This window comes from Eulemur rufifrons, chromosome 2 (assembly GCF_041146395.1).
Source record: "Eulemur rufifrons isolate Redbay chromosome 2, OSU_ERuf_1, whole genome shotgun sequence".
NCBI lineage: Eukaryota > Metazoa > Chordata > Mammalia > Primates > Lemuridae > Eulemur > Eulemur rufifrons.
Genome location: NC_090984.1, coordinates 5,847,269 through 6,378,755, shown reverse-complemented (window position 1 = coordinate 6,378,755; position 531,487 = coordinate 5,847,269). Strand labels below are relative to the sequence as shown.

At 55.4% G+C, this 531,487-nt stretch overlaps 21 protein-coding genes and 4 pseudogenes across 59 annotated transcripts; 15 read left to right on the top strand and 10 right to left on the bottom strand.

The window, feature by feature from the left end:
- The first annotated feature begins 37,879 nt into the window (after window positions 1-37,879).
- Window positions 37,880-47,375, top strand: COMP (cartilage oligomeric matrix protein). Of its 2 annotated transcripts, XM_069494202.1 has the most exons (19): window positions 40,169-40,282; window positions 40,533-40,618; window positions 40,815-40,866; window positions 41,266-41,435; window positions 42,078-42,215; window positions 42,469-42,543; window positions 42,634-42,792; window positions 42,873-42,977; window positions 43,067-43,174; window positions 43,362-43,521; window positions 43,999-44,117; window positions 44,388-44,440; window positions 44,533-44,714; window positions 44,825-45,003; window positions 45,135-45,183; window positions 45,490-45,686; window positions 46,312-46,484; window positions 46,949-47,088; window positions 47,187-47,375. In XM_069494202.1, the coding sequence occupies exons 1-19, from the start codon at window positions 40,204-40,206 to the stop codon at window positions 47,231-47,233; spliced, it is 2,271 nt and encodes a 756-aa protein (XP_069350303.1). In that variant the 5' UTR covers window positions 40,169-40,203; the 3' UTR covers window positions 47,234-47,375. The 2 variants fall into 2 exon arrangements, with proteins under 2 accessions (XP_069350312.1, XP_069350303.1); XM_069494211.1 differs by lacking the exons at window positions 40,169-40,282; window positions 40,533-40,618; window positions 40,815-40,866 and adding an exon at window positions 37,880-37,911 and having other exon boundaries at window positions 41,297-41,435; window positions 47,187-47,233.
- Window positions 47,376-52,298: 4,923 nt separating this feature from the next.
- CRTC1 (CREB regulated transcription coactivator 1) lies at window positions 52,299-118,410 on the bottom strand. Of its 2 annotated transcripts, XM_069494181.1 has the most exons (15): window positions 118,277-118,410; window positions 78,495-78,611; window positions 77,392-77,439; window positions 75,598-75,735; window positions 74,514-74,575; window positions 72,685-72,779; window positions 70,601-70,686; window positions 67,418-67,458; window positions 66,799-67,019; window positions 61,933-62,057; window positions 60,197-60,508; window positions 58,014-58,118; window positions 54,735-54,821; window positions 53,954-54,134; window positions 52,299-52,575 (listed from the first exon to the last, which is right to left on the bottom strand). In XM_069494181.1, exons 1-15 carry the CDS (start codon window positions 118,400-118,402, stop codon window positions 52,364-52,366), a joined length of 1,956 nt encoding a protein of 651 aa, XP_069350282.1. In that variant the 5' UTR covers window positions 118,403-118,410; the 3' UTR covers window positions 52,299-52,363. The 2 variants fall into 2 exon arrangements, with proteins under 2 accessions (XP_069350282.1, XP_069350290.1); XM_069494189.1 differs by lacking the exon at window positions 77,392-77,439.
- Window positions 118,411-128,143: 9,733 nt separating this feature from the next.
- Window positions 128,144-153,072, bottom strand: KLHL26 (kelch like family member 26). Its single transcript, XM_069494169.1, has 3 exons — window positions 153,008-153,072; window positions 133,112-133,294; window positions 128,144-130,984 (listed from the first exon to the last, which is right to left on the bottom strand). Exon 3 carries the CDS (start codon window positions 130,978-130,980, stop codon window positions 129,403-129,405), a length of 1,578 nt encoding a protein of 525 aa, XP_069350270.1. The 5' UTR covers window positions 130,981-130,984; window positions 133,112-133,294; window positions 153,008-153,072; the 3' UTR covers window positions 128,144-129,402.
- A 12,548-nt stretch (window positions 153,073-165,620) lies between these two features.
- TMEM59L (transmembrane protein 59 like) lies at window positions 165,621-169,657 on the bottom strand. Its single transcript, XM_069494156.1, has 8 exons — window positions 169,395-169,657; window positions 168,603-168,747; window positions 168,415-168,512; window positions 167,220-167,372; window positions 166,539-166,641; window positions 166,158-166,275; window positions 165,952-166,069; window positions 165,621-165,749 (listed from the first exon to the last, which is right to left on the bottom strand). Exons 1-8 carry the CDS (start codon window positions 169,566-169,568, stop codon window positions 165,621-165,623), a joined length of 1,038 nt encoding a protein of 345 aa, XP_069350257.1. The 5' UTR covers window positions 169,569-169,657.
- A 5,857-nt stretch (window positions 169,658-175,514) lies between these two features.
- CRLF1 (cytokine receptor like factor 1) lies at window positions 175,515-185,947 on the top strand. The gene is made up of 9 exons (XM_069494142.1): window positions 175,515-175,759; window positions 180,378-180,659; window positions 181,002-181,131; window positions 181,300-181,469; window positions 182,502-182,659; window positions 182,729-182,897; window positions 184,753-184,940; window positions 185,070-185,112; window positions 185,620-185,947. Exons 1-9 carry the CDS (start codon window positions 175,648-175,650, stop codon window positions 185,631-185,633), a joined length of 1,266 nt encoding a protein of 421 aa, XP_069350243.1. The 5' UTR covers window positions 175,515-175,647; the 3' UTR covers window positions 185,634-185,947.
- A 283-nt stretch (window positions 185,948-186,230) lies between these two features.
- Window positions 186,231-188,855, bottom strand: REX1BD (required for excision 1-B domain containing). Its single transcript, XM_069494128.1, has 5 exons — window positions 188,742-188,855; window positions 188,565-188,647; window positions 187,991-188,195; window positions 187,003-187,082; window positions 186,231-186,432 (listed from the first exon to the last, which is right to left on the bottom strand). The coding sequence occupies exons 1-5, from the start codon at window positions 188,841-188,843 to the stop codon at window positions 186,360-186,362; spliced, it is 543 nt and encodes a 180-aa protein (XP_069350229.1). The 5' UTR covers window positions 188,844-188,855; the 3' UTR covers window positions 186,231-186,359.
- A 1,332-nt stretch (window positions 188,856-190,187) lies between these two features.
- UBA52 (ubiquitin A-52 residue ribosomal protein fusion product 1) lies at window positions 190,188-192,742 on the bottom strand. Of its 4 annotated transcripts, none has more exons than XM_069494105.1 (5): window positions 192,700-192,742; window positions 191,518-191,631; window positions 191,158-191,244; window positions 190,454-190,556; window positions 190,188-190,369 (listed from the first exon to the last, which is right to left on the bottom strand). In XM_069494105.1, the coding sequence occupies exons 2-5, from the start codon at window positions 191,618-191,620 to the stop codon at window positions 190,276-190,278; spliced, it is 387 nt and encodes a 128-aa protein (XP_069350206.1). In that variant the 5' UTR covers window positions 191,621-191,631; window positions 192,700-192,742; the 3' UTR covers window positions 190,188-190,275. The 4 variants fall into 4 exon arrangements, with proteins under 4 accessions (XP_069350206.1, XP_069350215.1, XP_069350189.1 ...); XM_069494114.1 differs by having other exon boundaries at window positions 191,518-191,628; XM_069494088.1 differs by having other exon boundaries at window positions 192,678-192,738.
- Window positions 192,743-193,325: 583 nt separating this feature from the next.
- Window positions 193,326-203,609, bottom strand: KXD1 (KxDL motif containing 1). Of its 3 annotated transcripts, none has more exons than XM_069494057.1 (5): window positions 203,516-203,609; window positions 199,797-199,918; window positions 198,285-198,437; window positions 195,674-195,720; window positions 193,326-194,798 (listed from the first exon to the last, which is right to left on the bottom strand). In XM_069494057.1, the coding sequence occupies exons 2-5, from the start codon at window positions 199,895-199,897 to the stop codon at window positions 194,569-194,571; spliced, it is 531 nt and encodes a 176-aa protein (XP_069350158.1). In that variant the 5' UTR covers window positions 199,898-199,918; window positions 203,516-203,609; the 3' UTR covers window positions 193,326-194,568. The 3 variants fall into 3 exon arrangements, with proteins under 3 accessions (XP_069350158.1, XP_069350167.1, XP_069350177.1); XM_069494066.1 differs by having other exon boundaries at window positions 203,481-203,517; XM_069494076.1 differs by lacking the exon at window positions 203,516-203,609 and adding an exon at window positions 200,314-200,573.
- Window positions 203,610-203,726: 117 nt separating this feature from the next.
- FKBP8 (FKBP prolyl isomerase 8) lies at window positions 203,727-218,285 on the top strand. 4 transcript variants are annotated; one of them, XM_069476999.1, is made up of 9 exons: window positions 203,727-203,777; window positions 210,572-210,891; window positions 213,381-213,550; window positions 213,637-213,725; window positions 214,044-214,264; window positions 214,734-214,906; window positions 216,665-216,742; window positions 217,244-217,375; window positions 217,798-218,285. In XM_069476999.1, the coding sequence occupies exons 2-9, from the start codon at window positions 210,597-210,599 to the stop codon at window positions 217,882-217,884; spliced, it is 1,245 nt and encodes a 414-aa protein (XP_069333100.1). In that variant the 5' UTR covers window positions 203,727-203,777; window positions 210,572-210,596; the 3' UTR covers window positions 217,885-218,285. The 4 variants fall into 4 exon arrangements, with proteins under 4 accessions (XP_069333100.1, XP_069333122.1, XP_069333111.1 ...); XM_069477021.1 differs by lacking the exon at window positions 203,727-203,777 and adding an exon at window positions 209,007-209,090; XM_069477010.1 differs by lacking the exon at window positions 203,727-203,777 and adding an exon at window positions 209,034-209,090 and having other exon boundaries at window positions 214,047-214,264.
- A 6,385-nt stretch (window positions 218,286-224,670) lies between these two features.
- Window positions 224,671-293,892, top strand: ELL (elongation factor for RNA polymerase II). 2 transcript variants are annotated; one of them, XM_069476974.1, is made up of 12 exons: window positions 224,671-224,820; window positions 268,523-268,570; window positions 275,037-275,158; window positions 275,321-275,484; window positions 277,812-278,086; window positions 280,516-280,640; window positions 286,371-286,467; window positions 287,157-287,649; window positions 290,854-290,920; window positions 291,074-291,245; window positions 292,191-292,235; window positions 292,626-293,892. In XM_069476974.1, exons 1-12 carry the CDS (start codon window positions 224,686-224,688, stop codon window positions 292,740-292,742), a joined length of 1,860 nt encoding a protein of 619 aa, XP_069333075.1. In that variant the 5' UTR covers window positions 224,671-224,685; the 3' UTR covers window positions 292,743-293,892. The 2 variants fall into 2 exon arrangements, with proteins under 2 accessions (XP_069333075.1, XP_069333066.1); XM_069476965.1 differs by lacking the exons at window positions 290,854-290,920; window positions 291,074-291,245; window positions 292,191-292,235; window positions 292,626-293,892 and having other exon boundaries at window positions 224,685-224,820; window positions 287,157-288,392.
- Window positions 293,893-298,160: 4,268 nt separating this feature from the next.
- ISYNA1 (inositol-3-phosphate synthase 1) lies at window positions 298,161-301,217 on the top strand. Its single transcript, XM_069476731.1, has 11 exons — window positions 298,161-298,201; window positions 298,310-298,438; window positions 298,582-298,743; window positions 299,053-299,185; window positions 299,277-299,470; window positions 299,653-299,802; window positions 299,882-300,097; window positions 300,197-300,361; window positions 300,442-300,555; window positions 300,626-300,843; window positions 300,939-301,217. Exons 2-11 carry the CDS (start codon window positions 298,319-298,321, stop codon window positions 301,144-301,146), a joined length of 1,680 nt encoding a protein of 559 aa, XP_069332832.1. The 5' UTR covers window positions 298,161-298,201; window positions 298,310-298,318; the 3' UTR covers window positions 301,147-301,217.
- Window positions 301,218-301,455: 238 nt separating this feature from the next.
- SSBP4 (single stranded DNA binding protein 4) lies at window positions 301,456-315,391 on the bottom strand. Of its 22 annotated transcripts, none has more exons than XM_069476773.1 (17): window positions 315,131-315,391; window positions 308,343-308,415; window positions 307,995-308,056; window positions 307,784-307,904; window positions 304,929-305,018; window positions 304,172-304,231; window positions 304,014-304,083; window positions 303,800-303,870; window positions 303,654-303,721; window positions 303,271-303,316; window positions 303,151-303,186; window positions 303,002-303,056; window positions 302,860-302,930; window positions 302,704-302,782; window positions 302,371-302,399; window positions 302,167-302,274; window positions 301,456-301,772 (listed from the first exon to the last, which is right to left on the bottom strand). In XM_069476773.1, the coding sequence occupies exons 1-17, from the start codon at window positions 315,187-315,189 to the stop codon at window positions 301,743-301,745; spliced, it is 1,128 nt and encodes a 375-aa protein (XP_069332874.1). In that variant the 5' UTR covers window positions 315,190-315,391; the 3' UTR covers window positions 301,456-301,742. The 22 variants fall into 22 exon arrangements, with proteins under 22 accessions (XP_069332874.1, XP_069332884.1, XP_069332914.1 ...); XM_069476783.1 differs by having other exon boundaries at window positions 307,820-307,904; XM_069476813.1 differs by having other exon boundaries at window positions 307,820-307,904; window positions 308,382-308,415.
- Window positions 315,392-328,352: 12,961 nt separating this feature from the next.
- LRRC25 (leucine rich repeat containing 25) lies at window positions 328,353-331,878 on the top strand. Its single transcript, XM_069494043.1, has 3 exons — window positions 328,353-328,399; window positions 328,988-329,796; window positions 331,465-331,878. Exons 2-3 carry the CDS (start codon window positions 328,997-328,999, stop codon window positions 331,601-331,603), a joined length of 939 nt encoding a protein of 312 aa, XP_069350144.1. The 5' UTR covers window positions 328,353-328,399; window positions 328,988-328,996; the 3' UTR covers window positions 331,604-331,878.
- Window positions 331,879-332,947: 1,069 nt separating this feature from the next.
- GDF15 (growth differentiation factor 15) lies at window positions 332,948-335,334 on the bottom strand. Its single transcript, XM_069494031.1, has 2 exons — window positions 335,009-335,334; window positions 332,948-333,852 (listed from the first exon to the last, which is right to left on the bottom strand). The coding sequence occupies exons 1-2, from the start codon at window positions 335,316-335,318 to the stop codon at window positions 333,206-333,208; spliced, it is 957 nt and encodes a 318-aa protein (XP_069350132.1). The 5' UTR covers window positions 335,319-335,334; the 3' UTR covers window positions 332,948-333,205.
- A 17,234-nt stretch (window positions 335,335-352,568) lies between these two features.
- On the bottom strand, window positions 352,569-374,757 carry PGPEP1 (pyroglutamyl-peptidase I). 7 transcript variants are annotated; one of them, XM_069476650.1, is made up of 6 exons: window positions 374,686-374,757; window positions 373,688-373,774; window positions 372,846-372,898; window positions 360,577-360,693; window positions 357,657-357,889; window positions 352,569-355,973 (listed from the first exon to the last, which is right to left on the bottom strand). In XM_069476650.1, exons 1-6 carry the CDS (start codon window positions 374,717-374,719, stop codon window positions 355,781-355,783), a joined length of 717 nt encoding a protein of 238 aa, XP_069332751.1. In that variant the 5' UTR covers window positions 374,720-374,757; the 3' UTR covers window positions 352,569-355,780. The 7 variants fall into 7 exon arrangements, with proteins under 7 accessions (XP_069332751.1, XP_069332797.1, XP_069332771.1 ...); XM_069476696.1 differs by lacking the exon at window positions 374,686-374,757 and adding an exon at window positions 373,844-373,963; XM_069476670.1 differs by lacking the exon at window positions 360,577-360,693.
- Window positions 374,758-388,527: 13,770 nt separating this feature from the next.
- Window positions 388,528-399,626, top strand: LSM4 (LSM4 homolog, U6 small nuclear RNA and mRNA degradation associated). Its single transcript, XM_069494018.1, has 5 exons — window positions 388,528-388,594; window positions 392,628-392,669; window positions 394,421-394,519; window positions 397,068-397,251; window positions 399,347-399,626. Exons 1-5 carry the CDS (start codon window positions 388,592-388,594, stop codon window positions 399,436-399,438), a joined length of 420 nt encoding a protein of 139 aa, XP_069350119.1. The 5' UTR covers window positions 388,528-388,591; the 3' UTR covers window positions 399,439-399,626.
- Window positions 399,627-415,187: 15,561 nt separating this feature from the next.
- JUND (JunD proto-oncogene, AP-1 transcription factor subunit) lies at window positions 415,188-417,025 on the top strand. Its single transcript, XM_069494004.1, has one exon. The coding sequence runs from the start codon at window positions 415,300-415,302 to the stop codon at window positions 416,359-416,361; it is 1,062 nt and encodes a 353-aa protein (XP_069350105.1). The 5' UTR covers window positions 415,188-415,299; the 3' UTR covers window positions 416,362-417,025.
- Window positions 417,026-426,209: 9,184 nt separating this feature from the next.
- Window positions 426,210-438,590, top strand: IQCN (IQ motif containing N). Its single transcript, XM_069477230.1, is given in 4 exon segments — window positions 426,210-426,222; window positions 427,554-427,660; window positions 427,662-431,927; window positions 437,607-438,590. Coding segments are annotated over 4 exon segments (5,370 nt in total).
- Window positions 438,591-439,502: 912 nt separating this feature from the next.
- On the top strand, window positions 439,503-443,506 carry CIST1 (colon, intestine and stomach enriched 1). Its single transcript, XM_069477223.1, has 5 exons — window positions 439,503-439,611; window positions 441,147-441,425; window positions 441,535-441,930; window positions 443,125-443,285; window positions 443,396-443,506. Exons 1-5 carry the CDS (start codon window positions 439,503-439,505, stop codon window positions 443,456-443,458), a joined length of 1,008 nt encoding a protein of 335 aa, XP_069333324.1. The 3' UTR covers window positions 443,459-443,506.
- A 27,165-nt stretch (window positions 443,507-470,671) lies between these two features.
- On the top strand, window positions 470,672-475,313 carry LOC138388470 (C3 and PZP-like alpha-2-macroglobulin domain-containing protein 8). Its single transcript, XM_069476718.1, is given in 8 exon segments — window positions 470,672-470,710; window positions 470,805-471,022; window positions 471,945-472,032; window positions 472,739-472,813; window positions 473,476-473,581; window positions 473,673-473,782; window positions 474,677-474,849; window positions 475,139-475,313. Coding segments are annotated over 8 exon segments (984 nt in total).
- Window positions 475,314-477,062: 1,749 nt separating this feature from the next.
- Window positions 477,063-477,566, top strand: LOC138399548 (endoplasmic reticulum transmembrane helix translocase-like). The gene is made up of 2 exons (XM_069493991.1): window positions 477,063-477,155; window positions 477,340-477,566. The coding sequence occupies exons 1-2, from the start codon at window positions 477,090-477,092 to the stop codon at window positions 477,562-477,564; spliced, it is 291 nt and encodes a 96-aa protein (XP_069350092.1). The 5' UTR covers window positions 477,063-477,089; the 3' UTR covers window positions 477,565-477,566.
- A 10,677-nt stretch (window positions 477,567-488,243) lies between these two features.
- LOC138399546 (zinc finger protein 333-like) lies at window positions 488,244-491,828 on the bottom strand (annotated as a pseudogene).
- Window positions 491,829-492,285: 457 nt separating this feature from the next.
- Window positions 492,286-496,314, top strand: LOC138388313 (olfactory receptor 7A17-like; annotated as a pseudogene).
- A 3,390-nt stretch (window positions 496,315-499,704) lies between these two features.
- LOC138388270 (olfactory receptor 7A17-like) lies at window positions 499,705-500,508 on the top strand (annotated as a pseudogene).
- Window positions 500,509-505,785: 5,277 nt separating this feature from the next.
- On the top strand, window positions 505,786-510,836 carry LOC138388259 (olfactory receptor 7A10-like; annotated as a pseudogene).
- The last annotated feature ends 20,651 nt before the right edge of the window (window positions 510,837-531,487 follow it).

Here is a 531,487-nt window from a genome sequence, read left to right as displayed (position 1 = left end):
ACGCTGTCATCACCCCTGTTACTGTTGTTTTATCGCTGTGGTCGTTATTCGGAGGCAGTATACAGCAAGACCATTGGGAGCGCGTGCTTTCTGGTGCAATCCAGACCTAACCACGTACTGGCTGTGTGACTTTGTACAAGTGACTTGATCTCTCTGAGTCAAGGGTTTCCTCTGCCATTGAGATGGGGTAGGGAATAAATGAGCTACTATTCACTCCCTCAGTATTTATTAAGTCTTTATAAAGGAAAGTTCCATGAGGACAAGGAGTTGGCTTTGTTCATCATGGTCTTCCCCATGGGGAGAATAATGCTGCATACAGTAGGTGCTCACTAAAAATTTTTCAGAGATTTTAAATCTAAGCCTGGCTACTGGTTCATGGGCTTTAATCTCCTAACCCCAGGCCTCAGCCTTCCTCTTTTGTAAAGAACCTTGGAAAACTCCCCCCCCCCCCCCCCCCCCGTCTGTCCCAAGATTCTGGGGCTCTCTAAATACTTTGAAGTCAGCTGCAAGGGCTCCTGGCTTGCACAGCTGAGCTAAAAGTTCCCAATCTTGCTGTGGTTCCTTATTTTCCAATTTTCCTATTTATCGTGACAGAAAAAAAGGTTTTGTTTTCTTTCTTCACATTTTTGGGGGGCTCCTGTGCACTAAACTGGAAATGTAGAAAATGAATAAAATTAGGTCCCCCTCTCCAGACAGAGTCTAAGGGGAAATCCTGGCAAGGAAACAGATAATTTTCAATAAAGTGCAAAGCTCTCTTTGGAAAATACCCAATTGAATTTGTAGAAGAATTACAGATAAATGTGGTAACACCTGTTTTAATTGCACCCCCCCCCCCACTTCGATGCAGCAACTTCACTTCTAAGAATCTCCTCTTCCTATGTACACCCACATTTGCAAAATGACATCGTGGATAGTACACTAGAACATACCAGTGTAACACAAAATAAGTCAGTAATGGAGGAATTGAACAAACAACATCAGAAATTACATTAAATATAAATGGATACACTCTCCACTTAAGAAGTTGTCAGAAAGAATTAAAAAAATAATAATCCAACTATATACTCTCTAAAAGAGATTTACATTAGCTTCAAAAACACATATAGGGGCCAGGTATGGTGGCTCATGCCTGTAATTCCAGCACTATGGGAGGCCAAGGCAGGAGGACAGCTTGAGCTCAGAAATTCCAGACCAGTCTGAGCAAGAGCAAGACCCTGTCTCTAGAAAAAATTAGCCAGGCGTGGTGGTGTGTGCCTGTAGTCCCAGATACTCAGGAGGCTGAGGCAGGAGGATCGCTTGAGCCCAGGAGTTTGAGGTTGCTGTGAGCTAGGCTGACACCATGGCACTCACCCAAGCAACAGAGTGAGACTCTGTCTCAAAAAAAAAAAAAAGAAAGAAAGAAAGAAAAGAAAAAAGAAAAACAAATAGGTTAAAAGTAAATGAATAAACCAGCCCAGTGGCTCATGCTTGTAATCCCAGCACTCTGGCAGGCCAAGGCAGGAGGATCACTTGGGGCCAGAAGTTTGAGGTTGCAGTGAGCTGTGATGATGCCACTGCACTCTAGCCTGGGTGACAGACCAAGACTGAAAAAAAAAAAAAGTGAATGAATAGAAAAAGATAGCCTATGTACAGTAACCAAAAGAGAGCTAGATTGACTATATTAATATCAGACAAAATAGACTTTAAGGCTAAAATTATTACATGAAGAAAAGAATACTGTATAATGTTAAAAGCTTCAATCTACCAGGAAGATATAACAATTATAAACATATATGCACCTAACCACAGATCCCTAAGACATGAGACAAAAAGTGAGAACTGAAAGGAGAAATAAACAATTCAACAATAATCGTGAGAGACTTTAATACCTCATTTTCAATAATGGATAGAACAACTCGACAGAAGGTCAGCAATGAAATGGAAAAGTTTAACAATACAATCAACCAACTACATCTAACAGACATTTATAAAATACTCCACCCAAACAACAGCACAATATGAATTCCTCTCAAATGCACATGGAACATTTTCCTGAACAGTCCAAATGTCAGACTGTCTCAATAAATTTAAAATGATTTAAGTCATACAAAATATGCTATATGACCACAATGGCATGAAATTAGAACTTAATAACACAAGGAGATTTAGAAAATTCACAAATATGTGGATTAAGCAATATGTTTCTAAATAACCAATAGGTTAGAGAAAACATTACAAGGGAACTTACAGGCCGGGCGCGGTGGCTCACGCCTGTAATCCTAGCACTCTGGGAGGCCGAGGCGGGTGGATCGCTCAAGGTCAGGAGTTCGAGACCAGCCTGAGCGAGACCCCGTCTCTACTAAAAATAGAAAGACATTATATGGACAACTAAAAATCTATATAGAAAAAATTAGCCGGGCATGGTGGCACATGCCTGTAGTCCCAGCTACTCGGGAGGCTGAGGCAGTAGGATCGCTTAAGCCGAGGAGTCTGAGGTTGCTGTGAGCTAAGCTAACGCCACGGCACTCACTCTAGCCTGGGCAACAAAGTGAGACTCTGTCTCAACAAAAAAAAAAAAAAAAAAAAAAACAAGGGAACTTACAAAGTACTTTGAAATGGGTGAAAATGAAAAAACAACATACCAGAACTTATGGGATGCAGCAAAAGTAATGCTTGGTGGGAAATTTATAGCCATAAATGTCTACATTAAAACAGAGGAAAGATCTCAAATCAATAACTTAAGCTTTGTACATTAAGAAAGTGGGAAAAGAGGAACAACTAAATCCAAAGCAAAAGGAAGGAAGGAAAAAATAAAGATTAGAACAGAGAGAATTGAAATAGGGAATAGAAAAACAATAGAGAAAATCAACAAAACTAAAGGTTAGTTATTTGAAAAGATCAAGAAAATTAACAAGCCTTTACCTTGATTAACCAAGGAAAAGAGAAAAAAGATTCAAATTATTAAAATCAGGAATGCAAGAGAGGACAATACTACTGACTTTAACAGAAATAAAAAGGATTATAAGGAAACAGTATGAACAATTGGATAATCACAAATTAGATAACCTAAACAAAATGGAAAAATTTCTAGAAATACACAAACTACTAAAACTAACTCAAGAAGAAATAGAAAACCTAAATAGATGTATAACAAGTAAAGTTAGTAATCAAAAAACTTCCAACAGGGTGAACACAGTGGCTCATGCCTATAATCCCAGAACTTTGGGAGGATTGCTTGAGGCCAGGAATTTGAGACCAGCCTGGGCAACATAGCAAGAACCCATCTTAAAAAAAAATTAGGCCAGGTGCAGCAGCTCACGCCTGTAGTCCTAGCACTTTGGGAGGCCAAGGTAACAGGATCACTTGTGTTCAGGAGTTCTAGACCAACCTGAGCAAGAGCGAGATCCCCTTCTCTACTAAAAACTAGAAAAATTAGGCAGGTGTGGTGGCGGCGCCTGTAGTCCCAGCTATTCGGGAGGCTGAGGCAGAAGGATCACTTGAGCCCAGGAGTTTGAGGTTGCTGTGAGTTAGCTTGACGCCACGGCACTCTAGCCCAGGCGACAGAGTGAGATTCGGTCTCAAAAAAATAAAAAGAAAATCATGTCATCTGCAAATAGAGATAGTTTCACTTATTCTTTACCAATGGTAGATGATTTTTACTTTTATTTCTGTCTAACCGCTCTGGCTAGAACCACTAATACAATGTTTAATCAAAATGACAAGAGTGTTACCCTCATCTTGTTCTTGGTCTTAGGGGGAAATTTTTCAGTCATTCACCATTAACTGTGATGTTAATGGTGGCTTTTTTATACGTGCTCTTTATCAGACTAAGAAGTTCTTTTCTATTTCTAGTTTATTGAGTGTTTTTATCGTGGAATGGTGCTGGATTCTGCCAAGATCTTTTTCTCTGTCTATTGAGACAACCATGTTTTTTCCTTTGTTCTATTAACATGATGCATTACATTAATTCATTTTTCAATGTTGAACCAACCTTGCATTCCTGGGATAAGTCCCCCTTGGTCATGGTGTAATACCTTTTATATATGATGCTGAATTTTGTTTGCTGATATTTTGTTGGGAGTTTTAAAATGTATGTTCATAAAGGATATTGATCTGGAGATTTCTTCACTTGTGATGTGTTCATCAGGCTTTGGATAATCATCGCCACACAGAATGAGTTAGTAAGTGAGCCCTACTCTTCTATTTTTTGGAAGAGTTTGAGAAGGATTGTTGTTTATTCTTCTTTAAATGTTTGGTAGAATAAATCTGCAAAACCATTTATTCCTGGGCTTCTCTATGTTGGAATGTGTGTGTGTGTGTGTGTGTGTGTGTGTCTGCGTATCTCATTTTGTTTTGTTTTTTAAGAGACAGGGTCTTACTCTGGCACCCCAGGCTGGAGTGTAGTGGTGTGATCATAGCTCACTGTAACCTTGAACTCTTGGCTGAGCTCAAGCTATCCTCTTGCCTCAGCTACTCATGAGGTGTGTGCTACTACAGGTGTGTGCTGCTGTGCTAGGCTAATTTTTTTTTATTATTTTATTTTTCTTTCCTTTTTTTTAATTTTTTTTTTGAGACAGAGTCTCACTCTGCTGCCTGGGTGAATGCCGTGGCATCAGCCTAGCTCACAGCAACCTCAAACTCCTGGGCTCAAGCGATCCTCCTGACTCAGCCTCCCAAGTATCTGGGACTACAGGCGCACACTACCACACCCGGCTAATTTTTTCTATTTTCAGTAGAGACTGGGTCTCACTCTTACTCAGGCTGGTATGGAACTCTTGAGCTCAAGTGACCCTCCCATCTCGGCCTCCCAGAGTGCTAGGATTACAGGCATGAGCCACTGTGCCTGGCCAACATGATCATATATGGAAAACCATAAACCACATACCCACACACACACACACACACACGTACACCACACACACATTAACTATTAGAGCTAATAAGTGAATTTAGCAATGGTGCAGGATATAAGATCACTATACAAAAGTCAGTTGTATTTCTATGTACAAGCAATGAACAATCTTCAAATGAAATTAAGAAAACAATTTCATTTATAATAATGTCAACATAGCAAAATACTTAGGAATAAGTTTAACCAAAAAAGTACAAGATTTGTACACTGAAAACTATATAACATTGTTCAAAGAAATTAAAGAAAATCTAAATAGATGAAAACACATCTGATATACTCAGATGGGAAGATACAATAATTGTAAAGATGGCAATACTCCGAACTTAATCTACAGATTCAACTAAATCCCTATCAAATTCCAACTGTCTTTTTTAACAGAGAAGGGCAACCTCATCCTAAAATTCTTTTTTTTTAATTAAAAAAAAAAACAGAAAGAAAAGCCCACAGCACCCAATGGTCCCGGGTGGTCTCCCATGCAAGTACTAACCAGGCCTGACCCTGCTTAGCTTCCAAGATCAGATGCTCATCCTAAAATTCATACGGAAATGCAAAACACCCTGAATACAATCTTTAAAAAGAACAAAGTTGGAAGATTCACACTTCCTGATTTCATCACCCACTACCAAGCCGCAGTAGTTATAACTGTGGTGCCAGCTCAAGGATAGACACATAGACCAAGGGAACAGAATCGAGAATCCAGAAATGAAACCTTGTGTTCACAGTCAATTGATTTTTTAACAATGGTGCCAAGACCATTGTGATGGTTAATGTTATATGTCAAATTGGATAGGACACGGTACCCAGAGATTTGGTCAAACATTTTTCTAGGCCAGGCGCTGTGGCTCATGCCTGTAATCCTACCACTCTGGGAGGCCGAGGTAGGAGAATCACTTGAGGTCAGGAGTTCGAGACCAGTCTGAGCAAGAGTGAGACCTGACTCTACCAAAAAGCAAAAGAAATAACCCAGCATTGCCCAAGGCCTCCCCTGAGGCAGGTGCCTTGCAAGACATGCTCATCCCCCTCGGGACCCACCCCCATGCCTGTCTTTGCTTCTAGGCCTATAACTAGACTCCAGCCTCAGCAGGCCCCAAAAGGTGAGGTCCAAGGTATGACCCATGAGGAAATAAATGCACTACCCTCCAAAACAACGACTTGATTTTTGCAATTTATACAGACAGAAATCTCAGGAATATGTGTGACAATGGATATGAAGCATGTGGGATAATGGTGGAAGGAACAGAAAGTTGGATCATACCGAATTTATTTTATTCATTTATTTTTTTTTTTTAGAGATGGGGTCTTGCTACGTTGCCCAGGCTGGCCTAGAACTCCTGGCCTCAAGCAATCCTCCTGCCCTAGTCTCCCAAGTAGGAGGGACTACGGGCATGTGCTACTGTGCCTGGCTAATTTTTTTATTTTTTATTTTTTGTGAAGACAGGGTCTTGCTGTGTTGCCCAGGCTCATCCTGAACTCCTGAGCTCAAGCAATCTTCCTGTCTTGGCCTCCCAAAGTGCTGGGCTTACAGGCGTGGCCCACTGTGCCTGGCCCAAATTCTTACTTGATCTTAAAAGCAGAAAAGTTCTAGGTCAAGTGAACAAGGGTCTAACCTGAATCATAAGAACAAACAATTACAGCCCCTTAATCAAGTCCCAGACGTGAGCCCGTTTATAGACCCAGGGCCCCTTGAATGAAAGAGGAAGAACCACGATCCACTACTGAAAATTCCTACTGGTTGTCTTTCCTCGGCCTTCCCCCAAAGGGACCTATAGCCTTTGCCAGGGTAACCGTGCACTGGGGGAAAGGAAATAATCAGACCTTTCAGGGATTGCTGGACGCTGTGTCTGCCCTGACGCTGATTCCAGGAGACCCAACATCACTGTGGCCCACCAGTCAGAGCAGGGGCTTACGGAGGTCCGGTGACCAGTGGAGTTTAAGTTCAGGGCCCCCTCACAGTGGACTCCTGGTGGGTCCCCAAACCCATCCTCTGGTTACTTCCCCAGTTCCAGAGTGCATAACTGGGGCGGACACCCTCAGCAGCTGGTTCCCTGACCTGAGGAGGGAGAGCTATTATGGTGCAAAAGGCCAAACGGAAGCCACTAGAACTGCCTCTCCTAGGAAAATTGTAAACCAAAAGACATACTGCATGCCTGGAGGGACTGCAGAGATTAGTGCCACCACCAAAAACTTAAAGTGTCCAGGCGTGGTGACTCCTGCCACATCGCCGTTCAACTCTATTTGGCCTGTGCCGAAGACAGATGGATCTTGCAGGATGACAGTAGATTATCATAGGCTTAAGCAGGTGGTGACTCTAATTGCAGCTGCTCCACCAGAGGCGGTTTCCCTGCCTAAACGAAGTGACACATCCCCCGGTGCCTGGTACACAGTTGTTGATCTGGCAAATGCCTTTTTTCCTCTGTCCCTGTTCGTAGAGACCTCCAGAAGCAGTTTGCTTTCCGCCGGCGAGGCCAGCAATACGCCTGCACAGTCCCATCTCGGGGAGTAGCCACTTTCCAGCGCTGTGTCATGATTTAGTTCGTAGGGGTCTTGACTGCCTCTGGCTTGCACAAGATGTCACACTGGTCCATTGCACTGATGACATTATGCTAATGAGGAAGAAGTAGCAACTGCCCCAGATGTAATGGTAAGACATTTGGAAAATAAATCTAACGGAAGTTCAGAGTCCTTCTACTTTGGTGAAATTTCTGGGGCTCCTGTGATTTGGGGCGTGTCAAGATCCTCCTTCTCAGGTGGAGAATAAATTGTTGCATCTGGCCTCTCCTGCAACCAAGAAACAGGCAACACCTAGTGGGCCTCTTTGGATTTTGGAGGAAACATATTCTCCGTGTGGCTGTATTACTCCAGCCTCTGACCAAGTGGCTCGAAGAGCTGCTAGTTTTGAGCGGGCCCGGAACAGGAGAAGGCTCTGCCACCGGTCCAGGCTGGTGCAAGCTGCTCTGCCACTCGGGCCCTGTGATCCGACAGTTGCAATGGCGCATGACGTGGTGGTGGCAGACAGGGATGCCGTTTGGAGCCTTGGCCAGGCCCCTACAAATGAATCACATCTCAGCCCACAGGAATTTGCAGCAAAGCCCTGCCACCCTCTGCAGGTAACTACTGTCCTTTCAGAAATAGCTCTTGGCCTGCTACAGGGCCTTACTAGGGACCGAATGTTTCATCATGGCCACCAAGTTCGCATGTGACCTGAGCTACCCATCATGAAGCGGCTATTTTCTGAGCCGCCTGGCCATCGAGCTGAGGACGCACAGCAGCACTCCAGCAGCACACGGCCACGGCGTACACACGCTTGGTCCCACTCCTGTCACGCCGCCTTCTCTCTCCCAGCCTGCACCTGTGGCCTCATGGCGAGTCCCCTACAGTCAGTTGACAGCAGAAGAGAACATTTGGCCTGGCTTGCAGGTGGTTCTGAACGATATTCAGGCCCCACCGGGAAGTGGACAGCTACAGCTCCTTTCTGGAATGTTCCTGAAGGACAGCGGTGAAGGGAGATCCTCCCAGTGGGTGGAACTCTGAGCAGGGCACCCGGCTGTTTGTTTTGATTGGATGGAGCAATGGCCCGGCAGGTAATTACAGTTGACGTTTGAGCAACACAGGTTTGAATTGCTCGGGTCCACTTATACATGGATTTTCTTCCACCTCCGCCACCCCTGAGACAGCAAGCCCAGCCCCTCCTCTCCCTCCTCCTCCTCCTCCTCCTCCTCCTCCTCCGCCTACTCAACACCAGGACGACCAGGTTGAAGGTCTTATGATGATCCACTTCCATTACTGGGCAGTAAATTTATTTTCTCTTCCCAATGACTTTCTTTTTTTTTTTTTTTGTGAGACAGAGTCTCACTCTGTTGCCCAGGCTAGAGTGAGTGCCGTGGCGTCAGCCTAGCTCACAGCAACCTCAAACTCCTGAGCTCAAGCGATCCTACTGCCTCAGCCTCCTGAGTAGCTGGGACTATGGGCATGTACCACCATGCCTGGCTAATTTTTTCTATATATTTTTAGTTGTCCAGATAATTTCTTTCTATTTTTAGTAGAGACGGGGTCTTACTCTTGCTCAGGCTGGTCTCGAACTCCTGACCTCAAGTGATCCTCCTGCCTCAGCTTCCAGAGTGCTAGGATTACAGGCGTGAGCCACTGCGCCCAGCCCTGATGACTTTCTTAATAGCATTTTTTTCTGTAGCCTACTTTATTATAAGAATCGCACATATAAGGCCGGGCGCGGTGGCTCACGCCTGTAATCCTAGCACTCTGGGAGGCCGAGGCGGGTGGATTGCTCAAGGTCAGGAGTTCGAGACCAGCCTGAGCGAGACCCCGTCTCTACTAAAAATGGAAAGACATTATATGGACAACTAAAAATCTATATAGAAAAAATTAGCCGGGCATGGTGGCGCATGCCTGTAGTCCCAGCTACTCGGGAGGCTGAGGCAGTAGGATCGCTTAAGCCGAGGAGTCTGAGGTTGCTGTGAGCTAAGCTGACGCCACGGCACTCACTCTAGCCTGGGCAACAAAGTGAGACTCTGTCTCAACAAAAAAAAAAAAAAAAAAAAAAAAAGAATCGCACATATAATACATATAGCACATAAACTGTGTGTTAATTGACGGCTTATGATATTGTTACGGCTTCTGCTCAAAAATAGGCTATTGGTAGTTAAGTTTGGGGGGAGTCAAAAGTTATACGTGGATTTTGGACTGTACGGGGGGGGTCAGCATTCCTAACCCCCACGTTGTTCACGAGTCAACTGTATGTACTGATTCCTGGGCTGTGGCCCCTGGTTTAGCTGGATGGTCAGGGATTTGGAGGAACGTGACTGGAAAATTGGTGACAAGGAAATTTGGGGAAGAGATCTGTGGATAGATTTCTCTGGAAGGGGGGAAAACGTGAAGATATTTGTGTCCCATGTGAACAGTCACCAAAGGGTGACCCCTCGGAGGAGGATGTTAATAATCAAGTGGATAGGGTGGTCCGTTCTGTGGATACCAGTCAGCCTCTTTCCCCAGCCCCGCCCCCGTCATCGCCCTGTGAACTCCTGGACAAGGTGGCCGCGGTGGCAGAGACGGGGCTACGCACAGCTCAGCAACGTGGGTTTCCACTCACTGAGGCTGATCTGGTACAGGCGCTGCCAAGTGCCCGATCTGCCCGCAGCAAGGACCGACCCTGAGTCCCTGGCATGGCTCCGTTCCTCGGGGTGATCGCCAGCTAGCTGGTGGCAGGCTGCTTACACTGTGTCCTTTCCACGATGGAAGGCGCAGCACTTTGTCCTCACTGGAAGGGACGCCTATCTCTGGGTATGGAGCCGTCTTCCCTACACACAATGCTTCTACCCAAACTGTGGCCCATCCGCGCCGTCATGGTGTTCCACATTGCGTTGCTTCTGACCAGGGAACCCACTTCACAGCCCACGACGTGAGATGAGGGGCCCACGTGCACGGCGTTCACGGGTCTCGCCGTGTCCCCCACCGTCGTGACGCAGCTGGCTTGACAGAACATGGAGGAATGGCTTCTCGAAGGCTCAGTTACAGCACCGGCCAGGTGACAGTCCCGTGTAGGGCTGGGGCAAGGTTCTCCAGAAGGCTGTATTGTCCTGAGTCGGAATCCAACGTGTGTGCTGGATTTCTCATAGCCAGATTCCCGGGTCCCCTCCCCGTCACCCCTGGTGACACATGAGCAGAATTTTTTGCTTATTGACTCTGACCTTATGCTCTGCTGATCTAGAGGTTTTCTGGGATGTTTTGTTTTGTTTTGTTTTGTTGTTTTGTTTGAGACAGTGTTTCACTCTGTCACCCAGGCGGGAGTGCAGTGGTACAGTCATAGCTCACTGCAGCCTCCAACTCCTGGGCTCACGGGATCCTCCTGCTTCAGCCTCCTGAGTGTCTGGGACTACAGGTGTGTGCCACTATGCTTTGCGAATTTTTAAAATTTTTCATAGAAATAGGGTCTCACTGTGTTGTCCAAGCTGGCTTCAAACAATCCTCCCACCTTGGCCTCCCAAAGTTCTAAGATTACAGGAACGTGCCTCCACAGACTGCCTTGAGTTTTACATGCTGGAAGATATTGACAAATTGCCCTCCAAGAACATGTTTTCCTAACACTGTTTATTATCAAACTTTTAAAAACGTTTACACGTTTGAGAATGAAAACTATGATATTGTAGTTTCAATTTGAATTTAATTATTGGTAAGGGTGAGTGCATATTTTTATATTTATAAAACCCATTTATGTCCTTTGTCCTTTTGTGGTACCCAGATATTTGGTTAAACATTATTCTAGATGTTTCTCTGAAGTTATTCTTCTTTTAGATGAGATTCACATTTAAAATGGCAGACTTTGACTGGGTATGGGGGCTCACGCCTATAATCCCAGTGCTTTAGGAGGCCAGGTTGGGAGGATCGCTTAAGGCCAGGAGTTCAAGACTAGCCTGGGCAACATAGCAAGACCCCATTTCTACAAATAAAATAAAATAAAATAAATTAGCTGGGCATGGTGGCATGCACCTGTAATCCTAGCTACTCAAGAGGCTGAAGTGAGAGGATCATTTGAGCCAAGGAGTTCAAGGCTGCAGTGAGCTGTGATTGCACCCCTGCACTCCAGCTAGGGCAACAGAGTGAGACCCTGTGCCAATAAAAATTAAAAAATAGGCCAGGCGTGGTGGCTCACGCCTGTAATCCTAGCACTTTGGGAGGCTGAGGCAGGAGGATCACTAGAGGCCAGGATTCAAGACCAGCCTGACTGAGGAAGTGAGAGACCCCATCTTTACAAAGAATAGAAAAATTAGTCCAGCATGGTGTTACCTACCTGTCATCCCAGCTACTCAGGAGGCTGAGGCAGGAGGATCCCTTGAGCCCAGGAGTTGGAGGCTGCAGTGAGCTATGACTGTGCCACTGTACTCCAGCCTGGGCAACAAAGCAAGACCATGTCTCAAAAAATAAAATAAAGCAAAATAAAAATAATAAATAAGTAAATAAATAAGCAGACTTTGAGTAAAGCAGATTACCTTCATAATGTGGGTGGGCCTCATCCTGTGAGTTGAAAGCTTTAATAGAAAGAGAGTAACCTCCCCAAACAAGAAGGAATTCTGCCAGCACACTGCCTTTGGGTTTGAACTACAAATCTTCTCTGGGTGCCCAGCCTGCCGGTCTACTCTGCAGATTTTGAACTTGCCAAGCCTCTACAATCAAGTGAATTCATTCTTTTTTTTTTATTTTTTAGTTTTTTTATTTTTTTTATTTATTTTTTTTTTTAGACAGAATCTCGCTCTGTTGCCTGGGCTAGAGTGCCATGGCGTCAGCCTAGCTCACAGCAACCTCAAACTCCTGGAATCTGGAGATCCTCCTGCCTCAGCATCCCAAGTAGCTGGGACTACAGGCATGCACCACTATGCCTGGCTAATTGTTTCTATTTTTAGTCACCTGGCTAATTTTTTTTATTTTTAGTAGAGACAGGGCCTCGCTATTGCTCAGGCTGGTCTCGAACTCCTGACCTCAAGTGATCTTCCCGCTTTGGCCTCCCACAAATGCTAGGATTACAGGTATGAGCCACTGTGCCTGGCCAAGTGAGTCAATTCTTTAAAATCAATCCGTTTCTCTCTCTCTTTCTGTCTCTATCTACACATACACACACACACATTCTCTCTCTCTCTCTCTCTCTCTGTTTTCCTGGAGAACAAAGACAATACACCATTTACTGAGGAAAAATAGTCTCTTCAGCAAATGGTGGTGGGACATCTGGATAGCCACATGCAAAAAAATTGGATTTGGAGACACCAGAGTTGCATGTACATAGCAGAAACACCATGTGTGGGTATAGCCAGGAGGTAGCCATCTGCAAGCCAAGAAGAGAAGCCCTCAGAATGGAACCAAATCTGCTGACACCTTGATCTTGGACTTGCAGCCTCCAGAACTGTGAGAAAGTAAATTTCTGTTGCTTAAGCTGCCCTGCAAAGAATTCGAACCCCTGCCTCACACCATACACAAAAATTAGCTCAAAATGGATCAAAGACTTATATGTAAGAGATAAAACCATAAAACTCTTAAAAGGAAACATAAGAGTTGATCTTTATGACCTTGGATTAGGCAATTATTTCTTAAATCTGACACAAGCATCAGCAGCTCAGAAAACATAGATAAATTGGACTTGATCAAAATTTAAACTTTTTTGCATGTCAAAGGACACTGTGGAGAAAGTGAAATGACAAGTCACAGAATGGGAGAAAATATTTGCAAACCATATATCTGATAAGGGACTGATATCCATAGCATAAAAAATACTTTAAACTCCATAATAAAAAGACCAATAATGAAATTTTAAAAGGATAAAGGATTTGAATAGACATTTCTCCAAAGAAGGTATACATATGGCCAACAAGCACGTGAAAACATGCTCAACATCACTACCATTAGGAAATACAAATTGAAACCACAATGAGAAACCACTTCATACCCGTTAGGATGGCTATTATAAAAAAAAAACAAAAAAAAAAAAACAAGAAAACCAAAACCAGAAAATAATAAATGTTGGTGAGGATGTGGAGAAATTGGAAACCTGTGCACTGTCGGCGGCATTTTAAAATGGTGCTATGCGATTCCACTTATATGAGGTATCTAGAATAGAAAAATTCCTAGAGACAGAAAGTAGAATGCTGGTTGCCCAGGTGTGGGGAAGACGGAATCACAACAGGTGTGGGTTTTCTTCCGGGGGTGATGCAAATGTTTTGGAATCAGGTAGAGGTGATGGCTGCCCGAGATTGTGAATATACTGTAAAGCAGTGGATTGCATACGTCAAAATAATGCATTTAATGTTACAGAATTTTATCTCCATTATAAAAATTGCCTCCCAAAATTGACATTGTAGAGGTTTTAAATATGTCCTCTAATTCTTTTTTTTTTTTTTAAAGAAACAGGGCCTTGCTCTGTCGCCCAGGCTGAAGGGCTGTGGTGTCATCATAGCTCACCGCAACGTCGAACTCCTGGACTCGAGTGATTCTCCTGCCTCAGACTACTGAGCAGGTGAGACAGAGGTATGCACCACCATGCTCAGCTATTTTTAAAAATTTTTTGTAGAGATGGGCTTTTGCTGTGTTACCCAGGCTTGAACTCTTGACCTCACGCAATCCTCCTGCCTCAGCCTCCCAAAGTGCTGGGATTACAGGCATGAGCCACCACGCCTGCCCCTCCTCTAAGTCTTTGACACTTTTTTCAATCATCCTTTCATTGAGTGTGATCGGACTTAGTGACTTGCTTCTAATGATAAGTCATGATGTGTGACATTGAAGACCTTGACACTTTTCTCTGGCCTTCTCTCCTGAACACTCCCTCAGGAGGAAGCCAGCTGCTTCATCATGAGGTCACTCAAGAATCTCTGTGGAGAGGCCCCAGTGTAGACGAACAGAGACCTCTCACCAACAGCTAGCACACATGTGGCTCACAGACATGGTGGACGTGTCTGTGTGTCCACCATGTCCGTGAGACACCTTAGAAGTATTAATACATTCTGCCACCCCGTAGAGTTTCAACTCCCACCCTAGCCCAGGGCAGATCCTCCCAGCCAAGTCACTGCCAAATTCCTGACCCACAGAAACTGTGAGAAAATAAGCATTCATTATTTTAAACTACTAAATTTTGGGATAATTTGATATGTAGCAGTAGACAACAGACACAGATGTACATGCAAGGTCTTTAATTGCAGATTCGTTTATAAGAGCACAAGATTGGGAACAACCTAGGTGTCCGCTAGTAACAAATGTCTTGCCCTCATGTCCGTGTTACTGCTGGGGAGAACAAGGAAGATGTCCAATCCCCCCATTCCCAAACTTTATACGTTGAAAAGATGGCTAAAAGCCACACTTGTCAAAATCTTCCATTCTTTCCTTTGCAGAGCTTATTTTTTAAAAAACAATCTTCCATTCCCAGTCTTTTCTGGCCTAATTCTTCTATAAACTTTTTTTTCTTGGAGACAGGGGTCTCACTGTGCAGCCCAGGCTGGCCTTGAACTTCTGGGCTCAAGTGATCCTCCTGACTTGGCCTGTGAAGTAGTTGGGACTACAGGCATGAGCCACCATGCCCAGCTATTCTGCCAACGCAAGATCCTTCATCATCTTCGTACCCTTTGATCACATGGAGGCTGTGTTAGGGTTTTCCAGAGAAACAGAAGCAATAGGCTATATGTAAAGCTCTAGAAGGAGATTTCTCATGAGGAATTACAAGAATTCGCTATGTGCAATTATGGAGGCTGAGATGTCTCACAGTCTGCCCTCTGCAAGCTAAAGACCCAGGCAGGTCAGTGGTATAGTTGGACACTCTGAGAGACAGAGACCTGGCGATGGGCCTGGGAACCGGGGACACCTACAGCAGGAGAAGTCTGAAGGCCCAGATCAGGCCGTTAGGCAGAGACAGAGTACGTCCAACTTTCTGGGACTGTTCTGTGCTATCACGCCCTCAAGGAATTGGGTGGCGCCACTCACATTGGAGAGGGCTGTCTGCTTTGCTCAGTCCCACAGTGCAAATGCTAATCTCTTCCAGAAACACCCTCACAGACACACCCCGAAATAGTGTTTAGCCAGCTATCTGGGCATCCTTTAGTCATGTTGATACACAAAATTAACCATCACAGAGGCCAAGAGGAAATCAGAAAAGAAGGCACATTTATCTATTTGCTTTTCTTTTCAATTATATTTTTGGTAACATATCTAAGAAATCATTGCCTAATCCAAGGTCATGGAGATTAACCCCTGATTTCTTCTAAGAGCTTTGTGGTTTTAGCTGTTACATTTAGGTCTTTGGTCCATTTTGAGGTCATTTTTGTGTACGGTGTGAGGTAGGGATCCAACTTCATTCCTTTGCGTGTGGATGGTCAGTTGTTCTAGCTCCATTTGCTGAAGAGGCTGTTCTTCTCCCATTGTATGATCTTGGTGCCTGTTACGCAATGAATGTTTTTGTCTCCCTAAAATGCATACAATGGGCTTTAACCTCCCAATGGAGTGGTGTTAGGAGATGGGGCCTTTGGGAGGTAAGCAGAGTTAGATGAGTTCATGAGGGTGGGGCCCCATGATGGGATTAGCACCCTTATAAAAAGAGACACCAGAGAGTTCTCTCTCTTGCTCTCTCGCTCTCTCGCTCTGCCATGTGAGAACTCAGCAAGAAATGCACAGTGCAAGCCAGGAACAGAGCCCTTACCAGGAACTACCTATGCTGACACCTCGATCTTGGACATCCAGCTTCCAGAATTATGAGAAATAAATGTCTTTTGTCTGTTCTTTAAGGCACCCAGTCTATGGTATTTTGCTGTAATAGCTCAAGCTGACTAAGACAGCATCATTATTGTAAATCAATTAGGTCATATATGTAAGGGCTTTATTTCTGGATTTTCAATTCTATTCCATTGATATATTTAATAATTGTCTATTTTTATACAAATACCACATTGTCTTGATTACTACAGCTGCGGAGTAATTTTCAAAATCAGAAAGTGTGAGTCCTCCAACTTGGTTCTTTTTTTTTTTTTTTTTGCAAGATTGTTTCTGGGGGAGCAATGTCTGCTCAAGTCCTTTCCCCTTTTAATATTGGGCTATTTATCTTTTTACTGTTGATTTATAAGAGTTCTTTTTATATTCTGGATAAAAAGTCCCTTATCAGATATATGATTTGCAAATGTTTTCTCCCACTCTGTGGATTGTCTTTCTCGCTTTCTTGATGGAATCATTTTCACCGTGAAAGTTTTTATATTGATGAATTCTAATTTATCTACTTTCTTTTCTTGCCCATGCTTTTGGTGTCATATCTACATAACCACTGCCTAATCCGAAGTCACAGAGATTTATTTCCATCCACGGGAGGGGTCCAGATTTATGCTTTCGCATGTGGATATCCAGTTGGCCCAGCACCATCTGTTGATAAGACTGCTCATGCCCCCATTGAATTGTCTTAGCACTTTTGTCAAATGCCTTTTTAGGTAAGTATGTGCCATGGAAAAATTTGGGACACACTTAGGCAGAAAAATTATTATGTGTTTATCTGAAATTCAAATTTAACTGGGTGTTCTATCGCTGTATTCACCAAATCCAGCAACTCTATACTGGCATCTAGTGGGTAGAGGCCATAGATGCTGCTAAACATCCTACAATGCACAGGACAGCCCCCACGAATAATGAATTATCTGGCCCAAAATGCTGATAGTGCTGAGTGACCTTAGTGCGAAACAAACACAGGGGTAATGTCAGTTGATAACTGGCACCCAAGCAGCTCTGAGAGTAGGTGGTATTGGCCCATTTCCCAGGAGTAGAAACCAAGGCTTAGAACAGCAAAGTGGATTGTCTTTGAGTCTGGCATGGAGGTGGGGAGGTGGGATTTACCCAGATATAATAAAAAATCGTCTAGGAGAATTTACCCCGGAAGGGACAAAAGGCTTTTCAAAGGGACTTGGACATTCCCTAGATACAGGCATGTCAGGTTCACGGGGCTCAATCTCCAAGGCCCACCGCTAGCCCCTGCCCAGGCACTCAGTTTGTGAAGGTCTTGGGTGGGCCCAGGCATCTGCATTTAAATCCCATTCCAAAGGGATTTTTTTTTTAAGGATGTCACATAAAGCGAATGAGAATAAAAATAATACTTGGCCTGGTCCCACTCTCATCACCGAAGGGTCCTTGGCCACTTTTGTTTACTTGGTTACTATTTATTTACTTACTTATTTCTTAGGGATGGGATCTTGTTATGTTGCAGCGCAGTGGCTGTTCACAAGCACAATCTTGCTACTGATCAGCACAGAAGTTTTGACCTGCTCTGTTTCCGACCTGGGCTGGTTCACCCCTCCTTAGGCATCCTGGTGGTCCCCTGCTCCCAGGAGGTCACCATATTGATGCTGAACACAAGGACACCTGATTGGTATAGTGCACTGCAGCCCAGAACTCCCGGGCTCAGGGGATCCTCCTGCCTCAGGCTCCCAAGTAGCTGGGACTACAGGAGTGAGCCACCGTGCCCGGCTTGGTGGCATGCTTTTTGATAGCTATATAATGTTCCGCCACCTCCGTTCAGCATTTGGGTGGATTCCAGGTTTGTGCTGCCGTGGACACCCTTGAACATGGGTGCATTTTCTCTTGGGCGTGTCTTTGGGCACACGAATATTCAACTTGAGTGGAAAGACCTGGGCTGATTTCAAAGTGGCCACCACAGTACACTCACCCTCCACTGTGTCTGAGACTCCTGGGAATTCCCTCCCAGCCAGTGCTGGGTGTGGTCTCACTGGGGAATTTGCGCCACCCAACTGGGCACCATGTGGTGTCTCACCGAGGGGCTGGGAGCATTCTAATGCAAGTTTTTAAAATTGAGGCAAAAATCATATAACATGAAATTCACCACGCTGGCCATTGTAAAGTGAACAATTCAGCGGCATTTAGTACATTTACAAGGTTGCACAGCCACCACCTCTATGTAGTTCGGAAGATTTTCATCACCCCAAAAGGAAACCCTGTACCCAATGCAACTTTTGAGTAAAACTAAGCAGGTGTTTAACTGGCACTTAATTTTTGTTTGTTTTTTCTTTCTCTTCCTTCCTTCCTTTCTTTCTTTGTCTTTGTCTTTTTCTTTTTTTTAGAAACAGGGTGTCACTCTGTTTCTCCAGGCTGGAGTGTAGTGATGCAATCACAGCTCACTGCAGCCTTGAACTCCTGGGCTCGAGCCATCCTCCTGCCTCAGCCTCCCAAGTAGCTGAGACTGCAGGCACCACCACACTCGGCTGATTTTTAAATTATTTTTTGTAGAGATGGGGTGCCCAGGCTGGTCTTGAACTCCTGGCCTTGAGTGATCCTCTCACCTCAGCCTTCCAAAGTCCTGGGATTACAGGTGCACCGCCCCCCCCCAATGCTTGGCTAATTTTTGTTTGTTTTTTCTATTCAGGAAGGAAAAAGGTTTGAGTATGTGGGGGAGGAAGGTCCCTGATTGTAGCAGTATACATTCCTGGTGCTGTGCAAAGGAAGAAATAAGACAAAACAGAAAAGTAGAAAGACAATAAAACCACCTAGAGTTGCACAACCCAGAAAATAACATCTCCCGCCACTGAGACAGCGGACATTGAGACTAGCAACATGGAGCACTAGCAAGGATGGGAGTGTCTTGGTCATCTCCTGCTGCTATAACAGAATCCCATAGACTGGGTCATTTATAAACAACAGAAATTTATTGCTCACAGTTCTGCTGGCTGGGACGTCCAAGATCAAGGCACCCGCAGATTCAGTGTCTGATAAGGGCTGATTCCTCATGGACGGAACCTTCTATGCATCCTCCATAAATATGACACATAGCTGCATTCGTATGGTGGAGCATGGACCATTGCTGAGTTTGGCTTAACTACAACACACTTGCTGTGTGACCTCTCTCAAACATCTTGACCTCTCTGTGCCTTATCTGTGAAATGGGATTCTAGTGGCCCCAGCACCCCAGAGTGTGATATGTGAGGGGGCATAGGGTGGCAGCTAGTGCCTGGCCAGCAGCCACCAAACACCAGCTATTTATAAATGCACGGACTCTGGACTCTGTCTACATTTTTACAATTCAGTATTGAAATTTAAAAAAAAAAAAAAAGTTCAGACCACATTAAAGTCCCACAGGCCTCCAGAGCAGGCGTCTCTCTCTTTCCCAACCCCGGCGGGGCTCCAGGTAGGATGAGGCCAACCCCCCAGTTCGGTCCCACTTGGTGACCTAAGCCAGCCTGGTTGTGCCCCTGAGCCTGGAGTCCCGAATTCCCAACCTGGCCCACATCCTGGCTGTTGTCGGCGTAGCCTGGCCCCTCCTTGAGTTCCACGCCGGCCTCCCCGGGGCCAGGAAAACGGAATTTTTCCACCGTACCAAGAGAGGTCCCTCGAGAGCAGGCAGCAGCCCTGGCCGCGGCAGGGACATTCCACAGCTTGGGGGAAAAGGGCATTTAGGATCTTGTGGCAGCTTCTCCCAGGCCAGGCTCCGGGCTCTTTGAAACCCCCTTTGTCGGGCTCCCGGGTTCCACAGCTAGGGCCCTGCCTGTCACCGCCCTTGCTGGGGCATGGCCAGCCCCGGTGGAGTCCGGAGCCTCCATTTGCTCCCTTCCCCAGGAACAGTGGGCGCCTGTGGGTCCCTACAGGCCCCTCCTCTGCGGCCGCCATTCTTATTTCAAAGGAGCCCCTTGTGGAAAGTGGATGCCCAGCCAAGACCCCAGGCACACCCGGGCCTGCCGGTGGGGAAAAGAGAACTAGGTGTGAGTGTGTGCAGTCGAGCCTGCGTCTCCTCTCTTGCAACAACCTCTTTGAAGGTGACCACGGGTCTGCGCAAGCCTCAGAAGGGGGGTGGTGCGTAGCTGGCGGCCACCTTGATTCTGCAACCACAGGCTACTTTTTTGAGGACATGCCGAGGTGTTGGGGAGGCAGGTTTGGCCTGGCCTCAAAGCTTGGGTTCCCACAGAGACTCAAGGCTACTATTGAGGACAGCAAAGGACGCCCAGTGTGTCTGGGGAGGAAGGTGGCCCCCGGGGACCCCTTTGTATTCCCAAGCCAGGCTGCGGGCTGGGATATATTTGGGGTGGAATTTCACTGTGGCTGCTTTAGAAGATGTGAGAATAGAAAACCAAAGAACCTCTCCCTGGTGGGCCCTGTGTCCCCCCACCGTGCCCCCCGAGCCTCCCTCTGCATACACACGAGATGGGTGTCACAGTTCCCAATTCACAGCCGTGTGGCCTCATGTAGCTGACATTCTAGCAGCAAGGTAGACAATGAGCAAAGTCATCAGGAATAAGTAACTGGTGTAGCGTGTTAGGAGGTGACAAGATGATGAGAAGGAATGAGACCAGGTTACACCCACAAGGACGGTCGGACTCCAAGACACAGAAGGTGAGAAGGACTATCGAGGACGTGGGGCAGTTGCCGCCCTTCTGCATGGCTGCTGGGGTGTGACCTGGTGCAGCCACCGTGGAAAACAGTAGGGAGCTTCCTCAAAATAATTAAACACAGAATTGGCGTAGGAGCCAGCAAGCCCACTTCTGGGCAGACCCCCGGAAGAACAGCAAGCAGTCTCTGGGCGATGCTTGTGCGCCCACGCTCACAGCTGCGCCATTCACAGCAGCCAAAAGGCGGAAGCGACCCAAGTGTCCGCCAACGGGCGAATGGATAAACAAAACGTGGTCCATCCATACAGCAAATTGCTGTTGGGCCATATAAAGGAGCGAAGCAGTGAGATCCACGCACGCTACAACACGGATGAACCTCAAAAACATCCTGCCACAGAAGCTGGACTCAAAAGGCCTCCTATTCTGTGGTGCCACTGATATGAAGTGTCCAGAACAGGCACAGCCACAGAGACCGAAATCAGATCGGTGGCCGCCAGGGGCTGGGGGAGAGGGAGTGGGGAGTGACTGCTGATGGGGACGGGTTTCCTTTTGGGGTGATGGAATGTTCTGGAACTAGGTAGAGGTGATGGTTGTACAACATTGTGGATGTACTAAATGCCACTAATTATTCATTTTTAAATGGCTAACACAGTGATTTTTACGTTATGTGAAATTTACCTCAATTTTTAAAAAGTTACATTAGGCTGGGCGTGGTGGCTCGAGCCTGTAATCTTAGCACTCTGGGAGGCTGAGGCGGGAGGATCTCTTGAGGCCAGGAGTTCAAGACCAGCCTGGGCAACATAGTGAGACCCTGTCTCTAAAATATAAAAATTAGCTGGGCATGGTGGCGCATGCCTGTAGTCCCAGCTGCTCAGGAGGCTGAGGCAGGAGGATCGCTTAAGCCCAGGAGTTGGAGGCTGCAGTGAGCTATGATGATGCCACTGCACTCCAGCCTGGGCAACAGAGCGAGACCCTGACTCTAAAATAAATAAATAAATAAATAAAACAAAAGGACACCTTTAGCTTTTAGAAATTTCATGCTTGCCAACTGTCTCACGGAAGCTGCAGTTAAGTCATCCCCTCTCCACTCTCTCTGGAGCAAGTCAATTCTAAGGGCTTACTCCGATTGCTATCTGGAGTTCTCTCAGCGAGAAAATATCTGTTGATGGCCCTGAAAAAAAATACAGAATTGGCTTGGCACCTGCAAACACCCACACCAGGGATTCAAGGGCAGGAGGATGGGTGTTCAAGGTGCCCACACCCCATGGAACACTCATGGTTAAGGCTGCTGTGAGGGTTTTAATTTCATATGTCAACTTGCCTGGGCTAACAGATGCCCACATAGCTAGTGAAACATTATTTCTGGGTGTGTTCGTGACAGTGTTGCCAGAAGAGATTAGCATTTGAATCAGCAGGGTAAGAAGATCCGCCTTCCCCAACGTGGTCAGGTATTGAGGGCTCGGTTTTCTACAAAAAGGCATCAGGCTTTCCGCCCTCTCTTGGATCTCCCATGTCCAGAAACAAACCTCTTGGAGCAGAATAACTAAAGGCCACACCTTGCCTTTTTCAAATTACATCCTGTTTCTGGAGCAATAATAAATTATTAATAAATAATAAAAAAAATCTTCCAGGCTTGGCGTGGTGGCTCATGCCTGTAATCCTAACACTCTGGGAGGCTGAGGCAGGCAGATTGTTTGAGCTCAGGAGTTCGAGACCAGCCTGAGCAAGAGCGAGACCCTGGCTCTACTAAACAATATGTAGAAAGAAATTAGCTGGACAACTAAAATATATATAGAAAAAATTAGCTGAGCATGGTGGCGCATGCCTGTAGTCCCAGCTACTTGGGAGGCTGAGGCAGGAGATCGCTTGAGCCCAGGAGTTTGAGGTTGCTGTGAGCTAGGCTGATGCCAGAGCACTCTAGCCCGGGCAACAGAGTGAGATTCTGTCTCAAAAAAAAAAAAAAAAAAAAGAAGTAAAGAAAAAATCTTCCATTTAGTAGCATCAGATGTCTTAAAAACCAAAATGAAGATCACTGTATAACTAGTTTCTTTTCAAACCTCAGAAATGCTTGTATCTCTCATGTGTTCAAAACATGCCCATTTTCTCCCTTGCCAGGTTAAACTCCTCCTTCCCCAAGCCTCTGAGTTGGTGTGGTCCAGCCCTGATCACAGCCTCCCTCACTCATGACACACACCCCTTGGCCCTCTGCCCCATGGCCACAAAACCTTCTTTCTGTTCTTCAAAAGCACACAGCACCTCTTGGTCTCAGGGCCTTTGCACAGGCTGTTCCCTCTGCTTGGAATGCTGTTCCCTGCACCCCTCGCTTGCTAATATCTTCAAATATTGGCTCAAACTTTGAGTTTCAGGGATGCTTCCACTGGCTTCCCAACAGGCTCCTACATGAGTGTCGTGCCACATTCTCTCTTCTCCCAGATGTAATTTTACGTTGTGTGTGTTTCTCTGCATGTCTCTGACCGCCCCTTACGAAGCCCCAAGATCTGTCTTCGCTTCCTGAGCATGACATAATTGCCTGGGTGGCTCACTACAGCAGAAATGTATTCTTTTCTTTTCTTTTTTTTTAAATAGCCATCCCAGGTGAAAAGAAATGTATTCTCCAAGATCACAGAGCCAACAGAAAAAAGAGAAAGAAAGAAAAAGAAATGTATTCTTTTGCAGTTCTGGAGGCCGGAGGCCCAGAGTCAAGGCGGCAACAGGGCCACACACTCGCTCCGGGCTCTCGGCGAGGAAGCTTCCTTGACTCGTGCAGGTGTCCTTGGCTTGAGGCCGCATCGCTCCGATCTCTGCCTCTGATCACATGGCCTTTTTCTACATGCGTTTCTGGGTCTCTTTGTGTCTCTTATAAAGTCACCAGTCATCGGATTAGGGACCGCACCCTAATCGAGTACGAATTGAGACTAACTTGATTAACGTCTGCGAGAGCAGTTTCCAAATAAGGTCACATTCGCAGGTACCAGGGGTTAGGACTTGAACGCGTTGTTTTGGGGGCCGCATTCAACCTATGACAAGGTCTAACACGCGGTCACGCTCCCTGAACATCGGCTGAACCAGTGCAGTGTGTTGTCATCGGGGCTCCTGTACCGGTCCCCACTCGACCGCAGGGCAAACCCTCAGAGGCCGCCCCTGTGTGACACAGGAGATCTGCCGTCTTCTCGGCCTCAGTGAACCTCAGGACTATCTGAGCTATTCCTGGAAGGCTGACAATTTCTGAGGACGATCCCAAAGGAAACTGGGAAAGATTATGAACAGACAGCTCACAGAGCAACTGTATTTTTTTATTTTTTTGGAGACAGGGTCTCACTCTGTTGCCGAGGCTGGAGTGCAGCTCACTGCAGCCTCCAACTCCTGGGCTCAAGCGATCCTCCTTCCTCAGCCTCCCGATGAGCTGGGACTGCAGGCGTGTGCCGCCATTCCCAGTTAATTTTTTTTGAAGTTTTTTGTAGAGACGGGGTCTCACTACATTGCTCAGTTTGTTAGGGCTGCTATAAGAAAATACCTTGGCCAGGCGAGGTGGCTCACGCCTGTAATCCTAGCACTCTGGGAGGCCGAGGTGGGTGGATCACTCAAGGTCAGGAGTTTGAGACCAGCCTGAGCAAGAGCGAGACCCCGTCTCTACTAAAAGTAGAAAGAAATGATCTGGACAGCTAAAAATATATATTAAAAAAAAAATTAGTTGGGCATGGTGGCGCATGCCTATAGTCCCAGCTACTTGAGAGGCTGAGGCAGGAAGATCGCTTGAGCCCAGGAGTTTGAGGTTGCTGTGAGCTAGGCTGATGCCACGGCACTATATCCCAGGGAACAGAGCAAGACTTTGTCTCAAAAAGAGAAAAAAAAAGAAAATACCTTAATTTATAAATAATAGAACCATATCGATCGCAGTTCTGAAGACTGGGAAGTCCAAGATCAAGGTGCCAGCCGGTCTGGTGTCTGGTGAGCGCCTGTTCCTCACGGATAGCACTTTCTGTGTGTCCTCATGTGGAGGAAGGCACAAACACACTCCCTAAGTCTTCTTTATAAAGGCACTAATCTCACCCTCGACCTAGTCGCCTCCCAAAGGCGCCACCTCTTGACACTATCACATTAGGCAATAAATTCAACACGTGAATTTGGGGGGTGGGAGGGCAAACATTCAGACCACAGCAGGGAGGTACTAGGATCTCCACTGCTGCAGGAAAACACTGGAAACTACTTGACCAGAGGGGTCTGGTTAAGGCAATGATAGTTTGCACGTAGCTTGAATTGTTATGCAGCTTTCAAAAAGGCAGGGACGGGCATGATAGCTCACACCCATAATCCCAGCACTTTGGGAGGCCGAGGTGGGAAGATCACTCGAGGCCAGGAGTTTGAGACCAGCCTGGGCAACATAGCAAGACCCCGTCTCTGTACAAAATACAAAAATTAGCCAGGCGTGGTGGTGGTGCCTGTAGTCCCAGCTACTCGGGAGGCTGAGGCAGGAGAATCACTTGAGCCCAGGAGTTGGAGGCTGCAGTGAGCTATGATTGGGCCACTCCATTCCCGCCTGGGTGACAGAACAACACTGTCTCTAAAAATAAATAAAGAAAAAGTTGTTTAAAAACGGGGGAGTCAGTTCCTCAAAAAATTAAACATAGAGTAACCATACGATCCAGCAATTTCACTCCCAGGTGTGGGTCCAAAAGAATGCTGAACAGGCACCGAGAAAAGAGCCTGTGCGCGAGTGTGCATAGGGGCCAAGCGGGAGCGACCCAAGTTCCAGCAGACAAACGGATAAAGGAAGTGTGGTCCATCCGTACTCTGGGGCACTACGCCACCTTAGAAAGGAAGGGAATTCTGATACCTGCCTCAACATGATGACCCTTAGGACATTCTGCTCCATGAAATAAGCCAGTCACAGAAAGACAGATACTGTGTGAGTCCACTTATGTGAGGTCCCTAGAGTTGACACATTCCTAGAGACAGAAAGGAGAACGGTGGCTGCCAGGGGCTGGGGGAGGGGAATAGGGAGTGACTGCTGACGGGGACAGGGTCTCCTTTTGGGGTGATGGAATGTTCTGGAACTAGGTAGAGGTGGTGGTTGCACGGCACTGTGAATGTACCAAATGCCACTGAATTGTGCACTTTCAAGGGGTGGATTGTAGGGTGTGCGAACTCTGCCTCAAGAAAGCTACTTGAAAATGACGACACGAGCAGATGAAGCAAGTGAGGCTTGATACTTGATCATTTAAAGTCGGAGAAATGGGTTGATGGGGGATGTTACTGTACAATTCTCTTGACTCTTGCGTACATTTGAAAATTTTCATAGTGGACACTGAATTGTTTGTGGGGGGGCAGATGGGAATTACCAAACCACAGGTCCAAGTCTGTGCTGGGGCCGCCCCACCGTGGCCAGCACACCCCAGGTGTCCCCTGAGGCGCCCAGGTTGGGGATGAGTTGGGGGCGCACACTGGGATGACCCCAGGCCACACTCAGCCCCCATCCTCTGGGGCAGGGACCCACATCCCAGGTCGGGGGCCCCCCAGGGCTGAGATCTGCCAGTGCCAAGAGGGCTTTGGCAGGAATGTTTGCTCAGGTGCGGAGGCGATGCCTTCAGACACACCCTGGGCACAACAGCTGACTTCCTGGGCAACTGGCTCTGCTTGGCACGCGGCAGCCTGTACGGTCCGGGCTGCCCACAGAGGGTCAGAGTGCGCTTCCCGTTCATCAGACTCATTGCAACGGGCCCCACTCCGCCGTGCAAAAGGCTTCTCAGTTTCTCAGTAGGTTAAACATAGCATTACCACATGACCCAGCCGTTCCACTCCTCGGTATAGACCCACGAGAGCTGAAAACAGGCGTTCATATAGAAGTCGTCCACCAATGTGCCTAGCAGCACTGTTCAAAATAGCCAAAAAGCAGAAATGACCAAAATGCCCACAAATGGGTGAATGGATAAATGAAACGTGGTCCCATCCACACCGTGGAATATCGGAGCACCGGCCCACACTTACAACACGGATGCGCCTCCAGCATGTCCTGCTGGAACTGGGTGAGGTGGCATGCACCTGCAGTCCCCGCTACTAGGGAGGCTGAGGTGGGAGGATCCCTTGAGGCTGGGAGTTTGAGACCAGCCTGGACAACATAGTGAGACCCCCATCTCTAAAATTAAAAAAAAAAAAAATCATGCTGAGTGAACAAAGCCAGACTCAAAAGCTCACATATTGCAGGATTCCATTTGTGTGAAATGTCCAGAGCAGGCAAACCCATAGAGACAGGAAGCAGATCGGTGGCTGCCAGGGGCTGAAGGAGCGGGGAATAGGGAGTGACTGCTGATGGGAACGGGGTTTCTTTATGGGGTGATGAAAAGTTCTGGAACTCAACAGAGGTGGTGGTTGCACAACTCTGAATGCACTGGGGCCATGGAATTTTGCACTTTAAAATGGTGAACTCTATGCTGGGCGCAGTGGCTCATGCCTGGAATCCCAGCACTTTGGGAGGCCCAGGTGGGAGGCTCACTTGAGGCCAGGGGTTCAAGACCAGCCTGGGCAACATAGCAAGATCCCATCTCTACAGAAAATTTAAAAATTAGCCGGGGGTGGTGGTGGCAACTGTAGTCCCAGCTACTCAGGAGGCTGAGGGAGGAGGATTGATTCAGCCCAAGAGTTGGAGGCTGCAGTGAGCTATGACGATGCCACTGCACTCCAGCCTGGTTAACAAAGCAAGACCCTGTCTTGAAACAATTTTAAAAACCAATAAAAATAAAATGGTGAACTGTATGTTATGTGAATTTCACCTCAATTAGAAACAGAAACTGGCTTTGGAACCACTCCGTCTGCGCTGGGCACTGGCCGTTCACGTCCCCGCTTGCGCCCTCTTGGGCAAGCTGCTGCCCGCCCGGCCTGCATTCAGCCCTGTGATGCGGGATCACGTGGAGCCCCCCCCTTCCACCTTCCCATGAACTCCCCAAGGACTGGGGCAGGTCCCACTTGTTCCCACTGTGTCCCCAGCACCCAACACAGAGATGGGCACACGATGGAAACAAAACAGATTATTTGTTGAATGAATAAACAATTGAATATGCATCAGCTCCACATTTTAACACTGAACCTTTATTTTTCTTTTTTTCCTTTTAAAAAATTTTTTTTTTCTTTTTTTCTTTCTTTTTTTTTTTTAGACAGGTTCTCGCTCTGTTGCCTGGGCTCCAGTGCCATGGCGTCAGCCTAGCTCACAGCAACCTCAAACTCCTGGGCTCCAGCGATCCTATTGCCTCAGCCTCCCAAAGCACTGGGATTACAGGTGTGATCCACAGTGCCCAGCTCAAACCTCTATTTTTCTAGCAAATTGCTCCCCTGTTGGGGGTTGGGGCAGGGGGGAACTTGGCTTAGCTGGAAAATCCCGGCAGAACCTGGGCCTCCCAGGGGGCAGGAGGGTGGGCTGGGCCGGAGCCCCCCGGCGGGAGGAGCCCCCGCGTGACGCCGCCTTTCCACTCTGTGGTCAGACTCCAGGCCCAGAGAGCCGTAAAACAGCCCTGCTCAAACTGGAAACATTTTCCCTTATTTTGTTCCTGGAGGCGTTGGCAGGGCCCAAGAGGAAAATTCCAGGGCAATAAGGAGAGAAGTCTTCGGCACGCACGGGCCGGGAAGGGGTGGCCAGACCTAGGCCTTGGGGGGGACCCAGCCACCCTGGGGTGAGGGCTTGGGGGCCGGGGCAGGGCCAGGCAGCCGTCAGCGCGTTACCTGTGTCTCGAAGGTTCCTGCAGACAGGCAGGCCTCCCTGAGCCCTGGGCTGGCAAGGGCAGCGGGTGACCTGGCCTGGCCGAGATGGTTCTCCACAGGAATTCGTGTAAAACGGCCTGGAGTTGCTGTCACCAAACATGTTGAGCCCATGGGGTGCCCACATCCGGGAGAGAGCACCCTGGTGCCCAGCGCCGGGCACGGGGTACAGGTCTGATGTGCGCTCTGCTCACAAGCCTCCTACAGCTCCTCTTTGCCCTGGGATGGAGCCCAAATTCCATAGTCCCGGGCCTGCTGGTGGGCCCAGCCCCCTCTCCCTTCACCCCCCGTGAACTGGACCCCACCACACCCAGTTCCGGGAACACTGCCTTGTTTTCTGCCACCTCCCAGCCTTTGTCCACACTGGTCCTCCCACCCTGAACACACTTTGTGGTCTCTTGCCTGGCTGCTTCCCATCCCTCCTCCTGACAACCCCATAGCTGCCTGTGCACCCGCCATCATGACTCCAAGCCCTCACCATTTATCACCATTTAAGGATGAGGTTCTGGTTACAAATCCTGGGGTGTTGCCAGGGGAATCTGGGGGGCTCAGAGGGGTAGATGTTTCTCACACTTCGCTGCAGGGGCTGGCATGTCCCTTTGTCCCTGGTGAGACATAACCCCACCTACTACATGCCAGGCATGAAGGCACACACTAGGGGTAAACAACACCCAAACCTTGTGAAAACACAACAAAGAAGATAATTTCAAAGAGTGAAAAGTATTTGGAAGAAATACTCAGGTGAACGTGTTTTTGCCCAGGGGTCAGGGAAGACCTTCTGGGGTGGTGACATATAAGCCAAATGCTGTATTACAGTGAGGTACCCTGTGAATATGCAGGAAGAACATTCCAGACAGAGAGGTCAGCTCATGCAAAGGCCCTGGGGTAGGAAAGGGCTTGATTGATGGAGAACAGGGAGGACATGGCTGGAAGAGAGTGAGGGAGGAAGAGGAAGATGGGTTGAAGGGATAGGCCAAGGTCAGATCACATGAAGCCTTGAAGGCTGCAGCAAGGAGGTAGGTTTTATTCTGAAAGCAATAAGGAGCCATGGAGGGTGTGTGAGCAGGGAAGGAACATGATGTGATTTATGATCTTGAGACATCCCCCGTGGCTGCCATGGGGAGGAGGCCGGGCAACGGCCAGGCAGGAGTCAGTAGGGCCAGGGCCAGGGCCAGGGCCAGGACCAGGGCAGGGCTGCAGGGAGGGGGAGAAGCAGTTGGATTTGTATGTTTTGAAGGCCGCGGGAACAACAGCTATTGATGTGCTTGGGAGGGAGGGGAGGAAGGAGTCTCAGACGCCGCCCGGGGCTTGGGCTCACCCAGGGTGGATGGTGGGGTTGTCGTCTGAGACAGGAAGGCTTGGGGAGATGGTGGCGGGAAACCATGACCTCACCTTGGCCGTGGCGCTCTGGAGGTGTCTGGGTTGTATGTACGCGTCTGGGCTGCGCTGGCTGGGCTCCAGGTGAAACCATGGGCCCTGTGGGCAAAAGTGGCCTTTGAGGTCAGTCCTGGGCAGTGTCCACTGGGGAGAGGTGGGCAGAGGGCTTCGGCTGAGCCTTTGACCCAAGACATTGGCGCAAACACGCAGGGGCCCATGTTATTTCCCCACCCTGGGTCCTTCGTTCCAGCTGGAAACCGGAACCAAGTCGAAAAATCCAGATGTAGAGTTGGACGCAGCCTTGAGAGCATGCGGTTTGGGGAGCCCAGCAGGCCAGGCCTCTGTGTGGCCCCGCTGGTCATGGCCCGGTTGGGGGTGGGGGGCAGGATGGCTTCGGTTTTGAGTCTGTGGCTGAAACTGCAAAGGTTAAAAAAATAATCAGCCGCACCAAGGCGTTCCCCTCCGAGACGTCAGCCCAGCCCCAGGCGGAAAAAACAGGCCCCGGGACCCCCAGCAGCCCACAGGCCTGAGACCTGCTGGGCGCCCGTTCAGGAGGGCAGAGGGCCTTGCTCTGGAATCGCATCCACATTTGAGATCAAGTACACAACCTATGTGGGCGCCAGGCCCTGGGCTGGGCACTGGGAACCCACGTGACAAGCCAAGGTGGGGCTTGCCCTATAGGGCTCCGAGGCAGGTGGTTCGGGGCAGGATTTGCTGGACGAGGGCTGTCACACCCCTGGGCCTCAGTTTCTCATCTGTATAATGGGCAGAACAATAGCACCCACCTCAGAGGGTCACCCTTATTCTTGCAACAACTTCCCTGGGTCCTACACGGGACACAGCTCAGAGCCCTGGACAAGATCCTGGTGCTCCCAAAGCTGCTAGGGGGAGTGGGGACAAATTGGGTGTTTAAAATCAAGGTGGGAGGCTGGACACAGGGGCCCACACCTGTAGTTCCAGTACTTGGGGAGGCTTATGCAGGAGGATCACTTGAGCCCAGGAGTTGGAGGCTGTAGTGAGCTATGATCGAGCCACTGCACTCTAGCCCAGGCGACAGAGAGACATCCTGTCTCAAGATAACAATAACAATAAATTAATTAAAAACATAATTTTAAAAATTAAAAAAAAAATGGAGGTGGAGATTGAAATCAGATCTGCCTCTCACTGACTGTGTGGCCCTCAGCTAATGTCTTGCCCTCTCTGGGCTTCCATTTGCTCCCTGCCTCCCTCCTTCCCTCTCAGACTCTGGGTCTCGGTCAGTCAGCACGCCAATCTTGACGATTTCCTGTGATTCTGCATTTCACCATTTCAACTCTTTGAACCTGGGGCCCAGGACTGTGAGCATCACTTGAGCAGCCTTGGAACTGGTGATGGAGTGAGAAGGCCACTCCTGAGGGCTCCTGGCACCTCTGCCGCCCGCCAGTGGCATTTTGGAAAGAACAAGCTGGCGGCGGTGGCTGTTCCAGACAAAGCCTGTTTCTCTGTGGTGCTTGAGGTTGCCTGGTACCCAGTGGAGGTCAGGAGGCCAGCTAGGTATCTGGTCTGCATCAGAAGTGGCCAACACCCCCACCCAGCCGCCTCCCCTGCGACCTCCAGAGGCTGGTTCAGGCCCCTGGCCTGGCCAATCAAAGCCCTGCACCCACCAACCACAGTGATAGACTCAAGGCTGGACCAATGAGAGTCAGCCCTGAGATTTTTGCCGGACCTGTCAGGGCAGAAGTATTTCTGCTGCATGGTGGGCTGGGGGAATTTAAACCAGGCACTTCTGGGGCCCATCTGTTCTACCTAGAGGGGCAGGAAGACAGCCAATCAGGAAGGTGCAAATCAGAGCCACAAGGGGATATCACCTCACACCCACTAACGTGGCCACACTCCAAAACACAGGAAGCAACAGGTGTCAGCAAGGATGCGAAGAAATTGGAACCCTTGTGCACTGCTGGTGGTGTGGCCATTACGGAAGATCATGTGGCAAGTTCCTCAACAGGTTAAACGTAGAATTACCATACGATCCAGCAATTCCTCTTCTGGGTATGTACCCAAGAGAACTGAAAACAGATATTCAAACAAATCCTGGTGCACGGATGTTCGTAGCAGGACTTTTCACAATAGCCGAAAGGTGGGAACAACCCAATGTCCATCAACGGATGAAAGGGCAAACGGAAGGCGGTGCGTCCGTATGTTGGAATGTTACTCAGCACGGAAAGGCATGACACTCTGGCATCTGCTACCACGTGGGTGAACCGCAAAACATGCTGCTGATGAAGAGAAGCCACACACAAAGGCCACACGGTGTGTGACTCCACTGATGGGGCATGTCCAGAACAGGCAAATCCACAGAGACGGGAAGCAGATCGGTGGCTGCCAGGGGCGGGGGGATGGGGATGGGGAGTGACTGCCGATGGGGACGGGGTTTCTCTGGGGGGGATGAAAATGTTCTGGAACTAGATAGAGGCGATGGTTGCATGACATGAATTGTACTCAAAACTACTGAATCGTACGTTGTAAAATTGTTGAGATGCTACATTTTATGTCATGTGTGTTTTATCACAGTCAAAAGAAAAGGAAGAAGGTAACTGACAGGGAGACCCGGATCCTGACGACATCACTGGGGCACTGGATCCAGCCACGCCTGAAGGCATCCCTGCCACTGGGCTTTTCAGATATTGAGCCAGCACATTCCCTTGCTGGGCTGAGCCAGCGAGGGATGTGTCTCCTGTCCCTGCAACCTGGCGTTTCACAGAGAATCAGCTGTGTTTGTCCACCCCCTGTTCCTAACACACTGCTTATGTGAGCAACCCTCCCTGAACGTGCCGGGGGTCTTGGTAGGACCCCTTCTTACAGATGGTCCCTGGCCATTTATTAGAAGGGAGCAGGGAAAGGTATGGCAAGGTCCCTTCCAGGCCAGCAACACCGGGTCCCAGCTGCGTGTCCACTGTGACCACATTGCTTCCCCAAGGCAGCCCTGTGAGCAAGACATTCTGAGCTCATTGAAGGGCAGGCTCACACTCGTGCCTGTGCCCTGCGTCATGCCTGGAGGCGAACATCGGGGCCGTGGGAGCAGGGCCCTGGGGCCTGAGGGGCAGCCCGCTGGGCCTCAGTTTCCCCTCTCTAAAATGGGCTGGTTTTTCTGGGTGTCAGGTGCAGGGTCTGCTGTGCAAACAGGGGCTGTCCTAGGGGAGCTATGAATACACAGATGTGTCTGGAGGAATCTGAGCTAGGCTGTGACTCCTGCCACTTGGATCACACAACTTGCTAGTGCACTGCAGCCTGGAGGGGACACAGCCCAGGCACGGCCCCTCTTCCATGCCATGTTGATGTTGGCTTTTGAAAGGACATGGATGCAGAAGTAACTCGTTGATTCTTTTTCCACTAGCTGCTGAGCACTCGGCGTCCGGGGGCGCCTGGCCGGAGGCTGGCACTGTTTGCTAGTACCTGGACAACCTCACTTGGCGCTGGCACGGGGCCTCGCCGAGCGTTTGACGGCTGGCTGGCTGCAGGCATCTGTGATGGCGTGGCCCTTCTCTCCTGTGGCTGCGCCGGAGATGGGGGAGGAAGCACCTTGTGGCTCCTGGGAGCTTCCTGGGACGGCCAACAGGTGGGGGTGTGGCTCAGAGGGTGGTTCTGTTGGGGTCCACTCTGAGAGTCCATCCTGGTGGCACCTCAGATGTCCCCCGGGGTCTTGTGGTTTCCACCACCCTATGGTTCTGTGCTTCTGTTGACCGTGGTCTGTGAATTTCTGACTCTGTGGTCCCATGGTCCTAGGACTCCACAGTTCCGTGCCTCCATCAACACATGAGGTTATGAGTCTCATTCCTTAGTCCTGTGGCTCCTTGTTTCGTGGTCTCATGGTTCTTTGATCCATCATCCATCCACCCATCCATCCATCCACCCATCCATCCATCCACCCATCCATCCACCCACCCATCCGCATGCCCCTCTATCCATCCACCCAACACTCATCCATCCATCCATCTACCCATCCATCCATCCACCCACCCGTACATACATCCACCCCTCCATCCATCTACCCTCCATCCATCTTTGATTTATTCCGTCATGTGTACCTGATACTGGGGACACAGAGGGGAACAAGACGGCGGGTCTTAGTCTGACGGAGGGGTCAGCCCCTAACCCAGGAAACCTGGCAGTGCCCATGCAGTGAGGTTGCAGCCGTGACCGAGCACACTCAGGGCCCCGTGCAGGCTGGAGGGTCTCTAACCCAGCTGCAGTGAGGAGTGGGCCACGCTCAAGGATACGGCGCACCAGGGAGCAGTCGCAGGGCAGGCGAGGGCTTGGCATGCAGCACGAGGTGGGGCTGGAGAGGCCTGTGGAGCCCAAACACAGCTCAGGGTTCCATCACCACACGCCTCCCTGTGGTCCAGCCCCTCCCCCTTGCGCTGTCCCCTCCCCCTCCACTGCCACCACACCTGCTTCCTCCAACACATCAAGCACCCCCCCTCCCGGCCTTTGCCCGTGCGCTGTCCTCTACCTGGGGCTCCCCTCTGTCTGCAGACACTTGTTCCCCGGTTCAGGTCTCGGCACCGATTTCCCCCTGCAGAGGGCCACCTGGACCCTTGCCTCTGCCTCCTCTGGCCTCGCCGGGCCCTTCTCTGTGCAGCTGAGTGCACTTGTTCCCCTTCAAGGCCACCCACTGCGGGGGCCGTGAGGCCAAGACCATCTCCACCCCGTTGGCTGTGCTGCAAGGGTCAGGGTCTGTGCAGTGGATGAGTTATTTAGTTTCCTCCAGCTGATCGAAGACCACTTATTTGGTGCCCATCACAAGCAGTCTTGGGGCTGGGGCTCCCCGTCCCCCCGCCTGGCAGCCTCCCTCCCCCACTGCCCGCCCAGGCCTGGGCCCTGCTAGCCAGGCAGCCGGTGGGTAAACACGCCCTGCCCTCTGCCTCTCGCCCCATCCATCACTCGCCTGAACAAGGGCCGCCTGTTACTAAGCCAGGTGGGGGCTGGAAAGGGCAGGAGGCGGGCTGGGGAACCGGGCTCTAGTCCCCGGACCCTCTCCAGACGGAGCTGCAGAAACCCGGCTGCGAGACCCTCTCCTCGTGCCCCCGGCAGGGGTAGGGGGTGACTTTCCTCTCTGAGCACCCAGTTCCAGACTTGCCTGGCTGAGTCTCAGTTTGCCATCCTGTAAAGTGGGGATGTTACAGCCGATATTGGTTGAGAGCTGAACACTTTCTTTCTTTTTTTTTTTTTTTTGAGACAGGGTCTCGCTCAGTCGCCCCGGCTAGAGTGCCGTGGTGTCATCATAGCTCGCTGCAGTCTCCAACTCCTGGGCTCAAGGGATCCTCCTGCCTCAGCCTCCCAAGTAGCTGGGACTACAGGTGTGGGCCACCACGCCAGGCTAATTTTTCTATTTTCAGTAGAGATGGGGTCTCGCTCTTGCTTAGGCTGGTCTCGAACTCCAGAGCTCAAGTGATCCTCCCGCCTCGGCCTCCCAGAGTGCTGGGATTACAGGCGTGAGCCACTGCACCCCGCCTAATTTTTTATTTTTAACTATTATAGGCACATAATAGTTGTTTACATTTATAGGGCACATGTGCTCTTTTGATACAGGCGTGCGATGTGTATTAAAGAAATCAGGGCAGGTGGCGTATCCACCACCTCAAGCCATTTATCATTTCTCTGTGTTAGGGTCCACGTTGGTTTTTACTGCTACAGTTACATTGCACAAAACTTGAGGCATTTCCACTTTTTCACTTCCTTAGACAGAGACTGAGGGAGAGAACAAAACCTCTACAGTTAGCCCTGAAGGCACCTCCTCCCCTAGTGGCACAGACACCAGCTTGCTTCACTGCTCTGCACAGAGCTCCCCTGAGGTGTGGGCGTGTGTTCGTGCGTCTGCCCGTAGTCAGCCCTGGAGAACCATGAAGAGGAGGGCTGCGTAAAATCACTCTCAGAAAGCAGACCCTCACTCTACAAACATTTTTTAAAATTTTCAAAATTAGCGTGGTTGTGTGCGCCTGTAGTCCCAGCCACTCGGGAGGCTGAGGCAGGAGGATCACTTGAGCCCAGGAGTTTGAGGCTGCAGTGAGCTATGATGATGCCACTGCACTCCAGCCTGTGTGACAAATGAGACTCTGTCTCAAAGAGAGGGAAGGAAGGAAGGAAGGAAGGTCGGCCAGTACCCACTGAATGCCATATCGAGAAACTCTAATCTATTCCTAGTGAAATTCTTTCTCTCTGGAAGCAACTCTTCACTACACTAACCTTGACAAGTAAAAATGCACATTATAACACATTTTGTTTTTGAGACTAAATCTCACTCCCTTGCCCTGGGTAGAGTGCAGTGGCATCATCCTAGCTCACTGGAGCCTCCAACTCCTGGGCTCAAACGATCCTCCTGGCTCAGCCTCCTGAGTGGCTGGTACTACAGACGCCACCACGCCCAGCTAATATTTTTCTATTTTTGGTAGAGATGGGATCTTGCTCTTGCTCAGGCTCCTCTTGAAAGGAAAAAAGAAAAGAAAAGAGGAAGAATCTGAGGCACAGAAAGGTTAAGCATCTTGCCTCAGGACCCACAGAGCTGGGATATGAAACTCAAGCCCCACCCGGTGCCAGAGAGCAAGACCTTTATCACTACTGTGCCCTGCTGCCTCCCATGATGACAAATTTCTGGGGCTTCAGGGAGGACAGACGGGGAAAACCCACAAAGCCATGTGGCAAGGTCTTGAGCATTTGGCACTTGCTCAATAAAATTGTAGCCGTTATATTTATTGTTTTCTTCCTCCTTTGTCACCATCCAGCGGGACACCTGGGATGACGGGATGGGGGCAGAGGCGGGGACAAAAGGAGAATGGCAGAGGAGGTGGCCCACTGAAGATCACAAAGCAAGCCAGGGTGGACTCCAGTGCCCAGAACCACCCCTCCCCCCACCATCTGGGCCTTCTGGAGGACAGTGTGGCTGTCAGAGGTGGGCTGGGCTGGGCTGCTCGGCTGAGGATGCAGAGGTGGCCAAGTGGCCCTCCCTTGCTGCCCTGATGCATTGCCCAGACCCAGGGCCTGCGGCCGGCCCGCCCAGGGCAGGGCAGTTGCCTTCCCAACATACTTTCCCTCTGGATTCACAAGGGGAGGTGACCAGGCGGGAGGCAGGGAGCCCGGGGCGCCCACACGTCTCCTGGCCCAGCAGGCGTCTGCCCAGAGGGGATCTGGGGGCCCCATCACGCAGGCACCAGTCCCTGTTCCCCGGCCTGGCTGGGCTCCCGGAACCACTGGGCCTGGCGTGGGGGAAGCGGGGCTGGCCAGGGCGCCCGCCAGAGGCTCGGGCCAGGAGTCCCAGGCAGCAGAGGCATCGCAGCTAATGAGGGGCTCGGGCCAACATTTCTCGTCTGGATTCTGTGGCGAAGGCAGGGAGGGCAAGTGTGAAGGGCTTGAGGGGGGTCTCACACTCCCCAGTTCTAATTCTGGCTGTGTGACCTCAGGCTCCCTCGCCTCCTCTCTGAGTAAAGCATGAATAAGAGCGATCTCAGACGTAAGTGACATCGTGTATGAGTTTCATATTGTACAAGCAGGTGAACGCTGGAGCCGGGCACGGGGGTAAATGTTTCCCACAGGTCGGCTGATTTGATCCTCCCAACAGTGATCATCCCCATTTTACAGGTGGGGAAACAGAGGCACAGAGAGGTTAAGCAACTTGCCCTATGTCACACAGCGAGGCCATGTTTGGCCAACATTTGAACCCAGACAGTGTGGTCCCTGAATCTGTCTTCCCTGCTGTAGCAAGTACAGAGGTGCTGGGGGCTTACTGGTATTAATAGTAATGATGTTACATTAATTATATTATTAATAGTAATGATATTACACTAATCATAGAGGCCCAAACCCTCCCACCCAACCTGTCCTCTCTGCACCAGACAAGGCCCCTGGGAGCCCCCCAGGCTGGGAGGGACAGAGCAAACCACAGACACTCTGAGCCGCAGTGTCAGGGCCGGGCTGGAGGGTTCCCATGGTCTGTCAGCACAGAGGGCTCCCTGGAGGAGGAGGTGCCACAGCTGGCCCTTGAAGGATGGAGGAGCCTGTACGAGGTGGCTTGCCTAGGTGTTCTCGTACAACCTGGAAGGACACCTAGGGCAAGTTACTCTGTAACGTGAGGCCAGTGTGGTCTGCACAGAAGGGGCATTTCACAGGGTCGGTGGGGTCCAGGAGGCAAGAGTGTGACACCAGACGGCCCCCTCTCCAGGCCTCTGTTGTCTGATTTGCAAATTGGGACACCCTCAGGACCGCTGGCTTTGCGGTGCCCTCTGCCTGGAACGCCCTTCCCTGCGTCTCCCCACGGCCGGCCACGGAGAAGGCCACGTGTGTCCAAGCCCCAGCCCCGTGTCCAGGCTGTGGCAGGGCCTGGCTTGCATGTGTGCTTGTCCTAGCTACATGCGGCACATGCCAGCTCACAGGCCCTGCCGGAGCTGTGGCTTTCCCCAGAATTCCAGGGCCGGCTGGGAGCGGCCCCCAGGTGTGCTGGACGCCAAGGAAAACAGGAGGTGAGCTCATGGCCCCGACGCAGGCAGGGCACTGTCAGGGGATCGGGCTTCACTGCAAATGTCCAGGCCGGGGCCGGCCGCTCCCACCCAGCCTCCCCTTCCAGGCCTGCCCTTCCTCACTCACCCTCTATGGCTCCTGATTGCCCTTGGAAGACAGCCTGCGCCCCACGCCACTGGCACTGCCCTCCCACAGCCTCATCTCCTGCTTCTCCCTGAGCCCCAAGATCTGCCACCCCGAAGTCAGTCCATCCAACAGACCAGGGCCTCTGCCTATGCTGTTTCCCCTACCTGGAACACCCTGCCACTATCTCTCTGCTTGGCTGTGTTTTCCTCCTCCCCCAAGTCCCAGCTGGGTGTCCCCTCCTCCTCCAGAAGCCCACCCTGACTTCACGTAACCCCCTGCAACTGGGTCACCTCCTCGGGGCTGCCACCATTCGCCTGTGTGTCCCCCGTTGCAGCCATGGCCCCACTGGGGGATTATGTAGCTACCTCCCCACCAATCTGGGCTCCCCACGAGGGAAGGGCTGGGTCTGGCTTGTTTACTCCGTTGTCCCCAGTGCCCAGCACAGGACACGACACGTTGTAAGTGCTCAAGGCACATCCGTGGAATAATGAACGTGCCCGGACATTTCCCCACGCGCTTCTTCCCACCCAAACTACCGTCTCCTTTCCCTCCGCTGATCTGAGTCCTCCCTTTCCTTTACGTCTCCTTGCCACCACCTCCAGGAAACCCTCAGTGACTTCTCTGTAGCCTCCAAGGAAGACAGACCTGCCTGTTACTCTGGCTTCATCCTTGCCCTGTGCTGTGACCTCCTCTTGGCCTCAGTTTCCCTGTCTACAGAGTAGAGGCTGTGAATACTGGAAAGTAGGGGTGGAGAGGGTTAACCAACTCCAGGAGGCCAAGGTGTGTAGCTCAAAAGCACGGCTGGCCTGGGAGGGACAATTTTCCTGATTAGCAGGAATTTTTATTTTTATTACAGGCTGTTCCCACAGCGGCTGGAGCGCAGCTTGGAAGGTATGGCACGGCTTGGACCAACAAGCCCTGGGCCCCCCTTGGACCTCCTCCTGCCAGAGCCCTTTAACTTGCCCCACTCAGGGGGGCACACACCCCACTGCACAGATTGGGAAGTGGAGTGGACCCCCTGGCGATCAGGCCGTCCCCCATCCACCCCCCAAAGGACCACATGGCGGGAGGGAACCACCAGCGATCCAGCAATGCGGTGGGAGGCGCCACTGGATACCCCCAAGGGTGGGGGGCCAGGAGGAAGCCCCTCAGACCCAAGCAGGAAAACTGAGGGTCCCCTCCTCACCTGCACATCCCCCACTCTGCAGTAATAACAATTAATAGTGATATTTATTACCTCCACCGTGCAAGGGAGGAAACTGAGGCATAGACATCATTTGCCAGATTTGGCCAGTCAGGTTGACCCAAAGCGGGAGGGTCTTAATCCTTCAGACACTGGTGACTCCGTATCCCCAAATGTGAGCCAAGAGGGCCGCCTTGGGGACCACCTTGCTCGCAGCTGCACCCAGGGAGGGCGCACAGCAAGCTCTCAATAAAGAAGTGCATGGAAGGGCGGGGAGGGGTGGTCCCACCTAACTCCCCGCCCCACCACTCCTCTCCACAGGCCCCCGGGACTCAGTTTCCCCATGGTGTCCGATTCACCCGCGGGCGACAGTCCAGGCGGGGCCTTGAACGCAGAGGCCAGCGCCGTCTGTTTACCTTGCGGCCGGACGCTGGGCAGGCCTGCGGTGGGCCGTCCCGGGGGCTGGCCGTACCGCGGGGATAAATAGGCCCCGCGGGCCTCGTGGGCGGCAGAGAGCGAGCCTCCACCCAGCGCCCGCCGCCGCCATGGTCCCGGGCGCCGCCTGCCTTCTGCTGCTCACCCTGACCGCCCTTGGAGCGTCGGGCCAGGGCCAGATTGCGCTGGGTACGCCGCACGAGCCCCCACGCCGTGCCCCGGCCCCCACAGGGACAGCAGGACCGCGAGAAGCCTGGGGTCCCGGCTCCTTGGGGCTGCTCCCGGCCCGTTCGCTGGGACGCGCGGGCAGAGAAAGCAGGCGGCGGGACGCAGGCTCGGGGAACACAGTGGGCGTCAGGGATCCCCGCGGCCGCGGCTGCGAGGGTCGGAGGTGGGGTCCCGCTCCCCGACACCTCACCAGCCCCCCCTGTCGACGCAGGCTCAGACTTGGCCCCGCAGATGCTGCGCGAGCTGCAGGAGACCAACGCGGCGCTTCAGGACGTGCGGGAGCTGCTGCGGCAGCAGGTGCGGGGCCAGGGGACAGGGAGTGGGGGCAGGGGAAAGAGGGGGTCCCGGGGAAGGAGGAGGGGAGCTGGGGAGGATAGCGGTTTGGGAGCAGGGAGTCCGGGGCAAGAGAAGCTTGGGGGAGCTGGAGGGGCGTGTGGAAAGTGAGTCCCGGGATGGAGAGGCTGGGGCGCCGCTGATCCCCACCCCCTCGCAGGTCAAGGAGATCACGTTCCTGAAAAACACGGTGATGGAGTGTGACGCGTGCGGTGAGCACGGCCTGGACGGCACGGGCTGGCGGGAGGGCGAGAGAAGAGATGGGGAGACAGAGATGGAGACGGGGAGCGAGGAAACGCCGGGAAGAAAGGAGTCCGAGACAGATGGGGGCTCGCGGAGACGGAGAGAGACGATCAGGGAGAGGAAACAGAGACGACAGAGACTGGCCGTGCGGGCGACGCGGGGAGGCGCTGCGGGGAGAGGCGGAAAAGAGGCGGGCGCGAAGGCGCGGAGAGACCTGAGAGACCCAGAGGGCAGAGCGCAGAGCGGCGGAGCGCCCAGGGTCTCGCGTAGCCCGGTGGCACCGCCCCTGGTGCGGGGCGGGGTCCCGACGGGCTCCGCCCCGGGGCGCGGCCCTGACCAGCCTCGCCCCGCCCCGCCCCGCCCCGCAGGGATGCAGCCGGCTCGCACCCCCGGGCTGAGCGTGCGGCCCCTGCTGCACTGCGCGCCCGGCTTCTGCTTCCCCGGCGTGGCCTGCACGCAGACGGCGAGTGGCGCGCGCTGCGGCCCCTGCCCCGAGGGCTTCACTGGCAACGGCTCGCACTGCACCGACGTCAACGAGGTGCCCAACACCCACCGCCCTGACGATCCCCCCGACCGTCCCCCAACAGCCTCCCCCCGTCCAGGCTACCCGCTCCTCCGCTGGGGGTGTTGGCCCCGACGAGCTCCTTCGCGCCGGGGGCGCACCCGCAGACGATCCCCCCACCGCAGGGGGACGCCCACCCGCACCACCCCAGTCACCACCAACCTGGACGCCCGCCGGGACGTCACTCTCCATCGCTAGTGACGACTCCCTCACTGCCGGTGGTGGTCTGCCCCAGCTACCCTCCTCCCCGCGCGCGGTCGCCAGTCCCAACGACCCTTCCACGGCCAGGGGTCACCTGCCGGGGCGACCCCACCACCGCCGGGCACGCACGCCCCGACGACCACTGCCCCCGTCGGCTGGGGATTGCCGCTCTCATAATCCCTTCCCCCGCCCGTGACGGAAGGGCCCCTCCAGAAGCGCCCCTCACCATCGCGCCCCCGCCCTTACCAACGCCAAGTTGCTTCTGACCCGTGGGACCATCGCCTCTGTCCCACGTGGCGCCCGGCTCCAAGTGCTGGCTGATGGCCCTTGACTTTTTCAAGTCCGGGATTCCCTGGGGTGCGGCTGTCGAGGCCCCGCTGGGAGTCCTCTGACCCTCCGCGGCCCCTTCTCCCCCAGTGCAACGCGCACCCCTGCTTCCCCCGGGTCCGCTGCATCAACACCAGCCCGGGCTTCCGCTGCGAGGCTTGCCCGCCGGGGTACAGCGGCCCCACCCACGAGGGCGTGGGGCTGGCCTTCGCCAAGGCCAACAAGCAGGTGAGGGGCGGCGGGGGCGGTTTTGCAGAAGGGAAGCGGACACCCATTTCGTCCACTAACTCGTTCTCCGGCTGGGCCCCTTTACCCAGCGTGGCTCCAGGGGGAGAGATGGGGAGGGGAGGGGTCGGCCGTGGGAGGGCTGGTAGGCTGGTCGGGGTTGGGGCAAGATGGAGAGGAGGGGGAGGATTCGGAGGAGGTATGGACCTGGTGGGTGGGAGGTGGGGTGGTGACCTGTGAGTCCCCCCTCCCGTAGGTTTGCACGGATATTAACGAGTGTGAGACCGGCCAACATAACTGCGTCCCCAACTCCGTGTGCATCAACACCCGGGTGAGCCCCGCCGGGGAGCGGGAAGGATCGCGCGGGAGGTGGGGCGAGGGGGCCGGCGGCCCGTGCTGACCGCCTGCGACTTGGGCGCAGGGCTCATTCCAGTGCGGCCCGTGCCAGCCCGGCTTCGTGGGCGACCAGGCGTCTGGCTGCCACCGGCGCGAACAGCGCCTATGCCCCGACGGCTCGCCCAGCCAGTGCCACGAGAAGGCCGACTGCGTCCTGGAGCGCGACGGCTCACGGTCGTGCGTGGTGAGTGCGGGCGGGGTGGGGCGTGAAACAGGGGTTCGGGGGGCGATCACGCCCAGGCACCCACTGATTCTCCCCCACAGTGCGCCGTCGGCTGGGCGGGCAACGGGATCCTCTGTGGCCGCGACACCGACCTGGACGGCTTCCCGGACGAGAAGCTGAGGTGCCCGGAGCGGCAGTGTCGCAAGGTGGGCGGGGTCGGGGAGGGGTGTGACCAGAAGGAGGGCGGGTGGGACTACCTGGCCACATCCCTCACCTCAGCTGTGCCTGCCCCTAGGACAACTGCGTGACCGTGCCCAATTCGGGGCAGGAGGATGTGGACCGCGATGGCATCGGAGACGCCTGTGACCCAGATGCCGACGGGGACGGGGTCCCCAATGAGGGGGTGGAGCTACGGGCAGGGTCAGGGAGGGACTGGGTGGGGCGTAGCTTGAGTGAGCGGCGGAGTCTCAGAGGTCCTGGAGGGGTGAGGGGTTCGCTGGAGAGGAGACAGGGCCTCGAAATTGGGGTGCCCTGGGGAGTGACTTTTGCCCCTGCCAAACTGACCAGCCATAACCCACCCTGTTCCCCAGGACAACTGCCCGCTAGTGCGGAACCCAGACCAGCGCAACACGGATGGCGACAAGTGGGGCGATGCGTGCGACAACTGCCGGTCCCAGAAAAACGACGACCAGAAGGACACAGACCGGGACGGCCGTGGTGACGCCTGTGACGACGACATCGACGGCGACCGTGAGCTCGGCCAGGGGTGGGGAAGAGGCGAGGAGTGGGGAACAGGCGGCGGCCATCGGCCACCGAAAGGCGGGGTTCAGCTCTGGGGCGGGGCTCGGCGGGTTTTGGAATCCGGATGGGTGAGCTGCCCGGGGCGCCCTGCACCGTCGACTGGGCTGGGGCGGGCAGAAATATGCAAGCCAGGGGCAAGGCTGGGAAAAAGTTGGGGACCTTTGGAGGGTAAGGTGCCCTGCAGGTAGAAAGTAAGAGGACAGAGATGTGAGCCTAGGTTTTGGGCCCAGAAGGTGCCATTTTTATATCTGGGGACACAGAGGCTCAGGGTGGCATACACAGGGCACCCCGCTGAGCTGTCCCTGGGGGTGAGAGCCAGTCCCCTCCGCAGCCATCCATTTAAGTCACCATGAAGCTACCCGGATGAAGCCATCCTGGCCGGGCCCCAAACTTGGGGTTCCTGTCTTGCCCCTGTGATTCCTGAAGGGATCCGCAACCCAGTGGACAACTGCCCCAGGACACCGAACTCAGACCAGAAGGACACTGATGGCGATGGTATAGGGGATGCCTGTGACAACTGTCCCCGGAAGAGCAACCCGGACCAGGTAAGGGCAGGCCAGACCCTGGGCTCCCCCTTTCCCCACCCAGGGGAGCCCCAGGCTGGGTTAGGAGACCACAGCCCAGCTTAGAGCATTCCACTCTGTCAGGTGAATGACCGACCTCCCGGTCCCAGCAGCTTGGGGGTGAGGGGGCATTCCTTGGGTCAGGAGGACCTTGGCTGTGCAGCTGGGGTGGAGGGGAGAGGGGGGTGTGTGTTGGGGGGAGGCTTCACGTTCCTCTGCCCTGATTGTGGACTCCGGCCCTCTCCCCCGCAGAGCGATGTGGACCACGACTTTGTGGGAGATGCCTGTGACAGCGATCAAGACCAGTAAGGAGGCCACCTGAGCTGGGTGTCAGGGCTGCCCCTGACAAAACCCTGTGGAGATCTCATGGTTTCTCTGTCCCACCTACCCACTCTAGGGATGGGGACGGGCACCAGGACTCTATGGACAACTGCCCCATGGTGCCCAACAGTGCTCAGCAGGACTCAGACCACGACGGCCAGGGTGACGCCTGTGACGATGACGACGACAACGACGGAGTACCCGACAGTCAAGACAACTGCCGTCTGGTGGCCAATCCCGGCCAGGAGGACGCCGACAGTATGGCAGGGTGGGGCCGGGGTGGGCGGGTGGTGTCTGTATGACCCTGGCCTGACATGAGGGTGACCTGGCACGGACCTCGCCGCGGGGGATCTCCCACCTGCTCTCAGGGGACGGCGTGGGAGACGTGTGCCAGGGCGACTTCGATGCAGACAAGGTGGTAGACAAGATCGACGTGTGTCCAGAGAACGCCGAGGTCACCCTTACTGACTTCCGGGCCTTCCAGACGGTCGTGCTGGATCCGGAGGGTGACGCACAGATTGACCCCAACTGGGTGGTGCTCAACCAGGTGGGGACAGGGCCTAGGTGGGGGACGAGGGCCTCCCCGAACCCCCCCCCCCCACGGCGGGGCCACAGCTGGGACAGAGAGCCTAGGGCGTCCACGGCCGGCCTGAGGCCTCCTTCCTCTGACCGCACCAGGGCATGGAGATCGTGCAGACGATGAACAGCGACCCGGGCCTGGCAGTGGGTGAGACGTGGGGAGCTGGCGGGGGCGTGGCCAGGGCGGGCCTGCTGCGCGGAAGGCGTGGCCAGGGCGGGCCTGCTGCGCGGAGGGCGGGGCCAGAGGCCCGCCTGCCGCGGGGAGGGCGGGGCTGGACTGTGGAGGGGGTGGCCAATGGCAGTGGGGGCGTGGCCGTGCCGGGGCTGGGGGTGGGGATGGGGCGGGCCTGGGGCAAGCTGGGCCCAGGGGGCAGGTTTGGGCTCTGCGGGTGGGAGGCGAGGTCGCGGGTGGGGTCTAGCATTGCGAAACGCGTCGCTCTCGCCGCCTCCCCAGGTTACACGGCCTTCAACGGCGTGGACTTCGAGGGCACGTTCCATGTGAACACGGCCACAGATGACGACTACGCGGGCTTCATCTTTGGCTACCAGGACAGCTCCAGCTTCTACGTGGTCATGTGGAAGCAGATGGAGCAGACGTACTGGCAGGCGAACCCCTTCCGCGCTGTGGCCGAGCCGGGCATCCAGCTCAAGGTGCCCGGGCCCTGCCCGATCCCCGGTCCCTGCGCCCTCCCGCGGACCACCCAGAAGCCTTCATGGCCTCCTGGCCTCACACTACGGACCTCGAACTCGTCCGCCCCTGCCCTCCCCTGAGCTCCCATGGCCCCCAAATCCTCCCAGGTCCTCGCACAGGCCCTCAAACATGCCCCGGGCTCCCCCTAATCTTTCTTCGGACGCCCAAACCCTCTCACGGAGCCCTAAACTGCCCCTTAGTCTCCAAGTCCTCCTGCAGACCCCCCCAGACCCCAGTATGTTGCTGAAACCCTCCCCAAATTCCCCAAATCCTCTAGACTTGGTTATCCCATGGACACCCCAAACCTACAGGTCACCAAATCCTCCTGCAGACCCCTCAAATCCTCCAAGACCCCAAAGTTGTCCAGACTCCCAAGTCCTCTCATGAACCCCCAGACACTGCTGCCCCCATGACCTATATCCACAACCCCCATTTGGGTCCCCAAGAAGGCTTCCTGTGGGTCTCCCATCCAGCGCCCCCCAATGCCCCACCACCTGCAGCTGCCTGCCTGTCCCTGCAGGTAGGGTTCTAGGGAGGCTCCGGTGGCCTGCGAGGTCTCTGACCCTCTTCCCTCTGCATTATCAGGCAGTGAAGTCCTCCACGGGCCCTGGGGAGCAGCTGCGGAACGCTCTGTGGCACACGGGGGACACAGACTCTCAGGTGCGGCTGCTGTGGAAAGACCCCCGCAACGTGGGCTGGAAGGACAAGACGTCCTACCGCTGGTTCCTGCAGCACCGGCCCCAAGTGGGCTACATCAGGTGGGGACCCCACTGTCTGCCAGTGGCCTGGGCCGGGGACATGCAGGCCCAGGCGGGAGTCCCTGCTCTGCCCCGGCCCAGGAGTTGGGGCCCCTGGGGCTCCAGACCCCCTGTCTATACAAGATTGCTATGGGGCAGTCAGAATGAGCCTGTTTCTGGTCCCGTGCCGGGCGGCACACAGTGGGGCTTCATCCACACCATTCCTCAATCCCCATTCCATGCTGCTAGCAAGCCCAGATGCTCTGCACAGCACTTACTGTGTGCAGGGCCCTTGGTGTCCATCCTTACGCAGGGAAACTAAGGCCCAAGTCAGAGGCTCCACCTGCTCTGATGCTGACAGGCACCTTTGAGTGCGGTACAGTCGGGGTACAAAGGGGAGGGGGCCCACCTTCTAAGACTGGCCACTGAAGCTCCGAGAGGGGAGGGCCTGGCCGGCGCCCTGCCTCACTGTCCCCTACCCTCAGGGTGCGGTTCTATGAGGGCCCCGAGCTGGTGGCTGACAGCAACGTGATCTTGGACACGACCATGCGGGGCGGCCGCCTGGGGGTCTTCTGCTTCTCCCAGGAGAACATCATCTGGGCCAACCTGCGCTACCGCTGCAATGGTGAGCCGAGGGCACCCGGGGCAGGTGGGGTGCGGGGGGAGTCTGCCCCATGGGCCCTCGCCAGCCCTCTCACCTGCCTTCCTGCCCTCTCTCTGTAGACACCATTCCTGAGGACTACGAGATGCAGCAGCTGCGGCGGGCCTAGGGCCCGGGGTGGGGACCTGCCGCCGGAGGACGGGTACCCTCGCTGTGGCTGGGTGGGGCCTCCGCTCCCAGCCCCAAGGGGCAGTGGGCCTGGGGGGAAAGCAAGAAGTGCTCACAAAGGACAAAATAAAGTGTGTGCAGGGGGTGGCAGCTGTGGTCTCTGCTGCACGGAGATGGTAGGGACAGGGCTCCGGGGCAGGGCTGGGCCGAGGGACCTCAGACGGATGCCTTGACAAGTGGGAACCTCAGGCTGCTGCCAACCCTCCTGGCAGGCCAGGGCCCAGCGGCGTCTTGGGGACTGTCTAGCCCCCACTTGAGGAGGTCCCCCGGTCTGCTGGTGCATCCCACCCACTGTAGTCACTGGCTGGGACCCCCACTGCAGCGTCTGCCCTGGGATTCTGGGGTCAGGGTTCTCAGCCACTGCCCCAGGTTTGAGGATCCCGCCCCCAGCCTGGTCAGGGGTGTGTGTGTTTGGAGGGGCCCCTGCCGTGCAGGGAGGAAGGGGAGGGGGCAGGAAAAAATGGGAAGAGGCAGAGACGAAATCGCTGAATTTTTATTACGTTTCATTACAAAGGATGCAAAGATACAAAGACAAAAGCATCCGCGCTGGAGGATGGGGCAGGGACCGCCAAGTGTGCCCTGAGCCGCCTGCCCCTGCCCGCTGTGGCCACCCACGCACATGGCCCACGGGACATCCGCGGCAGAGTGTACATGCTGGGGGTGCAGAGCCAGCCTGGGCACAGAGGGGCACAGGTGGGGACAGGGCTTGGGCTGGCGGGTTTGCATATATCAGTGGGGCCACCCAGCCCCTCGGGGGCAGCTTCCTACTAGGGGGCCCGGTGAAGCCCATGGACCTTGGCTGCCAATGCCCTCCCTCCCAGGGCCTGGTGGCCAAGGCCACAGCTGTGTCCCCTTGTCCCCGCTGGGCAAGAGGTCAGAAGTGCTTGGTGGCTGGGCTTGGCTCAGCATGGATGGCCCCCAAATTCCAGAACCCTGTGAGATGGGGGGCCATCCCCCAACCCCAACATGTGCCACATGTCCCTGGCTCCTGGGGACGGATGCTGGGCGCTGGCCAGGAATCTGGAGGGCAGTGGAGCCTCTGAAGCTGTCTGGAGCCGGCACCGCCCAAGGCCTAACCACTGCCCCCACCCTGCCCAGGAGGAGCCTGGGGCCCTGAGACCTGCAGGTCTGAGAAAATGGCAGGAGGGAAACTGAGGCTCGGATCATGGGGGGCTTGCTCCTGTGCCCCCATGCCCTTGGCAGTACCCCAGCACCCAGGCCTGGGGGTGTGGGTCACCCCACCGCCTGCTCCTAGAGGAAGAATGGTGTCTGTGACTAGTGTGGGTGCACTATGGGGCGCCTGACCCCTGCCTGGCCAGAACCCCCCGAGGCCAGGGGCCACGGAAACAGGACATCTGGCTGAGGCCAACATCCCAGGGACCTCAAGTCACATGCTGTGAGACCCCCAGGAGGTGGGGGCCTATGGTCCCAGGAGAACAGGGTCAAAAGAGACCCAGCTGCTTACACGCCCCAGGCAGGCCTCCCTGAGTGGGTGACCGGCCGAGCCCTCCCCAGTGCTCCAGGCCATGCGGGGAGGCTCTGGTGCCCACGGCCCCCCACCTGCAGCACCACGTGCAGACCAGGACAGTGAGGCCAGGGGCGCCCCAGTGGCCCCCACCTGCCACCCTCACGCTGAGGGCCCCTCAGCCCCCTGACTGACGGCTCCATCAGGACCCAGTGAGGGGGACAGAAGCTGCTGTTTTATCAGGGTGGGGGAGTGACAGAGGATCCCCACCACTGCCAGGCCTCCCCGCCCCCCAGCCAGTATGGGGTTGGGAGGAGGGGAGCTGCAGTCTTTGGAGATACAGAAAACTCGGAATCCAGGTCGGAGCCCGAGTTTGGAAAGACGTTTGGTTACGAGCCAGCTGGAGGCCTGCCTGAGGGGGGTGCCAGAGTCCCCGGGCTGTCAGGCCCAGGACCACACAGAGGGGACCTGAGCCCCACCCAAGCCCCTGTGGGCCCCTTACCCGCTTCTGTCCACAGTCCCCGAGCCCGACACCCGAGTCTTAACAGGAGGGTTTGACGGCATCAGCCGTCTTTGCCCACCCCGCTGTGACACCAGGCAAGGCGTGCTCCGGGGAGCTCGGCCCCCTAAAGAAATTAGGACAAACACATGAATGTCAGCAGCCCCCTCCCTGGCGCCAAAAACTCACAAGCAGGCCCCAAGAGGAGCACAGAAGCCTCTTCCTCGGAGAACATAGAGAGGGGCTGACCCCTCAGGGGGACACACCACGCTAGGGAGTGACGGAGGGTAAACCAAGGCAGGTGGGGGCATCACACTGTCGGGGCGCCCGTGCCTCGCTTCTGTCCTGGGAAAGGTCCACACAGCACAGCGGCTGAAGCTGGGAGCACGAGGGAGGGGTGCGGCTGGGGAATGGCCCGGCCTCCAGCCCGGAGCGGACCAAGCACCCAGGCCTGTCCCCAGCAAGCGAAGACGCCGGCGCTGGGTCTGCATGCACGCCCCACGGCGCAGCGCCTCCAAAATCACAGTATTTCACATCACAAAGCAAAGGGCCGATTCCCTTAAGCTGTCTTGTTTCAGAAACTCTTGGCAATTCAAGAATATTCAGTAGAGAAGTGATATTTAAAGAACAAAACAAAATAAACCCAACAAACACAATGCCCTGATGCAGACCTTGGGAGGCCTGCCCAGGCCCGGGAGGGCTGTGAACCCTTCCAGAACCCGGGGACACCTGGCCCCTGGCCCCTGGCTGGGCCCCGGGGACCAGCACGGCCCCACACCTTCCTGGGACAGTCTGTCAAGTCCTCATTGGAAAAGGAACTCAGTAAAAAACCAAGGCTGTCCGTTAATACGATGTCACCACGCACCTGGCTGGAGGAAGCTGGAAGTGGGCCACGGAGCAGGGAGGCTCAGAGGTCAGTGTCCCCGCTCCCCTGCCTTTCTGCACTGAGACCCTGGGGACAGCAGCAGGGGCTGCCAACGTGCCAGTGTTCCCTAGCAGGTCCCCAACGCCTTGTTTGAGAGTTGCATCCAGGCAGGCTGCTTGTAATTTTATTAAGGCCATTTTTTTTTTTAAAGTTCTACATACAAGTCTAATGGTAATCAAACTCTCCTATGTACATGTAGTTTTTCTTAAAAAAAAAAAAAAAATTGTCCCCACCCTCTGCCCCCAGCCTGTGTGGGAAGAAAAAGCCTTTGTCCTGGCCAGACCAACACCGCGCCCCTGCCCCGCCCAGAACAGCAGGCAGCAGAGAGCACTTCTCACGAGTGGACATGCGCTAACGCGAGGAAGGGACAGTCGCGAGGACTGAATCTGGCTCCTGAGGACAGACAAGATCCGAGACACCACAAAGAAATGCTCCACGCAGAAGGTGCCAGCCCGGCAGGCAGAGAAGCCAGCAAGAATGACAAGATGCAACTTGGGGGCAGTAGAAAAGCCGTTCCTATGCCGAAGTGGCCAACAGAGAACCAGGCCGGCCCCAGAGCCCCCCTTGCAGGGCCTGTGGTTCGGAAGGAGGGTCTGGGATGGCCCCCGGATGCCCTGTTACCCCGGCCCTGGAGGTGCTTCTGGAACCTGCCAATAGAACACACACTGCTGTCTGCCTCCAAGTCCACCTGCCACAGCTCCCAGCTGCCAAGAAGGAGCAACTGGCGGCCGACTCTACCCACTGACGGGGGCGTGGGCCAGAAGCTGGAGGGTCGGGTGGGGAGGGGACAAAATGCCAGCTCTGCCCTGATTCTCAGGGTGGACCAGTAAGAAGACAACCTCATCTCAGGGGCGCTCGCTCCCCCTGCCGGCCCAGACACCCTCCGGGCAGACACGCTTCGGCCGCCGCGGGTCCTGGAGTCTTCAACACGCCCGCTCTGAAAACTGGCGGGCACCTTCCAGGAAGGGCAGGTGGGGCTAGTCTTCGAAAGACCCTCAATAGAAGCAGAGGCTCCTTCCCGGAAGTCTGTTACGTGTAAGTGGAGGCGCCTCCGGCTACCGCAAGCTTCTGCCAAGGCCCCAGGGCCCACCCACCCTGTGGTTTTGCGATAACTTGGGGCGAAACTCAGAAACTCAAAAGGCCGGAGGGGCCGCCTAGGCTGGGCGGGAGCAGACCACTGCAGGGCGCATCACCGACGTTTCCAGTTAGCTTAAAAAATAGATAAAGTAGGATTTCTGGAATAAAAACATGCTCTCAGGCAAGTGTTCTACCTGAAGGATTCAGCTACTCATCTACAACCAAAATGTAAATACAAACCAAAAGAAAAAAAACACAACAAGATTTCCCCGGCCGCCTCCCGCCACCCCTTAAATATTTGACAGTCCCGGTGAGCACGGCGCGGGGGCGGAGGAGGAAAACGAGGTTTGCCCCCAAATCCCCGCCACTGTGTGCGACCCCTCCAGGCCCTTCTGTCCCAGCTGGGTGCTCCACGGCAAGGGTGGCCACCAAGGGACCTGCCTAGGGGTGAGGCAGGGCTGGGGTGACGGAAAGCAGTGAGGAGGGGGCGTCCGGGTGCAGCTGCCCTGCATGCTGTCCTCTGCGCACCCGCCAGGGTGGGCGCCATCGCTGTGTGTGTGCTCAGAAATATAGAAGACAGCCGTCAAAATAGTGTTTATTTCACTTTGCGTCCACCCGTCGCGCCGGCGCCTTCTCCCCTGGGCAGGGCCGGGCTCGCTCTCTGCCTAACCACGGGCTGGGGGTGGCGGGTGGGTGGGGGCACGGGGACCAAGAAAGGCAGTGAGAGCTGGACAACAGTCGGAAAATGCACCGCGGACCATGCGCGCCCCTCCCCCGAGCCCGCCGCCTGCTGCACCCCACAGGGAACGGCTGTCACCCCAACGGGGGTGAGGAACCAGTGCAGGGAGGGTCTGCGGGGGCAGGGGGCTCACAGCCTCCGATCCCAGCCTGGCCTCAGGCGGGCAGGTGGTCGCCCGGCGCTTGGCCTCACGCTGGGCTTCGCGGGAGGTGGACAACCAGGGGACGGGCTGGCAGGGGCGCTTGGCGGCATTGCAAGCTCAGAATCACAAGCTCGGCCGTTGGCGAGGGACGGAGCGCGGCCATCCCCAGGCTGGGGAGACGCCATCGGGACCGCTGAGCAGTGGCGGGTGCCGGGCGTGCCCGCTCACAGACGGTCCATCCGGAAGGTGTCCTCGGTGGCCGGGTCGGCCAGGACCATGTCGGGGTCATTGAGCATGTGTAGTCCGTCCAGGGTCAGGGGGTCGATCTTGAGTTCGTCCAGGGGGAACTGGTTGTCAGAGTCGAAGCTGACGTCACCAACCCCAGCCAGAGAGCTGGTCAGTTCTTTAGAGAGGCTGGGGGGGGACTCTCCCGTCACTGGGGGGTAGGGGTGGGGACAAAAGGCACAGCTTAGCCCTGGCTTCACGGTCACTGTGCCTCTATCACCTGCAACCCTGGGTCAGACCAGGGGTGCTCACCCAGGAGACTCTGTCCCCTGGGGGACACTGACAATGTCTGGGGACATGCTGGTTGTCAGGACTGGGGGAGCGTATATAAATGGCACCTGATTGGAGGTCAGGGCCACTGCTCGGCTCCCTACGTGGACAGGACGGCCCACCACAAACTGTCCAGCACCAGGTGTCAGCGGGCGGAGAAGCCCGGGCTGAGGGCTGCGCCACCGACAAACGAGAAGGTTGCAGGGACCTGTCCCGCCCGCCAGGCTTTGCCCAGAGGTCTGCCCCACAGGAGTCACTGAGAGGCAGGCTGGGATGAGCGTGGGTGCGTCGGGCCCTCCCTGCGGGGACCCAGCTGCTGCTCAGGTTGGAAGAAGCCCTGGTTCCCCCACAAAAACTGAGGTTCAAACTCAGGCTCCCTCCTCTACCCTCAGTGAGATTCTGGGCCTCAGCGTCCAGATCTGGAAAATGGGTCTGAAAGCCCTGCCTTCCTAGGCTGTTGGGACAACCACAGGGGCCGGACTCTCGGATTTCTCCCATGAGCCTGAGGCTGGAGCTTCCACCCTGGAGCACTGTGCTGACCGCCGCCACACCCACAGGGAGGGGAGGAGGCACCAGATTGCGCACTCAGAGCCCAGGACCCAGGGGGCCCTAAACACGGACCCCTCCACCTTGGACATGCCAGTGGGGACAACCGGAGGGTTCTCATCCTCAATCCCCTAACAGCTCTGGCTCGTAAGGGAATTGCTTTCTTCCCTGACAAAACCCAGAATCCCCCAGGGAAAGACAGGTGAGGGTTGCTGTCGAGAGGTCTGGGTTCTCTCATAAATGGAGCAGCAATGTCTTCACATGTGCTGTGCAGGACCGGGTGGCCTGTCCCTGGGTGCCATGCTCAGACTGCTTGGGGGCGCCTGTCACAGCACCTGAGGGCCCTTTGGGGTCTGCTGGCTGCACAGGGCAGGTCCACCATGCAGGGCCCTGGCCAGTCATCTGTAGCCCTGGCACACACCCGGCTACGGCAGGCCAGCGCTGGGCCGTGGGCACGGGGCCCCTGGCTGCGATGGGTGAGTGACTGGCTCTGTCCTAAGCACAGGGCGCTGGACATCTGACCCAGGTGTCTCCCTGGCCTATCCTGAAGCCCAGGGGTGAGTCAAGTTTGGAGGGCGTAGAGGGTCTGGCTTCCTTGGGCCCCCCAAACATGGGGACACAGCCTCAGCCCCGCCACACCTGCCCCCTGCAGGGTGTGGGGGGCTCTGAGCCTGGCTCCATCTCCCAGCCGCCAGCCCCGGCGCCAGCCTCACCTGTGAGGATGATGTTGGGGATGCCACTGTGGCTGGGGTAGCCAAGCTGCTGCGCGTCCGCCAGGCTACCGTGGCTGCCCGTGAGGCCCATCATGGCCGCCTGCGAGTAGTTGAGCGTCGAGCCGGGGCTGTACAGGCTGCTGGAGCTGATGGCGTTCTCCATCATGTTGAACTGCTCCAGCTGGGAAGGGAGGACACCAGGCAGTGAGGACCCCCTCGGGCCCCGCCCAGTCAGCCGCCCCGGGCCCCTGTTGGCCGGCGGCTGAGTGTGGCCGCGGAAGCCGTCCCTGCAACTCTCCCGGCACTGAGGTTGCTGAGCACAGCCCCCCAACCCCAGGCCCCCCCATCCAGGGCGAGGCTCGCCAGACTGATGGATGGATGGATGAGCAAGTGAGTGACCAGCTCCAGGCCGCGGCCAAGCCCTCCCGCGCCCAGATGCCCCAGACTTGGCCTCTACGCAAAGCCAGCACAACCTCCCGGCAAACCCGCGTGCACGGCCCGTGCCCTGCCTGGGGTTTGCCGCCTGCCCTTCTTCCCCCTCTGCCCTTGGCCTCCATTCACAGGCCAGGTGCACAGGCCACACAGGGCAGGGCAAGACACCCCTGCCAGGGGCCGAGGCCTCTGCAGCCCAAAGACAGACGGATAGGCGGGGAGCTGAGGAGCAAAGCCAAGGGGCAGGCGGCATCCCCTGAGCGCGTGCAGCCCGGACTCGCGAGGCCCAGGTCCCGGAGAGCGTCTGCCCTGGGCACCAGCTGCCCAGCAGCCTTGGGCACCCGCTCACCTGGTGGGACAGAGCATTGGCCTGCCTGGCCGCCATCTGCTGCTCATAGTACGCATCCCCAAACACGCTGCCCAGGGTGGAAGAGTGCTGCAGACAGAAGAGAGGCCTGCTGTGGTCACAGCCCTGAGACCAGGCGGGGAGTTGGCACCTCCCAGACCTGGCTGGAGGAGGAGAGGCCCCTGGAACCTCCCGGATGATGCGTGGGATGCAGGAGGCTGATGAAGTTTTCCTTGGGGTGTGCCTCAATCCCAGATGACTGCTTTTGTCCACCGCCTGCTCCTGGGGGCCTCTGTACCCTGACACCCCCACAAACTGCCATCCCCATCCCTTCTCCCTGAGCTGAGGTGCGGGAGGCCCATTTCTGTCACATGGAAGGTGGGGGCTCCAGGGATGAGGAATCCCCACCCAGAAAAGAGCTTGTCCCTGGGGCCAAGGTAGGAGGTACCTGGATGTTATGTTCAGGACAGCAACCCCCGAAGCGCCCCCGGGAAGACAAGGGACAGGACACGGTCCACACATGGACAGGATGGGCGCACGGAGCCGGCCGAGCAAGCACAGGACAGGCCCAGGGAAAGCCCCCACCCGGGCTGCCTCCCCACGAGACCCCCACCCTGCCTCTGCTATCCGAGGCCAGCCAGGGCTCTCGGAGGCATGGGGACAGGGGCTGTCCCCGGCACCATGGCCATCCCCAGGGCTCCCACATAAGGTGTGTGCCCAGCAGGCATCCAGGTAAAGGCCCCCACAGACCAACGGCCCTGGAGGCCCTCTCCTGGAGCTGCCCTTCTGAGTTTTATTCTAGAAAGATTTCCATGCGCTCAGACAACCCAAAGCTCGAGTCTTGGGCCTCAGTCCCAGAGAGGGGCTGGCCACAAACCACTGACCGTCGCTCTGGGAGCTCAGATGGGCCAAGAGCAGGAAGAGACACCCAGTGGGTGAGGGGCCTGTGTAGTCGGACGTCCCATTCAAACGTGAGGGAAGGCTTTACAAGGTGAACCAAGGAAGGACAGGTTCAAAAATTCTGCCTTGGCCCTAAAAGCCAACAGCTTCAGGTTTTGGACGCAGAGGTCACAAGTTTGTGGCTTGGTTTACCCAAGAGGAGAGAAGTGGATGATGGGTAATTTCACATCGGCTGCCGCAGACCTCGCCCAAGGCTGGGGGCAGGTCCGTTCCGGTGCTCAGGGCGCCGGGTGGGGCTGGGCTACTGAGATGCACCTGATCTTGTCCCCATGACCTTGGACTCGGAGAAGCCTGGCACATGCACAGGGACAGAGGCCGCAGTTTCTCTTGTGAGGCTGCCAAGCAGGTTTGCTGTAAAGATGAGCTTGGAAGGAAGGAGGCGGCCGCCCGTGGGACCAAACTGCAGCTGCCTGAGGCCCAGGGCCTGGCTGGGGCGGGACACGATGGCCCTGAGGGCCAGGTGTGGTGGGCCTGGTCAGGGTGGGCTGAGGTGGCTGCCCCGTGAATCCAGGCAGATGGAGGCCTAGGCAGGGAGGCGTGGGGTGGCCTGGACTTGCGGGCCCATGAGCAAGTCCTCCGAGACCCAGCCGCAGAGGGAGCCTAGAACATTCTGCCCCTGAGAGAGTCACCTGCTTTTCCCATTAGCACCCAACAGACACCAGACACACAGACACAGGCTCGATGAGACAGCCACGTGCTCTCTGCCCGCCAGACTAACCCGCTTTGATTTGAGGGCAAAGAATTAACTGACCATTCAGGCGACTCCCCCGAGAACCTGCTCAGCCCGATGCCTGTCCTGCTCCGCCTCGAATGCAAGAGGACGTTACTCAGCAATCAGCCCCACACCAGGCTGCCCACCTGGGACAGGCCCCACCTGCTGCTTCTCCTGCCTGGACCAGCGTCCCTCCCCCAACAGTGCCACATGACGAGACAGTCTCCGGAGCCCGGCGGGTGGACTGAGCATGTGCAGACACCAGGTGACCCCCACGCTACCCCGAGTGCACCTCCGCCCTCCCCACTTGCCTACGGGGCAGGGGGCTGTAGGAGGTGGTCCCAGGGGATCCTGGGCTGATGGGGCAGATGTCCCCACACACGACCGAGAGCTGGAGATATGGGGACAGAGGAGCCCGACTGTCCTTGCCTGTGGCACCTCACAGCACGTGCCCTGCCTGAGACAAGGGAGTCTAACCTCGTTCCTGGAGGGATGGCGGCACCCGCGGCTGTGCTAGCGGGAAGGGGGACCCTATCGTGCCCTCCACCAGGTGCAGAGGATGGTGCCGGGGCTCTGGGCATGGGGCTCTGGGCATGGCAGCGGCTCCTAGGGGTTTCTCAGCTTGGTGACGTTTTGGGGATAGGATGGCCCCAGGGTGGTGGGGGCTGGGGAGAATCTGCCACCAGGGTGAGAAGTCGGGGGCTGTGGGCATCCCCTCTCCCCCAGCAGAGGTTCCAGATAGAACGCGGGCTCTCCTGAGGCCGAGGCCACACTGAGACGCCAGGGCAAAATACGAACAGCGTCAACCGAGCAGCAAGCCAGCATGGATGCTTCCACAGCTGGGCGTGGACGTGGGCATCCGACAGCTGGGGTCCAACTGCACCAGGTGTGGCGGAAAAACAAGCCTGCCGGATGAGGTCACACCCTGCCCAGTCACCTGGGGCCTGGGGCCAGCCCCAGTCCGTGGGATGGGGACAAGGGCCCCAGAGATGCTGCAGAGCCGCTCGGAGAAGCTTCCTGGGCTAGGGTTCTGGTGGCCGAGGGACACGCCTTCCGATGGGTGGAGGGGAGAGGCAGGGGCTGAGGAGTGGGAGACTCCTCCCTCCACTTCCGGGAGCCCAAGTTCAAGGCTGCAGGGCAGCCGGGCTTGGGCTCCTACTCTGGACTGCACCTTGGGCGGATTCTGGTGCCCAAAGGGTGTGGAGAGGCATCACTACCGGGCCGCTCGGTGGGGACACCCAGGTGTGGCTGCCACAGGGCTACTGCCATTACTATTGTCACTAAATGGAGTGAGTCGTTTCTACCACTCCCAGGTGGTACTTGGCAGTGACCCCAAAGGCCAACAGGAATCTTGGCAGCTGCCAGGAAGGGGCCTGTGGCAGCTGGAGGCAGTGCCCCCTCCCCTGCCTTCGCCCAGGGCAGGCGTCCCTGGTCCTGTCCCCACCCTGTGCAGCCTGGTGGGTGCACAGCTCTGGTCTGATGGAGTGGGCGAGATGGGATGGAGTGAGGCGTGAGGCACAGACAGTGGGCACGTGGGCGGGGGGCACACAGAGCATGAACCGCGACTGGAGTGTGGGGCCAGGGGTCGAGGGTGAGGCGGTGTCCCTTACTTGTGGGGAGCTCCCGGGGGAGAAGCCTTGATTGGAGACAGGCGAGGTGGGAGACTGGTTGGCCGGAGAGCCGGCGCTAGTGCGGTACTGCTGCAGAGCCGGCGCCTGTGACGACAGACAGGTCAGGACGCCGGCGGGGCCCAGCTGCCCTGCGTGCCCTGGGGCTCCAGTCCTGGCCTCCTGGGAGTGGCCTGTGTGTCACTCAGCCCCCCAGCAGGTCCTCCCACCTCAGATGTCTTGGTGACCAGTGCCACCCTGCGGGTAACCAGACCCTGGGCACCTGCAGGAAGGTGGGTCCCTGAGCCCTGTCAGCCTGAGATCTCAGGGGACCTGCCTCCAAAGCCAGCTCCCTGGGAAGGAGTGGCATGGAGGGGAGGGGGCTACAAGGACCCAGAACCCAACCTCAGAGAGCTGCCCGGCTTTGCAGGGCTGCAGGAGGGTGACCAAAGGGTTAGCCTCGACTCAGCAGGCTTCAGAGCCAGACAGCCGTGTGTGCACACACATGCACACAATGACAGCCACACACGTGCACACATCCACACGTGTATATACACACCCACGCGTGCATATCACATATACGTGCACCCACCCACGCATCCAAACCACACACGGGTACACAAGCCCACGCACACCCACCCAGGTGGTGCCGCCTTCTGCCCCTGACTGCCCTCGCTGTGCGCCCTGGGCAGGTCCCCTGGCTCTCAGCCCCACGTCTGGCAGCCCGCCTGAGTGATGCCCTGAAAGACCTCCGAGGGGCAGCTGCCTCAACCCGCTCGCAGGACAGGAGGCCTGGCTTCTCACTGTGGTGACCCACCCCTCAGACGCAGGGCCAGGCCAGCCTGGGGCCTGGAGCCAGACCACACTGCGGCCCTGGCCCAGCCCTGCCGTGTGCCCGCCGACAAGCTGCCCAACCTTTCTGAGCCTGCTGGTCAAGGAGGCCTGGACAGCTGGCCCAGGGGCCTGTGACTGCCCCATCCCCCCATTTCCTCAGTGGCCCTAAGTAGTTTGGGGGGCTGAGTCCAGGCGGGGCAGAGGCAGGGTGGAAGGTGGTTAGGCTTGCTCAGCAGGGTGGGGTGGTGCAGGTACCAGCGTGGTCACCTGGGGATGCCCAGCTCGGGCCTTCCCAGAGTTGGAAAGGGGAGTGACCACGGAGACTGCCCTCACCTGGCGAGTCTGGGCGGAACCTGTTCTCTGGTGGGGGTGGTGCTGGGTGTGGACACCTGACCCAGCAGCCCTGGGAGGGGCCGCCTCTGCACCAAGCCTGGACACCTTGTCTCCTGAGACCACCCGGCTCCAAAGCAAGGCCCTATCTTCAGAGGTTCCCCTGGCACCTGCCTGGCTGCTTTCTTGCCTGGGGGAGCCCTGGCTGGGTGCTCTCCGAGGGGTCAGAGCAGTTTGGGAATGTGGGTCTCTACCTATAGGGCCACCTGTCCGCCCCAGCCCGCTCAGGGGGCCTGCTCTTTGCAGAGTGCCTGACGTTTCGATGCAATTAGCCGGAGGCTTGCAGCTGGGGGCTGCGTGGGAGAACTCGCCGTGCTTGCGGATGTGGCCAAATCTAGCTGTGACCCACCCGTCCTGCCCCCACTGGAGCAGCTAGGATGAAAGTCTGGACAGGTGGGAAGGTTTGTGGGTACAAGGGTGCAAACCCAGTGCCTGTTACTGAGCCTAGCCCTGGGCGGGGGGTCCCAGGGGCTGAGCTGCAGCCTTCTGGCCTTGCCGGCACCTGGATGCCTCACACGTTGAGTCTGAGGTCTCACAGGGGCTGGCCTCGTCCTTCCTTCCCCTCTGAGCTGGAGTGGGTCCCCCTGGCTTCCGAAGTCTGCTCCCTGGGCCCTGGGAAATCTCATCTGGCTCCCAGGAAGCCTGGCTTCAGGGAGGGGCCACGGTGACCAAGAGTGTGTGCTTAGCAGCCGGACACTGCGTGGCCCACCTTGGGGGGAGTCTGGGGCCAGTCGACTCAATTTTGCCTCAGTTTTCCCATCTGTACAAGGGGTGACGATCCCAGCTGAAGGATTCCAAGTGGTAACTCCTGTGGAGTGCCCGCTCTGGGGCAGTGTCTGCCTCGGTCCCGACCCCGGCCCCTCGGCTTCAACACGGCTGCCCAACATGCAGCAGGGGCCCCAGCCGTCCTCCTGCTCCTGGAGCCCCCCAGCCAGGCCCCTGGGACCCCGCCCTGGGCTTACCGAGGCGATGTCGATCCCCATCGACGGCTGGCCTGGGTTCTCTGAGGGGGACTGGGGGAGAGAGGACGGTACCGTGACCGCAAGTGGGGGTGGCTGTGGCCCCCGAGTCAGGCTAGCACTCGGCAGCAGGGGGCCGCCTGGGGGGAGGTGGACGGGTGCCTGTGGGGGTGGTGGTGGCTGCTGGGACGCAGGCGGCGGCGGCGGTGGCGGCGGCGGGGGCTGGGGCTGTGGCGGCGGCTGCGGGGAGCCCGCCTGGGTGAAGAAGGCGTAGGGCAGCTGCTGCTCCAGAGACAGGGCGTCCATGGCCACGGCCTGCGGGGAGAGGGGCAGCAGGCGGGAGTTGGGCCAGGCTCCTGCACGGCCGGTGCGCTCAGTCCCAGTGTGAGGACAGACCCTGCGAGGTCCGGCCCCTGGGCTGGGTGTGCCCCACCACGAGGAAGCTGCGGCCTAGCGAGGGCGGGCTGGGGCTGGACGGGGCCTGGGCGCCCAACCCAGCCTTCCTGACAAGCCTCGTCATCCTCGGTGCACACCTCGAGGCCCGGGCAGTCCCAGCTGCTGCAGGGCAGGCACGAGGACGGTCACACTCAGGTAGCCCAGTAGGTGGCCAGCCCCGCACTCCTCTGGGGTCCTACAAGGGGAGGAACCCCTTTGCCTACTCTGGGGACGCTGGAGAGGACAGGGCTGACGGAGACACCAGCGTGGTCACTCAGCGAGGGCTGGCCTAGGACCCCCTGGGAGTTGGCAAGAGGAAAGTAAACAAGAGAGAGTCTGTGTGGAAACTCACGGCCAGGCGGCCATAAAGCCAACGGTCGCTGGGGCAGCTCGGGGTCCCTGTGCTCTGAGGCTGGCTGTGCCCAGGAGCCACGGCACAGAAACACTCAGTGGGACGTCTGGCCTCTAAGAAGCAGGGGAAAGTTTATGAGTGAAAAGGTTTCCAGATGGGGCAGGAGTCACAGACAGACACAGGCTAGCTCGCGGACAGGGCGCCCACAGCTCTGTCCAGATCATGACCCAGGACAATCTTACAGGCAGTCAGAGACACGGGGCATGAGGCACTGAGGGGAAACCAGGTCCACGCCAGGCACGGAAGGTCAGGGGGAATCACTGTTAATGTCATTGTTGGTGGACAATGCCACTGTGGTTCTGTCAAAAACAATCACATAGCACGGCGCGGTGGCTCACGCCTGTAATCCTGGCACCTTGGGAGGCTGAGGAGGGAGGATGGCTTGAGCCCAGGAGTTGGAGGTTGCAGTGAGCTCTGATTGGGCCACTGCACTCTAGCCGGGAGCGACAGAGCAAAGACTCTCTCTTAGGGGTACGAAAAAAAGATTGTAAAAGAATACTACGAACAACTGTACACCAGCAAACTGAACAACCAAGATGAGATGGCCAGGATCCTAGATACAAACAAACTATCAAAAAAAGTCAAAGCAGCAAATATGGCAACTTGAAAAAATAAAAGCTAAACTGTCTAAACATTTTATTATGGAAGATTTCGACTAGACCCTAAAGAAGAGAAAGAGGCACGATGAAGAATGCCCAGTCACACCCAGAACGAGACAAAGGTCGCCGGGTCTACCAGTGATTGGGTATTTGAAAATTTTATAATAAAAATTAAAAGCATTGACAGCATTTCCAAGATTCCGTGGCCTCCTGGAAGGAGCAGGAGGCCCCCCAGGGAGGCAGAGCCAGGCCCCCATCTTCCCCATCCACGTGCCCCCACTTCGCCCTCGAACCTGAGTGATGGGTGACAGCGGGGACAGGGTGGGTGACGTCTGCTGCCGCCTCGCCTCTGTGCTCAGGGACAGGGGGCTGACGCCGGCCGGGCGGTGCTGCGGAGAAGAGCCGGGCGTGCTCATCCCTGGAGAGGAAGGTGGGAAGGGAGGGGTGGGTGTGAGACGGGATCAGCAAGGAAGGGCCCCCACACCGCACGGAACAGCTCGACTGCGCAGACAGAAGCCAGGGAGCACGACCCCACTGCCAAACTTGGGATGGCCCCTCCGAGGCCCCAGTTCCTGACCCTGGGGTCCCGCAGCCCAGCTCGGTCTCTGTTCTGTTCCTTCCCACTGGCCCCACCAGCTCTCCGGGAGGCGAGTGTCCCACAGACCCAGCCAATCAGCGCTTCCCCCATTCTGGAGCATGGCCGGCCCCCAGCTGGGCATGCGACCAGGCTGTCCAGTCAGAGCCTGCCTGGGGACTTTGGATGGAATTCCAAAGAGGGCTGTCTGAAGCTGTGGGGAGCACCCTGTGACCACAGGGCAGGGGCTGGCTGAAGACCTGGGGGCAGAGGCAGCACCGGAGCCCCATCCAGCCACACCAGCACTTTCTGCTTTCAGGAAGCATCAACCCCCTTTGCTTCAACTGGCGTGGGCTGCAGGTAGGCCCTGCCCAGCACCGCGGCTTCCTCTCTTGCCTCACAGCTCTCCTTGCCCCCTTCGACGAACATGTCCACTCCTGTAACCGCCCCTCTTGGCCCATGTCCCACATCCATGCCCCCCCCCACCCTGTGTACTCCCCATGCTGGGGCGCTGCCCCCGCGGGGCTGCCTGAACTACAAACCCTTCCCCAGCAATCTTTCCCCTCCCCGCCCGAGCCCGACGTACTCATTCCTGCTGGAGCAGGAATCGCGGGATTCCACTGCAGTGAAGGAGCTGGGTGAGGCCGAGGTCACTGTGGCAGCCGTTGGGGCCTGCCGGTTACCCTAGGGCACCATGCCAGGGAGGCAACGGGCCCCCAGATGGTAGGGGGAGCCCCGGGGGCCTGGCTTGACCCCAGTCTACCCCGAGACTCAGTTTCCTGGTTGGCAAGATGCAGATGGTAACAGCTGCCCTCCCAGGTTCAATGTGAGGCCCCGGTGAGGTCATGAGCAGGCTCTGAAGGAGTCTGGCCCACAGTCACGGCCGGCTGATGCCACCTGACTCACCGCAGGAGATCTGGGCCCATCCTGCCGAGGGCACCAAATTAACCTTGTTCCGGCAGACGGGACGGGGGGATGCACGGCCTACGGGATGAACTGCCTCCTCTGTGCCCAGGGCAGCTGCTCACGGGGCGAGCTTGGTCACGCCAGCACTTCCTTTCGGATGCCCTGGCGGCTCCGCTCGGTGGAGCACTCTGAGGGGGGCCCTGGCCCCGCTGAATGCTCCTGGGGCAGGGCTCAAGTGCTAGTGTCTGTGCAGACCCTGGGCGTCAGAATCAGCGACGTCAACGGAAGCACCCAGAGGCCTGGCAGGAGTCTGGGAGATGCCCACGCGGAGCACACACACAGTCGGGCCCCTGGGCCGCTCCCCTTTCTTCTCTGGAATGTCCACTGCTGCATGTGCCCAGCAGGCCAAGGGACACAAGGTGCCCAGGTGAGTAGCAGATGTCGGGGCCTGGTAAGTGGCAGAGGCAAGTGCCAGGAGGGTGTGGATGTGGGGCAACGGGGGCGGGTGGGGCCTGTGGCAAACGGATGCTCTTGGCCCACCTACTGCTGTGGGACATCGACCCACCGCCACTGGGCCTTCTGATTCTCCGAGAGTAGCCAGGAAGCTGCCCCTCACTCTCCCGATGTGTAAATGTGGACTCACAGTGCAGTCACGCGTCACTTAACGAAGCGATGTGCTATGAGAAAGGCATCGTCAGGCGAGCCTGTCGCTGTGCAAACGTCACAAGGTGCGCTCACACAGACCTAGGCGGCAGAGCCTGCCACGCACACCGCGGCTGCACGGGACAGCCCTGCTCCGAGGCCGCGGCCTGCACAGCGCTACTGTGCTGAACGCTGCAGGCGACTGTGACACAAGGGTGAGTATCTGCGTATTGAAACATACAAAATTACAATAAAAATGTGGTATTACGATCTGATGGGACCATCTTTGTATTCGAGGTCCGTGGTCGGCTGAAACGTTGTGCGGCATGTGACTGTATCACAGCTGCACAGCTGTGGGCCACACGAAACACACCCCTGGGCTGGATTTGGCCCTTGGGCCGCCAGTCTCTATCTACCCTGAATACAAGGGAGGTTTTAGTCCTCTGCTGGGCTGCAAAGTGAGCTCGCGGCCACCCCTAGACGGGCCAGTTGGCCCAGGAGGGCGGACGGGTGCCTTGCTATTGAATTTCTTTTGGCAAACTGGTCACCTTCGGCAACAGGCGTGGAGCCAGCTGGATGGGAAGTCTGGGGCGGGCAGGGAGCGCGGCCAGGGGCGGGCGGGCCGGGTGGGCCAGGTGGCAGGGGCCTGCCCGGCCGGCCTCAGAGCTGTGCCAGGCAGGAGGACCCAGGGCCCGCCCTCCTCCCGTGCTCTGGCCAGCAGCCAGGGACACGGCCTGGGCAAACATGCAAGGAGCGGGCGGGGGGGTGGGGGGACGCTCTCTCTCCCAGGCAGCGAAGTCCTCTGTCTTCCTCCCTGAGGGGCTCGCGGTCTGACCAGCAGGCAGACTGGGGGGTGGGGGTGCAGCCTCCACGTGCACCAGCGGCTCTGCTTGATTTAAAAGGCGCCTGGAAAGTGAAGCCCCTGCCAGGCGAGCTGTTGGAGCGGCAGGTTCACAAACAACCAACACATGTCAGACATTAGTGGGCCCCGCGCTGGCCACCACCGGCTACGGTTTTCACATGTGTTGTGTGTTTCCCTGGGCTTGTTTAGACTGGGCGCAGGCTGGAGGTGCGTGGCTCCTGGGCGGGCGCTGGGGGGCTGCCAAGGACGTTCCGGGGGAGGAGGGGTGCCCTGGAGGCCGAGGGGAGACGTGAGGGGGGAAACAGGGCTGGGAGACGGTGGCTTGTCCCGCCCCAGAGCAGGGGGCACCTGCAGCCTTCGAGCTGCCCTCAGGCTCACTCCCTCCACACAGGCGTGTGGGGATGCCGCCTGCCTGGCTCTCAGGGTGCGTGGGGTCCTCTCAATCCACCCACTGTGTTTTCTGGGCCTTCTCTGGTGTTCTCTGCCTGGGCGGCTGAGCCTAGAGGGCACAGGGCCAGGGTACAGGAGACAGAACACAGCCTCGATGCGCTCAGCTGGCTCCCTCCTCCGTTCTGGTCTCCATGCCCTGGTCTAAAAGCCCGAACGCTGGCACCATCCTCCATGCCCCTAAGCTGGCCCCAGCCCCAAAGGCATCAAAGCCAGAGCAACTCCGGATGCCCCACTCTCCCCACTGCCTGCATCAACCCGGCCCCAGGCCAGCCAGTTCCACCCTGAAGTCTCCCTGCAAAGCACCAGGCTGGGGTCCTGCCCTGCTCCAGACACAGCCCCTTCTCCCCAGGGTGATCAGAGGAACTCTGCCAAATACAAACTTATGCACGTGACTACTGTCTCGTGGAAAACCCTCACCAGCGCTGCCTGCCAAGCCTAGGGTGGAAGCAGGATGGGCTGGGGGCCGGGGCCGGTGCTGGTCTGTTCTATGGCTATGGGACAGGACAGAGTGCACGTCCAGGTGGCCTGGGTTGCTCCCACCACCTGACGTACCCCCTCCCTGGCCCCTCTGCCTGTGCCACCACCTGGGGCTGGCTGACGCCACCGAATCTCTCCTCCTCGGAGGCCAGATGCCTGCTGCCCCCCAGATGCAATCCCACACACCGCACACAAACAGGAGCGGGCGCAGAGTGCAGAAAAGTGACACAGTGCAAGGCCAGGGGCCGGGACGGCCTCATGGGCGGGAAGTGGGGCAGATGACGGAGGAGCCCTGCCCATGGAGGAGAACTGTGGGGCCGGGACAGCACGTGCAAAGGTCCTGGGGTTGGGGGCAGGGCCGGGACTCACACTCAGAAGACAGAGGGTGAACCATGATGTACTTCCTGGGCCCTGGGGTCTTGAGCTTTCACTGAGAGGGTGTCGGCAGGGCGGGAATGCTCAAGGTTCAGAGCACAGAAAGGCCATGAGCTGACAGCTGTTCTTGGTAAAGGAGAGGCCGGGGGCCCAGGGGAGGGTCTGGGTTGGGCCAGGTCCTGACAGTGGGACCAGCAGGACATGAGGACGATGGGCTGGGGTGGGGAGAGGACAGGAGAGTTAAGGGGGACACCTCTGCAGCCAGTGGGGGCCACTACAGGAGGGTCTCTGGGAGGGGCAGGGTTATCAGTGCCGGGAGCTAATGGCTGGGCAAGGGGCCCACGCGATGTCCCTGCGGATGTGGCGGAGGGAGGCATGAGCACGGCGCTGGGGAGGGGCAGGACTGCAGTGCCACAAGTAGGCCGCACAGTCAGACGTGGGGTGGGGGAAGCTGGTCCCGCCCTGTCAGGGGCTGGGAGTGAGGAGGGCAGACGGAAGGCCTGGCCCACCCCGGCTGGGCTAAACCCCGCAGGGCTCCCCTCCTGGGCTCCTTAGCCTCTCTCTGAAGCCCTAGGCACTGCCCTACACCCTTAGAACCGCAGTCGGATCCCTGGGGCACCATGTGCTCCCCACATGGGGCCTGTGCCCAGGCCGTGCCCTCCACCTGGGATGCCCTTCCCCGTCGGGTCAGCCTAGAAACTCCAAGCCCCTCACGGAGGGTCTCTCAGCCTCCCCACCCCTTGGAATTCCTGGCATTTGGGACGTGACCCTGCTAACTTGTCACTAAGTTATCATCCAAATGCATGTGCCGTCTTCACCAGCTGACGGGCACGGTGCGCGAACGCAGGAGCCCAGCCGCGTCCCAGGCCTTACCCTGGCCGGCGCCGCCGATGCCCAGGTGCGTGAGGGTGGCCGCGAGGTTGCCGGTGCTGCCGGAGCTGCTCAGCGCGGGGAAGGTGGGCTCCTCGGGGTCCAGTGGGGTGGGCAGCGGGGAGGGGAAGTGGATGTTGGTCAGGTCGGGCAGGGAGCCCCCCGTGTTGTGAGTGGCGGGGATCAGGGCTGCAGTGTTTTCCTGGTCCACGGACGGGAAGATGCTACGGAGAGGCCAGAGGTGGGAGGTGAGCTCGGGACACGGTGGCCGGGCCTCCCTGGGAGCTGTGGTGGTGGCAAGAGACGGCTGAGGCAGAAAATTAGGGGGTGCAAAATGACACCCCTCAATAATGTCCCACCATGCAGCACCTGGAATGGGACCTTAGAGAGTAGCCTATTCCCAGGCGGGGGCAGGGACGGCCCTGTGCTGGGGACGGGGCGTGTCTAAAGGGGTGGGCCTGCGGGGAGCTCTGTCACGGAGGGGCCAGAGCGTCCCCTGCGGTGGGGCTTGCTGGGTGGCCCCCCTTGCCAGGACTTGCAGCCTCAACGGGGCAGAAGGAAAGCCCCGGGCGGGGGGACGGCACCGCCGAGGGTGTGCAGGACGGGCCCTGCAGAGACTTACTTGATTCCGGGGACCTCACAGGACTTGGGCCTGGACCCCGTCTGAAAAAGAAGACAGGAGAGGATGAGCCGGGGCCTCCTCGTGCACACCGTGCCTCCCTGTGGCACGTCTGGTCCCCCCACGAGGCCAAGAGATGCTCCATGAGACCTGAGCTTGGTGGGTGTCAGGAAAGTGAAGGACAGGTGGCCCCACAGGGTGGACAGGCATGTCCCAGACACGCCCAGGGACACAGCCAAGACTTATGCAGAGAGGGTCCCCTCCCCCAGCTCCTGTCCTCAGTGGGGAGACGGCCCAACTCCACTCTGTCCACCTGGGGGGGTGGGCACAGCCAAGGGGTGACAGTCCCCTGTCAGAGCAGGCGTCCGGGAAGAATGTGGTATTCAGCTCCTTACACACCCCCAGGGCTGTGGCAGAGGGGCCACTGGAAAGCCAGTGTCCGAGACAGCACCCCTGTAGCCGCCCCACCCCCACCCCATTCCTGATCATGGCAGCGGGGGCTCCTGGGGCAGGAGCAGCCACCAGTCTCAGGGCAGTGGGTTGGGCCCCAAGTCCAAGGCAAAGGAGGACACTAAGTCAGGGAAGCCCGAGGAGGCCTGGACTAGATGCCCTAAACACAGCTCAGAGGCCACAGCCCCTGCCTCAGGGCCGACCAGCCTTCTAGCAACAACCCAGAGGTGAGACTCCCACCCAGGACCACGGGCTTCTCCGCGTGCTCCCTGAGAGTCCCGAGATGTCCCTCTACTCTGCAGGCAGCCACACTCACCGCCCGCTGACCAGGGCTCGGGAAGCCCCTGATGTGACACCAGTTTCACAGCTAGGCTGGGAGACACTTCTGGAAGACACGGTACGTGGCAGGCACCCATGATGGGCACCTCCTGCCGTGTGGCCCACAGAAGCCCTGAGTTCTGAACCACGGGAAGGCTGCTCCTCCCACTAACGAGTTGCAATGCGCCTCCAAGGCCGCCTCAGGCAGGGCAGGGTCCAGCTGTGGGCTGGGGTCTCGGGGGTAGCGGGTTGCCTCTGAGCACCCTCCACCCATGGGCAGGGCCCCAGCTGCGCTGTGCGCCGGCCCTGGGGACGGGTGCCCAGGGGAACCTTGGCAGTAGGACCCTGCTGTCCTCCCCGTGCATCAGGGACACTTGCACCAGCCAAGACGGGGGACTGTCGGCTCCAGGCAGGGGCCCCCACAAGTCTTGTTCAGAGACAAAGGAGGGAACCTTCTGATCGAGGCAGGCATGACCAGACAGAGTCCCGTCTATTGACGGAGGGCTCTGCGTGTGTCATGTTTCCGCCACCTGGGCCCTTGGGCAGACACTTCTGGAGGAGTCTCCGGGGATTATCAGATGAGAAAGGCAAGCCCACTGGCAGAGGGCGGGCCACAAGGGGGAAGCGCCCAGCCAGCCCCGGGGGTGGCGTGCGACCAGTGGGCTTTAAGCCTCTGCAGGGAATGCAGAGGTTCTACTTGGCCAGAAGCTCCTAATTCTCAGAGTAAACATTCGCTTCATTACTGGATTTCTGCAGCACGTTGGCCATGACTTTGAAAGAGTGCTTTGAAAAGCACTCCGCAGGCCTTGCGGAGATATTAACGGATTTCTGAACAGTGTTAAAAAGTCACCTACCGCCCTCCCTCCCACCAGGGGTGTGTCTCCCTCCACGTGGAGACTTGTCACCTTCCCTTCCTTTAGTTGGAAGCACGGTATCCGGCCATGCAAATGGACTGTGACCTACCTACCCACCTCTCTGCTGCTAGATGTTTGTTTTTCCAATTTTGTTCGGGTTGTTAGAATTTCTTTTCTCTTCTCTTTTTTTTTTTTTTTTCATGAGCCAGGGTGTTGCCATGTTGCCCAGGCTGGACTCGAACTCCTGGGCTCAAGCAATCCCCCTGCCTCAGCGCCCCCCTGCCCACCCCCAGAGTAGCTGGGCTACAAGCACACACCACTGTGCCTGGAAAATTTAATTTTTTGTAGAAATGGGGTCTTGCTGTGTTGCCCCGGCTGGGCTCAAACACCTGGCCTCAAGTGATTCTCCCACTTCGGCCTCCCAAAGTGCTGAGACTACAGGCATGAGCCACCACACCCAGCCTTAGAATTCTTTTTTAAAGCTTTTTCCCTCTCTGAGTATGAAAGTCACAGGCACTCCTCGTGCCAAACTGAAACACACAGACAGGGATAAAACGCCAATAGCACTGCCCACAGCCCACACAAGACAGGACAGGTGGCCCTCACGTGGCTCCTCTTAGCTGGGTCCACCTACAGGTACCCTGTGGACGGATATCTGCATCTTTAATGCCTTTCCCAAATATCTTTATCCTACTCTCTTCACATAAGAGCAGCATTGTGAGTTGCTCTCGTGCCTTTAGAATTTCTTCAAAAATCCCATCTCAGCAAGGGACTGAGGATAATTTCCTCAACAAATCCCCTACTCTGGAAGGTTCAAGTTGTTTCTAGTTTATTTCAAAAGCTCTGGATAAACACTAAACACTTTTGAATAAATCGCTGTTCCCTCATTCCTACAATCAAATTCCTGAGGAACGAGATTTCTAGAGCCAATGCTTTTTTGAAAGGTTTTTGATGCAGCTTAGTCTATTGCTTTCCCAGAGGGGATGAGCAATTTGTACTGTTGATTCTTTCACCTCAACTTGACCAGCAATGGGTTTTCATGTGGTTTTTGTCAGTTTTACAGGCCTAATAGTGTTCAACAGACCTAAGGGATCTTCTGAATTTGGGCACAGGCAGATCTGAGTGAGGTTCACTCCTTGGAAAGGTGAAGTTTCCCCAACATGCCTTTTTTTTTTAATTTTTCAATTTTTAAATTTTTTTTTTGAGACAGAGTATTGCTCTGTTGCACAGGCTAGAGTGCTGTGAGCCTAGCTCACTGCAACCTCCAACTCCTGGCTCCAGCGATCCTCCTGCCTCAGCCTCCTGAGTAGCTGGGACTATAGGCATGTGCCACCATGCCTGGCTCATTTTTTCTATTTAGTAGAGACGGGCTCTCACTCTTGCTCAGGCTGGTCTTGAACTCCTAAGTTCAAGTGATCCTCCTGCCTGGGCCTCCCCGAGTGCTGGGATTACAGGCGTGAGCCACCTCACCCGGCCCCAACATGCCATTTTGTTATCTTTGCCCCGGCTGTGCTCAAGAAGAGAAAGAAGAAAAAAGTGCTTTTGAAAGCCCATAGGCTCTTACCTTCTTGGTGTCCCACGCTTGCTTGGAAAGGTTTTTGTCTGCCTCCGATGTGGTCTCTTCCATTCCTGGGACTGTTAACAGTAAGACTGAGACAAGGGGTGGGGGGAGGAGAATCAGAGAAGAAATCTCTTTGCAGCCGCATGGTGGCACCAGGAGGTCACTTCCCTGACACATGGTCATGACTGTGATAAGACTGGAATTGTCCTACCAGTAACTTCTGCTGGGGATAGTACTAAAGCTACAAAAAGGGTTTCATTAAAAAAAAAAAATTCAAATAAGTCAGAGAATCTGTGACTTAAAGAGAAAGAAAAACAAAATCTCTGGAGCCCAAGGACAAGAGGACCCTGACTCCCACAGAACCAACTTGGGCCTCGGAGGCCTTGGGCTGCCAAGAACAGCCGAGAATCTCTCCCATGAACGGCCACCAGGCCCTGCGTGACCCGCGGCGCCTGCTCTACACCCACCACGGCGTGGAGATCTGTTCTCCCCTCTGGGCTGTTGGCACCACCCAGTGGCTGGGCCCTTAGACCACCAGCACCGAGCACAGGGGTTCAGAGCTTGTCACTCACTGCTAACCGAGGCCGGGTGGATCCACTGTGGTAGCAGTGGCCCCACGAGTCAGCCACGATGCTGGCCAGCCCCAGAGCAAGAAAGTAGGGTAAGGAAGCTCTGAGGGATGGGATGGAAGGGCATCATTTGAGGCCCTGGAACTAGCCGTGCTCGAAGGCCTCTTTTCTTGGACCTTTCAGTCAAGGTAAGATTAAACATTTTCCTATTTTCTTCATTTCTGCTGGAGGTTTTGTTTTTTCATTTGCCATGGAGAGAGCTATAATGAACAAAGCCAGGTGGGCCAACTCCTTTGTCTTTTCACTGCCTTGGGCCCTCCTAGGAGAGTAGGGACAGGTGGTATGTCCCCTCCCGCCAACACCCCCCTCCAAGGCCAACCAGATTCTGACCAACAAGGATCCTGGGTCACAGCTCCCTTCCATGGTTACAGCGTACCGGGGGACAGTGACGTCCTTGCGCCTATCCCCCAAAGTCCTGCGTTTGTGGGGGACCTATCAGGGGAGGCAACAGCCTCAGAACAGCACCCCCACGTTGGGAACAGCAGGGAAGCTCCAGGCACTGTGTCTGTCCTCAGCACCCCTGGGTGTTCTAGAAGCTTCCTTTTCATTATGGAGATGTTCCCTTCTGCATCTTGCCTTTGCTGCCTGCTGAGCTGGAATCCCAGGGGTGAAGTTCATTCTGGCTGACGATTCTTCTACCGGAGACTCTCTCCTGTACACTCACACCCCCACAGGGTGCCTTGCCACGGCGTCCGGGCCTGAACCACATGCGAGTCTCCGGCGTCGGCACCTTGGGCGGGGTCAGGCCGAGCGGGGTCCGGCCGAGCGGGGTTTCCTGGGGTTGGCCTCACAGCACGCGCGCTCCCTTCTCTGGATGGCACCGTCACAGTTCTTAAGACGGCACATACCCAGGACGCTGCTTCCACACCGGGCTCCAAAGTGGGGCGAGGCCCGTGCACAGATCTGCCCCAGCCACAGGGGCGTGAGCACGGCTTGGTTAGAGAGGATGATCTGGGCAGTCTGGGGAGACACGGCCTCTTCCCTACTCACTGTAGTCAGGACGGGCCAGGGGCTGTAGATGAGGGGGGCTCTGAGCAGCAGAGCCCGTAAACAGTCCAGTATGAAGCCCCGGGTGGAGCTGCACCTGAAGTCGAGGGTCTACTCCTAGACTGCTCTGTCATGAGCTGACAACTGCCCCTTTTGCGTGGGCTTGCTGCCCGCTACATTTGAAATAAGCCCCCAGACTTTGTAGCCATGCCCTGAATTCAGAACAGAAGCCAAGGTGCGTTTGCGGGGGTTGTTTTCTCTGCCTAGAAAACTCCTATGCACTCTTCAAAACGCAACTCAAGTAGTGCCACCTCTGAAGGTTTCCCTGAGCCCCTTCCCTTACCCCAAAGCACAGTCTGAGTCTTCCCTCGAACGTCTGTCCACCCATGAGCTTGTGACCTCCTGAAGCACAGGGACCACCCACTGGACTTGCCTGACCCCTGCAGAGATGCCCAAGTCCTCTGTCCATACCTCTTTTCTGATGTGCGTCCTGGGACCCACCCGTAAAGGACTCTGGCTGGGCGGGCGTCATTGTGCTCTGGTGCAGGGCGGAGTCAGAATTGGTCCTAGGGGGAGGAGAGAGACAGTGAAGGACAGCCTTGGCCCCAGGGAAATGAAGGTGCAATCCTGATCCCACCCAGTCCGGGACAGGCCTGATGGCCACGGTGGCAGCTGTGGCTCACTTCTGTAAGCTGCTGCACCAGAGCAAAGCCCTAAGGATGTCATTCTGAAAAGAACTACCAGAGTGACAGGTTTTCACCTGCCAAGCCTGGTGAAAACAAACAGCAGTAGCAGAGATGTCCCTGGTTCCTAGCCAGCCCCTGCTGGTCCCCGCCCCTCTGAGAGCGTCTCTGCTTTAAGGAAAGGATGGTGCCCTCCTGTTGAAACCCCTGAGACAGAGCCCCACCAGTGCCCAGCTTTGGGAGTACGAGCCCCTAGCCTGTCACTGGGTCCCTTCCTGGTGACAAACATAAACAGGCCACTCTGCCCTCCAGGACGCTCAGTGACAGGTGGGAAGGGAAGGCTTGGGGAAGGCCCTAGAAGGAATGCAGGCTCTTGGGGGAGCCCCCAAGTTGGGAAACTGCCCTGAGGGGAGAGTCTTGCTTCAACCAGCCCAAAAGCTACCAGGAGCCAGGACAGCCTCTGCCCTGGGGACACTGCTGCTGGCAACAGATAACTACAAAGGACAAGGTGACCCACTCTGCTCCTGGCTGCGAGTGTCTCAAGGGAGGGTCCCCAGAATGGCCCTTGGCTGCCCACAAAAATGTGCTGAATTGCTGGCAATTCAAGCAGGAAGGTAAGGGCCACGTGCACCTGATGGGGACGTCCCAGCCACTGAGAGTGACGTGGAGGAAACTTGGTCCAAGCAGAAAACTTGCAACAGACCAGGCCAATGGAGTCTCAGACCCCGGGTCCAGGTGTCAAGCAGTGAGGAGCTAGCCAGGATGGTCCACCAGCTGCTGTGTGTCCCTGAGCAAGTGTTCTGACCTCTCTGTGCTCAATTTCCCTATGTCTAAAATGGAGATGAAAACAGGACCTATTCCACAGAGCTCCATACATGTTATTCTGTTACTGGACGGGATGGTGGGAACAAGGCCTGACCTATGGTACATGTTTGGTGGGGATTTAACTAGGTTATTGTATATATGTGTGTGTGAGTGTTTTGAACAACTCGCTTACTTTTGTTCTTTGCTTATTGAAATCAGCTACACGTAAATATATTTATTGTAGTAAAATGCACACGACACAAAACGTACCCTTTTAACCACTCTTAAGCACACTGTTCTGTGGCATAAAGTATATTCGCACTGTTGTGCAACTATCACCTGTACAGCTGTAGGTATCTATATTAACTATATTGTCGTTGACATTCTAGACCTTTCTAAATGATGGAACGATTGGTGATTTTTTTCTCTTCTAGGTACATTTATGTATTTTCCTAATCTTCTAATGTAAACGTGAAATACTTTCATAATCACATTTTCAGTGGCGCTGAGCAATGTGGGAACCTGCTTGCATACAGCATTAAATGAAAAAGCCACAATGCTGAATATCCAACATTACTCCCGATTTTGTTTTTAAAAAAAGTCATAAATGGGGGCTGCTGGAAGACTCCCAAAAGCTGCAGTAACTTCGGTGTTGCAGGGAGAGAGCTTATTTCTAGGAACTTCTGGATGCTTCTTAGTTTTGTCATTTTTAAAGCAAGTGCACACTGGTTTTCTGCACATAACCACTATGAAAGTTTGGTTTCGTTTCCAACAGGAGGCTGGGGGAGTGTGGGGGTGGCCCTGGCCACTGACCTTCTCCAGCTGGTGTCCGCAGGCGGTGAGAGGTACACAGTGCCGTAGGGGCAGCTGTCAGCGTGAGCAGGAGTTAAGGGGATAGTGCTCTCGGCCTGGACTCCACCAGCACCAACCGCTCTCTGCCACAGGGAAGGACGCCCTGGCCAGCCCGACTGGCCAGGCTGCTGGGAGCCCACGATGGGGCCAGTAGGGCGGGGGATATTTCCTGCCGGCCTTCCCTGCTGGCTGTGAGCAGCCCCTGTTCCAGGGGCTCCCCGGGGGTACGGCCCCGTCCACCTAGCACTCAGCACTCTCCTCCACGAGCACACGTGCAGGCTGCACCCCTTCCAAGGGGGGCCTGGGCTGTGAAATTGGGGCCCACGGGGGCCACGCGGGCCATGCGGAGTCTGAGTTCAGCTGACCCTGGTCTTGACTCTTAATTCGGGGCGGCTCCCGGGACCCGAGGGCTCAGTCTGGGCCCAGCTGGTTGCGCTCCCCCAGCCCGTGGAAATGAGAACCGGAGAGGAACAGGCTTCTCTGTTCTGGAGAGCCAGGGTCCCAGGAGCAGCCCGAGGCGCAGACTCTGGCGATGGGGCCCAGCTGGCCGAGCCCCAAGGAGTGGGGCGGGGGGCAGGGGACTCTGGCCAATCTCTGCTTCAGCGAGGTGGAGAGGCGAATTTTATGCATGTCTTGTAGAGACAGCCTCCCTCAGATCCGAATCCGGCTCAGACCTGCTGCCTGGGCTGAGCTGCCACCACATGGTGATCAGGAGGGGTCCGTCAGCTCACAGCCCTCCTGGCCCTACTGCCCAGCCAGATTCCTGAGTCCTCTGTGGTCTGGTGGCACCTTCCTCAACTCCTGCCTCAGGAGTTGCTCCCTGTGGCTCCTTAGCCCCCAAGCCTGGCCAAAGGCTCCTCAGCTTGTAGCACCACCTCCTCCAGAAAGTCCCCCTGGATGACTCTAAGATCAAGCCTCTCTCTTGGTGCTGCCCTGATTCTGTCCCCAGAGCCAGCAGCGGCCAGCTCCATCAGAGCCTGCTGGGTGAACTCAGAGTCCTGCCTGTCCCACCACCACCACCCTCATGCTCTGAGAAAAAGGATATCTGCCGTCCGTGTTTGTCCACAGATAGGGGCCGGCGGTGCGGGGAGCCGAGCCGGCCGCGCTCCCGGTACACTCTGTCCACCAGCCCGTGGTGCCGGGTGGTCCGGCTAGTGTCCAGACCCGAAGACTGGAAGGGTGTCTGGGGGTGGGCAGGAGGAGATGGAAATAAAGAGAGAGAAACCCGCACAGGGGTTACCAGCTGTGGCTTGAGATCTGCCCCAGCTCTGCCCTCGGGATCTGATCTCAGGGTCCCCACTCCAGAGCACCCTTGGCCACCACTTCATAGCCTGGATGGGCTTCCTCCTTCAGCCCCAGCTCCCTGGCCTCCAAGCCCTCGGGGGTGGGGGGATGCGAGCTGGGGGGCCCGGGAGCCAGGGCGGCAGAGGCGTGCAGTGCGGCCGGCATGCACAGGCCAGGCAGAGCGGCACAAGCTCGGGGCCCGGTGCCGGCCGGGGTGCCAGGGGTGCAGCCGGCCAAGCAGCCCTTCTCCCCAGCCTCACCAGGTGCAGACAAGCCTCCGCCCTCTCTCTCCGGGCCTGGCTGGCCTCCTAGCCCCACCTACGTCATCCCTGGAGGGGCCTGCCAAGAGACGGCCCAGGGGCTTCCAGCCCAGGACTGTTGTGGGGCCCACCTGGCCAAGCGCTAGCTCCCAAGGGGCTTCCTAGCTGAGCCCAGGGCTGCTCTTGATTGAGACACGGCCCCCACACCTCTTCCCTGCTGCCTCATCCCGGCATCACCAGGGCCAAGTACAGGCACTTTCCGGATCCCTGGCCCGCTGCTCGGCTGGACGGGGCTTCCTTCCAGCACCTGGGGCTGGCACAAGCCCCCAGGCCAGGCCCTGCTCCCTGCCCAGACCTGTGCTCTCAGGGCTGCCAGGAGCCTGCCCTCTGCCTGCCCTGGCCCTGTGCTGCCCACCCGCCATCTGACCAGGGCAGGATGGGCAGCCTTTGCCAGTTCTGAACGCAGCCAGTCCCTGGCCTGGCCATCTGGCCCCTGAGCCCATCTGCCTTCTCTGGGCAGCCGGGCAAAAAGCAATTCTGATATTAAAACACATCTCCCCTTCCAGAAGATCGTCAACGGCTGGAGTTGCTGTTTTCCCCCACCTGTCAGAACACGCCTCGGCCAGAGCTGAGAGCTGAGGGCTGACGGCTCACCCAGCGTCTAGGGACTCCCAGGCTGTCGGGATCCAGCAAGGACTCTGCTGGTTTGGTTCTTTCTGCACTTTTGCCCCAAAAGGCTGTAGGCACGGGATGCGTGGGCCTGTGACAGCGAAGGTGGTAATCACGCTGTCCGTGGGCACAGGCTCGGGAAGGCAGGGGCCATTTCATCTCCTCCAGAGATGCCTTAAAGCCCAGAGGGGAAACCGAGGCAGCTAAAGCAGAGTAAGAGGCACAACGAAGCTGGGCCAGCCACGCCTTGGCTTTCCAGGTCCCTGCTGCTGGCCTGGTCTAGGACACGCACACACACGTATGCATGTGCTTACAGGGCTGGACCATGCAGTTTTGGGACACATGCTTGGATTCTGCTCCGTTGGACCCCAGCCTAGGATGCACGGCTGCGGCATCTGCCCCAGATGGACCCTTAGAGTCCCTGGGGCCTCTTGCCGTGACCACACGCACGTCCCGAGTTGGGGGTGCAGAGCAGACCCGTCTCCGTTTGGCGGGCGGGACACCCCCCTGGGAGCCGCAAGCGCGGCTGCTTGGGGAGAGCAGGGATGCCCAGCGCCCACACACGGGCCGGGGTCTTACGGGCTGGCACCGGGGATGCCGTGGCCTCAGCCTGGGGGCTCATTTACCAGAGAGACAGGAGCCGCTGCCAGGGCCTCCCCCAGAAATCCGCTGGGCTGAAAATGCAAAGAACCGAGACTTTGAGATGCTCCTGCCTTGCCGGCCCAGAAGGCTGGATGCGTGGGACTCCCCCCACCCCCCGCCCTGGGGCCGTGCCCTTGAGCTGAGCTCAGCGGTGCCCAGAGAGATGCTCTCCCCGTGGAAGAGGGGATGGGGGAGCAGGAGTGGGGGAGACAGGGAGGAGGGGAGAAAACCCAACCCAGGAAGGCTTTAACAAAGAGACCCAGAATCAGTGACCACCCTGCAAGTGTGCAGGATGGGGCACCCCGAGCCAGCCTAGGGTCCCCTGCCCTGTCCCAGTGGTGGTGGTGGTGGGGCTGGGGGGTGACTCAGGTGGGGCACTGAGCTCCCTGCAGAAGGGCCCAGCTCCACCTGGCCCGTCAGCGGACATGGCTGTGTCCAGGACCACTTCCCAGCAACGGGGCAGGTGTGTGACCACTGGGGGGCCTGTCCACCCCAGACGCAGTGCTGGGGGCAGCCCCGACTCACAAGCCAGCTCCCCCATCCTGTCCCACCCTCATTTCCACCTGCAGACCAGGGCCAGGGAGGAGGACCACCGTGGACCTTATCTCTCGTGATTTACGATAAGGACGTGCGCGGCGGCCATGCAGCCTGCAGGAGCTGCGCCGCACGGGCCTCTGCCAAGAAACGCCTGCAGACAAGTGGGGTCAGGCCGCCGGGCGGCCTTCTGAGAATTGCTGGGCTTGCGGATTAGTGAGGTGGGACGGAGCCAAGTCCCAGCGGCCCCAAGCGGTTCCTGCTGCCGCACAGCCGGCCAACAGGTGTAGAGGCTGCTGAAATGCTCGAGGACAGAGCAGGGCTTGCCTCAGGGTCTGAGGACAGGAGACAGGCTCGGGGGATGGAAGTGAGCCCTGGCCAGGCCACTCTGCTTCCTCTGGTCCCCAGGGCAGAAAAGGAGTAGGCGGGGGCAGGGAGGCTCCAACAGTTGTCTGGTGACCCCTGCTGACCCAGGCATCTGGCCCCAGGTAGCAGGCGGCCAGGGGAGGCTACCCTCAAGGGAGGCAGTGCCTGGAAGGGGTGGGGGGCTCACCTGGAAGGGCAGGTCCATGGTGCCACTGCCAATCTGGTTCACGTTGGGCAGGGAGCCGCCATAGTACTGGCCCCGGCTCGGGCCCAGCTGCAGGTACTGCGACTTCTGGAGCTGGAGCTGCGAGAGATAGAGACCCACTGCGGTGGGGGAGGGGCGCCCTGCACACCCTCCAGAGCACCAGCCACGAGGGCGCCAACGGCACTGGGGACGTCAGGGACCCTGTGATTCAGATGCTCAAGGAAACTAAGGCATCTCTCATCAAGGACGGCAGAGTCAGGAAGGCCAGGTGCCGGGGGCGGCTGTCCGGGGCAGGGCAGTGCACCGAGGAAACCCGAGTGGGGAGCCAGCTGACTCCGCCAGTTAGGCAATGAGCACAGAGGAGCCCCTCGCCGACCAACCTGGGGGAGCCGTTTCTTATCATCGCCAGAGGCTACAAAGTGACCGCCCAGACCCAGGATAAATGGCCTTTCCGCTGGCCTGAACCAGAGGGGGCTGTCTCTGAAGTGCGGTGCTGGGGTTCAAAGTGTGGGACTTGTGATCCCCCCCACGGCAGCCCGGTTCTAGGGGATCCTGCTCTGGGAGCCAGGCCAGAGGGTGCCTTAATGCTACTGCATCCTGCTGTCACTCGTCTTTGGACAGGGGCTCAGATCCAGGGGCCCGGGGCTCCCCGACCAGCCACGCTGCCTCAGAGCAGGCGGGACCTGGCCTCAGGACCCTCATGTGGCCGAGGCTGATTTGCTCATAATGGTGGCAAATGACCCTGACTCGGGGGCACGACCTGTGGCCCTCGGGGATGCCAGTCCATGGCGCCCGTCATGAGCGTGAGGCGGTGGCCGGGCACGAGGGGAAGGAGAGTAGGCGTCCACTCTGGCCCCAGCAGGGGCGGTTGCTAGGGCGGACGCTGTGTACACAACAGGGCCGGCTAGCGTTCCCTCACAAACAGCTCCTGGCAGTGCACGGAGAGCTGGCCGCCCCCGGCTTCCTGGGGGGCCCTGGACACCGGAGGCGGAAGTGAATCCCAGGAACTGGCTGCCGGCCCGGCCAAGCACCTCGCCCAGGTAAACACCTGTTTCCTGAAAGCTGCGGTGGAGCCGATGGTAACATTAACCTCACTCGTTCTCGGGTGGTTCTCGAGGGGCTGCGGGTCTGGCCCAGGGTCTGTGCAGGGAGGCCCCAGCCCTCGGTGGCTGGACACACACACACCATGAACACCCACTGTGTCCGTCCTGGCAGTCACACCCAACGAAACAGGTCAGCTCCGGGGTGGGACAGGGGGAGGTGGTGCAGGGGCGGGGCCCCTACAGCTCCTGTCCCACCCCAGCCTGGGCACAGGTCGCCTTTGCTCCCCAGACCTCCTCCACACCCTTCTCACGTCCAAGCTGCATGGTGGCAGGAACCTGTGCTATGTATACTTCCCACTGACCACATGGCCCAGAGAACGTGACCCCTTCCAGCCTCAGTTCCCCCTCCCTAGCGTGAGTCGTACAAGCGGGTGCGTGTGCAAACGCTTGGTGCGTGGTACAGGAAGGGCTCATACAATACGTGCTTTCCACACGAGCTGAAGTGCCAGCTCCTGGGAGACCGGATGTCGGGCAAGAGCTCCCTGAAGCCACCTTATTCACGGCTATGTCTCTGGGCCAGAGGGAGCCTGGCGTTCAGGGACGATCTACAGGATTAGGGAGGGAAAGGAGCTTGTGGCTCCCAGGCCTGACCTCTATCCAAGCCTTTCTCTCCTCAATGCCCCCTGCCCACGACCCCCAGCCACTTTGCTGAGCAACGCTCGAGCTTTGCAGTGGACATCATGGGGGGCTCTGCTCTTCCTTCGGGGGATCCCATGAAGAGCTGTGCAGGAAAGGGTTAACCTCGCCCAGAGAGAGGACTAGCCTTTGTCCCCAGCTCCTGGGAGGTGACCTCAAGCCCTCAGAATATCCTGCCTGATAAGAGTGTCACTGTGCGGCCACCACAGATCCGTAGGGCTCACACTGTGATCTGGGGCAGGGCCCCGGGCCACATGCAGTGGTATCAGCTGGACATCTGCAGGGACCAGAGACCGAGGTCAGCCATGCGGGTGGCCAACCACATCCACAGGGCCAGCCCCCCGCAAACCCTGGGCACGAAGGCTCAGGCAGCTTCCCTGGTCGGCGGTGCCCCATGCGTGCTGTCCCGCGCTGATGCTGGGAAACGGAAGTGCTGTCCACGTGACTCCCCTGGGAAGGGACAACTGGACGTTCCAGCCTGGGCTCTCCTGGGCCCTGCCCCATCTGCCTCTTAGCTTGGATGACTTTGTGTCCTTTCACTGCCATAAACCGTAACCGTGAGTGTCACGGCTTCTGGTCAGTTCTGTGAGTCCTTCTAGGAAACCGTGAAACCAGAACGGTCTTGGGGACTCCCAAACTCTGAAGTTGGTGTCAAGCGTGAGGACAGTCTTGGGAACTCCCCAACTCCGCAGGAGCTGACCATCCTCCCAGGCCTGGCTGGGAACCCCTGGGAGCAGGGGCCTCCTTCCTCAGGGGTCCTGGGGTGAAGAGACACCAGCCAGGGCTCTACCCCAGGGGCTTCCTGCTTCAACTAAATGAGCTACCGGGATGCTGCTGGGCGGGAAGATCACACCTGCTCCCGACGCCAAGCCACAGTCCCTCATGTGTCCCCTTGCCTAAGTGTCATCCCCCCATTCCCCACCACAGCAGGCTCCCCCCAACCACTGAGACCTTGCAGACAGAGCTCCATGGACCCAGCAGCCCACCCAAGGCCTGCCCCTGAGCAGCACCTGCTGCTGAGACGATGAGTGTATGAACACGTGACTGAGTGGATGAACGAATGGACCAGCAGTGCCGCTCGCGCTCTCTGGAGCCGACTTTCACAAGCCAGGTGACAGGCCCGTCCAGAAGCCGCTGAAGCTAAGGTTAAAACCCAGAAGGCCTCAGGCAGCAGCTTGGCCACGCCCTGCCTTGAGTGGCTCTGGGAGACACAGGCGATCTCTACGTGCCCCTCACTCAGAACAGGTGGCTGACCTCCCAGGAGGCCGCAGATTCTAGGAGTGAGGGTGTGGACATATCTTGCGGGAGACAATTCACCCCGCTACAGGCCTTTTGAAGTGAGGACCAGTATATTCCACTCTCCACATGGGAAAACCAAGGCCCAAAACACCTGGAACATGGTCCTGGTGTGACATGTCATGACTGGGGACAGGCGTCCCCTCCCGGGACCACAAGAGCGTCACCCTCCATCATGGATGAGAGCTCACCAGCTCCTCTGGGGCCACCACTGATGCAGATGTGGCCCCAGAAGCTACCAGCCAGAGCATCAGCTCAATGGAGACCCCACCACGCAGCGGCAGGGACCCCACCCCAATACACCTGCACCGGTGCCCTTCCTCCCCCAGCCCCCAACTCCCCCTACAGAGTCCTGCACAAAGGGTGGCTTCTCAGGCCTCCCCCGACCCCACCCTTGCTGACGGGCCCCTTGCACCCCCACCTGTGCCTGCACCCACCCCCCTGCTGAGCCCGTTCCCCTCCCCCCATCCTGATGGCATCCACAGGGCTAGGCGGCACAGGGGCCCCAAGGCAGGAAGCAGGGGGCTGGGTGGTCCTGGGGAGGCCTGGTGCAACATGGCTGTGGCTAGTTCTCCAGGATGTGAAGAGATGTGCAGCCCCCAGTTTCCTGGGGAACCCTGCAGAGGACACAGTGACATCCCCACCTGCCAGCCCCTCCCAGGTGGAGCTGGCCTTGGTCAGGCCAGGCAGCAATCACCACGGCAACAGCTGACCTTCTAATGAGATTGAGGGGAGCACGCGCTGCTGGCTGAGCTCTGCCCTGCAAAGCCGTGGCAGGCGTGGGGGCCGTGTCTCAGGGAGCCAAGGAGGCACCGTGTACCCAGAACAGGCCTCAGTTTCCCCCCTACCTCCCAGGCCTTTGAGGTCTGGCCCTCCACCCTCCCTAACCACTAAGCTCCAGAACACAGGCCTCCACACGGAGCCATGAGGGGCTGCCTCAGGGCCTTTGCACGGGCACTACCACCAGAAGGCTCTTCCCACTGGGCACCTCACCCAAGGGAGGGGCCCTCCCCACAGCTCACTGTGTAAAACCCCCTGACTGAGGCCTGTCTCCTCCCGTGAGACTGCCAGCCCTGTGGGGGCCTGGCATGGTGGTGGGGCTCAGCGCACATGTGGCGACCCCAAAACAGATGAACACTGGAGCACAGGAACAACTCGCAGACGGGCTCTCGCACTTGCGGGCAGGGGCTGCATTTCTGCCGCGTCTGTGCAGCACCACCCCTCTTGCCCCCTGGTCCAGAAGGGGAAACGGAGGCTTGAGGAAGAACAGACCACAGCCTGAGCGCAGAGCCACTGTGCACCCCACTGTGCACCCACTGTGCACCCACCCTGCCGGGCCCGGCCCGGGAACCACCCACGACAGGGAGGTGCAGGGCGAGGCCTTTCTCCAAGCCCTGCACAAGTACACTGCGCGCCTGGATCCTGAGGGCTGACAGGACCCCGGGGATTCGCACACCCCGGCCCTGCAGCCCATCACTCAGGTGGAGTCCAAGGGAGGCTGCGAAGGGCAAAGAGAGGCCCTGGAACAGGGCCGCCTTTGGGGATGTTCCCTGAGAGGCAGGGAGGCTCTGGGGCTTCGCTGCACTTTCCAGGTGGGCGCGTCAGGCGTGAACCCCCTAGGATGGGACCCTGTGTACTCACAAGTCCACGCTGGCTAGGGCCACCGCTGGGAACCAACCAGAGCTCAGCGCCCACCCGGCTCTGTCACGGAGGCCAGTCTGGCTCCTGTCTCCACCTCCCTTCACAGACTTGAGGCCAGAGCCTGCCCAGTGCCGGGCACTGTCCTGGGTGTGAGGGCCATGGCGGCAGGCCAGACAGATGAGGCGCTTGTCCACAGGGCGCATGGCCCAGAGCGGTGGCAAGAAGAACATAAACAAGGAGGTGGGAGGTTCGGACGGCAGTGGGCAGAAACACAGCACTGGGAAAGCCCCTCAGGGGGAGGTGACGAGCCACACAGACAGAGCGAACAGCAGGTGCAAATGCCCCAGGGCTGGGAGTGTACAGGGTCTGAAGATTGTACTGACAGTCGCTGAGGGGACGGAATCTCCTGGTGCCACATGGCATCAATAGCCAGGCCAGGACTCTGGCCCCAACAGGTCCAGGGCCCCCTGTGACGCCTGCCCACGCTGCCCAGGCCCACGGCAAGGCAGCCGGCCCGCAGCCCTGTCACCGCCCTGCCCCGGCACCCTCAGGGGGTGCACTGCCTGCTGCCTGCAGCTGAGACCTCAGTTCAAAAGGAGGCCTGCGAGAGCTCGATCGCAGCATCACGCTCGGGATCCTTGACTTTTCGGGGCCACCACTCACCACACACCCCATGGGCTCGCTTCTTACCCAGCATGCCAACAGGGACAGCGTCGCCACCACCGGGAGGCTGAGAGGGAGACGGGACACGAGCCCTGGGGTGTCCAGGTCTCTGACAGGCACCCTCAAAGCTCCCTGAGTTACACTGGGGGTTGGAGCAAAGGCTTCTGCCCCCCACGTATGGCAGTAGGAACTTAGCACGCCCGACACTTGAACCCCTTTCTTTGCTCCTCCAAGTGCAGAGCAAATCGCCCGACCGAATGCATTCTGCTCAAGACACCCGCCGTCCACCTGCGAGAGCTGGGGCTGAGGACCTTATGCCCAGAAGCCTCACCTTAGGGCCAGGCGTGCTTGCGTGGCCCACCATAACGGATCCTCTGACCAATTCGTCCTCCCGTAGTCTGGGTCACTCACAAGGGTGACCGTGACAGTGATGACGGGTTGGAGGGCGGGGAGGAGGGAAATGGCCTCTGGCCGCTGCCACCCCTGTGCACTGCCAGAGGTCAGACCCTCAGATTAACAGAACAAAGAAGGGGGTTGCCTGCAGCTCGGCTCGACCCTCCTCGGAGAGCCGCCACCGCCGGCCTCTGGGGACACGGGCATGAACACGGCTTTGGACAGCAGGGCCACAGCCCGAGAGCAATGACCCACGTACACCCACCCAACACCCTGTCTCTCCGAGACCCATGCTGGGCAGTGGGGGGATGATCGCAGTCTCCTGATGCTTGGACTTTTTTTCTTTTTAATTGAAAAATATATCTTTTCTAAAAATTGTAGTAAAATACACATAACATGAAATTTGTCACTATCCTGTTTTAATGTGAACAATTCAGTGGCATTTAGCACACTGCACAACCATCACTTCTATCTAGTTCTAGAACATTTCATCACGCACCAACAAACCCCATCCCTATCAGCACTCACTCCCTCTCCCCCTCCCCCAGCCCCTGGCAGTCTCCAATCTGCTCCTGTCTCCGGATTTGCCTAATCTGGACATTTCATACCAATTGAATCCCACACCATGTGGTCCTTGTCGTCTGGCTCTGTCACTTAACATTTTTTAGGTTCATCCGTGTTACGACACGTGCTTTCATTTTCCATGGCCCAGTAATATTCCATCGTGTGGACAGACCACAGTCTCGATCACTCGTTCACCAGCTGGTGGACACTAAGGTTGCTCTTCCACTGCAAATCATCTGCCATGAACACGGGTGCACAAGTGTCTGTCTGAGTCCTTGCTTTCAGATCCCTTGGGTACATCCCTGGGGGTGCCACGGCTGGGTCATAAAGCAGTTCTAAGTGTTCCACACCGAGGAATCGCCGGGCTGCTCTCCCCGGCAGCTGCGTCATTTTCCACTCCTATTAGCAACGTCCAGTTTCTCCCACCCCCTCGCCGACACTTGCTAGCTTTGGGTCTCTAACAGCAGCCGTCCTAAAGGGTACAAAGTGGTACCTCACGGTGGTTTTGCTTCGTATTTCCCTAACGATTAGTGATGCAGAACATCTTTTCACGACTTTGGTGGCCGTCTGCGTATCTTCTCTGGAGAAGCTCTAATCAAGGCCTCCGCCCATTTTGAAATTGGTTTGTCTTTTTCTTGAGGAGCTGCGAGCAGTTCTCAGCATATCTTGGACAGCAATCCCTTAGCCAATATGACAAATGTTTCTCTCCTCTCCTACGGGTCATCTTCTCACTTTCTTTTCTAAATTGATATATTATAGTTATCCATATTTTTGGAGGACACTGATATTTTGACACCAAATGATCAAATCATGGAATATGCATCCCCTCAAACATTGGTCTTGTGCCCTGTGCAGGAAACGTTGTGATTCTTCTCGCTGTGCTGAAAGCTACAATACATGACTGTTCACACCAGCACTTACTCCTTCCACCTACCTGTGTTTTGTGCCCGTTACCCAACTTCTCTTCACCCTCCGTCCTCCCCCTGCCCTTTTCACTTTCTCGGGAGCATCTTTTGTGGCACAGGTTTCCACCCTGATGGAGGCCAGTCCATCTATTTTTCTGTTGTTGCTTGTGCCTTCTGCCATGTCCTAAGTATCCACTGCCCAGCCTGAGCCCAGGAAGATCTGCCCCCACAGTTCCTTGCAGGAGTTTTACAGTTTTATCTCTTACATTTGGGTCTTTGGTCCATTTTGAGTTAATTTTTGGTGTTATCACAACTTTGTTGCTGCCTCGGTCCCACCACGCCACCCCGCAGGTCCCCAAGCCGCCGGAGGGTTCCCGAGGGAGGAGAGCTGAGCTGACCCTCACAGCCACGTGACTGTGCCCTGGAGCTTCCGGGTAATCAGTGCCCGCCAAGCTCAGGAGGGGATAAGCAGTGAGGAGGGGAATGAATGGAAGCTGTCACAGGCGCATGGATTCCCTGCTGAGTTGCCCTGGCTGTGGCCCTCAGGGACAGTCCCCTGCTGCCTTCTCACTTGTCCTGAAAGTGTAAATACAGAACCAAACACACAAACACTGACGGTGCCTTGGAATGCCTTTAATCAGGTCCTGCTGCTGCTGCCAAATTTCCAGACCCAGCGGAATCAGAGGGTGCGCTGTGAGCACGTTTGGTTTCTCTCAGTGGTGGCGGCTGTTGCACACAGACGCTCGGGCTGGGAGTGTGAAGGGTCCCTCGGGGTCTGATGCGGCACAGCTGGTTCACAGGGGCCTCTCTCCCCCAACAGAGACCCCAGACCTGTCCACTGGCTGAGCGCCCACCCCGGGTGTAGCCTTGCAGCAGCCCTGAGAGGGATAGACGTGGCTGCACCCCTGTGTTACAAGTGGGGTAACCGAGGCACTGAGGGAAGACAAGCTGGACTGAGGTCACCCAGCAAAGGCAGGGCCCCTGGTTACAATCCAGGATGTTGCCCGGTGGGCACGGCTGTCCTGTCATTGTTCTGAAAGGCTTCCAGGGTGTTCTCCGGGTTTAAAGCCCTCTCTCCCATTGCCCTCGGAGGCAAACCTCAACTTCCCACCAGGGGTCCACGAGATCTTCCCGCTGGGCCCTTGCACCGTGACATCTTTGTCTAGAACCTTCCATGGTAGTTCCTGCTCATCACCTGGGTCCCAGTTCCAACGCCACCTCCTCAGGAAATCATTCCTGACCTTTCACTCCATCTGCTGTAATAAAATGCCAGAGACTGAACAGCCCGAATGACAGAAACCTGCTCTCCCACAGTCCTGGGTGCTGGAGGGCCAAGTCGAGGGTGCCAGGGAGTGGCCGCTCCTGGCCTACCAGGGCCACCTTCTCACAGGGCCTGTCCTAGGGCTGTGTGGGCAGAAAGACTGTCTCTACCTCTTCTAAGAAGGCCACCGAGCCTTTGGATCAGGGCTCCCCCCTGATGACCTCATTTAACCTTAATTACCTCCTAAAAGCCCCCTCCCCAAACACAACCACGTTGGGAGCTGGGGCTTTGGCATGTGAGAGGACTGGGGGGCACACTTCAGGCCACAGCACCAGCTCACAGATAAGCTGCCCCCTGTGTCTGTCTGGCAGGCCAACGCGCCCTGACAGCGGGGGCCCAGCGCCACCCCCAGGAAGAGTCCGACGGCTGTGTCTGAAACTGGGGAGCCCAGAATCATCCCACACCCCAAGTCCTCGGGGAGCACCTGCAGCCAGCTAAGCCCACGCAAAGCCTAAGGAGTCTGAGACTCTCAGCTGGGCTCTGGTGTGCCCCAGCCCTGGACAGCCCAGGCGTCTATGATGCAGGAGTGACCAGCGGCGCCTGCCACCCGCCCAGGGCTGCTGGGCAGCCAAGACGTGATGAGCAGGAAACTGTGGGCGGCATTTCTGGAATCAGTCTCCCAAACGTAAGCAATGTGCCTGCCCGGCGGGGGCTGCGGGCTGGGAGCCCGTGGTCCACCTGGAGGCCGCAGGAACAGCGTGGGGTTTAAAGCCAGGCAGCCCAGGGTAGCTCAGGCCCTGTGCTAGATCCAATTATGTCCCCCCCCAAAATCCATGCCCACCAGAACCTTAGAATGTGACCTTATTTGAAAACAGAGTTTTTGCAGATGTAATTAGTTAAGGATCCTGAAATGAGATCATTCTGGACTTAGGAAGGTCCCTAAATCCAGTGACTGGTGTCCTCATAAGAAGAGGGGAGGACAGAGAGAAGTAGGCCACGCAAAGGCGCAGGCAGAGACCAGGGATAATCTACAAAGCCAAGGGACTGCCAAGGATTGCCGGAGCCACCAGAAGCCAGGAGACCAGCACGGACACTTCCTCACAGCCTCAGAAGGAACCAGGCCCACCAACACCCTGATCTTAGGCTTCTGGCCTCCAGAACTGAGAGACGATAAATTCCTATTGTTCTAGCCACCCAGCATGTGGGACTTCATGGCATTCTAAAAATGAACCCAGCTCCTGACCTGCGGAGCGGCCTGGGATGAGCCCTTCCCCCTCTGAGCTCCCTCCGTGACATGGGGCTCAGCTATGGCTCTGTCTGGAGTCAGAGGCCACAGGCAGCCTCTGGGCTGGTCCAGGGTCCTGGGAGGTACCAGGAAAGCATCGGTAGAAAACAAGGATTTCCGACAGGAAGGGCCCAGGGCAGAGGGCCCGGGGATGTGGAGGGATGCTGTCGGCTGCAGAGCAGGGTCCATGTGGGCCCAGGGGGAGGACGGGGCCACTCAGAGCCAAGCTGGGAGGAGGCAGGGACCCTGAGACTACATGGGTGGGGAGAGGCCCAGGGAGCCAGGAGAAGGGCACTCCGTGGGTGGCTGCACAGGGACGGGGAGGGTGACACTGACACAAGACCCCAGATCAGGACGGCACAGGGGCGGCAGACGGCCAGCCAGTGACCCCGCAGTGGACCTGCCAGGTGTGGGGAGTCTTGGCACACTGGGAGAGGGACATCTGCCCGGAAGGGCCTGTGGGTGCCTCCCCACCCCAAGGTCCTAGGGGCTGCCTTGGGCAGAACGATGAGGATCTGGGCTGTCACAGAGCACAGTCCGGGCCTATATCTGGGCTGCCCTGTGCTGAGGGGTGGCCTCGCCTTCCCCAGGCCTCAAGGCTAGGGCAGGCTCCAGGGAGCAGGGGCTCTGGCAGCGCAATTTCCCGCCCACCCCCTCAGCCACACGCTGACCACACGGGTCTCCAGGGGGCTGCGTGAAGCAGGCCGGGAGGGCCTGGGTTCTACGGGCCACCCTGCCCTGAACGTGCCCTCGCAGGAAGAGGCACGGGGCCCCGAGTGGAAGCTGGGGTGTGCTCTGACGGGTTCATGCAGCCCACAGGCAAAGGCCAGCACCGCCTCACAAGGGCTGCGGAGGACCTCTGGTGAGCCTGGCCCCACAAATGTCACTAGCAGGGCCACCCGGAGACGCACGCCACCTTCCCCTAGTCAGCCGGTAGAGGCCACAGCTGGCCACGGACCACTGTGGCAGCTTTTCACATCTCTTATTATTTATTTATTTATTTATTTATTGAGACAGGGTCTCACTTTATCGCCAGGCTACAGTGCAGTGGCATCCTCACAGCTCACTGCAACCTCACACTCCTGGCCTCAAGCGATCCTCCCGCCTCGGCCTCCCAGAGTGCTGGGACTACAGGCGTGCGCCACCGCACCCAGCCGGTATCCCACATTTGAGGCATTCATTCCCCCTGGCTGCAACTGGACGTCCTCGGCATAGAGCAAGCAGAGGAAGAGGAAGCTGCCAAGTGCCCCCACCCCCGTCTGAGAGCCAGGCCCCAGACTTGCAGCTGCATGCGCCTGCTGCCGGGCGGCGGCGGAGCCCAGGCACACGGGGCACACCTCCGTCCTGATGACAGGGGCCAGGTGAGAGCCCCAGCACCCGGTTTCACCTGCGACCTCAGGAAGCTCCTCCCGCTCCAGCAGGGCCCAGCAGGAGGCTCAGGGATGTGGACGCCACCTCAAGTGGAGGCCACTGGGCTTTGGGGGGCGCTGGGGACCAGAGGGGCTTCCAAGCAAAGGCTATTAAGCCAACTTCTAAAGGCAATAAGGCCTGAAGAAGTTCCTGGGAGTTGCTCGTTGACATTAGGACTGCTTTTTAAAGCTGACTTGGTTTCAAGAACTGGTAAAATCAGCGTCTCTGATACTTGTAAACCCAAAGCCTTGGACACCGCACCTCGTTCCAGGTGTTGCTTGCGCACAGTTCACCCTGGACAGCTGCGCACACTGAGGAACTGGGAATACAGTTTCCAACAAGGTTATTGCGGCTCTGTGCCTAGTCACAAAACAAGAGCCAGGGACACCACGAGGGGCTGGCACACATTCCTAAGCTCGGCAACCTTGCCAGGTGGCAAGGTGGGCAGGGCACCAGAGGAGGGGGCGCTGTCCTGGAGCCAGAGCCCTCCTCCGCCCACCCCCCACTCTCAGGCTCGAGTCCCCTGGGGTTGCCATAACAAATGACCACAAACCTGGTGGCTTCAACAACAGGGATTTATTCCCCCACAGCTCAGGAGGCCAGAAGTCTGAGATCAAGGTGTCGGCAGAGCTGGTTCGTCCTGGGGGCTCTGAAGGTTAGAATGCGTCCCAGGCCCGTCTGCTGGATTCTGGTGGCAGCTGGTAATCCGTAGCATTCCTTGGCTCATAGATGCATCACCCCAATTTCTGCCTCTGTCTTCACGTGTCCTCCTCCCTTTCTGGCTCTGTGTCTCTGTTTTGCCTTATCAATTGATTGATGGATTGACAGGGTCTCACTCTGTCACCCAGGCTGGAGTGCAGCGGCACAATCATAGCTCACAGCAACCTCAGACTCCTGGGCTCAAGCGACTCTCCTGCTTCAGCCTCCCAAGTAGTTGGGACTACAGGCGCCACCATGCCTGGCTGATTTTTCTATTTTTTGTAGAGATAGGGTCTCACTATGTTGCCAGGCTGGTCTCGAACTCATGGCCTTAAGCAATCCTCCCACCCGAGCCCCCACGCCTGGCCCACCCTATTCCATGGTGACCTCTTCCTGACTCCATTAGCTCTGCAAAGACCCTATTTCCAAATGAGGTCACACTCACAGGTTCTGGAGGGACATGAGCTTTTCAGTGGACAGTGTTCAACCCACTCAGCCACCAAAACCCATGTCACCTCCAGTCCCACACTAAGTCCCAGGGAGGCAAAAGCCCAAGGCTCAAGCCTTGGTTTCCCCTGCTTAGGGGTACCGCGGGGTCAAGTGAGGCCAGCACAGCTCAGCGGGGGCAGAAATGACCAGGACTCCAAGAGGCAGGTGGCCGGTAGCATTGGCAGAGCCATTTGGCAGCGGCCGCCAAGAGCCTGAGCAACTTTCTTACCCTCTGACCCCGTAATCCCACTTCTGGGAAGCGCTCCTGAGGGAAATCGTCCAAAACGCAGATTTATGCACAAAGATGTTCCTGCGTCATGAGTTGGGAGAGCAAGGAGCTGGAAGCTGTTCCAGGGCACGGCCTCAACTCCGGAGAAGATCGAGGACACAGCACAAGAGCCGGGAGGAAAGACACTGCCATGTCCCACGCCAGTTATGGGGGTGGACTGCGGGGAACGGCCCTCTGGGGTGTTTTCTAGAATGTCTCCAGGATAAAGCCATGTGGGCACAGGCTGCCCCCTTCCCAGGGACATCCCCAAGGGAGCTGGGCAGCCCCAGAAGTGCCACACAGGCAAGAGAGGACACCTCCAGCACAAAGTAAGGGCTAAAGCGGACCCCGCACGCCAGGAGAGGAAGACACACGGGCTGTGCTGGAGGGAGGGGGACAGGACAACTGAGAGGGCGACAGGGAAGGAACCAGACTGAGGGGAAGAGAGAGACGCTCCTGAGACCAAGGAGGCGTCCGGCCAGCAGTCTGGTGGCCCCAGGAGCTCACAGCTCAGGTCCAGCACTCACACCTTCTCCAACGCTGACCGAGGGCCCCGAGCACAGGAATGGCCAGGCAGGCCACCCCGTCCTCCACTCAGGAGGGTGATGGAGGCCCCGAGCTCTGGGCAGGAGGACTGAGGACTCCAGGTTCCTCCTTTCCAGGACTGAGACAGGCTTGAACCCGAAAAGCACGCCAAAGTGATGGCACACACAGCACAGGTTCCGTGAGGATGGGGGTGCTCCCTGGAGGCCACGGGAGGGACGTCCGAGATGGACCAAGCTGTCAGCATGGCCAGCCTCAGGCCACAGCCAGCAAGGAGGAGGGGCTAAGGTGCAGAGGCCTCGCACAGGTCAGAGGTCAGAGAGGAAGGCCCCGTGCACACTGCCAGGAAGGACTGGGGGCAGGGGGCACTGGGCAGTGAGCGGGGTCAGACATAAGGACATCGGTCTAGAGGGCTGAGAAGAGAGGACACTGAGCATCCCCGAGGTCTGGCCAGGTCCACTCGGGACGAAAAGGGGCACCCCCAGCTCTAGGCAGGCTTCCCACGGCAAGGACGTTCCCAGATGGGGCTGGCACGCTAGGGGATGTGGTGGGGGGCTGGGTGGTGGGCAACAGGTCAGAGGCTTTAGGGAACTGACAAGGGCAACGAAGAAAGTGACAGGGAGACCCAGCCTGTGCCTCAGCCCTCCACACACAGGTGTGGTTTGCACGCTCCAGCGGGTGACCGCAGGAATGGGGTAGTGAGTTCAGCTGTGTCCCCAAAATGTTGTTTCCACGTCCTCACCCCTGGAACCCAAGAGTGTGACCTTATTTGGAAAAAAGGTCTTTGTGGATGAAGAAATCATCCTGGATTATTCAAGAGGACCCGAAATTTAACGACCGGTGCCCTTCTAGGAGACAGAAGGGGAAGGCAGGGACCGGAGTGAGATGGCCAAGCCAAGGAATGCCTGGAGCCCCCAGAAACCGGAAGAGATGAGGACGGGTCCTCCCCAGGGCTTCTGGAGGGAGGCCCTGCCGACACCCTGATTTCAGACTCCCGGCCTCCAGACCTGGGAAAGAAGAAACTCCTGTTGCTCTAAGCCGGGTGGTGGTACTTTGTTCCAGCAGCCACGAGAAACACAGGCACACAGCCTCTCCAGTCCAGCACAAGCGATGCCCGTCTCGCCTGCCCGGGGGAAGCTAAAGCCCCGGGGGTGGGGGGCAGGGCTGAGACACAGGGGGTCCCTGAGGCCTGAGCGCCACAGGCCCCTCTATCCATGACATGACTGATCACAGAATCCCTCCCACGCACAGAGGCCGCCCAGTTCCCTCTTTCTTTTAACATGAAAGTGAAATTGAATCTCAGTGAGTACAGAGAACACACCACGCACCCACACACCCCACCCCACGGGCTTAATGGCTGTCACCGCTCCCTCCCAGCGGCCTCACCATCTGTAGAGGGAAGGAGGGAGCCCTGAGGGTGCCGCTGAGGTGCCACGTCCACCCTGCCAAGCCCGCCTGACACCGCAGGGGACCAGGCCCCGGCTCAGGGCATCACTCAACTCACGTGACCACGTATGTTGGACGTCGTGGTCCTGCTCTGGGAGATTTTCTGCTTCTCATAAACATATCACAAAGTGTCGTTTGAGCCTTGCTGCTGCCTGGGGTGACGGTGGAATGTCATTGCCGTTAACATGCCAACATGCATCCCCCCTTACAGGGGCTCTGAGCCCCCCAGCCCACACCGGGCCTCGGGGGTGGCAGTCGTCTGTAGCTTGCTCCATGGCTGACAAGGCTGCAAGGACACGCCGGGCACAGGTTGCAAGGCATGTCATCTCAGGGCTGTCTTACACCATCTGGAACCAGCGCCCCCTCAGCGTACCCCCCTTCCTCACTCACAGGCCCCTCTGGCCATCAGAGCACATGGCTCCGAGCCTCCTCTTCCAGCCCCCAAACAGATGGCAATTAGGCAGGAACACCAAGCAGATGCCTCGCCTTCCAGTGTTCTCTCTGAGGTCTTCTAGCTAACACAACGCACACCCACCGTGAGGAACCCTGTCCTGGGCCCCCATCCCCCCTGAATCCGGACTCAGTGAGCCGATGCCCAGGAGTGAGGGGCCTGCAGTGCACGTCCCCAGACCCACAGCTCATGCCCAGTCGGCGCAGACCCCACCTTCTGCTCGGCTGACAACCGTGGACAGCGCTGGCCAGCCCTGCCTCAGGCATAGGGTGGCACGTACATCCCCCAGCCTCTCGGGCTGACTTCCAGGGAGCCGGGGGCCTTGTTAAGGGCCAGTGAGGACGGACTCAGTGGAGGGTCTACAGTGAGCGACCTGTGTCCCCCAGAAATGCAAGTCCACATCCTAAACCCCCATCTGTGAACACGACCTTAGCTGGACAGTCTTTGCAGGTGTCATCAGTTACGTAAAGATGAGGTCGAACTGGAGTAGGGGAGGCCCTAAATCCAATGACCAGTGTCCTTAGTAGACAAGGACAAAAGGCGCAGAGACAGACACCCGGGGAGAAGGATCCTCCCGTGGAGCCTCCGGAGAAAACCAAGCCTGCCGACACCTCGACTGAACGTGTTTCTGTTGCAAGTTACCCAGTTGTGGTCAGTTGTCACAGCAGCCACAGGAACTAAGGGGGCACTGAGGGCCTACGCATACACGCTGTAGGGTACACGGACAGGGAGAGGGAGAATCCGACACTCGCTATCTCCATCTTGTCTCCAAACACACCCCTCATGCTCGCTGGGCTTCTGGAATGTGCGAGCACACGTCTCTATTTGTAGCTGCCGGGGGGAGAGATCCTTTACAGTTTAATTTAAAAATCTCATCACCAATTGAGAAATGCAAACCACCAGCCAGGGATGCCGGCCGCTTGAAACGGGGGCTGCCTCCCCGAGAGCGGCCCCTCGGTCCTGGGCAAGGAGCCCGACGCCGCCCACGGGGACGTGTCTGAGGCCTCCCCCAAGCCAGCCTGTGCCCATCTTGAAAACATCAGGCCTGGTTTCTGACAGGTGCCTGACCTAACCTCGGGGAAGCGAGATCCCAGACGCAGCGGGGGCCGGCCTTGCTTGCGTGAGGGTCAGCGGCCCCAGCCCCGGGATCTGAGGGCCGCGGGGCACTCTGCCAGGAGCTGCCTCTAGCCAGTGCCGAGCAAATGGAAACAGCATCCGCCTGCTGACACGGGGCCTTGCTCGGGGTCCGGGCTGAGCCCGCCTTTCTGAGAAGCTCCCTCCAGGCCGCCTTTCCCCCCAAGGACGGCAGGGGCCGCGGGAAGATAAGACAAAAGCGAGATGCCCTCATTACCACGGGCTCAAAATAGCTTTTATGCTCCATTTTTAAGACACAGCTCGACTATAGAGTTACATAATAACACTAAAAGTCATTCTGTGATCTGTGAGGCCAGATTCTGGGCCTACCAGTGCCTACCTAGTACCCCTCGGGTGCCCTCACAGCCCTGCCCAAGGGCCCCATTCCAGGCCTCCAAGACTCCCACTGGGCCCTGGGTGGCACCCACACCAGGCCCCAGGGACCCAGTGGGGCCAGCCCTTGCTGGCCTTGCCACACTCAGCCCACGTTCTGGGCCGGGAGCATCGTATAAGCATGCTCAGGCCGTCCAGTGGTGCTCAGACTGTAGGAAGGGGCCAGGACCAGAGGAGGACTTGCCAGCCAGGGCTGCACCCACCACGGCAGAGGAAGCAGGGCTGAGGGCCGGAGCTGCCCCCTGCTCCTTTCCCCCTTGTGGCTCCCATGATCAAGTCCCAGCAGCTCAACCTCCAGGGCTCAGCCCCCTCCCTGGTCCCAGCCTGTGTCATATTGCACCTGGACACCCACGCAACCTCCTCCTGGACCTCGATTTCCCCCCATGTCACTGACAGAGACTCCTTCCTTTTCTTTGTTAATTCAGTTGAAATCACGTCACTCTCCTGTTTCAAACACACCAGTAGGTTTCCAGCCCAGTTGAAATGAACCCGACCCATTTGGCGGTTCCTCAACAAGTGAAACATGAGTTTCCACGGGGCCCCGCAATTCCGCTCCCAGGGAGATGCCCTGATGAAATGAAAACATTCGTCCACGCCAACACTTGTACGTTCAGTGTTTGTGGCAGCACAACCGACGGTGGCCAAAAAGTGGGGAAAACCCGAGGAAGTGGCCATCGATGAAGGGATAAACAGCGGCCCAGCCACACAGTGGAATACTATGCAGCCATGAACAGGAATGAAGCTCTGACCCTGCTACAGCCTGGAATAACCTCGAAACACGCTGCTGAGCGAGAGAAGCCAGACACAACAGGCCACAACGTGTTCGAGTCCATGGACAGGAAATGTGCAGAACAGGCGAGTCCACAGAGACAGAAAGTGGACTAGAGGCTTCCAGGGCTGGGGGACAGGGGAAATGGCTGCTAATAGAAATGGGGTTTCCTTTGGGGGTGATGAGAATGTTCTGGAACTAGACAGAGGGGATGGTTGCACCACATTGTGAATGTATGGAATGTCACAGAACTGTTCACTTTGCAATGGTGAATTTTAGGTTATGGGACATTCACCTCAATAATAAATAAGCAAATAAATGCGATACAAACCCCACCCTGTGACTGGGCTGGCTGGGCCCTGCCATCTTCTCCCTCACTCCCTGTCCCTCTTGCTGCCCAAGTCCCTTTCCCTGAAGAGATTGTGCGGGAGTCTGCCTGTGCTATCCCCTCCTCCCACACACACCCCCGCATATCACACACAAAGCCCCCTCCGCCAAGAGGCCCCTCCCAGGCCCCTGCAGCCCTGCTCCGCTCCCTCCCCGGCACTGAGCCCACCTGGGAACTCTGGCCACCTCTGCTGGGCTACGTCCTCCTCTCAGAGCTGCAGGCACCACCCCCCACTTGGCCCTGTGCGCTAGCTGGGGGGCAGTGTTGGAGCCCAGGGCTCCTGTGTCCAAGCTGGTGGCCCCAGGCACTTGTGTCCATCTCTCTGGGCCTCAGTACACCCCAGGGTCAGACAGGGGCTGCCGGGAGGGACAGAGGTGGGAACACAGTTGCCTGATGAACGGGCATCAAGACCCTTCAGATGGGGACAGTGTTTGGGGAATTTGGCTCTGGAGGGGAAGGCCTGGCCCCTGCAAGCAGCACTGGGGTGGCAGCCCTGATCCAGCTCAGGGTCTACCAACAAGGCTCCACGGCTGCCCTTGACCCCGAGGGCCACCACCCAAAGGCCGCTAATGCATCAGGGACGGAGGCCACAGGAGACAGGCTCAGTCCTGGGCTCCCACGCACCCTGGCCCCCCGACAAAGGACCCTGGGAGAGGGTGCTGGGGGAAGTCCTCCCCTCAGCCCCTGACTCCCAAGTCCAACAGGCCCCCTCGGCCCCAGCCTCAAGCACATCACCGTCACCGCTCACTTGATGCTCCCCAAACTCACATCCCCAGCCCAGTGCCTGCCATCTTCACGGGGAGGCTGTACAGACATCACAGGCATGCACATGGCCACACACGTGTGCACACTCACACGCCCATGCACAGACTCACACTATGTCTACAAACACATCCACACGGTCGTGTGCACACACATGTTCACAATCCTGCCTGCACGCCCATTCACACATATGCACATGCCCTTACTTGTGCACACAAAAGCAAACACATGTACATTCACATGCACGCACACTAATTTGTGTACAAGCTCACACTCGCATGCATACACACTCTGCACACACCTGTGCTTGCACACCTGTGCACACTCACACCTGCCCAAGCCAGGACCTCCCCTGGGACCCTCCAGCAGCTCCAGCAACAGGCCCTCTCACCTTCTCTGTCCCCACTCCAGCCCAAGCCACATCCTCTCCTGGGTGGACAAATGCAGAAGCCTCCAATTTGTCTCCCCAAGTCAACCCTGCAGCCCAAACCTCTCTGCAGGTGGCAGCCAGAGCTGCTCCAAACTGCCCACCTGAGCAGGTACCTATGGCTGTAGGAGAAAGACTCCCCTCCACGCTCTGCCCTGCCCCACCCTCTCCATGCCCCAACATCTGCCTGGCTGCAGTTGGGCTAAGTGTGGTGTAGGAGCCACGTTCCAGCCCCACCTGGAATAGTGGGATCCCTTGGGACTATGGGCCCTCCAGGGTGGGCAGTGGCTGCTGCACTCACTGTGGGATGCCCAGCGCTGGGCACTGGATGGGTCAGCTGGGGGGACAAATGCTACAGTGAGCCTGGGAGCCCTGTAGGCTGCTCCCCACCTGCAGCCCAGCATGGAACCCGGCCTCAGCATCCCCCACCTCGGTGCCCTCCCCCAGTCACACAACTGTTCGTGTGTCCCAGGCTACAGGTGCAAGAATGTCAGCGGCAGCTCCAAACAGCAGCCAACCAGAGCAATAGTGGTAAGGGTCACCGATGGCAGTGAAGTCAGCAGGGGAATTCAACGTGGCCCTGAGCAGGGCGGGTTCAGCCACACGCACCCCTCAGCTGGGACAAACTTCCAAACACAGGCCAACTCAAAGAAAGGCCAGGCCCTGAAGCCCACCTGCACCTGCAAACAGCACTTTGTTCTAGGATGTGACAATATATATGACAAAATCATGATGCCCAAGTGCTGGGGGGCCGCAGGGAAGAAGGGAGGGCAGGTACGTCCCTAGGGGGCCACGGGGCTGGATGTGGGGACTTCCACACATTGCTTACCTTCTGTTGTGAGACATACCCTCAAAATGTACGTCTAACTCCAGACCCCCGGCACCCGGAGTGGGACCTTATTTGGAAGTAAGGTCTTTGCGGCTGCAAACGAGTTAAGATAAGGTCATACTCAAGTCGGGTGGGCCTAATCCAGTGGTGGTGTCCTTAGAGAGGAAGGGAACAGATGCAATGAGAAGGCCACATGACATGGAGGGAGAGATTGGAACGAAGCAGCCACAGCCAAGGACCGCCTGGCGCCGCCAGAAGCGGGAAGAGGCAAGGAGAGACCCTCCCTCAGACACTGCAGAAGGGGTCCACCCGCTGCACTGTGACTTTGGATTTCTGGACTCCGGAACTGTGAGAGCATAAATTGTTTTAAGCCACCAGGTTTGTGGTCATTTGTTGTGGGAACTGTCCCTGGATGGGCGCAGAGACCCTCCCCAAGGCCCAGGCGGGGCACTGCAGGCAACAGAGCCCAGTGGGAGCAGGAGCGACCCTCCAAACGGCTGAGGGAGGGTCTGGGAGGGCTCGGGCTCAGATCTTCAGGGTTCAGGGTGTAGGCAGCAGGATGCAGCAGAAGGGGTGGGAACAACACCTCAATGCCTAACCTGCCACCCTGAAACAAGAAAGCTTGGAGAGGCCCCTGTGGTAAGTACAGCAAGATGGCCGGCACCATGCCTGACCAGTTGACAGGAGGCTGCCCCGTCTGTTTAATGAGCATCAGTTTTGCTGCAAAAATAATACCAGGTGGACGGAGTGAGCCTGCCCAGACCCACAGGGGACAGTGCCTCATGACTGCATGCACCCTGCAACGTCTTCCTGGAAACTGGGCTATTCTGCTTCCTGGTGATTTCTGGGGCACCTGACCCTGGCTTCAGACATACTGCTGTGGATTATGTCCCTGGGTGTGCAGGGCTCACCCCAACAGACACTGCATGGGTGTCTGGGTGCAGTCCCCCCAGCTATCTCCTGGCACCTCCCACCTCTGCATGGCCTCTCGGGATGTCAGCTCCTCCTGGGTGTGCAGCCAAGTGTGTCGAAAGGGGCTCTGGGCTCCGGCCTGGGCACGCTGCGCAACATCCTCGGGCCCTTGCTTCTTCACGTACAAACAGAGTATTCCCGATGGACCAGAGCAGGAGTCCCCGCCAGCGTCTGGAGTCCCCACCAGACCCCGAGCTAAGACGAGCTAGCAGGGAGCCTCACCTCTACGGGAGCCTCATGGAAACACTGCAAACCTCAACGATGTGAAATCATCACAGGCCCAATAAAATCAGGAGAGCGGAGTAGGAGGAAGAGGGTGCAGAGCCCCAGCTCCCGAAGCAGGGATGCAACAGAGAATGCGGAAGGGAACGTTTACAAAACCAGTCTGCTCCTGCTCTAGGAAGATAGGCTGGGGGCTCCTCAGATAGTTAGATACAGAGCTACTGCACAACCCAGCAATTCCACTCCGTGGTATAGACCTGAGCGAACTGAAGACAGTGTTTGTGCAAACCCTCGTGCACGCACGTCCATAGCAGCTCAATTCCCAACAGCCAAACAGTGGAAACAACCCAAGTGTCCATGGAGGGAAGGATGGATAAACACAGCATGGTCCAGCCATGCAGTAGAATATTACGCAGCCATGAAAAGGAATGAATCACTGACACATACTAAAATGTGATGGATCAACCGTGAAAACATGATGTTGAATGAGAGAAGCCAGTCACAAAAGGCCACATGCCTTGTGATTCCACTGACATGAAATGTCCAGATCAGGCAGATCCACTGACAAAGAAAGCAAACTGGTGTCTGTCAGGGACCAAGAGAGAGGAAGTAGAGACAGGGGTGGGGTGTCCTTCTGGGGCTTCTTTTCCAGAAGAAACTGTTCTAGAACTAGATAGAGGTGGTGGTTGCAAAATATTGGGAAGGTACTAAATGCCACTGAATTGTACACTTTAAAATAGCTACTTTTAGCGGGCCGGGCGCAGTGGCTCATGCCTGTAATCCTAGCACTCTGCGAGGCCGAGGCAGGAGGATCGCTTGAACTCAGGAGTTCGAGACCAGCCTGAGCAAGAGCGAGACCCTGTCTCTACAAAAAATAGAAAAGTTAGCTGGGCATCATGGTGTGTGCCTGTAGTCCTAGCTACTCGGGAGGCTGAGGCAGGAGGATTGCTTAAGCCTAGGTAACGGAGGTTGCAGTGAGCTACGATGATGCCACTGCAGTAATTTTATGTTATGTGTATTTTATAATACTTTAGATAAAAAAAAAAAACACAAAGGAAAACAAAAAGCGTTCCCCAAGTTCTGACAGTGTAGGGGTGAGTGGGGGAGCCCAGAGTGGCCCAGCCAGGTGCTGTCTAGCCAGGAAGCCACCACAGCCCCACACATATACAAGGAAGAGGAACACCGACTACCAGTCCAAGACCCTCGGCCACGCGCTCCTCACCCACCACACGCCCCTCACAGAGCAGCCAGGAACAGGCAGGACCACCCGGCACCCCCCGCCCCGGAAAGGAACGGCCGCCCTATCCACTGCATCCCAGAGGCCCTCGCGCCAACAGGCCCACGTCAGAGCCTGGAACCTGGCAGGCAGGAAGAGGCTGGCCGGCCCCAGCTGTGGCCTTTCCGAGGTCTGAGATGCATTTTTTAAAAAATGCAAACTGGTGGCCAACTTTTACATTTTTTTTTTTAAATTAACTTAAACATCAGAATTGTTGGCTTCTCCTGGAATGCCAGAAGTGCGGACAACCTGGGGCCAGGATTCCTGGCCGCTGCCCCGCCCCCTCCCCCCCAGGAATGGAGGCGCAGCATCGGTCCCCTCACACCGCATGTCCCAGCTGGCCCTGGGCACCCAGCAGGCTGCAAACCTGGGGCCACCAAGGCCAACTCGTCCCTACTGCTTCTGGCTCCAGCTTGGCAGCTGCTTGGCCAACTCCACGCCTGGAGGGAAGGGCCCCCTTCTACAAGAAGTCCCCTCCCTGAGAAGTGGGCCATCTGGGACGGCAAGGTGCAGAGCTAGGATGCTGCATGCGGCCAAGCGGAGCCTGGAATGCGGAATGCGGGTCTCCCCCTGAGCCAAAACCCCCAGGAAATCGGCAGTTAACCATTAGCAGCCCCAGCCTGAGTGTCTGCAGAGCCCTGGGGAGGGGACGCTGCAGGGTGGGAAGGGAGCTAAGACAGAGGATTGGGGGCAAGGCCTGGGGACAGGCTGTCTCAAGAGTCAGGAGTGCCTGGGGGAGTAACCCTCACTACACCCCAACCCAGAGCCCCTGTGGAGGGGACAGCTCCACCCTCCAGCAGCCCTAGAAAATCCTGCATGTCCAGCCCAGCCGGCAGGACTGGTCCACCTCTGGGAAGGATCCGCTGGCCAGGCACTGCCCCCAGCCAGCAGGAAGGGAGGCCTGGGCGGGTGTCCAGGCACAGGGGGCCGGCCCGGGAGGAACTGCACCGGCTCAGATGGGCGCAGGGCGGGACGGCTGAGGGGCAGGCAAGGGAAGGAGGTTGGGATTTCTGAGCGAGGGGGCTGTGTGGAAAACGAGCAGGAAATGGAGGGTAGGAGACAGGTGGCCATGGAGGTGACGATGAGCTGGCAAGAACACTCCAGACAGGAGGCTCTGTAAGTGCCAAGGCCCTGGGTCACAGGATGAGCACGACGGGGGAGGACCAGTGAGGCCAGGGTGAGTGGGGCGTGGGGGAGCCTCAAAGGAGCCAACCCTGGTGGGATCCCACCCTGAGTGTGACCAGAGCCACCAGAAGGACTTACCCCAGAGAGACCTTAACTGCCTTCCCTCAGCACAGTCCCCCTCGCAGAGCGGAGGCAGGACCGAGGCCCCAGTGTGGGGTGGGCGACATGGGAACAGTGGCCCATCCATGGCAAGGGGACACAGAGCAGGTGTCCTAGGCCCTCAGATTATAACCGCAGAGATGGGCCCCCGATCCTGGCCACACATTCCAGCAACCTCTGGACAGATCGGGGTGGGCAGATGTCCAGGCATGAGGAAGACCACCCAGGGCAGAAGAGACCTAGAGACTCGCCTCACCTGTCCCAGGGACCTGTCTCTCCCAGGTCCGGCCCCAGTTGTACTTCCAGTTTCCCCAGAGGGCCCCAGAGGGTATCAACAGGTGCACTGGTTCACCCAACTCCCATCCATAGCCTTGTGCAGACACAGTCCCTGGCCAGCCCCCGCACTCACTCTCTGTCCCCTTCTCGCCCCCAGGCAGACGCTGCCCATCCTTCTTCCTGATGTCTCCCTCCTTCCCGTCTAGACCCCAACTCAGGCCTTGAGCCACTCCCACCAAAGCTGTACCCTGCTCCTGCCGAACCCCCCGCCCCCTGCTCCTGCCGAACCCCCCGCCCCCTGCTCCAGTGGCCATACCCCATCACGAACTTCCTGCCGATGCCTGGGGGATGATGTCCCACCACTGCCGGAGGGATGGGATTGAAGGGCAGGACGGGTTTGAGAAGGCACCACAAGGGGACAGCAGGACAGAGGCCAGAGGTGCAGGTCAGGGGAGGAAAGTGGTCCCTGGCGAAGGAGCTGTGGGCACCGGGCTGGGGAGGCCTCGTCCCCTCGGCCACCACCTCCTCATGCGCAGCCCCCCAACACCAAGCCTTTGCAGCTGCTGTGTCCACCGCCAGCTGCACCTGCACCTGCTCCTGCTCCAAGGCCAAGGCTCGCCCAGGAGTGCCACTGGGCTCCAGGAACAGCCCGAGGACCCCGCACCTCCAAGTACCTGCCATGGGGCTCACGGCTGGCTCTGGGCAGATATCTGTCCCACTGAGGGTGCAAGACCTTCCCTAGGGCCTTTCTCCCGGGCCTGGGAGGAGGCTGTAGCTCACCAAGGACAGGTCAGTGAGGAGCAGGTGGGAGAAGCAGCCGGGTGGCTGCAGGCCTGGGCCTTCCTCGGCAGGAGGGCACCGTGGCCAAGCCGGGGCGGGAAGACACAGTCCAGCCACATCTGAGCACCACGGTGCTGGGGACAGGACCAAGCAACCACGGAAGATACTGCAGGGACCCAAATGGCAGCAGGAAGGGAAGGGCCAGCCCCGCAGGAGCCCTGACCTCGGTCCACACCCTTCATCCAGGGACACCAAGACTGCTCCTTCCCAAGCCCATCCGGCCCCTCAAACTCAGCTCTCCAAGGACTCAGGCCTCTGCACTTCTCATGTGTCACCCCTTCTTATCAGCCAACCCTCGCATGGCACCCTGGCCCTGCCTCCAGAATGTTCCCTGTGATGCCCCAGGGGCCTCCTCCATCCCAGGGACCCTTCATCAGGCTCATCCCATCCCCAATTCCTCCACCCCACAACCCCCAGCTCCTCCCAGCCCTAGGACAGAGTTTCTGGGGGTGGCCCCATTCCTCCCGCAGGGCACCCCACTGCAGCTGGCCTGGTGGTCACCTCTCCTCCAAGGTTCCTGAGGCACCCCTCCAGGTCCCACACCTCCTTCGAATGTCCTCCTTGCCACCCCTCACCATCTTTTCTCAAGCTCTCCCTAAAACTCAAAGCTGATCCCAGGTCTCCCCTGCCCCACCCCGCAGCCAGCTCTGGGATCATGTCCAAGTTCCACAGCGTGGCTCTTGGGTCCTCTGGATTTGGCTCTCCTCTCCTCCCTCCCCACCTGCCCCCTTAGGCCTCCGGGCCTCCGTACATGCTGTTCCTCCTCCACCCAAACACTCTTCCCCTCCCCACCCACCTCTGGCACCAACCACTCGGATCCATCCCTCCTGTCCCACCGCGGGGCTCTCCTCCCTCCGGGAAGCCCTCCCGGCAAACACAACTCCATTCACAGAGCACCGACTGCAAAAGCTATGGTCCTAAAGGCTCTGCACGCACTGACAAGGTTAACCCCCTTTGTGAAACAACATACAGATGGGGAAACTGAAGCAGGGGCCAGTTATGTGCTTGCCCGGAGTCACATAGCTGGGAGGAGAACAAGACAATATTGTTGAAATGGCCAATACTACCCAAACTGATCTACAGATTCAATGCAATCTCTATCAAAATTCCAACTTTTTTATAGAAATAGAAAAAAATCCGCCCTAAAATTCATATGGTGGCCAGGCATGGTGGCTCATGCCTGTAAACCCAGTACTTTGGGAGGCTGACGGGGGAGGATCCCTTGAGGCCAGGAGTTTGAGACGAGCCTGGACAACATAGGGAGACCCTGTCCCTACAAAAAAATTAAAAAATGAGCCAGACGTGGTGGTGCACACCTGCAGTCCCAGTTACTCAGGAGGCTGAGGCAAGAGGATCAGGTGAGCCCAGGAGTTTGAGGCTGCAGTGAGCTGTGATCATGCCACTGCACTCTCACTTGGGCAAAAGAGAGAGACTTTTTCTAAAAAACCCCACAAGAAACAAAACCAAACAAAAGGAATGAAGTTGGACCCTTACCTAACACCATATACAAAAATTAACTCAAAACGGATCAAAGACCATAAAACTAAAAAACTAAAATTGTAACTATATAACTAAAACCATAAAAGCTGAAGCTATAAAACTAAAACTACATATGCTAAAACTATAAAACTCTGAGAAGAAAACAGAGGAAAAGCTTCGCAACACTGGATTTGGCAATGATTTCTTGGATCTGACACCAAAAGCACAGGCAACAAAAGAAAAAATACATACATTGGACTTTGCCAGAATTAAAAACATTTGTGCATCAAAGGACACAATCAAATGAGTGGAAAGGCCCCATTCCCATGGAATGGGAGAAAATATTTGCAAATCATATAGCTGATAAGGATTAACATCCAGAATATATAAAGAACTCTTACATCCCAACAACTAAAAGAAAAACAACCTCATTTAAAGATATGCAAAGGACTTGCAAAAACATTTCTCCAAAGAAGATGTACGAATGGCCAATAAGCAGAGAAGATGCCCAACATCACCATTCATTAGGAAACGCAAATCAAAACTACAATAGCAGCTTACACCCACTAGGATGGCTATGATCGGAAAACCAAAAAATAAGTGTTGATGAGGATGTGGAGAAATTGGAACACTTGGGAATCGCTGACAGGGATGTAAAATGGTATAGCCACTATTGGAGAACACTGTGGCAGTTCCTAAAAAAATTAAACATAGAATTATGATCCAGCAATCCCATGTCTGGGAATATACCCAAAAAAATGCAAAGTAGGAACTCACGGAGATATTTGTACGCCGATGTTCATAGCATTACTACGCACAATAGCCAAGCGATGGAAACAACCCAAATGTCCGTCAACGGATAAATGAATAAACAAAATGTGGTCCATCCATACAGCGGAGTAACAGTCAGCCTTAGAAAGGAAGGAAGTTCTGACACATGTTACAATGTGGATGAACCTTGAGGACACTATTGCTAAGTGAAATATGCCAGACACAAAAGGACAAATACTGTGTGATTCCACTCATACGAGACCCCTAGAGTCCCCAGACTCATAGAGACACAAAGTAGAATGGCAGGTGGCAAGGGCTAGGGGAGGAGGGGTGTGCAGGGAGTGTCTAAGAGGGACAGAGTTTCCGTCGGGAAGATGAAAGCTCTGGAGATGGCTGGTGCTGATGGTTGCACAAAAGTGTGAGCGTACTTAATGCCCCAGAATTGTACACTTAAAAGGATTAAGATGGTAACTTTTGAGTTATGTGTATTTTACCACAATTTTAAAAAAAGAAAAACTATGAAAAGAAAATGAGCACTTCGCTTCTGTGACAACCCGAGGTCCTGGTTTGACCGCCACACCGAGGTCACGTGGCGCGTTCACAGCGAGGGAAGCTGGGTGAGGGGCGTCTCCGTACTGCCTCCGCAACTTTTCACAAAGTCTAGAACACTGTCCCAAGGGAAAAAGGTATAGGAAATGAACAGCCCCCCCCACCCCAAACGAAACTAAACAGATGGTTCATAAGCCACAGAGCACTATCTGTCCCATGCTGGGCCGCGGCACGACGGGGAACGAGGCATGATCCTGCCCTCACGGCTGCCCGAGAGGCACATCGCAAGCGGCCATCCCACAGGGTGCACCAGGGCCAGGCCCGGGGCTAAGGGCCTGCGTGGGGCACACTGACTACTCCATAGGACACTCTGCAACCGGGCTGGGTAGCATCCCCTTTCCAGCCATGGCAAACTCAGGCACAGAGACGAACCATTTGGCAGGAGTCGACACAGGCACACAGACCAGCGTGACAAGCCATTTGGCTGGGCGCTGGAGGCCGGAGGGCAGGAATCTTGGGTACAAGTGCCCCCCAGGCGGGCAGCCCCCCACCCTCTGCTGACCCTGGCGGCTCCTCCCACCGCCTTTGTCAAGCCAGCGGCGCAGGGATTACCGGCTCCAGACGGAACAGAGGCCGAGGCCGCCTGGGGGCAAAGACAGGCTGCTGGGGCCATAAATCACCCCTGGGGTCTGTGCATTTGTTCTGTGATGATTTAATGAGCCGCTCCTGTCCTAATTACAGCCACCAAGCTCGCCTGCCAGGGAGGACAGAGGGATTCCCACGGTGCAGTGGAAACAGGATGCTCACAGATGCAAGGGCGCCCAGGGAGGAGGGCAGCAGGGAGCCCCTGTCTTCAGTTGCTAGAGAAAAGCAGCAGCAGACACAGGGGGCCCCTCCAGGCAGCCTCGCTGCAGGTCCCCTTCCCGCTTCCGCAGCCAGGGCAGCTCGCCCGTCTGCTCAGCCTCCCTGTGTCCCCAACCTGAGGGACGGCCAGCCCTGCAGAACCAGCCCCAGGCACCCTGCCTGGCTGCCCTGACACTTCCTCCCAGAGATTTCCGGGCGAGTGACCAGCTGGCGTGCACCCACCCACCCTCTGCACCCAGGTGAGTGGTGCCAGATGCAGAGGAAACGGGAAGTGCTTTGGCGTTTCTGTTTTCAATTTTAATCTAAGTTTTGAAACATAAATGATTTTTTTTATTTAAAAAAAAAAGTCATGACAGAGAGCTTCCCTCCAACCCAAATCCCAGCAGGAAGGGGAAGGACAGCCAGCCTGCAGAAGCTCTCAGGGAGGCTTCACTCCTTGGATGGGGAGCCCCCAGGCTCCAGGGTGGTCTTCGGGACAGGCTAGTCAACAGTACAGGAATGGGGGGGCAGGACCGGGGTTGGTGCACTAGAACAGGGTATCAGCATACCCAACTGGTGACAAACGAGAAAGCTGCCCTTTCACGCAGACTCGGAACTGCACACACGCACGCACGCTCACGCACACGCACGCTCACGCACACGCACACCTGCCACAGAGCAAAACTCCCGGGACCAGCAGGGTGTACCCAAATACAGAGAAGGGAGACTTTCATGGATGAAACTAGGACCCAAAGTCTCTCTGCTGCTGCAGAACTGACCTTCCTCAGTGTGAGGGCCACCAGAGAGCAAGACAAGCCATTTAATATAAACGTCCCCTTGCCACCCCTCCTGGGGCATCGGACCTTCTGAGGAGTATGAACTGGTGTCCGTGGGCCAAGCACTGCCCTCCCTGAGCCCCGATGTCCCCACAGACCCCAGTGCCCACCATCTCCCAGGGGATGGCGGCCCCTCCCAGGCGTCCTGCTGTTCCTGCCCTCGTTCCTCCCAGGCCTGTCCCCACGCAACAGGCAGAGGGATCTTTGCTAAACATAAATCTCACACCACTGCCCTGCTCAAAACCTTCCCCAGGCACCCATCACCCCTTGACCAGGCTCCAAGCCCGTGCCAGGGCCTCGATCCCATGGCTCACCAGCACGACCTCAGGAGCCAAGGCCAGTGGGCTGTCGGGGTGGGTTTTCCGTGCACTCCCAGGGCAGGGTCTCCAGTTCACTTGTTCTGCAAGGTGCCCCCAGGGCCCACCACACAGGAGGTGCTCAATAAATACTGACCGACGGAGCGAAGGGACTTGCCAAACCCTGACCAGTGCAGGGAACCTCATCAGGCCACCCCAGTGCTTCTCATGTTCTCCCTTGGGGGGCTCACAGGGCTGGACAGGTGCCACCACACTGCCCTAGCCTGTCCCACCCTGAGGGTCCACCCCAGAACGTGCCATGCGAGTCATTATAGACTCAGAGCTGGCTCAGCAAAATCAGAGCTCCAGGACTGCCACACCACTCTCCCACCCTGGGGCCAGCGACAGGCCTGTCCTCAGGGAAGTCAGACTCCAGCGCCTGCCCTCAGGTTGCCTGCTGAGCGCCTGCCCAGTGTCCCCCGACCGCCCGCCCCGAGTGTGCTGTGTACACACCTCCACGTGAACACACAACATGCCTTAACTCACCCAAGCCTCGCCACCATCTGCTGAGGCAGAGACCACATGACCCCCACTTCACCAAAGAGGGAGCAGAGCCCAAAGGGGACATCCAGGCCTAATCTCACCCAGCGGTGGAACAGAGAGTGGGCTGAGGCCGGCTGTGTGGCCTCTCTCCCGTCCGTGCCCATCCAAGAACCCCAGGCGGAAGCCCCAGCCAAGCTTCGTTTCCGTCTAGCAAATAGTAAATATTGACTCTCTCTGCGTCCCCGGCCCCCTTCATATGTGGTGGCTTCCTTGTTTGCACACCTGGACCCCCATCCGGCAGGTGGCACCACAGCCATGCCTGGCTGAGACAGGGGGCCCTTCTCTGCCCTGGGGTCATGCAAGATGTGCTCGAGGGAGGACGGGGCCAGAGACATACCCCAGCCAGAAATGGGGGGCCTGTTTCACTCCGAGAGCTCCAAGGTGGGGCAGGACTCTCCTATGCCTGCCCCCTCGTCTCTGGTTCCCGCGCTGTGGCCTGGGAGCCCCCACACACCCTCCCAGTAAACCCTGTCACTATTACCTGCTAAACACCCCAAAGCATCCCCCTTGCCTGGCACACCTCAAGCCAGTGCACCCTCCGCCCCACTGCAGGGGCTCAGGGACTCACAGGCGGGGCCATTCCTAGGCACGTGTCCCGGAGAGCCTCATGCACACACACACACACACACACACACACACACGGGACAGACACGAGAAATGGAAGGTGCTGAGCAGCATCGTTGGTCTCTACCCACTCTATGCCAGTAGCACCCCCCATCCCCAGTCGTGACAACCACAAATGTCCCCAAACATTGCCAATGCCCCTGGGCAGACCAATCTGCACGGAGCGAGCTACACTCCTTGGCACTGCGCTTGGGCCGGGTTCTCCCAGGCCAGTCTCGGCTCAAGCCAGACCCCACCCCTTACATCCTCAAGGCAATTTACAGAGGGTCCTGTTTAAAAAGAAATCTCTAGCACTAAGGACTCAAATCCTGACCCCTGAGGCACTGTCCCTGATGCATCTCACAGAGCCCCCAGCTGGAACCACAAAGCCCCCCAGCAAGGAGCACAGCCGGGTGACACTCAGCCCTGGGCTCTCACCTGGTGTAAACTAATTAACCACGCCCAGCCCTGTGTGCAAGAACAAGAAGGCCCACTACATAGACAGGAGCTCAGGAGGCAGAGTGGAGATAAGACTGGCCAAGGTGGGGGCCACCTAGCACTGTGCCAACCTTGAGGACAGTGACAGGGAAGAAAAGACCTTCCCTGGCTGTTTGGTCCAATGACGACCACTGTGCCATCAACCCAAAGCCAGCCAGCCGACTCCCCTCATGCCCAAGGCTGACCCCCTCTTCTACCTGGCACCGTGGACCCAGGTGCCCAGGCCTCCAAATAAAGTGTGTACCGCAGGGCCCTCAGATCCCCACTTGCAATGCCAGCCCCCAGCCTGGACCTTTGGGAGCAGAATTAATCATGGGGAGCCAGGGGTCTGCATCCCTCAACTCTCAAGTGGTTCAGAGGCCCCCAAAAGTGGGAGAAGTGCCACCTGCCTTGCTCTCCCTAACCGCCCACTGCACCCTAGCCAATCTTCCCTGTTGCTCTAGGTCAGTGGGTCTCAAACTGCAGGGGACACCCTCAGGCACGGAGGCCATATATTGCTTCTGTGAATGGCCAGATGGTAAGTATCTTCGACCCCATGGGCCATACGGTCTCTGTCGCGTGAGACTCCGCCATAGTCCCAGAAAGGCAGCCACAGACCACACATAAAGGAATGGGCATGCCTGTACTCTAATAAACTTTATTTACAAAAATTGGCATAGTTTGTGGAGCCTTGGATTGGTGAGTTATGATATCGATTCAGTGGGTCCAAACTGGCATTTTTTTTTTTTTCTGAGACAGGGTCTCACTCTGTCACCCAGGCTGGAGTGCATGGGTATGATCACAGCTCACTGCAGCCTCCAACTGCTGGGCTCAAGCGATCCTCCCACATCAGCCTCCCAGGTAGCTGCGACAACAGGTACGCCACCACACCTGGCCCCAACTGGCATTTTTTATTAAATAGAACAGTGCTGGGCGTGGTGGCTCATACCTATAACCCCAACACTTTGGGAAGCCAAGGAAGGGTGACCACTTGAGGCCAAGAGTTTGAGATCAGCCTGGACAACACAGTAAGACCCTATCTCTAAAAAAAATTTTTTTTTAATTAGCTAGGTGTGGTGGTGCACACCTGTAGTCCCAGCTAGTCGGTAAGCTGAGGCAGAGGATTCCCTGAGCCCAGGAGCTGGAGGTTAGAGTGAGCTATGATTGCGCCACTGCACTCCAGCCTACACAAGAGAGCAAGAACTTGTCTGAAACAAAACAAAACAAAATAAACAGAACAGACATTAACATGCGTGCGCACAGTAAGGGTTAGACTCCTTGATGAATTTTGTTTTGACTGCATGTTTGGTGGTGGGTGCTGGGAAGCCATGAAAACCAAATTTCTAATTGTGGGTCACAGTCAGGAAAGTGAGAAAGCCACTGAGGGAGAAGCTACAGGGCTCCCCAGCCAGCGACAGGTGCCCGCACTCACCTAGCCCTGCCACTCCTGGTTCCACACACCCTGCAGGTCCAGGAAGCCCTCCTGGATTCCCCAGAACAAGTGGCCTGGCCACTGCACACCCTGACCACCTCCTCTGAACTCCTGCCACCTAACTGCATCGCTGTGCACAGCAATTCCACTCCCGGGTATCTGCCCAAAAGAACTGAAAACGGGGACTGAAAAAAATCCCTACACACGATTGTTTATAGCAGCGAGATTCTCAGTAGCCAAAAAGTGGAAACAACCCTAACGGCCATCAACGCATGAACAGATAAACAGAAGGCGGCCCATCCATGCAACGGGATATTACTCAGCCACGAAAAGGCAGGAAGCTCTGACACCTGCTACCACCTGGATGCACCTCGAAAACATGATGTTGAGTGAGAGACGCCGAATCAAAGGCCACACAGTGTGTGCCTCCACTGACGTGAAATGTCCAGAACAGGCCAATCCACAGTCACAGAAAGCAGATCAGTGGCTGCCAGGGGCTGGGGGAGGGCGTATAGGGAGTGACTGCTGATGGGGACACAGTTTCCTTTTGGGGATATGAAAATGTGCTGGAAGTAGACAGAGGTGGTGAGAGTTGTATACTAAATACAGTGTGAATTGTATATTAAAGTGCTTAATTTTATGTGAATTTCAACTCCATCTTTTAAAAAGTAAAATAAAAAGACACTACATGGCTCTAAGATCTGCCTCCTGACTAGACACGACCATGGAAGGTTCTCGGCACAGACCCCCAGGCCCGTGGGGACACTGAGCAGTCACCTGTGGGATGCATGAATGGGAACACCAGGAATAGGGCTGGGTTACCCTGGAAGGGCTCCTTCCAAATGGCAACCATCAGATCAACCGAGAAGCTTGTTCTGCGCTGGCCATGGAAAAAGTGGTGCTCGCTCTGGTCCAGACCTGACAGATGTGAAAAGAACCTGGGGCCACGCACAAAGCTTCCTGGGACGGTGCCACACGGCCACCGCCTCCAAGACCACAATGGTTAATGTCTGAAAATGATGGCTCCCAGGTCAAGGTTGCAGGAGAAATATGGGTTTAGCTCAGGAAACTGAGTCACACAAAAGAAACCAAGGGCTGAGCAGGGCCATGTGGGCTCTGTAAGGCAACAGAAGGGTCTAGATTTACGTGTGGGTTTGTTTGCTTCTTTGTTTGTTTGTGTGTTTGTTTTTTGAGACAGGGTCTCACTCTATGGCCCAGGCTGGAGTACAGTGGTGTCATCATAGCTCACAGCAACTTCGAACTCCTGGGCTCAGGTGATTCTCCTGCCTCAGCCTCCCAAGTAGCTGGGACTACAGACACCACCACACCCAGCTAATTTTTCTATTTTTTGAACAGACAGTGTCTCGCTCTCTCACTCAGGCTGGTCTCAAACTCCTGGCCTCAAGCGATCCTCCTGCCTTGGCCTCCCAAAGTGCCAGGATTACAGGCGTGAGCCACTGCGCCCCGCCTAGTTAGTTTTTAACTCTTTGTTTCAGATGCGTGGTTGTATGGTCGCCCTGGGGCTCAAGGCCAGCTCTGCCTCTTGCCAGCTGGGACAGTGCTGTGGGTCTCAGTTTCCCCATCCATGAGATGCAAAAGAGGACACCTCCTCTCTGAGCACCCAGAATCTGGGACTAAGTGAAAGCCACATGGTGCTGAGCAGGGGGCAGGAATCCTTGGGTACAGGGGACAAATTTTTACCTTCCTCTCTGAGAAGCCTCTGGTCATCCCAACTCCTGCCCCCCACTCGTAGGACACAATGCAGATTCTCGAGCTACACGCTGCCCCTCCCCTGCACAGTCCTGCCCAGACACCTTGGTGCGCATCTGCAGGCCCCCCATCCCAGGGTGGTCTCCACAAGGTACCTGGCGCTGCAAGATCTGTCTCAGGTGTAGGGGCTGGGGAGGTTCCCGTGGCTGCTGTCACAAATGACCACAAACTGGGGGGGGGGGGGCGCATAAAACAAAAGAAATTTATTCCCTCACAGTTCAGGAGGCCAGAAATCCAAAATCAAGGCCACTGTGCTCTGGAGGCTCTGGGGGAGGAGCCTTTCCGTCCCTCCCAGCTGCTGGGGGCTCCTTGGCTGGAAGTATTCCTTGGCTTGTGGCCACATCACTCCAATCTCTGCCTCCATCGTCACATGACCTTCTCTCCTGCGTCCCTGTGTCCTCTCCTCTTTTTATAAGGACGCCAGTCATTGGATTTAGGGCCACCTGAAATCCACATCCGTACCATAATTGCAAGTGCAGAGACCTTTTTTCCAATTAAGGTCCCATGCACAGGGGTTATGGGTGTCCACAGAGGTGGACAAATGTTTTTTAAGGGCCACTACCCAGCCCGCTACAGGGTGTGCAGCCCACAACTTGGACGGTGTTGGGATGGCTGGGGTTTTCGGAGGGGGCTGGCGGCGCGACGGGGAGGGCAATGCCCCTGTCCTCGCGACAGAGCAGCTCAGGGACTGCTGCGTGTGTACTGAGGCTGCAGATGGCACCAGACAGTCGAAGCAGCCGGCACAGAGGCAAACGGTGCCAAAGCCAGGATTGGGGGCGGGCTCCAAGCTCAGCTACCCTGAGCTACCCTAGCGCCGTGCCTGAGGCCTGGGGACCTGTTTTACTCCCGCCTGCGCTATGCAAAGCCACCACCTTCACAGGGCAGGACCAGGAGGGCACCCTCCTTCCTACAGCGCTGGCCGTGCCACCGCCAATGCTTTGCCTGAGACGTTTTCTGGCTCAGGTGTTGTGGCTGGAGGTGCTCAATGATCAGTCACATGAGGAGCTCCCCTATGTCCCGAGCCTCTGGCCGGCAGGTGACACAACCCCTTCCTTCCTCACAGTGCCCAATGTCCAATCTACCAGCACATCTGGGCAACTCTACTGCCAAAATGCCACCAAAATCCACCTGCTCCTGCCCACCTCCCTGTTCAGACATCACTCCCCGTGACCTGGACGTCCACAGTGACCACTCACCCCTCGCCCAGTCCACGGACAGCCACAGCCGTCTTCCTAGGACGTGAAGCATCCTTGAATGGATAAACAGAGAGTTACCGTATGATCCAGCAATCCGCTCCCACGGAGATGAAGACACACGCCCATGAAACACGTGGACACAAATGCCCACAGCAGCACGATTCACAACAGCCAAAAGGTGGAAACAACTCAAGTGTTCGCGGACAGAGGGACAGACAAAAACGTGGCAGAGCCACACAACGGGGTATCACTCAGCTATACGAAGGAAGGAAGCAACGGACGGCGTGGCGACTGCACAGCACTGCGTGTACTTACCGCCACTGAATTGACCTGCACACCTGGAGAAGGTTACGGTGGCAAGTTTTATATTCTGTATATTCTGCCACAAACTTTTTTAAACAAGCAATGAAGCACTGACACATGCTACGACATGGAAGAACCTCGAAGACAGGATGCTCGTGGAAAGAAGTCAGTCACAAAAGGCCACATGCTGTATAATTCTATTTACATGAAATGTCCCGAACAGGCAAATCCACAGAGACAGAAAGCAGATTAGCGGCTGCTGGGAGCTATCGGGGAGGGGGAGGGGGGCTGGCGGCCCAAGGGGACGGGGTCTCCTTTTGGGACGATGGACATGTTCTACAGGCGACTCGTGGTGGTTGTACGATGGGGAATACACCAAAAACCACTGAATAGTGGACTGAAGGTTGTGGGAATTACATCTGAACAAAGCGGTTTCAAAAACCGGCAGCGGAAAAGGCCACTGACCATTGCAATCCTCTCTGGGGCCCTCCCTGGGGTGGGGGGAATCCAAGACCCTCCAGCCTTACCACCCCCTCTCCCTCCCAGGACACACCAACCTCACAGCGCTCTGCCCATTCCCAACATTGCCACAGCCTTCCCACCTCAGGGCCTCTGCGCTTGCCTGTCCCCGACTTGGAATGCTCTTCCCCAGTTCTCGGGGTGCGAGGGGTACTCCGTGCCGCTGTCTACATGTTGGCCCCCACCCTTGCCCCTCCTGGCACATCACTGTGCTGCTTCTCTCCCAGCACCTCTCATCCTGTTTCATTCATCTGCAGCGATTTTCTCCTGTCCCCCCTAAAACCACACCAGCTCCCCAACAGCATAGCCCCAATATGCCCCGTACACCACCAAGGTCCCCAGAACCTAACACGATCCCTCGAACACTCTAGGCAATGAAAATTGTCATTTGGTGGAATGAATGAGCTGCCCCAACTTTACGGGTCCAGAGTCTGAGACTCAGAGAGGTTAAGAAATCTGCCTAAAGTCACACAGCAGAGCATCACCGCTCTCCCCGCATATCACGCCGACCCAAGTCTGAGGATGGGAAGGAACACTCACACACCCACCTCCTCCCCTGAGACCTGCTAACTGCCTCCCGACATTACACCCCATCCCCCACCCAACACAGCCCTCGGGTCCCTGTCTGCTGACTCGCCTTCCACTGCGACAAGGCACCTCAGGTGTGCCCATCAGCACCGATGACCGTGAGCAGACACACAGGAGTAGGTGAGCTATCCTTCAGAATTCACAAGAGGGGAGCAGGTGTACCACAGGGGAGGCAGTGTGCCACAGCCACGGCCACAGCCACTAAGGGAGGGCAGGAGGGGAGCCTGCACCAGGGGGTTCATTCACCCACACCAGGCACTGCAGACGGCCACTGGCCACGTGCGGTGGCCAATCAGGCTGGGAATGAGTTTGCCCATCCTGGTTACAGCCTGCCCAAGGTGGCACAGCCATATGGGTGAGTGCAAAGGGTTGAACTCAACCTGCCCAGGTGCAAAGCTCACACCCTGGCCCCCTCAATGCTACCCCCTAACCAAAGATTTCTCAGCATTGGCACTCCTGACCCCGGGTGCCGGATGGTTCTCCATGGTGGGGGCTACCCTGTGCATTATAGGAAGGTGGGCAGCACCCCTGGCACCAGATGCCAGGAGCACCCACTAGTCATGACAACCAAAAGTGCCTCCAGACATTGCCAAGTGTCCCCTGGCGGGGACAGAATTGTACAGTGCTCTGTCTCTTAAAAATCAAGAGTGTGCTCACCTCTGCCCAGGGCCCCTCCGCCCCCCACCCCAGGTATAAACACAGACAGGGACGCAGAAGAAAGGAAGATGGAAAATGTTTACCAGAGCCAACAGAACTGCTGCCTGCGTATCTTAGAAATTTCTAAGTCCATCCATCAATGAACGGATAAACAAATACAACATATCTGTGCAATGGAATATTATTCAGCCACGAAAAGGAATGAAGCACTGATGCATGCTACAACATGGGTGAACCCAGAAAACATCACGCTGAGTGAGAGACTCCAGACACAGAAGGCCACATGTTGTACGACTCCATTTATATGAAATGCCCAGAACAGGCAACTCTGATAGATTAGTGGCTGCCAGGGGCAGGGGGAGGGGGAATGAGGAGTAATTGCTAATGGGGACGGGATTTCCTTTTGGAGGGATGAAAAATGTTCCAGAATTATACATTGGTGATGGTTGCACAACTCTGTGGATATACTAAGAACCATGGCACTGTATACTTTAAACAAGTAAATTGTACGATATGTGAATCACATCTTGATAAAGCTGTTATTTTAAAGACATCTTTTCAACAACAATAATCCATTTCCAACCCCACGCAGAAACCAGGCTTCCAATAGCGCTGACAGCTGTGAACCTACTGTGACCACTTTCTTCCTGTCACTGTACGATTTGACCCCAACTGCATGCTAGCACGCACTGTGCAGGAGACAAGCAGCAGTGACACTCCTGCCTCAGGAGCCCTGACCTGCGGGGGACACTCAGGAAATACACTTTCTTTCTTTCATTCATTCAACAACCATCTCTGTCCCTACGTCCCAAGTGAGAACGTAGCTGTTGGACAGATGTGTCACGCTCACCTGTGGCAGTGCCTCGCTGACAGGGATCAATCAATACGAACACAGAAACGAAGACACAAATCCTGGTCTATGAGGTCACAATCTCACAGAGGAACAAGCAACTAATGATAAAATAACATGACCTGCAAGTTCCACCTGAGGAAGCAGAGACTGAGGTAAGTCCACCTGGGCCGGTCAGATCGGTGCCTGAATCCCGGGATGCAGGTGTCTGCAACACCCACACAAACTCTCCCCAAGGCCCCAGGGTGCAGGACAGGGGTCCTACCACTCTGCAAGAGCACCATGGAGATTCACTGCCACCTAGGCAAAGCACGCTCACCTTCCTGACCCACGAAGAAGGTCTTACTACACACGCTTGAGGGAGTAAACGGAGGCCCATCCAAGGAGCTAGGGTGCGTACCATGCTCAAACCCCACCCCCAACCAAGCCCCTGCTCAGGGCCCATGGCGACTTCCCAGGTGAGACTAGCAGGGTACCTGCTCTGCCAGCCAGGAGCCTGGCAAAACGTCGCCTACCCCTGTACACCACATATGCCAGCTACCTGAGGCAGACCTGTGCCTTCACTATGGTCCTGAGAGGGCAGGGGCCATCTGTGGCCAGCTGTCCCTTGTCCCAGTGAGAGGAACATCACCTGGTTCCCACCATATGGGCTGCATGGGGAAGGGGCAGCTGTCTCCACTCCAAGTTCCAGGACTGAGCACAATCTGCTTTCTTGGACACCACGGGGGAGGGGATCTGAACCTTTCTGCCAGGTGTCCAAGAGGAAGAGATACCTGTCCCATCTGAGGTCTGCAAGTGGGGACATCTGTTCCTCCTCCAGCACACAGTGAGCAAGGGCACAGGTAACAATGATGTAGAGACACCTGGCCCACTCAGGTAGCAATGATGTGAGGGCACCTGTCCCTCTCAGGTAGCAATGATGTGGGAGCACTTATCTGGCACCAGGTACCAATGATGTAGAAGCACCTGTATCCCCACGCCCAGGTAACAATGATGCTTGCAAGCGGCACCCAGCTCATCCACCTCAGTGTCATCCTGTACCCCAGGTAGCAATAATGTGGGGCACCTGTCCCCCCTCAGGAAACAACGATGTAGTGGCATCTGTTCCCTTCCGGTAGTAATGATGTAGAGGTCCCCATCTCCTCCAGGTAGCAATGATGTCGGGGCACCTGTACCCCCGTCAGGTATCGATGATGTGGGGGCACCTGTCCCGCCCACGACGTCCCGGGCGTGGGGACACCTGTCCCCCTCGGGCTGTGCCAAGCCCCGCCCCCGCCGCGCGCGCCCCGCCCCCGCCCCGTGCACGCGCCGGACACGCGCCCCCTCTGTCCCTCCCTCCCCCGGCCCAGAGGCGGCAGCCCCCTTACCCGCGCGGCCCGCGTCAGGCTCAGGTCCTTCATGACCTCCTCGAAGGCCGCCGTCTCCTCCGCCTGCTTCTGATTGTGCAGTGCGATCTTCTCGCTGAATTTCCGCGGATTGTTCGAAGTCGCCATCTTCTCGCCGCCGCCGCCGCCACCGCCGCCGCCTCCTCCTCCTCCTCCTCCTCCTCCTCCTCCTTCTCCACCTCCTCGCCCCCCCACTCGCCCGGGCCACCGCGCAAGCGCCGGCCGGGCCCACGGGCGGCGGGCAGTACGCAGGCGCGCCGACGGTCGTGAGCGCGGCGCAGGCGCACGAGAGAGGCGCGCGGCGAGCGGGCGATGGCGCATGCGCGCGCTCCAGCCTGGCGCTCGGAGCCCACGGGGAGGGAACGGGGGAGCGCGTGGAAATTTCTGCGCAGGCGCAGTGGTCTGCCGCCTGGCCCGCTGGACAGCGGCCGTCTGGCTAATTGAGCAAGGTTCGCGAACGGGCTGGGCTGCTGGAGCCCCTAAGAGGGAAACAGCCTGAGCCAGACCCTCCCAATTCACAAGAGTGGCGCTGGGCACCCCAAGGCTGAATCTAGGCTGGGACTCAGAGCTCAGAGACCAGTCCATGGCATTGGCCGTCCGTGCATGCGTTCATTCATAGCTACTGAGTATTTACTGAACACCTACTGTGTGGCCGGGCAAACTGGGGTACAGGCATGAACAAGCAGATGTGGCCCGTGCTCTCAAGGGGAACACAGTCGGAAAGGGGCAGACACAACCTACAAATAAATGACCAAGAACATTTCGGATGGAGATAAATGTGATGAGGAAAAGAAGACAGACTATGGGCTTGCCGGAGAACTACACGAGGGAGGGACGCTGCTACAGTCACCGCAGTCAGGGAAGGGGAGGACAGTGAGCTGAGTCCTGAACCCGGGTCCATAAACCTGGAGGTTGTCTTTAACAACTGTCTTTTCCTATCCGCTCACACTGGACCAGTTGCTGTTCTCTGGATCCTGAAGCACAAAGAACCAAAATTACAGAGGTTCTGCCTCCTCCCTCCGAATTTCTCCAGTCCTGTCTTGTTTGAGGATCCCTGTTTTGCCACAGGGCGCTACCAGAAGGGTTCAGAAATCCCACCTAGACCCAACTGTGAAAGAGGGAACAGGGTCTCCCCAGTGGCAGGTGAGTAACCTGGGAAGCAGGACGGGCTCTGACATCTAGCTGTCTCTGTCCAAGGAGAGGGACCTTCACATCAATGTTGAATGTTTATATTCAGGAGGCTGCAGGGATTGGAGAGTGTGAGTGGGGTGGAAGCTAGGAAGGTCAGCTGGAGGAATTCAGGGAGACTCCACCTGCACACCACAATTCTTATGACAGTGAGGGATGGCTGGAGTGGACGCCGGCGGAGATCATGCCGGGAGGACACCAACATTTTCCATACATGCTTCTGTTCACACTTAACAACATTTTAATGAAATGTCCATATTAAATATATATAACACATAGATTTTCATCTGCAGTATCTTGGGCACTGCCACGGCTCTGTTTTATCTATCTTGCTCAAATGATTTTGAGCACTTTCATGGACTTCTACACTCTTTGCCTCTCCCCCCCACCTTTTTGGTGCCAACTTTAGGAAACACTGGTTCTGACTTTCAGTCATCGAGATGTGGATGGGGTTGGCCTCACCACCCCGCTCCCCGCAAGCATCTCTCCCTAAGGTAGAAGACTTGGCCAGTCAGCACAACCCATTGCTCTGGCCATCTCAACTGGTTCAGGACAGGCATGTGACCCAATTTGCCCAATGAGATGCAATCTGGAACTTTTATTTGAACCATGGGAAAGAGACGCCCCACAGTTTGCTTGGACATCTGGTTTGAAGGATACCACAAATCTGCACTGACAGAGGCCACCATGTGAAGAGAGCTGGGCTGAGAGGGTGAACCTACACAGAGGAAAACAGAGCCAAAGGGTAGGGAGACATTGTCTGAGCTCCTGGATCCAGCCTGGCCTGAAGCTGGACACCCTTGCCTTTTCAGTTATAGGAGCCAGAAACTTATTCCCTTTTTTGCTTGAGTCATTCTGAAGTCCATTTTGTGTTCCTGTCACCAACCGAGACTGCAGTTTCTGTAAGTCAGGTGCGACAGTGGGCCTGCTCCACATGTGGCTTCTAGTTCTTGCCACCATGCGGTGAGGCCAGAGAGGAAATAGAGACAGAGTGCAGGGACAGCAGCTGCCCAAGGCAAGTTAAGCACCACAGCCAGGGTTAGAACTCAAGCTTCACAGCAGAGCTCAGCTTCCTTCCATACACTGGGTTTTGCAGGGTTTAAATGAAGTGTGTCAACTGCCCAGTTCATAAGAAGTGCTCAATAGGCTGGGTGCGGTGGCTCACACCTGTAATCCTAGTACTCTGGGAGGCCGAGGCGGGAGGATCGCTTGAGGCCAGGAGTTCGAGACCAGCCTGAGCAAGAGCGAGACCCTGTCTCTGCTAAAAATAGAAAAATTAGCCGGGTGTGGTGGTGAGTGCCTACAGTCCCAGCTACTCGGGAGGCAGAGGCAGGAGGATCACTTGAACCCAGTTTGAGGTTGCTGAGAGCTAAGCTGACCCCATGGCACTCTAGCCAGGGCAACAGAGCAAGACTCTGCCGCCAAAAAAAAAGAAGTGCTTGGTAAATGCTGGTTAACGTGGTCACTTAGATATATCTGTACTAAGCCAGTTTCTGGACACAGAAAGATGGAGGGGAAAAGATTTGAGGGGTGGCAGAGGTCGTCGGCTCGCAGCAAGAGGCCATGCCTGCACGTGAAGAAGTGAGAGTCTAATACTGTCCCTACCAGCCTCCATTCACCCCATGCCCTGGCGTAACTTGATCCATCCTAAACCCTGGTGATGAGTCAGAGGAAGCAGCCAGCCTGCTTATTGTGCAACGGGCCGTACAGCAACCAAGTCCTTCTCCTTGCTCCGCTGACCCCAGGCCCAAGGAGGGTGAGGCCACAGTGTCCTGTGACCCAGGCGGAATCCAGCCCTGCAGTTTTTGCTTTCTTCCCTCACCAGAGGGAGTTGCTGCCCCCTGTGCAGTCCAGTTATGCTCCTTGCCGCTGCCCATGGTCTTTGTAAACCAGGGCAGATCCCACACTCTCATCACACTTAAAAAAATCTGCCCTCCTTCCGGCAGCCCCCGGGGCCCACCACTCCAGCCACACCAACCTCCTGCTGCTCCACCTCCAGATCTTTGCATGTGCTGTTCCCTCTGCCTGGATAACCCTGCCCACAGGTTTATCTTTTGTGACTGGCACTGTCTCCTCTTTCAGACTTCTCCTTGAGGGTCTATCTGAAGTGGCCCTCCAGTATCTTGTCCCGTGACCCAGAAACATCCCATTCTCTTTAGACAGCTGTTTCTGGGGTCCTGTCTGAGCCCCTGTGGACTAAGCTGAGATCAGAGGCTAAAAGTACGTTCACCTTTCCCAAATGTGCCAGGAGTGAGCTGGAGTTCCCTGTGTGATGTGGAAAGGACACAGACCATGTGATTCCTTCCTCTTAAGGCTTGTTCTCTATCCCCAGAAGGTTCTGAGCACTTTTGGCCTCATTTTATAGTTATCTGTGTTCATTCTGTTCCCCTGTGTCCCCAGAACTAACACAAGACAAGGCACAGAGGGGGCAGGTTGGTAGAAAGTGTTTGTTGAATTAATTTATTTTCTGCCTGAGAAACTCCTACTCATCGCTCAAAACCCACGTCAAATGTCCCTTCCTCCAGAAAGCCCATCCTGACCTCCAAGGAGAGCTGGGTTCCTCCCTCTAGGTTTATGCAGCCCTGGCTCACTCTCTGATTAGCCCTGATCCCAAGGAGCTGGAAGTATCCAATTATTGAAGAGCTTCACTTGAGTTACAGAGCGTATCTTATAAACCACTTCCCACTGCCTCCAGTATCTGGTCTCCTCTGCTCCATAGCTTGCCCTGGCTCCGTTTGTTCCCTGCCATCTTCCCCAGCATCATCTCCTACCCTTCCCTTTCTCACACCCAGCATTCCAGCCTTGCTGTGTCCTGCCTCAGGGCCTTTGCACAGCCTATTCCCCCTCTTTTTTTTTTTTTTTTTTTTTTTGAGAGACAGAGTCGCACTCTGTTGCCCAGGCTAGAGTGCCATGGCGTCAGCCTAGCTCACAGCAACCTCAAACTCCTGGGCTCAAGCGATCCTCCTGTCTCAGCCTCCCAAGTAGCTGGGACTACAGGCACGCGCCACCATGCCCGGCTAATTTTTTATATATATATTTTTAGTTGTCCATATAATTTCTTTCTATTTTTAGTAGAGATGGGGTCTCACTCTTGAACTCCTGAGCTCAAACTATCCACCCGCCTCGGCCTCCCAGAGTGCTAGGATTACAGGCATGAGCCACCACGCCCGGCCTCCCCCTCTTTCTTGAAATGCTCTTTCCCCTGCATCCAGGCCATAGCACTCTTGTACTTAAAGCCTCTAAAACAAGTTAAATAAAAACCTAAACTCCTTCATATCCACTTGGATGACAACAACAACAGCAAAAATATATATATGCACCTAAACTCCTGAGAGTTTCTGTGTGGTCCAGCACGGCTGTGTGACAACGGGAAATTGTCTTCACCTCTCTGAACCCTGGTGCCCTCCCCTGCTAAATGTGGATAGTGACACTCCTCATAGCAGGCCCTTGGGGAGATTAAACAGATAACACGCAGAAAGCACTTAGCTCGCGCCTGCCTCATCACAAGTTCTCAGTAACTGTTAGGAAAGCAAAACGCTACCTCGCAGGCCTTAGTTCTCATGCTTTGCTCTCCTCCTCTTCCTTATATGGGATCTTCATCGATCTGAGGTACCCACATCTTGTGGAGGTGAATTAGGGCCATTTGGTGCCAGGAGGGAGAGACGAAAACCATCCAGGGCTCATCTTTGACTTCCAAACCAGGCCCTCATCATCCCACAGAGTTTTATTTTACTTTATGTGTTTAGAAACAGAGTCTCGCTCTGTTGCCCAGGCTGGAGTGCAGTGGTGTCATCATAGCTCACTGAAGCCTTGAACTCCCGGGCTCAAGCCATCCTCTCGCCTCAGCCTCCCAAGTAGCTGGGACTATAGTCATGCACCACTGTGCCTGGCTAATTTTAACATTTTTGTAGAGACAGAGGGTCTCACTATGTTGCCCAGGCTGGTCTCAAGCGATCAGCCAGCCTTGGTCTCTCAAAGTGCTGGAATTACAGGCATGAGCCACCGCCCCCAGCCAGAGACAGTTTTAAAAGCAAAGGAAGAGCCAGGTCTGATCATGGAGAGGAAAGGACCCCATGGAAGCCAGAAATGCCAGACGTGAGCCCACTCTTTACAATGAGGTGATGAGGTTACCTGTGGACCCAGACCCCCCTCCCCTCCATCTGGGCCTGAGTGTCTGGTGGGGGGTGGGACAAGGCTGACTGCCAAAGAGGGCATCGAGAGGCTGGGGCCAGGTAGGCAGGCAGGGGACTCAGGGGAGGCTCTGGGAGACAGCCAATAGTCTGCCTTCTCCCATGAACCACCTGCGCTGAAGGATGTCTGGGGTAGGCTCCCAAGGACACCCACAATGTCCCTGAACCTTGGCTGAGCCCTTGCTGACCCCCTCCTTGCTGTCTGAGAGCCCAGGACACTCACAGCCCCGACAAAAAAGAAGGCAGAAAGACAGGCACAGTGCCTCATGCCTGTAATCCCAGTACTTTGGGAGGCTGAGGTGGAAGGATTGCTTGAGGCCATGAGTTTGAGACCAGCCTGGGCAACATAGCAAGACCCCATCTCTGGAAAAAAAAAAAAGATAATTAGTCAGGCTGGGTGCAGTGGCTCACGCCTGAAACCCTAGCACTCTGGGAGACCGAGGTAGGAGGATCACTTGAAGTCAGGAGTTTGAGAGCAGCCTGAGCAAGAGTGAGACCCCATCTCTACTAAAAATAGAAAAAATTAGCTGAGTGTGGTGGCACATGCCTATAGTCCCAGCTACTTGGGAGGCTGAGGCAGGAGGATTGCTTGAGCCCAGGAGTTTGAGGTTGCTGTGAGCTAGGCTGACTGACGCCAGGGCACTCTAGCCTAGGCAACAGAGCAAGACTCTGTCTCAAAATATATATATATATGTATATATATAATTAGCCTGGCATGGTGTTGGGCACCTATAGTCCCAGCTGCTCGAGAGGCTAAGGCAGTAGGATCACCTGAGCCCAAGATTTGGACCAGCCTGGCAACATAGTAAGACCCAGTCTCTAAAAAAAATGAAAAAAAAATTAACTGGGGGTGGTGGCACGCACCTATAGTCCCGGCTACTTGGGAGGATCACTTAAGCCGAGGAGTTCAAGGCTGCAGTGAACTATGATTGCGCCACTGCACTCCAGCCTGGGCGACAGAGTGAGATCTTGTCTCTTAAAAAAAAAAAAAAAAAAGTATCCCCAACTTCCAGGGGGCAGAGGAGAAGCAGAGCTTTTCTTTTTGGTTGCCCAGCCTCTGGGTCCCCATCCAAGTTTGAGAGTCCCCACAGGGGGACGTCAGTCCTCCACTAACAACAGAAGCCCCCAAGCCAAGGGCGACCAATGGAACTGTCAGCCCCAGTTCCCCACCCGTTCCTGTGTCCAAACCCCTGCCGTTCTTCCCTCAGGTGGGGGCTGTTTCCCCACTTCTGACTGTGGGCTCAGCCATGTGGTTTGCTTGGCCAAAGACACTTGGGCAGGAGCGCTAGTGTATGAGTCCTGAATCTAGACCCTGGGAGCCCTCACGTGACTCCACTTGTCTTCGGGCACCATTGCAGGAGGAGAACGTGCCCTGGCTAACTGCCGGGCCCAGGCGGATGCAGCACAGCCTTGCACCTGGGAGCAGAGCTGCCCAGCAGAGGCCAGCCTAGAATAGGAACCCCCCCAGCAGACTCATGGACACGTGAAAAACAATCATTTATTGTTGTGTGCCACTGAGACTTGGGATTGTTTGTTATGCAGCAGTGGCTAATACACTGACATGCTCACTTTCCCCGCTCCCCGGCCAGCTGGGTATTGGCATGGGATGTAGGATGGGCCACAAGGATGTTTCCAGGCAGGTACAGGTGGTACAAAGAAATAGCATCAGGGCAGGGGGATCTGGTTTCCTGAGTGCCCATGGCAGATGGCAGTGCCAACGGAGGCATCTGGATTCTGCAGAGGTGGCAGAAGTGTCCTCTGGCATGATTTTAGCTGAGAGCCCGGCTGTCTCAGCCTTTCGATTGCTATTGTTTCTTCAGCCTGGCTTTCCGGACTTCCTGCTGCTCCTGCGAGCTACCAGTTTTCCAATACATACTTCAGCTATTTAAATTGGCCAAGGTCAGTTTCTGTTGCTTGCAAATAAAAACCCTTGACTTACATAAGATGGGGAAACTCCAGCATTTGTCACATTTATATTATAGTTTTGGAACTGTTTGGTTACAAGCATCAGAATATCTGACCACTAGTGTCTTAAGAAGTGCAGATGTTATTTCTTGTAACGATGAGTTTGGAGGTCAGAGGTGCTAGGATGTACCTGGTGGCCCCATGGTTTCAGGGATCTGGGACAAGGCATTACTGTGCCTCTCTTAACTTGCTCCTCTTGGCCACAAGATGGCTGCAGAAGCTCCTGGCATCGTGTCCTCATAAGAAACAGTAAAGGTGGGAAGGGGGCAATAAGGCCTCTCTCTCATCCCAAAACGCCCGACCCCTTAAAGCTTGCTGGCCAGAGCTGGGAAATGCGCCCAGATTGAAAACAATCCCAGCAAAAGGCATTGCCAAGAATGGCTCAGCTGAATCTTAACCCCTGAGGCTGGGCACATTGTTGCTGGCACCCAATCAGAGTTCTGTTGGTGAGGGGAGAATGGCTGCCAGGCTGGCCACAAGAATGGCAGGAGGAGAGAAGGAAGTGGGGGCCCTCCTGCCCCCAGGGTCCACACGCAGATAGCACCCAGGGACACTGGCATAAGGCAGGCTTTGCTCTCACCTTCCCACTCCGGAACCTCTTTTGTGCAACAAACATTCGGGCTTTGCCCCTCTGTGCCACGCACCGTGCTAGGCATGGGGCTGCTGGGACCCACAGCCAGGTGCCCCTAGGAAAGCCGGTGCACCGGGGCTCCGCCGTGCAAAGCGAATCTCCAGGGCCCGTGAGAACGAAGGAGCTAGAGCTGCTTTCTCAGAGACGGAGCCAGGGGCAGGTTTCCAAGCTGGCCAGGTCCGGGGCGGATTCCCACCTCACATGGCTCCCCGGAGGCCCCCTTGGCCCTGCCTGTTGTGAGGCCCCAGAAGTCACACTTGGCCTCCCTCTCGCGGCTGCATCCGACCGTCCTGAGAGACGGCGTTTTCCCACAGCCCGAGCCCAGGTGCGAGGGAGGCGGCTGCAGATGTGTCCAGGCCTCTGCAAGGAAGCGGACGGGTTTCCCGGCTCGGGGAGCTGCAGGGCTCCAGACCCCTGTGGGGGGCTAGGCAGGGTGGGCCAGGCTGGTCCAGGGCTGTGTGCGTGCATGTGTGCGCGTGCGCATCTGGGTGGACTTGCATTTAACCGTGTGCAAGCGAGCACGTTACAGTGCGTATGCCCGAGTGAGCACGCGTGTGCAGGCATGCACGCATGGGCACGGCTGTGTGAATGTGTGCCGCAGCACAGGCGTGCAGGTGTGTGCCTGAGCGTGTGCGAGTGTGCACGGGCGTGCTCTGCCTCTCTCTGAAGGACACAAACATTCACAAAGTGAAGATTCAAGCCAGTTTCTGCTAAATTAAAAACAGCTTTTTCGTGTTTAAAGTTTACAATACAAAAAATAATTTGCCTTTCTTGTAGGGGAGGGAGGTGGGGGGAGGCGGAGGGAGGGGCAGCAGGCCCCGCGGACATTCCAAAACTGGCCCAGACGGTTATGCACAATCGATCTGCTTAGATACGGCAGCACCCCCGCCCAGGGCCGGCACCCCTGCCAGCTAGTTGGGGACAAGATGTTCCGAGGTGTGAGCTGATCCGGGGGACTTGGAGCTGGCAAAGGCTTCCCACTGCCCCCGTGAAGGGGCCGTGCCTCCAGCAGGGAAGGGTTCTCTTTGGGGGAGCTCAGGTCGGGGGGCGGGGCTGGAATGCATGGTGAGGGCCTAGGGCCACCGCTGCTTTCCTTCGGGTGCCCCTGGGATGCCCCTGGCAGCGTGCGCTCCTTCCACCCTCCCCACCCAGTGCCTATTTTGGCACCGCCCCTCCACCCCCAGGCTTACCCTGGGCGCCGGTGGCCAACACACAGGAGCACCGGGCGACTTACACAGTCCGAGTGTGGAGGACGATCCCAGAGCCTCCCTGCTTGGAAGGCTGTCCAGGGACATCTCCGCTGACGTGCAACCGGCAAGTGGCCGGCTCTGGGCAGCAGGGTTGGAGGCAAGGCCAGCCGCGAGAGTGGGGGCTGGGGGCTCTCTACAGAGCTCTCGGGCCCACGGGGAAGAGCGATGACTTCGTGTTTCCTTTAGGACCTGCCCTGCGTCTCCCCCAGGGACAGGGGCTCCCGGGCTGTCTGAGCTGCACTCAGGCGCTGGGACTGAGCAGATGGACATGGTACGTCTGGGGAGCTGGGGGCTGCCTGGTGGCCGGGGGCTGGGGGCAGCCAGGAACGAACACCCCCAGCAGGCTGCCCCCGCCCGGCCCGGGTTTGCCCTCTATCTGCCAGGTGCCCAGGGGGACGTCCTGGCCACATTTCTTGCTGCCCCTGCACCCCTGAGCCCAAGCCCAGCCCCTCACCAGTCCCTCTGCAAGGCTGGAAAACGCCAAAGCCGGGGAGAGCAGCCCCCAGACACGCGGAGGACACACGAGGAATCTGTGACCAATCAGGCCCGAGCCTCACGGGTTCAGCCCTGGGCCTGCTCCATCTTTTTGCCATAACATTTTTATTAAATAAAGGGAAATATTAGGAGACGACGTCTGCTATGATATGAGGTTAATTCTTTACACGGTGTGTGGGTCACAGAGACACGACATCAATCGTCCGTTAGCAGCGAGAAAGACACTTTAAGCTGCCCCAAGAGTACAAATCCCATTTATGAGACAGCAGTGCCGGCTTCTTAAAAAAAAAAAGTAAAACAAAACAAAAAGAAAAGGTTTAGAGGTTCAGGCATCAGAATGAATGTGGCTGGAGAAGCCTCGAAGCTGTGAAGGAACAGGCCTCACTGCGGGCTGACGTCCCCCGAGGGGACCAGGCTGGGTGGCATGTGGACCTAAAAACAGGGCAGGCTGGTGGGGGCCCAGGGGCACACTGAGGGGCAGAAACGGGGAAAGGAACTAAAAATCACCCAACAGACCTGCGAGGTGCACACGCACTGTGAGATGCTGACCCACAGGACGGGGACAGCCCAGCCACCGGAGGCAAACACAGGCAGGGTGTCTTGGCCCGTCCTCCTCGGCAAGGCCCCATGTGATGGTGCCAGGTGGAAGGCCCGACACCCATAAGGACCGTCTCTGGGAGCTGGGTGTGTTTTCTCCTCCTGAAAGCGGATGAGTGAGCACCTCGAAGGTGCTGGGGCCCGGGATGGGGACAGAGACGGGAGCGGAGCCTCCCGCCCCGGCAGCCCAGGACGAGTGGTGCAGGCGCTGGGGGACACGCGGGGGGCGGGGGAGGCAGGCATGCGCCCTTGTCCTCCACCCACCGGAGCTGGGAGCTTCAGAGCCACCTCTCATTGGTCCTGGAGGTCCGTATGTTACGAAGGTTTGGGGTGAGTTTATTTTGAAAACACAGGCACGCAAGAGACTTGGAAGGGGGGTGAGTTGCATATCTCAGACTTTGGGTTCGATGCTAATGAGCTCACATCTGAAAGTCTGCAACCGTGGAGCTGAAGGGGAGAGAGGAGAGAGGCAAAGCCACACAACGGCCACCACAAAGGAGACCCTGGTTTCCGCCCACCAGCCAGGACGCAGGGTGGTGAGGAAACCGCCCCAGGCGTGCATTTGCTGCCACAGACAGTCGGCCTCCCGGCTGGAGGCTCCCTGGGCTGGACTCCAAGCCAGGATCTGCTTCGGGAAGGGAGGAGGGAGGGACTCCCGGGGGTGCTTATCAACACGGCAGGCCCCTCGAGGCCAGCCTGGGGCGCTGCTGGGGCTCTTGGCCAGACATGCGCTCACCAAGCCCCGCTAGGAGACCGCGTGCAGCCAGGCCGAGGTCCCGGGGGGTCCCGGGGCTACCTCCTGGTCCCAGCCCGGGGCAGCAGGACCGGGGCACAGGCGATGCCTGCGAAGGACTCCGGGAAGTGCAGGTCTCGCTCCCACTCGTCCGTCTCCGTGTTGTACACCTGCACGATGCCCGTCACGTTGTTGAGGCGCCAGTTGTAGCCCCCGACGATATAGATTTTCCTTTCCAGCAGGCAGCAGCCGGCCTCTGACTGGCCTGCCCGCATGGGGCTCACGGTGGTCCACTGGTCCGTCTCGGGCACGTAGTACTCCACGGCCAGGACGTCAAAGCAGCGGTCCACGTGGTCCATGCGGCCGCCAAGGGCGTAGATGCGGCCCCCGGCGCCCACCATGGCGTGCAGCACTCGGGGTTCGCTCATGGGCGCCTTGAACTCCCACTGGTCGGCCACAGGGTCATAGCAGTGCAGCGCTTTCTTGTCCTCCACCGAGATGCCGTAGCCGCCGGAGATGTAGAGGCGGCCCCCCGAGGCGGCCCCAGCGTGGCCCCACGTGCGGCGCTTCAGCGAGCAGGCGTAGCCCCACTCGTTGCGCCGGGGGCAGTACCTTTCCACCGAGGCCAGGCTGCCGGCCCGGTTGCGGCCGCCCGTGGCGTACACCATGCCGCACAGCACGTTCAGCTGGAACTGGATGCGGCTCTCCTGCATGGCCTGCAGGCGCAGCCAGCGGTTCAGGTGGGGGTCGTAGCGGTAGCAGGCGTCCACTGCGCCCTCGCCGCTGCGGTACTGCAGCTGCTGGCCGCCGGCCACGTACACAAAGTTGTCCAGCACGGCCACGCACGTGTGGCTGCAGCCCACCTCCATCTCTGTGAGCTCGCGGAAGTGGCGGGCGCCGGGCTCGGGCAGGTGGTACACCTTGCTGCTGACGGAGCGGTCGCTGTCCGTGTAGGGCGTGCCGCCAAAGGTGACCAGCGAGGGCACATCCGAGCGAATGGCGGTGCGCGGGGACTGCATCTCGTGCTGCCGGAAGGGCAGGACCTGGTAGTTGAAGGCCTCCAGCAGGTACTGGCGGCACAGCACGTCTTCCACCATGATGTCCAGCGTCTGCACGCTGTCCACCAGCTCCGACGACTGCATGAGTGGGAAGCGGATATGGCAGAGCACGTGGCTGGCACGCGGCCGCCGGGCCGGGTCATGCTGCAGCCAGCGGACCGCGGCACGGAACAGGTCGATCTCGGCGCAGCTCTGCAGCCGGTTGCTCTGCAGGAAGAAGACCAGGCGCTCCAGGGGCAGGCGCAGGAAGTCCTCCTCCTCGGCAATCTGCAGGAAGTGCCGGAAGGTGAAGGCGTCCACCGACTCCCGGAGGGAGGCCAGGCTGAAGGTGGTGGCCATCTGGCCGATGTTCAGGCAGGTCTCCACGCTCATGGCTGCCTTGAGGAACTCCTCGCACAGCTCCACCACGGGCAGCATCTGCAGGAACACAGCCGCGCCCAGCACGTCCTGCACGCAGTCAAGGTCCAGGGTCACCTCGGCGCTGTAGGCGAAGTCGATGATGTGTCGCAGGCCACGGGCCGACACGCCCTTCAGCTCGATGACATCCTGGCTCGCCTCCCTCATGCCGCCTGTGAACATGGCCCTGAGGGCCGGAAACACAGCGTGTGGGCTCGGGGCAGCCAAGGGGTATCGTGGCCAGTCGGAAGCGGCCTGGCCTCAGGACGGCAGCCCTGGGACACAGAACGCAGGGTGCAGCCCGCAAGAGGGAAGCAGGCCGGATGCTCATTAAAAACATGCAGAAAAGAAAAGAAAAAATTTTAATCCACCCCAAGCTGGTACATCTTCCTATATACACAGCAGCTCCCTGCTCTGCCCTCTGCAGGGTCTGCACAAGCCCCTTAATGACAGATCGTGGCTCTCACGTCAGAGCTGCAGGAGGTGTGGCCTGGGCCCAGCTGGCTGGGAGGGCAGGGGGCCTGCTAGACAGAGGGGCCAGGTGTGGCTGTGCCAAAGACCACACCCCTGCAGCTCTGGGGACAGATCTGCAGCGCCACCTCAGGACACAAGGCCGGGGCTCCGGAGGGGCTTCACACCACAGTCCACGGAACCCAGCCCTCGCCTGCGCACTGGCCTGGGAAAGCAGCTCCGACGTCCCCAGCCTGGGTCTCAGCGACCATCGCACAGGGATGGGAGGTGACAAAGGTCCCCAGGCAGTCAGGGAAGCGCCCCCCACCCAAGCACAGCCCAGAGGAGCTGTTGGCCACACCCCCAGCCCACTGTGAGACCCCTGCTCTGTACCGCACTGCCCTGCTCTGGGAGGCGGGGCTAACGTGAGAGCCAGGGAGGGGATACAGCTCCAGGGGCAGGAGGGCAGTGGGGAGGCTCAGGGCTGTGGGTAACAGTCCCCCTCTGGCCCTTAGCGCGCACCCCATGGGCAGAGGGGAGAGACGCCCAATGCCTGCTCCTGGGTAGCGGGCAGTTCCACTCACGGGGCAGGTTGGCACCTTGCAATAACTCTCACTGCTATCTGCGCACGAAGGAGGAGGAACTTCCTTCATCCGTCTGCCCAGCAGATGCCCATGCCCTGGCCCCACACCCACCGTGGGCCGGGCCAGCGTGGGGGTCATCGCGGGGCGCCGACTGACATCCACCTGGAGAGCCGCTCGTCAGCGTCTCGGAGCCGTCCGGGGCAGCGCTCTGCCAGCTCCCCAGACCCTGCCCTGCTTGTCCCCGTGGGTCCTCACCGGACTTTGGGCATTATGCGATGAAGGCAGAGGCAATTAGGGCGACGGGAAGGAGTTTTGCCTTTTAAGGCCTCCCCGGCTGCAGTGCCAGCGCAAGAGAGCCTTTAAAGGGCATTGCCGGCTGGGCTGGCCCACCCGTCCCCAAATCCAGAGTAAAAATAGCAGCAGCGCCCCGGTTGGCCTGGCAGTTGCGGCTCCCCACGATGGCCTCGGTGAGCCCAGGGGGTGGGCGCCGGGGAATGTGCCAGGCCAGGCACCCCAGCCTTGGGGAACACGCGGCCAGAGGTGTGCATCTGGGCTGGGGCAGGCCTGGGAACCACCCCAGGGCCGCCTGCTCTCTCTGGCGGGGTCACCTCCTGGGCAGGAAGGAGGCTCACCTGCTGGTCACCGAGGGAATGAGGGAGGCCATCTGGCCCCGAGCCAGCCCCTGGCAGGTGATGAGAATGGTCCCCCTCCCTGCTCCATGGGACCCCCTCTTCTGGCCCAGCCACGGCACAGGGACAGCAGACCCACCTGCACACCCACCCAGGCCCCGTCTGTCACTCAGGGGAAGTGCCCACAGTCTAGGGCGACAAGGAGGAGACCTCATCTGGGACTCAGACGGAACCCGGCACGCAGGTGTTAAGACACAGGGGTCACTGTGGACTCGGCATCCCTTGGCCCCTCTGCCGTTCTGCCTTAGGTGCCCATGTGGACATCCCGACCGCAAGGACTTGTGACCGTTTCCTGCCTCCTGGACGACCCAGCAAGTGGCAGGAGTCGAGCAAGGCAGCAGAGCATAGTCCCGGACGAGCCCTGCCGCCCCAGGCAGGAGCTGCGCAGCCGGTGCCAGGGCCCGAAACTGCCTGGAAAGAGTGCGACACAAACCTGGGAGACCTGCAGGTGCACTGGACATCGGGCTTCTCGCCACAGAGGAGAGGCCGGCACTGGCCGCTCGCCCTCAAAGCTGTCCCTGGCTGGCGCTGATGCAGGCGCCCTCCGCCCCTGCACATCCCGCGGCAGACGCCCCTCCAGGCCGCGCTCACCTGAAGTAGTCGCTGCAGGCGGCCAGGACCACCTTGTGTGCGTGGAAGGCCTCCCTGTTGATGGTGAGCACGACATCGAGCAGCTGGCCCTGGGCGCGGAGGGCGGCCAGGCCCTGCAGGAGGCTGGTGCTGTGGCCGGGCGCCGAGAAGGTGCACTTGAGGGCCCCGTTCTTGTCCGCCGTGCTGCGGGGAGAGCAGAAGTGGGGACCAGCCCAGAGGCCTTGAGGTTCCCAGACGCAGTATGGCGTGGGAGAACCCCGAAGCACGACGCTAGCAGAAGCGGCCAGACACGAAAGGCCGCATCGATGCGGCAACAGTGCACGTCACGACACGACTGGCGTGAAGTGTCCAGACCAGGCAAAGCCACAGAGACAGGAAGCAGAACAGGGGCAGGGGGAGGGGAGTGCGGAGTGACTGCTAAGGGGGACGGGTTTCCTTTGGGGTGGTGACAACGTTGTGGAACTAGACCGAGGTGGCGGCTGCACAACACCGTGAACGCTACAGAACTGGACGCTTCACAATGGCTCGTTTTCTGTCCTGTGAATTTCACTTCACTAAGAAAACAAGACAAAGGACATGGGAGCCTTCTCGGGTCCTGCGCAAACCGGGCCACAGCCCCGGCACCCTCAGAGCACACACGCCCTGTGCGGTCCTGCCCGCATCGCCCCCACTCGCCCATTGTCCCTCCTCTCCAGCCGCACCGGCCCCTTTGCTGTTTCATTTTGGAAAACTTTTGTCGAACGGAGCCCTGAATCCATCCTTCATCCTCAGCACACAGCAGGAAGGAGGGTCAGGCCCCTATGGGATCATGAACCCCCTGCCAGGACCCGCCACCCCCACCAGGGCCAAGGCCACCCTCCCAAGCACTCTTTTCTGCCCCTGCGACCTCTGGCCCCATGGAACTTGCTCTCCCATTCCTGGGACCGATGTCAGCCCACGAGTGAGCACCAGGAACGTGGGTGCTGGTCTTTGCAAGAAAGCGGAAGCAGAAGGGACGGCTTCGAGGCCCCACTGCCTGCCAGCCCCCAAACCACACTGGGCATTAAAGAGCTGCTGTCAAACACAGGGCACACAGTTGGCACTCATTCAATGTAGCTGCTGCCACCAGAGGTCCCCAACCTCTTCCAGGCCACTCTTCCAGAGACCTGTGGGAAAGGACAGGTGACCAACCAGGGGGCTCCAGGACTGGCCACTGACCACGGCCGGGCGAGGTGCCGCCGGGCCGCGCAAGTTGCCCAACCTTAGCCCTGCAAGGGGCTCCGTGTCCTGGAAGGGGGGACCCTGTGTGGGAGAATCTGCAGTGGGGACTCAGCACAGGGGACCCAGAATGGGGGCCTGTGCTCGACAGAAGGCCTTCGAGTCCTTAGGGAGGAAAGACACATGTGATTCCCAACCCAATGCCAAGGTCGTCTAGGGCTGGGCACCTGCCTCTGTGAAGCCAAACCCACCTCCCTGCAGTCCTTCCTGGGCCCGCCGGTGTCCAGAGCTGCCCTGGCCACTTTCTCCACCATCCAGCCTTGGCCTCGGCTCCTGCCATTACCCACATGGGCACTCTCCGGCCACCTGCCTGGGCTCCACCTCCACGTTCAGCATAATGGGGCTGAGGGTACATACACCATCTTATTACGGGGATCCCCTAGAGCAGCAGTCCCCGGTCTTTTTGGCACCAGGGACTGGTTCCATGGAAGGCAATTTTTCCACGGACCCAGCGGGAGGGATGGTTTCAGGATGATTCAAGCCATTACATTTATTGTGCAAACCTCTCTGCTAATGATAATCTGTGTTTGCAGCCGCTCCCCAGCACTAGCATCACCGCCTCAGCTCCACCTCGGACCATCAGGCATTAGATTCTTATAAGGGGCTGCACAGTAGGGTTCGTGCCCCTGTGAGAAGCTAATGCCGCTGCTGACCCGACAGGAGGCGGAGCTCGGGCGGTGATGCAAGCGATGGGGAGCGGCTGTAAATACGGATGAAGCTTCGCCTGCTCGCCCGCTGCTCACCTCCTGCTGTGCAGCCCGGTTCCTAACAGGCCACTGACCAGTACTGGTCCATGGCCTGGGGGTTGGGACTGCAGCCCTGGAGAATCATTCCATCCCAAGGCCCAGGCCTGAAGAGTGCCTAGGGACCCAAAGGCTACAAGCAGCAGCTCCATGTGACCGGGAAGCCCATCCCAACCGCACCCCAGCCCTCCCCTCCCCCGCAGGCAGAGCTGCACCTCAGGGCCTCCCTGGGGCACCAGCGCAGAGATACCCGGGCTGGAGTCCGGGGACGCTGGTCGAGTCAGCCTAGGAGCCATCCCGTGGGTCCCCCCAACCCAGAGTCCTTGCCCCAGCCATGTGCGTTCATTCATCCATCATTCATTCATTCATTCATTCATTCGGCCCGCACTTCGCCCATGGGGCCAGCCCTGTCCTGTGACACTCAGAGCCACCAGCAGCGGGGCGGGGGAGCGGGAAGACAAACACCAAACCGATGGAGACAGAAGGAAACATAAAATAACCACCAAGTGCTCCGAGAGCCTGCAGGGGAGTTGGGGGGGACACCTAAATGGAGACTGGGAAGAGGAGGAGGAGGCAGGGTCACCCGGCAAAGCCAGGATGCCTGTGCACAACTCGGACAGCAGAGCCCCGGGATTGCCAAGTGCCCTGCCCACAAGCCCTTCGAACATGGGCGTGACACCCAAAAGGCATGTCCAGACCCACAGGGAGCCAGCTTCTCTGTAGAAGCACACGAGGACCTTGAAAGGGACCCCAAAGGGCCGCGGCAGGAAGATGGGCTGGATGACAAGGCAGGCAACACTCACAGGGGCGCAGGGCAGATTTCATTCTCTGATTCTCTGGGTCTCAGTTTTCTTGGCTGTCAAATGGGCTATGGATGTCACTGGGCTGCCACAGGGCTCCCCAGCTGCCACCTCCTCCTGCGGAATGGGGGGCCACAGACCACCTACTACCCAGCTTGCCTTTGGGCTGGGGCAGTGGCGAGGCCTGGCAGGGGTCTTCGTCCCGACACCACCCCTGCAAGCCGCCTGCATGCCCTCTCCGTCCATTGACCAGGACCAGGCCGTTGCGCTGGGGGACCTGGAGCTCGGAACCATCTACAGAGCACCAGCATGTGGCAGGTGCCACGTGAGCCCTGTTGGCCTCTCTGTGGACACCCTGCCTCACAAATTCATGCACTGGCCCTGCCCGCCTTTGCCGTTTTGCTTTCAGCGGGTCTGGTTGTTCCTTAGACGTTTGAGGAGATTTGGGGGGTAGGGTGTGAGGACTTCTGTGCTTCCTCTAAGCCTTGGGGGGCAGGTGTGCACATGCACATTTTTACCAGAAGAGAGATTTCACACCAAGGGCAACTTCATCATGGGGCTGCTTGCTCAGTCCTTGGACACATATTTACTGTGCTCCTCCATATATAAAGAGCATCAAGAAATCAATATAAACGCACCAATCAAAGAAAGATGCACAAAGAATGTGGGCTGATAGTTCATGGGAAAGGAAGCACAGCTAGACACAAAAGACCTAAGAGTCAGCCTCGCTCACAGTAAGGGCACTGTGCTCACTGTGGGAGCATGAAGCGGGACGACCCCCAGGAAGGCAGGTGGACAGATCTAGCCACATTCTAAAGGCTCGTATCCTTGACCTAGCAACTCTAATTCTGAAACTTTTCCAAATACTGCCTCTAGGGGCCAGAGATGAGAAACACGCTAAACACCCTTCATGGGGTACACAGAGTTATAGCACCTTCTGACAAAGGGCTGCCCTACAGTTGAGCGAGGAAGTTGGTCCTGACGTATCCTGGGGACGACATCCACGGCTGGAGGAGGAAGGAAGGTGCAGAGAGTGCACACAGTGGGCACAAAGTGTCGTACATAGGCGTCTGCCTCTGTGTACAAGGAACACATCTGGAGGGCTGAGAAGCAGGGCAGAGCGCGGCCTCTGGGGAGGAGAGAGGATGAGGCACTTATGTTTCACCACCTCCCGAGCTGTTATCATTACTGAAGAATGGAAAACAGGGAGGTGGCCGGCAGAGCTCCCAGGCGCGGGATCTCGGGGTTCCCCAGCAGGTGGAGAGGCTGCCTGGGACCTGGAAGGCAGGAGCTGGGCAGCAGGGCCTCTCAGAGGAGGCATCGGGGCTGGGCTGGGGTCTCCACAGCCAGAGGCCTGGGCCAAGCCGGCTCTGATTAGCCGGGAACTCGGCAGTCCCTCAACCACCCAGGCCTGTGCTGCAAAGCGGGGGCACGTGACAGTCCCGGCACCTGGGCTGTAAGAGGATGAGATGAGCAAATGCAGAGTCCCTGGACCAGCAGCCTCATACGGAAAGGCTTGCTGTGACTGTGCTGCCATTGGCACGTAACAATTGCACACTCTGAGAATTCCGACGCTCCTATCCGGGAGCTAAGACACCCCCGGCCCAGAAGCCAGGCCCAGGCCCATCTGCTGCTAGTTACAGGGGATGGGGCCCGAGCAGCAATGAAGAGGGCAGGGAGCAGCCTGGCCCTCTCCAGGCCTCCCCCTCGCACCCCTGGCAGTATCCCCTGCACCCCATGTGGCTGTTTTCTTCCTCTTGTCTGAGGCCCCCTCCAGCAGTCCCTTACACACCAGGCTGTGCTGCTGCCCCAGGCAGCCAAACACACCCCCCTGAAGCCCCTCCTGGGGAGCCCAGGGAGGGAGGAGGCCAGCAGGGCCGGAGTCCCCCACGCCTGGACAGAGAAGCGAGGTGCGGCTGGGCAGAGGTGGGCAGGAGGAGGGGTGGCGCTGGGGCTGATGACTAAGGTCCTCTCCAGCCGGCCGTCGGGAGGAGGGCAAGGACCCATTACTCAGGCCAGCCCCAGACAGGGGGCGGCTGGCGCGGTGGGGCCACGGGCCCCCAAGAAGGCGGTGGAGGCCCTAAGCCTGTCCGAGTCTCCAGACGGCCACTCGAGTCACGGTCACCCGCACGTGAGTCATCGGAGCCAATGCGTCAGCAGCCTCAGTCAGGGCCGTCTCCGGAGGCCGCTCACTGCCCGCCCCGGCTGCACCCTCAGCCTGGATCTGGCCTCTGGGTGGCCACACACCCCCGCTGCAGGCCTGGCCTGGGCTCAGGGCCGTCCCGACACTCCCCTGGCCCTGCATCCCCAGAGCACTGTCATCAGGTACCCCGGCTGGCCCAGGGCTGTGCTGGACATGGCGACACGTCCAGGCCTGCCCTGGGGACACCACTGCTGCCTCCCTCGGGGTATCCCCTGCGCAGGGGCATATGCTGGGTCTTGCCTGGGGTTGATGTCCCGTGGGTCCCCATGGGGACCACCCATTACAGGATTCTTGAAATATCCTGGGTTGCACCTGGTGTCACTGCTTGCTGCTAATGTCCCCTGCGTGAGCTCCTTCCCTCCCCTGACCCGTCCTTCGCGGGGTCCTCGCCTAAGGGTCTGTTCTTGGGAGACCCAGCCCCAGAGAGACGGCCCAGAGGAGAGGTCACAGGAAGCTCAGAGTCACACAGACTGCAGCAGGGCCCTGGTGATGCGAGCTCTGTCGGGGATCAGGAATGGGGGAGGTAGGCGCTGCCCAGGAGCTAAAGATGGGGGACCACGGCACCTGTTGGGGTGGCCACCCCACCTCTGGCCCCCGCCCTGCTGCTGGTCCCAGTGCTGTGGCTGCTTGAATGTGACGGGAGAGATCTGGAACCCCAGCATGGTTCTTCTCATCAGAACGTCCAAAAAAACAAATAGGCAAGAACAAGAAAGAATTTCATGGAAACATTTCTTTGGGGTTTTGTGAAATCCTTTCCCACCCTCACACGGAGCCCAGAGCTCGGGCCAGCACGAGAATGCCGAGGCTGCCCCGTTCACAGACTGGCCCGACGCGCACAGAGCGCGGCACTGGCAAAGCCAGCTGTGGTTTTATCGTCCATGCAGCTCAAAGGAGCACGGCAGGCTGGCTCGCGCCCAGGCCGATGCGACGCTGCCCCAGGGTCCCACCCGCATGGGTGGGGAAGGCATTGTACTTCAGGAGACAGCAGGGGACATCAGTGCCAGCTCCAGCCTCTGGTCCCAGCCCCAGGCTGGGGACTGGAACACCAAGACCATCCTCAGAGAGCCTCGTCAGAAAGCCAGCAAGAGAGGGGGACACAGACACAGAGAGAGGGACAGAGACCCAGGGAGAGGGACAGAGACCCAGGGAGAGGGGGACAGAGACCCAGGGAGAGGGGGACAGAGACCCAGGGAGAGGGGGACAGAGACCCAGGGAGAGGGGGACAGGGACCCAGAGAGCAGACACAGGGATGGAGGGGTCAGAGACAGGCAGGAGGCTGGGCTCCAGAGCTGTGGGGGCCCTGGCAGCCCCCTGCCCACCCATTCTCCAGCCATACTGGTGACTTCTTGTGACCCCTCCCACCCACCTCCATCGTCACCACACAGGCCCGTGGACGGAGTGCGTGCCAGGCACAGGTCTGTACACACAGAATGCCCCAGCAGCCCCGGAGGGCAGCACACCGGGTGCCCCCTCCAAGATGGGGACACTGAGGCCCACAGCCGCCTCCATGGCCGCCGGCAGTCCTCCTCGCTCCACCTGCAGCCGCTGACTCTGCCGAGGCCCCGCCAGCTGCTAGATGTGTGCTGGGAAGGAAAAGGGCGCAGACAGCCAGGGTCTCACACGCCCCGCAAAGGCCGCCACCCCCCCAGGCGCTGTTGCCGTGGTTACCACAATATTTCACAGCTCTGGGTACTGTGCTCCCAGCCCACAGGATGGAGTCACTGGGTTCTGGCACCTCGCACTGGCCCTCAAACACTCTGGCCGGCCAGCGGCCCCCACGCTCACGTCAGCAAGCGTCCTCCTGGGACGGCCCGGCGGCCCCCGCGGCTGGTTCCTCCCCACAGGCAGCAGTGGCCCTTTGCCGGGGTCCTCCCTCCTGATAGGGGGCGGCTCCCACTCAGCAGCCTGCAGTTCTCGTTCCCTGGCCTCCGTGGGAGCAGAGGCAGGATCAGGGCTTCTGCATGGACAGGTGCGGAGCCCAGGAGCGGGCGAAGGTCCCACCAAAGAGTGTCCCTCAGGCCAGGACACCAAACCGGGGGGCGGGCCGTGCTGGGGGAGGCAGAGATATAAAGACAGAGATACAGAGACAGGAGGGGAAGACAGAGACCCAGAGAAAGGGAGATGGAGACCCAGGCAGGGAGGGGGACACAGACAAGGGGGCAGGGGGTCAGAGGCCCGGGGGGCTGGCAGGGAGGGAGAGAGAAGAAAACCCAGCCAAGATCCTGGAGCCATGTCCCCGAGCCTGGGGCTCCCTCCCGGGCATCATCAGTGAAGTTGTTTATTTCTCCCTCCTGGTCATCGTGCTGGTTGTTCTACACCTTCACGAATAATTTGAAACAGGACCCCAGTGCAAAGGCCCGCTGGCGCAGCCAGCCCCCAGGTGAGCGCCCGAGAGGCCGAGACTCGGAGAGGGCAGCATAATGCCTGAGTCACACTGGACATTCGGGGGGCCTTGAGTCACACTGGGCATCTGGGGGGACTCGAGTCATACCAGGCATTCAGAGGGGTGGGCAGACAGGTCCTATAACCCACGTTTACCTCAAAAGAACCATCACCAATCCCCCCAAGGACCCAATGAGGTAAGAGGCATTCCCAGCCCATAGGTCAAAAGGTGAACCCCAAAATCCATGGAGCTAGGAGCAGACAGCTGAGGCTGCCTATGCTGAAGACCCCCACCCCGTGAGGCCAGGGCTGGAGGTGCAGTGGTTTGCACGCTGTCACCCCAGGAGCACGGTGGCAAATGATCCAGAGGGGAAGGGGGAGAGAGGGTGGGCTCGGCCACCCCCCACCCACTCCTCAGGGGTCACTGTGTGCACAGTGCCCCCAAGGCCAGGCCGTGGTCTCCTGCCCCCACCCTAGACTCTGACCAATGCCCCTGGGGGTCCAGGACATGTGGGGCTCTGGCTGCTGCCAATGGCCAGGAGGACCCTGTGGGCAGTGCCCCCGCCCAGACTTGCCCACCTCTGGCTACTTCCCAAGCCCAGCAAGAAGGAAGTTCCGCCATCCAAAAAAAAGGCCCCTGAAGACAAGGGGTGCTTAGACCCTACCTCCCTGGCCAGCAGCGAGCTCTCTGCCTCTACGGCACCCCTCCCTTCCTGGCTCACGGCCAGACCACAATGCTGGGGCGTCCCCATCAGAACAGTCTCCACTGCCCAAGTGAGTCCCCACTCTGTGCAGCCCTGGCTCACTTCTAGGTGGGCAGTCCCAGAAGGGGACACCACTACCATGCTCATTTACAGATGGGGAAGTTGAGGCACAGAGAGGTTCAGACACTGACCCAGAGCCACACAGTAAACAAGCAGCAGAGGGACACCAGGCTTGGCCGACACAGCCCTTCCATGCCAGCACGTGGTTGCGATTGGCCTCTCCATGGCCCCAGGTGGGTGGGCCCAGGGCAAGGGTGTGTATTTGCCCCACTAATCCTCCAGCTGCCTCTGAGGGAGGGAGCCCCACTCTGCAGACGGGATGGCACTGCCATGTCACGCTGGGACAGCCCCGGTCCACCGCCCATTGGCGCCCGCCTCCCGGATCCCAGCAGGGCTGTGTTGTCTTCCCCACTCCTGTCTCCCTCTGGCATGTCATCCCTGTCTTCCGCCGGTCTCCCCACGGCTGAAGGGGAGCCCCACCAGGGCTGGGCGGGGGGTGCTGTCTCCTGCCACATCCTGGTGCCCAGCACACAGCTGGAGCTCGGTCACGCTTGTCGGCCAGATGGGTGGTCGGCGGGTGCAGATGGGGGGTAGATGGGTGGGTGGTGAGGGAACGAGTGGACACGTGGGTGGGTGGGTGGACAAATGGATCCACACCCTTGCCCTGGGCCAGCCCTGAAGAGCGGGGGTCTTGCTCTTTCCGACGCTGACCTCCACGTCCAGCCCTCCCAGCCTCCATCTCCCACCCACGTTACAGTGATGGTCCTGGGCCCACCCACCTGGGGCCGTGGAGAGGCCAATCGCAACCACGTGCTGGCATGGAAGGGCTGTGTCGGCCGAGCCTGGTGTCCCTCTGCTGCTTGTTTACTGTGTGGCCCTGGGTCAGTGTCTGAACCTCTCTGTGCCTCAACTTCCTCATCTGTAAAGTGGGGATGATAGTGGTGTCCCCTTCCAAGACTGCCCACTGAGAGGTGAGCCAGGAGCCAGGGCTGCATGGAGTGGGTGCTCATTCGGTTCATGGGGGCTGTTCAGATGGGGACGCTCCGACACTGTGGTCTGGCCAGGAGCCAGGAAGGGAGCGGTGCCATGGAGGCAGAGAGCTTGCCGTTGGCCAGGGAGGTGGCAGGTGGATGTCTCCTAAGTGGCAGTACTGGGCTGGCGCCCAACTCAAATCTTTGCTCACTGCCCAGCCCCTCCACACGGCCTCCTGGCCTGAGTAACTTGCGTTGGGCACGTTATCCTTCAACTGGATCACCCAGGTAGGCCTCAGCAGGACTCTGCCGGACAACTGAACTTTGCTCTGCCGTTCCCCGTGTTGAATGGGCAACCCCTCCCGCCCCCAGGCCCCACTCCAAAGTCCACCCTCTTCTGTGCTTGAAGCCTCTGCCACCTCCTCCTCAGCCCCTTCTCTGCCATGGCCTCCCTCGTGCTCATGGCCCAGCCAGGGTCTCCGTCCAGGGGCCCACGAGTGGACAGGTCTTATTCTCCCACCCAGACGAGAGATTGCTTCCGGCAACAGCCCAACCTCCACCTGATCCCGCTGTGCTGCGCTGGGAGACGGGGCCACCTGAACACGCAAACCCTCCGCTCTACAGAGCAGGCAAGTAGGTGCATGACTGCACGGCCCCACAGCACTGCTCGGAAACCCAGCGAAATTCCAGCACTGCTGAATTCCAGCATCTCAGGGCGGGAGCGCGCTGCAAGGCGGCTCATCCCACTGCCTCCCCAGGCAAGGCAGGCATCGAGGCCTCAGTAGGGACAGGGCTGCCACACGCATGAACTCATCCCCAGTGGCACAGGGCCAGATGCAGGCACCCCGTGGCTGGGCCTGGGGCCTTCTGATAACAATGCACATTTCATCAGCAGAAAGGGCCTGTCATGGGTACTTTCGTTTTAGGGGTGCGCAACATCCCTCCCCTCTTCTTATCAGGGCTCCTATTTTCCTGGAGAACCTCCTGTTCTCCACGGTCAGCCCCAGTGGTGGGGATCAGGCAGACCCCACACCTGGGCTGAAACATGAGACATGTGACCCAGTCTGACCAACCAGAGGCTCCAGGGCCCCTGGCCATGGTGATTCTTCCCAGGACGGGGGTGTGGCCAATCACATCCAATCAGAGCCTTCCCTGGGACCACTGCTAGAGCCACCAGGATGGAGACTCACCTTCCCCATGGAGTTGTGGTCCAGTGGTGTGCAAGGTGGGGTCACCTTTCCACCAGGTGGGCAGCACCCAGCCAAGAGGGAAGGCAGAGCTGAGAGACGGGGTCACAGATTCCGGCGGAGTGGAGCCTTGAACCCTGATGTACCTGAAACTGGACGTCTCCCTGAACTTTTTTTTAACGTGAACTTTGAGTTTTCAACTGAAGGCAGTGAGTGGGGTTTCTGGCTCTCATAACCAAAGGGGCCTCGGATGTGGGAAGCCCCAGGTCCGTCCACGGCATTCCAGATGAGCCTCTGGAAAAACCGCTGTGGAGCTGATGCTTCTCCAGCTGCTGCCTCTCCCTACGCTGCTCACGAGCTTCCTACCAGGCCGGGGGACTAGGCCACGCCGGGGGGCGATGCTGAGAGTGAGTGGGCGGCGGCCACCGCCAGTCAGAGCCCCGCCTGTCTGTGACAAGACACTCGGCTCCACTCCATCCGCCAGGGCTCCCCCGAAAGGTCAGCGCGCTGCCCGCGCCCCCGACCAACGTGAAAGTTCAACAACTCTAAATGCTAACATGCTGGAGGCGTGACTTAGGTTGGAACAGCAGAGGGGCCCGATGCCATCAGTCTCGGTGAGGAAAACACCACCCATCATTTGTGCAAGTGACTCACGTGGAGTGTAAACATTCATGCGCTCTGACTGCCTTGCCTCACGCAACAGAGAGCCGCGAGAACCCAAGCAGGGGGAGCCATCAGAGCCCTCCTGGGACAGACGAGACGTTACCAAGGAGATCACTCGGTTATGCCTTGAACTGCAGTCCTGGAAGTTTTCCACGGACAGGATGACTCGAGCTGATGTGTGTGAAGGGCCGCCTCGGGGGTCCTCCGTGGGGCTCCCCTACGTGCCTGTCACCTCATGGCCACCTTGAGAGCCCTTACAGCCCACCCACCCCAGGAAAACTCCTAGTTCTCAGCTCCGGTAATGGAAGATTCTGGACTATCACATGTCTCTGCTCCACTGCCTTCGGCAGACTGCCTCAAATTCTAACATCCCGTGGAGAGCAGAACTCTCCGGATATGCAGCCCAGACCGCTCCCGCCCAATTCTTTCTTTGACCCCTGTGGAATTTCACAGTTGTGGCGTCAGAAAACATCTTCGGCCTCGATCCTCGGGTGACCCCCCTCAAGGCCTTTAAAAGCCTGAAGGTCCAGCCCTCAAGATCTCCTCCAGGCCGAGCGTGTTCAATTCCGGAAGCCCTTGCCCTTGCAGGAAAGGTCTGCGATTCCCCGAAGGTGCTGGTTACTTCCTCCCGGATCACAATATTTTCAGTGTGCGCCGTGGTGGTGCGCACGGAGCAATCAGGCGTTCCGCTGCTCGGCGAAGGGTCTGAAATCACGCTGGACGCGCACCAAAATCCGCCGTGCAGAGGAGGAATGCTAGGGAAATGCCGGCACAGCCGTTGGAGACGAGTGCTGTGAATTCTGCGCGGCCCTCTCTGGAGAGACATGTGCAAGGGGCGGGGTGCGGCGGGCAGGAAGGGACTGGAGGCTCGGGGTTAACAAGTGTTAAGAGAGCTCGTCCGCACAGCTGCGGAGCGGCTACCAGAGGAGGAGGGTGGGGCTGCCGGCAGTGGGGACCCAGCGGGCTCAGCCCCCACTTCCCACTTCAGACAGCTGGACAGGGAGAGCACGGCTGTCGTTTGCACTGTGCTAGGATCCTGCTCACTCACTGAACGCAGCACATGCAAACTGGTGCCATGCGCTGGCTCCTCTGTGAGGGGCTGAGTGACTGACAATGTGCCTGTCAACCTCTGTGGCTCTCTGCAGAACCTGCCAGTTAAGTAAAGGGGCGGGGGGCCCGTTCCAGAAGCCTCCTGGTCAGGCCAGTCCCCTTGCCATACCCATCGTGGATTGCGGCAATGAGGGGAGACATTCACCGGATCCACGCTCAGCGCGGCCACCACTGGGAACAGAACCAGTAAAGTCCCGCCCTCGGAGGCACATCCTAGGGAACATGGATCTTTAATCACAGAGAACGTACCATGACAACAAGGCAGGACACGGGACACAGGGGCGGGTGGTGGCGTCATGGTGGACAGAGTAGCCAGGCCCCGATGAGGCAATACTTGAGCCGTGCAAATCCTGGGGACAGGACATTCCAGGCAAGCGTGCTTTGGAGACCAGCAGGGCTGTCAGGGTTCCGGAAGCCCAGGGGGTCAGACAGATCACATCGAGAAGTGCATTTTGTTCAGAGAGCAAGGGAGTCCCTTGGCAGGTGTCAGCTCAACCTCATTTGTAAAGAGGCTCCAGAACCTTCCAGAGGAGGCAGGAACCTCCAACTCAGCCTCAGGACCTCAGGATCATGTGGGGCAACTGTGAGGAAACGACCACACAACCTCTTCTACCTCCTGCTGGCACATGGGTGCTCCACGCGCAGGGCCTGTCTGTCCCGTGGACCCCCATGCCCAGCACCAAGCACAGCAGCAGGCACACAGGAGGCCTGTGATACCTGCCAGAAGGCAGAGAAAAGTGTGCAATGCATGCCATCCACAAGGGCAAGGAACCAGGATGCCAGGACACATGCCACCCCATGGCACCCAACACCTTCGGCAAATCCCACCCTTTTTTCCGGGCCCCCAGGCCCTCAAGTCACTGAATTATTTCTATCTCTACCCTTCTTCCCCCTCTCTGCCTCCTCTTCCTCTTCCTCCTGCTCTTCCTGCTCTTTCTCCTCCTCCAGGGCTCCTGACCCCAAATCCAAAACAATCCCTAAAACCAAAGAGCAGGTTACAATGAAAAAAATCAGAAAAAGGGCCAGGCATGGTGGCTCGCACCAATAATCCCAGCACTCTGGGAGGCCAAGGCGGGAGGATCCCTTGAGGCCAAGAGTTCAAGACCAGCCTGAGCAACACAGTGAGACCCCATCTCTACAAAAAATAAAACAATTAGCCAGGCGTGGTGGTGCACACCTGTAGTCCCAGCTATTCAGGAGGCTGAGGCAGGAGGATAACTTGAGCCCAAGAGCTTGAGGTTGCTGTGAGCTGTGATGACGCCACTGAACTCTAGCCTGGGTGACAGAGTGACACCCTGCCTCAAAAAAAAATTTTAAAAATCAGGAAAAGAGAAAAACAAAGGGCTGGAGTGAGGAGAAAGCCTCACTTTTAAAGTGTCTGGGGGAGACATAGGAGTAATAAATACTAACGGCTGTGAGGAAGGCGGGAGGACGTGCGCGGCGGCTCCCCAGAGATGGAGAGATTATGACGGAGCCTAATAAAACCTTTCTTCCCCAGTAACTATGGCCGACGACAAGAAGGCCGTCCCAGAGGGTCACAGCTACCAGATGGAAACGGCCCAGCTGAGACACAATCACTCGGCACAATGCAGGGTGAAATATGCACTTCGGAGCAATTTCACATCATGAGCGCTCGGGCCCCTGCCGGGAGGAGGGGAGGAGAGAGCAGCCTCCCTGCTGGAGGGGGAGCTGAGCCTCGAGGGGCAGATCGAGTGACCTGGACGTGGCCAGGCCCTCAGCGCGCCTCTGCTCAGCCTCGCCTGCCCCGACCCCAGCACCCGCCGAGACCCGTCCTGCTCCAGGGGCGCCTGCGCCAGGCCCTGCTTCTGGGTGCCAGACTGACACGGCTGGATCTGCCCTCCCTGGCTGAGAAGTGACACGCTCCACTCTCCGCCTCTGCCGCTGTCCCTTTCGTGGCCACCGGTAATGGCACTACTGTCTTCCCAACTGCTCCAGCCAAGTTTCTCTTTTCCCCACTGACCTTTTCCCCAGGGCCTCTGTTGGCGAGGCTCACTGGCTCCCGTGATCCCCGCGAGGCCATGGGGGCACAGGGGCAGGAGGACGGCAGCATTACCCCCGCAGCGAGGTCACCGCTGCCACACTAACACAAGGCACATGTGACCTCCCCAGCTCACCTCATCCCGGCCAGCCGACCTGGTGGGCCTGGAGCCCCACTTTCCAGCTGAGGAATCTGATACAGACACATCTTGGAAGGAGGGGTCCACATGCCCCCGTGGGTCCCACAAAGCACCGATGCCGCCAGATCCACCCACATTTCTGGAGAGGAGCTCAGTCCTGGTCTCCGAAGGGTCAAAATCCTGCCTCTCCCTCCCTCTGAGAGGAGGACACGGCTCAAGGAACAAGAACCTCCTCAGAAGGGGCCAAATCGTCCCCCAAGTCTCCTAGCAGGGGTTAGGGGTTAGGGGGCTGGATTCTCCCGAGGCCATGGGGCTCGCTGGGACCTACATAGGAGGTGGCCAGAGAGGGCCGTTGAGAAACCTTAAGCAAAAGCCACGGAGCCGGGCTGAAATGTGACAGACCCACTGGGCGCAGCAGCCCGGCCACGACTTCCCATGGAAACACCTGCAGCCAGCACTTCCCTCACGAAAATGCCCCCGCCTCACCCCCCAGGAGTGCTGAGTCAGCGAGACTGGGCCCCGTCCAGACGCCTGTAGGAAGGGCAGGCCGGGGAATGAGGATGCCAAAGGCCCATGTCTGGAGACCCTGCGTGGCCAGAAGGTTCCTCCGGAACTCTGGCGACCGGGTACCTCACAGCGAAGGAATTTTAGCTGAGGAAGTGCGACTCCCTGGAGGGTTCCACCCTCTGCTTGCAACACCCTGAGTGGCCCAAACCTCCCTCTCCCATCCAGGAGCCCGGACCCCCCATCACCTGAGCTGGGAGGAGGCCGCCTGGTGAACAAGTGTCTTTTGTGCAAAGGAGCCTGCAGCAAGGGCGCCACCTCCCCGCTGCAAGCCCCCAGCCACTCAGCTCATCTCTGAGGTTAGGCTCAATCATCAACGACCATCAGAAGGAGAATGAGCCTTTCTCTTTCTTTTTTCCCCCTTGGTTGCAGAAAAGGGAAGCTGGAACAAACAAGTTATATAACGTTGGGGGCGGTGGGGGGTGGGGGAGTGCAGTCCCTCCTGGGGACAGTTTCTTGAGTTGTGGTACTGCTGGAAGGGCCAAGGGGAGGACAGCAACCGTCCCCACCCCTGGCCAAATGACAAAATCCTTCATGCCTGGCAGGCTACAAAGCCAGCCTTCCCCTACCCTTAGAGGCCCCACTGGTCTCCCCCAAAAGGCGAGGGACTGGCCCAATTCCACCGAACAGAGGGGACGTCCCACCTGCCAGACTGCAAGCCTCAGAGAACAGGATACTTTTCCACACCCCTACACATCTCTCCCAGTCTCCTCCCTCCGGGCCGTATTCCCTCCGTACTGCCCATGTTCCAGGCACACGAGACCGCACCAGGAGACAGACTCCCCATCCTCAAGGCACTTCCGCAAAGGAACACACCACATGATGTCAGGCAGTGATCAGCGTGACCAAGAACACACCATAACTGTATGATTCGGCATTTCCGCTCCTAGATATATACCCCAAAGAACTGAATAGAAAGAAGCGTTGGGACAGAAACGCATACACTCGTGTTCACAGCAGCATGATTCCGTAATAGGCAAAAGATAGAATATAAATGTCCATCAAGTGACGAATGGATTAAAACAATGTGGCATATCCACACAATGGAATATAACTCGGCCATAAAAAGAGTGAAGTACCGATACGCGCTATAACGTGGACCTCAAAAACACGACGCGACGCTGTGTGGAAGAAGCCAGACAGAAAAGGCCACACAGTGTGTGATTCTATTTATAAAACAGGAAAATTGACAGAGGTAGAAGGAAAATGGTTGCCAGACGCTGGGGCAGGGGGACTGAGCAGTCACTGCTAATGGGGAAAGGTTTCCTTGTAGGGCGATGAAAATGTTTGGGCTCAGTGAGGACTTGCCATGTGCCTGTAGTCCCAGCTGCTCAGGAGGCTGAGGTGAGAGGACTGCATGAGGCCAGGAGTTCAAGGCCAGCCTGAGCAACACAGCCAAAGCCTATCTCTAAAGCAAAAAAAAATTAGAACAAGAAAGAAAAAAAATTTCTTCTTATGGGGAAATAGAGGGGAAAAAAATGTTTCGGAACTAGATAGAGATAATTGTTGCACAATTCTGTGAATGTACTAAATGCCACTGAACTGTTCACTTTAAATGGGTGAATTTTACGTTATATAAATTTTACCTCAAAAAAAACCAAAACACAGCCAGGTGACCAGAAAAAGTGTTCTACTTGAGCTTGGGTGGCCAGACAGGTGGCTCTGAGAGCCCGTGACCTTGGAGTGTGGAAGGATGAAGATGAACAAGGCGTGGGCAAGTTGATGGGGAGACGGGGGTGGTGCACCAGGCCTGGCTGGCCCATTTGCAACAAATGAAGGAGCAAATGGACAAACGATGCTATGAAGGCCTCCAGGTCTCAAAAGGATCTTCGGGAGAAGATCTTGTACCAATCTCCCTCCAAACCTGATCAATTTTCTGTATACTCCATCTTGCCACATTAGGGGATCTCCCCACACTGGCACCCAAGGGATAAGAGGCCCCCAACAGTGGCCGGGCACGGTGGCTCACGCCTGTAATCCTAGCACTCTGGGAGGCCGAGGCGGGTGGATCGCTCAAGGTCAGGAGTTCGAGACCAGCCTGAGCAAGAGTGAGACCCCATCTCTACTAAAAATAAAAAGAAATTATCTGGCCAACTAAAATATACATAGAAAAAATTAGCCAGGCATGGTGGCGCATGCCTGTAGTCCCAGCTACTCAGGAGGCTGAGGCAGTAGGATTGCTTAAGCCCAGGAGTTTGAGGTTGCTGTGAGCTAGGCTGACGCCACGGCACTCTAGCCCAGGCAACAAAGCGAGACTCTGTCTCAAAAAAAAAAAAAAAAAAAAAAAAAAAAGGCCCCCAACAGTTACTCCAGATGACAGTGATTTTTCACTGGGCTGCTACTCAGGAGGCTGAAGAGGGAGGATCACTGGAGGCCAGGAGTTTCAGACCAGCCTGGGTAACAGAGTAAGACCCTGTCTCTAAAAAAAAAAAAACAAAACCTGCCTCTTTTTAGGCAAAGATTTCTTAAATACATGATCCCTAAAAAAAAGAATGCAGGTAAATAGGTACATTGGACCTCACCAAAATGATAAACTTATGCCTTGGGAAAGGTACCACCCAGAAAATGAAAAGATAAGCCACAAACCAGGAGAAAATTATTTGCAAATCATATATCCAGTGAAGGGCTTGCATTCGGAATATGTAAAGTCCTCTCAAAACCCTACACTAAAAAGACAACCCAATTTAAAAATGGGCAAAAGATTTGAAAAGATGCTTTATCAAAGTTATGAACAGCCAAGAAGCTATTGAAAAAATGTCCAATATCATTAATTATGGAAATGCAAACTAAAACCAAAATAAGAGACTGGTGCATACCTAAAGAATGGCTAAAACTAAGGACCAGCCATCCCACACGTGGATGAGAATGAGGAGCAACTGGAACTCTTGTATGTTGCAGGTAGGGATGCACAATGGCGCAGCCCTTTGGAAAAGAGCTTGGCAGTTTCTTAAAAAATTAAACATACATCTACTAAATGACTCAGTCATTCCACTCTTCAGTATTTACCCAAGAGGATGAAAGTATATGTTCACACAGAGACACATACCCAGATGTTCACAGCAACTTCATTTGCAATAGTCACAATGGAAACCACCCAACAGTCCATCAACCAGTAAATGCATAAACACACTGTGTCCACCCACACAACGTTGTATGGATGGACACAGTGTGTTTATTTTCACTCTGCAGTGAAAAAGAGCAAAGTTCTGATACAACTACATAAACTTCAAAAACATTACGTTAAAGAAAGAAGCCAGATGCAAAAGGCCACGTGTTGTAGGATTCTATTCACATAAAATTTCTAGAAGAGATAAAACTATAGAGAGTGAAAGCAGATCAGAATGTCCCTGGGGCTGGAGAGGGGATTGGGGTTGACTGAAAATTGGCTTGGGGCAACTCCTTGGGGTGATGGAAGCATTCTAAAAACCTGGATTGTGGTGATGGATGCACAACTCAATAAATGCATTAAAACCCAATGAACTGTTCAGTTAAAATGAATGAATTGTATGGTATGTAATTAATTATACCACAATAAAGCTGTTTAAAAAAAAGAGCCCTTGCCCCAAGTTATCAGGGGTCCCCTGTCCCTCTTGTCTGTCCCTTACTTGCCACCTCATACACAGTCATTAAGCTCTGACCATTCTACTCCCTGAATGTCTCTCCAAATCCTCAGATTTCTCCTGGCTCCTTACTATAGGCCTCCAGTCTTGCCCAACACCCACCCTGCAAGGCTGGTCGCCCCTCTGTGCACACACCTCTGGGGCTTCCCACAGCCACCAGCAGGCGAAACTCAGTGCTTCTCTCTGCCCACACACCTAAGCCTCAAGGTGTCACTCAGCATCCCCGGGAACAAGCAGGGCCTTTGCCTCCTCTGTGTCCTGGCCCAGCCATCCCTCCCCTACCTACCCCATCCCTCTTCCACCCCATCGGGCCTCCAAAGCCCAACTCACATGCCTAGGCCATCAGGCCATTCCTGCCAGCACCAGCCCAGAGCCCCAAGAGGAGGGCCAACTACACAGCACACAAGTATCGACCAACTTCATCATTTATGACACTGACTGAAATTATTGGCTCCTGGAAGCTCACCAGTGAGAAAGAGCCTGAATTTCCTCCTTGCCCAGGAGAGGGTGGCGGGCTTCCTGGGGGGCCAGGGTGGGAGGGTCTCACCTTGCCTAGTGGGAAAAGAGCAGGCGGTCATGCCAAGGCAGGCGCTCTTCCCCTCTGAGAATCCAGAACAACTCGGAAAAGCACCTACAATTTTATGCAAATTCTGGGGTTCAAGCAACCCATATCAGGACTGGGCGATGGGGAAAGGAGGCCTCCCTCTGACCTAAGGGGTGAATTCTGCCCGCTTGTCTGAGGGCAAGGCCTTGCTTCAAGTCCTTTAGCCTTGGGGTGTGGGGGTGGGGGCAGGGAAATGGATTTGAACCTCATGGGGATGGGAGGATGGAGCCCCAAGGAAGGACCCCTCTGTGTTTTCCATAGATCCTCCAGGCTCTCTGATGATATTCAGGCTTCCCAAGACTCACCCAGCCCCTCAGGGCCTCTGGGATCCCCAGACCCCTCAGCCTCCCACTCTCAGGCTCTCAGGTTCACTTGAGCCCTCCATCCACAGCTTCCACAGTCTTCACCCCTCCCAGGTCCCCTCGGCACGCCCCAGGACCACCTTCAGCCACCTCAGGGTCCTTCCGCACCCCCAGGAAGCCTTGGGCCTCAGCCTCCTCTTCAGAGCCCCCAAGACACACTCAACACCTCAGACTGCCCATGCCCTGCTCAGGCTCTCTCTGCCGCCCAGATCCTTTGGCACCCCCAGTTGCCCCATGGGTCCATCATGGTGGGGAGCCCCTCGGTTTCCCTTCAGACCTCCAGGATCCTCAGGCCCCTAGGGCAGCCTGCAGACGCCTGGAGGTCCCGGGGCGCCCAGCCCCCCTTCAGCCGCCCCCTCAGCAGCCCTCGGTTGCCCCAGTACCCCATGGCCCTGTAAAGTCCGCAGCGCCTGCAGAAGACCCTCGAGCTGGCCAGGCCTCTCCCTAGCCCCTCAGGACCCCCATGACACCCCATAGGTCCCTGGGCACCGGAACAGGTGCGGGCCCACTCTGCGAACCAGGTCTCACCTGTTCGGGCGCTCGAGGCCTGGGCCCGCGCTGAACGCGCCACCGCCTCCAGCACCACCGCTGCTGCCGCCGGACTCCGCCATCTTCCCGCCGCCGCGCTTCGGAGTGACGGGAGCCTCGCGCGCCTGCCGGGGAGACCGAGTAGCGGGGCGCGGGGCGGGGCCGGGGCCGGGTCTGCGGAGGGGCGGAGCCGGGGCCAGGGACCGGGGATTGGGGCGGGTCTGGCTAGAAAGCGCTTGGGAGGGGGCGTGGTCTAAGGAGGGGCGGGGCGGGCCCAGGCGCCAGTCTGTGGCGGGGGCGGGGCCTGCTCTGCTGCGGGGTAGGTGGGGCGGGGCCAGGACAGGGGGCGTGGACTGGGGCGGGGCCCTGGAGCGAGGGGCGGGGCCGAATCTGAAGGAAGACGGGATGCGCCCAGGCTAGGAGGGGGTGCTGCCCGTGAAGAGGCGGGGCCAGGGTGGGGCCCGGATGAGAGGGTGAGTGTTGGGGCGGTGGGCCCTGGGGTGAGGAGCTGAGCCAAGTCTGAAGTGGGGAGGGGCCCCCTGAGCGAGAGGGGGCGGGGTCTTAGGAGAGGCGGGACAGGGGCCCCCTCTCCTGTACAGCGGAGGGGGCGGGGCCTGAGACGAAGGGTGGGCCAGGTCCGAGAAGAGGCGGGGTGAAAGTTAGGGGTGCAGAATGGGGCCATTGCCAGGGGCTAAAGGCGAGGCTGGGCCTGCGGAGGGGTAGGGGGTTGTGGGCGTATCCTGGGGTGTGGTCGTATTTGAGGGGTGAGGATTGGGTAGGGTCGGGTCTCGTGGGGTGGGGTGGACAGGGAAGGGGGCTACAAGGAGGGGCGGGCCGCAGGGTGAGGTGGGGCATGGGGAAATGGGTCCCTGAGCTCTGAGAACCTCACCCTCCCTCTCCCCACCCTGCACACCGTGCCCCCAGCCTTATGCTCTCCCCAGGCCCCTCTCAGGTGAGGAACTCATCCCAAGCCCAGGCCTCAGACTTCCAACCCCTCTTGGGTCCCAACCCTCTCCTGACATATCCTTCCAGAACCTCCACCCTGTGACCCCAGTCACCTGACCTTAGATCTCCAAACCTCCTGCTTCATCCACCAATTCTGGCTTCTCACACCCCCAAACCCCCACCAACAGATTATCTCCCCATCCTCTACTCAATTCGCAACTCCCACTCCCCCAAATCCCTGCCCGCACATCCTACAAACCTAGCTCACGCCACTATGTCCATTCCACCAGCCCCAACCCCCTCGGGCCCCCAAGCTCCAGTCCCCACAAACACCTGAGCCTTCAGCCGGGGCTCAAAGTCGTGCATCTGTGCCCTTCCTTTTCATCTTTGTTCCTATCTTCCTTTCCTTCCTCCCCTCCCTTCTTTCCTCCCTGCCTGCTCCGGCCCCTCTGCCTCTATAAAGCATCCAGAGCTTTTGAAGGCAGCCCCCAACGCCCAACCCCAACACCCCTGAAAGCCTGGAATCTGTCCTGCAAAGGTCCAGGCTCCCAGGACCCTCTCTCTAGCCTTGCTTGAGCTCATTTATTTTTTCACTGAGTCAGAAAACCCTACCTTGAGCTCCCTCAGGCAGGGACCAGGGGTCCAGATGGGGCTCAGAGCTCTCCTTTCAGTCCGCACTAGGAGAAGGGGGTGGACATGGGACAGGAGGCCCCATAGGAGGGAGGAAGGGACCCAATTGGGTGGACTCCTGCAGTAGGGCCAGACCAAACTGATCCATCTCCACCAGAAGGCCAGGTACGCAGTAGGTGATCAATCATTGTGCAAAATGCTAAGAGATGACACTGTGCAAGTTGACAGACACCAAGTGCTGAAGGGCCCTGCTGACCTCCCCAACACACAGTAAGCTCTCAATAAATGAAAGTGTGCATGTGCACACACCCTTGTCCGCCCCTGTCTGCCCTTTGTTCCAGATGAACCCCATGCAGGCATCAAACTGTGCTTATAAGAGACCTGCAGCTCACACACCCGCCACACATACAGCCGAAGTCAATGGCGTCCATATGCACAGGCACTTCATAAGCATCCAGATTTGACCCACATGTCAGACATGCAGACTCACAGCTGAAGACAAGAATGAAGAGGTTTGCTGGCCTCCTGGCTCCTGGCTGTGTGCACATGTGTAGTGTGCTCTGGACCATGACACTTTAGGCACACCAGGTACTCCAAGATCACGCAACACAGGACAGCCAGTGCAAAGGCCCTGAGGCAGGAGCAGGCTTGGAGAGTTGCCTGGCAAGGAGAAATGAGGAACAAGGAGAGGGAAGAATGGGTGGGAGGCAACAGGAGGGACTCTAGGTCACAGAGGACCTTGTGGGGGGGGGTCACTTTTGGGGTCCTCTGCATGAAATCAGAAGAGAGGCCAAGCATGGTGGCTCACGAGTGGAATCCCAGCAACTTGGGAGGCCGAGGTGGGAGGATTGCTGGAGGCCAGGAGTCTGAGACCAGCCTGGGCAACATGGCCAGATCCCATCTCTAAAAAAAGAAAAGAAAGGAAGGAAAGAAAGAAGAGGGCGAGTTTCTGAGCAGGGAAGACATAGTCAACACTGGCTTCAGCAAGCTCCTTTGCCAGTGGGGTCAATATCTTTAATGAGGGACATTAATTGAGAGGCAAATAATTCAAGTCAAACTGAAAGGGGCTCATCTCAGGATGTTGGCTGGGGAAAGGTAGCAGGTAGTCCTCACCAAGGTGCACTTTGCAGGTAGAGCCAACAGGGGATGGGACAGATGGGATTTGGGGTGAGGCCAGGGACCTCTGCCAGGGTTGTTGGCCAGAGTCCTAGTAGCTGCCATCGCTGGAATGGAGCAGGGGGGTGGGGGGGCGGCTACTCGAGGGCCCACACAGGTTCCTGCATACGCCTCATCCAATCATTATGACCCATGGTCTGGCGGAGCCTGCAGGCAGGGACACAGCAGGCAGTGTCCACAGCCCTGGCCACCATCTGGCCCACAGCTGGCACTGCTCTCCCAGAGGCAGGGATCTCACCACCTGCTCCCCTGCTCCAGACCAGCTGTGGGGCTCACGATCGCGGGTCAGAGCTTGGAGGCCTCCTTACAACCCCCAGGTGTTACAGAAGAGGAAAGGGACGCCTCCAGGGAATGCTTCCACTTCCTGTGGTCTCGGGCTGTCCACCGCTGAGTGCACTTGGAGCAAACTGCTGAAATGCCTGATGCCTCCTTTTGTGTCTCTGTAACATGCACAGGTCTAAACCCAATAAAAGTTCACTGTCTTTATTACCCTTAATTCTGCATCCACTTTTATTTTATTTATTTGCAGAGGCGTGGTGTGGCCATGTTGCCAAGGCTGGTCTCGAACTCCTGGGCTCAAACGACCCTCCCGCCTCTGCCTCCCAAAGGGCTGGGATTACAGGTGTGAGCCACAGTGCCTGGCCCAATTTCACTTCTTATGAGGCACAAGACCTCATAAGGCCAGCTCACCACGTCTAAGTGTTTTCATCTTCAGAAAACAGGGCTGGGCACTGTGGCTCACGCCTATAATCCTGGCACTTTGGGAAGCCAAGGTGGGAGGATCATTTGAGGTCAGGAGGTCAAGACCAGCCTGAGCAAGAGCAAGCCCCCATTTCTACCAAAGATACAAAAATTAGTCAGGGCCGGGCGAGGTGGCTCACGCCTGTAATCCTAGCACTCTGGGAGGCCGAGGCGGGTGGATCGTTTGAGCTCAGGAGTTCAAGACCAGCCTGAGCAAGAGCGAGACCCTGTCTCTACTAAAAATAGAAAGAAATTAGCTGGACAACTAAAAATATATAGAAAAAATTAGGCGGGCATGGTGGCGCATGCCTGTAGTCCCAGCTACTCGGGAGGCTGAGGCAGGAGGATCGCTTGAGCCCAGGAGTTTGAGGTTGCTGTGAGCTAGGCTGACGCCATGGCACTCTAGCCCGGGCAACAGAGTGGGACGCTGTCTCAAAAAAAAAAAAAAAAAATTAGGCGTGGTGGCACCTGTAGTCCCAACTTCTCGGAAGGCTGAGGCAGGAGGATCGCTTGAGCCCAGCAGTTTGAGGTTGTAGTGACACCACTGCACTCTGGTCCAGGCGACAGAGCAAGACTCTGTCAAGGGAAAAAGAAAAGAAAAGAAAGAGAGAGAGAAAGGAAGGAAGGAAGGAAGGAAAGAAAAGAAAGAGAAAACAGGAAAGTTGTGTGCTGCGCTCAGGACTACTCAGGTGGTACCCTTGAGCCCGTGCCAGCCGGCGGCAGTACGATTTGTCCGAGTGCACGCCCACCCTTGCCTCCTAGCTCTACTTGATTTTTCTCCCCCATTTAACAGACTCTTTTTTTTTTTTTTTTTTTTTTTTTTTTGAGACAGAGTCTCGCTCTGTTGCCCAGGCTAGAGTGAGTGCCGTGGCGTCAGCCTAACTCACAGCAACCTCAAACTCCTGAGCTCAAGGGATCCTCCTGCCTCAGGCCTCCCGAGTAGCTGGGACTACAGGCATGCACCACCATGCCCGGCTAATTTTTTCTATATATATTTTTAGCTGTCCATATAATTTCTTTCTATTTTTAGTAGAGATGGGGTCTCGCTCTTTCTCAGGCTGGTCTCAAACTCCTGAGCTCAAACGATCCGCCCACCGCGGCCTCCCAGAGTGCTAGGATTACAGGCGTGAGCCACCGCGCCCGGCCCCATTTAACAGACTCTGACTTTCACTTTTCTTCTTTGTAATTGAGATAAAATTCACATCCCATCAAATTCACCATTTTAAAGCATACATTCAGTGGGTTTTAGTGCATTCACAATATCATGCAACTACCGCTTCTATCCAGTTCCAGAATATTCCATCCCCCAAAAGGAAACCCCGTCCCCATCAGCAGTCACTCCCCATTCCCCTCCCCCAGCCCCTCACAGCCACTAATCTGCTTCCTGTCTCCATGAACTTGCCCATTCCTGACATTTCATATCAGTGGAGTCACACACTATGTGGCCTTTTGTGTCTGGCATCTCTCACTCAGCTTCATGTTTTCTGGGTTCATCCATGTTATAGGTGTCAGAGCTTCATGCCTTTTCATGGCTGAGTAATATTCCGTGGAGTGGAGTCTGTTTATCTGCTCATCCGCTGATGGCCATTTGGGCTGTTTCCATCTGTTGGCTACTGGGAATCACGCTGCTATAAACATTCATGTACAAGGATTTGTTTGAGATCCTGTCTTCGGTTCTCTTGGGCAGATACCCAGGAGTGAAACTGCTGGATCGCAGGGTAGCTCTATGTTTAACTTTTTGAGGAACTGCCAGACGTTTTCCTATTTCTGCTTATCAACCATCCTTCCCACTGGAATGTCAGCTCCCCAAGGGTGGGAATTCTGTTTTCTTCCTGGCTGCTTTGGTGCCAAACAACGCCCAGCACGTGTTGGGTAAAGACATGGCACGTGAATGGATCATGGTGACTTTGGCTGGGCAATAACTCTTAGGTTCTCTGGATCTCAGTTTTCATGTCTGGGAAATGGGAATGAACCTAATCCTTTGGTAAGAGCTAGCCACACTTTTTACAAGGTGCCCACCGTGCATGCACCATGGGTTTGCTAACTGTCCCTGAGAAAAGAGTCAGCAGTTCCACGTTCCACAGCTGCTCCAGGGCTGAGACTTAGATGGCTGAGACTTGGAGTTCAAGTGCAGAGAGCGTGAGAGGCTCCTGCAGACACACAGTAAGGGCTTTGGGCTCCGATTGCATGGAAGCTGAGTCAGAGGCAGCTCTTGGGGATGCCCACCTCGGTTGGGGTGCTGGGGGCAGATCCCAGTCCACCTCTACGCAGAACCAGGACTGCTACTTAAAAGGGAGCCACCTCCAGGGTGACCTCATGCAGGTGAGCAAAGCAGGTCCCAGGGATTGATTCTGGCAGCAGTGGGCTTTGGGCAAAGGGAGGAACCCCAGCTCCCCGTTTCCTATTATTAATAATATCATGGCTGATCTGGTCCAGTGCTCACAATGGGGCCTCCCAGGGTTCTCAGGTCAACCAGGGATCCGGATAGTCCCCAGACCTGAGGTCACCTGAGAGTGTCCAGCAGAGCCCAGCTTCAAACCAGATGCAAGTCTGACGTCATTCCAAATCCATACACTCAAATACTGACGCTTCCCTCCCCAGCCTCAGCTTTCTCATCTGTAAAATTGGCATATACCCAAGAGATTGGAAACAGGTTTTTTTTTTGTTTGTTTTTTTTGTTGAGACAGAGTCTCACTTTGTTGCCCAGGCTAGAGTGAGTGCCGTGGCGTCAGCTTAGCTCACAGCAACCTCAGACTCCTGGGCTTAAGCGATCCTACTGCCTCAGCCTCCCGAGTAGCTGGGACTACAGGCATGCGCCACCATGCCCGGCTAATTTTTTCTATATGGATTTTTAGTTGTCCATATAATGTCTTTCTATTTTTAGTAGAGACGGGGTCTCGCTCTTGCTCAGGCTGGTCTTGAACTCCTGACCTCGAGCGATCCACCCGCCTCGGCCTCCCAGAGTGCTAGGATTACAGGCATGAGCCACCGCGCCCGGCCTGGAAACAGGTATTTATTTGTTTGTTTTTCTTTTGAGACAGAGTCTTGCTCTGTCACCCCGGCTAGAGTGCAGTGGTGTCATCATAGCTCACAGCAACCTCAAACTCCTGGGTTCAAGTGATCCTCTTGCCCCAGCCTTCCAAGTAGCTGGGACTACAGGTGCCAGCACCACACTTGGCTAATTTTTCTATTATTAATAGAGACAGGGTGTCCTTATGTTGCCCAGGGTGGTCTTGAACTCCTGGCCTCAAGCACTCCTCCCACCTCAGCCTCCCAAAGTGCTGGAATTACAGCCACTGCACCCAGCCTATTGAACTGGGCATTTAAAATAGTTGTGCTATTGGATGAGCCAGGGCTACCTCGGGGTGGGGGGGGGGGTGACCCTGGGAGCAGGTACAAGGGAACACCCCCCCCAGGGCTCAGGTGCTGGGCTACTGCTGGGAATTGGACTGTAAGCACGCCAGACAAGGTCCTTGTGTTCATGTTCCAGAATACTCTGGAATGTATGGGAAAGACAAGTCTGAGACACACACATCAATCAATGATCAAGGCTGTTCCAGAAGACTATTGCCACCAAGAAGGCTGAGAATGATTGAGGGGTAGGGACTGATTCAACTTTAGTAAAAGCAAGAGATAGAATGTTTTAGAATGTTCTGGGACGTTCCAGAACATTGTGGAAAGGTACAGAATGTTCCAGAACATTCCCAGTGGGACATAGTGTGGAGGGCCTGAGCCCAGCATCAGAAAGGGCTGAAGGGACAGAGATGAGGCCACATTGGCTCAGGGGGAGTGGGCAGGGCGGTGCAAAGAGGGAGAGTGTCAACAAAGATGTATTGAGAGCAGCCTCCTCGGTGTGTGGGACACAGCTGTGACTGAGATGCCTAGCGCGTTGCATCTGGTAGAGGGAACATTTATTAAACCAATCATCACACAAGCAAACAAGCCATCACTTAATTGTCAACATGATAAAGGCTGGGGCTGAGCCAGGAGGGCAGGGAGGGACCTTCAGGCTGAAGAGTTGGCCAGAGGACCGCAGAAGGAACAGCTTTCTAGGTGGAGGGAACAACCTGTGTGGGCGCCCTGAGGAGGGAGAGCCTGCCAGGAGCTGCACCGAGCCCAACAGGGACCTGGGCAGCCCCCAGGCAGGGCCTGGCCTGAAGCCTCCTCCTGACCCCTTGGGAACAGACAGCCATGACTTCCCATCCTTGCCTCCGAACATTCACAGTGTCCACTGTGTGCCTGCTGGACGCCAGGGACACCCTTGCCCCCTCCCTTCCCCAGCGGCTTGCAGCCCCTGGGCCAGGAACTCAGGCCTGTCGCCAGAGAACCAGGTTGCCGTGGCAACCCTGTGCTACAGTTGCCATGGCACCAGCCACCCACCCACCCACCACCAGGTCTATGTGTGGCTCAGGAGGACAATGGAGGGAGGATCAGAGCTCTGGGGACAGAAGAGGAAACCGAGGCTCAGAGAGAGAGAACTGCAAGTCTGGTCCTCGGCCACATGGTCGAAGGGACCTCTCTCTCCTGAGACTCCAGAAGGGTTCAGGGGTTGGTTACTGAGCAGAGAAGCCACAGGGCCTTTGTGTGGCACTCAGGGCCCCTCCCCCGCCGTCCTGGATGCCCCTGTCGGGAGATTCCCCTGCAGTCTGCGTTTATAGTGCTGGGATCACGGCAGACCCAGCTCTGGCCCTGCAATGTGCCCTTGGGGTGGGGGAGGAGGCAGGTGATGACCCCATAAAGAGGAAAATGGGAAGAAAGAAAAACCAGCAGGAGATGAGCAGAAACAGCTAGAGAGGCAAGCTCGGGGCCCTCAGAGAGGAGGTGACATCGGATTTAAAAAAACAAATCAAGGAAGGGAGCCAATCTAGGGAAGGAACATTCCAGGTGACAGGTGCGGTCGTGCAAAGGCCCTGGGGTGCACAGGCAAGGCTGGCCGGAGGAGAGGGAAGTGGAGAGAGAAGTAGACAGGAGGTATCAAGGCGAAGGCCAAGTGGGCCTTCTGGTCAGTGACTGGAGCCCATGTGTGGGCAGGGGACGTGATGCACGCACACACACACACACACACAGGGCACCTGTGACACACCCACACAGACAGCTCTAACACAGACACACACACACACACACACACACACATACACGACAATTTTTCCTTCCACCTGGGATACCCACTTCTCCCCAGATTCTCCCCACCCCTCAAAGTCCAACTCAGCTGCCACCTCCTCCAGGCAGTCCTTGCTCACCGCCTGGTGGAAGGTCCTCCTCCCCTCTCACTTCCACACACCACAGAGCCTACACCACCTGACACTGTTCATTCTGCATTTACCAGGCACCCACTCTGGCCCAGCCCAGGGCTGAAGCCCAACATAAACTGACTTGAGCCCAAAATAGAGGGGCAAGTGGACTTCAGGCACAGCTTAATCCAGAACTCCCAGCAATGGCAGAAAAACACAGTTTCTCTCCATCCCTCTGGCACGTATCGTCATTATGGTGACCAATGGTCCTCAGTAGCTCCAGAGTCACATCCTCCTGGCTCAGCAATCCCAGTTCACAAGGCATGTCTCCCACCCAATACATCACGCCTGTGCCAGAGGAGGTGTGGGCCATGCCGCTTGACGTCCTCTGGGCCACACAGCCAATGATCAGACCAGAGCAGAGTTCTGTTAGGAAGAAGGAGGAGGGCAGCTGGTGCAGGGTAGGTTCTCCGCAAGTCCATGACAGCGTTCCAAGCAGAAAGCAAGCTTTGGCAAAGCCCCAGACAGAGGCTGGACCATTGACGGTACCACTGGGGACAGTGAGGACAGCCCACATTTTCATCTCCAAGACCAAAAGTCGGGAGAGATGCAATAGGAGAGGTAGCCACCAGGCCAGCAAGGATGGGAAGCTCTTAGTAGGTAAGCAGGAGAAGTGAGGCACTATCTAAGGGCAACAGGAAGTCACACACGGGGGTCAGCTGGGGAGAGACATGGTCTAACCCCAAGTAGGGAATAGACTTGATAGGGTAAGGCTGCTTTGGGGGCCTGAGAGGGAAACGGGGAGATGCCCAAGCAAACATAATTACCAATCACCTGTAATCAGTTGCATATGAGACCCTCTGGGGCTGCCTTCATGGAGCTTATAAAATTAAGTTAAAGGAGGCCAATGTTGAAACAAATAATTGTTAGTACATTTTAAATGTAGCAAGAGCAGGAAGAGGGACAGGGAGCTATGCTTGGATATCACAAGGGGTACTGGCCCAATACGGGGAAGCTGAGGAGCCCCTTTAGCTGAGAACTTGGGCAGAGCAGGGCTGGGACGGTGCTCTAGGCAGAGGGAGGTGCACGTGCAAAGGCCCTGGGCTGGAGGGAGCAAGGTAGGCTCAGGGAATGCAGACAGAGCCCTGTGTGGCTGAAGCAGAGGGAGCGGGTGGCGGACGGCAGAGCCCCTGTAGAAGTCGCTGGAGGCCGGGCGCGGTGGCTCATGCCTATAATCCCAGCACTTTGGGAGGCCGAGGCGAGAGGATCGCTTGAGGCCAGGAATTCCAGACCAACCTGGGCAATATAGTGAGACCACATCTCTACAAAAAATAATGAAATAATTAGCTGGGCATGTGGCTCGCACCTCTAGTCTCAACTACTCAGGAGGCTGAGGCAGGAGGATCGCTTGAACCCAGGAGTTCGAGGCTGCAGTGAGCTGTATTAGCACCACTGCGCTCCAGCCTGGGCGACAGAGCAATACCCCATCTCTAATAACAAAAACAAAAAACTCATTAAAATGGCAAATTTTATACAAATTTTTTTTACCACAAAAAAAAAAAAGGGAAAAATCTTAAATGTGCACTAACTCAAACTAAATGAAATAAGAAATCCAATTCCTCAGTTAGATAGTAGCCACGTTGCCAGGGTTTGTGGTTGGCGGTGGCTCAGATAGAGCATTTGCATCATCAAAGAAAGTTCTACCCGGTGGCTTTGGCTGCCGTTCCCTTCCCACCTCTGCCCACATTTCATTTCCTGGGCGACTTTCTTAGAGGCTGCCCTGAAACCCCACACGGGGCCTGGAGTGACACGCCTCCCCCTGGGACCCATGTTGTTCCTGGGTTGAATCTTTTTCGCAGCTCAGGGCACCAGGCAGGGCCCACAGCAGGCAGGAAGCAGGAGCTGTTCAGAACGGGAGATTCAGGACAGTTGTAATAACGGGGCTATTTTCTTTTTTTTTTTTTTTTTTTTTGAGACAGAGTCTCACTCTGTTGCCCAGGCTAGAGTGAGTGCCGTGGCGTCAGCCTAGCTCATAGCAACCTCAAACTCCTGAGCTCAAGCGATCCTCCTGTCTCAGCCTCCCGAGTAGCTGGGACTACAGGCATGCACCACCATGCCCGGCTAATTTTTTCTATATATATTTTTAGCTGTCCATATAATTTCTTTCTATTTTTAGTAGAGATGGGGTCTCGCTCTTGCTCAGGCTGGTCTCGAACTCCTGAGCTCAAACGATCCGCCCACCTCGGCCTCCCAGAGTGCTAGGATTACAGGCGTGAGCCACCGCGCCCGGCCATAACGGGGCTATTTTCAAGAGTGTGGCCAGGGTTTGGGGAACCAGTGGGGTGGCACCTGGGATGAGCAACCACGGCGCTGTCACTGTGCCCAGGCCGGAGGGTCCTGGAGGTGGAGAAGCGGCAGGAGCTGCCTGGTGGAGCTGTGGTCTTGGGTGGGGGTGCTGTGGACACTGTTGGGGAAAGGCCCCAGCTCCTCCCTCCTCCCATCTCCTGCCAGCCGTCCCCCTGGTTGACTCCAGTGGATCAAGCTCCCAGGACACAGGGTGGGCTGAAGGGTGGAGGGGCCCATACCCAGCCCCACTGGGCTCCCTCTAACTCACTTTCCTGTCCCCACCTGTCGCCCACCCATCACACCATCAACCTGGAGCTCCTAGACACCTCCCACCACTTGCCTGGGGCCTGGGACCACCATTCCCCTGACCCCAAGCTCTGCCCAGGAGATAAGGCTGGAGCCAGCCAGGGATCCGCAGCTGTGAGCCACAGAAAGCAAGTCCGCTGAGTCCACTGGAGCTAAGAGGGAATTTAATGAAAGGATCTGGACAAATCATCCTCAGAATGCACCGGAAGGACAGACAGCCAGGGTGGTGGCCCCCTCAGGGCATGGCTGGTCCTGCTCGAGTGCTCTTGAATGCAAAGTGCAGGGAAAGAATGCCGGGTTTGGTCTCCTAGCCACGGCCCAGGGACAGTGCCCTGAGACTGCCCCAGTGGACCAGAGCTCTGTCCCCAAGAGAAAGAGGAAGAGAAGCCAGGTGGCTACAAAATTATATCCTCTTCAAGATGTGACCTGTCCATTTCACAGGAGGGACACCAAGGCCTAGGAAGGGACACTGACCCTCCCAGGCCAGGCAGGGGGGCACAAGCCACTCTTTCAGAGATACCCCTAGCTGAGAGTGTGACCTGGGCCGGGAGCAAAGGGACTCTGCTGGTTTGTGCTCCTTGTGCCACCAGGGAGTTCCTGGGGCTTCCCTCGTGTCAGGAAGGCCCCACTGGGCAGCGGTCATGGCCATGTTCAGGCCACACCCCCAAAGGCAGACAGGAAAATGGACAGAAGCAGGCTGAGCTCAGGACTCTTCCATATACGTGGTTTATTCCTCCCCACCCCATGCTGTGCCCCCCACCCCCGCATCTCCCCTCCCCCCCACCCTGGGAGCAGAGCTGCCAGCTCGCCCCCACCCTCTTGAGAGCTGGGTCTCCGAAGGCAGGGAGGGAAAGGAGGGGGGCAGGCCCGACCCCTGCAGCCTCACCCCCGAAACCCCCCAGAGAGGGGAGAGAGAAGGAAGAAGGAAGAACACACAGGACTGGCGTTCATATACTCAGAAAGCCACAAGGTAGAAGACAAAAAGTAGCATGCCCCCGGGAGAGCCCTTGGGACAGCAGGACAGGGAGGGACAAAGGCCAGATCGCAGGACCCCTCCCCGCCCCCAGCCGAGGCATCCCTTCCCCAGTACTCAGGGGGCTGGAGGGTGGGACTGGGGGAGAAAAAGAACTTGGGGATGGAGGAGCCCAGGGAGGGTCCCACCCTGGCCTTGGACTCCCAGGCGCAGGGCAGGTGAGGCCTGTGGGGCCCCTGCACACACTGGGCAGTGCCCGGGCCTCCTACAGCTTGGTCAGGTCCAGCTTCAGCTTGTAGGGTGGCAGGCTGTCTTCATAGGCGTGTGACGGCGGAGGGTACAGGGGCCAGTCCGGCTCGATCATGAAGCCCTTGTGCTGCTCCAGGGTGAGCGGCTGCAGGAGGGGAAGGAAGGAGGGAGGGTGCAAGGAAGGGGGAGGGCTACTGAGCCCCCTATCTTGAACTTGCCCAATGTCACGTGGCAAACCAAAGGTCCTTGCCTCCGTACGAGGGGCTGGCTTAATCCAGGACCCGAGAACAGCTCCCTCTGCCTCCCAGCCCTCCCTCAGCCCAGTGCCACCCGCTGCTCCCACCCACCTGGAACTTGAGGTGCTGGCCCGGCGCGGTCACCAGGGTGGAGCAGCTTAGCCAGAGCAAGACCAGCACGGACAGGAAGAGGCAGCAGCCCAGGATCCAGCGAGGCAGCCCAGAGCGCCTGCCCGGCCAGCAGCCATCACTCAGCTTCCTGAGCACTGCCAGGGCTGGGGAGACCCCCACCCCACCCCCAGCGTCCTGACACCCACCGAGACATGCAGCTGAGGAAGTCATTGTCCTGAAGTTCTTCGGACTCCACTTTGGCCTTGCTGCTGGTCTTGACTCGGATCTTGGCCTTCCTCAGCTTATCCAAAGGGCCTACGGGGTCTGAGAGATGGGCCACCACTCAGAGCCCCCACACCTTTGCCAAGGGGCCACAGTAGCCACAGAGAAAAGAAAAGAGGCCAGGACCTGGGACAGTGGGCATGGAATCCTAGAATGGAGATCGGAACCCTGGGAGATGGCCCAGGGAACTCGGGGAGCGGGACCACAGAACCCAGAAATTGTGAGATGGAGACTCCAATCCTAGAGGACTCCTCATGGCAGTGGGGCCACCCACGTGAGGAACGCTGGTCTAGGTCAGACCTTACCCACATGCACCTCCAAGGCCTCAGGGTGGGATCCCCGCCAGGTCACCTCCACTCGCTGCAGACGGCCCCCCTGGAACCCAAGGCTCTCTACCACGGGCTGGGTCTGGCCGGGAACAAGATGGCACACAGAGGCCTGTTAGAAGGCACCACCTGGGCCCTGGCAGGTGCTTCTCTGTGCCCCAAGTGGACCACAGTGTCCCAGGCCCAGCTGGCACCTCGTTCCACTGGGGGGTGGCTGGGTAGGGAGGACACCATTCCATGGGCTACGGGTTGATGTCAGGGATGTTGTTCTCTGCTAGCATGGGCCCCTCCATCGGCCTTCGGCTCTCAAAGTAAGAACGTGACCCAGACCAGGCCAACAGAATCACAGGGATTGGCCGAGAGGTAGTCATATGACCCAGCCAGGGCCAATCAGAGTAAATCCCAGCTCGGTTAAAACCCCAGAGGGATTGTAATCTAGAGCCTCTGGCATCCACCCTGCTGTCAAGAGAGAGCAAATGCCTGGGAATGAAGCCACCACAGAAAAAAGCAGAGTCAATGGGTGGAGCCCCTGGATCCAGCTGTGCCTGAAGTTCGCCCACTGTGGCCTTTGCATCCTGTGAGCCAAGAGCCAATGCATCCCACCTTCTTACCCTGACCACCCACCTGCCACTCTGCGGTGGCCCCTGCCAGAGCTCTCACCTGGAACACCACCACCTTCCCATTGTCAGTCTGCAAGTAGTACGTCCAGGTAGAGGACACGAAGCCCTGGGCTGAGTTGACAAGGTCATTGCAGAGGGTGGAAAACAAGTCCAGGAGGGAGAGGGCCCCACTCGGAGCTTCCAGGACCTTTCTCTGGTGAGAGGAGGCCCAAGGCACAGAAATGTCATCAAAGTAGGGCATTAACTGATGGGAAGGGGCTGGCAGAATTCAGTGTGACTGGATTTGCCTAAGTGGTTTTGGGCAACAGCGTTTCATGTAACAAACACAGACCTCACTGCTGCCTTTGGCTGGCTGTGTGCTCTTGGGGAAGTGGATTGCCCTCTCTGAGCCCTAAAATGGGGATGATTCTCTTCCCTCATGGGGTTGCCATGAGACAATGTCTGCTAAGCACCTGGCACAGCAGAAGCACTTCATTCGTAGTACCACTACTACTGAAAATGTCACCATCCTCATTATTCTTATTTTGACAGCGTCAAGAGGGAGCTCTGAATGGGAAGGGCTGACAGTGGTGGCTTTTCTGAACAGTAAAAGCTTGGAGGAACAAGAGCAAATGAATGAGCAAAAGGGCTTTCTGGGGAGTCCCAGTTTATGGGTCTCTTGCTGTGCTGCATGACTTCTTGTGCCTCAGTTTCCCTGATGCAGCTTTGCCTGGACCCACTCACGGACTATGACAGGTAGATGTGTGCATGCTTGGGAGGCTGCTCCTCCCTGAACCTCAGTTCTGAGCCCTTCCAGGTGACAGTGGCCACCTGCTCCTCACAAGTGAAGGGCTTAGAGTAGCACCTGGCAGCTCTGGTGACACCTAAGATGAGAGAGATGAGAGGTGGCCACAAACCCTGGTGGTTTCAAACTTGCCTCTTGCGTAGCCCTAAGTATGTGAGATCTGGGCAGTTGCTCCCTGGGCACAAAATAGGGGTGACACTGTCCCTGGTGCCTCCAAGTGGCACAAAGAATTTGGGACAGGCTGAGGTCAGCTTGATCCACGGTAAGTGCTCGATTAATGGTGGCAGTTTTCTGTCACCTCAAAAGTTGGAGGGCAATGTATTCCATGTCACAGAGATGACAACTGAGGCTGGAGCCATGACAAGGCTGGAGCGTGATCACCCCAAAGGCCAGGAATGGAACACAGAGCCTGGGTGACTGGCCTTGAGTGAGGATGTGGGAGGGTGCCCACCTTCTGCTCCGGCTCGGGTTCCGGCTCCGGGGGCTGGCTCCAGCAGCCCTGGCTGCAGGCCTGCTGCTCCGTGTCCTTCACGTAGGCTTCCACGCAGGCTGCAGGGGCACCAGGGGTTTGCCTGGGGCAGCCCTTTGAGGACCACCTCCCCCCACCCAGCCCTGGCCCACCCGGCCAGCAGCCCTCACCTGCTTCACACTCAGTCTGGGTGGCGTTGGGCTTGGAGCTCCTGGCTACAAACCGGCAGATGGAGAAGAGGCGGCAGCCTCGTTCGCAGGCGCTGATCAGAACCGCCCTGTCATAGGGAGACTCGGAGGGGCCCTCGGGCTCCGCCTGGGGGAGGGGAGACCCCGGGCTCAGGCCAGGGGGAGGGGCCAGGGGAGGCAGGGTGGGGACTGGAAGCATTGGGGAGAATCAGGGGAAGGTTTGGCCTCCACTTCTCCAAATCCAGAGAGATTGGGAGGAGGAGGGGGACACTCAGGTTTTGTCACCCTTTGGATCAGGCCTGGGGAGTCTGGTCTGATGATAAGGAGTATGGGCTGGTAGCTCTGACCAGGGCGGGTAGGTGGGGAGGGAAGAGGATGTGGAGGAGGAGGGACCAGGTGGGGGAACCGTCAGGTCTGAGGGAGGTGGGGGTTGGGCGCCTGAGGGTCCTTGCGCAGCAGAGCACAGCGGGATCCCGGGCGGTGGCATCCGGAGCCTCAGTCCCAGTCCCACACTCGCTTGGAAGGACCACCCCCCACGCCCTGCACTTGCTGGAGGGACCCCCAGCCCGTCCCCCGCGGGAGAAACGCCCCAGTCGCCATCGGAGGGACCCTGACCCCCTCCCCCTCCCCCACCGGAGGGACCTCCTGGTACCCGACCCCTACCCCATCTGAGGAACCCTCCGAGGGCTCCCTTCCGAGAGAACCGCATCCCCAACCCCTCCCCCATCGGAGAGATCCCGAGTCTCCCAGCTGGCGCCGCCGCACGCGCCTCACCTGCGAGGGCCGTGGGCCGAAGTCGCGGTCGCGGCACCGCAGCTGGCAATTCTGCGTGTCCCCGAGCTGCGGGGCGAAGGGGTCTCGGGCGGGCGGCGCCGAGGCAGCGGACGACGATGCCAGCAGCAGCAGCAGCAGCAGCGGCGGCGGCGGCATCAATGCCACCGCAGCCATGGCCCGGCCAAGCGCAGGGGGCGCGGGGGACTCCGGCTCCCGGCGGGAGTGGAGGATGCTGCGACCGTGGCGGGGACCGGGGCGCTGACGTCACCCGAGTGAGGCAGCCTGGGAAGGGGGGGCGGGGGATGCGGAGAATGGGCGGGGGAGCCGAGCCGTGGCACCGTCGGGGTGGGAGTCGGGAGGGGCAGGTGGATTGCGGTCCCCACCGTCGGTCCCATCTCGGAGGTCCCATGACGTCTCCCTGGAAACCGCGGGCGGGGCATCTCCGTCAGCGCTAGGGGCCAAAGGAACGAATACGGTGATGGGATGGGGGTGTCTGTTCGCCACGGGTGTCAAGGCGGGCCTCGCGGAGGAGGCGACATCGGAGTCGGCCACTAGGGAACGGAGAGGGAAAGGCGATCCGGGCAGAGGGAACAGCCAGGGCCCAGAGGCGAGGAAGAGCTCGCTGTAGGAGAAGGCGGGAGAGCGGCGGGGTGGAGGGAGGTTAGGGCCGCAGGACTGGGCAGGCTTCGGCACCCAGGTCTGAGGGAAGAGGAACTTGTGCAGTTTGCTTCCTCCAGGAAGCCCTCCGAGCCCCTTCACTGCTCCTTCAGCCTCATCTCCCTCTGTCCCAGTCCTGATCCAAGAATCTGGGGGATCTGGCCCAGACCCCCAGGCTGGGGGTCCCTCAGCCCGGAGCTTAGTGGAAGGAGATACAGAGATACATACAGGGGCAGGGGGAAGGGCGCCTGCCAAATGTTCTAATTCTCGTGGGAAAACTTGCGGAAACAAGGACACGTCTGTGACTGCCACATCCCAGGGTGACAGACCGTAGGACCACGAGCCAAATCTCAGGTTAGGGGGTCCTCCAGCTTCCTCCCCATCAGGCACCGGAATGGGGGCGCCCTCTAAACCCGGGTCCTCCGCAAAGATGATCCCACTCCCGCTTGCGCGCCTGGCGCAGGTGCGTACAGAGGCCGCACTGCGCCGCCGCCCGCGCATCCCCCTTCCACGCTCCGCCCCCGCAGACGGGGCGGCAGCCTCGCAGGGTTGGCGGGTCAGAGGGCGCCGCGGGTTCCGGCCGGGGAGGAGGGGGCCGGAGCGGGGGGGCCTGGCGCACCCCCTCCCCCGGCCGGGCGCCGAGCTTTCATCTCCGCGGCTCGGGGCCGGCCCCCACGTGGCTTAATCAGGCGCGGCTGTGCCTGGCGGACCCCGAACATCTGGATCCCGGCGCGGCCCCTCCTCCGCCCCGCCCCGCCCCGCCCCTCCCAGGCTAGGCCGTCGCGACCCCGCGGCGAGGGCCTCCCGCCCGCCCGTTGCGGCGAGAATCGAGCCGGGGAACCCCGCGTCTAACCCACCCGCGCGCCAGGCCCGCCCCTTGGGGAAAGAAATCACCCTGTGTATTAAGAGCATTCCTGTCCCCCATTTCACAGGTGGGAAACTTAGGCTCCCGGACTCCTCGGCAGAGACAGGATTCAAGCCCACACATGTTAATTCCAGAGGCCCGCGCGCTTAACCCTTCCTCAATTAATGTCCTTCATTCATTCCAAACAAAACACTTCTTGCAAAAACTATCTTCTTGCAACAGCCTTATAGGAAAGGTACCGGTAACGTCGTCCTGTTTCCGGATGTGGAAATTAAGGCGTGGAGCGGGAAAGGAGGTCGGCCCAGGTGACGAGGGAGAGAAGCAGAGAAGCCGGCAGAGCCCTGCCAACATGGGAGGGGGCCTTTTGGGCGTAAGAGGCATCCCTTACAGTGCAACAGGAAAGGGGGACACCTCGCGCCCTTTGGCAGAAGGGGAAACTGAGGCTGGAGGGGTGTGCCGGGGAGCTAGGTCGCCCAGAGGGAGAAGGGAAAGAGTTTGATTGCAGCCCACCCACCCCCCCTTTCCGCTCCACGAGGCTGCTGGGGGGAGAGCGGAAGGAGGACTTGACCCCAGCCCCCCAGGTGAGCCCCCGCGCCCCTCCTGCAGTTCCCGAGGGAGCGGGTCCAGGTGAGGGGCGGGCGGGCCAGCGGGCGGCCAGGGTCGGGTTTCAGGAAATCCGCCGACATTCCTTCGGGGCTTAAGAGGGAAAGTTGACTCGGCGCCGCCCCTCGCCCCCCCACTTCCTACCCCCCGGGGCGGCCTGGCCTGGGGCGGCGGGCGGGGGGCGCTGCGGCCCGCCTGGGCGTGAATCAGCCGCGGGCCAGGCGTCCGGGAAGCCGGGGCCGAGGTCAAGGCGGGCAGCGGACAAGCGCCCTTTGTCCCTGGCCGCCCTCACCACGACCCCGTTGACCCCCACCCCCAAGCCGGGTACAGGCTGGGGAGGAGGCAAGGCACCGCGGCGCCTGCCACTTGCTGACAGTTGTAAAGGGCGGAAGGAGGGTGCGGTTGCCCCCCCCCAGGAGCTGGTGTCTCCTGGGACCCAGACTTCCCAGGTCCTTCAGGGTGCAGAGGGGTACGCAACCCAGGCCTTCCTAGCCGGAGTGCACACCCGCCCAGGCCAGACCTAGACACGTCTGCAACTGCCCTGTCCCCACTTTGGAGCCTGAAGGCCAGGTCCTGCTCAACTGGGGACCCAGGCACCCTGGTTTCTCAGGCTCAGCCTCCACGATGGAAATTACAAAGCCTCGGGCACACACAGACCACCTTCCTGTGACACAGGCCCTGAACTAGGCATCCAGACCCTCACTGCCCTTTGATTCCTGTGGGTCCCCATGGGACCCTGAAGGTGCTGTTTCCATTGTCCCCTCCCTGGTGCCCCCTCGGTGCCCTGGAATCACCCAGGGAGCTAGGGCTAGAGGGCCCCCCCAACCTAATGCTGACCTCTCACCCAGAGGTGAGCTTTGGGTGGAGGGTGCAGGACTAAGAAGAAGCCCCACCACTAGCCCATGGGGGAGGCACTCTCTCCATCTGTCCCTTAGTACATTCCCAGCCACCTTCAAGGACTTAGGTCAATATTTGCCAAAGTTCCACAATGCAGGTTCCCCTTCTGTGCAAAGAGGTGGTGGAATTGGGGAAGAAGGGGTTAAGCTAAGGGGAACACCAAGGGCAGGGAAGGATATATACCTCTGGGTCAACTCCCTTTCCCTAAAGCCAAAGGTATGGGGTAAAGGTCACCCAGAGGGCAGAGGTCACACTCCAGCGTGGGGCTGGGCAGGACTGGGAAATAGTCCATGCCCCTCTATAGGTAAGGACCAGAAAGGGATGTCTACTGACTCGGGCCACACAGCAAACCAGGGAGGGCGGGGCAGGCTCGGACCCCCAGGCAGCATGACTTACTGGGACTGAATTTTCTTGCCACTTAGAGAAACTGAGCATCCACCTCCATCCTTTCATTCTGCAAATATTTATTGAACTTTCAGCCCTCGCCGGGCCCACCATGGGGTCCCCAAGAGCACTCAGGGTGCTCACAGTCTAAAAAAAAAGAAGTTGCTGGAGAAATAAGCTGTTCGAAGAGCTGTTGTTAACAAAGAAAATAAAATGAAGTGAAGGGCAGGGAGAGTGCCTGGGAAAGGTGGGAGGCCTCTCTGAGGAGGTGATATTGGACTTGTGACCTGATGGCAGAGGAGGGGCTGACTGGGGGAGATTTGGGGAACAGCACTGCAGCAGAGGGAACGGCCAATGCACAACGGCCCTTGGATAGGGCGTGTTTGGGGAAACAGGGGCTGCAATGGCTGGAGCTGGATGAGGGAGGGCAGGAGAGGGGAGAAGAGGAGGGAGAGATCAGGGAGGGGGTGTCAGGGCAGAGACAATACTCTTTACTTCTCTTAAAGGCTCCCCTGCCTGCTGTGCAGATCAAGGTAGGAGGGATATCAGGGAAGCCCCAGAGGAGGAGGCCAGGAGGCATCCCCCAAAGAGACCGTGGAGCCTGGATCTGAAACGAATGGGGAGAAAGGTCCGAGTCTCAGGATGGGGATGTGTTTTGGAATCAGAGCCAACAGGATTTGCTGATGGATTGGACATGTGGGATGAGTGAAGGAGAGAGTTGTCACGCGCGCTTCCAGGTCTCTGGCCTGAGCACCTGGGTGGATGGGGGAGCCCTTTCCTGAGGATGAAATAACTGGGGGAGGAGCAGAGATGGGGGAAAAATATCATGATTTTGCTCCACAAGCCTGAAGTCCTCCCAGGAGGGGACCAGACATCTCTACCCCCACAGGGAACATCTGCAGGGAAGGGGTTGTGGGGGAGGGGTGGCAAGCATCGGGAAACACAATTCCAGCCAAGAACTGCCACCTCCACTTAACCCGCTGGGCCAAGGTGGGACTATGGCTCCATTTGTCTCTGGGGACACACAGGCCTGTGGACCACCTCTGCTTCAGGAGAATGTGCAGTGCTGTGCTAAGCGCTTAGATTGTGGCGACTTCTGCGGTGTGGCATCTTCTCACCAAAGCCTTTTGGCTGGTGGTTGCCCACTGTGCAGGGGAAGAAACTGAGGCACAAGAGACCTGGTTTGCCCCAGTAAATAACAGTGCCCCCTCCTTGGCTATGCCTCCCTCCTCCCTATCCCAGGTCCAGATGGGGGGGCACCCTGAGCCCTCAGGCCCCATCCTCAAATCTTTTTTGACAGTCTGGAGTCTGAACTGGGATCCGAGGTCTGGGGGACAACCTTGAGCCCCCCTTGGACACTTTTACCCACTTGGCTGGCTGGGGACATGGGAGGAGGGTGCAGGCCGCTAAGGGAATTCCTGCAAAGGGGACTTAGAGCTCGGTTCGCTCCCAGGACACTGCAGCTGGGGGCGGGGCTGCGACCCCAACCGCCGGCCTGGGACCGCCTGGGTACTCTCACTTCAGGCGCCCCCCCTCCGCGGGGGCCTTGGAGGCCAGGAATCCTTTTTCTCGTGGGCGCCCGGATCGGGTGGGGACGGAGAGAAGGGAGATGAGGCGCCCGGGCCGGAAGGGGTCCCGAAACCCGAGCAATGGCCAAAAATAATAACACCGAGAAGGCTCTTCGCGCAAAAAGAAGCAAGACAAACTATGCGTCGCTCCAGGCGGCCGGCGTTACCTGGAGTTGGCGGGCGGCGGCCGCCCGAGCGATTACTCACCCCGTGGCGCACCCCACCCGCGGGCCGCTGAGTGGATTTTTCCGTGGGGGGGTTGTGAGTGAGTCCGGGGGAAGTCCTCCTTACCACGCTGCTCCTGGGAATCCCTCCTACCCCGGTGCGGGACCCAGTTCGCGCAGGCCTGGGGTCCCGTTCCCACGGGGGACCACGTCTCCCCATCTGCCCGCACGGCAGCTCCCTGCTGAGGCTCCAAGGCGCCCCCGAGCAACCCCAAATCCATTCCGCGCGAGGGGGACAGCTGAGCCAGGGCGAGGTCCGGGGACTCCGTGCCTTCCTGCTTTTCCTCCTTCTTTCCTCCAGCAAAGCCCGGGGCCGAGGCTACGCGCGGAGAACCGAAGAGACGAGGGATGAAGTGGGAGGGCCGAGACCGGTGGGAGCCGCGCGCCGGGGACGTGGGACTGGGGGCGACTTTCAGGCCCCTGGGGAGGAAGAGGGGCTGGAGATGGGGGTAGGCGGGACTCAGGGACCGCTCAGTGGAGGGCGGGGCCAGAGTGGGGTGGGGGCCAAGACGGAGGTTTGAGTGGGGGAGGGGGGTATGGAGGAGCGGCGCAGGACTGGGGGCCTTAGGGGGCACTGAAGGGGCACTGGGCTGAGAGCAGGGTGCAGGAAAGCGGACAGGGCTATGGAAACGGAATTGGGGACGCCGGATCCCAGACAGGGGGTGGGAAGCCTGGACCTGGCAGGGTTGGAGAGGGAGGTCCGGATCGGTAGGAGTTGAGTGGGGGGGTCTGGGCCGCGGGACAGTGTGCGTGCGGTTCGCGGTGGGGCGGAGGCCGGACGGGCGGGGCGCGAGGTGCCCGCGGGCTGGCGGGCGGCGGGGAGGCCGGTGCGGGGCCCGCCGCCCCCCCGGGGCCGGGCCGGGCCGGGGGCGGGGCCGGGCGGGGCCAGCGGCGCATTAGCGCCTTGTCAATTCGGCTGCTCAGACTTGCTCCGGCCTCCTCCTCTGCGCCCAGCGACGTGCGGGCTGCCCGGCCCGCGCCCTCCCGCGCCCCGCGTCCCGCTTCGCCGCCGCCGCAGCCGCCGCCAGCCGCGCGCCCCCGGCAGCGCCGGCCCCATGCCCGCCTGCCGCCCGGGCCCCGCCGCCCAATCCGCGCGGCGGCCGCCGCCGCTGCTGCCTCTGCTGCTGCTCTGTGTCCTCGGGGCGCCGCGAGTCGGATCAGGAGCCCGTGAGTACCCTGTGCCCCGCTCCTCCCCTCCCGCCAGAGCAGAGACTGAGCGCCCCGGGGGCAGCCGCGGGGGGGGAGGGGGCGCGGGCGCCACCTGGACGACCGGGGAACAAAGGAAGGCGCCCCCGGCGCGGCCCTCGGGGCGCCCTCACCTGCCGGGCGCACTGGGCGGCAGTCCCCGGGCCCGAGGGTTCTGCTTCTGTGTCCAAGGCCTTCTTACCTAGGCAGCCTGGCCAAGGGCGCCTGGCCTGGCCTCCTGGGGCCGGAGGATCGTGGCCTGGGACCCTCTGCAAGCCGGGACGTAGCGGGCGCACGCGTCCGCTTCCGAGGACTCGGAGCCGTGGGGACCGCGGGGCACCGCTCCCAGGCGGGGGCGCACGCGGTTGGCGCACTGGGTGCGGGCCCCCAGCGGGCCCCCACCCCCGCCGGGCGGAGGGATGAGCCCCGCGGGGAGGGCGGGGCTGGAGGGGGCCGCTCTGGCCTCCTGGCACGCGGCCCGGGGTCCCGGGGGACGTGCCTCTCCACGGGCCGGCGCCGCCGCCGCCCTCCCTCTGAGGTACCCCGCGCTCGGGGGTCCACGGAGTCCCCGCCACCGGCGGCGCTCAGAACCTTTCTCCGCCAGGCTGCGCCGGGCGAGAGTCTCCAGCGAGAGAAATCTTTGTACGCTCGTGGGTGAGAGGGAGAAGGAGCCGGAGCCAGTGAGTCCGGCACCGCTGGCCCAGAGTCTGGGGGTGGCCACTGGGAGCTCGCTGCCCCACAGGCCAAGACCTTCGCCTTGTAGGGAGCTCCTGAGCTCAGGCACTCTCCAGCCCCGCCATGCACACCCCCGCCAGGATACGTCTCCACATCCAGACCGGCTCTGGGACACACCCAGAGACACACAAAGACTCACACTGGCTTGTGGCCCGTCACCCTCGCCCTCAGACTCGCGCACACTGCATCCCAGATGCATATTCGCACACCATCGCGGGCACGCGCACACACATTCCGTCCCTGACACACACATTTGTGGTCAGACACTCATTCCACAGGGGAGGCGACCCGGGGTACACAAGCAGGCACAGCCTGCCTGGGACATTCACCGTCACTCCATGCAGCCCATCCAGGTGTACAGGCCACCGGGGTGGGGGCAGCTGGGCACGCACGGCTCCCAGGCAGCCCCATGCTGTGCTGAGCTGTTCGCAGACTCAACTTTGGGCTCCTCTGGGACAAGCAGGCTCTGGGCACCCTTTGGGGGCACTTGCTGAAAGCCCAGCTCGCCCAATGCACCTGGGCAGGTGAGGGGCTACCCCCAGGCCCTCCCAGGGTCCCTGATGGCTCTTCAGGGCTATGGGCAGCGCCTGTGAGTGCCACTATTAGTGCCAAGCTTTGTTTCCCAGCTCGTAGAGCAGAAATTGGGGGCGGTGTGTGTGTGTTTTTTCCTTTAAGGGGGAAGAAATTAAATAAAAGATTCTCACACCTCAGCAATATGTTTCTACTTACGGTGTGTCTTAGCACCTGACCAGCGGCGGGTGGGTCGTAAAGTGCCTGCAGGTACCAGCGGGACGGGAGATGGGGACCCCAGAGGGGGACCCTGGGAGGGAGGCCACCCTTCCGCCCCACTTGCAGAGAATCTCACACTTTTCCCTTTTAAAACACATGGTGTTCCTTTTTAATAACGGCAGTGGCTCCAGATTGGGAAAGGGAGGAAGAGAAAACTTTTAAAGGCCCCAGCTCTGCAGGAAAGCAGGGCAGGCAGAGAATGAAGGGGGATGGGGGGCGTCCAAAAGCCCAACCTAGGGATCTGCTTTGGGGAGCCCCCTAGGAGGCCCTCCAAACCAGGCCAAGCACCCCCCCCTAAGGCACAGTGGGCTGTTCCCAGCTGCTGCTCCACTGTCCCCAACGCCTGGGCCCATTGTTTGGAGGGAGTGCGGAGCCAGCTGGGACCCCAGAGCTGGGAGGGGCTGTAATGCCAGTAGTTCCTAGGTGCTACGGGGTGCTGGGCCTCATTAATCTTCCCAGCAGGTAGAACGTATTCCTCCTCCCATTCTGTGGAGTGGGAAACTGAGATCTGGAGAGGGAAAGCCGACTGCCCAGGTGCTGCAGCGGACGTTGCAGCCACATCCCAGGAGGAGGAGAAAGCTTCCCCCTGACCTTTACTGCCAGGGCTCAGGGGTAGGGGACTGGCCTGTCCAGGCTGGCGTGGCTTGTCCTCTCCCCCCCTCCGCCTTGAGAGGGCAGCTGCAGCTGCTGGCAAGTGGGCCATGTCAGCCCAGGCCAGGCGGGTGTGACAGAGGGGCAGTGCCCCCCAGCCAGGACCCCCCAGAGAGCCCCTTCTAGGCCAGGCCACGGTGGTGGCTGGGGGGCAGGATGGGCGTGACCCACCCAGGGAGGGCTGAGACTGGGTCTGGGGTTCAGGCAGGCCTGGCCGTGCCTCCCAGTCTGCTGGGGGGGCCCAGGCAGGAAGCGGTGGGTGGGCCAGGGCAGAGATGCTGGCACGCCCGAGTTCATGCTAAAGGAATTCCGAATTAGCGGGCGGCTGGCTGCCTGGGACCTCCAGGGCGGCCCCCTGGTCCCCCGCCCCCTGGCCGCCCCCGCCTCCTCGGCTCTGGCCCGCTTACCGGGCTCCTTCGCAGGGACGCTGAGACCTCCGGCGAGCCCTGGGCCAAGCCCCAAGCGCAACTGTGCTCCCAGCCTCCAGCAAGACGTAGCCCTAGAGCCAAGTTTGCCCTGGAACATCGTCATGGCTGGGTCCAAGAACCGTGTCCACCCCACTTCTCCCATCTGGGGCTGTGAGGGCCAATGCAGGGCAGCCACTGGCATTCAGAGGGCCTCCCAGGGGCCAGGATTGCTCTGTCCTTGGCCGCCATCTCTGGGAAGCTAGGCTGCCCCTGCTCTCTTGCAGTCGCTTCTCACAGCCACTTGGGAGTCCTTTTAAATGCAAATCTAACCACCTCCCTCTCCTGCTAGAACTCTGGAATAACCCCTCCCTGCAGGTTGGGGGTCCTGGCTGACCTCTCAGACCCCGTTTGCTACCACTCCTGCCCCAGGACCTTTACACTTGCTGCTGCCATTGCTGGGACACTCTCTCCTAGATAACTTTCACAGCTACTTCTCTGACTTTATTAAGGTCTCAGCACAAATGTCACCTCCCCAGACAGCCTCCGGGACTATCCGAGTTGCTGCCACTGCCCTGTCTCCCTCTGGCCCCTGCTTTATTTTGTCCTGATCTAGTCTCTTAGGTATTTATTTGTTCTTTTTTCCTACTGCTTCCTTGGATTTAAGGCCCACAAAGGCAGGAATTTTTTTGTGTCTTGGTCATCACCAAAGATCCTGGGACACTTGTAGGTGCTCCCTGAATGAATGAATGAATGAACCAATGAACGAATGAGTGGATGAGTCCTCCCAAGCTCTCTGGCTGGAAGGAGAAGCCTCTTCCCAGAGGCTCACGGAAGCAAAGCCACTGGGTCAAGCTTCCACAGTGAGCTGGGGGCTTTCGAACCCAGGTCCTAGAACAGTATGTCCCCTCCCCTCACCCTTGAACAATCCATGTGGTTGATGCCACGATGCCACTTCCTAGATGGAGAAAATGAGACTCAGACAGGCATCAGGGGCATGGATTGTGCATCCCCTCCTCCTTTTCTGGGTCCCTGTTGGGTTCTAGTCTCCAGAAGGGGGAGGCCTGGGCTGCCCTTGGCTGCAGGTGAGGAGGTATCCCCCAGGCCCCTGTGCCCAGCACCCAACCCAGTTTAGAATGTCCCTTCCCATCTGACCTTTACAGAAGCCCAGTAGACAAAGAGCTTTCCCACCCCCACTTTGCAGATTAGGAAAACTGAGTCCAGGGAAAGAGCAATGATGGGAAGTCCCTTCAGATGGGAGTTGGCGGCCACAGCTGCCTTCAGTTCCAGTGGCAGTGCAGAGTACGACTTTGGAGACCAACAAATCTGGGCTCAAATATTAGTTTGCCTTTCCCTCGTTCAATGACCGAGGGCAAGGGAACCTGATCTTTCAAAGCTTCAGTATTTTCATCCATAAAATAAGGAGGATTTGATGAGAAAATGTAGGCAAAGTCTTAGCCCAGTATTTAGAACACCACAAGTTCTCAATAAATGGTGCTCTTAACAATTCATCCAATAGCTGTCAGGGCTCTTTTATTTCTCAAAGTGTCCCCCGCCCCCCTAAGAAACACCTACTATGTATGAGGCTCTGGGAGTTTCACAGAAAGAACTCACAATCTTTTGTTTCTAAATGTGGAAAAAGATAAAAAGAAAAGAAAATGAAAAATAAAGGAAAAAAGCAGAGTGTCAGAACTCTGTGCAAAGCAAGAGTCACTTGGATCTGATTGGGCATTTATGCCTGAGTTTCGGGACCACTCAGAGCCTTGAGCAAGTCAGTCCTGAAGTGGTTTGGAAGGATCTGAGCTGTGGAGTCCAGACAGAGCTGGGTTGATCTTGGCTTTGAAACTGACCTTGGACTGGGCATCTGACCTAATTGATCCTCAGTTTCTTTGCCTGTAAAATGGGGGATGATGCTAAATCACTCCTTCTCAGGACTGCTGTGAGCCTTGGAGGTCCTTGCATGGTGAGGGGCTCAGGGTGGCCCCACCCCAGGCCTGACAGGTGTTCCTCTTTGACCCCAGACACGGCCGTGATCAGCCCACAGGACCCTACGCTCCTCATCGGCTCCTCCCTGCAGGCCACGTGCTCAGTGCACGGGGATGCTCCAGGGGCCACCGCCGAGGGTCTCTACTGGACCCTCAACGGGCGCCGCCTGGCCCCTGAGCTCTCCCGTGTGCTCAACGCCTCCACCCTGGCCCTTGCCCTGGCCAACCTCAACGGGTCCAGGCAGCAGTCGGGGGACAACCTTGTGTGCCACGCCCGGGACGGCAGCATCCTTGCTGGCTCCTGCCTCTATGTTGGCTGTAAGTGGACCCTCCAGGGGTGACTCTTGGGAACAGCGTCTCCTTTTGCGGAGGGGCATGAATCTTGAGCCCTCTGGCCGGGGGCTGAGTGGTGGGCACACTGGCACATCGGCACAGGTCTCCGGGGTGGGAACGGGAGCTTGGAGACTCTCGTCGCCATCCTCAAAAGACCCATGCAGGTGGCCGTGCCAACATCCACTCACATCTCTGCCGACTGAGACTGCCCTGACCACCCTCCTGCCACTCCAAGGTGGGGGCCCCCTGCAGAGGGAGGTGCAGCAGCCTTCCGCCTGTGCACGGCCAGTCCCGCCCCTCAGCCCCTGCCCCCTTCCCCTCTCCCAGTGCCCCCTGAGAAACCCTTCAACATCAGCTGCTGGTCCAAGAACATGAAGGACCTGACCTGCCGCTGGACGCCCGGGGCCCACGGGGAGACCTTCCTCCACACCAACTACTCCCTCAAGTACAAGCTGAGGTTGGTGGTGGGCCTGGGGTGATGTGTGTCTCAGGCTGGCTGTGTGACCTTGACCAGTGCTGGCCCTCTCTGAGCCCCCATGTCCTGTCTGCACCTCGGGGCTGCCATGATGAGGTCTGGGGGCCAGAAGGGACCCTCATGTGTCCTGGCCCCCTCTGGTCCCCACAGGTGGTATGGGCAGGACAACACGTGTGAGGAGTACCACACAGTGGGGCCTCACTCCTGCCACATTCCCAAGGACCTGGCTCTCTTTACACCCTATGAGATCTGGGTAGAGGCCACCAACCGCCTGGGCTCGGCGCGCTCCGACGTGCTCACGCTGGACATCCTGGATGTGGGTAAGCTTCTGGTGTCACCAGGTCCCTCCCCTAGGGCAAGCCTGGCCCACCGGGCATCCCACAGGGCCCCCTGCATCTAGTCTGTTTTCCTGGGTCCCCACCTGCCCTCCCCCAAGGCCGTGGGTGCAACTCCGGGTCTGTCCCTGCTGGTTGGCTGGGGATGCAGGTTAGCTGGGCGTCCACTCCTCAGTCCGTGGCCCCGAAAATAGCCAGGATACCCGCACTCTGCGGAGAACACCTGGCCCGGTCGCCTCCCCCTCGGCAGCCCAGGTGTGCAGGAGGGGGCCCTGGGGAGCGGGGAGGGGGCGCCCAGGTCAGGAGGAGCCCCAGGAAGCCGGGAGGCGCCCCAGGAAGCCTAGGCCTGGAGCTGGGGGGGCACGGGGTGGGAGGCAGGAAATGGATGATCTGCGAGCAGAATTGGGCCTAATCTAATTAGGGTGTTTCTCAGCCCCAAGCAGGCCTGTGCCTTAACCCTTCCGGCCCCTCACCAAGGCCTCAGGGGGAGAGGCCGCCCTGCCTTGCTGCCCACGGAGCCCCCAGACACATCCCCAGCCCCTCACAAAGCCTCAATTGTCCCCTTGCACCCAGCAGTGTCACATCAAGGATTTTGGTAAAGTGGGAAGGAGCTGGAGGTGGGGGCAGGAGTAGGGCGGGGGCTTGACAGCCCCCTGGCCTCTAGGGCACGAGAGTAATAATGTCCCCGGCCAGGCAGTGTCTGCTTCCACATGTCCCCTTGAAGATAGGATCATGTTTCTCCCGGCACAGATAATAACGGCGATAGCAGCTAACATTAATTGAGTGCTCAGTGCAGAGGGTGTCCCGAGTATTATTTCACGTAATCCAGCAGTCCTGGGGGCAGGGGCCGATGAAGGAGGAGGGAAACGGAGGCAGGTGCCACCTAAGCCACGTGCTCTGCACCACGCCGCTGGGGGAGTTGAACCCAGATAGTCCCAGGCGCTCGGGGACCCCAGCCAGATCCAAGGAGAGCCCCCCTCCCCGGCACAGTGACCAGACTCCGCTCCGCCCCCGCAGTGACCACGGACCCCCCACCTGATGTGCACGTAAGCCGCGTCGGGGGCCTGGAGGACCAGCTGAGCGTGCGCTGGGTCTCGCCACCCGCCCTCAAGGATTTCCTCTTTCAAGCCAAGTACCAGATCCGCTACCGCGTGGAGGACAGTGTGGACTGGAAGGTGCCCGCCCCTTCCCCGGCCCCGCCCTCTTCCCCGGCCCCGCCCCCTGACCCTGCCCTCTCTGCCCAGGTGGTGGATGATGTGAGCAATCAGACCTCCTGCCGCCTGGCCGGCCTGAAACCAGGCACTGTCTATTTCGTGCAAGTGCGCTGCAACCCATTCGGCATCTATGGCTCCAAGAAAGCCGGGATCTGGAGCGAATGGAGCCACCCCACGGCCGCCTCCACCCCCCGCAGTGGTGAGCACTCCAGCAGGGCTGGGCAGCGCCAGAGCCAGCCCCAAGCCAGCCTGAGCCTCCGTTTCCTTGTTTTCTCCAAGAGAGCAGAGGTCTCAAACTGGTGGCCCCCAGGACCAAATGTGGCCCCCGGCTCTATTGTCTTTGGCCTGTCATTAGAACAGAAAAAGTTTGACCTACTTGCAGAGATTTAAAAACAGGAAGTTTTTACACAGATATCCTAGATCCCCTAGAAAAATTAATTCCCTAGAAAATATAACAAGACACAGCCCGTGGCCCCCACTAGCAGCCCTCACTCTCCGCTTGCCCATCCCCACCTGGCCCACTTCACCCACTTAAACTCCCTCCTCGGCCTCAGAGCAAGGGAATTTGAGACCCCTGCTTCCTACGCCGGTAGGCTGCCAACTCCCCCTCCAATGGGACTCAGTTTCCCCTTCTGATCAACGGGGGATGGGAATGATTAGGAGTCTGGGTCTGCTTCCTCTTGCTGTCTGGGGTTTCTCTGAGCCTATGGACTTCCATTCTTTCCTTTGTGAAATGAAATGAAATCTCTGCCTGGATTGTCTAGCCTCAGTTTCCCCATCTGGGAAGTCAGGACAAGAACCCTATGTGCCTCAGGCTGTTGTGAGGGTTGGATGACATAATTCGTGACAAGTGCCCACATGATGGGTGTCACCTCAGCGTTTGCAGGCAGTACCATTCCCCGCTGCCCCCACCCCGTGGTTTTACTGCAGGGAGGCCCCTTTTTTCTCAGGTGAGGACACTGGGACCCCAGGAGGTCACACAGAAATCTGAACAGTTCACTGGAAGTCCAAGCCCATGCTCACGGGATGATGGGGAGACTGAGGCCCGGAGAGGGTCCCAGAGCCAGAGAGGGGTAGAGCCAGGCTCCAGCCAGCTCTCCAGCCCCTATCCCTGGCCCCTCCAGGTTCAGGGGTGGGCGGGAGTGAGCGCAGCCAGGCGGGGCCTGAGCCTTGGCCCCTGCTCGTGCCCAGCACCTGCGATTCTTGCACAGGAGCCAGCAGGCCGTTGTGTCCGCTGGGGAGGCTGGGGAGGCTGGGGGAGGCCGGCGGGGGCCGCGGGGGCCGTGCCGTGCCAGGGCCTGTCAGCGGGTCCCCGGCTTTATTTATGACGTGAGGGCGATGTCCTTATCCGCCGGCCTGCTCAGGGCTGGCTGCAGCCGGCAGCTGGACCAACAGGCAGGCCTCCCACCTGGCCCTCCCGGCCCACTCCCTGTCCCCCCAGCTCATGCTCCCAGCCCAGCCTGGGGACTGTCCCTTGGGATCTTCTTGCACTCTGTCTCCCTCCATCTCTCTGCACTCTTCCACTTTGTCTCTCGTCTTTCTTGGTCTCTTTGTCCCTATGTCTCCAGGGTCTCTGTCCCACCCTGCTCAGGCCCTTTCTCCATCCGTGGTCCCTTTGATCTCCTAGGCTGTCTCCTTCGCTTGCACCCCCTGCATCTCCCTGCCTCTGTCTCTCTCATCAGTGTCTCTTTCCCCCCTTCTCTCCTGTGAGCCCCCTGCTCTGTCTGTCACTGTCTCTGTGTCTCATCCCTCCGGAAAGCCTCTCTCCTTCTTCCCTTCCCCCCTTCGCACCTGGCTCGGGCCGCAGGAATCGGGTTCCTGGAGGAGACGTGGAGGAGGAGCCCCTTCCTCCCCGCCCCCACCTCCCCAGGGGCGCAGCTGGGCGGGGGGCGCAGCTGGGCTGCTGTCAGGGCCGCGGGGAGGACCGAGTCCCCGAGAAGCGGGGCGGGAGGTGCCCGAGAGGAGCGCGGTGCGGCGGCGCCGGGCCCTCCCGCTCCGGCGCGCCCGCGCCCCCTGCCGGGAGCGCCCTGACACTGCCGCCCGCCCACCCCCAGAGCGCCCGGGCCCGGGCGGCGGGGCGTGCGAGCCGCGGGGCGGCGAGCCGAGCTCGGGGCCGGTGCGGCGCGAGCTCAAGCAGTTCCTGGGCTGGCTCAAGAAGCACGCGTACTGCTCAAACCTCAGCTTCCGCCTCTACGACCAGTGGCGAGCCTGGATGCAGAAGTCGCACAAGACCCGCAACCAGGTAGGAAGGAGGAACCCGCGCATGTGGGGGTGGGTGGCTGGGGGGGACAAGCAGGGGAACGGGAGGAAAGCAGGTTGGGATGACAGGTCTGCAGCCCCCACGACACCTCCGCCTTCCTTCCAAGCACAGGACGAGGGGATCCTGCCCTCGGGCAGACGGGGCACGGCGAGAGGTAAGACGGGCCAGGTGGGTGGGCGCGGAGCAAGACGAGGGCCCCTGCCCTGGCTGCAGGCCTCGCGCCCCGCCAAGCCTGAGAGTCGCTGACATGCAATCCCTCCTCCTTCCCGTCTCATTCATCAACATGTACTTAGCACTTACTGTGTGCCTGGCATTGTAGCCTTTAGCCGCCCTAAAGAGCATCCGACCCCCTGAAAATGTCCAAAGTAGAATCTCATCCTCAGGAAAGAATGAACATACTCACCCTAGTTAGCACATATGAGCGCCTACTGCATGCTGGCCCTGTGCCAAGTGCTTTTACCTGCAGGACACGCCACGGAATGGTCAGATAGTTGGACTTCTCACATGGGGAAGCCAAGGCCCAGAGGGGGACAGTATCCTGTCTAAGGTCACACAGCTAAAAGTGGTGGGGATAGGACCTGAGTTGGGGTTTCTTCAATGGCTCTGTGGTGCTGACCCCTCCCAGGCTCCCTGCTTAGCTTGGCTTCTCCTTTGCCTACAGGTCCTGCCAGATAAGCTCTAGGGGCTTTGGCCACCTTACGTGCCACGTGGAGACCTAGGGGCAGAACCCAAACTGGGGCCACCTCTGTACCCTCACTTCAGGGCACCTGATCACCCTCGGCAGGAGCTGCAGCAGGCACTCTTGAGCTTTGATGGCCAAAACAGCTCTGAGCCCCATGTGAGGCCACCCTTGGGTGCACCCTCACTCGAGAGGGTGTGCGTGAGGATTGGTTGAGTAGCCCAGAATCCTTGCTGGGGCTGGGGGTGAAAACCCCACATCCGGGGCCCCTTCAAAAGAGTCTTTTAAAATAAATGAGCTATTTAGATGCTCTGATCGTGAAGGTGAGTTTGAGGCCAGATCCGCCTGAGGTGGGAACTGTGAGGTTTGGGGGAGGCATGAGGCATCCCAATGGCCCTTTGGGATTGGTGTCTCTCTCCAGAATCTTCCATGTCTGGTTCTGAACTCCTTGGAGGGTGTGATTCAAAACACCAGAGTTTTGGCAAGGGTGGGAGTCTCCTACCCACCATCCCTGCTCCTTTGGGGTCCGCTCCCCAGGCACACTGGTCCCCCAGCACCCCAGGACACAGAGACAGTGCAGCAGCTGCAGGGGAAGCATTCTTTATTTGGGAGGAGTCTCGGCAGCCCAGTGGGGCTCCACCGGGCCAGCTGGCGGTCAGGGCTGGGCTGGGCGCCATCCGCCGCATTTCCCATCTCTCTCAGGCTTCCCTGGGGAGCCACCATCACTCAGCAGACTCCGCATCAAACCTGAGGTCCTGGAGAACCTCGCTGATCGCTTCCATGGTTTTAATTACCCTACAAGAGCGGATGGGAACTATAAATAAAACCCAGATGGGGCGAATTAGCCGCTGCGGTGCAGCTCTGAGGGGGCTGCGCGCCCGCCGCCCTTTTGCCCGCCGCCCAGCCTCCAGGCAGCACCAGCAGCAGGAGAGACCTTGCGGGTGCTTGGGGGAAGCGGTAGCCCTGTAGGTCAGAGTGGGCTGAGAGAAAAGGCCATCTTGGTGGGGTGTGTGCCACCAGGAGGTTGTGACAGCATGAACGTGACACATGTGGCATATGTGTGCGTGAGCGTGTGTGCGCTTGGGGGCTGAGGACAGGCATGTGCAGGCGTGTGCCCGGTGCGGCATGGGTGACTCTGCCCTAGCTCATGTACAGTCACGTGTCCAGGATCAGCATGTGTCAGGATGTGCAGCCGCCTCCCGGCAGTGAGTTTCTGATGTGACATTGCAGGGCTGTCCCCTCTGAGGACTGTATGCAGGCGGAGGGTCTGACCGTGCCAGCCCTGGGGCAAGGAGGGCTGGGGCAAGTGCCTGAGGGTGCACGTGCGAATCTAGCATGTCCAGGCAGCCGGGCGGCAGCGCTTACTTCATCTTCAGCTGGTGCGTCCGCACAGCGTCCTCCTGCCCTGTCCACTCGGGAGTCCCCATTAGCTGCAGCAGGGCAACCTGGTGGGGGAACGGGCAACCCAGACGTTGTTACAACGGACAAAAGCCACCCCGTGCCCTCCCACAGTGTCCAGGGAGGAAAGACAGCGGGACACCCGGAAGACACTCCAGTGGAGCCACTCGGGGCGGATTTGGAATCCGGTTTAGAGGGGCTCCAGCACGCTGTGTCGGGGGTTGGGGGGGTGGGGGGCGTGAGGCCGAGGCCGGCGGGCCAGGGACTAGGGCGTGTCCTGGCAACCAGGGATTGACCGCAGGATGGAGAGGGCGAGGCTTCATGGTTCCAAGGACAGGGCAGGAAGTTTTAACCCCAGGGTGGCCGTGGGCCAAGTATGTAGACTGGGACTGGGGTCACGCAGGGGGCGTGCCTGGGAATGCCAAAAGATCAAGGTGTGGGCGTGGCTTCACATGGCCCTCCCCCCCGCCCAGGATTGGCTGCAGGGACAGAGTGGGCAGGGCATTGAAGCCCAGGGGCCGAAAGGGTCAAGAACTTAGTGATGGAAGGACCCCCAAGGAGGGGGCGTGTCCTGGGAACCCCGCTCCCTCTATCTGAGGGAGGTGGAGGGTGGGACCTGAAACCCTGTGAACAGCCGCCGCGGGTGGGGCGCTGTGGGGGCGTGGCCGGGGAATCCTTGAGCGGCTGTGGGCGGGGCTGGGGTAAAGTGAGTGTGGCTTAGGACTAAGAGCAAAACACGGAATAAAACTGCAGAAGGGCAGGAGAGGGCGCGGTTAGAGAGTCCCCAGGTGAAGGTGTAGCGGAGGACTGAGGAGGGGCAGGGAGGGGTCTGGGGCGCCGGGGGCTGAGGGGGGCTGAGCGTAAGAGGTCGGGATCTGGGATCCCCCGCAAGGACGCGCAGTGGGTGGAGCAGTCCAGGGTCTGAGACTCGGCGTGGGAGGGCTCGTGGCCTCACCGTGGCCAGGCGCGTCTGCTCCAGCTGCTGCAGGCTGCGCACGTGGTCGGCGAGCAGCGGCTGCGCGCGAGGACCGGCCAACTCCGCTTCCACCGCCAGCACCTCCCGCGAGGCGGCGGCGAAGGCCTGGGTCACCTCGTGCACGGTGCTCCGGTAGCGCGGGAAGTCGTAGCGAGGGCCGCTGCGCAGGTACTCGCGGTGGCCTCTGCGGTAAGCGGGGATTGAGGCCGCGCCCCCAGGCTTTCAGGCCCTACCCCCTACCACCCACCGGAAAGGCCCCCAGGGTATGTCCCCGGGCCCCAGAGAGTGGAGGACCAGTAGTGAGGACGCCTCTTGGCTCGCGCAGAGGAACTCGAGGAAGGGGAGAGAAGCCACGCGGAGCGGGCCGTCGGGTAGTGGGGCCTCGCTTTGGGTCTTTTCTTTTGGAAGCGAGGATCTGGTTCCCCCGCACTCCCTTGCCCCACATCCCACACGCTGCCGCACGGGGGCCCAGTCCCACCCCGGGCACGCCCACCTTCGGAATGGGCTGGCGGCCGAACCCCGCGCCCCTACGCGCCCCCGCGCCCGCACTCACTCCTCCAGCCGGCGGAAGGCCCGCGCACGCTCAGCCTGCAGCTGATGGACGCGCTGCACCAGCATCCGGACCGGGGCATCTTTCTGCGGGGCGGGGGGCACGGCTGGGGCATGAAGCCGGCGCCCTTGGGCCGGTGCTGCCCACCCCGCGCCCGTCCCCGCTCGGGCCCGGGCTCACCCAGGGCCACCCCAGCTCCTCGCGCCCCGGGGCTTCGGTGGTGGCCTCAGCACCAGGCACCGAAATGAGCGCCGACTCCGCCGCAGCCTCGGTGGTGATCATGACTGCGCAGCCTGGGCCACGCTCCGGAGCAGGTCCTTCCGCTGCACCCGGCGCCCCCTGCAGGCCGGGAGGTCTAGGGACTCCAGCCTGAGGCCGGCCGCCCAGAGACCTCCGGGCAGAAAGGGGAGCAAAGACCCCCGGCTGCACAAGCCCTCCACCTCCCACCCGCCCTACTCTTCGTTTCCGTGCAGCGCCCGACTCCGGTCCTGTTTGCTTAAATGTACGACTTTAAATACAGCAAAGCTGTTGGTCTTTGTTTCTGTATGTACCTATCGCAACAATGACTTTGACAGCAAGCGGGATTTGAGCTGGCTTTGGGCCGGAAGTCGCTGGAACCCAGCCAACTTAGTTTAACAAAGGTTCACTGGCTCTCCAGATAATCACAGGGATGAAAAACTAATTCACTGGCAGGTACTGTGCGAAATCCCCATCAAAAGTGAGCTGCTTTGGTCATGTTGTGCAAGGGCGAGGTGGGAGCCTGGGCCAGGAGGGCCTCATTTAAGTGCTGAGGCGCTTTCTGCTGGCGGGGATGCCTGGCCTGCAATGAACTTTGGAAAGCTTCCTCCTCCAGGGGCCCACAGGGAGGAGCAGGAAGATGGTGGTGGCCAGGACAGGACAGAGGGGCCAGCTGAGGCTCTGGGTGACAGACTCCAGCCTTTAGGTGGCACTCTAGGAAGAAAAGGGACTAGGCTATTCTCAGGCATCATTGGCCATGAGTTGGCTCAACCAGAGGCCCAATCAAAACTAAACAGGAAGTAGGCTCTGTTCACCCAGCAAGAGGATGGACTTTGCTAAGGCCAGTCCAGGGTGCTAAAACCCACACCCAACTCACAGAGCAACACTCCAAGTTTCAAAAACATCAAGGTGTGCCCCTCTGAGACTGGTATGATTGGTCTCAGGGGCTCCTCAAGTTCAGACAAAACTGAGAACCAGTATTTTACACCAGGTGGGTGTGTGCAACTTTCCACCACCCACACCTGAACACTAGGGCCAAAGGCCTGAGGGACACCTTAAAGTACCTGACTAGATCCCAGCCAATGACATGGTTGACTCCCAGTCCCACCAGTCCCAGGACTTGGGTCTTTATTCCCATATGAAAGATGACAAAATCCAGGCCCAGGGGAATCACTAGTAGATTCCAGACCAAAACTAGCTCTTAATTTGGTTATGACAACAAGCCCTGTCAGATGTGTAGGGCAGGAACCACTGGCCTGTTCTACAGAATCCAGGACAGAAGACCCCATGGGTGACACAGAATGGAATGCTGGGTAGAGTTCCTAAGGAAGATGCCCACTTTTCCGTCACTTCCCTGGACAAACCAGCCACGGGGACACCAGTTACTGCTCCAGTCAATGAAAGGGAAACTTTATTGAGGCCCCACGGCCACGGGGCTTGGGCAGGAGGCTGCCCTGTGGGCTAAGGAGGAGGGGCCTTATTTGACCTTCTTCTTGGGGCGCAGGTTGTTGGTGTGGCCGCACTTCTTCTTACGGCAGTTGACAGCACGGGGGTGCAGGCGAGCGTAACATCTGCACAGGACAGGAGGGGCTGGTGAGGGCATACCCTGACCTGGCCAGGCTCCCCACCCCCCAAGCATCTGGGCAAAAACATACTTGCGGCAGATCATCTTGTCGCAGTTGTATTTCTGGGCGAGCTGGCGGAGGGAAGGCTCGATGATGCCACCTCGCAGACGAAGCACCAGGTGCAGGGTGGACTCTGTGGGAGAGAGCCAGAGGGACAAGACTGAGTCCAGCACCTCTGCGACAGGGCAGGGACCTCCAGACTGGTGTTTCTCAACTGTGATGGGGACACCACATCAGCAGCCCCTGAATATTCTACATGCAGATACACTGGCCCAGCCAGGCCTGCTGTACAGAACCTCCATCTCAGCATTTACCCCAAGTCCCGAGGGAGTCAATCCTAAAAGATGCCAATTGTGGAGTCCATCTGGGTTGCCTAGCACACAAGCAATTTCTAAGTGATGCAAGTAAGATATGGAAGTCTTGTTACTCCGACAAGTGACAACGCTTTTCTTTATAGCAGTAATAAAAATTTCCATTATCACATTTTTTAAACAAAACACAAGTCATTAAAAAAAAATAAATAAATGAACACGAGAAACTAATGCATATGGAAAACACAGGTGAAACTCAAATGACTTCCAGTAACAAAAAATAGTTATAAAGCAGGACTCCCCTGCCCCATCTGAGCCTCACCTTACCGACATCACCCACCACCCACTCCACGGAGGCCATCAATGCTCCATCCTGGGACCTGGAGCTCACAGGGCTCTGTCCAGCGACCCCACCCCTGGTACCTTTCTGAATGTTGTAATCAGAAAGAGTGCGGCCATCCTCCAGCTGTTTGCCCGCAAATATCAGACGCTGCTGGTCAGGTGGGATGCCTGAGGGGAGAGAGAGAAAGCTCAGTCACCGAGGCTCTGCCAAGCATGTTACTGGCTATGACAATGCCTCCCTACAGGGTGCTCCGGCACCACCCCAATGTCTCAAAAGGCAAACTGAGGTGGAGAACAATCTTTCTTCCCAAGGTCACATAGAAGTATGGGCAGACCTAGGGTCTGTACAAACCTAGCACTATCCTCCAAAGGACAAAGGCTCCCCTGGGCCCAAGGGGCTCCCAGTAGGTAGACAGAACCTCCAGACCCAGCCCAACTCACCCTCCTTGTCTTGAATTTTGGCTTTGACATTCTCGATGGTGTCACTGGGCTCGACCTCAAGGGTGATGGTCTTCCCTGTCAGGGTCTTCACAAAGATCTGCATCTCTGCGTCTGCTGGGGGGAAGGGAGGATGGGATGAAGTGGTTAGGTGTTGCATGCCTACGTGGCACAAGCTCAGGTGCTGGCCAGGCCTAGCCCCCGAATGCTAGCAATGCCTGCACTGACCCCCAACGCCTGTCTTCCCACACACCCTGGCCTGCAGCCTAAACAGTCCTGTAACTAAGGACTATTAATACATTTTCTTCATCCTGGACTGTTGCACCAGTGTTCATGGAAACAAGGACTGTGATTATGTCCCTCAGGCTTAGCAGAAGAGGAACTCATTTATGTTTGCTACTGGAATGTTAACAACCTTGGGGCACCATTATGCCAGGTACATCTTCCCTGTGCGCGGTGCAATCCTCCCCTGCCCCAGCAAGCTCCTGGTCTACTACACAGGCTGCCCTTCCTGCCAGCCTGGATCAGAATCCTAGCTCAGTAGCCACCAGCCTGACAACACACACACACTCTTTGCTCTCAAAGCCCCTCTCCTAACTCCAAGCTAGGACAACCAACACTCTTAGCTCCCTTCTCAATTATGACAAACTCTCTAGACCCCACTTCGTGCATTTGCTCCAACCCACAGACAATACTGCCTACCACTCTGTCCCTGCCAACTGTGTGCCGTGTACTTGTTTACAACACTCCCTTAAAAATAAGTTAGAAAAAAGTCTAGAAGACAGGCATAGAAAAAGGAGGCGGGTACCAAAACCCAGCTCGAGAAACTTAATACTCCTAAAGAAACTGGCGAAGTGACTAGGACAAAGTTAACGCTACATGCTTAATATCCCTCCTCCCATTAACTCGGACCGGTCCAGGAGGACCCATTCCCGCCCCGAAGCCTCGTAAGGTCGCTAGGGCCGGCGGAGAAGGGCAGGCCCTTTTCCAAAGCCGCGTTCACCTCCTGGGCCCGGGTCTGGGCTCGGAGTCTCGGCCTCACGTGCCCCGCTCCGCCACCCGCCACTACTAACCCACATCGGCAGGCTCAGGCCCACCCCCTCCGCCGCTCAGTCCCCTGCAGCACCCTGCAGCCCCCCACCCATCCCTCGCCCAGCGCCAACCCGCACGGCCGCAGCCACCGACCAACTCGGTCGCCTCGTTGAAGAGAAAGAGGGCAGCGGAACCGGAAACCGCCGATTCGCCGCCGAGAGCGCTTGCGCACGGAGCACACTACGTCACAATCCGCGCCGCGAGACGGGCACCGCCCCGGCCAGCCGCCATCTTAAGTACTGGCAAAAGAGGCCGCTGTGCATGTGGGCGAGCACCGCCCACCCGCTTCCGGGTGTCGGTCCCGGCCGCCGGGTCACGTGAGGGGCCAGCCACACCTTTCCAGGTGTTCGGGGGTGGGGGGGGCCACTGTATCTGCGTCACTGACAACTGCTGGCACTTAGCTGCCGTTCTGGGAATACTTGAACAGAATAGAGAAGACTGTTTTCTGCTAAAGCAAAGGCATTAAGCAGAGTGCCTGCGGGTCAAGGAGCAGGGGTTGGGGCTGAGAGCCACCTAACACCCAGGGTCGATTAGAAAGCTCTCTGGCCGCTGTGCACGGGTTGATTTCAAGGCAGCATGTACTGGAGCAGGGAGAGCGGGTGGGACTGGTGCATTCGCCCAGGAAAAGGTGGTGGGACCCAGTGTGTTCTGGAAGTAGGACCGAGACTCATGGGAAAGTGCCCGGCGGGGAGGAATGAGAAGTTATTAGTACCTGTGAGTTTGGCGAGGTACCGCTTTATTTCCTTGACTATTTCCCAGTGCTACTATGTACCAGGCAAAAGCAGATAGTTTCATATCTGAGAAGATGCCTTTAACAATGTAATTTCTAAGTGCTCCAAAGAGGAGGCATCTGTGGGAGCGTGTCTGATGGAGAATGGGACCCCTATGGGAGTGTGGCTCTCTGAGTTCACCCTGGGGCTGCAGTCTGGAGGAAGACTTATTCAAGGAGGTGTGGGAACGGTGTTGTGAGCAGCGGGAACAGCATGTGCAAGGGTGGTGACGGAATCTGGTTTGTTGCAGCTGCCGCCATGGGGACTCCCACCAAGAGCAGTCACATTTCTAGCTCGATGGTGCCTGGCTGTCTGCACCCCCTCCAGCAGAGCCCTAAGCCCCATGTCCAGCATTTGTTCACCTTCTTTTTTGTTTTTACCTGAAGCCACACCCAAGGAGCCTTGAGCAAGTGGACTCCCATTGGTTCACCTTCTGGGCTGCTTAGCCCAGGGTGATAGGAAGCCACAGCTAGGTGTCCTCTTCCCTTTTTAGTAACGGAGTCTTTTTATTGATAACTTCCCAACAGCATCTGTAAACATCGGGTACAAAAATATTCCATTAAACTCTTTTCCAAGGTGGCTCGGCTTGCTCCGTGGAGACCCTGGGCCTCAGGTTCCACACCTCTGTTCACACAAACAGGCCTCATGAGGCCCAGGGCTGGATGGATGGTCAGCCACCATCTAGAGCCTTCTACCTGCCTCAGAAACCTCCTCGAGATACCAATTGGAGAAAGTATTCAGTATTTCTGTTGAAGGTAGGGGCCAGGAAACCAGAGTTAGTGGGTGCAGGAGTGGGCTGGGGTGAACTCAGACGTGACAGTGCTTGTTCACCTCAAGGAGGTCCTAACCAGGAGGCAGGGGACATCTGGCTCTGGTCTCTGGGGACCTCTGTATTATTATTATTATTAAGAGCAGACCTCAGGCCTGGCTTTAGAAAAGTTCCCTTGTACCCAGCTGGGGTGGGCATGCCCTGGCATGACAGAGGGGTCTGCAAAAGAGAGATATTCTGAGGGATGAAAGAACTGGAATTAAAGACCCCCAGGAATTCCACACTCCTTGGAAGGGAGCCCTGTTCCCCCAGGAGCCCTACTTGACAAAACAGGGTGGCAAAGCTGATGATCGTGAGGCCACCTCAGACACCTGGGGAAGGTCACCACTGCTCTGAGACCCCTTGAGGCACCGGACAGCAGGGCTACTCGCCCAGCATTTCCTCATCGTCTGTCTGGCTGCGACCATTGACAGCAGGGGAGCTGGGCCGGATGTGGGAGAGGTCCTCAAAGCCAGGGCTAAGGGAGGGCGAGACGGTGTCGGGGCTGGTGTCACATGAGCCCGTGCTCTGTTCCGAGGTGGCAATGGTGGTTGTGGTGCTGGGTGGGATGGGGTCTTCATCCTCATCCTCCAGGAGGGATGCCTCTGGGATATCTGGGGGAAGGAGAAACAGGAGTTGGTTCGGTCACCTTGCCAGGCACTGTGATAGAGCACTTATTGTGAAATGTGACCCTGGACAGCTCCCCCCACCCCATGGGGCCATGACTCGGCCCATTTTACAGAGGAGGAAATGGAGGCTTAGGGAGGTGAGAGGCCTCCCTTCAAGGTGAGGTGAGGACAGCACATAGGCTCTGGCGTTGGGCTAACATGGGCTCTGGCTGTGAGCCTGACTCTGTCATCTCTCCCCACCACTGTGTCACCTGGGCCAGGCACCTCAGCTGCCTGCTCTTACTATAAACTATGGTTGTCAGCAGCCCTGGATGGTCAGCTGTTGGCCCATTCGACAGATGGAGTAAACTGAGGCTCAGTGCAGGGAACCCTTTGAGGTGGCGGCAACACAAAGTGATAATCTAGAGCGCACTCAAGCTCTCTAGCCAGACACCTGAGAACCCACCCTGCCCTTTCTGGCTGTGCATTCTCTGACACAGGCGTTGCCCCTGTGGGCCTCAGTTTCCCCCTCTGTGAAATAGGGACACTCACAGTCCCTACTTTACAGGTGGCTGTAATGGCCTGGCTCATAGGGCTATGTGGCACACACTGGGACAAGGTTTGTCATCATTCTTGTCCACATTCCCCTGTGCAACCTCCCCCCAGGCAATGGTCCCTGGTCCTCCTGTCTGCTCCGCAGCCTGCTGAGAAGACCAGGCCTGCTCCCCGTCCCAGACCTCCCCGGATCCACTGCCCTCCAGGGTGTGGTCTCAATGTCAACCTGTGAGGTGCCCTTCCGGAAGCCAGCCCTGGACCAAGGGTGCTGACATCTCAGGCACAGAGGACAGACGTGGGGTGCAGGAGCCCTGGGTGACACTTACGGCTGAAGGCCTCCGGGTGCTGCCTCGCCAGCTTCCCTTTCAGTGTCCTGTGGGGAAGGGAAGGCTCGTGGGGCTGAACCTGCCGAGCGGACAGGCTGGGCCTGGTGCTGGCCAGGAACCCTTGCTGCTGGCTCTGGGCAGGGCGGAGAGGGGCAGGAACCTCCCCTCACTGTTCATCGTGTCACATCTCCCCTCTCTCAAGGAGACCCAGGTGCTCAGCCCAGCAGTCAGGGCTCTGACAGCTTCCCCACCCCCAGCAGACCTCCCACCTCAGGGTGGGCACCAACCACCCAGCTGTCCCAGAACCCGGGCACTGGCAGTGCCTTCTCCCTACAAGGCCCTTCTCACATCTCAGTTCCCCTACCTACCTGGACAGCCTTCTTATTTTAGAGACAGGGTCTCACTCTGCTGCCCAGGCTAAAGTGCAGTGATGTGATCACTGCTCACTGCAACGTCTGACTCCCAGGCTCAAGTAATCCTCCCGAGTAGCTGGGACTACAGGCATGTGCCACCACACCTGGCTGATTTTTATATTTTGTAAAGATGGGGTCTCACTACATTGCCCAGGCAACTCCTGGGCTCAAATGATCCTCCCACCTTGGCCTCCCAAAGGGCTGGGATTACAGGTACCACGCCCAGCCCAAGACCACCTTTGAGGAATCTTCCACACCCCTTTCTCAGCAGTCGCTCCTCTGGGCAACCTGTCCCAGCATCATCCCTCCATACATGGGCTGAGGCCCAGTGAGCACACAGGAGGAGGCAGGACTGCTGGCTAAGGGGTCGCAGCACCCACTCCCCAAACACCAAATTCTGGTCCTCAGTAAACTGAAGCTCACAATGTTTGCTTCCTTTTTTTTAACTTCATATTTTTTTTTTTTTTTTTTTTTTTTTTTTTTTTGAGACAGAGTCTCACTCTGTTGCCCAGGCTAGAGTGAGTGCCGTGGCGTCAGCCTAGCTCACAGCAACCTCAAACTCCTGGGCTCAAGCGATCCTCCTGTCTCAGCCTCCCGAGTAGCTGGGACTACAGGCATGCACCACCATGCCCGGCTAATTTTTTTTCTATATATATTTTTAGCTGTCCATATAATTTCTTTCTATTTTTAGTAGAGATGGGGTCTCGCTCTTGCTCAGGCTGGTCTCGAACTTCTGAGCTCAAACGATCCACCCACCTCGGCCTCCCAGAGTGCTAGGATTACAGGCGTGAGCCACCGCGCCCGGGCAACTTCATATTTTTAAGAGACAGGGTCTCACTATGTTGCCCAGGCTGGTCTCAAACTCCTGACCTCAAGGGATCCTCCCGCCTCAGCCTCCCAAGTTGGTGGGATTACAGGGGTGAGCCACCACACCTGGCTACTTCCTTTTTTAAAATGGGATGATTTTTATCCAGGTGCAGTGGCTCACCCCTGTAATCCCAGCTACTTGGGAGGCTGAGGCAGGAGGATCCCTTGAGGTCAGGAGTTTGAGACCAGCCTGGGCAACATAACAAGACCCCATCTCTACAAAAAAAATAAAAAATTAGCCAGGCTTGCTAGTGCACGCCTGTAGGCCCAGCTACTTGGGAGGCTAAAGGGGGAGGATTGCTCACTTGAGCCCAGGAGTTCAAGGTTACAGTGAGCTATGATCATGCCACGGTATTCTAGCCTGGGCAACACAGTGACACCATGTCTCTTAAAAAAAAAAAAAAAAAAAAAAGTCTGATTTTTGTCTTTTTCTAAAGTAACGCAGCTGTGTTTACAAAGAATGGCAAAGAGGTTTTTGGAACACCATCTTTCACCCTTGACCTCAGCCAGCCAGTCTCCTCCAAAAGTCCCCCCAGGCTAGTTTCCTGCCTACCACTCGAGGGATGCACTCATCTCCCTCATCGCCTTTCTCGGTGATGGGGACACACACCACTGGCTACCAACCCTTGGGGTTCCTGCCCACTTCCAAATACCGTGCCTGGGCAGCTGGCCTGGGGAAGTGCCCCAGAAAAGATGCACTTTTCTAATGGATTTATAAAGGATTTAACCAGCCTGTCTCGTGGTTTCTGCACTGAGCTCAATAAAATGTGTTTTCCTCAATCTTTGGCACCTGCTCCCCAAGTCTGCCAGAGGATACAGTTGTCCCCTGTGACAGCGGAAGTGGCACACAGTCTGGCGGGAACACTGAGTGGGTCTGGGCCCAGGTGCACTGGCTGCGGCTGTTACTGGCGGCAGTGAGGATATGAACAGCTCTGGGTGGCGCCTGGACGTCTTTCCTCGTCTGCACAGAAACCACGGTGGGAAGGGCCCACAAAAACTGGCAAATCTCACTGGTCTCTTGAGAGGAGAGCTGGCTGGGGGATCACGGTCCACTGTCTACTCTTTTCCTGCCTTTTCTGTTACATGTCCAGCGTTATATTATATTTTTGAAAAATAAAGAAATAAAATTTAAATTCAAAAACTTCAATATTTTTATCCCAGGGTTGGGATCTTCTTGGACACTTAAGTGTGCAAAGAAGCCTCGTAACACAGACGAGCAGAATCTCCCCTTTGCCCAGCTACGGGGAGGAAACCCAGGCCCAGGTGGGGAGGTGGCGGCAGAGGTCAGCTGTGACCGCAGGGTGGGGGCCGGGGAGGGGCTGAATGCCCACCTGATGCGGCGGAAGATGCTGTCCAGGTCCCGTTTCATCTCCACCAGGGTCCTCGTGTGGTGCAGGAAGCGCTCGCTCATCTGCTGCAGGCGGGCACTGGACAGGTTGTTGAAGTTCAGCAGCATCTCATTGGTCTTCTCAAAGCGGTCCAGCCTGGTGGCAGAGAGAGGGCACGAGCTCCTCCACCCAGCCTCTGGGGCCTTGCCTGCTTCACAGCCTTCGCATGGGCCATTCCCTTTTCCGCCAGAGTTCTACCTGCTGTTTGAGCCACCTAGCGAACTCCTACTTAACCTTCAAAATCCTACTCAAGTGGGTCCTTTCTACGTAGCCTTCTCTACCCACTCGCGCAAGCAGACTCTTTGCTCCCCTTTTGACTCCACTAGCTCCCAGTGGTTCCTCTGGCCCCGCCCTGACACCACAGGGCCAGGAGGGTCTGAGTCTGCTTCTGTCTCCCCTCAGTGTGGGAGTTCCCCAGGGCCAGGTCTGAATCTGACATACAAAACTAGAAGAGAGGCCGGGCGCGGTGACTCACGCCTGTAATCCTAGCACTCTGGGAGGCCGAGGCAGGTGGATCGCTGGAAGTCAGGAGTTCGAGACCAGACTGAGCAAGAGTGAGACCTTGTCTCTACTAAAAATAGAAAGAAATTATCTGGCCAACTAAAAATATATATATAAAAAAAAAATTCGCTGGGCATGGTGGCGCATGCCTGTAGTCCCAGCTACTCGGGAGGCTGAGGCAGAAGGATCGCTTGAGCCCAGGAGTTTGAGGTTGCTGTGAGCTAGGCTGACGCCACGGCACTCACTCTAGCCCAGGCAACAGAGCAGGACTCTGTCTCAAAAAAAAAAAAAAAAAAAAGAAAGAAAGAACTAGAAGAGAGATGGGTATTGCTGAGACCCGGAAACACTCCGGGTCTGTGAGAAAAGGTGAGGGAATCAGGTCTGTGTCGTGTTGTCAACAGAGAGTGGGAAGAGCCTTCGGCTTAAACATGTGAAAAATGAAGCACAGGAGGCTGTGCTTCCACTCCAAAGTGCTAACAGCCTTTCTTCCCCAGCCAGCAGGATGGATTAGGGTGAGGCCCCAGCAGCCACAGTGCCGAGCCCCAGTGAGGGCAAACGGCATTCACAGACTCCTCAAGAGACACCGGGCACTACGCAGACACAGCCTGGGCTCTGGGAGGCCAGGCTCCAACAGGAAGTCAGCCCACCAGCTCCTTAAAACCCCCTGTGGCCCCCTCTGGTCCCTCAACTCTCCCCACCCCAGGCCTTGGGACAGGAGCCCCCGCGGCCCCCACCAAGCCATCCGCAGCTGCAAAACCTTCCCAAAGCCCTGCTTCCTGTGCCAAGGCCTCGCCTCCCCAGGCCAGGAAGGAATTTACTTTGGAGCCAGAGGCAGATTTGCTCATTTCCTTCATTTTATCACCAGTGTGGGCCTGGGCTAGGGGCGGGCAGGACAAGAATGTTGGCCAGCAAGTGGATTCCTTCCCACGCCCGGGGCCCACGGCCACCACTCACATGTTCTTCTGGGCCAAGATGATGGCGTTGACATCGTCTGTATTCACCATGTTCAGGATGCGGCTGCAGAAGACCCTCGAGGCCGAGTCCGGGGGGTCCATCTCTTCCTCCTCCTCCGCTGCCTGAAACAGGTCGGAAGACAGTCTTTGGTCCGCACCACTGGTGGAGGTGGGACCAAGAGGCCAAGCTGGGAGCCCTACGGACCGGGGTCTGACCCAACTGTGGCCTTCTACCGTGGGGATGTATGACTGTGGCTCAGTCATGCCACCTCAGTGTCAGGTTTGCCATCCTGGGAACCTGGAGGTGTTGGGAAAACTACAGAAGGTTGTATTGTAAACTGCACTCAACCACACCAGAATCCCATCGCCCTCCAAGGCCACGGGCACCTCTTACCTGCATAGATCTGCCAACCTTCTCCCCCTCCCTCTGCCTTTGCACCTGATATCCCCACAAGCAGAATGTGCAGGGCTGAGGTCTTCAAAGATTACCCCCACTTTGGTCACTCTCATCACTTCACCTTGTTTTCACGGCTTCACTGGATCACGTCTTTGTGCAATTATCCCAGTTAGCAGGTGACCCGTTTCCTGTTGCCCTCAGGACATCAGCTCCAGGAAGGCAGAGGCATGTCTGTCTCCAGAGCCCAGCTCAGAACGTGGCTCACAGCAAGGGATCAGCAAAACTTGTTTTGGGGAGGCTAACATAACTTTTCAAACTCAGCTCTGACACTAGAATTTTATTAGCAAATTAAAGCCAAGAATTTCAGGCACTCACAGCCAGGCTGTGGGCCCCAGCAACCCAGATGGCTCTGCGGTTCCCAGTTTCCCTGGCACAAAGAGGACCATCCTGGGCAGAGCCTTCCCAGACCATGCAGGGGAGGTGGGGGGCGGGGTGGGGGGCACAGCACCGACCCTCCTGGGGAGTTCAGGAAAAATCTGGCATCCTGATTATAGCTTGGCTCTGGGGCCCACATATTTAATGGCAAAGAGAAAAGCCTATTTGCAGTTGGTTAAGATTCATACACTGGATCAGAAAAGGCTTCAGATCCCACTTAATCGACCCTCCCACTTACTGAGCACCTACTGTATGCTAAACAAAGCACGAAGCTGGTACACTGAGAATTGTTATCTTTTTTTTTTTTTTTTTGAGACAGGGTCTCATTCTGTTGCCCAGGCTGGAGTGCAGTGGCATCATCATAGCTCACAGCAGTCTTAAACTCCTGGGCTCAAGTGCTCTTCCTGCCTCAGTCTCCTGAGTAGCTGGGTGCATGGGTACAGGTGCATGGCACCACACCCAGTGATTTCTTTTCTTAAAATTTTTTTAAGAAAAAAGGTCTTGGTAGGTTGACCAGAGTGGTCTCAAACAATCCTCTGACCTTGACCTCTCAAAGTGCTGGGATTACAGGCATGAGCCACATTACCTGGCCCATCCTTAGTTACAGATGAGAAAACTGAGGCTCAGAGAGACTGAGGAGCTGAGTCACCACAAAGGCCCACAGTCTGCAGGTTCCACCGAGGTGTGAATCTGCGGGGGCGCGGTAACCACCTGAGACAGCACAGCTGCTGCTTACAAGAGCTGATTTCTGCCTGACCTCTGATTTTTTCCCAGGCAAAAAGTGGCAATAGGGATTTTATTTTTTAAAACGGAATTTGGCTCATTTACAAATGTCAGCCACTAATACTTTTTTCTAAAACCCCATGGAGGCCAAGAGTATCCATTTGTACCCTGAATCTGCCAGTGGTCTGCAGCTCCTGCGTGCCTTCTAGAAATAAGCTGCCACACCTGGTGAAACCCCCTAATCACCACGTTTATTTATTTATTCATTTATTTTTGAGACAGAGTCTCACTCTGTTGCCCAGGCTAGAGTGCCGTGGCGTCAGCCTAGCTCACAGCAACCTCCAACTCCTGGGCTCAAGCGATCCTCCCGCCTCAGCCTCCCTAGTAGCTGGGACTACAGGCATGTGCCACCATGCCCGCCTAATTTTTTCTATATATTTTTAGTTGTCTAGCTAATTTCTTTTGATTTTTTTAGTAGAGACAGGGTCTCACTCCTGCTCAGACTGGTCCTGAACTCCCAAGCTTAAAAAATCCACCTGGCTCGGCCTCCTAGAGTGCTAGGATTACAGGCGTGAGCCACCTCGCCCAGCCATCACCACATTTATTGAACTCCTATTACATGCCAAGCAGGGACACCCATAATCTCCACCTTCCCAAAGAAACATGATCTTGTACAAAGCAGATGCTTAGACTCAAAGGGCAGAATTACGTGGAGGGGGACGCCCACAGCTGGTGCCTGCCAGGCACAGTATTTGGACCTTCAGGGATACAGTTGTTCTTCAGAGCAGGACTTTCCTGTCTCTGGCTCCCAGATGTGAGGGCTGAGGGGTTCACTTCACCCCCCCCAGCTGCCTCTCTCAAGAAGCCTTCCCTAGGCTGGGTGTTGTGGCTCATGCCTGTAATCCTAGCACTCTGGGAGGCTGAGGCTTGAGGATTGCTCAAGGTCAGGAGTTTGAGACCAGCTTGAGCAAGAGCAAGACCCCATCTCTACTAAAAATAGAAAGAAATTAGCTGGACAATTAAAAATATATAGAAAAAATTGGCCAGGCATGGTGGCGCATGCCTGTAGTCCCAGCTACTCGGGAGGCTGAGGCAGGAGGGTTGCATGAGCCTAGGAGTTTGAGGTTGCTGTGAGCTAGGCTGACGCCATGTCACTCTAGCCTGGGCAACAGAGCAAGACTCTGTCTCAAAAAAAAAAAAAAAAAAAAAAAAAAAAAAAAGCCTTCCCTGACTGCTACCAGTCTGGCCCACATATAGACTGAAACCGACCCAGCAAGGGCTCTGATCCCTGCTCCAAATAAATACATTTATGGATGAAACACTCAGAGAATCCTGGCTTTGAGGATCTGTTAAAAATAATTAAATAAAAGCACTCAGAGAGAGAAGCTGTGTGACCTTGGCAGTCACTTCATCTCTCTGAATCAGTCTTTTCATCCATAAAATGGGATTAAGGAAAAATCCAGGTCTCACAGTGCAGTCTGTGGGGACTGAAAACAACACTCATAGAGAGTGGAGCTTGGAGCAGGCTGTTTCTCCAAGAGGCATGTGAAGAGGTCCCAGGACAGGGCCCAGGAATCAGCATTTTAAGGCGCTCTCGTGAACTTGCAAGAATATAACATGAGCAAACACCTGTATACCACTTCCTTTAATCCTCAATCACCGCTACGAGGCAGACACTATCATCTCCAAGGGAAACTGAGGCTCACGGGGGTGGGCTCAGTTGCCCAAGGTCACACTGCCAGAAAGAAAAGCGCCACGGTTCTACCCAGGTCATTTAACAGAATTTAACTCGGCGACCCAAGCTCGGAAAAACTCCTGAGTGGGAAGGGACTCAACTATCCCCTCAAGCTCTGCCACTTCAATGGGGGAAAACTGAAGCACAAACAGGACAACGCCCGGCTACAGGTTACACGGCACAACCTGAACACAGGCGACCTCAATCCCTGCGCCCCGGATCCGGATGCGGCCCTTGCCACCGCCCGTGAATCCATTGCGCAGACGGGGAAACTGAGGCCTGTGCGCAGCATCAGTGCCCAGATGTGGCCAGCGGCGCGCCCCACCCCACGGCAACCCCGGGGCCGCGCCCGACCCGGCCCAGTTTCCCCGCGGCCCCGGCATCCCCAGCCCCACCCCAAACTCGGCCCCGGCGTCGGTGGCAGTGGCACCTGCACATCTGGCGGCCTTGCTCGCGCTTCCGGGATGGCGCCCGCGCCTGCCGCGACGTCAACACGCACCGGGCGTGAGAACGCGCGTGGCGGCGCCGTGCGCCGGGGCCAACCTGCGTGTGAGGAGGCGCGGCAGGAAGGGGCGGGGATTAATGAATAGCCAATCAAACAGTCCTTCTTGCGCCTGCGCAGTTCCCAAAACCCGGGTTTCAAGGCAGCTCGGAAGTGGGAAGGCTGAAAGGTGCATCCCATTTTATAGATGGTAAGACGGAGGCCCGCGCGCGGCAGGCACGCCCCCAAGGTCGTAAATGCTCGAGTGGTCTGCGGCCGACGCAAACCCAAGTGTCTTGCTTTCCACGCCAGGAATCAGACTCATCTAGGTTCCAAAATCTCTGCTCCACTTTGGTCCTAGGTCCCCTCCAGGATTCCACATTGCGTTTAGTCGTGTCTGGTTAGTCTCCCCCATTATGTGACACTTCTTTTGTTTTTCCTCATCTTTGTGGTTTTGGAGAGTACTTACTGGTTTTGTAGAGCGTCCATCAACGTGTGTTTGTCTAATATTTTCTCGTGATTAAACCGAGGTTGTGCATTTTGGGCAGGAATTTCACAGAAGCGATGTTGTATCCTTCTCAGCGCATCCTGTCAGGAGGCCTGGGATGTTGACCTTGATTACTTGCCTAAGGCAAAGTCTACCAGTTTCTCTGCTGCAAAGTTACTATTTTCCCCTTTGCAATTTAAGTACCTTGTGGGAAGATACTTAAGAGATCATATTTTTTTCATCATATTTTTCACCCACTAATTTTAGGATTCATCCATGGTTCTTGCTGGCAACAATTATTACTGCGGTGTTCACCTCATAGAGATTGTCTATTAATTATTAATTGGAATTCTGTAAACAAGAGCTGTACATTCTTCTCCAATTACGTATTTATTCAAGTATTAATATCACCATGAACTGATGGAATTTATTTATTTTTATTTTTTAGAGACAGGGTCTCTCTCTGTCACACAGGCTAGAGAACAGTGGCACAATCACAGTTCACTGTAACCGTGAACTCCTGGGCTCAAGGGATCCTCCCGCCTCAGCCTCCTAAATTGCTGGGATTATAGACATGAGCCACCACACCCAGCCTACTGAGCACTTCTTTACTTTTGGCACCACAAGATGTTCCATGTTCCATGCTGGAATCAGCCATTTTTCCAAGGAGCCTGGGTCCTTTGTTTGAAGGGTGGTATTTAGAAACCAAGATGTGGGTGCTCAATGTGCTCATTGCTAATGGGGTGTCACTGCTTCTAGGTACCTGTCAGCAGTCAGAGCTGGAAAATAAGCCAGGCATGGTGGCGCACCTATACTTCTAGCTACTCAGCAGGCTGAGGCTTGAGCTCAGGATTTGGAGGCTGCAATGTGCTATCATCATACCTGTGTGAATAGCCACTGCTTCCAGCCTAGGTAACATAGCGAGACCCCATCTCTAAAAAGTAAAAAGGAAAATACATGCATGTTTACTAACCCATGCTTATACATGTATATTTACTTTTGCATCTATTCTTTTGTTTATATACTAAAAACCATGAGTTCATACTGATACGAGAATACACTTTTTTTCCTTTTCTTTAGAATCTTTTATTTTACTTTTGTTATCTTCATGATCTTTATTTTGCCACATCTAATGCCACTGTAGAGAATACACCTTTAAGTGGGATAGTCCAGGTTAAATTCATGAACAAAAAGGGGCAAATAGGAATTGCTCAATAAATGTTTGTAATTAAATCAGTATTAGTTATGGATATTCTATGATGTCAGTATGTTATGTATTCTATGTGTACCTGCTCTGGGTCTCAGTTTGTTAAATGTGAGTCTGGGTAATCACAGTTTCCACCTCTAAAAGGTTGTTGAAAGCTTGGAAGATACACACAGGATTTCTCAGGCACATGGAAGACTGTTTGAGAGCCCTGGAATTGGGCCGGGCGTGGTGGCTCACACCTGTAATCCTAGCACTCTGGGAGGCCGAGCCGGGCGGATTGTTTGAGCTCAGGAGTTCGAGACCAGCTCAAGCAAGAGCGAGACCCCATCTCTACTAAAAATAGAAAGAAATTAGCTGGACAACTAAAAATACATAGAAAAAATTAGCCGGGCATGGTGATGCATGCCTGTAGTCCCAGCTACTCGGGAGGCTGAGGCAGAAGGACTGCTTGAGCCCAGGAGTTGGAGGTTGCTGTGAGCTAGGCTGACGCCACGGCACGCTAGCCCAGGCAACAGAGTAAGACTCTGTCTAAAAAAAAAAAAAAAAAAAAGTCCTGGAATAGGACATATCTGAGTTCTAATTCCACCTTTGTCACATCCTAGCTAGATAGCCTTGGGCAAGTGTTAACCTTATGAAATCATGCCGATGAAATCCTTACGATGGGGCTTGGCACACAGTACATTTGCAGTATACTGTAGGTACTATCACTCCCACACTCTGCTGCCTTCATTCATTGAAAATTCAATGAGGACCAGGATTGTTATATATTTAGTCCAAAGATTTAAAAATTGTTCAGTCTCCTCTGGGTGTGGCCCATATTCTGGGGATCCAGAGAGTTCTCAGTCCCTGCCTAGCCCTGGAGGAGGAGGGGCAACAGTGTCAGAAACACACACCCTCAGCCCCGTGGGGCTCACTGCTTGGAGAGAGGAGAGACTTAAGGCTGGAAGAACCTGAGGAGTGGGGTGTGAGGGCTCATTTTAGGGGCAAGGAAGTTTGCAAGGAGGCAGATACCTCTGGATGGGGCTTTAAGGTAGGATTAGGAGCTTTCTAGGAAGGGACTATCATTCAAGGCTGACAGAATCACAAGAGCAAAGGCAGGATGATGGGAAAGGATATAGTGTGGACTTGATCTTTGTAAGAATTGGGGAGCTCGGAGAGCCAGGCAGCAGCAGTGCCAAGAGGGGAGCACTGGGGTGGGGGCTGTTGGGAAAAGCAGAACCATGGCTCTGTCTGCAGGCTGCAGCAGGAGAGGCCCAGGCTGGAGAAACCAAGCTTTTCAATAGGTCCCTTGGGCTCTGCTGGAGGCCAGGAAACATTTATGAGGGTCCTGGAAGGGATGGGGGCTGTACATCAAGGCCAAAAGGGACTTGGCTGGCCCCAGATGTTACGTACACAGTAGATTGGAAACAAGAAAATGTTTTCCTCCTTTGTGTGTTCAAGAGAGAGGGTAGGAAGTGATGGGAACTTTGCGGGGAGGGGAGGCCCAAGTTTGAGGATTGAAGCCTTTCTCTGCCACCGCTTTCAGTTTTATTTCCTACATGGCACTTATCACAGCTGCAATTAAATACTTATCTGCATGATTTCGCAACATCCAGCTCCCCTGGATGGAAGAGAAACTCAGTGGGGGAAGGGACCTGGCCCATTTTGCCTGCTGTGACCTCAAAGTAATTAACCTCTCTGTGCCTCAGTTTCCCTATCTATAAAATGAAGATAATAAGAGTCTTACCAAACATACCCATCCAATCCTAAAGAAGGCAAGAAAGGAGAGAAAGGAAGCATAGAGTAGTTGAGACAGAAGAAAACACTTAAGATGGCAGATTTATGTCCAAATGTGCCCATAATTACATCAAATATGAACAGGCCAAATGCTCCAATTAAAAGACAAAGATGGACAGACTGGATCAAAAGGAAAAACCCAATTCTCTGTTGCTTCCAAGAGACACATGTACAATGTCCTCATATATAGCGTACAGAAAGTGGAAAATAAAAAAGTGGAACAGGATGGAGCATAGTAAACACAAGCCAGGGAGAATGGGTGTGTGATCTTAATATCAGACAGAGTTCACTGTCCCCTTGATCTTAGCAAAAAGGCTGAGAAGTGATGAGCAAGTCTGATCTAAAGCAAAATTCACAGAAATAAAGTGGGGCGCATCGTAACAATGACAAGTTCAGTTCACCGGGAAGACATGACAATTGCACCTCTGTGTACAGTCAATCATGTGGCTTCCAAATAGAGTATTTATCTCATAAGGGAGGATTCAATGTGCATAAAGTGTTTGCCTGCACTTGTGATACCTGCTCAGTGAGTGCCAGTGATTATTATTACTGTTGCTGGTGTTATTTTAGTTCATTGTTTGTTTATTTTATCAGTATTGCTGTTTCCTGCATTCCTCCAGCCCCTACAAGACAGATGTAACCCCACTGTGCAGATAAAGACACTGGGGTTCTTTATCTCAGAACCTGGACTGGCCCACAGCTTATTTGATGCCCCTTCCCAGGTGACTCCTCACATACCCCAGCTGCCCCACCACCTCTCCTGTCTGGCCAGCCTGCCTCCTTTCTTTTCACAATGATTTTCCCCTCCCCCATTTTGTGCCACGCACTGTGCAGGCTACAATAAAAACAACAGAGCCTTCCCAGACTTTGGGGTCTTCCAGTCTAGTGGGCGAGGCAGAACTAAATCGAATGATGGCATGGCTGCAAGTAAATGAGTTATGAAGTAGAGGGTCATCGTGCCAGGTGGGGCACCTAGCTTTGCCTGGGGGAGGTCTGAGAGGGCTTCCGTAGAAGGCAAGCTGGGGACTCCTATCTGAAAAGTTAGTTCCCTCCAAAAGCCGGTGTGGGACTCATTCATTCATTCATTCACTTCTTGAGCTCCCCTAGGTGCCAGGCATGGTTCAAGGAAGTGCTGAGTACAAAACAGGCAAAAATTCCTGCAAGGATAGAGCAGAGGGGAGCGTGGGGGGACCCAGAAGCAAAAGAGTGACAAGATCATTCTGGAAGGGGATAACTACTGGGAAAGAAAGAAAACAGTGAGAGAGGAGTTAAGTGTCCCCAGTTTCAAAACAAGATCTATAAAAACCAATTTAATCGAGGATACCACTTTCCGTCGGTCCCGTGGGCACCGTATCACCCTCCGCCAGAAGGTAGGTGGAGGAGGGACTCTTCCCAGTGGCCCTGCACACTCAGTCGCCAACCTAGCTGTTATTGAGCACCTCCTGTATGCGCCAGGCAACCTTCAGGGAATTAGACCACGTGGGGAGGGGGTGGGGGTGGGGGTAGGTTTCTGTGTGCCCCTGGGCACGTCGCTCCCCCTCGGGACCTCGGGTCCACTTCTCTAGGGCTTTTTAAGGAGGGTTATTCAGCAATCCCAGAGCTGCCCTGACCGGCAAGCTTGAGCTCCTTAAGGAAACACCAATTAGTGCTGTCCTCTCGACAGCCCCCAAGGTGAGAGTGCATGGATGGGGGTGCTTATCCCCATTTTGCAGATGAGCAGGATGAAGCTCAGACGGGAGCCAGGAGTCGCGCAAGCTGCGCGGAACTGACTCATGTTTGGGATCTAGCCTAGAGCCCTCCGCCCCCGCCCCAAGTGGCCAGGAGGTTTCTGCCCCTTTAAGAATGTCCCACGGAGCCAAGCAGGAAGGGGGTGGTGCCAGCACCCGGGACGGACGTGTGCGTGAGCCAATGGGCGTGGCAGTCTCGGCGGCAGCGGCCAATGTGAGCGGCGGAGGCGGGGCTGGGCTCCCGAACCTGGTTCCCGAGGCGCGGCGGCCGCGGCTGGGGGCGGGGAGGGGGGTGCAGGACCCCAGGCTGGGGTCCCGGAGCCGGAGGCACGTGTCCCGCGGCGCCGGGGGGGCCGCGCCGGCCGAGGGCGCTGCCCTGGCCTGGGTCGGTCCGGGGGCCGGCGCAGCGGCGGCTGCGGCCGATGGGCGGGGCGAGGGGCCGCGGGGGAGGCGAGCGAGGGGCTCGAGGGGTCGCGGGGTGCCCGAGGGGGTGCGGCCGGGCGGCGGCGGCCGGGCGTGTGGGTCACGGGGGGCGGAGGCGGTGTAGTGGCGGACTGCCGACGGAGACGTGCAGGGCCGGGGGGCGCCCGAGAGGTGCGGGGGTCCGGGGCCCCAGAGTGGTGGCGTCAGACGAGCGTGGGGCGTTGGGGACCTGGGTAGGGGGTCGAGGGAGGCGCAGGCCGGGGTGGGGGGCGTCCGGAGGGCGTAGGGTGCTGTGGGATCGGGAGGGGGGCGTCTGGGGACACTAGAGTGTTTACGGGGCGACGGAGCGGCTGTGGGGGGAGGTGGCCCTGGTTGGGGGCGGCGGCGGCTGGGTCGGGGGAGGCCGATTTGTGCGGGCGCAGAGGATTGTGGGGGTGGGAGCTGGGAGGGTCTCAGAAAATGGGGCCTGAGCCCCGAAGGAGCAGACAGGTGAAGGTTAGGTATGGGATGCTGTGCGTTAGAATGATGGCTGTACCTCTTTCTGAGCTTGGGGCCTTGGGGAGAGGGGTCGGTACGTTAGGGTACAGCCTGGGCTAGGGGCTCCCAACAGGCCTGGGGCAAGGAAGAAGTAGAATCGGTGGGATCTGGACCACTTCCGTAAAGGAGACTGCTTTCATGGGGTGGGAGGAAGATCTTGATGAGAGGAGGAAGAGCTCCCAGGCTTTGGCCAGGATCCCTGACATTGGGGTCGGGGAGTGGTATTAGAGGCAGTGTTTGGAAGGTAAAAGGCTTTGGGTTTGTGGGTGGTTAAGGGCCGGCGCTGTTGGGAGGGGGCTCCCCTTCGGAGAAGGGGCATCTGGAAATGGGAAGCCCTGGGAAAGATTAAATTGCCCAGGTGGCCCAGTGGCTCTAAAAATGGCTTCCCCAGGGCCTCAGGGGCTGTCCCCTCCAAAAAATTCCCAGCACTCTCCCTCGGCATTGAACCAGGTAAAACCCCAGGGTCTAGAGCCCCAGGTTCAAATCCTGCCTTTGCCATTGGCTTGCTCTGTGACCTTGGGCAAATGGCTGTGCCTCTCTGGCCTTAACTTCCTTTTCTGCAGAATGTTGGGGGGGGGTGTTCCCTACTTCCTGGGGTGTTTATAAACATTAAATAATAATTAGCTCTAATAATAGCTAATTCTACTTGAGCCTGATGCCTGGGGCTTGACGCGTGGGTTAATTCCTCCCGACGAGCTGAGATTGTTTTATACCTTACACCTGTGAAACCGAGGCCTGGAGCCCCTGAGTCACACAGCAAGTGATCTGCAGTGTGGGGAATGGGTACAGAGAAGACTTCCAGTGGCTTGGTGGGTGGGATTCTTACCCCCATCCATCCCACTCCCCAGGGCCAATTCCCGAGCCCCCAGCAGCATGGCATCCTGCGCGGAGCCCTCTGAGCCCACCGCCCCGCCGCCTGCTGGGGTCCCACCGCTTGAGGACTTCGAGGTGCTGGATGGGGTCGAGGATGCAGAGGGCGAGGAGGAAGAGGAGGAGGAGGAAGAGGAGGAGGATGACCTGAGTGAGCTGCCACTTCTCAAGGACATGGGGCAGCCCCCACCAGAGGAGGCCGAGCAGCAGCCTGGGGCCCTGGCCCGGGAGTTCCTAGCTGCCATGGAGCCTGAGCCTGCCCCAGCCCCGGCCCCGGAAGAGTGGCTGGACATGCTGGGTAAGGAACAAGGGTGGATTGGGTTCACCCAGAGGGCCCAGACAGCTCAGGCTCAGGAGTGACTTTGGCCTTGGCCCTCTTGTCCCCTGAGCCTCATTTCCCCATCTCTGCTGTGAGGGCTGGAAGTAACACGTGGTAACCACGGTGATTGCCAGCCACAGGCAACTACTTGAGACACTTGGTGTTTACGAACCCCATTCGTTTTCGAGCACATGCACCCACAATGTACTGTGGCCCTGTTTCCCAGAGCTGCTACCAGTGGCCCAGAGAGGCTGAGTCACCTGCCCAGAGCCAAACAGCCAGCACGCTAGGCATCAGCAGCATCTGTCCCCGTACTGTCTTTTCTCAGCATTTGTGTGACTCGGGTTTGTCCCTTGAAAGTTGTGTCCTGGGGTCCTGTAGTTCTGGGGAGTGTCGTATTTTGTTTAGCCCTCTGGCCGGTTCACAGCATTCATTAGTGTTACAAATGTTCAGAGAAGTCCTGCAAGAAAGGAACTTGGTGAACCCACACACGTGGCCTGCCTGTGTACCTCTGCACGGCTGCTCTGAAAACAAGAAATCGTTAGCATTCTGTGGAAAATGTGTTGCTGTAAGTGCAGTGCTGATACCTAATATACCATATGATGCTAGTGCCCACGCAGATGATAATAAAACGTCATCACTGTGATCAGTAGTACTGGTTATACTCTACCAGTAGTATCAAAGAACAGTGACACTGGGAAAAAAACAGAAATGTTACTACTAATATCACCACCACTACTAATCTTCATGCTCCTAAAAATAATGCCAGGTAATCCTTCCTGAGCACTGGTTCTGTGCCAGGCCTCTGCAGCAACTTATTTTATCCTTACAGCTGCCCCGTGACGTGATTCTCATGATATCCCCATTTCACAGATGGGGAAACTGAGGCTCAGAGAGGTGAAGACACTTGCCCGAGGTCACACAGCCTCCCTATCTGTTTTGGAATTTGGGAAGCTGTTCTTTCGTACTGATGCTGAGAGTAAGAGCTGCCCTGCTACCCTTCTGAGCATGAGGTTGGCACTGTATTTATATACGACTGTCCGGAAGGGATCCAGCCACCTAATCGTTCTGGATATGTTAACAATGGCTGGATACTGACAGAGTATTGCTTTGTTTCTCGGGCTAAAGAGCACTGGTGTCACCATAGCTCACTACAACCTTAAACTCCTGGGCTCAGGTGATCCTCCTGCCTCAGCCTCCTGAGTAGCTGGGACAACAGGCATGTGCCACCATGCCTGGCTAATTTTTCTATTTTTAGTGGAGACAGGGTCTCGATAGTTTGGTGGTTCCCAGATTGGATGGGGGGGTGCATATGGAAGGTGGGGAGCAGCACAAAAATTGGAATATTCTAGAATATTTCAGAATGTGGATGGACAGATCACTGTCCCTAACTTTTAGGCTAGAGTCCACTCAGATTTGTGGACTAGACCGTCGGCATATTACAGAACACAGGTAAATGTGGGAACACGAGTGACCACAGACCATGTCAGAATTACGTGCCCCACAGGTTCAGCCCTCGCTTAGCTAAGGCTCCCTTTTGTCGACACCTTGGGAACGCCCCGAGGAAGGTGAGGCTGTGTGTCCTGGGCCAAGTCACATGCCTTCTCTGTGCCTCCGTTTCCTACTTTGTTAAATGTGGTGCTAGCAGCAGTCACCCCAGCGGTAGCTGAGGGATGACAATGGGTGTTGTCACTGTGGGTTCCCTGAGTGCATTTGCGAGGGCGCCGGGCCTTCTGCCCGGTGCTCAGTCAATGTTGGCTGTGGCCATTTAACCATTGCTGTGATCGCTTGTGGTGCAAGCAGGAACGCCAGCTGCGGTGGCCGAGAGAACAGACAGTGGTCTCCTTCTAGGGGGTTGTGGGGGACCAGGGCTGCTTTTGCTTATAAGCTCTTTGGCTCTGTTTAACTTTTAAGTTCAGTGCACACAGTGCTTTGGTAGAGACATATGGTGTCACAGGTGCTCTGGTAACCGCACAAACGCTTACTGGGTGCCACCAGGAGGCCCTGTGATCACACCATTTTATGGGTGGGTAAACTGAGGCCCAGATGGCCCAGGGGCTAGGATTTGAATCCAAGGATTTGTCCTCTCTGAGCCTCAGTTTTTTGTTGTTTGGAGATGGGGGTCTTGCCCTTTTGCCCACGTTGGGCTTGAACTTGGGATCCTCCTGCCTCCGTCTCTTGAGCACCTCAGTTTTCTTAAAACAACCAGACCAGCCATTGTTCACTGTCCCCAGTGCCAGCATTGTCACCTGAAATTGGTCCTGTCCTGCCCAGTGTCCAGCAGCATGGGGTCCCCTGCCCATTTGGCAGCAGAGGGGACATTGGACACTGAGTTTGTGCCCCAGTTTTAGGCTGTTCCCTCTGGGGTGGTGAGTGGGCAGAGTTTGGTGTGGGGAGGGGGTGCTTAGGGGAGCAAGTGCCTGTCTGAGTCGCCGGGTGACAGGCTGCATGTTCCCGGCTCCTGGCAGGGAATGGGCTGTTGAGGAAGAAGACGCTGGTCCCAGGGCCACCTGGCTCGAGCCGCCCTACCAAGGGCCAGGTTGTCACGGTGCAGCTACAGACGTCGCTGGAGAATGGCACGCGGGTGCAGGAGGAGCCAGAGCTGGTGTTCACCCTGGGCGACTGTGACGTCATCCAGGTGGGGGCTGGGACGGGGGAGGGGGTAGGGCGGGCACCTCACCGGGTCTGGGCCCGCCTGATCCCCGGCTGCCCCTATGCACCCAGGCCCTGGATCTCAGCGTCCTGCTCATGGACGTTGGGGAGACAGCCATGGTCACTGCTGACTCCAAGTACTGCTACGGCCCCCAGGGCAGGTGAGAGCCGGCTGCCCACCATGTCCCAGCAGGGATGGGGGGTGGGCAGGGTGGGTGTCCCCTTCGGCTCACCCCATCCACCGGCCCATTTTATAGAAGAGAAAACTGAGGCTCTGGGAGAGGCACTCACTTGCCAAGTCACATAGCTCCAGGGTGGCACGAGTTACTTCCCTTGCATTGTCCCGAGGAGGGGTGATGGTCGGGACAGATCAGCACTGGAGCACTGTCTTGCCTGCTCCTGAGCCAACCCAGCGGGTCTGGGGTTGGTTGTGGGGGCCACCAGGTCTGAGTGCTGCCCCTGGCCGCCCCCACCCCCAGCAGGAGCCCGTACATCCCCCCGCACGCGGCCCTGTGCCTGGAGGTGACCCTGAAGACGGCCGTGGATGGGCCAGACCTGGAGATGCTCACGGGGCAGGAGCGCGTGGCCCTGGCCAACCGGAAGCGGGAGTGTGGCAACGCCCACTACCAGCGGGCCAACTTCGTGCTGGCCGCCAACTCCTACGACCTGGCCATCAAGGCCATCACCTCCAGCGCCAAAGGTGACCGCCCAGTCAGAGTCTCACCACCTCCCCCACAAAAGAATCCACTTGTAGTGCCGGAAACCTCAAGCCACAGGGGTCTTCAGAACATCGTAGACTAGTCCAGATGTTAGACAGTTACCCAACTGTCCCTGACCTTCAGGTAGCGTCTGCTCCAGATGTGTGGTACATCCCAGACCCGTGGAATGTTGGGGAATGCAGGCAGATGTCCGCACAGGTGTGACCATAGATTGTTGTCAGTCCACGTGTCCCCCGGACTAGGCCCTCATTTCCTCAAGGCTCCATTTTGTGGGCTCCCTCGGGTGCCCTAGGGAAGGTGCAGCCCTTGGTCCCGTGTTAGAGATGGGGAAACTGAGGCCAGAGAGGCCTGAGGTCCACCAGGGTAGAAGGCGGCCCCCTGCAGAAGGTAGGTGTTGGCGGGCTGGGGTGTGGTGATGGCTGCCGCGGCTGAGCACTGTCTCCCCTGCAGTGGACATGACCTTCGAGGAGGAGGAGCAGCTCCTGCAGTTGAAGGTGAAGTGTCTGAACAACCTGGCGGCCTCGCAGCTGAAGCTGGACCACTACCGCGCGGCCCTGCGCTCCTGCAGCCTGGTGCTCGAGCACCAGCCCGACAACATCAAGGCGCTCTTCCGCAAGGGCAAGGTGGGCCACGCAGGCTGGTCCCTGGCACTGGGACGGAGGCCATAGGCATCAGCCAGCTGAGCTCTCTGGGGTGCAGGTGGCGAAACTGAGACCAGGGCAGGTGCAGGAGTATAGCCTGGATCACAGCAAGTCACTGGCTGCGGCCAGAGCCAAACCTAGAGTCTTAGGTCCCCACCTCTGGCCCAGTGATGAATGCTTCTCACATATAACCCTCCATGGCTCCCATCTCCCTCAGAGCAAAAGCTAAGTTCTAGTCATGGCCCTCAGGGCGCTAAGCCATCTAGTTGTCCCTTTCTTGCCATTACCTCTCCCATCGCATCTCCTGCTTCTCTCTACCCCGCCCAGTGTCCTGCCTGCTTGTTATGCAGGCCATTGCGTTCCCACTCCGGGGCCTCTGCCTGAGATGGTCATACCTTAGTATCCTCGCAGGTCCCTCCCTGGCCTGGTTCAGGTCTTTGGTGTCACCTCGTTGGGAGGCCCTCCCTGCGCTCCCCTCCCCCGTCTTCGTTTCCTGTGTCACCATCTCAGGCAGCACACAGAGGTGACATCCTTATCCCCTCCAGAAAGCAGGGGTTCGGTCTGCCTCATTCATTGCCTAATCTCCAACGTTGCAAACAGGGCCAGGCACACAGTAGGTACTCAGTAAAAGTCCAGATTCATTCATTGCCTAATCTCCAACGTTGCAAACAGGGCCAGGCACACAGTAGGTACTCAGTAAAAGTCCAGATGGAATGTAGGGTGAATCGCCGTGCATACACTTGGTCTTAACTGTTTGTACCCCATTTTTGTTCATCCTCACAGCCTGGTGAGGACCTGGGTGGGAGTGGGGTGGCGTGGGGGTGGCCTCTCGGCACCTTTTAGCAGTAAACCGAGGAAACTGAGGTATAAATGCTGGGTCACCTGACATGTTTGTGAGAGGCCTGAGCATTTATTCTCTTCAGTCAGCCTTTATTAAGCACCTGTTGTATGCAGAATTCTTCAGAGAAATGGGAAGAAGATGGTGCTGCCCCTGTTTTTAAGCCTTTGTAATGCTCCTGGGGGCAGCAGGAGTGGTTGCTTATGTAGCCTCATACAAGTTTGGACCTGCTGGTTGAAGGTGACGGAAATCCACTCCAACAGGTTCAAGTAAAAAGGAGGGATTGGTGGCTCATGGGGCCAAGTCCAGGAGATCTGGCTTCAGGCATGGCTGGATCCAGGCATTCGCGATGTTGTGAAGAGGTTGTGTCTCTCTGTCGTGACCTTCCCTCTTAGGCAGGCTCCTTTCTCAGGGTGACTGCAATGATCCCAGCCCCACTCAGGTCCCAGAAAGCTCCAGACTTCTATTCTCCCCTCTTAGCAACTGGTCTTCCAGTGGCACCAGCATAATCCAGGCTGGATCTCATTGGCTGGCTTGGGTTACATGCCTGGTTCTGAGGTCACTCACTGTGGCCACAGCTATGGAAACGTCCATTTGGCCTCCCTAGGCAGCTGAGGTGGTGAAAGGAGGGGACAGCAAGGTGGGTGCCTGGGTCTCCAGCTCAGGCTGAAACAGACACATGGGGAAGGAGCATGTCAGGGGCATGAGGCCAAGCCAGGCGTGGCACACATGGAGTTTGCGGGCTCAAGAACAGCATGGGGGTGGTTGGAACTCCGGGGCTGTTGTTGGAGATGGGCCTGGGGCCTGTGACGGTGGCCAGGAGCTGGGCAGGGCTGGGCCTGTTGAAGGAGAGCGAGGCCCCGTATGGGTCCAGTGTGGTGCTGGCCCCTTTGCCCCTGCAGGTGCTGGCTCAGCAAGGCGAGTACAGTGAGGCCATCCCGATCTTGAGGGCAGCCCTGAAGCTGGAACCTTCCAACAAGGTGAGCAAGATGGGGGTGCCCCCGGGGACTTGCCCTGTGGGCCTGTCTGGGAAGTCCCTCTTGTGGTCTGCCCCAGGTCTATCTTACTGTGGCTCTGTGTGGTATTCCCACCTGGGCAGTGGCAGGGGGTGAGCGGCAGAAGGGCCCTGGCCCAGCTTGCTAAGAACCTCATGACTGCCACCAACCACGTCAGTCTGGGCTCACCCATCCAGTGGGCCCAGAGGCTCAGGACAGTGCCAGCTGGCTTATCAACGCCAGTGTCCTCCTCAGAGCCTTCCTCTCTCCTGGCCTCCTTGTGCTCTGCCCCATCTACCTGCTCCCTTGGGGGATGGGGTCAGCAGCACCCGTTTTCCTGAAGCCCAGCAAGGGGTAGACAGAACCCCCATGTCTCAGCAGTCCCGGCGCCCAGGTGAACCAGGTTCCCAGAAGTCAGAGCACTAGCGGTGACAGTCAGGTTGGCTGCCACGTGCTCTCAGCCCAGCTCACGCCCACCTCCCACAGACGATCCACGCGGAGCTCTCAAAGCTGGTGAAGAAACACGCGGCTCAGCGGAGCACAGAGACCGCCCTGTACCGGAAAATGCTGGGCAACCCCAGCCGACTGCCCGCCAAGTGTCCCGGCAAGGGCGCCTGGGTGAGCTGGGGCCAGAGGGTACGGGGGGCTCCCAGAAGGCAGGGCAGCTGCCATGGGCAGGGCATGCTTAGCAGAGGTAATTTGTTCATTCTGCAAACATGGATGTCCTTGGCGACTGGGCCATGCTGAGCAATGCCGGGGACACAGAGAGGCTCCAGCCCTGTGTGGCCAGGGCCAGGGCAGAAGCTGGAGGGCTCAGGGTAGGAAATGGAGGCTCTTCCAGGGCAGAAGGCCAGGTGTCCTGAAGGAGGGGATGTTTGATTTGGGTTTTGCTGTATGAGTAGGAGTTTGCCAGGAGGCAGGAAAGGAATGGTCAGGCAGTGATTTGCTGGGAGGCCTGTTTGGGCCATGTTGGCAGCTGAGGCGCCAGAGGCCAGTCTTAACCACCCTCTGCTCATCTCTCCACTTTCCTTTGTCCACAGTCTATCCCATGGAAGTGGCTGTTTGGGGCGACTGCTGTCGCCCTAGGGGGCGTGGCTCTCTCTGTGATCATTGCTGCCAGGAACTGACTGCCTGGGTGGCTGCCACCCCCTCTTGCACACCATGGACCCCACCCTGCGTTCCCTAACTCCCCCAAGCTTCCTGTCCTCTGCCCTCCCTAGTCTAGCCCCCTCCTCCGGGTTGGGGGCAGCAAGGATTGGGGGTCACGTGCCCAGTGAGCAGGAGGCACTGAGGCCCTGTAGGAGGAAAGCAAGGTGTGGCCGGGGCCCCACGTCCAGCCCAGAGGGAGGGGCCCTCATTCCTCCAGACCCTGTTGCTCCCCTACAGCCTCCACCCTCCTGGGTTAGGTCTCAACCGGGGCCAGCCTTAGTTTCTCCTTAACAGGCCTGGGGGACGCCCTTCCCCTGCCTAGTCCCTGCCTGAGTGCCCACCCCTCCCGCCCCGCCTGCCGCCCTCTGTCCAGGCTGCCCTGCCGTGAAATAAAGCCTCCCACCCTGCACTCTGTCGGCTCCCGAGCCTTCTTCCATCACCGCGTGGGGCGGCTGGGCCCCAGACGGCCTGCGACACATCCCGGGTCACAGAGCCCTGTGGACGAGGCTGAGCCAGCCAGGGTATAGCTGGGGTTTCCTCTCTCGGCACAACAGCCCCGCTTTACACAGGGGAAACTGAGGCCTGGAGAAGTGGGGTAATGGAGCAGGCAGAGCCCTGACGCGGCCGGTCCCCGTGGGAGTTCCTGCCCAGCTCCACCAGTGACCCCAGAGTTTTGCTTCTCAGACCTGTTTGCTCAGCTGAAGTCTGGGAGGCTGGCACACCCTAACTTGAGACTGCCGCGTGGATTCTGTGGAATGACCCCTCTTTGGCGGACGTGCTGCAGAGGCAGGGTCCCTGGTCTCAGAAGAGACAGACGGGATCCATGGGGGGGCAGGGCATGGATACTGGAATGGGGCTTGTGAAGGGGCGTGGCGGGGGCGGGCCAAGAAGGCCTCTCTTGGGAAATGCTGTGCACCGGGAGACCTCAGCGACCATGGGGTCTGTGTGGTGGCACAGCCAATGCAAAGGCCCTGGGGTAGGATTGAGCCTGGTGTGTCCAAGATTGAAGAGGGTGGGCAGTAGTGGGGCCAGGCCCTGCAGGGCTGCAGAGGCCATGGGAAGGGGTCGGGACTGATTTCAGGTGCTCCCCAGATCCCATTTGGCGAACCCTATGACGTGGGACTCCCATTAATGTTGTCTCACTGCCACAGCCAGGAGGAGCAGAGGCAGAGGTGGGGCCTCTGTCAGCCCAGCACCTGTGGCCCTCCTTCCTGCTGTTCCCTCCTGCCTCCAGGAAGGAGGACGTCCCAGAAAACAGACCACCATAACTATCTCGCCTGCATCTTCCCCTTATAGCCTGGGAGGGGAGCCACCTGCCACGGCCACCCGGCAGAAGGTGGCATTCAGGCCTGGAACCTGAATCTGTGCCCTCCCTGCTTCCAGGCCCTTGCTCTCTGGGCCACCCGGGTGACTCTGAGGACACGAGGCTGCATGTGGCTTTAGTCTGTCTCCTCTCCAGCAGTTCAACCCCTGTTGGTATCAACCTTGTTCTCAGACTGGAAGGGGGCTGCGGACACCCCAGGACAGGGTACCCCATCTTTTCTCAGTCTCACCAGCCTGGGCAATACCCTGCTCTCAGGCACAGGCTGGAAAACTGGCCCGTGTGACAGCCAGCTAGACCTTGGGCCACCCGGGGTGACCATCTAGCCCAACCCTGTATGAGAGTCATCACTGCCACCGTCATTCCCAAGTGCTGAGTGCTTGCCGGGTGGCATCAGTCCCCTGGGCACCCATGGCAGCCTCATTCTGTGCCTTCTTTTTGTGTATTTTGGGGACAGGTCCTTTGTCAGAGAGGTATATTGTGAATGTTTTTCTCATTCATTCTATGGGTTGCTGTTCACCTGCTCACTCACTGTGTCTTTTTTAAAGAGCAGACATTCTGGCCAAGTGTCACCCAAGCTGGGTGAAGTGGCTCACACCTGTAATCCTAGCACTCTGCGAGGATGAGGAAGGAGGATCACTTGAAGCTAGGAGTTCGAGACTAGCCTGAGCAAGAACAAGACCCCGTTTCTACAAAAAGTAGAAAAATTAGGTGGTGTGTATGTAGTCCCAGCTGCTCAGGAGGCGGAGGCAGGAGGATCACTTGAGTCCAGGAGTTTGAGGCTCTAAGCCTGGGTGACAGAGCAAGACCCTGTCTCAGAAACAAAAACAAAAACAAAAGAGCAGATGTTGTAAATTTCCCTAAAGTCCAGTTGATGAGTTTTTGTCTTCCATTCCTTGTGCTTCTTGTGTAGACATATTTGCTGAGCCTAAGTTTGCAAAGGTTTTCTTCTAAACATCTTAATGCTTTAGTTTTTACATTTTAGGTCTGTCTTACTCTCTTTCTTATTGCTTATAATAGAACACCTGAAACTGGGTACTTTATAAAGAAAGCGAATTTATTCTGTATAGTTAGGAAGGCTGAGAAGTCCAAAATTGAGGGGCCACAGCAGAGGATATCACGTGGGGAGGGGGCTGAGCGTGCTAGCTCAGGTCTCTCTGTCTGGTTTTGCTTTGTTTCATTTTGTTTTGTTTTTTTGATACAGTCTCTGTCGCTTTGGCTGGAGTGCAGTGGCATCATCGTAGCTCACGGCAACCTCACACTCCTGGGCTCAAGTGATCCTCCTACCTCAGCCTCCCAAGTAACTGGGACTACAGGCACGTGTCACCATGCCTGGCTAATTTTTTCTATTTTTAGTAGAGACGGGGGTCTCATTCTTGCTGGGACTGGTCTTGAACTCCTGACCTCAAGCGATGCTCCTGCCTCGGCCTCCCAGAGTGCTAGGATTACAGGCGTGAGCCACCGCGCCCGGCTCTCTTCTCTTATAAAGCCGTCAGTCCCACTCTCATGATAATTCATTCACATGGGCAGAGCTCTCAGGACATACTCACCTGGGACATCCGTGCATATAAGGAAGACTTCTCTTCCCCAGTGTGGGACTGTGTGGCAGTTTTGTCAAAAACCAGCTGACCCCACACTTATGAGTCTTTTCTGGACTCTACTGTTGTCTCAGGTTTATCGGTCCCCTTGGCCCATGCAGCTTTCTCTGCTCCATACTGAGGGTCTCTATGTCCCCTTGGTGGGTCCCACGCTGTCTGGGAGACTGTATTGCTTTTCAGTAATGCTGGAGTGAGGCCCTGTGTGTTGCCACCTTTGCTCCTGTTCTCCAAGGTTGCTTTGGCTGCGCCCACGATTAGCTGAGCAGACGGAGACCGAGAGAGGAGACAGCTCTCATCCAGCAGGCAGGATTCGTCCCAGGTCACCCGCCTCCAAAGCCCGAGTTCTGCCTACCCGCCGTTCCACACCTCCCTGCCCTCTGACCTTCACCCTTTCACTTCTTCAACCCTTCGTGAACGTCTGTGGTTTGCTGGCACCTGGCATAGCGCATGCAAAGGTGTGCCGGCTGGACTGTGCATGGTGCTTTTGGAGAGCAGCCAGGATGGACTTTTTTCCTTTCATAGCAAACATTTACCAGTGCCTGCTGTGTAGTTGGCCTTGAGCAGTGACTTAGGCTGGCATTGCCCTCGAGGGGCGTAGCTCCCATGGCTGCCAGTTGGAAGTGAGCTTTGCGCATGTGTGAGCTCACATTTCTGGAGCCCTTCAACAGGGTGACCTACACATACATGTCCCTACCTTGTGTCATCTTCACGGGACAACCTTCCCAGGGCTCTGAAGCAGGTGCCATTATTAGCCCTATTTTCTAGATGAGCAAATTGAGGAATAGAAAGGGCAAGACATGTCCAAGGCCACACAGGGGGTGAGGGGCAGGCTGGAGGCACTGTCCCCATCACAGAGCTCACCAGATGCAGTTTGTGTCAATGGGCCACCACATGGTGATCACCTGGCTTTCTATTTCTTAGGTGACCTGGTTCCTAGAGACTTGTGGAGAGCTTGGCAATTCCTGCTGCTTCTTTCCCTATTGTTCTTGGGATCCCATCGAGAGCCACTGGGAATCAAATGGAAAGTGCAGCCCATGGTTAACCTCTCTAAATCTTCCCTTCCCTTCACCTTTCCGGGCCTCAGTTTCCTCTTCTGGCAGATAGGTCTAAACCACCATATCCACTCCAGTGGGCAGCCAAGGTGCCAAGAGCCTGGTGCATGTTAAGTGCTCAGTGCTGGGTGGCTATTTCCCAGGCAAATACACAGAGGCTCAGAGAGACATAGTGCCTTTCCCAAAGTCACACAGCAAGCTGGTTGGCCCTCAAAGCCAGCTCCTCTCATGTGGTCCTCCAGTGGGCAGCCTAGCTGTCTCCACCCTTCTCTCTTCTTACTACAGATTTAACAAGCCCCAGCTGCCTTTTTCTGCCCTTCTTTGACCCTCCCGAGCACCTCGGCCATGTGGCTTTAGTATTTACTGGCCCAGCCTTCCCGATGAACAGCTGGCACAGACGGTGGGCAGATGGGCCAGTGTGTCTGGGCAACCAGCAGCGTTCTCCCTGTAGGACCAGCTGATCCCAGGTGAAGGGTGGAAGATCTAGATCTTTGGCTCTGAGTGCAGACAGGCTGGAGTTGTAATCTCTGCAGCAATGCATGAGATCTTGCCTCAGTTTTCTCATCTACAAAGTGGGCTGATAGCTAAGTTGTGGGCATTAAATGAAATCATTTATGTATTCAACACATATTTCCTGCCAGGCCCTGTGCTGGGGTGTTCAATGAGAAAATATTCAGAAATCCCTTTCTGGACCCCGGTACTGGAGGCATGGTGGAGTACTGGTAATTAAGATGGCTCTGGCCAGGCGAAGTGGCTTATGCCTATAATGCTGGCACTCTGGGAGGCTGAGGCAGAAGGATAGCTTGAGGTCAGGAGTTCAAGACCAGCCTGAGCAGGAGCGAGACCCGGTCTCTACTAAACAGAAAAATTTAGCTGGGTGTGGTGGTGCACGCCTGTAGTCCCAGCTATTTGGGAAACTGAGTTAAGAGGCTCACCTGAACCCAGGAGTTTGAGGTTGCAGTGAGCTACGATGATGCCACTGCATTCTGGCCAGGGCAACAGAGAGATTCTGTCTCAAAAAAATAAAAAAAGTGAAGAAATAAAAAATAAAAAGGTTAAATGTAGAATCACCGTATGACCCAATAATTCCACTCTTAGGTATACAGTGAGTCCTTGCTTAATGTCATTTATAGGTTCTTGGAAACTGCGACTTTAAGTGAAACAATGTATAACCGTGCCTGGCTCTAATGTTAAACATGGAAATTAATGTGAGCTATACATACATTTAAGAAAGATTTATAAAAACAAATGAGACAATTATTTACTCAATCATTACAGTTCAGGGTTGAGGGTGGCCTGAGCTATCTTGGCGGCTCAGGGGTGGAAGGCAGGAACCAACCGCCATCCCATCGCAGGGGCACACTGACACGTACCCACAGTCCACCGTCGCTCACACTGGGACCATTTAGACACGACACTTAAACTAACATGCACATCTTTGGGATGTGGGAGGAAACCAGAGTACCTGGAGAAAACCCACTCAGACTTGGGAAGAATGTGCAAACTCCACATAGGCAGCGGCCCTGGCTGGGAATGGATTTTTTTCCCCCTCGGCGTTATAATGAAGCAACATTATGTGAGGATCTGCTCTATACCCAAGAGAAGGGAAAACATCCGTCTACACAAAAACTTGTACATGAATGTTGGTAGAGGCACTATAATAATGGTGAAAAAGGGGAGCCACCCAAACGTCTGTCAACAGATGAATGGGTAAACATAATGTGGAATAGTATGCGGCCATGAAAAGGAACGAAGCACTGGTAACATGCTATCAAGTTGATATACTTTGACAACATTATACTGAGTGGAAGAAGGCAGACATAGAAGGCCACACGGTGTATGATTCCATTTATATGAAACGTCCAGATCAGGCAAATCCCTAGAGACATGAAACTGATTGGTGGTTCTCAGCGGCCGGGGAGGGGAATGGGCATGACTGCAAATGGGGACTGAATCTCCTTTAAGGGTGAAGAGAACGTTCTGGAATCACCGCAGCGCGTGGCAGCGGTTGCACAGCTTTGTGAATGCACTAAATACTACCGAACAGCTTAAATTAAGTAGGTGAATTTTACATGTAAATTATAACCCAGAAAAGTTGTTTTCTAGAAAATGGAGCTGGACTCCACCATCGCTCTGGGCCTGTGGGGATGTGGGATTTTATTGTTAAAATTCTACTTATATCATAAACAAAGTTTACAGGCTCCTCCTCCACCTACCGGCCACCTTAAGGGAAGACCCATCCGCTAACCCAGCGTCCAACGCGCGCGTCGTTTACATAGCCACGCCCACCAACTCGGCCAGCTGCGAGCCCCCCGCCCCCACGTGTTTTCGCCGGCCCCGCCCGCTCCACGCCCTCGTTGGGCCTCTCAACGGAAGCCAAAGACCGAGGCACGAGCGAGCTCATAAATAATGCATCACGTCAGCGGCCTGGGGGCGGGGCTTCGATGCTCCCGGGTGAGTCAAGATCATGCATAATCCACATGGAGGTGGGACCTGGAGAGGTGCGCGTGTGGAGGCGGAGTTCGCGCACGAAAGTGGCCGCCTCTGGGGCCTGGAGGGGCGGGGCAATCGTGCCTTATGAATATGCAGAATGTCGGGGAGCAGACGGCGCGCCTAGTAGAGCCCTCAGGGGGCGTGGCCAGCAGCGGCTCATGAATAATGTAGCACGTCGGTAAGCAAGGCGCCGGCGACTGTTGGCATCGCGGGAATCGGAGGGGGCGTGGCCGCCAGCGTCTTATGAATAATGCAGCGCGTCAGCGGGCGCCGGCGCTAGGCCGGGAAGGGGGGCGGGGGAGCGACGGTCGCAAGATGGCGGCGCTGAAGGAGGCTCGGAGCTACGGGCTGTCGTGCGGGCGCGTGAGCGACGGTAGCAAGGTGTCTGTGTTCCACGTGAAGCTCACCGACAGTGCCCTGAAGGCTTTCGAGAGCTACCGCGCCAACCAGGTGAACGGCTTCAGGCCCGGCGCGGACGGCGGGATGCGGGCCGGCCTCGCGCCCCCCTTGTCGCGGCGCCCGGGCGCCGGGTCCGGGGTGCCGCTCACGAGTCCCTGGGCCGGCGGGGCGCGGGGTGGGCGGCTGTCCTGCCCGGAGCGCGGGGAACCGACTTCCTTCTCGGCACCAGGAGGCCACACAGGCGACGGCCCGGGGCTGCTTAGGGGCCCAAACTTGCTCCCCTGGCTAGGGGCGCTTAGTGCCGGCACCTGGGGACGTCGGGGCCTTTCCTGGCCCGCCGCGCACCTAGGCAAGAACTGGTCTGCGCACCTGGCTGCGGGGTGTGGGGGCGGTGGGCAGCGCTGCCCGGGCACGGTGGGGTGGGGGGCAAGCTTAAGGGCTTCTCCATCTGGGCCCCTGGGAAGGGCAGTTGATGGGGGTGCCTGTGTCTGCTCTCCTGGGAAGCAGCTTTTCTGTCTAGGTCCCTTGCAGGGTGGGTCGGCAGGGCACTGTTGTCGGGGCACCTGTGGGGGCCTGTTTCGTGTGGGTAGGAGGCTGTCTCTGCACCGGGGCTGGGGGGGGGGGGATCGACTTCGATGCTTTCCAGTGAAGCTCCAGGTTGGGCTCACTCTTTTGATTTTTGGGAGGGGGAGTTTGGGCAGAAAGTGACAGCTTGCTCCCTGCTTCACCTCCCCTAGGTGACCCTGTCTTAGTGAACACTTTTGGAGAGCGGAAGCGTTGTGGGGGGCTGTGATGTTTTCCTAAAGGCATATGTTGGGGATCCCTGGCCATAGTGGGCACCTGGGAGGAAGCTCTGGCCACTACACCTGGCGGCTGACTCTTGATTTTTCTCAGGGGCCAATTTGGGCCCATCTGGGGAAGTTTGAGGCATTTCATTTCTGCCACCTGACAGGGGGTGGGGAGGGGAGGCTGCTGTGCACCTTCTTTCAGGCCTGATTTTGGGGCACATCTGGGGCTGTGGTCAGAAACTTGCCTCTTCCCATTTCTGTTTGTGTCATGGCATCCCCTGTTGGGACAGAAGTTGCAGATGCCCAGTGGCCAGGTCCTGAGGGGAAGTGGTTTGGGAACGTTTTAACTCTTTCTCTGGAAACTGGGGGCTTTGTAGTTATAAGGTGGCTGGGGATGGGGGTGCGTCTGGTCTCAGGCTCGGGAGGCCCCGCTCCCTGCATGTGTGTGTTTGTGTATACTGGGGATGGGGGGGGGCACGGGCGGGTGAGGAGAGAGACTAACTAGGAAGGAATGTGGCTTTCTTCCTGCCCCAGACTTGTTCAGCACCATTAGCTAAGCCGGGAATTTCTTCCCCTCTTTCATTTCCACCGCTCTCCTGGTGCTCCCCCCGCCCCCCTCAACGCTTCTTCCTACTCTTTGAGCAGTTTCCTTCCTGTCTCGGTGTCTCAGTTTTCCGTTTCATAGCATGGGGATTTTATCTTTTTTGGAAGAGCAAGTTCTCACCTTGTCAGAATGACTCTCCAGGATGAGGCTAAGGCGCCCATGCAGGTGAGGAGGAGGAGGAGGAGGAGGAGGAGGAGGAGGAGGTAGTAGCGGTGGCAGTGGCAGCAGCAGCAGCTGCTTACTGCCCAGCCTGAGCCTCTCTTCCTGGTGGAATTCTGGCCTTGAGTCTTTTTCCCTGGGCGATGCTGACTTGTCCTGCAGGAAGGCAGGCTTTCCTAGACACAGCCGGGTAAGAGCTCATGAGTCACGTAAATAAGGCGGACTTGGTACCTGGTCACCGCGGTCTTCTGTGCTTCAGGGACCAGGAGCCCTGCCCTCTCACTGATGCTGCCCTCACTTGCTCCAGTCCGGAAGGCCCGCCTGTGCGTCCACCTCATGTTGTCACACTGCTATTTTTAATTTAGGGTGTTGGTTACATCCCCTCATTAAGCTGGATCTTCCTCCCGTGAGGGTGGGTGAAGGGAGCTGCGGACTGTTAAGCTCTGCACGCTGGGAGCTTGACTGTGTATGACGATGTGTTGACTAGCCAGGAGGGGCTCCCTGGAAGCACTTCTCTGAGCCACCCAGAGCAGCTTGGCTGGCCGGATTAAATTTTGGGATAATCTGAACTTGCGTTTTTCTCGAAAGCTCTCTGGTAGTTTAAGTGGCCCGGCAACTTTCCTATTTAATCTTGCCCATTGGGCAGTGTGGTGACCGAGCGAAGGTCAGGGCAGCTCTGACGCTGCCGGTGGTTTCAGTGGTGGCATGGGGAAGGCGGCTTGAAGAACTTGATTGTGTGACTGGAGAAGCTGACTGGTTACCTCACTGGGACAGCTCTGTCGACCGGCAGCCAGAGTGTTCTGTTCCCCAGTGCTGTGATTATACGGTTTGCCAGTAGCAACTTGTGGAGAGGCTTTTACAAATTCAGCTGTGGCCAGGGCTGGAATGGGACTTGATGCCGAACTTTCTCTGGGATATCCCGGAGCAGGCCAGGTAGGGGCCCCCGGGGTTTCTCTCCCTAAGGGGTCTGAAGTTGGAGCCGCCCTGGTGCAGACCTGGTGGCCAGCTTGGCCTTCCCAGCCCACTTTGGACTGCATGCAGTTTTTCCTTGAGTGTAAAAACCCGAGTGGATTCTGAGGCGGCTGCTCCATGGATCTCCCTTTTTGCTCTGGTGGGTTACTTCTGGAAGAGGAGAGAGAGGAAGTATGGACACAACCCATCCTTCCAGGACAGTGTCCCTCACTTGCTGAAGAAATTTCTTCTGACTGCTCTGAGGAAGTGACCCTCCCAGGGGCGTCTGCCTCGACCACCTGGGTTATATTTTGTCACTGTGGGCTTGGATGGGCTCTGTTGCTGGGTGACCTCCTCTCTTGGATTACAAGCTCCTTGGTGGAGGGGAACACATTGTTGTTCAGGAAGAATTGAGGGCCCAGGGAGGGGTCGGTGAAGCTGGGCAAATAGAGCCTGTGTGGGTTTGAATCTTGGCTCCACCAGCCTCACGAGGCCTTGAGTAAGTGCCTGGCATTCTCCTCAGAACTGTGAGGGTCCCAGTATTTGACGTCCCTCCCCACACCGATCCTTCTCTCGGGATGAGGGTCCCACCCTCAGTGCAGCTGTGACCCTCTTGTGTACTCAGCGCTTGGTGCTCTATCTAGAGCCAGCTCCCAGGGGAGCTGGTGCCTGCTCCCTTGCAGGGTTCATGCAGAGCCTTCAGGAGACAGGTAGCCTGGGCTCACTCATCTAACCCAATTTGATTGAGCACCTGCTCAGCGCAGGGCCACCACGCAGGGGCTGGACACCCACAGATGACCGAGGCCAGCCTCTTGTGTCACCAGCTGACACTCTTGTGGCAACAGACAGATGATGAACTGGGACGGTGGCACAGAAACCAGGAAGAAGAACTGGCCTGTGGCCATGTTAGGACAGAAACAAGGCCTGTGGAACAGGGCATTGAGTGGGCACTTCTCGGAGATGACGCACAGCTGAGGTCCCAGGCACAGCTGGTGCGCTGTCCTGGGACAGGGTGCGCAGGGAGCCGAGGCCTGCAGCTGGTTGTTCTGGGCGACCCTGGAGCTGTGTGGGGGCCTGTGTGGATGTCAACCTGGGGACTGGTGGCAGGAGGAGCTTTAATTTAGCCTGTGTTCCCCTCCCACCGCACAGCCCTGGAGCCCTGGCTTGTCTTCCTTTTCCCAGTGGGCTCCCCACTGGGCCTGGAGCAGGGCAGCTTCTCTCCAGCTCTGCATGCTTCTCAGACGAGGCCTTCCCATGGGCACATGTCACTTTGACCACCTTGAGGAGAAGGCTAGCTTGTGGTCCCCCTTTATGTTGGGGGCAGGTGAGGCTCTGGTGGCCGGGGCAGTGTCACCTGCCTGCGGGCACTCAACTGTCTTCACTGGCTGCCTCTCCAGTGCTTCAGCCAAGACCTCTTTTGGGTTTGGAGGTGGTTTGAGTCACAGGGAACATGGGTTCTGAGTGGGAGTCACACCCTGGCTCCAGCCCTGGTTAAACATCAGCATTCTGGGCCCCCATGGGGCTCCAAAGGTTGGTGATATGAGTGGTTATACTGCTCCCTCCCCTGAGAAAGCCTAAAGGTGACAACAGCCTACACCCGTGGAGTGTGGCCCCCATGCTGTGCTGCCCACGGGAATTCATTTAGTCCCCCTCTCCCTGTGGTGGGAGCCTTCCCATTTCTCAGGTTCTCAGGTGCGGAAATGGGCGGGGATTCCTCGGAAGGCTGAGTCACTGGGCAGGATCTCCCAGCTGGGAAGTAGCTGAGAACCCGGACCCAGGCATTGTGGCCCCTGCTCTGCCTCTGCAGGGCCGTGGCTGGGCTGCAAGGGTCGGGTGGGTCGGGGGGCACACGGGCTGGCATGGGGCATCCGGCATCAGGAGCATGGCCTTGTGCCTCCACCAGGCTGGCACGTGGGGTCCGGTTTGCATGTTCCAAGGTGGGCGTTAGTGGTTCTGGGTGGGTTGGGTTCCAGAAGGCACTGGAAGAGGACGAGCCAGCCTGAGTCTGTGGGATTTGAGCTGACAGTCTCTGCAGGAGGCAGGTGAGGGTGCGGGAGAGGGACCAAACCCCGCCCTTAGCCACCACTGTGACCCTTGACTGTGCTTCAGGCTGCATCCTGCCTGTGCTGGGATTGTGTGTAAACAGCAGGCTAGCAGACGGCTCTTGGGGAAACCCACCCTTCTGTTGACTCATCAGCAAGGCCAGAGTTCATCACCCTTGAATTAGTTTTGACATCACACCGGGTTGTGACATCGCCAGGAGACCCTGAGGGAGGAACCAGGCAGCTTGAAAAACAAGACTGCTTCCCGCACTCCACAGAGCTCTGGGTTTGCAGCAGCTGGACACAGAGGAGACGCCCCGTTTTCAGAAATCCACTTGGGGTGACAGGGCATGGACTTATAATTAATACTGTGCTTTTGGGCCTTTGGCCTCTTCTGTGTTCTTCATTTTTAGGGCTTTGCTCCCCGTTTTCTACCTTTATGGCTTGGGTTGTTGGCATTTTCTCTTGGTCTGTGAATCTTATCTCCATAGTCAGCCACAGAGCCCAAAGAGACACTTACTCTTAGAACAGTGCCTCCAAATGATCTCTGACCCGTAGGTGCAATGTCTGACAGAGATATGTCTGTGATATGCAGTTATTTTGTCACTTGACTTTTTTTTTAAGCTTCCATTTTTCTGGGATATCATTTTGCCTTTTGTGTGTGTGTGTGAGAGATAGGATCTTGCTCTGTTTCCCTTGCTAGAGTACAGTAGTGTGATCATAGCTCACAGCAACCTCAGATTCCTGGGCTGAGGTGATTCTCTTGCCTCAACCTCCTGAGTAGCTGGGACTACAGGCATGCGTCACCACACCTGGCTAAGTTTTCTATTTTTTTGTAGAGGTGGGGTCTTGCTGTGTTGCGTAGGCTGGTCTTGAACTGTTGGCCTCAAGTGATCCTCATGCCTCGGCCTCCCAAAGTGCTAGTATTACAGTCGTGAGCCACCATGCCTGGCCACACTTTGCTTTTTTTTTTTTTTTTTTTTTTTTTTTTGAGACAGAGTCTCACTCTGTTGCCGGGGCTAGAGTGAGTGCCGTGGCATCAGCCTCGCTCACAGCAACCTCAAACTCCTGGGCTCAAGCGATCCTCCTGCCTCAGCCTCCCGAGTAGCTGGGACTGCAGGCATGCGCCACCATGCCCAGCTAATTTTTCTAGATATATTTTTAGCTGTCCATATAATTTCTTTTTTTTTTTTTTTTTTTGAGACAGAGTCTCACTCTGTTGCCCAGGCTAGAGTGAGTGCCGTGGCGTCAGCCTAGCTCACAGCAACCTCAAACTCCTGAGCTCAAGGGATCCTCCTGCCTCAGCCTCCCGAGTAGCTGGGACTACAGGCATGCACCACCATGCCCGGCTAATTTTTTTTTCTATATATATTTTTAGCTGTCCATATAATTTCTTTCTATTTTTTTTAGTAGAGATGGGGTCTCGCTCTTGCTCAGGCTGGTCTCGAACTCCTGAGCTCAAACGATCCGCCCACCTCGGCCTCCCAGAGTGCTAGGATTACAGACGTGAGCCACCGCGCCCGGCCTGTCCGTATAATTTCTTTCTATTTTTAGTAGAGACGGGGTCTTGCTCTTGCTCAGGCTGGTCTCAAACTCCTGACCTTGAGCGATCCACCTGCCTCGGCCTCCCAGAGTGCTAGGATTACAGGCGTGAGCCACTGCGCCCGGCTTCACACTTTGCTTTTTAATTAAAAAAAGCTGGTGTCCAAATAAGCATCTGAAAGGAGACTGTTCCCCCCAAATAAAAGTGTCCTAGAGATCTGCTGCCACCCAAAGTGTCCACGTGCACTGGAGTCTGATGCTAATTATATCCTCCAGAGCTGGACCCATCCCTGGCCAGGTCAGCAAAACACGTTTTTGGCTTCCTGCAGGCCCTCTGGAGGGATAGAGCCTCAAGTCCAGGTGAAGTTTGTGGAATGGGGGAACTCCTGTTTTAAAAGTGACACATTTGAAGTTGTTTTTTTTTTTTTTTTTTTTTCTTTTTACTACGTATGCAGTATAGCTCAGTGCAGAAAACTTGAAAAGTACTTAAAAGTAGCAAGTCTATTCCCATTGCCCCAGACAGTCACTGTTGGCATCTCAGCACTCTCTTCTCTCTCGCCTGGGTGCATTGCATCGTGTTATCACCATGCACTCATATGATTTTGTGTCTGTCTTTTTTCCCTGACACTTTACTTTTTGCTGGCTGTGTGGTGTGGACCCTAACAAGTCAGTGTTCTTTGAGCATTTGTGTGTTCAAGCACTGCTCCTGATCCTGGGGGCTCCTGGGTGCCAAGGGCCTTGTGTGTCTGTGGGCCGGTCTGCTGTCCTGTGGTGAGGGTGTGCAGAGGTAATGAAGGTGGCCTATGCATGCCTGCGGGGATAGTGGCACGGTCCGACCAGGTGGGAGGCAGGGAGGCTCTGAGGGCCTGAGCTGGAACAGCACCTGGGACTTGGTGAGAGGACAGATGTGGGAGGTATTTAGGAAGTCACCTATACCTGGTTGGATGAGATGGAATTTCTTTTTTTGAGACAATTTCTCTGTCACCCTGGGTAGAGTGCAGTGGTGTCATTGTAGCTCACTGCAACCTGCAACTCTTGGGCCCAAGCAATCTTCCTGTCTTAGTCTCCTGAGTAGCTGGGACTACAGGTGAGTATCACCACACCGGTTAGTTTTTTTCCTATTTTTGGTAGAGATGGGGTCTCACTTTTGCTCACGCTGGTCTTGAACTCCTGAGCTTAAGCAGTCGTCCTGCCTCGGCCTCTCAGAGTGCTGGCATTACAGGCATGAGCCAGCGTGCCTGTCAGAGATGGACATTTCTAACTTTTCTTTATTCTGGCCATATGGCAGAAATGTCTTAACACACCTGGCTTTATTGTTCTGCCTGAGCTGGGTCTGTATACCAATGAGAGGGCTGAGTTTATGCAGGGCCGGAGGAGGTGCTCACGGTTGGCGCTGGAATGACTCTTGGCCAGGTGACCCAGGGGATCAGAGAACCTTGGCAGGTCTGTGGTGGGTGTGCGTATTGTTATGGTTGAGGCTGCAGAAGCTGTGCGTGTGCTGCTGAGGTGTCACCGGCCAAAACCCACGTCTTTTTGGGCTGCTGCCCTTGTCCTGGGGTGTGGGTGTCCTGAGGTCCTTGCAGACGTCCTCGAGTGTGCAGTGCGAAGGTGGATTTGAGCGGGTGTGGCTGCACTGGCAGCCAGCAGCCTTTCTTTCTGGGTTCTTGGATTGCGTTCTTTGCTAGGGGGGTGATCAGACCACAGATTTCTGGCAACACACTAGTGTTGACCAGCCCAGCGGCAGTTTCTGGACAGCGGGTGCTATGGGTGCTCTGGATGCTGGGGGAGCCGGGGCATTGGAGGGGCTGCTTCCTGAGATAATGCCTGGGAGGGTCATCATCACCCCAAGTCTGTCTTGTGGGTAGGCGATGACACCCAAGCACAGGGAACGGCACATGGAGAGCCTTAGCAGTCTTCTCCCCACTGCTTCCCAGCATTCCCAGATGCCTCTGCAGCAGGCGGCCTGGAGCAGCTCAGCCCCCCTCGGGCTTTTCTGCCTTTGAGAAATAAAGGATTGCAGGCGAGAGGGCCGTAGCCAGTTCTCACCTTCTTCAGAGGAGGATACCGAGGCCTTCGCTCACTTTCCTTGGGTGTGTGCCCTCCCAGCTAGCCCCTGTTCTGGCCTCGGACCCACTGGTGCGTCAGCTCCTCACGGGCTATTCTCACTGTCCAGTGCCCCGGGAAAGTGTTTTCGCAAGGAAGTGTCTCCTTTGAAGGACGCTGAGAACTGCACGTTGGTATCGGGTAAATTGGAGCTGGCCGGCTCCCACTGATAGCCTGGGGCCCTGGGCTGCTGGTGCCCTCCCCTAGCCTCAGTTTCTCTGGGTGATGCCATGGAGGTTGGACAGAATCCTGCTTCATCGCGTGTGCAGGAGGAGATGCCATTGGCTCTCCTTGTCCTACAAATGACCTGAGAGAGCAAAGCCCTTCAAATTTAAAATAGCTTCTCCCTTGGCTCTCCATTAGGTTTTGTTTTGTTTTTATTTTTTTTTTTTGAGACAAGAGTCTCACTCTGTAGCCCAGGCTGGAGTGCAGTGGCGTCATCGTAGCTCACTGCAGCCTTGATCTCCTGGGCTCGGTGATCCTCCTGCCTCAGCCTCTTTGAGTAGCTGGGACTACAGGTGTGTACCCCTATTCCTGGCTAAGTTGGTTTTTTTTTTTTTTTTTTGAGACAGAGTCTTGCTCTGTTGCCCGGGCTAGAGTGCTGTGGCATCAGCCTAGCTCACAGCAACCTCCGACTCCTGGGCTTAAGCGATCCTCCTGCCTCAGCCTGGGACTACAGGCATGCGCCACCATGCCCGGCTAATTTTTTCTATATATTTTTAGTTGTCCAGCTAATTTCTTTCTGTTTTTAGTAGAGATGGGGTCTTGCTCTTGCTCGGGCTGGTTTCGAACTCCTGAGCTCAGATGATCTCCCTGCCTCGGCCTCCCAGAGTTCTGGGATTATAGGCGTGAGCCACTGTGCCCGGCCCTAAGTTTTGCATTTTTTGTAGAAACAGGGTCTCTCTGTGTTGCCCGGGCTGGTCTTGAATTCCTGGCCTCAAGTGATCCTCCTGCCTTGGCTTCCCTCAGTGTGTTGTGTTTTTAAATAAAGAAATGGCTTTCCTGGTTTCTTTAGCAGTTTCCCTGCTGGGAAGCCCACCGCACCATGCACCCTCAGAGGGAGCTGGGCCGAGCTGGGCCCTCCTGTGCCTGTGTCTTCTCTGTACCTCGAGGGGCCCAACAGGCGGTGAATGGTGAGGGGTGGCGGGCAGGGGCCAGACTAATAGTGTCCCACGGTGTGCACAGACCACGTGGTGTTTATCCGTCATCTCTCCACGGAAACTTGGGTTGCTTCTTCCCTTTGGCTATTGTGGATATTGCTGCCATGAAGATGGGTAGATGAGTATCTGTTCATGTCCCCTGTTCATTTCTTTTGGCTATATACCCAAAAGTTGACTTGTTTGATCACGCGGCAGTTCTATGTTTAATTTTTTCAGGAATCACAAGATTGTTTTGTTTTCCACAATTTTACATTCCTGCCAGTAGTGCACAGGGCTCCAGTTTCTCCCCTTCCTCACTAGCACTTGTTTTCTGGTGGGTTTTGTTTTGTTTTAAGAGACGGGGTTTTGCTGCGTCGTGCAGGCTGGCCTCAAACTCCTGGCCTCAAGCAATTCTCCCTCCTCAGTCTCCCAAGTAGCTAGGACTACAGGTGCAAGCCACTGCACCTAGCTGGTATTTAGTTTTTTTGCTAGCAGCCATCCTAATAAGTGTGAGGTGGTCTTGGAGCTGTGTAAATGCCCTAATGTGTTAATGCACCTAACTCTCCTGGCAGAGTGAGGGTCCGTAGGGCCTCTGCTGCCTGGTTGGCCATGAACTGGCTCAGGAGTCACCTGGTCACAGGTCACAGAAACTGACCTCGGCTGGTGTGAGCGCAGCAGGGACTCATGGGACCCCAGCTTGAGGTGGGCTTGCACTGGCTTCACGTCGTGCCCGAGGGAAGGTCTTGAGCAGGGTCACATGGGCCCTGGTGAGAGGGAGCGAGATCTGGAGAAGCTGGGGCTGAGTGGAGGTGACAGTGACAGTGTGCCCTGCTTCTGGAAGGCTGGCATGTGCGCACCCATCAGGACTCAGTTTCTCTGAGCAGTGAGGGTTAGGAAGTACCTTGCGTGCCCCCCGCCCCACCTCCTGAGCCTCCCAGTGGCAGGACTTCTGTGTCCTGCAACCCCCAACCAGACAGAGGTCCTGAAGGTGACGGGGAAGGGCAGGCTCCGCCTGCAGGTGCTGAGGCTGCGGGGCCCTTTCCTGGCAGTCAGCTCAGATGGGTGCAGAAGCTCTACTTTTGTGAGCCCCTTTCAATCTGTCTTGGGTGGAAAGATAACTGTTGAGCTTTCTTCCAGGTGGGAAGCAGGGCTTTGCAGGTTGGGTGCTGCCCACTGCGGGGAGGTGGGGGCCGAGCTGCTGCCCTCGGCCTGGCCCCGAGGTGTTTGCTGGAAGTGGATGAGAGAGGGGGGCAGGAGCAGCGGTGTCTTCTCAGGATTCTGTGGGCAGATGCAGCCCCCCTGCTGCTGGGAGCAGCCCACGCCTCCAGCATTGGAGGTGAGTGTGTGTGCACTACCACGTGTGTGTCAGCCCCACGTCACGATCCGTGCTCACCCTGGAGACATGAGGTTCAGCCCCGTAGTCCACACTGGGCTGGTCTGAGGGGGCCTGTGGGCTGAGGGGCCAGGTTGGGGCGGCTGCCCCCTCTTGCTGCCCTCCCTAGTGGGGGTGGTGTCCCCCCACCCAGAACCCAGAAGGCTTGGGGTGGCTTCGTCTCCTCCCACCGGCCGGAGGGGGTCAGCTGGGTCAGGACTTCCTTTTTCCTTTCCCCGTTTTCTAAAATAGTGACTTTTTAGGGAAATTCAGCTTCCTGCTATGGGCCTCGTGGTCCCCCTACATCTTGAGGGAGTGACTTACATGTCCCAGCAAGGCACTACAAGGGTGGGAACCCAGGTTGCAGGGGCCGAGGTGAGCTCCGTTCAGCTTCCCTGGGACTGGGCTGCCGTGGGGAAGGGCCCAATGGGTGCCTTCTGCCCACGGCTTCTCTGAAATGTTCCTGGGATCCTGATGGGGAACCAGGCTGTGTCAGCTTCTTGGTGGCTCTGTTTCCCCATGGGATTAGTAGTAGAGGTGACAGGGACCTCCTTTTGTGCCCCTGAGGAAGGTGAGGCCCATAGGCTCTGCCCACCGTCACTGCCGTAGCTGCCTGCCCCCAGCCCCAAGGCTTCTGGAGTGCTTGCTGCTGTTTTAGTTCAGCAGAATTGGGTAGGGCCTATGACAGAGTGGGCTGCCACAGTGTGACCTCAGTGGACCTTAGAGCCTAAATCGGGTTGATAAACTGCTCCCTGAGAGCCAGGTGCTGCCCACCACCTGTCTTTGTAAATAAAGTTTTATTGGGATGTACCTTGCCCATCGACTTTCCTATCACCCATGGCTGATTTTGCTCAAGTCTTTGCAACAGACACTGTCTGGCCTGTGAAGCCTGAAATACTGACTTTCTGGCCCTTCGTGGGAAGAGCTTGCCAGCTGCTGGTCTAGGTTGTCGGGGTGGGTGTGTGGTGGGCAGACTTGGTGTCACTGGACCTGCTGTCCTGGGACCAGGCTTGGGCCGTGGGCTCCCAGGCCTGTGCTGAACAGCCCTATGAGGCCTTGCCATTGGCCAGAGCCAGATGAGACCTGGAGGGTCCCTTTGTTCTAGCTCCTTTTTTCCCTGATGGGACACCTGAAGGATGATGGCTAACCCAAGGTCACTTATGCAGGTGAGGTTGAGCCTCGAACCCGAGGGTGTCCACCCTGGCCCAGCTACCCTCCTGGCTGCCGACCCCCATTTTGATCTTGTTTGGACTCAAAATGCTTCTCATCCCTCGTGCAAGCCCCTGGGTATTCCCGGAGCTTTGCTCAGGGACAGTGTCGAGTCTGGCATAGCTTCCAGTGGGACCTGCCTTTTTACTTGTGACCTGGTTGTGACTTTTGGAACTGAAAACAAGACAGTCGTGCGCAGCCTGATGGGCAGGGCCAGTGTGCATGTCACTGTGGAAGTGGGAGCTGCTGTGGCACAGGGGCAGCCTCCGCCTCCGGGTCCTCCCCACCCCGCGGGGTGTCTGCCTCCAGGGGGGTGCTGGGCCCCGTAGGACTCTGGTCCGATTCTAGGTGGGCTCTGGCCCCAGTCTCTCGACCTCAGCTCCGAGATCGTGTAGCGGGGCTGGCGTCCTCCACAGAGGGATGGCGCCGAATGAGGGTTTGGTTGCTCATGCAACTGTTTTTCCAGAGTGCACCCCGTGGCCATCGGCAGACAGGAGGGGTGAAGCCCCTGCCCTCACGTGGCCGACCTCCCCACAGGAGGAGGCACACGGTAAACCGTGAACCACCGCATGACAGTGGCTTCAGACAGGTCTGGTGTGCAGGGATGGTGTGCAGGCAGCATCTTCCCCTCATAGGAGCGAGCTCACCCTGGGCTAGGGGTCCTCAGAGAACGCTGTAGAGCTTTCTCAGCCCAGGACAAGTGCTGTTTGTAGATTAGATTCCGTGTCAGATACTGGTGGCCTGAAAGACCCAGAGGAGGGCTTCCTGGGCAGGTCTCTGGCAAGGGGCTGTGGGTCTGTGGCTTCTGGGCTGTGTCAGCAGAAGTGGCCTGTTTTTGCTCTTCTTAGCTTGGGATGTTGTCTCTCCCTTTTCAGAGTTGGGTGTGACCCTTGAACTGCTGCAGGCTGGACACGGGACCATGCAGGGAGGCGTCTGAGGGCAGGGGCAGGTCGCAGCTGGAAGAGTGTGTTCCTTTCTTCCCTGGTGGCACTATTTTTGGAGTTGAATGCTCACAGATGCCTGCTTGTTGCAGTGAAATGTGCTCAGCTCATGCTGGGTATGGCAAATAGGAGGAGACAGTTGGCACCAATAGCCTGTGTCCAGCTCATTTCTAGCCTGCTCTGGGTCGGGACCAGGCCATCCCAGCTTCCTTACCCGGGCACAGGGTCCTACTGGTTGAGGGCCTTGGGCATGGAGCCATGTGACCCCATGATCTGTGAATCGCCTCTGTCTCGTGGGCCAGCTCCTGGTGGACAGGAAGTGGAGTTGTGTTGAGAAGGATTCTGAGGCAGCATCTGGCCTACGGCGTAGGATTGATGAGAGGGCCCCTGACCCTCCCATTGTGGCATCTCTGTGGGGAGTGTCCCTTTGCCTCTCTGGGCTAAGGAGCTGCGCCAGCTCTGCCACAGCCCAGGTGTGCAGGGCGAGGCTCATGCGCTGGTGAGCAGAAGTGTGGGCTGATGCCACACCACAAAGGCACAGGGGTTTGGACCCCTCTCCTCTGGAGTGGGGACAACTTGCCAGGGTCTGTGCTCTGGGGCCGTGACTCTGACAGCAGCTTGTCCTGGCGTCCTCACTGCTGTCCACCTCTCCTCTCCCTCCCTGTTCTTGGTTTCTGGCACGTGAATTCATTGAGGCCTGGGCACTTGGCAGTGCCAGCAGGGCTGTCGCCACAGCGACTGTGCTGGGGCTGTTTCCGAGACGCTCTGCAGATCTAGCAGCTGCCTGCAGTGTGGCCTGGGCCCCAGGGGTGGCAGCCTGGGCCGGCAGGCTGGGCACACATGAGTGCTCAGGGCTTGGAGGGAGGCCAGGCCAGTGGGCTCAGACACAGAACTTCTGGGTGTCTGAGCTGGTGTCTAAGGACAGCTGAGGGCCAGCGTGGGGGCCAAGCTGTGTCATTCCCCTCCCTCATGTCGATCACACGAGCAAAGTGCAGAGTATGACCCAGGGTGGGGGCACCCAGCTGTATAGTAATGCCACCCTCTGGGCCTTAGTTTCCCGCTCCACAGCGTGGGGGTCATCCTAGAAAGTGTGGGGTGCCTGTGGCCCCTCTTGCTATGCATCCTTACCCCTCCTTGCCTCACTTTCCTTGTCTGTGGGGTGTTTGGGGGTTGCATCCTAAAGTGGCTTGGGGAGCGTCCGGCACACGGTGCCGCCCTTTCCCTGCTCGGCCGGTTCTCATCTCAGAAATGCCGGCTCTCTCCCACTGGTCTGGTGTGGGGAAGAGCCGCTTTATCAAGGCTGTGGAAAATGAGGAACTCTGGACAAGACAGAAAGCGTGTGGCCACTGTCTGGGAGAAGTGTCAGGTGTGTGCCTGGCACTGGCGCTGTAGCCCTGCCCACCGCTCTGTGTACCTGCCTGCCTTCTTAGCTGGGGTGTGGGATGAACAGTGGCCGTGGCTGGGGCTACAGCAGGGTCTTCTGGATCAGGGGAGGGCTTGGCTGGCCTCAGCATCCTTAGCAAGGCCGGGCGCGGTGGCTCACGCCTGTAATCCCAGCGCTCTGGGAGGCTGAAGCGGGAGGATCGCTCGAGATCAGGAGTTCGAGACCAGCCTGAGCAAGAGTGAGACTCCGTCTCTACTAAAAAAATAGAAAGAAATTAACCAGACAACTAAAAATATATAGAAAAAATTAGCCGGGCATGGTGGTGCCTGCCTGTAGTCCCAGCTACCAGGGAGGCTGAGGCAGTAGGATCGCTTGAGCCCAGGAGTTTGAGGTTGCTGTGAGCTAGACTGACGCCAGAGCACTCTAGCCCGGGCAACAGAGTGAGACTCTGTCTCAAAAAAAAAAGAAAAAGAAAAGTCTAGCAAAGGCTGCTTGAGCCATCTTAATGGTCCTTACCGGAGCTTGCCCAGCTGGGATTGCGCCTGCCGTTGGGCCTGCTCAGGTGGGTGGGAAGAAAGCGCACCATGGCTGGGGGGGTGGAAAGGGGCCAGCAGGGCAGCAGCTTCTGTTCCCTGATGTGCCAGCATGTCTCTGCCCTCTGGGCTTCTGAGCACCCAGAAGTTGCCTGTCATTCCCGGCCCCCCAAGATTCGGCCATGGTGACCAGCTGCTTCCACAGCCCTGGTGGCCCAGATTGTCCCCAAAAGGCAAGGGATTGCCCCTGCATTGGAGCTGTAGGCAGAGCACCTCCTGGGTGCAGGCATCTCAGATCCCCAGGCCACCTGGCTCCTCAGGTGCTCAGGGGCTGTGTGGATCCCCGGGACCTGTACTGGACAGTTGGTGGCAGGACTCCACGAAGGGTGTCCCAGAGCAGGCGGGTTTGGCATAAGGAGCATTTCTCATTAGAGCCTGAGGGGCGCGTTGGTGGGAAGAACACTGCTCACACACCAGCGTCGCTGCCCGGCCTTGCCAGGATGCAGTGCAGAGAAGTCCCTTTGTTTAAAGTCGAGCCCCTCTTTTCTGTGTGACTTGTTAACCCATTGATTCACCCTGTGGCTGGCGCCAGGCTCTCCCCAGGCCGGACAGGTGGCTCTGAGCTGTGCCGGCCAATGGCAGATGGGTGTGGCTGCTCTGAAGACCAGGGCCCGGGGTTCTGGAGTTCGAGGCCACTTCCCCTTCCTCCCTAGGCAGAGGTGAATGTGACCGAGGGCAGATGTGTGTGGCAGTTTCTGATGGGAGGAATACCGAAGTCTGTAGAAGACGTAGGGGAAATTTAGCAAAGCCACATGTCGTCGATTTCAATCAGGATGTGCGTTGAGATGTTGGTAACCACAGTAGTCACAAGATTGCATCGAAAAAAAAACAACAGGAGTGGCCCCGGGCCTGTCAGCCACCCCCAGTAGATGGCTCAGCAGATGCCCCTGGCCCACCTGGAGGGGCTCCTCCTCCACCTCACCCCTCTTGGCCCATCTGCACAAGTGGATGGGAGGCTGAGATGAAGCCACGTGTGCCCTGCAGGGGTGTGGGCACAGGCGTCCTCTGCACCCACTGGGACTGCCTGCAGGCCCTCCCCAGACTCTGAGGAGCGGGCGTGGAGAAGAGCCCCTTGATCCTGAGAAATGAGCGAGCAGGATTTGGACACGTGGAGTCTGGGTCAGACCTGGCGTCTCACCAGAGCGTGCGTCCTTAACCTTGGCCCCCAGGTGTGACCACCAATTAGCCAGTCACATTCTGAGCACCTGGTGCTGTGCTGGGAGGTGGGGGTCCCGAGTAAAAAGCCACAGCCCCATGGGCTCTAATGCAGCCTGCAGGCACCGAGCAGGCTCCCTGGAGGAGGGACATTTGCCGGGACCCAAAAGGAAGGGTGTAGCTCCTGGGCCCAGGTGGGTGCTGGGGAACAGCCTGTGCCCCGAGGGGCCCTGGAAGCTGTGCTGAGGGAGCAGCCCAGCCCACTCCCAGGGGTGCCAGGTCACAGTGACCTCCAGGTCTTGGGAGGGCTCCTTCCTCCCATCCCTTCCCATCGCTGCTCAGATGTCCCTTCTCATGACCCCTGAGCTTCAGCAGCCTCAGCTCTGCGTGTGTGTCCCCGGAGCCCCGAGTGTCTGAGTACCTGCAGCCATATCAGCGTGCTGGGTGGATTGGTACCCTAGGAGCACGTGGTGTGGCGGGTCCTGTGGCAGTCTGTTCTGTCTGGTCCGTGGCCTCCGAGGCCCTCGTCCTGCTTGGGATTCTGGCCCGGGCTGTGCTCCCCAGCTGGGGGCCCCCCTCCCTCACGTGTGTCCGTCCAGTCACTCCCTTCGCGTCCTCCAGCCCTGCCAGATGCGTTTTCCAAAGATAAAGACAGAAAAACTCTGTCATCTCCTTTTTATCCAGGTCACCCGGCTCTCACCCCGGGGTGGTGGCACGCCTTCCCAGAGCGCCACAAAGGCACCTCTGGGGTGGCCTCCCCCAGGTGGCTCGGGTTTCCCCAGGCGGGGGATTTTGGATTCTGCATTGATGGGCCCAAAACTTCCCTAAGTTGGCTCAGAAGCAAAAATAAGATGGTCATTGGGCCTCTTGGCAGAACACTGACTCATGCTGACACCCGCCGTTCCTGTGTCTCAGCATCTGCGCAGTGGCAAGTGTTAGGTGTCCATCGCCTCTGGGCCCCCTCTCTCCGCACTGTCCCTTCCTCCTCGGCCTCTTAGCTGTCTTCCCTCAGGTGGGTTTTGGGAAGCCCCACGTTCTGGGTATTGGAACTTCCTCGACTGGGGACATTTGACCTTTCAGCTCTAAATGTTTGCTTTGAATCTGGCTGGTTGCAGGATTTTCTGTGGGGTGGGGGTCCGGTTGGCAGAACTGACTAAGGTGAGCTCTCCCGGGGTTCTGGTGCCCACATCCGCAGCCCTGCTGCAGGGCTGCCCGCTGCCAGTGAGCACCCACATGCCCGCTGGGCACCTCGGCACCATCAGCCCCTCTCCCTGGACGCCTCCCTCCCGTCCTGGCTCACTCCCGGTGTGCCCATGACCTGCGGAAGGTGCTCCGTCGGCAGAGACGACTCTGTGGTTTTGGCTTCTGGGAGCCTTTCTGGATCCACAGCTGTTCCTTTGGCCCATCACCCCAGGGTGATCATGTCTGTCCCCTGGGTCTCCTGCTGTCTGGGGAGCCCTCATTGCTGTCTGGCTGCTGGACTAGGGGTTTACATCCTTACTGGGACCTTGAGCCATGGTGGTAGGGGTTTCCCGGGGCCTCCCTGTCCCACAGAGCTTTGGGACAATGGGCAGCTTAACATGGGGCATCTTCTGCTTGATACAAACCCTTCTTCCCAGGTGGCCAGTGCTGCTCAGTGCTCTGGGGCATGCACTCCAGCAGCCTCTGGGATGCTTTCTGGTGGTGACACTTGATTCCTGGTCATGTGTCTCCTGAACCCAAACCACTCTCATGGGGGCTCCGGGACTGGCTGACCAGGCCCCAGTGATTCCGAGATGGGGTCTTGCAATGTTGCGCAGGCTGGAGTGCAGTGGTGCAATCGTAGCTCACTGTAGCCTTGAACTCCTGGGCTCAAATGATCCTCCTGCCTCAGCTTCCTGAGTAACTGGGACTACGAGTGCACACCACCATGCCTGGCTAATTTTATTTTTTGTATAGAGACAGGGTCTCGCTATGTTGCCCAGCCTGGTCTTGAACTCCTGGACTCAAGGGATCCTCCTGCCTCAGCCTCCCAAAGTGCTGGCATGACAGGCATGAGCCACCGCTCTGGCCCCCCTCTTCCTCTTGATTCTGCTGAGGGCCTTTCTTTGGAAAGGGCTGCCCTGACCTGACTGCTGGTGGTGTCCTTGCTGCCTGCCCTCCCACTTCCTCATCCACCGGCCGGTTCCCGGAGGCTGAAGAGGCTGCCCCAAGGGTGGGGTGTTACCGGGAGAGTCCATGAATATGTCTGGATCAGCAGTTTCAACTTTCTTTTGCTTTTATGTGGTGCCACCACCTTTGGGGTCCCAGCCAGGTGTGTTGCATGCACCAGCAGGAAGTGCCTGGGGTTGGGCTCCCTGTGCACATCCTGCCAAGGCCCTGCGGATCCCGCCCCGGTGGACCCCGTCCATCCTCGCCTGCTCCCTTGAATAACTGGCCCCTGGCATGGCCCGGCCTTGTCAGCCAGCTCTGAACTGAGTGTGCCATGGGCCGGGTCTCACTCCCTCCTCCCAGGGGTGGCCATGCACGCCGAGGCCAGGCTGTCCGGGAAGAGCTGCCTCAAGGTGGGGGGCAGGTTGGAGGGTCCGCCTCACTCTGTGAGGGGTGGGCCCCTTCCGACACGGGCAGACCCTGCCTGTTGCCTCTGCGGGCATACCCCAGGCCTCTCCCACTTCTTGACCTCCAGAGTTTCTGATTATGCCGTATTTGTGGTGGTGTTGGACAAACGTGGTCTCATCTCGATCTCATTTGTGTCTTCCTGTATTGGCCGCATGCGTTACTCTGGAGTCCATGCTGTGTTTGTCACTGTTTCCTGCAGGTGGTTTGGCGTGGAGTGGGGCTGGCTCTGGCGCAGGCTGGCCCCATCTGCTGGCTCAGCCGGTGAGGATGGGTTGTGGTGTGCTCGTTCCCCTCCCAGGTGTGCCCCACCAAGGTCGGGGTGGCACAGCGCTGCCCTCCCACTATGAGTTTTGGCCCGAGTTCGGCTGGTGGAAGTTGTCCTGTCCTCCTTGTGGGCACCAGCACTAGGTTCTGCTCTGTAGTCACATATGGATTTGGCAGCCAGCCAGCCATTTGTTCACTTTCTTGGTGTGACCGGTGTACCAAGCAAGCTGGCCAGGTTTTGTTGTTATTGTGTTTTTTTCTTTTTTTTTAAATTTAGACGTGGGGTCTTGCTGTATTGTCCAGGCTGGACTCAAACCCGTGGGCTCAAGTGATCCTCTTGCCTCGGCCTCCCCAGTAGCTGGGACTACAGGTGTGAGCCACCATGCCAGGCCCAATCTGGACAGGTTTTTGGACCATGTCTAGGCTATTTTTGAGGGTCTCTGGTTAGTTTCAGCATACGTTAGTGGCATTGGTGAGAGAGCTAAAGCACGTGTGTGGATCGGAAGTGGTGAGCTGTGCATGGCCTCTGACAGTTCCCAGAGCCATCTCACATATGTGTTGAAGCCCACAGCCACCCTTTGCCATGCTGCCCGGGGTCTAGCACAGAGCAAGGGTTTCCTAAGAGGTCAAAGGGCACCTGTGCCATGGTGATCTCTGCGGGGACATGGACCTGACCGTTTGGTTGGCCCCAACGCATAACTGCTTCCTTGAAGGAAGCCCACGGTTCTCCTTTCTCCTTCTGGGAGAGTCGGTTCTCTGGGGAGGCAGCTGGATTCAGTGTGTAAGATTTCAAATGTCACAAGTGGTGTGTTGATGGAGTGGCTATGACAGGAGCCAGGACAGGCGTCCTCTTGATGAGCCTTCGGTGCAGCCTGACGGGGTTCAGTCACAAACCAAGGAATCCTCACAGTCACTCCTGTGTCATGAGTGACACAGGCGGGAACGGGAGCCCGACTGATAGTCTCACATTTTACTTAAACAAGCACTTTTTTAATGGGCTGTCACCTTGCTGAATGTTATTTGTATTTGAGGTCATCGATAAAGTCTGGGAAGCGTCACCGAACAGGTTCTGTGGTCAGATGGCTTCCTTAGCCCTGCTCTTCCTCTCTTCATCAGGGACTGTCTCGACGGTGGTCCCTGGTGGGGGCTCCTCGTGAGCCCAGAGCGCCCCAGCCTTTGTCCCCCGTGGCCTTTGTGGTGGTCCCCTGCGAAAGAGCAGTGGTCCCCTGCGAGGTTGTGTGGCTGTGGTTACCCATGTGACTCTGGCCCCCAGGAGGCCTACACTTCACCAGGTCCTGACTGCAGCTCCTGAAAGCCTGGATGGGGTCATTCCCATTTCACAGATAAGAAAACTGACTTACACAGGTGTCAAGTACGTCATCCAAGACCACATGGCAGATTGAGGGGCTGTCTCCCTGACCTTTGAGGTCTGTGGTGCTGCCACGGCCTTACCCAAATCAGAGTTTGTCACTGCGTTGTGTTGTTTTATTTCAAAGAATGTTGCTTTAATTTCCAGCATTTAGACTCTCAGAGGACAGCGCTGGCGGTCACGTTTGCGGTGGAGTGCAGCTTGTGTCCTTAGTATGCTGTTTCGGCAGCCTGGCCAGTGAGATTGCCAGGTCCGTGTGACAAAGTCCAGAGAGGCTAAGTCTCCTACTGAGGTCACGTAGCTTTTACACGGCAGATACCAAGTTGGAACTGAATCTTCTCATCTCAGCTCCTGGGCCCTGAGACAGAAGCTTTGCTTTCTGTTCCCAGCAGCTGCTTGTGGCCTTGGTGTGTCAATCTCCTTCTAGAGGCCTGCGGGCTCTCCTGTGAGGAGAGGTCTGAGCCCGGGCCTTCCCGGCAGCCCTGGGCTTGGGTGTGAGTGGCCCAAGGTGGTGTGGAGGGGGGAGCAGCCCCAGACTGCGTGGATTTTAGCACCTTTCACTTTGCAAGTCTTGTACATGTCTGTAAGTTCTTCCTCTCCCAGGCCCTTGGCTGCCTGCCCAGCACCTCCCTGCCTACTCTGGGGCAGCAAGGTGTTGTGAGGCTGGCATAGCCGTGGACCACGAGGGAGGGTCTTCAGGGGCTGCCCCCAAGGCTAAACCAGGCCTTTGCCTTGGCGGATTCTGCTTTCCCACCATGGAGCCCCAGCAGGAGTTTGGATGGTACTGTGTCATCTGCTGCGGGCAAGAGCAGCTGCCCAGTGCCAGGAAGATGGCTTTGTTTTTCCTTCCTAAGTAAATAGACCTCCTGATCGTCCTCCACTGGACTCACGGCCCCGGCAGGTTCTACTTCTGTGAGGGTGCAGGTCATAAGCTGTTCCCAAAATCTAATTTCAGGCCTAAAATAAAACAGTTTTAATGATCCAGGTTGGCTTTTGCTGATATTACTGAGTAGGAAGGTAGGAGACATGACTACTTTTTTTTTTTTAAATTAAAGAGTTTATTTTTTAGAGCAGTTTTAGGTTCATAGCAAAGGTAGAATTCCCATGTGCTCCCTGTCCTGTTATCAACACCCCCAGTGGTGCATTTGTTGCTGTAGACGAACCTGCACCGACATGTCCTCGTCACCCAGAGCCCCTGATGGACATTAGCGGTCACTCTCTGTGCAGTACATTCTGTGGGTTGGCCAAATGCCTGATGACATGTGCCCACCATTGTGGTGTCACACAGAATAGTGTCACTGCCCCAGACATCCCCTGTGTTCCGCCCACTCATCCCTCCCTCCCAGCCCCCGGCAACGCCGGTCTTTATGCCGTTTGCAGTTTTCCTTTCCCCGAACGTCATGTAGTTGGGACGGTGCAGTCTGCGGCCTTTCCAGACGGGCTGCTTTCACGTGGTAATACGCGCTTGCGGCTCCTCTGCGGCTTTTCGTGGCTTGATTTTATTTTATTTTATTTTTCTTTCAATGGGTCTGGGTCCAAATTTTCATGGCTTTATAGCCCATTTCTTTCTGTTGCTGAATACTGTCCCGTCGTCTGTATACAGGAAGCTTATTTATCCATTCACCTGCCAAAGGACATCTTGACTGCTCCCAAGTTTAGGCAGTGATGGGCAAAGCTGCTCTAACTTTGGGCAGGTCTTTGCGTGGACACAGATTTTAGTTCCTTTGAGTAACTACCAGGGTGCAGGTGCCGGGTCCTACGGTGAGTGTGTGGTGAGCCGTGCGAGAAACCGCTGAACTGTCTTCTGAAGCGGCTGCGCCGTCTCGTGCTCCCACCAGCCATGAGCGAGGGCTCCTGTGGCCCCACGTCCGTGCCAGCAGTTGGCATTGTCAGTGTTCTGGGTCGCGGCCATTCTGATAGGTGTGTGGCGGTATCTCACTGTCGTCCAAGACTCGGTTTTTCCTTCTAGATTTTTTTTTACATTATTGAAATGCTGTCGCTTATTGTGGAAGACTTGGTGTCACAGGCCACAGTAAGAGGCTACTGTGCTGCCCACCTGGCCTTGGCAGGGAACATCCCCAGTCCCCACCACCCTAGGGCACAGCAGCAGCTGGGGGCGGCCTGGCTGACCCACGGGGGACACTGGGAAGGGGGGTGCCTGGGCCCAGCCAACCTGTGGTCTTTTTGTAGCTCCCACCAAACTACACCTTTCCAGTAAGGTTAAAAAAAGTTGTTTCCTGCACTTGACCTGGTTTTGTTTATTCTCGAGCCCAGAAGGACAGGCTCTGTCACCCACAGGAAATAGAGGAAACGTTCCGGGCTGGCATGTGGCTGGGGCTCGTCGGGTCTCCCTTTCCTGGGTCACCTGTCCCTCCAGGAGATCTTGTGCTCTGCCTTGCCCAGTGTCACTGCAGAGCCGCCCTGAGCTCTTTCTTCATGCAGAGGAGTTTTCTGGATGAGGCCGTGGCCTGTCCCAGCTCCAGGGGCCCACGTGTGGCACCCTTCCTGCCGATACCCACACGCTTGGGCACGGCTGTCACTGCTCCAGCATCAAGTTCTGACCTTTTACTCAGCACTGAAAGGTGCTTGTGCAGGGCACAGGCACAGCCCTGTCTGAGCCTCAGTTTCCCCTTCTGTAGGGAGAGAGCAGTCCCACCTGCCCAGGAGGTTGTGGGGACCAAGTGGAGTGGTGAGTAAAAGGCCACTCGGGTGGCACTGTGGCCTCAGCACCACCGCATGCCCGGAAGAGGCTACACTCGTCTGGGTCTCCACGCCCTCTGTGGCCTTCCCATCTGCACCTCCGACATTGTCCCTCGTGCTACACAAGCGCTCTCCATGTGGAGCAGGTAGGGGCTTGCGAGGATAGGCCCCTCCCAGCACCTGAGCCTTGCCACCCTGCAGTCAGATCAAAAGAAGCCTGGCCCAGGCTGGAGCTGACATTTCTGCAGCGCCTGCCCCTGGCTGGCCCTGTCCACGTCCGAGTCTTCCCCACAGCCCAGGTCGTGGTCAGTGTTGGGAAGACCGAGGTCTGCGGGCCCTGCCTGCCCACCCCCGCCCCACTGCAGACTGCCCTGAAGTGGCCATGCCTGGCAGGGGGCAGGATGGGAGACGGGTGTTCCCTGCCAGCTCAGCCGGCGCTGGTGGCTCCTCTTCCCCTCGTCAGTGGGGCAGCTGCTGCCACCTGCCATTCTGTCTGCCCTCCATGCCCCGCAGCCCCTCGGCCCTCCTCCCTCAGCGGCGGTGGGAGCTGGGTACCCTCCTGCCAGGCCCTGCTTCCAAGATGACACAATAGTCCTCCTGACGCTGGAGGGAAGGAGATGCAGGCTGTGGGGACCAGGCGGTGGTGGCCCAGGGCTGTCACCTCCTGTCAGGGCTCTCCACAGCTCCCACTGGCTCCCCCTGCATTCCTGCATCCCAGGGTACTCGCTGGCCGACCACCCCCTCCACATTCCCAAACCAGGGGTCCCCTGTGTCGCTCTGTTTATTGTCCACTTTGAAACTTATGCCCAGGGGCCCCGAGTGAGCAGGGCCACGTCTGGCTCACCGTAGCACTTCTGCGGCTGTCTTTTCCAAATCTCCAATCCTGAGCCTGCTGGTTCCGAGATCGCACCTGCCTGGAGGTACTGGGTGGAGCTGTCTAGGTGCTGCCCAGCTCGGGAAGCAGAGGGAGGGGTGCCCCAGCACAGGCAGGGCCTCCCAGGCTCTGAAGGCAAAGGCCGGAAGGTGAGATCACCTGGTCGGAACCCAGAGGCTGGGGAATGGGGGCTGTGATCCACTGCTGGGACGTGGGGGCCTGAGGGGGTGGCTCAGGCGAGGAGAGGAAGTCAGAACTTTCCTTTGTGGCCTTTCATGCCAGGCAGCAGAGAGGAGGGACAAGGCTGGAGTACGAGAGAGAGACCTGAGGGGTGTGTCTGGGGGCCTTTGGTGTGTGTAGACCTGCCTGCCCTTGGATAGGTTTCTGGTACTGATTTTTGTTTCTTTTTTTTGAGACAGAGTCTCTCTTTGTTGCCCAGGCTAGAGTGAGTGCCGTGGCATCAGCCTAGCTCACAGCAACCTCAAACTCCTGGGCTCAAGGGATCCTCCTGCCTCAGCCTCCCGAGTACCTGGGACTACAGGCATGCGCCACCATGCCTGGCTAATTTTTCTCTATATATATTTTTAGTTGTCCATATAATGTCTTTCTATTTTTAGTAGAGACGGGGTCTCGCTCTTGCTCAGGCTGGTCTCGAACTCCTGACCTTGAGCGATCCACCTGCCTCGGCCTTGATTTTTGTTTCTTACTAGCTACCCAGGGCTAGAGGCTGTGAACTCACTATCCTATGCCCTCATAGGGTTGGCCACCTCCCAGGGTTCTCTGGGATTGTTCCCACTGGGGGCCGTCTGTGGGCTGGGACAAGAGAGCAGACAAAGAGCTGTGAAGAGTGGTCAGTGACCCAGCGGGCCTTTCCCAGGCCACAGGGCAAGGGGCATCTCCCAGGGACGGGGCAGTGGGGGCCTGCAAGCCCACCTTCCTCTCTAGACCCACGCCTCCCCTCCTCGTGTCTGCAGGGCTGTGGCTCTGCCGTCCAGCCGCAGCTGTGCTGTGTACCCTGCCCGCTGGGTTGCTGGGGTGGGTTAGAGGTAGGAAAATACCATGGTTGTCATTTCTACCTCCCAGATGAGGCAACTTGCTCTTATTTCATGGTTTCTGTTTTCCACCAAAGTTGGAGCACCACGTCCTGCATTTGGGGAGCTCCGTCCTCTCTGCCCTGACCAGCAGTCACAGCACAGCCTTGACCTCGGAGGGGACAAAGGCATCATTGTGCTGCCTAGGCCCAGGGCGAGATCCTCAGAGCTGTGGCACAGAGAGCATCTTCTCTGGAAGGTGCTGGGCAGAGCTTCCCACACGACGTGGTGGGCAGCTCTGGTGACAGTGGCCTTTCTCATCACCAGCGTCTCTGAACTGACCCTGATGGTGCGTCCCCTGCCCCTTTGTTATTTTCTCAGACAAATCCCTGGACTTGTAGCAGTGGTCTGTCTGCATGGGTGCAGGTGCCCTGCCTTGCCTTCCTGGTTGCTCCCGTGTCCGATCTCCGTGCAGAAGACGAAGGCAGCCCGTGCTTGTCTCTGGCCGTCACTGTCCACTTTTACAAGCCACATTGGATTAGGAGCATCGGGAACAGTGGGTGGCGAGGTTGTGCTTTTCACTGTGGGAGTGTGAAGGAGGTCTTGGGAAAGAGTTATGAGAGGAGGGGTGAATACTCGTCCCAGCCTTTTCTGGTGCCTTCTCAGCCTGGCTGATGGGACTTCATGGCCCCATTTTCCAGAAAAGGAAACCAAGGCTCGGATAGGCTCACTTGTTCACCGGGGCCACAAGGCTAAGAGGGCAGTGGAGCCGGGCCTGGGCCTGGGGGCTGGACTCAGAGCCTTGCTCTCCACTCCGAGCTGCCCTCTGCCGACTTTGGCTTCCCTCTGTCGCCTCTCTTCCTTGGTAACTGAGGGACTTGGGGGATGCCTTCCACTGGGAGGGTGACAGGGCTTGCTCGTGTGTCAGGAGAGTTATCGAAGCATTAAACAGAAGTGTACAACCTAGTAACAGGTTTACTCTTTTAATACGTTAATAATGAGAACTAGCGGCAGGCCTGATTGCCGTAATTAGGCCGGGCGCGGTGGCTCACCGTCTGTAATCCTAGCACTCTGGGGAGCTAAGGTGGGAGGATTGCTTGAGGTCAGGAGTTCGAGACCAGCCTGAGCAAGAGCGAGACCTTGTCTCTACTAGAAATGGAAAAATTAGCCGGGTGTGGTGGTGCGCCTGTGGTCCCAGCTACTAGGGAGGCTGAGGAAGGAGGATCGCATGAGCCCAGGAGTTTGAGTTTGCTGTGAGCTAGGCTGATGCCACGGCACACCAGCCCGGGTGACAGAGCAAGACTCTGTCTGAAAAAAACAAAGAAAACCCCCAAAACACAAATAATTGCCATAATTACTGGTGAGCTAAAGTGGCATATCCAGATAGCAGCACAGCTATCATTTGATGCTTTAAAAGCATATCAGAGTCACAGATACGACCTAATGCTCCTATAGTTTGTTGCCTACATTGGTAATGGAAGGTAGCACTAAGTTTTAGTTACCAGAAGACGTATGTCTTTTCTTCCCATCCAAATCCAGGGACACCCCAAGTACAAGCCATGTCCTAGCAGAAACAGCCTTCTTCACAAGCAGGCCCCTGGGGAGCTGTCCATGCAGGGGACGTCTATAAGCCACCATCACTGTGATAGATGAGGAAGCCTCCAGGTTTCAGAGCCAGGGCTCCTCGAAGAGGTCGGTGACCCTACTGCTATGGCCAGAGCAGGCCAGGTGGAGCCTTGATCCTCTTCTGGTGCCAGAGCGTCAGGGAGGACTCAGAGGAGGTCAGGGACAGGCCAGGATCCAGCGCACAGGGCTACCCTGGGATAATCTGAACATCAAGATTTTAAGGACAGACTGGGCGTGGTGGCTCACGCCTGTCATCCTAGCACTCTGGGAGGCCAAGGTGAGAGGATGGCTTGAGATTAGGAGTTCGAGACCAGCCTGAGCAAGAGCGAGACCCCGTCTCTACTAAAAATAGAAAGAAATGATCTGAACAGCTAAAAATACATATAGAGAAAAAAGTTAGCTGGGCATGGTGGCACATGCCTGTAGTCCCAGCTATTCGGGAGGCTGAGGCAGAAGGATTGCTTGAGCCCAGGAGTTTGAGGTTGCTGTGAGCTTGACGCCATGGCACTCTAGCCCAGGCAACAGAGCGAGACTCTGTCTTAAAAAAAAAAAAAAGATTTTAAGGACAGTGCATTCCACACCATTGCAGAAGGCAGTCTGTGAGTCTGTGGTTAGGCTCTGCAGAGAAACAGAGCCCAGAGGGGACATGTCTTTAGACACAGATAGAAAGAGAGCAGTTTATAGGTGGATATAGAGCTATCTTTCTTTTTAGGAATTGGCTCAAGCGATTTTGGGGTTGTCAGGGACAAGTCTGAAATCGACAGGGCAGGCTGGAGACCCAGGAAGGAGTTGGTGTTGCAGCTGTCTAGGGGCAGAATTCCTTCCTGTGGGGACCTCGGGCTTTTTCTCTCAAGGCCTTCAACTGATTGGGCAAGGCCCACCCACATTGTGGAGGGTGACCTGCTTTACCCAAAGTCCACTTATTTATTTCCCCCAGTGAAATTTCGCAGGGGGGTTTGTATGCCGACTGTATCCACCTGCAGTCTACATCCTCCCAGGATCCGTCCAGCCGACTCCTCCTCCAGGGCCTCCTGGAGGCTTTCGGGCTGGACAGGCTCTAAGGACAGCCATGTTAGTGAGTTCTGACAGCCCGCTACCATCAGACTAGCCAAGTCTGGTGATTTAAATGTTGATCTCAACTAAAAAATACCTTCACGGCAACATCTAGACTATCGTTTGACCGAACAACTGGGTGCCATAGCCTAGCAAGCCGCTGTCTCGCGCTGCCGATGGTAAGCGTGTGCGTGACGCACGGGGCGAAGGAGCAGCTCTTGCTGAGGCTGGGGAGACACAGCGGTGTCTACGGCCACCACAGCAAAGCCGTGGCTGTAGGTGCGGAGCCGTGTGGGAGAGGGGCAGTGGCACGGGGCAACCCTGCCCGGGCCCTCGGGTGGAGGCTGGTGAGGGTGGGTGCATCGAGGGGCCACATCGCCATGCAGCGCTCGGCTGGGCACGGGCGGGGTTTGATCGTGCGCGACCTAGGCAGACCCGATGTCCAGCGTCCTCTGGTAAAGAAAGGGGGGAGGGGCTGTGTCATCCCAAGATGTCAACGCCTGTGCCTGTCATGTAGGCACGGGAGAGAATATGTTCTCTTTCTGCAGACACACGAGGTGGTTGGGGTAGAGTGTGGCAGTGTATCTGGCCAGCTCGCAGATGGTTCGGGATTGCACGCGTGTGCGCCTCCGTGCATGTGTGTAGAGGGGGTGGAGAGACCCCATGGGAGAGCAGGTCACCATGGGGTGTGAAGGTTCTGGGCTGTTCTTCCTGCCATTCTTGCAGTTTTTCAGTAAGTTTGAGATTATTTGCAGGTCACGTCCAGGAGAGCAAGCCAGGACAGGGCTCCCTGCTCTTGGAAGCAGGGCTTTGTGTCACCTGGCCCGGCCAGCCCCACGCACAGGCGGCTGGAGGCCCGAGGGGCCAGCCGAGGCCACGCAGCTTGGTTGGGGCTGGTATCAGTGGTATCCGAGCCCTGACTCTGGTGTTCTAGTCCTAGGCCATCAGTCCCGGGGGGTCAGCAGTGACAGGATGGACTCCCTCCTCCTGAGACTCAGCTTTAGGTGGGGAAGGACCAACCCAGCACTCTTGGTGAGATGCCTGCAGCTGGGGGCAGGGCTGAGTGAGCCTGGCCGCCAGACAGCCTCTGGGAGGAGGTCCTGGAGGAGGAGTCGCCGCAGGATCCTGGAGGATGTGGACTGTGGGTGGCGTGGGGGCTTCGCAGTGCTGGGTGTGAGTACCAGGAAGGGCCTAGCAGGGCCATGCCTACAGGCCTTGTTGGCACAGTTGGGGTCTGTAGGGTGTGATTGGATGGACGAATGTGCAAGATCCCCCTGCAAGGAGGCTGGAGGGGCTGAGAAGCTGCGGGAGCTGGCTGAGAAGAGGCTCAGGGTCTGGATGCAGCAGCTGAGAGCCTGGGTACCCTCCAACCCCGAGAGGTCCCAGAGGGAGGGAGCCATGGGGAAGGGGGCCACAGGCTGACTTGAGGTGGGCAGGAGCAGCTGGGGGCGGCAGGGTGGCCAGCCTGAGGGCCAAGCCCAAGGCATGCCCGGCCCGCGCTGCTTTCCCTTGCCCTCTCCACGGCGGAGCGATTGTCTGAGCTGGCAGGACTAAAGAAACATCTTCCCTAAACCGTGGAGCTGTGCTGGCCCTCCTGGAAGGACATGCCCTCCCTTGCATCTGCAGCCTGTCCCGACTTGATTTGCGGCGGGCTTGGCAGAGCTCAGGCTGCCTCCTGGCCTCTGGTGTGTGTCAGCTCCTAGGCAAGTACCCGATGCTAATCTTGTCACCTTGAGCCGAGATCAGTCACTTTTGTTTGAAGGCAGGTGACAAGATGTTCTGTAAAAAGGCAGACCTCTGGCTGTCCCTCTCGCTGTCAGGCAGGGCTTCCCCACCCGCTGCAGGTGGCAAGGACTCTGGCCAGGACAGGTCAGCCGCAGGGGAGGGCTGGCCAGTGTGTCTGAAGCAGGGAGTCCATCCGTGTGCAGGGAGAGAGACACCTGATGCAGCAAGGGCAGCGGTCTTCTCATTCTGGGTTTGCACCTAAGCTCTGTGGCTTACTGAGTGGGTGACCCTGAGCACACCTGTTCCCTGAGCCTTGATTTCCTCATCTGCTCAAAGCTGGCCCTCAAAATGCACAGCCCTGTCCACAGAAGATCCCCTGTCAGGCTTTTGAGGTGTGTGGCCACTGAGCACCTGGCAGAGCATGTTTTGTTCTGGCCCTGGCCCTGTGGGAGGCCAGGAGGATCCAACGCCGTGCTAGAGCCCTGGCTCCTGAGCAACATGGCCTCTTGGGTACTCTTTGAGATTTGGGGGCTTGCTCTGGGTCAGCCCTGGCCAGCACATGTCCCACTGGTCACAGACCACCTCTGCAGCCCCTGGCAAGCTTGGCAGTGCCATGCGCTTCTTGCTGTGTGGTCTCCTCGGTGAGCCCTGGGAGCTGCTCACAGCTGAGCTCTTTGGGTTCTGAGCTGCTGGCAGGGAGGAGCCCAGCTTAGTGACATTTCTTGTTGGGCTGTTTGTGTGAGGGAAGGTCATCTTTCTGGGGAGAAGTCAGCGGGTGGATCTTGGTGTACGCTTACCCACAACCTAACCCAAGCACAAGGCAAGTCCTTTTATGAGATAGGACCCATGCCGAGAGGCAGCCTGGGACGGTCGGACCCACTTGCCACTTACTGGCCAGGTGCCCTTGGGCATGTTTCTCAGCACGCTGGACCGGCAGAGGTTGACGGGGTGCCCACACCATGCCACTGAGCTGCTCGCCGAACGTGGGCCCTGGGGAACACTCGCTGGCTGTGCTCCATGCCAGGTGGGGACAGCAAGTAGAGGGTGCTTGCGGTGTAGGTCGGAAGCTGGTGGCTGTGATTGTGGCTGCACGGGGCGGTCCCTGCCAGCTGGGGTCCAATCACTCAGCCCTGCCCCCAGCTCCTGACCATTCCGAGTCTAAAGGTACAGATTGTACGAGGGAGGCTCCACTCTGCTTTTCCGGGTAACAGAAGATCCTGTTGTTCAGAAGGTAAACACCTGGGTCCATCAGAAGCCAAGTGCTCGGCTTTCAGGAAGATCTGAAGGGACCGATTCCGTTCTTCCAAAAGGAAGAACTTGGCTCTGTTGGTAATGAAACCTGAGCACTAGACAGCTGCACGGTCCTTGCCCCAGAGACGTTCCTCAGGTGAAGGATGTAGGACGGTGTTTGTCTGGTCCAGGGGCCTCCCCACGGGGCCAGCGCAGCCTGGCCTTGGGTGCGTCAGGTCCTGTCTCGAAGAAAAGTTTAAAACGTGCTGGCTTCTTTCAGCACCCTCGGTGAGACCCAGCAGGGCAGCGGGTTTTCCTGAGATGGCCCAGCTTGGGATCTGAGTGCCTCTAGACCCCTGAACCGCGACCATCCTGAGAGCAGCCATCCCCCAAGCCTGGCTGCCCCTTGCGTGAGAAGGAAGACCCTGGGGGCTGCACGTAGCCGTGGCGGCCTCCCGAGGCCTTCCTGTCCCGGCACCTCCTTGCGTGCCCGTCTCAGAACGTGTTTGTTGCGTCTGCTCTGTCCTTGCTGGACCCACTCGTTCAAGGGCAGGTCCAGCCAAGCCCTTGACCCAGGTGCCCACCCTTAGGGTGTCAGTGAGAGCAAGCATGTTGCTGAGTGACCCACGGTTACCATTTGGGCTGTTCCCAAACCCCAGGGAATCTTTTATCCTAGACTTTGAACCCCCGTCTCCTGAGACAGGTTTGGGCCCTATGCAGAGGTGCAGGGGGCAGACACATGTGGAGCACATGTCTCGGGTAGGACTGCCGTGGACTGTTGTGGACGAGGCTGGTGGCGCGAGGAGGCTGGGGCATGAAGAGGGCTTGGCTCTGTGCTGAGGCTGAGGACAGGTGACCTTGGGAATGTGGCAAAGCAGCAGCACTCTAAGGGCAGACGAGCTCGGAGGGCCCAGCCAGGAAGGGACTGCGCTCAGAGGTGAGGTGGCCTGAGCGGCACAGGCCAAGCTCACGGACACAGCCTTGTCTGCAGGAGGGAGTTGAGATGGAGCTGGGCTGGAGGGGTCTCCTGGGGACAGGAGAGCCCACAGGCAGCATCTGCTTGGCTCCAAACAGTCCCGGTGCTGTGAAGGTGAGTGGGGTACAGGGACCTCCAAGCAGGGAGTGCAAGTGGCAGGACAGAGCCGCATTCTCAGGGACCCCATCTCCCACAGAGGCCTGGCTTGGGCTCTGAGGGGAGGGTGGCCCGTGTCGGGCCCTAGAGAGTTCTCATTCACCTCGGACACGGAGGGAACCCAGGCGTAGGGGAGGCCTGTGCCATGCCCCAGAGGACCTGGCAGCCTAGAGCAGGCCCTCAGCTTCCTCCACTGTCATGCGATTGGGTCTTGGTCGCTGCTGTCTGGGGGGAAGTGCAGGCCGTGAGCAGAGGGCAGATGGAGAGTGAGGGCTGCTGCTCAGAGACCCTGCGTTTCAAGTTCCTCAGTAAAGACACCGAGTTCGGCGCCAGTCGTCCTCGAGTTTTAGTGGGTGGTTAAAAAGAAAAAGCCGCACCAAATGCACTCCTCCCAAGGTGCGTGGTGCGAATTGGAAGAGGCCGCTGTGGACCCCGCAGGCTTCCTTGCCTACATTTCTCTGCGGGCTCTGGCAGCCTCCTCGAGGGCCCCGAGAGAGTGGGAAGTGGCCAAGGACACCCCTCCCTGAGGTCAGCTTCCTGCTCAGAAGGGCCTTGGGTCCCAGGAGCAGAGTGAGGGGCCAGAAGCCTTGGACACCTTGGTAGTCAAGGGGATTCTGTCGTTTGCAGGTTTGCTCTGTCCCAGAGGCCGTGGGGTGGGCTGGCAGGGACCCAGGGGCCCGACACCGCAGGCTGGGAGCCCCTGGGGCGTGCAGCACGCACGCAGGGCAGACTTGAAAGATGCCATAACCAAGGGAAGGCAGAGTGGGCCGGGCCTGGCGGGCTGCGTGGCTGCGAGAGACGAGGGACACTGCTCTGCTGGAAGCAGGCCTGGCCTGCACCCGGGCGTGTTCCTTGGAGGGGCCAGGGAGGCGGCAGGCAGGGCGCTCATCTGTCCCTGAGAGGGGCGCTGTTCTCTGTCGGACGAAGGAGAGTTCAGGGGTGTGTAATCACTGTAACTTGAAGAATCATTTAGCAGATGTTTGTCTCATCCTGTTACCGCGGGGTCAGGCACCTTTCACAAGGGGTGTGGATAAATTCTGAAAGTGTCGTGGGGACCCCAGGCCTGCGTGTAAGGTCGGCATCGGCTCTGCTGGTGGAGTGGGGACCCAGCCCTGCCCTGTGACGTCAGGCAGCCCCCTTCTCTCTCGGTGCCTCATTTTCCTCAGTTGTAGCAACTGGAATCTGGATCCCTGTGCAGTTTCCGGTGGCCGTGGATTGGCGGTGGAGGCTGGCCATCCTTGGTACCACGCGTCACTGTGTCAGTTTCCATGGGAAGGCTGTGCTCAGCGAGTCCAAGAAGCTTCCTCCCCCAGCCACGACACGGGATGGATAGACACCCAGAGCCTCCTGTGGTGACAAAGGCCAGCTTCCCGCTCACCTTGCTAAGCACTCTCTGGAAGAAGGACTTGGACGGTGTCTGCAGCTGCAGCTGCCAGGTGGGCAGTCGGCCTCCAGGGAGCATCTGTGGCCATGACCCCAAGAGTGTGCGGACTCGGGAATCTGCCAGACCTCCTTGCTGGGGACCGTGGAGGGGTCGGTGGTGGGGGTGGGGATGAACACAGCAGAGGCCTGGAGCTGCTTTTTTGGAAGAGGAGAGTGGAGTTGGTAAGAGTGGCAGTTTGGAAGATTTTCATAAAATAGAGCTATTTAAAACAAAGGTGGGGGAAGCTATGACATAAAAGCAAGACCCATGAAAGAAAACAAATGAAAAATTCCACTTCATCAAAATTAAAAACTTCTGGATTTTGAAAGACGAGAATAAAAAGACAAGCCATGGACTAGCAGGAAATCTTTGCAAAATTTATCTTATAAAGCCATTACGTCCAGAATATATAAAGAACCCTCAAAACTCAGTAAGAAGGCAGGGCGTGGTGGCTCATGCCTGTAATCCCAGTACTTTGGGAAGCTGAGGCAGGACGATTGGGTGAGGCCAGGAGTTTGAAACCAGCCCGGACAACCTAAGCAAGACCCTATCTCTAAAAAATTTTTTTTGAATTAGCCAAGTGTGGTGAGCCACGCCTGTAGTCTCAGCCACTTGGGAGGCTGAGTTGGGAGGATCGCATGAGCCCAAGAGTTCAAAGTTACAGTGAGCTGTGATTGTGCCACTGTGCTTCACCTGAAGCAACAGAGTTGAAACCCTGTCTCAAAAACAAACAAACAAACAAACAAACAAACAAAAAAAAAACCCAGAAAACTCAGTAAGAAAATGAGCCAGTTTTTGAAAGTGGGGTAAAGATTTGGATAGCTTCACTAAAGGAGATAGAAAAATGGCAAATTAGCCTGTGAAAAAATGCTCCACATCGCTAGTCACCAGGGAAATGCAAGTTGAAAGCATAATGAGCTATTAGTACACACCTGCCAGAATGGCAAAAATTTTAAAAAAGCTGATAACACTAAACGCTGACACAGGCGGGGAGGAAGTAGGACTCTCCTTCGTTGCTGGTGGCCATGCAAAGTGGCGCAGCCGCTCTGGAAGGCAGCGGGGCGGCTTCCTACAAAGTTAAACACAGGCCGTACGGCCTGGCAGTCAAGCACCTGGGGCTTCACCAAGTGGAATGAAAACCCGCGTCCACACGAAGACCTGTGTCTTAACGTTTGTAGCTGCTTTGCTCATGAATCCCTCAAACTGGAAAGAACCCCAGTATCCTTCAGTCAGCACCCAGGTGGAGGAAAGGTGCCATATTTATACCGTGAGCCACTGAGGCAGGAATGCAAAGTGGAGGAATGCAAAGACGCAATGCCACGTAAGTGTGGCCGGCTGCATAATGGCCCCAGTAGATCCCTGGAACCTGTGAGTGTGACCTTACGTGGAGGAAGGGACTGTGCGGATGAGATCAAGGGTCTTGAGAGGGGAGATCACCCTGAATTATCTGGGTGGGCCCTCTTTGTCCTCACAGGTATCCTTGTATTAGAGAGACGGAGATTTGACACAGGCAGAGGAGGGCTTTGAAGGCCACGTGACCCCAGAAGCAGAGGTTGGGGTGATGCAGCCACAAGCCAAAGAGGGCTTGGAGTCACTAGCAGGTGAAGAGGCCAGGAATGGTCCTCCCCGAGAACCCTGGCATGAGGGAGGCCCTGCCGACACTTTGAATTCAGACTTCTGGCCCCCAGATCTGTGAGAGAAGAGATTTCTGTTGTTTTAAGCCACCAAGTTTCTGGTCGTTTGTTACAGCGGCCACAGGAAACTCACACAGTGCAATTGCATTGATAAGACTTCCTGGAAAAGACAAGATCGTAGGGACAGAAAATAGATCCAGATTGCCAGGGACTGGGGGTGAGGGGAAGATTGGGCTCCACGAGGGCAGGCGGGAAGTCAGGCAGAAGGAAGGTGGCCCATCCAGCACGCTGACCAAAGCCAGGCAGGACACGCGGGAGGACATCAGGGCTGCCTCTGCAGGTGATCTGCATCTTTTTTCTAATCTTCAAGTTTTCTGAAAAATCTTTTTTAATACGCTTTCTGTGCACCTTTGTGAATTTAGATAGAAACATCTGCTGTGGTGGCCGCTGGCTTACACCTGGCTTGTAGTCACTTGAAGTCCCTTTTCTGCTCTTCCGTGTCAGTCCACAGCCTGCTGAACTCACTGACTGCTGGGCCAAGGGGAGGAGCTGCCGTGCGTCCCCCCTGCTCTGCCGTGACCTGGTCAGGGGACTGAGGCTGCCAGGCTCCTGGTGTGTAACCTCACTGAGGTCCAGGGTGTGTCTATCCAGGTCCCCACCGGGCTGACCTCCCTGCGACTCGTCATGGTTCACAGAGTCACCGTCTGAACTCTCCGCAGCCTCCACGTCCCGCTCCAGGCCTGCCAGGAAGTCCCGGGGAGGGTTCTTGAAAGGAGTTTCCCAGCCGTCCATGCTTTACTGGAAAGGAGGGCCTGTTGCCAGGAGGTCGCTGGCCAGGGTTCTTCCTGGGGCTTCAGCTCCCCTCTCGGGGCCCACGTGCTCTGTAACACCAGCGTGTGCTGACGCTGGTGCTTGGTAGAGTCAGTGACACAGATTCTTGAAGGTTCTTCCATTCCGTCATCGTTTCCTCCCATCTGTGTCATGGGGTGGCAGCCTGTGCCGTGCAGACGGCAAGGAGAACGTGCTGCCTGGCGGAGCAGGCGCCCCTGCGGAGTGGGTGCTCCTGGAGGGTGGGGGGAAGGGGTGTCTGCCCTTGGGGCAGCCTTGGCACCAACTGTCTCAGGCCTCACCACCTCCTGGCAGGTGGCCAGTGTCCTGGGCCTCCATCGGGATCAGGCACATCCATCCGTTGTCTGTGTCTCATCTCTTCCCTGTGACCCCCTCCCTAGCTTTTGTCTTTGCCAGAGTGTTTCTTGTAACAGTCTCAGCTGTCTTTTCATTTTGCCCCTAACTTTTCCAATGACAGTATTTCATGTCAACAGATAAAGGCTTGCTTTTTATTTAACCTTGGCGTGGTGTGCACCTCCGACCCGGCCGGCAGCAGCTCTGCAGTGGTGCTGGGCCGGGCTCCTGTGCACCTGTGCCCGGCTATGCCCACAGCATCTCCACAGTGGCATCTCAAGCCCATGGTGATTCGTAACACTCCCTCCTTTCCCCCCATGCCATTTATCTGTTGAAGGGACAGGTCTTTTTGTCCCAAAGAATTGCCTGCATTCTGCTCTGATGATCGCTTCCGTGGCAGGGCCAGCCCCAGGCTTCTCAGCCCCGGCACTGTGTTGACATTTGGGGCTAGAGGTTCTCTGTGCACTGTAGCATGTTGGGCAGCGTCCCCGGCCTCCACCCCCCAGATGCCAGGAGCACCCCCCCGACAGTGGTGATGATCAGAAATGTCTCCAGACTTTGCCTTGTCCCCTGGGGAAGAGTCACCCACCGCACTTCCTGTAAACTGGTCACCAGGCCCGGAGGAGGATTTCGTAAGCCACTTCCTGTTGCTTCACCCACGGAAGCGCTCCTCTCCGTGGGGAGAGGATCAGGGGATTCTGGCCTGGAGAGAGGTTCCTTCTCGCCCTTTCCCTGTATCAGAGGGGTCTTGGCCAGGATTCACTGGACCTCGCCGCCTCCCACGGGGCTGTCACCAACACCCCCACCCCCATACCCCCCCCTTGTTCCTCCTGAAGCCATCACCATCTCTAATTACATGACTGTCCTCGTGGAGGGGGAGCTGCCAACGGGGTTTCCAAGTCTGTGCTCAGCAGCCCGTGTGGGTGCCCAGGCAGAGTGACCGCAGGGCACAGGCGTCACTGCCCTGCTGCATTGAGGTCCTGAGCCAGGGTCTGGAGTCCAGTCGGGGCTCCGAAGCACCAGCCTCCTCACAGCCTGGTTCTCACCTGCCCAGCCCCCGACAACCCTGCTGACCATGTTAGGCAGCTGTGGCGCCCCGCCAGGTCTCCCGACTCACACCTGTGGCCCCGGTGTGATCATAGCACCAGGAAGTGACATTTGTCCCCCAGGAGCTCCTGGTTTTGACCCTTGTGCTTGGCTAATGACAGATGGATTTCTGCCATGCAAGGGCCCGATACGACTTGTTACCCAGTGTGGGGCCCAGGGAGAAGGCGTCCCCTCTGACGCTGTGGTGGGAGTGTCACGCCCCATCGAAGGGTCTGTGGAGATGGGGCAGGTGGGCGGCTTGAAGTGTGGTGTTACCAGGCCTCGCCTGCCTGAGTTGAGACAGGCCGTGCCCTGCCCGGGGTGGCAGGGGAGGCTGTGGTGTGCTGTTAAGTTACCCAGTGACTTAATGCAGCCTGGGGAGAGCCCCAAAGCCGCTCAGGTGACAGGGAAATCATCTGTGCGAAGGCTAGTCACGACCGTCTGTCCTGCAGTGTAGACAAGGCTGCAAGCACAGGGCTCCCCTGACAGGTAGCAGCCCTGCCACCGTGTTCCTTCGGGCCCTGCGATGTGGGCTGGGGCTGCCCGCCCAGCAGACACCACCTCCTGGGGGCCCTCAGTTGGCTCGTCAGGGCGCTGTACCCTGGCCCGTTCCTGCCGTTTGGTTCATCCCCCACCCTAGTCCTTGTGTTCTGGTCACTGTCCGTTCAGTGCTGCACGTTCAAAACCCAACCCCCACTGCTGTCACTTGGGCCTTAAATGATCATCTTTTGCAGAAATGTAACGAGAGAAAATTCTTTCGTGTTCATACACATGCTCACTGCGCCCGGCATTCGTCATCCTCTTAAACCTGTGTGCCCATCTGGTGTCACTATCCTGCCTCCTGAAGAACTTCCAGAACCTTCCTTGCAGCATGGGTCAGTCTGAACAAGTCTGTACTTCACCTTCTCTATTCAAGGGGTCTGGAATTCCGGGTTGGTGGTGGTGTTCCCTCAGCGCTTTGAACACAACCCCTCGGCCGGGTTGCTGGCGTTGGCCTCGAGTGTCTGTCCCTGCTGCTCAGTGGAGGGGCGTCTGCCGGCGGCGGCGCCGATTAGCTTATCGTGAGCCCCGGCGTGGTTCTCTCTCTCTTGCCAGGGCTGGTGAAACTTGGGTCTGTGGATTTGTAGCGTTCGCCACACTTGGGAGCTCTTGGCCCCTCCTGCTTCACATTCCCCGCCCGCCCCCGGGTTCCAGTCACACGTGTGTCCCACCCATGGTGTCGTCCCACAGGTCAGCAAGCCTGCGTCCCTTTTCCTTTGGGCCTTTTCTCTCCGTGCTGCTTTCTGGGCAGTTCCTGTGGCTTTGTCCTCAGGTTCACTAATCTTTTTCTGCCGTGTCTGCTGCTAATCCCACCTGGTGAAGTTTCACTCCAGACGTCGTTTCTCAGCACTAGAGTTTCCAGTGGTTCTCTCCTGAAAGCTTGTATTTCTTACCATCAGTTCTAATTTTCCTATAAGCCCCTGAGCATTTAAAAAAAGTTTTTTATTTCAATAGATTTAGAGGCACAAGTGAGTTTTAGTTACACAGATAGTTGTGTGGTCGTGGTATTTGGGTTTTAGTGTCCACGTCACCCAAATAGTGTTTTTTGTGCCTGATAGGTAGTTTTTCATCCCTCTCCCTCCTCCCACCCTTTCCCTTGTAACTCTCCAGTGTCGATTAAGCCACTCTGGGTGACTGCACGCCCATAGCCTTGCTCCCACTTGTGAGAACACGTGGTGCTTGGTTTTCTGTTCCTGAGATATTTCACTTCAGCTCTATCCAAGTTGCTGGAAAAGACATTATTTTATTATTTTTAATGGCTGAGTAGTGTTTCATGGTGGGGGGTATATCTATCTATGTCACGTTTTCTTTATCCACTCATCAGTTGAGCACTTTGGTTGGTTTCTTATCTTTGCAGTTGTGAATTGTGCTGTGATAAATACACATGTGCAGGTGTCTTTTTTTAATAAAATGTCTTCTTTGGGTATTTACCCAGACGTGGGATTACTGGATCGAATGGTAGATTTAGTTCTTTTTTTTTTTTTTTTTAATTGAGACAGGGTCTTACTCTGTAGCTCTGTAGCCTGGGCTAGAATGCAGTGGCATCATCGTAGCTCACTGTAACCTCAAACATGTGGGGTCAAACGATCCTCCTGCCTCAGCCTCCTGAGTAGCAGGACTACAGGTGTACACACCAACACACCTAGCTAATTTTAAAATTTTTTTTTTATAGAGACAGGGTCTCACCGTGTTGCTCAGGCTGATCTCAAACTCCTGGCCTCAAGTGATCCTCCCTCCTGACCCTCTCACAGTGCTATTAATAGGTTTACAGGTCTGAGCCACTATGCCCAGCCTACTTTTATAATAGTTCTTTGAGGAATCTCCACACTGTTTTCTATAGAGGTTGCACTAATTTACATTCCCACCAGCAGTGTGTAAACATTTCCTTTTCACCACATCCTTGCCAACATCTGTTGTTTTTTTGCCTTTTTTTTTTTTTAAAGACAGAGTCTCGCTCTGTTGCCCTGGATAGAGTGCAGTGGGGTCATCGTAGCTCACAGCAACCTCAAACTCCTGGCTCAAGCGATCCTCCCGCCTCAGCCTCCCAAGTAGCTGGGACTACAGGCTCACGCCACCATGCCCACCTAATTTTTTTTATTTTTAGTAGAGACAGGATCTCGCTCTTTCTCAGGCTGGTCTTGAACTCCTGAGCTCAAGTGATCCTATTGCCTCAGCTTCCCAGAGTGCTAGGATTACAGGCGTGAGCCACTGTGCTGGGCTGTTTGGTTTTTTTTTTTGCTTTCTAATAATGGCCATTCTGACTGGGGTAAGGTGGCATCTCATTGTGGTTTTAAGTTGCATTTCCCTAATGAATAATGATGTTGAGCATCTTTTCATGTGTTTGTTGGCCATTTCTGTGTCATCTTTTGAGAAATGCCTGTTCATGTCATTTGCCCACTTTTTAATGGGGTTGTTTTTTTCTTGCTGATTTGATTGAATTCCTTGTAGATTCTGGGTTTCCTTTGTCAAATGGACAGTTTGCAAATAGTTTCTCCTATTCTTCAGGTTGTCTGTTTATTATTTCTTTTGCTATGAAGAAGCTTTTTAGTTTAATTAAGTCCCATTTATTTTCGTTTTTGTTGCATTTGCCTTTGCCTTTGGGGTCTAAGCCATGAATTCTTTGCCTAGGCAAGCATTTTTAATTCATAGTAGTTATCCTAAAGCCGTTGTCTACTAATTCTGTTGTCTCTGTCCTTTCCAAGTCTGTTTCTGTTGATTGCTTTTTCTCCTGGCTTAGGGGGGGCGATGTCACGGTTTCCTGCTGCTTCACGTGTCTGGAGGGTTGTTTTTGGAAGCTGGTGTTCCAGGTGGGTCCCCTGCCTGGTAGCCTGCACTGGGTGAGCATCACTGAGAGGGTGTTGGTTTCTTTAATGGCTGGATGTGTGGTGTGCGGGGTGTCACCCCTGTGTGTTTGTGATGTTACAAGTGAGTTGCTCTGTTGACCATAAGGGCCTAGTCTCCTGCTGGAGGGTGGAGACACGGTGCTAGCCTGTGTGGCTGGGACCATGGCCATGACGACAGCCGTGTCCCACGGGAACAGGCACTTGAGGTCAGCCCTCCCACCTCTTGGAGAAAGGCTGGGCTGTTAGGCCCCTCGGCCCTTCTCCTCTCTCTGGTACATAACGTTGCATTCTCCATACTCTTGGGGAATGAGTGACTTGGCAAGAGAGGAGTCTTCCCGATAACCCGGTTGGCAGTCGGCTACCGGAACACGGTCAGCTGTTAACTGGATGGCGTAGCCCACAGGGAGCATGTGGCCATGGGGAGGGCGGCAGAGCCAGCACCTGCAGGGGCTGTCACCATCAGCACCCCCACTGCTGGGCTGCCCTGGTGCGTTTCCTGGTCACCCTCACTGGTTCCAGTCCCTCATCACCCTAGCTGTCATCGCCATTGTCACAGTCCCCATCCCTGGCTCACTGCTGCACACAGAGAGGCCTCGCCGGTTGTGGACGGTAGACAGAGTGCTACAGTTGGCCCCAGGCTGACCCCTCTGTGGAGGTTTGGGCCGAGAGAGACAAGCCCCACCTGCCTGAATTCCTTGTACCTGCTGTTCCCTCCGCTGGGGACACCCTTCCTGGCCTGGATCAAGGACTCCCTGGGCCTGTGACGACTGATGCTGTGGTGTTGCGGGGAGGGCTTGCAAGTGACTGCGGAAGGGCCACCCTGCCTCAGTGTTCCCTTTGCTCTGCATGGTTCTTGTGTCTCCTGCTGCTTCCCTTTTTACCCATGTCACGTCACTCATGCATTAAAGTGTTTCAGGAGCTGAGCACAGTAGCATGTGTCTGTAATCCCAGCTACCCAGCAGGCTGAAGTGGGAAGATGGCTTGAGCCCAGGATTTCGAGACCAGCCTGGACAATGTAGTGAGACCCCCATCTCTTATCCAAGGGGGCAAAAAGGTGAACAGATGGCACTCTTTCTCCCACCTGTTAAGAACTCTCTGTGTGCATTCAGAGGATGCTGCTTTAAAACTCCCAGTTGCCTGCAGATCCCTGTGAGCCCGAGGGCGGCTCACAGCCTTACCGGTGCAGCGAACACCCTGTGAGGCGTGCCCAGCCCATCTTACGTGTGCGGTCAGTGAGTTTGATATTCCGGCCCCGGGCCATCTGCAGCCGCCTCCCAGTCCCCAGGTGCACGCGGAACTGCTTTCTTTCTCTTGGGTTTTGTCTTTTCTGAGGCTTGTGTAAATGGAATCCCACGATCGCTCCGTGCTGCACTCACTCGGCTGGGGGGTTGTCTGGCAGCGCGTTCCTTTCTGTTGCTGGGTAGCGTTTTGTGCTTTGGTTCTCTGTCCGCCAGTTGACGGGCATTTGGGTTGCTGCCGCGTTTTGGATACTCTGCATGATTATGCTGTGAACAGTTAGGTATAAGGTTTTGTACAGAAGCAGTTTTTGCTTCTCTTGGGTACGTACCCAGGAGTGGAATTGCTGGGTGTGGGCAACCCTTTGTTTAACCTTCTGAAAAACTGCCAGACGGTTTCCACAGCGGCTGTGCCTTGCGCATTCCCACCAGCAACAGCAGACGCTTCCGGGTGCCCCGTGCTCGCCAGCGCTTGCTGTTGTCAGCCCCTTTGTTTTTGCCGCCCCGTAGGTCGGTAGGTCGGTAGGTCGGTAGGTCGGTAGGTCGGTGGTATGGCGCTGTGGTTGCCGCGTGCAGCTCCCAGATGAGTAATGGCACCCACTGTCTTTCATGCCTTTATTAGCCTCCACAGGTCTGTTTTTTGTGTCTGCCCTGAGCCAAATTCCAAGCAAAGGTCCCTTAAATGCTGCATCCCTAAGGACACAGCCAGGCCAGGGGCCCCCACGGTGCTGCACTTCCTATTCTCTGAGTGGCAGGACAGGCAGGTGGGAGGGTCTTGGTGGGTGGGATGGGGTCAGCCCTTCTGGAGCTGCTTCGGAGGGAGCCTCAGCCTTGTCTCAACACACAGTGGCCCTTGTGCAGCAGCAGCTGGTTCCCAGTCTCGGAGCAGGCAAGGGGGTGGGGCTGTGCATCCCTCCCGTGCCCCGTGAGTGGTGTTCTCTGTGGAGTGGACCTCTGCCTGCTGGTGGTGAGGGCTGGCGTGCTTTGGAAGCACGGGGCGGTTTCTGGGACATCAGGTCCCACACGGTGTTAGTGTCCCAGGACGTTTCCCCTCAGGTCTGCTCCAGACAGCAGAGTCCTTGGCGTGTTCTGGCAAAGGAGGGGGCTGCTGGTAAACAAAGGTGGGGCCCCAGCACCTCCCACCCCAGGTGCCACGCATGTAGAGCGTGTACAGCTGTGTGGTCTGAGCTGGCTGAGCGGACCCAGGGGTCAGGGCTGCTATAGAGCCAGTGCTGAGAGGCCAGCCACCTCTGAGGCCCAGACTGCCTGACCCTGCGCCAAGCAGCTCCCCAGGGCAGGTGCTCATTTGACCTGGGGTGGGTGTTGTCTCTGCTCCTGTCCCACCCGGAACGCTGGGTTGATTCTCCCCACCTGTGCAGAGAGGCTCCACCCACCCTGGGTTTGTGGTGGTGGACAGGTGGCCACTGCGGATGCAAGCGGCACTCAGCTCTCCTGGGAGAGCTTCTCTCGCTAGGCAGGACCGGAGCCCAGACCCGAGTGGTCGAGACGAGAGCCAGGAGAGGTGAGGCAGGGCGTCCACTCAGCGAGAGAACGTGGTGATAGACCTCAGTGGGGCGTCCAGGACAGGTGGTCCAGGGATGGATTTGGGGGCTGAAGGTCCCAGTGACCACCCAGGACCATGCTGTGGGTGGTGTCTGGGACACTGGAGATGTGTGCTTGGGGTTCAAGGTGAGAGAGGAAGGAAGGTGCATTCCTCCTCCTGGCTCCAGGTCCTTTCTAAGATGCTGCTAGAAGGCTGACTTTGGAACAGCTGAAGCATCAGTATTTATTTTGACCTCTTTTGTATATTTTTTCTTTTCTTTTCTTTTCTTTTCTTTCTTCCTTTTTTTTTTTGAGACGGGACCTTACTGTGTTGTACAGGCTGGAGTACAGTGGCGTGATCCTTAGCTCACTGCAGCCTCGAACTCCCGGGCACAGCCTTCTGAGTAGCTGGGACTGCAGGCACATGCCCCCCACCCGGCTAGTGTTTTTTTTGTTTTATTTTTGTAGAGATGGGGTCTCACTATGTCGCCAGGCTGGTCTCAAACTCATGGCCTCAAGTGATTCTCCTGCCTCGGCCTCCCAAAGTGCTGGGATCACAGGCGTGAGGAGCCACCGTGCCCAGCCTGGAAACACTCTTTATCCTGCTCCTTATGTAACTGGGAAGTGAGTCTTTGGATTTCCAGGTATCTTTATTGACGTTTTTCTTTTTTATTTTTTCTGTAGGATTCTGTTTCACTGAGACCATCAATCCGATTTCAAGGAAGCCAAGGGGTGAGTCTTTTTGTCTCAGTTGTATTTGGAATCATGGAACTGGTGCAGTCTCAGGCCTGTGCTCGCTCGCTGGGCACAGCAGCAGGCCAGGGGCAGCGTTTCAGCCCTTTTGTCTCCGTGTAAGGCTGGGCTCCAGGGTTTGCGTGGCTGGAGGAGCGAGCACCAGGCTGGGTCCCTGGAGCCCACAACAGGCCACCTGGCTCCCAGGCTCCAGGCTCCCAGTCTGTTAGTGGGGGCCAGGGCCATGGGTGTTTGTCAGGATTTGGGCTAGGGAAGGGGAGTTCATAGAAACTCAGCACTCTCATTTTTTTAAATGTGTTTCCTTCTAAATGATCATCTTATTGAAAAATTAGAGAATGAAAGAAAGAGCAAGTTGCCCACCACCCGTGCCCCCTAGGTCTTCTCGGCACCCACCAACACACCTTGGAGCAATTTGGTTTTTTCTTCTAGTCTTCTTTACAAGTCTTTTTTTTTTTTTTTTTTTGAGACAAAGTCTCGCTTTGTTGCCCCGGCTAGAGTGAGTGCCATGGCGTCAGCCTAGCTCACAGCAACCTCAAACTCCTGGGCTTAAGCGATCCTACTGCCTCAGCCTCCCGAGTAGCTGGGACGACAGGCATGCGCCACCATGCCCGGCTAATTTTTTCTATATATATTTTAGTTGGCCAGATAATTTCTCTCTATTTTTAGTAGAGATGGGGTCTCGCTCTTGCTCAGGCTGGTCTCGAACTCCTGACCTTGAGCGATCCACCCGCCTCGGCCTCCCAGAGTGCTAGGATTACAGGCGTGAGCCACCGCGCCCGGCCTTACAAGTCTTTTTTAAAAAATTATTTATTTGTTTGTTTGTTTTTAGAGACAGGGTCTGGCTCTGTTGCCCAGGCTGTAGTGCAGGGATGTTGTCATAGCTCACTGCAGCCTTCAACTCCTGAGGCTACAGGAATCCTCCTGCCTCAGCCTCCCAAGTAGCTGGGACTACAGGTGTGTGCCAGCATGCCTGGCTCATTTTTTAAAAAATTATTTTTGTAGAGATGGGGTTTTACTGTATTGCCCAGCCTGGTCTCAAACTCTTGGCCTCAAGCAATTGTCTCTCCCAGAGTGCTGGAATTACCTGAGCCACCACGCCTGGCCATTTTTGTTTTGCAAGTTTCCACGTATCCAAGTCAGTTGCTACCCCACGTCCTGAGGGCTCCTCACAGCTGGCAGGGCGTGGATGTGGTGCTCTGTGGGCTTCCAGGTGCCTCTCGGTGCTGCAGAGAGACGGAGCCTCTAGGAGATGGGTTTCTGTGTGTACAGATGTGGAGAGATTCGTCGCAAAGAATGGGCTCAGGCAGTTGTGGGCCGCAGTCCCCAGGCGGAGTTTCTTCCTCCTCATGGAAACCCCAGTTTCCCTCCTAAAACCTTCAGCCGATTGAACGAGGTCACCTCCTTACTTACTTGCAGTCAGCTGGTTGTAGATGGCGACCACATCACAGCACAGCTCCAGGGTACACCTAGACCAGGTGTCATGAAGTAATGAGTCCCCGGACCCTGCAGCCCCATCAGCCCACCTGGTTCCTGTTGTCATCCTCTCTGGTGCCCTTCTTGCCATCCCCAGGGACGGACTTGCTGCCAGAGCAGTGCCACAGCGCCCTCTGGTGCCCCGCAGTGGCCACTCCGTGCCTCCTGCAGCCACCTGGCCCCAACCTGAGCAGCCCCCCACTTAAGCAGCGGGGAAGTGCCCCCATTCCCCGCCGCTTCGTATGCCTGTCCATAGATGCTCTCCAGCCTGGTTGTGGCAAAAGCACATAGCATGTCACCCTTGTATGCCATGTGCCATGACTTGGAGACTGCGTGTGTCCAGACTCATGTCCCCCACACGTACAGTATCGGCCCATGTCATCGACAAGAAGGCACCAAGCGAGGGAGGGCTGGGGGCCCTGGGCATGCCATGAGCGGGGGACGGGAACCTCCACTCAGCAACGTGGGGCGAAGCAGCTGCTGCAGGTTAGTTAGCAGGGAGTTTGCTCCGGGGCTTTCAGTCCTGGGCCGTGCTGCCAGCAGGCTGCCACCAGGCCCTGAGAGGGGCTCTCTGGCCCGAGCATCCCGTGATCTGCCAAGGAACGTTCCCTGGAGGTGTGTCATTCACCTCGTCAGCCAGCATCTTCCTGCCTTCTGCTGGTCGTCATCCTGGGTCTCGGGTCTGGAGGGACAAACGTTTGGTTGTCACCAGGTGCGTGCACTGATGCCGTGTTCAAGGCCCTGTGTAGGGTGAAGGGACCCATTCCAGGCCCACGACAGACCTGATCTACAGGCCATCTGTAGGCTCCTTGGCTCTGGGACTGTGGCTGGTCTTCTCCCTCTGTCCACTGGCCTCCTTGTCCTCCTCTGGGTTACACTCGATGTCAGGAGAGCCAGTGTCCTCCTTGTGCCTCAGGGCGAGCTCAGCCCCTGCTGTGAGCGTCCCTGTCCGTGTGAAAGCTCTGTGGCCCGTGTAGGGTCTTGGCGTCATGCACTCCTGGAGTGAGCGTCGGGTGTCTGCCCGGCCACCTTCCTCCCTGCCTGGAGTTGTGCTGTGCAGCCACCGCCCCGTGCGGGCGGATTCTTTGCGGTAACTTGGTGACATTTCCAGGTTCCCCAGGAGAACCGGGCGCCTGTGCTGGCCTCAGAGCAGCGTGCAGTCTGTTTCATTTGCGGCCCTGGGCTGTCTGGGTGGGGCTGGCTTCTCGGTGTTCAACCCTCGAGAGGCCGGCAGCCGCCCAAGGGGCAAAGAAACCCCCACCTGGCCGGCCCCACCCCTGGAACTCTTCAGCGAAGTGCCAGTTACTAAAAAAGGAAAAGTAGCGCTTGGTGTCCAGGGCTGCTCCAGGTGTCAAGACTTCGGAGCCCGTTCTGAGAATGAGATTTGGCCGGGCTTGTCAGCGGCCTTTGACAGGTGTCTGCGAGTCTGGGAATGGATTTTGTGGGAGTAGTTAGTGATGTGGACAAAGATGTAGCCACAAGGGGTCCTTGTTTGTAACTGGGACAGTTTGGAAACAATCTAAAAAATGCCTAAATTGGGGGTTTTTCAGAGTCTGGAGCCATCTGTGTCAGGGAGCCCGGGTGGGCGTGGCACGCGGCTCTTCTGAAAGGCCACAGCCTGGGCGAGTGGTTCCCGCAGGGAAGTGGGTGCTCGGCACCCTGCGTGTGGGGCTGCTTCCCTGCTGCTCTCTCTGAAGAAGATGTGTCTTACTCTGAGAGTTTGCTAGGAAATAAAAATAACGAAGAAAACAATGTCACCTGAAAACCTTTCCAGACAGAGTGCCCCTGGCCAGGCAGTGGTTGGGTTCCTGTGAGCACTGTGTGGGCCGCGCCCGGGGTCACCCACTGCCGTCCTTGTTTAACTGCGCAGGATGTTGTGGGCCTTTTCCTCATCACGCTGCAGCTCTCCCCTTAATTTGCCTCTTCAAAACCCTGCAACTCCTCTCCCCTCGGACTGCAAAAGAGGCCCGGGAGGTCTCAGGGCAGGCAGCAGGCTCCAACTGGGGGCAGATTTTGAAGGAAAGAGGTGACAGGGCTCTGGCAGGGTCCCCACCTGCTGTGGAACCACTTCCCCCTGGTGGCTGTGGGTCAGGTCGGTGGCAAGGACGGGCCTCGGCCCCTTTGGAACCACCCGGATGAGCCTGTGTCCTGCTCCAGGCTCTGTCCACATGTCTGTCTGTGACCTTGGACACAGGCTCAAGTTTACGGTGACCCCCACCCAGGCTCCCCAGCAACCTGCAGCCAGGGCCGACATCTGGCACACCCAAACGAGAGTGCACCCACCACCGGGGCTCTCATGTAGCTCCCAGGGGGCAGCTGAGACCCCGTCCGGGAAGCCAAGTGGGGGGGGCCGCGTGTCAGGCGAGCCCTCGGCTGGCGTGGAGAACGCGCCCACGTTGCCGGGCTGCTCTCCCCGCCGCTGCCCTGCGGGGCCTGGGCCCAGGCCCCAGCGCTGCAGCCGAGTGGCCCGTTCGTCAGAGGCTCCCCCGTGTGGCAGGGCCTCTGCGCCAGGCAGGGCGGAGGATATGAGACCTGCCGTGCCCAACTCCAGGTAAACCTTTTCCTAACAGCCTCCCCTGGGTGCCTGTGCCCCCTCCATCCTGAAGGACACAGGCCACAGTGTCCTGTGTGTCTCCCCTTGTCACCAGCGGCACGATGCCCTCCTGAGCATCAAACTCGAAGCCGATGTCACCCATTGTCATGCAGCCCCCACCTTCCCCTCATAGCTGCTCAAGCCTGGCCTGGGCTCTGCACTGTGACCCTCGCCACCCCTTCTAGGATGGCTAACTTAGGGGCAGACACACAGGGCACAGTGAAGCTGCTCTGGTCCCTTACCCAGAGAGCGTGGGTGGCTGGTGGCTGGGCAGGCTCACGTGGGGCCCTCGTGGCACTGACTGTGTGCGACTGCCCTGCCTGCTGTGGGACCTTCCCGTGGGGGCCGGCCTGCTGTGTCTGGCTCCTCGAGCCTCGTGTGCCGGCCCGGTCTCACTGCCCGCTCTGCCCAGCGGTGCGCTCTCTCCTGGAGCCAGATAGGATCCTACCTACCGGGTGGGCTCTGTGTTTGCTGGGGACAGGGCCACACGCATGTGCGGGGGCAGAGCCACGAGCAACTTGGACTCAGGCCAGGGGCCCCTCGGTCCTCCTCAGCTGGAGCCAGGACCGTGGGTGCAGCGAGCGTCGGGGGGTTTGGGGAGGGAGAGCCCCCGACTCCAGGGTTCAGGCTCCGTCGAGGCTCCCTTTGATTTCCCTCAGCACTCTGGTCCCCGGGCTTCCCTCGTGGCTACATTCTGGGTCACCACGTCACGTGTACACCGGCTCCCTTGGAGCCTCTGCGTGTCTGGCAGAGGCTGTAGGGTGTGTGCGCATGTTTCTGTGCCCCAGGGTGAGTCATCGGAGGCAGCTGGGTGTGACTTTTCAGACGCCGCGTGTAAGCCTGTCCAGCCTTCTGTGCCCTAATAAAACCACGTTTGTGTTCAGGTCAGGACTGGCATGGGGGGCCCAAGATGGGCCTTGCTCTTGCCTCCACCAGCACCTGTCTGGGTGGGCCCTGACCCCCCAGCTTGTAACTCTGTATCAGCAGGACAGGGACGTGCCTGAGGCCGAGAGAGGGTGCTGGGCAGATGCCAGTGGATGGGGCGCCTTCTTCCTGGAGTAGCGTTCAGCGTGCGAGGGTGGGGACAGGAGCATCATCAGCCCAGGACGGCTGCCGCAGAGACTGCCTGGCGCCCCCCGGGCGGCCATGCCTGGGCTAGGGACGGGCGCTGGACTCTGTGGGTCCACCGGTACTGGGGGCCGACTGTAGACCAGGTGTGTCCACGGCTTCCCTTGTGGGTCCAAACACTGCCCTGAGGGCCAGGTCCCAGCTGCAGCCACATAGCCCGGCCAGGGGAGCAGTGTTCCTCCATGTTCCCGGCGGCTCAGGAGCTCTGTCCTCAGTCTCATGGGGCGCGGACAGGTGAAGCCTCCCATAGGTGCATGTGGCAGCTTGGCAGGGCGATGGGCGGGGGGTTCACCCTTAGGCCCCCCTGTTCTGTCCCGTGCTGATGAAGTATCTGGGTGTCTGAAGGCACTGGAGGAAGAGATGGGACTCAGGGCTGCTGAGGGGGTGTGGCAGCCCAGGGACGAGGCCTGATGCCTCCCTGTGTGTTCCGGTCCTCACAGACCACTGGAGCCCCCTTGCGTGTCGGCCAGGCTGTGAGGAGCTCGTGTGCTCAAGTCCAGGGACTTGCTCAGGAAGGGTCACCCCTGGTGACAGAGGGTTGGCCTGGAATGCAGTGTCCTCTGGTGCGACGCTGTCTTGCCCGGGCCCTGCACTTGGCTAGGACGGCACAGTCTGTCCGTCTGCCTGCCGCGGGCCGTCTGTCCTCCTGGGCAGGGGTACAGGGATGCTGTCCACAGTCAGGTTTATGGAGACTGTGACACACACGTTCTGTGTCTCATGCGACCCGGGATGCGCTGTTGATCTGTGAGCCCCACAGGCCTCGGGATGGTGAATGGACACACACGGAGTCCGTGGCCAGTGTAGGCGGCTGCCGAGAAGCTGTCACCAAGCAGGGGTGCCAGAGTTGTGGGGCAGCTGACACCCCTCTTGTCAAATCTCACCTCAGAGGGTGTCTTGGGCCAAATCTGGGGAAACTGAGCCACGGTCCAGACAAACCATTTCCCAGGGTCACACAGTCGGGGCGGGCTCCCTGCCTCCAGGCGGGTGCCAAGCACTGTGCCATCCTCAGACGGCAGTGCCCTGCTGCTGGGAAACCACACACGGCCCCCGCCCCCCAGAGGGGACACTGGCCTCCGGTCCCTCACTCCAAGGAGAGCAGAGGTGTGTTTAGAGGGAATCGCTGGCACATTCCCATTGTGAGGGTCGTGCTGGGGGGGGGTGTCGGAGAGATGAGCCTGAGTGGAGGCCCTGGCCAGTCTTGTGGTCCCCTCCATGCAAGGACTCCTGGTGACACCGCCTCCCCCCACGCAGCACATCTGCATCCCGCAGCCCGACTGCCCGGCAGAGGCGCGGACCTTCTCCTTCTACCTCTCCAACATCGGCCGCGACAGCCCGCAGGGCAGCTTCGACTGCATCCAGCAGTACGTCTCCAGGTGAGACCGCCCGGCCCGGTGCAGGTGTGCCCTGTTGAACTCTCCTCGCCCGAGTTGATGCCGACTGAACCCCGTTTCTGTGGGGGTGGGGCTTGGGCCCCCCAGCAGTCTCCCTACATCGTCCCAGGCGCTGATCCCGGCCCCTCGCCCCTTGTCTTGCAGCCGTGGGGACGTCCTCCTGGACTGCCTGGGCAGCATCCAGGACAAGATCACAGTGTGTGCCACCGATGACTCCTACCAGAAGGCGCGGCAGAGCATGGCCCAGGCGGAGGAGGAGACTCGGAGCCGCAGTGCCATCGTCATCAAGGCTGGAGGCCGCTACCTGGGTGAGCGGTGGGGGCTCAGGGCCAGCTTTGGGAGGAGGGAGTGGTTCGGGGCCTGTCCAGGCCAGGGCACTGGCTGTGCCGGCAGTGAAAGCGATGGGTCGACCGAGGAGTCGGCCTCCGAGCAGGACGTACGCGAGCCGGTGTCCAGGTCGGAAAGGAAGGTCTGGGCACAGTGGCCCTGGGCGCTGTGACAGCTGCTGCCTTGTGAGGCCTGAGGTGGACATGGGGTGGAGAACCCAGGAGCCCTGAGTCGGCAGGCTGTGGCCTCGGAGACCTTTACCTGTCAGGGAGACAGGCTCCTCCAAACTGGGGTGCTGTTAGGGCACGGTCGCCGTCTGCCTGTCTTCCAGCTCCTCCCTGAGGCCACCGTGGGCCGTGGCAACATGCAGACGGGGCGGGGGTGAGCCCCGTGGTAGCCTGCTGCTAATGTGACCCCGCCCTGCACTGCCAGGAAGGCTCTGGCAGCTCAGCATCAGCTTGGGGACCATTTCAGCGAAGTTGAGAAAGGAGCAAGTACTAAAAGCAGGAAGGAAAGTGTCGCTTATGTGGAGAGCTCGCTCGTCCCGCTGCGGCCCTCCTGCCTCAGACCAGGCGGAGCTGAAGAGAAGGGCGCCAGGCTTCAGAGAGGAGCGAAACCGCCCAGAGAAGACGGGGAAACTTGACGGCGTTTTTTTTTTTTTTCTTTTGTAAGAAAAGGCAGGAGGATTTTAGTTCCCCTCTCCACACCCCAAAGAGCATGTGATTTCTCCTTGCTCCGCAGTGGGCTTGGCTCTGAACGAAACCCCCGATGCCAGCGCAGGAGCTGGTCTTCTGCTTGGCGCTGGGCCGGTGGGCATGTTGCACACCCTGGGCTGTCCGGAGTGTTGAGGGCCCGAGCTGCGAGCCCTGCACACGGGGCTGCTGCAGGGAGAGCGGCCCCGGAGGCTCCCAGGCCTCCAGAATGCTGCTCCCGCTCACTGCCGACTCGGAGTGGCCACGCGGCATCCGTGCACGTTAATAAGGCCGTGGGTCCTGTGGCGAAAAACTGGGTCAGAAAATTTGTCTCATCGAACCACTTTTGGTACAAAAAGCGTTTTTGAGACAAGTTTGCATGCGGGTAGGAACCCTCTCTAAGGATGTCATTATTGTGCACATCTCTGCTGTCTCAGCACCGTGAGGTCAGGCCAGTCCCCCTCTTGGGACCCCGTGCTGGTGGGTCAGCCTGGTATCCTGGGGATGAAGCCTGTCCCCCCTGGCAGGACCCCATCAAACAGACCCCAGAGGCGTGAGCGAGCGGCTGACCCTGGGGATTCTAAAAGCACGTCTTTCTGTGGTAATTGGGCAAGTCAGATTTTTAGGGACGGGGTGGCTCACGCCTGTAATCCTAGCACTCTGCGAGGCCGAGGCGGGAGGATCACTTGAGTTTGAGACCATCCTGAGCAAGAGTGAGACACCGTCTCTACTAAAAATAAAAAAGTTAGCCAAGCATGGTGGTGTGTACCTGTAGTCCTAGCTACTCAGGAAGCTGGGGCGGGAGGGTTACTTGAGCCCAGAAATTGGAGGCTGCAGTGAGCAATGATGATACCACTGCACTCTACCTGGGGTGACAGAGCTAGACTCTGTCACACGCACACACACACACAAAACCCCAACGTTGTGAAGATTTTTGCTGGAAGGATGCGAGACATGCTGCCGAGCCATCAGCCATGTACCTTCCCGAGGGTGCCAGGACGTTGTTCAGGACAGGACAGAGGTGTGGCATGCCGGACCCTGTCTGTGTGTCTGTCTACACTGGGGACAGAGGGGAAGCTCACGGGAGATGCTCACGTCCCAGGGTCTCCACAGCAGCTGCCAGAAGTGGCCCTGACACCTTTATTCGCTGCTTTAAAAAAAACCTAGAAGACAAAAACCGCTCCACGGGGCCTGCGTAAGACTGAAGTGTGGGCTTGGAGGTGCCTGCCTCCTGCGGTTCTGGGACCTTCGATTTAACATCAGAAGGTTTATAAACACCCCCAGCCCCCTCGACCCGCTTGAATAGTTGGTTATTTTTGGTACCTAGAATTTAGGTCCCCGGTGGATGAAGTCAGTTAAGTCTCTAAAACACTATTCTATTGCCTGCACTTCCTGCTTCTGAGGCTGGGGGCCCTGCGGGTGCCGGGTCTGGGCAGCAGGTGGCACTGCAGGCCACCCAGGGTCCCTGCTGAGCAGGCAGGGCTGGACTTTGCCTTGGCTGGTGTGGGGTCTTGCTCTCTGGTCTCAAACCTTCAGGCACCAGCCGTGGGGCACAGCAGCTGCCCCCTCATTTCCTTAAACCCCTCTGTTCCTTAACGCTCGGGCTCTTCTTGCAGGCAAGAAGGTTCAGTTTCGGAAACCGGCCCCAGGGGCGACAGATGCTGTGCCCTCCCGGAAGCGGGCGACCCCTATGAACCTGGCCAGTGCCATCAGGAAGAGTGGCATCGGTGGCGTGAGCGGGGGCGGTGGGGTGTCCCAGAGGCCCTTCCGTGACCGGGTGCTGCACCTCCTGGCACTGAGGCCCTACCGCAAGGCTGAGCTGCTGCTGCGGCTGCAGAAGGATGGCCTGGCACAGGCGGACAAGGAGGCGCTGGACGGCCTTCTCCAGCAGGTACGTGGGCCAGCCCACCTGACTGCGAGTCTCTACAAGCGGCGTCCTTAGGTGGTCCTTCGTGAGCAGGAGGGGCCAGAACGTTGAGGCTGGGACTCAGGCCAGTGGGGAAGAGCCCTTTCTGGGGCCCCTTCTGTGTTCACAGCCTGCCTCAGGGTGGGAGCCCTCCTGGGTTAGAGCCCGCTCGGGGGGCTGTGGACATGTCTCTGGGCGTGGCACCTGCTCTGCAGGGCCAGCCCTTTCCTCCACCGTCTGCCACCAGGTGGGCAGTGGTGGAGGCTCCAGGGCTGCGGCTGCAGACGGGTTATAGAATCGAGGTCTGGGCAGGGAACCCACAGGTGCAGGTCAGCTGGGCAGGCAGGCAAGCCGGGCTGGGAGTCCAGTCAAGGGCTTCACGTATCGGACCTTCAGGCTTCTGTCTGTGACGGGTGTGACACCACTGCTTCTCTCGGGGTCCAGGGTAAGCCCGCAGGGTTGCAGTGCTGGCAGTGGGCCCGCCGCTGAGAACCACCTTGGGTGTTGCAGCAGGTACGGTGGCCCTGGGTGCCTCCTGCCACCCCTCAACCACAGAGATGCCCAGGAGCCCTAGGAGGGCAAGTGGCAGGTGCGGGCTCTGAGACATCAGTGGGCTGTTTGGATGTGGCCTCAAATGAATTGAGCATGGGCCACCTCAGATCGCTGCTGTGGTCCTGTGTCTGCCAGGGTGGCAGCAGGATGTTAGGGGTCACATCCTCCAGGTCGCCCCTGCCTCACTTGCTGCCTCAGACACCCTGGGAACACAGACAGCACCTCCTGTCGTGGACGGCACACGCCGTGAGGTGTGTGGCAGCCCACGGCTGTGCCGAAGACACATCCCCACGTCACTGCGCTTAGCGTGAGGCTTCTCCACTCCGTTGCATCCCGAGCCAGGCCTGCGTGGACCTTGCAGCACGTTCCTTGGGAGGACGTTGGCTCGGCCCTCGTCCGCTCCTGCTGCTCCCGAGGCAGGGCTGGCGCACTGCTGGCGGTGTCCCTGAGGGGAGCTTGAGGGAGTCGTCAGATGTGGGACCCATGCTGGCCTGGCCAGGAAGTCCCCAAGCCAGGCCCTTTCCCAGGACAAGAGAGAGGCCATGCCAGACCCTGGCCTCTCCGGGTGACTTTGGTTTGGCTGCCTCCTGGAGGACCGGCACAGCTGGTGTCTGCAGGCAGAGAGTCCCTTCCCGTGACCACCTTGATTTCTCCTGCATGGCTCGTCTGCCTTGTGCTTCTGTGTTTGTCACGCAGCTGGTTCTCCCCAGCAATTCGGTGATGGGGGGCCATGGTGGCAGGACCCCATTGGCTTGCAGAAGAGGAAGGTCTTGGGCATGCGCCTCACTCAGGGTGGTCATTTCCAGCCTCCCCAGGCCACCAGAGACTCTGAGGAGCAGCAGTGATGAAACCGTACTCTTCCAAGGCGAGGGCTCTTCCTCCTCTGGAAACATCCAAAGCGAAGATGGCCATCTGTGGGGCTGGCTGGGCCCCAGGGAAACCCACAGGCTTGTCCTTTGAAGGGGGGGTGTTGCCGGGTGAGTGGTGTTTAGCAAAAGCTATCAAGAGCCATAAAAACGTTCAGCCTTCGACCTGATAATCCCACTTCTGGGAAGCCTGCCGAAGAAAGCCATCGCCAGTGTGGAAAACCTGCACACAGTGACGTCTGTTTGTGCTGCAGAGAAACTGGCAATGGTGGCGATGTCCGACAGTGGAGATTAATCACCGGGTGGAATATTACCCAACTGTTAAAAAATGCTCTCTGTGGAAACTGCTGTGACACGGAGTCCTCACCAGATGTAGCAGAAAACAGCAGCTGCCTTGCCAGCAGTGAGACGGTGCCACACGCATGGCGTATGTGCTGGAGTCCAGGGTGCCTGGAGGCTGGCACGCGAGCACCGGCTGTGGCAGTGGCCTGGGGTCCTTCAAGCCCCTCTAAGGCACATATTCTGAACCCGTCGTGGCCAACAGTCAGGGAGGCAAGCTCCACTGTAGTTAACTGGCGAGACCCGAGATGGCTGGGTCAGACCTGGTACTTAGAGGTGCCCCTTACATGGCACCTCCAGCCATGGCCAACTCTGCCGTGGGAGCTGCCATCAGAAGGGGCAAGCGATGGGGTCTTGGGACTGCAGGTGGCAGTCCTCCCTGTTTGGGAACTAGCCTTGCCCCCAGCACCTGTAAGATGGTTTGAGTCTGGACTGCAAGCTGTGACTCGTGCCTGTGCACCCTGAGGGAGCATGCTGGGGAGCTGAGGGTGGGCAGCAGTAGGCCATCTTCCCTGCCCTCCCCTGTCTCAGTCTGTCTGCCCACCTCCCTCTGTGTCTCTGCACGCCCCACCCTCCACAACTCCCTATAATCAGATGTTTTTGGTAGCCTCTGGGCCTCAGGCTTCCCGCAAGGTGACGGCCAGCTCTGTCTTGCAGGTGGCCAACGTGAGTACCAAGGATGGCACGTGCACCCTGAGGGACTGCATGTACAAGGACGTGCAGAAGGACTGGCCTGGCTACTCAGAGGGGGACCAGCAGCTGCTGAAGCGCGTGCTTGTCCGGTAATGCCGCCTCTCGTCCCCTGCTGTGTCCCTAACCCCTGGGCATGGGCCAGAGCTCGTCCTGAGGGTGCTGGGGTGGTCTCGAGTGATCCCAAAGGCTGCAGGGCCCGCGAGCAGATTGGAAGGGTCCGAGGAAGCCTCTCCGACTGTCCTCCCCACTGCCCTGTGGCGCCCCATGGTTTCCCGTGCGGGAGGAATGGCCAGCACCCTCGGAGGGGGGCGGGGGGCGTGAGTACCAGCCCCAACCCCAGAATCCTTGGAAGAAAGGCCCCAGTCCACCCAGACCATCCTCGGCTGTCCCCAACTTCCTGACACGCTTCCCCTCAAACCTGGGTGTCCCCAGAGGCTTCTGCTGAAGTCCACTTTTTTTTTTTTTGAGACAGAGTCTCGCTCTGTTGCCCGGGCTAGAGTGCCGTGGCGTCAGCCTAGCTCACAGCAACCTCAAACTCCTGAGCTCAAACAATCCGCCTGCCTTGGCCTCCCAGAGTGCTAGGATTACAGGTGTGAGCCACCACGCCCGGCCTGAAGTCCACTTTTTAAAAAGAACTCTTCAGGCCGGGCGCGGTGGCTCACGCCTGTAATCCTAGCACTCTGGGAAGCTGAGACAATAGGATCACTTGAGCTCAGGAGTTCGAGACCAGCCTGAGCAAGAGCGAGACCCCGTCTCTACCAAAAATAGAAAGAAATTATATGGACAGCTAAAAATATATATAGAAAAAAAAAAATTAGCCGGGCATGGTGGCGCATGCCTGTAGTCCCAGCTACTCGGGAGGCTGAGGCAGGAGGATCGCCTGAGCTCAGGAGTTTGAGGTTGCTGTGAGCTAGGCTGACACCACGGCACTCACTCTAGCCCGGGCAACAGAGCGAGACTCTGTCTCAAAAAAAAAAAAAAAAAAAAAAAAAAAAAATCTCTTGAGAACACAGAGTGCAGAGAAACAAGGCAAAAGGCAAAGCAAAACTCCCCGCAGACGTGACTAAGCAGCGTTAATTAAACGCATCCCCTCTCAGACTAATTGGAACCGAGGTCAGGGTGGCATGGGCTCTGGGAGCAGTGGTTGAGGACGCAGGTGGCTGATGATTTCCTTCCCAGCGGCTGTGTGCTCGGGAAGCGCGGGCTGCGGGGCAGATCGTTCAGAGCAGGCCCATACGCTAATTAGTCCTTAAGTGATTTCTCAGGGACTTGGAGCTATTTATGAGTTTGTTGTGGTTTTTTTTGAAGTTCAGTTGTCTAAAGCAGTAATTGCATCTGGAGAACAGAGCGGAGCCTGGGTCACACCCCGTGCTTAGGCAGTGTTTGCCTGAACTGGGCCTGCTGGTCAGGGTCCCTTGGGCCACGCTCTGGCTGGCTGGAGCCTGGCTTGTCCGGCAGTTCTGGGTGCCCAGGGGAGGCTGGCGGAAGACTCATCCCCGCCTCCTCGTCCCCCTCCCTGGGGGCCCGGGTCCCTCAGACCCTGAGGGCACTGGACAGGAACTGCTGAGAGCTAGTGGAGGATCACCTGTACGTGGGGTCCCGGGAGACAGTGCCTGAACCACGTGTCCAGGGGCGTCGGGCGGGAGTGTCCCGAGGTTGTGCGCCCTGGAGCCAGGCACCGGTTGCCCTGACTTGGGGCTTGTGCTTCCTCTGCTGAGTGACCTGCTGGGCTCGTGCCGGCCCCGTGCACTCGGCTGTCACTCTGAGCCAGCTTGGGGATCAGCACCTGTCGTCCTCTAAAGCTTGAACTGGTGTGCAGGGGGCAAGGTGGATGTCCCCTCACCGCCCGTAACCTGTCTGCATGGCATGTCTGTTTAGGTTCTCCCCTGTCCAAGGAAAGACCCGTTTGTAGCAGTTCTTGAAGCCATGGCTTCGTGTGTGAAAACAGGGCCTTGGGGAGTTTTCTCTGTCATGGACCAGGCGTCGCTGCAGGAGCTGCCTACAGCTGAGCTGGGCGCCCGCCGTGGCTCTGGCGCTGATTTCTTGGCCAGGTGTTCTCTTCATCCATCACGTCCAACCAGGCTCTCCCCACTTGTCCCCTCACCTCTCATCACCGTCAATGGTCCAGGGTCCTTCGGGTCCCCCTGGGAGCCCCTGACTCCTCTGCCTGAGCCACACACTTCTCAGGGCCCTCGCTGGCAGCCTGATCGTCTCCCCTCTCATGTGGGCCCCTGAGCCTGGCTCTGCCCCTCTGCCTCCCCCGCAGGCCTGGTGCAGAGGGAACGCAGCTCTGGGCACACCTCTCTGAGGGCAGGGCTCTGGGAGGGCTGTTGGCCACGCCTTCACCCCTGGGTGACAGTCGGTGGTTGGTCAAATGTAGACTCAGAGCCCTGGGAGTTCTTCCACCGCGTGGAAGGTCAGAGCCTTCCCGACCCCACCGCTTGCTGGTCCACACAGCCACAGGACAGCGGGGCGGCTCTCACGGTCTGAAAAGTGACCCTGTCCCTCAGTGTGTCCCACACATGGTTGTGGGAAGACCGGTGCACCCTTGCAGCCACCCCCCCGTGGCCTCTGGCTCTGCCGTGGCGGGCTGCGCCTCTGGCGTCTGTCCTCGTCCCAGTTTTTATCTTTCTCTTTTATTGTACTTTTGGGAGATTTCATCAACTTTTCCCATCCTGTCTCTATTTTGCTATCCTTTATAGTTTCTTTTTCTTTCTTTCTTTTTTTTTTTTTTTTTTTGAGACAGGGTTTCGTCTGTCACCCAGGCTGGAGTGCAGTGGTACAGTCAGCTCATTGCAGCCTCCAACTCCTGGCTTCTCACCTCAGCCTCCTGAGTAGCTGGGACTACAGGCACATGCCAGCACACCGGCCTAATTTTTAGATTTTTTTGGTAGAGATGGGGTCTTGCTATGTTGCCCAGGCTGGCCTCAAACTTCTGGCCTCAAGCAATCCTCCCACCTTGGCCTCCCAAAGTGCCAGGATTACGAGGTGTGAACCACCGTGCCCGGCCTATCATTTCTAGTGTCTGAGAGTGTTCCCAGCTGCTCTGTTATAGCAATATGTTCTTACTTCAGGGAAGCAATGTCATTTTTAATCTTATCTAAGGATGTTAAAAAGAACAGCTTTGTTGAGATACAATTCAAGTAACACAAGTCACCCATTTAAAGTGAACAACTCAGTGGTATTTGATACATTCAGATGTTGTTTTGCTACCATCTTCCTAGTCCCAGAACATTTCATCCCCGCTGAAACAAAACCTATCCCCATCAGCAGTCACTCCCCACCTCCCCTCCCCGGCCCCTGGCAGCCACCAATCTTGCTTCCTGTCTCTATGGATTTGGCTGTTCCGGACATTTCATACAACATGTGGCCCTTTGTGTGTGGCTTCTGTCACTCAGCATCATGTTGTCGAGGTTCACCGTGTTGTGGCGGGTGTCAGCACGTCATTCCTTTGCATGGCTGAGTACTGTACTGGTGCATGGATAAACGTCTCCATTCATCAGCTGCTGGACACTTGGGCTCTTTCCACCCTTTGCCAAGTGTGAGGAGAGCTGCCGTGGACACGCGCGTGCGGGGCTGTGTGTGGACCTGGGTTTCCCTTCTCTTGAGCACTTCCTGGGGAGCGTCAGGAAACATCTGGTGATTACTGCAGCCACATGGGCACCCAGTTTGGGTAGACAAGAGGTCAAACCGCACAGCTGCGAAGGGGGCCACTGCGGCTCCTGGATCGCTGACATTGCCTCGTGGGGACTCTTGGGTCGTTTCCAGCTGTTGGCTCTTGTCAGTAAGGCTGCTGTGAACAGTGTACACAAGGGTTTGTGTGGACATAGGTTTCCATTTCTCTGAAACACACCAAGGAGTGGAATCGCTAGATTGTGTGGCCGTCCTGTGTTTTTCACTTTGAGGAACCTCCAAGCTCTTTTCTTCAACCAGTGTATCCTCTTGCAGTCCCACCAGCAGGGCACAAGGATTGCAGTTCCTCCATGTCCTCGGCAACACTTGTTAGTTTCTGTTTTTCTGATTCTAGCCATCCTCGTGGGTATGCAGTGGTATCTCCCTGTGGTTTTGATTTGCTTTTCCCTGGTAGATAGAGGAGGTTGAGCATCTATTCATGTGCTTGTTGGCCATCTCTGTCTTTGGGGACATGTCCATTCAAATTTTTAGTCTTTTTTTTTTTTTTTTTGACTGACAGGGTCTCACTCTGTCACCCAGGCTGGAGTGCAGTGGTGCAGTCACAGGTCACAGCAGCCTCCAACTCCTGGGCTCAAGCGATCCTCCTGCCTCAGCCTCCTGAGTAGCTGGGACTACAGGCACACACTGCTACATCTGGCTAATTTTTCAAATTATTTATTTATTTTTGTAGAGACAGGATCTCACTATGTTGCCCAGGCTGATCTTGATCTCCTGGGCTCAGTCAATCCTGTCTCAGTCTCCCAAAGTGCTAGGATTACAGGCGTGAGCTACTGCACCCCACCCTAAATCTTTAGTCTTTCTGAAGATATTAAAGCTGGTGTTTTTGTTGATTTATATTTTTTTAACATTCTTCTCCCCTTACCAAATCTCTCCCTCCTCCTTTCAAATGCATTTTCCTGTCTGTCCTGGGGTCTGACATTTGGTGCAGCCTTTGAGGAACATTCCTCTGGGCAGCTCGGCTTCCTTCAGGGTAGCTGCTTGAGGGGTCTCTGACTCCCCCGTGTACCCAAGACCTGGGCCCTCTCTTTCCTCATCTTCCGAGGCCACACATCTGTCCCTCCTGTCTTCCAGGCATGGCCCAAGTGGCTTCTCAACTGCCTGAAGGGGAGGGGCCCAGGCTCCTGTGCTACCCAATGGTGCCCTAGGTTCACTGCCCTGCAGCCCCACCGGGAGTGACCAGGACCCAGAGGGGGCTGCCGGGGGCCAGCTGGCAGGAGGCCCGGGGGTTCTTGCTCCAGGCCTTGGACTCCATCCTCTCAGCTCCTATGAGATGGTCACCACTTACAGGCCTCTGCGTTGAGCTTTCAAATGTCATTGCTATCTTTCTCTCTGCCTCCGTCTCGCCTTCTCAGTGGGGGCCCGAAGAGCGTGGATTCAGACGCCGGTCCTTTTTTCTTATCTTTGCTGGAGCTCTGTGTGTTTCCACGTGGCTCTCTGTGGTTCTCCCAGCCTCTCAGGCCACTCTGGAAGGGATAACCGCTGTGGTCCGGCACTGAAGCTGTGGGTCAGGAACACGGCTCTGGTCTTGCTGGCTGGCAGCTCACCATGGCCCCAGACCCGGGCCTCCGTGGGAGTGCGGGGAGGGCTCTGGCCTCCTGGGCTCCCCTGAGACACACCGCCCCTAGGAGTTGGAGAGTTGACAGAGAGGGGCCCTGCTTGCCCTGCTCACATCGGGACGAAGAGGGGGTGTACATTGGGGTGCCTCTTCCCTCACCCCTGGCTGTGTCATTTGCTTGGTCCTGGTGGGCCAGTGGCCACTTGAGGTCATGCTTTCACCGGGGCTTCCTGTGACAGGAAGGCCATCCTGTCCTAGGCCAGGGCCCTCAGATCCCCTCTGCATTTTGTAACGTTTCTGTAGGGAGCATTGTTAGCGGGATGAACAATTGTCTTTAAAAGAAGGGGCCAGTGCCCCAGTGTGTGCGCTGATCCTCATGGTAGCAGGCATCTAAATGCGCTGGCGGCCAGCCGAGCTCCCCTGGGCACAGAAGGATGCTGAACAGGGAAGTCCTCCTCTGGATGAAGCCGTGTAGGACGAGCTCAGGCCTGGGCTCACAGGATCCCCCAGCGGGGTGTCCCTCCCCTGAGGCATCTGCCCCCAGCTAACCTAGCCCCGCCTGTCCCTGCAGGAAGCTGTGCCAGCCGCAGAGTGCGGGTGGTCTCCCGGGAGACCCTGCTGCCTCCAGCCCTCCGGGCGAGCACGGGAGCTCGGCCTCGCCCCCTCAGGTGCGTGCGGTGGGCCTGGGCGGCAGGTGCTGGTGCTGGCACTGGAGGGGGGTGTGGGGCGTTCGTGGCTGCTGCTGGGAGCGCATCCCGGCACCTCGTCCTCCCGCCCCTCTGAGTCTTGCCTGGGGACACCTTCACCTTTCTTGGCCACAGGCCTGCAGGTCTGGGTAACCATCCTGAGCCCCTGCAGGGCACTCTGTGGTGTGTCACCTTTGTCACTTTGGTCCCCAGCTCCTTGGAGCACGAGCTGTCCTGAGCTGCCCATGTCTGCCTCATGACCCAGGGGGCAGCTGCGCTGGGGGCTGGGGTCCTGCTGGGGCAGCCACAGCACCCCTGTGTCGCTCATGGAACGCAGCCTGGGGACAGAGTGGCTCCTGGCTTCGGTTCTCCCTGTGTCCCTCGGCTTCCCATTCCCATGACTCGGCTCGTCCCTGGGGTGAAAGTGCTGAGCGGCACTTCAGACCAGCCCCGGGCGTGGCCTTATGATTGCGACTGGACCCCAGCTGCCCTTCCCTGCCCACTTGCTGGGGCTGAGCCCTCCTGTCCCCCAGCTCTGGGCACCTGGGGCCTGGCTTGGTGTCCAGGCGCCCCCGTGTGGCCGGAGCAGGCCCTGCAGCGGGCGCTGGGTTCCCTTGCTCAGGTTGGGACGGGGCCCGGCCGCCCTCTAAAACGTCTCCATTCCGTCCCAGAAACGGCCCCAGCCTCCCGAGTTCATCGACCCCCTGGCCAATAAGAGGCCCAGGATATCCCACTTCACCCAGAGAGCTCAGCCTGCCACCGTCAACGGGAAGCTGGGTGTGCCCAACGGCCGTGAGGCCCTGCTGCCCAGCCCGGGTCCACCGGCCATTGCAGATGTCCTCAGCTCCAGCGCCCACCTGTCCCCACGGTTGGAGCCCCCAAGGGCCCATGACCCCCTGGCCGATGTCAGCAACGACCTGGGCCACAGCAGCCGGGACTGTGAGCGTGGGGATGCAGCTATCCCAGGCCCCACCGTGCACCTTGGCCTGCCCCTGCCGACGGACTGTGCCCAGCCCGGCAGGCCTCACGGCAGCCCCTCACGCAGCAAGTCCAGGAAAAAGTGCAAGAAGCACAAAGACAAGGAGAGGGCGGCTGAGGACAGGCACCAGCCCCAGCCGCCAGACCACGCGCCCCCCACTCTCGGAGCCCCGCCAGATGCCCCGGGTAGGTGCCTAGGCAGGCCCGGGCAGGGGTTCTGCAGGAGGGCGCTGCCCTGCGCCACCCTCACTCTTGGGGGTCGCGGGGCTGCAGGCGGCTGTGGGCGTGGGGCTGCGCTGCCTGCAAGTCCCCTGTTCGCCTCGCCCGCACGTCCAGCCGTGGTGCCCCGTGTCCTCGCACCTCGTCGTGTCTCTGACCCTCTGGGGTGTAAGTGTAAGCTCGGGCAACGTCCTGGTGGTCTGGGCCCCGTGACGCTCGCAGTTGCTGTCACTGTGTGCCAAGCCAGCACTGGGGCTGGGGCTCACGGAGGGGTGACATGTAGCAAGAGGGACAGATCCCAGGCCTCAGCTCTGGCTACAAGGAGGCCCTGGACACGGGGAGGGGGGTGGAGGGGGAGCCAGCCCCACCTGAAGAGACACGGGGCGGGTGCAATGGGTAGAGCCGGCAGGACGTCGGTAGCACCCAGGCCACCTGTGGCCTCGTGCAGCCTGCCGAGGAGTGTAGGTTTTGGCCTACAGGAAAGGATTGGGGGGATGGAAAGCCAGGAGGACCCCGAGACCCGGATGCCAGCAGCAGGGTCGGGGTGTGGGGCCGGCAGCCTGTTCACTGAGCAGAGGACCCTCTGTGGGGAGAGTGCACGGTGGCTGCGGGCCGTCAGGGACGTGTCCCGCTGAGAGAGGTAGGGCTGGTGGGGGGCGCTCGTCTGTGTTGGGAGTGTTACCAGGGCCAGGGAGCCTGTGCGTGGCAGAGACAGGGCCCCCTGCGGTTGCCGATGTTTTTCTTTTCTTTTTTTTTTTTTTTTTTTGAGACAGAGTCTCACTCTGTTGCCCAGGCTAGAGTGAGTGCCGTGGCGTCAGCCTAGCTCACAGCAGCCTCAAATTCTTGGGCTCAAGCGATCCTCCTGCCTCAGCCTCCCGAGTAGCTGGGACTACAAGCATGCGCCACCTTGCCTGGCTAATTTTTTTTTCTATATATATTTTTAGCTGTTCATATAATTTCTTTGTAGTTTTAGTAGCGAAGGGGTCTCGCTCTTGCTCAGGCTGGTCTTGAACTCCTGAGCTCAAACAATCGGCCCGCCTCGGCCTCCCAGCGTGCCAGGATTACAGGCGTGAGCCACCGCCCGGCCTGCGGTTGCCGATTTATACTAATCAGTGTGAAGCAGCAGTGAGAAGGCAGCCGCACCAGCCACATGGGGCAGGGGCTTGTGTGTCACTACGGGCGATGGCACAGGTGGCCGCCTCACTCTCCAGCGTCGGCTGGCTGAGGGCAGCCCAGGCTGTGTCGCCTGCTGCAGGAGAGGGGCGTTCCTGGGACGAGAGTGGGAGCCTGTCTTTTGTCAGCCTGGCTGTGAGTTGCCCGCCCTCCACAAAGGCCTAGCCCCTCCCCCTGCTGAGGTCGGGTCCCATTGGGCAGAGAGGAGGCATTTCATGGCTGGGCCTCGTGTGTGGGCTCAGCAACTCCTGTGGGCCCGCATGTTGGCAGCTGGTCGGCAGCTGGTCGGGCCGAGGCAGCCCCTGCCTGGGCCGGGCCTAGGGCAGGACACCCCACAGCCAGGCTGAGGCCAGGGTCTATCTCAAATGGCAGAGTGAGACCCCGGATAGCCTGGCAGTGCCCTAGGAAGGAGGAGGACCCTGGGCCCAGGACTGGGTTGGACCAAAGAAGAGACACAGCCCAGGCTGGTGCCAGATGGGGGGGTCAGAGGTGGCTTCTGATCCAGCATGGTGTGTGTCGGTCCCCAGACCCGGGGCAGTCGGCCCATGCCACGGGTGAGGAAGTGTGAGACGGAGTAGGTGCCCCAAGTAACAAGAAGCAGGTGACTGAGGCACCAGAAGCTGTTACTGGTGCTGGGTGGTCCGTCTCACCCAGGGCCTCAAAGGTGGTACATGTCCGAGGAGGTGAGGACAGCTGGGGAAGGGAGCGCGGTGGGGGTGTCCCCAGCGGGGCTGCGGCAGCCCCCCACAGCCGGTGCCTGAGCAGGAACGGGGGCCACAAGTTTGCTGAGGGCTGACCTGGGAGGTCCCACAGGTACCGTGTTGAACTGACCCTGAGCCTCGGTTTCCCTATTTGTCACCCTAGCTGGTGAAGATCTAGGGATTAAATGAGGTGATGCCGACCGGGCCCAGCACCCAGCAGTCGCCCATTCCAGATGCGGGGAGCCCCGCCCACCATGGGGCGGATGCGTGCATGGGCTTGTCCCCTCAGGCCAGAGCCAGAGCACAGCTGCTCGTTCCCTGTGGCCCTGGGGAAGCCACAGCCCCTTAAGGGCGACCCAGGTGGTGGTGGCACTGATTCGAAGGCCAAGTATGGCCCAGAGTGGGGCGTTAGAGCCGCAGGGTGTGCTCTGGCCCGTCGTGGGGACCTGCAGCGTGGAGGCCCAGGCAGTAGTGGGGGCAGGGCTCTGCGGCCTGCAGGTTGTGGGTGGGCTGCTCCCCGCTTGCAGGGGGCCTTTCTAGGGGCGTGAAGTGATAAGATCATTGCTGTATTGGAAAAAGGCCTCTGGGAGGCGGCATAGGGCAAACAGGCCAAATCGTAGTTGCTGTTGGCCGCGGGCTGCTTCAGGCCAGGCTCTTCGTGGCCTGAAGAGCTAAAACGTTGTCAACAATCACATGCCCTCGAGCGCCACTCGCGGACAGCTGGCTGGTCCCGGCCGGCCCTGTTCCCGAGCTGCCATGCGGAGCCTGCGGCCCGGAGTCTGGTGGGGCGAGCCAGGCGGGGCTCAGACCAAAGGCCCAGAGGCGCAGGCCCTGTGAGCCGCCCTGTCTTTGCCCTTTGTGGCCAGAGACTGGGATGCCCCAGGGACTTGGATCGTGCCAGGGGTCATTTGTTTGCAGCCCAGTGACCTTTGACATATAGTCAGGGGACGCGGCAGAAGGCTTGCTGGCGTCGAGCTCCGGACAGGTTGCGCAGGCCTTGGCCCCGCAATTGGTGATGGCCAAGAATGCGACCGGCGCCTGGGCTCTGCAGCCTGCAGGGCTCTGGCCTGGGCACTGGGTGCGGCTGGGCCCGGCTCGCCACCTGGGGGCGCTCCTGGGTCCAGCAGCCCTCGGTGCCTGGCCCCCAGTGGACAGCTGCACACCCTCCCACACCGCCGCTCTGCTGCCGTTCCTCCCTGGCCCTCGGCCAGACGTGCCCTGTCGCACGTGTCCCCGTCCCCGAGGCTCCTGCAGACCAGCGCCCGGCCGGGGCTCAGCAGGCCGTCTGCCCTCGCAGGTTTAAACGGAACGTGCAGCGGCTCCAGTGTGCCCACGTCCACGTCGGAGACGCCGGACTACTTGCTGTGAGTCCTTGCGGGGCTCCCCTGTCCTGGGCTCACCCCCGCCCGGTACTGCAGCTTAGCGGAGGCAGAACCCACGGCTGGGTTGGGTTTGTGGATCCCCGCGACACGCGGCCGCGGCGTCCCCCTCCAGGCCCCTCTCTCCCACCCCTGCAGGAAGTACGCGGCCATCTCGTCCTCAGAGCAGCGGCAGCGCTACAAGAACGACTTCAACGCCGAGTACAGCGAGTACCGCGACCTGCACGCCCGCATCGAGCAGATCACTCGCAGGTTCACGCAGCTCGACGCCCAGCTCAGGCAGCTGTCCCAGGGCTCCGAGGAGTATGAGGTGGGCGCCCCCTGGCCCTCTGCGCCCTGGCTCTGCCGAGTCCGCGCTGTGGTGCCGCCAGGACCACGAGGGCTCAGGACAGTGCTCTGTCCCAGGCGCTGAATGCCCCGCGCACCTGCGGCTCTCCTGGCTTTCAGCTCTGGGCCTGGGCTCTGCTGTGGGGGTCCTCACAGTTGACCCAGCTTGTCGGCCTCCTCTGCCGTGGGGACAGCCATGACCCACCTCCTCAGCTGGGGGCTGCATCGGTGCCTGGGGGCCTCTCTCCGCCCAGGGCACAGGGCTCACTGTACGCACGTCATGGGCCAGACCGTGGCAGACACCCCGCAGCTGAGACCCGTCCAGCACTCCGGGACCACCCGTGCTGCTGCAGCGGAGGGAGGTGGGAGGGCGCTGGGGGTCCCGGTGGTCCCAGTACCAGGCGGCCCTTGGTTCTCAGGCTTGGGCACGTGGCTTCCTGAGCCACCCTGTGGGAGGGGAGGGTCTCTACCCTCAGCCACCAGTCCCTGTTGCTGCCCTTCTGTCCAGGTGCCCTGACTGTAGGGCTGGGGGGCCCTGATTCCTCCTGGGGTCGGTCTTGCCAGGGGAGGCCTCTCTGCTTTCCAGAGGAGGCCTCGTGATTGGAGGGACCTTGGGGGATTTGGAGGGTCTGGACATAAGGAGCCTCTAGGGCTGCCCCCGCGCTCCTGAGCAGTGGCCGGGCCCCGCCCCCGCCCCCACCCCCGTCCCCACCCCCGTCCCAGGCCTGTGGCCTCTGCCCCACCCACCGGGGAGCCTTGCAGCTGTGGGCCCCCGGGGCGCTGCTCGGGGTGCTCCTGTGTGAGCCTGCCTCGCCCCACCCCCTCCTCTACCACTTGAGTAGAGCGTCTGTCACCAGGGAGAAAGGGCCACTCAACTTGGGTTTCCCACAGGCAGGGGCGTCATTTATTTCTCTCGTTTTCCCTGCAGACCACGCGTGGGCAGATTTTGCAGGAATATCGGAAAATCAAGAAGGTGAGTTTCCGCCGCATGGTAGGCACTCGGGCCGTATCAGAAGCAGCGGGTTCAAAGGGAGCCTGGGGGAGAGCAGAGGGCCTCGGCGGGTCTCAGCGGCCTCCCTGCCCCACCTCTCACAGGCGGCAGGCAGCCTGGCCTGTGGGTGAGCCTGGGCAGGGCCTCGCTGCCCGCTGCTGGCGCAGCCCCCTGCCCTGTCTGGCCCCCGTGGGGCGTGGGGAGCAGGGAGCAGCCTGTGGGTCCCAGCCACCTGAGCCGGCGTACGGGGGACCAGAACCCTGGACATCGAGCCCAGCATGGAGGGTTCTGGTCTGAGGGCGGTCACTGTGGGGTGGGTGGGGGGGACAGTGCCTGGGGCAGAGCCTGACGCTGGGCCGTGGCTGTCCCCAGACCAACACCAACTACAGCCAGGAGAAGCACCGCTGCGAGTACCTGCACAGCAAGCTGGCCCACATCAAGAGGCTCATCTCGGAGTACGACCAGCGGCAGCTGCAGGCCTGGCCCTAGCTGCCTGCCTCCTCGCCTCTCCTGACCCGCCGGGTGGCGGGGAGCTGCGGGTGGGGGGCGAAAGAGGATTTATTTAAAACAATAAACGTGAGGAAGACACACGCATCTGAGCCAGCTCCGCTGGCTTCCAGGGGAGCCCTGCAGACCTCTGGCCCAGGTGGGGCAGCCTCGAGCCCAGCCCCGGCCCCCCCTGCAGCTCCTGCGCAGCCCTGGCCCACCGGGCAGCCCTGGCCCACCGGGCTCTGGGAAGCCCACCCCCTCTGCTGTGGCCTGGGGCGTTCCGCTTCCTCTCGTCAGAAGACTCGAGGCCCTCAGAGGCCACCCGCCTGCCTTTTCTAGTTTTATACAAAGACAAGCCACTTTAGCTACGCTAGTGAGACTTGAGTCTATTTTTGTACAAAAAACAAAGCAAAACCTTTTTTTCTAAACCTGTGCCTCCCTCCCCTTGGATGCCCAGGGTCTAGACGCTGCCCTGCGTCCTTTCTGCAGTATTACGGAAGCTGCCGGAAGGTGCCGCCGTGCCTGGGAGCTCCGGGCAGGGAAGCCCCTGTGCCCCCTCCTGCCCCTTGGGCGAGGTCTCCGTCAAGCAAAGGGGTGGCCCCAGGGTGGCTGTTGGAAGAGCTCCAGCGGGTGCCCCTGGGCGGCTGCTGGGATCGCGGTGGTGCGGAGCGCCGGGCCCAGCTGCGGGGCCCCAGGCCTGCAGGCTGCAGCGGCGGGTGTCTTCACGCTGTCCTCGCTCTGCCCCTTGGCTGCCGCTTTCCCGTCTCCCACGGTGGGGGCCACGTGGTCTTTCTCCATCACTCCGTCCACTTGTGGGTCCCGGGGTTGTCTCAGCAGAGCCACCACCGAGGTTTGCACTCAGGGAGGGGCTGGAGGGGCCAGTGGGGTCAGGGAGGCCCCGGGGCAGAGCAGCGGGAGCCGGAAGGAAAGGTCTGTCCACTCTGGGGGCGCAGGCTCTGTGGACACCCCAGTTGCTGCTGTGTGGCCGTGCCTAGTGGTCCTGGTGCCCCCGAAGCGTCAGGGGCTGTGCGTGTGTGTGGCCCCGCGGGGTGAGGGGAGTCTGCCGTGTGTCCCATGCAGGGCTGAGTGGAGCCACGGCTTGGGGAGGTGAGGGGTGGCCGTGACCTGGAGCCCGGGGCTCTCTGGGGGTCACTGCTGCCAGCAGCAAGGCAGGGAGGGCGGAAGTGCGCAAGTACAGAGATGTCTATTTTTCTAAACCACAGGGGGCGCCTCCTAATGGCTTCCAAAGAGCTGGCACTGCGTGGAGGTGCCTGTAGTGCGTCCCACCCCGCCCCGAAGTCTCTTTCCTTTGGGACCCCGGGTTCCCAGAGCTGAGGAAGCCGATCCTTCATGTTTCAGTAGCTGTTTTGTTTTCATTTGGGACGTGGTGGGGAAAGCCGAGCAGGCAGTGGGGCGCCCCAAGCCCTGCGGAGTGCGTTGCCAGACACGCGGATGTGGGTCACACAGGAGGATTTAAGGAGGTCCCAGCCTGGGGGCGCCAACTGCCCCTGGGAACCCGTTCAAGGGACTTTCAGTTGAATTTGCCTTTTTGTTGTTATTTGTTCTCCTTTTAAGGAATTATGAAGCTAAGGAAAGTTTCGTGCTTTGGGGGTTGGTGGACGAAAGTTTAGCTGATTAAATATGGTCTAACTTATTGATACTGTTTTTTTTCCCTTCAATGTTGTACTGTGGAGAAAAACTATTTGAGCCATGGAGTTGGTGTTTACAAGAACTTTTCACTGTTGCCAAAATGTTACAATTGAAAGGCATCCAGGTCTTCAGTTTCCTAATATTTTCTTAAAAGATCTAGTGTCCTTTTTGTACACTAAACAGGTGAATGCTGATTTTTTCAACCTACAATAAATTTCACTGAACTGCATCGGCAGCTCGGGCTGCCTGGCTGTCGTGTTGTGTCATAGCTGGGTTTCCGTGTGGCCCTGTGGCTGGGGTGGCGTGACTTGGCATGGGGCTGCCACGGTGGTGAGGAGGGCGCGTGGGGCTCGTGTCCCGAGCCGTCCCCCAGGGATGAGAACCCCAGCAGGGGGCCCCACAGGCGCCATGGCCGGGAGCCAGACAGCCTGGCCGAGAGCAGGAAGAGACTCGGGTGATGGGGAGCCACAGCAGGCGCAGCACAGCAGCACCCCGCTGCAGACGGGGTGGGCTGAGCCCGGCAGGGGGTCCCTTGGCCACCTCCGCACCAAAGCCCACAGGAGTGGGGCCAGGAGGGGCGATTATTTGGGGGAAACAGCTGTGACTCTTCACCCTCTGATGAAAACAGCTGTGGGTACTGGCGAGGTTTTATTGTCTGTTCCTTCAGGCCGGCACACTGGGGCAGGGGCCCCGTGCCACCCGTGGGGACAGGGATGCTGAGGCCTATGGGAACTACCATCCCTGTCCCGAGATCCAGGTGAGGTGCAGAGGACGCAGAGCGATGGTCCTGCCCTCCAAGGTCAAGGTGGGGGTGGGCATAGTGGGGAGCGAAGGGTTGCTGGGGTCAGTGGCTGTGGGTCCCAGCCTCCCTGCTGGCCAGCGGCCTTGGCCTGGGTTCTGAGGTGGCCCAGGAGTCCAAGGGGCACGGGAGGAGAAGTCAGGCGGCTGGCAGGGCAGAGTGTACCTGCCCCACCCCCCGCATGGCCTGGCCGTGCTGTTCTTCCAGGGGATAACATCTCTGTCCTCACAGCCCAGGGCGACACCCACCTCCTCCGCCTCGGTGCCCTGCCCAGCGGCCTCCCCCGGCCACAGTCAGTGCCCTGGCCATCCTTCCTGAGTCATGGGTGCCACCAGTCTAGTCCGCTGGGACCCAGAAGGGTCTTCCCACCCCAGTGCCCAGGGCACCACGGCAGAAGGGGGCTCCGGGCCGCCCGCCCATTCTTGCCACTGCAGGATGGTGTCCCCGGCTGCTCTCTTCCCACCAGCACCCCTACTCCTGCAGCCCCGCCTGTGTGCCGGGCTCCACCTGGCTCTGGGACACAGCAGTGACTGGCAGCCCCATCTCCGCCTCTGGGCGCCTGAAGGCCGGTGCCTGTTCTCTGCACCCAGCCCGGGCAGCACACCTGGCCCTGACTGGTCCCCCGCCTCTCCCCTCAGCCTTGCCAGCCGCAGGCCCTGCAGTCAGCACTCGGCGCCAACTGCTGGGAGTGGAAGCAGCGCAGCCCGATGCCGCCTCCCACCCCACCAGCCTTCTGCTGGCACTGCCTATGGCCGCCCTCTTACCTGTACACATTCCTATGTCACGCGTCGCCTCAAGGCACAGGCTCCCTCTCTGAGTCTCTGATCCTCCGATACCTCCTGAGCGTCCAGCAGTTCAGTCCCCAGAGATAGCATCAGACTCCACAAGTTAGTCTCACAGGAAATTCCTGCCCCCATGCCTCCACCGGCCTGCTGTAAATCGGGGGTGCCCCCCAAACCCCATCTCAGCTCTGACAATTTGCTAGCTCAGGAAAATGCTGACAGCTGGCAGAGGAGACGCGCAGAGTGCGGCTGGGCGTGGGGCGTGGAGCTTCCCCACGTCTGCACTCAAACCCCATTGTTAAGGGTTTAAAACAAAAGTTCAGAGACAGGGACAAACTCCTGGGCTCAAGCAACCCTCTCACCTCAGCCTCCCAAGTAGCTGGGACAATAGGCCTGCACCACACCTGGCTTTGTTTAGGGGTTTTTATGGAGATCTGGGATCCGAGATGTGTGATACCTTTTTTCCCACCCATCATAAGGGTCCCCGTTGACATTCCTGTAACAAAAGACAAGTTAACAAAAGAAAAGCGTAACAAATTTATTTAATCCAAGTCTTTCGGGAGAGGAGCCTTCAGGAAGGAAGACCCAGGGAGAACTTTCTGCTCCGCTTCGATGAAGAATGTGCAGACATGTGATTGGACAAAAGGGTACGGTCTCGTGGAAACACACTGCGGCTGGGGTGGGACCCAGCACGGCCTGTCTGCTCAGACTTCTTGGCTCCCCCAGTAGCATTCCTTCCTCCAGGGTATGGGGCAGAGCCCTTCTGGAATGAGGGTCTTCAAGGGAGAAGGTTCCAGTTTCTATGACCTGCCTTGGGGAAGAGGAATTCTGGTTTCCATGGCTCACTTCGGGGCGAAAGAGGGGCGAGAGAGGGGGCGGGAGAAGGTCGGAGAGACCTTGCTTCTGCTGCCTTCCGGTTTGCTTTAGGCCCGAGCTCCGCCTGCCAAAGGCCACGCTGCGGGGGACTTGTGTCCTAAGCCGTATAGTATAGCCACCTCTACACAGATATGATTGGCTAAATCAATGGCCACTGGCAATTAAATTCAAATCTCCAGCCCCACCAGGGAGAAAGACCTAATGGCATACATCGCACACCCAGCCCTGAGGGTCTGCCCCAGTCCCCAAACTGCCTCCCATCTGGCCATCTTTGCCTCTGCCCTCTCTAGGCAGCTCAGGTGGCCTAGCCTGTAGTTTTCTCAGCGAACTCCTCTTCATATCTCAAAACCCTTTCCAGCTCATCTGGGAAACCTGCCTTGTAGGGCCCTGCCTGTGAGTTCTCTCCAGCTGGGGGGAGGGGGGGGAGGGGGCTGCCCCAGTCCACTTCCAACTCCCTCAGACTGGAGCCCCTTCAGGGTGAGGCCTGGAGCCAGAATCTTGGAGCCCCCATCCCCCAAGGTCGGGCCCTGACTGTCTCCTGCAGACGTTCCCAACCATTCACCTTTGGGGCCAGCTGCAGTGGTGGAAACTTTCCGAGGCTTGTTTTGGAAAGTTCCTGGGGGAGCTGCCCCGCCTGCGGCTGGGTTCCCACGCTCCCTCATCTCTTATCTGCCGTGTGAGGGGCGCCTTGCTGTGCTGGCCTGGTTCCTGTTCCTTCCCAGCTGGCCGCGGAGCCCTGCCGGTGCCCTCCCCTCCCCGGCCCGCCACCCTCCCCTCCAGCCCACCCTCGCGAGCCCTCCTGCTGCAGGTGGAGGAATGAGGCCACGCAGGCCCCATCCACGCGAGTCCCCTCTGGAGACAGAGTGACTTCGTCCAACCTGAGACGGGAAGGGGGCATGGGGAGCCTGGTGGTACAGGGGGATTCTGGCTTTGAGGTCCGAGTGCTGGCTGGTCCTCTGCCTCGGTTTCCCCTCCGGTGTCTCGGGCCCTGAGATCCCCCTAACCCCCGCCCAGCTCCACCCTGGCCTCGCGCTCATTTGCACCCTCCTCATCCTCTTTTGTAAAATAGGAATACGCGGCCGCGCGCCCCATGGTTTGCGGGGCAAGGTGAACCACCGCACGCCGCGCTGTGGACGCCGCGCTGTTGCCGCTAGACAGGGACCCGATGGCCACTGTGGCTCCGGGAAGTCGGGGCCCGAACCCCAGGCCCCAGATGTCGCGCCACTCCCCCCGCCATCCTGCGCAGGCGGGCGCGGGCGGGGCGGGGGCGTGGCTGCAGGGCTTTTCTCCGGAGGCCGCGCGCAGCGGAGCCCGCGTTGCCCGCCGCCGCTGCCCGAGCCGACTCCGCGCTGGTGAGTGTGGTCCCGGGGGTTGGGGTGCGGGCACCCTGGGCGCCCAGACCGGCTTCTCTCGGCCTCGTAATGTCCCTGCTGACCCCCTGCTAACCCCGCGTCCCCCAGCCCGCCGTGATGGAGGCCGCCGCCCAGTTTTTGGTGGAGAGCCCGGACGTGGTCTATGGCCCTGAGGCCATCGAGGCGCAGTACGAGTACCGGACGACGCGCGTCAGCCGCGTGGGCGGTGTCCTCAAGGTGGGCGACGGACCAGGGAGACGTAGGGATTGGGGGTGCCGGGGAGTCCGGGGATTGGCTGATTGCCCAACATCTCCAACCCTGTCCCTGCGAAGAGGGGATCGGGGACGGTCCCCGGGGCTCACTCCGCTGCCTGCCTCCAGGTGCACCCTACGTCCACGCGCTTCACCTTCCGGACCGCCCGGCAGGTGCCCCGGCTCGGGGTCATGCTAGTCGGTTGGGGCGGGAACAACGGTTCCACGCTCACTGCTGCCGTGCTGGCCAACCGACTGCGCCTGTCCTGGCCCACGCGCGCCGGCCGCAAGGTGGGGGCGGCGGGGCCCCTGCGGGGGGCGGGGCCTCCGGGGGGCGGGGCCCGGCTGCGGGCGGGCTCGGAGGAGGGGTTTCCACGAGGTAGGGGGCTCGGCGTCGGTCTCGCGGGGGCGGAGCCTAAGGTGCCCGCGGCCTTGGCGGAGGGCCGGGGAGGCGGGAGGTTTCCGCCCTGGCTAGGAGCCCGGAAGCGAAAGCGCCCGACGGCGGGGCGGAGCCTGAGGGTCTGCGCGGGGCCCTGGCCGGGTCTCTGCCCCCCCCGCGCCACTCCCACCGTCACCCCCACTGTGTCCCCCGCCCCACAGGAGGCCAACTACTACGGCTCGCTGACTCAGGCGGGCACCGTGAGCTTGGGCCTAGATGCCGAAGGCCAGGAAGTGTTCGTGCCCTTCCACGCGCTGCTGCCCATGGTGGACCCCAACGACCTGGTGTTCGATGGTGGGCGGAGCCCTAGGCCGGGAGGCGGGGCGGGCAAGGGGTCTGGAGGATGCTGAACCCGGGCGGGACCGAGCATGAGGATCCCCCGCAGGCTGGGACATATCGTCGCTGAACCTGGCCGAGGCGATGCGGCGCGCAGAGGTGCTGGACTGGGGGCTGCAGGAGCAATTGTGGCCGCACATGGAAGGCCTGCGCCCGCGGCCCTCGGTCTACATCCCGGAGTTCATCGCGGCCAACCAGAGCGCACGCGCAGACAATCTCATCCCCGGCACGCGCGCGCAGCAGGTGCTGCCCCATCCCGCATCCGTTTCCCGCCAGCGGTTCCACATCACCTATTTTTCGTCTCCTGTTTCCCCACTTTTGCCCCATCACGCGAGTCCAGGGCCCACTTAGCACTTGCGGAACTGAGTGGCCCAGGCCTCCGTAGGCCGTGGGACCTGTACAACCTCCCCGTACCCCACCCCCAGCTGGAGCAGATCCGCAGGGACATCCGAGACTTCCGGTCTAGTGCGGGCCTGGACAAGGTCATCGTCCTGTGGACGGCGAACACCGAGCGCTTCTGCGAAGTGGTTCCGGGTCTCAACGACACGGCCGAGAACCTGCTGTGCACCATCCAGGTAGGCGTGCACCAGGGACAGTGAGGTCAGGTCCAGCCCCAAAGACCCGTCTGCGCTGACTGCCCGGTCGTCCCCACAGCTCGGCCTGGAGGTGTCCCCCTCTACACTCTTCGCCGTGGCCAGCATCCTGGAGGGCTGTGCCTTTCTCAATGGGTCCCCACAGAACACGCTGGTGCCCGGCGCGCTGGAGCTCGCCTGGCAGCACCGCGTCTTCGTGGGTGGAGATGACTTCAAGTCAGGCCAGACCAAGGTCAAGTCCGTGCTCGTGGACTTCCTCATCAGCTCTGGCCTCAAGGTGTGTGGGCCTGGGGGTGCAGGTAGGGGACCTGGACTCCGATCACCCGGCTTGTATGCCACAGGGCCTGAGCCTCTGTGGTGTCATTTGTACCCGCAGACCATGTCCATCGTGAGTTATAACCACCTGGGCAACAACGACGGGCAGAACCTGTCGGCGCCGTCGCAGTTCCGCTCTAAGGAGGTGTCCAAGAGCAACGTGGTGGACGACATGGTGCAGAGCAACCCGGTGCTCTACGCGCCCGGGGAGGAGCCCGACCACTGCGTGCGTGGGGGCCGGGCGCGGGCGGGGGGCACCCGACGGGGGGGTGGCGGGGACCCGTGCGACCTTGTGCCGCACCCCAGGTGGTCATCAAGTACGTGCCCTACGTGGGCGACAGCAAGCGAGCGCTGGATGAGTATACGTCGGAGCTGATGCTGGGCGGAACCAACACGCTGGTGCTGCACAACACGTGCGAGGTGCGGGCCGGCGTGGGGCGGTGTCGGGGAGGGGACCGGCCCCGCCCCCCCTGACCCGCCTGCCCCCCAGGACTCCCTGCTGGCCGCGCCCATCATGCTGGACCTGGCACTGCTGACGGAGCTGTGCCAGCGCGTGAGCTTCTGCACCGACGACGACCCGGAGCCGCAGACCTTCCACCCGGTGCTGTCCCTGCTCAGCTTCCTCTTCAAGGCGCCGCTCGTGCCGCCCGGCAGCCCAGTGGTCAACGCGCTCTTTCGCCAGCGCAGCTGCATCGAGAACATCCTCAGGTGCGCCCGGCGTCGGCGCAGAAGGCGCCTGGCGGGCTGTGCGCAGGGCCGGGGGCGGGGGACCTGGCCCTGCTGAGCTCCCACTGTCCCCCCAGGGCCTGCGTGGGGCTCCCGCCACAGAGCCATATGTTGCTGGAGCACAAGATGGAGCGCCCAGGCCCGGGCCTCAAGCGAGTCGTGCCCGCGGCTGCTGCCTGCCCTGTGCCACTCAAGAAAGGACCGGCACTCACTGCTCCCAACGGCTGCACAGGCGACGCCAGTGGGCACCCGCAGGTGCAGGAACCCCAGACACCCACCACCTGAGGCTGTGGCCACGCAGCTTCCCGGGCTTCCTTCCCTTTGCACCTCCGAACCCACCCCCTTCAGCTCCCCAAAAACAATAAAGCCGGTCCCCCACCCACCAAACTTCCACCTCTGGGTCCTTGGGGCCTGTGACCGGGATGCGCCTCCCTCTACCACCCCTGGTTCCGAGCGTCTCCAGACCAGACTTCAGCCCACCCCCTTTTCAAAGCTTTTACCCCAATCCCAGGGACCTGGCAGCCCCTGGAGCCTCAGTGCATCACAGTCCTTGAAGGTGGCACGGGTTGCAGACCAAAGTGAGGCAATCTGACACCAGCTACCAAAACCCAAAACCAAGTTACATTTATTGATGAGGTCCACCCCCTGCCGCCCTGGAAAGAGGGGGAACCCGAGGAGCCCCTCTCCCCGAACAAAATACAAATGGCGGGAAAGGCCCATAGAGAAAAGAACGTCTCTGAGGTCCTTGCGTTTCTGTTTTTTATAAAATGAGAGTTTTTCGTGCGGGGCCTCTGAGCCAGGTAAGCCTTGTTTGGCCGGGAGTCCGGTTGCCCGACGCGCGACCTCAGAGCCCCGCCCGAGCAGGGTCGGGCCGCCGCCCGTCACACGCTCACGGTCATCCCGGGCGAGTACTGCGGAAAGAGGGGGCAGCGCGCAGGGCACGGCTTAGCTCCGGAACAGGCTGGGACCCGCCCCCGGGAGACAATGGGGGACAGGGCAGGGCCGGGTCCTGGGCAGGCACAGGGAGGGAACAGGAGGAGATAGGGTGGGGCCGATGCGTGAGGAAGCCGCCCTGGGGCGCGGGTCCCGGGGTGGGGTGGGGTGGGGGCGGGACGGTGAGATGGGGGCGGGAGTGGAGAGGGTGGGAGGGTTCAGGGAGGGGTGAGGATGCCGCGGCCGCCCCCCCCACCTGGCCCGCCGCGGTCACGGTCTTGCTCTGGCCCCCCGGCCGCCCCGCCGGGGCCTGCCCGCCAGGCCCCTCCGGCCCGACGCCGCCGCGGGGGGAGAGTCGACGCAGTCGCTTACGCTTTCGCTCGGGAACGGGTGCAGGAAGGTTCCGGCGGCCGCCATCTCGCCGTCGTCCCGCGGGGTGCCCGGGGCGTTGCTCAGGCCGGCCACGGCGCCGGGGGAGCTCTGGGGGCGGCCGCGGTCAGCGCGGGACTTCCGGCCCCGCCCCGCCCCGCCCGCGACCCACGGGCCCCGCCCCCCGCCGGAGCGCGGCCCCCTCACCTTCGGCAACCCGTCCAAGTCGCCCGAGCCTGCGGACCGACAGACCACGGACGCCCGGCTCAGACGCGCCTGCGCCGGGCCCGCCCGCCTCCAAGGGCCTCCTCCACCTGCCGCCGCGCCCCTCACCCCGGTCCTGCCCGCCGGGGCGCCACGGGGAGTCCTGGGACAGGGGCCGCGCGGAAAGTCCGAACTGGGGGGGTGTCAGTGCGTCCCAGTGGCCTCGTCGCTGGACGCCCCCTCGGGGGCTGGAGAGCTGCCCCGACGTCTCCAGTGCACTCGGGCGGAGGGGCGAGGGCGGGGACGCGGGGATGGGGACGCGGGGCGCCCACTCACCCAGGGATCCGTTCACGTGGTGCGGCTCCATCGCGCTCATGGCAGCCATCGGGCCCTCCGCGCCTGGGCCGAGCGGAAACTGCGGGCACAGGGGCAGCGTGGGACCCAGGCCGCCAGCTGCACCGCCTGGAGAAGCACCCCCGCAACCCCACTCACGTTAGCCCTGCCGGCGCCTGGCCCGATGGGGTTCATGATGGTGTACATGTTCTCGCTGGAGTTGGTGGAGTCTGGGGAGACCGGGATGTGAGGGGGCTTCCCCCCAGCGCAGCCCCACCCCCTCCCTGCCCACAGGCCGCACCTCCAGGGCTAGGCATGATGGGTGTTCCAGGGGGGCCGCCTCCTCCTGGGGGTCCCTAAACACGGAGGGAGACGGGGACCATGAGAAAGGCACTCATCCGCCATCCCGCAGCCCGTTCCTGAAGGTCGCCCAGCCTCGCCCCGACTCACCGTGTAGCTGCCAGGGGATGAGGAGGAGTAGGGGATCTGGGGACAGGGCCAGCTGTAAGCAGTCAGCCGGGCTGCTTGCCCAGCACCCCCAACGCCCCACCCACCCAGCCTGGGACTCACCGAGTTGCCACTGGGGCTGGCCCACGGGCCGCGCACTCCAGGACCTCTGGAAGAGATGGTGGGTGGTCGGACCCTGGGGCTAGACAGTACACAGCCCCTCCCATGCCCCACACCCCCCACCCCACTCCCCTGTGCCCACAGATGGTGCCTGAGGCATGGTCACCTTGGGCTGCCAGGGTTCAAATCCCAACTCAATGGCCTTTTGGCCGTGGGGAGACTAATTGTTACTGTAGGCCTCAGTTTGCCCACCCAACAGTGACAGTGAAATAAACAATATCCAGGGCTGTCCTAGGGACTCGGAGCCTGCCCTAGCAGAACCAGCCCATGAAGCTGGGTGCTGGCCTGCAAGGTGGACACATTCCTGGGGTCCCCGAGGGCCTTACATGTTCATGGCAGGCAGGCCTGGACCCGCAAGGGAGTTGGGTGGGGGCCGCATGCCCCCTCCATAGCTCTGTGAAGGCAAAAGGGCTGTGAGGGGGAGGGGGGACAGCCCTTCAAGCCACACCCTCCACCCGGGCCCAGCCCTTACCTGGGGCCCTACGCTGGCCATGCCCCGAGGGGGCGTCACCCTCTGCATTGGGCCGCCCATGCTCGGATGCCCTGAAGTGGAGGCAGAAGGGTGGGGCTCAGACTGGGACCACTCCCCAGCGTGGACACAATGGTGAGGCAGCAAGGACAGGGCGCTGAGCTGGGGTCCTGACTGATCAGGGTAGGGGGACAGCAGCTAAAGTTTCCCTACTCACCCTGAGCACGCGGGGAGGGGTCCATGGCGCCAGGGAGGAGGGGCTGGGAGCCGGGGAGGCCCACAGGAAGCTGCAGAGGGGGCGGGGGCGCGGTGGCACTAAGTATGGGGTGCCCCCACCCTGCCCAACTCCTGCCCCCCTCCCCTCATCCCTCTCACCTGACTTGGCATCCGCAGGGTGGGCCGAGGGCCCCCTGGGAACCGTGGTGACATGAAGGGCTGGAAGAGGTGGGCAAAGGTCAGCACCTCCCTCCACCCTCTGGCCCCCCAAAGCTACCCCATTCCTACTATGCTTGGATCCCCAACCTGGATGGCCTCTCGCCCAGAACAAGCCAGCAAACTGGCCAGCGTGGGGGGGCGGTGTGGAAACAGGAGGTGCTGGGGGATGCGTGAGTGTGCGGGGCAGGCGCCACAGGTCCTTACCTGGCTGTGAGGCCCCATCATGGGAGCGTTGGGGTTGTGGGGGCGGTGGCTGGGAGCGGGGGTGGCCCTAGGACACAACCAGGGGGGTTGGGGACAGCGAGGCCATCAGAAGCCCTATTTCCTGTGGCCCTGCTGAGCCTGGCCACGGAAGGGGAGGGAGGGTGGCCAGCCTATGGGACAGGGAGCCCTGCAGAAAGGGTCTGGGCCAGGACTAATGACACCAGTGGTCACCAGGACCACTGGCGGCCACTGCATCCACAAGCACTCCAAACACGCACGTGCAGGCCAACTGCACCGAGATTCGCCCTCCACTGCACTTGGGCCCCTCCCGAGCAAAGGCCGGAGCGGGGACACCTACCGTGTGGCCAACACCCTCAGCTGACTCCAGCCTGCCGGCCTCAGGACCTCTCCTGGTATGGGGGCCCCACCCCAGACACATGTCCACCCAGGGTTGGGGGATGAGGGGTCCCGGCAGTCCCAGCCATGTCTGTACCTGGAAGAAGCCGGCCGTCATTGGCCCTGCAGCCATGGAATCGCTGGGGGCCATGCTCCCCATCACAGGGCTGGGTGCCGCCGCGGTGCTCTGTAGGAGTGGGGGAGACCCAGAGGGCCCAGTCAGGACACCGCCTGCCCGGGGTGTTACCCTTTTTCTCTGTGCAGGGGCCAGCCCCAGGGGACAGAGAGCTGTCCGGTGGTCAAGCCAGGATTTGAACCCAGGCCATGGGACCACGTACGGGGAATGGAAAAGAGGTCTGTAGGAGGGGGAGGAGCAGCTGTCCCTGCCCCCACTCCCACCCCCAGTTAGGCTACCCTGACGGGCCTCCCACCACACCAGCTAGCGGTCCAGCCTCGAGGAGCGCCCGGCCTGAGGCTGCCATGGGCCTGAAGGTGTGAAGGGCCCAGGACCCCAGCAGCCCCTCAGCCAGCTCCCGACAGTGGTCCCTCCCCTGCCCACCCCAACTGGGCCCCATGTCTCCTGGCTTGCAGAGAGCTCTGGTGGCCCCCAGATCTACCCGATACCCCAAATAAACACCCCCAAAAATCCATCAGCAGATCCAAGATGAACCTCCCTTAAGACCCCCCTTGGCACTCCTGTGCAGACCCCTGCCCCCTTCCCCCAGGAGGCAGGGAGAGGAAGAGCAGGAGCTGGGAGAGCATCCCCAGGCCCCCAACTTCCCTCAGATGGAGAAGGGGAGAAGACTGGGTACTGAAGGGGGGTTCCCGTGTCTGCCAAGGGTGGAGGTTCTGGTGGCAGCCCGGGGTGGCAGGGGCAGGCTGACAGGCCACTTCCGCTGGTTCCAAGTCCCAGAACTGTCTGCCTGTGGGGCCTCCAGGGTCAGGCAGGGGGAGAGGGCAGGGGGTGTGTGGAGGGAGGCCCCATGTGCCAGGGCAGAGGGCCCCACCTCAGGAGAGGGAGGCGAGAGGACGACTCAGGTCTACCTGCATCCCCCCTCCCAGCCAGACCCTGAACCCCAAGAGGAAGGGGACGGCCGGTCGAGGGGCCAGCACACAAGGCGGCTCCAGAGTTTTCAGAACTGCAGCGACACAGTGTTCCCTGCGCTGCAGGAGTGGAGAAGGGACCCCTTGGAGACACCCTCCTGCCCCCTGAGGGACTCCAGGCTGGCCCCTTCCTGCCCTTACTCAAAGTTCAGTCTCAGTACACCTGCCAGGCTCTGAGGTGGGGGGACGGCTGGGAGCCCCCCAAGCCCACAAGACTGAGAGCACGCCCAAGGCCCAGAGCAAATCATTTGAAAGCCACATGCCCCAGGGCCCCACTCCTGTGCTGCGTCTGTTCCCAGTTCCGAACTGCCAGGTCCCCTCTGGGGTCTGCCCCGCTGCCCCACGCCACGAACACCATGGCCTGGAGCAGCGGGCTCCCGGGCTGCCTGTGGGCCCTGGGTCTGTCCACTTTGCAGGGAGGGCAGCCCCCTTTCGGGCCACAGCAGGCGCCTGACATTTTCTGGGGAGGCAAAGACGAGGGCACGGCTGGGCGCTGTGCTCCGGTGCAGGAGGGCACCTCCCACACCCTCCGAGCCCCCCACAGCTCCCAACTCTAGGCCCTGGGGAGTTCATCCTGGTCCAGCACGCCCTCCCTGGCCAGTGGCCGGGGCGGACCCCCTAGTCAATCACCCCTGAAGAGGCACAGGCCCTCCTGTTGCCATGACTATGGGCTGGGTGCTAGCGTTTCCTGGAGACCCCAAGGTCAGCAGGGGAGCACCAACTCCCAACTCGGAGGGCCAGAGGAAGAGGCCCCCACTGCGTGCCCGGAGCCACGGACTGCGTGCCCCCAGTTACGAGCGAAGATGACAATGGTGGCCTGGCATGACAGGTGCCTGGCTTCCCTTTGTGGCCACCTCCTGCTGTGCCTAGTAGTCTCCTGACGCCCTGCGCTGCCATGGTAACCGGCGCCTTGGGCAGGAAGTATGTTCACGATCATGGCCGGGAGCCCGCTCTGCCCTCCCCGCCAGTGAGGGGGCAGGGGTGGGGGTGGCCACAGAGGCTGCCAGACCTCAGCGGGAGGGGACGACGGGGTGGTGCAGGCTGAGGGGGAGCACTGTCCAGGGGACACCACAGAGCACAGAGAGGGGGCTGGGGCTCAACAGAGGGGAGAGTCCCCCAGGTGAGTACGCACACTGTCAGGACTAGGTAAAGGGGGCTGCACAGCGGACACCGCACACCGGCAGTGAAGCCAGGAGAGTCAGTGCGGCGACCCTGCTACTGTGCATGTGTATACAGTGTGAGGAGGCATCTCCAGGGACAAGGGCACCGTGACCCCGCACACGCCTGTGCTCCAGTGGGGGGGGCAGGCAGGACTGGCCCTGCCGCGGGCAGCTGACCCGCATGTCCCCTTCGAGCCCTACTCTGAGGGACCGGGTGGCCAAGTGCAGAGGATGAAGAGAGGGGCTGCCGTCTGCCACCCGTGACAACATGCCACCCCCAGCCACCTCTCCAGACAGGCCCTTGACCCCTTTCAACCCAGAGGGAAACTGAGGACAGAGAGGTGGAGCCAGCACCCCGGTCAGGAGCAAAGGTCAGGAAGTCCCCAGTGCTGGCCCCAGCGTCCCCCACCCCCTGGGCTCCCACCCAGAAGGCCCAGAGGCTTCCCCCCGTCCCACCGTATGTGATGGGGAGAGGGCAGGAGCCAGGTGCAGTGGAGGGAGCCTGCCCCACGCTGTGAGTGACCCTGGACCAACAGGAGGGCATAGGGTCCCCCAGAAGTGGCCACGATCCCGGGTGGCACCCTGCAGCCCTGCCTGCCAGGCCCACCTGCCCACCCCAATCCCCCTCAGGCTGTGCAGCCCCTGCCCCACCCTCCCAAGGCCACAGGCTGCGCCAACCTGCCCATACCCTCCAGCCCTGGTCCCCGCCAGGGTGGGGACTCACGTAGTCCTGGAAGGCCTTGGCCTCACTGGAGTGCTCACAAGCCTCTCTGCGGTCAGGCGCTGCACAGTACAGGTCCCAGAACACGCTGTGGGTGGCAGGGGACCAAAGTTGCTCCATGGCCCACCCCCACCCAACCCCCACCCCGCCACGGCCGCCGGGATAGCCCTGCACGCACCACCACCAGGAGTGCAGGAACCCGGGGGGCTCCCCCAGCGTGATGTTCTTCTCCCATCGGATCTGCAGGGGAGAGGGAGGGATGTGAGGCAGCCGCAGCCTGAGCCCCTCCGCACCAGCCAGCACAGCGCCCCAAGAACATGGGGACAGGGAGGGAGCCCTGGGAGGCAGGAGGGTGGCCTGGTGAGCCGAGGGTCCCGGGCGTGCGTGCGGCAGATCCTGGCAGACAGATGCCTGGACGCCAGCCCTCAGTTCTCAGGGCCAGCAGAGGGGCAACCCCGGCCCACCACTTGGAACCCCCACGGGAACAGGGTGGAGGACCTTGGCGTCTGCGGGTGGAGCTGCTTACCTCGGACAGAAAAGTCTGGGCTGACTTCTGGGCGCCGACGTGCAGCAGGTACTCGTACACATACAGCGCCAACCTGCCGGGGATGAGGCGGGCCGGGCGGCTCAGGCTCTCCATGGGCCCAGGGCCAGTCCTGAAGCCCCTCCCTGGCTCTCAAATGTGAGGTGAAGATGACAAGGAGGATATGGCCTCCCCACCAGTTGTACAACGCCTACCCATACATCAACACCCAGCCTGCAAGCCCCTCCCAGGTACCCCTGACACCCAAAACTCTAAGCCAAATTCTGCTCAATTCAACGTTCCCTTTGGGCACCAAGTCCCGGCCCTATCCTGCCAATGCTGACACCCCACAGTAGCCTCAGCCCCAAGGAGATAGGGTGTCACTCCTGATGGTGCACCAGGTGGGCACTCCCAGTGTGCCCCGGGCCCCCCACCTAACCCATCCCCAGCCTTGCCTGCCAAGGAAGGAGGGAAGGGGCCCCTCCATCCCAACCCCCCACTCCCTGGCATCCCTGGGCCCCATCCTCTTCCCAGGGATTGGTGCCCATCCACCAGTGGCGGCCACACCGCTCTGGCGGACTCCCCCAGCGGGGCAGTGCTAACCCTAGGAGGAGTCTGGGGATTGGGGGTGGGTAGGTGAGGGGAGGCTGGGCCAGTGGTGCCACACGTCTGCCATGGCACCACCCTGCCCAAATGCCCACAATGCCCTGTGAGCCCCCAGCCTGCCCGGGACCCCCGGACTTGCCTCCCCATCAACTGCACACCCCAAGAGCACAGGCCGGACCATCCACCCCGCTCCAGTCCACCTGGCACACCAGGTGGCAGAGGGACAAACCCCCACCGCCAGGGTCACCTAATCCCCTGGCACGAGCCCCTCCCAAATCCCTGGATCTAAGCCTCACCCTCTGGTTGCCCCAGGTTCCTCCTACTGCCCAGTCAGGCCCTAGGTCGGTTGTGGGGGTGGAAGGTGGTCCTGGATCTGAGACTCAGGGCTCTCCAAGAACCAGCCTGAGGCTGAGCCCCTGTGGAGGAGGAGGCAGGAGGCCTGGAGGCCCTTCCACACGCCTGCGGCTCAGCTGTCCGCCGCCCGCCCCAGCCCTGCTGCGCCACTCTCCCCTGGCTGAGTCCCCGGGCTGCCGGCCCCATCCCAAAATAACCTTCCTTTGACTCACACGCGCTCCCTCCCAGCCGGGCTTCTCTGAGCTGCAGCCTCGCATCCCAGCGCCCTGCACCCACACACCCCAGCTCCCCGGCAGACCCCAGCCCTCCTGCCCTTGCCCTGGAGGCCCCGAGAGCCCCTTTGTGCAGGAGACACAACCGGCCCCTGTCCCGGAGGCCGTGTTCTCCTGGGGAGAGGCGACTCTGCTGAGGTGAGTCACATGCTGTGCGGGGCTGGCAGGTGCCGATCCCGGCAAAGGTAAGCAGGCGCTGTGAGGGGCAGGGCAGGGTAGGTTCCCAGCGTGGGCTCAGCTCCCAGGAAAGGCCTCGGTCACCACCCCATCACTCCGTTCTCAGGAGCACCCCCGGCCCAGGGCCCCCCCAGTTTTGACTCCCTCCACCTTCTAGACTGCAGTGTCCGCCCTCCTCTGCCTGTTACTTCCTTGGCCCCTCAGCCTCCAGGCCCAGCTGTCCAACCCGCTTCTGTGACCTGTCTCCCTTTCCAGAGGCTTCCTGAGCTCACCGGTGGCCAGTGGCCAACGGCCCATGTCTGTCAGTGGAGGATGAGCACAAAAGGCCAGCACCAGAGCCCCACCCTCCAGACCCCAGGAGAGAGGCTCAGGGGCCAGTCAGTCCCCTGGCCACTTTGGGGTCAGAGCAGTGGGAGCAAAAGCTGGGGGCAGGGGGGTGAGACGCCCAGAGACAGGGAGCAAGACAGAGTCTGGGGAACCCGGGTGGGTGCCCCAGCAGGGAGGGGCAGCGTGAGGGTGCCAGGTCCTGCTGTGCCTGTGGTCTGACCAACCAACCCCCTCCAGGGGCAGATGATCCCCCGGGGATCAGGTGTTACTCCCGAAGGGAGGGGTTCACCAAGGAGCCCACCCCACCTGAGTCCTCCTCCATCCCCGCCTCTGCTCTCCCCTGGGCGGCCCCTCCTGCTCTGATAGTACCTTCACGAAGTGGCTGCCCACAGGGTGCTTGGTCCGGCCTCCCCGCCCCTGAGCTCGGGGTCCACTGCCCACCTGACATCACAGGCCCAACCTCGGCATGTCCCCACCCCTGCCCCATTCTTCCCGCCCCCTCCGGCTGCTGCCCTGACTCCTGTCCTCTCACCTCAGCCAGATGCCATCAGCTCAGCCTTTACATACACATCCCACCCCGAGGACCCCAGGTGGCACTCACAGCGCATGCGCCTATGAGAACCCACCCCGCTGCACCCCAACATCACTGCACTCACTGAATTGAAAAAAAAAGCACTTAAGATCTCGCTCCTCATTCACGCCCCTCTCCCCACCCCCACCGCACACCTCGCCCAGGTCACTGCCATCTCCCACCCAGACCAGGCAGGGCCCCTCTGGGGGCTGCAACTACCTGGCCGCTACCACCTGCACCTCCAGCTGGCCGCCCACCCACCCTGGGGCCTTTGCACACGCTGTCCCCTGCCTAGGGCACTTCCACCAGACACCAGTGCGGCTCCAGTGTCACCTACCAGAGGCTTCCCTGTCATATCTAAGCCCCCACCCGCTCCATTTCCCCACCAGCCTCTCATCGCCATCTGACATGCCCGTGCTTAGGGCAGAGCCCGGGCGTCCCGGGCCCCCTCAGGCCGCCGCGTGGACTGACCGAAATGGTGGCCTGGCGCTAATAAAGGCCGAGGCTCCTCACGCCGACGTTAAGGACTCCCGAATCTACCCTGAGAGCCAGGCGAAGCTTTTCAGTTTTGCTCATTTCCCTCACAAGCTGCTACTTTTACTTTTAACAGGCCGGGGTTTCAGGGAAGAATTGTGAGTTGTTTTTTGTTTTTGGTGAAAAGTTTTGAAGCCTGGATGTTTGGCCAGGGAGTTTGGAACACACAGGGCCCTCCTCTCACAGAGGGCAGGTGGCCAGAAAGGGACGTGGGGAGGCCCCGGGGCAGCCCGGGACAAAGCAGCACACAGCCCTCCCTCTAGAAGGAATGGGCAACCTGGAGGATATGGGGCGCGTGGACCCCGAGTGCGTGCCGGGCAGTGGAGATGTAATGTGGCTTTAGTGGCACCGCCACCACTGTAATTATGGAGAATGACCGTAATGGGTGCTCTCTGCCCAGCACCCTTCCTGTACACACATGCTGCTGGGAGCCGGGAGACGCCCTCTACTCATGGCCTTGCGTCACCATCTCATCTGTCACCAGGCCCCACTGCTGCCCCATGGAGACATTCCAACCCACACAGTCCTCCCTGCCCTCTGCCAACCCTAGAGGATGGGCCCTCAGCAATCTCTTACCCCGTGGTGGCCACTCCCCTTTCGCTCCCCTCACCACCCTTGTTCTCCAGCGGCCAGAGTGAGAACCCCCCAATCCTGAATCCCACCCCAGCCTTCTCTGGCCTTCCTCTGTGGCTCCAGTTCCCTCCTCAAATTCGAGGACTCTTCTGGGGCTGGCTCCTCAAGAACCTCCTGCCTGATGGGCTGAAGCACCTGAGTCTGTGTGCTCGTCTCAAAGCCACGCCTGGGAGAAAAACACAAGATGCCCAGTGACGCTGACTGTGGTTGTCACTTATAGAACTATTCTAAACCTACCTGGCATCACTTAAGTGCTCAAGGATATACACACACACCCTTCTTGCATGCGGCCCACTCAGACCCCAGCCTCCCTTGGGGCTGCCCATGTGCTGCGAGAACCCGAGGACAGGCACCCAGCAGGCGCTTGGTCCTTTCTGGAGCAGCTGGCCTAGACCTAGCCTGAAACAGAGAGGCCTGTAATTTCCAAGGGGAGCCAGAGGGGACTCAGGACTGGGGCCAGAGAGAGAAGGAAAGGAAGGGCGTCATTTTTAGGAGGCAGGAGTCTCAGAGCAGGGGGGAAGCACAGTGCCGGAGAGTGAGGATCGGAGCAGTGTAACCCCTTCACCCCATTTCACAGAGGAGGAAACCGAGGCCCAGAGACAGGAAGTGACTCACCAGTGGCTGATAGATATTTCCTGAGAGCTGAGTGGCTACCGGGGTGGATACTCTACCTGTGGCCTCCCACACAGTCCCCATGAGAATCCCCAAAGGCAGGTCATCCACATTTCGGATGAGGACACTGAGGCTCGGGGCCACCAGCCTGCCTCTCCAGTGTGGCAGCCCCCACACCTCTGAAAGCTCTCCCACACCAAGACACGGAGCCCTTGGCAGGTCGCTTCCTCTCCAGGGCTGAGGTGCTCCCTTCAGTGAAATGGGGACACAACCATCTGGTGTTGCCCACGCTTTCTTCAGCAGCAGAACCCCATCTCCAAACCCATGTGTACATGGGCCCCTCTCTGTGGAACAGAAGGGCGCAGGACAGCTCTGGGCAGAGATGGGACCCTCAGCTTCTGCACCAGGAGCCGAGGCGCTGCTGAGGATCTTGTGTGCTGAGACTAGTGTCCTCCAAACACCTCTGCTGGGCAGGCTAGGGGGCGAGGGGATAGTGGGGGAAGGGGCCAGGAACCCCTCTTCCAGCCCTGACCAAGTGCAGAAGCCAGGTTCAAAGAACCAACGTCTCTCCTGGGATGTCTGCTAGGGTCAAAAAATCGACTCCAAACCCCACCACCCTGGGCTCAAACCCTTTATTCCTTCTCTTATCTCCATGGCCACGTCCTTAGTCCAGGCTGCCATTAGCTCTCTCACAGACCAACTGTGCCCACCTCCCCCCGACCACTCCTGGCCTATTGCTGACCCCCTATAAGCCCCACTCCATATAGGAGCTGAAGCGCACACACAGCACTCAGTGAGCTGCCCCTTCCTTCACCCTAGCTCCTTTGCCTGGCCCCACCTCAGGGCCTTTGCACATGCTGTGCCCTCTGTCCCTGACATCCCCCTCACACTTCACTAGCACCCACTTTGCTTTCTTCACAGCACATCTCAAGACCTGAGATGGGCCCATGGGGATCCAGATCCCCGACTCCAGCTAGGTGGGCTTCTTCAAGGCCCAGGCCTGCCTGCCCAGCCACCACACCCTGGGACCCACCCATCACAGGTGTGCCAAACAATTGAACAATTCCCACTGGGTGAGTGAGTGGTCACCTCCAGACTCAACAGCTGGCTGGAGACACAGAAGGGACAGGCAAGGGACGGGGTGACTATGCCAGACACCCTCTGCTTCCAACCTGGGAAGGAACCAGACGCCAGGTTTTTGGTTTTTGTTTTTGAGACAGAGTCTAGCTCTGTTGCCCAGGCTAGACTACAGTGGCGTCAGCCTAGCTCATAGCAACCTCAAACTCCTGCGCTCAAGCGATCCTCCTGCCTCAGCCTCCCGAGTAGCTGGGACTACAGGTACGAACCACTGCGCCTAGCTGATTTTTTCAGTTTTGAAAAGTCTTTGCACTAAAGGGTGCTTGGAATTGGAGTCCAGCTTCCTGTGTAGACAGGCAAGGTAGGCCTGACGGGGCAGTCATTTGCCTACCACCTTCTGGCCAGAAGAGCCTCTTCTCCAAAATGACCCAGAGGATGGGCAGAGAAGGCTTGCTCATCTTTGTGAAGAGGAGGGGAAATCCCAATGGCAGCCCAGGCAGAAAAGGAAACACAGGGGTACAGAGTCAGCCGACATCCAGGGCTCCTCTTCACTACCCAGATGCTCTAGTCCTTGATTCTGGCCTGGCCCTCAGGATCTGTCCCCCTGGGAGCCCAGTGTCCCCTCTGCTCGGTGGCCCGTTGGCTCAACTTCTGGGATTCTGCAAGTCGGCTGTCAGCCATAGCAAGCCCTTCTCCTTGGCACTTCAACAATACTGCAAAACCGTCAGCTGCTCTTGCTGTGGCGCAGTCAAGGCTCCAAGCACCTTTCAAATGCTCCCCACTCCGAGAGATGGCACTGTTATAGCTTCTGCATTTCTCAAGAAAGTGAGCCCAGAAGAGGGTGGTCCCTCGCCCGAAACCACAGCACCAGCAAGCAAGCAGCAGCCCGGCTTCAGAGACCCCATCCGCCACGACCCTGCCTTCACCCACACCACGGTCCAGGGAGTTAGGAACCTGCCCCACCAGCCGGAGACTGCCCGCACCGCAGCCCAGAGCCACGCCGGAACAAGAAGGGCCCCAGGACAGCGGCCCACCCCGGAGCTGCGAACTGTGCCGCCTCCCTGGGAGCCCCACGCAGCTGTCCCGGTCGGGGCAGACAAGTGTCCGCGCGCCCCTCCGGGCCTCTTCGTTCCTCTCCAGTCCTTGTCGAGACGCCGGAGTCCCCGAGTGGCCAGTCTTGTCCGCCCCGGAAACTTCTGCGGAGGCTGCGAGAAGCGCCCGCCGCGGACCTCGAACGCCCGCGTCCGCCGCCTGGCGCACCCTACTCTCGCCCTTTCGGGAGGTCTCGCGACCCTTGAGTCCCGCTCGGATCTCCCGCGCCCCCTCAAATCTCGCGCCTCCAGGGTCTCGCGCGCCCCTGCAAACCTTGCAACCCCTCAAGCCTCTCGGGTGTCTCACACGCCTGGAGTCTCACGCTCCCCTCGGGTCTCCACCGCCCCCTCAACTCTCGCGACCCCTCGGGTGTCGGCGCCCCCGCAAATCTCGCGCTCCTAGGGTCTCGCGCGCCCCCGCAAATCTCGCGACCCCTCGAGAGCGCTCGGGTCCCACACGCCCCGCCGCCCGCGCCGGAGCCCACGGAAGCGGCTCGGACGCCGGGCCCCGCCCCCGGCCCCAGCCCGCCGACTCACTTCTCGCGGGCCTGGCTGTCCGAGGGCACGACCGAGCCCTTGCCCCCCTTGGCGTACATGCTGCTCCACGCCGCCGCCGCCGCCGCCGCCGCCGCCGGGATCCACACCTGTCAGGCGGCGCCGCGGGCCGCGCTCGCCGTCGCCATAGCTACCCCCGGCCCCGGGCCTCACCGCCCCGAGCCCCGGGCGGGCACCGCGGGCATCGTCCGCGCGGGGGAGCTCCAGACGGCCGCGGCGGCGGCAGCGGCGGCTCCAGCTTCGGCTCCGGCCGCGGGTTTTATTTTTTTCCTCTCTTCCCTCAGCGCGGGCTGTTCCGGGAAGTGCGCGCCCCCTCCTCCCGCCGCGCGCGCCCCCGCCCGCCGCCCTCGGGCGCCGCTCTTAAAGGGGCGATGGCAGGCGCGCGGTGGGTCCCGCTGCCTGGACCGCGGGCCGGGCGCGCACGCGCAGTGCCCGCCGCCGGGTGTGGGGTGCGGCGCCACCAATGCGGGCCTCGGAGGAGGACGGCCATGGGGGCACACAGCTGATCACAGTCACACACACGCACACCCCAAGCAGGACTAGGCGTCCCGATTGCCGTACGCCCCGGGACACAGCCACAGTCCTAGTCGCGGCGACTCTCGGACACAGCCCTTATACGACAAAAGTCCGCGCAGCTGCCGGACAACTACTGACAGCACCATAGAGCTTCGGGCAGTCCCCTGGGTGCATCACCCCGCAGAGCCACTCTCGCCCACTCGGGTGGGGACCGCCACACGCCCAGCTCGCCCAGCGCGACACACACACAGCTCACACAGTGGCTGTCACTGAACAACTAAACACAGGCCACCGCACACGTCGTGGGCACACAGGTGCACAGAGACACGCTTCCTAAGGCCATGCCATAGCTTCCAACAGCGGTGAAAAGAGCCCACGCAGTTGCGGTCACCCCGGGGTACACGCCCCCGGGGTCTCACGGAACCGCACCCGACCCAGCTCCACGGTCCCAAGGCCTGTGCACACCCACAGTAAACCACCCACAGCCACGCATATGAAGGGGTGCCCAGGTCCTGGGAGCCACCCTGCACGGACCCACCTAACCCCTGGGCGACCGCATGCGCCGCGGATCAGCCTTGGTGTTGCCCCTGTAAATAGGGCGCGTCCCACTTCTGCCACTGCGGAGGCAGGGGCGCGGGCAGCGGGTGCCCCATTCCGCTTTCCCAAAGGGTGTGCGGAGGCGCTGGGGGCGGACACTAAGGCAGGAGTGCCCGGGAGGCGTGGAGACCTGTGTCCACGGGACCTGTGGGCCGCGCGCCTGGGCGGGGTGGGGAGAGAAGATCTCGCTGTGACTCTGGGTCTGGATGTTTCTGACTGTGACATGTTTGCTACGGGTATTCTTTTTTTTCTCCTACACAAGCCAACGAGGGTGTCTGTGTGTAAACATGCGATTTCCGTGTGAGTGCACGTGGACGTCATTGTGCGTGGGGGGTTGGCAGGCACCCAAGGAACGGTAGCTGTCGGGGCAACTGTCCCTGGCTCCGCGGTGGCACTAGTGCGTCCGCGGCGGTCGTGTGGGGCCGAGTGGCCCAGAATCGGGGTGTGTGTACAAGCGTGTGCGAGTGCGCGCGTGGGTGGACCGCCCGCTCTCCGGGACGCGCGTTGTGTAGCTGTGCGCTCACGTGTCCTGTGTCGTGCGTGTGTGAGTATCAATTTCTCCTGCTGCCGGCCGACCCCCCAGTACCGGACAACATCCCCACCCCCACCCCCAGCCGTCTGGCGGACGGGAAGTCGGGAGCCGCCGGGGTTCCAGACCAGCGAAGAGGAAGGGAGGGGCAGGGCCGGTTCCAGCCCCGCCTCCTCCCCGAGGGGCCAGGGGAGGGAGGGGGACGCCAGTCCTCCCCACTTCCTGTCCAGCCGGCCGCCCCCTCCCCCAGCTTCCTCTCCCGCGGGCCTCCCGGCCTGGGCCGGCGGAAGCAGGGGCGGGCGCTACCCGCTATTGGGGCTGCCCGCTCGATGTTGCCGAGCCGCCGGCTGCCCACTGCCAGGTGCCTGGAGGGCCACCGTGGGGCGTGGGTTTTGGCGTCAGGGACACCCCTCATACTAACTACCGCTGCCACCACTGCTCTCCAGCGCCTACTTTCATCCAAGCACAGAGAGGGTGCGGCTCACCCAAGTCTCACAGCGAGTTGGTGACACCCCTCCGGCCACCTCCCCATTTATCTCCCAAAGCTCCGTGGCTCTCCCGTATTCTGTGTTCCCTGGGCGGATCCCTCGCCCTCTCTGAGCCGCGGTTCCTAGAGTCAGTGTGTCTTCATCCACCCGCAGACACATTTATCGAGCGCCTGCTGTGTGCCCGGTTTTGGGGACCCAGCCGGGGCACGTGGCTACTTCTCAGCGGAGCAGATGGCCTAATGGGGAAGGCAGACAGCCAAAAGCTGGCGAGTCAGTTGGGTAATTTCAGGGAGTGCCACATGCTGGGCAGAGGGAGGAGCCCGGGTGGACAGGACGGGCGACGCGAGGTCGGCGGGGCTCCTGGAGCCGGGCGGAGGCGGAGGGAGGGAGAGGGGCGGAGGCGCCCGCGGCCCCACCGGCTGCGGTGGGGGAGGCGCGGCGGGCGGCAGCGACAAGCTTGGTTCTCATGGCAACCGGGAAGGATCTCCAAACATAGCCTGGTCGCCGGCGGGAAAGTCGCGGCAGAGAGGGCTCTGGGGCCCACGCGGCGTCGGGAAGCGTAGCTGCGCGCACACCCAGCCAGGGCGCGTGCCTTGCAGGAGCAGAACCCACAGTCAGGGTCCCCCCACCCATCCGAGGGCAGGGCATGGCGAGGCGGGAACGTGTTTTCATAAGGGAGAGGGGCGGACCTGAAAGATCTGGAAGCAAAGTGTTCAGACTGCAGTCACAGCCAGTGCAAAGGCCCTGAGGTGGGCGCACGGTTAAGGTGTTGGAGGCAGGTGTGGCTGGAGCAGGGGTAAAAGGAGGGAGATGATGGCTGGGAAGACAGAGGAGCCTGACCTCGCCCAGGCGGGGAGGAGTTGAGATTTGTTGTAAGAGCAATAGGGAGCCATGGGAGGATGTGGAGCCTCGAGGGATGGGATCTGCATCGTGATTTTAAGAATCTCCCCGGGGCAGCCGTGGGAAGCCACGATCGAGGTGGAATAGAGGAGGCAGCGAGATTGCCCCGGGAAGGGGCCCAGGTAGACAGGGGTCCTGGGCAGGACAGGCCTGGGAGTTAATTTAGGGACCAACGTAGTGCGGTCCGCCCTCAACTGGGTCTCTGCCTCTCAGGGTGGGTGGTGGGGAGTCACCCACCACCTACGTCCCACAAGCACGGGCGGAGGGCAGCACCTGCGGGAGCCCAAAGGAGGCTTTGCTTGTGGGACAGGGGAGCTGCCCGGAGAAGGGGCTTTGACTCCCCTATGGCTGTGCAGTCACCCTACACAGTCCCACCTCCCGGCCTCTCCTGTCGCCTGGAACTCTTTCTCTGGCTCCTGGCCTCCTCTGGCTCCTCCTGCCAACAAACCGTTCCTCTTCCTCCTGCCCCCTTCTCCTCCCCAGTTCTCCTCCCCCTTTCTCCTTCCCCCTTCTCTCCCTCCTCCTCTTCCTCCTCCCAGCCTTCCCTGGGCTCTTCCTCCAGATTACTGTCTCAGCACTGGTGTCGGTTGGACTTGTCCCTGTTATAAAATAATGCATCCCGTTCTCAGCTGACAGCCTTCTCCTCCCTCCAGATCCGGTCTCCCCGAGGACACCACGGTGGGGGACGGATAGGGCGGGGGACGGGCGTGGGGGTGGGGGCATGCTTGGTTGCTGCTGGAGTCCTGGGGAGGAGGCTGGGTTGAGTTTTCCTGATGATGCTTTTTCCTCTCCCTAGGAGGTGGAAGCAGCCCCCTCACCTCCGACCCATTCAAGTGAGGGGCTCTGGGAGGGGCCCCGACCCACCCGACTGGCGCCCCCGCAGCACCTCACCAGCCGTGCGTGCGTGCGTGGGAGGCGGGTGCAGCTGGGAGCAGGGGCTATGCTATGAGACTGTTTCCTCCCAGAAGCTATAATTATGGGTAATTTTCTAAATGCAACACAAAAATTAAAACCCAGACAACACCGGGATGGGAGCAGCCACGGCAGCTGGTGGAGGGTCGTTTAGATAGCCTCACTCCTTGGAGTCTGGGGTTTCCAAAATGGGGGATTCTGCCCCAAGATCAAGACCGGGTGCCTGGAGGCAGAAGGCCCCACAGGGAGGATCTGGGCCTGGGTTGGGTGTTTTGTTTCTGTTCTGAAGCCACAGGCCAGTGGGCTTGGGTTTGAACCCTGGCTGTCCCCTGTCCTGCTGTGTGGCCTTGATAGGGAGCCAGTGACCTCTCTGAGCTGTGGGGTCATGGGCTTCAAGGGACTCCAGGCAAGAGAAGGGACACAAAAGAACTGGGTCAATGAATTCCAGCCAAACCTTCCACCTCCCACCCCCACGGCCATCCGCCACAATGCTTAACCCAAGCAGGGTACACCGCTCGGCTTCTAGCACCTTCTGTGGCTGCCAATAAATCGAGTCCTCTGCCCTGCACTTGAACTCCAGAGACAAACCAATCACTGGGACCTTGTGCATCCTGTAACATCCTCCCAGCCGCCCCCCCGAGGGAGGCAGCATTTCTTCTCCCCATGTTACAGATGGGGAAACTGAGGCTCGGAAAGAGTCCAAGGGAGGGAGTCACACGAGCCACCCAGAGGCAGTACCACCCCCGCTGGAGTGCCTCCAGCGCCCTGTCTGACTTTGGGATACTCACTCTGGAAAGCCGGAGGCATTTTGTGGAAGTCCCAGGCCTGGGGGGAGGGACAGGGAAGTAGGGAATGGGGGGCAGTCAGCTGCTGGTCGCCTGCCCACCCCCCTGCAGGCCACGGGGACCACGCCACATGGCTGGACGCCCCACTGCTGGCCGCTGCTTCTCTTCACCTGTAGCCTTCCCTGGCCTCGGGAACACCCCTCCTGGATGTGCCAGTCTCTCTAAGTCCCCTAAGGCAGCCCTGAGCCTCTGCTGCCCACCACCTCACCCGCTCTCTGGCGTCCCCAGCGGGGCACCTTCCCCAGCTCCCTCCGGGACTTCCTGGGGTGACCTGGACACGCCCGTGTGCCCTGCAGTTCTGTTTTCTGGGCAATTGCAGTGGGGTTGGGGATGGATAAACACCCCAGCCCGCTCGCCCCTGACTGGGACCACTTGGGTGAGCATCTCCACTGTCCCCCAGTGGTCCCAAGCAGGTGTGAGCTCCACTTGCTCACAGCATCGCCTGCCTGTGGGCGGTTTCAGGGCTCCTTCACTGTCGTGGAATCACTTCCCAGATACCCCCCGCCCCAACTGACCCCAACCAGGCCTTGAATCCTTGACTCAGAGCCAGCTTCTGAGGGCCCCACGGTATGCCAAGCACTCTGCTTTGGTGTCTTCACGGAACCATCCCAGCAGGCGCCCATACGCCGGTTCTGCAGAGGGGAAAATGGGCTCAGAGCAGCAGAGCAACTTGCAGGAGAACACACAGCACCTGGGAGCAGAGGCCCCAGGTCTGACTCTCAGGTACCCTGTCAACGCCCCTCCCTCCCTGCAGCCTTTTTTCGTACTCGTGGAGGAAAGCGTTTCGTAGCACCCTAAGGTGTTACTCTCTAGATTGGACAGGAGAAGGGTCTTTTCTTGCCCCTTGGGCCCTTTTTCTGCCTCTGCCAAGGCTGCCCGAGACTGCAGTTCCCAGTGTGGCCACTTGAGGACAGCAGAGATTCAGAGTCCCCAGGCTGTGCCCCAGCACCCGCTTGGAGCTGCCGGGGGACCCCACTTTCCAGTGTGGAACTATTCTGCCTCTGACCTTGCGCATTCTCCCAGGTCGGCTTCCAAATATATGTTTACATGTTGAATCATTTCATGGCAAAAAGGGAAAAAATACAGAAAAAAATCAACTAGTCACCCCAACACCCTAAAAAAAACCCTGTTTCCATTTTGAACTCGTCCATGCACATTTTTTTTCTTTTTTTGTTTGTATATTTTTTTCCTAGAGAGGCTTCCTAGACTAGCCCTTTCCAAAACTGTGAACCACCCCATCTTACTCTCCCAGTGCCCCTGACTTGAATTTTCCCATAGCCCGGTTGTTGTGACCTTTAGAACCCACTGGTTTCCGGCACTTGGTGCATCTCCCCTCCGGAGCATCAGCTCCCCAAGGGTGGGAGTTTTGCTGCATCCCATAGGTGCTCAGTAAATATTTGTGGAATGAACAGTTTTACCAAAAATAAAAAATAAAACCTAGACTGGGCGCGGTGGCTCACGCCTGTAGTCCCAGCACTCTGAGAGGCCGAGCGAGTCGGGAGGATCACCTGAGGCCAGGAGTTTGAGATCAGCCTGGTCAATATAGCAAGACCCCATCTCTACAAAAAATAAGAAAAATTAGGTGGACATTGTGGCCTGTGCCTGTAGTCCCAGCTGCTCGGGAGGTTGAGGCAGGAGGATGGCTTGAGCCCAGGAGTTCAAGGCTGCAGTGAGCTAGGACTGTGCCACTGCACTCTATTCTGGGCGACAAGAGTGAGACCCTGTCTCAGATATGATAACAACAAAATAAAATAAAACCTAGCAAATATAAAGCTAAATGCTCCCTTTGGCCTCTAACTGAAGGCCCCTTTCTTGATTTCTCCAAATCAAGTCCAAACGCACGTTTCCATGAGCAACATGAAGTTTCACTGTGTGTTGAGAAATCACTCGACAGACCCTTCTGGGTAGGTGCAGGTACGTAAATCTTGTCTCTGAATACAGTGTAGCCCAATGGTTAGCCACACGGATTCAGGGCAGACCCCCAGTTGCTGCAGAGCCTTGGGCAAGCTGCTCAAACACACCGTGCCTCAGTTTCCTCATCTGTAATGGGGGTAATGACAGTACCTACCTCAAGGAGCTATTGTGACAATTATGTGACTTCATATTATTTAACCAGCCAGTTCTTGGCTGCTGCTATTATAATTATTTAAAACGTCTAAAGTTTGTAACTGCTGTATAGTATTTCTGTGTGGCACTACAACTGTCTTGATTTGGTGTCTTTGAGAAGCAGACCCTAAGGCTGAAGTTCAAGGGCATGATTATTCCGGAAGGGCTTCCAGGAAGCCTCGCAGGGGATGAAGGGAGAGACACGGAAGGCAGGAGCCCTGCAGGGGGCGCCAACGAGCAGGTTCAGCATGGGCTCGGTCCCTGGGGACCTCAGCGGGTGGGATGGCATAGATCTTGTCCTCAGACCTGTCCTACCTGAGGGTAGAGAGAGCTGAGGCATTTATAACCAACTCTCCTTCCGCCTGTGGTTGAGGACTGCTCTCCAGAGAGCTATGTGGCCCAGCGGCGTGGCCTCCTGTGGCCAGAGCTGCTGTCAGCCAAGACATGCAGCTCTCACAGGTGGGACTTGCTTGCTTGACCAACCATAGCTGCCTTAGGCCACAGTCTGTTTACCCACTCCTCTCTCTCTCTCTTTCTCTTTTTTTTTTTTTTTTCTTAATATTTTTAAAGCCCCCTGCCTCCCCCAAAGGGAGCACCGGCAGTGGCTGCAGGAGCCGCCCCAGCTGCCCAGGGGGAGGGAGGAGGTGCCCTCCTGCCCACTCCTCTCTCAAGGGCACTCGGTGGCTTTTGAAATTTTACCGTAACCAACAAGGCCATGTGACCTTCTCTCTTTCTTTTTTTTTTCCTAGAGATAGTCTTGCTGTGTTGCCCAGGCTGGCCTTGACGTCCTGACCTCATGCAGTCCTCCTGCCTCAGCTCCCCATGTAGCTGGGACCACAGGTGTGCGCCGCTGCGTCCGGCGCCATGTGACCTTAAATGAGGTCTCTTGTCATTAAAATTCATGCTTTGGCTGGGCAAGGTGGCTCACGCCTATAATCCTAGCATTCTGGGAGGCCAAGGTGGGAGGATCACTTGAGCTCAGGAGTCTGAGGTTGCAGTGAGCTATGATGACACCACTGCACTCTACCCGGGGCAACAGAGCAAGATTGTGTTAGGAGTTCAAGACCAGCCTAAGCAAGAACGAGACCCCATCTCCACTAAAAATAGAAAAATTACTGGGGTGTCATGGCACACACCTGTAGTCCCAGCTACTTGGGAGGCTGAGGCAGGAGGATCGCTTGAGCCCAGGAGTTTGAGGTTGCAGTGAGCTATGATGACGCCATGGCACCCTAGGTGGGGCGACAGGGTGAGACTTTTTCTCAAAAAAAAAAAAAAAAAAAAAAATCATGCTTCAGCCTCATTGCTTGACTTCCTGAATTCCATTTCTGTGCGTGGACGGGCCAGCATCGACCCATCCCCCCCCAGGGGACACTCAGCTTGCCTATGGATCACTCAGTGTCCGTAGCGCCAGGCACACACTCATGTTCACATGGGTGTCTGTGGTTCTGGGCCCTACTTGCAGCGCTTCACTGTGGCGTTACTATTGTCCTCATTTCCATAGAGGAGGAAACCAAGGCACAGAGAGGTTAAGGCACTGGCCTTGGGCCACACAGCCTCAAAGTGGCCGAGCGGGCCTCAGTCATCATTTGCTGACTTCATGCATGGAGGGCCCCGGATGTCCAGCCCTGTCCATACTCCAGATTTGCCCCAAGTCTGCCGTGGTCCAGCCTCTGCTCGTTACACCTGTCTCTGGTCCTGACTGCTGGCTCCAGAGCCCCTCAGACCCCTCCCAGACCCCAGGACTCCTAGCCCCCTGGGCCCCCAGATCGTGGGACCCCCCAGACTCAGACCACCAGACTCCAGGGTCCCCAGCTTCCTCAGACCCCCTCCAGAGTTCACTGTCCCAGGCCCCAGGGCTGCCGGCCCCCCACTGCCTGCAGCCCTGCATCGGCCCTGTCCTCCTTTCCCCGTTTCCTCCTTTTCCAAGAAGCCTCAGGGCTCGGCCCTCAGCGGCCTCCTGGGGCGAGGGAGACACACAGCCACACCAGGCCCACTGCTGGTGGCACCCCTCGGTCCCTCCATCCCCCTGTTCATCATGTGGTTGATGGTTGGTTTCCATGTGGAAGTCGAACGGGTTGACTATACTTTGCAGTCACACAGTGTGATAGGACCGCCTCGAAATAAAAACTCTAAAAAAGTTCGAGGTGAGGTTCTCCTCCCCTGCCTGCCCCTAAGGGTCACCACGGGTGTTTGCCTCTTCGGTTTCATTCAGGGTTTTTCTACGCAAATGAAATCTAGATTTTTTTTTTTTTCTTTTCACACTTAACATTTCCTCTTTGTGCTATAGACTGAAATTTTGTGTCTCAATGTTGAAACCTAGTCACCTAGTCCCCACTGTGTATCAGGAGGTGGGGCTCTGGGGAGGTAATTAGGTCCCCAGGGCAGAGCCTTCGGGGAATGCAGTCAGTGTCTCCAGAGTGCCCTTGCTCTTTCTGCCCTGTGAGGACAAGTGAGAAGAGGGTCATCTGCAAACCAGGAAGCTAATCTGTGGGTGCCTTGATCTTGGACTTCTCAGCCTCCCGACGGTGAGGAATAAATTTCTGTTGTTTGCAGGCCACCCAGTCTGTGGCATTCTGTTATAGCAGCCTGAACTGACTCGCACTTGGAAACAGGTGCTCTCTAGCCAGGACTGCTTCCACCACAGGGCCTTTGCACAGGCTGTTCCCTCTCCTAGCTGCCTTTTCCCACATCCCTCCCTCCTTAATCTGAAGTTCTCTCTTCTCTAAGGCCTTCCTCGATCATCCCATTTAAAAGTTGCTATACCAGCCTGAGCAAGAGCGAGACCCCCATCTCTACTAAAAATAGCACAAATTAGCCAGGCGTGGTGGTGTGTGCACCTGTAGTCCCAGCTACTCGGGAGGCTGAGGCAGGAGGATCGTGTGAGCCCAGGAGTTGGAGGTTGCAGTGAGCTATGATGATGTCACACACTCTAGCCCAGGCCACAGAGCAAGACCCCATCTCGGGGAAAGAAACAAGTTGCTACCTTCCTTCCCTCCGTCCCTGTTTCCTTCCTGTATTTTCCATCACACCGGTCCCACCACCTGCACGTGGTGCATTTTCCTGTTGGATGCCACGTGCTGCAATGAGAGCCCTGGTGGGGGGGGCAGAGATTTGTCTGTTTTATTCACAGCTATATCTGCAGCTCCTAGACCAGTACTTGGCACACAGTAAGAGCTTAACAAAGGCTTGTGGAGGAAACGAATGAGTCTGTCTTTGTGGGTTCATAGAGCTCTATGATTTCATTTTCATAACTCTGTGGCACCCCCGAGGATGGATGCACTGTTATTGATGTAACCAATCCTTAGGTTGTTTTCAATTTTTTAAAAATTAGTTTATTTTGGCTGGACGCGGTGGCTCACGCCTGTAATCCTAGCACTCTGGGAGGCCGAGGCGGGCGGATCGTTTGAGCTCAGGAGTTCGAGACCAGCCTGAGCAAGAGTGAGACCTCATCTCTACTAAAAATAGAAAGAAATTATCCAAACAACTAAAAATAGAAAAAACTAGCTGGGCACAGTGGTGTGTGCCTGTAGTCCCAGCTACCCGGGAGGCTGAGGCAGGAGGATTGCTTGAGCCCAGGAGTCTGAGGTTGCTGTGAGCTAGGCTGACACCACGCCACTGTAGCCCAGGCAAGAGAGTGAGACTCTGTCTCAAAACTAACTAACTAAATAAATAATAAAATAAAAATAAGTTTATTTTTATTTTTAAGACAAGGTTGTTCACTCTGTCGCCCAGGCTGGAGTGCAGTGGCACAATCAGAGCTCACTGCAGCCTCCAACTCCTGGGCTCAAGCGATCCTCCTGCCTCTCACCCTTCTGAGTAGCTGGGACTACAGGTGCCACCATGCCTGGCTGATTTTTCTATTTTTAGTAGAGACGGGGGTCTCACTATGTTGCCCAAGCTGGTCTCTTGGGCTCAAGCGATCCTCCCATGATAGCTGATTTTTTTTTTTTTCATATAACAAACAATGCTGAAATGAATCGTCTCAAAGCCTGGGCCATCTTTTTGTCTTCTCTTTTGTTTTTATTCTGTAAAATGCACATAACATAAAATTCACCATTGTAGCCATTTTAAATTGCACAGTTCAGTGGCGTTTAGCACATGTACAATGTTGTGCAACAATCATCTCCATCTAATTTCAGAACATTTTCATCCCCCCAAAAGGACACCCCACCCCCCTCGGCTGTCACTCCCCACTGCCCCTCCCCCAGCCCCTGGCAGCCACTGATCTGCTTCCTGTCTCCGGATTTGCCTGTTGTGGACATTTCATGTCAATGGAGTCGTGCAACATGTGGCCTTTGGTGTCAGCTTCTCTCGCTCAGCACCGCGCTTCCAGGCTCATCCACATGGTAGCAGGTGTCTGCGCTTCATTCATTTTCTGGCTGAGTAACATCGCACTGTGCGGATGGACCACGTTTTTTTGAGCGGGTTCTCAGCTGACATCCCCATCACTTTGCCAACATGCAAATACTTAGGGAGGGATTCCCAGCAGCGGGCTTGCTGTGTCAGCAGACACACGAGTTTGTAATTCCGCTGGCCTGTGCCAGGGTGCCCTGCACTGGGGCTGCACCTCCTGTGCCCCCTGGGCAGTGCACAGAGTGGAGAGTGCCCGGTCTCCCCAGTCCGGCCAGCACAGAATGTCATCATGCTTTTGGATGCTTACCAATCTGATAGGTGGTAGACAGCTCAGAGTTGTCATGATTTGCAGTTTTCTTGTTAGGAGCGAGCTCGCTCTTTCTTTCTTTCTTTTTTTTTTTTTTTTTTTTTTTTTTTTTGAGACAGAGTCTTGCTCTGTTGCCTAGGCAAGACTACAGTGGCGTCATCATAGCTCACTGAAACCTCAAACTCCTGGGCTCATGCGATCCTCCTGCCTCAGCCTCCCGAGTAGCTGATGCTACAGGCATGAGCCATCACACCCAGCTAATTTTTCTATTTTTAGTAGAAACGGGATCTTGCTCTTGCTCAGGCTGGTCTCGAACTCCTGATCTCAAGCAATCCTCCCACCTCGGCCTCCCAGAGTGCTAGGATTACAGGCGTGAGCCACTGTGCTGACCAGGAATGAACACTTTTGGATGTGTTGTTCTCGACATTGTTCTAGAGAGCAATTTGCAGCTCTTTCTTCAAAGTCTTACTTCAAAACCTTTGCCAGGGCAGAGGCTGAGCAGAGGGGTGGACTCCCACCTTCCCAGAGTCCTCGAGAAGTCTCTTGGCACGTACCCCATTTTATAGATGTGCAAACTGAGGCCCGGAGCAATGGAAGTCACAGAGCACGTGAGGGGCTGGAATGCACTTGGACCTGGTCTGCCTGGCACCAGAAGGACCCCAGTGTGGCTGAGACTCTCTCAAAGCTCACCCCTCCTCAATCTCACTGTCGTCACTACTGCCCGGGTTGGACTCGCGCCACAGCGTCCTCTGCAGGTTGCCCACCTCCTGGCACCGGGCTCACGCCAGAGGGAGCCTTGGACACAGGGCCCCTGCTATGCCCCCACACCTGTCTCGGCTCTCTAGGGCCCTGGAGATAAAGCCCCACTCCCCACCCCGGTGTCCAAAGCCTGCACCAACCGTCCCCTGCCCACACCACCAGTTCCTCTGCTTCGCAATCACCAAGCAGTCCTCCCACTGCAGGCACTTTGCTCCTAACCACACTACCCCCGCCAGCTATGTTTTCTCAAGCGCTGGGCCTAGGGCTCCTGCAGTGTGCTCCTTGCTGTCTGCCACTTTGATTCACCCTCCAAGACCCAGACTCAGTGTCCCCTGCCCCAGGGAGCCCTCCTCTCAGCCCCCTACAGCACAGAGGCACCATGTTGTCTGAGTCTCCAGGGGAGGCTAGGAGCTTGGAGAGACTGAAACAGGTTTCGAGAATCCTTGGCAAACTCCTACTCCTATGTTAAAGCCCCAATTCTAATGCCTCCTCCTCCAGGAAGCCTTCCAGGAAGACCCTGTCCCTCCCTCTGGCCCTTCCCTGACTGCATGGGCCTGGGGGAAGTCTGTGTCCAGCTCTGTCCTCTCCCAGGACTGGGTGCGCCTTGAGGACCTGGTCTGGGTTCAGGCCTCTTGGGGGCCTAGCATGGGTGATGTTTGTTGAATGAATAAATGAACGTGTGGGTCGGGAGCCAATAGAGCGGAGGGCAAGAAGCGAGTTGATGAGGTGGCAGTCAGTCTGGCTGCCGTGGAGGGAAGCCGGACCCTGGGCCGCCCCTCCCCCTAGCGTGAGAACCTTGAGGCCATGCAGGGGGCGGGTCGCTGTGTCTTCACTCTTCCCCTCCTCGCTCCACCCAGACAGCAGTTCCTCTTCCCCCTGAGCCGCTGGAGGGGAGCGCCAGAGGCCACGGCAGGTCCTCGGAGGGTCGCCCGCGTCCAGGTGAGCCGCCGCGCAGCAACCCCCCCTTTCCCAGCCCCGCCCCGGCGACGGTGTGGCGGTGGGACCCGAGGGTGGGACCCAGGCACAGGACTTGGGCCCGCGCGGGGCCGCAGACCGGAGCCGGGGGACCCTGTAGGCAGCCCCCACCCCACCCCATTCCAGGACTCCCGGCGACCCCGCGGTTCCCAGAGGAACGATTAGGGTGGGGCCGGGCCGGGCCGCTTCCATGGCAACCGCTCATTTGCATTTGGCCTCGTCCTGGCCAATGAGGGCGCCCCAAATGTGCGGGAATTGAGTCCCAAAGGGGCTCTGGGAACCGAGAAAGGCTTGACTCGGCAGTCCCCTGCCCGCCTTCCCCTAGGCACTGGGGGCGCGTACCCATTCCCAGAAGGGGACACTGAGGCTGTGGCCCAGCCAGCCAGAGGTGACAAGGCAAGGCCTCCATTTCACCATTTCAGAAGCGGCCTGAGCTGTTCTGAGCTATAAATAATAATAACAAACAACACAGGCGGCGAGGGCGAGGGCGAGGGCGAGGGCGAGGGCGACCACAGGGCTGAGGTCGGGGCTTGGATTCCGGTCTCTGCTCAGGTTGCCTGAATGGAGGGCGCCCTGGTGTGGGTGTTGTCGCTGCCTCCGCTGCCGCTGCTGCTGCTGCTGCTGCAGGACCCAGGCAGCCAGGGACTTCGGTGCAATGTTACCTCGGGGGACGTGGACTGGACCAGGGAGTTCAAGGCCGAGTGCCTGAACTTCAGTGGCCAAGGTGTGAGCCTGCCCCGGAACCAGTCTCTGCGGGCCAGCAGCCTGGAGCTCCTCGACCTGTCTGGGAACAGCCTGCGGGAGCTGCCGCTGACCTTCTTCGCCGACCTGAAGAAACTGCGGGTCCTGGACGTGACAAACAACCGGCTGGACCGCGTGGACGGGGCGCTGGCTACACTCTGTGTGGACTTGAAGGCTGACTGTAGTTGCGTCCTGGCTCCCTGGCACGAGGTCTGGCGAGACAACTGCTCTGACCACCGGTCCATGCAGTGCCTGGACACAGCCACCAGTGGCTGGCACAACCTCTCCACCTTCCTGGAGGTCAGATGTGGCCCCGGTCTGCCCCCCACAACCATTGGGGCCGTGGTGGCTGGCGGATGCCTGTTTCTTGGACTTGCCATCGCGGGCGCGGTGCTAGCCTGGAGACTCTGCGGACGCAGAACGGCCAGAAGCCAGGACTTGGGCAAAGCCTCGGTGGCTCAGGACGGTGCCAGGCCCAGCTCAGGCTCGCAGCCACGGTACAGCAATCGGGACCGAGGCTCCAAGCCCCGAGTGGCCACCCCACGCCGCCCCTCCACACCCGACTATGAGAACATGTTTGTGGGTGACCAAGCTGCCCCGCACCAGCAGGACAATCATGGGTGAGTGATCCACCGACACCTGCCTGCAGTGGTCAATAGCAAGACTCCGGACCCAGATGGCCGGAGTTCAAATCCCAGCTCTGCCTCCTGCAGGCTGTAGACTCTTAGCCAAGTGGCTTCGCATATCTGAGCCTCAGTCTCTTCATCTATAAAATGGGGACAATAACAACCCTTGTCTCAGGGTGTTGGGGTAAGAATTAAGTGAGTTCCTATATTGGGAACAAGCTTCCCCTTCATGACCTGGAAACCCAATTTCTGGCAGCCAAGGACAGGGAGACAAGAGGCAAGTGCTTGAGACAGATTGGAGGCTCCGCGGTTGCGGGCAGCGGCATGGGCTCAGATCTCATGTGACCCAGGGCTGTCTCTGAACCTCCATTTCCGTCTCCGTAAAATGGGGACAGCACCCCTTGTCCCTCTGACACACATGAGATGCTAAAGAGGTCATCTGTGTTCCTCTCGCCCACAAAGTCCTAACACCTCTTGATGAGTTTGCTGGGCTTAGATAGATGAGTTTGACTTTTCCAGGTTGGAGAAGGGAGGGGAGGGAAGGGGCAAGGGGCAGAGGCTGGGAAGCGGGAAAGAAGAGAGAACCTGCCTTGGATGGTTTTTAGGAAGGCAAGACGTGAGAGCTGAGGCTGGAGGGGGCGGGAGGGGTCCAAGCAGGAAGGGCACGCAGCCCTGGCTGTGTTTGGGCAGCGGAATCCATGTCAAGTGGCCGTGGATGAGAAAGGAGAAAACATGCAAAGCACATGCAAAATAGCTGAAAAGCAGAAGTGGTCTGCGGTAGGGAGTTGAAGGCGCTTGATTCACTAAGGCAGTTTGTGCTCTGATGTTCACATCATTTCCAACCCTACAGGTTAGAGTTTACAGTTGCAAAAATGGAGGCTCCAGGAGGCAAGGGAATGACTTGCTTAAGGCCACACAGCCAGTCAGAAAAGGCAGAAAACAAACCCTACTCACAGTCCTGTCCATTTCCTTACAACCACTTATGTGTTCAGAGTAATTCATACTAACGTGTGAATGACTGATAGATTCTGCTTACCCAAAGTGGCTTTTTTTTTTTTTATGAGAGGAGCTGGGGGTGGAGTTAGGCTATTCTGGAGACAGGAAGGTTCTTCTCTGGGGGATCTTGCCTACTATAACTAGACATTCCTAAATAGGCTACTCACTCTTCAGCTAATTCTATGGATGTAGGAACTGAGGCTCAGAGATTATTTTTATACCAGGGCCACAAAGTCAGTTGCTTCAGGAGACCTGGTGAAAATATTTCCCATCTAAAGGGGCAAACACTGGCTCCAGCCACTTGTGTCCATGTGACTGAGGCAGCCAGAACTTCCGATTTTTCAAGAGGAAATTGAAATCTAGATTTTCATGTAAAAATGAGCAGCTATCTTAACTTTAAGGAAGGAAAAAACCCTGCCATGGGTTCAAAGTCCTCAGACCTCAGCATTAAAATCCACACATTCTTCCTTAAATCACTGCCCTCCCCAACTTCGTCAGAGAAAAGAGGGCCTGGCGGGTAGTCAGAACACTGCTTTGTGCCTCAGTTTCTCCATAATGTAAATATTGCGAGTGGACTCAGCCACCCTGAGCTTCCTTAAAGCTGCCGTGCCTGTCCCCTGAATCTTGCTCCCTGCCCGACCCACCCCGGTCTGTCTGTGCCCACAGAGCTCCGCCTTCAGAGGACAGTGACCTCTACATGAACTACAAGGGTGTCGACGCAGACTGGGCGCCTGTGTACTGCAACCTGCAGTCACTGGGCCGGGCCCCGCTGGATGAAGAGGAGTACGTGGCTCCTGGGCGCTGAGCTTGTGACGTCCCGATGTCTGCTAGGCCCCCTCCCAGTCCCTGCCTTGGGGCACACCAACTCTTCTCTGGCCTCAGTCTCCTCATCTGAGGAATGGGGACAGGAAAGGACCGTCCTTGAGGCCCCAGGAGGCTCTACAACCCCCTCCTCTGCCCCCACTCTGCTCCTCAGCCCTGTCAGCTGCGAGAGGAGGAAGAGGAGAGATCTCTGACTAGGGGACTGGAAGGTCAGTGTGTCAACCCCATCGTCATCTTCCTGTTGGTGTGCAGGTGGTGCTCAATAAATGCTTTGGGGCTGATGAGGCTGCTGGTGCAGGCTCAGTGGGTTCCTCCTGGGCTCCCAAGGCCACATCTCCATCTGAGAAGCCAGAATTGCCCCCCACCTCCCGTCGCTCCCTTCTACCCTCTCAGGCCCCCTTCCCAAGTGCCCAGTCTCCAGGCTTGACTCCCAGGGCAGCCCATGCCAGCCCCAGGGGGATCTTTATAACTCATGAGTTGGACTGTGCCCCTCCCCTGCTCACACACCCTCCATGGCTCCCTATTGCCCCCAGAGCCTCAGCCTGGTGCTTGAGGCCTGTGTGATCCAACCCTGCCCATCTTATCAGCTTTCTCGTCCTTCTACCTTTCCAGTCTGGGCTCTGTCCCCACCAAGCCACCTCCCTGCTAAAGCCTTCATTTTCCTGTCTTTGCCATTCCTTCCACCCATTTCCTTCCACATTTTCTCACTCTAAAGCTACTTAATGCAGATGCACAGCTCTGGCCTGGGTGTCGGGAGGTGTGGATTCCTCTGTTCCCCAGACCCCTGTCAAGTTGTCTGAGACTCAGGGTGGACAGGCAGGTTGGTGTGTGCGTGTGTGTGTGTGTGTGCGTGTGTGTGTGCGCGTGTGTGCCTGTGTAGGTATTCAGCATGTCTCAGCAATTCCAAGATCCTAAATGGGAAGAATGTATAACCTGGGAGATGTGGTGTGCATGAAAACATTCTTCCCAACTTATTTATTTCTCCCTGCTCTTTTTATATGAAAGAATGGAGGCATCATCATTTTTAAAAGCAAAGGACAAAAACAAAACAAAACAAAAACCAAGAACAACAACAACAAAAAACAGAACAAGAAAATCAGAGATGTTGGAGGGTGGCCCTCTTAGCCCAAGGTGTCATCGGTGCCTTCGGATTGTCTGGTGTCCCCAAGTACACCTCACCCCTCACCACCCATTCCCTGAACCTTTCCTCTGACCCCTATACCAGGTCCCCTGGGGAAACCGAGGCCAGTGAGAGAGGGGTCTTCCCAAGGTCACCCAGCCCCATCCTGGACACCACAAGGGGGAATTCAGACAGTTTCGTTTTTATTGCAAGTTTTAAATAAATATACATTCCCTCAGACCAACCCTCCTGTCCCCAGGCAGATGAACCCTAATAAATTAATAATAAATACAGACTTATAAATACAGCAGTTTGGGCAGGAGTGGACAGGCAGTGGTGGGGCAGGACTTGGGGGGTCCCAGAACCCGCAGGCCCATTCTACAGGCAAGGACCACTGAGGTCGCTTCCGTTGCGCAGATGCCCCGAGTGGCAGAGCAGATGCCCCGAGTGGCAGAACAGGGTCGCTCAGACGCAGTGACACTCCTTGGCCAGGAGGTCGTCGTAGGTTTGGAGCGACACGCCGGTGTCGGTCTTCTGCATGAGCACCATGGGGCTATAGCTGGCGGGCACGCAGCACGGGGCAGGCACCGACGCCTTCAGGCCGTGTAGACGCGCCTTGATCTGCGTGTGCATGTTGGCCACCCGGAACTGTTTGGGGCACTCGCCGATGCACATGGTCACATGCAGCTCCCGCGGCGACAGCACCCAGTCCTTCCAGCCCAGATCATCTAGCGACGCGCTCACCGTGTGCAGCTGGCAGCAGCGCCCGGGCCCGAGCGGACAGTTGTCCCCCGAGCGTGCGCGCCCTCTGCGGCGCACCGAGGTGGCGCGTGCCCGCAGGTGCAGCTCCAGCTGGGGCCGAGCTGACCTCGACTTAGCCAGCGACTGCTCTGGCGGCGACAACGGCGGTGACAGTCGCAGGTGTAGCTCAGGCGCCTCGGGGTCGGACAGTCTGAGCTGACGCTGCAGCTGCTGGGTCACATCCCAGGACCGCGGTTCCGCTGGGGACAGCCGGAACAGGGCTCGGTGGAGGCGGGAGGCTGGGGGGAGCCCCTCCGTCAGGGCGGCCCGGGAGATGCGCAGCTGCAGGTGGCCGTCAGACCCGAGCTGCACTGTGGGGAGAGGGGGAGGGAAGCTGGTCAGCCACAGGGCCTTTGCACGGCCGCCTCTGCTACCGAGAGCCCCCCCATCTCCGCTGGCTCCGCCTCATCCCTCCCACCTGCTTAACATAGGATTTCAGTGCGTGTCATTCGCCTCCCCTCCGAACCTCAGTAGGAACGTTGGATGGCATCGTGCCTGGCACACAGTAGGTGCTTCGTAATACGTGAAGGCATGAATGCACATCTGATATTTAGGGAGTCTAAGATCCAAACCCTGGCTCCGAGTCCTCGTCCGCAGTCCAAAACATTGCATTGAAGGCCCACTAAGTGCGGCGCTGGAGACACCGACACTAGTTGCCTTTTCTGTCGGGCTCTCATTTCTATCCCTGAGAAATAGAGTATCAGGCCCCCCACATTCCAGACGACTTGGCTCTGAGGACTCCTAGATGCCCCCCAGGCTTGTAGAAGTGCTGGGGGACCAGAGAGGCTGGGATCTGAGGGTCCTCAACCCGGTCGGTCGCTAGGCTCAGAGAGGGCTAGAGGTTTACCTGGCATCGCACAGCACAGGCGGGTTAGGGCAGGATCAGAGCGCTTCCCTCTGCCTGCCCCTCCTGGGTCCTAGTGCCCGGACCTCATTCCCCCACCCTCAGTGGAGGGCACGGAGATGGGGAAAATACTCTCTCTGTCCCCCCGCCCCCCGTAGGGCACCTGTTGCACGTGACTTTAGCTGCGCTGTGACCTGCGATTGCATCAGATTAGGAACCAGCTCCAGCAGGTTCTGCCTATCATGCGGCTTCCCTCTCCCTCCCATCCTTCCTCCTGCATCCCCCTGGCCAGCCCAGGGCAGGGACCCCTGCCCCCACCCAGCCAGGCGCTGTGCGCGTTCGGGAGGCTGCCTGGCGGCCCCAGGCTTCGATTTCCCCGTGTGCGATCTGGGCTCGGGTTATAACATCCTCTGTTGGTTGAGCCCCACCTTGCCCGGGTGTAAACCAGGCTGTCGGCTGCCCCATCAGACCCAAGGTGGGGACAAAATGTTCCTACCCGGTTCACAGATGGGGAAACTGAGGCTCAGAGCTGGGCTTGGACCACTCAGACACGGGACCACTGGCTAGATGTGGGGCTTCCCAGGGGGAGGCTGGGAGAGGAGGGTCTCCAAGGTTCCACTCACGCTCTGGGTAGAGTGTCCGGACAGCGGGGACAGCAGGGACAGCAGGGACAGGGACGGGGTCGGCGTCGGCATGTGAGTCTTCCCAGCTGTGGTTCGCTCGCAGCCTGGTCAGCAGGTCCTCGTAGCCTTTCCGCAACTCCTGGAACCTGGAGGCACCGGACTGCACGTCCGAGGGGCCCGGGGAGCTCGGGAGGCTCTTCTCCGCCAGGGACAGGGCGCCCCCGAGTGGCGGCCACGGAAGCAGCAGTGCCATCAGCGGCAGGAGCAGCATCTGAGAGGGATGCAGTGGCCTCCGCCGGGGCCCGAGCATGACTGCGCTGCTTGGACTCTTGAGCCGGGACTGACCGACCCGAGGCTGCGGGACTGTCCTTTATAGTCCCCGGATTTTGCCTGTCCCCGCCTTCCCGGTCCCGCCCTCCCGCTCCTGTGTGCAGAGTAAACACTCCAGGGACCATGGCTGGGCGGGATCTTGGCGGGTATTTAGGGTTGGGGGGGTCACTCCAGGGGAATCTGAGGCATCTCTCTCTGAGCCTCAGTGACCTGTTCCATGAAGTGAGTTCACTATCCTATCCTGGTAGTCTTTTTGGAGAAAAAAGACTTATTTTTGTGATAAATTCCAGACAGGAGCTTAAGAGGGGGCCGTCTGGCCCCAGGGAAGTTACTCTCTTCCTTTTCTGGTTGGGGTTAAAAGCTGAAGATGGTGAAAAACAAAGAAAGCAGAGGAGAAGGGGCTAGAAAGAGCCAGAAAGGGTAACCTTGGGCAATTCATTCCTCTTTGCTGTGCCTCAGTTTCCTCACAAGAAAAACAGGGACTGAAACTTTCATTGGAGAGGTAGTCAAATGAGGGTTAAAGCACAGGGCCAGGCACATAGAAGGTTCTGGATGAACTGGGTGTTATCGCAGTTATTCATTTGCCTCTGGAGAACCCCTACTCATGCTTCAAAACCCTACTCAAAAAGCCCCTCCTCCAGAAGGCCTTCTCTGATATTACTTTTCCAGGTGAAGCGGGGTGCTCCCAATCCCTATCCTTCCCTCCGGCCCAGAGCTGACCCCACAGCACTGGAAGTTTCTGTGCCCAGCTCTGTCTAACCCAGACTGGGGACTCCTTTGGGGCAGGGATGGATCCCCGCTTGGCTGGCCCCAGAGAGAAGGTGGCAGGGAATTGGGGAGCTGGGGGTCAAAAGCAGGGAGGGCTGGTGTCAGGTCCACTCACCAGACAGTGGCGGGGCAGTGGGTGCCCTGGGATCACCCTTTCCCCCGGGAATCCCAAGCCTTTTCCACTGCTCAGGACTCCCGGCCCCAAGCAGGACGGGTTGCCGCGCCAGGCAGATCACCAAGGTGAGGGGCATGTGTCTGGGTGTGACAGGTGTGAACAGGAAAGAGGCACAGGGACTCACTGGGGGTCACACAAGGCTCTCGCTGGAGTCGTGGGGTCCCCAGGCCTCCCCACCCCCAGCACACACCCCGTGCTGTGCGAGCCCAGCCCAGCCTCCAGCCCCCCAGAGTCAGCCTCAGCTCCCTATGTGGTGCTCTGGGCACACAGTAGGTGCTCAGTAAACGCATCCACTCTGCAGGCTGTCACTTCCATCTTGACTGTGGCTGGTTGAGGGGCGGGGCCTCTTGCCCTGCCTATGCCACCCCCAGCCTGGCACACGTAGGCGGTGCTCCAGGAAGGGCACCAGACCGATCTGGCAAGAAGCTGTGGCCACACTGCCATGCCCCCTGCAGAGCCCAGCCTCAGGCCTGAGAGGTTGGCCGGTTAGGAGTTCTGAGTCATCCTCACGTGGCCTCGGCCAGGTCAGGGAAAGCCACCAAGGCCCGACCTGGGGGTGTGTGAGGAGAACGGGGCACGGTCAGGGTCAGCCTCCCTTCTAGAGCAGTAACAGGCACAGGAGGACAACACGCACTGGACTCCCAGCTGTGGGCAGCATTCATTGTCAGCTACAGAGACAGGCACCAAGGCCCAGAGGGGACAGGATTGTAGGGGGTGCCCCTTCGACGGAGACCCAGTGTGTGTCCCCCTGGCAGCTGGGACATCTATTCTGACATTTCTAGGGTGATGGAATTCTTGAGCTCCTCCCCTCTGTGACTATTTTTCCCAATTTTTTTTTAAGAACAATTCTTTATTTTTTTCCTTTTTGAGACAGGGTCTCACTCTGTCACCCAGTCTGGAGTGCAGTGGCACCGTCATAGCTCACTGCAGCCTCGAACTCCTGGGCTCAAGGGATCCTCCTGCCTCAGCCTCCTGAGTAGCTGGGACCACCACACCTGGCTAATTTAAAACAATTTTTCTTTGTAGAGACGGGATCTCGCTATGCTGCCCAGGCTGGTCTCAAACTCCTGGCCTCAAGCAATCCTCCTGCCTTGGCCTCCCAAAGTGCTGTGGTTATAGGCGTGATCTTGTTTTTGTCCCCAAATTTAAAAGCCTCGCAAAGATCCTTTGCCCTTGTTTGTGTAGCGACACCCTGGACAGCAGCTCAGCCTCAGAGAGGCCAGCCTGGGTTCACATTGCACCCCCTCCTCACCCTGGCTGTGACATGGGGAACAAGGGCTTCAACTGGCGGAGCCTCGGTTTCCCTGTCTGTAAAAGGTAGCAACGACGCCCCCACCCCCAATGTCAGCGTTGTGAGGAGGACAGACAGGGAGCGGGAATTTTGCACACGCTGCAGGTCGCTACAGGTTATGGGTCAAATTCCAGCACCCGCCCCCACTGGCTGTGTGACCATCCGCCAGTTCCTAAACCTCTCTGTGCATGAGAACCAAGGCCCCCGGTTGGGAGGCAGGAGAACAGTACAGACGTCCTGTCGCCATGATCCGTTCAGCACACAGCGCCAGCCAGGCACCGGACCACCTGCCGAAGACAGGAACCTCTGAGGTACGGGGTCCCCTCTGCCCGCTGACACCATGGCACACAGGCCAACCTCGCGAAAGGCCACACAGAGAATGACATGTTTCAACTGTTTTATTTGCTTTCTGGGGTGTCAAGTTTGGGGCCTCCCAGGGCCCTGCCCCAAGCAGAGTCCGGCAGACCCTCCTCTGCCTGGGGGTCCCCGACACGGGGGTTTCAGACAAGGCACTGGCCGGAGTTCTGGGTGTTGGGGAGAAGCCAGGCTGAGGCTGGACAGGCCGGGTCCCCCTTTGGGGACAGAAAACACAGTCACCTTCGGCAAGAAGAGTTTTTCCTAGAGAGTAATTTAAGGCAAGATAGAAACCTGCGATGCGGGGCCCCAGAAGGAAGCCAGGTGTGGTTTGCATGGCCGCCAGCCACAGCTTGGCCACCGGCAGAGAGCCCAGTTCAAAACCAGCTCTCTGTGGCATTTCCTCAAGATGAAGTGTCAGGACGCAAAAGCCCCTGGGTCCCTGAAGCCACCGCTGCGAATGGCTTGGGTCTCCCAGTGTCAGAGTCCTGTCCCCCTTGCTGTGCGCCACGAGCATTGGAGGGGCAGGCGCTTCTGTGGGTCTCTGGGCAAAAGCCTTGGGGGGATTTGCAGAAAGAGCAGGGAGGAGAAAAGGATTTGGGGGAGAAGGAGCAGTTTGGGGCTGGGCTGGGGCCCCCCAAGGTCTGGGAGGCCCTGACACTCAGCGTGTGCCGACAACTGTCCCCAAACCAGGGCACAGAGTCTCTTGGAATGTGCATACATGTGGGAATTAACTTTAAAGATACAGGCCGGGCACAGTGGCTCACACCCGTAATCCCAGCACGTTGGGAGGCTGAGGCAGGAGGATCGCTTGAGGCCAGGATTTTGAGACCAGCCTGGGCAACAGAGCAAGATTCCATCTCTACAAAACAAATTTAAAAATTAGCCATTTTACACATGGTACACCCTTCAGACTACTTTGCAGATGAGGTTCCAGAACATTCACAGCTCCAGGAACCCCCAGGGCTCCCTTCCATCACTGTCCCCAACCCTGGAGAACAGCCGAGCTAATGTCTGCCATCACCGGTGCGTTTGCCGTTTCCCAGTTTGATGTAAACGGAGCAGCCCCTGCACCTTCTCATCCGCCCGGTGTCCTTCATGACGCACCATGTTGGTGCGTGACTGTGTTGTTGGGTGTCCACGGCATGGTCCGTCCTTTTTCCTTGCTGTATAGTATTCCACTCCCTGGTGCGGAAGTGCTGGCTCACAACCGGGTGTCTGTCACCAGCAGAAGCTGTAACTAGTTCATTTTATTCATGGAATTTCCCAGAGGGACACGACACCAGGGAAAGCCCCTGGAGTGGGGCTGAGGCCCCGTGGCGGCTTCCGCTCAGCCAAACTTTGGAGTGGGGCGGCCAGGGCAGCCCAGCTCTGCTTCCCAAAATCTTCAGTCAATGACTTCATCGCTGACCTCATTGCCAAGCTAAGAGGCCAGGTGGGGCGGGCCCTGGGCAGCCCGCCAGAGGTGAGCTCAGCGGCCGGACCCTGTGTTCTCGCCGACAGCTTTCACTAGTCCTCGATGGCGGAGCGGGGCGGAGGCAAACAGAGCTTGCAGGCCAAGGGTCGGGCCGTTCCCTCGCCCTGGCTGGGCCCCAAACTGCCCAGAATGTCCCCCCACTCCCCGCTCCCAGTTGCCCACGCCCTTGTCAAACATACACAGCACACCAGAAAAGATGGAAACTCACTTATTGTTTGTTTCCCGTGATCGAAGGCAAATACGGTCATGGCACGAAATTTGCAAGCGGCAAAAAAAAGCACGTTATTTAAAAAATCTCCTGCAAGTCCGTGGGTCAGAGTGACTGTCCGTCGAGGTCAGTGCGGGCCTGTGTCCTCTGGGAGTTCCACAGCCAGCCCTGGGTTTGAATCCTGGCGCAGCCAGGAGGTGTCAGGCAGACTCGGGGACTGTTGAGTAATCTCTCCAAACCCCGGTGGTTTAATACCTGATGCTGACAGCTCTGAGTAGGTGGGTCTGGATTAGAGCTGTGATCCCAAGATTATAGAATAAAGAACCACTGTTACTACATGCTGTTGGGCAATGGTGTTTCAGCTGCAGCCAGGGCTGCGTTCAGACAGGCCTGGGCAAGTTTGCCTGGAAGGAAACTTTGCTTGCCTGCGCTACTGAACTCCTATTTATCTCTTAAACCCCAGATTCAATGCCCCATCTTCCAAAAGGCTTTCCCTACTCTTCTCCCAGGTTTCCCCAGGCTGAGGGTCCTCACTCTGGCCCCATTATGGCCACACAGGGCTCTGTGCCCTGCCCCCAGACCAGGGCCTTCTCAGGGACCAAGCCCCAGTGTCACTGTATGAGTGCTGTGTGACAGCTATAGATGCTGTCACAAGTACTAGAAACCTGGTGGCTTAAGACAATGGAAATTTCTTCTCTCACAGTTCTGGAAGCCAAAAGTCCAAAATCAAGGTGTCGGCAGGGCCACGCTTCCTCTGAAGGGTCTAGGAGAAAATCGGCCCCGTCCCTGCCTGCTGGCTTCTGGGAGCAGCTGGCAGTCCTTGGTTTCCTTGACTTGTGGACACATCACTCCAACCTCTGCCTCCACTGTCACATGGCCTTGTCCTCTTCTTCTCATGCTGAAACTGAACCATGAATGTGACAATATTGAGGGATGGGCCCTTTAAGAGGTGATAGACCAGCCTGGGCAACATAGTGAGACCTCATCTCTAAAAAGAAAAATTAGCCAGGTGTCGTGGCGGCGCCTGTGGTCCCAGCTACTCGGGAGGCTGAGGCAGGAGGATCGCTGAGCCCAGGAGCTGGAGGCTGCAGTGAGTTATCATGACGCCACTGCACTCCAGCCTGGGCGACAGAGCAAGAACCTGTCTCAAAAAAAACAAAAGAAGAGATGGGCTGACTGGGTCACGAGTGCTCTCTGCCCTCGTGAGTGGATTAATCCAACTGTGGATTGACGGTTGTCACGGGAGTGGGCTGGGCGGCTTCATACAACTATAAGAGGAAGAGAGACCTTAGCTAGCATGCTCAGCACCTCATCATATGATGCCCCATGTCACCAGGGACTCCACGGAGTCCCCACCAGCAACAAGGCTCTCACCAGATTCAACCCCTTGACCTTGGACTTCTCAGCTGCCATAACTGTAAGACACAAATTACCTTTCCTTATAAATTGCCCAGTCTGGGGCATGTAAGCAACAGAAAACAGACGAAGACACCAAGGGACGTTTTCTGAGCAGCTACTATGTGTCAGGTGCTTGAGGTATAATCTTTATGCAGCCTGACGAGATGGACACCTTATCTCCATTACACAGATGACAAACTGAGGCCAGAGAGCTGGGCTTCTCAAGACCACATGGCCAGAAGCCAGAAGGGCTGGGGTTGGAACCCCAAGTAGCTGGTCCCCAAGCCTGCTCCATCTCCCCCTACGCCTCTGAAAGGAGGGGAACGTGGCCACCCCAGGGGGCCAGTGTGGCATGGGAGTGAGGCGAGTGCAGCGTGGGGCACACGGTCCACTTGCAATGTCTGGGCATGATGGGACGAATGCAGGCTCGGAAAAGGGAGACCCAGGTTCAAACCCTGACTCTGCCAATTCCCGGCTGTGTGACCTTGGGCAGGGGGCTTGACCTTTCTGTGCCAGTTTTCTCCTTCAATGTCCTGACAGGCCAAAGCCTTGAGGATCGACTGTCATTCTCATTTGTGCTCACACAAGGGATGCTTTAAAGGAACCCATCCATCCCTCCATCTATTCATGCATTCATTCCATGAATATTTCTTGAGCACCTATTATGTGCCAGGCTTACTTTTAAGTTGCAGAAGAAAAATTTCTAGGCAGGCGGGGTAAAGGGAAAGGTGTTCCTGGCAGGGGACCCAGCATGTTCAAAGCCCCTGAGGTAGAGAATTCTCAGATTGGCAGCTCCAGGCATGGAGTTGGCCCCAAGGAGCTTGGAAACAGACCCAGGGCCACAAGGCCATTGACAGGAGGCAGGCCTGGTTCCAACCGTGCTTGGTGTGTCCTCGGCTCAGGGACCTGGGCAAATGAGCACTTCACATCTCCAAATCTTTTCCTTGTCAAAGGCAGTTTCCTCACCTGGAAGAGGTTTATCTGCACATCTTTAGGGCCGGGGTGAGGTTCGAAAGCCCTTGAGCATGTCAATGCTCCCCCTAAACCGCTCAATGTGTGGCAGGAGTTGCTTCTTGAGCAACATCAGTTTTATTGATTTATTTCTTTAAATTTCTTTATTGTGGTAAAATGCACATAAAATTTTACCATTTTAAGCATTTAAAAGCGTGTGATTCAGTGGCATTTTAGTAAATTCACAATGTGATGCAACCATCACCTCTGTCTAGTTCCAGAACAACCCCGTCACTCCCAAAAGAGACCCATCTCTGTTATAGTCACTGCTGACCCCCTTCAACGCTGGCAACCTCTAACCTACTTTCTGTCTTTATAGATAGATTTATTTATTCCGAACATTTCATGCAAATGGAATCATACAATGTCTGCATTGTATTTTGGCTACGATGAATAATGCTGCCATAAACATGTGTGTACACATTTTTGTTTGAACATCTCTATTAGATCTCTTGGGTCTACACTGAGGAGTGGAATTGCTGGGTCATTGTTTAACTTGTTGAAAAACTGTCAGACCTGTTCCTGTCAGTTTTATTTTTCATTATAAAATATTCAGGCATACACAAAAGTACTGATAACCAACATCCACCTGGCCAGCGCCCAGCTAAATTTAAAAAAACATTCCTAAGAGAGTTGAAGAGTTGAGGGGCTCCCCGCAATCATGTTCTCCCCAATCTCAGGGAAGCCGCTTCTGAAATCAGGATTTGATCATGTTATTTTTTTGTTTATTTTCACAGACAACGTCTAGCTCTGTCACCCAGGCTGGATTGCAGTGGTGCAATCATATCTCACTGTAGTCTCGAACTCCTGGGCTCAAGTGATCCTCCTGCCTTGGCCTCCCCAGTAGCTGGGACTACAGGCATCACCACCACACCTAGCTAATTTTTAAATTTTTTGTAGAAATGGGGTCTTGCTATATTGCCCAGGCTGGTCTCAAATTTCTGGTCTCAGGCAATCCTCCTGCATGTTTTTATTACATATATATATTAGGTGAGTAGGGATATTTAAAACATTATCAGCAAAATGGTGGAGTAAGCATCTCCAAGCTTTTCTTCCCCCACAGAAACATCAAACAACCAAAAACTGTCAGAACCAACTTTGTCATAACTCTGGAAAACCGTCAAAGGTTTGTAGCAACTAAGGAAATGTGAAATTAAGGAAAATGGCAGGTTGGTGAGCAAAAGCGAGACCCCATCTCTACTAAAAATAGAAAACTTAGCCGGGCGTGGTGTCGTGCCTGGAGTCCCAGCTACTCGGGAGGCTGAGGCAAGAGGATCGCTTGAGCCCAGGAGTTTGAGGTTGCTGCGAGCTATGATGATGCCACTGCAGTCTAGCCCGGGTGACAGAGCAAGACTCTGTCTCAAAAGTAAAAAAAACAAAAAGGCAGGTTGGGCACGGTGGCTCACACCTGTAATCCCAGCATGTTAGGAAGCTGAGGCAGGAGGATCGCTTGAGCCCAGGAGTTTGAGACCAGCCTGGGCAATATAGTAAGAAATCATGTCTACAGAAAGTTTTTAAAAAATTATCCAGGCGTGGTGGCACATGCCTATAGTCCCAGCTGCTTGAGAGGCTGAGGCAGGAGGATCGCTTGAGCCCAGGAGTTGGAGGCTGCAGTGAGCTATGATTGCACCACTGCACTCCAGCCTGGGAGACAAGGTGAGACTCTAGCTCTTCAAAAGAAGAAAAAAGAAAAAGAGAAAAAGAAAAAGGCAATTTGAAAACAGCAGGAAATCTTTGTAGCATTTTCACTTATCCTTGTCTAACCCCCTTCCCGGTTAAGCCGTGGTCTTGTAGCTGCAGCAGCCTGTGTTCCTAGCAGGGGACCCCAGTCCCTGGAGGGAGCAGAGCAGATCCTTTTCACAAATTGTCACATAGGTGTGTTCTAACATAGGGTGCTGTCGTTGCCTTGCTTAAGTCAGAAATCAGGCTGGAAAGGTGACAAGCGAGGCTTGAAGACACTGCAGTTTGCACTAGCAGCCTGCAAATGCCTGGGGCCAAAGATTACCATGGAAACATACCCCAGACCACCTAAAGCCTGGGCAGAGAAGCTGGGGACGATGCTTTGGGAATGTAGCAAAAGCCCCCAGGTATACGGGGGAATTTATGAATCCATGCGGATGTCAAGGGCAAGAGTCATGGTCAGAGAAGACGTGAGAAGACGCTGAGCTTTCACCACGCGTTGCTGCCTCTACTCAGGGCCAGCCTGGTGAAGTGTGGAAGGGATGTCCCAGCGCAGACGCCACCTGCAAAGCCTGGGGCAGGTGAATTCTTTTGCTTTGTTTTGCTTTTTCTTTTTTAGCTTCTGGCATTTCAAGGACATCTCTGCCAAAAGGTTGGCTGAACCTGAGCTAAAGGAACAGAGATTTCAGTGACCACACATGACAAGGAATGCAGTCTTTGACAAAATAGTTTGGAAAAGTATCTAAACAAAGGGGCTACCGCAGCCCTCAGCAATTAAAAACGAAAGGAAAACCTGGAAGCCCCTCAGGAAGGTGGTGAATCTGATTTCCAGAGTTACCATATTATAATATTCAAACGCCCAGTTTTTAATTTAGAAAAAACAGAAGGCATACAAAGACACAGAAAAGTATGGCCCATTCAAAAGAACAAAATTAATTCACAGAAGTCATCCCTAAGGAAGCCCTGACATCAGACTTACTATACAGACTTTAAAACAACTGTCTTAGGCTGGGCACGGTGGTTCATGCCTGTAATCTCAGCACTCTGGGAGGCTGAGGCAGCAGGATCACTTGAGATCAGGAGTTCAAGACCAACCTCAGCAAGAGTGAGACCCCATCTCTACTAAAAATAGAAAAAAATAGCCGGGCATGGTGGCACATGTCTGTAGTCCCAGCCACTTGGGAGGCTGAGGCAGGAGGATCACTTGAGCCCAGGAATTTGAGGTTGCTGTGAGCTAGGCTGATGCCATAGCACTCTAGCTCGGGTGACAGAGCAAGACACTGTCTCCAATAAATAAATAAATAAATAAATAAAACAACCGTCTTAAATATGCTCAAAGAGCTAAAACAAAATATGAAAAAGAAATAAAGAGGCCAAGTGCAGTGGCTCACGCCTGTAATCTTAGCAGTTTAGGAGGCTGAGGCAAGAGGATCGCTTGAGCCCAGGAGAAGGAGGAAGAGAAGAGGAAAGAGAGAGAGAGAAAAAGAGAGATGATGAAAAGAATGGGAAGAATATTTGAGGAAATAACGGCCCCAAAGTTAATGAATTTGATTAAATATATGAATCTGCACATCTAAGAAGCTTAATAAACTCTAAGTAGATTATACTCAAAGAGAGTATATTGAGACACATCGCGATCAAACCGTCCGACAACAGACAATCTAGAACACAGCAAGAGAGAAGTAGCTCATCACACACAAGCCTCCCCAGTAAGGTTAGCACCGCATTGCTCATCAGAAACTGGAAGCCAGGGTTGGATAAAGACAATGTGTAAAGAACTCCTATAACTCAACTCTTAAAAGACAAACAACCCACATACAAATGAGCAAAGGACTTGAATAGACATTTTTCCAGCGGAGACATCCGAATGGCCGAGAGGCACGTGAGAAGATGCTCAGTGTCCTTAGGCATCAGGGAAATGCAAATCAGAACCCCGATGGGGTGCCACTTTGCACCCACGAGGACGGCCACCGTCAAAATGACAAGCATCGATGTGAAGACATTGGAAGCTTCGCGTACTTCTGGCGGGAGGGGAAACGGTGCGGCTGCTGGGAGAGACAGTTGAGAGTTCCTCGAAAACTCAGTTCAGAAATACCACGTGACCCAGCCATTCTGCTCCTAGGCATGGACCCAAAAGAATTCACCGCAGGGACTCAAAGCAACACTGGCGCCCCATGTGCACAGCAGCGTTATTCAGAGTAGCCAACAGCCAAAAGGCAGAAAGCACTCAAGCGCCCATCAACAGCTGGGCGGTGAACAAAATGTGGTCTGTCCGTACGTGAAATACCGTTCAGCCATTAAAAGGAGTGATGCCGTCATATTTAGGTCATTCAATAGGAAATGTCCGGCTTCGAATCAGAAGTGTAGTTTATTATATCTCAAACAAGAATCTGTTCTATTGTTCAAAGTGTGCGCCTAACTCTCAACGCAGTGTTGCCATCTTAACGGTAGCTTGCTTGTGCCAGCCAAGCCTGGAGAGCCAGTGGCGATGAAATCGCCAAAGGCATTTTCCACAGCCTGTTGAGGATTGAGTATTTTTCCTTGCAAGAAGTGGTCCAAAGCCTGGAGGAAGCGGTAGTCAGTTGGTGCAAGGTCTGGTGAATACGGGGGATGACAGAGAGTTTCCAAGTCCAGCGTCTGTAGCTTGAGCAGTGCTGTTTGTGGGACCTGTGGTGGAGCGTGTCTTGCAAGAGGATCGGCCTGTCTCTGTGGACCGGTCTTTCCCAGATCAGATGCCAGGAGAGAGGCTGGAACAGATTCTCCATCAGAGCTATAAGGAAGTTCAAACTTTTCCCTCTGAAGGTTCGAGTCTAAGTCTGCTGAAATGAATTGACCATTGACAGATAAACAGGAAAAAAACAACTCACAAAATTTATGACGTGCAGGGGCGCCGGAGCCACGCACAAAGTACAAGAGTCAAAGAAGGGCGAGATGACTGACCTTTCTTTTTTTAGTGAGACGGAGTCTTACTCTGTCACCTGGGCTAGAGTGCAGCAGCGTCATCAGAGTCCCAGGGACAACTGTCCTTATACTTCCGTTCAGTGAAGAATGTGTAGAAATGGGATCGAACAAAACGATACAGTCTAATGGTGACAGGCTGGCTTCTTTGGGTAGCAGAATCATTGTGTGCATTTATGAAGCACCTGCTGGATGCCACTCGTGCCTTCAGGGCATGGGGCAGGACCCCTTTGGAATAAGGGTCTTCAACGGAGAAGGGAGAGAGTGACCTTTCTAGGTTTTACAGCTTATTTGCGGGGAGAAGGTTCCAGTTTCTATGACCTGCCTTGGGGAAGAGGAATTCTGGTTTCCATGACTCACTTTGGGGCGAGAGAGGGGCGAGAGAGGGGGCGGGAGAAGGGCGGAGAGACCTTGCTTCTGCTGCCTTCCGGTTTGCTTTGCACCCGAGCTCCGCCTGCCAAAGGCCACACTGCGCTGCGGGGCGTCGTGCTCTGAGCCCCGACAGCCTCTGGAAGGAACCAGCTCTGCCAACACCTTGATTTCGGACTTCCGGCCTCCAGAAACGTGACAGAATAAATTCTTGTTTTAAGCCACCAAGTTCGTGGTCAATGTTACGGCAGCCCCAGAAAACAATACCATCTGCCCATTTTCTGTCTAGTGGGTTTTGTTTTGTTTTGTTTTTCCCTTTAGTCTAGTTGTGTCTATGAGGCCTTCACATATTCTGGAAGCTTCTCCTTGGTCAACTAAATGCATGGCAGATAACGTCTCCCAGTCCGTGGCTTGTCTTTTCAATGTCTTTCTTTTCTTTCTTTCTTTGTTTTTGTTTTTTTTGAGACAAAGTCTCATTCTGTCACCAGGGCCAGAGTGCAGTGGTGTCATCATAGCTCACAGCAGCCTCCAACTTCGGGGCTCAAGAGATCCTCTTGCCTCAGCCTCCCGAGTAGCTGGGACTGCAGGTGCCACCACCACACCCAACTAATTTTTCTATTTTTAGTAGAGACGGGGTCTCGCTCTTGCTCAGGCTGGTCTCGAACTCCTGGGCTCAAGCGATCCTCCCACCTCGGCCTCCCAGAGTGCTGGGATTACAGGTGTGAGCCATCGTGCCTGGTCTTCAATTTCTTTGTGGATGTATTGACATCCAAAACTGAGGTTAATTTACTGTCCAAAAAAAACCCCAATTAAAAAAAAAAGTCTTTTCCTCGCGGAGGGCAGGGTTGAATTTCCAGGCAGTTAAGCCCGGGACTTCAGGCTCCTGCACAACGCTCCCCAGCTGTGACCTCCCTCTCATTCTGGGCTCCTGCCAGATCCCCACCTCCCCCCAAGTGTTGGGGGCAGCCAGGGGGGCCGGTAGTGGCAGCTGAGCATGAGTCAGCAGGCTGGGCTCGTAGGGGGCGGAAGTGGTCAGCTCAGCCCCTGGGACCGGCTGTGCAGGTTCCTGGCCAGGGGGGGCCACCGGGGTCAGCCGGAGCTGGGCAGGAAGTGGGTCAGCTGAGGCTTCCCCACGTGCCGGCCGCCTGCAAGCCATCGGTCGGGTGACCCTGGTCCTCCCCACTGCACTACCCGCCCTGGCACCCCGTTTGACACATGCGCTCCTATAATAGTTCTGCTAACCATGGTGTGCATTTATGAAGCACCTGCTGGATGCCAGATCCCGGCTGAGCTTCGACATGCAGCTGTGCTAGGCGGGAACAGGGTCTGCTCCGTGTCACAGGGGGAAACTGAGGCCCAGAGTAGGGTACCCTTGGGCCTGAGTCTTCCAGCACAGAGCTTGGGTCACCCAACATCCCAAATCCTCATCCTTGGCTGGCCAGGTCCATCTCTACCCCTTGATGTCCTTGCCTGTCACAAGCACCATACAGTGTGGTGTGGGGAGGTGGCAGCCTGACCCACCCCTCCCACCTTCTGAGGACCCAGACATGTCTGGGCAGGTCTGCGGCACTCCTTGTAGAACTGCCTGGAGGCAAGTTGCCAGGACTCCGGAGAGGGAGCTGGAAGGGCGATGGCAGAGCGGGGCAGGACTAGTCCGGATTTCCGGTGCTGACCTTTGAACCCCTCTCCCCTACCCAGGGCTGTCACACTCAGCCATGTCTCAAGATGATCTCAGCATCTTCCCCCGAACCTTGGGTTTTGAGGGATACATGGGAGTGCGCCAAGCATCCATGAAGGATGTGGGGAGGATGCTTCTTGGGAAGAGGGTACGGGGAAAATCGAGACAGCCCAGGCTCGGCAGAAATGAGGGAATGGGGGTTCCAATGCCCAGTGGACGAGTCCTGCTTTCTCCCGCGGGCAAAGGAGAGCCATGGAGGGTGTGAGAGGGCTAGCAGTCAGAAGGGTGGAAGGCTCAGGATGGAAGGGCAAGAATGGAGGCTGAGACCCTCACCTGAGCTGACGGAACCCCAGTGGGATGGAGCCCAGTGCGGCCTCTCCGAGTGCCATCCTGGTCCTGCCTTGGACCCTTCAGCTGCGTGTGCGTCCCGTCACGGCTGGGCCCGCCATGCTGTACTCCAGCCTGGGAGCCCCTGATCCTTGCGGTGTCCCCAGCCCAGGGCTCGGCACACAGTAGGCACTTCCTGGGTGACTGGTGCAGCCACGGGATGAGCGGCCTCCTGCGGCTGGGACCCCCTGACCGCAAAAACCAGGTGTTCCCTCCTGTCGTTCACTCCCGGGAGGCCCGGCTGCCTCACTGCACCCCCGTTGGCCTCAGGATGAGATGGCAAAACTCATGGCTGTGCTCCCTCCTCTCCTGGCGCTGTGCTGGGCGTGGGTGACACAGAGGGAGCCCCAGGCAGTCTCACCCACCCTCTCATGGAAGGAAACGGTCGGTCACTATCCAGAGTGGTGTGATGGGGGCATTCAGGTGGCCGTGGGAGTCAGAGGAGCAGCCAGGAGGGCTCCCTGGAGGAGGAGGTAATGACAAGTGTATTATTAAGCAGCAGCTATGCGCCAGGCACCAACCTAAGAGCTGTAAAAGCAGAATCGCATTGAATTCTCAGAAAAGCCCCATGAGGTAGGGGTAAACCAAGGCTCAGGAAAGCAAAGGGTGGCCCGGGGCCCTCCCCTGGAGTCTCAGCACCCTTAGAAGAACACTCTGACCTCTCCTCAGGCCTTGAGGCCCTGCCCACTCTGGCCTTGTTACCTCTCCCGCCTGACCCACTCTCAGTTCCTCCACGTGGGTCACCCACTCCTCTCTCTGCCTGGAACTTGCAGGGTGCCACTGGTGGCAGGGGGCTTTTCCCCAGTCAGCACGGCCAAGGGGAGACAGAGGTTCCCGCTGGGCTGTTGTGGGTCAGGACGTGCCACCCCAAAATGTGACTGTAGGAGACCATACTATGCCACCCCCAAATACATCTCTTTGGCACAGCGATCATTTTGAGCCGGTTATTTTGAGAAACTGCAAATATGGCAGTAACTCTGCCTTCCTATAAAAGAAACTTACCATTTACAAAGGAAAGTTTTATTAGTAAAGGTGTCTGTTCCAGAAACAGCTGCTCCAGGACAACTCTTGTCACCTGAGAGATTTTGTCAGCAAGATAAGGCAGCCTTTGTTCACCAGGCACTTCTGCCCCTCGACTTCCCATAAAGTGTCACCCCCAGTGTCACCCCAGCCCCAGCAGAAGCCCCGAGTCCTTTCTGTGGCTCAGGATGATGCACAAACCTAAATCATGTGCCTGCTTCTTTGGGTCTCATAATTTTGTGGGACTCCCGTGTGTATATATGTGATGACAATTGTTTTTCTCCTGTTAATCCGTCTTACGTCAATTTAATTTGCAGACCAGCCAAAGAACCTAGGAGGGCAGAGGGGAGCAACTTTTTTCTTCCCCTACAGGACCAAGGAGGCAAGAGGAGGGTGCTGGGTTTTGGGGAAAGGATCCCCCATATAAAAAGGACCCAAGGGCCAGGTGCGGTGGCTCATGGCTGTAATCACAGCACTTTGGGAGGCCGAGGTGGGACGATCACCTTGAGGCCAGGAGTTTGAGATCAGCCTGGGCAACATAGCAAGACCCCATCTCCAAAAAAAAAAAAAATACAAAAATTAGCCAGGTGCAGTGGTACGTGCCTATAGTCCCACCTACTAGGGAGGCTGAGGCAGGAGGATCACTTGAGCCCAGGAGTTCAAGGCTGCAGTGAGTTATGATGACACCACTGCTCCAGCCTGGGCGACAGAGCGAGATCCCATCTCAAAAAATAAAGGACCCCTTCCCACCTTCCAGCAGCCATGGAGGGAAAGCATCTACATTTACACCTGGGGCTTCAGGGATGCAAAGACCCTCAGTCTTCAGCGAGTCTGAGGATGTGTGCCTGTCCCGTGGGACCCACCTTCCCCAAGACATTTTCCTTTTTGCTGAAGCCCTTTTGGTTTCAAAGGTTTATTCTTCAGAAGCCACAGAAAGCCGGGAGTGTCCTCTTATTTCTGCTGAGGACAGACGCAAGGGAATGAACACGGCGTGTTTGTGCTCTTCAAGTTGCCCCTCCTGAGAGGCCGGCCGGGGTCCCCATTCCAGCTCCCTCTCGCCCTGGCCGAGACAGGGGAGACTCGGGCTTCAATGGGCAGAGCCCCAGTCACTCTGTAAGAGGTGGCAATGGCACCCCCTGCCAGGGGGATGGGGATTTTGAATTTTGCACATGCTGCAGGTCAGCACAGGTTATGGGTCAAATTCCAGCACCCGCCCCCACTGGCTGTGTGACCATCCGCCAGTTCCTAAACCTCTCTGTGCATGAGAACCAAGGCCCCCGGTTGGGATGCAAGAGAACAGTACAGATGTCCTGTCGCCATTATCCGTTCAGCACACAGCGCCAGCCAGGCACCGGACCACCTGCCGAAGACAGGAACCTCTGAGGTACGGGGTCCCCTCTGCCCGCTGACACCATGGCACACAGGCCAACCTCACGAAAAGACACACAGAGAATGACATGTTTCAACTGTTTTATTTGCTTTCTGGGGTGTTGAGTTTGGGGCCTCCCAGGGCCCTGCCCCAAGCAGAGTCCGGCAGACCCTCCTCTGCCCGGGGCTCCCCAACACGGGGGTTTCAGACAAGGCACTGGCCGGAGTTCTGGGTGTCGGGGAGAAGCCAGGCTGAGGCTGGACGGGCCGGGCCCTCCTTTGGGGACAGAAAACACAGTCACCTTTGGCAAGAAGAGTTTTTCCTAGAGAGTAATTTAGGGCAAGATAGAAACCTGAGATGTAGGGGGAGCCCCCCAAAAAGCCAGGTACTTCCTGGGCAGGCACAAAGTGAGCTTCCTAAGGCCCACGTGTGGCCTTCCTGGCCTCCAGCTAGGGCCTGGACAGCGCAGGCCTTGGCCAGCAGAGAGCACTATTGGAAACTGGCTCCCGGGGGATTTCCTTAAGACAAAATATCAGGACACAAAAGCCTCCGGGGCCCAGACTGCATCCTGCAAGTGGCTGGGGTGACCCGGGCCTGGGTAGTCAGGAGCCATGGCCACCTCCCAGTGGCCGATTCCTGTCCCCCTGCTTTGTGCGTCAGGAGTGTTGGAGAGGCAGGCACTTCCGTGGGTCTCTGGGCAATGGAGGGGGCTCCAGGGAGGGAGGGGGAGGAGAAAAGGATTCGGGAGAGGAGGAGCAGTTTGCAGTTGGACTGGGAGGCCCTGACACTCAGCTTGTGACAACGATCCCCAAAACCAGGGGACAGAGCCTCTTGGCAAGTGTGTTTGGCATCCACCCAGGAATTACCTTTCCAGACGTGGGTGTTGGGCACGAGGGTCTAAGTGGAACCCTAGCAGCCCTCCATCTGCCTCCTCTCGGCAAAAACAGAGATGTTTCTCCTCCCCGCTGGCAGCCCTGGGCCCTCAGGAGGCACTTGTGCCCGGGGAAGAGAAATTGTATCTGGGATATAAAAACAAAGCCCTTTTCTGCCCCCTCTGTGCGTGGATGCCGTGCGATTCGTGGTCACCCTGCCTCTGCCTCTGCAACCACCGTCAGCGGCCCACGTGGCATCGGCATCGCAAGAGCCTCCAGAGGGTAGAGGCTGGGGCCGCGGGGAAAATGGGGCTTTGTGCTGCTATCCCCGAAGGGGACTTCTGGGTTCAGACACTACGAGGGGTGGGGAGGTCAAAGGCTGACAGTCTAGACAGTGTTGGCCAAAAGGTGGGGGGGCGCACATAGATTTCCACAAGCCGCTGCCCGCAGCCCCTCCCCGCCTGGTCACCGCCGGGGGCACGGGCGCCAGGGTGCACACACGCCAGCTGGTCTTGCTTCTCGGTAGAAACCTCTAAGACAAAAAGGCAACCTGATTCTGCCATAGTGGATCCTTTCTGTTCTAGATGTTTCTGTGCCAGCAAAGAGCAGAGCAGGGCATTCTCTTCCTTGCTGAAACGTCTGCCATCTGGGATGTTTCCCCCCAAAGATCTGGCTGCGATGTCAGTCCCATCCCCCATCCCATTCCAGCCCAGACTGGCCCCTCCAAGGGGCCTTGGGGATCTCAGCTGTTCCAGCCCTTGGTCGGGACAGGAGGGCTCAGTGCCACCGAGCTCCGCCCAGCAACCTCACACCCCTGCCTGTCTTTCCTTCCCCTCCGTCTTATTTCTTGTGCGAGCTGCATCCTCATGCACATGCCGCTGACCTTCTTTTTGGTGGGGAGGGGGCGCTGAGGGGCTGAGGGCAGGTATAAAGGAGCAGAGGTGCACGGGCTCCGGCATCTTAAACACGGTGCCATCGCAGGCTGGTTAGGACACCAGGTACCCCGATCACCGTCCCTGCACCCCCGTCCCCCACTCGGCACTCTCCACAGGGTCTCATCAGGAAAGCCCCCACCAGCGTCACTGCCCCCTCCCGCCCCATTCCTCAGCCCGTCCTTCCATGCCGCGCCCCCCTCACCTCCCACCTCGCTCGGACACCCGCCAAGGGCTGCGCCCCCCTCCCCCGCCTCTGCAAACCAGAGAGGACAGGGAATGGGACTGGGCCCACCCGCCTCCTCAAATGAGGGCATTTTAAGCCCAGACCCACCAAAAGCAGACGGACATGCCATGGAGTGCCCAGATGAGTTCCACCAACAGAAAAAGATTTTTAAAAAATTAACAAAGAGAAAATAAAAATGAGCCCAATGCCGTGCTTTACGGAGGAGGACGAGATTCTGGTTCGACTTGAGGAGGAAAAGCTGAAGGGTCCCAGGCACGCGAAGATGACAGGCACACGCTCCACAGGGTCGGACAGCAAGCTCGCTCTCCACAGCGCTAAGTCACAAGTCACGCGGCGCTTTAAGCGCAGAGGCGAAATGCGGACCCAGGAAAGATGGAGCCGCGAGGGCCGGCGCTCAGCTCAGCCCAGCCCGGGTGGCTCAGTCCCCGCCCCTCTTCCTTCCCCGTCTTGCCAAGACCTGTTTTCTCCTCGGAGTCCCCCAGATGGGACCTTGGAGCAAAGAGCTGGACGAGGCCTGACGCTGTCTGAGCAAGATCTCGGGGGACCCCGAGTCTGGAGGTGCCCACTCCCCTCAAAAGGGCCACAGCTTCCACGCACAGAAACCCGCCCGGCAGACGCAGGGACACCCCACAGGAGCCCCAGAGCGCGGACTGGGGACGCCGACAGGGTGCTTCCAGCCAAGACGGGGCTGGGCCGGCGTGGGGGACTCGATGGCTCCCACCTGCTGGCCACGTCCGCACCCGCCGCCAGGCCCCCACCGGCCCCCACCTTCCCCTCCAGAGAAACCCAACGACCCGGGTCCCACACGGTGCAGCAGCTCAGCAGAGGCAGCGGAACATGCAGGAAGGAAGGTGAATGTTGAAGAAAACAAAACAAAGCAAAAGTCTCAGGTGTTTGAAAAAGAACCGAACGCCGGGGAAACACCAGTGGGATCCAAGGTGGATTCTGATCCCAGCCGCGTCACGCTTGCGGCGGGGGGCGGACAGTAAAACCACGTTTCCTCCAAAAAAGTAGAAAACGGTTTCCAAAATGTGCATTTTGCTCAATTGCCTTCCCTGTGTCGTGGCCTCCCCTCTCTCCCTGTCTGAGGGTGTCATGGTCCTGCTGTGTGGCCACCCACTGAGGGACGTCACCCTGTCCCTGCCTGGGGAGTTCAAAGTTGCAGAGAGTGAGATAAAAATTTACTCCTAACTCCTGGGCGAGTGTCCAAAAACCATCTACAGAAAAACCCGCTGGCTGCCCCGTCTTCCTCCTGCCCAAACATGCCCAGACATGCAGAGATCTGCAAACTCCGGCCCCCAGGCCCGTTTCGTAGAGCACCCCCTAAAGAGAATAAGGAACTCGCCCCCAGCAGCAAGACCTTGAAAATCCAGGCCAGACATTCGGTGGGTTTGCAGTTGCTATGAAGTTTTACATATTCCAAACCAAAGCCAGGGCAGACAAAATCTGTAGTTCCACTGGTGACCTATCTCTGTGGGCGCAGCTCATAGCTTGGGTGTTGAAAGGGCTGAGCCTTTTATGGCCACACCTGGGGTAGCAGCCCCACCCCGTGGCCTGGCCATGGGCTCCATGCCCTGAGCAAAAGGGGCTCTGGAACAAAGACCTTAAATCCAGTTTTCAGGGCAGGAGGCAGAAGGGGGCACAGCCCAGGACAAAGAAAAGACACTTTTGTTGGTGGCTAAAGCCCTGGTTTAACCAAAGGGAATATAAATTACTCTGCACCCAAACTAGCACTATTGTTTTTAAAAAGAGAATAAGAAAGAAAGAAAAAAAAGTCAAGCCGCACCCCAAGGCGGCCTTTTCTGGGGCTGCCAGGCCGTCAGGCAGAGTTCAAAGGCAGAGACTCTTCACGAAGCTTTTCAGTGTGGGGAAACCAGTCAGGGATATAAAGCGAGCTCCGAATTCCTCCACCGACAGACTCAGAAAAGCAGGCGACAGGTGGCACTGGCCGCGTGGCTGCGGGGCGTAGATCCGCTGGACCAAGATTCTCCGGGGAAACCTGGGCCCGCCGGCCACGGCAGCCATGTCCCCAAACGCAAGGGGGAATAGAGAAAAAATCTGCTGCTGCTTCCTTCAAATCAACCGGAGCTTTTGCAGAGAAGAAGGAAGAGGAGTGTGTCCATCACGACATCTCATCCAAATCGGATCCCCCCAGCGGATGAGCTTGTGTTTCGTGGCCAGGCCTTGAAAGGCAGACGTCCCTCTTGGGGTCCCTGGCGGGACGAGGTCTCGGGAGACTGAGCGGCCCTCAGTGTTGGTGGCAATAGCTGATTTTGCCTTCCGACTGCTCCAGGACACCCAGCATCTCCTCAATGATGGCCCTGAGCGCCCGGCCCAGCTGGCCCGCGTTGTAGGGTTTGCCCAGCGGGGGCACATGCACAAAGGCTGAGCGGCCGTGGCTCTGGTACAGAGAGGTGTAGTAGGTGAAGTCACAGAGATACCTAAGCCGTGGGGGGCGGGGGGCGGGAGAGAGAACACGACAGGTCACAGCGTCAATCTGCAGACCAAGGGCACAGCCTCCCTCCAAAGGCAGGACCTCCAACCTCCCCAGAAACCTGCAAGAAAGGCCACCACTCCTGCCTCCGCAGGTGGCAAAAATGGAAAAACCTGGTAACTCCCAGTGCTGTCGCACATGCAGGGAAGCGGGCAGAGGGGGAGGCTGGTGGGAGCGGAAATCGGCTGCCCTCCTGGGGAAGGCACTTCGGCAGGTTGGGAGAATTATAATCGCCCAGACTTTACGACCTGCTATGTCCAGGTTTTAGAATCTACCGTCAGGAGCCATCTGTATGAGAAAACACAAACAAGGGTGTTCACCGCCGTGCTGTTATATCTGGAAGCGGAAAAAGAGAAAGCGACGTAAATGTCCCCGGGTGTGGCGTGGCTTAGTGAACTCGGGTTTATCCGCACCGTGGAATACGACGAAGCTGTAAATAAGGAGTGCGACAGACCCAGAAGGAAATGCAGACCTCTGTCTGCCAACGGGAGAGTGAGGGAGGGAAAACAGAGAGAGAGAAAACGGAGCCGTCGCTGACACGCACGCTGTGGCCCCCAAGTGAGCCCCGAGGAAGGGAATTCTCAGGAAATGCACGCCATGGGCCCATCCACACAAAAGCAAAGCGGAACGAGGCGAGACCCTAAACCTGCCCACCAAGGGGCCCCTGCGTGCACAGCAACGTGGGGATGGGAAGGAGGGCTCACGGCCCGGGTTTCTAACTTATCGGAGAAGTCCCCACGGGGAAAGAGAGAGGGCAAGAGAATTTTTCTCAGTGAGAATGTATGAGGACACAGTCTAGAATTATCTGTGTGATTAAAAATTCATTTTAAAAAGAGACTTGGCCAGGAGCGGTTGCTTGAGTCTATAATCTCAGCACTTTGGGAGGCCGAGGTGGGAGGATTGCTTGGGCCCAGGAGTTTGAGGCAGCTGTGAGCTATGATGATGCCACTGCACTCTAGCCTGGGTGACAGAGGGAGACCCTGCCTCAAAAAAAAAAAAAAAAAAAAAGATGAGATTAGGGTGGGTCCTAAATCTGGTGACTGCTGTCCTTATGCCAGAAGGCCATGTGGATAGGCCCAGGGAGGGTGATGTGATGACGGAGGCAGAGATCGAGGTGACGTTTCTACAAGCCAAGGATCCCTGGCAGCCACCATGAGAGAGACCTGGAATGGGCTGTCCCTCAGCGCCCCCAGAAGGAGTCAACCCTGCTGACACCATGACTTAGCTTTCTGGCCTCCAGAACTGGAAGACACTACATTTCTGTTGTGTTGAGCCACCCAATTTGTGGGGTTTTGTGATAGCAGCCCCAGGAAACTAATACAGAAAGCGACCACTTGGGTCGAGGGAGAGGCAGAAAGGGGGACTGAGGCGGCGGCTGGGGCAGCACCCAGGTGGGAGATGCTGAGGGCCTGGGCGGGGACCTGACGGCGGAGAGGAGTGACAGGTCCACAGTGAGTCCCAGGAACAGAACCAGTGGCGCCTGCTATATACGCATAATTAGCACCGTGCCTTGCACACACTGAGTGCTCACCCAGCGAGGCCAAAGTCGATATAATTGGCTCGTTCAACACCAGGCTTGGTCAGTAGAGGAGGGAAACCCCCGCTCATTCCCACCACACAGGGCCCCTACCTGCCGGCATCCTGCGAGATGGTCACTGACACATCTAGGCCCAGCGTGGTGAGTCTCTTGCACACAGCATCCATGTCGATGATGGAGTCAATGCTTTCAGGCCCATCTTCCACGCAGCACTGGGAGCCGGGGCAGAAGCGGCAGTTGTCCAGGCCCTTGTAGCCCTTGTTGTGGCCACATTTCTCCAGCGTGACTGTGGTTGCCATGCCTGACACCCCCACGTGCACCACCAGCTGCAGACAGGCAGGCAGGACTTAACATGGCCTGGTCATGGGACGAGGGGTCCCCCCAGGCAAAGCAGTAGGCGCCATCCTCACTGAACTCAGCCTGGGGTTACACTGTTTCTGACCTCTTGCTGTTGGAATACACCCTAGAGTCACTCTTGCAGAAAGGTATGGCCAAGTGAAACAGCCAAGCATTTGAAACATGCAAGGTTATTCATTGTAGCTCTTCTTGTTATTGCAGTCACACACCGTAACTAAACTAACTAGCTATTCATGGGGAGTTGGTTCAATAAATAATAAACTACTATGCAGCTGTTAAAAGGCCTAAGGCAGTTTCATATGGAATGATACTCAAGGCATATTGCCAAATGCAAAAGGCAACGTATAACTTCCAGTAATCTTGCCTAAAAATAGAGATGTCAGGAAGACATCGCTTCAGCATTATTTATAAGAGTGAGGAAAATTTCTGGAAACAACTAGGATGCCCAATGATAGGAGAAGGAAAACATTAATCACTAAAAATTACCCAGCCATTAACATAATAATGTTTAGGGAGAATTTTTAATGACCTAGGTCATTAAGTGCTCATGATACAATATTTATAAAAAGCAGATGCCAAGTTGAATGCAGTTAAACTTCAACTACTGTATTAATTACTTGTGTGTATGCCTATGAGCAGAGGGGCATTATAAGAAAATACGTGAACATTTAAAAATTAGGTTGAAGAGTGGCTGTCACACGTGGCAGCCACGGGCCACATGGGGCTTGAAAAACAACTAATCTAAATTGAGATGTGCAATTTGTGTAAAACACACACCAGATTTTGCAGACCAAGCACACACACAAAATGAAATATCTCATTAATTTTTCATATTGATTACATGTTGAAATGATAATATTTTAGATATACTGGTTAAATTTAAAATATTTAAGATGACAATTTTGTCTTTTTTTTTTTTTTTTTTTACGATTTTAATGTGGCTACTGGAAATTTTTTCTTTTTTTGGAGATAGGGTCTCACCTGTTGCCCAGGCTGGTCTCAAATTCCCGGACTCAAGTGATGCTCCCACATCAGCCTCCTGAGTAGCTGGGATTCCAGGCATGTGCCTCCACACCCGGCTGAAAATTTTAAATGTTCTATGTGGCTGGCATGAGAATGTCCATTGGATTGTGTTGCTTGAGAATATATGTCCCTGGGAGCAAGAACTGGGCTGTTTTTATTGGCTGTTGGAGGCCCAGTGCCTGGAACTGTGTTATCGGGTACACAGGAAATTGAATACTGGTGGATACAAAAATAAAATAGCACCTGACATGTAGTGGATTCAATGGTGACCACCCCCTCCAACAAAAATGACATACCCATGACCTAATGCCTGGAAACCGTGAATGTCACCCTATTTGGGAAAAGGTAATTAAGTTAAAGTCTGGTATATTTTGGGGTTTTCTTTGAGACAGAGTGTTGTTCTGTCGCCCTGGGTAGAGTGCAGTGGCATCATCACGGCTCACTGCAACCTCCAACTCCTGGGCTCAACAGATCCTCCCGCCTCGGCCTCCCAGAGTGCGAGGATTACAGGCGTGAGCCAATGTGCCCGGCCTGTTTTGTTTGTTTGTTTCTTTAATTGGAATAAGGCAAGACTACATAGATGCAGCAGAGGAAGAAGCCCATTTACAGATGCTTTGATCTGGTCTTACCCGGCCTCTGCTTCCCCTCTGCAAAATGGGCTTCCTAGAAAGGCAGATTCCTCCAGCCAGTCCTGGAGAACACTGAAAGGGCAGGCTAGGGTGGGAAGCTAGTGGGGTTCCCACAGGGACCAGGACCTCACCTTTCAGAAACACCGGCCCAGGTGGGTTCCCTGCTGGCTTTCTCCCCTGACCCCACGGAGCTCTGCTATCAGCCCATGGCCTTGGCTGGGCCACACGTCCCTGTGGCGGGAGGGAAGGGTGTACTTCCTGCCTGGCTGGCCTCCGCTCCAACCATGTCTGGTATTAGCCACAACTCCCTCCCACACCCAGTGTCCCTTTATGCCACCCTCTACTCTGACTTCTCATTCCAGGAGGTTTGGAGAGAGCTGGTGCCACCTCCTGCCTGCCAGAGTGGGCATGTGACCTGGGCCTGGCGAATCAGAGTATTCCTTCCTTCCTCCCACCACCGTGATTGGTTTGGAGACCAGCATGTGACCCAAGCTGGCCAATGGGAATCAGCCATGGACCGTGCTGGCATTATAAGAGGAAAAGTGCTCTTTCTGTTGAGTGGCTGAATTAGGAAGAGGGCTGCCAGCAGCCACCTGGCTTTGCCACCATGAGGGAAGAGACTGCTAGAAGGCTCTTCCCTCAGTGCAAATCAAAGCGAAGCAGAGAGGCCATCAGAGAATGCTGACAACACTGTGTGAGCACCTGGATCAAGCCAGACCTGAAGCACACAAACGTTTGTGTCCAAGCTATGTTGAGCTGTGTTTTGACAGTCACTGATGACGAAATGCACCCTGACTGACACAGAGGTCTAGAGAGACAGAGCCAGGCTTTGTGAGGCCCTGAATGTTTGCTTTCTTCCCTCGCCTCCAAAGCACCCCAGAAAAGTGCTGGGCTGTGGCATGGGTCATGTGTTTGGGACAGGAACGAAGCCACACAAATCACCCACATGCGAGTGTGCCCCTGCAAGTCCTGATGAAGAGGCACCTGCTCTTCACACCGCTCACCTGTGGACTGTGCTTCTCCCACAGGGCAGGGATGAGTCTCTGGACCGTCTTGTACTCAACCGGAATCTCGTACACGTGTAGGTCCACGCTGTCGCCAAGGCCCAGTTTTTCCAGCTCCTGGAAGCGAGGAGAGAGGGGGCGTCACAGCATCAGAGGGAGGCTGTGGGGGGGTGATGCATTCCCCAGGGATAAATGGCCTGTCCTCAGAAAACGGGCGGCTCTCCCGACTCATTCTGCAGAACAAGGAGGGGCAAGTGCTGATCCACCCCAAATCTCTCGTCCCCTTCCCCACCCACTTCTCTCCAACTCTCCCGGCATCTCCCCGGGAGGCGGCGTGACAACACGGCTTCTGGGGCCAGGCTGCTGGGTTTCAACCCTGCCCGTGTGACCGAGGGCAAGCCACTTAATTTCCCTGAGCCTCGGTTCCTCATCTGTAAAATGGGGATAATAAAGCGCTTACTTCCCAGGAGAGCTGTAAGAATGAAATGAGTCCATTCGCACTAAGAGATCCAAGCTACGCACAGCACATTTTAAGCGTTCAAATAATGATCACTGCCGTTACTGTTATTTTTGTTATTATCCTTTCCCCCTTGTTATACCTGAGAAGAATTATTTATAGATTTGGTGTATGTGCATAACAGGTTCTCAATCTATATTTACAGACTGATTCAACTCCTTAGCAAGCTTCTAACCATCTGAGGGAACAACAGGCTTTAAGATTGTCTCTCGTGGGCCAGGCACGGTGGCTCATGCCTATAATCCCAGCACTTTAGGAGGCTGTGGCAGGAGGATCGCTTGAGGCCAGGAGTTTGAGACCAGCCTGGGCAACATAGAGAGACCCTGTCCCTACAAAAAAAATTAAGAAAAAGTAGCCGGGCATGGTGGTGTGCACCTGCAGTCCTGGCTACTCAGGAGGCTGAGGCAGGAGGATCGCTTGGGCCCAGGAGTTCCAGGCTGCAGTGAGCTGTGATTGCACCACTGCACTCCAGCCTGGGTGACAGAGCAAGACCCTGTCTCTACCAAAAAAAAAAAAAAAAAGAATGTCATGAATTATATACAAAAATGGGCTACATATAGCCACATGTGCACTTCTCTGGGGAAGCACCAATGTTTTTCTCGCGGGCTGCCAAAGTTCTAGCTGTTAACTCCTTGGGGGCAAAGCCCACGACCAGGTCTCCTTCCCATGGCTGGCCCGCAGCACAGCACAGAGTATACCAGCAACCACGTTTGTAGGATGGACAACGATTCTGCCAGCCGCAGCACGCAGAGGATGCAGAGAAGTTCAGGGGCAAAGGTTTCACCTCAGTAAGAGAAAGTGAGAATGAGTGGATTAATAAAACATGGTATATGTATACCATGAACTTTCATTCAGCTAAAAAAGACACAGTGGTGATCTAGCACCTCTTGTATTATCCTGGATAGAGCAGGAGCCCATTCTACTAAGTGAAGTGTCACAAGAATGGAAAACCAAGCACCACATGTACTCACCATTAAACTGGTTTCACTGATCAACACTTAAGTGCACATATATTAGTAACATTCATTGTCTGTCAGGCAGGTTGGGGCAGGGTATATCCGCACCTAATGGGTGTGGTGCACACCATCTGGGGGACGGACATGCTTGAAGCTCTGATTCGGGGGGTAAAGGTAATATGTATAACCTAAACATCTGTATCCTCATAATATTCTTTTTTTTTTTTTTTGAGACAGACTCTCACCCTGTCACCCGGGCTAGAGTGCCATGGCATCAGCCTAGCTCACAGCAACCTCAAACTCCTGGGCTTAAGTGATCCTCCTGCCTCAGCCTCCCGAGTAGCTGGGACTACAGGCATGCGCCACCATGCCCGGCTAATTTTTTCTATATATTTTTAGTCGTCTGGCTAATTTTTCTATTTTTTTTTTTTTAGTAGAGACGGGGTCTGGCTCTTGTTCAGGCTGGTCTCGAACTCCTGAGCTCAAATGATCCTCCCGCCTCGGCCTCCCAGAGTGCTAGGATTACAGGCGTGAGCCACTGCGCCCGGCTTGTACCCCCATAATATTCTGAAATTAAAAAATAAATAATACAGTTTACAAGGGTGAACTATATGGTATGTGAATTATATCTTAATAAAACTATCAAAGTTTTTCTTTACCAAAAAAAAGAAAAACTGAGAGTTCTTCATAATAAAATAAATACTCCAAATAATGATTATTGTAGGGTCATTTACTAAATAATATTATTCTTAGCTCTCGGTGGCTGATGTTATCTAATTCTATGGGGCGGGTCGCAGGCAAAGCACATTCTGAGTGTGGCCTCACTGAATTCACTGTAGGTGCATTCTCGTGTCTTCTGCATTGATTTTGGAATTTCTTTTTCTTTTCTTTTTTTTTTTTTGAGACAGAGTCTTGCTCTGTTGCCCAAGCTAGAGTGCAGTGGCGTCATCATAGCTCACTGCAACCTCCAACTCCTGGGCTCAAGAGATCCTCCTGCCTTGGCCTCCCAAAGGGTTAGGATTACAGGCGTGAGCCACGGCACCTGGCCTGGAATTTAATTTTCCCTTCTTTTTTTTTTTTTTTTTTTTTTTTCCTTTTTTTGAGACAGGGTCTTGGCTCTGTGTCCACTGCAGTCTTGAACTCAAGCAATCCTCCTGTCTCAGCCTCCCGAGTAGCTGCGACGACAGGCACACGCCACCGCACCCAGCCTAGGAAGAGTCTAAAATGACATCACACCCCTTCCCTGCTCCAACTTTCTGGTGGCTCCTGCCATATTCAGAATAAAATTCCAACTCTCCACGATGGTCCACGAGGCCCTGCAGGGTCAGCCTCCTCCTTGCCTGCCTCTTCCTTCCCCCGCCCCGCTCCCCACCCTTGCTACTCACTGCCACCACCCCGGCCCTGGCCACACAGCCTCGTCTCAGCCTCTGACACACCAGGCTTGCTTCCCTCTGCCTTAGAGCTTTGCACAGGCTGTTCCCTCTGCTTGGAAGGCTCTTCCCCTCATTTCCAGTCAGCTGACTCCTCCTTAGCCTTCACTCTCAGCCTCTGGGGAATAAACTCTTCCTGACTCCCAGCCCCCATCCCACTCCCCCAATCCCCAGGTCACCGTCCCCGCCACAGCGTAGGATGAGCACACAGCAGGTGTGTGTGAATGTTGGCTGTGTCACTGAGAACGCACACAGAGCTCCGTGGCCCTGGGCATGTCACTGAGCCTCCTGAGGCTGTCTCACTCTCCTCAGCTGGAAATAGGGGCTGTTGGGGATCTCTCTTTCTTTTTCAGCCTTCCCTGTGTTTCAAAGGAGTTCCTCACTACGCATGACAGCCAAGAGGTGGAGAGAGCCCCGATGCCCATCAACCAAAGGATGCACAAACAAAATGTGTCACGATGGACTATTATGCGGCCCTGGAAAGGAACAAAGCACCGACACGTGGGTGAGCCTCGGAAACACAATGCTGAGCGAGAGAAGCCGGACACAAAGGCCACACGGTGTGTGACTCCACTGATATGAAATGCCCAGAACAGGCAAATCCACAGAGACAGGAAGCAGATTAGTGGCTGCCAGGAGCTGGGGGACGGGGATGGGGAGCAACTGCTAATGGGGACGGGGGTCTCCTTTTGGGGAGGGATGAGAATGTTCTGGAACTAGATAGAGTTGGTGATGGCACAACATCGTCAATGTACTTAATGCCAAGGAACTGTACACTTTAAAATGATTCATTTTATGTTACGTGAATTTCACCTCAATTTAACAAAAGAAGAAAGCAGGAAAGCAGCGCTTCGCTGACGGTATCGGGTGGGAGTCACAGGCGTAGCCCCTAGAGCTGGCCGCCTGGTCCGACCCCGCCTCCTCCCGCTTAGCAGCCAGGTGATCTCGGGCACGCTGCTCACCCTCCTCGTGCCTCAGTTTCCTCATCTGCAAACAGCACCCGTGGCATAGGGAGGAAAAATAAACTAACACGCATGAAAGGCACGGGGCCTATAAACACCCTAGCTTAAATCACGATGCCACCACACGAATGCACTTCATTTAAAAAAATCAAAGCACCTTCTACTTCTGGCTAAACCACAGCAGTAAGAATCAGATTTCCCCTCTCGTCTGGAACATCTGAAAAAATAGATAAAATAAATAAATGAGTAGTTTTCAGGTATGAAGTTAGAAAGTTGAAGGTGGGGGGCGCAGGGAGCGTAAGGGGGCTGCAGTTTGCAGGGCAGAGTCCCGCAGGGAAGTGAGCAGCAGGGAGAGGGTGCGGGAGAGGTTGATTTCAGAGGGCTGAGGACTAATGGGCATATACGTGTGCCAAGACCAAGATAGGGCCACCTGAGAAGAGCAGAGGGGACAATCTTCACAGCCCACACAGGGCTGCAAATAGTTTATGTTCCCACCGGCCAGAGTGAGGAAAATCTCTTACCGAAGAAGGGGAAAATTAACCCTGGAGAAAAGGCTGCTCTGGTCCTGCCTGAGAAAAAAATAACAGCAAGCCTCAAACAAGCCAGGCACGGTGGCGTGTGCCTATAGTCCCAGCTACTCGGGAGGCTGGGGCAGGAGGATCTTGTGAGCCCAGGAGTTCAAAGCCAGCCTGGGCAATATAGTGAGACCCTATCTCTAAAAAAAAGAAAAGAGAGAGAGAGAGATTCAAACTATTTCCAAGTAACTTAACTGTTTCCCAGAATAAAAGCCAAAAATATCTGGAGGAAATCCAAAAGTACCCAGCATGCAACAAGGTAAAATTCACAGTGTCCAGCATTCAATCAAAACTTACCAGGCATACAAAGAAGCAGAAAATACCACCTGTGAGGAGGAGAAAAAGCAATGGAAACAGGCCCAGAAATGACACAGATGAGGACATTAAGACAGTTATTGTAGGCTGGGCACGGTGGCTCACACCTGTAATCCTAACACTCTGGGAGGCCGAGGCGGGTGGATCGCTCGAGGTCAGGAGTTCGAGACCAGCCTCAGCAAGAGCAAGACCCCGTCTCTACTAAAAATAGAAAGAAATTATCTAGCCAACTAAAAAATATATAGAAAAAATTAGCCGGGCATGGTGGCACATGCCTGTAGTCCCAGCTACTCGGGAGTTATTGTATCATTTAAAAGCCTGACAGATCAAGTCTGAAGGCCCACCATGACCCACCCCTCACTGATTCACATCAGAAGTGACAGAACACACATCTACACTGACCCGTTTGTAATCTCTTATGCACACACCCATCTGAGAAAGTACATAGCATTTTTTGGGTCTCACTATGTTGCCCAGGCTGGTCTTGCACTCCTAGGCTCAAGCAATCCTCCTGCATTAGCCTCCCAAGTAGCTGGGATTGCACATCATACTTCCTTTATCCCTGCTGCATAGTATTCCACCTCAGAAACTGGCCACCATGAATTTAAATATTTCCCTACACTGGAACATGTAAGGAGCTTTGGATATTCCTCATTTGTAAGTCTGCCTGCAGCGAATGCCCTGTGCAAATGTCTCTCACCCATGTGCGAGGCATAAATGCCAAGAAGTGACACTGCTGCACCGCAAGATCAGCCTGCACACATTTGCTGTTGAGAAGTACTGTCGAATGAAGTCTGCTTTTCTGACCTCAAATTCAGTACATCCTAGGCAGGGCTTCCCAACCTATGGTGAGTTGTATAATTATTTCATTATATTTTACAATGTAATAATAATAGAAATAAAGTGCACAATAAATATAATGTACTTGAATCATCCTCAAACCATCCCCCCCTCCCCAGTCCATGGAAAAATTGTCTTCCATGAAAATGGTCCCTGGTGCCAAAAAGGTTGGAGACCACTATCCTAGAGGGAAAAACTTTATGGTTTATAAATGAATCTTCCCCTAATCTCCAAGAAGAGATCCATGGAGGTCTTTTCTCTCTTAAAAACAAATCAGCAGCTAGGTGTAGTGGTGCACGCTTGTAGTCCCAGCTACTTGGGAGGCCAAGGAAGGAGGTTCACTTGAGGCCAGGAGTTCAAGACCAGCCTGGGCAACATAGCAAGCCCCTATCTTTAAAAAAAGAAAAACAATCAAATGACCCCAAAAGCACAGGAATAAAAGAAAAAATAGATAAATAAACTGGACTTCATCAAAATTAAAAACAGAATGAACTTTAAAAGAATGAGTCATTTCTGTCTGGACCACCCTGGAGGGAGGGATGTCCAGGCACGCACCGTGGGGTGAGTGAGCCACCTTCTGGGCAAGGAAGGAACAGGAAGGGAATGGGGACAGGACGGAGACATCATCGCTGCACAAAACTCATCATGTGACGTTTTGACTTTTGAACCATGTCAATGTTTTACAAGATCAAAAAGGAAAATAAAACGACCCATGGACCCACAGCTACAGACCTGCCTCTTTGCTGTGATTTCCCTAATGGGCACAAGGTAATCGTCTTGAATCCCACGTGACATGTTGCTTTTTAAACCAAGGGGGAAATCTGTATTAAGAAAAGCAGGATGTGCACTCTGGGAGGCCAAAGTGGGAAGATCGCTTGAGCTCAGGAGTTCAGGAACAGCCTGAGCAAGAGCGAGACCCCATTGCTCTATCTTCTAAAAATAGAAAAATTAGCCAGGTGGCGTGGCATACCCCTGTAGTCTCAGCTAGTCGGGAGGCTGAGGCAGGAGGATCGCTTGAGCCCTGGAGTTGGAGGTTGCAGTGAGCTAGGCTGACGCCACGGAACTCAAGCCTGGTGACAGAGTGAGACTCTGTCTCAAAAGAAAAAAAAAAGAAGAAGTTATGAGCTTGGAGGCAGGAAACAAACTTGCTCCAAGCCCAGGGCATTCAGTTCCTTTTCCCTAGCAGAGCTAGTGTTTCCTTAATACTTTCCTTAAACTCACTTAATTTTTTCCTTAAGTACATTTAGCCTCATTCCAAGTAACAATATCCATGAAACTATGAGACTTGATGTGCTAGCTATATATTTTTTCCCTAAAGCACATTAAATACAAAACTATCATAATTTTATAATGTGTGCTCTACATACAGTATGTGCATGTATATATACACACATTCTTTTCAAGTGTGAAATATTTCAAAAATAATTTTTAACATTTCCCTCTTCCTCCTAATGTTTCTTTTTTCTTTCTTTCTTTCCTTTTTTCTTTCTTTTTTCCTTTTTTGTTTTTTTTAGAGACAGGGTCTTGCTCTGTTGCCCAGGCTGGAGTGCAGTGGTGTTATCACAGCTCACTGCAGCCTTGAACTCCTGGGCTCAAGTGATCCTCTTGCCTCAGCCTCCCAAGTAGCTGGGGCTACAGGTGTGCACCCCCATGCCCGGCTAATTTTTTTCATTTTTAAGAGATGGGGGCCGGGTGCAGTGGCTCACGCCTGTAATCCTAGCACTCTGGGAGGCCGAGGCAGGAGGATGGTTTGAGCTCAAGAGATCGAGATCAACCTGAGCAAGAGCAAGATCCCATCTCTACTAAAAACAGAAAGGAATTATATAGACAACTAAAAATACATATAGAAAAATTAGCCGGGCATGGTGGCGCATGCCTGTAGTCCCAGCTACTTGGGAGGCTGAGGCAGGAGAATTGCTTGAGCCCAGGAGTTGGAGGTTGCTGTGAGCTACGCTGACGCCACGGCACTCCAGCCTGGACAACAGAGCGAGATTCTGTCTCAAAAAAAAAAAAAAAAGAGAGATGGGGTCTTGCTATGTTGCTCAGGCTGGTCTTGAATTCTTGGCCTCAAGTGATCCTCCCACCTCAGCCTCCTAAAGTGCTGGGGTTACAGGCATGGGCCACTGTACCTGGCCAGATCCTGTGTTTTAAATGTCATTCTCCACTAAAAGTACCAAGGCTGGGGCAAGGAAAGTACAAAGGGGAGTTACCATGTGATCCAGGAGCCCCCTCCTAGATAAATGTATATCTATACATAAAATTGAAAACATACGTCCACACAAAACCTCATACATGACTATTCATAGAAGCATTGTTCACAATGGCCAAAGGTGGAAACAAGTCAATGTCCGTGAACTTATGAACGAATAACCAAAACATGGTCTATCCACCCAGTGGAATATTACTCGGCCAGACAAGGGACTGAAGCCCCGATCCCTGCTGCCATGTGGGTGAGCCTTGAAGACACGGTGCTGAGTGAGAGAAGCCGACACCAAAGGCCACACAGGGCACGATTCCAAGATATAAAATATCCAGAATATGCAAGTCTACAGGGACACAAGATAAATCAGTGGCCGTCAGGGGCTGGGGGAGGGAGAGGGGGAGTGACTGCCAATGGGGATGGGGTTTCCTTTGGGGGCGATGAAAATGTTCTGGAACTAGACAGAGGTGATAGCTGGACAACTCTGTGAATATACGAAAACCTACTGACTTACACCTTTAAAAGGGTGAACTGAATGGCATGTGATTCTATCTCAACAAAATTTATCTCAATTTTTAAAACAGAAGACACAAGACGTCTGACATCCAACACTCAGGTGGGAATCAGAAACAAAATTTTAAAAGGTGCCCCGTGAAATGCAATGTGGCGTACTGGATGGGATTCTGGAACAAAAAGGGAAAGGGTATTAGTGGAAAACTGGTGAAATATGAGTCAAGTCTGGAGTCTAGTGAATAGCAATGGGTCACCAGTGGTTTCTTCTTTTTGACAAATGCCATGTTCATGTAAGATGTTAACAATAGGGGATGATTTTCTTAACAATGTATCTGTAAGGTGAAAAATTGTCTATTAAATTTAAAAATAAAAAAAATAATAGGGTAAGTGTGGGAGGAGGCTGGGTACAGTGGCTCAAACCTGTAATCTCAGCACTCTGGGAGGCCGAGGCGGGAGGATTGCTTGAGCTCAGGAGTTCGAGACCAGCCTGAGCAAGAGCGAGACCCCGTCTCTACAAAAAATAGAAAAATTAGCCAGGCGCAGTGGTGGTACCTGTAATCCCATCCAGCTACTCAGGAGGCTGAGGCAGGAGGATCACTTGAGCCCAGGAGTTCGAGGCTGCAGTGAGCTGTGATGACGCCACTGCACTCTAGCCCAGGTGACAGAGTGAGACCCTGTCTCAATCAATCAATAAAAATAAAAAATGGCTGAAAGTCTGAGAAAGACTTATATGGTCACAAAGTATCTCTCCATGGGATACTTCTTTATTTTTTTTAAAGTCAAGGTCTCACTATGTTCCCCAGGCTGGTCTCGAACTCCTGGCCTCAAGCGATCCTCCCACCTGGGCCTCCCATGCTGCGCACCTGTTTCAGGATAACTTTTTTTTTTTTTTTGAGACAGTCACACTCTGTCGCCCCATGTGCCCGCCAGGATACTTTTTAATTACAAAGGGCAAAATACATAGTAACTTTGCAGGGAGAAATCCACTAGACCTCACTTGAAGCAAGAGATCAAGGTCAGTGTCAGCAGGAATGCGACAGGTAAACATCTGGTGTCTCCTTACAAGACGGCACACAGAGGACACATCACTTCTGCCCAAAACACAGCACCTCAGTTTAATACGAGGAAACGTCGGACAAACCCCAAGTTTGTCCCCAACTTGGAACCCCAAGTCCCCCGGATTCCGCAGGGAGTGCAGCCCACCCCGAGCACACACCGTGAAAGGACCGGGGCTCAGGCGCCCCAGACGCTGCATTGTCTACACCCGGTCTACCTGACAAGACCCCGCCGAGAAGCCACATCTGACCGTTTCCCTTGACCCCATGACAAAGACCCTCTTTGTTCCCTGGTAATATCCTTAGCAGGTCTGTCTAGACTTGCTGTGGCAGTAATTGTCCCGTGATGTCTCCACGTTCTGTGACCCGGCTCCTCCTCACCCTGCTTGGGCAAGGGACACTCCGGATGGCCCCGAGCCCTGGGGCTCCCTGGCCCTTGACACCCACCTGAGCTTCCTCGGGAGAGAGGGAAACGCAGCCAGCATCCCAGCCCACCACCCGAGACCTGGGGGCAACAGGACACACCAAAGGCGTGGCGCCTCCTACAAGAGGTGCTGGGGGCAACCACCACCCCAGGGGAAGATGAAAGGGGGGTTTCCCTTCTGTCCCCCCAACAACTCCCACCTCCTGAACGTGGCCGGTGGGAAACAGTTCACTGGGACACAGGTTCACCAGGGCACGAAGAAGGAAGATCAGCAGACACAGAGACAGGGAGACACACAGGTGGAGAGAGAGAGAGAAGGGAAGGGGACAGGCAGAGAGAGAGAGTAGTTATCGGTCCGTGGGAGAAGGAGGGGTTCCTTCTATGGATGGTGACACCTGCACATCTGCGCGTCTGAAAAGCCAGTTGCCACAGGGAACGACCGCTGCTCACGGCACAGAACAAAATGCACAGCTTCAGGGGGAGGTGGCAGACATCCAGACATCCACCCTCGCCTGCACCTATCTCTGAGTCACACCAAGAACACCCCAAGGCTGGATCCCACCCATCCAGAGGCGACACCTTTTGAACAGGCAAAATCTGCTTTTATCCGGGGGCACAAGGACACACCAGAGGGCAGCTCCGGGAACTCCACGGGGGGCCTCACGGACTCTGAGCTGCGCAGAAGAGGCCAAACCCCACAGCCAGCTCACCGTGTGACTCCAACTGTGCCAAGTTCTAGAACAGGCGAAACTCACCTTCGTAGCAAACAAGTCAGCAGAGAAGTTTACGTGGGGGTGGGGTGGGGCGGTACCTGGGAAGGCGCCTCTGTGAATGAATGAGGAAGAACCAGGGAATGTTCGAGATCTTGATCTGGACTCAGGGACGCACAGATGTAATGTCATTGGTTATATACACAAGTGTGCTCAGTGTACACAAGCCGGACTCCAGTTTTTTTTTTTCCCTTAAAAAGGGAAACAATGGGATCTGAATAGGCTGGCATCCCTTTAGCACCGGGAGGGGGCAGAAGCCTCTCTTCTCATTTCCTAAACTCCGGGAAGAAAGTGGAGAGTGCAAACTTCGGGTCTGGGGAGATAAGGACCAAGTAGAAGGGATGTTCCCCCCAGCCGCAGAGCGCAAAGCTGCCATCCTCCACCATCCGAGCCCCAGAGCGAGGAGGGATTTCCAAAGATTGTTTAATTGATTTTTTCTTCTATTTAGATGCAGATCACAGTGTCTGGGGCCCAGGAATTCAGACACTCGGCTTTGTGTCCACTCAGCCCCGTGAAGGCTCCTGTCTGAAACTCGCACAAAGCCAGACACACAAGTCTTCAGAAACACGCTGTTCCTTTTTGTCTGGGACTCCGGGGAGCGGGTGCACAGGCAGGGCCTCGGACACGCTCCCATCTGCAAGGGTCCCTGGATCCCAGCCCTCCATCCCGCAAAGTGGGTGGAGGGAAAAAAACAAAACAAAACCATGGAAGCAGCTATGACTTTGAGAGCTGGAGTCGGAATGACAAAGAAAGGTGGGGCGTGGGGGGAGGGCCAGCTGGGGGTTGTCTCACTGAGGTTCAAGTTGGGTTTTCCTCCAAATCCAGGACTCTGGAGTGGGAAGCAGGGCCACTTTAAATCAAGCAGCTAATGGGCTGGGATTAACACGAGTTTGGCTCCAGTCTCTGCCAACCTGATTTATATAAGGAGCAACATTCCCCTTTCTCTCTGCTCATTGTTTGCTAGTCTGGCCCTCCAAATGCCCCATCTGGCAAAGAAACTAGGAAGGGCTTTGCAGACGACACCCTGCTCGTGACACCAGGAAAGACAGCCCTTCCCTGCCCCCACTATGCAAACTTTTCCTCCCCCAGCTGCCTGGAGGTGACAGCGAGGGTCACTGCACTGGCTCCCACAAGGTTAAGACACCCCCACTCCAACATCCCTGCCTGGTTCCTCCCAACATGGGAAGCACCTGCCTAAAACGCACCGGAGAATTCTCAGGTTGGCCATTCGGGAACCAACCCGAGTCACAGTTTGTCTCTGAGTATATAGAAAAGATTTTTGATGCAGAGGAGAAAGATGCCATATTCAGACGAATCCTAGGTTAGAGCAGGAGCCTCCCACTTAAGCAGCTGCGTCCTGGAAATGCAACATTTATACCCACTCCTGGGCCCTCCCAGTCCCAGATCTGTAGCCACTAGCTGGGCTGGGCACTTCCGAAGTTCTAGGTGTGATCACGGAGAACTCCCTTCATCACTCCTCTTGGCCTCAGTTTCCTCACCTGTAAAGTGGGTGCAAGAATAACTGCACCTACCACCCAGGGGTTGTCGGAAGAAATCAGAGCTCTGGGCTGCAAACAAGTGCCCAACAAACGTAAGCTAGAAGATGTGTGTATCCGACATAAATATCTCGTAGGAGGAGACTTTCTTTGGGCCATAATTTCTTGGGGGAACCCAGCTCCAAGCCTGACTCGTACCCTCCAAATATGTGTTACCTGAACCGCAATCCAGCTGGCATTTACAGTGTGTTCCCCAAAAGGGCCAAACCCTGAAAAATAAAAACAGTAAAAGCAAAATGTTATTGCAGAGTGGTCCTACCCAGCAGCTACCACCTGCAAGAGTGTTGGGGGGCTGGTCTGGAGTTCTGGGGGGCCTGATTCTCATGCCTCACAAGGAGGAAGTGGCCTCTTTAGCCTCAGAGAAGGCTGGCCTGTTCCTTTCTCAATTGTCCCCACTACTCGTGGCCCAATCTATAGCTATTTTATGACTGTCTTTATGGGGGGCCTCTCCCCCAACTCTGGAGGGGGCAGATGCTCCGTGAATCCCCACTGGAGGAGGAGTGGCCCTCACGGGATGTGTATGGGTCTTTCCTAGCCGTCCACACACCACCCCACTGCCCTCTCTGCTAGCTCCAACTCCAGGCCCCCTTTCCAAACCAAGATTGTCGCCTGGGAAGATACACTGAGTGACCTGCCTGGCGTTCAGCCTCAGGGCATCCTCTTTGCAGGCAAGGGTGTTTCCTGGGCCCAGTTTACAGGAGCAGGCACTGAGGCACAGAGAGGTAAAGCCAGCTGCCTAAGGTCCCACAGCAAGAAGGTGGGAGAGCTGGGATTCAAACCCAGACCTGGAGAGTCCATGGCCTTGGCCTCCCTCTTCTAATCACTGCGTCGCACTGTCTAAAAAATTGTCTAGCTGGGCCAAGGATCTCATGTGACATCAGTGCTATGGGAGGGATGTTGTGTCCTGAGAAAGCAGGTAGATGCCACGGCTCAGGAGGCAACCTCCCCGCCCACTCCTGCAGCACAGCTGAAGTTTGAGTCCCAGCTCAGCCACTTACAAACTAGGTGACCTCCATGAAGTGACCTCGGTTTCCCTTTCTGCAAAATGGAGATGGTGAAGATATCACCAGCTGATGCAAAAAGCTCTGGAATAACAAATAAGGAGATAAAGGAAGGCTGTGGGGGACAGTGACCCTCCCTGCAATTATACACACCTGCTAGGCAGGTGAGTGGCCTCTTCCATCTTCCCAGGTATTCCAGGACCAGCCCCGGCTTCCCTTCTACGGTCGCAAAACACCTGTTCGAACCGTGGCTGCATTTCCCACTCTGACCCCTCAGGACTGCAGGTCAAAATGACCCCCCACTCTGAGGCCCCGGCGGAAGTTGACATGCCACGTGGCCCCTAGGCGGAGTCTCAGGGAGGAGGAAGAGTTAGTTGGTTTCGGGGGAGTCGGTGACAGCGGGGCTGGGCTCACCAACAAGCAGCCCAGGCACAAAAGGTTTCTGGGCGGAGACAGTCCCTGGGACAGCCGAGGAGCGGACCGCGCCAGAGGTCCCCGGACCCACACCTGTCTCTGCCCCGGGGGAGCAGCCCCCGTTAGCGCAGTGGCCGGGAGGTTCATTTGTCACCGGGACGCTTCCTGCCCGCAAATCGGCCTTTGTCTCCTGGGGCTAGGGAGGGTGGGGGGACAGTCCGGACCCCGAGGAGGGCAGGGAGGCAGGTCCGGTGCAGCCCCTGGCCAGGCAGAGCAGGTGGGTGCCCGGAGGGTCACTGTCCCCACTCGGGGAAGGAAGGACGCCAGAAGGGCCTGCTCCACGCGGGGCACTTGCTCGTGTCCCCACGCCCCTGCCGGCCCGGACTCTCGACCCCGAGACCACAGAGGCGCCGCCTCCTCCTCCACTTTCCGGGTGGCCGGGACCGGGCCGGGCTCTCGCAGGCGTTGACATCCCCCAAACTTGGGGCCTCTTCTAGCACCTGCTCCGCCCAGGGGGCCGCCCGCCCCGCCCCAGTCCCGGCCGCCGCCCCCGCGGCCGCCCGGGCGCGCAGCCCGCGTACCCGTCACCACCACCGCCTTCCTGGGCTGCTCCATGGCGGGCTCGGGCTGCGCCTCGGACCCGCTCCGGTTCGGACTGGCGCGTCACCCGCCCCGCCAGCCAACGGCCCCGCGTCGCCCCGCCCCCGGCCCCGGCCCCGCCCCGCCCCGCCCCCGCCCCGCCCCGCCCCCGGCCCGGCCCGCCCCCGCCCCGCCCCGCCCCGCCCCCGGCCCCGCCCCCGCCCCGGCCCCGGCCCCGCCCCCGCCCCGCCCCGCCCCGGCCCCGGCCGGCCGCTCGGCGTGCGCGCCCCCGGGCCCGAGGCGCAGCGTGCGCGCCCCCGCCCCGCGCCCCAGTCCCGGCGCGCCCCGCCCCCGCCCGCGCCAGCCTCAGTTTCCCCACTGGTGAGATGGGGATAGGTCCTCCCCGTAGGGCAGCTGTCCCCTTTTTGGCAACGGGGACCGGTTACAGTTTTTCCATAGGGGGGATGGTTTCGGGATGATTCAAGCGCATGGCACTTACTGTGCAGTCACACCTCCCTGCGAGGGACAACCTGTATTTGCAGCCGCTCCCCAGGCTCTGAGCAGGCGCAACCCAGGCCCAGGGTTCGCGCCCCTGTGAGAACCTGACGCCACCGCGAATCTGGCGGGAGGCGGAGCTTATGTGGTGATGCGAGTGATGGGGGGCGGCTGTAAACACAGATCAAGCTCCGCTCCTGCCCCGGCTGCCCAAGTGCACCGGGTTCCTGACAGGCCCCAGGCCGGTACCCGTCCACTGGGGACTGCAGCCATAGGGTGTGGCCGCTTACATGCACTGAGCCAGGTGCTGGGGGCTAGGGGAGATGAGGCGGTCATTTATTCCACAAGTATTCATAAATTGCTCATTCACCCAGTTGTTTGTTTTTGAGACAGGGTCTCACTGTGTTGTCCCGGCTGGAGTGCAGTGGCACAATCACAGCTCAAACTCCTGGGCTCAAGTAATCCTCCTGCCTCAGCTTCCTCAGTAGTTGGGACTATGGGCATGCACCACCATGCCTGGCTAACTTTTTGCAGACACGGGGTCTTGCTATGCTGCCCAGGCTGCTCAGAAATTCCTGGCCTCAAGCAATCCTTCGGTCTTGGCCTCCCAAAGTGCTGGGATTACAGGCCACCAGGCCATCCAATTCATCCCATTTTCCAGATAAGGAAACTGAGGCACAGATCAGAAGGCCATTGTCTGAGGTCACTCGACTAGAGCCTGTAGGGATCACAGAAGAAGTATTCAGGCCAGGAGGCTTTGGGGAGGGACAGAATAAAAAAGGAAAAACATGGGCGGGGCACAGTGGCTCACGCCTGTAATCCCAGCACTCTGGGAGGCTGAGGCGGAAGGATCCCTTGAGCTCAGGAGTTTGAGACCAGCCTGCGCAAGAGAGAGACCCTGTCTCTACTAACAATGGAAAAAATTAGCCTGGTGTAGTGGTGGCACCTGTAGTCCCAGCTACTCCGGAGGCTGAGGCAGGAGGATCTCTTGAGCCCAGGAGTTTAGGGTTGCTGTGAGCAATGCCACGGCACTCTAGCCTGGGTGACAGAGCGAGACTCTGTCTCAAAAAATAAATAAACAAACACATAAACAAATAAAATTTTTTAAAAAAGGAAAAACACTGCAAGCACATTTGGTCAGTGCCAGAAGTTTCTCTGTAGGCCCCCATGTTGCTAAGGAGGCTAATAGGGCAGGGCCTTTGCACTTGCTGTTCCCTTTGCCTGGAACATACCCCATAGGTGCCCACAAGGCTGGCTGCTTCTCCTCCTTCAGGCCTCAGCCTACCTGGCTGTCACTGCCTCCCAGGGGTCCTTCCCCCACTACCCCCTTCACCTCCCCTGAGGGTCTGTCCCCCAGCTAAAGATTGCTTGAGCCCAGCAGTTCCAGACCAGCCTGGAGGTTCCTTCTTGCTTTCCTTGGCTGAAATTACCCTACCCCTACCCCCTCTCGCCCCGTGGGTCCATGTCATTTCCTGTTCTGTCCTCATCACAGCAGTGAGGCTCAGAAATTATTTTATATAGTTAGTGCTTTTCTGGTTGGTTCACCCATTTTCTCTGACAGAGAGATTAGAACTCCCAGAGCAGGAAGTATTTCTCTGTTAGTTCCACGTCCCAGTGCCCGGCACGTCCCCTGGCACACAGCAGGTCCCCTGCCAATGTTCATCAGAGACCAGAATTCCTCCTAAAACAGCCAGAACAAAGTTGAGTTTCTGTGTGTGTCCTCAGAGACAAGGCTGGACCTTGGCCTTGGGTCACCGACATCTCATTTCAAGCTGCCTTGGCTCCGTTTGTCAGGCTGCTGTGGAAGGAACGTCGCCACCCCACCCCCACGCCGAGGGCAGAGTTCTCTGCACTGGCCCAAGTTCTGTTTGCAAGTGCAGGCCTGAGGTCACATGCTCGGTGGCTATTTTGGTCTTTGGCAGCCTCAGGTAGAATTTAGAAAATCTGAGAGCCAGCCTGGGCGGGCTGTGGGAGCCAGACCGGAGCCAAGTGGGAGAAGAGAACAAACCCAAATGCTCCAAAGTCAGGTTTTACGACCCAAATGTGTAATGTGCACCTGGTACAGAGTGTGCGCATTGCTAGAAGTTGGGGCTGGGGAGAGAGCAAGCCACAGATGGCAATGTCTCCCACTGTACTGAGAGAACCGGGGGGACAAAAACAGAGTCAGTAGTGATGGGGAGAAACCGAGTCACGCACTGCTGCCCTGAGTGACTAGCGGTAAAGACTAATGTCCACTGGCAGCCCTGACCATGCACCTGCCCTGTTCTAAATACTTCACTTGTGCTCTCCTTTTTAACCTCACAAAACTTGGAAGGAGGGACTCTCTTTTATTTTTTTAATTTATTTTTATTTTGCAGACAGGGTCTCTGTGTGTTGCCCAGGCTGGTCTCGAACTCCTGGGGTCAAGCAATCCTCCTACCTTAGCCTCCCGAGTAGCTGAGACTCCAGGTGCTACCTTGCCCAGTGTGGACAGATTATTTTTAACCCAGTTTGCAAAGTGAGGAGACGGAGAGACTCAGAGCAGCTAAGCCACTTGCCCCAGGTCACACACAGGTGGGACTGGGATTTGGAACTGGAAGTAAATGAGCACATCCTTAGAGGACAGTCCCACTCAAAAAGTTCACACTGAAGCTGCCAAGATGTAAGTTCAGGGATACACTCTGCAACAGTGTAACCAGCAACGCAGGGCAGCAGGGTCATATGGACTGCAGGAGTGGGGGGCACTGCAGAATGTAGTGCTCTAAAAAAAGTTTAAAACTGCACGTGGTGGCACCCACCTGCAGTCCCAGCTAATCTGGAGGCTGAGGCAGGAGCATCGCCTGAGCCCCAGAGACCAGCCCAGGCAACAAAGTGAAACCCCATCTCTACAAATAATAATTTTTTTTTTTTTTTTTGAGACACAGTCTCACTCTGTTGCCCGGGCTAGAGTGCCGTGGCATCAGCCTAGCTCACAGCAACCTCAAACTCCCGGGCTTAAGCGATCCTCCTGTCTCAGCCTCCTGAGTAGCTGGGACTACAGGCGTGTGCCACCATGCCTGGCTAATTTTTTTATATATATATATTTTTAGTGGTCCAGCTAATTTCTTTCTATTTTTAGTAGAGACAGGGTCTTGCTCTTGCTCAGGCTGGTCTTGAACTCCTGAGCTCAAGCGATCCTCTCGCCTCGGCCTCCCAGAGTGCTATACAAATAATTTTTTAAAAGTTAGCTGGGCATGATGGCACACGCCTGTAGTTCCAGCTACTCAGGAGACTGAGGCAGGAGGATTGCTTGAGTTCAGGAGTTGGAGTTTGTAGTGAGCTATGATGATGCCATTACAGTCCAGCCTGGGCGACAGAGAGTCTGTCTCTAAAATAACATAAAATTCACCATCTTGACCCATTTGTAAGGGCACGGTTTAGTGGGATTAAGTACATTCACTCTGTCCTGCAACCATCACCACCGTCCACCTCCAGAACTCGTTCATCTTCCCAAAGAAAAACTTTGTCCCCATTAAACACTAACTCTCCATTTCCCCTCCCCAGCCCCTGGCACCGACCGTTCTACTTCCTGTCTCTATGAATTTGACTACTCCAGGAACCGCACATAAGTGGAATCATACAGTATTTATCTTCTTGCGATGGGCTTATTTCACTTAGCGCACTGTTCTCAAGTTTCTTCTGTGTTGGAGCACATCTCAGGATTCCCTTCCTTTTGAAGGCGGAATAATGTTCCACTGTGTGGGTGGACCACACTTTGTCCACACATCCTTGTGCGGGTGCTTGGCTTGCTTCTCCCTTTCGGCTACTGTGAAAAGTGCTGTGGTAAACACGGGAGTGCAGGTATCTCTCCAAAACTCTGCTTTCTCTCCTTTTGACCACTGCAGTTTTGTAACCTTTTATTTTGAAATAGTTTAAGACTGACACAAAGTTGCAAAATTAGTACAGCCCTTTCATGAACCCTTCACTCAGCTTCCCCCAGTGAAATGGTTTCTCTTATTAAACCACTTCCAACCCAGGAAATTGACTTTGGTACAATGTAATGAACTTGCGTAGCACATGGTCTTTCCTAGAGTTTAAAAGAAAAGTTTCATTTGTAAAGAATTGTTCCCTTTAAAATTTGTATGCAATTTTCTTGGGGAGAGAGTGGAGGGTGACAAATATGCGGTTTACAGGCAGCTGGCCCGGGTTCAAATTCTGCTTGTGTGCTGTCAAATGAGTTAATTCCCCACTTCTGAGCCTCAGTTTCCTCATCTGTAAAATGGGGATTAAAGAACACAGGGGCCCCTGTGGCAAAGTCTAAAATGCAAGTATTAGCATAGATAATAATGTTGTTACATAGACTGTCTTCACAAGCCATCTTTTTGTTGTTGTTTTTAAAGGAATGGGCTTGTGTGTTTGCATATATTAATAGAAAGATGAGCATGACATTTGCGTAGTCAGTCAGCAAACCCATAGTATATTTAGTCCCTTCTCCACGCCCTCCTCCCCCCATGCAGCCTCCTAATACTCCTGACAAGTGTCACTGCCTGTCTCAGTTCATTTGGTCTGCGATAACAAAACACCTTAGGCTGGGTAGTTTATAAACAATAGAAATGTATTGCTCACAATTCTAGAAGCTGGGAAGTCCAAGATCAAGGCACCAGCAGATTCAGTGTCTAATCATGGCCTGTTCTTCATAGATGGTACTTTTTTTTTTTTTTCCTTTTAGGGAGGGGGTATCTCTCTGTCACCCAGGCTGGAGGGGTGTAGTCAGGTGATCCTCCTGCCTCAGCCTCCCGAGTAGCTGGGAAATGCCACCATGCCTGGCTAATTTTTTTAAACTTTATTTAGAGATGGGGGTCTTGCTGTGTTGCCCAGGCTGCTCTCAAACTTGTGGCCTCAAGTGATCCTCCCTTCTCAGCCTCCCCAGTAGTTGGGACTTACAGGTGTGAGCCACCACACCCAGTATAGATGGCACTTTCTATGTGTCCTCACCTGAATGAAGGGGAAACATGCTCCCTTCAAACACTTTTATAAGGGTACTTGTCCCATTCGTGAGGGTGCAACACTCATGGCTTAATTTCCCGAAAGTCCTCACATCTTAATACTATCACATTGTGGATTAATTTTCAACATATGAATTTGGGGCCAGGAGGGGTGGCTCACGCCTGTAATCCCAGCACATTGGGAGGCCAAGGCAGGAGGATCACTTGAGGCCAGGAGTTCCAGCCTGGGTAACATGGAGACACCCCATCTCTACAAAAAATTTTAAAAATTAGCCAGGTGTGGTGACAGGTGCCTGTAGTCCCAGCCACTGGGGAGGCTGAGGCAGGAGGATTGTTTGAGGCCAGGAGTTTGAGGTTGCAGTGAGCTGTGATTGTGCCACTGCACTCCAGCCTGGGTGGCAGAGCAAGACGCTGTCTCTAAACAACAACCACAACCACCATATGAGTTTGGAGAGACACAAACATTCAGACTATATGTCACAGGTATTCATGTGATTGTATAGCTACTCACTCTAGACTGAGAGCTCCAGGAAGGCAGGGACCAGGTCTGCATTGGTCACTGCTTCGGCACACAGTGGGCACTCAATAAATGTGCCGAGTATAGCGAAACCCGCTGAGCTGGAGGTTAACTCACAAAAGAAGCTGTGCTTTTCTCTGGCCTCCCAACCCGGACAGCACTGAGAGGTTCGGGGAGCTTCTGGGGTCTAGGACCACCTTGAACCCCGGCCACAGACACAGGGTGAGGGAAGCCAGGGTTCTCAGACCCTGCGTGCCCTGCACTCACATCCTGCCCCTGGGGACTCAAATCCTCTCTGGGCTTTGCCAGATGCTGCCAGGCCTGGCCTTGGAAGAGCAAGAGACTGGCAGCTCACGGGGACCACATGGCTCCCTGCTGGGGCTCTGTCCTTTTGGCTCCATTTGGGTAAACCAAGCCCACTTTGGGGACTGCAGAGGCTTGTGGCCAAGGTGGGCAGGGGGATATTTGGGCATATGTGAGGCTTTTAAAAATTCAATGTGGCTGGGTTGGGTGGCTCACACCTGCAATCCCAGCACTTTGGGAGGCGAAGGCGTGAGGATTGCTTAAGCTCAGGAGTTTGAGACCAACCTGAGCAACATAGCAAGATCCCATCTCTACAAAATTTAAAGAAGTAACCAGGTGTGGTGGCTCATGGCTGTAGTCCCAGCTCCTCTGGAGGCTGAGGCAGGAGGATCGCTTGAGCCCAGGAGTTTGGGGGTGCAGTGAGCTATGATAATGACACTGCACTCCAGCCTGGGGGACAGAGCGAGACCCTGTCAATCAATCAATCGATAGATGAATGCGTCTTTTTTCTCCAGGTGATGTCTTGAGACACGTAAGGCCTTTGGGGAGCTCAGGCTAGAGGACTGGGCAAGGAGGCACTTTGGATGGCGGCCCACATCGTGCCCTGGCCGGGTCCCTTGGAGGATCTGCTCGCCACTCCGCTCCCCCTGCCTCTCCCTACACTTCCCCCAACCCACAGTAGTGAGAACTAGAACGCCAAGGCTGGGTCTTATTTCCCTTTAATACTTTAGTACTGTGTACCAGCACACAGTAGGCACTCAATAAATGCACGAGGGGCAGGGATGCGTGGGAGACGAGGGCAGGGCTGCATGCCACCCTTGGGGACTCTCCGCTGCTTCTGGCTCTGGGACATGAAAACAGACAAGGGCAAGGCCCCCCTCCCCGCAAACGAAAGTCTGCTCTATGGTTCCCTGCACTCCAGGAACATCCTGGCCAGGGCACAAATGACACTTTGTTTCAGGTCAGGTGGCCAGTGTGATCAGAAAGGTTCACGTGAGGCTCTAGGTGCCCTGGATGGGAGGGGACACAGTCACTGCCTTCACCAGCCAGGCCTTGACCCCTGAGTGTATCTAGGTTTCTGGCTTTCCAGAAAACAGCCACCTAGAAGTTCGTGGGGAACCTCACTCCACGCCTCCTCCGGGCCTAGCCTCCATAGAAGGTCCCCAAGTCAGATCAGCAAACCAGCCTGGGAGAGGGACAGGAAGGCAAGCTTTACAGAGATGATCAAATGACCGCAATTCTGAGGTAGCACAGCCCTGCCTGCCACCCTGATTCTGTTATATAGGAGATGTTTGTAGGCATGAAATCTACTCACTAAGCCCAGCAGAAAGCATATTACCCTCAGGTCCTTAAAAAAGAAATTTTTTTTTTTTTACCAGGCACTGTGGCTTATACCTGTAATCCCACTGCTTTGGGAGGCTGAGGCACAAGGAATGCTTGAGGCCAGGAGTTCAAGACTAGCTTGGGCAATGTAGTGAGACCTCCCTCACATGTCTACCAAAAAAAAAAAAAAAAAAAAAAAAACTTTTTAAAAATTGTTTTTTGTCTGAAAGACAATTCAGTATATGCATTTTATTTACAGTTTGTATAATCTTGAAATGAATGGGATCACTTTTCTACTTGAACCTTTTTTTTTCTTTTTGGACACAGGGTCTTGCTCTGTCTCCTGGGCTATGATCATCATAGCTCACTGCAGCCTCCAACTCCTGCGCTCAAGCGATCCTCCTGCCACAGCCTCCTGAGTAGCTGGGACTACAAGTGTGTACCACCCACCTGGCTAATTTTTCCTTTTTCTTTCTTTCTTTCTTTTTTTTTTTTTTAGTAGAGAAAGGTTCTTGTTCTTGCTCAGGCTGCTCTCAAACTCCTGACCTCAAGTGATCCTCCCACCTCAGCCTCCCAGAGTGCTAGGATTACAGGTGTGAGTCACCGCGCCTGACCTTGAGCCATTTTTAACCAAACCAAAATAGTATAAGTATTATAATACAAACTGTTAACATATAGCATAAAAATACCAAAACAGACATACCAATTCCAGTTAGGAATGTGATGATAATATTACTTTTTTTATAATCCATGGCCATTTTTTACCTATCCATAGTATTCAAAAAGGAACTTGCATTTTGATCCCTTACAGGAAAAACATTCTGTTTATGTTCCATCGTATGCTAGAGCATACTGTGATGGTTTGAAAGAGTGTGTTGCATACGGTTCTCTAGCAATTTCCTTGTCTTTTGCTGGGTGGACTGTGGCAGTCGTCAGGAGCTGGGAACATTGTTAGGAGGGGTTTCCACTCGCAGCTGAAGACAGCAGCCAAAGGCAAAAGGAAATATGAGAAGAAATCTTAATGTCCTCATAGCCTGAGATGGCCTTCAATGTTCCATGTGGTGGTCCTTGTTGCCTGGGAGCACTGGATGCTCAGAGCCTGGTACCATTAGGGACACACATGTGGTGCCTTGGTTTCCCCACCTGGATCTATCTCATGGGTTTGACATCAAGAGTCAAGCCAGGAATGAGCATAAAGAGGAACACACAGGACCCAGCAGCTTTAAGCCCTCAGCCTGCATGAGCACACCTGTCCCCCTTCCCCTCCTCCCTCCCCTGTCCCCCAACCCCCTCAAAATTATTTTCTACAATGCATCTCTAGCATAACATTTTAACTTTTTTTTTTTTTTTTTTGAGACAGAGTCTCGCTCTGTTGCCCGGGCTAGAGTGCTGTGGCGTCAGCCTAGCTCACAGCAACCTCAAACTCCTGGGCTCAAGCAATTCTTTTGCCTCAGCCTCCCTAGTAGCTGGGACTACAGGCATGCGCCACCATGCCCGGCTAATTTTTTCTATATGTTTTTAGCTGTCCAGATCATTTCTTTCTATTTTTAGTAGAGACAGGGTCTCGCTCTTGCTCAGGCTGGTGTCGAACTCCTGACCTCGAGTGATCCTCCCGCCTCGGCCTCCCAGAGTGCTAGGAGAACAGGCGTGAGCCACTGCACCCAGCCACATTTTAACATCTTACATGTAGTATGCATGTCACATGTGATTTTCTAAATTTTTTAAAATTTTATTTTATTTTTTTTAGAGACACGGTCTTGCTCTGTTGCCCAGGCTAGAGGGCAGTCACACAATCATAGCTCACGGCAGCCTTGAACTCCTGGGCTCAGCCTCGCAAGTAGCTGGGACTACAGGTACACACCACCATGCCCAGGTAATTTTTCTATTTTTTGTAGAGACAGGGGCTCTCTATGTTGTCCAGGTTGGTCTTGAACTCCTGACCTCAAGCAATCCTCCTGCCTCAGCCTCCCAAAGTGCTGGGATTACAGGTATGAGCCACTGCCCCCAGCATGATTTTTTAAAATAAGCTTTTTATAGTGGTGTAAATTCAGATTTATAGAAGAGTTGCAAAGATTATACAGAGGGTCCCCTCCAGTACAAACATCTTACATTATCAGGGCACATTTGTCACAACTAAGTAATCAACATCAGTACATTGCTAGTAATGAACCCCCTGATGTCCTTTGGATGCCACCAGATATTCTATTCATGACTTCCCTCTGGTTGAGGATCTCCAGGGTCCCCCACTGCATTTACTTGTCACATCTCTTTAGTCTCCTCTGATGTGTGACATCTTTACTAGTTGCTCACGATCTTGGCAGTCTTGGGGAGGACTGGCTTGTTGTCCCACAAAATGCTCCCGGTCTGGCTCTGCCCGGCGTTCTTCCTGGGGTTAGCTGGGGTTATGGGTTCTGGAGGAAGTACTCTTCTTTCTCATCATATCAGGGGTACGTGATATCCACAAGATTTCTCATGGTGATGTTCATCTGCATTACTTGATTTAGGTGGTGTATATATTTTCTGTGGCTGCTATAGCAAGTAACCACTGGTGGCTTAAAACAACCAAAATGCATTCTCTCACAGTTCTGGATGCCGGAAGTCCAAAACCAAGGTATAGATAGGGCTACATTCCCTCTGAATGCTCTAGAGGAGGACCCTGCCTTGTTTCTTTCAGCTGCTGGTGGCTCCTGGCATTCCTTGGCTGGTGGCTGCATCACTGCAATCTTTGCCTCTGTCTTCTCTGTGTCTCAAATGTCCCTCTGTGTTTCTCTTAGGACAACAGTCATTGGGTTTAGGACCCATCCTTAATCCCAGATGCTCTCATCTAGAGACTAGAGATCCTTCACTTAATTACATCTGAAAAGACCCTTTGTCCAAAGAAGGTCACATTGTCCATTTTTTATAGAGATGGGGGTCTCGCTCTAGCTCAGGCTGGTCTCGAATTTCTGGCCTCAAGCGATCCTCCCGCCTCGGCTTCCCAAAGTGCTGGGATTGCAGGTGTAAGTCACCATGTCCAGCCATGATTAGCTTTTGATGGGGGCAGTTAGGGAAGCGTTCACAGAGCAGGTATACATTAGTGCACGTTCTTCCAATTGCTGGGGACAGATTCCAAATTCCAAGTGGATTAATCAATAAAGAACAACTTTCTGGGCTTATCTAAGTGGACAGTCACAGCTATGGCTTCAGGTATAGCTGGATCCAGGGGCTCAAACCATGCCTCCCTTTCCACCGAGTAGCTCCAGCATCTTGTTTATGTTGGATTCTTTCTGCAGAAAGTTTCTTCCAGAAGACAGATCCCAATTGCGCTGGACTTTCACTAAGTCACTTTAACCCCCCAGGAAAGATCTCTTTTCCCTCTCAGCCCTCAGTAGCCTTCCCTGAGGAGAATCTGATTGGCCCTGGCAAGACTTTTAACCAATCACTATGGCCAGGGGCACAGAGAACTCTGATTGGCCACTCTCATTGTTGAAAAGGCAAACAAAAATTTGCAGTGACCATAGTCTGCCACGTGGGGTCACCCAAGCAGAGGGTTCAATGACGAATAGGAGTTTGCCAATTGGGCAAAAGAAAAAAGAATTTGCACATAGAAAAGTCTGGAAAAGTCAGAAAGGGGTGCCCCAGCACGCGACTGTCTTCCTACTTTCATTGCCATGTTGATGCTGGGACACCCCTTGCACCAGCTTCCTTTTGTTTATTTCAAGCAGCCTTTGCCCTTGGCCAAACAAGGCTTGGCCGGGCACCTGCATCCCTCTAACCCAGTTGGCATATTGCTGTTGGCATCCCACCAGCGTCCTACACACATCTCAGACCTCTCTGGCATATCCGGGCCATCCAGCGGGGCTTGAATTCAGTGAAGCTCATCGTGAACATTGGCATCACCTTTGGTGCCTGGAATTCAAACAGCCCTCCTCTTAGGGGAGTCTCCCCGCGCCATGGGCAATGCCTGCTCATGGAAAGGGGGTAGCGGGGACTTCATCTCCCATGCCACCTGGATCCACATTCCCTCAGGCCAGGGCAAAGTGGCTTCAGGCATGGTGGATTCCCTTTTGCTCCTTTATTTCCTTCTGGGTGTTGCTTTCATTCTGCAAACCTCAGGGAGGGCAACTGTTGGTCCACGGCTACTGGGCGCTCTGCACTTTATACGGGTTTGCATGTGATCAGTCTGCACAGTAACCCTGGTTGGTAGAGATGAGGAGCATGCCTGAGCCGCTCAGCTTTTTCATAGCAGAATTGGGCACCCAGACCCCTCTCCCCTCACCAGGTCCTGGAAGGAAGATCTTAGTGCCCCAAACCCTCTGGTGGGAAGCGGCTGGGCCTGTGGGTCCCTGTCCTCTTCCACTCAGGTCTCTGAGGCCTGCTATGGGAGATTCTTTAATTAGATTTTGAAATTGAGTGTCAAGGATTTCCCAATTCAGCTCCAAGAGGCATAGAGTTCTTTCAGCTGGAATTTCCCCACCCTAGGCTTGGCATGAAAAGGCTCTCAGTCCAGTGCTGAGACTCAGGAGGCTGTGAGGGGCAATCACTGGACAAGGACCCCTATTTATAGGCCTGGAGGTCAAGGCACACCAGAGGACAGAACCCTGGAATGGCACCCAGCTGAGCCTCTCCTAGGAATTTAGGCTGTAGTCATGCTCAGAAGCATGTGAAAATACATACTTGGTCACATTGGAGAGGTGAACTATTCAAACAAATGTCTATGTTTAAAGGCATCATAGCTGACACTTGATGTAGTGGGTTGAGCAGCATCCCCTAAAATGATATGTCCTAACTTCCTGGTGCCTGTGAATGTGACCTTAATTGAAATAGGGTCTTTGCAGATGTAATTAAGGATTTGGAGATGACATTATCCTGGATTTAAGGTGGGCCTACTAAGAGAAAGAAGTGTCCTTAAAAGAAAAAGGAAAGGAAGATTTAAGACACAGAGACACAACAAGAGAAGGGCCATGTGAAGACAGAGGCAAGCCGGGCGCGGTGGCTCACGCTTGTAATCCTAGCTCTCTGGGAGGCCGAGGCGGGAGGATTACTTGAGGTCAGGAGTTCGAGACCAGCCTGAGCAAGAGCGAGACTCCCGTCTCTACTAAAAATAGAAAGAAATTAGTCGGACAACTAAAAATATATGTAGAAAAAATTAGCTGGGCATGGTGGTGCATGCCTGTAGTCCCAGCTACTCAGGAGGCTGAAGTAGAAGGATTGCTTGAGCCCAGGAGTTTGAGGTTGCTGTGAGCTAGGCTGACACCATGGCACTCTAGCCCAGGCAACAGAGCAAGACTCTGTCTCAAAAAAAAAAAAAAAAGAGGCAGAATTGGGGTGATGCTTCTACAAGCCTAGGACTGCCAGCAGCTGCCAGAAGCCAGTAGAGAGGCATGGAACATATTGTCCCTCACACCCTCCAGAGGGAGCCAATCCTGCTGAGACCCTGATTTCAGGATTCTGGTCTCCTGAACTGTGAGAAAGTCAAGTTCTATTGTTTTAAACCACCCAGCCCATGGGAATTTGTTACAGAGGACTTAGGAAACGAATACATTTGCCTATTTATTTTGTTTACTATCTGTCTCTCTGATGGACTTCTGAGCCCCAGGAGGGCTGCAGTTTTGTGTTTTGTTCATTTCTGTGAACAGAAGGAGGCATACAGTAGGTGCACAATATGGATCTGCTGCATGCCTATGTCTTAAGTCCTTGTTACGTGCCAAACGCTGGTTTCATGCTTTCACACAGTTTAACTCATTTCAACCTCAAAGCAACCTTTTAGGGCAGACACTGCTATTATGACCCGTTTTACAGGGGGCAAATTGAGGCTCAGAGGGGCGCGGTGAGTATTCCAACCAAAAGATGGGCCCTGGAAAATGACCAACTACGCTAACGAGAATCAGAAGCTTAGGAGCCCGAAGGGCGACGATAGGCACGTCCCAATAATGACAATGCCTTGGTTTCTCTCTCTCGATTGCAAACTCAAGGAATTAACTGGCTTTGCCCACAGGGTGGAGCCCAGGAGACCAGCGACGGCATCACCTGCACATGCGTCCTTACCCACAATGCACCATGCCCCGGTGCGCGTGGCCCCGCCTCCTTTTGCATTACAAGCCGGGGCACTTTACGGCTCTTTTCCTAGTTCCCCCCGGCGGGAACACGGCCCGCCCCGCCCTACTCCTCGCGGATTGGTTATCTGTCCCTCAAGTCCCGCGCTGATTGGTCCGCGTCTTTGTCACTCCTTTTCAGCCTAGTGGCGCGCGGCACGGCGGCAACAGGCGGGAGCGTGAGCTGTAGCGGCGGCGGAAGTGGCCGGCGAGCCCGGTCCCCGCTGACACCATGGTGAGGGCAGGGCAACGGTGGGGTCTCACCGGGAGGCAGGGGGCGCGGTTGTTGGGGGCTCTCAGGGCCGGCGCTGGGGTCTGGGATGGCTCGAGGCGAACGTGCATTCCGAGCCTTGAGTCCCGCCCCCCAGCTCGAGGCGGGGAAATTGAGGCCAGAAAGGGCAGGTGGCTTTCCTGGAGCGCTTACCACGTCTGTATTTGGGGTTTAGGGACGCACGTGCATCCATAAGACAATCGCCTACCTTCTTTAGTCTTCCCATTAAAAGCAAGTGGGGAAACTGAGGCCAGAGAGGGAGGGGCCTTGCCAAATTCAGCATAGCGAGTTTTTGGCCATGGAAAGGGCCCTGAGCTCACCTGGGCTGGTCTAACCTCATGAACTGGGAAGCTGGAGAACCGGGAAGTAGGGGGCTGGTCTGAGTTCTGAAACTAAGCCAGTTTGGGGAATTTCAGGGCTTGCAAGGTGCTTAGAATGTTAGCAGCACAGTGCTCCTATGAGTCTCGTTTTCTGGCTGAAAAGCAGGCCCAGACAGGGTAGTTGTTTCTCCCTGGGTCACATAGCGTGTCGTTCCAGGGGAAGGGATCATTTAGAGCCAGGGGTGGACAAAGTGCATCCTCCCAGTACACAGAAGGAAAAATTGAGTCCTAGGCCTCTCCAGGGCCATGCCGTTCATGGTCACAGAAGTTCTGGATCTGGGCCGGAGGGTGCCAGTGTCCCTGATGGACAGACAGGGACACAGAAATTCAGCTGGGAGCCTCCTGGCCCATCCACACCCAATCCTTCTGTTTTTAGAAAAAAAAAAAAAAAAACCAAGGCCCTTGGTGGAGAAGTGACTTCCAGGCACTCTGTGAAACAGGGAGCATTCTGGAACCAGGAGGACCTCCAAAGGGTGGCCGCACGTTTCTCGTAGTTGAGGATTACTGAGGGCTTCTGCTAAATCCTGCTGGTTGGTGCAGGAATTCAGAGAAGAGCCCGTCCCTCTCTGCTGCATTCCAAGAGAGCAGATTTGGCATGTGAGGATGGGTAGGACTGGAAGGATCCACATCTGTGTCAAGCTTTGTGGAGGCAGGGTCCTTGTCATCCCCAGTGTATTCCCAGTGTGTCGGAACAGTGCCTGGGCTCATTCATTCGGCCCATTCTTGTCTTCTGAACATCCAGAGTCCTTAAGTCCTGGCTCCTCCAGGAGTTGCCTGGAGGAGTGGACAAAGTATGATGGGACACACGCTTCTAGTTCCTTCGGGTCAGGGCAGGACCAGAGGAGTGGCCTAGGTTAGCAGCGGGAGTGGAGTGTCCTGGAAGGCTTCCTGAATTAGGAGCCATTCACTTTAGTCATCAATCTGTGTAAACCTGAGGCCTAGACCCCAGATGTTGTAAGAAAGCCAAGAGAAAGGAGTTCTCTTTCCTGAATCTCTTGCGACTTTCCCAGGTCCAGATAGCCCGTCTCCCTGTGGACTGGGTGGCTGACCCTCTCCTGTCTCACTTTGTACTTTTGTGCATCTTTAAGTTTTCAAGGAACCACTCCTTCCTCTGACCTCAGTTTCCAGCACAGTTTGCGGGTAAGGATGCAAGAGAGAACACTACGTGATCACTGGTCCGGGCCATTGCACCCCTGGAGGGCCTCAGCCTGGGAGTCCAGCTGCTCCCTGTCCCAGAGCCACTTATTCCTGTCTGAGCCACTCCTCTCCTTACCTGTGGGGTGGGGCTGGTATTCTGCCTGCCCTGCGTGCCTGCCCTGCGTGCCTCTCTGGGTGGGGTGTGTGTTTCCCTTGTGTATTTATTCAGCAAATATTTACTGAGTCCCTTTCGTGTGCCTGGCCCCATGCTTGGTGCTGGACAAAGTCCACACCCACTTCGAGTTTTCCAGTCTAGCTGGGGAGACAGGTAATAAATAAACAAAGTAATTAGAGATTGGCCACATCCTGTAATGGAAACACGCAGCCAGCAGAGGGTGGCCATTAAGAGGGCCTGGCCAAGGGAGGTGACATTTTAGCAGCCACCAGCAATGGGAAGGTCTGGGGAAGGGCACGTCAGGCATAGGCACTAGCAGGGGCAAAGGTCAGGTGGCAGGAACGGGTGTGGCAGCCAGTGTGGCTGGAACCTCTCAGGCCTGGCTCTGTGGCCGACCTGGCGAGGGCTGTCAGCGGGCTGAGCTAGTCCTGTCTGTCTCGGGTGTTCTCTCCACTGTTTTGTGGGTGGGAGATTACCAGTGACGGCTGGGAGGCTGTGCGTCCTGCTGGTGGCTGGGATGAGGTGGTGGCCCAAGAAGGGCTGTCGCCGGCGTGGAAGGTGTATCTGCGGGTTACCTGCTGAGAGTAGGTGACAGTCTCTGGGTGGCTTTGCCAGGGCCTTGCTGTGTGTCCCTGGGCAAGTCCCTCTTGCAAAACAAGCAGATTTAGACTCTGAGTCCATCATCATCCTCGCCTGCAAGGGCTAAACTGACCCCTGCCCCTTCTCTGGCCATTTGGGAGGCAGGCCCAGGTGGCTCCTACCCGTGTCCAGATTCCCACTGTGGACACGGGAAGGAAACCCACAGCTTCTCCACAGTGAAGGGTGACCCATGCATGGGCCACTCGCGCTGTCTGAGGCTCACCGCATTCGGGCCCTCGCACAGATGCATTCCAAATGAGAGAGCAGGGCCTGCAGGTGGGGCCACCCACCACCCTCCTCCTGCCGTGGGAGCAGCCGCCCCTTCGCTGTGCCACGTGGCCCGTCCTGCCTCCTTATCTGGCCTTTCCAGGAAGCCAGTGCAGGAAGTAGACTTGGGCCTGGCTTCCTGCTGGCCCGACCTCCCTGGGACAGCTCTTCTCAGGAAGAGCCTGTGGGATGTAGGATCCCTCCCCAATCTCTTCCTTCCCTCCAGGGCCACTTCCAGCCTTCCTGGGGAGAGGCCTTCGAGTTCACGCCACCTATGGATCGGGGTGGTGGTGGGGACCAGGACTCCCCTGCAAAGGCTTCTGGGGTCAGGGCCAACTGGAATTCCAAAGTCGCCAGGACAAGGCAGGGCAAAGCCTCCTTGGTGAGGCGGTTTCTCATCCTTAGGGCCCCTCGATGCTGGAACCTTCCTCATGGTAATACTAGAATGGGTGTGAAATTAGACCCTGGACCCAGGCACTGCCGCCTGAGTCACTCTTCTTTCTGGAAACCCAGAGGCAGACCCCAGCGTATGGGTCATACTTTGTGTTTTTAAAATTAAAGAGCTGATTTTCCCCCATTATGAAAATATTATATATTATGTTTGTTAGTACAGTGGTCAGAAAAAACATAGTACATATTTGTCATAAAACAAAATAAATTCAGTAAGGGTAGGAAAAGAAACATACATATATATACCATGTGTGTATATACATATATATATATATTTTTTTTTTTTGAGACAGAGTCTTGCTCTGTTGTCTGGGCTACAGTGCCGTGGAGTCAGCCCAGCTCACAGCAACCTCAAACTCCTGGGCTCAAGGGATCCTCCCTCCTCGGCCTCCCAGAGTGCTAGGATTACAAGCGTGAGCCACCTTACCGGGCCTTGGGCAAATAAATATCCTGAAAGCTCACCTTGCCTGGGTGAGTTTTTAAAGATCCCATCCTTTGTCTGCCATTGTTATTGAAAACCAGAGTTTTTCTAGAATATTCCTCTGCCTTCACCTGGTGACCTCCTGTCTTTGAAAACCCAGCTCAATGCCTGTAATCCTAGCACTCTGGGAGGCTGAGACAGGGGGATCACTTGAGGTCAGGAGTTGGAGGTTGCTGTGAGGTACGATCATGCCACTGCACTCTAGCTGGTGCGACAGAGTGAGACCTTACTGCAACAACAAAAAAATTGACCAGAATGGTCAACTCTACGCCCAGGTGGTAGCCCTCTCTGGGAGGAGACAGGGTATACGAGGCTTGCTTTCGGGTTGGCCACAGTAAGAAGACGGCATTTTTGGTGATCAGCGCATGCTCCTGCACCCCCAAGACCATGCGATGGCCCCAGTCCCCCCCAGGGACCAGAGCTCCCTGGCGCTGGTCAGACATTCACATGGCTCTGTTTGCCTTCCAGCTTCCCCTGTCACTCTTGAAGACCGCTCAGAATCACCCCATGGTGAGTATGCCCCAGTCTGGAATGGCACGTTTCAGAGAGGGGCAGGGACACCCTGGGCGGAGGGCTTCCTGCCTGTCCACCAGAACCGGCAGCTTGTTCTCTCCTCCCAGCACATCCGGGCCTGTGTCATTTCTGCTGCTTGCAAAAGTAATATGTGCTTATTAAAAATCGCAAACCCTAGACAAGGTAGAAAGTGCAAACCTCTTTGTTCAACTTCACGGCACCCTAATTCCTTGGTGTGTGCACGTCCAGACTTTCATCTTTCGTGCAGGCGTGAACGTAATTTTTCTTAACCATGACTGGGATCACTCAATATGCGTTGTTTCAACCACTTTACCACTGGATGAAGTTTTATCTTTTTTTTTTTTTTTTTTATTCTTTTGAGACAGAGTGTCTGTTTCCTTGGCTGGAGTGCTGTGGCGTCAGCCTAGCTCACAGCAACCTCAAACTCCTGGGCTCAAGTGATCCTCCTGCCTCAGCCTCCCTAGTGGCTGGGACTATAGGCATGTGCCACCATGCCCGGCCACCACTTTTATCCTTAATGATACAGTGTGGCATCTGTCCACCTCCATCAGTGCATTCTGTTTCTTTCTTTTTAAGTTCTTTCTTTCTGGATAAAATTAATGTGTACCGTACAACTGACCCATTTCAAAGTGCACAGCTCAGTGGCATGTAGTGCAATCACAGTGTCGTACCACCACCACCTCTATCTAGTTCCAGAAGGTTCGGTCACCCCAAAAGGAGACCCCATCAGCAGTCACTCCCTATTCCCCTCCCCCAGCCCCGACAGCCACAGATCTGCTTCCTGTCTCCATGGATTCACCTGCTCTGGATACTCCCTGTGAACGTGAACGTAGAGCATGTGCTCTTTTGTGTGTGCCTCCTTCGCTTAGCATGCTTTGAGGTTCAGCCACATTAAAGCGTGTGTTGGTGCTTCACTTGTGGCCAGGTGATACTCCGTGGTGTGGGTCGATAGCGCATTGTGTTTATCCCTTCATCTGCTGATGGGCGTTTGGGCTGTTTCAGCTTTTTGGCTATTGCAGATAGTGCTGCTGCCAACAGTTGTGTGCGTGTGTTTGCGTGCATGTTCTTCATTTCTCTTAGGCAGATGCCTAAGTTGGTTCTTTCTAAAATCTCAGCCTTGGCCACGTGCAGTGGTTCGTGCCCATAATCCCAGCACTGTAGGAGGCCGAGGTGGGAGGACCGCCTGAGCCCAGGAGTTTGAGGCTACAGCAATGAGCTATGATCATGCCCTTGCCCTGTACCTCAGGGAACATACAGAGACCTCGTCTCTAAAAAATAAATAAATACATAAAATCTTAACCGTTTTCTAGCAACAGCACGTCTACAGAATGGTGTGCCACTTATCTGTTTCCTCAGAACACATGACAATAGGCAAGTAACTATCGCCACGAGAAACAGCACTTCCAGACCACCAAAGCCCACACATCTGGTGTTGAAGGGGCACCTGCCAAGACCAGACCAGACGTGCCCACCTGGCCCTGAGCCGCCCTCCATCAGTGGTCACTAGTACCCCAATCTTGCTCGCTCCTTTAAACATTCGTGTGTGGTTTTAATAGTTTTTTTTTAATTGCACAAAGAATGTTACCATCGTAGAAAGTCTAGTAACACGAAGTGTACAGAGGGGCCATTTTCAGGGCCTTGGCGCCACAGGCTGGGGCCTGGGCGGTGGTGGCCCGACTCTCAGGGGCAGGGCCCTGAGGCCACAGCTGACCTCTTTTTTTTCCCAGTTAGTGGAGCTCAAAAACGGGGAGACGTACAATGGGCACCTGGTGAGCTGCGACAACTGGATGAACATTAACCTGCGTGAGGTGATCTGCACGTCCAGGGTGTGTGGCCCTCACCTACTGGGGGGGCAGGCCGCGGGAGGGTGGTTTTAGGGTGTGTGTCTGGCACAGATGGGGACTCCAGGGGTGGGTGCTGGTGGGGGGCGCACGCTCGCAGAGGGGTTTGCTGTGGCTCAGCATCCTCGCTCCTGAGTCGGTGAAGATGCCTTCCTGGGCCTTGCAGGGGAGTCAGTGCAGGACGCCGCTTGGCACTGGTCACCTGCCGGGGACCAGCAGGGGTGGGCAGGGTGGGCCAGGCCTCCGAATCCCACAGGGCGCCCTGGACTTTGCCCCTGTGGCAGGCTGCCCCGCTGGCCTCAGCCACTGTGTGTGTGTCGGTGCCACCCCTGACCAGGAAGGACTTGGGCCGGGGGGCTCCGTGTGGCTACAAATCCCAATGCACAGGTCGGTGTGGCCACCTCTGTGGGGCGGGCCATGGTGGTGCAGCCATGGGACATCTAGGCCACCAGAGGGCAAGGGCAGCACTGAGGCCCTGTGGACCAGGAGCTGCCAGCCACAGCCCGAGACCAGGGAGTGCCTGGCTGGGCACATTGCTGGGCAGGCCAGGGATGGGGCGGCTCCCCCGGGCTCTCAGTTCCCCTGGGGTCGCAAGCCTTCCCTGCCCTTGAGATGACCCACAGAGCAATGAGGGTGGGGACAGGGATAGGGTGAAGGCAGCGGCTCCCTCCCGCTAACCCGCGCCCGCGCCTTGATCCCGTCTGTCTTGTGTCCTCGTGGGCGACAGCCTCAGGCAAGGTCATTCTGCTGCCTCCTGGGTGTCTGTGCTGCATCCCACTGGAGGGCGTCTGGTGGGTGTCGGTGGCGCCCGTCCCATAACAGGTGGTGCCACCGTGTATGACTGTGTACATGTCATTGTGCACGTGGCTGGCAGGTCTGTGTCCACTTTTGGGACTTGGAATTGCCGGTGTGTCACAGGGCATGAGCACGTGGGGTTTTGTCATCGCCTCTGGGTCCCAGATGTGACAGGACCGTTCCTTAATTCAGAGCGAGAGCCCCCAGGTGTTGTCCAGCCTCCACTGCCAGCTCACAGTAGACACATGGCTTCCTCTGGCCAGTCCGCCCCTGTGGCCGGGTGGCGACACCTCTGTCCCTAGCAGGGAGGAGAGGCTGGTGTTAACGCATGTCCTCGTCCGGGCAGTAGCAGCCCCTCTTTCCCTCAGAGGCCCGGCAGATGCAGAGGCCACAGGAGCCTCCCTGCAGTTAGCTCAGGCCTGCACCCTGCATCCCCCACGCGGAAGCGGCTGGGCCCGCCCTGGCCCTGGCCGGGGAGAGCTGGGCGCCGAGCCGGCAGCCCAGTCCTAAGCTTCCACAGCCCCTCCTGTTTCTGCCTGGCCAGACTCTGCAACCCCCTGGACTTAGCCCCAAACCCTCGAGGGGTTCCTGTGCAGGTCAGGGGCTCGTGTGTTCCTAGGGAGAGTTGGCACTGAGACATTGTCCCCACCGTGTGCCTCCATGGGACCAGACCGAGCCAGGCACGGAGGGGAGTATCAGACGGGAGGCCTGTTGGGGGCTGGAGTTAGCCCGACAAGGAAAGGGGGACAACACGTGCAGAGTTCTGGGGGCAGGCCCCTGGCATATGTTCCAGAAACAGAACGTCCCATCTGTAGGGAGCATCGCCGGGAGAGGGCAGCCAGGGCGGGGCTGGGCCTCGGCCCCAGGTCTCGGCCCCTGGGGAGCCACGCTGAGGAATCTGGACCTCATCCACAGGCAGGCGGGGCCTGGTGGGTCCTGAGCAGGGGCGTATGGTGATCTGGTTTCTAGGGGTGTTGAGGGAGGAGAGGACTGTCCTGGAGCCTGGGCAGGGGGTAGGGCTGGGCTTCTAATCTGCTAGAAGAGGCTGTGAGTTCCTGTTGGACACTTGGTGTGTCCTGAGGGAGGCGTTCTAGAAGCCTCAGGGTGGGCATTGCAGAGTGAGTCTGTGACTTTGCACACCCCTCTCCCCAGCCTCAGTTAGCTCCCCTGAGAACCAGCATCCTTGGGAGGGGCCCCTGGCAGGCCCCAGACCCTCCCCACCTCTCCACCTGCCACACTGGGTCCTTGGTGTGCCCGCCGTGTCCCTGGGCCCAGCTCAGGCCCCGTCAGGAGGAGTCAGGGCACATGGAGAAGGTTCCAGAAGGGAGGTGGAGCTCAGTTGTGGTGGCCTGTGGTGCACAGGGAAGCCCCCATCTTTCTCTGGGCTTTGGAGGGAGCCGCAGTCAGCCACGCCTGAGCCAGGCCCGTGGGCAGAGGTGCCCTGTCTCCCTCGTGGCACACATGGGGGCACCTCAGCCCTGCCTCACCCACAGTTCCTCCCGTGGAAAGGGTTACCTGGGGTTGGGAGATCTGCCTGGAGAGTGGACCCCTCCCCCTGTCATGTCCCAGGACTGAGACTTTGCAGCTTCCAGGGGTGACACGGCACAGGCAGGGTGGGAACAGATGCTGCCCGGCCATCTGCACCCAGCTCTCCAGGCCCCTCCCCCCGGAGTTCAGCCTCCCACTCCCAGGGCCGAGCTGGACAGCTGAGTGATCACCCGCATCCCTTCTGGCGCAGGATGGGGACAAGTTCTGGCGGATGCCCGAGTGCTACATCCGTGGCAGCACCATCAAGTACCTGCGCATCCCCGACGAGATCATCGACATGGTCAAGGAGGAGGTGGTGGCCAAGGGCCGCGGCCGCGGCGGCCTGCAGCACCAGAAGCAGCAGAAGGGCCGAGGCGTGGGGGGCGCCGGGCGAGGTAGGCCTCCTGCCCCCAGTAGACCGGCCCGGGCAGGGCGAGCAGCTGCGCGTGCTGATGTGCTCGGCTGGCGCCCCTAGCGCTGCTTCGGAGCCTCCGGCCCCACGGATGCTGGGGCCAGAAGGGGCACGGCACCCCGAGCTCTGGGGCAGCCAATGTGCCCATGGCACCCGGGCCCTCTTGCCTGGCGGCGGTCCTCAGCGGTGCCGTGAGCCAAGGTCCAGCCTAGGGGCTGCTTCACTGACGACGGTTGTGGGGGGCAGGACTTGGGACTGAAAGCCCCACCTCCCTTTGTCTCCTGCTGGGCACATCGAGTCACCTCCCCAAGCCTCAGTTGCCTCCTGCAGAGAGGGTCTGGCAGTGCCCAGCTCTCCAGGCTGCTGGCAGCGCCTCAGCCTAGGGCCTGTTGGGGGTCCCTTTTCCTGCTGTGACTCCTTTGTACAAAGCCAGGGTCACACCTTTTTGGATAGACGTTTGTGCCCCTCTCCCCCCACCAGAAGTGATAAATCGGGCATAAAATTCAATTTGTTACGCCCCCGGGGCCATCTGCAGCCCACACTCCCCTCGCTTCCCCCACCCCAGCTCTGTGTCCTCAGAAGGACCCAGGCTTTGTTCCTTCCATCTGTGGGCAGCCCCTCTGTGCCAGCTCAAGTGCTGGTCTGGGATCTCGGTGCAGCCTGGCCTGCCCTCGGGTAGCGAACCTGGCGGGGCCAGGGTGCTGGGAAGGCCACAGGAGCCGGCCCTGAGTGGAGGGGCTGGGGCGGTACTGCAGGCAACGAGCTTGTAGGGTCTGGGGTCCCAGGCCTGTCCCAGGCCCTCATCTTTCTCCTGAGCTGGCCTGAGGGCCTGGCTCTTGGCACTTGGAGCCACTGCAGTGGAGAGAGCGGGTCCGGCCCTGCCCTTCGTGGAGAGGAGGGGATGTGGTCTTCTTGGCCACTGTGCAGGGAGCGCTTGGGGCCCTCAGCAGCAGCTATTGCCTCGCAGGAGCCCCCTGGCTGCAGCCCCCTTGCAGAGCTGGTCCTGGAGAGAACTGAGGTCAGGCTGCCGGGCTGGCGTTGGCCTCTGTCCTCGCAGGTCTGGTGGCCCTGGCTGGCAAAAACCCCAACCCCACCTTCACGGGGTTGCGGTGTGCAGAGGAGACGGTGATTCCAACCCCCGTGGGTGTCAGTCCCTCTCCCCAGGCTGCCGGGCCCCCGAGTAACCTGTGGCGCGCTCAGGCCACAGGGCCGGCTCCTCTTTCCCGCTGGCCTTGGCTTTCCTGGTACTTGAAGCCCCAGCTGTCATTTCCTCAGACGTTTGCCTGGCGCAGAGGTTCTCAGAGACAGCTTCCTAGATGTGGCGTACTGGGGGTCACGGGAGATGCAGCCCGCCCCTTCCCCAGGGAGAGGTCTGTGGTGGGGGCCGCATGAGGGGGCGCCCAGCACGCAGGGTGCAGGGGATGCCCCCTGGGCCACTGCCTTTGGCTGGCGACAGGACTGCCCAGTCAGGCGAGTCCCTGTGCAGCCCTCGCCCTGCCGGGACCTCCCTGGTGGGGAGCAACAGACCCTCCCATGGCCCCTCCCCCACGTAAAACATCATTAGGGATCATGGTCCTTTTGTCTTGGGGGCCTTGGGCCATCCCCGGGGTGGACACACCTTTGCTTCTCTCCCGGCAGATGGGTGAGGGGCGGTGGGTGGTGCTGGGGCATGGGAGGCCTGGTCCTGACGCAGCCCACAGCAGCCCCAGCCTCCCCCGCTGCCCTGGTCTCTGCCCCCGCCTGTCCCACCCCCGTCCCGCCTCCGCACTCCTGGAAGCCCCTCTGGCTGGCTTTGTCCTTGCTGAATCCTGTCCCAAGCCCCCAGGTGGTTCAGTGCCGGCCTCTGTTCCTCCCCACCCCTTGTCCCCTGCGGGCCTGGATTAGTCCCTTGTGCTGGGACGATGGGTCGTGCCCGCCGGGTCGGGCGCTCCAGCCTGGGTGGAGGAGGCTAGAGGCACTGTCACGGTCTCCGTTTCCTGGATCAGGAAGCTGAGGGGACCCGGCCCAGTGTCCGAGGGCGCCGGGACACAGTCCCAGGCCACCTAGCTCTGCAGCAGCCAAGTCTCCGTGTCCTGCAGGTGTGTTTGGCGGCCGGGGCCGAGGCGGGATCCCGGGCACAGGCAGAGGCCAGCCGGAGAAGAAGCCGGGCAGACAGGCGGGCAAGCAGTGAGCCCCACCCGGAGACCGGCCACCGCATCTTGCCGGGCGGCGAGGTCCTGCGGTCAGTTCGCAGGTTTGTTCCGAAAGAAGCGAAGAAGCAGGTGTTGGGGGAGGACCCCCCGCGCCCTGCATTTTGTGACCCTGCTCTTTAGGCAAAGTCCCTTTTTGTTTTTAAAGCCAGCAGTTCTGCAGCTGGAATGTTGTCATTCAGTGTGTTGGGTTTTGTGAAGTTGTTGTCCCCACGACCAGCTGGAGCCTGGAAGAATCTGTGTTTCAGGCACCTCTGAAGCCCGCGCTGCGCTGTCCTGTCCTCAGCGTTTCCCAGACGGGTTTGCTTTGCATCTCGCCGTGGAGAACAGACGGAGGTTTTTATTTTAAGCGCTTGCGGGGAGATTGATGGCCTTGAGAGTTCCCTTCAGCGCGGCCCAAGGTTCTGCCTTTCCAAAACAAACCTGGGCCTTGCTGGGCCTGCCCCTTCTAGTCTACTCTCTTTGTATTACAAAAATAAAAATGAATGCAGGTATACGGGCGGTCCATCTTCCTCTGGAGCCACTGGGCGCACCTAGAGGATCTCCTGGCCCCTGGGCCCAGGCTCTGGCAGGCCCGATGGCTCCAGAAATCACAGGCCCCGTAGGAGACACTCCCAAGGCCGTCCCCCTCTAATCAAGTGTCAGTGATTCCACGCGGCGCTGACGTCCTGTCACCCTGGGCAGTGGGCGGGCTGTTGGGTCCCCTGGCGTCCTGCACCAGGTTCCCTGTGACCCCGCCCCTCCGTGGAGTTGGAAGCACCTTGGGGAGGCTGGGGGAGGGCAGCGGTGGGCAGAAGCCGCGTGCGGCCCCCATCCCCTGGCGGCCTGGGCTGCACTATTGGTGCTGGCATCACAGAGAGAAGCTGGGACAGCGGCCACCTGGAGGAGCACCGAAGATCATTGTCACAGGCTCTACCTTGCTTTCCAGCCAAGGCCCTGCGTGTCACACCTCGGGTAACCCACCCGAGACGTTGAGTCAGCACTTTTGGAAAATGCTCTCGGTAGCATGGTCTGCGGACGGTTTTTCCTTCCGTAAGCAAAGGGAAGGAACCACAGGGAAGGCCTGGGACATGTGTCGGCTCGTCCCCCTGTACACACGTCGTCTCCACGGCCACCGTGTTGAAACCTGTTTGGAGGGGTGCCTGGGACTAAGGCCTCGCCATGTGTGGAGCCCACTTCTTGGGTCTTCAAAGGTGCCTGGTGCCTGGGATGCTGTCCTGGTCCGTTGTGGGACTTGCTGCTGCCTGACGTCTTCTGACAAAGCAGCACTTTGGTGAGGGGGCAGGGGGTCCAAGCCCGCAAACCCACCTCCCTCAGAGACGTGGACGGCGATCATGGCCCAAGCCTATGGCACCCACCTGCCCACCCAGCACGGCGTCCCTGGGCACATCACAGGGCGGGCTGTGGGGGTGGCCAGGCTGGCAGGGCGAGGGGGTAGGAGCCTCCCCGGGGCAAGAGGGGCGGGGAGAAGGTGGCCTTGTTGGCAGTTCCCACCCCCCTGCCCTGGATTCATTGGCCCAGAGAGGCCTCTGGGGCTGTGCTGGGGGAGCTGGGCCCCTTCGTGCCAGGGGTCGTTTTGGTCACATGCAGCTTTGATGAAATCTGGGAGCTCTGGGGTCAGGCGTCCTGGAAAGCCCTTCAGAGGCCCCTTCCCCGCCGCTGGTGCCAGTTTGGTTTCCCCTCCCTTACCAAGCTCCAAACCAAGAATGCGTTCAGGTGCCCCCAAGCGCCTTCTCACACTTTAGGGTCTTGGGCTCCTTTTACGGGTCACAAGTGCTGGCAAGTGACTGGGGCTTTCAGCGCTGGGGCTAATCGCAGCCGCTCGCCGCACTGCGACGCTGGAGCAGCCCTGACCTTTCCAGCCCGCCAGCTTCAGGCTCCCGGCCAGTTCCCTCCTCACCGTGACGTGAGCCGCAGGCAGAGCCCCCTCGCCTGCCTCAGCCGCCTCTGCCCTGCTTAGGTGCAGCAAGCTTCCCGAAGCTTCCAGCCTCCTGAGCCCAAGGTGGGGCCAGCCCCATGTTTCATTCTTCCTGGTTGGTTTTGAGAAGCCTCGTCCTCGGCCCCCTCAACAAGAAGAGAAACCAAATGCCCTGGCCTACTTCCTAAACCCGGGGCTTCCAGATCTTTGTGGCTCTCTGATGAGGTCCGCACCCTTGTCACCTGACTGGGGCCACCTGCACTGTAGGTGGTTCCCACCCGCCCCCGACCTCCCTGCCTGGAGTTTGCTATTTGTCAGGGAGGCCCACGCCGTGCGCTGTGGCTGGCGTGACTCAGCTGGCGTGCAACAGGCCCAGCGCCACCGCCACCGCCACCACTGCCACCACTAAGTCTCTGTGGCCAGGAGCCCGTTTCAGGGACAAATGTGGAGGCCAGCCTCAGGCAGTGGCCCCGAGAGGAAGTGCGGTCCCCCGACACCCCTGCACACACCTCAGCACCGATTCCTCCTCCAGGCCTCACCTGCTGCTCCCAGAGCCACTCTGACAGCCCCTCGAGATGGCCTGTGCCCCTGTCGCCTCCCTCCCCACCCCGGCCAGCTGGACCCTGGCCCCCAACACAAGCCTGGCACTGGGTCCACTCGCCCTGTCCCAGGCACCCTACGTCCCAGGTGGCCCTTCCCTTCCACAGGGGTGAGCCGGCCACAAAGAAGTCAAATGCATAAACGCTGCAGAAAAGAAGAAAATGAGAAACAGGGTGCGTGAGGAAGTGGTCAGAGAAGGTGAGAGGGTGACATTCGAGATTCAAGAAGGGCTGGAGGGAGGCAGGGGAGGCAGCCATCTGGGGGAAGAGCATTCCAGGTGGGGGAATGGCATGTGCAAAGGCCCTGTGCCCACTGGGCACAGGGGCAAAGTGAGGGGAAGGAAATGGGGAGGGTACAGGCCTTGAGTGACATGCTGGGGGCTCAGCCCAGGTGGCTGTTGCTCAGGAAGCCCAGGACACTGGGGTGGGACCTCCTTTCCACAGAGAGGCCTCTCCGATGGGTCAAACCAAGTCTAGTAAGGGCAAGAAGCCTCTGGGCACGGGGAGAGCGCAGGGAACGGCAGCTGCAAAGCCCTGAGCTGTGGCCTGCTCCGTGGGCTCCTCGCAGACGATCTGGAGCTGGGGCGAGTGCGCTGAGCACATCCAGCATCGCGCTGACATCTGTGCCATCAGCCACTTCTCAAGGAAACTGGGCGAGGGGTGGGCCCCCCATGCTCCTGCTCAGCCCTGTGGGTCTCCAAAGCCGCTTACAACTTGGCACCTCCAAGGGTCCTCACAGATAAGAGAAATGCAGGCTCAGGGGACAGGTGCACCACCGTCATGACAGCCCACCATTGTCTGTCACCGAATGTGTGTCAGCTCCAGAACCCACCCACAGGGAGGTGTCCTCATTCACTGCCCAGGCACAGACAGGGTGAGCGACCCGCCCCAGGTCACACAGCAATGGAGCTGGCCCTCTGCTGCAGGGCCTCCTCAGAGCTCCTTCCATTGCCTCCTTGAACTTGAAGGGGCACTGACTTTCTCCCGGCTCAGGTGTGTCAGGCCCAAAATCACAAGCCCGGAAGTGGTTGGGACGGAGGCAGGTGAGGTCGGCTCCTACTTTAAAATTCACTTCCCTGATTGTAGCTGAGGGAAGGGATTCAAGGCACATGGGGAAGGTGGCCGGTGAGTTTGATCCAGCTGTGCCCCAGTGCCCTGGCTGGTCAGTGGGGACAATATTGGCTCCATCTCATGGGGCTTTTGGGAGGATTATGTGAAAGGAATCTTAGGGCTGACCTAGTATACAGCAAGTGCTCGGTAAATGCCTGCAATCATGTAAGAGGGGTGCCTCACTGCATACCTGCAGAGTGTCCAGAAGTCACCAGGGACCCTCTTCAGCCACATTAGCTATGGGCTTGGTGTCAGTGACTGTCCAGGGGGCACCTGGGGAGTGGCCAGGCCACTGTCCTCTGTGCCCTGGAGGCCTGGCCCCAGGCTGGTGAGCATTCACCTCGAGGGCCTGCAATCCTGCCCTGCAAGCCCCCTCCCAGCCTGGGCCGGCCTCTGTGGCCACCCAGCAGTGACTCACCCCTGCCCCGCCTCCGCTGGAACCGGGCACCAAAATAGTCACCCAGCTTGCTCTCGGGAGTGGCCATGGAAATACTTCAGGCCTGCTTTCAGCACCTAAAAATACTCCTTGCGTCCTCATGCGTCTCCCCCTCCCTGACCCCTCCTCTGCACCGCCAGGGCCAGACCCTCCATGCCTTGCCCCTCCAGCGTGGAGCCACTCCAGATGCCACCATCTCCCCAGAACCCTCTCTAGGGGGCAGCTTCTGAAATCCCCCAAAGTCTCAGTCCCAGGGTAGGGGAGGCCAGGGCTCAGCAACGTTGTCCGGAGAGACCTTCATTGTTCAGCAGCTTTTCCTAAAAATTAAAGAACGATTCTTGCTGTTCGTGTTCCTGAGGTGGCCGGAAGCAGGTGCATCGGATGGGGCCCCCAGCTGCCCTGAACTGCACCCCCTTGCCCTCCCACTGGCTTCGAGACCCCCGGGTAGGTTGTGAGTTCTTCCTCCCATGCAAGGTGGAGGCCTTACAACTCTTGGAGACACCTGGCCTCTGTGACACAGCCTCTGTGGCCCCGAGGAGTGGTCAACTCTGTGCTCACTACCAAGCACCTTGACCTTCCACCAGGAAGGTGGAGGAAGAGGAGCACACGGACTCGGACTGCGGTTCAGCCCGCCAGGGTGGGCTCAAGCATCTCAGTCACCTGAGGGCTCCAACTAGAGGGAAGAGCAGGTGTAAAGGCCCTGGGGCAGGTGCATGAGGCGGTGAGCTGGAAATGCAGGGTCCCTTAAGGCCTCCCTCACCCTCCTTCTCCCTTAGGGAGGATGAGTCAACCTAGACAAGGTCAGAGGGCTGGACTCTCTGACCTCAGATACACTTAGGAAGCGGGTTTTGTTTGTTTTTTTTAAAGTTGTTTTTACTAAAATCCCTACTTTATTCAGATTTCCTTAGTTTCTTTAAAAACACACTTTATTGAAGTACAGCATTTTTGTTTTTTTTTTAAAAAATCAATTAATTTTATTTATTATTTTTTAGAGACAGGGTCTTGATCTGTCACCCAAGCTGGCCAACTCCTGGACTTAAGCGATCCTCCCGCCTTGGCCTCCCAAGTAGCTGGGACTACAGATGTGCCCCACAGTGCTTGCAAGATCTCCTTAGTTTTTGCCTATGTCCTTTTTTTTTTTTTGTCAATTGAGGTAGGAGTCCCATAACATAAAATTAACCATGTTAAAGTGAATAATTCAGTGGCATTTAGTACATTCACAAGGTTGTTTAACCACCACCTCTATTTAGTTCCAGAACATTTTCATACCCCCAAAAGAAACCCCCGTCCCCATCAGCACTCACTCCCCATTCCCCTCCCCCCACCCCTGGCAGCCACTAATCTGCTTCCTGTGTCTGTGGATTGGCCTGATCTGGACATTTCATGTCAATGGAGTCACACACTGTGTGGCCCTTTGTGTCTGGCTTCTCTCGGCAGCATGTTTCTGCGTTTCATGCTCACAGGGGCGTGTCTGAAAACCATATTCCTTTCCCAGCTGTATAATATTCCACGGTGTAGACTGACCACGTTTTGTTTATCCTTCATCAGCTGTCGAGCGGTTAGGCTGTTTCCAAGGAAGTGCGTGTCGAGCATTCACTCTGCAGCGGGCACAGACAGAGTGCTTAATCCTCACCACTGCCCCCAGCTGCGAGGTCACAGTCATCACTGCGCCCATTTGCCCGTCTCAGAACTGGGGAAAGACACGCACAGGTAAGCAGACAGGCTACCAGAGGGACCGCAGGCTGCCTCTCAGATGCAGTACAGACAGATGATAAGGAAACCAAGAATGAAACACGATAAATTCCAGTCTCCCAGGTGGCGGGAACAGCATGTGCAAAGGCCCTGAAGTGGGAATAAACTGGTGTCTTGGAGGGAAAGCTGGTGTGGCTGAGTGGAACAAGTGACAGGGACAGAGGAGGAAAGGGGTGGATGGTAGGTGCTGCAGGGCCTGGGGGGTGTGAGGAGGGGTCTAAGATATACTCTGAGATGGGGAAATAGAGACTGAGAGTGCAGGAAGAGAGAGGGAGAGAATCAGGAGCCCAAGGAAGAGACCCAACTCCCAGGACTCACCTGAGTGCCCCAGCCCCAGAGCCCTCTGATACGCTGACTGTACTGGCAGGGGTGAGCACCCTGCACCCAGAACTATGTCAGCACACAGTAAGTGCTCCACAAATCTTGGGTGGATGGATGGATGGATGAGTGGATGGGTGGGTGAGAGAATGGATGGGTGGATGAGTGAATAGGTGTGTGGGTGGGTGGATAGATGGATAGGTGGATGGGTGGGTGGGAGGATGTAGGGATGGATGGGTAGCTGGATGGGTGAATAAATGGGTGAACAGGTATATGGGTGGGTGGGAGGATGGAGGGATGGATGGGTGAACAGGTGTATGAGTGGGTGGATAGAAAGATGGATGGGTAGCTGGATGGGTGAACAAGTGTTGGGTGGGTGGATAGATGGATGGGTAGCTGGATGGATGAATGGATGGGTGAACAGGTGTATGGGTGGGTGGGTGGGAGGATGGAGGGATGGACGGGTAGCTGGATGGGTGAACAGGTGTATGGGTGGGTGGGTGGGAGGATGGAGGGATGGACGGGTAGCTGGATGGGTGAATGGATGGGTGAACAGGTGTATGGGTGGGTGGGTGGGAGGATGGAGGGATGGACGGCTAGCTGGATGGGTGAACAGGTGTATGGGTGGGTGGATAGATGGATGGGTGGGTGGGTAGACAAATGGATGGAAGGATGGATGGAGGGAGGGAGGAGGAGCTGGCACTCAAATCAGTCAATGAGAAGCAGTGTCTCCCACCTTCCAGTGGTGACCGGGTGGTGGGTAGTGGAGGAACTCGTCCAGCCATTCCCAGGGTCTCACTTTCCTCTCTGCAGCCTCACAAGATGCCCCTGGGGTGGAGGCTGCAGGGTGGGGGCTGGACAGGGTGCCATGAGCACAGGCCAAGCATGGGCGGGCCGGCTGGGTACCAGATGCTGCTACCTGCCTCTGCCGCTGAGTCAGCATCACCATGGCAACTCAGGCCCTCCCGGATGCTTCTTTGGGCACATCCCTTCACTACAGCCACCGTCAAGGCCGCCTCCTCACAGGGGGCAGGGGCAGGGGAGCAGCTATTTTTACCCGGGTTGTGCGCAACACTGAAGGGCCACAATGCCCATCTTCCTGACACCCCTCCATTGGCAACAGTCCTTCCATCTCCTGGGGGGGAGGGTATCAAGTGGGGTGGGCACTCCAGATGAGGGAACAGTGTGGACAAGGGCTGGGTGCTGGACAGCAGAAGCAGGCAGAGCTGGGGGGTGATAGGGGAAGATGGGACACAGCAGGAAGCCACAGGGGGTGGGGTGTGTGTGTGTGCGGAGGCCAGGGTGGCACTCACAGAGGGCAGAACAGGGGTCCCTATGACCCTGGGCAGCCCTCACAACCCCAGAGCCTCTCCTGCCTCCTTTGGAGCTTAGACACTGGTGGGGAAACTGAGGCGGGGGGGGCAGCATGGGCTCCACCTGGGCTGGCAAGGACTCGAACCATCCCCGACACTCCCCGCTGAGGACCTGGGTGCCCCTGTGATCCTCCCCACATCTCTCCACCCCACTCCAGGCCTCCTACTTGATGTTCCTCCAACACACCTCAAATTCCTACCCTGGGGGCTTTGCACATGCTATATTGCAGCTTTCAGGAACATTCTTCCCTGGGACATCTTCATGGTCCCCCTCTCTGCTGGTTTCATGGACCCTCTGAACACTTCCTCCACACCCCACAGCTTCCCCCTCCCTGCTGCGATGTCCTCCCGCCTGACCAGGGCACATCAGGGACAGGGTGCGGGATGTGGGGTGACCAATGGCTCCCTGGGCAGGGGTGACCCTCAGTCCAGGCAACGAGGCCTTGTTAGAAGTCAGTGGGTGAGCCAGGCCAGGTGGCCAAGACCAGGGCCGGGAGTCCCCAGCCCTCCCTGCCAGTTCTCTCCAGACCTGGTTCATCTCTCTAGGGCTCTGTCTTCCTCCTATTTTTTTCTTCCCTTCCTCTCTTGCTATCTCTCTCCCTCATCTCTGCTTTTTTCTCCTTGTTTATCTTCAAGTCACCGTCTAGCTTTTCTCTCCCATCTATCTCTAAGCTCCTACCTGAGGGGCCCCATTGAGCACAGCCTTGCCCAGAACCCTGAGGCGGCTCCCTTGGCCTCAACATACCCACTCAACAAATGGGCTTGTTCCAGGGCCTGAAGCCCACCCTGGGGGGAGGGGGTGATTCCAGTGGAGTGGGGGACACCCTTTCCTCTTCTCTGCTCAGGGCTCCCTCCAGGGCCCTGGTGGGGAAGGGGTTAACTATGTGCCGTCCCCTCCCCCCAAGCCCTGCATTTAATTAGCAGCCTGTAGGGGCGGCCGGGGGTGGTAGGGAGGGGGGAGGAGGGGAAGAGGAGAGGGTAGGGGTGGGAGGGAGGAGGGCGGAGTAGGAGAGGAGAGGGTGAGGATGGGGGTGGGGTGGGAGGAGGAGGGAGAAGGGGAGGGAAGCGAAGTGGAGGGAGGGGACGAGCAGGGGAGGGGGGCCCAGAACCCGCGAGGTTTTGAGTCCCGCCTCCCCTTTCCGTTCTCCCCCACCCCCCCCTCTTAGGCGGGGCGAACGTCAGCTCTCCCCATTATCCAGCCGGGGAAACTGAGGCCACGCCGACGTGCGACTCGCCGGGGCACGGGATGAACGTCTGCTTGGGTGGTTTTGTGGGGATACGCCTGCGCACCGGAAAGCAAACAAAACAAACCCCCAAAGCAACTCATCTCAGCCCACCGACCGCGGGGCCCGGGAGGGGGCTGCAGGGCGGGACCTGGGCTGCCCCCGGGTTCAGCCCCAGGCAGGCCACGCGCCTTCCGGTGCCTCAGTCTCCCGCTCTGGATGGCGCGGGACCACTCTCGCCACCACACCCACAGCTTCCAGCGCCGCGTGGGGCGGGGGCCCGCAGCCCAGGCGTCCGCGTTTACGCGGCTCTGCCTAGTCCTGACGTCGGCGCTGACGCCAGCCGCCCCCTCCTGCCCCCCCATCCCCCCGGCCGCCGGGTCCGCCGGGTCCGCCGCGGTGCATTAACCCCTCCGCTGCCGCAGGCGGCCGCGAACCCGGATCCCTCCTCCACCTCCCACCGGGGGAGGGGCCGGCGGCGGACAAGTCCGGCGTGGCCGGGTGAAGCCAGCGGTCCCGCTTGGCTCCGGGCCTTGGCCCCGCGGTGCCCTCCGCGTCTCCCGCCCCGCCCCGAGCCGGTGTTTACTGCGACATCCCTCCCTCCGGCCGGCCCTGACTCCTCCGGGGCCGGGTGTGTCCGCGTCTGGCCGGGTCCCAGGGACTCGAGGTGGGGTCTTCTCTCCCCAGCAACTAGCTGTTTCAAAGTCGGTTTCTCCCCCTAGTTTCAACCATCAAAGCCTGGAGAGTTTAGGGACGTCACCCAGCCTGGGGCTGCGCAGCCCTGGCCCAGACGCGGCTCCGGTGGCTCCCCGCCCCCACCCCGGGGGGGGGGCCGTCTCTCCGCGGAGGCGAGGACCCCGCAGGCCCCGCCCTGCCCCAAGGGAAGTGAGAATAGGGGGTCCTCCCCCGCATTCTCACCACTTCCTCCCGCGGACAACAGCGGCGGCGGGGGTGGGGGGGGAGGGGAAGGCGTGGGAGTTCAAGAGCTCGGCTTGGTGTCCGGGGGACTGGGGGGGGGGTCTCTGCACCGCTTCACCTGATTTGGTGGGGCTGGCGTTTAAGTGCCCACGTGCCAGGTGGCCCCCAAACCTGCTCCTCGGAGCCTCTTAAGCGACCCGGACACTGCCTGCATCCCCGCCCCCACCCCCGGCCTGGGACAGCCGCCTCCTCCCCGCCCCCTCGGCTGCCTGCCTCGCCCCCTTTCAATCTACTCCCCAACTGGGGCCCAGATCCTTTCTGCTGACTGGCGGGCGGCCAAGCCGGTGACAGCCCGCAAGGCCCTGGAAGTCCGGGGGCCAGCTCCAGCGCCCCCTCCCCACCAGCCTGGACCCCTGAGCTCCGGTGCCTCAGTCCTCCTGCAGAGGCGCACCCCGAGGTGTGCAGGGCCACCCGGAGGGGAACCTGTCCTCTAAAGACTGAAGCCATGTTTTGCTCAGAGCCTCAGTTTGTGCATCCGAAAAATGGGGACAGATGCCCCTCCTTCCAGGGCTACTTCGGAGCTTGGGCGGCAGAATATCTAGTCAGGGTGGGGAACCGCGGCCTTGGGGCTACATGTGGCCTTCTGGATGTTTGAGTGGGGCCTGTTGACTGAACCCGAATTTTACAGAAAAAAAACTTTTGATCTCTAAATTTTAGAGAGTGGGTTTCCCATCTTGGCAGCGTGGATACTTCCGCTCATTTATTAATTCCCTCATCCATTCATTATTTCACTGATCCATCTACCATGTTACCTAGCCTTCATTCATTCATTCGCTCCTTCACTGATTCACACACCGCAGACAGACTGGGAAGGAAGTCGGGCCCGCATCTCGGCAGGGACAGGCGTCAGGGCCCACAGAGCTGTGGGTGGGGACAGCCCCAGGTCTGGAGGTGGAGTTGGGAGCTTCCACTTCACGGAGCTAAACTGAAGCCTCCCCGAGAGGCCCCATGGGGTCCCCCACACCCCCCTACCACCCCGCCCTCAGTCTGTCTGAAACGGTGAAACCCAGGCGTAGTGAACCGAGATACGCGCAACTCTGGGGTCAGTGTGCACTGGAACAATGGGGACTGGAAGGCCCGCCCAGTGGGTCCCTGTGGCCCCTCCTGCCTTCTGCTTGGGGCTTCCCTGCCTTTAAACGCTACTAAGACACTGGAGGTCCAGCCCCAGCCCGAGTGTCCCAGAGGAGGGAATGCCTGGCTTGGCTCTTGTTTCATCGTTTTTTCGGTTTCTTTCTATTTATGGCAAGAGAAACTGGTTTTCCATTCTTGGTGGTGACACGAAGGTTCCCTTTTGAAATATATTTACTGAAGTAAAAACAGAAAAGGGGGTCGACTTAAAAGAAAACAGTGACATCGACCAAAGTGTGCTTCATCCCGGAGGGAAGGCAGGGTGGTGAAACCCCCTGCCCAGCATACAGCATGGTCTAACGGACCAAAGATGGTGTGTGAGCTTGGCCAAAGAAAGAAAAGACAACAAACCACCCTGTGACCCCCAAACCACCTGTTCCCCAACATCTGCCTGTGAAAGGGCCTATCGTAGGCCTGGACATACAGCAAGTGCACATTAGATGCATGCTGATTGAGTACAGGTGTCCTACCTGTCCTGGGGGGGTGGGTAGGGTAAGCTGCGTTCTCCTTGTGCTAGTCCTTTGGGCCTGACTCTGGACGATCAGTCCGTCGATCAACAGACACAGGACTGAGCCACTCTTGCAGGCCTGAAGAAGGCTGGGGACACCACAGCCTCAGAGCAGTCAGGAACAACGGTCATAAAGTGGCTCTGCCAGGTTCCATCTAGTTCCATCAGTATCAATGCTGAAGGGGGCTGACTGCGCCTCAATGTCCCCATCTGTAAAATGGTTGAGGCTGGAAAGAGCCAGTGCCAACTCAGAGAGCAGGCACTCCTGAGGGCACGGGTGCCCTCCGTGCGGCTGGGCAAACACCCGCGCTGCTCCCGGAGAGGGTGGAAGCGGGGGCAGGAGAGGAGGAGAGAGGCCGCAGCCTTCCCCAGTAACCCGATCCTCAGGAATGTGCCCAGGCCAGACGGCGCCCCCCGCCCTAAGGCCGACGCCCCGCCCCCGCCGCCTCGCAGGGGTCCTGCCACCTGGGGACTGTCCCTGCAAGCCCCAGCCCCATTAGCCCGCAGGTCCTAAGCGCGGGTTATGGTCCCCACAGGCCCTACCCTAGCTCCATGGCGTCGTGAAGGCAGGGTGGGGGTGGGGACCAACCCCGGCAAGCCCCACCCCCTGCCCAGAGGCCCCCTTCGCGGCACCCCCTCTGCCTGCTTAACTCCTGGGTTTTTTCTTTCTTTAGGACTTCCTGATTTATCAAGTTGGTTTTAGGTTTCTGAGTCTTGAAATTAGGCTAAAAAATTAAACCGAGCTGCAGGTTGTTTTAAACAAGAAAATAGGCTGAGCACTGTGGCTCACGCCTGGGATCCCGGCACTCCGGGAGGCCAAGGCAGGAGGATCGCTGGAGCTCAGGATTTCGAGACCAGCCTGAGCGGGTCCGTCTCTACTAAAAATAGAAAAAAAATTAGCCGGACAACTAAAAATAGAAAAAATTGCGGGGCCTGGTGGCGCATGCCTGTAGTCTCAGCTACTGGGGAGACTGAGGCAGGAGGATCGCTTGAGCCCAGGAGTTTGAGGTTGCTGTGAGCTAGGCTGATGCCAGGGCACTCGCCTGGGCAACAGAGCGAGACTGCCTCAAAAAAAAAAAAAAAAAAATATATATATATATACCTACATGAAGAAAGAAAGGAAATATCCACTCGGGTGGGAGTGGGGGCGTCAGGTGAGGCCTCTGCTTGGAGGGCGGGATTCTCTCCAGCTGGGCTGTAGGACTTGGGACAGGTGCCAGGCCTTCTGCAGACACTGGTCTGGGAAGTGGAAGAACATTCCCTGCAAGACTCGTGCAGTTGCTGTGAGGATAAAGGTGAGAAAATGCAGAGTTCCAGGCTGAGCCCTATTACCCCCAACCCCATCTGAATCTTCCACTGCCTTGGAGACAAATCCTATCCTGGGTTAGGTGGAGGCCCTCCCTGCCTTCTCTCCTTTTGGCTCCCATGGGTTCCTCAATCCAGTCCCACCTGCCTCCCCGCCTTCCATCAATATATCTGGCTGGTTCCCACCCCAGGGCCTTTGCATTTGCTGTTCCTGCTGCCGGGACATTCCGTCCTCCATCAGTTCCTGATTTGCTCCAGTTTCTCTTTATGCCCATCTGGGGTGCATGCCCCTTCACCCTCTATGGAGGGGACACCGTTTATTGTCCCCTAAGCTGTGCTCACTAAGTTCTCCCTCACACCGGGCCCTGCGAAGGTGCAGGTGTTTGTCTCATTCTGGGAGTCAGACCATCTGGCTCACAGTAGGTGCTTGAACAATGCATGTGGAATGAATGAATGAGAGATCCCTAGTTCACGGATTTAGAGACCCCCCCCCTTGTCCCAAGAGACTTCAGACCGGCCCCTGAGAAGCCTCCATTCTGGGAGGAGAGAGCTGGACACAGCTGCTGTGGGGTCAGCGATGGGACAAATTGGACAGGAATGGGGTGTCTGGAGGGCTCCCTGGCTGGGGGGAAGAAAGTGGGGCAGGTGAGGGCATTGAGGCAGTAGAAACAGCAAATGCACAGGCAGAGGACCCCTTGGAGGAGTGGGGTAGCAGAGCCTGCCAAAGGTAGCTCCCCACACTTAGGAGGCCAGGACAAGCCCTCCCAATCCAGCCCTGAAGACCTCCCCACCTCCTGTATGGGAGAGACAGAGCCAGACACAGATGGGGGACAGGGCTTAGCCAGATGAAGGACTAGGGGAATCCCAGGGGACCTGATTAGAAAAGTCTTCTTGGAGAAGGGGGCATTGGAGGTGGGTTATGAAGGATGAGTAGGAGTTTGCCAGGGGGCCAAGTAAGGGCACTACAAGGTGAGAGAACTAAAGACCAAAGAACTGTAGTTAAGTTTGGCCAAATAATAATAAAGTAAAACAATTACAGAAAACATTTATTGACCCTTACTATCTCTTCAAATCCCCCAGTAAAAATCAGAATACTCCACAAGGTAGGGAGGATTATATGCTCCATTTTCAGGAGGGAGAAACTGAGGCTCAGAGAGGTAACATGCCTTGGCCTCTCACAGCCCACCTGCCTTGAGAAAAGTCCACCATTCAGCTCAGGTTAGCTCAGACTATGGTTTCACTGGACCATTGTCCTAGCTGCCAAGGCCAAGGTGGAAGGGCAGGGCAGGGCCTCCCTAAGCCTCCCACTCACCCTGCGGCCTCAGGGAGGAGCATGACCCCATCTCCTCCAGTCTGGCCCCACAGCATGAAGCCCAGAGAGGGCTCCCAGGGCAGGGCGGGCTGCAGGTCTGGGGGCTGGGTCTCCTCCCACTAGGGGTCCCTTGCCCAGGCTAGAACCTGCCCTGGAGAACACACAGCCCCACGTGTGTGGAAATGCAGACACCTCCCCTACCTATCTAGAGACAAACAGCCCAGCCCTCTGCCCCCGAAATTCAGCATTCAGGCCCGCCAGGCCAGGTCTCTGTCTCTTATTTCCTCACTACATTCCAATTAATAAGGACAAGCCACGTCTCTTGCTGATGGTGACAGCCTCCCCTATGGCCTTCTTGTCCCAGAGCCCAGCTGGGGGCAGGTTCAGGTGAGGAAGGGGTGTAGGAAACAGGGTACTCATGCTCACTGGCCCGTCAGACAAACTGAGGCTGGAGACCACCCACAGCCACCCTTCAGGTAGCATTTTCCCCTAACACTGAGCACCCACTGTGTGCCAGGCCCTGTGCAGGACACTGCGCACCCAGCATGCCGGGATAGACAAGGTCCCTGCCCTCCAGGGACTACGGTTCATCCCATCATTCTGGCAGATTCAGAGGCTACAATAAAGGAATGAAGTCAGGGGGTGGGTGCCCCCTGAGGGCACACTTTGCACTGGGGGAAGGAAATACCAGGCAGAGGGCACAGCACATGCAAAGGCCCTGAGGTGGGAATGAGCTCCTCTTTCCCGCCACTCTTAATGGTGGCCCATTAAGCCTAGTAGCCATAATAGCAATAATAAGCAGGTAATAATTACTAGCTGGGATTCTGCATCTTTGGCCCAGCCCCTGGAGTGGGGCACCCTCGTCCAGGGACCCACGGCAGGCCCTGGCAGACCCAGAGTTAAAATGTGGGACTCCCAGGTTCTAGGGCTCCATGGATGGATAAGACCTCAGGCCTAGTCACAGCCCTGACCCTGCTGTGACTCTTAGCTAGCTCTGGGGTGTCCGGGTGTCACTGCATCTTGCTGAGCCTCAGTTTCCCATCTGTAAAGGCAGGGCTCTAGATCCCACCCAGTGGAAATTATCAGGACTGAAGAGCTTCCAGCAACTTCTGGCGACCCTTCTCTTCCCTACCCCGTCTTCCTGGAGCAAACACACCCGGGATGGAGGGCGGGGAAGACTGACCTGCCCCGCACCCCCGGCGAGCCCCCCAGCACGGCCCCACCAGGCCCCCAGCACCCAGAAGGCGCTGAGAGCGATGCCGTCGCCGTAGTGGCGCGGGAGGCGCCGAGGAGTTATTTATCCACACTGGCGCCCATCCCCCTCCGTCCCCGGAGGCCGGCACCTCCCCCGCCCCCGCCCGGCCCAGGCCCCACGCGCGGACGCGGGGCGGGGCGGTGAGGGGGCGGGGGCCCCGGCGGGCGGGCGCCTTGTGGCCGGGCGCATCACGCCACCCGGGACGTGCCTTGGCGGGAGGCGGCGCTGGGGAAATCGGTCGTACACAGGGGCGGGGTGACCCAGCCTCGGCGCGCGGCCCGCCCCCATGACGTCAACCCACAAGGCAGCGCGCTGTTGTGCCGTGTACCGCGCGTCGCCCGGGCAACGGCAGCCAGGCGGGCGTCGGCGGCCTGGCCCCGCCCCTTCATGCAAATGACCGACGTCATCCGCGCCCAATGGCAAACGGGGGCGGTGAGCTCATCGCGCCGAGCCGAGGCTATAAGAGAACGCACAAGCCGCGCAGCTCACGAGCCGCCGCCAGAGGAGGGCCGGGCGCAGCGGCCTCGGCCTGGGCGGGCGCAGGGCCGAGCGCACGGGGGGGGGCGCGGGCCCCCCGGGAGGCCGCAGCCACTCCCCCCCGGGCCGGCGCGGCGGGGGAGGCGGAGGATGGAAACACCCTTCTACGGCGATGAAGCGCTGAGCGGCCTGGGCGGCGGCGGCGGCAGTGGCAGCGGCGGCAGCTTCGCGTCCCCGGGCCGCCTGTTCCCTGGGGCGCCCCCGACGGCGGCGGCCGGCAGCATGATGAAGAAGGACGCGCTGACGCTGAGCCTGAGCGAGCAGGTGGCGGCGGCGCTCAAGCCGGCGGCCGCGCCGCCTCCGGCCCCCTTGCGCGCCGACGGCGCCCCCAGCACCTCACCCCCCGACGGCCTGCTCGCCTCCCCAGACCTGGGGCTGCTCAAGCTCGCCTCCCCCGAGCTCGAGCGCCTCATCATCCAGTCCAACGGGCTGGTCACCACCACGCCGACCAGCACGCAGTTCCTCTACCCCAAGGTGGCGGCCAGCGAGGAGCAGGAGTTCGCCGAGGGCTTCGTCAAGGCCCTGGAAGATTTGCACAAGCAGAACCAGCTCGGCGCGGGCGCGGCCGCTACTGCCGCCGCCGCTGCCGCCGCCGCCGCCGCCGCCGGGGGGCCCTCGGGTACAGCCGCGGGCTCCGCGCCCTCCGGCGAGCTGGCCCCGGCGGCAGCCGCGTCCGAGACACCCGTCTACGCGAACCTGAGCAGCTACGCAGGCAGCGCCGGGGCCGCGGGGGGCGCTGCGACGGTCGCCTTCGCCACGGAGCCGGTGCCCTTCCCACCGCCGCCACCCCCGGGCGCGCTGGGGCCGCCGCGCCTCGCCGCGCTCAAGGATGAGCCACAGACGGTGCCCGACGTGCCGAACTTCGGCGAGAGCCCGCCGCTGTCGCCCATCGACATGGACACGCAGGAGCGCATCAAGGCAGAGCGCAAGCGGCTGCGCAATCGCATCGCCGCCTCCAAGTGCCGCAAGCGCAAGCTGGAGCGCATCTCGCGCCTTGAGGAGAAAGTGAAGACCCTCAAGAGCCAGAACACGGAGCTGGCGTCCACAGCGAGCCTGCTGCGGGAGCAGGTGGCGCAGCTCAAGCAGAAAGTCCTCAGCCACGTCAACAGCGGCTGCCAGCTGCTGCCCCAGCACCAGGTGCCCGCGTACTGAGCCCGCGCGCGGGGCGCATGCGCGGCCACCCTCCCGAGGGGCGGGCTCGCGGAGGGGAGTCGTGGGCGCCCCGGACTTGGAGAGGGCGCGGCCCCCGGGGACCCCCGCTTTGGGTGCCCAGGACTCGGAGAGGGCGCGGCCCCCGGGGACCCCCCCCCGAGGGTGCCCAGGACTCGGATGGGGCGCCCTGGACTCGACAAGCTGGACCCCCTGCTCCCGGGGGGGCGAGCGCATGACCCCCCGCCCTCGCGCTGCCTCTGTCCTCTGCGCGCGGCCGCACCGCGTTGCATAAACCTGCGCGTCCCGGCTGCCCCTTTGTACACACCGCCGCGGAAGGGGGTTCCGAGGGGGCGCAGCCTCAAGCCCTTGCGTTTCCTTTTATTTTTTTGCCTTTGGAAGAGAGAACAGAGTGTTCGATCCTGCCCTATTTATGTTTCTACTCGGGAACAAACGGTGTGTGTGTGTGTGTTTTCTCGTGTTGGTTTTTTAAAGAAATGGGAAGAAGAAAAAAATACTCCACCCCTTTCCTCGCTCTCCCCCCTCCCGTCCTTCCAACCCCCCCTCCCTCGCCCTTTTTGTTCTGTTTTTTTGTTTTGCTACAAGTCCACATTCCTGTTTGTAATCCTCGGTCCGCCCGGCGTTCTGTTTTCAGTAAAGTCTCCTTACGCCAGCTCGGCTCTCCGCCTCCTTCTTTCCCCGCCGAGGCCTGGCGGGCTGGGAGGGGTCTGGCCCGACCCCCTCCCCCTGGCCGCCTGCCCCCGTCCTCCGCCCCGACTCCTCCCCTGTGGGGGACGAGGGCGGGAGCAGGGCGGGGCCTGCACATCTGGCGCGCAGCGAGCGCCATCTAGGCAAGTCTGGGAGCGGGGCCGCCTGATGTTGGGGTTGGGGAGGGGATCCTGGGGTCTCTGAGCAGCGTTTGGAACTGGCTAACGTCCTCCGTGCCTTTTGGGGAGGAGAGATTGCGAGGTGGAAAGGCGACAGCCCAGACCCGAGGCAGAAACATATTTAACCTTGTATTTGCCTATCTGGGACTCTATTTCCGTGTCTGTGAAATAGAACATCGAGAAACTGGCCTGTAAAGTTGTGAAGATTAAGAGTTTATGTTTATAAAGCAGTGCTTGGCTCACAGTTGGCGGTTAATGGAAGCTTTTATTACCGTTTGGTGGAGGGAAGTGGAATTTGGAGGCTCACAGAGGGCAAGCCGGTGGTCCCTGGAGCAAGGTGGCGCAGGTGGGGGCTGACCCACGTGGAGGCCTGTCCATACGGACTCACAGTCCAGGAGTTTTCAAGTATCTCCCTGGGGCACCCTCCTCCCCCAACATCCTATTCCCACATTTTGAGGAAAGTTAGGGTTCAGATAGGTTGAGCAACTGGCTTGTCACACAGCCTTTTTAGCGGACTGTGCAGACATACGGACTTGGGCAAGTCGCCTCTCGGGCCTCAACACCGGGCTGCCCACTTCCCCTGCCTGCTCCCGCCTTTGCCCTTAAGACCCCGAGCCTTGGGCTTCTGGCCCACCTGGGCCCCCAGGGGTGTAAACATTGGTGCCCAAGGTGTGCACGTGTGCTGCCAGGGAAGGCAGGTGAATTGTGCCCATTTCACAGGTGAGGAAACAGGTTCATAGAAGGTTCCTCACCACCTATACTTTTCAAGGGTCTGGCTTTAAACTGTGTGATCTCGCCCTGTGCTGAGGTCAGGCAGCTGTTGCAGGAGGGGTCCCCCACCCTGCCCAAGAAGGATGCTGGCACTGAGGTGGGTCTTGACACACAGGAGACCGGCAGAGCTTCACTCATCTGGAGACTGGGTCCCAACTTAGGTGCCAGTTAGCAGCTGTGGTGTGACCTCGGCCAAGTCCTCTTGCCCTGATGGCCTCTACCACCTGTGCTGTGAAATGAGCGTGGGGGTGACATCTTCTAGGTCAGAAGTTGGGAGTCCAGGGAGGTACCTGGGGGTTGAACAGCAATGACCGCACTCAGTGATGGTGTCTGGCGTAGACCCCAATGTATAGAGAAGGCAAGGCTCGGAGAGTTTTGCAACTTGCTCGACACCCCTGTTACATGGCAGAGCAGGATTCGAACCCAGAACTCTCACCTACCTCCCAGCTAAGGCAAGAGGCCTCTGGCACCTCCCCACTCAGACTCCATTTTCTTTCCTCCTGGCGCCAGGGCCTTTGCACAACCGCCAGAGTGCCTGCTACCTTCCTCCAGCCACCCAGCCGAGTTCCACCTCCCAGCTGCACACACTGTCCTCCGGAGAGTGTCCCCAATATCCTGCAGGCTGGGCCAGTACCTTACTGGGCCCCTACAGTGCCCTGCGTTCCTCTGCTGTTCCCTGACCACTCTAGGTTTGTGTGTAGCTTCACTGAGGGCACAGATGAGGTCTGTTCTGGTCACTGCTGAAACACGGAGTGTGTAAGTCCTGTCCAACTGCCATGTCACCAATTTTGTCCAAAGCCATATCCACAGTATAGAGAAGAGGACAGAGGAGGGGATGCCTCCTGGCCTCTTGCCCTGGGGCCCCCCAGCGGCTCCCTAAGGAGCCCAGGCCAGGCAGAGGCTTCTGGGCCAGGCTGTGTGGCTTTGGCCGGAGTCTGCTGCACTGAAGCCAAGGTGTGTGTCAGCCTCGGGCTGGGCCAGTGGTGACTCACACCGGGCCCCGGCCCAGCGCAGCCCCAGGAGGTGACCTAGGGCAGTGGCCTCACTTCCCCCTCCAGGGCCAGGATCATCCCCACTTTGGCAGGACGTGCAGTGACGCCAACAGGCACCAGGTCCAGCCCCTGCTTAAGGAGCCCCTAGTCAGAGAGCCAGACCTGGGATGCAGGTCAGAAGCTGCTATTCCTCCCTTGCTCTAAGCCCTCTCATGGCTCCCTGGTGCCTTCTCAGTAAAACCCAAACTCCTCTGGGAGGCTGAGGTGGGACGATTGCTTGAGGTCAGGAGTTCGAGACCAGCCCAAACAAGAGTGAGACCACATCTTTACCAAAAATAGAAAAAAATTAGCCTGGCATGGTGCCATGTACTTGTAATCTCAGCTAATCAGGAGGCTGAGGCAGGAGGATCTCTTGAGCCCAGGAGTTTGAGGTTGCTGTGAGCTAGGATCATGCCACTGCACTCTACCTGAAGCAACAGAGCAAGACTCTGTCTCAAAAACCAAAAACCTCCAAACCCCTGTACTCCCCTCCGAGGCCCCACCTATCAGGCCCCCGCTGATCTCCCACCGTGCACACCAACCAGCCTCCTCGCTGTTCTCTAATCACACCCAGCTGCTTCCCACCCCAGGGCCTGTGCCCTCTCCTGGAGATGCCCTCCCCCAGCCTCCCATGGACACCTCCTTCTCCCCGTTTCAGGCTTAGCTCCCTGGGTTGCCGGTCCCACCCCCTGATGGGTTCTTTCCCAGAGGAATAAAATTTTACACCCCCAAATTATTTGAGTTGTTTGTATCCGGAAGCCCGGGCCAGGTCCCACCAGCAGGTGCTCAGAAAAATGCCCAGGGGCTGGAAGACTTAAGCGACCTCCAGACACATGGAGGGCAGAGTTTAGGACCCCCTCTGTGCTCGGAGCCCTGACTTCCTGCTCACGAAGAGCAAGTAGAGATAGCAACCACCGTGACCTTCAGCCCTGCCCCCAACTCCCAGAATCCCCTCCCCTCAGGGGCTGGCAGGGATTGGCCGGAACCTGGCTGTGAGTCACAAAGCTGCCGTGGCACCAAGGCCCAAGGCTGGTCATTCGGGCTGGTGGGTTCAGCTTCAGGGGCAGGTGAGTGGGGCTGGTTGAGGGCTTGTTTGGGGTGTATACAGGGGACCCCGTCGTTCCCCTTTGGCTCCCAGCGCCTTCAGAGCCCTTCTGGGCCACCCGGGGTATTCCAAGTGGTGGGTCAAGCTCCTCAGCCCCTCAGAGCAGGGGCACTAGGGGGCCCCAAAGCCTTGATGGTGGATTTGTCCCCTGGGGGGGTCCACCCTGGAAAGCCTGTTGTGTCTCCTTGGGACCCTGGCGATGGTGGACTTATCTATTGTGACAGATAGGGAAACTGAGGCTCAGAGTTTTACTCAAATTGATTCAATTTACTCAAAATTGCTGAGCCAAGTGCTCAGCTTATATGTCTGGGGGGCGCTATTCCTTCTTCCCATCACCCCCAATCCCGTTTTTCTCTCTCCACCATCTGCTCACCCGCTGTGGCTGAGTGCATCCAAAGGCCTGTACCCTGTGGTCGATGAAACCCCAGACCCTGGAATGGAACCCGTTCAGATCCTGAAGCAGCCGTCTCCAAGTCCTCAAGCTTGGGCTACATCCATCCATTTATCCAACCGTTCATTTATTCATCCATAAATATCTATTGAGCACCTATTGTGTGCACTCTCCTCAGCCCTGGGGATTCAATGACAAATGAGAGACTGGAGTCCCAACCTTTGGGCAGCTGACAGTCTAACGGGGGAGGCCGATTAAAAGCAAGGTGAAGAAGGACGACACCGGGTGTGCGGCTTCTGCAGACCTTAGGCGCCTCTGTGCCCACCCCCAGGGGAGCCAGCAGGGCGAGCGATTCCACGGCGGTTGTCTTATGATTCAGTCAACCTTAATGCTCCTTCCGAACGGGCCTGGCTCATCTCAGGGCTTGGGGTGCATGGCAGTCAGGGCATCGGGACATTTGGGCCACCACGGGGTGAAGTAAGAACGCCCAGTGTGAAAGGAGGAGGTTCGTGGTCCATGTGGGGCTTAGCTTGAGCTGGAACCCAAGGGCTGGAGCCAGTTAACCTGGGAATGGCGGAGACAGTGTAGCTGGCAGAAGGACCTGCTCTCGTGGTGGCCCTGAGGTGGGACCAAGTCCATCCAGTTGAGGCTAGAAAGGAGTCCCCAGTGGCAGGAGCAGAGTGAGCGAGGGGAGTCTCGATCCCCCCTGCCACCCCCTCATCACGATCACGATCACCATACGCAAACACGCCAGAAACTCAACCTCTTTCTCGTGTGTCATCTGCCGACCCACATGGTGTTCCCAGCCCCTCGAGTGCCTGCCGCACACAGTAGGTGCCCCATAAATGTCTGATGGATGAATGGTTACATGGACATACCGACGAGTGGACAAACGAAGTTGTCCTCCAAAGCTGCTACAGTGCGAGATGGGCAGAGGGGACTTGAATTGCTTCTCCCGGGCTGGGGTCTCCTGGGAGCTGGGGGGCCCCTCCAAGCCCCGCAGACAGACCTACTCCCCTCTCAGGATGCTGTCTCCTGCGTGAGCCCACTCTTAGCATGCCAGCTTCATTTTCCAGGTGGAAGAAACTGAGTCCCAGAAGGGTGTGAACTTGGCCAAGGTTCACAGGGCAGAGAAACCAATGGGACCTTTTTTTTTTTTTTAAGTTACTTATGAAATGTTTCAAACAGGGAATAACCTGCCCCAGAATTAACCAATGCTACCCTCTTATGGCACTTGCTTCAGATCTTGAAAAACAGTCACAGATGCTGGCAAAACCCTGGGAAATTTCTTTCTTCTTCCCTGGAGATGATCCCTCCAGCTGCTCCATCTGGAGCAGCCCTGCTTTCACCCTCGCTGGGTCTGCTCATAGGCCATATTTTAAGATGCTCTTGCTTAATTTTTTTTTTTTTTTTGAGACACAGTCTCACTCTGTCACCCAGGCTGGAGTGCAGTGGCACAATCATAGCTCACTGCAGCCTCGAACGCCCGGGCTCATGTGATCCTCCCACCTCCACCGCTGCCTGAGTAATCATTGTAAAGTTTTTTTGATAAACGCCACCCTTCTGAGACTGGCTTTTCTTGTCCATTTGCCCAGTTGTCACGCTGACTGTGGCTGCGGCTCCCTTTCCTCCTTCACCGTGTCCTACTCCACGTACAGCCAGGCGTTCTCCGTCCTTGGGAATTTTCTGTGGCAGGGAAGACCCTCCTCCGGGGATTGTCCTCTGTTCACGTGGAGAGGCTTCATGACACAGGCAAGGACGGGGCCAGGTGGCCCGAGGGGGCATACAGTGTCCTCTCTTCCGATTCCCACTGCACTGGTCAGCGAATGTGGTCTTTGTACACATTTCTGCTCACCTAATTCTCATCTTCTGGGCCCCCTTTTCCCTCTGAGGTGGGACTAGAATACCACCAGCAACAGCAGCAATATTATTGTCATGGGATTCATTGGCCCCTGCCTCCATCCCACAGGGGTGATCCCCTGGTCGCGGTGAGGAAGTTGAGACTTAGAAGGATCTAGGGTTTGGCTCCTAGAGCAGAGAGAATGCAGCCTCGGTCTTTGACCCCAGGCTGGTCTGGTGTTGAAATGGGGGGTGTCACATGGGCCTGGTGGGGGCACAGTTCGCCTCCAGGGCAACAGGCACTCTTGGGGCCCCTGGAGTTGGGGATCATAGTCTCTCTGGCCAACCCTGCTGTCTCTGAACAATCTAGAGTTGAAGGCTCGGGGAGCCGGGTATGGCTCTGCTCTGTGTGCCCTGGCGTGACCCTGGGCAGGTGACCCTGCCTCTCTGAGCCTCAGTTTCCCCATGTGGAAAATGGAAAGGCGACAAGACCCATGACGGGTCTTGAAGAGGCAGAGAGGGTGGGTTCCCTTTTCTGAGCACGTACATGGGGTCACAGCTATGAGTAGGACAGGTGCACCCCTGCCGTCATGGCGATCACGGCCCAGAGCAGGAGATCAACAAGTAGATAAGTGATAGCAGGCCGGGCGCCGGGGCGCACGCCTGTCATCCCACACTCTGGGAGGCCGAGGTGGGAGGATTGCTTGAGGCCAGGAGTTCGAGACCAGCCTGAGCAACAAAGCAAGACCCCGTTTCTGCAAAAAATTTAAAAAGTTAGCCGGGCGTGGTGGCGCATGCCTGTAGTCCCAGCTACTCGGGAGGCTGAGGCAGGAGGATAGCTTGAGGAGGAGTTTGAGATCCATTATCATTTTATATCATTATTGATATGGTTGAATTTAAGTTTACTGTTTGATTTCTTTTCTTTCTGTTGTCTGTGACTTTCATTTTTCTCTCCTCCTGCTTTTCTTTCTCCTTGAGTTATCTGAATGTTTTATAGAATTCTGTTTTAACTATCACCTTTTAAACTGTATCTCTTTGTGTTTCTTCTCAGTGGTTGCCTAGGAATGGTAACATACATACCCAGCTGGCCACAGCTGGCTTACGGTGCATATTATTCTACTTCGCCTAAAATGTCAACACCTGTCAACTCTGTAGGTCTTTTACCCTCATTCGTGTTCTTTATGCCAGAGTTGTCATGTTAGTTACACCTACATAGATTATAAATGCCATAAGACAATGTTTTAACTTTTGCTTGTATAGTCACATGTATTTTTTAAAAAAAAAACAAAAGGAAATTTATTGTCTTTCATACCTGGTGCAGGTCTGTGGGTGACAAATTCTCTTAGTTTTTTTTTTTTTTTTTTTACCTGAAAATGTCTTTATTTTGCCTTTTAAAAAATTTATTTATTTATTTAGAGACAGAGTCTCGCTCTGTTGCCCAGGCTGGAGTGCAGTGTCATCACCACAGCTCACTGAAGCCTCCAACTCCTGGGCTCAAGCGATCCTCCGGCCTCGGCCTCCCAAAGTGCAGGGATTACAGGCGTGAGCCACCACGTCCAGCCTAGGATATTTTCAGTGAATATAGAATTATGGGTTGGCAGTTTTTAAAAATTTTATTTCAACACTTCCAATATATGTGTGTGAGTTATCCAGGTATGGCCTCTTGTCTCCAAATGGACCCTTCAGTATGTGCGGTGATAAACGAGGGGCTTCCTTTGTCATGTCTTCTTTCAAGTGAGTGCGACCTTACGTTTCCTCAGTAGAGGGCGCTGGTAAGACGTTAGTGACGGGCGTGAAGATGGACAGCGAGTGAAGCCTGGCCCAGCTGCGGGTCCGGAAGGTGGTACCCCTGCGACCTTGCAGTCTTGCCCTGGTGAAAACCTTTCTGCAGCCCTCTCAACACAAAAACAGAGAGGCGACTCACGAATAGCAAAAATACCTGCAGGCCTCCTACCCCCGCCAGCACCTGGGCTCCCAATACATACCCACACCACCAGGTGCGGATCACCTGTTCAGCAACTCCAGACCAGTGCTGGCACAGTGGCCGCACCAGCAAACATCTCTGCCCTCTGGTGGGCAGAACCGTGCCCTCTTCCAAAATTTGGAATCCCTTCCAAATTTTGCTCTGAATGCTTTCAAGAGCTGATCTCTATTTTTCTGGACTTTGGCTGTGTTGGCCCTAGGTGTGATTTAGTTTTACTTTTTCATATTTATCTTCTGTAGAATTTGTTGAACTTTTTCAATCTGTAAAATTTTTTTGGGAAAACTTTTGGCCATTATTTCTTCAAATATTTTTTTTTATGCCCTTCCCTTTTTAGGCCTTTCAATATTGTCCCACAGGTCCCTAAGTCTTGCTTTATGGCCCAATGTTTTTGTTGTTGTGTTCTTCAGATTAGATAATTCTTACCTATGTTCAAGCTTTCTGAGTCTTCTGTCATCTGCACTTTTGTTGTTTAGCCCATCCAGTACATTTTTAAATTTCAGAATTTCCACCTGATTCTCTTCTAATATTTCTCTTTTTTAAAACTTCTCTGCTGAGATGCTCCGTCTCTTCATTTGTTATGAGCATATTTTCCTATTTAGCATAATTATAATTGCTGCTCTAAAGCCTTGTGTGCTAATTACAATGTTTGGGGCCCCTTGGGGTCATACTCCACTGATCGCTTTTTCTCATGAGAATGAGTTGCATATTCCTGTGTAACCATATGTTGAGTAATTTTGGATTGTATTCTAGACATCGTGAATATTATGTTCTGGCGGTACTGGATCCTGTTATATTCTTCCAAAAAGTATGCCTATTTTTGCCTTTGCAGGCAGTTAACTGGACTCAAACTGCAAACTGTCTGTTGAGAGGCACATAGTGTTTAGCTTTATTGGGCTGCATAGAATATGCTCCAACATTCCAGCTGGTGAGTCAGGCAGTTTACATGCCACATCTGGAGCTCTCCTTCTCTGCCAGTCTCCTTACTGTGATTCCTTCTGACTTTCTGGTAGCCAGAGTTGCCCCAAACTCTGCTCTCTGGTTCCTTTTTTTTTTTTTTTTGGAGACAGAGTCTTGCTCTGTTGCCCAGGCTACAGTGCCGTGGCGTCAGCCTAGCTCACAGCAACCTCAAACTCCTGGGCTCAAGTGATCCTCCTGCCTCAGCCTCCTGAGTAGCTGCAACTACAGGTGTGCACCACCATGCCCTGCTAATTCTTCTATTTTTAGTAGAGATGGGGTCCTGTTCTTGCTCAGGCTGGTCTCAAACTCCTGGTCTCAAGTGATCCTCCTGCCTCCCAAAGTGCTAGGATTAGAGGTGTGAGCCACTGCACCCGGCCCAGACATCATTTCTAATAGCTGGATATCATGGTCTTGTAGGAATGCTCTGCTAATTAATTTAAGCCATCTCTCTGTTCATAAGCATCTGGGTCTCTTCCAGTTTTTACTCTTCCAAACAGCATAGTGATGGGGCGGGGGGAGAAAAAAAAAGAAAAAAATAAACAATACAGTGATGGAGATCGTTGAACATGCTTCTTGGTACATTTGTAGCTGAACCCTTACTGATCACTGTTTTGGTTATTTACAGTTGTTTTGTTTTGTTTCTAACTACAAAATAACACTGGGTTGAACTTTCTTGTACGTTCAGTCTTTGCGGACTTGGATTTTTTTCTTTCAGAATTTAGCTTTTTTTGCTTCTAACATTTCTTCTCATGTTGGTCTTGAGCACAGAGCCAGCCCAGGACAGTACACTGTACGTTGCATGGGATGAAGGGTTGAAGACTGCTTCCTCCTCTTGCAGGCTGGCTTCTGAGATTGCACCTTCTTCTCCTGCTCCTCTTCCAACTCTATGACCCTCCAAGGTAAGAAGATGGCTGGGCAAGGGGTCTGGGTGGCCTAGCCTGAAGAAGGGGGGCTTTTGCCAAACCAGTGTGCTATCCTCCCAACTTGACAGCATCCCAACTCTCTATGTGCCCAAGTTACTTCTGAAAGCCAGTCATTCCCTCTTTCTTCCTTGTCTCCACCCTTCCATCTGCCAGTGACCTGCGCACCATCGCCAGCCATCCACATCCATTTCCTGACCCACTCGCCCATCCATCCATCCATCCATCCGTCAGTTCACCTCCTGTTTATCTCTTCACCTATCCCTTCAGCTCACTTCATCTACACATCCATTTATCTGTTCAGCTTTCATCTATCCATCTATACACCCATCCATCCACCCATTAATCCATTCACCTGTTCCTTCCTCCCTCTGTCCATTTATCAACCCATCTATCCATCCGTCCTTCCATCCTTCCATCCATCCATTCATCCATCCATGTATCCACCCATCCATCTGTGTATCCATCCATCCTTCCTTCCTCTATCCATTTATCAATCCATCCATCCATCCTTCCACCCACCCATTCATCCATCCATCTACTTACCTATTCCCTCTCTCCCTCTATCCATTTATCCATCCACCCATCTACTCATCAGTCCATTTACCCATCCATCCATCCAGTGTCCATTTTTCTATTCATTTACCTGTTCATCAATTCATTCACCAACTTCATTTACCAATTCATTCTTCTACCCAGCCCTTCATCTAGCTCTGAACTCAAACCCATCTACCATTCATTCATGCACTGAGTTGTCCATTCAGCACCTAGTCTCCTGTCCCTCTGCCCATCCAGTTCACTCACCGTTTGTCAGCCAAGACACCCACCCACCCAACACGTACCCATTCACAGCTTGGAGCCAAGCCCTGTGACTGAGATGGGGACACAGAAATGACTCAGACCTTGTTCCTACCCTCTAGGAATTCACAGTTAATGGGGACAGGCAAATCACACACACACACACACACACACACACACACACAGAGGCAAACAAGAAATTTCCAAAACAGTGTGGTCCGTGCTTTACTCGGAGTGTGTTCAAGATGCAGAGATTGAAAAGCTGGTAGGTGGTCAGGATTCAGGTGAGAACATGCACTGTTGTTGGCCACGGTTTGATGAAAGATGGGTACACAGGTACCAAAAGCCACCTGGGCAGGTGGCCAGGAGAGCGAGGGGTGGATAAAAGGAGGAGGAGGACGGCAAGGTGCCAGGAACAAGCGGAACTGGGTTTTGGGGCGAGCGTCTGCCCGGGCTGGGAGTCTGCTGACCTGCGTGGCCTCCACTCCCCGTGTACCCCCGCCGCCCCACAGGCAGCGCTGACCCGCTCAGGAACCGGGACGATGCAGCGAGCAGCGCAGCCACGGCTCCCGAACCAGCTGCCACCCGGTGGGCAGTGCTTCCTCCAGCCCCTGCCCGCACCTGGTCTCCAAGACAATTTGAGGAAAGGGTCTCCTGAGCCCCAGCATGGGCCCCAGAAGGCCAAGGAACGCCTCTCACAACAGCTGGCCGAGGCCAAGACGGCGCCCCGGCGCATCCCACGCCTCCGGGCTGTGGTGGAGAGTCAGGCCTTCAAGAACATCCTGGTGGACGAGATGGACATGATGCTGTCTCGGGCGGCCACCCTCATCCAAGCCAACTGGAGGCGCTACCGCCTCCGCCAGAAGTTGATTTCCCAGGTGACGGCGGCCAAGGCCATCCAGGAGGCCTGGCGGCGCTTCAGCACGAGACGCCTCCTCCGGTCTAGCAGGTGGATGGCGAAGAAAGTGACAGCAGAGGAGGGGGACATCCCTTACCACGCCCCACAGCAGGTGCGGTTCCAGCACCAGGAAGAGAACCGCCCCTCGTGTAGGCGCAGAATGCTGAGCAAGGAGACGCAGTTCCCGTCCTCCGACAGCCTGGCCCCCAGCACCCCCCGGCCAGCCCCGCTCCCGCAGCCCCCGGAGCCTGTGTGCCCGGCTGCCCCTCAGGCCCCCGGGGTGGCCTTCCTGCCGCACCAGACGGTCACAGTCCGATTTCCGTGCCCGGTGAGTCTAGGCACAAAATGCCAGCCGTGCCTGCTGACTGAGACTGTCAGAAGTGCCTGCTTCGTCCACATAGAGGGTGACACGGCGAAGATCAAGCATGTGACTGCCAGGACCAACAAAGGGGGGCACCCAGAGCCACCACCGTCGGGAAATAGCCAGGCAGTCACCAGACCACTCAAGATCCAAACCCAGGCCTATGTGGAAACGGAGACATTCAAAGGCCCCCTCCAGATATGCCCTGGGCCTGTGATCACGAAGCCCCTGCCCCAGACGTATCCCGTGGGCCCCACACCCAAGACCCCGCCGCAGACGTACTCGGTGCCCGCGATGACCAAGACCCTGCCCAAGACACGCCCAGTGCCCACGATGGTAATGACCAAGACCCCTCCCCAGGTCTCAGTAACCAAGACCCCAGCCCAGATATGTCCAGGGCCCACAGCGATGGCCAAGACCCAAGGCCCGGTGTGTCCAACAGCCTCGGTGACTAGCACTCTGCCACAGCCACGCCCGGTGGCCACGATGGCCAAGATCCCACCCCAGGCGTGCCTGCCGGCCTCAACATTCAAGCCTCTGCCCCAGACACGTCACATGGCCATGATGGCCAAGACCCCACCTCAGGTACCTCTGGCGACCACCACAGCCAAAAGCTCACTGCAAACAAGTCCGGTGGCCACTGCGTCCAAGACTTCATCCCAGACATGCCCGGTCTCCTCGATAACCAAGCCCCCAGCCCAGATGCGCCTGGCAGCCATGCTAACCAAGACCCCAGCCCAGGTGGCCACTGTCCTGAGGACACTGTGCCTGGCCCCTCCAACAGCTGGAACTCTGAAGGCTCCACCGCAAGCAGCGGTAGCAGCCGGAATTCTCAACACCTCGTCCCCCATTCATCTGAACATGCCAAAGGCCAAGGCTGCCACGAACATGAAGCAGGCCCCGGGGGCGGCGAGAGTCTCAGCCCGCTCCTACCTGGCTGACAGGAAGGCCAAATGCTTCCCCCAGCCACATCCAGGCGTGGCGGCTCCCAAGGCTGCGGACAAGGCTCTGCTGGAGGCAGAGAGAATCAGGGCCGGTCCCCAGAGACCGGGGAACGCAGACACGGCCTCTAAGACCAGCGTGGCCGTAGGAATGACCAGGGCTATGTCCTGGACAAAAGTGGTTGAGGAAGGAAACAAGGACTCATTGCAGGCTCACCTGAGGACAGAAGTTGTTAAGGTCCAGTCCCAGGTGTACGTGCCTATAGAAATGGCTGGGACCCTGCCCCAGGGACAGCCGGCCACCTCGCCGACCAAGGCCTTGTGCCATGAACGCCCACCCTGTGTGCCCCAGGGACAGCCAGCCACCTCCCCGACCAAGGCCTTGTGTCATGAACCTCCACCCTGTGTGCCTCAGGGACAGCCGGCCACCTCGCCGACCAAGGCCTTATGGCATGAACCTCCACCCTGTGTGCCCCAGGGACAGCCGGCCACCTCCCCGACCAAGGCCTTATGGCATGAACCTCCACCCTGTGTGCCCCAGGGACAGCCGGCCACCTCGCCGACCAAGGCCTTGTGTCATGAACCTCCACCCTGTGTGCCCCAGGGACAGCCGGCCACCTCGCCGACCAAGGCCTTGTGTCATGAACGCCCACCCTGTGTGCCCCAGGGACAGCCGGCCACCTCGCCGACCAAGGCCTTGTGTCATGAACGCCCACCCTGTGTGCCCCAGGGACAGCCGGCCACCTCGCCGACCAAGGCCTTGTGCCATGAACGCCCACCCTGTGTGTCCCAGGGACAGCCGGCCACCTCCCCGACCAAGGCCTTGTGCCATGAACGCCCACCCTGTGTGCCCCAGGGACAGCCGGCCACCTCGCCGACCAAGGCCTTATGGCATGAACGTCCACCCTGTGTGTCTCAGGGACAGCCGGCCACCTCGCCGACCAAGGCCTTGTGCCATGAACGCCCACCCTGTGTGTCTCAGGGACAGCCGGCCACCTCGCCGACCAAGGCCTTGTGTCATGAACGTCCACCCTGTGTGCCCCAGGGACAGCCGGCCACCTCGCCGACCAAGGCCTTATGGCATGAACGCCCACCCTGTGTGTCCCAGGGACAGCCGGCCACCTCCCCGACCAAGGCCTTGTGTCATGAACGTCCACCTTTTGTGTCCCAGGGACAGCCGGCCACCTCCCCAACCAAGGCCTTGTGGCATGAACGCCCACCCCGTGTGCCCCAGGGACAGCCGGCCACCTCCCCGACCAAGGCCTTGTGCCATGAACGCCCACCCTGTGTGCCCCAGGGACAGCCGGCCACCTCGCCGACCAAGGCCTTATGGCATGAACGCCCACCCTGTGTGCCCCAGGGACAGCCGGCCACCTCGCCGACCAAGGCCTTATGGCATGAACGCCCACCCTGTGTGCCCCAGGGACAGCCGGCCACCTCGCCGACCAAGGCCTTGTGGCATGAACGCCCACCCTGTGTGTCCCAGGGACAGCCGGCCACCTCGCCGACCAAGGCCTTGTCCCAGGTATGTCTGCCCGCTGAGCTGACCCTAACACAGCTGAGCACATGTTCGGCCAGGGCCTCATCCCAGCTGCATCTGCCCACCAAGGTGACCAAGGCCCCCTCCCTAGCTCATCTTGTCACATGTCTGAGCAGGGTGCATTCCCAGTCCCATCTGGCCACAGGAGCGATGAAGTTCCAGTCCCAAGCACATCTGCCCACCGGGCTGATGAAGGCACAGTCACAGGCCCAGCTGGTCACAGACACAGCCAAGTGCCTCTTCACAGCCCACCAAGCCGCTGACCTCACCAGCAAGACCCAGTCCCAGCCACTGCTGGCCGGGTCCAAGGCATCCACCCAGCCCTGCCAGCACCTTGGCGTCCTCAGCACTCCGCCCCGAGCCAAGCCAGAGGACAGACTGACCCAGCTCCAGCCCCACAGCCATGCGCCGAGCAAGACCTCCCAGGGCCCACGCCCGGTGTCCCCCGAGAACCAGGGCATGCTGGTGCCCGTGCTGGCGTCCACCGTGCAGCCCATGTGCAACATTGAATCTTGGGGAGACAGTGGGGCCGTGCGGGCCCAGCCATCGCTGCCCAGCCAGGCTGCGCCCTGCCAAGAGGATGTGGCGGCCTCCCAGCTGGCCTCCCTGTGTGCTGAGCTGGCTGCCGTGCTGGGCTCCCAGGAAGACCTCCGTGTCCTCCTGGCCAAAGCCCTCTCCCAGGGAGAAGTCCGGGCGGCCCTGAACCAGGCCCTGTCCAAGGAGGTCCTGGGCGCCACCGTGGCCAAGGCCCTGCCCCAGGGCTTACTGGGCATGGTGCTGGTGAAGGCGTTGTCCTGGAGTGAACTGGGCGTCACCCTGTCCCGAGCCCTGTCCCGGGGCGAGCTGCGGGCGGAGCTGACCAAGGCCATGCAGGGCAAGTTGGCCGAGGTTCTCAGCAAGGCCTTGACGGACGAGGAGCGGGCGGCTCTGAGTCAGGCCCTGTGTCAGGGCGAGCTGGGCGCTGTTCTTAGCCAGTCTTTGTCTCAGGCGGCCCTGAGGAGCGGAGCCATCCTCCCCAAGGCCGCCTCGAAAACAGCCGGCAGCGGGATGACTGTGACGCCAGCCCCGGTGGTGGTGGACTGCAGGGGGAGCCTGTCAGCCCCGTGGGGGCCCGCCCTGGGCCTCGTGAGAACACGGTGCAGCAAGGTCAGGGGCTCCCAGGTCGGGGCCTGGGGGGGCTTCGCCAGGGGGCGGCCCGCCGGGCCTGTGCAGGAGATGGGGGATGGGGCCATGGTGTGGGGGCTACGCTACTTATCAGTGGTCCCTGTGGGAGCCTCTGTGACCTGTAGGCTGATCACCAGCAGTTACCAGGGTCCCCTGAGCACTGGCCTGGACCCCATGCTGTCCCGGGAGATGAGGTCTGGCAGGGACTTCTCAAACCTGTATTTGAGCCTGAAATTCAGCAAGGAAAATGTGTGCCTAACACTAGGGGCGGGCGAATTGGCATCAGATCTCAACCCCGAGGGGAGTGGGGAGGGCCCCAACTTGCCCAGGCAGCTTCCCCTGCAGCCGCCACTCGGTCTGTGGCAGCCGCTCATTGCCAACGGCGTGGGCCGGAGCATGAACCAGCCCTTGGTGGCCTACGGCACGGCCCCAAGCTCCCACAAGCCACACGTGGTCAGCAGGGTAGCCCCTTGTCCATGGGCATCGACGGGGGCAGGCAGGGTGGCCTCAGGCAGGCTTGCGGGCGGCATGAACGGTGGGAGGGCTGCCCGTGTCCTCCAGCCGCAGCCCGCCTGTGGGGGCCCTGCTTGTTGGTGTCAGTCCTCCAGGGCCAGCAAGGGGCTTCCCAATCTGTGTCGACCCTCAGGGACCGGAGTTCAGCCACCCAGGGCCTCTGAGGAGACCCTGCAGAGGAGGACTCAGCCTCCAGATTACAAACAGGCCTCCCCGGGTACCAGGGAGGTGGTGACCAAGGTGACCCCAAGCGCACTGCGAGGTGCTGTGGTGAGCAAAGCGCAGGCAGCCGCGACTCGGGGACGCAGCCTGTTCCACGCTGCCCCGGGCAGTGGGCTGGCAGAAGGCTATGCCCAGACAGCCGTTCCTGGACAGCTCAGGAATGCAGCTAAGCGTTCTGTTTCGGCCTCGCCCCGCCCCCAGGAGCGAGCCACTGACCGCCCCGTGTCCACCCTCAGTGGGTTCATGGTCAGCCTGCCGCGGGGGCCGGTCAATGGCCTGGCTGGAAACTTCTCCCCGGGCTCCGTGATCTACAGCCCGGATGAGAGCAAAGCCCATAACCCGCTGCGGAGATACACCTCCCTCGGCCATTCCACCTCATCTGGGCTCAGCCTTGCTGCCGCCCACCTGGCGGAGGACCCCTGGGAAGGCGGCTTAGAAGGGGACCTCCGGCTGGCACCCCTCCTCCCTCAGGAGACCAGGGTGTGTCTCCTGAGGTTTGGGGATATAGCAGAGACCGAGCTAGTCGGCCATAGATACCGGACCCCAAACCTTCCCTGCCAGCCCGAGATGGGCTTGGAGAAAGTGCCACCTGTCCACCACAGTTCCGTGTGCAGCCGCCTCAGGCTGAGTGTGCGCTGGGGCTCAGACAGTGAGGTAGCCACGTTCTCCTCAGGCCAAAGATCCGCAAATCTCATTGAGAAAATGCCTCAGACAGCCTTCAGACCAAAACTGAGGAGGACTCTGTCCTTAGGGAGGGTGGCTCCGCCTGTATGTCAGCAGCCATATGTGGCCAAGCGCTTGGCCCCAAGCCTGTCCCAGCCAACACTGGCTAATAGGGTGGACCCAAACCTAGGTCACTCTCCAGGGGCCAATAAGTTTACCTTCAGCCTATCCCAGCAGACAGCGTCCAGTAAGGTGTCCCCAGGCCCAGACCACCCATCTGCGGCCAGTGGGGTGGCTCTCAGCCTAGGCCGGCCATCTGCCACCAATCGGGCAGCCAATGGGGCGGCCCCAGGGCCAGCCCAGCCATCAGCAGCCAACCGGGCGGCCCCAGGGCCAGCCCCGCCATCAGCAGCCAACGGGGCGGCCCCAGGCCTAGCCCAGCCATCAGCAGCCAACGGGGCGGCCCCAGGCCTAGCCCAGCCATCAGCAGCCAACCGGGCGGCCCCAGGGCTAGCCCAGCCATCAGCAGCCAACGGGGCGGCCCCAGGCCTAGCCCAGCCATCAGCAGCCAACGGGGCGGCCCCAGGCCTAGCCCAGCCATCAGCAGCCAACGGAGCGGCCCCAGGCCTAGCCCAGCCATCAGCAGCCAACCGGGCGGCCCCAGGCCTAGCCCAGCCATCAGCAGCCAAGGGGGCGGCCCCAGGCCTAGCCCAGCCATCAGCAGCCAACGGGGCGGCCCCAGGCCTAGCCCAGCCATCAGCAGCCAAGGGGGCGGCCCCAGGCCTAGCCCAGCCATCAGCAGCCAACGGGGCGGCCCCAGGCCTAGCCCAGCCATCAGCAGCCAACGGGGCGGCCCCAGGCCTAGCCCAGCCATCAGCAGCCAACGGGGCGGCCCCAGGCCTAGCCCAGCCATCAGCAGCCAACGGGGCGGCCCCAGGCCTAGCCCAGCCATCAGCAGCCAACGGGGCGGCCCCAGGCCTAGCCCAGCCATCAGCAGCCAAGGGGGCGGCCCCAGGCCTAGCCCAGCCATCAGCAGCCAACGGGGCGGCCCCAGGCCTAGCCCAGCCATCAGCAGCCAACGGGGCGGCCCCAGGCCTAGCCCAGCCATCAGCAGCCAAGGGGGCGGCCCCAGGCCTAGCCCAGCCATCAGCAGCCAAGGGGGCGGCCCCAGGCCTAGCCCAGCCATCAGCAGCCAAGGGGGTGTCCTCAAGCCTAGCCCGGTCATCTATGATCCGTAAGAGGTCCTCACGCCTAGGCCACCCCTTGATGGCCAGTGGGATATCCCCAAGCCTAGCCCAGCCTTCTAGGGCCAATGGGGTGGCCCCAGGGCTAGCCCAGCCATCCCAAGTTATTTGGGTGTCCCCAGGCACAGTCCCACCACCTTTGGCCAATGGGGTGTCCCCAAGCCTAGCCCACATATCTATGGCCAATGAGGTGGCTCCTAGTATACCTCAACCATCTCAGACCCCTGGGGTGTCCCCAAGCCTGGCTCACCCATTAGGACCTAGTGGGGTATACCCAAGCCTAGGCCACCCATTAGGACCCAGTGGGGTATCCCCAAGCCTAGCCTACCCATATATGGCCAGTGGGGTGTCCCCAAGCCCAGCTCAGCCATTAGGACCCAGTGGGGTGTCCGCAAGCCCAGCCCAGGCATTAGGACCCAGTGGGGTGTCCCCAAGCCTAGCCTACCCATATATGGCCAGTGGGGTGGCCCCCAGCCTATTCCAGCCATCTGTGGCCTGTAGGGAGGCCCTAAGCCTGGTCCAGCCACCTGTGGCCACTATATTGGCCTCGAGCCTACCCCAGCCAACTGTGGTCAGCCTCAGGGAGCCCGGCTGGGTTCCCAGGACGGAGTCACATGTGCCGTGCCCAAGGCTGGATGCGGTATCCCCTGGTCTGTGCCATCCTTCAATTGTCATTTCCGTTAGCTCAGGTAGACCCTACCCATGTGTGGCTGGCGGCATGGGCCACAGTTTCAACCAGCCACCGCCGGGTATCGAGGTGGACCCATGTGAAGAGCCCCTGAGGGACAGTGGGGTGGTCTCCAGCTTCCAGGACTCTGACTTCAACACCGTGCCTGTTGGGTTCCGTCGGCCACCCGGTGTCCGTGGGAGGCATTTGGGTGTGTGCCCACCTTCTGTGGTCACCGTTTCAACACCAAATCTCTGCCAGGCCTCTACGGCTGACAAGGAGGCCTGCAGCCTGGGCCGGGGGTGCAGTCTGTCTAAGAGCACGCTGTTCAGGGGCCTGGCCGCGAACTCACCCCAGGGGCCAATGGCTGCGACCATGTTCCTTAGCATGTCTCGGGGGCCCGCCGGCCTGCGTGGGACTCCCTGTCGGAGAAATGTAGCAACTGACAGGGGCCAAAGTCCACATGAGGTGGCCAATGGCCCGGCTCCCATCGCATCCCAGGTCTGGGACGCAGGTGGTCCTTTGATTCACAGGGGAACCTCTGTGGCCACAGGGGTGGGCCCCAGCCTCCCTCCGGCTTCAGCGCCCAACAGACTGGGGAGGGACCTGTCCAAACTCTGCCTGACGCATGTGAACCCCAGCGTGTCTCAGATCAGTGTCGCTATTCCAGTACCTCTGGACCATGGCCACCCTTCCGTGGCGCTGATAGCCCCGTCTGCTTGCCGACGGGGGGAGACTGTCCTGCAGGACCCTGCAGTGGGCACAGCGGGGGGTGGTCTTGCGCCAGGCTCCAGAGCCCACAGGATGACCCCGCGAGTGGCCCCAGCCACCATGCCTAGTGGCATAGCTGCCAGCCTGCCCCCAGGGTCCGTGATCAGGGGTGTGGGCCGGAGCCTTCCCCGTGGTTCTATGGCCGGCAGGGCGGCCCCCAGCCCGACGGCAGCATGTGGTGCCGACAGGAAGAAGCAAGGCCCGCCAGCAAGCCCCTGGGCCACCGCGGCCACCCCAAGCCCTCCCCAGGGCGCCGTGGTAACTGGAGTCACTCCCCGTCCTTACCACGGGGTGGCTGTGGAGAGGTGTATAGTCCCCGTGCAGGTGGCCCATGCCACTAGCCTGGCTCAAGTTTACCCTCAGCCCTCGAAAGCCAGGAGCCTGCACCGAGGGCCCACGGTCCTGTCAAAGGTCTTACAATTGAGCCAAGATCATGGGTTGATGTCACACGGGGCCACAGAGGACCCGGCCACGGTGAAGCCGGGAGAGTTAGAGGAGGCGCTCTCCCATGCGTCAGGATCCAGTGCAGAGTCCGATGACTTAACCAGCAAAGCGACTGTCCTGGAGGCAGCCCCGTGGATGGACCACGGTCTCCCAGGAGACAGTGTTGGCCGCCACCGTAGGTCCTCGTTTGAGCGGGAGACTCTTCCCCAAGGCCCAGTGCCATTGTTTGGGGAGGCTGCTCCCAGCCAAGCCAAAGGCACGGTCCCTGTCCCTTTCCAGCCCAAGCACCCCATGGCCAGCAGCAGCACCCCAACTCTGCAGCCAAAGTCAGCAGCCAGTGGTGGGTTCCCCAGCTCCCCTCTCATGGCTGTTAGCAGGGCCCCTAACGTGCAGGGGAGGTGTGTGGTTGGCAGGGCCACGATGAGTAACCTCCTAGGTCCTGGGACCACCAAGACCCCCTCAGTTCAACAGCAGCCTGTGGCTCATGTCGGACCTGAAAGCCATTACCAAGGGACAGTGGCTTCTACTGTAGGCCCAAGATCACCCCTGCTGGCCCATGGCAGTACCATGGCACCCGGATCGCACCCGGGCTCTGTGGCCGGCATGGGGAGCCCTCCTCTTCCCCAGAGGTCAGGGCCTCTCAGGGTGAACTCACTCGTGCTGCCGTATCTGTCCGCGGCTAGAAAGGAAGCGTCTGGTCACCTCCAGACGAACGCTGTCCCCAGTGCATTCCAGAAACCAGTGTCTGGGGATCTAGCCCAGAGCAGCCGCCGTGCGGCTGTCGGCCACAAAAAATCCTTCCGATCCATCTACGACAGTTTTGTTCCAGAGTTACTAGAAGGGTCTTTGGCCAGGGTTGTGCCCTCCCACGAGGTGCAAAAGCAAGCACCCCAGGCCCCCTCGGGCAGCCTCAGGCACCCCATGGGCGTACCGACGGCAGGCTCAAGCCCCATCATCCGCTCCAGCGGGGTGGTGCACAGCACGGCCACCCCTAGGCTGTCCCCCAGAGCGCGGAGGGTGTCTCTGGGCTATGAGTCTTCACCGAGTGGTAACCTGAGGCCCCTCTTTAACCAGGACTCATTGCTGGAGTCACAGGCCTCCGTGAGTCATGCACCCCTAAACCCCACTGTACTCCAGGGCCCCGTGGATGCTGGAGTGGCCGGTGGCCAGTCGTGGAACTCCGCCGTGCCCAGTGTAGCGGTCAAGCCCCCCAGCTGCGCTGTGGCCCCCCGAGGTGTATGGGAGCCGGCAGGGGACCCTGCACCATGGGAGCCAGCGTGCCACCAGGCAGCGGTGGACCCCAGGCTGTCGCCGGAGTTGATGGTGTCAATGCAGACTGTGGAGGCCATACTCATCCGCGCCGTGATCACTATCCAAGCGGGCACACGCGGCTACCTGGTGCGCCGTACCATCAGGATTTGGCACGTGATGGCCACGGTCATCCAAACTCACTGGCGTGGCTACCGCGTGCGGCGGAACCTGGCGCGGCTCTACCGAGCCATCACGCTCATCCAGGCTGCGTGGCGAGGCTACTGCACCCGCAGGGACAACTCCCGGCGCAGGCAAATGCTCCTCCCGGTCATGTGGGGCGGGCTGCGCCCCCGGTCGGTGGCCGCATCCCACCAGCCCTGCTTCCAGGACCGGGCGGCCGTGGCCACGTCGGACCACCGCTGTTTCCAGTCCTGCCAGCCCGGCGTTTGCAGCCTCTGCCAGTCGCTGAGCTCTGGGCTGGGGAGCCCACCCAGCGTGGTGATGCTCGTGGGCTCCAACCCTCGCACCTGCCACATGTGCGGACACACCCAGCTCAGGCGGGTGGTGCACGGCATGGGCCGGGGCGCCCCAGGCCATGGGGGCGCGCTGTGGTCCCCGGGCTCCCACCTGGCGCCCCAGAATCCCAGGCAGCTGCATCGCCAGAACAAGGCGGCCACCTCCATCCAGTCCGCGTGGAGGGGCTTCAGGATCCGCCGCCAGATGACGGAGCAGCAGAAGGCAGCCAGGATGGTCCAGGCCACCTGGAGAGGCCACTACACCCGGAACTGCCTCACCACGGACGCACTCCTGGGCCGGACAAGCCCGTGGGCCGGCTCGAGGCACTTGCACTCGCGTTGGCCTGGCGTGTAGAAACCTGGCTGCCAGCAGGGGACTCCAGGGAGGGGCCCTGTGGCTCTCTGGGTCTCATTAGTAAAACCCTCCGCAGCCTGGACTTTGCTTTGAGTGTTCTGAGTTAATGGGAGCGTCTCAGGCACGGTGGGGGGATCTGGGACACCCCAGAGGGGAGGGGCCCCAAAGCTTCCAACCACACACTTGGCACCCGGGGAGGGTGGCCAGGACGGGGACGCCAAGTCTTTTCTGAAGGTCAGGAGCCGCTAGTGAGGGCTCACCTGTGTCGCCATGTCCGTCCATGGCTCGCGGGCTGGTGCCAGTCAGTTCGCAGTGAAGCTCTCCCCAGCGCGTTCCAGAACCAGTGTCTGGGCCTGATCCCGAGCCCCTCCGCTAGTCCCTCAGCCCTCAAAGGCCCTACAGGGCACGACAGGCGGGAATGCTGGAGGCTTTGAGTCATGTCCCCACGGTTCCGGCGGGGATACTGGGCCACCCCCGGAAAGGCCCCAGTCTGGGTGAGGCAGAGCAAGACAGAGATATCCGTAGCCCTGCGGGGTCAGGGCCAGGGTGGAAGGAGGGGCGGGGGCTGGGGGCGCCCCGAGTGGGCAGCCTGGCCAGGGCAGGGGCGGAGGGGATGACGGCGTGGGATGAGGGGTGTGCTGGCCGGGAAAGGGAAAGGGAAAGGGTGGCAAGTCCCGAGTGGACGGCAGGGTGTGCGGGCTTCAGGGTCGAAGTCCAGGCGGGCTGTTAGAAGGGGTGGGGTCCAGGTGAAGAGGAGGAGCAGGAACCGCGCCCCTGGGGGGCAGGCCCCGCCTGTGCCTCCCCTCTGTGCAGCCATGTGCTCTGCCGGCAGGGGGCGCCCGCGCGGGTGTCAGGAGCGGGCGGGCACCTGGCGGCACACCTGTGCCGGCGGGCGGCCCTCCCCGCGCAGGAATGGCGGGCCCCCTGCCGCCGCCGCTGCTGCTGCTGCTGCTTCTGGCCCTGGTGCCGCTGCTGGCAGCTGTCGGGAGCGACTCTACTCCTACCCTTAGCACCCTCGCAGGTAAGAGCGGGAAAGAGGGAGGCCCGGCTTCCAGAAAGCCGTGGGGCGCGGGTGGGGGCACGCGGCCCAGCCACACGCCTGGCTTCTGGACCCCTCCCTCAGGCCTCGCCGGCCTGCCAGCCCTCTGGAGAAGGCTGTCCTTTCCCCGGAAACAAATGGAGAAGTTGGGACCTCAGAAGGAGCGACCCCTCTGCCCCCAAGCCCTGGGGCTTCAAACCTCAGTTCTCCTGGTCCAGCCCCCTAAGGGAGAACGGTGGGGACCACAGGGCCACGGGGGCCAGGGAACAAGGGCTCATTTCCTGGTTAGGAGTCACCCGTGGCACGGTCTTCTTGGTGTCTCACTTAATTCTCTTCTGCTACCCTAGAAGACAGTTCCCAGGGTGGAGGTGAACTTCTTGCATCCCCCCGCCCCCTCCCACCAAGACACCACTCTCTTTGAGTGTGTCCCAGCCCCAAAGCTGTAATATCAGAGCAGAGGCCACCACAGCCGGCCTGCTTATTGTAGGTAAGGCATTCATATGTAGCCCCATTTCATAGCTCCAGAAACTGAGGCTCAGTCCAGCCTGTGTCAGACCCTCATTAGAACCACCTGACTTGGCTCGTGCTAGCCTGCCAGTCAAGGCATCTCTGGGAAGAGCAAACACTTGGCACGAGACCTAGAAATAGCCCTACTTTACTTTCTGGTAAACTATCCATCTGCTCGAGAGTGCCTACTCTGTACCAGGAACTTGGTAAGGCTTGTGTCCTCCACCTCTTCCTCTTTCAAGGCCCACTGGTTTTCCTCAGTTCAGTTTTAAAGCTCAGCTCCCCAGAGTTTTGGCTTGGCTTGGGGTCCACTATGGCCTCTGAATCATCTTCATTTCAGCAGAAACCTCTTATAGTGTGGATTCCTCTTCAAACAATGGTGGGAGGTAGTACAGGGAGGCTGACTTCTTAGTTTTTGACTCCCTGGGGGTCCTTGAGGGACCTTCTGCCCACCTTTCCAATCACCTCAGGCCAGGCCCTCTACCACTCTGAACCTCATAACTTCATCTGTAAAATAGGGGTGATTTCAGGCCAGTGCTCCATGCCTGTTCTGGACTCCTTTGTCATCCCCACAGGGCCTGGGAAACTGAACAGAGCGCTAGGGAGCAGGAAGTGGACCCAGGCCCCCTCCCAGGGCCTGTGCTGAGGGTCACTTCCGGGTTTCTGCTGCCTGGTGTGAGGCTAAGAGGAAATGCAAGTTTCTGCCTGGGGCAGAGTGGACAGGGTGGGGCAGTGAGCAGCTGATGAATGAACTTGGAGCGCCTAAAGTGCCGGCCACCCGGAACTGGGCAGGAAGCAGTTCTGGGACGTGAAGTGTTTACCCGCCCCTCAGCCTGGCCCTGGGCTCCTTGCCTGGGATGGGGTGGGAGGCAGGGAGTGGCTGGTCCAAGACAGTGCGGGGATTCCCAGCACTTATGTCTCTGTGTCCCCCATGACAGCTCTGAGGGACCTTTCGGGGACCTGGGGAAGATTAGGGCCAGCCCCTCCGAGCTCAGGGCGGGTCTGCGCAGGTGAGCAGCACCTCGCACCCACCATGAGCCTGAGTGATGAGCTGTCCGAAGCTCCAACTTCCCGTGACCTCCACTTTATGAAAGGGGAAACCGAGTCCCAGAAAGTTGACAGGAGCGGCTCCGCACGCCACCCTGGTGCGGTCATTGCCTGTATCCAAGAGGGCGTCCAGAGCCCCGAGGCCAGAGGGCTGCGAGCGCCAACCAGGACTCGAAACTGCTTCGAGGAGCTTGACTGCTCCAGGGAGCCTCAGCTCCCCACTGGTGTCCTAAATCCTTCCGGTCTGCCTGTGCACTGGGCGTTTATTTTCTGCGAGGACAGGGGAAGCGGCGGTGCGTGACCACGCGCTCCCTGCGCCCCTAATGCTGTTTTTCCTTCCACTTGTTACAGATGAGTCCTCAGCTTCCAGCCCCCTGATCTCTTCTCCCTCCAGCCACAGCACCCCCGGTTCAGGGGGAACCTCCAACACCTACTCCGGTGTCTTGGGTTCGGAGTCAGGCTCCACGACCCACCTCAGCCCCTCAAGTTCAGGGGTGACCTCCTCGGGCCAGCCCAGCCCCAGCTCCACAGATTCAACGGTGGCCTCCACCGCTCTGCAATCAGAGACAGCCACGGACTCCAGCTCGGGCTCGCCCAGTTTAGAGCTCTCCCCCACTTTCCATTCCACTGCCCCCAGTTCCACAGCCTTGACCTTGCCCTGGAGTCACACTTCCCCCAGCCTGGGAACGGAGCCCTCCTCCGTGTCCTTGGCCCCCACCGACCGGACGTCGGAGCCCTCTGGCCCAGGTGAGCATTAGGAGGTTTGAGCATTTGCGGGAGGTGGCTGCGGTACCAGACTGCAGTTTTGAGACTGACCACGAGGGGGAGGCACACACCCGGGAATGTGCCGAAGACGTCCCTCCACTCCCGTGGTCTAAAGCCCTTGCAGCCTTCATTCTATGCACTATTTTTTTTTTTTTTTTGAGAAGGGGGGGTCTCACTCTGTCACCCAGGCTGGAGTGCAGTGGCATCATCTTAGCTCACTGCAACCTCCAACTCCTGGGCTCAAGGGATCCTCCTGCCTCAGCCTCCGGAGCAGCTGGGACTACAGGTGCCACCACCACGCCCGGCTCTACGCAAGTTTAAGTGCCCACTGTGTCTCAGGTCCCGGGGACAAAGCGGTGTGTAAGAGAGACAATAATACCTGCTCCAGTGGGGAGACAGGTTGTTCATGACATATTTGTTTATAAAATAACAAAATAGAGCCGGACAAAGGGTTGGGGCATGGGTACAAATGGTTCGAAAATTTTAAGAGTGGTCAGCAAGGGGTCCCAGTTTGAAGGAGGTGAAGGAGGGAGCCATGCAGGTATCTAGGGGGAGGGCAGCCCAGGCCTGTGCAAAGGCCCTGAGGTGGGGCTGACTGTGCCTGGTGTGTTTGAAACAGAGTGAGGTGGCTGAAACAGGATTGAGTGGGCACTAGTCGGGGGCCCTGAGGGTGAGGAGGTTGCAGGGTGTGGTGAGACGGGGCCCCGGGGACTAAATAGAGGTCAGCATTTTTATGAGGGCTGGAAAAATCTGTTATTTAGAAGAATCAGTTGTCTCCAAAATGTTCCAGGAAGAGTGTAAACATGAAGTGCGATGATGACTTTTTGCTTCAAGTCACAGAACATACGGCATCGTCACAGAGGTCCTGTTTCACACGCATCCTTAGAATGTCGCTGCGTTTGGAAACGGAGGTCTAGGTTAGGTGGTTCTCACTCCGAGAGGACCTGGAGGATGCCCGGCAATGGCGAAGAAAACACAGCAAACTAAACGAATTCTTTATAGACAGATGTGTTCAGGCCAAGGGATGAAAATGTGCTTTCAAAAGGCCGCAGCGGCGACAGAGAGGGAAGTGAGCACGGCTCCTCGAAGATGGATTTGGAAGGCTCTGGCCCTGGGGGATGTCGCAGACTTGGGAGGGGCGGGTCCCAGCGCTGAACTTGAGGCTCCTTTTTCCAGCTACAGGTGACGCTGGGGCCTCTGAGATACACAGGAACCCGGGCGTGGTGGTGACCGTGTGTTTGTTGGTGTCTGTTTTGGTCACTGGCTCTGTGGTCATGGCCGTGAGGTGCTGCCGCCAGCGAGACTCCGAGTTCCAGAAGCTGGAAGAGGTGTCCATGGTGAGGCGGGGCCCGGGCAGGGTGGGGCAGCCTCTCTCCTAAGCAGCGCGAGCCCCTGCGGCAGAGCCTGCGGTGCCTGGTTACCTCCATTGTGCGTTTTCTTCCACCAGGAATCCGTGAGTTCAAGGTCGTCCTTTGCCCGCCCACAGCTCTCCGGAGTGAGCCTGCCGTGAGGGGATGACAGAGACGGGGCCTGGATGGGGCTAGGGCCCCAGGGAGGGTGGCGCCTGAGGGAATAAAGTGCCTACTGTTCATCTGAGGCCTCCTGAGTCGTGGATTTGTGTGACAAACATTAACTGAGCACCTACCATGTGCTGGGCCCTGTGTTGGCATCACAGTGGGGACCATGCCTCTCCTCTCACGGGCCCCACAGTCTCAAGGGGGAAGAAGCGAGAACCAGAGGATCCAATGAGATCATTTCAGATGGTGCTGAGGGCCACGGAGTCACAGGTTGACAGTGCAGCCAGACCATGGGGGGCCGGTGTGTCCAGGTTTGCTGTGAGGGCAGCGGAGCCTCTCTGAGGGGCCCAGACCTGAAAGCTGGGAAGGAGCCTCCCTGAGGAAAGTCGGGAGTGGGCGCAGCATGTGCAAAGGCCCTGTGGTAGGAAAACCGTGGAGGTGTTTAAAAACCAACAAGGGGCCAGGCGCAGTGGTGCACACCTGTGGTCCCAGCACTTTGGGAGGCTGAGGCAGGAGGATCACTTGAGGCCAGGAGTTTGAGACCAGCTTGAACAACATAGCAAGACCCTGTCTCTATAAAAATATTTAAAAATTAGCTGAGTGTGGTGGCGCACACCTGTAGTCTCTGCCATTTAGGACGCTGAGGCAGGAGGATTGTCGGTCTCAAAAATAAAATCAAATAAAAATGCAGGCACTATTCTTAGCTCACAGGCATACACAAACAGGCAGCAGGTTGGTGTTGGCCCCTGGGCTGTAGTTTGCCAATCCCTGTTCTTGGGAATCTCCTAAATTACTGGGCTTCACTTTATTATCTTTGAAATAGGAGTTCTCATCCTTGCCACATAGTCACAGAGATAGAGTGGGCCAGGTTCGAGGATAGGGAGGGATGATTTTGTACACAGATGAGTCCATCCACACAATCCCCGGCTGTTAGGTTCTTCCAGTCTAGCAGGAAAGAGGGACAATTAGGTAGCCAGGAGAAATTCTGGTTGGTGTTATGACAAGACACGAATAAGGGGCTCTGCTACTTGGGAGGCTGAGGTAGGAGGATCCCTTGAGCCCAGGAGTTTGAGGCCAGTCTGGGCAACATAGCAAGACCCCATGTCAAAAAAAAAAAAAAGGGCCCAAGCATGGTGGTTCACACCTGTAATCCTAGTACTCTGGGAGGCCAAGGTGGGAGGACTACTTGAGGTCAGGAGTTTGACACCAGCCTGAGCAAGAGTGAGACCCCCTTTCTACAAAAAATAGAAAAATTAGCCAGGCATGATGGCACATCAGGATCGCTTGAGCCCAGGAGTTGGAGCCTGGGTGACAGAGCAAGACCTTGTCTCTGAAAACAAAAGAAAGAAAGAATGAAAAAGAAAAAAAGAAAATTAATTAAATAAATAAAAATAAAATCAGCAAAGGGAAGGGGTGCATGCAGCAGAGATCAGGAGACCGAGGTGTGTCAGCTTCTGGTTCTCCCCTCAAAGCGCAGTCATGGGGACAGCTCTTAATTCTCCCAGCAACAGTGTGCGACAATGCGCATGGTGCACTGCCTGCCAGCGAAGCGCCCCTGAGCTCTGGTATCCAGGGTTTTTGCCGGGAGTCGGTCACATAGACATGGCTGACTGTCCTTGCTGCAGGGCGGCCAGGGGGGCTTCCCTTAGCCTACAGCCCCTCCACAGGTCAAGGTGTTACCGTATGTCCCAAAGCTCCCACCATAAGTCACTTCGTTACTATCTGGTGTAACCCAAACCCCCCAGGTAAGCAAACCGTTCTTATCAGACGGCACATTCCAAGTGCTTAGAGGTGGCCTCCCGGGAGTAGGTCAAGGCCAAACCTTTCATGCGCGGGGTGTGGTCAAGCCAGGCCTGCTGAGAATCTTTCTGTGCACAGGAATGTAATGCAGGTATCCTTGTAGGGAGACGTGTGTCGTCGGACAGTTGCTAAAATGAGATGATGCATGTGAAGCGCGTAGCGTAGCGACTCACTCCTCATGAGAGTTACTGTCACAGTAGTCGCTAATACTTGGGTGGTTACAATGTGTCAGAACCTGTCCTAAGGGATTTGCAGGTGTTAACTCTTTTACTTCTCAACAGTAGCCCTGGGAGGTAGGCACTTTCATTATTCTCATCGATAGATGCAGAAACTAAAGCACAGAGAAGTTAAGTAACTTGCCTGAGGTCACACAGCTGTAAGTGGAGGGGCTGGGGGTTGAACCCAGAGTCTGGCTTGACTCCACAAACACGATGCTGCCCTGCATCAGAACATCTGTGTATTCACCAATATGCTGTTTCTGAATATCTGGAAGAATTGATGGCGCCCCTATCTTACAAGCAAATAGTTCCCGTGGCAGGGCAGGATGCCCGCTTGAATGGTATCACGTTCACCAGGCACACACGGCGCCTGAGCTGATGGTGCCAACGGACAGGGGCAAATCAACTGGTGACCCGTGGTGTTCCAAGGACAAAAGTCTTTTTCTTTTTTTTCCTCGAGACAGGGTCTTGCTTTGCTGCCCGGACATGGGGTTCAGTGGCAAAATCGTAGCTCACTGCAGCCTCAAACTCCTGGGCTCAAGCGATTCTCCTGCCTCAGTCTCCCTAGTAGCTGAGACTACAGATACATGCCACCACGCCCGGCTAACTTTCCTACTTTTTGTAGAGATGGGGTCTCGCTCTGTTGTCCAACTCCTGACCTCAAGGGATGCTCCTGCCTCAGCCTCCCAAAGTGCTGGGGTTACAGGTGTGAGCCACCTTGCCTGGCCCATTTGTGTCCTTTATGGGGCCTCAGTGATCCTCCGCAAATCTGTCCTTCGTGCACCTCCCTGCCCTGCTAGGGGTCCTCTCAACAAAACATCACTCAGATCATATTTGGAACACCAGTGAGCAAGTCCCCTGGGTTAGGGTTGCCAGAAAAAATACAAGACCCTCAGCGAAATGTGAATTGCAGATAGACGACAAATTAAGTTTTTAGGATAAGTGTGTCCCGCACAATTATCTGGGATATACTTATACTAGTGAAAAAGTAAAAACAAACAAACCTCATTGTCTATCTGAAATTCAAATTTTTTTTTCTTTTTTTTTTGAGACAGAGTCTCACTCTGTTGCCCAGGCTAGAGTGCCGTGGCATCAGCCTAGCTCACAGCAACCTCAAACTCCTGGGCTCAAGCGATCCTCCTGCCTCAGCCTCCCAAGTAGCTGGGACTACAGGCATGCGCCACCATGCCCGGCTAATTTTTTCTATATATATTTTTAGCTGTCCAACTAATTTCTTTCTATTTTTTTAGTAGAGACGGGGTCTCGCTCTTGCTCAGGCTGGTCTTGAACTCCTGAACTCAAGCGATCTGCCCACCTCGGCCTCCCAGAGTGCTAGGATTACAGGCGTGAGCCACCGCGCCCGGCCTGAAATTCAAATTTAACTGAGTGTCCTGGTATTGGTTTATTTGTTAAATCGAGCCACGCTTTCTCATCCTCCATCTCCCCCCCTTCGCTCCTTGGCGGCCGCACCAGTCTCTCTGCAGCTCCTCAAACACACTCAGGATGCTCCTACCTCCTGGTGGTCTCTTGCTGTTCCCACCTTTCCAGTGGCTGCCACCTCCTCATCCCACTTGCTGTTCCCACCTTTCCAGTGGCTGCCACCTCCTCATCCCACTTAAACCGGCTCAGATGTCCTGGGGCTACTGTAACAAACTGGCCCACAAACTTGGGGGGCTTAAAACAACAGGGATTGATTGTCTCATAGTCCCAGAGGCCTGAAGTCTGAAACCAGGAGGTCAGCAGGGGGGGTCCCTCCCCAGGGATCACGTCCACCTTCCCGGCACACAGCAGGTGCTCCAGAACGTCCCTGGCAATCGAACGCCTTACCCTCCAGCTCCTCCAGGCACAAGAGGATAAGCCCGGCTCCCTGCCGTTTCAGGGTTTGGGAGATCCGTGCGCATGTTCTTGGCCAACTCGCAGGGCTTTCACCGGTTCACGGCCACCGATCTGCAACACGAGGACACAGTCCAGACAGCCGATTTTGGTCCTAAGAACAACCTGATCGTCACTGGGTCCCTCGATGCACTCATTCAGGTGGGAGATCCAGGAACCCTCATCCTCACCTCCGCCTCTGGAATAGAAAATGTGATTCTTTAGGGATTTTTTTTTTAGTTGCAAAATGCAGAAACCCACACAAATGAGTGAGGTAAAATATAGCAGCTCATTGAGAGGACACGAGGGTGTCTCCTGCACCAATGGCAGACGTGGGTGGGAATTATTTAACACTAAGATGCTCAAAGGAGAAGTTGGTGTTCCCAACGGAGCCTGAGATGTTGGGAAGATTTTGGCCTTCAGAGCAGAGCAGGGTTGTGGGGGAAGAAATTTCTCGATAAGTTCAAAGTTGTCAAAGCTGGGGAATGAAGCACGTGGTAACATGTTAGTCTCGGGAGCTCTTTAAGTTCTTCTTGTTTTTTTTTTTTTTTTTTTTTTTTCATCTTATTGTCATGGGGGATACAGAATTGCAGGTTACATACGTTGCCCATGTCTTCTTGTTGTTTTTGTTTGATTTATTCTTCTTATGAGCTATTTTTTTCCAGCTTTTTAAGAAATTGACAAAAATTATATATATTTGGCTGGGTGCAGTGGCTTGCACCTGTAATCCTAGCACTTGAGGAGGCTGAGGCAAGAGGATGGCTTGAGGTCAGGAGTTTGAGACCAGCCTGAGCCAGACTTCGTCTCTACAAAAAATAGAAAAATTAGCTGGGCATTCTGTTTAAAAAATTTTAAAAGCTAGCCAGCATGGTGGCACGTGCCTGTAGTCCCAGCTACTCGGGAGGCTGAGGCAGGAGGATCGTTTGAGCCCAGGAGTTGGAGGTTGCAGTGAGCTATGTTAATGCCACTGCCGTCTACCTGGGGCGACAGAGTGAGGCTGTCTCAAAAAATATAATAAAAATATATAATTATGGTGTGCCACAATGATGTTTTGAAATATGTACACATTGTGGAACGGCTCCATGCAGCTCACTAACATGCATCGGCTGACATCCTTCTCATTTTTGTGTGTGTGGTGGGAACATGAAATCTACTCTCAGTGGTTTCCAGTATGCAATATGTTGTTATTATTAATAATAACAGTTACCACATTGTACAACAGACCCGTTGAACTTACTCCTCCTGTTTACCTGAAATTTTGCACCCTTTGACCACCATCTCCCCACCTCCCCTCTCACCCCAGCCTCTGGTAACCACCATTCCACTCTCTGCTTCTGTGAGTCCAACTTTTTTAGATTCCACATATAAATGAGATCACGCAGTGTTTGTCTTTCGGTGCCTATTCCACCTGGCATAATGTCCTCCAGGATCTAATCCAGGGTCCCTCATTGCATTTGGTATCTATTAATATGTACCATATTAAAAATGAAAAGGGACATTTCATTATGGATACACAAATATGCATTAATTAATTAACATGATATTCACATAGTAACATACATTTATTTAAAAAAAAACACCATACGTTTCTTAAAACCAAAAGAAAAATTCATGGGAAGAGTGGTAATGTTTCACATTTTTGCAAATCTCTTTAATGTTTGGCTTATTATAAGACATACAGATTCTCATGTTTGATTCTGCATTCTCATATTTGGTGTGATATCACATCAGGTAGCTTCTGAAAACTCCACCACTTGTCAGAGGAAGAGAGTGAAAAAGGCAAATAATATCTTAGAATTATTATGAACAAAAAAAAAAAAGAAAAAAAAGAATTATTATGAACATAGTTTTGATCTTGCAGACCCCCTAAAAGGGCCCAGGGGCACCCTCCAGGGGTTCCCCGGGACATGCTTTGGGAACTGCTGCGGTAGCTGATCAGTGAGGCATGAGGAACTTTAAGGGGTTGGGGAGATGTGACGTCCCTTGAGCCGCAGCCTAAAAATTCATCGTAAGTGGATAAATGGGCTTAATAAAGCCTGTTTCCAAGCTACAGTTGTGTAAGGAAGACGTCACATCTGCCCTCCTATTCTCTATCCTCAGGTGTGGAGTCTGTCGGAACAGGGGACCCTGCTGCACATCCTCGAAGGCGCCGGGGGCCCTGTGAGCCTGCTGGCCCGCGGTGGGGCTTTGGTGGCATCTGCTTCCTGGCAGTCCTCATCTTTCAAAGTCTGGGATCTCGCCAGTGCTCAGAAACCCCAGGCATCGGCCCCCTTTCTGGACCGCACCGGCCTCTCTGCAGTGTCCCGCAGTGGAAGCTGCGTCTGCTTCCCCAACATTGGGGACAAAAACAAAGTCACCACGTGGGACTTGGCAGAAGGTTTGTGAGATGTAAGTATGGTCATGTGTGTGGGTCAGAACTGAAGCTGTCTTAGTCGGTTCAGGCTGCCGTGACAAGTTCCCATAGACTGGGTGGCTGGAGCAATGAACGTTTGTTGCTCACAGTCCTGGAGGCTGGGAAGTTCAAGGTCAAGGTGGAGACAGGTTTGGCGTCTGGTGAGGGCCCGCTTCCTGGTTCATGGACAGCCATCTGTTGCTCTGTCCTCACATGGACGAAGGTGACAAAGGAGCTACCTGAGGCCCCTTTTATGTATGTATTTATTTATTTTTGAGACAGGGTTTGATTCTGCTGTCTCTTTATCTTAGAGAAAAGTACAGTCAGAAAGACTCCACAATTAGAAAAACAAGGTCAGAGAAAATGGAGTCGACGTCATTTTCTGCCCCTCGGAAAAAGAGCCCAGTAAGTGTCTGAGATGAAGGGGTTGCCGTTCACAGTTTGCATAAATCTGATTCTGCGCCTCCCCTCCGCCAGGTGTCACCTGAGGCCCCAGGGCTCCTGGAGCAGACAAGCCAGCCGTGCCCCTTAGGATAAAAATTAAGAGCACAAACGTTCTTGGATCATCTGTAGAGTCTATGTTTCCCCAAGTACACAGACAGCAGTAGAAACCAACGTGAGATTGCGGCCTTCTCTGTGCCGGTGCTGTGCTAGGGAAGACGTGAGGCCAGGCCCCGTCCCCTGGCAGGAGGACAGCTGGGCTGTGGCCTCACCTGGGAGAGGACAGGACCTAGGGGTGAGGGCTGGTGCCGGCACAGCACCGAGTCGCTGGGTGCTCTGAGCTGGCCTTTGCCCGGCTGCTGCCCCCTCCCCTTCCCCTGCCCGGTGCCGTGGGAGGGCCAGACCTCCCTCTTCCTGCTCACAGGGTGCTGGGAAACACGAAACACGCGAGAAAATAGAAGCAGCGGGGCCGCGTACCACAGAGGGTTCCCAAATTATCAAATTAAACACAGGAAACACGAGTCACGTTCCGCCCCTGCTGGGTTCACCCCAGCTCCCCGGGAACTTGAAGGGCCTTTTTCCTCTTCTCAAGAGCTTGTCCGAGGAGAGGGAGATGATGGAGTCCCAGACGCGGCTGCTGGCGCTGCTGGCGGCAAAGGTGAGGACAGTTCCCTGCTCACGTGTGACGTGGTGCAAGGCGGCCCCGATGAACCACCGGGAGGGCGTCCCCTCCAGCCTGAGCCTTCGTTTCTCGTTTAACAGATGGAGAAGGGTCTTGCCCAGTTTGAAGAAGAGGCAGAAAAACATTTATTGAAACTGTGCAAAGAGGAGGAGGAGCTGCAGAAAAAGACCCAGAGCTGAAGCGCAGCCTTCTCCTCCATCAGAAGAAGCGGGAGCGGGAGGAGGCCCTTGACGCCCCGGTCGGCTGTGAGCCACACCTGTGACCGGGGGCTCTGAGCTGAGCATCCTGGCGGGGCCGTCTCCCGCCATTTCAGGGGGCGTTCGTGGTAGGATGTCACTGCTCGCTGACGTCTCACTCTTTGCTGGGCTTTTGGTGTCGCCCACCCCCTGTCCAGGTGTTGGTCTATGACAGTTTCCCAGAGAATGAGGCCACAACGTAACGTGCCAACCAGGGAGGGGACCAGTGCCTTCTGCTCACTTGTGCAGATGTTCCTTGAGCGCCTCCTGATCACCATCGTGTGCGGTGACAGGAAGACACGGTCTGGGCCTGCCCTGGAGGGTCAGTGGGCTGGTGGGAGACACGTCAGTCTTGGCACCGTGTGGCCAGCACTGGCACAGAGGTGTCCGCGTTGGGGAAGGACAGGGAGCAAACGCTGGGAACCCAGAAAGGCCCGGCCAGGGGGACGGGCCCCCGTGCCCGGCGCGTGGGTTTCCTGCGGCTGCTGTAACAAGCACCACAGCGGTTCATTGTCTCGCCGTTCCGGAGGCTGAAGGTCCAAGGTCAAGGCTTTGGCGTGGGGAGTGGTGATCTGTCCCAGGCCCCTCTCCTTGGCTTGTGGACGGTCGTCTGTGTCATCTTCTCCTGTGTCTCTTCGCGTGTCCTCCCTGTGTGTGTCTGTGTCCAGGTTGCCCCCAGGACACCAGCCATGCTGGGTTAGGGCCCACCTAGTGACCTCACTCTAACTCGATGGCCCTGTAAAGACCCTGTGTCAGGATAAGGGCACATCCTGAGGTGCTGAGAGTCGGGACGTCAGATAGGAATTTGGGGGACACAGTTCACCCCGTAATGCCCAGCATGTTCACGTGAGCAGCCCTGCAGCCAGGCCTGGGCTGAGACCAGGCCCCTGACCTTGTGGAGCTCACAGAGGAAGGAAAAGAAAAGACCCTCAAGTGAGCACCTACGGTTGAGCCTTGAACGTGGATTTGGACTACGTGCGTCCACTTATCAGCAGACTGTCTTCAATAAATACATTGGAAAATCTGTTGGGGATTTGCAACAACTTGAAAAGCCTCATAGATAAACCTTATGGCCTAGAGGTACTGAAAAAATTAAGAGGAAGGTATATCATGAATGTACGAAATATATGTAGATAGTGGTCTATTGTGCTAATCAACTGTGTTAGCGGCAAGGCTTCTGGTCAACTGTGGGCCATTAGTAGTTCAATTTAGGGGGAGTTAAAAGTTACACACAGCCAGGCACGGTGGCTCATGCCTGTAATCCTAGCACTTTGGGAGGCCGAGGCAGGAGGATTGCTTGAGGCCAGGATTTCGAGACCAGCCTGAGCAAGAGCTGGTCTATTTCTACAAAAAATGGAAAAATTAGCTGGGCATGGTGGTGGCTCACCTGTAGTCCCAGCTACTTGGGAGTCTGAGGCAGGAGCAACGCTTGAGCTCAGGAGTTTGAAGTTGCGGTGAGCTATGATTGCATTATTGTACTGTAGCCCAGGTGACAGAGTGAGACCCTGTCTCCAAAACAAAAACAGTTGTATAGGATTTTCTACTGCTATGGGTCAGGGGAGGGAGGTGACAGCCCTAACCCCCAATTTGTTGAAGAGTCAACTGTATATTGTCACAAACGCCCGTGAAGACCCAGGCAGCACGTATGGGGTGGGGGTGGGCCGTGCCAGGCTGGCCTTGGGAAGGCAGGCTCGTAAGTGGAGTGCTCCAAGGCAGGAGAGCCCAGGCCCGGAACACACTGGAAGGGGACACGTGTCCGTGGTGAGGAGCCTGGGCCGCCCTCCTGTCTGCTGGGCCGTTGGCGGGAGGGGGGAGCACACACCCACCCCTCACACCCTCAGAAGCCTCCTGAGCTCTGATCCCCTCGGGGCTCGTGAAAGAGCAGAGCCGTATCTTAACCTTGCTTGAGCCCTTAAACTTCCGGGCTGGTGACTGCAGGATCCCCTCCCACGGCCCCCTTCCGTCCTGCTTGCAGATGGAGATGCTCAGTCCCTTTGAGGCAGTGGCCGAACGCGTCAAGGAACAGTACAAGGCGTTCGCCACGGCCCGGGACACCACCCGGCACGAGCTGCCCGTGAGGTCGGTCCACCTGGAGGGAGACGGGCAGCAGTTCTTAGGTAGGAAACGGACGTCCGGCTGCGCCGCGCAGGCTGCGGGGGTGAGGAGCCTGTGTCAGCGCTTCCCATGGGCCTTACGTCACTTTGACAAGTGTCCTCTTCCCCGTCTAGTGGCAGAGGATGGTGGGGACTGGCCAGGCTGTGGTTCCTCCAGGGTCTTGCCCTGAGTAAGCGACTTTTGGGATTTGAACCCAGGGCTGTGGGATTCACCGTGATCTCCTGTCCTGCTGAAAGGCATTCTTGCGGGGGCAGCCTGCAGTCCCCTGGGCCCTACACGTGCCAGTCGGTGGCTGGAGGGGGCTACAGGGCCACCAGCCCGCCCTGGCTTGCCGTCTCTGCAGAGCGGTGAGGTCCTTTCTGTGTACCGGTTTCCCACCTTGTCCCCACTGGAGCCCTTGGCAAGTGTGAAAACCGCCACGCCCCATCCTAAAACCCTCTTCAGAACAGCGGTCCTGCCAGAGAGCGACTTCAGCTGCCCTGGAGTCTGGGTGTTCCTGAGAGGAGCTCTCATGCATCATCTCAGTACGTTTTGCTTGCGGCTGTTGCAGGAGAGGCCGGTATCTAAGACCCAGAGGTGGGCTTCCCTGCGAGCTCCGCCGGGAGCGCATCTGAGGCAGAATGAAAACACGGTCCAGGGTCCCAAGGGTGCTGCTCGATTGGCAGCCTCGGACAGAAGTGGTTTTCAATAAATCGAGCTTTCTCCAGCGTGACATGGTATAGGCATGACATCGAACTTCGGAAAGTGAGCCAAGTTGTAAAGAAAAAAGTGACAATTGTGGGTAATGTCACGGTTCCAGGATAAGCGCTGTTTGTCCATGGGAGTGTTTTCTTTCCATCGTTAGTGCAGCATAATGTCTGCGTAAACAGACTTGACATCGAGCCACGCGTGTCCTGGTTTCCCGCTTATTTCGTGCACGTTTCTTTGTTGGAAGTCGTCATTAGAAGGGTGTAATGAGCACATAACTCGTCACACGGGTGTACACAACTCCGCCCTCATTGGATGCTTGTCAGCGTCTGGGTTTCTGATTTTATGGCGACCGCAGTCACTTCTGCAGCAGTAACTCTTGGGCTCCGTCCGTACTACGTTCCCTAGGTCGCTGCCAGGAGCTGGACTAGGGACTTGACGCATTTTCTGCGGCTGCCGTGACAGATGGCCACAGACTGCGTAACTTAAAAGGACAGAAGTGTATTCCCTCGCAGTCCGGGAGGCCGGAGTCTGACGTCAACGTGGTGCAGGACTGGGTCCTTCCAGGCTCTCGGGGAGAAGCTAGTCCAGGCCTCTCTCCTGGTTTCTGGTGTTGCCGCTGACCTTGGCGGTTCCCTGGCCTGTGGCTGCATCACTCCAGTCTCTGCCCTGTCGTCACGTGGCCTTCTGCCTCGTGTCTTTATCTACATTCCCCCCGTCTTGTAAGGACACCGGTTATTGGATTAGAGCCCACCCTAATGACCTCACCTTAACTCAGTCACATTCAAAGAGACCCGGTCCCCAGCTAAGCTCACACTCACAGGTAGCTGAGAGTAGGACCGGAACATTGGAGGACACGGTTCAGTCCACAGCAGGACGGAGATGCTGTTTGTGAGGCTCTTAGGTTCCTGGAATGTGACCCTAATGTACAGCTGGCCTAGATATGGCGTGTGTCAGAGGGGAGAGAGGTGTGTTGTCTTAATGCACCTGGCGTATGTACGTGGGTTGCAGGTGTCCCTCGGCTCAGGGGATGCAGGTGCGCCAGGATCAGGGAATGCAAAGGATGGGGTTTTAAAGTTGCTCCGGAGGGAGCAGGGAAGATGGCGGAGTGGTGGTGACGGCCTGGATCTGCGCTCCCGGGGAGGAAGGCATCGATCCGGACCTGCCACAACGCTAGAAGACCGCTCCCACACAGGAACAGCGGTGTGAATCCACGGAGAATCAGCGTGGGACAAACAGAGCGAGTGAGGTCTGAGGTGAACGAACATTGGGAACGCGGGACAGACACTAGCCAGCGGAGCACGGGTCGGATACACCCGCCCCCAGCCGGGGTGGGTGCAGCCTCTCGGGAAAGCGGCTAGCCCTCCGCTCCCAATTGAACAGAGCCCTGACCCAGGCCAGCACAGAATCACTGAGGGATACGTGGCGCATTGGAGACAGGAGGCTTTTTTTGAGAAATTACCTTAGAACCTGGGGGATCTCAGCTGAGACAGTGCTTGGCGAGGAGGGACGGATCTGCCTCAGGGCGGAAAAACACAAAAGACTCCCGGACAGCAAATAGCGTCATACCCCGTGCTGCCTTTTTCGGCAGTTCTCCAGCCGGTCACCCCCGGTGCGTGTCCTTGCTGGCCAGCTCCCGGGCAGTGGCGGTCTCTGCCTGCCGGGGAGCCGGTCCCCTCCAGCCCCGGAGCTCGGCAGGCGCCCTCTTGAAAGCGAGGGCGAAACCGCTCGGGAGCCATAAAGTGCCCAGCGGCTCTCTCTGCCTGGCGCCCTCCGCTGGTCTCTGAACCAACGCCAGGAGTGCGGGATATGCATGAGCACGCTGGGCAGCAATAAAGAGAGAGGCTTGGACACTGGGGCAATCTCCGCCGGGGCCGCGCTGCGCTAAGGCGTAAAAAAAAAAAAAAAAAAAAAAAGAAGAATAATAGGCTCGCCGAACTGTATGTTTTGTTCTTGGTGAATTTTTTTCTGTTTTTTTTTTTTTTTTTTTTTTTTTCCGGCGGCTCACGAGCCGGACAGCCTCGGTGGTGCCTTTGCCCTCCGGGCCTCTGGCTGCTGCGCCTTTTTCAGCACGGAGGCTGGATCCCCACCACCCTCGGAGCTGTGCGGGCGCGCAGACGCCATCTTGAGATCCACTGCGAAACCGCCCGGGACCCAGCCGGGCAGGCGTGAAGGGGCGGAGCTGCACTAAGGCATAAAACAAAACAAAACAAAAAAATCATTGAGTCGCTGAACTATATACTTCAGATTTGTGTATCTGTCCGCTTTGCGGTGTGGTGTGCTGCTATGTAGTTTATTGTTGTTCATTTTTGTTGATGTTTTTGGTGTTTTTTGGTTTGCTTTTTTTGTGTTTCTTTTCTTTTTCTTTTTTTTTTTTTCTTTTTTCTTTTCTCTTTATTTTTCTCCTCTTTCTTTTCTTTATTTCCTTTTCTTTTTCTTTCTTTCTTTTTTCTTTCTTTCTTCTCCCTTTTCACCTTCTAACTGAGGACCCATGGTGAGCTTCGGAACGGGCCAGGTCCCTGGCTCTGGTACATACCGGATCCTGAGCAGTCACCCCCAGCGCCGGCGATCTGCGGGCGCGCAATGGCCATCTTAGGGCCCACAGCCAAGTCACTGGGGAGCAATAGGGTACCAAGAGGCTCCCTGGATGGCCCTCTCCCCTGGTCCATGGACCTTATATAGGGGCCCCGCCCATGTGTAAACACTGAATACGTCTCCAGAAGCGAGAGTGTGGAACCTGATCCCTGGGGACATTGGGCCAAGGCAGACTTTTGCCCGTGGGAGCTACAGCAACTGGGGCGCTGAGCGAGCGAGGGCACCATCCTCTCCCCATAGCTAGTATCTTGCCTGTGGATAGAGACAGAAACCTCCCCTATAGAGGAAGAACCAAAGGGAAACAAACAAACAAACAAAGAGAATTTCGGTCTACTATTAGTGTGGACCCTGCCTGCCTTCTGAAAGACCACAACACAGTGTCCTAACTCGCCAAAGCGGTCTTGGATCACTCCAATCCTCTAGGATTGGACCCATCAGAAGCAGTCCCCCAACGGAAACAGAAAAATCTCTAAACAATACACAACACTCTCCCCCTCTTGCCAAAAGAAGCAACATACCAGACTGCTTCACAGCCTAAGAATAGAGCACAAAGAGTGCTGTTAACCAGACTAAATCTATAAGAAAAGATCCAACGATAAAGCTAGATGGAAAGGGCCTAGCGAAAAAACACGGAGAGCACAAAGAATCAAACAGAAAGCTCATCCCGAAAGAGAAATACCAGCTCCCAACCATTTGACACAAACCAGACTCAAAACACCAACATGTCACAGGAAGAATTCCAATTATGGATCATAAACAAGCTGAATAATATACAAGAATCAATGGATAAACAACACAGGGAAACCACAAAAAAAAAAAAAAACAGGATTTGGAGGAAAAATTCACTAAAGAAATTGAAATATTGAAGAAAAACCAAACTGAACTCCTAGAAATAAAGAATTCACTCAGAGAGCTACAAAACACTGTGGAAAGTCTCAAGAGCAGGGTAGATCAAACAGAGGAAAGAATCTCAGAAATTGAAGAGAACTCCTTCCAACTAAATAAGTCAGTCACAGAGATAGATCGAAAAAGTAAGAGAAATGATATGAGTCTTCAAGAAATGTGGGATTATGTGAAGAAACCTAACTTGAGAATTATTGGCATTCCTGAGGGTGAAGAAGATAATAAGCAAGGGTTGGACAAGCTATTTGAAGACATAATCGAGGAAAATTTTCCAGGCCTTGCCAATACTCTAGACATACAGATTCAAGAAGCTCAAAGGACCCCTGGGAGATTCATAGCAAATAGGAAAACACCACGCCACGTGGTCATCAGGCTGACCAAAATATCCACTAAAGAGTCCCTTCTCCGAGCTGTAAGGAGAAAGAAAGTAATTTACAAAGGAAAACACATCAGAATTATGCCAAATTTCTCAGCTGAAACCTTACAAGCAAGAAGAGGTTGGGGCCCCATTTTCACGCTTCTGAAACAGAATAATGCCCAGCCTAGAATCTTGTACCCAGCTAAGCTAAGTTGTCTATATGAAGGAGAAATTAAGACATTCTCAGATAAACAAAGGTTGAGGGAATTCACCAAGACAAGACCAGCCCTCCAAGAAGTACTCAAAAGAGAATTACACATGGATCAGCACAAGAAAGATCCATGAATGTAAAACTACTCAAGAGCTAAAGATCAAATTCCAGATACCACAATGGCTCAGGAGAGAAAACATCGCAATGAAGTTCTACCCAACAAGCTGAACAAAAAACTGTCTCACTTATCAGTTTTCTCAATAAATGTGAATGGCTTGAATTCCCTGTTCAAGAGACATAGACTGGCCCAATGGATAAAAAAACACAATCCAAATATCTGCTGTCTTCAAGAAACTCACCTAGCCTGCAAAGATGCATTTAGACTGAAAATAAAAGGATGGAAATCAATATTTCAAGCAAACGGTAACCAAAAGAAAGCTGGCGTGGCAATCTTAATTTCCAATAACTTAGCTTTCAAACCAACAAAAATAATAAAAGACAAAGATGGCTACTACATACTGGTTAATGGGACAATTCAACAAGAAGCCATGACTATACTCAATATATATGCACCCAACCTAGGTGCACCTAGATTCATAAAGCAAACCCTACTAGATATGAACCAAATGATAGATAACAATACTGTAATAGCTGGAGACTTTAACAGCCCACTGACAGTACAGGACAGATCCTCTAAACAGAAAATAAACAAAGACATAATGGACCTAAATAGAATGCTAGAACAAATGGGCATGACTGACATCTACAGGACATTCTACCCAAAGTCCACAGAATATACATTCTTCTCATCAGCTCACGGGACATTCTCTAAGATTGACCATGTCCCAGGACATAAATCATGTCTTAAAAAATTCAAAAAAAATAGAAATTATACCATGCATCTTCTCAGATCACAGCGGAATAAAAGTAACAATGATCACAAAGAGAAACCCTCACTCTTACTTAAAGTCATGGAAGCTAAATAACTTTCTCCTGAATAGTTATTCTATAAAGGAAGAAATCAAGACGGAAATCAAAAATTTCTTTGAATTAAATGACAATGGAGATACAACTTATCAAAATCTATGGGACGCAGCTAAAGCAGTCCTGAGAGGAAAATTCATATCCATAAATGCCTATACCAAAAAGACAGAAAACATGCAAATAGACAACCTAACGAATAGACTCAAAGAGCTGGAGTAAGAAGAACAGAACAATCCCAAACCCAGCAGAAGGCGAGAAATTACTAAGATCAAATCAGAATTAAATGAAAAGGACAACAAAGAAATTATAAGGGAAATTAATAAAACAAAAAGTTGGTTCTTTGAAAAGATAAACAAAATAGACACACCCCTGGCTAGACTAACCAAGAGCACAAAACTAAAATCTCTAATAAGCTCCATTAGGAACATGAAAGGAGAAATCACAACCGATGCCACAGAGATACAAGATATCATCTATGAATTCTACAAAAATCTTTATGCACACACTGGAGAATGTGGAGGAAATGGACAAATTTTTAGAAACACATAGTCTTCCCAGGCTCAACCAGGAAGAAATAGAGTACCTGAACAGACCAATATCAAGAACTGAAATCGAAACAGCAATAAAAAACCTTCCCAAAAAGAAAAGCCCTGGTCCAGATGGGTTCACACCTGAATTTTACCATACATACAAAGAAGAACTGGTGTCCATCCTACATAAACTATTCTCCAATATCGAGAAGGATGGACTTCTCCCCAACACGTTCTACCAAGCCAATATAACATTGATACCAAAACCAGGAAAGGATGCAACAAAAATAGAGAACTACAGACCAATTTCTCTCATGAATATAGATGCAAAAATTTTCAATAAAATACTAGCAAATCGAATCCAAGTACTTATCAAAAAAATAAACCACCACGACCAAGTGGGCTTCATCCCAGAGATGCAGGGGTGGTTCAACATACGTAAATCTATAAATGTAATTCACCACATAAATAGAAGCAAAAACAAAAACCATATGATACTCTCATTAGATGCAGAAAAAGCATTTGACAAAATTCAACACCCTTTTATGATAAAAACGCTTAACAAGGCATTGATGGAACCTACCTAAAAATGATACGAGCCATATATGACAAACCCACAGCCAACATCATACTGAATGGGGAAAAACTGAAAGCACTCCCACTTAGAACTGGAACCAGACAGGGCTGCCCACTGTCCCCATTACTTTTCAACATAGTATTGGAAGTCCTTGCGAGAGCTATCAGGCAAGAGAGCAGAATCAAGGGAGTCCAAATAGGGAAGGAAGAGATCAAACTCTCACTTTTTGCTGATGATATGATGTTATATCTGGAAAACCCCCAAGATTCAACCATGAGACTCCTGGAATTGATTAACGAATATAGCAAAGTCTCAGGCTACAAAATTAATATACACAAATCAGAGGCATTTATATATGCCAATAACAGTCAATCGGAAAACCAAATTAAAGACTCAATACCCTTCAAAATAGCAACAAAGAAAATAAAATATCTAGGTATATACCTAACTAAAGAGGTAAAGGACCTGTATAAGGAAAACTATGAAACACTGAGAAAAGAAATAGCAGAACTTGCAAATATATGAAAAACTATACCATGCTCGTGGATTAGAAGAATCAACATTGTTAAAATGTCTATACTACCCAAAGTGATCTACAGATTCAATGCAATCCCTGTTAAATTACCAACATCATTCTTTACAGATGTAGAGAAAATAATTATACACTTTGTATGGAATCAAAGAAGACCCCGTATAGCAAAAGCAATTTTAAGCAACAAGAACAAAATGGGAGGTGTTAATTTGCCAGACCTCAAACTATACTACAAGGCCGTGGTTCTTAAAACAGCCTGGTTTTGGCACAAGTTCAGGGACACAGACCAGTGAAACACAACAGAAAATCCAAATATAGAACCATCCTCATATAGTCACCTAATTTTTGACAAAGCGGGAAAGAATATACTCTGGGGACAAAAATCACTATTCAATAAATGGTGCTGGGAGAATTGGTTAGCCACTTGTAGAAGACTGAAACAGGACCCACAGCTTTCACCTCTCACAAAAATCAAATCACGGTGGATAACAGACTTAAACCTTAGGTGTGATACAATCAGAATTCTAGAAGAAAATGTAGGAAAGACTCTTACAGACATTGGCCTAGGCAAAGCAATTATGAAGAAGACCCCTAAGGCCATCACAGCAGCAACAAAAATAAATGAATGGGACATGATTAAATTAAAAAGCTTCTGCACGGCCAAAGAAATAGTCACGAGAATAAACAGACCACCTACAGAATGGGAAAAACTTTTTTCATACTACACATCAGATAAAGGACTGATAACAAGAATCTATTTAGAACTCAGGAAAATCAGCAAGAAAAAATCAAACAACCCTCTCAAAAAGTGGGCAAATGACATGAATAGAAACTTCTTGAAAGAAGATATAAGAATGGCTAACAAACATATGAAAAAATGCTCAACATCCCTAATCATCAGAGAAATGCAAATCAAAACCACAATGAGATATCACTTAACCCCAATGAGAATGGCCTTTATCAAAAAAACCCAAAACAACACATGTTGGCGTGTGTGTGGAGAGACAGGAACACTAATATACTGCTGGTGGGATGCAAACTAGTGCAACCCCTGTGGAAAGCATTATGGAGGTATCTTAAACAGATTCAAGTGGACCTGCCATTTGACCCAGCAATCCCATTACTGGGCATATACCCAAAGGAAAAAAGGTCATTCTGTAACAAAGACACATGTACCCGAATGTTTGTAGCAGCACAATTCACAGTAGCAAAGATGTGGAAACAACCCAAGTGCCCATCAATACATGATTGGATTAGTAAGCTGTGGTATATGTATACCATGGAATATTACTCAGCTATAAGGAATGATGAAGATACGACATCTCTATGGTTCTCCTGGAGAGAGTTGGAACCCATTATATTAAGTGAAGTATCCCAAGAATGGAAAAACAAGCATCACATGTACTCACCAGAAAATTGGTTTCCCTGATCATCACCTAAATACACACCTGGGAACGACACCAATCGGATATCAGACTGAGGTGGGGGGGGGAGGGGATGGGTGTATGCCTACACAATGAGTGCATTGCGCACCGTTTGGGGAATGGTAACTCTTGAAGGTGCTGACTCGGGAAGGGGGGGTGGGGAAGGGAGGGATATATACCTACATGATGGGTGCAATGCGCACTATCTGGGGAACAGACACGCCTGGAGCTCTGACTTGGGGGGAAAGGCGGTACAGGAGCAACGTATGTAACCTGCAATTCTGTATCCCCCATAACAATAAGATGAAATAAAAAAAAAAAATAAAGTTGCTCCGGGCCTGGCTGGGAGACCCCGAGTGAGGCTGACACAGCAGAGCCTTTCCTGCATCTTGCATTGGTTTCTGTTGAGGATCCCAGTCTGTTTGAATGAGCACCTGGTGGACATGCCTGTCCCACTATCTCCGGCCACCATGATCTGTGGCCAAGGGACAAAGAGAAGGCATCAATGCATGAGTGTCTTGCTTTGCTTACCCTTCTTGCCTGTGAGCTCTAGCAGAGCATTACATTGGAGTGAGAAAAATCTAGTCGGCTACTCAACTCGTGCGTCTGTTGCTTTGGGCACCTTGCAATCCATCACTCACGACCGCTTTCCCCCACCCCAGACGCCCTGCAGTCTGAATTGAAGACCACTCAGAAGCTCCTGAGAGAACTTGGCATTGGCAATTCAGAAACAAACGTGCAGGTGCTGGACTTGCTGGGCGAACTCAAGGACGTGGCCGTGAAAAAGGACCTTGAGCTCCAAAGGTCTCTCAGAAAATATTTTCAGAACAAGGTGGCACTGCGTCCGGGCAGGACGTGGGCCGCTGGGGGCCGCACTGTCTGGAGTGGCTCCAAACTCCCCCTGGGGCTCAGCTCCCTGGGCCAGCCGCTCTTTCCCCGGACCGAGCGCGCTGCGGGAACAGCCAGCAGGTGTCGCTGTCGTCCGGGTTGTGGAGAAAGTCTCAGTCCAGGAGCACCTGCCGCGTCTTATGTCCCCTTTCTCCCCGCTCTGGAGTCGGTTCTGGGGGCGCGGGGGTGCTGGTGCCTTGGGGGTCAGAGACGTTGCAGGGTGGGCCCCAGAGTCACAGCGCGAAGGTCGGGCGAGGCAGGGGAGGGGATGGCGGGAGAACTGACACCGGCTCTGGAAGATCCGAGAAGTTCTCAGGCAGCCCAGAGAGAAAGGGCCTCGCCCCTCACGCACCTTCGCCCCCGCAATAACCGGCACAGAACAGGCGCCCTCGGATCAGCCCTGTTCGTGTTCTGCGTGTCTTCCAGGGCTAGGGTTTGGGAGGATGCTTCTGAACTCTTTATTGAAGTATAAACACACGCAGAAAAGACACAGATCCTAAGGGACTGCTCGATGGCTGTCACGGAGCACGTACCCTTGTGGGACCAGCCCTAGATCTGACACAGCCGGTGACAGCGCCCCGAAACCCCTCAGGACCCCCTCTTTTCACCTCCCCCAGGAGATTTCTACCTATGGGCTTTTGCACCTCTTCTAGAAAAGAATCTTGTTTTCTCTTCCTTACGATGCTCAGTCTGTCTCCTGAGATGCCTAAAATATTTGGAAAGGACTCATGAGAAACAGCTGTCACCTGCTGTGGCACGTCTTCTGTGGGTGGCTGCAGGGTGAATCAGGGCACACCAAAGGCTTACAGATGGCAGGGGTCACGGGTTTGAGGGGTTAAACACGCAGGTGTCACACACACTGCTCCATTGCCACGTAAGTGGCATAAGCAGGGACTTCATCCTGTTCACCGCTGTCCCGCCTGCTCCTGAGACAGACGTGCCCAGCTGTCTTGGTTTTCTGTTGCTTCTAACGATAACTGAAACTGGGTGATTGATAAAGACAAGGAATTTATTTCTTACGGTTCCGGAGACTGAGAAGTTCAAGGTCGAAGGGTCCCATCTGGTGAGGGCCTTCTTGCTGGTGGGGACTCTGCAGAGTCTGTTGGTGGTGACGCAGGACATCACGTGGTGAGGGGGCTGAGGATGCCAGCTCAGGTCTCTCATAAAGCCACCAGTCCCACTCCCGTGATAATGGATAATTAACTAATCCTTTAATTCACGAATGGCAGAGCCCTCATGACCCAGTCACCTCTTAAAGGCCCCACCTCTCAGTGCTGCCACTGTGGGGATTGCGTCTCAGCATGAGTTTGGAGGGGACAAGCGTTCAGACCACAGCGCCAGCACCGTGCTGATGCGCTCTGAGTATTTCTGGCCCAGTGAGTCTTCTTTCACGCCTGCCTGGTTCCGTCCTGGCAGTGTCCCTGACGGAGTCTTCTCAGACCAATCCTCTCCCCCACGCTCTGCCACCGAGCACACGGGGGACGTGGAGATCCCCCCCCCCACGCCGCAGCCCTCGCTCGCCACGAAGGGGCTGTGTGACCTGGCGCTCAGCTGTGAGTGAGAGGCCTCCGCTCCTCCTCTCGCTGCCCAGGAGCCTGGCCCAGCTGCGGGAACGCTCCGCCGAGGCGAGCAAAGAGGCCGCCTTGAGAAACCAGGGAGTCTGGGAAGAGGCCCAGGGCCCGGCGACCCCCAGCCAGTGGTACTTCAGCGAGGACAGCGCCCGTGAGGAGTCCCAGGGAGCAGTTGAGGGCACACCCTCGCCTGAGGACAACGCGCCACATGCCCCGGGAGGCCACACTCATGCCGTGTTCGCCAACCCCATGAAGACCGTCCTTCCGGCAGACGAGCAGAGAGCCTGCTGTGCCTCTCGTCCAGCGGGGACTTGCAGGGACGTGTTGGTGAAACTCAGGACACTTGAGCACTCTGTACACGACCTTGTTTGGTACTTAAAATAAACCCGTTTGCAACTGAAGCCTTCGTTTCCTATGCAGGGGGACACTTGGAAGGCCTGTGTTGTCTCACGTTCTGGTGAGGGGCAGCTCCTGGGTCTCGGGACCTCCAAGACATGACGAGTGTCCGCTGTCAAGATGATTTCACGTCCTTCGTCACAAGGGTGGTTTCGATGACTGTCTGATAGCAAGACAGGAATTGGCGCACAAGCGGGCGTTTTCCGGTCCCAAGTTCCAGCAGTTGCTGCTGGGAGGTGCTCACAGGCGTGGGCTGTGGCCGGAGATTCTTCCACTCAGCTCTCCAGCTTCCACCCAACTCTGCGTGGGCTCCGGGGTCTTCCTGGTCCTCATCGCACATCTCTGATTAATGGTGCTTGAGGGCAGATTTCTGTGCCTCCGTGTGACGTCGCCAGGTAGGGGACACAAGCCCCGTCAGACACAATCTGCACCCCCATCCTACGTTCGGGTAAAAGAGATGCACCTCTTCACCTCAGGTGGTTCAGGGATACGGTTTTGGTCTAAACTTTCACCTTAATACCACCGACCCTCACATTCCCCCCTGTAGCCTCGGCGAGGACTTCAGCAGCAGGTTCTGGTTTTACCATAGTAGATCAGGGGAGAGGAGGCACAACTTCTGCAATTTTCATCCAAGCCTCCACCCCAAACCCATCGCCTTAGTCTGTTCAGTCAGCTATAACGAAATACCATAGACTGGGTGGCTTATTATTAATAACAAGAGAAGGTGATGTCTCACAGTTCTGGAGGCCGGGAGTCCCAAGTTCAAGGTGCTGGCAGATTTGGTGTCTGGTGAGGCGTGCTTCCTGCCTGGCCGCCTTCTGTCTGTGTCCTCACGTGGTGGAGGGAACGAGGGAGCTCTCTGGGGCCTCTTGTAAGGGCACTAATTCCATTCAGGAGGGCCCCACCCTCGTGATCTAATCACCTCCCAAAGGCTCCACCTCCTGACACCATCACCTTTGGGGTTGGGGTTTCCAGCATAGCAATGTGGGGGGTGGACACACCTGCAGACCACAGCACCCAGCCCCACATGCGGTATCCTCCCAGTCTAACTGAAAGCCCACATCAGGGCTAATCTAAAGGCTCCTGCATCGAGGAATCCCGGAAACTGTTCTGCACACCTTGACTTTATTTCCCGCTTGTGAGCAGAAAGCTTTGAGTTCACAGCAGGGGGCTGAGCCAAGGGACCTTGGCCCTTTTGTCATTCTTTATCTTGATTAATCTGATTATTGCCCACGATGATTCCAGGTGTGGTTACACATTGTAATCTCCGCCTTCCAGTTTTTAAAATGTCTACAAACTGGAGTAAATATAGCAGACTTGTCTGGGGCCCTTTAAAATATTGAAGGATCCTAGACGGTCCCTTTGGTTCAACCAACCTTCCAAAGTGCTGTCTTAAGACCCTTGTTTCAACCCTATGAATGTCTGTGCCAAGGGTTTTAGGAACCCTGTGCCAGGAACTGTGGACAAAGGCCAAATATATATTTTTTATTATACTACAGGGACATCATTAAACCCACATTACACAAAAAAGGAGCCAGGCACAGTGGCTCACGCCTATAATCCTAGCGATCGTGAAGGCTGAGGCAGGAGGATCCCTTGAGGCCAGGAGTGTGAGACCAGCCTGAGCAAGAGCAAGACCCCATCACTATAAAAGATAGAAAAATTAGCCGGGTGTGGTGGTGCACACTTGTAGTCCCAGCTACTCGGGAGGCTGAGGCAGGAGGATCACTTGAGCCCCAAAGTTCGAGGTTGCAGTGAGCTCTGATGACACCACTGCACTCCAGCCTGGGTGACACCCTTGAGACAGGGTCTCGCTCTCTTGCCCAGGCAAGAGTGCAGTGGCACAGTCATAGCTCACTGTAACCTCCAACTCCGGGGCTGAAGTGATCCTCCTGCCTCAGCCTCCCACGTGGCTGGGACTCCAGGCGTGCACCACCACGCCTGGCTGATTTTTAAATTCTTTTTTTTTTTTTTTTAGAGACAGGGTCTTGCTATGTTGCCCAGGCTGGTCTTGAACTCCTGGCCTCAAGTGATCCTCCCACCTCGGCTTCCCAAGGTGGTGGGATCACAGGCATGAGCCACCACGCCTGGCCTCATCTCAAGATTCTTAACTTAATTACATCTGCAAAGACCCCTTTTCTAAATAAGATCACATTTATAGGTTCCGGGGAACATACCTTGTCGTGGAGGAGGGAGGCAGGCACCATTCAACCTGCTACACCTGCACCGAGTGTCCGGGTCCTTCCCAGCGTGGTGTGGCCTCAGCAGCATCCTTGAGACCCTTCCTGGTCCCATGGCCTGGAGTAGCCCCTTGCCTCTGGGATGGCATCCAGCACCCCCGCCCCCAGGCGATGGGCTTGTGTGGGCCAGGCCTGGGGTCTGGTTAATCTGCCCCGTTCATCCCTGGCACATGCCCCAGGTGGCACATCACAATGGCGCACCTTGGGGACAGTTGCCATGCTTTGTCCTGGTCTAAGGATCTAAAGTTTTGGAAGGCATTCTTTCTGCGATCACGTTTACCAAAGCTGGGGCTGCCAGAACACCTTTGCTCGTTTCTTAAATTCACTCATCCTCCTGCTCACTCATTTCTTCCATTTAATCAACACTATCAGGCAACTTCTCTGAACCGAGCCCATTGCCAGAACATGGACTCAGTCCCTGTCTTCCAGCAGCTCACATTCCCAGGGTGTGTGCAGGGTCGGTGGGCTTCTCCAAGGAGGTGACGAGGCCTGGAGGGATGAGGAGGGCCTGGGCAGGGTGGTGGTGGAAGCCAGATGTCTTAACAAAGACCTGGCCATGGGGCATGGTGGGACAGGGTGGCCAGGGCTCTGCCCACTTCCCCCAGGATGTCTCTGTGCTCATTTGCTGTACACACAAGCACTCTGGCCAGACCTCATCTGGGGCTTGAACTTAAAAGAATGGAGATGGGGTTTGAAAGCTGAGTCTGCAGGAAGTGGGAGCCACAGATGGTTGCAAAGCGAGAGACAAGGAGCCATCCAGGGCTCTCCCCAGGGAAGCCTGTGTGTTGGATGGGTTGGATGAGGACAGGGCAGCCTCCCAGGGTTCCCCTTTGCACCCCTCCCTGCAGGAGGAGAGAGGCGCCATCGCCAAGGCGAGGCGCTTTCTGGAGTCCAGCATGCCCTTGGCCACGGACCCCTACAGCTGTGCCCTCACTGCCTACGTGCTGACCCTTCTCCGCAGCCCGGCAGCCCCCGAGGCGCTACACAAGCTCCGCAGCCTGGCCATCATGCACGGTAGGTGACACCCTCCCGCCAACACCTGAAGCCACCACGTGGGGCAGCCCCCTGTGGACCCTAGTAAAAAAAAAAAAAAATTAAAGTCCAGGCACTGTTGCACATGCCTGTAATCCCAGTACTTTGGGAGGCAGAGACTGGAGGACGGCTTGAGCCCAGGAGTTTAAAACCAGCCTGGACAACACAGAAAGACCCCATCTCTAAAATAAAACAGTTAGCCAGGTATGGTGGCATCCGGCTCCTAAGTCCTAGCTACTTAGGAGGCTAAGGCAAGAGGATTCCTTGAGCCCAGGAGTTCAAGGCTGCAGTGAGCTGTGATCACACCAGTGTACTCCAGCCTGGGCAAGAAACCAAGACCCTGTCTGAAAAAAAAAAAAATAGTAATAATGCAAAATTCTAAAACCACCCAATTGGATGAGTGACAGTGTCTATTCCTGACTAAATGTTCAGGATCAAGGGTGGGGGTGGGATGTAGGAAGGAGGGCTGGTTTCTCTCTGGGGTTGAGGGCTTCACAGCCCATGGGAGCTCAGAATCCTTGGAGCCCTGCAAGTGGGGAGTCACTGTTGGGCACTGAGTGGGAACATCTGGGGTCACCTCAGGACCCAGCCAGGAAGGAGGCCATTGATTGGTGATGTCTGCCAAGGACACAAGAAGGAAGCCATTGACTGGTGATGTCTGCCAGGGGCACAGGAAGGAGACCATTGAATAGTGATGTCTGCCAGAGGCATGGGAAGGGCTGGGGCTGCCACATGTTTGCAGATCTGAGATGGAGCTCTCAGGCCCTTCCTGTCCCAGCTGTCTTCCCCCCGGCACTCTCTTTCCACTGAGGTCCAGCACCCCAGTTTTTCTCCTCCTGAGACCACATGCACGGACACCCACCATGGGATGCCAGGCGGAGGCCTGGGTGGGGTTGTGACCCCGACCAATCCTGTCCTTGCAGATGGGGTCACCCACTGGAGCCCAACAAGTTCCTGGGACATGGACAAGGATGCATTTCTGAGCTACAGCGATGGGGTCTCTAAGTCAGGTACTGGCCACCGGCTCCCCGGTGCCTGCCTTGGCCGCTGTCTCCATGGAACTGGGTCCGGGTCCCAGCATCGAAAGGGCACCCGCTGGCCTCTTCTGTTGCAGTGGTCTCAGCCGAGGTGGAAATGACGGCCTACGCCCTTCTGACCTACACCCTCCTGGGCGACGTGGCCGCCGCCCTGCCCGTGGTGAAGTGGCTGTCCCAGCAGCGGAGCGCACTCGGGGGCTTCTCCTCCACTCAGGCGAGCTGGGCGGGGCCAGAGGGCGGGGCAGGGTGGGGTTGCTACAGTCCAGGGCCCTGAGCTTGCCAGGCAGTCGGGCCCCTTCCCACCTGCAGACCCTGGAGGCACGGACCCCAAGAGAGGGCAGGGATGGGGGACAAGGGACAAAGGACGGTGCAGCTGGACCCTCTGCAGGAACCTAGCCCCTACCTCTGTGGACACGCCCACCTGGCTGTCTCAGGACCCCCAGCTCTGTGGGTGTCTGCCAGGTTCGGTCTCCATTCCAGCCCCACTGGTGGACAGGGGCCAGGGGACCTCTGGCCACCTTGCTCTCGGGGCTGATGGCAGCCTCCCCCCTCTGTCCCCAGGATACGTGTGTGGCTCTTCAGGCCTTGGCTGAGTATGCCATCTTGTCCTATACCGGACACATCAACCTCACTGTCTCCCTGGCCTCCACCAACCTGGACTACCAGGAGACCTTCAAGCTGCACGGGACCAACCAGAAGGTTCTGCAGATGGCGGCGGTGCGTGTCCCCGCAACACGGCGTGGGCTGGGGTGCGTGTGTGTCGGCAGTGGGGTTGACAGGGCCTCACGGTGACTTCTCTCTCCAGATTCCCAGCCTCCCCACGGGGCTGTTTGTGAGTGCCAGGGGGGACGGCTGCTGCCTGATGCAGGTGAGTCTTTGGGGACCGTGGGGCACTCTGGGTCTTGTCCTCCCCTGGCCCCCCTGCCACACACAGCGGCATCTGGAGCCCCAGGGAGCCCCAGAGGGCTCTGAGCTCAGCATCGGGCCAGACCGCAAGGCAGGCTTTCAGCCCCCTCGTATGCAGCCCGCCAGGCCCCAGGCAGGTGGCCAGGGAGCCCATCAGGTGTGGGGCTCAGGATCCCCCCAGGAAAATCCATTTGACCTTCAGTCCAGTGGTCTCTGAGCCTACGCAGACCCTAAGCAACGGGTCAAGGTTATTCCCCCTCTGTGGCCTGGACAGGGACGCCCCACCTGGACTCCCCCAGCTCTCGCCCTTCAGCCCAAGCACCACCCACCACGTTCTGGGATTTAGCCCCCAGCTGGGCTGGCGCAGGTAGGACTCGTGGGCTCTGCCTGCCAGTCCGAGCGCGAATTGCCAGCCTCCGCCTCCCCGTCTCTACGATGGGAGCCCAGACCGCGCAGTGCGTGGGAGAGAGAGCCCCGCACTAGGATGAGGTTTGAGCGCAGCTCTGCTCCTGCACCTGCACCGCTGGGCTGACCATGGCACCTCCACCTGCGTCTGTGGTTTCAAGGCTAAAAGGAATAATGGTCGTCCCTAGAACTGTCATTGATGTCGTTGCCATCGTAATTCTCGTTGTCCCCACCTCCCTCCTCCCCTACCCCATACCTGTGGGGCGGGGCTGGGACCCCTAAGCCTCAGTCCTCTAATACCCTCCAGATTGACATCACCTACAATGTGCCTGACCCAGTGGCCAAGCCGGCTTTCCAGCTGCTTGTCAACCTCCAGGAGCCTGAAGTCCAAGAGCACCCACCTGCTGCACCCGCCTCCGTCACTGCCAAGGGCCCCCGAGGGGACCGGCACCCAGCTGACGATGATGACCCAGCTGCAGACCAGCATCACCAGGAATACAAGGTGACGCTGGAGGTGTGCACTAGGTGAGGCCGACTGTCCTGCTGGCTGGCACCCGGAACAGTGCTGTAGGTGGTGGATGGCCTCCCGGGACCAGGGGGAGCTTCCAGGCAGGAGCTCAGTGATGGTTTCTGAAATGAATGAAAGAAAAGCAAATGCTTTCCAATGGACACAGCAGACGCCAGTGATGGTTGGGGCAGGAGGGCTGGGTGGGACAGCTGTGTGTGGCCAGCGTGCTGGGCCCCGCTCAATGCACCAGCTCCAGGCCCCTTGGTTTCCGGCAGTGAGCCTGGTACCCAGCCAGAGGGCCCCTCATCCACAAAGAGGATGCTCGTTGCCATGGCAACAAGGATGCTCATCACCATAGTGATGATCTGGCGGCCCAGAGGTGGGTGGGTCAGTGGTTGCCATGATACCTGTGATACCCACAGCCCATCAGAGCAGCCCAGGTACCTGCCCAGCCCACAGCCTGCAGGCTCCACTCTGAATGTCAGCCTCCCTTCCCTGTCCCCAGCGCCCTGCAGGAAGGGCCTGGCATGTAGCAGGTCCCACAGAAAGCCCAGTCAGCCACTCCCACTATGTTACAGAAGGAGAAACTGAGACCTGGAGCTAGGAAGTGACTTGCCCAGGGTCTCCTGCCAGGGGGGCAGTGGTCGAGGACCTGTTCTGAAGCTGCCCTACAGGGCCACGGCCCCCCATCAACAGACCTGGGTCAGGCCTAGAACCCTCGGCAAAGCCCTTTCCTTCTTGCCTCAGTGTTCTGGCCATAAAATGGGCTGATTGAACTGACCAAGCCAAAAATGTTTGTGCCAATGGCCACCGGCCAAACCCAGGTTAGGCGTCCCCAGGACATCAGCTGGGTGGACTCCAGAGGGCAGAGAGGGGAACCATGCATTCAACCTTGGGGCTGGAGTTCTAGGGCCTCTCTGTCTCCCCTGTCATTGGAAGGTGGCTGCATGCAGGGTCCTCCAACATGGCTGTCCTTGAGGTGCCCCTGCTGTCGGGCTTCCAGGTGGACACCGAGAGTCTGGAGCAGGTAAGGTGGTGCCGATAGCAGAGGAGGGCAGGGGTCTGGCGGGGTCTGTGGACAGTGGGCACCCCGGGTCAGGCTGGCTGGCAGCTCAGCCCTTTGTAAAATATCGTGGATTTTTTGTTCTTGTTTGTATTTGTTTGTTTTGCCTTTCTGCATGAAGATGGGCCTACCTAGGAGCTGGTGGGGTGGGGGAGGTGATGGGGAGGCTGAATGGAACAGCAGAGGAGGGGAAGGGCCAATTCAGAGGCCCTGGAGTGGGAATAAGCTGTTGTATCAAAAACCAAAGAGAAGTCTCAGGCTGGGAAGGGAGGTTACCTGGTGCAGTGAGGCCAGAGCAGTTGGCAGGGCTCAGCCGGGTGCCTCATGGGCCACAGAGAAGCCAGACTTGGTCCTGGGGCTGGACTGGGGGAGGCTGTAGGGAGGGAGGCAGATTCTCTGGGCAGGGATACCCAGCCTTTGAGCACCCTCTCCCAGGTGCTGGGGGGCCGACAGGGCCTGGGGAGCACTGATCATCACCCCCTGGTCCCAGCCAGGTGCACATAGACCCTGGCCCATGGGGACTTGCTAGATGATCACAGGCAAGTTCCTGAACTTCTCAGAGCCTCAGCTTCCTTCTGGGCTTGGTCTGCCTCGCACTGACCAGTGTGGACCAGGAGATCCGGGAGGAGCAGAGGGGCTGAGCGGACCCTGACTCTGGCTTCCTCTCCAGTTGCTCTTTGACAAGCACATCGGGATGAGGAGGTACGAGGTGGCTGGACGCAGAGTACTCTTCTACTTTGATGAGGTACAGCCGGTCAGGGTTGGTGGAGGAGGCTTCCCTGGTGCCCACACTGGTGAGGGAACAGCGGTCACTGGTGCAGCTCCCCACAATCTTGTACGTTGAAAAAGACACAGGGAGGATAAAGTCCAGGCAGAGCTGATGGCTCTATGCCCCAGACGTACGGCTCTTGGTGGAAAAAACGGGGAGAAGAATGTGGTGGAATATTACGCAGCCGTAACAAGGAACAAAGCACTGATCATGCTACAATGCGGATGAACCTCGAAACCAGGATGCTGAGTGAGACACAAAGGGCCACACGGTGTATGAGTCCATCAGCAGAAGTGCCTGGAACAGGCCAATCTGGAGACACAGGAAGCAGATTCGTGGCTGCCAGGGGCTGGTGGGGAGGGGAACGGGGAGTGACTGCTGATGGGGACGGCGTCCTTTTCCGGGAAACACATTGTTCTGGAACTAGATAGAGGCGAGGGCTGCGCAGTACTGTGAATGTGCCCCATGCCACGCGCACAGTGAGGAAGTGCCCGTGTGCGCAGCGGGCGTTGACACCGGGCAGGGCCAACTGAGGACCCCAAGAATTGAAAAGTGAGATCGGGTTTCTGTGTGTCAGCCTCCTGGGTAGCAGAGGGACCCACGGTGGCCCCAGCCGAGCGTGTCCGCTGTCCCCGCAGATCCCCAGCCGGTGCCTGACGTGCGTGAGGTTCGGGGCACTCCGCGAGTATGTGGTGGGCAGGACGTCGGCGCTGCCCGTGTCCGTGAACGACTACTACGAGCCCGGTAGGTCCGCGCCCCCCGCGCTCTGGCCCGGCCCTCGCCCTGTCACCCCTTGCCCGGGTTGGTCATCCACCCGTCATCCCTCGCCCCCCAGCCTTCGAGGCCACGCGCTTCTACATCAGCACAGGCAGCCTGCTCACCAGGGAGCTGTGCGCCCGGCCCGCCTGCAACGAGGTGGAGCGCACCGCAGCCCCAGCCCGGTGAGTGTGGGGGACACCCCAAAACTGCCACCGCACCTGCCGAGGCGTCCCTGGGGTCTGGGCAGAGGAGGAGCCGGTACAGTGAGGTCAGGAGGGCACAGACCCCTGGTGGTCCCGCACGTCCTCTGCATGGAAAGGGACAGGCTGCTGGGGAGAGGGGCGAGGGGCGGGGCTGTGTGGGGGAGGGGTGTGTGGGGGAGATGGTCAGTGTGGGGGCGGGGCCGAGCGTGGGCGGGGCTGCAGGGTGCGGGAGGGAGGGTCCCTCAGAGCCGTTCTTAAAAATTTCCACATTTCTTGGAATGAGTTTGGGTTATTTTAAAAGTTTTTTAACGGCCGGGTGCGGTGGCTCACGCCTGTAATCCTAGCACTCTGGGAGGCCGAGGCGGGTGGATCGCTCAAGGTCAGGAGTTCGAGACCAGCCTGAGCAAGAGCGAGACCGTCTCTACTAAAAATAGAAAGAAATTATCTGGCCAACTAAAATATATATAGAAAAAATTAGCTGGGCATGGTGGCGCATGCCTGTAGTCCCAGCTACTGGGGAGGCTGAGGCAGTAGGATCCCTTAAGCCCAGGAGTTTGAGGTTGCTGTGAGCTAGGCTGACGCCATGGCACTCGCTCTAGCCTGGGCAACAAAGCGAGACTTTGTCTCAAAAAACAAAAAAAAAAAAAAGTTTTTTAAAAATTTGTTTTCCTAAGTTCGTAAGTACTAGGCAATATCTGTGAAATTCCACTGGATCAGGGCTCAGGACCTTCCGTTAACTGTCGCACCCGCTCCCACCTTATGGGGGGCTTAGTCACCAGCCCCATGGACTTCTCCCCGCCCCCCAGGCCCTATGGGGTGCATGCAAAGTACGGATGGGGGGGTTCCCGTGCCCCACCGACCCTGCCCTGTCCCCCAGGCTGGACTCCCCGGGGAGCCTGGCCCCAAGGTGGCCCCTAAGGAGGGGGCGGTGGTCCCGCGATGCAGCTGCACCCATGGGGCCCTGGTGTGCTGCTCAGATGGTGTGGTCTACGCCAGCGCCTGCCGCAGTGCTGGGCACCTGGAGCCAGCGCCCCCCCCCCCCCCCCCCCCGTGCATCCATCCCTTCTCTCCATCACCTCCCCGTCCTCAGTCTCATCTCCTCGCGACCTGGGCTCCTGGTTCCTTTCTGCCTGTTTGTCCCTCCCCTCCCCCAGGGCCCCCCACTCCCCCAGTCCCTGCCCTGGTCTCCCGCCCCTCTCCCACTGATCCCTACCCCCGCCTTGTGACGCCTCTCACCTCCCATGTTTGCTGCTCTGGCCCACATATCTCCTCCCCTTCCTGGGTGCCGCTGGGCTGCCTGCAGTCCCGATCCCCTCCCCCACAGCGCCCTCCCAGACAGAGTCCCCTTCCTTCCAGAGCAGCCGCTGCCGCCGGCCTCTGCGGCCTACACCCACCACGATGACCCAGGCCCTCTGGACTTGGGGCACCCGCAGCGGGATGTGAAGCTGAGCGGAGCTGGCCTTGAGGTGGTGGACTCGGACCCCCAGCAGGAAGGAGGGTGGGAGCACAGGTGAGAGCTGGGCCTACCCCCAACCTCCCACCTGCCCTGGCCCCAGACAGGCAGCGGGAGCCACTCAAAGGGAGGGGTCAGCCTTGGAGTTTCTGGGGGGATCCGGTTTCCCTCCACCAGGCAGCCCTCCCCCAACACACACTGGGGAACAGCCCCGTGGGGTACGGGAGCCCCGAGCCTGAATCTTCCTGAGGGCTTGACCCGGGGACAGACCCATCCCAGGAGGGCCAGTGAGCCAGCGACCCACAGCTAGGCCCAAGCTGAGCCCCAGTGGCCTAAGGGCCACTCATCTCCACAGGGATGTCCACGAGGCCAAACTGGCTGTTGAAGTCGGGCGAGGAGCCGAGGACGAGGCTGACAATAGCCAGGAGTGACACCACGAGGCTCCACACCAGGGGCTTGTTCTCAGGAAGGCTCTCCATGAAGGGCGGGCCCTGCGGGGATGGACAGCTGGCTGTGTGTGGTGGATGCTGGGTGGGCAGGCGGGGCATGCAGGGGGCTGAGAACCAGGCCTCACTTTGTAATTGATGGCAAAGGTGGCCATCTGCATGGCCATGGCCATGATGTACATGGGGCTGTTGACCAGGCTTGGCTCAAACTCCTTGTACAGGTCCACAAACTGCTCTTGCCTGCAGGGATGCGTGGGGGTCAGGGCTCCCTCTCCTGCTCACACACCCTCTATGGCTCCCTGCTGCCCTGGCACAGAGCCAGGCCCCTGCTTGGCTGACCACACTGGCCTGGCCTTGTGTCCCTCCCTGGCCCAGACGACCCACAGGCTCTCCCGTCAGCGTCTGGGCATTCATCCTCCTGCCATTCCTGACTGCAGGGGCATTACCTCTTCTGGGGGTGGCACTCACTTCTCAGGGCTCCGGGCCTGGGCCTCCCTGTACAGGTAGACAAGGCTCAGGAAGTGCCCCCAAAGATGACGTGGAGCCGGCAGTCAGCCTGGAGGTCCAGCACCCGGTCTGGGCTGAGGTCTTCGATTGGCTCCTGGGGAGGAAGGTGGTGACCCTGGATGGCCGGGGCCACTCTGCCTCCTTCTCCAGCCCTGGAGAGCTGGCCCTGAGGCTGCGATGAGCCAGCCTGACCTCATGGGGCTCCCTGCCCGACCCCGTGCATACCACCCAGGTCCCAGGCCCCGCCCTCACCGGGGGCGGCATCCCCTCTCCTCTCGCCCTGCGCTTGCAGTTCCCACTCCTTGTGACCCCACCACACCCGCCTCTCCCAAGACTCACCCCCTTCTCTCAGTCCACCTTGCTCTGACACCCCCGGGCACCCACAGATACCCTGGCTGCCCTTGGCTTCTCTCACCTCCTTGCTTCCCACGACCTCCGAGCTCCTCCTGTCCACGGCACTCACCCGAGTCCACCCGCCTCCACCATCTACACCTGGGTGAGATCCTGGCCCAGCCACTGGCCTGCCCTCTCCGGGCCTGTTTCCTCCTGAGTAGCTTGAGGACCCCCACCTCCTGCCACCCACCTTCATCTGCGGCACCGGGTCCCCCGTGAGCAAGGCCGGGTCCACGATGCAGCGGCCCCGCAGCAGCAGCAGACTGAGAAGCTTCCTCGGGCTCCTGCGGAGCAGAGGGCTGTGGGCGGGCAGCACGTCTGCCCCAGGTGAGGCCCGGATGAGGAGGAGCCTGAAGGCTTGCCCAGGTGCCCCACACCCACCCACGGCCCCTCGGTGTCCGGGGAGGCCTGTCGTACCCCGAGCGGCCTCCACCCCCGAGAGGCCTTGCACCAGGAACAGGATGTGGGGTCTGGTCGCTTGCAGGGCCGAGATGGTGGTGCCCGACTTCTCGGAGCTTTCCAAGGAGAGAGCCACAGCCCCGTTCTTCGTGTTTCAGGTAAAGCGGCAGCTCTGGCCATTCTCGTTTCCTTCCTCGGGGCTTTCACAGCCGGGGCAAACCTGTCTGCCACTTCCAAACCCCCCAAACCTGTCCCTGTCCTCGTGCGTCAGAGCCTGTGGGCAGAAGAGGCTCGGGGGGACAGGACGGGTGGGGTGGGGACAGACAGGCTGATGTCCCACAGGTGTTCTGTGTGGGACTCTGGTGCCTGGACGAGTACTGGTACTACAGCGTCTTCACGCTGTCCATGCTGGTGGCGTTTGCGGCCTCCCTGGTGCAGCAGCAGATGCGGAACATGTCGGAGATCCGGAGGATGGGCAACAAGCCCCGCGTGATCCAGGTGCGCGTGGCGGGGAGAGTCCTGCCCAGTCTGGGGGTGGGCACAGCGCAGGCACGTCTTCCGCGGTGACATTGCCGCCCCTTACCGCCCAGGTCTACCGAAGCCGCAGGTGGAGGCCCATCGCCAGCGACGAGATTGTTCCCGGGGACATCGTCTCCATCGGTGAGGCCCAGTTGCACTCCATCCAGGTGGGAGCCCTGCCTCCGGGCCTCTGGCCAACCCTCCTGCCCTGCCCCGCAGGCCGCTTGTTGCTGTCATCCTCAGGGTCGCCCAGCGTCCCGGCCAGGCCCGCTCCTCCCCGCCGACAGAGCGGGCGTGGAGAGGCACCTGCCTGCGCCGAGGGCGGAGAAGGACGTCCCGGAACCCTCCTCGCGTGCTCCGCGGCTGCTGTCTCGGCCCGGCGGGCAGCGCGCGGGGGCCCCGGGGCAGCCAGCGGAGAGCCGGGCCATCCCGCGCCGCAGCCGCCACCTGCCGGCGACGCTAACGGCCCCAGAGACTTCCCCAGCCGCGGCGCGTGGGTCTTTGTGCGCACGCCGGCGACATCGCCTGCTGAGGTGCAGCGCGGGCGCTGACGGTTGACTTGGCCTTTACTGGTCTGACCGGCGCGAAGGTGCGGAGCTTGCTCCTTGCGGGTGTCGGCCAGACCGGGTTGCCAGCCTTGGGCTACGCAGGCGGAGGAAGCGCGAGGAGGAGCTGAGGTGTCCGCGGACCGGAAGGCTCCACCCGAAGGAAGCTTTCGGCTTGAGCGGCAGGATGGGGCCCACCTCCTCTGTCCCTGTCCCTGCCCCTCCCCCTGCCCCTGCCCCTGCCCTTGTCCCTGCCCCTGCCCCTGCCCTTGTCCCTGTCCTTGTCCGTCCTCCTGCCCCTGCCCCTGCCCCTGCCCCTGCCCCTGCCCCTGCCCCTGCCCTTGTCCCTGCCCCTGCCCCTGCCCCTGTCCCTGTCCTTGTCCCTCCTCCTGCCCCTGCCCCTGCCCCTGCCCCTGCGTCTGCCCCTGCCCCTGCCCCTGCCCCTGTCCCTGTCCCTGCTCTGCCCCTGCCCCTTCCCCCCTTCCCCTGCCCCTTCCAGGGCGACCCAACCTCCCATGCCTGAGACAGGCTGCACCACCTGCGCATCCAGCGGATATGTCGTCCAAAGGAAAGAGCTGGCAGTGTTCCACGAAGCTGTCTTCTTGGGTGAACTCGAGATCGTGCAGGAGATCGCTTCCTGCCCCTGCTCTTCCTGCTCCAGAGAGTTGCTGAATGAGACAGACACGAAGCACAGGTAATAGGAACCGTGAGCCCGGGGCTGGGCGCGGGCCCGGGGGCGTGCGGGAGCCCGAGCCCTCCTGTCGCCCAAGGGGCTCGGCTTTCTCCCCTCCGCAGGCTCCTGAGCACCTGGGATGAGGAAACCCTGGAGGGGTCCTGCTCCCAGGCGTCCTTTTTTTTTCTTTTTCTTTTTTTAATTTCAGCTCATTATGGGGATACAAAAGTTCAGGTTATATATATTGCCCATGCCTCCCCATCCCCTCAAGTCTGAGCTTCAAGCGTGTCCATTCCCTAGACAGTGCACATCGCACTCATCATGTAGGTGTGCACCCATCCCTCCCCCTACCCCATCCCCCCCCCCAGTCAGAACTTCAAGCGTGTCCATTCCCCAGGCAGTGCGCATGGCACTCATCAAGTAGGTATACACCCATCCCTTCCCCCCAGCCCCCACCTCTGTCCGATACCCAATTGGTGTTATTCCCAAATGTGCACTCAGGGAAACCAGTTTGCTGGTGAGTACATGTGGTGCTTATTTTTCCATTCTTGGGATACTTCACTTAATAGAATGGGTTCCAGCTCTCTCCAGGAGAACTAAAGAGATGCCATATCACCATTATTTCTAATAGCTGAGTAATATTCCATGGTAGTCCCAAAACACATGTTGGTGTGGATGCAGAGAGACAGGAACACTCATACACTGCTGCTGGGACTGTAAACTAGTGCAGCCCCTGTGGAAAGCAATGTGGAGATACCTTAAACAGATTCAAGTAGACCTACCATTCGATCCAGCAATCCCATTATTGGGCATCTACCCAGAAGAACAAAAGTCATTCTATAAAAAAAGACACCTGCACCCGAATGTTTATAGCAGCACAATTCACAATCGCAAAGATGTGGAAACAACCCAAATGCCCATCAATTCATGAATGCATTAGCAAAATGTGGTATAAGTCTTCAATACTAATATTAGTCATTGGGAATATCTGATTTACATACGTTCTATAAGTCTAAGTACTGAACAAAATAAGCCATACCTATTCATTTGAATCCTGCATTTCCTTTGGTTTACAGTTCTTTGAAAATCAAATTAAGAATTAACTTTGTTTCAAAAATGCACTGCTGTTATTTCAGCCCTCTTTTTTCATAGTATGTTTACGGTGGAAAGTAAAAACTAAATGTCTTTAAATGCTAATCATATGAAAAGAACTGCAAGAGACCTGTTCTATATACCAAAGTTCATTTAATGTAAGTCATCATGGACTGTGTGATGCCCCATTATCTTATGTATCAATAAGATAATTAAAATGCTGCCAATTATAGTTATAATAAATCATGAATTACAAGTGGCATTCCAATGTCAGAGGTGTTAAAATGTGAAAAAATGAGTTTCTTAGAATCACTGAAATACGGTTGTATCTCTCATCTTTCAAACTTACCACAAGGTAGGTATTGTATCATTTTTACTTAATCAGAATGTCATCATTATTAGGTAGTAGTCATGGAAATCGTTATAATATCTAACAATTATTGAGCTGTTATTTGTGCTGGGAACTCTTCAAAACACTTAGCGTAGATTCTCATGTAAGCATCACAGTGGCATCCTGGGAGGTGTCCCCACTATTCTCATTTCCATTTTAATAGTGAGGAAACTGAGGCACAGAAAAGCTAAATCATAGCCAGTAAGTGACAGCTTAAACGAGGATTCAAACCCAAGTTGAAATGAATCCAAAGGTCAATGTCTTTTTATTCCAATAGGCTGCTCTTTCATTAATGCAGTGAGTACTAAGAGTGAAGACATATTCTGCCTTCACAAGAAAACTAAAGATTTGTTTTGAAAACAGATGGGCTACCATGAGATTTAATGTTTGCAATTACATAAATATGTTTTGAGATGGTGAACTACAATTTCCTAAAAAGTCCTCTCGCCTTCATAGGACTGCTCTCCATTTGGCCTGTGCCAGCAGAGATGAACAGGTGGTAAATTTCCTGCTGGGCAGAAACTGTGACCTTAACCCCCGTGACGGCAAAAACAGGACACCTCTGATAAAGGTATATAGCTGCCAACTATTTCAGCATGAGATGGGTTTTCTTTAAACCCATAGAATAAAAATGAATTTATCTCATTGAAATATAACTCATAAGTGAAACCTGTGAAATGTTTATATTGAATTCCTAGAATTTACAATTTATTTCTTGGTCTGATACTGACAGGCCATACAATGCCAGGCACAGGAATGTGTCATTCTGCTCTTAGAACATGGTGCCGATCCCAATGTTGTGGATGACTACGGCAACACTGCTCTCCACTATGCTGCCTATAATGGGGATTTATCAATAGCAGCAAAACTATGTGCTCATGGTGCCACTCTGGAAACGACAAACAAGGTATTTATTTTCAAACTATTGGAAATGCTTTTGTTTTAACATTGACATATGTAAGGGTCAATTTTCCATTTTTGGAAGTTCAAGCATTCCCTGTATGAAAATATTTTGAAATACCTTAATTGTCTAAGGTTTTACTTGAAATATTGATACTTTTAAAGAAGCATTAGAGGGTACAGCTTCTTTTATGCATTTAGGGTAAATATTTGTGCTGACACTAAAAGTAAAATTTTTTTTCAAATTCTTTTCCCACCAAGTTTTTGTTTGTTTTCTCATTAGTGTAAAACAACATGGCAAAGCAAATTTACCCTGGAAATGGGCTCTATCGTAAAACTCAAACAAAAGAAATGCATTTCACAGAAATGGAAATCTTGCTGTTGAGAAGTTCCTAAAAAACTAGTTGCTATGAACATGGTTTACCTCTCAGTGGCAAGGCTAAAAAGGGAACAATGGACAGGGAGAAGGAGAGCTACCAGAAATATGCAGGCCAATTTGACAATTATGTAACTCAGGGAAAACACCAAGAAGAGGTTTTTTTATGTTTAGACCAGGAGCTCTTCAGCTGTGGGGATGATAATTCTCAGGTAGAGTGTTAGTGAGTGGTCAGCCTGCCAAGCCATCAATTGTAGGAGGACTCTGAGGAAAGCAGATTGGTAGTGAGTAGGTGGGAATGAAGTGGGCAAGAAGAGGGAAGAACAAACTTTTATTTTTATTTCAGCATATTATGGAGGTACAAAAGTTTAGGTTATGCATATTGCCCTTGCCCCCCGGCTCTGCCCCCTCCCACCCCGGAATCAGAGCCTCAAGCGTGTCCATCCCCTAGATGGTGCCCATCGCACTCATTCTATACACCCATCCCCTCCCCAACCCACATCTGCCTGACACCCGATTAATGTTATTCCTAAATGTGCTCTTAGGTGATGATCAGTGAAACCAATCTGATGGTGAGTCCACGTGGTGCTTATTTTTCCATTCTTGGGATACTTCACTTAGTAGAATGGGTTCCAGCTCTATCCAGGAAAATACAAGAGGTGCTAGATCACCATTGTTTCTTATAGCTGAATAGTACTCCACGGTATGCATATACCACATTTTATTAATCCACTCATGTATTGATGGGCACTTGGGTTGTTTCCACATCTTTGCCATTGTGAATTGTGCTGCTATAAACATTCGGGTGCAGATGTCTTTGTTATAGAATGTCTTTTATTCTTTTGGGTAGATGCCCAATAATGCGATTGCTGGATCAAATGGTAGGTCTACTTGTATCTGTTTAAGGTATCTCCATATTGCTTTCCACAGAGGTTGCACTAGTTTGCAGTCCCACCAGCAGTGTATGAGTGTTCTTGTGTCTCCGCATCCATGCCAACATTTATTGTTTTGGGACTTTTTGATAAAGGCCATTCTCACTGGAGTTAAGTGATAGCTCGTTGTGGTTTTGATTTGCATTTCCCTGATGATTAGACATGTTGAGCATTTTTTCATATGTTTCTTGGCCATTCTTGTGTCTTCTTTTGAAAAATTTCTATTCATGTCCTTTGCCCACTTTTTGATAGGTTATCTTTATTTATAATATATAGCCTATATTTTATATTATTCCCTTAGTAATAGGGTTGAGTCTTAGAATTCAGAAGGTGGCTTTTTAAAAACTCTTTTTTCTTTTTTTTTTTTTTTTTTTTTTTTTTTTGAGACAGAGTCTCACCCTGTTGCCCAGGCTAGAGTGAGTGCCGTGGCGTCAGCCTAGCTCACAGCAACCTCAAACTCCTGAGCTCAAGCGATCCTCCTGTCTCAGCCTCCCGAGTAGCTGGGACTACAGGCATGCGCCACCATGCCCGGCTAATTTTTTCTATATATATTTTTAGCTGTCCATATAATTTCTTTCTATTTTTAGTAGAGGTGGGGTCTCGCTCTTGCTCAGGCTGGTCTCGAACTCCTGAGCTCAAACGATCCGCCCACCTCGGCCTCCCAGAGTGCTAGGATTACAGGCGTGAGCCACCGCGCCCGGCCTTTTTTCTTAATATATACCATAAATAATCGTCTTCCTATTAGACTGCCTATAAGCCTTTTTCAGTTAATCATGGTTATGGTTGGATTGGTTATACAGATTGTAGATGACTTTATATGTTTCTTCTCAGCATCATTCCTTAAAAATGCAAGTAATTTAGTGCCTTTACTTATGCTAGAAATAATTCATATAGGCAGTAGCAGAACTTTTATTAAGAAACCATATTTCCATTTCTGATTCATATTTTGCCTAAAATAAAAATAGTTTTAAGTAACAACTAAAAGGGAAACCAGAATAAAAATGGATTAAAAAGGTAGATATGCATTAGGGTCCCAGGATTACCATTATCATTGAGAATAAAATTTCATACTGAGTTTTTTAACAGCTGAGATAAAATCTGTGATCTTGTAATAGGAGAAATTCCATGGACCATTTAATAATAAGCAATCAAAGTTCATTTGAAACCTGTCTCTTTTAATTCAAAGCCCATTTCCTTAATCACCCACTTGAGCAGGAGTGGCAGACATTGGCATCTGGGATCTTGTCATCATTGGTAGAAGAGAGTCAAGTGAGTTGGCATCACCTGGAGAAATCCTCCACCTTTGTTGAAAGCTTTCAAACCTGTCTCTCTCAATCTATAATTTCTCAAATGTTAATATTTGCCACAAAAAAATGTATTGTCAAAGAGGGATTAGGTAAATTCAGAAGATTGTTTTCATACTGGACATACAGTGCACAATTTTGTAATATTTCTCACCAATAGATGATCATGCAAACTTTCTGTTGGGGAACATTACTTCTTGTATGGCAAATATTCTTTGGAATATAGTTTAGGAAACACTGCTCTAGAGGTAATATTTAGATCATTCGCTCAATAAAAATACTGCAAATGTTCACTACTGTATCTTAGGGTCTGGGGGTGTAGAGACAATAGATCCTGCCCCTGCCCACAAGAAGCTCTTTTTAGATGAGAATCACTAAAATCATTACGATATACCATGATAAATGCTGTGACAGAAGCAAAGATTCTTGGGAGCAGTAAGTGTCTGAAGTGAACTTTGGAGATGACCAGAGCTAACGCGGTGAGGCAGAGGCGGCGAGTTTCCAAGGGAAGGAGCAGCACATGGGAAAGCACAGGGCTGAGAAGGAAGGGGCTACTCTTTACTCACTTTCTGTATTATATGTACATTCTTAGGGTCTTATATAAGGTGTTCACTTCAGGTGAGAAATACTTAGTTTTGTCCATTACTAATTGTTTTTGCTGTATTACAGCTAAAAGACACACCACTTTTGATTGCTCTGAAACAAGAAAATGTGAACATGGCAGAATTTTTAATAAAGGAAAAGGCAGATGTAAATATGGTTGATGCCCTGGACAGGTACAGTAATTAGTTCTTTTTTTAAAAAAAGTGAGTGTTTTTCTAGAATGGTAACAGTCACTCAAGTCAGAAATATTAAGCGAATAAGAAGGTTACCTTGTAATTATTGGGGTACAGTGATAAATGTCAACAGAAATGTTCATTTAGAAAATCAGTGATTTGGACTGGACAATGTAAAGAACAGTATACAGAAGGATTCATGTTCTTTTACAATATTGACTGATGTTTGTAATTTGATGTTTTTTATCATATTATCTTTTTTCAGTGATATGATCTTGTCTTAGCTAAAGGGGTTTCATGTTAGTTTTATGAAGTATGAACTTTAACTTTTAGATTGCTTTATGACTCAACATGAACTTCTTCACCCCGTCAGAGTATTTGTCTAACCCCTGCTTCTTACGTACTTTTCCTTTAAAAATGCTCTATTTCACATAGATAGGAGCTGAAATTCATTTTATCTTTTGCAATACTCAATGAGTCTTTGCTTTAAGTTGCTTTCTTTGAAGCATATTGATGTTAAGTTATCCTTAAGTGACTATGAATTGCTATTACCAGATAGTGTGGATTCATCAGCTTTTTCCATTTGCATTTCCAGTGTATTTTGGTGTTTTTATTTTTAATTGGTATGGGCAGAGGGAAGAAAGACAGCTTTTATTGGGTAAACTTTTCCTTGAATGAAGATGAGCCATAGGTGGGTGATAAAGAGAAAAGGGTTAGATTTAGACTCCTAGAAACCTGGGTTCAATTCCTGACTTCCCACTTGCTAGATGTGGACCTTGGGGACATTATTGATCACCAAATATGTTTTCTGATATGAAAAGGCAGATCAAAAGATATCCACCAAGGGTTGCTGTGTGTGAGATTATGTGTGTGTGTGTGTCTGCGTGTGTGTACAGCGTTTACTTCAGTGCCCAGCACATGCTTCTCATCATCGATACCTGAAAGTACTCTGAGTACAGTTCTTACCGTTATTACTAATATTGTTGATGTAAGGCTGTAGGTAGCTTTTACTTATGTGACCCCTACCTGACTTTGAATTAAAATATATTCCATTTAGACTAGGGAAGAATTCTCCATTTAAATCTGGGCCTATTTTAGATAAGTGACCTCAGCATAGTTTCTTGCCCATCAAAGGACCATAAATTAGCAACTTGTACTATGCCATACCCCAGTGAGACAGGAGGCTTTCTTTTGTCCCTTTCTTTTAGCCTCAGTGGTAATTTACAAAAGTGAACCCTTGAGCACCCAGGATTCTTGTGTCTACAAGTACATGTAACTGGTTAATTGTACACAGACAGGCAAGATAGTGAATTGGTAAAGTATCTCATATTAGTTGTTTAAGTAACTTTATTAATGTTCCTAAGGGTGGAGTTATCTCTCTGTTATTTTAGAACACCCCTCATGCTTGCCGTACAATGTGCTTGTTTTCTTCCCAGCACAGTGCTAGGCTTAAAGGAAGTCAGATTGAACAACTTCAACTCTCTGATCTCAGAGAACTTACAGAAAAGATGAAGATAAAGTCCAGTCAACAATTCCAAAAAGCAGTGTGATATAGGGAGGAAAGCAGCGTGATTTAGGAAGTGTGGTTTCTTGGATGTAGAAACCTACTAGGCATTGCTATCATCTCGCAACAGGAAAAAGCTGAATAATTGACAAAAACATAACCTTTCTTAAACCCATCGGTGAGCTGAGGTTGCACACAACCTACTAGCCTGGAATCTAAGAGAAAAGCTGTAGCGGCTCCCCTGAAGCAGAGCCACTAGACGAGACGTAAAATTTCTGCTAAAATTTTTAACAAACTACTAAAATCCAAGTGTGGGCTGGTATGAAGGGGAAGAAATCTGAGGCTCAGATGTAAGGGGAGTTCTCACCCTCTCACAGGTTTTTTTCCTTGGACAACACCAGGTGCTCATGACAAACACTGGGGGCAAAGCGGAGACGGGAGAAAGCCGCCCTCCTCAAGTTCATTAAGTACACATTCTCTCTCCCAAGTTACCATCGACAGCATTCTTACCAACGGCTTCCCCACCACAGAACCTTTGCCTAACCTCTAGTAGCACTTTCCTTACCCCCTTTCAGCTGCTTTCTTGCTGCTTAATTTCAAAGTCAATGCCACATTTTAAGATTTTGTGGAACTTCCATACCATTTTCCACAATAGCTGGGCTAATTACATTCTCATCAACAGTATACAAAGTTTCCCTTTTCTCCACATCCTTGCCAACATTTGCCATTTTTCATCTTTTTGACAGCATTGTGGAGAGAGCCACTTGCCACTCGGGTGACCCGGAATAACTCAACTTAACTTGCTTCAGCTTCCTCGTCTGTGAATTGGGGATGACAACAGTACCTACCACAAAGTGTCACTGCGATGATGAAATTAAAGGATGCTAAGCTTTAGGCAGTGGCTACTATCTGTTAACAGTAAGCTCTAAGTAAGTATTTGCTATCACTGTGATGAATGGTTGAAGGCTCATCATTAGGGAAAAGATGGTTACTTTAAAAGAATAAAGTACCAATGTGCTGGAAATGTATCCAGTGTCAAAATCTCTTCATTTGACAATCCAGTCATGATGGGAAAGTTTAATATCTCTCTCTCTCAATAATGATATGTCAGAGATCAATAGTTATAAATGGGTCGATGGTGTGTAAACACAAACAATATACTTGACCTAGTGGACATACCATACCCTGATTTCAACCACCCACAAAGCATTTATTAAAAATTGGCATATGCTAAGTGCATCAGGGATTGCATTTGGCTGAAATAAACCCACCCCCTCCCAAAAATAAGGTCTAGTACCAATAAGAAATGCGTTTTTTTCATATAACGGGACGTCCAGAAGTAAATAGTCCAGGGCTGGTGCAGTTACACAAAGATGCCAACTCTACAAATATATTCTAACTATTTTTTAGGTTAGGGAACCAGGATGGTTGTGATTTCTGGCCACACCCTCCTTAGCCTGTGGCTTTTACTCTCCTGGCCACAGGATGGTTTCTCTGGCTTTGCACATCATGTCTGCTTGTTGAAAAGGCAAGAAGAGATCTGGCTAAATGAATCTATTTCTGTGCAGCGTCTTTCCGTGGAGGCACACCCAGGGAATTCCCATATTTAGGCTTGCCAGGACTGGAGAACATGGCCTCCTGCCCTTGCTACAAGAAGGGGTGGGAGATGGAGGTGTTTGAATAGTCCACATTACCAACCTGAACAAAAAACCCAGGTTCTGTTCTAAGGGAGAAGAGGCAATTTGGTTGGTAACTAGCAGGATAAGCCACAGCAGACCTAACAGCAAAGTCAACAAATACCTAAGATCCAATAACACAAGGGCTACATATTCTGCTCACCATGTAATTAAATTAGAAACCAAAAACAGAAAGGCAACTAAGAAACAGCCATATAACATGCAGGAACCTTCCAGAATGACAGAAACATTCTATATCTGGAATGGGGTATTGGTTACATATATGTATACATCTGTCCAATTCATCCAACAGTATGCTTAAATGTATGCATTTCACTATGTCATTATACCTCTCTGAAAATATATCCACGTACTGATATTGAAAAATCTAATTCCAAATAATGCATGGGTCAAAGAAAAAGTGATAATCAAAGTTAAGACAATACTTAGGATTAAACCAAAATGAAAACATTATACATCAAAACATAGGATGCTGCTAAAGGAGCATTATGAGGAACAGTGGTAGCCCCAAATGTTTATATTTCTACAAACTGGAAGTTAATTAGCAAGGGGACCACCATAGGAATCAGACACTGATAAAGGCAGGCCACCATTCCTAATGTTCTCTCTCCCCATGTGGGTCCTTTTGTGCACAGTGAGTGAGGAGCTGTGTCTGAAGGCTTTATCACACTGATTACACTGATTGAGTCTCCCCGCAGTGTGTGTTCTCACGTGCATGATGAGGTGTGAAGACTGACCAAATGTTTGCCCACATTCCTGGCACGCATATGGCTTCTGGCCACTGTGAGTCCTCGCATGTTTTCTGAGGGAGGAGGGCTCGCTAAAGGCTTGCCTGCATTCCTGGCATGCGTAGGGCTTCTCTCCAGTGTGAGTTCGCATGTGACTCTTCAGGGTTGAGAGACGACTCAAGACCTGACCACAAGTCCCACACTCGTACAGTTTCTCCCCTGTGTGTATCCTCTTATGCACATTCAGGTGAGTGGTTGTCCAGAAGGGCTTGCCTCACTGGTGGCATTCATACGGTTTCTTTTTGGTATGGGTACGCAGGTGAGTCTTCAGTGACGAGTGTTCCCTGAAGGCTTTCCCACACTGGCTGCACTTGAAGGGCTTCTCTCCCATGTGAGTTCTCACATGGCTCCTGAGGGATGATGGCTGATTGAACGCCTTTCTGCAATCCTTACACTCACAGGGCCTCTCTCCTGTGTGATTTCTCTGGTGCAAAATCAGGTTAAAGTTCCTCATGAAGGTTTTCCCACACTGGCTACATTTGAAGGGCTTCTCTCCAGTATGGGTTCTCAAGTGTTGCCGCAGGTTTGAGGAATACTTGAAGGCTTGCCCACATTCTTGACATTCAAAGCACTTCTCTGTGCTATGAGTCTTCTCTTGCCTGATGAGGTCAGAGCTGTATCTGAAGGATTTTTCACATTGGTTACATGCATAGGTTTTATTCCCATTATGGATTTTCTCAGGCATGATTAAGTGAGTGCTCTGGAAGAAGGAATTTCCACTCTCTTGACATTCATAGGGGGCCTCTCCCACATGAAGTCTCTGGTGCTGGAAAAGTAGTTTGATGCTGTTAAAACATTTCTCAGGTTCATTATATCTACAGTTTTTCTCCAGGCTGAGGTTGCTCCCATCAATTAAGGAAAATGTGAAGACCAAAGACTTTATTGCATTCACAGATATTCTTCCCCATGCGAACTGAATGTAAGAGACAGACATTTCTATATCTACCACTTTTACCATTTTAGTGAATCTGTACCATTTCTACCCCAGAGAATGGAACAGGGTGGATGCTCTGGTACAAAGAGCCATCTTTTCATTACTTTCATGGGCTTTTTAGATGCAGAGTTTTTCTGAATTGTTTAAGACTAAATTAAGTTTTAAACACTAAGTATCTGTGTCACATTTGTGAAAATAGTTACTTATGGGAACTCTATGAAAACACAAGTCTTGATCTACATTTAGAATTTTCTGCCAATTCATGATTCACCAACTCTCTCCCAAGAAATTGCTTCTCCCGGGCAGGCACCAATTGCCTCAAATGTCAGCTATTGTGTTGCTTGTCTAACCTACAGCACCCCAGACTCTTCATACCATGGAGGACCAAGAATAATCCCTGGTGAACCTTACCCTTTTCATGCCAAAGGACCGAATCTCCACAAAAATATCTTCACCAGGAATTGACTCTCTGGGTTGAAGCTGAGGTTCTGAAATGAGTTAGGGGAAATAATTAAGGACACAGAGAAAGAAACTGTGGGACCAAGGTGACTAAAAAAGTAAGCAAGGCACATACAAATTATTTCTTTTTAAATATTTATCCTAAATATGGGGAAAAAATTGCAAAGTGTAGGAACGTATCAAAGAGGGAAGGAAAATTTTAAGGCATTTGGCTATGTGAGGCATTATGTAATTATAGGAATGAAGGGTGAAAATAGCACATAATTTACTGAGAAAGGATTCTATGAAGATTGTGACTAATATAAAGTAAAATCATTTGCAAGAATGTACAGTGGGGAGGAAGTGGATAAAATATACACGTGGAAATTTAAAGATGAAGAGGAGGTAGGACAAATCTTTCTATGCAATCAGAGTAAAATATAAGAGATTAAAAGGAAAGGGAAAGAGGAAAGAAGATCGAATTGACTAAGGGCGTTCAACCAGACTTCTCAGTCAAGGGCATTGAAAATGTTTCCCTGATTGATAATTTCCCAATCTAATGCTCTTCTCACTGACCAGAGCTGGTGCTCACCTGATCCACCTGGTACTCACCCGGACACGTATCTGAGATATCTCTTCTCTCCTTGGTCCACAGCTCTTCTCTTTGCTCCAAATGGGACAATGTACAGGGTTTGCAGAATTGATCTCCTGCTTGTAGGAAAAGATGCACAGTGTGGGTGGACTTCATGCCGCCATGACACTGGGGCCGATATTCTAAAGTCTTTAGGGGCTCTGGAGACGGGAGTAGCAAAATGAGCCTGCCTGAATTCTGATGGAGACAGCAAAGCTATTTCACTAAGGAACTAAATACAAGTTCCCTCACTGAGTCCCAGAGGGTATTAGGCCTCCCTAGTCCCAAAAGGCCAGGGCCTACCTCAGGAATATATTTGAGAAGCCCAGATGCTTTTAACCATGGACAGAGTGCGGCAGACAGATCTTCATTTCCATGGAAAGGCCACCAGACTGCAGGCATCGTGAGTGTGGGACTTATCTGTCTTTCCACCCCTTGGCTTCCCAAACCTGCACAGTTTCTGGGACCCATGGCTGCTGTATGAGTGTGTGGATGCAGCGACGAGGCCAGCCCTACCCACGGAGGCCAGGTTCCTGTAGTTCTCCCGCATCCCGTCTCTGTGCAGGCTCCTCTGAGCAGAGTCCAGGAACACCCATTCTTCTGGGGTGAACACCACAGCCACATTTGCGAAGGTGACTGGTTCCCAAAACACACACCCATCCCGGCTCAGCCAGGCACCACCACCACCAAGACTCAAGAGGACGCTGGAGACCAGCAGGCCTGGGGAAGGGAGGACCCGTGCAGAGCATTTTCAGACAGGCTTCTGAGGTCCTCCAGAATCTGCCCCCTGGCTCAGGCTTCAGAAAGAGAACTCTTCTCTCTCTAGTCTCCGCTCCCTGAGTGACGGCAGCAAGAGGCTATAACTAACGTCAAAAGGCTTCCACTTCACGAAAGGACTTATCTGCTGACAACCAGTCAGGAAGTCCTTGCAGATTTATACCCCTCTCGCTCCAGGGTCCAGCAGACCTGAGCACATTGCAGGCAGGAGAGAATTATCTGGCAAATGACTGAACTCTTTGCTCAGCAAGACCGTGAAGACCACGAAAGAAGGACAGCTCACATTCTTGCTTTGTTTTCCCTCCTAGCTCTCAACAGCCTGGGGAGGGGTCTGAATGAGGGGGTGGGATTGTCGTCCAGGCTGCTTCCCACTGGCTGCAAGAGGCCCAGAGGGTCAAGAGAGTCCAGGCAGGTCACGGGAAGGCAGCAAGTCCAGCCTTTGGGCACAGCAGAAGGGTTTTTTACTTACCTGTGAACAGGTGGTCAGCAACCCTAGGAGCCACGGCTTCTTCCTGTGCTCTGTCCTCCTGGAGCCAGGCGGGGCCCGCTGCAGGCAGAGCTAGTGGAGAAGAGAAGAGGTGCGAGGGTCAGTGCCCAGCCCAGGGAGCCACTCACAGGCCCAGAGGCTGCCCGCCCTGTGAGTGACCACGTGTGTGCACCCACACACGGTTATGGTGGAACACACATGCAGAGACGCAAACACATGCTCTTACACTTGTACACACACATGTACACACAGACATGCACACACAGACACACCACGCACACACATGCACACACAGACATACACACAGACCAGCACACAAACACACACAGCCAGACACACAAAGAGAAAGACACACACACACACACACACACACACGCATCCCTCCATATCCATATTCCAAGAGCTGCAGTCTCATGTCACCAGGAGACTCCAGAGCTCCCGTGGCACCCACCGTTCCCCTGTCTCAGCCTTGGGACAACTCTTCCTCCCCAGCTGCCGGCCCCTTCCTCCGCCCCCTACCCCACATGGCTGGCATCACCCCAGAACTCACCACAAGTAGGGAACAGATGACCCAGTACCACCCTGTGATTCTGCCTAAAAAGGAAACGTCCTTCCCACCTGCCTTCAAATCTCAACTGCCCCCCTGCCCCCACACCAGGCATCCTCCCTCTGGCCGAGGACAGACAGGCGAGTGACTCCTTGGTCACCCCTGGTCCCCCTGCACCCTCACCTCTCCCTCCTGATGGAGACTTTCCCCTCAGTACTTAAACCTGGCCCACAACCAAAGCAAGAGCCCAGCCCGCAGGCTCACCAAAGACATCCTGCAGAGCGACATGCAGCCTGAATCTAAGAATGACTTCCTGTCATTCCAAACTCAGGAGTGGATGACATTTTGAAGAAACAAAGTTTATTACTCTTCCTAGAAGGCAAATTGGAAGAAAACAAACATCTTGCCGCTAAAACTAAAATGTTATCTGTCTTCTAGAATTAGCTTTTCCCCACTTCTTGGGAAATGTGGCTTTGAACCTCATTTTTTAAAAGCTCATTTAAAACCCAGTCCATTTATAGTAAATTCAATCGTCATTTTCAAACTCAACCAATACACAGCCCTTGGGAAATTTCCTGGTATTTTTCCTTGGTTGTTTCATGTCTCTGCCTTCTGCTTCCCTTCGGTTCCAGGACTCTGCTTTCTGCTGAGCTTGTCTGGAGCTGTGGCTCAGAAGCCCAAAGGTGAGTGCTCAGAGCCAGAACAGAGAGAGCGTGGCCCAAGGTGGCCCAAGGCAGCCCAAGGCTGGACCAGCCACCACCCATGTTCTCCAACAGTGACAAGTGTTTGTTTGGGAGCGATACTTGGGAAGGCTTGTTCCTGTGCTTGTTTGTTTAACTGACCATGGTGTCAGATGTAGACATCTTTTTATTTACCTTTTTGTCTGGTTTTTAATGTGTGTGTTATTTGGGTGATGGGCACACCTATAGCTGGAACTTACGCATTACAAAAGTGATCGATGTAACCTAAACCATTGGTACCACATTAGTACGTGGAAATTTAAAAAATAAAAATGTAATCAAAGCAGGTGAAAGTCCTGCTTGTCTGGATCTTTCATACAATGGTGAGCACAATACAGTGCAATCAGTGTGTGTGTGATGTAACGCCCTCAGGGATGAATCATACACAGGAGTTTATTCTGGGCAGAAGGAGAGGATTATCACGGTGTGCGCAGGATTTTAGAGAGTGTGGTCTAGGGAAGCCTTTGCATGTGAGATGAAGACCAGAACCAGGACTAGAGTGTGACCATTGGATTTGTCAAAAAAAAAAAGAAATAAAAATGTAAAGATCAAAAATAACGGAAGCAAAAATGCCACTCAAGAAATATGAGAAAGGGGCTGCCTCATCTGCTAGCAGACCATATAAAATACAAAAACCAATTGACCAGCCCGAGCAACATAGCAGGACCCCATCTCTACAAAAAAGTTTTAAACATTAGCCAAACATTGTGGTGAGTGCCTGTACTTCCAGCTACTCGGGAGGCTGAAGCAGGAGGATCGCTTAAGCCCAGGAATTTGAGGTTACAGTGAGCTATGATGACACCACTGCACTCTAGCCTGGGTGACAGAGTGAGACCCTGTCTAAAAAAAAAAAAAAATCAGTATGTCCAATAAACTTACAGTAGGCAGAAAAAAATAAAAACCCCTCTACTGTTTCACCTAAAAGTGTCCAAACTTAGCAGTTCCTTGTATATTTCCTTTTTTACATTATTGATTTGTACTATATGCCCATTTTTTCCATTGTTGTTCTCTATCTGTAAGTGTCTTGACGCAGACAAGACACTTGTCTTGTGTTTGTCACTTTGTAGATTTTTCCTTGTATTTCATTATTTTTGCTGAGCATCAAGGGGATACCAAGGAGCTGGGAATTCTCCAAAACTAGGAAGTTTTTTCTTCCTTATTGTCTCTCAGGGATCCCCTTAGCTTATTAGATCTTTTTCCCCTTTCAGGTCAAATTAATTCCTCTTTCTCTGTTTATTGGACAGATTTAGAAATATATATATATTTCTTTAATTGCAAGGCAGAAACTGGCCCTACGAAAATGGAGTCTTAGGGTTACATGTGTCTGGGAGATTTTCAAACTGGAATTTCTGGGTATCATTTCTGTATTTAGTCCAGGAGACATAATGTGATATTGACCACTTGCCTGGAATCCATTCATTTCCGGATGCAGATATGGAGCCCAGTTTGACTGAGGTGAGAAGAACATGGGCGGAACACAGCCTGAGGAGGTCACACTATACTGCGTGTGTGCATATGGTCTGTGTACTTGTGTGTGTGTGTGTGTGTGTGTGTGCATACTGTTAGGGTGAGAGCAGGTTTCAGAAAATGGAAACCTTGGCTCAGTATATTGTGAAAGGAAACTTACAATATTATATAAAGGCCAGAACTCAAGGCTACAGCAGGGAACATACAGGGGACGCATTTCAATCCATGGGACACTTTTGCAACTAAATTAATGAAGTGCAAATGCAACAACATCTGGATAGAGGGGCTTCTTGTGTCTGCACGTTTCATTAGCTATAGGACCACCTGCTTCCTCAACATCCTCTGACACCTTCTCTCATCACTCTCCTCTTATTCTTTCCCCTGCCACACTGGCTTCCTTGTTGGCCTTGAACATCTGAAAGAAGCACATTCTTCAGGGCCTTTCACTGGTCATTTCTTCTTCCTCGCACACACGACTTCCTTCTGCAGGGAACATGGTGCCTCACACCCTGTCCCTGTGGTCCCTGCTCAATAACACCACCACTCACAGTTTCCTTGTTACCTTCTTTCTTGTTCTTCATAGGATTTGTCACCATCTGACATAGTATGTGATATTTCTTTCATGTGCTTTTCCTTTTCTCTGACATTAGATTGCAGGGACTTTTGTTTTCTAGCACCATCTACTCTAGGAAATGCCTAGCACATGTCAAAATTCACTTTGTATTCTTTAAATGCATGAAGCATTTTCTAATTAAAACTTTAGAATACATGCCCTCAAGGAAAGGCTGAGAGTGATATGGGAGTTCTGATAGGTTTGTAATGCATGCCTGTGTCATGTTCTCATTCTCTTCCTATCAGTCATGTCAACAAGATGGAAGGAGACAATGACACATGAATTTCAGAATTTCTTCTTCTGGGATTTTCAGAGGACCCAGAACTGCAGCCCGTCCTCTTTGGGCTGTTCCTGTCCATGCACCTGATCACTGTGCTTGGGAACCTGCTCATCATCCTGGCCTCAGTCTCAGACTCCCACCTGCACAGCCCCATGTACTTCTTCCTCTCCAACCTGTCCTTTGCAGACATCTGTTTTGGTTCCACCACTGTCCCAAAGATGCTGGTGAATGTGCAGACACAGAGCAAAGTCATATCCTACGCAGGCTGCATCACCCAGATGGACTTTTTCATACTCTTTGCAGGGTTGGATATCTTTATGCTGATCATGATGGCCTATGACCGGTTTGTGGCCATCTGTCACCCACTGCAGTACACGGTCATCATGAACCCCAGGCTCTGTGGGCTGCTGGTTGTGGTGCCCTGGATCTTGAGTGACCTGAATTCCTTGTTACAAAGCTTAGTGGTGTTGTCACTGTCCTTTTGTAGACACTTGGAAATCCTCGCTTTTTCTGTGAACTTAATCAGGTGTCCACCTTGCCTGTTCTGAAACCTTCTTTAATGACATGGTGATGTATCTGATGTCTGTGGTGCTGGTGGTGGTTCCCTGGCTGGGACTCTTTATTCTTTCTTACTGCAGAATAGTTTGCTCCACACGTGCAATCTCCTCGGCTCAGGGGAAGTGTAAAGCATTTTCAACCTGTGCATCTCACCTCTCAGTTGTCTCCTTATTTTCCTGCACAAGCCTCGGGGTGTACCTCGGCTCTGCTGCTACCCAGAATTCGTGCTCCCGTGCAATAGCCTTGGTGGTGTACACGGTGGTCACTTCCATGCTGAACCTCTTCGTCTACAGTCTGCGGAAGACAGACATAAGGAGGGCTCTGAGAAGATTCCTCAGTGGGGTGTAATGAAAGGGCCATTGTTCAAGTTTTGCATGTGATTTCAGAGCTCTTCATCTCAGAGCCAGAAATTGTGATTCAACAACACCTAAGTGCACATATAGGAATAACATTCATCAGTTGCAGGGCAGATGAGAGGCGGTAGGAGGGGATGGGTATATATATATACACAATGAGTGTGATGCTCACCAGCTGGGGCATGTGCACACTTGAAGCTCTGACTCGGGGGATGGGCAAGGGCAATATACGTAACCTAAACATTTGTACCCCCATAATATGCTGAAATAAAAAATAAATAAAATAAATTGTGATTCAATTGTCAGATCATTGAAGCAGACTTTGCACCTTTATTTATGTCCTGGAGTTTCAGTCTGTTTGATCTGAATTTCTTTATTGAATTCATGCCATTCTCTCTTAATGCTTTCTGCTCTCCGATATCCAACTCTTTTGTCCTCTGTCATTTTCCTTCTCTCCTGACGTTATTCAAAACTATGGTCAGAAACAAGTTGGAAATTCCTATCTGTCTCATATACTGGTTTCTGGTTAAAGCTGAAAGACAAGTTCGATTTGGGGGAGGTTAATGTGGGCGGCAGTGGGAAAGTCTTCACAGAGAGTGGAACCTTGTATCTGAAGATGTAGGATTTCAGCTTCATTCTCCACTGAGGAATCGCAGGATGGGGAGGGCATTAAGGGGGACATTAAATGATCTGCTTTAAAACATGGATTTCTCTGGTTCAATGACAATGTTAGAATAGAGGGCTGCCAGCGGGAAGGCTAGGACAGAAGACAAGGAACTGAAAGGACGCTGTAGAAATGGGAACCGAGAGGTGAGAAAGGAATGGAACTGTTTGAGACGGAGAAGGAAAAAGATGAACTCTGTCTCATCACCAATGATAACCATTCATTTACTAAGAAGAACTATTGGAAATTGCTTTAAAATTTTAATTTAGTCTGTTGACCACCTCAGGAAGATGGATACTGCTGTACCACTATAGAGGAAACAATATTAATATTTAGAGATTCTGTCATTTGTAGCAACAGGGATGAAACTGGAAGTGTCTATGTTGAGTGAAACAAGCCAGACACAAAGAAAAATGTCACATGTTCTCACTCATATGTGAAAGCTAATAAAGCTGATATCATGGAGGTAGTGAATAGAATGGTGGTTACAAGAGGCTGGAAAGTGTAGTGGGGACAGAAGGATGGAGACAGGTTGGTTAATTACTACAAAAATACCATTAATAGGAATAAGATTGTTTCAGAGCACAATAGGGAAAGTATAGTTAACAATAATTTAGTGTATATTTCAACAGAGCATGAAGAGAAGATATGAAATGTTTCCAACACAAATAAATGATAAATGTTTGAGGTGATAAATATCCTCATTATCCAGATATGATCATTACACATTGTATACTTATATCAAAATATCACATGTACCCCTTTAATATTTACAAATATTATGTATCCATAAAAACAAAATAATATACATCATTTAGAGTGGTTTTGTTGACTTTCCAAGTTAAAACAGCTGGTACATGGTAGATATGAGATGCCAAACCTGTTTTTTTCTGATTTCAAATGTTTTGCATTTACTATCATTTAGAAAAATCTTTTACTGTTGCTTCTTTGAAAACCCCCACTTTTGTTGTAATTTGTTCTATATTTCATTTGTTGGATTGTGGATTTATTTTCTTTGCTCATTTTTTCTCTTAGAATGTTCAATCTATAAAGTGTCTTGAGACTATAGAGATACCACTCCTTATTCTTTTTTTTTTTTTTTTTTTTGAGACAGAGTCTCACTCTGTTGCCCAGGCTACAGTGAGTGCCGTGGCGTCAGCCTAGCTCACAGCAACCTCAAACTCCTGGGCTCAAGCAATCCTCCTGCCTCAGCCTCCCAAGTAGCTGGGACTACAGGCACGCGCCACCATGCCCGACTAATTTTTTCTATATATATTTTTAGCTGTCCATATAATTTCTTTCTATTTTTAGTAGAGGTGGGGTCTCGCTCTTGCTCAGGCTGGCACTCCTTATTCTTGATTAATTATTCTGAGCATCAAGGGTGTTTAACCAGGATTGCAATCCTGGCAGAACCAAGGAAGATTTCTTCATCCCAACCTCTCCTAGACCATGTGTGTATACCAGATCTTCCCCCTGCCACTCCTATCCAATCATGCCCATTTGACTATTTTCTCTCTGTTTATTCAGGAGCGTTTTTATGTTTTGTTAAATATAGAGCACAAAAATGTCCTATAAAAATGAAATCCCAAGTCAACATGTCCATGAGAAGATTACCAACTGGAATTCGCTGCTCTGTCTTCATCCTTAGAGGGCTACGTGAATTTAGAGAGCTTTGAGCAACACGCGAATGAGGGACTCTCGGAGTCTCAAAGTTTCAGCAGTAGGGAGGAAGCCATCCCATTCTCCAACACCCCCCAACACCATCTCTCATCACTGTCACTCTTGCTTGTTTGCCTCGTGACACATGCTTCTTTCTGAGCCTTGGTTTTACAAAACAAACACCTTCCTCAGGGCTTGTGCATTAATCATTCCCTCTGCCGGGCACACCTGTCCCCAGATATCCTCAGGGGTCCCACCCTCTCTTCCTGGAGGTCTCTGTTCAAATGTCACCTTGTCTGCTGGTCTTGCCTAGACACACACAAAAGAATAGTACTCCCTATCCGCTCTCTTTTATATTTGCTTTCATTGTCTTCTAAGACGTTATAACCATTTAACATGTCACATGATTATTTCTTGATCAGCTCATATTCTTTCTCCATCAAACTGAATTGTAAGCAAGCTATGTTCATTACCTAAACAGTGCCTGGAATATGGCTGACACTCTGTACAACTCAAATGTGTGAAAGAATTTCTCATTAAACTGGAGATATACGACCTCATGGTGGTAATACTCACTGGGTGCCTGTCAGGTGGGGTGGGTGGGAGTGGGGTAAACCCACAACTAATGGAACCAGAACGTATTGTATCTGGTAGGGACACGCTTGTAGCCCTGGCTTGGGTGGGGCAAATGCATTTTATATAACAAAATGTTTGTACCCCCATGATATCCTGAATTAAAAAGAATAAAATAAAAAGAAAAATAAAGAAACAGTTCTTGGGGAAACAGATAGAAAATAAGTTAAATACACAAAATATAGAAATTCATTATCAACTACAAAAATATTTTGTAACATTTCAACTATGTGAGTGTTAACGTCTTGAGTGAAAATGAGTCACATTATTTTTCTCTTTCCCGGTAGTTACCTCCACAACATGGAGCTAGGAAATGGTACAAGAATTTCAGAGTTTCTTCTTCTGGGACTTTCAGAGGAACCAGAATTGCAGCCTATCCTCTTTGGGCTGTTCCTTTCCATGTACTTGGTCACGGTTCTCGGGAACATGCTCATTTTCCTGGCCACAATTTCAGACTTCCACCTCCATGCCCCCATGTACTTCTTCCTCTCCAACCTGTCCTTTGTAGACATCTGTTTTGTCTCTACCATGGTCCCAAAGATGCTGGTGAACATCAAGACACACAGCAGTCATATCCTATGCAGGCTGTGTCACCCAGATGCACTTTTCCATAATCTTTGCAGAGTTAGACATCTTCCTCCTGACGGTGATGGCCTATGACCGGTGTGTGGCCATCTGTCATCCCCTGCACTACACGGTCATCATGAACCCCAGGCTCTGTGAACTGCTGGTTCTGGCTTCCTGGATCATAAGTGGCCTGAATTCCTTGTTACAAAGTGTAATGGCGCTGTGGCTGTCCTGTACAAACTTGGAAATCCGTCACTTTTTCTGTGAACTTAGATACTCCACCTTGCCTGTTCTGACACCTCTGTTCATGACGTGGTGATACATATTGCAGCTGTGGTGCTGGCTGTTTTTCCTCTTGCTGGGATCCTTTACTCTTACTCTCAGATAGTTTCCTCCACACGTGCACTCTCCTCAGCTCAGGCGAAGTGTAAAGCATTTTCCACCTGTGCATCTCACCTCGCGGTTGTCTCTCTATTTTACTGCACAAGCCTAGGGGTGTACTTGAGTTCTGCTGCTACACACAACTCACACTCCAGCGCAACAGCCTCGGTGATGTACACGGTGGTCACTCCCATGCTGAACCCCTTCATCTACAGCCTGAGGAATAATGGCATAAACAGGGCTCTGAGAAGATTCCCTGGGAGGGGGATTATTAAAGCATAAATTTTCCTGGGGCTAAAGAAGTGCCCGTGATAACAGGGTCAAAGCTTCATAGCCAGAAATGAAGAAAATCTGATTAGATGGTTGGATTTAGAACTTGTTTCTTTTCTTTATCTCCTGGAAATTAAATGACTTTGATTACAATTAAGTAATTCACCTCATTAAGATTTCTGCTCCATTTGATATCTGGACAGTTTTCCTCTTTGTCTATTTTTATATTTTTACAAGGTGATCCCAAACATGGATGAGAAATACTTAAAAATCTTCATTCATTTTTTGGAGCAACATGTATTTCTTATGAATAATTCTTTTCTTAAATGCATAGGCTGAGAAGTTTTCATTTTCTTCTACTGAAAAAATTGTCATGTGTCATATTATGTTCTCCAATGGGGGAAAAAGAGACTACACTTGGCAACTAACGTCATTTATGTAATTTTATAGTAAAGAAAAGCCTGACACCACAATTTTCCAATTTTTGTGTCCATCATTCTTGTGTATGTCACTCCCTAAACTGTACTTCCTGACAATGTATCATTTAACACACCAGTTTGACAAAAATTGATCATCTGCATGTCTTCAAGGGACGTCTACATAACAAGACAAATTTGAGTCAATGTTTTTTTAGTATGGCCTTAGAGTCTGAGTCAAATATAAATAAAATGTAGTAAATTTTAAATAATACATTTTGTGATGATGCAAAATATTTCTTTTTCATTCTTTGTATCTACTCATTGAAGGATGGAAGACTGTTCATGTGTAAGGAGGGATTGTTCTTTGCAGTGAAAGGTGGGTGGGCTAATTCTATGTTTTATTATTTAATTATCTTCCAGTTCTGCTAGAAAACTTCCAGTTCTGCATACATGTATGAGTGCTCCCATTGCTATCAATGAACCATCACCCCCTTTTTCTAAGTCTTGCTGTAATCACTGTATGGGTGGTGAATGAACCAGTTCAATATCATTTAGCATAAATCTCCCTTGTGCTAAGAGCTCTCCTTAAACTTCATGTCAAAGATTTCCTCACAGGATAGTTTGAATTTCTGTCCAGTCATGTGACTCAGGGTCACAAGTTTTCCTGTACAAACATGCGTGTTCTTCCAAGCTCCCCTGATTACCTGGAAAGAAACTTCCATGTAGTAGTAACTTTTTTATACAATATGCTAAAATAAAGTTGAGTAACAGAATAGTAATGAATGTAAACAAGCACCACATGTACTCACCATCAAATTGGTATTAACTGATCAACACTTAAGTGCACATATAGTAGTAACATTCATCGGGTGTTGGGCAGGTGGGAGGGGGTAGGAGGGGATGGGTATATACACACGTAGTGGATGTAGTACACACCATCTGGCGGATGGACACGCTTGATGCTCTGACTCGGGTGGGGCAAGGGCAATATATGTACCCTCATAATATGCTGAAATAAAAAAAATAAAAAAAAAGAATGTAGTCTTTTTTTCCCCTGCCAAAATGGGAAAAACAAATTTTATTTATTTTTCATTTTTTCATTTTTTTTATTTTTCAGAGTTTTGGGGTTTTTAAAATTTTTTTTTTGGTTGGCTAGTATCTCTCATGTGTCCTATTTTTAATATTATTTATTTCAGCTTATTATGGGTGTACAAAAGTTCAGGTTATATATATTGCCCATGTCCCGCCCATCCCCCTGAGTGAGAGCTTCAAGCATGTCCATTCCCCAGACAGTACACATCGCACTCATCATGTAGATATACCCCCATCCCCTCCCCCCACCCCCATCCCCCTGAGTCAGAACATTCAAGCGTGACCATTCCCAGACAGTGGGCACCGTACTTATCATGTAGGTATACACCCATCCCCTCTCCCCACCCCCCACCTCAGTCCAATACCCAATTGGTGTTATTCCCAAATGTGCACTAAAGTGATGATCAGGGAAACCAATTTGCTGGTGAGTACATGTGATGCTTGTTTTTCCATTCTTGGGATACTTCACTTAATAGAATGGGTTCCAACTCTCTCCAGGAGAACAAAAGGGATTTTATATCACCGTTATTCCTTATAGCTGAGTAATACTCCACGGTATACATATACCACATTTTACTAATCCACTCATGAATTGATGGGCATTTGGGTTGTTTCCACATCTTTACAATTGTGAATTGTACTGCTATAAACATTCAGGTACAGGTGTCTTTTTTATAGAATGACTTTTGTTCTCTTGGGTAGATGCCCAATAATGGGATTGCTGGATCAAATGGTAGGTCTACTTGAATCTGTTCAAGGTATCTCCATAATGCTTTCCACAGGGGTTGCACTAGTTTGCAGTCCCACCAGCAGTGTATGAGTGTTCCTGTCTCTCTGCATCCACGCCAACATGTATTGTTTTGGGACTTTTTGATAAAGGCCATTCTCACTGGAGTTAAGTGAAATCTCATTGTGGTTTTGATTTGCATTTCCCTGATGGTTAGGGATGTTGAGCATTTTTTCATGTTTGTTAGCCATTCTTATATCTTCTTTTGAAAAATTTCTATTCATGTCCTTTGCCCACTTTTTGATAGGGTTGCTCGATTTTTTCTTACTGATTTTCCTGAGTTCTAAATAGATTCTTGTTATCAGTCCTTTCTCTGATGTGTAGTATGCGAAATTTTTTCCCCATTCTGTAGGTTGTCTGTTTATTCTCGTGACTGTTTCTTTGGCCGTGCAGAAGCTTTTTAATTTAATCAGGTCCCATTCATTTATTTTTGTTGTTGCTGTGATTGCCTTTGGGGTCTTCTTCATAAATTCTTTGCCTAGGCCAATGACTGTAAGAGTCTTTCCTACATTTTCTTCTAGAATTCTAATAGTTTTGCACCTAAGGTTTAAGTCTGTTATCCACCGTGATTTGATTTTTGTGAGAGGTGAAAGATGTGGGTTCTGTTTCAGTCTTCTATTGGAAGTCCTTGCGAGAGCCATCAGGTAAGAGAGCAGAATCAAGGGAGTCCAAATAGGGAAAGAACAGATCAAACTCTCACTCTTTGCTGATGATATGATGTTATATTTGGAAAACCCCAAGGATTCAACCAAGAGACTCCTGGAATTGATCAATGAATTCAGTAAAGTCTCAGGATACAAAATCAATACATAAATATCAGAGACATTCATATATGCCAATAACAGTCAAATGGAGAACCAAATTAAGGACTCAATACCCTTCAAAATAGCAACAAAGAAAATAAAATACCTAGGAATATATTTAACTAAAGAGGTAAAGGACCTCTATAGGGAGAACTACGAAACACTGAGGAAGAAAATCGCAGAACATGTAAATGGGTGGAAAACCATACCATGCTCGTGGATTGGAAGAATCAATATTGTTAAAATGTCTATACTACCCAAAGTGATCTACAGATTCAATGCAATCCCTATTAAATTGCCAACATCATTTTTCAGAGACATAAAAAAATAATTTTACACTTTGTATGGAACCAGAGAAGACCCTGTGTAGCAAAAGCAATTTTAAGCAATAAAATTTTTTTTAAATTAAAAAAAAAGAATGTAGTCTTATTTTCCCTGCCAAACTGGGAAAAACAAATTTTATTTATTTTTCATTTTTTATTTTTTTTATTTTTGAGAGTTTCGGGGTTTTTTAAATTTTTAAAAAATTTTTTAAATTTCAGCATATTAAGGGGGTACAAATGTTTAGGTTACATATATTGCCCTTGCCCCACCTAAGTCAGAGCCCCAAGTGTGTTCATCCCCCAGATGGTGTGCAGTGCACCCACTATGTGTGTATATACCCATTCACTGAGGTTACTGATGACATCTTCCTGGATACACTGTTATTGTTTTGATTGAACTGCTATTTACCATATTCTTAAGACTTTCCATCCTGGTACTGGTATTTCTTGAGGCAGTCTTTACTGGAGTAGGTGGCATTTGAAATGTAAATAAACCACAGAGATGTAGGAATTTGAAAGAGGAGAGAAAATTGAGGAGAAAGATTCAGTGTAGAGTTCTGAATGTAAGAGAAGAGATTGGAGTCACTAGAGACTCCAAGGTACGCAGAAGGGACAGCATGAAGTGATGTACAAGAAGCAATGCCAGCATACCTTTTAGTTGAATATAGGTTTTATGACCACTAAGTCTTTGCTTATGCAGAAAATAAAACAATGATACTTTCTTCGTCTGGTCACACTATGACATTTTCTGCATTTTTCTGAGTGAACATAGTTCTCCGATGGAGGTTTTCTAATTTATTAAGATCTTTCTTTTTGTGCAGTCCATGAATGAGCAGGAATACTCTATAATTCTTCCACTGTTACAAAGTACACATGGAATATAACCAATATTAATCAACATGTAGATATTGTATAGGTATCACCTGTTACAAACATTCTGAAATTTATTATGACCCAAGACATTTTAGAAAATTCACAAGTAAAGAAAATTATAAAACAAATTCCTAAATAACCACCTGAGTTACAAGTATGAAATTTTTTAATTGTTTTAGAAAAACCTCTGTGAAGCCAAGGCATTTGGAACCCATGGTTTTCCATCAAGAGAACACAGTTCACTCCCTTGGTGAAGAGGGGAAGAGCAATTTCCGGGAGATATCAAGGGCTTCATTCCCAGCACCTGTCAGTGATTTGGAGATCCAAGGGTCCTAGTCAGGACAGGTTCCTCAGTTTAGACTTTGGAGAAAACTTTCACTCTGGGTTGGGTTCAGTGTTAACAGGTTAGGTCTCTGGACAACAAGCAAGTCCATGGAGAAGGAGTAACAAAGACTGTATTTGCTTCCTGTTTAATCTGGTGTCTTGAGAACAGAGAATGCAGAGAAAATATCCCTTTTGGTGCAGAGCTATGTCCCAGAGGGAAATGATGTGCATAGGGCTGGAATAACAAGAGGGAAATGTGTCTAATGAGCAGAATATGAAGCTGGAAATATCCCTCCCTGCTGTTGTTCCCCAGCATACACAGGCCTGGGCTGGATAGGACGTAGTTGTTCCTCTTGGAGTCCTACATCTGGATCAGGTACTGATGCTTGACCTTTTCCTGCTCCATTATCTTGGGACTGAGCTTCAGTTTTCATTATCAGCCATCCAGGAAGGAATTCTGACTTCCACACTGAGACTTTCCTTTCAGAAAACCCATCAAGGTGAGTCCAAGACCCAGGAGGTCCTGAAGGAAAGGGTCAGGGAGAATGGATGCTGTGACCATGTCTCTGAGGTCACCTGAGAGCAAATCCAGCCGAGTCTAGAGCAGAGAGATTGCTGCTTGATTAATTAATTGATTCAGGTATTTATTTATAATGCTAAAAACAGGCATGGACCTTGAACCCAGCCATAGAGTGTGAGTGTTGATAAGTAATGGTAAGGGAAGCCCAGTTGGAAGAGGACATGGGACATTTAAGGTGGTTCCAGTAAAAGTAGAACATGTGACCAAGGGTCTTTGCAATAATTGGAGAAGAGAAATATGCTATTAGCTGTGGAGGAATATACACTGAAATAAAGGCAATTATTTTTTCATTTTTACAAAGGGGCATTATCTGAGCATTTCCATACTGATGAGAAAGATCCTGACCAATGAATTCCTTCCAAATAGTACCTGACAACAGCAGTTTGTGAGGCACACATTTTGCAGTATGTTCTTTCATGCTGGGTATTCAAATGAAATAGGAAATTTACTTAGTAGGTGAAATGTCATATACTAATGGCCTTTAGTCTGCAGTTGTTTCCTTGCTAATGTGGCTGAATATATTTGTGTTTGCCAGACATGAAACACTTTACTGCAAATAGTTTGTGCACATCCTTTGCTTTTGCATGGTGGGTTTAGGTGTTTTTATTCCTGGTTTTGATTGCATTTTTTAAATCAAGAACTGGAATGTTTCAACACATTTGGCATATGCCAGTTCTTTCATGCAAGTTTCAGTGTATGTGAGGGGAATCTGTGAAAGTTTATGAATCTTGTGTAGGCAAATGCATCCAACAGTCATATTTTGTTTTCCTCATTGCTTTATACATGTAGACTGTGCTCCTGCACAATTTGGCTAAATAAACTGCCATGTATATATTTCCCATTTGTTTTCACCCCTCTGTCATTCCTATTTATGACTTTTGTCTTTTTTTATTAGATCTATTTCCAGAAGTTGCATCACCTTTGGCCATCATTTGTAAATCACTGTTTATCATCTCACTAAGGTGATGTGTGAATTTCCCCTGGGGGAGATTTTGTCCCCCAGGGGATATTGAGCAATGCCTTGTTTGGCTTTCAACCTGGGGAAGGGTCGGTAGAGAATAGGGATGCTGGGAAACATAATGTAATGCACAGGAAAGACCCCATCACAATAAATGACCTGACCAAGAATTTCAGTAGTACAGGCATTGACAAAGCTTCAGTTAATGAATATCTGTATTTTCAATACTTATAGTTTTGTCTAGATTGTTTTCTTAAGTTTTTGCAGCACTACACATTTCTGCCAGCAAAATTGGAGTGTCCTCCTTTGCTATCTGTTTAAAACTTTGAACCCCACACAATGTGACAGCTCTTTAAGATTTTCCCAGGCTGAAGGGTTTGAATGAGATTTCTTTTTGTTGTCTTAAACCATTACTGGTTTGAGTAAAGATGCATATATACGATCACCATTTTGCTTTGCTTATTATTGTTTACCAAGTTTTCTACAGTCATCACCATTTAAAGTGATTTTTGCAGATTAATGTTTCCTCATTGATTTTTAAGAGTATATTTGTGGTCATAAAAAATTTCAAAAATTTTTAGTTTATCTATTTATAAATATAGATATATAGTCATACTTCTGTTTCTTGCCTTAGTTAAAATGGTTTGCCTATGATGTAGATTTCATATGTAGTTTTCTACGTATTCATGTAACAAGTATTCTTTACTTTTATACTAAGGTCTTTAAATATGATAATTTTTGTAAGATGTGAGACAGGGATTGAACCTAATTATCTTCCAGGCTGATAGACATTCATGCCAGCGTTTATTCAGTAATCCAGCCTTTTCCAACTAAATTGAAATACAGCCTTGTCATGTATTAAATATCCGCATACACTGAGACTTGTTTCCTGATCCATTCCATAAACAATGAATATGTGTTATGTGCCAGAGCATTCTGAGATAATTATATATTCTATAACTTGATGTAGAGGTTATGGCCAATTATATAATCAATCCATTTTGATATTATTAAATTATTATTATTTTGTCATATTTCAATTAATTTTTGTCCCATCCAATTTTGTTTAATACAGTACATTTGAAATAATCAAGTTAATGGGGCTCTATTCCCTGACATTCTTTTTATTTCATAACTTCTCATTGTTTTAATGTTTTCTATATAATGCACACGTATTCATGTACCTCTGTGAAAATAGCAAAGTAATCAAAGCAGGTGAAATTCCTGTTCGTTTGGAACTTTTGATTTAATGGTGAACACAATGGAATGCAATAGCTGTGTGTGTGATGTAATGCTCTCAGGGATAAATCATACACAGGCGCATACCCTAAACAGAAGGAGAGGATTACCATGGTGTGCGCAGGATTTTATAGAGTATGATCTAGGGATGTCTTTGCATGTTAGATGAAGACCAGAGCCAGGACTAGAGTGTAACTATTGGATTTGTTAAAAAAAAAAAAAGAGATCAAAATGTAAAGACCAAGAATAACAAACAAGAAAAAATGCCACACAAAATATGAGAAAGGGGCTGCCCCATAAAATCACTTTTGAGAATTGTTCAGCAGTTTCTTATGAACAAATAGGACTTATGTGACCCAGTAATTCAATTCCTAGGTAAATACAAGAGAAATTAAAAGATATGTTTTGCATGTGAAAAACAAAAACCAGTTGATCTGCCTGAGTCTCCATGCCAAAATGGAGTTCTAAGGTTACATGTATATGGGAGATTTCCAAACTGGAATTTCTGGGTATCATTTCTGTATTTTGTCCAGGAAACATAATTGGAAATTGACAAATTGTCTAGCATCCATTCGTTTCTGGTTAAAGATATGGAGCCCAGTGTGACTGAGGTGAGAAGAACATGGGCGGAACACAGCCTCAGGAGGGCACACTGTATGTATATGATCTGTGTGCTTGTGTGTGTGTGTGTGTGTGTGTGTGTGTGTGCATAAATTTAGGATGAGATCAGGTTTCAGAGAATGGAGACCTTGGCTCAGTATATTCCAAAAGGTAACTTACAATATTATATAAAGGCCAGAACTCAAGGCTATACCAGTGAATACATAGGGACACATTTCAATCCATGGGACACCTTTGCAACTAAATTAATGAAGTACAAACACAACAACATCTGGACAGAGGGACACCCTGTGTCTGCAGCTTCAAGGCCACTCCCTCCTCAATATCCTCTGACAGCTTCTGTCATGTCTCTCCTGTTGCTCATTCCCCTGCCACACTGGCTTCCTTGTTGGCCTTGAACATCTGAAAGAAGTACATTCCTCAGAGTCATTCATTGGTTGTTTCTTCTGTCTCGCACACACGACTTCCTTCTGCGGGGAACATGGTGCCTCCTGCCCTGCCTTCATTGTGGTCTCTGCTCAGTTGTGACCTTGTCTGCTGGTCTTCCCAGAACACCTAGGAAAAATAGCACCCCCCTTCACACTTTCCATTTTACCTTCTTTCTTGTTCCTCATAGTATTCATCACCATCTGACAATAGTATGTGGTATTATTTATTTGCTTTTATCATTCTCCGTCACTAAATTGTAGGGATGTTGTTTTCTAGCACCATTCACTCACTGTCTAGATAATGCCTGGAACATGTCAAAATTTACTTTATATTCTTCACATGCATGAAAGATTTTCTAATTAAAACTTTAGAATGAATGCCCCCAAGGAAAGGTTGAGAGTGGGACAGGAGTCCCTAATCAGAGATGGTCAAGGGATCCCTTAACAGGGACAAGATTCACACACAGTATATAGAAATTATCTTCTTGGGAATGGAGGTTACTGGAGCCTGGGGAAGTTGGGATAGGGAGTTTGAGAGATGTTGGTCAAAGGATATAATATTATAGTTATGTAGAAGAAATAAGTTCAGAAGATGTACAAACATGGTGACTATAGATGATGATATATTTTGTTCTTGAAAAATGCTAAGACAGCAGATAAGTGTTTTCACAACAAAAATGGTAACTAAGCAAGGTAATGGAGATGTTATTTGACTAGATTTAGCTATTTCATAATGTGTATATACTTCAAAACATCACGTATATATACTTCAAAATATGTTGTACAGAATAAATACATACAACTTTGTCAACTTAAGCATAAACTTTCAAAAATAGAAATTAACTCCTTTACTGTAGAATATAGGAGAGCATTTCTGATATGTTTGTAATGCATGCCTGTGCCATGTTCTGTTTCTCTCTCTCTCTTTTTTTTTTTATCAGTCACGTCAACCACGTGGTTCCAAGGAATGATACACCAATTTCAGAGTTTTTTCTTCTGGGATTTTCAGAGGACCCAGAATTACAACGCATCCTTTGTGGGCTGTTCCTCTCCATGCTCCTGATCACTGTGTTTGGGAACCTGCTCATGATCCTGGCCACAGTCTCAGACCCCCAACTGCACACCCCCATGTAGTTCTTCCTCTCCAACCTGTCCTTTGTAGACATCTGTTTTGTGTCCACCACTGTCCCAAAGATGCTGGTGAATGTGCGGACACAGAGCAAAGTCATATCCTACGCAGGCTGCATCACCCAGATGGACTTTTTCACCCTCTTTGCAGGGTTGGATATCTTTATGCTGACCATGATGGCCTATGACCGGTTTGTGGCCATCTGTCACCCACTGCAGTACACGGTCATCATGAACCCCAGGCTCTGTGGGCTGCTGGTTCTGGTGTCCTGGATCCTGAGTGTCCTGAATTCTTTGTTACAAAGCTTAATGGTGTTGCCCCTGCCCTTCTGTGCAGAGTTGGAAATCCCCCACTTTTTCTGTGAACTTAATCAGGTGGTCCACCTTGCCTGCTCTGACCCCTTCTTTAATGACATGGTGATGTATCTGGCATCTGTGGTGCTGGGTGGTGGGACCCTCACTGGTATCCTTTACTCTTACTCTAGAATAGTTTACTGCATACGTGCAATCTCCTCGGCTCAGGGGAAGTATAAAGCATTTTCTACCTGTGCATCTCACCTCTCGGTTGTCTCCTTATTTTACTGCACAAGCCTAGGGGTGTACCTCGGCTCTGCTGCTACACACAACTCACACTCCAGCGCAACAGCCTCGGTGATGTACACGGTGGTCACTCCCATGCTGAACCCCTTCATCTACAGTCTGAGGAATAATGACATAAAGAGGGCTCTGAGAAGATTCCTTGTGAAGGGGATTATTAAAGCATAAATTGTCCTGGAGCTGAAGAAGTCCCTGTGATAACAGGGCACAACCAGAAATGAAGAAAATCTGATCAAATTGTGGATTTAGAACTTATTTCTTCTATTTGTCTTCTGGAATTTCCATGAGTTTGCTTTCAAATTCTTTATACAATTTAAGTATTAATAACTCACTTCATTAAGATTTCTGCTCCATTTGATGTCTATGTAGTTCCCTTTATTTGTCCTTTTTTTTTTTTTTGATACAGTATGTCCTCATAATGTATACATTATTTCTTGTACAATGATATGAAATAATATGGGAAATATTCATGATAAATTATTAAGTGAACAGTGCAAGTTAAAAACAATAGTTTCATATTTTTTTCCCCACCCCCCCTTTCCCGAGTCAGCACCTTCAAGTGTTACCACTCCCCAAACGGTGCGCAATGCACTCATTGTGTAGGCATACCCCCATCCCCTCCCCCACCCCCCACCTCAGTCTGATGTCCAATTGGTGTCATTCCCAGATTTGTATTTAGGTGATGATCAGGGAAACCAATTTTCTGGTGAGTACATGTGATGCTTGTTTTTCCATTCTTGGGATACTTCACTTAATATAATGGGTTCCAACTCTCTCCAGGAGAACCATAGAGATGTCGTATCTTCATCATTCCTTATAGCTGAGTAATATTCCATGGTATACATATACCACAGTTTACTAAACCAATCATGTATTGATGGGCATTTGGGTTGTTTCCACATCTTTGCTATTGTGAATTGTGCTGCTATAAACATTTGGGTACACGTGCCTTTGTTACAGAATGACCTTTTTTCCTTTGGGTATATGCCCAGTAATGGGATTGCTGGGTCAAATGGCAGGTCTACTTGAATCTGTTTAAGATACCTCCATAATGCTTTCCACAGGGGTTGCACTAGTTTGCAGTCCCACCAGCAGTGTATTAGTGTTCCTGTCTCTCCACACCCACGCCAACATGTGTTGTTTTGGGTTTTTTTGATAAAGGCCATTCTCACTGGGGTTAAGTGATATCTCATTGTGGTTTTGATTTGCATTTCCCTGATGATTAGAGATGTTGAACACTTTTTCATATGTTTGTTAGCCATTTTTATATCTTCTTTTGAAAAATTTCTATTCATGTCCTTTGCCCACTTTTTGATAGGGTTGCTTGATTTTTTCTTGCTGATTTTCCTGAGTTCTAAATAGATTCTTGTTATCAGTCCTTTATCTGATGTGTAGTATGCAAAAATTTTTTCCCATTCTGTAGGTGATCTGTTTATTCTCTGGACTGTTTCTTTGGCTGTGCAGAAGCTTTTTAGTTTAATCATGTCCCATTCATTTATTTTTGTTGCTGCTGTGATTGCCTTGGGGGTCTTCTTCATAAATTCTCTGCCTAGGCCAATGTCTGTAAGAGTCTTTCCTACATTTTCTTCTAGAATTCTGATTGTATCACGCCTAAGGTTTAAGTCTGTTATCCACCGTGATTTGCTTTTTGTGAGAGGTGAAAGCTGTGGGTCCTGTTTCAGTCTTCTGCAAGTGGCTAACCAATTCTCCCAGCACCATTTGTTGAATAGGGATTCTTGTCCCCAGAGTATATTCTTTCCCGCTTTGTCAAAAATTAGGTGACTATATGAGGATGGTTCTATATTTGGATTTTCTGTTGTGTTCCACTGGTCTGTGTCCCTGCACTTGTGCCAATACCAGGCTGTTTTAAGAACCACGGCCTTGTAGTATAGTTTGAGGTCTGGCAAATTAATACCTCCCATTTTGTTTTTATTGCTTAAAATTGCTTTTGCTATACGGGGTCTTCTTTGATTCCATACAAATTGTATAATTATTTTCTCTATGTCTGTAAAGAATGATGTTGGTAATTTAATAGGGATTGCATTGAATTTGTAGATCACTTTGGGTAGTATAGACATTTTAACAATGTTGATTCTTCCGATCCACGAGCATGGTATATTTTTCCATCTATTTGCAAGTTCTGCTATTTCTTTTCTCAGTGTTTCATAGTTTTCCTTATAGAGGTCCTTTACCTCTTTAGTTAGATATATACCTAGATATTTTATTTTCTTTGTTGCTATTTTGAAGGGTATTGAGTCTTTAATTTGGTTTTCCGATTGACTGTTATTGGCATATATAAATGCCTCTGATTTGTGTATATTAATTTTGTAGCCTGAGACTTTGCTGTATTCGTTAATCAATTCCAGGAGTCTCATGGTTGAATCCTGGGGGTTTTCCAGATATAACATCATATCATCAGCAAAAAGTGAGAGTTTGATCTCTTCCTTCCCTATTTGGACTCCCTTGATTCTGCTCTCTTGCCTGATAGCTCTCGCAAGGACTTCCAATACTATGTTGAAAAGTAATGGAGACAATGGGCAGCCCTGTCTGGTTCCAGTTCTAAGTGGGAGTGCTTTCAGTTTTTCCCCATTCAGTATGATGTTGGCTGTGGGTTTGTCATATATGGCTCGTATCATTTTTAGGTAGGTTCCATCAATGCCTATTTTGTTAAGCGTTTTTATCATAAAAGGGTGTTGAATTTTGTCAAATGCTTTTTCTGCATCTAATGAGAGTATCATATGATTTTTGTTTTTGCTTCTATTTATGTGGTGAATTACATTTATAGATTTACGTATGTTGAACCACCCCTGCATCTCAGGGATGAAGCCCACTTGGTCGTGGTGGATTACTTTTTTGATAGGTACTTGGATTCGATTTGCTAGTATTTTATTGAAAATTTTTGCATCTATATTCATGAGGGAAATTGGTCTGTAGTTCTCTATTTTTGTTGAGTCCTTTCCAGGCTTTGGTATTAATGTTATATTGGCTTGGTAGAACGTGTTGGGGAGAACTCCATCCTTCTCAATATTGGAGAATAGTTTATGTAGGATGGGCACCAGTTCTTCTTTGTATGTATGGTAAAATTCAGGTGTGAACCCATCTGGACCAGGGCTTTTCTTTTTGGGAAGGTTTTTTATTGCTGTTTCGATTTCAGTTCTTGATATTGGTCTGTTCAGGTACTCTATTTCTTCCTGGTTGAGCCTGGGAAGACTATGTGTTTCTAAAAATTTGTCCATTTCCTCCACGTTCTCCAGTTTGTGTGCATAAAGATTTTTGTAGAATTCATAGATGATATCTTGTATCTCTGTAGCATCGGTTGTGATTTCTCCTTTTATGTTCCTAATGGAGGTTATTAGAGATTTTACTTTTGTGCTCTTGGTTAGTCTAGCCAGAGGTGTGTCTATTTTGTTTATCTTTTCAAAGAACCAACTTTTTGTTTTATTAATTTCCCTTATAGTTTCTTTGTTGTCCTTTTCATTTAGTTCTGATTTGATCTTAGTAATTTCTCGCCTTCTGCTGGGTTTGGGATCGTTCTGTTCTTCTTTCTCCAGCTCTTTGAGTCTATTCGTTAGGTTGTCTATTTGCATGTTTTCTGTCTTTTTGATATAGGCATTTATGGATATGAATTTTCCTCTCAGGACTGCTTTAGCTGCATCCCATAGATTTTGATAAGTTGTATCTCCATTGTCATTTAATTCAAAGAAATTTTTGATTTTCATCTTGATTTCTTCTTTTATAGTATAATTATTCAGGAGAAGGTTATTTAGCTTCCATGACTTTGAGTAAGAGTGAGGGTTTCTGTTTGTGATCATTGTTACTTTTATTCCGCTGTGATCTGAGAAGATGCATGGTATAATTTCTATTTTTTTGAATTTTTGAAGACATGATTTATGTCCTAGGACATGGTCAATCTTAGAGAATGTCCTGTGAGCTGATGAGAAGAATGTATATTCTGTGGACTTTGGGTAGAATGTCCTATAGATGTCAGCCATGCCCATTTGTTCTAGCATTCTATTTAGGTCCATTATGTCTTTGTTTATTTTCTGTTTAGAGGATCTGTCCTGTACTGTCAGTGGGCTGTTAAAGTCTCCAGCTATTACAGTATTATTATCTATCATCTGGTTCAGATCTAGTAGGGTTTGCTTTATGAATCTAGGTGCACCTAGGTTGGGTGCATATATATTGAGTATAGTCATGGCTTCTTGTTGAATTGTGCCCTTGACCAGTATGTAGTAGCCATTTTTGTCTTTTATTATTTTTGTTGGTTTGAAAGCTAAGTTATTGGAAATTAAGATTGCCACACCAGCTTTCTTTTCGTTACCGTTTGCTTGAAATACCGATTTCCATCCTTTTACTTTCAGTCTAAATGCATCTTTGCTCGTTAGGTGGGTTTCTTGGAGACAGCAGATACTTGGCTTGTGCTTTTTTATCCATTGGGACAGTCTATGTCTCTTGAGCGGGGAATTCAAGCCATTCACATTTATTGAGAAAACTGATAAGTGAGACGGTTTTTTGTTCAGCTTGTTGGGTAGAACTTCATTGCAATGTTTTCTCTCCTGAGCCATTGTGGTATCTGGAATTTGATCTTTAGCTCTTGAGTAGTTTTACATTCGTGGATCTTTCTTGTGCTGGTCCGTGTGTAACTCTCTTTTGAGTACTTCTTGCAGGGCTGGTCTTGTCTTGGTGAATTCCCTCAACCTTTGTTTATCTGAGAATGTCTTGATTTCTCCTTCGTATAGAAAACTTAGCTTAGCTGGGTACAAGATTCTAGGCTGGGCATTATTCTGTTTCAGAAGCGTGAAAATGGGGCCCCAACCTCTTCTTGCTTGTAAGGTTTCAGCTGAGAAATCTGGCGTAATTCTGATGGGTTTTCCTTTGTAAGTTACCTGTTTCTTTCTCCTTACAGCTCGGAGAAGGGACTCTTTAGTGGATATTTTGGTCAGCCTGATGACTACGTGGCGTGGTGTTTTCCTATTTGCTATGAATCTCCCAGGGGTCCTTTGAGCTTCTTGAATCTGTATGTCTAGAGTATTGGCAAGGCCTGGAAAATTTTCCTCGATTATGTCTTCAAATAGCTTGTCCAACCCTTGCTTATTGTCTTCTTCACCCTCAGGGATGCCAATAACTCTCAAGTTAGGTTTCTTCACATAATCCCACATTTCTTGAAGACTCAGATCATTTCTCTTACTTTTTTGATCTATCTCTGTGACTGACTTATTTAGTTGAAAGGAGTTATCTTCAATTTCTGAAATTCTTTCCTCTGTTTGATCTACCCTGCTTTTGAGACTTTCCACAGTGTTTTGTAGCTCTCTGAGTGAATTCTTCATTTCTAGGAGTTCAGTTTGGTTTTTCTTCAATATTTCAATTTCTTTAGTGAATTTTTCCTCCAAATCCTGAATTTTTTTTGCATTTTCCTTGTGTTGTCTGTCCATTGATTCTTGTATATTATTTAGCTTGTTTATGATCCATAATTGGAATTCTTCCTGTGACATGTTGGTGTTTTGAGTCTGGTTTGTGTCAAATGGTTGAGAGCCGGTATTTCTCTTTGGGGGTGAGCTTTCTGTTTGATTCTTTGTGCTTCCTGTGTTTTTTCGCTGGGCCCTTCCCATCTAGATTAATCGTTGGATCTTTACTTATAGATTTAGTCTGGTTAACAGCACTCTCTGTGCTCTATTCTTAGGCTGTGGAGTAGTCTTGGTATATTGCTTCCTTTGGCAAGAGGGGAAGACTGTTGTGAATTGTTTAGAAATTTTTCTATTTCAGTTGGGGGACTGCTTCTGATGGGTCCAATCCTAGAGGATTGGAGTGATCCAAGACTGCTTTGGTGAGTTAGGACACTGTGTTGTAGTCTTTCAGAGGGCAGGCAGGGTCCACACTAGTAGTGGGCCAAAATTCTCTTTGTTTGTTTGTTTCCCTTTGGTTCTTCCTCTTTAGGGGTGGTTTCTGTCTCTATCTGCAGGAAAAATACTAGTTGTGGGGAGTGGATGGTGCCCTCGCTCGCTCAGCACCCCATTTGCCGCAACTCCCACAGGCAAAAGTCTGCCTTGGCCCAATGTCCCCAGGGACCAGGCTCCACACTCTCGCTTCTGGAGAAGTAGTCAATGTTTAGACGTGGGTGGGGACCCTATATAAGGTCTGTGGACCAGGGGAGGGGGCCGTCCAGGGAGCCTCTTGGCACCCTATTGCTCCGCAGTGACTTGGCTGTGGGCCCGAAGATGGCTATTGCGCGCCCGCAGATCGCCGGCGTTGGGAGTGACTACTCAGGTTCTGGTATGTACCAGAGCCAGGGGCCTGGCCCGTTCCCAAGCTCAGCGTGGGTTCCCAGTTAGAAGGCAAAAAGAGAGAAGAAATAAGGAAAAAGAAAAAAGAAAAGAAAAGAAAAAAAGAAAAAAAAAAGAAGTGAAAAGAAAGAACAGAAGGAGAAGAAAAAGAAAGAGAAAAGAAAAGGAGAAGAGAAGAGGAAAAAAAGAAAAAAAAAAACAAAACAAAACAAAACAAAAAAAAAACAAAGACAATAACAAAAACCAAACTAACAAATAACACAAAGAGACCTAACCCAGAAACAGCGAAAACACAAACACAAAAGAACAAAAACAGAGCTACACAGCACCACAGCGCATCGCTAAACGAAGGGATACACAATTCTGAAGTATACAGTTCAGTGGCTCAATGATCGTGTTTTTGCGCCTTAGCGCAGCTCCGCCCCTTCACGCCCGCTCCGTTGGTTCCGGAGCGGCAACTCAGTGTTTATTTTACGTCTTAGCGCAGCTCCGCCCCTTCACGCCGGCTCCGTTGGTTCCGGAGCGGCAACTCGATGTTTATTTTACGTCCTAGCGCAGCTCCGCCCCTTCACGCCGGCTCCGTTGGTTCCGGAGCGGCAACTCGATGTTTATTTTACGTCCTAGCGCAGCTCCGCCCCTTCACGCCCGCTCCGTTGGTTCCGGAGCGGCAACTCGATGTTTATTGTACGTCCTAGCGCAGCTCCGCCCCTTCACGCCCGCTCCGTTGGTTCCGGAGCGGCAACTCAGTGTTTATTTTAAGTCTTAGCGCAGCTCCGCCCCTTCACGCCCGCTCCGTTGGTTCCGGAGCGGCAACTCAGTGTTTATTTTAAGTCTTAGCGCAGCTCCGCCCCTTCACGCCGGCTCCGTTGGTTCCGGAGCGGCAACTCAGTGTTTATTTTAAGTCTTAGCGCAGCTCCGCCCCTTCACGCCGAGTGCCGCCGGCGGAGATGGCGCGGGCCCAGAGACCAGCGGGGGGCGCCGGGGAGAGAGAGCTGCTCGGCACCTTATGGCTCCCGAGGGGTTCCGCCTTTGCTTTCAAGATGGCGCCCGCAGCGCTCCAGGGTCGGAGGGGGACCGGCTCCCCGGCAGGCAGAGACCAGGGACCGCCGCTGCCGGGGGGGTTTGGCGGGCAAAGCCGCCGGGGGCCACCGGCTGAAGAACCACCGACAAAAGTAGCGCAGAGGTACAGCGCAATTCGCTGATCGGGGATTGATCGTGCCCCTCCCCCCTGGCACAGGTCCGTCCCTTCTCGCCAAGGACTGTCTCAGCCGAGACTTCCCAGGTTCCAAGCTATTCTCCCGAAAAAGCCTCCTGTCTGCAATGCCCTACGTCTCGCTCGGAGATTCTGCTCTGGCTTGCGAGGGGGTCTCCAGGCAATTGGGGGTGGAGGTCAGTGAGGAGCGCAAGCCGCTTTTCCTAAAGACTGCCCCCGCCCCACCTGGGGGCGGGCGCAGCCCCTGCGCTCCGCTGGCTACTGTCTGTTCCGCGCCTTCCGCAGAGTTCCGCGATCTTAATTTCTGTTCACCTCAGACCTCACTTGCTCTGTTTGTCCCACGCTGATTCTCCGTGGATTCACACCGCTGTTCCTGTGTGGGAGCGGTCCTCTAGCGTTGTGGCAGGTCCGGATCCACGGTTCCTCGCCGGAGCGCAGATCCAAGCAGTCACCGCCACTCCGCCATCTTCCTGAGTCCTATTTGTCCATTTTAGTATATTTACATGTTGATCCCAAATAAAAGGGGATCAGAAATATGTAAAAATCCCCACTCAGTTTTTGGAGTAACATAGATTTTTAAGAATAACTTTTTTCTGAAATACATATAATCAGTAACTTTCAATGTCTCCTATTGAAAAAAAAACTGTCATGTGTTATATTATGTTCTCCTATGGGAGAAAAGAGAGTACACTTGGCAACTAAGGTCGTTTATATAATTTTATAGTAAAGAAAAGTCTTACACCAGAGTTTTCCAATTTTGTGTCCATCATTCCTGTGTATGTCACTACCTAAACTGTACTTCCTGACAATGTATCATTTAACACACCAGCTTGGCAAACTGATTAGCATCTACATGTCTCCAAGGGGAGTCTATATCACAAGACACATTTCAATAAATGGCTTTAGAGTCAAAGACATATTTAAATAAAAAGAAGTAAATTTTAAATTGTACATTTTGTGTTGATGGAAAATATTTCTTTTTCATTCTTTACATCTACTTATTGAAATATGGAAGACTGTTCATCTATAAAGAGGGATGGTTCTTTGCATTCAAAGGTGGGTTGGGTGTTTTTATGTTTTATTACTGAATTATCTTTCCAGTTCTGCATACATATATGAGTCCTCACATTGCTACCAATGATCTAGTACCAGCTTTTCTAAATTTTCCATAATCATTAAATGGGTGGCGAATGAGCCATTTCAATATCGCTTATCATAAATCTCCCTTATGATAAGAAATCTCTTTAAACTTAATGTCAAAGGATTCCTCACAAGAGAGTTTGAATTTCTGTCCTGTCATTAGATTCAGGGTCACACTATTACAAACATACATGTCCTTCCAACCTCCCCTGATTACCTGGAAAGAAACCTCCATGTAGTAGTAACTTTTTAATATAATATTCTAAAATATGAGTAACACAATAATCATGAATGTAGTCTTCAAATATCAGAATAAAGGCCAAAATACAAAGTAGCAAATTATTTTAATTACTCTGAGTTCTGTTTTGTTCAGATATTGTATCAGTTAGCAGCTGCTACATAACAGACTACCCAAGAACACGTGATTTAACATAAGGCCTTTATTGTTTTTTATTTATTTATTTATTTATTTTTGTGACAGAGTCTCTCTCTGTCACCCTGGGTAGAGTGCAGTGGCGTCAGTTATAGCTCACTGCAACCTCCAACTTCTGAGGTCAAAGCTCTTTCCTCGGCCTCCCAGAATGCTAAGATTACAGGCATGAGCCACTGCACCCAGCCCATAATGCCTTTATTAATGAAAAAATGATTGTATGGTGGGGAGTCTTTCTACACTGTCCTGGTCTCCTCATGAATCTGTACTCAGCTGTGGGTCAGCTGGGGCGGCTCTGCTGATCTTGTCTGGGTTTCATATATATTATGGACTCAGGTAATGGTTGGATGATCTAGGGTGATCTTGCCTGGAAAAAGAAGTTTCTCTTCCAGATACCCTACGGCAGTCATGCCTGTATATGTTTACGTGGCTGGGGCTGGGTTCCAAGAAAGAGCAGCACAAATGTCCCAAAGCACCTTCAGGCACCCTGACCATACCAGCATATTCTATAGGGCAAAGCAAATTAAAACTCCTCAATCTGGCTCAAGCTTTAAATGGTGGCTCCTTTCAACTCCTCCTTCCATAGCTGGATGATCTTAGATGAGAAATTGAGAGTTAATGTGTATGTTTAATAAGCATCTTTGGAAATTCTATTTCAGGAGGTCTACTACCACCCTTGTAAATATTATTGTCTGCTCCTTACCTCTAGCTCACCATTCCTAAGCAGAGAAGAAATATCCATTTTTCCTTCTAGATATTACATAGATCCAGGGACCTCATGTCTAACTCATTGACTAACAGAGCTAGAGAAATGTTGCTTCACTGAGGTTACTGATGACATCTTCATGGATACACTGTTTTTCTTTTGACTGAACTGCTATTTACCATATTCATAAAGTTTTCCATCCTGGTACTTGTATTTGTTGAGGGAGTCTTTATTGGAGTGGGTGGCATTTGAAATGTAAATAGACCACGGAGATATAAGAAGTTGAAGGTTGAGAGAAAATTGAGGAGTAAGTTTCAGTATATAGTTCTGATGGAAGGTTTGAGAAGAGATTAGAGAAACTAGAGACCCCAAGGTACCCAGAAGGAACAGCACGAAGTTATGTGCAAGAAGCAATGCCAGCATACTCTTTAGCTGAATATCGGTTTCATGACCACTAAGTCTTTACTTATGCATAAAACAGAACAATGTTATTTTCTTCCTCTGGCCATGCTCTGACATTTTCTGCATTTTTCTGGAAGTAAGTAATTCTCCTAAGGAGGTATTCTAATTTGTCCAGCCATTTCTTTGTGTGCACTCCCATAAAGAACAGGAATACTCTACAATTCTTCCATTGTTACAAATTACACATGGAATATAACCAATATTAATCCCCATGTAGATATTTTATGGGTATCACATGTTATAAAAATTCAAAAATTTATTATGAACAGTGTAGCAACTTATGCATTGCATTCAACTGCATGTAAGAGAAAGCCAAATAAAAATAGTAGCTCTTAATTTTCTGAAGGATACGCAATCTAAAAACATTTAAATCTTTTTTTTTTGGTTACCCTCTTTTTTTGTTGTTTTTATTTATTTATTTATTGTTTATTTTATTTCAGCTTATTATGGGGGTACAAAAGTTCAGGTTATATATATTGCCCATGCCCCCACATCCCCTCAAGTCAGAGCTTCAAGCATGTCCATTCCCCAGGCAGTGTGCATCGCACTCATCATGTAGGTATACACCCATCCCCCCCAGCCCCCACCTCTATCCGATACTCAATTGGTGTTATTCCCAAATGTGCACTTAGGTGATGATCAGGGAAACCAATTTGATGGTGAGCACATGTGGTGCTTATTTTTCCATTTTTGGGATACTTCACTTAATAGAATGAGTTCTAACTCTCTCCAGGAGAACAACAGAGATTCTCTGTCACCATTATTTCTTATAGCTGAGTGATACTCCATGGTATACATATGCCACATTGTATTAATCCACTCATGTATTGATGGGCACTTGGGTTGTTTCCTCATCTTTGCAATTGTGAATTGTGCTGCTATAAACATTCGGGTACAGGTGTCTTTTTTATAGAATGACTTTTGTTCTTTTGGGTAGATGCCCAATAATGGGACTGCTGGATCGAATGGTAGGTCTACTTGAATCTGTTCAAGATATCTCTATCTTGCTTTCCACAGGGGTTGCACTAGTTTGCAAGCCCATCACCAGTGTATGAGTGTTCCTGTCTCCCCTCATCCATACCAACATGTATTGTTTTGGGACTTTTTGATAAAGGCCACTCTCACTGGAGTTAAGTGATATCACATTGTGGTTTTGATTTGCATTTCCCTGATGATGAGAGATATTGAGCATTTTTTCATATGTTTGCTAGCCATTGTTATATTTTCTTTTGAAAAATTTCTATTCATGTCCTTTGCCCACTTTTTGATAGGGCTGTTCGATTTTTTCTTGCTGATTTTCCTGAGTTCTAAATAGATTCTTGTTACCAGTCCTTTATCGGATGTGTAGCATGTGAAAACTTTTTCCCATTCTGTAGGTTGTCTGTTTACTCTCTTGACTGTTTCTTTGGCTGTGCAGAAGCTTTTTAATTTAATCAGGTCCCATTTATTTATTTTTGTTGTTGCTGTGATTGCCTTAGGGGTCTTGTTCATAAATTCTTTTCCTAGGCCAATGTCTATAAGTGTGTTTCCTACATTTTCTTCTAGAATTCTAATAGTTTCACTCCTAAGGTTTAAGTCTGTTATCCACCATGATTTGATTTTTGTTAGAGGTGAAAGCTGTGGGTCCTGTTTCAGTCTTGGCTGTTCAGTTTTCCCAGCACCATTTATTGAATAACGATTGTTTTCCCCAGAGTATGTTTTTGTCTGCTTTGTTAAACATTAGATGGTTATATGAGGATGGTTTTATATTTGGATTTTCTGTTCTGTTCCACTGCTCTATGTCCTTGCACTTGTGCCAATACCAAGCGGTTTTAATAACCACAGCCTTGTAGTATAGTTTGAAGTCTGGCAAATTAATACCTCCCATTTTGTTTTTATTGTTTAAAATTGCTTTTGCTACACAGGGTCTTCTCTGGTTCAATACAAAGCGTAAAATTATTTTTTCTATATCTGTGAAAAATGATGTTGGTAATTTAATAGGGATTGCATTGAATCTGTAGATCACTTTGGGTAGTATAGACATTTTAACAGTATTAATTCTTCCGATCCATGAGCATGGTATGGTTTTCCACCTATTTACATGTTCTGCGATTTCCTTCCTCAGTGTTTCATAGTTCTCCCTATAAAGGTCCTTTACCTCCTTAGTTAAATATATTCCTAGGTATTTTATTTTCTTTGTTGCTATTTTGAAGGGTATTGAGTCCTTAATTTGATTCTCCATTTGACTGTTATCGGCATATATGAATGCCTCTGATTTGTGTGTATTGATTTTGTATCCTGAGACTTTACTGAATTCATTGATCAATTCCAGGAGTCTCTTGGTTGAAGCCTTGGGGTTTTCTAGATATAATATCATATCATCAGCAAAGAGTGAGAGTTTGATCTCTCCTGTCCCTATTTGGACACCCTTGATTCTGCTCTCTCGCCTGATAGCTCTCGCAAGGACTTCCAATACTATGTTGAAAAGTAATGGGGACAGTGGGCAGCCTTGTCTGGTTCCAGTTCTAAGTGGGAATGCTTTCAATTTTTCCCCATTCAGTATGATGTTGGCTGTGGGTTTGTCATATATGGCTTGTATCATTTTTAGGTAGGCCCCATCTATGCTTATTTTGTTAAGCGTTCTTATCATAAAAGGGTGTTGAATTTTGTCAAATGCTTTTTCTACATCTACTGAGAGGATCATATGGTCTTTAGTTTTGCTTCTATTTATGTGGTGAATTACATTTATAGATTTGTGTATGTTAAACCATCCCTGCATCTCTGGGATGAAGCCCACTTGGTCATGATGGATTATTTTTTGATAAGCACTTGGATTTGATTTGCCAGGATATTATTGAGAATTTTTGTATCTATATTCATAAGGGATATTGGTCTGTAGTTTTCTTTTTTTGTTGCATCCTTTCCTGGTTTTGCTATCAGTGTTATGTTGGTTTGGTAAAATGTAAAACATTTAAATCTTGACAACAAAAGCATAAAATTTGGTTGAGTGGAGGAGTGGCATTAAAATGTAGAGTTTTGATGTGTAATCAATGTTACCAGACTAAAATAGCATGTGGTAACTATAAGATGTTTTATGTAAATCTTATAGTAACCACAAAGAAAAAGTATATAATAGATAAGGAAAAGATAAAAAGTAAATATTCAAAGCATAACACTAGAGAAAATCACTTAATCACAAAGGAAGGCACAAGAGAGGAAGAAAGGAACAAATGATCTATAAAACAACCAGAAAACAATTAACAAAATGGCAATAGTAAGTCCTTATGTGTCAGTAATTACCCGGCTTGCACATAAATTAAAGTCTCCAATCAAAAGACAAAGCGTAGCTGAATGGATAATCAACAACAACAACAAAAACAGCCCAAGTATATGCTGTCTACAAGAGACTCGCTTCACCTGCAAGAACAAAAATGGACTAAACATGAAGAGATCACATTAAAAAAAAGATAGTGAAAATGGTAACAGAGAGCAGGAGTAGCTTTGCTTATATCAGAAAAAATAGATTCTAGGTCAAAAAGTGTAAAAAGAAACAAAGGGTTATTCTATCAAGATAAAAGAGTCAATTCATCAAGGACATATAACAATTATAAGTATAGATGCACTCAATGTTAGGACATCTAAATAAATAAAAAATATATAAGTCTGAAGGGAGAAATATGCAGCAATACAATAATTGTAAGAAACTTTAACTCCCCATTTTCAGCAAAGGCTAGATCATGTAGGTAGAAACCCGATAAGGAAACATTGGAGATAAATACAAGGGACCTAACAGACATACAGAGATATTTCTTTCAATGTCATTAGACTATACACTTTTCTCAAGCACACACCAAACATCCTCCATATAGGTCACACAGTAGATCATAAAATAAGTCTTAACAAATTTGAGAATACAGAAAATATACATCAAGTATATTTTCCAACCACATGGTATGAAACTAAGAATGAATAACAAGACATTTCAGAAAATTTCATCGGAGGGAATGGGCATATACATACATAATGGGTCAGATGCGTACTGTCTGGGGGATGGATACACTTGAAGCTCTGACTTGGGGTGGGGGTGGAAGGGCAATATATGTAACCTAAACATTTGTACCCCTATAATATGCTGAAATAAAAAAAAGATAATTCATAAATACATGGAAATTAACAAGTAAATTCCTAAGTGATCAGTGGTTCAATGAAGAAGTTAAGAGGGAAAATTAAAAGTATCTTTAGACAAAGAAAAATAAAGACACAACATACGAAAACCAACGAAAGGCAGCAAAAGCAGCTGTAAGAGGGAAGTTTGCAGAAATCAATCAATGCAAAGAAAGGGGAAAAATCACAAAATCTAAGGCTGCACTTCAAAGAATTAGAAAAATAAGAGGAAACTAAGGCCAAAGTTAGTAAAAGAAAGGAAATAATAAAGATCAGGGTAAAAAATAAATGAAACAGAGACCAGGAAAAAAATAGAAAATATCAATAAAACTAAGTTTTTTTTTTTAAAAGATTAACAAAATCAGCAGGCTTTAGCTAATTAAGAAAAAAAGAGAAGACTCAAAAATAAAATTAAGAAATGAAAGAGTAAAGTTGAAAAATATAAAATACACATACAAAAATCAGTGGTGTTTCTATGCTAACACAAAACTATCTGAAAAAGAAATCAAGAGAACAATTCCAATTACTGTAGCTACATATTTGTAGCCACATGAATGGAACTACTAAGTAAATAAATAGTCAATAAATTTAACCAAGGAGAGGAAGGATCTCTACGATGAAAACTATTTTTTAAAAAAGATGAAAGCAGTCAAAGAAGACACAAATAAATGGAAAGCTATTCCATATTCATGGATCGGAAAGATTAATATTGCTAATTTCCCCTAATTCCTAAAGTGATCTAAGACTCAAAGGAATCCCAGTCAAAATAGCAGTGACATTCTTCACAGAAATAGAAAAACAATCTTACAATTTGTATGACACAGAAATGACCTCAAAAAACTTGAGCAAAAGAACCAAGCTGGGGGCATCACAATACCTGACTTCAAAATATGCTACAAAACTAGAGTACCTAAAACAGCGTGGTACTGGCACAAAAACATACATGGAACAGAGTAGAAAACTCAGAAATAAATTCCCCTGCTTACAACCAACTGATTTTTGGCGAAGGTGCCAAGAACACACACTGAAGAAAGGAAAATCCCTTTAATAAATGGTGCTTGGAAAACTGGGCATGTAAATGCAGAAGAATGAAACCAGATGCCTTTCACTTACCATATACAAAAATCAACTGAAAATGGGAAAACAAGTTAAATGGAAGGTGAAACTGTGAAACTACTGGAAGAAAACATAGGGGAAAGGCTTCATGACATTGGTCTAGGCAAGAATTTTTTGGATAAGACTTTAAAACATAGATAACAAAAGCAGAAATAAATAAATGGGATTGCACAAAAGTAAAAATTTTCTCCACAGCAAAAGATATAATTGACAGATCCAAAAGATAATCAACAGAAGGGGAGAAAATATTTGCAAACTGTACATTTGGCAAGGGATTAATATCCAGAATATACAAGGAACTCAAGCCAATAGCAAAAAACCAAAATGTGATTTTAAAATAAGTAATTATACATTACATACATAGAACACAGCTTATACCCCACAAATCTATTAAAATAAATGAAAAGGGGAAAATGGGAAAACAATAAAAAATGGATAAAACACCTGAAAAGACATTTCTAACAACAATATAAGCAAATGGCCGAGAGGTACATGAAAAAATGCTCAAGATCTGTAATCATCTGAAAAATGCAAATCAAAGCCACTATGACATACCACCTCATTTCAGTCACAATGACTACTATCAAAACAGTGAAAAATAACAAATGTTAATGAGGATATGGAGAAAGGGAAACTCTCACATTGTTGGGGGAAAGTAAATTAGTACAGTCGTTTTGGAAAACAGTATGAAAGTGTCTCAGAAAATTCAGAATAGAACTATAATAGCATGCATCAAATCCATCACTGGGTATATACCCAAAGGAAATGAAAACAGTCTGTTACAGAAATATCTGCACTGTCATGTTTATTGCGGCTGTATTCACAGTAGCCAACATATGAAGTCAATCTAAACTTCTTCCATAAATGGGAGAATTGATTTAAAAATATGATATGCATAAACAACAGTATTTTTCTCAAATAAAAGCAAGAGAAATTCTGTTATTTGCACCAACATGGATAAATCTGGAGGACATTATGTTGAGTGAAGTAAGCTAGGAACAGAGAGACAAATATTGCATGATCTCACTCATCTGGAATCTAAAATAGTTGATGTAATAGAATTATGGAATAGTATAGTTGTTATCAGAGGCTCAGGCAGAAGAGAGAGGAGCGATGGGAGATGTTTGGAAAAGGATATAAAATTTCACTTAGGAGGAATAAGCTCAAGAGATCTATTGTGCATCATGGTGACTATATATAATGAAAATAAATTGTATTCTTGAAAAATGCTAAGAGAATGGATACTAAGTGTCTTCACCACAAAAATGGTGTGAGGTAATGTATATATTAATTAGCTAGATCTAACCATTCCACCTGTATATATACTTCAAAACATCATGTACATGCTAAATACATATAATTTAAATGGCATATTATAAAATAAATTTTAATTAAATAAGATAATACTTCTAAGAGGCTATAGTTAGGGCAACTTGTATTAAAAAAATCTAAATACAACTCTGATAATTCCTAATTGCTCATAAGTAAAGGCTTCAATGACAGCTCTTAACCTGAGTTATAAGTATGAAATTTTTAATTGCTTCAGCAAAACCTTCATCAAGCAAGCCAAGGCATTTGGTACCCATGGTTTTCCATCAAGAGAACACAATTCACTCCCTTGCTGAACAAGGGAAGAGCAATTCTCTGGAGATATCAGGGGCTGTGTTCCCATCACCTGTCAATGCTCTGGAGATCCAAGGGACCTAGTCAGGACAGGTTCCTGAGTTTAGATTTTGGAGAAAACTGTCACTCTGGGTTGGGTTCAGTGTTAACAGGTTAGGTCTCTGGACAACAAGCAAGTCCATGGAGAAGGGGTAACAAAGACTGGATTCGCTTCCTGTTTAATCTGGTGTCTTGAGAACAGAGAATGTAGAGAAAATATCCCTCTTGGTGCAGTGCTACCTCCCAGAGGGAAATGATGTGCACAGGGTTGGACTAACAAGAGGGAAATGTGTCTAATGAGTGGAATACAAAGCTGGAAATTTCTCCCCTGCTGTTGTCCCCACTCTACACAGCCCTGGGCTGGATGGGACACGCTTGTTCCTCTTGGAGTCCTACATCTGGATCAGGTACCGATGCTTGATCTTTTCCTGCTGCATTATCTTGGGACTGAGCTTCAGTTTCCATCATCAACCATCCAGGAAGGAATTCTGACTTCCACACTGAGACTTTCCTTTCATCAACCCATCAAGGTAAGCCCAAGACCCAGGAGGTCCTGTAGGAAAGGGGCAGGGAGAATGGACACTGTGACTGAGGTCACCTGAGAGCAAATCCAACTGAGTCTATAGCAGAGAGATTGCTGTACTTGTTTGTTTCCTTGATTAACTAATTGATGCATGTAGTTATTTATGATGCTGAAAACAGACGTGGACATTTAACCCAGCAGTGGAGTGTGAATATTGACAATTAAGTCATGGTAATAGACTTAAATAAAATGGAAGCCCAATTAGAAGAGCAAATGTGGGATTTAAGATGGTTCCAGTAAAAGTAGCACATGTGACCAAGGGTCTTTGCAATTAAGTGGAGAAGAGAAATAAGCTATTGGCTGTGGAGGAATATACGCTGAAATGAAGGCAATTTTTTTTTGTCATTTTTACAAAGGGGCATTATCTGCATGTTTCCATATTGATGAGAAAGATCCAGACCAATGACTTCCTTCCATATACTACCTGACAACAGCAGTTTATGCAAGTTTCAACATATGTGAGGGGAATGTGTGAACATTTATGAATCTTGTGTAGCCAAATGCATCTATCATTCATATTCTTTTCTCCTCATTGCTTTATAAATGTAAAAGGTTCTTCTGCAGGATTTGGCTAAATAAATCACTATGTATAATATATATATTTCTCATTTATTTCTTACCTCTGTTATTGCTATTTGAGACCTTTGGGTTTTTGTGTTAGATCTTTTTCTAGAAGTTGCATCACCTTTAGCCATCATTTGGAAATCACTGTTTATCATCTAACTAAAGTGATATGTGGTTTTCTCTTGGGGGAGATTTTTTCCCCCAGGGTACAGTAAGCAATGCCATGTTTGGCTCTCAACCTGGGCAAGGGTTGGTAGAGAAGAGGTAACCTGAGAAATATAATGTAATGCACAGGACAGACCCATCACAATGAATAATCTGACCAAGAATTTCAGTAGTGCTGGGATTGAGAAACCTTGAGGTAATGAATATCTGCATTTTTAGTGTTTATAGTTTTGTCCAGATTGTTTTACCAAGATTTTATAACACGACACATTTCTGCCAGCAAAATTCTGCGTCTGCTACCTGTTTAAAATTTCCAACCCCTCAAGATGTGACAGCTTATTAAGATTCCTTCCCAAACCCTTTAAGATTGAAGGGTTTGAGAGAGATTTTTTGTTGTTGTCTTAAACTATTACTGGGTTTGAGTGAAGATGCACACATCTGATCACCATTTGATTTGTTTATTATTGTTTACCCAAGTTTTCTACAGTCATCTCCATTTCAAATGATTTTTGCAGATTGTTTCTTCATTGACTTTTAAAAGGATATTTCTGGTCATAAAATTTTTAAATTTTATTAGCAATATGCATCTGTCTGTCTTCTTCTGTTTCTTGCTTTGGTTAAGATGGTTTACCTATATGTAGATTTTGCATGTAGTTTCCTACATATTCATGTAGCAAGTATTGTTTCCTTTTATACTGAGGTCTTTAAACATATTTCTTTATAGGATGTGAGACAATGGATAAAGTTCAATGCCTTCCAGGTAGATAGACATTTATGCCAGCTTTTATTCAACATTCCAGCCTTTCCCAAATAAATTGATATACAGTCTTGTCATATACTAAGTGTCCATATATACTATGACTTATTTCCTAATTCATACTATAAATAATGAATATTTGCTATGTGCCAGATCATTCTGCAACATTATATATTATTTAATTTTATGTCTAGGTCTTGCCAATTATATAATTAATCCATTTTGATATGATTACATTATTGTTAGTTTATATCTTATTTCATTTAATTTTTGTTCCATCCAATTTTGTTTAATACAGTAGTTTTGAAACAATAAATTTAGCATGGCTTTATTCCCTGACATTCTTTTTATTTCATAACTTCCCATTGCTGTAATTTTTTCTGTATAATGCACATGTATTCACATACCTCTGTGATGGAACTAACTGCTGAGCATCTATGTGCACAGAGGGACATAAAACCCAGTGGAAATCAACAAGGAGAGAGTGAGGAAAAGAGGAAGGGAAAAAACCTACACAATGGGTACAATGAACACTATTTGGGTGATGGGTACACCTATAACCAGGACTCTAGCATTACAAAAGTAATCCATGTAACCTAACACATTTGTACCACCTTAATATTTTGAATTTAAAAAAATTAAAAAAAGTAATTGAAGCAGGTGAAAGTCTGGCTCATTTGGATCTTTCACTATAATGGTGAACACAATGCAATGCAATAAATGTGTGTATGATGTAATGCCCTCAGGGATGAATCATACACAGGAGTTTATTCTGGGCAGAAGGAGAGAATGAATTATCATGGTGTGCGCGGGATTTTATAGAGTGTGGCCTAGGGATGCCTTTGCATGTGAGATGAAGACCAGAACCAGGACTAGAGCGAGACCATTGGATTTGTCAAAAAAAGAGATCAAAATATAAAGATCAAGAATAACGAAAACAACAAAAAATGTCACACAAGAAATATGAGAAAAGGGCTGCCTCATCTGCTATCAGACCATATAAAATACAAAAACCAACTGACCAGCCTGAGCAATATAGTGAGAGCCCCATCTCTACAAAAAATTTTAAGAAATTAGTCAGATATAGTGACATGCACCTGCACTCCCAGCTACTCAGGAGACTGAAGCAGGAGGATCCCTTGAGCCCAGGAGTTTGAGGTTGCAGTGAGCTATAATGATGCCAGTGCATTCTAACCTGGGTGAAAAGGTGAGACCCTGAATAATAATAAAAAATTGGTCCAATAAACTTAAAATACACACACACATAGCCCAGCAAGTCCTCTACTGTTTCATATAAAAATGCCTAAACTTAGTGGTTCTTTGTATATTTCCTTTTTTGAATTATTTGATTATACCATTTACTCATTTTTTTCCATTGGTTTTTCTATCTGTAAGTGTCTTGACACAGAAAAAAACATTATTATGTTTGTCACTTAGTAGACTTATCCTTGTATTTTATTATTTTTGCTGAGCATCAAGGGGATACTGAGGAGTTGGGAAGTCTCCAAAACTAAGGAAGTTTATTTTCCTTACTGTCTCTCAGGGATCACCTCAGCTTATTAGATCTTTTCCCCCACTCAGGTCAAATTACTTCTTC

Bases quoted from the DNA above. Each gene is read 5' to 3' on its own strand.
- COMP (XM_069494202.1), top strand. From the start codon at position 40,204: ATGGTCCCGGGCGCCGCCTGCCTTCTGCTGCTCACCCTGACCGCCCTT. The intron at 40,619-40,814 runs GTGCGGGGCCAG...ACCCCCTCGCAG, and splicing joins GGGAGCTGCTGCGGCAGCAG to GTCAAGGAGATCACGTTCCT. The intron at 43,522-43,998 runs GTGAGCTCGGCC...TGATTCCTGAAG, and splicing joins CGACGACATCGACGGCGACC to GGATCCGCAACCCAGTGGAC.
- CRTC1 (XM_069494181.1), bottom strand. From the start codon at position 118,402: ATGGCGACTTCGAACAATCCGCGGAAATTCAGCGAGAAGATCGCACTG. The intron at 75,736-77,391 runs GTAAATGAGCCC...GCCCACCCCCAG, and splicing joins CAGCGGCTCCTGTCTCTCTG to ACACCCTTCCAGTCTTCGGG. The intron at 54,822-58,013 runs GTAAGGGACACC...TTCTGTCTGCAG, and splicing joins CCCCCGGGAGCTCCCCACAA to CACTCTTCCACCCTGGGCAG.
- KLHL26 (XM_069494169.1), bottom strand. From the start codon at position 130,980: ATGTTCACAGGCGGCATGAGGGAGGCGAGCCAGGATGTCATCGAGCTG.
- TMEM59L (XM_069494156.1), bottom strand. From the start codon at position 169,568: ATGGCTGCGGTGGCATTGATGCCGCCGCCGCCGCTGCTGCTGCTGCTG. The intron at 166,642-167,219 runs GTGAGAGCTCTG...GTTCCCGGCCAG, and splicing joins GGAAGGTGGTGGTGTTCCAG to ACCCAGCCCGTGGTAGAGAG. The intron at 166,070-166,157 runs GTGGGTGTCAGG...CTGGCCGGGCAG, and splicing joins TTCCTCAGCTGCATGTCTCG to GCGCTCTGGGCTGCCTCGCT.
- CRLF1 (XM_069494142.1), top strand. From the start codon at position 175,648: ATGCCCGCCTGCCGCCCGGGCCCCGCCGCCCAATCCGCGCGGCGGCCG. The intron at 181,470-182,501 runs GTAAGCTTCTGG...CCGCCCCCGCAG, and splicing joins GCTGGACATCCTGGATGTGG to TGACCACGGACCCCCCACCT. The intron at 184,941-185,069 runs GTAGGAAGGAGG...TTCCAAGCACAG, and splicing joins CGCACAAGACCCGCAACCAG to GACGAGGGGATCCTGCCCTC.
- REX1BD (XM_069494128.1), bottom strand. From the start codon at position 188,843: ATGATCACCACCGAGGCTGCGGCGGAGTCGGCGCTCATTTCGGTGCCT. The intron at 188,196-188,564 runs GTGAGTGCGGGC...CGCTTACCGCAG, and splicing joins GCCTTCCGCCGGCTGGAGGA to AGGCCACCGCGAGTACCTGC. The intron at 187,083-187,990 runs GTGAGGCCACGA...TTCCCCCACCAG, and splicing joins AGCAGACGCGCCTGGCCACG to GTTGCCCTGCTGCAGCTAAT.
- UBA52 (XM_069494105.1), bottom strand. From the start codon at position 191,620: ATGCAGATCTTTGTGAAGACCCTGACAGGGAAGACCATCACCCTTGAG. The intron at 191,245-191,517 runs GTGAGTTGGGCT...CTCTCCCCTCAG, and splicing joins CAAAATTCAAGACAAGGAGG to GCATCCCACCTGACCAGCAG. The intron at 190,557-191,157 runs GTACCAGGGGTG...TCTCTCCCACAG, and splicing joins TGATTACAACATTCAGAAAG to AGTCCACCCTGCACCTGGTG.
- KXD1 (XM_069494057.1), bottom strand. From the start codon at position 199,897: ATGGACCCCCCGGACTCGGCCTCGAGGGTCTTCTGCAGCCGCATCCTG. The intron at 198,438-199,796 runs GTGAGTGGTGGC...CTCTGCCACCAG, and splicing joins ATCTTGGCCCAGAAGAACAT to GCTGGACCGCTTTGAGAAGA. The intron at 194,799-195,673 runs GTAAGTGTCACC...TCCTTCCCCCAG, and splicing joins GCACCCGGAGGCCTTCAGCC to ATATCCCAGAGGCATCCCTC.
- FKBP8 (XM_069476999.1), top strand. From the start codon at position 210,597: ATGGCATCCTGCGCGGAGCCCTCTGAGCCCACCGCCCCGCCGCCTGCT. The intron at 213,726-214,043 runs GTGAGAGCCGGC...CCCCACCCCCAG, and splicing joins TGCTACGGCCCCCAGGGCAG to CAGGAGCCCGTACATCCCCC. The intron at 214,907-216,664 runs GTGGGCCACGCA...TTGCCCCTGCAG, and splicing joins CGCTCTTCCGCAAGGGCAAG to GTGCTGGCTCAGCAAGGCGA.
- ELL (XM_069476965.1), top strand. From the start codon at position 224,686: ATGGCGGCGCTGAAGGAGGCTCGGAGCTACGGGCTGTCGTGCGGGCGC. The intron at 278,087-280,515 runs GTACGTGGGCCA...TCTGTCTTGCAG, and splicing joins TGGACGGCCTTCTCCAGCAG to GTGGCCAACGTGAGTACCAA. The intron at 280,641-286,370 runs GTAATGCCGCCT...CTGTCCCTGCAG, and splicing joins CTGAAGCGCGTGCTTGTCCG to GAAGCTGTGCCAGCCGCAGA.
- ISYNA1 (XM_069476731.1), top strand. From the start codon at position 298,319: ATGGAGGCCGCCGCCCAGTTTTTGGTGGAGAGCCCGGACGTGGTCTAT. The intron at 300,362-300,441 runs GTGCGTGGGGGC...GCCGCACCCCAG, and splicing joins GGGAGGAGCCCGACCACTGC to GTGGTCATCAAGTACGTGCC. The intron at 300,556-300,625 runs GTGCGGGCCGGC...CCTGCCCCCCAG, and splicing joins TGCTGCACAACACGTGCGAG to GACTCCCTGCTGGCCGCGCC.
- SSBP4 (XM_069476745.1), bottom strand. From the start codon at position 315,189: ATGTACGCCAAGGGGGGCAAGGGCTCGGTCGTGCCCTCGGACAGCCAG. The intron at 308,416-315,130 runs GTGAGTCGGCGG...CATCCCCGGCAG, and splicing joins GACAGCCAGGCCCGCGAGAA to GTTGGCGCTGTATGTGTACG. The intron at 304,232-304,928 runs GTACAGACATGG...CACCTCTTCCAG, and splicing joins TGACGGCCGGCTTCTTCCAG to CCCTTCATGTCACCACGGTT.
- LRRC25 (XM_069494043.1), top strand. From the start codon at position 328,997: ATGGAGGGCGCCCTGGTGTGGGTGTTGTCGCTGCCTCCGCTGCCGCTG. The intron at 329,797-331,464 runs GTGAGTGATCCA...CTGTGCCCACAG, and splicing joins CACCAGCAGGACAATCATGG to AGCTCCGCCTTCAGAGGACA.
- GDF15 (XM_069494031.1), bottom strand. From the start codon at position 335,318: ATGCTCGGGCCCCGGCGGAGGCCACTGCATCCCTCTCAGATGCTGCTC. The intron at 333,853-335,008 runs GTGAGTGGAACC...CTCTCCCCACAG, and splicing joins CCGGACACTCTACCCAGAGC to TGCAGCTCGGGTCTGACGGC.
- PGPEP1 (XM_069476650.1), bottom strand. From the start codon at position 374,719: ATGGAGCAGCCCAGGAAGGCGGTGGTGGTGACGG. The intron at 373,775-374,685 runs GTACGCGGGCTG...TTGTTATTCCAG, and splicing joins GAAGGCGGTGGTGGTGACGG to AGCTTTTTGCATCAGCTGGT. The intron at 372,899-373,687 runs GTAAGTGGCTGA...TTTATTTTTCAG, and splicing joins TCATGGAGGTCACCTAGTTT to GGTTTGGCCCTTTTGGGGAA.
- LSM4 (XM_069494018.1), top strand. The intron at 394,520-397,067 runs GTGTGTGGCCCT...CTTCTGGCGCAG, and splicing joins AGGTGATCTGCACGTCCAGG to GATGGGGACAAGTTCTGGCG. The intron at 397,252-399,346 runs GTAGGCCTCCTG...CGTGTCCTGCAG, and splicing joins CGTGGGGGGCGCCGGGCGAG to GTGTGTTTGGCGGCCGGGGC.
- JUND (XM_069494004.1), top strand. From the start codon at position 415,300: ATGGAAACACCCTTCTACGGCGATGAAGCGCTGAGCGGCCTGGGCGGC.
- CIST1 (XM_069477223.1), top strand. From the start codon at position 439,503: ATGGCGGGCCCCCTGCCGCCGCCGCTGCTGCTGCTGCTGCTTCTGGCC. The intron at 439,612-441,146 runs GTAAGAGCGGGA...GGGTCTGCGCAG, and splicing joins TACCCTTAGCACCCTCGCAG to GTGAGCAGCACCTCGCACCC. The intron at 441,426-441,534 runs GTCTGCCTGTGC...CACTTGTTACAG, and splicing joins TGGTGTCCTAAATCCTTCCG to ATGAGTCCTCAGCTTCCAGC.
- LOC138399548 (XM_069493991.1), top strand. From the start codon at position 477,090: ATGGTGGTGCCCGACTTCTCGGAGCTTTCCAAGGAGAGAGCCACAGCC. The intron at 477,156-477,339 runs GTAAAGCGGCAG...GATGTCCCACAG, and splicing joins CCCCGTTCTTCGTGTTTCAG to GTGTTCTGTGTGGGACTCTG.